We start from the raw sequence: 576,716 nt of genomic DNA, 5'->3' as shown, positions 1-576,716 counted from the left end.
CATAAAACCTCTCTCACCTGCTTTCTTCCAAGTACGGTGTTTAAGCAAAGTTCAAGGACATAAAAACAGACACTCTTCCTTTTGCATGGGATTCTGGGTCCAGGAATTCTGTTAAGCTGGAAGAAAGGTGAGACCTTAGAGAAGCCCACTGGATTTTAAGTGTTGGAGTCTTCCCACCGGGCCTGCTTTCCAAGACACCTCCAACAGCATGGAACTCCAGGCTGAAGCTGCTTGCTGGTGTCTAGGGAGTGGGTCACATCTGGCTTGAATTTAGCATTTGCTGTTTGTTAGCACTCTAAAGGCTGTTTAATTTATGCACAGCCTGCGTGTATGTGCATATGTATGTATTAAGTAAGAGACAGCTGGTCCTATGCAGACAAGGTTGACTGTTACCCCCGAGGCAAGGGGCCCATGGAAAGCAGGGTGGCCGGTGTTGCATTATTGCCCTTTACGATTCTCTGACCTCCGCTTGATATATTTTTCCATAACCCTAGGCAGTGAGCTCTCTGTGGGTGGGAACTATCTCTGTGTTACTGTCTGTTAAGCGAGGACCTCACTGCAGAGTTCAGTTTCTAAACATCACTACCAGACAGATGATGCCACCAGGCAAGGTGGCCAGCAGCTATCTTAACCGGTCCACCACCAGTGGCAAAGTGGATATTGCCTGGACCAGAGAAAGCCTATTACTTCCTTCAGAAGTGTGCAAACACCAGCAAAACATGAAAGCCACAATTGCTAAAAGCATGAATACTACACATGCATCACAAGAAGCAATAAACATGATAGCAGCACACAAAGGTGACCTGTGAACCTTCTGAGAAGGTTAGCAGGGAGATGACAGCAAGTGTAGTGTAAAGTAACAGTGTGAGAAAATGCTGCTTTGAGGCTATTTTTCCTTGCCCACAGTATCTGATACGTGACATTGCTCTCAGGATTTTTATAGCCAGGTACTACTGTACAAAGGAGCAACAGTTAGTGTGGTTGCAGTGTGCACCATTAAAGACAAATGCAACTCAAAGCTGTACCAGAATAGAATTGAGAGGCCCTTGGCTTCAAGTAAATATAACATGAGGTCCCCAATTCCCTGGGAACAGCATTCATCTTTTGTCATGAAACTTTGCTTGAGAAAGCAAGTCCTTCAGGTGGCTAAGGAAGCACTGAAAGTGTTGGCTGAACATACCTCATGCTGTACTGCCTGACTGCTTCTGTGGCCCCTGGGGCTCTAGCTTGAGGGGGAATTACAAATGTTCCATTCTTCTCCAGGGGACATTAACTCCAGAACATAATGCTAGGCATTAAGTTACAAAGCATAGAATCATTTCACTGCTAATCAACTCATGCTCATACTAGAATCCTTACTTATTCCTCACACCTTCCCAGATCTCTTAAGCTCCTCTTACCTTCTACTCAACTGTCCAGTTTAGATTGACAGTACACGAACCCTGTCTGGTGTCAGGACAAAGATGTTTGGCATTCTGAAAACTGAAAGTAAAAAAGATTAAACAAACCTGAATGTAAAAATACAGTACATGACCTAATGTACTCAAGGTTGTATTTATTTTCCCATTTAATTTCAGTAAAAGTGTACCTTTAAGATTGGAGTCAACACAATCAATGTCTAGTCTGCTGCACTGTCAAGATAAAAATCCAAGGGACTGTGCCTAGCTTCCTGTGAGGTTCATGGTGATGAGGGGCCCCGGTAATGCGGAATATTATTTGAGAGGATGGGAATCAGAACATGTAGGCACCAGCACTGCTGGTTTGGGCTGTACTGTTGCTGCAAGTTCCCAGGCAACTTATTTATTCTCTTTGTGTCTTTTACTTTGGAGAGAAAGTAGTAATAGTAATATTATGTCTGTCCACAAAATTAAAAGCATAAAGCAAGGGGAGTAGAGATATTACTTATGCTATCTGCCATCATAACTCTGGGATAATGAATGAAAAGTCTAATTAGGGGTATGAGGGACATTACCATACTAGCAACAATGGAGCAAGATTGTACTGCATGTTAAGGTTAGATAGCTATAAAAATGTTAACTTCCTTGCTGCTTCCAAAAATAAGCTTGTCTCGCCTTTCTCTGGACAGCTAACAGCACTTGCTGCATTTAGTGACAGTGCAGAAGTGACAGCCTCTGCTTGCTCCCTTGTTTCTTTTCACATTAGGATATGACCTAAAGGGTTGCAGGGGCACCGTGTTGCCTGATTACTGGATGATGTCAGCCCCAATCATCTATGTATCATGTCTCTGGGGCGCTGAATCATTTCCTTTTTTGTGCCCTTTCTGATGAAGAGGAACTGGAACTAAGCCCTTTTGCCTTCATAGCCCCCAGCTAGTAGTATCTGGCATGGGAACCAGTCATATTGAGCAGGCTGTGCTGGAGCTTCACATTTTAACCGTAAGTGCTTAGAAATTATGGTGCTGCCATCCCATCTAGTGGAGGGATCAGATTAATTCATCAGCTGCTTGTTGCTAAGTAAGCACATACTTCTGCTGTGACTGCAGGAGCAATCAGCCTTGTAAGGACGCAAGCCGTCTGCACAACCTACTCGCACGTTGTTGGTTCACCCAGTGAATAAAAAGAATATCTGAAAGTTTACACTGCTGTCACAGGGCAGTAATTATACCAGAAGACCGAGTCAGAAAGACAGTCTAATGCCCAATTTGGGAGAGCTCACCAAGGGAGAAAAACAGCTCTCCAGCAATACTTCACTAACTGAGAGCAATAGTGAATTAAACAATCTATTATGTCACCCATGTCTTTTTAAGTTCTCCCCTTGCCCCTCCACAAATGCAGCTGTTTTGACCTCATGCCCTTCTGTCAGCCCACCAAACTGGTCACCACCACCCCACCCCACCCGCCCCTTTTCCATGGCTGTGTAACCACTGGCTGAAGACAGTTGCACTAGGAAGGAACAACTGCTACCTTTAACTGCAGGCAACAGCTTTGCTGCTCCAGGGCATGGACATGAGAAACAGCTGTAACTTCTTGAGTTGATGCCAACAGTTAAAACTAATTAGCCATTCTGAGGCTAACAAACACTTTGCAATTCCCTCTGAATCTTCCTACAACTCCATAAGGATCATGATCCACCTTGGAAGAACTTTCATCTACTTCACAGGCAGGATGGAGAGGGAGATATCCCTTCTTTCTACATGGAAAAGGCTACCTGTTAGGTTTTCTTTCCCTGAAAGAACTGTTTGCTAACAGGTCAGGTGAGCAGGACACATCACAAAACCCCCCCTAGCTCCAGTAGAATTTGCCGTCCTTGTATCTGTACAGATCATTTTGACTTGCACATGTAAAACGCGGAGAAGATTTCTAATAGGTCTGAAAATGGACTTGACTCCTTGTTGAAGACAGTTTATTCTGTCAGCCCTAAGGGTCACTCCCCATCGCTGACCACCGGCAGCTGCACGGTGCAGAGGTCTGTTTGCTGCCACTGGGCAGACAGCTGCTATATGGTGCCTCATGCAGGCGCTTCCTACCCGGCACCTCAGCATGCGGGAAGCTCATGCGCTAGGAAGAAAGGAAGTCAGCCCTGAACAGGGAGAGAGCTACAGACACTTTCTGCTCCATTACAGGCTTGAATAGAGCCCATCAGGCCCTCTCTCTCCAAAAAAATCAGTGTGCGATCCATCCCAGTTTCCAAGACAAGAGTCTCCGTTATGGCCATCGGTCTTGCTAGCACACAGGGAGACTCTGTGGGCATGGAACAGTCCGGATGTGAGAAGGCACACCAAATAGGCGTGTCTGTCCCCATCCTGACAGATTATTCCACCGCTAGTAAGGAATCAGACACTGCTAAGGCAATGTATAGGACAAGTTTGCATCTAGAGATCTTATGGAAACACATTTTGTAGATCAAACATTGATTGCTAGCTGGAAAAGGATTCGCGGAATCCTTGGATCCTTGGAAAAGGTGCGTAGTGGGAGTTTAGAAGGGAGTTGTTTATTCTTCTCCCTACTTAGAGATCACCTGGAAGTTAAAACACTGTTTATTAACACAAGATAAAAATATAGTGCCTTCTCTCATCTGGCTGTGCCTCCAGCCTTTGCACACACAGGCCCAAATCACATTATTTTCATAGTATGAAAATGCTCTGTTGGAAATGCACTAGATGGCAGTGTTCCTTTTGAATCATTGCTGAGCCACCACTCCACCATGATTCAGAAAGCAAGACCCTAACGAGCGTTGACATCATCATTCCCAGGGTAGTCTTCCAAATTTTGGGTTTCCAATCCAAAATTGTGTCTTTGAGGTTGAAAACTGCATCCTGCCCCTGGAGTCCTTTCTGCCATCACCTCTGGGAAAGCCTTCCTTGTGTTCAGCTGCCCACTACTGCTTCTTGCTGTTGAGCCCTCAGACCTAGTGCCAAATCTGAAGATTAGTTGTGTTTCTGCAGCACGGGGGGTTGTGGCTCCTCATATGTTGCTTAATCTCATTCACACTGAGCTTAACAGGAAGCTTTGCAGCAATTTCCCAAGTACAAGCTTTGGCCTGTTGTCTGTATCACTCTTTGGGATTCCTTGGAAAAGAAAATGCTTCCTTGGTGTATTAATATGAATTTAGAGCTTTCAAGCAGCAGATGTGGGTTTTCCAGTATAAAGCTAAGAACATTTTTACTCTGTGAGGTGCTAGAGGTGCTCAGAATCAACGTACCTTGCTAAGGCAATACATTATTAAACTACAAGTTGGGAAAGAGGCCTAAGTAATTTTGATAGACTTGCCTCATATTTGATCTCACTCTGTCCATTCACTGGGGGTTCCTGACAGATTTATCTGCATTGCTTACATCTAGCAAGAAATTTAACATTACCCAACCCTCTCAACTGTGCAGGTCTGCCCACTTTGTCTCCAAAGTAAGGCTTCAACTCATTTAGCGACTGTGCTTTCAGGAGAGGAAGCAACTCTATAGGGAACTGCTCTCTTCATCTGATGCTGAAGGGATGATGAGGGTTGAGAGCATCTCAGAGGAAGAAATGAGGGAAAGAACAGAGCAGTGATCAAACTGTCTTGATTGACTACTACTTCTCATAAGGCAGGAAAGTTGCAGAAGGCAATAATTTAGGAGGGAAAACCGACGGTAGTGTTAAACAGATCCCAAATGGCCAAATGACAGAATACCTGTCACCAGAGACTCTGCTGAAAAGCAGGGGGTAGAAGTGCTTCCCTGGTAATAAACCCCCAAGAAGCCCCTACACTGCACTTGTGTGCATGGCAGAGCAACGTCTGCAGTTCAGCATAGTGCCTGCACTCAGCCCATTCTTGCTGGAGGAAGACATGGGGAATAAACCCAGCCCTCATGCTATACAGTTGGCCTACAAAGACAACACAAATACTTCCAGCTGACCTGAGCCAGGTCCCATCCCCAGTGCCCACCTATAGGTGTAGGTGGACAACCAAGCTGGTATAGCCTTCACCTTGGCTCTGGGCTTGGATTTCAGCCCAGGCATTTCTAAGTGGAGGATATAGATACTTCCCCCCACCAAAAAAAGACCCCAACCAAACAACAACTGAACAAAAAATACCCAACCAACAACCCAAAATATAGGTGCCTTTAAGCAGGAAACACTACCTTTGGATCCAAACACACCAAAGCTTGTTGGGTGCCACACCCTGCCAGCAGCCCCATGCAACGCACTGGATGACCTTCCTAGACCACAGCTCTCAGGAGCTCAGAACTGACGCTATGCCTTGGGCATCCTGCAAATCGCCATCCCCTTTGGCTGGATGTTACGGCGTCCTTCCCGAGGGCAGGAATACTAGCCCCGCTGGGGTAGTTTTTGGTGGCTCCGCGGCCAAGAGAGGGCAGCATTCTCCCTCAGCTGGGAAGGCAGAGGAGGAGGGAGCTGCCTGGCCACGCATCTCTTTCTAGGAAAAGGCGTGCTTTATCAGATGGCATTTTAGAGCAGGCATTAATTTTAAGACTTTGTGCGTCTGTTTATAGAGATATCCACTGATTTACACCTTGGAGTTGCTGGGGACAATTTATCACACACACCTATAAATAAAACCCAAGCCAGTTCTTGGCGTGCCATGCCCAGCTGCCCATCCCGGTCCTTATCCCAGCAAGAAGGCGTGGCAGTCTCCTGGTAGCCAGCATCCCTCCCCAGGTGGTGGCACAGCGGGAAAGGCACCTGCATCTCTGTTTCAGAGTACAAAGCTTTACACTACAACATGGTGTAGGGGAGGTAAAAGAGAAGAACAAGTGGCAGGCACTATGTGGTTTTGTTACTGTTTTATATTCATGCCTAAGTCATACCAAAGCTGGACTCCAGAAAGAGCAACCAGTGAATGGAAATAGACTCCAGCATTTAGCAGTGACTTGAATACCAAACGGGGGCCTCTGTTTCCTAGAGCTGCATCTCCTCCGAACAGATACCTGCATAACCCATTGAGTTGGATGCCCATGGAAACCCACACTAGTGCTTACAGTGTCTGTGTATCTGGCAGCCTTCAGACACTGAGCTCCTGATGAGCTTAGTGGAGGTGTGGTGGAGCTGAAAAAAATTCAGGCTGCCCCACAGCAAGGGAGAAAATACACAAAAGCCTTTCCTCGCCCAGGTCCTTCCTGCAACAGGTGAGGAGGCAAGAGGAGTTGCACATAGCTACAGCTGCACCACTCCCCAAGGCAAAGAAAGGGGCTGGCCACAGAAGGGTTCCCCATCCAGGGAACTAGTACTTCCTTGCAGTCTTGGGGAGAGAGAACAAGCCCATGTTGGCAGAGATGTGCCACCAGCATTTAATTTCAGAGCTCCTGTGGTATGCTTCTTATTGGCCTAATTAACGAGCTTGAAAGACTAGGAGTCACAAGGTTCATATGTAAAACAGATGGTAGACAGGACATCAATAAAGCTCTTTTAGATTATGCTGGAAAAAAGCAGAAGCTCTTGCTTGAAATAATTTCAAGTAAATGGCACTTGATTTACAGCCCTAATACAGACATTATTTATACTGTTGCAAGCCTTTAAAATATGCAAGTTTCCACTGAAGATGAGTTTAACTACAGCAGTAGATGAGGGTGGGTTGGATCTAGTGCTTAGAACATTACATCACTGTGGAAAAGAAGAAGGTCTTGCTGCCAACTCTGCTACTGGCCTGACACACACCACTTCACCCCTGCCCTTCTGCCAGCTTTATTTAAAAATGGGAATATGTCCTTTATATAATGCTTTGAGATCCTTTTAAACTACGTAAGATTAATTATTCTAGCAGACAGAAGAAAACTGAGCATTGTTAGGGGTTCATATCCTTCAGTTTCTAAGTACTGCTATATTTAAGCTTGCAAGAGCTTTCCCCACTTTGAACAATTTCAAAGAAAAGTCAAGCCGAGCCACTGTGCACTGATAGACTCCAAAAATTGCACAGTTCACCAAGTCATCTCTCTGACTCAGTCCAATCCTTCCCTAAGCCACAGGGAAGGACTTAGGTCCTGAAAATACACAGGTGAGAGACAACAAAATTGACATTTATCAGACTCTACTGAGGGCACTGTCTCCCGCTGGCATCAGGGACAGTGTCTGGCTGATAAATTTAGGATTGGCAGAACTTAGACCACTGTGCTGGTGGTCATAAAATCTAGACAACTGGAGGGGTCCAGAGAGCAGTGAAAATATATTATGATGGGTAGAAATGTCCTAGCCATTAGACTGCATGCCCAAAGGCCAAGCACCAGAGTATACTCTGCGAGCTCATATGCTCACATCTCCACCACAACAAGATGCTCATGCTCCCAGCAGTAAACAGGTACTGGGATGGGAGCATGGGCTACACTCCCACTTCTACTCAATGTAACAGACATGGCTCTTGGCTCCACTGTGACATTGGAGGCTGGTTTCAAGCACTCAGAGCTTGGTCTTACAAGTAGCCAAGTACAAGCGGAACAGCGCTACTTCGGCAGCCTGTGCCTGTGGGGGCCACAGAGGACGCTGGATGTGCTCTCTATTCCTGAGGGAGAAAACACCCCACACTCTGCTATTTCTCTTTACCTTAAGCCCTGATCGTGACTGATTTTAACAGATGGAGAAGGAACACCACACCCAATAATTAACTTTTGTACCAGTTGTGGCAGTGGTCAGAGTGGGGGTCATCTGATAATGCTTCTTTTCTGTGAAGCATTGAGAGAAATGTGAGTATTCACAGCTCTCAGGCTTATTTCAGTGGGAAGCAAAGATGTTTTGTGTGCTGAAAGCAAGTGGGATTGGTGGTTTTCCTGTATTTCTTAAAAGTGCTAAAGGGACCTGGTTCATTCAAGCCACAGGAAGGCACATCAATATCCGATAAGCTCTTGGCAGAACACAGAATGGCAGTAAAACACTTGCCAGAAGAACTGAAATGCAGAGACTTGGGACTAGGCAGATGCAGTAATAGGCTGGAGCACCTATAGTGGCAATTAGGCAGAAGTTTAAAAATGCAATTCAATACCCCTAATCTCCTTTCCCATCATACACCCACCCCTCCCTGACACTGCAACTGTAGGTCTCTCCACTTCCCTCAAGAAATGCATAGATGCCTTTAGCCCAGATTCCCAAAGCTGGGATATTCACAGTGCTGCTTGTACGAAGCCATAAGCAATATCAACCCTAGAGACAAGTCCACCCCATGGCTTTTTCCACAGAGGGGCTGAGGAATGAGAACACCACATAACTGCATCCCTATGTAGGTGACACTTGAACCTGCACATCCCAGATTTCCAAGTTTAGCTTTGCTTCTCAGTATGCCTGGTAGGTGCACAGAGATGCTGAGCTTCTGCCTTACCCTGACCAGAGCAAAACCATGTTTTCTTCTTCATATGCATCCTTAGAGCCTGGATTCCCCTATACCATGTACAACTACTGTAACCACAGGGCTAATTCTTCTAGAGAGAACCCCCTTTGGATGCATACAGGAGAAGAATGACGACTTGCTTTCTCCATCACCAGACACAGCAACACACACCTGTGAGCAGCAGAGGATCTGACAGCAGTGCACGTGTACAATGGGTCCTGCCCTCTGTCACAACTTATTCGTCCCTCAGTAATAACAGAAGGACTGTCTTCTGTAGGGCCATGGGGGAATTCTTTGCATTTCTTTTAAAGTATTTCCCTCCCATGATGTCTTTTAGTTTCCTAACCTGAGAAAAAACAGCCCAGCCCTTAAGCCAACACACCTGCAGAAGCTACATGCTCAATATAGAAGCAGCAACAAGCTACCCAGAGGTGGGGCTTTCACAACGTGGTATCCCTGTTGTTATCCCCACATAGTCAGATCCCACTCTCAGAGCAGCAAATCCTAGTGAAGCAGATGGGCCTCACTGTATAATGACTGTGCAGGCAGGGGTGAGGGCTTGCTCACCCCAGCAGTTCCCCATTGCCTAGGTTTTGGCAGTTGCCTGCTGACCCTGGGCCGTGCCCTTATTTAATGAGTTGGTTTCTGTAGATCTCTTTCTGTGCCATTTATCTCCCTTCTGATTCTGCACAGGGAGCCTCAGCCTAAGCCAAGTGTCGAGTCTCTCCTCTAAGGGCCGTGACAGCTTAGCACAGCAGCACCCTGTCATGTTTTGACCTGTCCATTAGCTAAAACAACCTTACGGCCCTATGCTCACTACCCCCGTTCAGTGGGATTGGGGAGAGAACTGGAGGTTGGAGGGGGAAGTAGAACTCATAGGATGAGATGAGGAAAGCTTAATAGGAAAGAAAAAAGAGAATAATAATAAAAGACTGAACAAATCAAGTAGTGCACATCACCATTACCACCATCAGACCACTGATTCCCAGATACTTCCCGAGCCTTAGTCTGGTCAGCTTCCCCCAAATTATATACTGACCATGATGTCATATGGTATGGAATATCCCTTTGGCCAGTCTGGGTCAGCTGTCCTGGCCATGTCCCCTCCCAGCTGCTTGTGCACCCCCAGCATCCTCACTAGCAGGGCATTGTGAGAAACTGCAGAGTCCTTGGCTTGGTGTAAACATCGCCCAGCAACAACCAAAACATCATTGTGTTACCCACATTATTCTCATCCTGAATCCAAAGCATACTGCTGGGCCCACTGCTAGGAAGAAAAAGAACTCTATCCCAGGCAAAACCAGGACATACATCCTTACGGGATCTCGCTCTGCACAGCAGTGAGCCACATGGTCTGGTGACTAAAGCACAGACTTGGGCATTGGTTTCTACTGCCAATTCCAATATTGACATCTTGTGTTATTATCTAATACTTGCAGACAAAAAGGACATCGATAGCTTATTGCTTAAGCACACTTAGTGCTTAAGAGAAGGCTATTCTCTCAGTAATCGCTCCCAGCATCTAACACATCAGCCCAATGTAGGCCTCTATTAACACTGCCTGACGTATTGCTTTCACTTTGACTCACCTTTCATTATAATCACACAAGCTTGCAGAAAACCAGGATTTCTGGTTTTGTGGAGGCTCATCAGTTGCAAGCAGCAGTGCCCTTTCTATTCTTCAGAAGATATTTGTAATAAATCAGCGTTGTCTATACAGTGTAATCTTCCCACCCCTCAAGATTCTCCATTAAGGTCTGTGGGAAGCCATGTTGGCTCTCCTTACAGCACAGATATTTCCAAAGCAGAGCACACTTACTTAACAGTGCTTAAGACTATAAGACTTCAGGTGAAAACAGGGAGATAACTTCATATCTAGTTGAAGGGGAAGGGAAAGCATAGCTAGACATCGGATTTTGTAGTGCTTTACAAGAGCACTACAGGAATCACAGTGACTATAAATGGTCAGAAACTCCATTTTAAGTTTTGTGCAAGAGATGGCACTGTTAGTACCAGCAATTAAATTAGAACTTGGAGGAGGTGTGTGTGGGAGGGCATGGATGTATTTTTAAAGGTGGATTACAAACATTAATATTAGAAGAGGTATTTTCATTTCTGTTTTTATTAACAGAAGGCAAATAATTTTTCCCTGAAGAGAAACTCATACATTCCATTGCAAGCAGGTTGATATTTCACTAGGGACACAGGAAACAGAAAATAGAGTCACTAGGAAAGGAAACCCAGAAATCCAACACCAACCAAGATAGGTATGCTTCTTATTCAGTCAACAATTGATTTTACAGGTGTGTCTAAACCACACAGAGCTAACACAGCTCAGCTGAAGGAGGTGGTACTGTTGCTCTGATAGGCAAATGTAACCATTAATTAGGATAGTCACAATGGTGCAAGGCACCCAGATTCCCCTCAGGCAGTGAAAAGAGATGGGGCCACTCTGATATGTGCTTTTAAGCATTTAATATAAGTAAGCTGTTGGTTTTTTTTTTTTTTTCTCCTTTGGTGTTAAAGCCCAGTGAATGGTCTTTAATCACAGCATTTCCTATTAGTTCCTTTGGGTGATTTCCCATCAGCCTGCAGTCTCCTACCTGGTGAAGCTGACCGAAGTGGAAGCTGGAAGCCATCTCTCCAGTGTGCTCCACCCTGGCAGCACACTTCCCAACCCTGCCCTATGCCAGCGTGAGCATCTATGCGCTCAGCTTTTGTGTTTGGTTGTGTTTCCACTGGGTCTGGCCTGTGATCCAGATTACTTGTGCCCTGGGAAGACTTCTGACAGAATCAGGGATGGAGTGGGGGAAAAAAAATAGCCAAGGGTACTTTCCCTTTTGTCAGCAGCCTGCTTTCAGAGCAACTAAAACCAATTACTGCGCTACTGCATTGCTGTGTCGCTGTTGCTGAAGGGCGCCTGGTGCAGGGTCTGAATGCCCCTTCTCACAGAGAGGCTGAACACTCTCAGCATCTATCTCAGTTCCTTAAAACAAATCGGTCTTGAAATCTCAGCATAAATGTGTCCTAAGCAGTGAATGTGTTTATTGTGCAAGGAGGAGAGTAATTCCTAAGTGAGAGAAATACAGGCTGATCTTGTTGTCCAATTATGTTACTGGAAAGTGGCAGTTTCAACAGTTTGATGATGCTTCAGTGTTAGGAAGGCAGAAAAGCATGATAAGAATTGTGGTACGTGATGCACATCTGAGTCACTTATTTTTAATAAAGGAAAGAAAGAGAGTTTGAAGTTTCCTGCCAGCAGTTACATTTAGCTGCTGAAATCTGGCCCTGCCCAGCTCTTCTGTAAAGCAGCTTTGCTTGGGATGTTGGGCAATTTCCTAGAATAAGAAAGCCTGTAACTGGAATATCACAGGAGGGCATGAAATGCAGGGCATGAAAGCTGAAGCCTTTTTACTGTCTTTCTGGAAAAAATCCTAAACCTGGCATAAAACTCATCCCAGCAGGTTGCTGTGGTGCTGTTTTGCTTTTTCAGACAGAGGGTAACAGGAGAAGGAAAACATACCATGCCTGGAGTTCTTCCGCAGTGCCATCCATGGACTTTGGGGAGAGATGAGCGGGACCATCTGACAGCACACACACAGGTCACCCGATTGCCTGGCCTTCTGCCGAATCTCTGAGGAGAGCAGGAGCATTGCACACAACTCAGAACACACAAAATCAGAAGTCCCATACCCCTCCTTTCTGTTTTGATCAGGGTAAGATAGTTTTTGTTTGCCCTTCCCTGTGAATGGCCAACTGAGCTGCTCCAGAGTGACTGATGGGTGAAACAAGGGTGGGCCAGGCACAAGCATTAGCGCAGGAATATTTCCTGCTTCTCACCACAAAAACTGAGGACAAACCTCAAACATAATTCTTGGGAACTGTGTCAGCTTGTGTTTCATGACAGGACAGTAAGAGGACATGTAGCAGGACATGAGGATAAGCCTCAGAGAGGTGTTTGTGGAAGTTTTTATGCTCAGAGAATATTCTCCTCTGAGAATAGTTATGCCAATGAGGTGCTGGCTGACCTGCATAGATATTCTGAGTGCCTGTGTTTGTCCAGAGATGTCATTTGGGAGTGATAAAGCAAGCTTGTCATCAAAAAATACAGCATAGTTGTGCTGGAAGGATTTGTCTTTCTGAGTGTAAGGTAACTAAGAATCTGTTCAGGTATTGATGGGTAGGGCTCTATGCTCAACTTGTGGGCAGAAGGGGGATAAACTCTTCTGAATTGACAGAAATGTTGTGGGAAAATTGCGCTTCATCCCCACCACGGAAATGCATTTCAATAAGCTAATTAAAGAAATGTTACATGCAAATATGTTGGCTCAGTGGGCCAATGAAGTTAAGACAAGCCAGTTTCTGCAGCCAGCAACACCAAGGGAGAGATGTGTCGGGTGTTACACCTGGTTGTTTTTAAAAATGCAGTCTGAATTATGAAGTACTTATTTACTATTGGGTACACGGGGGTGGCACTACTCTGGAGAAAGCCTCAAACACTGCCATCAGGAGCATGAAATGTAAAATGACAGTCATCATACCTCAATGGGCTTGGTGTTCACTGCAGGTGGAGCTTGAGCGAAGAAGCTGCCAGTTGTTTGATAGCTTGTCCTGCCCCTCAGCTTAGTGGAATTCATTGAAGAAACCTTTAGGGATGCCCTAGCATCCCTAAGAAAGAGCTGATACCATCTCTTTTCAAGGTTTCTGGAGTTATGGAGACATTGGGATTCATGTAGAAAGCTTTGCATTGGTTCTTCAGACAAGCTGAAGGAGACCTGTGGATTGAGGTGCTGGATTTCAAGCATTTATCCCCAGTGTATGAACTCTTACCTTGCCAAAGTAGAGAGATACAGTCCTTTCACTTCCATACAATCAGGTCTGCTGTGGAGAGCAGTGCCCATTCCATGTCAAGGCGATGTTTTTTGCAGTATACTTTGCTTTGTCACCAAAGCATTTCCCAAATGGCTGGAGAAGAATTAGAAAGTAATCAGGGCTTGATGCTGTGGCATAGTTTAAAAAAAAAAAAAAAAGGAGTTTGGCTGGAAAGCCAAATGTTTCTCTCTAAAAAGCACCATAATTTTCTGCTTTCCCAGCACAGGACCCAGATGGGACTAAGACAACAATCTTCCTGCATCGTTTCTGGCACATGTCATTAATTTAACACAAGGGATGTTGTTGATAGACACCAGTTTCTCAGTCTTCCAGTGTCATTAGCAATTCGGAATCTGCTGCTGAGTCTGGTACAATGCCTTGTTTGCAGTAGCATTGCTGCATGAAAAGAGAAAGTCCAGCTACTGCAGTCACAGGCACATATGGAGCATTGCTTCTTTAGCATGACTCCTAACGCAGAGCTCATGTTCACACAAGCCTCAGCTTTCTCACTAAAGATGTCTTATGAAGCAGCAGTGGATTTTGTATCACAGAGAAACTTACATTCTTCAGTATTCCCTGCTTTGCTGGTGATCCCACCTGCTTTTGAGGAGCTAGGCTGTCAACATATTTTAAATACAGAAATCAGCCACCAGAAGAAAAGCTGGGTCCTTCAACACGTGGGGCTGGCTCAAGACAGTGGCTGAGAAACGAAAAGGCCATGTCACTTCTTCTCTGGCTTTGGGTGTAGCAGCAGATGACAAACTGGCCTGGCTTATTTCACCAATGGATAATAGATGACCCCAGTTTCCAAGGCTGAAACTCCAGTATGTATACTTGCTTCTGACACACCAGCAGTCATACACTGCTCCTTGTAGACAGCAGCCTGACACTCCACACCACACACAGGCTTTCAGCAGCAGCCTTACCATGCCCGCATGTCAGACACCACTGACGCCTCCCCAAGCTGTGTAAATGGATTGCTATCGTTCAGTGTGGATGCCCACTCTGCTAATGCTTGCTTCATGCATGCTAATGAGAAGACCAGTAAGAACAGATTTATGTTTGGCTCAGCCCAGAGGTAACACGCATGAAAACGCTGACACAAACGCTGAATAAAAGGGATTTGAAAATCAACATCCCCTACTGCTACCAGCTACAGTGTAATCCTTTTCTGGGCCTGTTGGGAAATGTCCTTGGAGAAGCTCTGACATCAGTGCAGCTGCTTCTCTCCTCAGCAGTTGAGGTTTGCTTTCACATATTTGACTGAGGCAAAAAGAAATGGCAAGGAATATGCAAGTGAGAGAGAGGGGTTATTTTATTTTCTTAAACTGAGTTTTCAAGATAATGTTGGTTACATTTCTGAGAATTAAATGAGCAACCAAAGATGGTAACTGGTGGAAGTAGCTAACTCCTAGGCACTGCTTTTGCCTTCTTACAGGCTAAATGCTTCACAGATTAAGCTTCTGTCTGATCCAGTACAGTCATTCCTATGATCACAACTGCTTCTCTTGCAGTCAAGTTTTTCTTCCAGGCAAGGTGCAGAAATGCACCTGGGAATATGCGAAGATGCATGCAATAAATTCCTTTTTTCACCATGTCTGTTTCGAATCCCTTAGATTACCTGTTTATGGCCCCAAGCATGAGATGTGGATCCCCCTTGAGCAAAGGAGGCATTGCCAGGAATGTCAACACTGGCCTTCGGCCGAGGAAGGCAGCACAGCTCCTTGGGAGTCTGAGTGACTTCACATTTGCTCTCCCTCAGAGACCAAATGGTAATCCACAGGATTAGATGAGTATTGACAGAAAGCATTTAAAAATGTGAAGACGACTGGAAGAATGCACAAAAGCCCAAGTCCAGGGCTGCAGCCCTTCTTGATCCGTGCAGCTTGCACATTGACTGGAGCAGGGAGTACCTGTGGGTAAATGCCATCCTACTAACTCATCCCTTCTCTATAGTTTGAGGCCCTGTGTACTGCTGTCCTTTTGCATTTGTTTTTACCAAGAATGTCACGTACACTAGAATATAGATGGGCAAATCTTTCCTAAAAAGCTCAGGGTAAAATGAACGAGCTGTCTAGGATTCCCCTACAATCAACATAAAGAGATGGAAGAGCCCCCCAGACTAATTTCATCCCATTTCTCCTAGGATGGAGTGTATTACTCACAAAAGATGCTTTACTCATCTCTGCTGACCATAGCAGGGACCTATAATATCTTAGTTCTGTCTTGCTTTCAGATTACATCCCCTCCAGATGGGAGGGATGTGAGCGTCATAAGAAGCACTGTACCTCTGTTAGAAACATGGCCAGCAGGAGCCTTGATGCTTGGACAAGCTCAGCCCACCAAGAAGGCAGATTCATTCCTTCGCCTCACTGAAAAATCTCACTAACTGTGTACATGCAGTAAGTATGTTTTGGACACTGAAAAGCAAGTGTTAGGTAATAACTCTTAGCAGATTACTTAAAATTTATAAGTGGTTATAAATAATGAACGGGTACACTTCAGCTTTTAAAGCTAGCCATGTACTTTGAAATTTAAAGCTTCCATTCAGCAAGAGTGTTTATTTAGTTTCGCAGAACTGCACTCTTTTTTTTGAGCTTAACAGATAGCCTATTAAAAATTAAATGAATATTTTAGAAGCTGTAACAGCTCTACAATAAATAGGAACCTGACTTTAAAACATTGCACCCAATCCTTTTCTTTTGTTGTCTATCAATGTGTATGACATTGCTGATCGATCCTGCCTCTCTTGCCAGTGTGAGGATAAGAAGATATTTGTGTCCATAGAGATGGCCTCTCTTGTCCATCCAATCACATACGATTCACATGACCTTGGAAAAGTCACCTCAAAAGACAAACAAATTACTCATTGCATGTCATAGTGGCTCTGGAGCCCCAATCTATAAGGCACCTCTGAAGATGCTGACTACTGGCATTTTAATGAGAACTGAAGGTACTCAAAAATAGTGAAAACTTTATAGAACTGACCTTGCAGATCTTGATTGAAAGACCATGAAAGTCAATGCAAAGACTGACCATCTTCAGTGGGCTCTTGATCAGTTTGCTGGAAAAGAACCCATAGATAGATAGCAAAGAAACCATGAAGAAAGGACCTCAGCGTGGCCCACTGTCAACATCCCATACAGCTATTTCACTACATGTGGACATGAAAAGAAGGGCCTGAAAAGGCCTTGTGATCTTTCTCTGCATGTCTCCATCGAGCTTCATACTGGAATTCATCTGTACCAGTCTGTACAGATGCATCCGTACCAGTCACCAATTCATGGGGGTTTTCTATGATTCAGGACTGACTTCTGGTGCAAGCTGAGCCTGCATTATCTCTTCTGGGATCACCAGGAATTAAGTATTACCCAGGTTGTGCCTAGTGAGCCATAGCTGGAGATCAACACCCACACAAACTGAGAAAGAATGAGGATGTGTTTATGTACATTGTTAGCATGTTTTGAGGTAAATATTGATTCACTCCACTTAGTTGATAATTAGGGATTAGTTTCTTTTCTGGGGCAGCTTTTTTTTTTCCCCTAGTCAGTTTTATTTAAAGGAAACTTTCAGTGGTTTCTAATTTGCAAAAGAATTACCGAAGTAAAAACAAATTAATGAAGGTTCCCTAACTAGATGTAATTTTCACTTCCCGTCTGGTTTACTTTGCACAATAAAGGACATGCAGAAGTTGTGAAGGATTTTGTCAGACCTGTAAATAATGTTGTTACATAATTGTCTCCTTCCCTCCATCTCCATCTGTGTCCTCAAATAGAGGGATTGGCACTGCTTACATAACCTGCTCCCATTTCCCTCCCATTTTCCCCTCCCTTCTAGCTGGAGTGTCAGGACAGTCTGCTGCCCATACCTCGAGTACCCAGAGCAAGCTTCCTTCTCCGTCCCCAGCAACATCCCAGCAGCAGCAGCTAAACCCTCTCCTTGGGAGCACCTTTTGGCTACAGCCCAGTGGTATCCAGGCTCTGGGATGTGTTTGTGGGTGGTGAGGGATGCTCGGAGCCCATGACATCACATGTTTGTTGCTTTTCCCACAGAACACCACCACACACTTCCATTTTCTTCCAGATCTTCTTTAACGTTAAGCTGCTTCTCCCCACTCTGGCAAGGAAGAGAGATGGGGCGGAGATGCCTTGGTTTGGAGGATTTAGCGCTACCAGCTTGGGTGAACCCTGTTGTGTAGCTTAACTCCAGGCAAAGTGGCCTGTGACCATTGGGTGGGCTCTGAAGCATCCCTGATCCATCCCCAAGGACCCAGGTGGGGTACACAAAGCTCCCGCTGCCCTGCTCCATCCTGGCTCAGGGGAGGGTCTGCAAAGGCTCCTCCAGGCTCTGCTCCTCTTATCTCTCACTGCTCCACAATGCAAGTCAGGCATCTAGAGGGAATACGTACACAGGATATTACAAATCACTCACACAGCCTCCCATAGAAGCATAGTATTGTAGTGAAACGCTCCTTTATGGTCTCAAAGGTATTTAAAAAAATAATCTACTGGGGGGGGGGGAACCATTTTGACAAATGGCTCATTAAAAGCCCCAGAATCTCACACTGCACCAGTTTACGTAAATCCCAAGGACAAAGGAATATTTAACTTTTCACATACCATAAATAAACCTGTTAAGCTAATACATCTCCAAGGAATAATAAAATAGGCAAATACAGTAAATACATTAGTTCTGCTCCACTTTTATATGAGAGGTGCTTTCCTTTGTCTGCCAGACCGGCACTTCCTCCTGGAGGCGGGGGAAGTTCCTTGTTATTGATGAAAGGTGGCAGCCTGTTTGAATCTCAGGAAGCAAAGCCACAGCCTTCAATTGAAGGAGTGGCCAGAAAAGGCAAAATATGCAGGAGACAATGGAAAAATCAAAGGGAAAGGAGGGAAGTCTCATGGCTGTAAAGGAGCGTGAGGTAGATGCCAAGCACGGCCCCAGGAATGCCATTTGTGGTTGGTTGTTTAGAAGAGATTGCAAAGATATCATACACTGCCTCTCTTCTCAGAGAACAAGGGGGAGGACTTGGACCTTATAGTTTTGGAAAGATCTCTCTTTCCTCCATTAATGGTTATAATCATGTTAGTCAACATAAAAGGAGGTTTTGAGACTCAAGTCACAAATGAGAAGCTGCAGGAAGACAAAGCATTTTATACTGACCCGCTGCTCATAAATAAAAGAGAAAGGGTGTTGGGTGGCCTTCCCCGCTGACAGCAGGCGGTGAGAGCTGTGATGAACAGGCAGTTTCATACCCTGGACACCTACTACATAGGCTGCCCACCTCAGCCAAATTTTGTTCAGTATGTCTTCAATTCTAGCTGAGTCAAGCTGGGGTTGACTCCCAGCTTGCAGGTACGGCTTGTGTAGACACCAAAGATGCAAGAGGTTTCCAAGACAAGAGTTTGAAGGAAAGACCTTTACTTTACCCTTGCTATCACTTTGCTTCATAGAGTAATTTCTGCATTCTGAATTCTGCAAGTTGTCGTGGCTTAGCCCCAGCCAGCAGCTAAGCCCCACACAGCTGCTTGCTCACTCCCCGCCCCAGGGAGATGGGAAACTTGTAAGAATAAAAGTGAGAAAACCCATGGGTTGAGATAAAGACAATTTAACAGGGAAAGTAAAAGCCATGAAAGGAATTCATTCATCCCTTCCCATGGGCAGGCAGGTGTTCTGCCACCTCCAGGGAAGCAGGGCTCCAGCATATGCAACAGAGACCATTTGCGAAGACAAATGCCATCACTCTGAACACCAGCCCAACTCCTCCCAACCTCCCTGCCATCCTTCCTCCTCCCTAAGCAGAGCATGACCTCATATGTTATGGAGCATCCCTTTGGTCATTTGGTGTCAGCTGTCCCAGCTGTGTCCCCTTCCAACTCCTAATGCACCCCTAGCCCTCTCACTGGTGGGATGAGGAGCAGAAAAGGTCTTGGTTCAACAGTAATGAAAACACCTCTGTGTTATCAACACTGTTTCCAGCACAAATTCTGAACATAGCCCTCTGCTAGCTACTATGAAGAAAATTAACTCTATGCCAGTTGAAACCAGGACACAAGTAAATACAGGAGTTGGGAGTTATGCTGAGACCTTTGGAAGAGATGGAGGAGTGTGTACACCTGCTAGTTTCTATGTTGGACAACAAACATAATAAAGGAACTGAGTGTGAAGCAGTCTGGATACAAACCAAAACCTTTCTGGCCTATTCTGAAGGACAAGCTTGGGACAGCCATAGAAACCTAACCTTTCCCCCAGCAGCATCATTCCACAACTCTTGAAAATGTAGCTACTGTAGCTGGGGTAAGGACAGCTTACTGACAAAAGCACCATGAAAGGGGAACAATAACAGCCAATTACACTCACACCCAGTGATACAGAGTGCCTTACCAACCTGACAAATACAGAGGGCTGCAAGGACTGACCAGACACCCTGGCCACACTCAGAGTGCCTGGGAGGCACTAGGAGTACCACCTGCCCCCCAGCTCTTTTATGGGGCAGTGATGTCAGGTGGTGAGGAACCACCCCAGGCTGACCCAGCTCACCTGGGCTGACTCAGTTCACCTGGGCTGGCTGCTTGGGGAGGTTGGCTCTGGCCTGGCCAGAACCAGGACAGCAGCGTATAGCAAGCTTCTCCATTGTGAGCCATCACTGTGCCTCTGCAGTGACACAAAGAAGCTGTCCCAGGACGTGAGAACAGTGTCTTTGCTCCCACCAACACACTGAGGAAACAACAACCATGCCTTAGGGTTCTCAGTGGAGGGTTATACAGAACACCTTCTCCACGCACAGCAGTAATATAAATCCTTATACCCTTACAACAAACCCACGACCTGTTGTAAGACCAGAAACTTACTAAAATGTTCTGTGGAAGAGGATGGAAAGACAGGTCACCACCATTAATATACACTACAAGAAAGCCAAATGTCCTCCCCGTGCCCCCCTCCCAAGTCTGACCAGTGGCAGACATTCCCTGATCCTTAATCTAGCGATCTGTTTAACCTCAATACACGTGTGGGAAGCACTACAGCCAGGGAGCAGAATATTCAGTGTCAGTAGCAATGCCAGCATGCCCTGCCTGCATTGAGTTACAGGCAGCATTAATTCTTCTCTCATCCTACAGACAACTAAGGTATCAAAAGTAGTGGTGGGAAGTTCCTATATTTGGCCCAGACAGGCTACAAAGAGGAAGACAGACGCATGAAATTGATACAATGAAAATATGATGTAATTTCTATTGATCCAGTCTCCCTTCAGCCCCTTGGACACACCAAAATTTGGGACATCCAAGGATTTTATGTCAGCCTGACTTCCCTAGCTGCAGGGAACCTTCTATTGAGCTGTAGATTTCTTTCCATATGTTTCCAGGTCTTGGTTTCTCCCATGGAGCTGTAACTAAAGTTGCTCCAACTAAAAGCATGTGCTTTTCTGTGATACGGATGCTTATCCTCTTCCTTTCTGGGAAAAAAAAAAAAAAGCTGCCTTTTTTTTTTCTTTTTAAAAAAGGGGCTTATGGAGGTGGAATATGATCTCTGCAAAGGATTGCTCTGTGCTGCCCAGCTTTGCTTCTTCCTATATATGTGCTGTATCTTAAGCGATACTTCTGGTTTCCCCACATGACCTTGCATTGCACCATGTAACCATTCCCTTCTTGTTCCTGTGAAAGCAAATGTGACCTGTGCTCCAAATTGCTTTCTCTTTAACTGCTCTTCTGAAGATGATGCTCTTATCTCTATCAGGTTCTTTCTCACATGTTGTCTGATGCAGTAAGAGGCAGTGGGGGGAGAGGGGCAGCTGCTGGTCTCCATTTAGTAGTCCTATATGTGACATAAGAATGTAAGAACCATTTTTTTAAAATCCTTCTTCTTGTCCAACTGCCCTCTGACTGTATCTAAGCTCACACTACACCTTATGGAGTGGAGTTCATTTGAGTGGAGTTCACCAGTCCATCTGTGTAATGGGAGAGAAACGACCTCTTTTGTTTTCAACCTACTAGCTCCATTTGGTGCTTATTTCAGAAAAGCCATGCAACAGCCAGCAAGTGTCCAACATTTTTATGGCATTTGCTACTTTACAGTCCTATCATTTCTAGGCTGAAGGATCCTAGATGACATAGTCATCCCTGGTATATTACTTTTCCATACATCTTTCTCTGAACCTCTCCCAATCTCTGTTGTATCCCCTTCTAAGATGAGGAGACCAGGACTGCAGAGAAGTCTCCAAGATGTGAGCAAACTTTGGGTTTATACATCAGCCTGCAGAACAGTCTGCATTTTCTGTTTGGTTCATCTCTGAGGAAGACCTTAGGTTTCAGTCACTTCAGGCTTCCAGTCCCTGGAGTAAAACTTCCAGAAGAAAACATGTACTAATGAATCCATTTTGGAAGATAAGGGCCTCATGCATGCATTTGATGCAATGCATTTGCTCGCTTACTTTTGTCACACGAATCCTTCTGGAAGTATCCCTTGAGCGCAGCTGCTGGCTGACATGAGTATTTTGCAACCTGCAAACAGAGATAAAGTGATTCAGAAAGGTTAACAGTTACAAAAGGTGACACCAAAAATTGGTGGACTTGATTGGGGAAGTCTCAGGCAGTGGTGGCTATTGGGCCTTCAGACAACACCAACTCATCTCATGATCATCAGATCTCCCCCCTTCCTATGTTAGTTCTGTAAGACCAGAGCAAGATAATTGCTCAGGAGAAAGCACTGAACTGAAACTACTAAAGTAGTTTTCTTCCTACCATCATTAGAACCCTTCTTTTTCAGCCATCCTGAAACTGTCATCCCTGACAAATCTAGGAGCCCTCAACATTTGTTGTTTCTATGTTCCCTGAACAAGCCCTTTCATTCCTGGTTCCTTGAAAAGGGAGCAGGTGCAGTCATGCTCTCCACCTGAGCCACAGTGGCACTATCCAAAGGTATTAATCCAAATACATGGTACAGCATCAGAAATCGCTTGTCAGAAGCCAGGCTCCATCTTCCAGCAAGCTGGAGCTTTAGGTTTCTTGGAAACATTGACCAGTGTAAGTGCAGGTCAATAGAGGCTTTTGTGTTGGCATTTAAATGTTAATCAATCACATTTTATTAGAAGTTCAGAGGAACTTGTATGTGTGTGTAGCAGGTGGGTAGTAAAGTCTGGCAGTGTAAGATTGGAGAGCAAGGGAGGGGTGGGGGGCATCCTGCTGCTGCAGAGTGGACCTTCAGTGCCACAGCAAAGCAAAACAGTGTTTTCTAGACTTGTGCAGAAAAGAAGCAACAGATCCCTGCAGGACACAGCCATGGAGCAGCACCTGGCCGTGTGCTCGAGCTCTGTGGTCGTGAGGCGAGTGTCTCCACGCTGCTTACCTGAAAGATGCCTCCGGACAGCTACACTTGGCTGGTAGCAGGAGGGTCGGTGCTGCGAGGGGATGGGAAACGCAGGTGGTGCCCTGTGCCTGGAAGCACAGGACAGCACACAGTGAGCTGGCTGCAGTCATCCAGACTTGCACTGGTAGCTTCCATCTATCCCAGGGGCTGTAGATGACATCACGCAACTGACATTGAAGCTGAGAAAGACTGGATGCTTGCCAGCAGGTGCCCGTTACCATGGGCTGCAGGGGCAGGCACAAGGGCAGCTCAAGGCCCTGCTGCTTATCAGCAAAGTGTGAACAAGAGGTCCCAGGCTGTGTGGGAGGTCTTTTGGGAATCCCTCAGGGTTTCACAGGGTCATCTAAGTAAAGATGTGGCCAGTGCTTTTCCATCCTAAAGCTGGGTGGATGATGCCTGAAACAGTATTTGTCTCTCTTTGCTGAGGTACAGCCTGTAGAGCCCAGGAGTGTGACAAAACTGATCCAGATCTGAAGTATCTGGAAGAGGGTTGGAAACCAGGAGCACAAAGGGTTATTTTCCTAGCTGCCATATTCCCTACTACCCACTCAGGTGGTGCCTGACCACTTTTCCATGGGGGCTTTGAGACTGCTGGGTAAACGGGGCTGTAAGACTGACTGGTGAATGTGATCATCATCAAACTTGAGGAACTGGGCAGATTTTCTGAGTGAAAGCTGAAGCAGAAACAGATGAATCAAAGCAATACTGGGGAGGGGGAGTGGGGAGAAGCTGTGGAAATTGGTAGGATAGCTTCAACAAAATGATAGCAAGAAGGCGACAGATATCCAGGAGAGACAAACAGGAGGGCAGAGCATAAATCTGGGGGTTCAGTGAGGGGTAGGTGAATTGCAGAAAATCTCCACAGTATGTACAAACCAGGCCATTTATTGAGACTTCCAGTGACATCTGGAACAATGAATAGCAGAACCAAACAGAGGTAAAAATCTCTAGAAAGAACAGAAGAATGCATCCTTCTTTCTGTATAAATGTACAGCCCTCTTGGAAACCTGTGCTGAACTCTTTTTTTGTTGTGCTATCTCTCTTATAATAGAAGAGGAAAAGGAAAAGGCCAAGGCACTATTTCAGTATCCCATTTCCCAACGAAAATGAGAGTGAAATATAACTGTGGGTGTAATTTTACTGCCTTACGCAAGCAGTCAGACACGTGCTTGTCATCATTTTAATTGTAAGAGGACAACTCTCTCTCTCATGTTAAGGAGAAGGGAAATTCCTTTTTTCTCCTGATTGTTTGCAAGCCTGGGTTCATGTCAGTAAAGGTCCCAGGCACTTTCAAAATATGTTCTGTGATGGGCATCTGGCTTGCTCATCACTTTCCCTAAGAGCTGGGGTGACAGCTGTGGCTGAAGAGGATACTCACGTTCCTGGGAAGCCTCTTCCAGGGTCTTTAGCTGCCACTATGAAAGGCTCACGTCTTAGATCCATCTCCTCCTGGAGTTCAACCTTAAGCTTGCGGCTGTCAGAGCACAATGCAGGGATCATGTCTGAAGGAAAACATCTTCCTAGTTAGGGGAAGCCGTCACACCTTCATTTGTCATATTCTTCAGATAATTCTAGCTGTCTGCTGTAGAGGTATGTGTTGGATAAGTACAGTATCTATGCACATAGAGAGCTTGCTTCTGACAGCTCACAGTCAAACCATCTTTCCTGTCTTTGATAATATCTGTAAGGAGCTCTGGATATGGCAGTGATGGGTGTTTTAGGTGTACCTATCAAAGAAGACAAATGACAGGATAGTAAGAGTGAACAGTACCTACTTAGTGACATTCATATTAACGTGCGGCTTGTCCTTTGCGATATTTCAGTGGGCACCAGGACCCAGAAATCTCTGAGATTTGCTAAGCTTTCATTCAGTCCGTGGCCTTGCTTTGAGCCAAAAAGGTGTTCAAATTTGGTTATTATCATCCTATTGCCCTAAAGCATAAGCTCACCCGAACCAGAAACCCACTGAGAGACTTGGGAGATGTAAAACTTTGTGGAACGCAGGCAGGTGAAACGCCTGCACACCCTTTTAGCTGCATTGGAGAATGGTCTCAGCTCTCAAATACAGCACTAGAAGTCATGTTGCCCCGTTATTTTCCAAAATTCTGTCTCTGTCTTCCTATATAGCCTTGGGGAAGGTGCTGATTATCTATATGCCTTTAGTTTCCCAAAATGTAAATTAAAACAATGACCACCCACATTTTGATGGGGTCCTGACTCTTCTTCCATTAACATTTTCAATGTACTTCGGGATTCTGTGTAGAAAGCATTAGTGAGTGCCCCTGTGATTGTTTGTATGCAGGTGAGAAAGTATGTTTTAGCTAAGGTGGGAGGTGTAGGTGGAATAAGGTCAGATGCAGAGGCAGTGAGTCAGACCTTAAGAATTGAAAAGCCATTAGTCTATTTATCTCAGGACCTGATGTCAACTGGTGAATGTTTTGGTTGGGCTTCTCATCAAGACCGTCTCTCTGACAAAGAGAAGATTCAATGACCTGCTCTCAAATGGTGTTCCCAGTAGACTGAAGCACTCAGAAGCCCATGATGCTATCAAGACACTGCTATGACATGGATGGGTGGATGGATTTCATGAGTCTGTGCTCAGTTATGGGCACGCTCTCCAGCACAGCATTTGAATCCTGCTCATCATCAAAGAGCAGATGTAAGCAATGCAGGGATCTAACACAGAACAGCTCGGGTGACATCAGAGTGACTGTGTGCTTCTGATGGGAAATGGTAGTATCAGGGCAGAGCAGGTGTGAGTCATCTCCCAGGAGAGACAGGCAGAAAAAAAGGAGATGGGGAGGGGAGGAGGAAAGCAAGAAACAGATTATCTCATACAGATATATTCCCCTTGCCTGGCTTCCCCTCCCTTTGTTCATCCCCCTCTCCCTTTAAGACACGCACACATAAGCGTGGAGATTCGACTGCTACGGCTTGATTCCAAAGCCCTGTCAGACACATTGTTTGCTGCTTTGTTTTCTTCACTTGCCTATCTCTGTCCCACATTCGAGATCATTTAATATGTGGCTAGATAAAACTTGAGCAGTTCTTCAATAGGCATTTACTTTCTGCTGTGCATTAGTCCAGTTCAATACTTCTCATGGCAGGGGCTCAAATAAACGTGGGATGGGGATCTAGATGGAGTTGGCTGCAGAACGACTGCTGTGTTTCTTGTATGATCAGCTTTCACCGTATCCCCAGTGTGTTCCAAGTGCCTCGCTGTAATGACTTAAATATAAAAGGTCATGATCAGGGCAGGAGGTGCTTTGAGTTTGTTAGCTGGGTGAGACAGATGAGCAGTGTACGAGGTGAATGGGTAGGAGGGAGGACCTACGCGTTATCAACAAGAGGGGAAAGGACACTCTGGTGCAAAATGATTCGTGTTGCAAATGTTCCTCACCACCATTACGCCCACAAAGAGGTGGACGTGCTCTAACAGGCAATGAAACACAGTTTCTGAATGAAAGCACAGTCCCCACACAGCCCTACAAATCACTCTGAGGCTGTAGCACCAGAATGTAGGACAATGGAGTGAATTATCTCTCCAGAAAAGGAACGGTGCTCAAAATATTTGTGAGATGAAAACAGCAGAAGAGTTCCTGGGAGGAACAGATTACTTGCAAACAAGACAGCCACAGATCCCCGTAGAGTCCCTGCTCTACCAAATGACCTCACCCCTGTGTAGTGTGCCAAATTCTGCCAGGTTGTTACCAAACGCAGAATTGGTGATCTTAAACTGCATTCAGCGATAACGACCCTGCACCTGGACTAACAGCGGGGGAAAGAAGTAAGGTGGCACTTTCTCATTCAAGTCCCAAAAGGCCAGGGAAGGGAGAGAAATATTTCTTTTTATTAGGAGGAGAGACATGAGATGTTCTGTCAAAGACAATAGTGGGAAAATGCCTGACAGGGAAGAAGGGGGCACTACAGAGAAACCAGTAGCAGAGAGCATTAATGAATGTAGAGAAGAAGTTGCACTCTAACCACGTTGGAAAGCACTAGTGAGGGCAGATACTTGCGCTATTGTACACACCTGCAAGAAAGCCGAAAGGTTTTTCTCCTGCTGTATCTTGAAAACAGAAGATTTTATATTTAAGTGTGAGTTTGTGTGTGTGTGTGTGTATGGCAGGGAGTAAGAATTAATAAGTTAAATGAGAATGCCCATGGAAATTTGACTGTTCTCCCTGAGAGAGCCCCTTTCTTATTTTTCTGCGAGCGTTAAATGCATTCCTTTTGCACCATCTGAAATGACGAGGTGAAGTAATCAAGACAAAAATAAAGAGAATCAACCCTCTGAGGAAGTCTCGTAATGCCAAAGGTTTAGTTAATACTCAATAACAGGCTGGGATGACTCGTATCTGTAAGCACTCTGAAAATCCTCCTGCATGTTGACACAACCCCATTGTCCTGCTGTTTCAGTGTCTGTGTTCCAGTTGTCACAGAAATTGAAAGGACAATAGCTATTCTTATGTTGCAGCTGTATATTGGACTGATTCACAGTTTCCCTTTCAGGGAGGAACGCAAGCTGGTCTTGCATGTTCTCAGGCATTTGTAACACACATGTACAATTCTCACATAACTGAATATGGTGAATATTAGGACCCCACTTGCTTCTAATAAACCATCATTAGCAAATAGCTGCTATAAGCTGTTGCAGAAGTCACGTGAACTTTTCAAGGTGTACGCGAAGCACAGTTTTTAGGCTGGAAAATCTCTTTTATTAGATGAACTGACACATTTGGAGGGAAAAAACCCACAACAGAAAAGCCTTTGGGAATCCAAGACCTTCTCCAGGCTGAATGCTTTCCAGCAGAACCTGAAAAAAACAACTTTGTCGCCAAATGGAAATTCTGTTTTTGTAACAAGCCTGCATTTGCTGTTTAAAAAAAAAAAGCCAAAAAGCCTTTGTGTTTTTTGTTTAACTGAAGCACAATATTTCAAAACAAACATGACATCTGTCTGTCTGTCTTTCAACTGATATTTTTCGTGGAGAAAACAATCCTTTCTAAATGAACTCCAGTCTGGCATAACATCGGAGAACATGCTCACTCTCTCTCATTTACATAAATACATCCTTTATTAACTGTCAGTACAGGAACGATTCATCATGTAAGACATAAACAGCTGATAAGTAAACAGGTCGGATCCTTTACTGGCAGAAGCTGGTAGAGCCCTGTGTGTGGGTCTCCATCCTTTTACATCATCTTGAGATCTAACCCAGAGACATGGGTAGGAGCACAGGCCAAATCCTGACTGATTCTCCTTTTTGTTTTCCTCAGCCATTAATAAAGATGGACACAAATGATGGGTACTTAAGGTGAAAGGCATATGGCTGTGGACCCTGTGCCCCCAACTTCCTCTCTTATTGTTTGTCTCTTTTTGCTTGGGTGGCAGCCACACGGTCGCCTTTCAATAATTCAGGACCCGGTTTGCACGCATGGCCAGTCCTGCTTGTCCCATTTTCTCACCTGATCACGAGTTCATCTCTCTGTAAATGAAGCAAGGTTTCTAAGGAGTTGCAATAACTTTTATTAGACTGCCTGATATACCGGGGAGGGGAGGGAGAGGAGGACGAGAAGAAGACCTTGTGTGCCTGAAAGATTTATGATTTTTTTGAACCATAACAAAAGATATTACTACTCCCAATAGCTTGTCTTGCCATGACTATCTCTTCTGTTATTGCAATGACTCGATATTAAGCTTGTGTGGAGCAAGAGCTGCATTCCTACAAAGCACGTACCACCTACGTGCCACACCAATGCTGCCACAGCCATAAGGTTATGGGAACAAAGAAGATTTTGTAATGTTTGAGTAAAGGTGATTTAAAGAACGGCTTGCCACTTCAGGATTAGAGCCATCGACTGGACAACTTATCCATGAAGGTGCAAAGATAGGCATCAGTAACAAAAATGAACTCAACAATGGAAGAGCTCAGTCTGAGGCTCAAGTGTGCTTTCCTGGTGTGGTATGGAATGCACCACTAATGGACACTGCTCCCTGCAGTATGGAGTAGGAGAGCTTACATTAGAAAACTCAACAGTTGCGTCACTTTTAACCCATTCTGAGACTTTTTGCTTAAAAAAATATCATCCTTTGCTTCTTCATGTGGTGCTTGGTAAAGGAGCTTCAAATATTTCACCCTCAGCAAAGTCAGGGTATTGTTTTGCAAACGTTGCTGTAGTATTAGTATGGTATTGAATATAATGAGTATAGAAACTTCTGAAGAGTGATACAAAGTGCTATGGCACACAAACATATAGGTACAAATCTTTTGGGGCAGTATGATCTCAATTAGGGCTTGTAGACTGCTGTGTAGAACGGACAAGAAAATACAGGTGAGAGCCAAAAGAAAGATGAAGGATGTTGCAAATACTACAGTGCCACCCTTATTTAACATGGCAAACGTTTCTTTATTTCTGTCACCTCCATGTTTTCTTCTCCTTTCCTCCTTCTCACCTGGGCTAGGTGGTGTGCAGAAAGAAACCTTCCCCTCCCCTCTCCTAGTCACCTCTTTCTTAGTCCTAAGCAGTCACAAAGCAGGAGACTATCCCCACAGAGGTCAGTCCTGAGAGTTCAATCTTGTATTTTGAAATAACAAGATTTGAGTTCATTTCATGTGCCTTTAGGGTGCAATTGCTTTGTGTTTCCAAGTTTCTATCTATAATCATGAAGGGCAGATACTTTTTTTTTTTTTTTTTAAGGAGAGCTGAGGGTCTCCTTTATTCTCTCAGTAGTTTTAGTAGTGTGGGGCAGTAGACAAAACTCTGATTTCTGGAGTCTCGGCTCCCACTCCCGTCTTTACACACTGTGCTGATATTCAGCAGAAGTTAAGATACCAGAAACAATTTACATATCTGTCCCATTAGCAACTCTGAGAAATCTCTTAGATTATCCTTTAGGGTTCTCATGATTTGTTCTTTTGTTCCGATCCCACCTTCTTTTGTGTACAAACATTTACACACAAATTTAACCTGTTTTGTTCCCCTGTCTCACCTGGGGTTACATTTCTGACTTGGTGCTTTCCATTTTGATTGAGGTGGTAACTAGATGGGGCTCCTCTTCCTCTTGGTTTGAAGAACAATTCATTATTTGCTCGTGTCTGGGGAATGCATGCCTCTCTATGGCATGTTGGGAGACAGGGATAAACATCCCTCCTGGCTGATTGATAGCCTTATTAAAGATTGCATGCAGTAGGTGAAATAATCCCCCCACAGCTTCATCAGGGTGAAGCTTTCCCCTCAGATTGGCTTTAGGGCATGCTTGGGACTTGGCTTATGCTCTCCCCAATCTTATAGCATTACTTAATTAGCCTTTATTGAAAGCTCTTAGCATCGATCAACAGCGGGATGCAATTTTACTGGGGGAGATGACCAAAGTCTTTATCCACCAAATATTGTAAATTCAGTCAGTACAAAGATGACTGAAAATTTTCAAATACAGGTTGAGTTTTGCAATTTGTTGCTATTCTTGCTATTGTTGCTATTATTTTATAGTAGGTTTAATTGAGAGGCAAAGATTTCAAGCCCTTAGGTGTCATCTGCAATATGCGGGAGGAGGAAGAAACAGCAGTGACAACTTGATTTCCCAGTTCTACATTCCCTTGTTCAGGTCTACATTTTCCTTCCATATTGATCTTCTTGCCCTCCTCTTAAGGGGCCTCTGTGCACAGTTTTCCACCCTGTGGTATGTCACCAGTTGCGGCCTTGACACTGCCGGTGTATTCAGCCTTGTCCTTTTCCTCCAACTGCCCTCTTACCTTCTCCCAGTGTACCCTGTCTGCAGGAGACAACCTTCTCTGGTTGTCTGGTCTCTGCCCCTCTCATTCCATAAATCCCTTCTCGTTATTTTTTTCCAGGCAGCTCTCAGGGGCATTAATCATCAAGTCCCCTCCCTGACTGAATGTCCTTTCTAAATTAATAATTAGAGAGCAAACAAAATGTGTACATAGCCAGCAATGTGTTCAGCTATTGTGGCTTACTGATCCAGAGCATACAAAAAATCAGTGTGGGCCCCTCCCTTTTTGATCTGGGTTTACTGCTATATTCATTCCCAATCCTCCTTATAAAAGGAACTTTTAAATTTGTTTCTGTTTTGGGGTTTTTTTGCTTGTAATGTGCTGCTGCAATCCATATAATAAATCAGATTATAATCCCCTCTTGGGCAAGGACCTGTCTTTTTGATATGCCTGTGCATTGTTGATCTCGTAGTACATATGCGTGTTTGCACATTCTCACCTCCTGCTTCCAGCACACCAGGATGTAAGAATGAAATGAGAACAGAGGTGGACAATATTTTTCTAATTATTAGCATGCAGATAAGCCCCTTTAATTAAAGAAATTAGATAGCCTATAAAAAAGAAAGCTCCTCTGTCAGACTGTAGTCTTGTAATGGCTTTGTGTTTGTGCAATTAGGACCAAATCTTGAAGCCACCGAAGCTAACGGTGGCCCTTAATGGGATTAATTCTTCATTTGTGGGGTGATGGGCTAGATGATCTAAGAGGCCTTTTGCATCTTGCGCTTTTCCAATCTCTCTCAGGGTAAATGACACATAATGGAAAAGACAGCTGTTTTTGAATAAACTGCATTAAGTATCCACATATAATTCCTAATGCAGGTTAAAAAAACCCCAGTCCTGTCTCTCTGCCGGCGTGCGTGCCCCTCTTACAGAGCAGGTCTCTCCTGTGCTGCAGACACTGTATGAACTCATCGATACCCCGCAGATTTCTGAGGAGGGGGGGTATGTATCTCTGATTTTCCCAAGATCCCCTGGGAAGACTCTGCAGCTCGGGCTAATCAAATTGAACCGCTGTCAAGACTTCCTGCGAAGCTTCGAGGAAACATTTCTGAATATTAGAGGTACCAGGGTGGAGAGTAAAGGTTGGGGGAGGGAGGCAGGACAGTTTTAGGGCTTAAGTGGATTACATAGCTCCATAACCCAGTTATGGGTCCATGGACTCGAGTGAGCTGTTTTTTCCCCTCCTCTGGCTGTCTGCCTGTCAGATAGTTCCCCTGACAGGCAGGCTTTATTAGCCTTCCCCAGCTGGCTCTCTCAGCATTTCTTATCTTCCAGTGCTCGCGTCCCCGAGCAGCTTGTCTCAGCCCTTCTCGTACCTCTAAGCTCCCCGGGGCCCTTCCCTTAGCCGCACCAGCTGTCCACACCCGCGCTAGTCGGGTCCACCAGCATTTACCATGCCCAGCAGCAGGTCTGATCTGCACCCATGCAAGCCCTGTGTAGCCAGCAAAGGGTTCATGGTTTAGCCTGAGTCAAGGCACCTACGTTCGAAAGGTATCCTGCTCACTGACTCACTTCTATTTGAAATAGCTAAGAAGGCCTAGCTTAAAAATAGATGAGCACCTGAGCACCAGTGGTGCGTGGTATGAAGGAGGGGAGAACATCTGGATATACTTTGTGGAAGAGTTGGGAGAGTGTGAGTTAACCACGAGTCTAGTTGTTCAGTCCAAGCTCTGAAATTTCCCCTCAAGACCCAGGCGTGAGCCTGATTTCTGCTGAGGGCTGCACCACTGCTACGGCAAACCCAGGCCACCCTTCCTCAGAGCTTCCGTGCTTGGAAGGGTGGTGGCAGGGAGGCTGTTGCCCAAAGGACTCTGCACAGCAGCCAACCTGCAAGGGGGTAAGGTGGCCAAAGGACAGAGTGACCCAACCACAGCCTAGTGGGAGGTAAAGGCTAAAATCTCAGTTTATGCTGGAGGGATCCGGTCCCTCAGGAGCAGGACAGATGCAAGAGAGTGGCCAGACAGCACATGGATCCAGGCTTTACAATGTCTGCATGTGCATCCACGGCCCCGTGAGAGACAGAGCTCCGTGTCTGTGCTGGAATATGTCCAACAGCAAGTGGAAATCTGCTTTCCCTCTTTCCTTTTGAGGTATGTGCCACTGCTAGCACCAGGTTTTTGCTTTGCTGACATAGCAGGTCACTTTAGGCTTACCCAAGTCTTAACCACACCTCTGGGCTTTACAGCCAGAAGTGCTGCAGGCAGACTCACCTGCATGAGGAAGAAACAGGATCACTGCTTGGTGTCCACCGTGTGTGTCTCTGTACATCCCTTCTCATCCACAGCTTCCTTCCCCCTTCCTTCCCTGCTGCTGTGGGGCATCTGGATGCAACTTCTGTTGAGTCTTACAGGAAAGGATGGTTTCCAGGGAGGACTGTGAGTAAGAAAATCATGTATGAGTGGCTTGAAGACATGAGGAGTGGTGGAGAGTAGAAATAAGTGCCCCTGAGTCTGATCAAATACAGACCTGATGCCTTAAATGGTGCTGCTCTATCGGCTCATTCTAGGGGTGCCATCGAGCAGGGTGCTTGGGCCGCTGGTGGCTAGACAGCATCCTTGGGTATCTGGATGTGAAGTGAAGACATCAGGTCTCCTTCTCTGACCAGACACAGGCAGCTGGCCACAGGCTACCATCCTGCGTCCTCACCTCTTCCCAGCCCAGGCAGGGCCTGCTGCTGCCCTGTGGTGTTGTGCAGGTTCCCACTTTGCCTCTCAGCAGGGATCGCTGGACTTTGGGAGTGACTGAGGAGCAGCAAACCCTGCACAGGCTCCCCATGGTGTTTGACAAATCCCTGTGGTTGCTGGGGCTGTCTGGTCCCTGCCCAAAAGCAACATTATTCTCACTAATCACCCTTTGCCTCCACCATGCAATGCTGAGCATGGTCATACACAGCATGATACGGCCATGGCCGGTGCCGGGACAGCGATGGGTCCCACAGACACATTGGTCTGGGTTCCTAAAGTGTGAGGGCTGTAGAGATGAGGGGCTGTGCTGCCACTGGGTCTGGAGAGAGCTCATCCAGTATCAGTACAGGGACCTCTGGGTCACTATCTACTAGGTCTATTAAAAAGAGGGATGCTAAGCAGTGTGCAGGCAATATGGTAGCTTGGAAGTTTGTTGATAGCAGGGTTATCAGCAGCGTCTCTGGGCTCTCTGCCAACGCCTAAATAACTGGAAGTGTTACTTTCTCCTAAAAGCAAACCTGGCCTTTGTGCTGCTTATTCACTGATTGTATTTGTTGCTGGCAGAGATGAGCAGATAAAACATATATTTGAAACCCTTGAGGAGAAGGAAGTTGGCAGTTCTCGTGGTTTTAGCAGGGATCTTATGACAGCATGTGTTGTGGTGTTTTTTTTTTTTCATGGAGATTCATATTCAAGAGGAATGTGACTAGTTGAGGATCTCAGGGGTTTTATTAATATTTTTAGAGTGAGTTTTTAGAGCTTTTGGCATGGAGGAACACTAAGAACTTGATGCCAGTTTAACCTAATGATTCAGAAACCATAAAGCAAATAATAATAAGCTAACACATCTATTTTTAAACTCGTGATTTAAGCCACTGTCATGATTTTGATGGAGCCTGACGTGATTTTCCAGCACTGGGACTGGCAATAAAGCTTTTGTATACTGATTTGAATGGAAAATCCTTTTTAAGTCCTCCAGCTTGCTTGTCTTAGTCAATACTTAACAAGGACTCAGCTACAGCAGCAAAAAAAATCCACCGGTCAGGACATTTTCCTTGCCCCTCTCTTTCTCTTCCTGCACAGAAAAAGAGCCTGACACACAATTCATCACTGTCCCAGGGCTCAGTTAGATAAACCGAGGTGCGGGAATCCCTGTACATGGGAATCCTGGAGCTGCTGATAGCCTGCCAGGAGTCTGAACATGGGACAGGAGCATCCTTCTGTCAAAGGAGTTTTCCACGGGGCTGGGCAGGGTCTGAAGAGAGAAGAGGATGGACCTGGTTCAGTTCTACATGGCCAGCTTGGGCTTGTGCAGTGATTCTGCATCCCTACAAAGCTGCCCTGTCACCAAGCAGAGGTCGAAGAGAAGGTGAGTTTCAGGGGTGAGGAGAGCACCAAGCCGTGGGGCACAGCCCCTGTAGAGCCTCTCTCAGTCCCTGCGTGGGCACATGAAATTGCTTGTCTAGTGGCTGTGTCCGTGGGGGAGTGGGAGAATGCCAGCTGGTCCCTGTGGCATTTCAATTTCTTGTCAGGAGCTGAGCGAGGCAAACATTTATGGGAAGAAAGAGTTGAAAGCAGGAAAGATAAGTGCCATTCCCACTGCCCCCAGCCCACTGTGCCCGGGCAGCCTGGGTCCAAGCACAGTTCCCTGTGTGATACAAACCCTTTTTCTACTCCTAGCCACCACCCAATGTTTTCCAGCTTGTCAAACAGGGCCTGGGATCGACTGAAGTAGCAGCAGGCTCTGCGCAAGCCAGACCCATCTCAGTGCTATTTTGAGGCACTTTTAGCTTTCCGGCCAGCGGGTATGCTGTTATTCCTCTAATGCAAGAAAATAAACACATGAGGAATATATATATATAAAAAACCCCAGGTGACTCATAAGGCAGAATAACCTCATTCTGTCATTAGTAGAGGGTAGTTTGCCACACGTTTGTATCAATACCCCGTGCGCCTGCACAAAGCTTCTCTGCCCTGCCACACTCTTTGGGCTGGGCGTAAGGCCGCAGCGGCCTGACCCAGGGGAGCAGGAGAGGATCCACAGCTTGGGCCCGTCTTCTCCTTTCTGTCAGATAAAGCAGGAAAGGGTGAATCCTGCTGCTTGGCTATAAATCTGTCAGGAAGTGATTTGAGGCTTTGAGCAGAGCTTGGCCTTTTCTTCCTCCTGTTAAAGAGAGAGGGGATGGTGTTTTATAGGTGCGTTACGTGTATGTGCTGATCTTTAACGAATGATGTGAACAACCACTTGAGCTACTGCTGGACACAGCCTTGTCAGCAGAAAGATAGCCTGAAATGAAATCTCAGAGAAAGGGTGACCTGCAAATGGCCTTGAATCAACTTAATAGGCGCGTTCACTCTGAGAACTAACGATAACGCTCCTGTTTAATGGGAAAAAAATATTCTTCGTTAGCTAGAAAGTAGTGTCTCCCACCTCTGCCCTGATGAAGGAAAGGTGGTTTGTGAAGAAATATGTTTTTCCCAAAGTGATTTAGAAGCCTTAGATCCATTTTTGAAATCCACTTACCCATTTACTTAGAAAAAAAAAAATAAGGTGTTTTTCTTGCCTTTTTGAGGCAGAGATTTTGGCCAGTTTAAATCAGAACTAAACAAAGGTATCTGCACATATCTGGAAAGCACCAGCTCTACTGCCAGTGGTACAGTAAACGATCTATTAATGAGAAATGTACAGTACACCAGTACACCATCTATTAATGAGAAAATGAATGAATTAGTGTGAAGTAGCAGGACAGGGAGGGACTGCAAACTCTTCTACAGAGCCTAAAGCAAGTGTTGCCAGCATGACATCAAATAAAATGGATGGCGCAGTTCCCTGCTCACTCTCTGGCAGCAGGATGGCACTGCTATTAAGGACAAGAAGAGGGCATTAACTTTTCATCAGGACTCTTCTCCACCTCTTCCCTTTTTATAAGGGAAAAAAACCCCATCATTGGAAAAAAAAACCCAACAAAGTTTATGGAGAGTCAGAAAACACAAAAAGCCAGGTGCTAATTGTCTGTTTGGAGATAGGGGAACAGGGCAAGCTTTATCTTGGCAATATTTTTTCAGAAGAAATATCCCATTATTTCAGACAAAAGCAGTTGGCAATTTCCACCTGGCTTAGCTTGGCCTGTGGCACTGAGGAAACAGGCAGAGAAATGGCATGGAAGATAGAAATCCCCTGATGCCCCTGTGGCTGCTGCCCCAGCCTTGCTTCTTCCTAAAGCTTGTCTGGGGGAAAGCAGGCTGCAGTCTTTCAGGGACCTTAAAGACATGCTTTGTATCTCCTGTAAGAACCAGCTGTGAGTGAAACCACTCCTGCTCATCCAGTTTCAAAGTGCCAACTGGAAGGGGAGTCTTCCTGCTTGCAGATGAGTGTTTGCCACTGGCCTTTCCAAGCAGTGCTCTGATCCACAGCAGCTATGGCTTTGTCACTGCCCAGTTAATTTAGTTACCACAGTATAAAAATATCTCAAAAGACTAGATTGCTCAAATTGCAATAGCTCCAGGCAAGAGGGCTTGCCAGCAGGGAGCTGAGTTACAGCGCAGTTTGAAAGACCTTAAAGGTAAAAGCAGGTTCAGTAGTGACAAACAGGGAACAACAAGCACCTCACTCTGCCTCATGTTTCCTGAAACACAATGTTTTCACCAAAAAAAAAAACCAAAACCAAACCCAAACCACAAAAACTCACCAAAAAAACCCAACCAGAAAAGCAGTTTTCCAGTGGAGCAGGTTTGTCTGGGTCTCTTAGGGGCCAATGGTGTGCTCTAGCCACTTGCCCGGGTGATGCACTGAAAGGCAGGGAGGTAGGGTGGTGTGGGGAGGAGGAAGAGGGACAGTATCGCTGACCTTTTCTGGTAGCAGAAGGGAGAGATCATTGGATCTGCCAGCCACACGTGAGTCATGGGAAAAATAATTGACACTGGGGGTGCCAGGATCACAGAACCTGGTCCTGTAAAAAGCAGCATGCCTCCTGCTAGGTGGCACATCCTGAGCCGTGCTTGTCCCCCTGGCTTCGGATGGGGTGAGAGATGACCTGGCACAGTCCCAGTAGTCAACAACCTACCACCACATTGGGTTCTGACACATCCAGGTCAGACGGCTTCTCTCCCCAGGGAGGTGGCAGCGGCTGAAGGATGCAGGTTGCCAGTCAGAGGCTTTGCCAATAAGCGCCTGTCCTGAGCATGGTCAGGAGGGCTATGGGAACGTGCAGGCGCTGCTACCTAGTGAGCTGTCAGGACACCCTATACACCCAGCAGCCCATGTCATGCAAACTATGCCTCCTCTGCTCTGTAAGCGTCTTGAGAGTAGCCCTGCTGAGAAGGACTTGGGGATTGTGGTAGATGAGGAGCTTGACATGAGCCAGCAGTGTGCTCTTGCAGCTCGTAGGGCCAATGGTATCCTGGGCTCCATCAGGAGAGGAGTGGCCAGCAGGGACAGGGAGGTGATTGTCCCTCTCTACTCTGCCCTAGTGAGGCCCCATCTGGAGTACTGTGTCCAGATCTGGGGCCCTCAATACAAGAAGGATGTGGAACTGTTGGAGAGGGTTCAGAGGAGGACCACAAGGATGATTAGAGGGCTGGAGCACCTGCCCTACAAAGAGAGGCTGAGGGAACTGGGCTTGTTCAGCCTGGAGAAGAGAAGGCTGTGGGGGGACCTCATTGCAGCCTTCCAGTACCTGAAGGGAGCTTATAGGCAGGAGGGGATTCGACTTTTTAAAAGAGCAGATAATGGCAGGACAAGGGGGAATGGACTAAAGCTAAAGGAGGGAAGGTTTAGATTAGATATTAGGGGGAAGTTTTTTACAGAAAGAGTGGTGAGGTGCTGGAACAGGCTGCCCAGAGATGTGGTGGATGCCCCATCCCTGGAGGTGTTCAAGGCCAGGTTGGATGGGGCCCTGGGCAGCCTTGTGTAGATCCAGGCCTGGAGGTTGGTGTCCCTGCCTGTGCCAGGGGGTTGGAGCTCTATGATCCTTGGGGTCCCTTCCAACCCAGACCATTCTATGATTCTATGATTCTATGATTCTATTCCAGTATCAGCACGTTTTCCAACAAGCACTCCCAGGTGTAAAGCTGCCATGTGGTAGTGTGTGTGGAGGACAGGGCAGAAACTGAGTGCTGAGAAAGGCAGGTGAGACAAAGTCCCGATGTCTAGAGGTGCTTAATGCCTTGCATGGGCTAAGAAACTTGCAGTTCACATGGATTTTTCTCTTGGAGTTGTGTTGCCGGCACCTCAGACAGTCCCTACCGCTGGAAAGCGGGGACAGGCACCGTGGCAGGCAAGGGGAACTGCAAAGCGAACATCTCGGGGCTGCTTTCTGTCTTTCCTGCCCTGCAAGGCCTGGCCCTGCGCTCCCCACACCCCGCTTCCCGCAGGGACATGCGGTGGTGGTGGTGCTAAAAGCTCTGCGCGCCTTGCCCGGGGTACCCCCGCACGTCGCCGGCGTGAGGCCGAGCCGCCGCTCCGCCTCGCTGAGCGGGACGCGGAGCCGTTCCCCGCACGTCGGCAGGTGTCTGACTTCCTGGCACGGCACGCACGGGGGGGGAGGCCGGCCCGCCGCCCCCCGCCAGCCTGCTACGCGCGGTCCCGGCGGCCCCTCCGAGCGCAGGACCCAGGGCACCCGCCTTCAGACGGCGCTGACATCATGGCCGCAAAGGCAGTGCCTGGTCTCTCTCCACAGAGAGAGAGAGAGAGAGAGAGAGAAAGGAGCCGTTTCAGACTCCGCAGCGAGCGTGTGCCGAGTGCACATATTGGTAATAGCACCGTGCCGGGGTCTCGGTGTGATCTTCCTGTTGCTCATTTGCTGGCGAGTGTGAAATGCAAATCCCTCCGGGCTGCTGTCTCCGCTCAATATTCACGGGAGCATGAAGGCTCCTGCGCGGAGGGGAGGGTGAGCGCCGGCAGACAGCGGGGAGCTTTGTCTCCTCCTTTGTCTGGAGTTTACGGGTTAAAGAAATCTGCTTATTCGGGAGGCTTTTCGGGGAGAGTCAGCCTACCGCAGCTGCCCCGAACCCCGGCTCGTCCCCATCTCAGGGGCTGGCGTGGGTTAGGACACCCGGCCAGTTGTTGGCTTGTGAGTGCAGAGGCTGCTGCACAAACGCCGTGGATCCCTCAAACCTGGTGAATGCTGGGGCGGGGGGCGTGAGGTCTGGGAAGGGGGTACCCCAAAGCAAGTTTGGCCGGGAGGGCTCGGGCAGTTGCTCCCGGGGTCCTACCGGGCGATGGTTCCCACCCTGCCCCTTTTCCCGTGGCGTGACGGGTTCCAGCCCAAACCCCGTCAGCTCTCTGGAAATGGCAAGTGAGACACTTGTTGCCATGGTGATCCTTAATAGTTCTGACTCAGATGTAGCGTTGCTATGGCAACCGCATCCGCAGCCCTTGGGAGGCAGTGCCGGCACGATTTTTCTCTCATAGCGGAAAAAGGGCTCGGAAGCCCCATTTTGCCCACTCCTTGCTGCAGTGCAGTGACGAAGCTTTTGGGCTGTTTGTATTATTTTCCTAATGAGCGAGGGTCCCGATCCTTCGCCAAGGGACCCGTCACTCCGCAGGCTAGAAGTGCTCTGAAGTGCCTCGCCGCTGGCACACCGCGCCGTCAGGCAGCCCCTGCTCCTGCCCTGCCCAGGCTCCTCACAACAGATAAAAAAGATTTAAATAAAAAAATAAAATTAAAAAATATTCCAAAAGGAGCAGTAACATTTCTTCATAGGTAGGAACAAGCTCCTTTCATCTCAGGAGCCCAAGGCCAGATCCAGCTGTGGGTGTGGGGGTGTATATGTGTGTATGTGTGTGTGGGGGGGTAGTTTTAAGATGAAGAGCATCCGTGGCTGCGAGAGGAGAGACAAAGGGAGAGCGCATGTGATGGGGTGGGTGTGCCTGTGAGAAGAAGAACGGGGCTGTGTGCAGAGACTGTGCGTGTCCGTGGGCATGGCTACGGGTGTGAATGGGAGCAGGGCTACCTAGAGAGGTGCAAAATGAGAGAGGGCACACTTACTGGAGGGCGCGGGTGCTTTTGTGTGTGGGAGCGCGTGTGCACAGGCACTGGGGGGAGAGGTTCACGTCATGCAGATCTCCATGCATACGCTATCACTCACATTCGGTCGGCTCTCCTGTCACTGCTGGCTGGTAGATAGGCGGCCAGGGACACACGTACTGCCTGAAGGGCACTTGAGACCCCACTAGGCAGATAAGCGTAGGGTGTACGTTAAGTTTTCTGTTGCAAACCCAGCAGCAAAGGCCTTCACAGCACTGAATAACCCAGCCAAAACAATTTCATGACATCCTTCGCAGGCAGGGACAGGTGGGAATGAGGGGGCATGTGAATTCTCTGCGTGGGTACTGTTGGACTTACATCTCGGCCAAACCCCCTGTCCTGAGAGACCTGGGCATGGTCCCCAAGGGAGCTGGCCAGTGCTTTTCCCGAGTCAAACATCTGACTGTTCAGTCAGGCAGGAGGAGTCACTGGAGAGAAGCTTAATGCTGCCCCAAGACTTCCCAGGGGTTTCATAAAGTTTCTCTGTGTTTTTTCAAGCTTGGCAGAGAATCACACCAGCCTCTCTCCTGCCTGACATCCCGGTTCTTCTAGCCACAACCTTGCACTGGTATAGCATGGTAGGGTATCCTGGAGCAGACCTTCAAACAAACTGGGATGACTGGAAGGATGGAAAAAAATTACAAAGTCACCATTAAGGTGGGAGGAAGTTTAACCACTCGTAACACCTTGATGGTGCTGGAAACAATGTAAAAGGGACAGATGCAAAGAATCAAGGATGGTGCTACAGAAATCAGCCACACTCTGCAATGGGAGAGGGCCCAAGGTGACTCCTGTGAATTTGGCTCAGATGATGTGACGACTTATTAACAAGGGTAAGTAACGTAAATAGTGGAGAAGATTTTGGCACAGAGCCTGATGAATATGAGCCAACCGTAAAGAAGTGTTGGTGGATGAAGACATGAGAATGAAGACTGTGGAGAGGTCCAAGATGAAGAAAGATCTTTCAGAGTCCCCAAAGCGGGATCATGTGTTCACTGAAGGTCCCCTGCAGATTAAGTTGAAAAGGAAAATAAAGGGCAGAATTAAGGTAAGAGCTGAGATGGCTCCAGCAGAGAGAAGCTCTTGGGAAGGGAATGAACCTGTGGTAGCAGCGACGTTTCAGGGGGAGGAAGCTTGGAACTCTGGAGGTAGCCAGTGCAGCCTTTCTGCATGAGCAGTTCATGAGGCTGGAAGGTGATGAAAGCCAGATGGAGGGGCTCCAGGGACGAGTCTAAGGCTCTTCAGAGGTTAATATGGTCTGTCCAAAGAATTTAGTGAGGCGGGGAGGTGGGAAGGTAATTGAAGAGATTCAGTCAAAGGAAACTTTTAAACATGTACAATGATTTCCTTGGTAAGTAGAGAGAAACTCATCCATAGCATGAGCCTAATTAAATCAGTAGCTTTGGCTTTAGCTCTGCAGGTTAACTCCACATGATGGAGGCAGAAGGAGAGGAAGTGTTTGTTTTTCCACAAAGCGATTGTATCGAGAGTCCCCAAAATCCCTTCTACCTGTCAAAAATTATAGCCCAGAATATGAAAATGGTATCTTTTCCTTCTCCTGTCCCTTCTGCCCAACTTCTTAGAGGAAACGTCTTTGCTGGGGAGGTGCTTGTGGCAGGCTATAGCTGTGCCTGTGCTGGCCCTGTGCTGTCACACATGGGCCTTTGTCATGTATGGTGGGGCAGAGCAGTACCCCTGCCTTGTCACTGCACGTGTACCCACTACCAGAGATGGGACCCTGTGTGGTGGCTCGCCTTCATTTCACAACCATTCCCAAGGAACAAACTGGGTCTGGGTTTGGGTTCTTCACCTCACTGTGAAATCACAGCTCCTTCCTTCCCTGCATGACCTGTGCTGGTTCCTAAATGATCTCAGTCTGTGTAGGATAGTTTGACTCTGACACCTGCTGACATCAAGGCTATTGAAGGAGTCCCTTGGATCGAGGACTAAATGAAGCCTAGGACTAAATATTGTAACATTTGCATATCTATTTCGGCATGATCAGTAACAGAATTTGATGGGTCTGTAATAAAACCTAAAAGTAGGTCTGAATTATTGCTGTTGATTTTTACAGAAAACAAGGGGAACTAGAGAGGGCGAGCCAATTAATTTATTGTGTATATATCCAGACAGGATCTAACCTGATACCCTCTGCTCTCTTGGCTCACACCTAAACAAAGTGAGGAAGCCTCTATAAGGACATTGCTGGCAATAAATACTTTCCTTCCTTGATTGTCTTTGGGACAGCTCAGTCTCTTACACAGAGCAGCAATTTTATTAGACAAGAATTAGTGTAAAGCATGAAAAAAAAAGGGCATAATTATTGTTGAATCATTATGATTAGGAATTCTAGCACTTACCAGGTGGATCAACATCATTTCTTAGAGAACATGATGCCTGTGCAGGGAGTGGATTTGGGGGCTGACTGGGCAAGAGGGAATAGGCTGAAACACTGAAGCTGTCTTCCTTATTTCTGACCTATAAAGGAAATAGTTGTGTGGCTGTGCAGGTTCGACCTGACCTGAGCTGCAGACCTTCTAGAAGAGTTTAAAATGATCAGCTAGGAGAATGGCCCATGATGGTTGAGGCATGGGGGTAAGGGGACATATGTGTGCTGGGCCGGTGGAAGGCAAGAGGGGGCTTGTGGGGAAAGGAGGAATAGAGTGAGATGTCCAAAGAAGATGTCTTGTGGCTTGGATGCTAAACAGGATCTTGGGATGATAACTGCTCGTTCATGTTGTTGAAGGTTTTGTTTAACAGAATCCCTTTCTTCACAATAAATTTCCCCTAGAGCAAGTGGGGGGAAAAAAGCACAAGCAGGCAGTCAGAAAACTTGGTACCTCCTGTTCCACACACATTTGGGCTTCCTCACTCTGAGGAATCACACTGTAGTGAAAGGTCAAAGCACAAGACCCATGAAGGTTTTGTTCTTTTTTTTTTTTGCCTGCACTTCTTAAGCAGTGATGCCCATGAGATTAGTGTTTACCTTGATTTAATGTCTCATCAGAAGCATGACATCCCCAGCAGCCCTGCTGCGGTGCTACTAAATGAAGCATGCCCTGTTTCCTCAGCTGGGACTTAAACCTCTGCCCTTAGACACCTGAGGGGTGGGGAAGAAGGATGGAGAGAGAGTGATAGATATTGACTCACCTAGCATGTCGGCTAAATTAAATAACCAGCCTTTATTTTTTAACCTATTTAAACCAGTTACCGTTCTCTGCACAATTGATGTTTGCATTTCCAGAGGTTACTGAGGTGGCAGCTGCCGCAGCGTGAGCATCCCCTGCTCTGTACCTTTCCCCCGACTCACGCTCTACGGGTGACCTTCATGTGTAAGGACAGTCCCTGTCTTAAGGAAAGAGGGGAGAGAGAGAGAGAGAGCAAGAGAGCAAGGATTTTCTCTGTGAGTTAATTGAATCCAGGCCTTCCCTTCCAGTTGTGCTGGAAAAGCCTTATTTTCCTCTTGCGGTGAGGAACCAGTTGCTCACAGGGGAGCCGAGCAGGTGAAACCCCTCCAAAGTCCTCTGCTAAACATGCCAAATTAAATTTAATCATATCCGCTCTGAAACCAGCACTGACCACGGTCTCTGGGAAAGCGCCACTGATTTGAGTGCTGCTTTACAGTAAGCGGCAACACGGCTTCGCAACTAACTGCCTTGATGACCAGTTTTTCAGTGTATCCTACATTTTCTGTTCTCCTCAGCATTTATGCCCCATACCGAGCCCCTAAGAAATTTCACTCATTATAAAAACCCTCCTTTGAGGGCCTGTTGTGACAACCCTTTGAACTCCTATGCTGGGAGAGCACAATGCAGAGGACACAGAATTACAGGCAGTTAAATTGCCTCATTAAGGGAATATTATTAGGTCCCATTTGGTCTTTTCCTATCAAGCACTTCTGAATACTTTATCTAAGCCAGTTTTATGTCACAGGATCCAACCCTGCTTTCCCTGGGAGTTTTTTCCTTTACTCTCCTCTTTGTGTCCTCACAAGGGCTGGATCCAGCTGGGATGTGGAGAGGGGTGCAGCATCCTACCTTCACGGGTACCCAGTAAGGGCTATCTGGAGAGCACACCCTTCTTTCTGCACCACAACATCTAGTATCTGCACATCCCAGAAAGCATCTTTGCCCTTACATCTGAAATTGCTAAGGGTTTATTTTTTGTGAAATCCTACAAAGATGTGTACCTCCCTCCCCCCAAGGTGTTTAGTTTGGTTCAACGCTGGACCTCCAGCTGGGAACCGTAGGATCTCCATAATTCCACTTCTTTGTCCTTTGCTACAGGGATTTATCCCACTGAGATCTTTCCAGCTGTACATTCCCCATCCTGACGATTGCACGTTTCTGTTTTACAGTCGCAGCTACGTGGACTTCCTAGGCACAGCATGCCAACACTTTACTCACATCCTGTCAACTTCTCTCGCTCCCTAATCATCCTTTGTTACAGTTCAGAATTGCCCCTGTAGTTTCAAGAGCCTTTGCCATTACATGCCTGGCTTTTGTTCTGACTCTGGCCTCTTCCTTGGCCTTTACTCGTGGCATTCTGCAGCCGGCAGCGCCGGACGCGCACCTGCTGCTTCCTCCGTCGGCGTGTGCTTTGCTGGCTCCCGCGTGACAGTTTGCCTTTTAACGTCACCTTAACCTGTAGGAGAGCAGCTTACCCCAGACCAGGAATCTGCGTGTGCTTTGTGTGCTTCTGACTGCTTTCTAATTAGGAAGACCTTAATTTACAACCTCCCATGCTCCCTGCAGCGTGCCCTGCAGTACCGTTTATCATCTCCCGGCCCTGGCCAGGATCTATGCGGACTTGCCCTCATGGAGGGAGCCGCCAGCTGTGCTGGTAGGAAAGGTGCCTCAGCTGCTGGTGGTGGGGTGGGAGACAGGGGGAGTGTTTTACATGTGAGGTAACATGGGGTTTTCATTTCCCCCGGTGCTGTGTTTCTCACAGCACATTGAAATTGTACTGCCTGGCCTCAGCTTTGCTGCTTCCCTCAGACAAAGAGCCACGTTCGACCCCTGGCCAGCTTGAAAAAAAAATAATCATGCTTTTGTGCTGTAGGCTGAAACACACACGGTGACCAACGGCCAGGATAAGAATCAGATCCTCAGCCAGGGTAAATTGCTTCAGCTTCGGTGAAGTCAGTAAAGCTAATCCATTTTCTTCCAGCTGAGATTCGGGGAGCATGGATTAACTATACTGTCTGGAGCCAGCCTTGATTACAAATCCAGGCATAATGAAGGATGTGGCTCCTCTGACCCCCTTGTCCTGCAGCCTCTCGAGCTTCTCCTCTGTGTGGTGGTGCTCGGTGGCTCTGGTCCCCTGCCTTCCTGCAGTGTGTGGAAGAACAACGCGGCCACTCATTCACAACGGGGATGAGGGATGCAAGGGGAAAGGACTCTCTGTTCCCAGGCTGAGATACCTGGCAAGGCAGCCCAAGTCCAGAGGGACTCTCTGATTGATGTGACAGGGAGGGAGTGACAAGCTTGCTGATGTGCTAACAGCATTTTACTCCAGCAGTTCTTGCCAAAAAAAAAAAAAAAACACCTGTGACAAAAAACAAACTACCTCATTCGCTCAGGGCATAAATGTCCAGGACCTGAGAGTTGCCACCTGATGTGAGTTATGAAGTCCTGCCTTTCTCTGGGAAGATGAACGTGGTATCTCTTGATAGGTCGGGCTCGGGGTTTAGTGCAGCATTGGCTTGGTCTGTTTCTGAAGGGCTGCCACCCTGTGATGTGTAATTCAGTCTTACCTGCAGGTCAGGAGATGAAGGGTATGCACGGAAGCCTGCATATATAGAAATATAGCATGGACTAGCATGGGGTTGGGGTTTTGCTCAGGAAATCTTAATTTTCCCTGTCTGTCTTATGGAAAAAGGTTTTTGCTTGGACTGGTTGGTCATATTGGATTTTGGTGGCAGGCTGGGAAAGCTGGAGGAAAGCTGGACTGTTTGCCCAGCTCTGTGAAGAGTATAAAGTGTTTGATAGCTAATTCCTTGTGATGTACAGCACCCTCCTCCAGCACCAGCCCACACCATCAGGGCTCGTGGTGTAAGAGGACGAGGTCTCTTTCTGTACGTAGCTGCTAGACTCTACAGTTTTCTGCCATCACCTTTTCCAGTTACCTCTAACTTTTCTTTACCATTCCCATGGTTAAACATCTTTACCTGGGTGGTGAGACAGTGATACCTCCTCCTCCCCCATCTGTGGTAGTGTCTTACCTTTGTCTTCCAGCATCTGTTTTTCCTGCCTGTGACAGCGCAGGCCTTTGGGCAGCTCTGTTATGAAAGCACATCAAAGAACCTATGGGGCTGTAAAAGCACAACTTACATTTCACCAGACTATTTTTAGGCTGAGGCCCTATTGCCTGCCCTGGTTCATGGTGTGATGATGTCAGGGTAAGAGCAAGCTGTGGGAAAGCAAGAATACGTAATGTTCCCATTGCTGCCGATGGCTTTGTCACATGAGGGCCAAGTTGACAAAAATGTTTATTTTTCCTCCTGTCTCTCTGCAAATCGGTGTGAAGTGGAACAACCGCAGCCAGAAAGGCCGGCAGTAGCCTGCTTCAGAATATCTCAGCCTGGTGACTAAGCCCTTCTCTTTGGGAGTGGAAACAGTGTGGGTTTGAACTCTTCCTGCGCTGGGGGCTGATGCTACATCTGTGCCGAGAGGATGCTGCCAGTGCCAGGGAAGGAGGACGGCTGGCTGCTCCCACTGCGACACTTGGTGCATCCAGGCTTTCCTTCCTGTCCTCTTCATGAGATGAGCTTACAAATAAAAGCTGGAAGTAGAGACACCACTCGTCTCTCAACTGACAGAGTCTCTTTCCCTGCCTTAGTCTAATTTCATGTGAAATTGTTTGACAAATTCAGCTTGAATTCACTGATCTTTTTGGTGTCCCAGAAAGTGCAGTTCACAGGAAACAAATGATTCAGCAAAAACAGGGGGAAAAAATTCACCTGCCTCACTGCTGTCACATTTGCTTTGCTCATCTCCTGATGTATCAGTAGCAAATTCTTCTTGTCTGTGACAAGCTTAAACATAACACAAAAGTTGCCACTTGCCTTAGGAGTCCTGAGGTAATAAAATTTAGGTTTCCCCTAAGTTTACCAAAGTCAGAGGAGGAATTCTTGTAATCTCATTGAGCTACAGATTAGCCTCCTTGCCTATCAAGACACCCCCAAAACCACTTGCATGAACTTTCCATCAATTGGGCTGAAGACTTAGTAGAGGGGTCTTCCACTGATATATGCATAATCTATATGTTTCCTTCTTTGAAAACAGGAATGGTAGGCCCTAGAGAAAATGCTCCAGCCCTAATTGCTCCAGTGACCTTTGCCTTGCCATCCACTGACTATTTCTTGGGCCCAGTCTGGCTTCAAACACTGCAAGCAGTGGGGCTTCCATCACTTCTTGTGGAAATTATTCACTGCCTAATAAATCCCATTCTCTCCCAGGTTACGCTGAAATGGTATTTTCATTAATTTCATGTCAATGCATTTGCTTATGACCATCTGCTTTCTGTCCTTTAATACTCTAAACCATTGCACTGTTTGTGTTTCCATCTTCGAGGCTTGTTTAAGCCTATAATCCTCTCCTGAAATTATCACTTGATTAAATTATAGAGAATGACTTTTTAAATTTTTTTTTCTCTCTCTCTTACTTCTTAATCATTTTTGTTGTCCTTCAGTGAATTTCTCTTTAATGCTGTCAATCCATCCCTGGCTTTCAGCATCCAAAATACAATGCAGTGTTTAAAATATAATACAATGTTCTAATTGTGCCTGAAAATTGTTAAAGGAAATAATTATTTCCCCAGATCCAGACATAAGTCCGCACGCTCTGCCTGCCTTTTATCCTATTTATTCTTGTTCTTCATCACCTCTTCCTCTCAAAGTATGAACTATTTGTACCATCTAGCAAGACTGAAGATCTTCATGCATATTCTGTAAATGCCAGACTGCCACAAAAAAAAAAAAAAAGAAGAAAAAGAGCAGACATCAGACATCATATCAGGCTATAAAAAAGAGGAACGTAGTAGAGGAGGCTGGGATCTGCTCTGCGGTGGTAAAGCCTTGCTGAAGCACAGCGTTGCATGCTGAATGCAAAGAAAGATGCTGGCCGTTTGGTGGGGACAGCAGAGAAGAGGAATAAAAATGATGTGAGGTCTGGAAAACGCAACCTGTGAGGGAAGACTGAAAGATTTGTGCTTGTTTGGGCTAGAGAAGAAAAGACTGGGTCTACAGGGAAGCAGCAGGAAAACCTAAGTCTTCAAACATATAAGAAATTGGTACCCAGAGAAAGGGAATAAAAGAGTCTTCCACTGAGGGCATAAAAAGGAATATTGAGCCTAAATTGCAGTAAATGAGACTTAGGTTAAACACCAGGGCAAGTTTTTAGGCTAAAGAAAATGCTTGTGAGGTCAGGAATAGGTGGCCTGGGGAGACTGCAGGAATTGCCAGCACGAGAGGTTTTTCAGAACGCTGAGGACAATTATCTGTAAGGGAAGTTTATACCAACACTGATCTTGCTCCAGGGCAGGGAATGGACTTCACCAACTGTATTTTCTGTGATCCTGAAGAGACAGTAAGCTGAGCTCCACAGGCTTAAGTTTGTACCCGCTTGTTCAGCACATCTCATCTAACTCTTTCCTGCACAGCACTTGAAATTAAGGTTAAGATTATTCCAGAATAGTAGGTACTGGATCTGTTGGACTCATCTGTGAATAACGATGGAGAGAGATGCTCACTGCTCAGCATCAGCTCAGCTTACTCAGCCTGGGACCTGACCAAAGCGTTTGCACCACCATTCTTACCATTTCTGGGTGTGGGAAGTGTCCTGCTCACCCTGTCTTTTCCAGTCCAGTAACATGCCTCCCTGGTACCTCCTCCTTCCACGACTCTGAGTGAACATCCTTTAGCACAAACAAAGAGTGTGTTGGAGCTGGAAGGAGACATAGGACAAAGGCAAATATCTTTTGGGTCTAGGACTTTCATAGAATCATAGAAATCACAGAATGGTTTGGGTTGGAAGGGACCTCAAAACCCATGAAGTTTGAACCCACTGCCATGGGCAGGGACAACCCTCCACTAGACCAGGCTGACCAGAGCCCCATTGAACCTGCCATTGAACCCTGTGAGGGAGGGGGCAGCCACAGCTTCTCTGAGCAGCCTGTGCCAGGGTTTCCCTGCCCGCCCAGTAAAAAATTTCTTCCTTGTGCCTAATCTAAAACTACTCTTCTTCAGTTTAAACCCATTACCCTTGTCCTACTACTACATGGCCTTACAAACAGTCCCTCTGCAGCTTTCCTGTAGGCCCTCTTTAGGTACTGGAAGACACATTAAGGTCTGCCGAGAGCCTTCTCTTCTCTAGACTGAATAAGCCCATCTCTCTCAGCCTGTCCTCATAGGAGTGGAGCACAAGCCCTCTCATGATCTTTGTGGACCTCCTCTGGATCTCTTCCAACAGCTCCATGTCTTTCTGATGCATTACTCTGGGTGGGGTCTCACCAGAGCAGGGTAGAGGAGCTGAATCACCCCCCTTGACATGTTGGTCACACTGCTTTTGATGCAGCCCAAGACACAGCCGGCTTTCTGGACTGCAAGTGTGAATTGCCAACTCATGTTGAGCTTCTCATCCACCACCACTCCCAAGTCCTTCTTCTCAGGGCTGCTCTCAATCCATTCCCCATCCAGCCTGTACTTGTGCTTAGGATTGCCCCGACCCATGTACCTTGCACATGGCCTGGTTGAACTTCATGCAGTTTGCTCAAGCCTTTCAAGGTCCCCACAGATAGCATCCCTTCCCTCCAGTGTGTTGGCAGCATTGGGAAACTTGCTGAGGAGGCACTTGATCTTTCTGTCCATGTCACCAACAGAGATGTAAACAGCACCAGTTTTGAGGCATACAGTGGAGTGAGCTGAAGGTGCTTTTCATTTGTGACCTCAGGTACTCCACTGAGAGCGGCTGGCATCAGGATGCCTTGTGGTCATGAGTGTGTACTTGGGCCCCAGGATCCAGGGTCTCTGCAGGAGTTAAGTAGGGCACCAAAGGGGGTTAAAGAAGCAGGTATCAGTCCACAGGGGTGGTCAAGAATTTCAATGAGTAAGACCAGCAGTGAGGACCCAGGTATCCTGACTCTACCCTTTCATATTTTCCACACCTCTTGAGCCTGGATTTGATTCAAGGCTTAAGTGAGTTCCCATTTTTGGGATGAGTGTAGGTTTTTTAGGAGCTTTCTCAGCCTACTGGGATAGCTGTACCCAGGAGTGGGGCACAGCTATTAATGACATTTCCCATTAATGTCATGGAGGATGATTGCCTGCTGTTGGGAGAAGCATTCCAGTTTAATTCAGAAGAGGGTACTGAATTAAACTGGAAGCTGAAACAGAGCCATTAAAAAGACATGGTACTTTGCACATGTGATTCACGTGTGGAGATCTTTGCTGCAGATGTTGTAGATGCTATATGCTTGCTTACATGGGCTTCAGAGGGGTCTGCACTACTTTAGGGAAGGAGAATCTACTGAGGATTATAAAGATGTCATCAATTGGTCAGGAAATCCCAGCTGCTGTCTGCTGGAGGGTATTGCCAGGGTTTTCTGGATGTTTCAGATATACATTTCATATTTGGTCTCTTAAGAACAAGCACTCTCCAAGTAGTTTATTCCAGTCACTGCTGGACAAAGGTTCCTGGTTAGATAGACCTTTGATGTAACCCAGGACAGCTGACCTTAAGTTCTTTTGTCAACTAGATCTGTAATTATTACATCAGAAATGCTGGCATGATCTGATGCTTAGCATAAAAGTTGATGCTAGGTGAAAGCTTTAACTGCAATTTCTAAACAGGGACTGTAAAAATCTGCTCCCAATATAAAATCACACACATAAAACACATTAAAAATCTGAGCCAGACCTCAGCTTGTCTTTGGTGATTTTCATTCTTTCAGCTATTACAGGCAGCAGTTCATAAAAGGGGTGTTCACATGACATTGTAAATCCCATAGTAAGCTATTGCAAGAGCAGGGGAAAATAGGTGTTAATCCATAGTAGTAAATTCAGGATCACACAACAAGCACATGCTTCCTTCTTGAGGCTGCCAGTTGTACATGTAGCTGCAAGTGACTCACAGTGAGCCATTTTGCACTGTGCATTGTTCCTCCCTCAGCTGATAGCGTCGTGAAAGACCTTTGCACTTGCTAGTGACAGTCAGGTGTGAACAGAACTGACAGAAGTCTTGGGTTGTGCCTGACCCTCTTCTGAAGTGTGATCAGACAAAATCCAGCCAAAAGATGTCATTGTTCATATCTATAGGGCAGCTTAATCTGCTCTTGAATTCTAAAAAGTGCCTTAAAGCCCTATATAAAAATCTCTGGCTCTTGTAAAATTGGAGCCTGACACTTGAAAACTGATGCTTTGTTGACGCATGAGGTAAATGCTCCACGGAAAGCGAGCAGGACTTGTCTTCACAGAAGGAGTATCTTCAGATTGGGCTTTGCCTTCTTTGAGAAGGGGATTTTCATATGCTGGTTTGCTATCTCAGGCAAAGAGATATTGCCATGCTGTTTGTCAGAAGCTGTCAATCAGTCAAGCTGTCCCCTTCCTGATCTCCTCAGGTATCCCACTTTAAGTCAAGGCTGGAAAAGGAGGAGAGCTAAACTGGTGCCACCTGGCAGTTTTGCATGGGTTTGGACCATACTGTGCAATAATGCTGCAGATAGAGGCTTTTCTTTCTATATTACTCATAGAATTTTCAACATTTATTTCATTTTTGTTGTGGTTTAACCTGGCAGGCAGCTAAAACAACCACACAGCCATTCACAAACTCCCCCCACCAGTGGGACGGGGGAGAGAATAAAGACAGAAAAGGTAAAACTCATGAGTTGAGATAAAGACAGCTTAATAGGATAGAAAAGGAAGAAGATGATGATGATGATGATATGCAAACCAAGCTTTTTGTGCAACCCGCCACCTTCTCCTTGTCAGGGCAGTATGAGAAGCTGAAACGCTCTTGAGTACTTGGCAACAGCTAAAGCATCAGTGTGTTATCAACATTGTTCTCATCCAAAGCCCAGTGCTGTACCAGCTAGAAGGAAAATTAACTCTATCTCAGGCAAACCCAGGACACATTTCTATTTTAAATTGTTTACCTCTTTCTTTGTATGAGATCTCATGTACTTTATAAACGCTCACAGTCACAGTTAGGTTGGGGCGCAGATCTGTGATGCGTGATCCTAAGGCATGTTCCTGTAGGCAAAGGCATTTTGCTGTTAGTCTTGCATATAGCACTTCTGGGAACTGAAGGAGTACGGGCGTGCTTCTTCACCGACCTGATTGTTTGCTGTGCTGCAGGAACAGCAGATAGCTGTAATAACCTGCTTTGTGTGCTTGAAGATCAAGGATCTCTCAGGGTGATGGAGGTTTCCGGAGTGATTTTCTGTAGTGGTCAATGTAACAAAGCAGCTAAGGACATCTGATTATCAAATATAATTCCCTTGTTTGTGGTGTGACTCTAGGTACCTTCAGGTTGGGCTTTTTGGTAAAGAATGCAGAAAATTTTCTGACATAATTGAACCGGCTGACTGAAAGGGGCATCTGTGTGTGCCTGTATGTGTTGTGGTCCAAAACCTTGCTCTCTCTGAATCTCAAAAGCAACACAGGCTCCCAAAATAGTTCTCAAATTCACAAATCAATGGCTTAAAAATCAAAGGTGTTTGCACCAAGTTCAAGATCAGGTTTAAGTCTGGACATATCAATAGATCTCTTGATCTTCTCAGTATTTCCTCTCTCTGAAACAGTAAGACATAGATAAAAATAAAAAATATTTTGTTCATTTTTAACAATTTTTGAAGAGGATTTTCAAAATAGGAATGAAATCTTCCAGGTTTCTTGTGACTTGACATGTATCTTTCATGGCCGGGGGCACAGAGACACAGTTTGCCCTGCATCCCCCAGCAAGTCAATGGGGCAGAGAATCTCTAGCAACGCTGCATGTCACTCCTCCACCTCTACAGCTATGCATGAACTTTAGACAATGTTTTGGAACATCTCTTTTTTTGTTCACTTTTTCTCAATACTAAATATTGGCATTTTCTCTAGCTTTCTGGTGACTCCATTTCCAGGGGGATTTCTGAGTGCTGCAGATGCCCCTATCAAACTTGGATAAGTTTCTGAACGCACCAAACCGAAGCTGCTCTATACCAGACCTGGACCTTGGGGCTGTTTTTCTGCTGCCTTTTCTTTTTAAGAGCAGGAAAATAAAGCCTGGGAAAAAAAAAAAAAAAAAAAAAAAAAAAAAAGATAACCAGGAACATCTGATTTACAGCTTCTTTGCAGAATACACAGCTATGCTGTTCTTGTGCTTTCTTGTAACATCCCAGGAACCAGGTTGCTTTTATAAGCACTTGCTTATATCCCCCCAGCACTCATGTCCCATCAGGTAAGAGAGCTTTGATCGTCTGGACTGATGAGGAATGAAAGCTACTAGCAAAGGTGTAGAAGAAGCCTTCTTCAAATCATAATCTGAGCCACTACCTCTTATCAGTACTTAGGAATCTTGTTTTGCTGCTGATTTCATGGAATATCCTGCTGCAGTTCCCTGCACCCTACCGATGAAGATGGGTTTTTTTATGGCAAGGTTTGCTGTGTGACAGAAAAGGAGATACATGGCAGGAGACAGTGGTGCAACTGGTAAGTGATCTGAGTTTTCAGGCAAGGAAGGAAGGATCTGGTCTGATGCTTGCCGTGGAAATGAAGGGAACAACAGTGGAGGACATAGTTTGAAAATTAGGAAATGTTCCCACAGGTGAGATCTCAGGGTCTGCAGAGCAACCTTCCCAGGAAAGGGGTGGCAGGACAAGCCCTCAGGTTTGTGTTTCATAGCAGGTGAGTGCTTAAGCACACTAGAAGGACCTGTACCCAGTGGAAAGTGTGGAAAGAAATAGCCGCTGCTGTGTGGCTTTTCCAGCCTCTCCTTGCATAGCCGTGCTGCCAGGAAACTCCAAACTGCAGAGGACAAGCCGTGACAGTGGCAAAATGAATTGACATGTCTGCTGGTACCTGCCTATGCAAAAACTACATCTATTAAGCAGCTGCACCAGTCTATGTAAAATGCTGCTATATCCTGCTCTGTGTGGTGGGCACAGCCACTGCTATCTGTTACTGAGATGCCCCCCAGAGTACAAATTTAATGAGGAGACCTCGTGTCTCTGAATGCTTTTGGGCACAGATGCAGAACAAGTTATCCCAGATAAGAGGCATCCCAGGCTGAGACATGACCTTTACAGCATGACAGCACAGTACCTGCCTATGGACATGCTTCTACCCCACAGCCAAGTAAGGTAGTTTATTTGACAAAGTAAATGGGATAAGTGTCTCCACACACAACATGGAGAAAGAATGTAAACATGGGGCCACTACACCAGAGTTGCTGATGTTTTCCTTGGGGGTCACACCATAGCTTGTCCAGGGCTATTGCCTCCGTGTGCTGGCATTCACAGATGCCTGGGGTAGGACTGTTCAGTCTGGGTGAAAAGCTACAGAAACAGAGCAGAGGAAAAAAATAGTACCCTGAGAAGCCATAAAGCTGCCTCTGAAGAGAGAGGACCAAGGAGTTACATGGGGACAGCACTGAGTGAAGCCACTGTTGTCTTGGAAACTCAAAGAGAAAAATTAGCATACAGAAGGATTTTATTTTTCAGAGGCAATCTACGCACATGTACAGGCACACACACACACACACAGACACACAGACACACACACAGACACAGACACACACACACACACACACACACACACACACAAAAGAGACAGAGGGAGAGAGTCGTACCCCTCTGCTTCTTTCTGACCCCAAACCAGTCAATGTAAGAGTTGTGCCTAATTTTAAGTGAGAACAGGAATGAACCCTGTAATACTTTCTCTTCAGTATAATGAGAACTGATCTTGTGCTAGCAATTCAGAAACAACTGTTACACATATGGAAGAATTAAGGACATATATGGATGAATTAAAGATAGAGATAACTTAAGAGTTTGGCTTTCTGCTCCTCCCTAGAAAAGGAAGGAGACCTATCTTGGATTATGAAGAAGGAGAGCTGTAGGCATAGCTTAAAGGCTCCCTCACGCATCACACTGAAGTCTGAAACAGCCAGGAAGGTTCACTTCCCTCAGGCAGCTGCAATCACAGGGACAGTAATGGACATTAGTGATGGAGAATGCCTGGGACCAAAGCTATCCCTACAGAGTGCTTCTCGGCCAGCAAAGCAATGATCCCTGTGCAGGAGCTGCAACAGCAGTAGGGACCTGCAGAAGACTCTGGAGTCATCCTTTGACAGTTTGGGAGTACAGCCCTTGCCAGCAGGGACAAAGTTGTTGCTGCCTGGTGGCGCAACAGCAGTCATGTACCAGTCAACTTCTTCGGCTAAAGGCAGCTCAAGCTCAGATACCTCCTGTCCTCATCTTGCACAACTAAAATGAGGTGCTCTGAAGAAGAAGCAGTGGAGAATTTGATCCCTCATCTTAGGTTTATGAATCTCTTAAACCATCCTACTAGAGACAGGCACTGGCAGTGGAAGGAGGAAGAGATACTGTCCAAGGGAGAAGACTGCTATCTTTTCTAGTTCTGTGGTTTATCAAAAGGCTAGAAGAAACATGCTGGACTCTCCTTTCTGAGGAAAAATAAGCGCCCATTTTGTCCCCCTTGCCAGAATCTCAGGGAAATAGATTTGTCATTTCCCTCTTACCTTGCTGTGCACTGGTTTGGGAAGGCAGCCAGCAGCACAGAGCCAGGACCTGGCATGTGCACGCACTCTAGCACAGGCAATGAACTCCTTTCAGATAGATTTATTTCACTGCTTCCCATGCCACCTCTCTCTGCCCACAGCAATATATTATCACAGCACCCATAACAACTAGATCCTTTAATCACAAACCTGTATTTACTAGCCCTGTTCCTAATGGCCTGGAGTTTACTCACCCATCCTTAATGTTCCCACTTCTCCTGATATTAGCAAGGAGCCACACTGGAGCTTTAAGTCTGGATTAAGTCCTTTGCTACCCTGCACTGCTCTCTGTGGGGTTCTGTATCTGCCTTGGTCTATACCACACTGGTCTGTTAAGACCCAGAAATTCATGGTCTACTGTGGTGATCTGCCACAGTTCCAGTGCTGGGCATGCCACTCAGCTGTCATCTCCTTTGTGGATCCACAGGAAACTCTTGTTGCCTTCTTATAGATGCAGTTATTCTCAAACTGCAGTCCTTTCATGACTAGTTGGTAGAAACAACTTCCAGCATTATGTTCCCTTCTACTTTCCATGCTCCGGGTTGTGATTAGTTTTCCCGAGTGGTCTGGGCCCGGGGAGATGGTGGACATGGGCAGTGTGAGAACAGGTATCCTGTTACTGGAAAGCAATATGCAGCCTACCTTGAGTCCAATCTGCCCTCAAAAAACAACTTGGTGGAGGTGATATGGCCGATAGTAAGGAGCACATACACTGGTGTCATGAGTACTACAGTCCTAGTTGGTAAGCCTCCTCTGGTGCCTCACACCAGGAGATGTGAACAGAGATGTTCCTGCTATGTAATTTAGAACAGCAGCATCCAGCTCCCCTTAAACCACTGCTGATATCTTTCTGACAGTCTCCTTATCTTGGGAGAAAGGTGCTGATAAAAGTCACATTAAAGCAGTCTGTCATCAAACACAACTATCTTGGCCCTGTAAATCAAAGACACTGATTTACTTGTGATGGTTTATGAGGGAGCATCAGCTGCCACAGGCATGACCTCAATAAGGAGTGTCTGTAATAACATTGGGCATGGTTAGTCCCTTTCAGGAAGGGATGCCTAAATGAATGTTCTGTGCCTCAAGTAGGGGAAACCCAGGTGGTGTTGTCCAGAGTTATCCCAGCAGTTAGGCAGCAGGGTTGACTCTCCTAACCACTGTTCCTTCTTGCTATCTGCTGCCTCTCCAACAGTTTAAGGAGCAGCTCTTCAATGCTCACTGCTGTGTCAAGTATGTGCGATAAATTTCATCACACACCTAATGCCACACTTGGGCCACACTCTCTCCCTGTGCAAAACTGGGACAGAGCCATTGGCACCGTGATATGAAGTTGGGTTATACTGCCAAGTGTCCAGCCTGCACCTTCTCCCTGATTCAGATTAGCAAGCAGATGTTGAAATTTCTACCCTGGTGGGAGGGAGCTGCAGGGCAAGGGCAGAGGAAAACCCCCAAGCAAAACCCAGAAGAAAGCAGAGCTGGGGGTTGACACATGATTTCTGCCGTGTGATGGGTTTATTGAGCTTCCTATTTTTGTCCTCCCTCGGGGTTGCTGGTTCCTTCTGATAAGGTGAGTCAGAGTATTATTTCATACCCTTTGCTTTACTATGGATTGACAAAGTACTCAGCCCAGGCGCTCTTGTGTAAGACAGTTTGCTTGTCTGAGAATCATTTTTTACATGACTTCCCTTCCGGGTACACTGGGGGAAGGAGGGGCTCCTCCTTCAACTAAAACAAGTTCCAATTCTACTCATCTTCACAGGGCACCCCTGGGGATTGCAGCTGGTTGGGGTTCCTGGAAACCTGCTTTGCAACCCTCTCTGCACATGGTGGTTAGAGCCCCTGTTCCAGAGGTGACCTTTGTGTGGGGGACAAAAAGAAGGTCTCCTTTGTAAATCTAATCGCATCCATTACGCAGCCTGCATATTTCCCGAGTTCAGAGATGGATCTTTGTGCATCAAGAAACAAAGAGCTGTTTCCTTCCTGTTATATGCTTCTTTTTTTTTTTTCTTTTTTTCTTTTCTTGGTACCTTTTTATGCCAAAGTATTTTATATCAAGGGCTATTCATCATAAAGACTATAAAATGAATCCTCACAGGAGACAGGGAAATGTCTTGGCATCCACAGTTTAGTAATGGGTCAGACAGCCTTTTCATGTGGAGTTTGCCAATATGAATCCAGCCCACACCAGCAGGGACTGCAAATTTCTATCATGTGCTGACTGGCTGTCAGCCGATAGGAAATGAACTTAGTCCCAGTCCAGTTCCTACTCCATCAGAGAACGTCAGAAATACCAACACTGCTGGAAACTGTCTCCCTCTTTCACTGGCAAGCCTGGCAGAAAGGCTGGAAAGTGAGCAAGCTGCAAGCTACTCTCTCATCTCTGGGGACAATATCTGAGATGTATTAGCATCAGCAGCTGTAAGAAAAGAGCTTGCTCAAGCATTCAACCTGCTCTGCTTGTTGCTGTTAATGTGAAACTTTTCACCAGCCTCATATTTAACAGCATAAAAAATGATTCTCAGGAAGAAAGAGAAAAAATTGCAGGCAGTGTCTGAACTGGAAAGGCACTAAATGAATGGTCTAGGCAGGGTTTGAACAGGTGAGTGCGCTTTCACACTAGAGCTTGAAGCTGTCCCAATTGCAAGAGTTTTGCATGCTGAAGCTGTGCCAGGGAGAGGCAGAACTGTTTGGATGTCACAGCCAGGCATGCCTGGGGATTTTTCAGCTGCATTGACTTTAAAATGCCAGCTTGCCAAAGCCCACAACTTCTCTGTAGTTCTGACTAAACTTCGCTTAGGAAGGATTTTTCCAGATTAATGATTGAATTCCTACCCAGTGTGATTCTGGGTCTTGCCATAAATGGAGGCCACTGGCCACATGCCTCCTGGTCCTAGACACAACTTCACGTCAAAGAAATGCACACAAGGAGCTGCAGTGGAAGAGGAGAAAAGAGAATGAGAGTGTTGACACTGTGCCACTCCACTGGCACAAAGGCAGTTTGCTTCCCTCTTCACACCTGCAACGCTGCCCTAAGAAACACAAGCTCAAGCTTCCATCTGCATTTCCTCACCACACCCCAGCCTGTAGGAACGGGTGTGGAAGATCCCTCCAAAGTCTCCTTCCACATTGTTTTAACTTTTGGGCTGGGAACTCTTCAAAACACGACAGAACAAAACTTGTCTCCGCACAAGCACAGAGCACGCCTGCAAAAGCCTGCAGGGGCATGCAGGGCTGTGCAAAAAAGCCTGTGCACACCACATACCACTGAGGTTCTGATCTGAATGCTACAAGCAGAGGATGCCATCACCTGTGGTTTTAGTACCTGCCCAGGGCTTCTCCCCAAGAATTTCTCACTGGATTCATCTCTCTGACAACTGGACGTGACAGGAAAGGTGACAGCTGGAGTAATTGGCAACAGTTTGAGGTATTTATGTAGCATAATGCTTCAGAGCACTGGTAAGCATTGCTGTCTCTATCCTATGGCTGGGGGAGCTGAGGCACAGTCTTGTTCACAGACATCAGAGATAATAGCAGAGTCAGGACCAGGATTTAGATCTCCTGATACCTCGTTCTGTGCGCTAACTGCTCGAATGCTGCTTACTCTCTGTGCTTGCAGACACGTATCCTGCTTTCATTGCTGCTTTCTCATTCTTGTTGATCAGAGCTCTCCCTTCAGCTATGCCTTTCAAGTTGTAGAAGCTGTAATGAATATGTATCAACATTTCAAAGCTGTAGATCCTGTGGTGGAGAAACAGAAAGGGAATGGGAGAGACAGACACACATACAATCTAATTCATTTTTAAATGTCTGTAATTCATCCAAGAGCATTATCAATATTTACTAGAAGAAAGCAATAACTCGCATCACAAAAAATCAGTGCATTGGCAAAATGCTGGCAGCAGGCCTTATAGATATCTTGAGCATGCAAAACCTTTCCTGAGCATGCTAATCAGCTGTAAGGCTTGGGGGGAAGGAGACCTTGCTGGCTGCTCACAGCCCCACTGGCCTCACCAAGGAGCCCTGCTGTTCTGTCAGCCTGGTGCCCGCATCAGGCATTCTCTAGCCTCCTGATAACAAACGCAGTGGGTGAGTGCTAGATCTCATCCCTGGCAGGAGGTATTGGTTTTCAGAGGAGCTTTGTGGGAGCTAGATGCATTTTTTTTCTGAAGATTCCCTTGAAAGTTCACACCTGGATGCTTATGTACTATCTTCTTGGGGTCTCGCCATTGCTTCCTCTCAGCTGTTGCCATAGCTGTCCTGTGCTCATGTCAGGGTAACAGGCATCTCCGACGATCTCTGTTAAAGCCACATTTAAGATCATCCCTTCTAAAGCTGTGTCTAGGACAGAAATGGTGTCCTGGGAAATAGCAGTGGAAATGGGTCCAGAACTGGATCCAGTTGGCAGTCCCCAGCAGCTACCTCCCACCTGCAGAGCAGAACACTGCTACAGACAAAATCAAGGCAGGGGAGAGAGAGGTGGGAAAGGCAGAGGGGCTCTCAGAGAAAGCAGGCTGCTCGTGTTAAAACTTGGACCTTTTTTTTTCCAGCTGAAGCCGCTCCTGGCTTCTCAGTTTCTGGACATGAATCTACCAGGGCTGTGGCATTTAGATCCACCTCATTTTCATGGGCTGCCAAAATCTTCTTCCAGCCTATGGCCCTGACAGGTCTGGGGATGAGGTGTGGGGGTGCTGTGTCATTTTGCAGACCATTGTGTTAGTCCATGGAGGATGAATGATCCTCCTTCTTCTCCTTCCCTCCCACAATACATAACCCGTGCGACGCACCCCTGGACTTTGGAAGAGGGGCATCTGAGGACTGTGACCTCTGCTGCTGCCACACACGGCCAGTCAGGCTGCTTTCCTGACCAGCACCATGAGAGCAGAGACGCTGGCACAAGTGCTGTGGGGCATCCCTGTCATCATGTCAGACCTCAGGCGGAAGCATCTGGGGACATGACATCCTAAACCCAGCGGTTAGACTCGCTGGGGCTCATCAGGCTGAGACTTCAGCCTCCTGCACAGCTAAGGCTTACCAAAATCTCGTCCCAGCACAAAGCGTCACAGCATTTGAGTCACCCCCAGTACAGTCCTCCGTGCTGGGCTATAAGTGAGGAACGTTTGGCAGTTTCAGGTAATACAACGGCAGCTGCTGACTCTGTGGTGTGTGTCTCATGAAACTGCCAAACACCTGTACTCTCCAGTTGGCATCTAGTTAATTAACGGATAAAATTCAAGAGATTAGCTTTCTGCACAGAGACCTATATGCTTTAAATCCTGCAGGTGCACCTGGCACTTCTAATAGATATGGAGAAGGTATGAAGAAGACCCTTTGATCTGGAGCCACCTGTCCCAGTGGCCCGAGAGGACAGTTTGTGGTCCATCGGTGGACAAAGAGCTTCCAAAGGATGCTTAGAGAAGTCAGGGTTCATTTTTTTCTGGATGCTGCTGCTGAAGTCTTTATTTGAACCCTGCCAGTGTTTTAGAAGACAGACTTCTTATACACTTGGCATGGTTTCCTATTTTTGTATTCAAATCAGTGGCTTGATAATCACATTTTATTTAATCTCATGAAACAAATGTTTGCAGTGGCCCCTGCTGTTTCCTATGCAATCTCTGATGCTCTGTGTCATAAATGGGCTATATTGTCTGTAACTCAGAAGTCTATATGCTACACAGACCACCTTTCTCTTAAGCTTTAGGGCATCAGAACAAGGGCGTTTCCTCTTCTTTTTTTTAGCCACAAAAGACTTAATTTTCTCTCAAAAAATCCAGAAAAGGATGGGTCAATTGCACCTCACTCCAACGTGCAACTTTCACTTAATCATCTTTGTTCTACATGTTCCCCTGCACAGGAGAAGTATCTTATGGCAAACACAAATGCCCATCTTCTTATACTGTTCTCCCCCTTTATCATCTGCACACTGTGTGCTGTGCTGTCTTTGCACCTCAGGAGGTGAAATCATCTGCTGAAATATCCCTGTTTCCTATGGAAATATGGATATTTTCCTATTTGGGGTCTGGTACAGTTTTGTTTCTTCTCTTTTTCTTTCCTTTTTTAGCTCTTCAACAGCTTCATCAGCCCGATGTTCGTTGACGAGAGCACCAAGCCCTGTGATATCATCGTTGTGCTGGATAACAGCATGTGACATCACACTGGAGCCAGTCTGTCCCCTAGGACAGGGAGCTGAAAGTGCCCAGTGCTTTGCAGATGTGCAGCTGCTTGGACAGACTGCAGCCATGTTCTGTGATGTGAAGCTCCACCCAGATGCACTGGACAGGGAATCAGAAATCAACGGTTAGTTACTCCAGCCCTCCCTAAAGTTGTGGCTCCAGTACCACAATAAAGGCATTGAAATGCTGCATGAAAATTGGTTTGATTTTGCCTTCTCTAAGTGTTATTAGAGCACAGTCAGAAAGCCAGGCCAGAGCTGTGCTTTGTAAGCCTAGTGAGTAATGATCTGAGCTATAGATTAGCCAGTAAATGAATACTCAATTGGTATATCATGATACTGTCATTCCTGAATCTATTCCACCCAGTAGTATATGCAAAGTTATAATACTGTCTGCATAATCAGTGGGTGGTGTTGCTATTTTTTCCCTTAAGCATATGATGGACACACAGCTTCTCCGCTGTACATTTAAACCACTTCCATCACTTCTATTCATCTGTCCAGGCTAAATTACATAGGAAAAGATGTGTAGGTGATGAAATTGCCCTCCATCTATTTATTTTTTTTAACTGACAAATGACAGACAACGGATGAGGTGTGCATTGACACAGAGGTGGGTGGAAAACATAACTTGCGCCTCCAGAAGCAAACCCTAAAAGCCAGCATGACATTTGGGGAGTAGGCCTAGGGGCAGCCTGGTGCTCTTGCCTTCTTGAAGTTTTCTATCTAGCTTTGTGATCTCTCAGCTATTTTTTTTTTTAGCTTCTTAAAAAACAAAAAACAAACTAAGATCCCATTTCACAGGGATTAGTGTTTCCATGGAGAGCTGTAGCCCTTGGCGCCTGTGGTAGGTTGTGGTGTGGCTGTAATGACAGCCCTACCCCGGTCCCGCCAGTCCCGAGACACTAGTGCAAGCACAAATACATGCATGGAGGAACACATGCTCTTCATCTTTAATGGGGTTTTAATTTTGTGTGCATGGGAAGCACCAGATAATAACCCTGGAAGCAGAAGTTGATTGATCACAGATCTGGTATGGCATTTGGGTGGCACCAACAAGGCTGGTCTGCCCATGACGTCCCAGTATCCACAGCTCCCTTTGTCACTGGCATCTTCAGGAAAATGACCTCTGAGGACCGACAGCACCAGTGGTTTTTCTGATGAGGAGGTTGACCACTGAAACTAGAAAACCACCCTCTTCAGGCTTCCTGATGTTTCTTTCTCTGGTCTTTCTGTGTCCTATTACCTAAGGCTACTGGCCAAAATCACCCTGGAGACAAAGGGTCCACAGCTAAATGAAATTACAAGGTTTTTAGAGAGAAAAACTGGCTGGACAGAGTGCCTGGCTCAAAGAAGCAGTAGAGCAAATGGTGTTGAGACCAAGGGGCAGGGACCTCACAGGGAGCTGGGAGCTGAGAAGGGGACAAGAGGGGAAGGGGAGGCCAGGATCAGATCGTCAGGAAGGAGGCAGAGAGGGAGACACAGGGATGGGGGTGGAGATGTGCTAATGGAGGGCCTGCGGTGTCAGAAGGATGCCACGGGAGGGGATCTGCCCCTTGCTTTTCTAAACCCCTGGTTTGTCACGTGCAAGAATCAAAAGGAGACAAGGGTTCAGAGAGAAACACGTCCAAGTCAAGTGTTGCCTGAGTGACCCTCACTAGGCTTCAAAGCTTATGTTCGGTTACATGCTCAGCTGCGATTTCATGCGCAAGGCGGGCTCTGCCTTGCAGCAGCCTAGGCCCACCTCGCTGCCTGTGCTTTGGGCAGCTGCCCCCTCTCAGAAACATGCCTGAGCCTGGCTACTGGAGAGCACTGAGCGCAGGCCAGCGGCTCACTTCGGCTCCAGCTGCGGTTCCTGCTTGTAGGAGAAAGGCACTTGAGTGAGAGCAAGGCTTCCCTGTGATACTGGGCCAGCTTTATCACTCTACAGTGTTTCCAGGCTAAGAGAAATACCCAAACTTTGGGGCTCTGATTTCTGTTTTTTTCATGCATGCTGACTGCAGGCTTTGGAGGGAGCCTGTGTGAGTGACTGGGGTCTCAGGAGCTCTGTGGGGCTGCAGTGGGTGGGGGTTAAAGGGATAGGGGTGCAGCCTCCGTCGTATCGATTCAGGGTGTGCAAAATCAGAACGTGGAAACATGCTTGGGGCATGGGAGAAAAACATGATTTTACCAAGCCTAAGCTGAACTGGAAATTTGTGGGGCCAAATGAGCAAACTCATAAATAACTAAAGTAGTGACGAAAATAGATAGACTAGGATACGCTGTGCCATGCTTGCTATACTGTTACTCATTCCTTCTTTTCTCTGCATAGGATTTTCACTGCTGCTCTATTGTTTAATCATTTTAGAAGGCATGTATGTATCCGCCTAACACCTGTAGTCTGCTGCTCTCTTGCTGTGCTCTCTCCCTGCGCACAGGCAATGCCCAGCTCCTGGTAGGAGGCAATGGGGACTCTGAGGGACACCACAAAAGCCAGCTCGAGGTTTATTTTCATGTACTCAGCGCGTATCAGGGGGATGTTATTTGCAGCACAACGGTAGCATGTAACTCTTGCAGTGGAGGTAAGCACACGTGCTTGGCTGCTGGAACAGCAGGGAAATTAATACTTGATCTGTTTCCGCTTCAGGCAAATGGGATTGTGGTCACTGACCTCAAGACGGAGCAGGACTGGCACCCAAGAGCAGGGTCAGTCCAGCAGCTTGCTGATCGCTTACTGATCTCACGCCAATATTGTCGGTGCTGGTGCAGGGGAGCGCAGAAGCCCGATCAGAGGTGGGGGAAGCAGAAGGGGGGAATAATTAGCAGCTCTTATTAAAAGCTATAGCTATTATTCATTACAGCTGCTGTGGGCCACCCTGCTTCAACAGCATGAGCTCTGGAGTTGGAGGCAGGGGGAGGGGGAGTAAATGGGGGCCTCCTTCACTCTGGTGATCCAGTGGCCGTCTCTTTTCCAGAAGACGGATGTTGCGCTCTAAGTACCTCTCCAGAGAGCTAATGGCCAACATGGCATTATTACCAGCTTGCGATGAGCTCCTTTTTTTTTTTTTATGATAGTCATTTGTTACACCGGTTTGCCACATGCCCGCTGCTTCCTTGTTAATCCAATAATCTATATGAGAAAAGCAATTTGACATTCCTCCTTCCCATCTGCCACCCATCACCCAATCTATATCTTAACTATCAGTGATTTATTAATGGTGTCTGCATTAAGCACATCTCTGCTTCATTGGCGCCCTCGATTCCCTCCCTCCTAGAGACACTCTAGGTACATTTAGAGAGCAGAGTCAGCATGGGGATGAAAAGCAACAAGAAAAGCAACCAAGTCAGGGAATTTTGGGTGCTTCGGTCAAATAACCATGTTTTTCCAGGTGAGGGAGTCCACTGGCCCGAAGCCCACTCAGCTGAGTCTAAAGCACATGCTCAGCTTCTCCACTCCTCTGGGAACACGAGGCATGAGGCAATGCAGGGCTCCTGTCAAGTTTATGCCTATAGTCTCTTTGTCAGAATCATATTGGGTTGTCATTCAGCAGCTCTTAAAGGGGGCTTTTGATGGGTCTTATTCTGGTGGGCGTTGGCCAACGCTTCAACAAGGTGAAACAACCAGATCTGTGATCCCTGGAAGTAATGAAAGGCAGCATCTAGTACCCTGGGTTCCTTAAAGTCTACTAAGAGTGGGCTTGTTAGCCTTTCTGTCAGTGTCAGGATGGACAGCATGGCCTTTATGTGATCACGTCATTTTCACGCCACTTGTGAGAATACAGTACCTTCAGCACCTTCAGCAGAGATGGTTTGAAATCAGACCGTGAGCTCAAAAGCTATTGGAGGTGAAGGGCATCCGAGAGGCTAACGTGCGCGCGCGCACACACACACACACACACACACACTCCTGTGTGCTTACAAAGGCCTTGTTTCCTTAGAAACCAAGCTAAAAATCTACTGGCAATATTTCAGCCTGCTTGCCAGTATCAGCGAGGAGCTCAGGGACTACTTGAGTGCTGTGAAATGAAATTCTCTTTTCCTTTCTAAGGAATTCTCTGCTTGAAATTAGATTTGGGAAGCACTGATTTCTTGCACAGCTTGAAGCTCATGCCGCTCCACCTGTGTGGGTCACAGGACTGGCACTCCCGGTCATTCACCTTTCATTCTCAAAATTCAGCCAGTGCCCTTGCCTACGCTGGCTGTGCACTGCAACCAGGCGCCAGCGATTCAGTTCCCCCCCAAGCAGCAGCTCTGTGTATGTGCTTACAATACAGTCCAGCGTCTTGCTGCACACCTCTGTTATGCAAAGCCCGTGCTTAATGACTTTCAATTTCACGTCTGTGGGAAGAGCAAAATGAAGAACGCTCAAGCTTCCATGGCAGTTCATCATGCCCACCTTCCCCATCAGGCAGAGTACAGAAAGCAGACCTTGAGAATCGATTGTCCCTCTCTACTTTGCCCTCGTGAGGCCCCATCTGGAGTACTGTGTCCAGGTCTGGGGCCCGCAACACAAGAAAGATGTGGAACTGTTGGAGAGGGTTCAGAGGAGGACCACAAAGATGATTAGTGGGATGGAGCACCTCCCCTACGAAGAGAGGCTGAGGGAACTGGGCTTGTTCAGCCTAGAGAAGAGAAGGCTGCAGGGGGACCTCACTGCAGCTTTCCAGTACCTGAAGGGAGCAGAGAAACAGGAGGGGAATCAACTTTTTAAAAGGGTAGACAATGGCAGGACAAGGGGGAATGGATTAAAACTAAAGGAAGGAAGGTTTAGATTAGATATTAGGGGGAAGGTTTTTACAGAGAGAGTGGTGAGGTGCTGGAACAGGCTGCCCAGAGAGCTGGTGGATGCCCCGTCCCTGGAGGTGTTCAAGGCCAAGTTGGATGGGGCCCTGGGCAACCTTGTGTAGATCCAGACTGGAGGTTGGTGGCCCTGCCTGTGGCAGGGGGGTTGGAACTCTATGATCCTTGGGGTCTCTTCCAACCCATGCCATTCTATGATTTACAGAATTCTATGAATTACATAATTCTACACACCCAGATTCAGTCACATTAGACTTTGTTTTATGGGAAAGTCCATACTGTGGACTGGATACAACACAGCAGGAAATCATGCAGTGTGAGCAACGTGGCAGGCGACACCTTTAGTTCATTTTTGCCATCAGTTCTTTTTTAAAGGGGCTTCATTTATTCACAATAGCTTAGCAGATCCTTTTCTGCAGTTATTACTGGTTTTAAGTTCTGATGAAAGTCATTAAAGAATGAAGTGCTGTGAGGAGACCCAGCTTTCCAGGTAACAGTGCTGGTGTGGAAGTGAAGCAGTTACAAGCGAAATGGTAAATGCATTTCAGTGCTCTTTGGAGCCTGGTGCAGGGTGCTGCCAAGTTGCCTTTGATACAGCTGGCACGACCAGCTGGCTCCCATCCAAATAAGTTCCTGGCACAGGGAGGGTAAATGGAGAAAGTTTAGATTCAGCAGGGTCTGTGGTGACTGGCTTGGAGGTCCCACAAAGCAGTTCCCAGCAGTCTTCCTACACCAAACAGTGTTTACTTTGCCTTTTCTGAATTTTTCCCTCTTGGTGCTGGTGAGCTGTGGTTGAGATGCTGCTCTTCCCACTGCTTGGTCCCCAGACATTTTCAGTGCCTCAGGATGCCAGACTTAATGTTGTTGAAGGCTCCCAAGGTGATTTTTTTTTCCCTTTTTCTGTTCCCTTTTCCTACGGCTGAGATTTTCACTGGAGTTTTAGAATGCGAGTCAGTGTAATTTGGACTAATAGTTCTTTTAGGCGTAATAAACCGTGGGATAAGTAGAGTGGGAAAGAAGCCAGCTATAGACTCATCCGTAGGAACTGGGTGATCTGTGTTTTCCTGGGTTTTTTTAAATTTTATTTTTTAAAAAACTTTCCCACTGTTCAATGTGACAGTCCAGTGTCAAGAGGCCCTGATGAACTTTAGGGTTTTAGTGTAGCACTGTGCAGTGACTGTACTGGATCTCAAAAGTGCCATCACCACCGTTTCAAAGAATCACAGAATGAGAGGGGCTGGCAGGGACCTCTGGAGATCATCTAGTCCCACTTCTCTGCCAGGACATGGTCACCTATAGCAGGCTGCACAGGACAGCATCCAGGTGGATTTTGGATGTCTCCAGAGGAGACTCCACAACCTCTTTGGGCAGACTGTCCCAGTGCTCAAGAGCCTAGCATGTAATTCAAAATGAGGCTAAACCAAGTGTTTTTGGTAAATAAACTATTTCTTGATAATGATGAAGTCAGCCATGGCCATGCTGTAATTGCAACTAAATCTGCTGAATAGCCAAAAAAGGGTTTGGTTTTAGGTTTAGTTTTGGCTTGCAGGTTGTTTTTTCTTTTTAAAGGTGCAGAAAGTATCAAAAATTTGCTTGTATCAGAAACAGTGTGGCCAGTAGGTCCAGGGAGATGATTGTGCCCCTGTACTCAGCACTGGTGAGGCCACACCTCGAGTGCTGTGTGCAGTTCCGGGCTCCTCACCATAAGAAGGACATTGAGGTCCTCGAGCGAGTCCAGAGAAGGGTAGCCAGGCTGGTGAAGGGGCTGGAGGGAAATTCATATGAGGAGCAGCTGAAGGAGCTGGGAACGTTTAGCCTGGAGAAGAGGAGGCTGAGGGGAAACCTTATCACCACCTACAACTACCTGAAAGGAGGTTGTAGAGAGGTGGGTGATGGTCTCTTCAGCCAGGTGACAGGAGATAGGACAAGGGGAAATGGCACAAAGCTGCACCAGGGCAGGTTCAGATCAGATGTTAGGAAAAATTTTGAAAAAGAAAGAGTCTCCAGGGCCTGGAACAGACTGCCCAGGGAGGGGGTTGAGTCACCATCCCTGGATGTGTTTAAAAACAGGGTAGATCAGGTACTTAGGGATATGGTTTAGCATAGGATGGGAATAGTTGGACTTGATAATCTTAAGGGTCTTTTCCAACCTTATAATTCTGTGATTCTGTGAAGCTAAATTCCTAAACTGGAGGATGAAGAGGAAGGGCCTGCATTCACCCAGCTGTCTGCTCCAAGCACTCACTCACACTAATGGAGACATGGACTCTCTCTCTGCCTCTGCCTCAATGGCTTGAAATTATATTTCTGCCCCAGATATTGTGGGGTACACCTCTTTTATTCCCTCCTGCTGGAGCCGTTTCACTTCCTAAAACATACTTAAATCCTTTTTGTACAGTGTTTACAAAGAAGTTGGCTACGTGCATTGCACATGTAGTACGAAGCCGAGCAATGTGAAGATCGACCTTAACTTGCCTAAGACCCTCCTCTCACAGATGAGATAGGTCTCAAATGGGGACACCTGGACATTTCACAGTCCGTCAGATGGAGAAAGCTGCCCCTCAGTGCTCTGCACTTTCTTGGCCCCTCACCGCTCTGCCAAATAGAGCGATGTGTGCCCCTTGCCTTTTATTCCCATCATTTGTTTCTGTTAAACCTACTGAAAACGGAGAGGGAACGCTTCCTTTTGAGTTGAACAAGATGGGTATTTTTTTGAGCCAAAATAAAGAAAAAAATAGAGTTTGTTTGTTTGTTTGTTCATTGAGTTGGCAAGGAAAGTCCCCCAGGCGTTTGAGTTTTGGCTCAGATCAGAACTACTACAATGTTTTGTCTTTTTCTTTTTCATGTTCATCTGTCAAACAGCAACAATTGTTCTCTATGCTGGCCTGCTGGAAAGGAGATGCAATAGCTCAGGGCACCGGGTGGCTGGGCATGATTGCATGATAGGACAGTGTTGTCTCTGCAGACCCTGGTGTGTGCATGGCACAGTGATGCCCCTTCAGCTGAAGAGAGTAAGGCTGAGTTGTGTGGAAACAACAAAGCGTACGAGTGAATCCAGTCCTCTCCCTCCTCTTCCCCCAGAGTCGTTGCTTACAGTCCCTGCTGCACTCCCTTCTGGAAACACAAATATTTTGAGAACTGCATGGTGCCGGCTTCTCCAGCTGACTTCCTCCGCACCAGAACAACAAACCCCCAGAATAAAAAAGAAAAACCAAGCTGAAACAAAAAATTATGGGCGTAATCCCAGCAACCATTTTCACAGAGGGTCTATAGGCAAAGATGGGAGCCACATCTTTGGTGTATGATCCTGCAAAACTGCAAGAAAAATCTGTATATATATTTGCTCTGGGCATTCCCTTAGGCTCCTGTGCTTTAATGGCACAATCTTAAAACGTGCTAATGCTTGAAGAAGAGAGCAGAGGACAGGGAACTGCAGGCAGGAAACTCCATCTGAAGGTAGATCCTGATTTTGTGCATCCCCTCCTACTCCAGATAACACCAGTTTGCTGGAGCGGTAACCATTACAGGTTGGGTCTTCTGATGAACCAGTGTTTTGGGACCGGGGGGTTCCTGAGATTTTCCTGCTCACAGAATAGCTCTTTAGCAAATATTGTACAGGAAATGTTTCAGTCCTTGTATCATTATCTGTATCTACAGCCTTACGTTAGGAAAAATTAAGAAGTCAGCATTTTGTATTGTAAGACTGGTGCCGAGTATTTTATGAGTTGCAGAGGGGCCAGGTGATGGATTATATGTCCTTGCTGCTCTGTATAGAAGAGCTCATTTGGCAGTACTGTAAGAAGGAAGATTTCATTAAAGGCTGCAGAAAACACAAGTGAAAGCTGAGAATTAGTTGGGGTGGAGGAAGAAGTACAGAAGGAAGGAGGTTAACCTCTCTCGTATTGGTAGCTTTGTAGATCTCTGCAATTACCTTTTCAGATATGAAGTTATTTCCCCCTAATAATCTGCTTGTGGTGTGGTGGTTTGGGTTTTTTTGTTGTTTTGTGGTGGGGTTTTTTTCCCCCAAGGAATATTAAGCATGTGTAAAATACCTACAATCAAATGTGAAATAGCAGTGCTGGAAAGATAATGGTTTGACAACAGCCAAGCTGCCCCAGGCTGCCATCGGCTTGCATATTACTCCATAAGGTGTCTGAAACTTTTCTTCCGTTGAAGATTCAGTGGGAGGTGTAATTATAATTATATAAGTAATCTTTCCCTTTGTACTTTCTTAAAAAAAAAAAAAAGAAAATAAACTGAAAAATCTCAAAAAGGTGTTTTTCATATTTGTACTGAAATCGTTTTTGTGTTTGATGAAAGCTTTTTTTTACAGCGAGTCTTTAGGGAAAAATCCACCCTAGCAATTCATATTTTTCTAAAAATGTTTCCAGAGGAAAAAACCCTAATAGTTTCTGACTAGCTTTAGTTATTATGTATTTTTTTATTAAAATCTCCATCTCTTTGCATTCCTGCTGCTTATTTGACAGTCTCTGCTTGTCTTTCCTGTACTCACTCGTCATCATTTCACAATCTCTCTTTGTACTCTACACTTCCTATTTTTAATTGGAATTTTCTTCTTTCCAATTCCTTCACCTTTTCTGTATCACAGCTCTTAGGTGGTAGATGATCCTAATAATATCTGAGTTGGAGCTGAACTTTAGAACCACAGTATTATCCATCCCAGTTGTTTTGAGCTAGATAAAAATTAATAAAAGAAAAAAGGTAGACATGAAAGACTGTTGAATATTATTTTGCTAATTTGTGTAAGTGGAGAGGAGATGTAACAGCTTCAGCTACAACAGAGTTCACATTTCTCTAATAAGGGCTAGAGTTTGCTATGTTGCAGAATATATCTATTTTTAATATATTTATATGTTTATAATGAGCACTTTGCATTCCACTTCTTTTCTTGCCCAGGAATGTGTCAGTGAAACAACTTGAAAGGTGACAGAATCAGAGAATAAAGGAGGTGGGAAAGGACCTCTGGAGGTCCCCACTCTCACCTCCTGCTCAAAGCAGGGCCAGTCAGACTGGGTTGCTCAGGACCTCATCCAGACGAGCTGTGAGGGATTCTGTGGGTAGAGATTACACCTCCTCTCTTCATGCACCTGCAGCAATCCACTGGGACATAGCAGAAGGCAGTTTGGTTTGCAAATGCTGTCTGGACAGGAGGACCGAAGCTGCATTGGCCTAAGCCTTGGGCTCTGACATTTTTTGTGCCGTGCTGATCCCCTCCCCATCCCTCAGCTTGAAGCAAATCTGAGTAGCAGTTTCTTTTCACTGTGTGAGCATCATTTGGGTTTAAATTAAATAGCTGCAACTCACATGATCCCCTGCAACAGGCTTCAGAAGGAAAGGAGAAGAAATGCTCTTGGTGAACCTGTCGGATTATAATGGCCTCTGAGACCTCACACCCTGACTTTGTACTAGAAAGTAGCATAAGGCAAGGGTGAAACAACATGGGAAAAGAGCTTTGGCTTTTTCATGGGCCAGGAAGAACATGAGCAATGAGAAAGGATGGTTGGATTATTGCTGGCATCAGACAACCACAGCTATCTCATCTGGTGACTGCAAGCCCTTGGGCTGTTTTTTATTTGTGTGAGCACATGAAAATAAGGTCAGACTCTCGCATTGCGCACTGAGAGACAAAGAGCTCTGTAGCTCCACTGGCTCTTGGGGGATGGATGTGCTCCTGACCAAAAAGCATTGTGCTATGGTGCAGAAGACAGTAAGGCCAGAACTCGTACCCGATGAGTAGGCCCAGCCTTTGTGGACACCTACAGTGACATCTATCAAGCCATGGGTCCTCCATTCAAGGTAGCCTTCAGGATCAAGGCCTAGCTGAGACAGCTTTACTGGATGGACATCTATGACTTCTATGTTACATCCAACTGAAGTAACTTCAGCATGCTATGGAAAAAACAATGGCCTTGTCAAAGTTCAGTAACGGAGGAGAGATTTAACAGACTGGCCACCTTCTTCTGATACAACTGATATCTGCTCTTTAAATCAAGAATAATAGCTAAATTATGCATGTTGAAAATGGTGAGGTCCAGAAGTGCATGAAACATGTGAAATGAAACCTGAAATGGAGTGAAATTTGACTAGTTTCAGCTGTCTGTACAAGCTTAAAACTCAGGTAGGGCTCATTAGGAAGTTCATCTGACCTTTCTGACTGAACCCAAGGCTGATTTTATGTCTGATCCATAGAAAATATTTTTTCTTTTATTTTTTTTTTTTCCTTTCACCTAGATGAAATCTCACTTATTATGACTGGAAGCTCCTAAGTTTGTTCAAACCCAAAGTTCAAAGCAAGTTCAAAGTACAGGAAGCATGTAGCCACAAAAATGGAAATAGCTGAGTTTTGAATCCATGAGATCAGAGCAGCTGGAATGTGCACTTTGCTGAAGCTGCCTGAACCAGAACACTCTGAAAAGATGAGAGTTAAATCCTGATGAATAGAGAAGAATGGAGGAGGCTCTGGCTTTGGTCGTGATCTTTGGCAAATATGTCTGACATTCTTAAATGGTTTTGCAATACAGATGAATCCTACCCACTATAATTTTGGGTAAACACTGCCATGAAATACACTAGGAATAGGTAAATCAGTGCATAGGAAAAGAGAAACAATGTCTTGCCTGCTTTGGCTGTAAGTAGAAGTATGGTAGGACTAGGGGAGGTCCAGCTCAACGGAATGAATAGTTTATGCTGGACTTGTCAACTCAGCAAAAGTCTAAGAAATGCTGTTTGCAACCTGGTATATGAAGCTTCCAGACTCACACTACAGAGCAGAGAAGAAATCAAGAAACTGCCTTGCTAGGCTCTGTGAATGAAGGCAGAAAACACACACCAGTCTTGCTAGTAGGGGTGGGTAAAACAGGCGTGTGTTTGGGTGCAAGTCTGCTCCCATTCAGGGGAATTATAAAAACAAGCAGCTGGAGAAGGACAGGTCCTGTGTTTCCTTTCCTCCTCTTCTGAAAACATTTTGTGTTTTTACCAGCTCTTGCACAAAGTCTTTACCACAGAAGCCTCAGTGTTGTGTTCTGCAGCTCCCTCTGTTACGCTGAAGTACCAGAAGGTGGGAGCTAGGGCACCATAGCATTGATAGGTCTGCTTCTTGTCACCATCAGTTTGTCCTGAGAAAGATTCACAGGAAGGAGTTGAATGCAATGCTGACTGAAGACACATGGCACAAAGACACTGGGCATTAGCAAGTCCTGTCAGGCAGAAAGGAAAGAAAGAAAAGAAGAGTGGAATAAGGAGCAAGAAAGAAATGGATCTGTGGAAGATTGAGTCCCAAAGGCTGGAAAGATCCATCTGTATCATCTTTCCTGATGTCATTCCAACAGCAGGCATGGAGACACATCCAGCAACTGCCCTCCCTGAGATAACCCTATGATTTTTAAAAGTCCTCATTATATAGTTTAGCCCAGGCTTGGTGCTGACAGCCTGTAGCTTGGCTCCACCATCCCAGATATAGGGCAGGACTGTACTGCAAGACAATGTGACATGCTGTACTAGATAACTGTGACTTCTTGTGACCAGCATCATCTGAACTTCAGCACTGAAACTTTAAGGAAGAGAGCTTGCTTACAAGTAATCTTGTACATTTTGGTGGTTAAATCAGTGTGCTTCCTCCACAAGTTTTTCAGGTCCTCTTCTTTGACTAGATTGCTCTTGTCTTCACAGTGGTGTAATTCATACTAGCCACTCAGCAGACAGGCAGTGCTGCCTACAGCGATACCTCATGCTCTCAAGGCAAAGGGGTAAGTAGCAGCGATCTCCTAGAACACTTCAGTATGTACTTCTGAGTCCCTGCAGGTCTATGCAGCCCCTTCCCCTTGCAACTCACACAAAAACTCAGCTCTCATGATTTGGTGTAACACCCTGCCTGTCTTTGGCTGTAACATGGAAGGCTGAGCGTGCTTTGAAGGTGGTAGAACAGAGGTGTGGGCACAAGTGAAGAAAAGTTGTTTTCAGTACCCAGGGCAAAAGTTTTCTGGCTGTCAGCTGCTGCTGCTCCCCCTGGTTTGAGTCACTTGTATGCATGCTAACTGGTATGGGTGTCAGCCACCCAGTGCTTACTTATTCTTCTGTTTTGCCAGTAATTCAATCAGAGGGGTGCTCTTTCTCCTGGCCCAAGAGCAGAGTGTTCACTCTGGAATGAAGAGGTATAATGTTGGCTCTTCTCCTGCTTGTATCCTGCCTCCATTTCCCTCCTGCTGCTTCTGAACCTTCTGACCCTTTCAAAGGCAACTCAGCAGCCTGCTCCCTCTTTTATTGAATTGAATTGCAAATCTGGGGAGGCCACAGTGGGAGCAAGCCATCCATTTCAATTCTCTGTCCCTGTTGTCCCTCCCATGGGATCAGGGCAGACCCTGAGGAAATGCAGTCAGCATTTGTTGATTGAGCCCTGTGATGAGATTAACTTCTCGTTTAGTAAGAAGTCAGTCAGATGGTCCCAGCTGTGTTTGGTCCAGCCAAGGCTCCGTCATACCACGGAACAAAATTTCTGGAGCCCCACAAGCCCTAAGTGAAAGTGACTTACGGTCAGTGTCTCACCCTTTCAGCACTGAGGCTGGGAAAGCAAATCTGCAAGGATTGACTTGCAGTCTCTGCTGCCCAATAGGAAAAATGAGGCAGTAGCAGGCAGCCAATTTAGGACAACCTACCTACCCTATGACAAGAACACTTCTGACAGGAGCACCCTTCAGCAAATTGCCTTTCTGCTGAGGAACCATAGAAGATGGATGACCAATGTGAGGAGCACCATGACCCGCAGCACATGCTGCAGGGAATTACAGTGCTCTGATCCTAAGGAAACCAGCATGGACCACAGCCCCAGGGTCTGTGTCCTTACTTAGAGTGACTAATTCTCCACCTGACTGCCAGAGGTGATGGGTCAGAGGGAGAGGTCAGAGTGGGTCACAGATCAGTGGAGAGAATACAAATCAAAAAGAAACCCTTGGCCTTTTCAGCTTGGTTTGTATTAGCAATTGGATCTATCTTTTTTTAGCTTTGGCCTTGCTTACCCTTTGAAGCAAACTGCTTTCCTCTGAGCACCTGCAGAAGAGCAGTTCAGAAGATGGCAACCACACTCACAAGCTTCTTGCTTGCCATCCCTCTGTGGTGATCCTGTGACAAGAGGCTTTCACTGCTGTGTCTCCCTGGAGCTGCTCCCACTCCTGCTGACCTCCCAGCCTTTTTAAGCCATGCAAGACTTGCAATAAATTGCAACATGTCATTACAGTGGGTAGCTCAGACAAACCTCTCCTCTGCGGTGTGCTGGGTGGCACGTCAGCCCTTGTGTGGTCTGCTCTGCACCCTGCACTCATCTTCTATGAGCCACCAATGCCCCCTTCAGCGCACTGTGGTTATAGTGTTACCTGGGACCATTCCCTTTCGCTGTTCCTGCTGTCCCAAGGGTGCTTGTTACTGACTCTTGGGGACTTGATGTGAAGAACACAGGGAAGAGGACTTACTTCCTCATTCCATGTCTCAAGCTTGGGGTGGATATGTATGTTTATGTTTCTCTTTCTTTTAGTAATGATAGCAAATGAACCCGCAATACTGTTTCAAAATTAGGACTTGGTTGGTTTGGGGGTTGTTTTTTTGTGTGTTTTCAAGGTTTTTCTCTCTCTAAAGCAGAATACTTTTAATCTTGGGTACTTCTGTGCCATGCACACAGCCCTAATTGTTGTTGTCTTGAGAGCAGTCATTCAATTTTGCAGCAGATTTGGAGTCTTTAAAATTACATTTGATTCCAAAACAGAGAAACTTGTGGAGCCTTTTGGCTATTTCTTAGGGGAGATGGATTTTGGCTCCACCTGACCAGTAGCTCAGTGGGACTGGCATGTCCTGATGGCGTGGGAGCTCCAGGTAATGCAGAGTTTGACCCTACACCCACTCCTCCATGTGGGTGGCTGTGCCCTCATCACTGTATTCATGGCACACTTTGGCCAGAAGCTGCAAGAAGGGAATGTGCTGCTTTGCTTTGCTTGTCTTGTTAGTGTTTCCTTCTGAAGGGATGGTAGTAGACCTTTCTCCCCCTCCCTCCCTTCAGATGTGTTTGATCTGGTGGTTTTCATAGGTGCTGTCTGGGGTTTTTCAAGTCTCAAGGCAAAGATGTCTGGCCCTGGAGAGCAAAACTGTTAGAGCACTGCAAATTCAGAGACACTGACATGGACCAGGAGTTGCAGGTTTTGCCTTAGCAGGGGAACATGTTCTAGCTGTGGAGAAGATAACTGGTTATAAAAAACATATGGCACGTCTCTGTGTGAGCAAGGCTGTTATGTTGACAAGCTCAGTCTTGCTGACAAAATGGCTACAAGAGAACATTACTGTTCAGAGCATTCTTGAGCCTGTTGTTCTTTTCCCTGTACCTATTATTAGAAGTTATCATCTTTAATATCCCTCTTATCCCAGGTCTGGTGAGAAATAGTAAGGTCAACAGTCCTATAAGACAACAACATCTCAGCAAGCCCACTCTTTTTGTCTTGACAATGGCCAGTAAATCTCAGAAGGCTTCTTTGAAATACAGGAGAAAGGAAACTGTTTATAGTCTGCATGTTGTTACTTAAGGTATAACCATTATTGTTACAGGAATAATTACTTACAGTTGAGAAGGGAAAAGTCCCCCAGACTATCCCAGGAAGAGGTGGCCTTGTGCCCAGCAATGTGGTGATTTCCACAGCAACAGATTAAGATGAGTTATCTAGAGTCAAATCAGATCCCAGCATTGGTGCTGTGGTGGCTCAGCCCCAACCAGTGGCTGAGCACCACACACGGCTCACTTGCTCCCAGAGGGGAAGCAGACAGAGCCTCTGTGAGCTGGGATAAGGACAGCTTACTGACAAAAGCACCATGAAAGGAGAACAGTAACAGCCAATTACACTCACACCCAGTGATAACAGAGTACCTTAACGACCCAACAACCCAGCTGCACTCAGGCTGCTCTGGAGACACCAGGAGTGTCCTTCCTTAACCAGCCCCTTTTATAGGAGAGTGATGTCAGGTGGTGAGGAACCAGTTTGGGCTGACTCAGCTCACCACCAAGGCTGGCTGCCTGGGGAGATTGGCTCTGGCCTGGCCAGAACCAGGACAGGTGCCCACTATGGTCTGTGGGCACAGCACCAAAATTTCTGAGTGCTCTGTTAAATAGAAGTTGACTCTGCATGTTTATAAGGGTTTATATTAAAAAATATTGACTGAGTCAATGTTGTTGGATAAAAAGCCAGTGGTGAATTTAGTGGTGAGGGCTGTTCATAAAGAGAGCAGGGCAGAGCTCCCTGGGTAGTGGCAGCTCCTCTCTGTCATCTCTTTATAGCGTGGTCATGACGCTCAGTGTGGGAATGTGGGAAAAGGATTTTTGGGATTATTTGGTCTCCTGTGCTTTGAGACAGGGATTGGAAATGTAATCCTCTTGCTACTTGTAGGATTTTGCATGAGGCTAAGTGGAAACGTGAGGCAGAAGCATTGGGTTGGGAATGTCAGTCTGTTTTCATTAGACGTCTGGACATCTGCAAATTGAAGCAGCTCCAATAATGGGCAGCCAGCAACAAATCATCTGTGTGGTTTTTTTGAGGAGCAGTAACAGTAGGAATTGCTTATTTTGAGATATTTTAGCATGCCTAATGTAATCTATCTTTTCTGATTGTAGGCTGTTGAGATGAGTGATTCTCTGCACAGGAAGCAAACTTTTTTTTGGGGGGGGGGAAGAAATCTGGTTCTAGTTTGACTACTTATTCAATATCAAAATAGATATTTCTTTTCTGCACAGCTTCACACAGAAGAAGATAACAAGACTACTGCAGTCTCTGCCATAAGTCTTTCTCACTCATGACTTTAATGAAAGTACGAGTTTTACAGCCCTTTCCTAGACAGGCTGCTTTGGTTGCTGTCCAGAAAGTAACTCCAAACTATGTATTAGCAGCTTGGGCTATTTTTGAACAACAACATCTTTTTTATATTAATAATTTATGAGCCTAAAAATTTCCCTGTCATTCTTCCCCTCAGAATTGGATTTCTTTTATTAGTTCCCTGTTGAACAGATTATGTTTTGATTTGGGGAGAGATTATCGTTATTCCTTGATGAGAGTTGGACAGGAATTGTCGGGAACATCACTGCATTTCTTAGCAGCAGCTGAATGCATTTGGCTGAGCTGATGCTGGATGACATTTTCCCTCCAGTGTAAGACACCAGACACATGTGGTTGAGTGCTGGTGTCCTGCTGTGTGGTAGGACATTAGGTAAAAACTGACACCTCAGCATGGGTAGTAAGGTTGCCTTGTTCATTTTTTGTTTTCAGCATGGCCAGTTGTAAATACTGAGGGAGAAGTACAAGCAAGTAGTAGGCAAACTTTTCTAAGCACAGCTTCCCAACCCCCAACCATGAGCGCATAGAGCCATTCAGAAGTCACAGATAGACCATTAAGTTGCATTGTCATCAACTGTCTTCCTTTTCTACTGTTTCTTTACTGGAGGAAATAACTAATTTTTCCTTAAGTACCCCTGGCTTGTAAGGTTTGTTGATAGTGATGTTCATTTCTCTTTAACTCTGACTTCAAAAATAAGCTATTATTGTTAACACTGTGCTATTTTCATAGACTTGTTGATGGTCCTAATTTAGTGGGGTCAATATCTGGATGCAAACTTACTCCTCAGCAGAACAAACAGTGTATAAGACTCCAGCTTTAAAGATCCTAACTGGAAGGATCTTCACATGCCCATTGCTATCAGCGTATCTCTACACCTGTCCTTTCCATTTTGTAAGGAAGCAGGAGTCTGTCTCATTTCCCTTAAGAGCCAAGCACCCCTGCCAGACCTCATTGCTCGTGATGGCTGCAGCGCACAGCTGCTGCAATGGTGATGGAATCTCTCTGACTGACACCAGTGTGTCTCCTGGGACAGGCTGTCCACCTGAAGACCCCAAGAGATAATGTAAAATAGGAGCACGAGACATTTCATACCATCATTCCTATAAGACACTATAATGATGCTTCAAACTCAAGTTTCTTGTACTATTGTCAACCCGACTGTTTCAGTTTTGGGATAAAATAGTTTGGTTTGCAATAATTGATAAAGAAAACTCGTTTCCTTGAAAATTATGATTAAATTATTCTTCCATTTTTCTCTTTACATTGAGATTTTCTATTAAAACACCCGCCAGCAAATTTCTGATGTTGCTAGGCTGAATCTCTAAGCAGGTGTCTCTACCTCCCCTTAGCAATTTATTGTATATTGAAGCGAAACTTTTGGGCAACTTCAGGTATATTGGTTTTCCTCGCTCCCTTGCCCTGCTGCTTCCTTGTCTGTCACAGCTGAAAGAAAAAACACAGGCTAACAATTTCCATAGCAGCCAAGTCCCCTGAGCCTAAGCTTTATTCAAGGCCAGCATGATCAGTGCCAGCTTTAAGCACAGCTAAAGCAGGCAGCTGCCTAGGGCAGCAGACTGCTGGTGGCAGCAGAACAGTCACTGGTCCTTGGCCTACTTTTCTGCGTCAGAGTCATGGAGACTGAGCTGCCTGCTCTTGCCAAGCATGTGGGCCAAGGTGGGTGAGCTAGTGGCTATGGCTGGGTGTGCATTGTCTCCCTGGGAGAGGTAATTGCTGCCTGTCCTCTTCCCACTCCCCTGGCATCATCAGGAACCCCTAAGGATGGCAGCTCTCCCAGCTCCAGTTCTGTCCTCTGCTTGCCATCGCCAGGCAGTGAGTGCCCACCCTTGCTGCTTCCCCATGAGGAGGCAAAATTGAACTTCATTTAACACCAACAAAGGGCTTTGAGCTGGCCCTGCAGGAAGTTCAGCCAGGTAAGGTCTGCCTTATTTTTACAAATGAGGCTTTGGTTCTTCAGTCACTCATAGTCTTTGGAAAACATTACTACAGCGAGCATGTTCCTACCACTGGATTTTCCGTAACTACACGTAAGTTGTTTGAATGGTTATGAGGCGTGATCGTGCTACTTTCAGAGACCTTTTATTTGTCTCTGCACTTTTTCCCCATTTGGATCCACGTGTACATTTGTGTGTATGTGGCTGGTGGGAGGAATATATGTTTCACGCCTGCATTTGTGCATGAGTATGGTTTTGACTTGGTCAAACCAATCAAAGCTGCTGACGTAATTGTGTCTGATAAGGGGATATGTGCTGGGTATATATTCTGAAACTTATGGGGAAAGGTGTCCTGGTTTCGGTCAGGATGGAGTTAACTTCATTTGTAGCAGCGGATGGAATGCTGTGTTTGGGAGTTAAAATGACAGCAGTGCTGGTAACACCCTGATGTTTTTAGTTGCTGTCAGACAGTCAAGGACTTTCTCAGTTCTTCATACTTCTCTATTCATGAGAAAGGAGGGGCGAAGCCAGGACAGGTGACCCAAACAGACCAAAGAGAGTATTCCATGCCAATTACGTCCTGCACAGTATAAAGAGGGGCTGATGGGAGGAGGAGTGGGTGGCTCCAGGACGCGCGGTTCTTGGGGGACGGTTGGGTTCCGGGACAGCTCTGGGTGGCACGGCCTGAGTTGTGGGTTCGGTGAGAAACTGCATTGTGTATCAACAGCTTCATATATTTTTTGCTCTGAAGTCCTGTTAGCATTGTTGTATCTTATCTTTCTGTTATCTTAGTAAACTATCCTTATCCCAACCCACGGGCTTTTGGTTTCTTGGTTTTGGGGTTGTTATTTGCCCCTTCCTTTTCCCTTCCCTTGCCTCTCTCTCTCTCTCACACACACACACCCACACACACACCCACACACACACCCTTCCCCTGCTCTTTTCCTTTAAGGAGCAGGCAGCTGTGTGGATCTCTGTTCTCAGCCGGGGTAAAACTACGACAAAAGGTTTCTCTGTAGCTGAGTTTTGCATAGTTCAGAGAACCAAGGTACATCTCTGGCTCCCAAACACTGCACTGCCTGCTCCCACTGAATGGAGGAGGAGCTCCAGCTCCTGACAGAGGCTGTAAGGCACCACACACCAGGTGAAGAGGTACTTCTGTGGTTAAACTATGCAGTACCTTTGGCACATTATCTAGGCTGGACCTAATAAAGACGATGCTGCTATATGAGGCAGCTACAGAGTCCTCTCCAGATGAATACCAGACCCCTTGTTCCAAGAGACACTTGAGGTGCATATTGCCAGCAGAAGTATTATTACTGATGCCACCTGCGTGGTGGGCAGCGGTTGCAGCAGGGATGTGTGCAGTAGCACAATGTGGGTCCTTTTTGGTGCAGTGCATGTGAATGACAAGTCATGTTGCAGTTCTGCAGCAGTGTTCTGGTGCTGCACAAAAGCCCTTGTGCTTCTGCGCTGCACTGGTGTGGGGCCACGGGCCTGCACGTGGTGGGCAGAGTGAGCACGAGGAGAGGCAGAGGCCACGTTTGTGTTTGTGCTGCTTTGTGGGATGGGCTGTGCATTGCGTGTGTGCTGACAGCATGAGCGTGGACATGGAGCCTGCAAGGCACTAATCTGGGCAGTAAAAGGATTACATGCTCAGTGTCAACTGGGTGGCAGGCATTGTGGAGTGCGTTGGGTCTCAGCGAAGGACGATGTCAAATCAAATGGAAACGCTGTCGCTATGAACACAGCACAGGGCAGTGCCGTATCTTTGCTTCAGTTCTTTGCACTTCCCCCCATGGCTCTTTCCCTTTCATTATTTGCAGGGCAGGGAGTTCTTCACTTCATTTGCCAAGTGACCTCCCCATCCCCTGCCTGCAGCACTGGGGAGAGATTAGCACAGATGAGAAAACAGGGAAGAAACCTGCTGGAGCCAATATGGGAAAGTCTGTGACAGGAAGAGTGAGCAGCAAGGTGTCTGAGCATGGCCTGGTTGTCTCCAGGGGACACAGACACAGGGTGGTTCCAGGCCCTGGCGCCACTGCTCCAGTGGGGAATTGCAACCACTTTAATTAGGAGCTAGCTTTAGCATTTTCCCAGAGCAGTGGGAGAGGCGAGGGGACAAGAAGCCCCTGGAGAGGAGGGGGAAGCCTGAAACAAGGAGCAACGAACAGAAACTGGAATAGGTTTTCTAAAGGAGGTATCCCTGTTACATCCACAGATACTCTGTACCTGGACATCTTCTGGAAGGGCACAGAGGAAAAGCCAGGAGTGGTTCCCATTAATGAAAAGAAAAGCTGTTGGAGAAAGTTTTTCTTGTTCCAAATATCAAGAGTTCCCAAGCCTGTGTATCATTATGTTCTTAAAGCATGGTTGTTTTTAGGCTATGAGGTCTGCTCTGGGCTATGTACCGATTACCTCACCCAGTATCTTCATTTGCAGTACAGTGCCTGAGCAACTGCTCAAGGGCCACCCTGAGCTAGTGAAAAATAGGGCTGAGGGGTTACCATATTATCAGAACCTGCAACGACAGACTGGCAGTGAGGATGAGGACCACAATTTCTCAGGACAGAACCAGTTCTAGGCTTGCAGGATACAACCGTAAGCGTAGACAGGAGAAACTGGATCATGCTGGGTGAGCAGGCAAAGAGGGATCTCTGGCAGGATGGGCGGGATATGACTAGCCCTTTCCCTGCAGCCAAATCTCACGTTTCTATCCCTGGACATAACTTGCATAGAAACAGCTATTGCCTGGGCCCCAGACAATATGTTAAGGGTTAATGCATTGTGCAGTGGCAATAAATTTAAATTGTATGACAGAGGAGTGGGCCGGAAATGTTTGCTGAGGAGAAGCTGCTGTCAGCATCGTGCCTTTTATTAGTCTGTACATTCCTTCTTTCCCTCTAATGAAATGCCCTTTGACATTTATGATCCTGTCACCCGGTGAGAAAGCCATCGTCACCTCCATGCTGCCATTTCTCCCATCAAAGCGGGTCCCATTCTAGCACTTGAAAGCCATTGTCATCTCCTTTTTAAATGGACAAACCATTCCTGGGTGGCTTTTCTTGCCCTTTGTGCTGGCAAAGATCACCTAGAGCCAGCAGCAGAGCAGACCTGTATATGGTGGTGCTTCCTGTGAACTGCCCCTGCATTCTTCTGGGGACACTGGAGAAGCTTGTGCTCATGGGCAGGGACCATTTTGTTCCCTTACATGCTGTAAAGGATCCAAACACTTCTTGCACACTAGTGACTTACTTTTTCTCTTGCTCACCACTGTCTTTTGCTTGGTTATTTTATTTCCACACAGCCCTTGATCCCATTGACTGGTTGTGTGAGGAGTGCAGTTCTCAAATACAAGCTTTGTACAGTGACCAGGCCGATGAGAAAGGCCACCTCAGTGACTCAATACGGAAAGGAGGGCAATGTGAGCTCAACCCTTATTAGCCATCAGAAACACTGCACTAGAGATAGTCCTTGCAGGTATCCTGGATGCAGAAAAAGCTTCTCAGTTTCCACTCAGTTACTGGACTCAAATAGGTAGCAAACTGTGCTTTGGAAGTAGTGGTGTTCATGGGCCTACTACTACTCCAAAGTAACACTTACTTTACACTGGAGGTGTGTAACTGCTCTGTGTGTACTGACAAACAGCTACATGTTAATTTGTGATGTGTCTTGGTCAGACACTCGTGGGATTTTTTAATGATAAATTCAACCCATACTGCCTATCATTGAAGAGGCAGATAATTAGTCTTTGCTCAGTTGTTCCTGGTGGGGTTTGGGGTTTTTTTTGTTCAGTGGTTTGGTTGGGTTTGGTTTTTTTTGCATGGCTGGGGGAGATGTTTAACTTCTTTCTTTCAGGATTTCTTCAACATTGGTAAACCCCTCGGCATAACAGGGCACTTATCCACAGCTGGGAGGGTGAGATCACAGAAATCTTTAACGGTCTCTCAGAGGAACTACCAGGTTGCTAGTAGGAGTCTATGAGCAGTGGGGAAGGCTTGATGCCAGTACCATCCCTACCTGTATGTGCAGCTCTGTCCAATTTTTCACAATGATGGGGGAAGGTGTTTGATTCTCTGTCTAAGGATGCTGCTCAGGCAGATGATTCCCACCTCCTCCCTGGAGACATGGTGGGCTGGAAGGAAGGCTGGTCTTCAGGCTGCCAGATGGACCTCTCTGGGCTCACGTTTCAATCTGGACAAAATGTAGTTCCTGTATATTGTCTTCTGTTGGTTTATTTCTGAGTATAAAAAGGAACTGGAAGAGCAGCTCCTAAGTCTGGAGATGCAGAGGTCTCCCTACTTCACATGGGACCTAATATACAAAAAAAACTCTACTCTTCATCACTCCTTGCACCAAAGGTCAGAAGTTTCCTATGAATTTAAAAGCACCATATGCAAGAGAGTTGTTTCATCTTGTTTCAGTTAATAACATGCATATACTACACTTACAAAACCATAGCCTTTTATTGATTTAATCTTCTGGCAGATCACTATTTATGTTGTGGCTAAAACTGTCTGCCAGAAAGGACTGTTCCTCATCGCTATCCTGAATCTGGCTTTGTCACATATTCACTTACATCTTCCTTAGGCCAGTAAAGAGCAGAATCATTTAATCATTTTCTTTCCAGTAACTCAGGCCTTTTCCCCTCTCTGAACCTCTGTCTTATAATAGCTGAACCATAGGTCATCATTATTTTTCTTTCAGCCTCTTCTAGGTATAACACTGGCTCTACACCCTTTGACAACACCTTCTTTTCCTCCTCTTTCTCTCTTTTGTTATTCCATAACTAACTTTATGGTCTAGACATAAAATCCTAGGAGACATATTGCGGTTTATTTACTCTAAAGAATTTTTCTTCCAGCTCTTTCGATAAATCCCATAAGAGTAAATAAAAAATCTCTAAAATGGTGGTTTAAAAGTAATGTAATCGAAGTTTTCTGTAGGGTCAACAGCAGCAGAAACTTGTAAGATAGTACACTTATACCAGGTTACCGTAAGACTATCCTGGAACATTTGTTCCAGGGCCCTTTGAAGGACTTGAACAAAACTTGCTGCTAGTCCATCTGACAGTAGGTGAGGAGCAGGCACTGCACTGCTGAGTTTCTTTGAAGAATAGCTGAAAGTTTCCCAGAAGGGAATGGACAGTTTCCGGCAGAGGCAGTATTTTAAACCTCATCCTCACTGAAGTTAAAGGCCAAAATTTTAACCAGGACATACAGGCAGTCTCTAGGCAATAAAACATACTCCCTACATCATTTCATAGGAAGGTTGTTTGATTTTGTGTTTGGGCTTTTTTTTTAAAAAAAAAAATAGGGTATTTATATTTAAATAAGAAAGACAGTGTTTTACATCTACAGGAGCAAGTAATTTCTTCACTCACAAACTCACAGTTTTAGGGACAGACGGGACTAATACACTATCATCTAATCTGACACATGCCAGAGACATTTATCCAGCTGTTTCAGTAATGGGTTCAATAACTTGTGTGTAGTTAAAATAATGTATCATCCAGTAAGGCATCTGATCTTGATTTGAGGATTTAAAATACATGCCAAAGCCAGCATATTTTTGTACTTTGTTCTTGTATTTGTTAAGAAAAACAGGTCTCATTTCTTGTTTGAATTTGTTCTGTGCCTAGCTTGCTGTTCAGAGTTGCTGGCTTGTTTTTCTTTGCCATGCTGAAGACCTTGTAAGTGCTGGGCACTTGTCTCAAGGTATTTACAAATCAAATGCTGTTAAGACATCTTTTGGTCTCCTCGTTGATACGGTGAAGAGCCTGAGCTATTGACATGTTAGCCTCCCCAGCTATGAGGCGTGAGAGCTGCCTTGTGTCATGTTCTCAGTCTATTTTTCACCCCGTGGCTGTGCACGGAAACAACTGGGCAGCACCGAGTCCCTGCGCCTTGCTGATGCCATCTTTGGTGTCTGCGCCTTCCCCAGCTGGGACTGGGCCTCCCAGCCTACCCTAAGATGTGCTCTCTAGAGTTGTTTAATTTTGGCTGGCATTCACAGCTTTTTTGTGGAAATTCCTTCACATAACTGAGTCCAGCAGTCTGTGAACAATCTGCAACTTCTTCTGAGAGAAGGATCCTACATCCAAGCTATAAATCTGAAAAGATTTTATCTTTCTCTGGAAAAAACCCCTTTCTTTGAATCCAGCTGTTGTCTCCGTTTTTGAAAAGAGCATAGATAAGCCATCTATGAAACTGCCTAAGTGTGGAAAGTTGAAATAATGTTTCCAGGCATTAAGAAACAAATCAGACATTTGGATTGCTCTTGGTGTGAAGTTCCGTGAGGAGGCTGTTGCTTTGTTCAGACCTACCAATCAGTCCTAAACTACTGTGATCAGCTTGTCCAGTGTAAGAGGACATTTCCACAGTAGTCTTCCTGTATACTGCAAATGAAGACTACATGAGTCTGATCTTGGATTCTGGTCCATTTAGAGGACCTTTACCTACCTTCATCTGCCCAAACCTTGAAACACCCTCGAAAGCACCCCCTCTTTGCAAGACCTATTGTCCTTCTTCACTCTCTTAGTCTCTTCATAGCAATTCCTGAACAAGTTTGTCTTCATTTTTACCAATAAGAGATGCTCTTTGTGATCCCCTGTGGAGCTTGAAGCTCAGGGTAAGTACCTGCTAGAGAAATGCAGTCACCCCTGGAGCAAAGGACACTGGGAAGAGGGCCAGGCAACTCAGATCCGATGCATTTGTTACTATGGGGCCTTAGGAAAAGCCCTCTTTCCTTTACCCATCCCAATTTTCTTTTTCATTAGCCTCCCGATGCTAACCTCTGAATAACTTCTAAAGTAAACAGCCCATAAATATTGCACGAGTCTCCAATACTAAAAGCTGATAAAGTTTATAGCACTTATAAAATAAATAGAAGGAAATGCTTTTCAGTTTCCTATTTATAGGTCTCAAGAGGGATCTCAGGTATGATTTATCACTTCAATTTTAACTGTATTAGTCTCCCCCTATCACATACACACAACTCTTTTCCTTGGTCATTCTGTTGGGGTTTTTTTTTTCTCAAACACAGCTGCTTCCTCTTTTCCCTGTAGACGTGCTCACACCCACACAGCCATTTGCCCTCCACATCTTTTGCTAACAGGCAGGAGACTGCGTGCTCTTTTAGAGAGCGCTGAGTGCCATCAGCTTTCACCAGAGTCAGCAGGCGCTGAGGGTTCTCAGCATTTAGCAAGGCGCTCTCAGCCACACGTAATGCAAAGGAAAAAAAAAACAACCCTACTTTCTTCAAGTCAACGTGGCACGAGGCCAAAGCAGGATTAAAAAAGAGGGAGGCAACATTTTGGACGTGGGTAGATCATTAAAGCACAGAGAGTATAGTTAACATAGGCTACGCTTCTTTTTAGGGCATTCCTATATGCTTTCAAAGTGTTAATGTTTCTAAATATGCAGTATTCATCCTCGATTGCTACTGCATTGCACTTGAGCAGATAAGTGGACTGTGGCTAATAATACCCTTTTTCTTGGAGCAAATGCACATCATATCATGTCTCAATTAGCATTTTATATTGGCACAAAGGTGCACTTCTGAAGTAAGTCTCATGCTTGTCCCTATTTATTTGCTTTTCATATTTAAATGGGAAAACATGTTGCAGAAATATACCTGCTAGCAGGCATTCAGCCCTTGGAGTCAGGCTTCATCCAGACCCACCTAACGCCCCCAGTACCCATGAATAAGGGCACCAGATCTTCAGTACCAGCTGCTTTGCTTTAGAGCTCCATTCCTACTACACTGCAACATTTGCTGATGTGGTAAGCCACAGCCCCACCACAGCTTTTGACACCACTGCGTCATAACTGCATTTTCTTGTACTTATTCTGTAATTCCAAGGTTTTCCTCCCCAAGAGCTACAACTGATACTAGAATATGAAGACCACCAAAAACAGAAGCCCACAGAACTGTAGTCTAACTTGCTCCAAGGAAATAAGGGAATTCAAGCTGCTGCTTCTGATACTGCTTATGCTAAGCTGCCTTAACCTCATCAGGGAAGGGAAACCGCAGTTTAGGTGACAGGTACCTGCTTGCTAGAAGGAACAGTGTTGGATGGGGTAGGTGAGGGGGAACAGGTAATGGGAGAAGGGCTCAACAGAACAGGAGAAGTAAACAACAGCTGCAAACATCTGGACACAGGGAAAGGGGAATTCTTCAAATGACACAGAAAAAACTGGTGTGGTGTGAAGAGGACTCTGCAGACACACTGAGTTTTTCTTACCCATGTGTCAAGAGGGGGCGTTTCTGTTTGGAATTTGTAAGGCCCTTCTTACAACTTCTTCATATATCCACTTGTTCACATGGTATCCACTCTACGCATGAAAGGCAACTGAGAAAACTTCACTCTCACTGAATCATGCTCAATTGTTTTGATTTTAGTGCTGAGGCTCTGCCTCGCCAATCCCCCCATTAGAAAATACTGCTTTGTCAGCACTGCCATTCTCCAAGTGCTGTCCCCTTTATCCTCCAGTCCCCATTGCTCTGGCTAGGTCCATGCTGTTCTTTATGCATCGGCTTGCCCCGCAACCACATCTGATCAAACTATCACCATTTTGTTGTTCAGCCGATCATTGAACTTTTCATCATTTCCTGCTTTATACCCCACTGACTATGCTGTCATCTCCTAACGACAGCAACTACAGCTGGACTTTTCTATCTGCTCAGGCCAAAGGCAATCATTCAATTAATATCAACTCAATTTCCATTTTAAAGCTTACTCAAACTCTGTGGTCCCAGAGAACCATTTCTGGACACAAAAAGTCACGCTCTAGTTTAATTTGTCTTTTATCTTATTTGACAGGTTTGACCTGCTGGATAATATTGAGATATATTCATTACCTTCAGGAAATATTGAAGCTCTATGAAGGCAACTGTAACTTCAGCTGACTTACACTTCCAGCATTTAAATCACCCTGTCGTCATCTTGAGTCTGGGGCTTGTTTCAGCTGGGTTTAGCCATCTAGAAACTGGGTATAAATGCATGGATTCGGGCTCCCTCTATAATCTCTGGAGAGAAAGAAGTGGCTACAAATGATGCTGCTTCCATCTGTTAGAGACACCTCTTACGATGCAAAGAAGGCTGCCTAGGCTAGGACATTAATCTGTCCACATGGCCTACAACAGTAGTGAAATGGGAGGGATCTTTCAGAGGGGTGATTCAAAGCCGTGCTTTGCTGCTTTGGTTTGCAGGAAGAGGCTGGAGAATGCACCAAGAAATCCTGCTGGTAGCACAGGTCTGGCATGCAGCTTAGCTTTCTGTGCAAATGCTTCTCTTACTAAAAGATCCTATTGAGCATCAGAAGGGTAGCATCTTTTCGTTGTAGTGCAGCATCTGGCGCATGAGTTATTAAGGATGATCACGGCAGTAAGGGAATTCCTGAGCACAGTAGCTGCTGCGCGATTCTTCCCTCCCAATCTTGCTGAGCATGGCTCACCCTTGGTCTTTGCAAGGCCCCTCTACACTGCATTTCTCTTACAGCAGCAAAGAGGTTAATGGAAAAGCCACCTCATACGGTCTGTCTAGGATAACAACAAATTCAGATGTTGAACTGCCTGGCAGATACTGCAAGGCCAAGCGCAAATGACTACAGGAGCAAAACAGAAGATGTGCCTGCTCACTGGGGGAAATGAACAGGTCCTGGAGATGGTTGGGGGAAGCAGCCTGACAGACAGCCATCAAAAGCCAGGTGGATTTATTAGCCTGCCAAGAAGTGATAGGAGCAGGGCACTGTGGTGAAAGCAATATGTAAAATGTAAATGTCAGTAAGAAACATGAGCTATGGAGCTCTGTGAATAGCCTCTAAAGATCAAGCCTGATGTGCCAAAGAGCCTTTATTTCCAGAGGTCAGACTTGCCTGTCACTGAGTAGGGAGGATGTAGTGAGCTTTCCAAGTCCAGAAAATGACATGTTTCCTATCCAGCCATTTTATTCTTTGCATCCTTAGGGTGACTCATGCCTCCTGATGACCGCATCTCTGGCCACAGAGGACTGCAAGCATTTCAGAAGAGCCCAGTCAAAATAACAACTCTTTTGGTCCTGCAGAGGAGATTGCTGAAGATCACAACAAACAGAATTTCCAGAGCCTGACAGTTTGGGAACAAGAGACCAGGCACTAATATAGGGCTTAAATCCTCCCTGGTTTCTCTCCTTGAAGAGTGGGCTTTCACAAGTTCAGCAATTTTCCTTTAACACCCGTGGTCCAAAAGCTGGAAGATCCTTTCTTGCTCCAGCCTCAGACTAGATAGGAACAGGAGGCCACTGAGCCCTGTACCTTCCTCACTGTGCCTCAGCAGAGGACTGGAGGAGCTTCTCTGCAAGAAGAAATATCAGTATGGAGACTGCTGCACGTTCCACTCAGCTGTGAGCCTCTCCACTGAGATTGCCAATGTGAACAAATGCAACTAGCTCCAACTAAGCTGTGGTTTTAGTGGTATGGGCACCTGTCCACTAGGAAGTGCACTGAGACCTCCGACGCGTTTCATAGGTTCCGCCAGAGACCCATCAAAGACTCATAACATTCAATCACTGCTAACCAAGGCTGATTTTGGACCAGATGCTTGCAAGTGAAATACTACCTATCCCACCATCCATCCCCGCCATAAGTGAATTATACATTGTAGTATTTGAAACCAATAAAACAGAGCTTTTCATTATATGCCATGGCTTTCTTTGGAAGGTACTGCAACCGCAGTTGAGTTTGGAAACTTCACATATAGCTTATTTTATTTTCTTTAATGACTTTACATATATATATCTTATTACCAACCCTTTTATCCTCACAATGTTATTATTCTTTTAAATTGCAAAGACTATTTTGTTTCCTTCCATTTCTGTTTGGCGATAAACTATATAATCTTACTCTTTATTTAGATGCATATTTTCACTATTCAAACAGCATTAATACTGCCCACAATTAGAATTCACTCTATTTCAAACACCATCACTTACCACGCTCCAACCCACACAATAGACAGTGTGGTGGCAGGGACACTGAAGCATCTTTTGAGAGAACCCAACACCTGAACTGTCTGAACTGTGGTTTGGACCCATGCAGAGAGCTGTAGTAGCTCTAATGGTGTCTAGTCACTTTGGTGGGCAGGTAAATGCCACCAAATGCAAATGCAAGCCACATCTCTTACACATGACCCATGGGCTAACAGCATTTTGTGTTGATTTGGCCTAACTCAAATGTGAGCACGACTTGCTGTTGGGTTCAACTGGCTCTAAAAAAAGCCCATAGGTGAACAAAGCAGATCTTGGCTGGAGCTTTGGTAGTCCTGCATGGTGAATAACTGTCTAACCTTGATGTTTCCCAGTGAGAAATCACCTGTCAGCACCCTATTAACTCCCAGAAGAATTTTGAGTGAAAAGACAAAAACCCCGTTGTTTCAGTTTTGTTTGAATTTATAAAACTATGTGCATCTACAATTCAATGCTACAATGGAAAAGAGTAGCAGCCCCTAAGAGAGAAGGGAAGCAAAAATAAGAGCTGTATTTTTTACTACAAGAGGAAAGGGATGGATGGAGGGGTGATAATTAAGCACAAAGCATCATGTGAAAGCACACTAAATTAAAAGAGCGAGATCCTATCTCCCCTCCAACCACGTTAAAAATGAATAAATAAATCAAGAGAAGACGGTTAGCAACTTTAAGAAAAGACAGCCCTAAAAGGTACAGGGAATTACTGCTCTGTGGCAAGATGGGAAACAATTCCCACCCCGCACTCCTTTCTGCTGACCCTCTCGCCTCCCTACCCCCTCCTCTGCCTTCCCACCCGGCAGCCTCCGTCCTGCCATCCTTCAGCTGCTGCTCTCCTCTCATCCTTTGCTGTCTTTTTGACTTTAAGCAGTTCCCTAGCAACAGCTGTTTTCAGCTGAGAGGAAGAGCTGTGGACATTTTGCAGGCACAGCGGTGGGCAGGGCTCGGCCTCGGCTGGCGGGTGATGGCTGACCCCACGGCGGAGGAGGACACGGCGCTGCTCCAGCGCAACAATTTCTGCCCTGATCTCTGCTTACAACCTGAGCCAGGGGGGCTGCGCCTAACTCTTGTGCTTCCCCCCTTCTCCCCGTTGGTTAACAAAAGGCTACTCACTCTGCTTCATCAGAAATGCTTATTTCTCCTGACCAAAAAGGGGGTTTTGCCCAACATAAAAACTGCTCGGACACCATCGGTGTGACAATCCCGCTGGAGTGACACAGGGATTCAGACATGGCACAAGGGCCCCCATGCCTCTGTTTAAAAACATTTTTATGTTTTTTTTATGGGTCAGATGCTGTCCTGACCCCCTTGCTGTCCAGCCCACCCCGCTGCTGCGGGCTGGTACCTCTGATGCACAACAGGGAAACCTGTGCTCACAGCTCAGCCACTTGCAGTTGTCGGCCGGAGCCACTGTGGGCTGCATTGCAGGGACATCCAAAGACTCGGGCACGCATCCCCTCCCACCCACACTGCTTCTGTGGCAGCGGCGCCTCGGCAGAGGGGAGGATGGGCAGCTGAGGGCAGCAGCACCACTGCAGTAGAGTTATGGGAGCTCAGCTAAAAGAGTGCTAACCTATCATTCTTATTGATGTTGTTGCTACTATTATTATTGTTATCGTTAGTATTGTTATTGTTATTATGTTCCCCTTTTAATTTGCACCAAAGAAACCAAACCTGGGTTACTTTACATAAGCAGTCATTCCCTCACCGCCCACAAATGTCTCCCGTTGTAAATGCTGAAGTTACTCTGGAAAATATAATGCAAGTTTTTAAGCCATTTGGTAGGGCTTCTGAAATGTGGACATCAAGTCATCATACTGCAATTGTTTAGTTACTCTAGAACGGTACACTAGCTACATTTGTAAAGTGGGCACATGCTTACATAAACCTAAAATGCCAAGTGATCAAAGCATCTGACATGATCTCCCAGTATAGATATTCCAGGTTAAAACAGAAGAATAAAAAAGACAATGTGTTCTCCATTATCCGACAAAACAAGTAGGCAATGTTTTTTATCGGGCAGCCACTGATGCTTGAATTCTGTGATAGTGCCTTGATCACAGGTTTTTTCCTCCTGTTTATTTCCAAGGTTCTTAACTATCGTGTTGAATAAAGGTGCAGAGCTGTCTTTCATGGAGGAAATTATATGTCTAGATGTGTTGTGAATCTGACCTCATTCGCAGCCTTATCTCTTTCCAGAATGGTGTTTTGTCTGCGCTTTCCTCATCCCTGTACGAACAGGGGCTTGGCAGCCCTGCCAGCTGGTGTACCTTGAGCATGGGAGACATCAGTTACCCACAGTTTCATCCCACCTCCTGCCACCTGCCACCGCACCTGCATCTCTGACCCGGCCTGTTCCGCACAGCTAGCAGTGTCCCAATCTGGCACCCTGCCTGTCTGCCAGCCAGCTGTGTCCCAGCTTGGGGGTCCCACAGCAGGACAGAGGCTGCTGCCCTTCCCAGCTGCTACAGAGTATGTGTCTTCTAAGGGGATCCCACACTTATACATGCCCCATGGACGTGTGTTTTCTGTAGAAGTACCCCTTTCCCTGCCAATTCCCATGCAACGTGACATACTACAGTGATTTCAGAACATTGTCAGGTAGAGCAGTTTTAGGGTGAAGCCTCAGATAGGACAACTAGGTGCCTTGGGCCTGAAAAGGCCCAATCTGTACCCTGCCTTTGCTGTCCTCTACATCAAGAGCAATTATCGTTGTATTCCCTTGTATTCCCTTCTCCTTCCACTACCTTTTCCACCTTTGTAGCCCTGCCCCCGTGTTTCCACCCCCTCCCCCAGTCTCTGCTGTCCAAAGGAGATGTTGTGTGGATGGGCTGTGGATTGATGATAGATGGGATGGACGAATTATGTGTGGGCAGAAGGCTACTCGGATACAGAAAAGGGATGGTGGGGTTTAGGGAAGGGGGCAAATTGGAAATAGCACCTGTGTACTCTAGTTAGTTTGTAAGGAATAAAGGGTTTCAGGGAAGCGTCAAGAAAACTGGGGGAAAGGCCACAGATCCCATCTCTTATAAATGCCACTGCCATCCTCTCCCACCCACACTCCTCCAGAAATCTCTGATTTCCACCACAATGATGCCACCCAACTTACCAGTGATCCAGCTCCTGCTCCCCCTCTTTTCAGCCTTTGGAACTGCCTTCCTTGCCCTTTTGTACTATTGCAGAACTCACTTTTCTTGCCCCAAAATGTGCTGGCAGCCAGAAAATTCTCCGAGGCTGAAAACTCTTGAGCTGCCGGGGCTGTGACCTGACGCCCAGGAATTTACCTCACAGGAGCTGAGCTGTGCCTGCTCTCACACCTCTGTGGGTTGCAAACAGCATCTCCCTCTTCTGTCCCACCCCCACCCCTCGCTGAAAGGTCTCTCTACCGGGGTGAAAACACGCCCGCTTCCTACAGCCACACATTTTTTTGCCTTTTCCAACCCCCCGTTTTTTTCTGGTCCCTGCTCTTCTTCTGTACATCCCTGTTTCTTTTGCTCTTTATGCATTTCCTTCTCGGCAATATTCAGTTCTTGCCTTATCTCCAGTCCTAAGCCTGTCTCTTTGTCAATCACTGGGGCTTAGCAGCAAACTAGTTAATTCTGACTAAGTGCCCTCATTAGACTTAAAATGAGATTAATGGCAGAGTATGGGAGTTTGCACTTTTCAGGCACTGCTCTAAGCTAGCCATTGTCTCAGACAGAGACCACTGCTTTAGATGTATCAGCTCCTATCTGATAGGTTCTCTCCCAAATCAGAGGCAAGACTTTTGTTTTCAGAGGAATTCTTATATACTTAGAACTCGAATATGCCATTTGGGCCACATAAACGTATGTTGCCCAGATGTTTAATATCCCTGTTTCAATGTGTTCTGCTGACAATAAAAGAATAATGAATGTTCCTGCAGGACAGTTTAATGTAGATCAGGATACAACAAATGCATTTTGACATTCGAGTGTGTAAGAACAGCAGAGACAACAAAAAACCGAATGTCTGTTCTTATTTTTCTTCTGTGAACTTAATGTTTTATCCACAGATCTGAGTGTAACATGCATTATGAATTGACCAGCAATATACTGTAGAAACAGGAAGCAAACACCCGAATGAATGCAGCATAAATCACCCCACACAACGGATCTGTGGAATCTGCCCCTCCTGGCAACACTCGGTATCATCAGTTGCACTGCAGAAAGATTGAATTTGGCCAAATAAGTACCAGTCTGGAGGGTTTATGTGTTACACCTAATGACATGGTGAGCATTAAAAATATGGACACTACAAGGGATCAAATTCTACTGTAAACTATCTCTCTTAAAATCCTACAGGAGTTACTGGGTGTGTGCTGGTGTAACTGAAAGCAGCATTAGGTATACGATTTATGGAAGCAGTTTAGTACAACGATAAGCCTATCAGAGATTAATACACACACATAGTTTCTGCATTTTGTAAACTGCCATCAATCCCCTGTACTGCCAACAGAGAAGATAGTATCTTCTCATCTACAATAAAACATACTCTTTCTAAATTTGGTGCCAGAAATGTTTATTCCTTGCACAGCTCAACCATATGAATAAAGAACTCAGAACAACTAGATCAATTCCAACACAAATCTGTTGGTATGCAGCGTATTTTATGTCAAATGCAGTACTTCAAGCTGCATGCTCAAAGATGACACCAGCCAACAAATTTGGAACCTGGAGTATGGAACCTTGATTCTACTAAAATCATGGCCCAGTTGTATCTCTGCTTCTTGCAGAGCTTGTCTCAGTTGTATCAGTGCTTGAAACCTTTTTCAGGGCATGGACTACAGCTGAAACTCATGGGTGGACATTGCTGTGTTTGAAATGTTTTGTGCAGCTAGGCCTGGTCCCTAATGGTGTGGGTTTTTTCTAACTAGTTTACTCCTTTGGTCTCTAATGGCATCACAAAAGGGAAGAAGATGAACACAGTGATACAGAGCCATAACCACAGCGATACAGAGCTGTTGTCCATTATTGGAGAGCAGTACTTTTCACTAGAGGAAAGGTCATTCAGCCATGAAATCAGGAAGCACTACAGCAAATAGCAAAAAACTGCCTTCTGAGGTAGGATTTAAAATGAGCCCAGGACTGGCCTAGGTGACATGGCATGTGAGGTTTGTGGAGCTTCATTTGGGAATTAGGAGATGTGAGTTATTTATCCAACATTTCCAATGGGGCCGATTTCTCCCCAGTTTGTGTTCCCTCTCTGTTCTGCTGTGTCCTTTATTTATCTTCTTTTTTTTGGCACCTAGTTCTTCTGAGGAACGACTCCTCTCTCTTATCGGGTACTGCAGCACACATTATTTTAATAAAGACCTGGTACCTGCTACGATGCTAACACCATATGGCAAATGAAATAAAAGGTAAATGGGTGAAGATGGAAGTGCCACCTCTGCAATGAGATGCAAAGATTCAGTGTCACTAAGTCTATTCAGAAAAAGCCTGTTGCCCAAAGGTGGGATTTCCCTGCCAAGTGTGTAAATCCAGAAGACTTTAGTTTCAGCCTGTGTTATGTAATAACATATAAAATCAGCTATAGCGGATTAAACCATTCTGTTTAGTCTAGAGTCCTGCCTCCGATAGCGGCCAGCAGTGGCTCCCTGGTAAGAGTACAGAGGAGAGCCAGCATATAGCATTCCTTGCCCTTTATATGCTCTCAGCCTTCAGCAAGTTTTGGCTTAAGAACTTCCTGTACAATGCAGCAGCAGAGCTACATCAAGTAGCATCTGATGTTTGTTTCTTCTAGGGCTCTATTTGATTACTTCTGAAACTCTTATGAACTGCCAGCATCCATAAAATCCCAAGGAAAGGCACTCCAGAGCTTAACCATGCAGTACACAAAGGTGCTGTTTCTCTGCTCCACTTTGAACCTGCCACCTGCCTGCCTTGAACATGTGCTGTGCTGTGATTCCAACACAGTATTTCTGGCCTCTCCTCCAAACTGAGGTGTCTGGAATCATGTTTGCAGGCTCAGCAGTGTTACGTAGCACACAGCAGCATCAGAGACACACATAGGAGACAGCGTTACTTCCATAGCACTCCTCCTGGGCTTTCAAGAACCAAAGAGACTCCTGGTCTTCAGATTCCTCGTCTTTTACCTTATTGACTGGATCTGGTTTTCTGGTTTTTAAGGAAGGATGGCCATGGTGTCATAAGGTGTGGCTTGACTATCAAAAAGGAATTTGAAGAGAGTTTGCTATGATTTTCTTCCTTCCCCTGAATCAGTCATGTTTCATTTCACCAGCTAAAAGCCCTGAAGTGACACAACCTTACTAGCAGCTGAGCATGCTAAATACACAACTATCTTGCCAGCACCAAGAAGTCATGTGGCTCCACCAGCTTTCTCACTGTAAAGAGAATGGAATAGATTTTCCAAGCTGTGCACAAAACTGTGCAGCAGCGCAGCCTCCTTCCTCCCTCTGCACCTCTCTGCATTGGGTGTAAAGCAGCACATTAAACACCTTTATAGCTACATTGAGGCCCTTCAGATTTTCTGATAAAGGCTCTTGATATATATATATTAAAAAACAAGCCCTTACATGCCTTTTCAGACCTGAGTCACTGAGGTTCAGTACTGTTTACTGCACAAGTGCAAATACAAGCTCTGGTCTGCCGACACCGCTGCAGGGCTTAATGAGAAGAGGTTGTGCCCTCCCGTGTCTGCTCATGCTGCCTGGCTACAGACAGGCCTCTCTACCCACTGTGACAAAACATCTGAAATACTAGCAACAGCAGCGCATCCATTTAGCGCTAAACTCTTACTGCTTTTTTGTCTGCCCTCCACCCAAAACCTCTCTGTTCGCCTCTGAGAGATAGAATGCCTTTTCCCCTCTTCCTCAGCAGAGTTGCTCCTATTGCTTTTCCCTCTTCCCTCTGCCTCTTGGAGTGACACCTTAGAGTAGGAAGGTATGCCTCTTTCCTTGTGTGTCCTTTCCTCCCCTTTCCTTGTGGGAACTCCTCTCCCTCGAGTGCCTCCCTAACACATCCACTATGTGCAAAGCACTGAAGCGGCACAAGGGCATTGCTACCTGCGTTAAACTTCTGCTGCATTGCCTCCTGCTAGCACAAGCTGGATGTGGCAGGTGAAAGGCTTTTCTCTGGCTTATGGGTGAGGTTACTAGAAAAATGTGACAACATGTGAGATGTTTCTTCCATGAACTGTCTGTGCTGTGCAAGGGACTGTCTCAAGCTCCTTCAGCAAACTTGGATGAAAAACAACTTGTCTGCACTGGGCATGGAACAATTTCCACATCTTCCCCTATGAGAGGCTGGCTTGAGTATTCAAATGGGTCCTTTGTAACAGAAGCACAGTCATGAGCATGTTTGTATCTTACCTGCACCTCACAGGCAAAGCTGCTAGCATGCAAAGGTAAAAGACTCTTTCTGTAGGAGTTTTGGTCAGTGTTTTTTCCTCTGATGTAGAATATGCTTGGGAGGCAGCTGGACCTGGCCACTGGTTTTCCAGAGACCTGGAGTCAGTTACCTCTACACAGCAATGTAAGAAAGGGAGAGTCATCAAAGGAGGGAAGGATGTGTAGTGGAAAAAAAATGCTTTGTTAAGGGACACTTGAGGTTCTTTCTGTTCTGAAATATGTGGGAAAATATGTGCATACAGAACCACTAAGGATGTTCTACAGGTTTCAAATCTAACACGCAGGATTGCTGCACAGAGCGCGAGCGAGAGAGAGGGTTGTATATTTGATGGCTGAAATACTGCCAGTCTCTCTCCCCCGCCTCGAAATATGTTCATGACGCCTAGACATAAAGTTCAGTGTTTCATTCCATCTCAATAGGGATTTTATGACTAAAGTGCCGAGGATAAGAAAAGACCAATTTGTAGTTTTATTGATCAGGCTAAAGGTCAGGGGCAGACGTGTAGGTCATGGTGCTTCCTCTGAACAGTCACGGGGCCAAGCGCCTACCTTCTGAACGCTGAAGAATGAGGCAGGGGAGGGGGAACTTACAGAGATGAAACATGACAGCCAAGATGTCAATCATGACCAAATTGGACAGGCCCAGAGATGGGAGGCCACACAACAACCACAACTTTGCCCCCATGCCTGAACGCTCTGGCAGAGGGGCTTGTTCTATGTGTTTGCTCAGGCTGTGATGTGGTGTATGGGCAAGCGCCAGGACACGATTTAATATAATAAAAACATAACTCATGCTGACGAAGTTTATGAGATCAAGTTTCCCAGTCCCAGCTGAACCACATAAAGCATATACTGTCACTACAGGCATTTTGGCTGGAACAGTAGGGGCTTCTGCTACATGGAGATAGCCTGGAAGGTATTCGTCATCATGGCCCACTCTGGACTGGCTGCAATAGTAGAATAACACAAAAATACGTTGATTCATTGTCAAGAATTTACAGTTTAGACTTAAAATGTCATGAAGTGAAATGGTTTCCACAGCAATGTCAATTTTTCTCCCCTACATATATTAATTTTGTCCTCATTTGCCCCTGTGAATCACCACTGAAAGTGAGACTTGGTCTCTGTAGTATATTCTGTTCCTGGTCTCCGTGTGTTATATTTGCAGTGTGAAGCTGTTTATGGCTGAGACTGTGCTTGCTGAAAAAGAGAAAGGATCCAGAACAGCTTTAATTAAAGATGCTTTAAGCTAACTTTTGATCCTGCTGATTCTGAACTATGCGGAGAAGTCATCTTCACACTTCTGGAAGACCTCCCTCCTGTTCTCCCTGCTTACCTCATCAAACAAAGCCTTCATATTTCCACCCATGCAGAACACCTGCAGGCCAGGTAAACATTATTGTAGGAAGCTTAATATAGGTATTGCTTTTCCAGACCTTGCTTCTTCGTATTTTGACTGTACAAAGCAAAAATGGGGTTTTGTATTACAGTACATTGAATCTTCAGGTACAAATGAAGAAAGACAAAGCTCAGCTCTTTCAAGGCAGATCCAGAGAGCTAAAACCTTCCCTTTAACTTCCCTTCCCCACATTAAGTTGAATCACAGAACCACAGAATCATGGAATAGTTTGGGTTGGAAGAGACCTCAAGGATCATCTAGTCCCAACCCCCCTGCTATGGGCAGGGACATCTTTCAATAGACCAGGTCACCAAAAGCCCCATCCAGCCTGGCCTTGAACAGGAGGGGTCTTCCACAACCTCTCTGGGTAACCTATGCCAGTACCTCACCACCTTCACAGTAAATAATTTCTTCCTTATACCTAATCTAAATCTACCCTCTTTCAGTTTAAACCCATTGCTCCTTGTCCTATCACTTTTCTCTCTTAGAAGCATCCCTCCACAGCTTTCCTGTAGGCCCCTGCACGTACTGGAAGGCTGCAGTAAGGTCTCCTTGGAGTTTCTTCCAAGCCCAACTCTCAGCCTGTCTTCATAGGAGAGGTGCTCCAGCCCTCTGATCATCTTTGTGGCCCTCCTCTGGACTTGTTCTCAACAGCTCCATGTCTTTCCTGTAATGGGCACCCCAGAGCTGGATGCAGTACTCCAGGTAGTCAGGGCCTGCACAAATGCAACTAGGAAAGCTAAAGCCCACTTGGAATTGAAACTGGCAAGGGACATAAAGGATAATAAAAAGGGGGTTTTTAGATATGTGAATAGTAAGGGGATGACCAAGGATAATGTGGGTCCCTTGCTGAACAGGGTGGGTGCCCTGGTAACTGATGGGGATGCTGAGAAGGTGGAGATACTGAATGCCTTCTTTGCTTCTGTCTTCACTTCAAAGGCCCCTTGGGACCCACAGACACTGGAAGAAAGTAATATAGTTTGGGAAATGAAGAGCTTCCCTCTGGTTGAGGTGGAGGTGGTCCAGGAGCGTCTCAAAGGGATTAACACACATAAATCCATGGGCCCGGATGGGATACATCCATGTGTCCTGAGGGAGCTGGTGGAAGTGATTACTGAGCCACTCTCTATCATCTTCGACAGGTCTTGGAGAACAGGAGAAGTGCCTGAGGACTGGAAGATCCCAGCAACTATAGACCAGTGAGCCTCACCTCTGTCCCTGGAAAGGTGATGGAACAGCTTGTTCTGGATGCCATCTCCAAGCAATTGGAAGAGAAGAAGGTCATGAGGAGTAGTCAGCATGGATTCACCAAGGGGAGATTGTGCCTGACCAATCTCACAGCCTTCTATGATCTCATCACTGGCTGGGTAGATGGAGGGAGAGCAGTGAATGTCATCTACCTTGACTCCAGCAAGGCTTTCGATACTGTCTCCCATGACATCCTGAGAGCAAAGCTGAGACAGCATGGGACAGATGAGTGGACAGTGAGGTGGGTTGAGAATTGGCTGTCAGACCGAGCTCAGAGGGTGATGATTAGTGGTGCAGAATCTGACTGGAGACCTGTGATTAGCGGTGTTCCCCAGGGCTCAGTGTTGGGTCCAGTCCTGTTTAATATCTTCATTGATGACCTTTTAATGAGGGAATAGCATCCACCCATAGCAAGTACCCGATGATACAAAGCTGGGAGGAGCAGCTGACACGCAGGAACACTGCGCTGCCATCCAGAGAGACCTGGACAGGATGGAGAGCTGGGCAGGGAGAAACCGGATGAGATTCAACAAAAGCAAGTGTAAAGTCTTGCACCTGGGAACGAATCACCACTTGTATCAGTACCGGCTGGGGGATGACCTGCTGGAGAAGAGTTCTGTGGAGAAGGACCTGGGGGTCCTGGTTGATGACAGGTCGATCCACATGCAGGACCTTACACTCGGCCTTGCTGAATTTTGTTCAGTTTGCATGGGCCCATCTCTCAAGCTGGTCAAGGCTCTGAAGGTAACCTAAGCTTGAACAGAGGCAAGGCTCTTTGAGTCCCAGAAGAAGGTATCATCACATGTACAAAACATCTCTTCAGTTTTTGTGCCATCACTCAGACTGGCAGATGGCTTGATTAAAGTCCCACTATTTCACTATAATTTGTAGGGATGGAAACACCACCCGTTATCAGTATAACCATTTCTTGGTACCTCATCCTGGCTTGTAGTGGGGAAGGCAGACAACAAGGTGTATTGGCATCCCTTTGAGACCTGTTTTCTCTGAATTTTGAATTAACAGAGAGACAGCTGAAAGCCTTGTGAAGGACAAGTTTAGGAATGGTGTATGTTATGCATCAGGTCTTTCAGGAACGGAGATGCTCTAGCAAACACACTTTCAAAAAACACACACTGAAATGGCGAACGGGTCTTTTTTCATGTACACTAACAGCGGTTGAGTTTTTCTCTGCCTGTACCATCCTCATCATGATGTTTACTGAGCTCCAAACAAAATCTTAATTTGTCACACACACAATCTTATTCCTCATTTTTCTTTTAATATTGTATTTATTTCTTCTACTAGTTGATCAGCTGAGTAATGAAGTTTGATGGCATGTTCCGGCAATAGTGAGAACTGAGGGCTTGTGGTTTTGCCCCAGCCAGCAGCTGAGCACCACACAGCCAGAGCAGTGGGGGCGGGGAGGGGGAAATAAAAAGCCAAAGGCAAGCCATATGGGTTGGGATAAGGACAGTTTACTGGGACAGTAAAGGGAGAGGGAAACCACAATAACAGGATTTACAGCAAAATATACAGAACAGGTGACACACAATGCAGTTTCTCATCCAACCGCACAACTCAGATCGTACAGCTCAGAGCCATCCCAAGGCTAGAACGCCCCCAAACCAAGTGTCCTAGAGCCATGCACTCCTCCCACACCACTACCCCTGCCCCCCTTCATGCTGAGCATGACATGATTGGTATGGAATACCCCCTTTAGACAGTTTGGGTCACCCTGGTCCTGGCTGTGTCCTCTCCTGGGTTCCTGGGCACCTTCCCCACCTTCTCATTATCAGGGCAGCATGAAAAGCTGCAAAGTCCTTGACTGCTTGGCAACAACTAAAACATCCCTGTGTTATCAGCACTGCTCTCATCCTCATTCCCAAGCACAGCACTGCACCAGCTGCTAGAAAGAAAATTAACTCTATCCTAGCCCAGTCCAGGTCTAATGTGTTGAAGCAGTAAGTTAGTTTATATAGCTAGCTGCTGCACAGCTCTGTGCTGGCTTATAGGTGCCTGCTGCTTCTAGCTACAGCAAGTTCATTGCCGTGGTCAGCTGAGAGCTCATTCTCAAGAAAAAGGTGCAGCCATGTGATTAGACAAAATCAAATAGTAGTTAGTTATCTATACCTCAGTAGCAATCTTTATGCCCAGAAGACTTGAGGAGCCCAGTGTAAGCCTTAGCGCTCACGTCCCTCTGATCTATCCCTTTTCTCTGGACCACACATACAGTCAACTGGCCTAATGTCACATAACACAGATTCAATAGCCTAGGCTCTATGTGTATTTAAATCACAGCCTCAATGCTCCATTAGTGTGCATTTCTAGTTGCCTTCACTACTTATATATTTGAATGTCTGGTAAATAGGTTGTTCTAGTAAGGAAGAAGGAAGGCTCCTATTTACTTAGTGTAATAAGAAAATATGAGAGGCGCTGAAAATAGAGAGCTGCCAGCAACTATACCTAGCGTTTTGCAGCTGAGGGCGTTTGCATCTAACAGCCATGCCTGTTAGACCACATCAGATCTTATAATTAACTAACAGCAGTGGGAGAGAGACAGTCCCAGGGTGAAGCCAAACAGCAGCTGTGGTGTCTGTGCTGTGTCATATTGGGGAGCGACCCCTCAGTGTGAGGGCTTGGGAGGAGGATATCAAAAAAGGAGATGCTGTGCTGCATATCGTTCAGTCTAAAGAGGAGATGGGTAAGAGGCAGAGATCGTTAGAGGGAAAGCTGGAGGCCAACAGGCATGACTTTGGTTTAGAAGAGCAGAGACAATAGGGTAGCCTCACGTGCACAGGCAAAATCTTAGTTTCAGAAGCAGCTTATGGGTATGAAGAAACACTCCTTTTGATCTCTGATGTGTAATTGCTGGTTAGGGACATGGTGAAATGCTACACAGAAATTGGGCAGAGAGATTTCAGCAGCCATATAATGAGGGACATCAGAACAGGATGAGATCTGGAAGAGTTTAAGATGAGAGCAGAATACAGGTTTGGGGCTACTACAAAATGTAATTATGTTCAAGGCCAAAACTGGGGCCCTACTTTAACGTTACATAGGCAGGATAGCTGCCATAAGTTTCTTTGAGTTGAAACTGGAGGTGGTATTTTTCTAGCCTGAAAGGAGCTTTAAGGGTGGTAAAAAAGCCACAATTCACTATGGATAGCAAGACAGAAAAGCTGAGTTTCTAATTTTGTTTCAACCTGCTTTCAGGGCATCCTTTGACATATGTTTCCACCACCAGGCTAATTCTTCAGGCTGTCACACAGATGAAAGCAAAGCTTGACCTGTTCCCATGGGATCTACTGTCACCTATGCATTCTGTGAGGGCTTCTGGAGGCATTTCCTACTTCTGCTGCACAGCACAACTCTTCCCCAGGGAGCTGTGAGCAAACCTGCTTGGGCAGGCACACAGGGGAACAGTACACCAGGGTCTGAAGGGATTTGAGTGGGCTAGTGCCAACTTTTGCTACAAAGAGGGTGTGTGACAACCCTACTAAAAGCAACTTCCATGTTTTGGTCTCTCATCTTAGGTCCGCTACACAAGATTTCAAAGAAATGAATGTTTGTGAGAGGGTTGTTTCTGGTTTTGGGTTTCCTTATGGGTTTTTCTTCTGTGGATGGAGGACAGCGACTGCACCCAAGGAAAAGTTTTGTTCATCTCCTCTGGGAAAGGAAGCTCTACCAGAACATAAACCTCTGTAGGGGAAGCACAAGTGTTGGTTATTATTCACAGAATTCACAGAATCACAAAGTTGGAAAAGACCTTTAAGATCATCAAGTCCAACCATTCCCATCCTAAACTAAACCATGGCCATTAGTTTGGTGGAGGGGCTACTGGTGGTCTCGTGTGACGCTTCTGGGGAGGCTTTTAATATGAAAGTCATCTTCTTGGAGGTCAGCAGTGAGAAGGAATCACTGAGCTCGGCTCCCCATGCCACCTGAGGGCCAGCAGATATGCAGCCTGCCTCAGGTGCACACGACTCCCCTAAACCTCTGTATTCGGCACTTGCACTGGGACAACTGCCCAAGGATTGTGCTCACAGGGACGTGAGCACCCCTCCCGCCCAGCACCACCAAGGCGACCCTGCTCCTTGCCACTGCACTGCAACAGGGGGCCTGGTCTCCCTTCCCAGCAGGTAAAGGTAGGCCTAGGGTTAGGGTGAGCAACCCTGCTTGCCCCTGCCACCCACTCTCCACTCCAGCGGCGGGGCTGCGCCGGGCTGCCCCCTCACCCCGACGGGAGACCGGACCTCCCGGCGCTTGCAGCCCCGCTGGGTCTCCGGGCGGGGATGAAAATGGCCTCCCGGGGCCCGGTCGCGCCGCCGTTCGGGCGTTGCTGCTTGTCACCGCCTTCCCCGGCGACGCCGCGGCGGCCGGGCCGCAGCCGGCAGCTGCTCGGGGCTGGTTTCCATGGTGATCCCGGCGGTGGGAGGGGGAGGCCCTGGCGGAGGGGAGAAGTCTGCAGGGACGGGAGGGGGGAGTGGGGGCGGGGAGAGATGGCGGGAGGGGAAGGTGGCGCAGGGGCGGTGGCGTTAACCCTTCGCTTGAGAGGGAGAGGCTTCCCCGCAGACCCGGGGCGGGGTGGCTCCGTGTTATCTACGGCATCACCGCTCCCATCATGTGGGGTGGCTGCCGCCCTGAGGAGAGGCGCCTGCCCCACTGCTGGGCCTGCCTCTTCCTTGGGCAGCCCTTGCCCAGCCTCCCTCCGACTGGCACAGCTCGGGTGGGGGGGACGGGACAGAGAAGTTGGCCCATGTCCATAATGCCGGACAGTGTGTGCAGTGGAGGAGGAGACGGGTGAGGAGTGCGTGGGGGTGTTGCTGTGGCAGGCAGTCATGGCGCTCATTTTCATGGAGTTCTGGCCTGGTGACTGCTCGGTGTACAGCTCTGCACCTGCATTCTCCAAGGAGCAATCTTGCAGCAGGCTCGGGAAAGGCACTGACCATTGCTCCCTTAAATTACTTAGCAGGTTAGCGCAGCCACATCGGGGTGGGAGCCCCAGTGGTGCCTGTGGTCATCTGGGACAATGCCTCAGTACTGGCTTACAGGGTGTGAGAAGGTGCTCGGTGAAGAGCAGAGCTGGGTGTAGTTGGATGAGCCACAGCTGGGCTGCACAGGCAAAACAAACTGCATGTGTAAATACACAGATTTGGTCTTCTCACAGGAGTGAGTTGCAGAGTTCGGTGTGGTGGTTATCGTATAGAAAAGTGCTTGTCACCATGGTGACCAAGCAATGCTGCATCTTCCTGGGAGTGGAAAGCGCCAGTCCTGGGGATCTGCAGTGTGAGACCACTGGGTTAAATGCAGCTGTCTGTACCTTTTGAAGGGAGGGATCACAACCTACGTTAGACTTGTATGTATGCCCACGAAGTGAATCAGCTGGAAGCAGCCTGATGTCCACCTGATGGCATTGCGTATACTGGAGATCATGAATGGACACCCGAGTCCAGTGTAGGCAGTGCCTTCCAAAAAGCCTTGCAAACCCAAAGGCAGCAGCAGGGAGTGCAGAAGGACAAGAGGGACATCTATCCATCACCAGGTGTACCAAAAGCTTTCCTGGCATTTTGGTGTATTTTACCAGCAGCATACCTTAATCTGATAAAAGTTATCACTGCTCCACACAAAAACTTTGGTCCTCTTCAGGAAGTCAAAGTATTCACACCAGAACCATGGCAAAAAGTCTCTAAAAGCCATAATCGTTGTGGCTTCCAAGAAGGGTAACAACAAACCTCCCTTATCCACTGGCAAATTCCTCTGTTACTGCATGTCTAGCAAAGAGGGTAGCTTTAAGTATGGTCTGGGGGACTCAAAGGATCAGAATCAGGAGGAGGTAAAACAAAAGACTGAAACTCAGTGGATTCTCCCTTATCTGCCCTTATCTCCCTTGTCTTAGGGTCACTATGAATGAAGCTTGGCTGATGGAAGTAGCGGTAGATTTCTGAAGCATTTTGAGAGGATTTTATTGACGATGGCAGTGGGTTTGAGTCCAGGAACTGCATCCACCACAAAAGGCAATGTCTGTGAGGGACATGAAAAGAATGATCATGGATGAGCTACCCAAAGTATGTTTAGATGGGCCAGGCAGTGCTGTACTGTGAGTACTTGAGCATGCACCAGATGAGCTGGTGTATCTGTGCTTATCCATGCAGAGACATGAGCCCTGGAAGGAAATTATCCCTATTAGCATAGTGTGACATTGAGGTTAATCTCCCCCATTTCTGAGCAGAATTCATTGGGTTTGGGAGCACATGTGGCTATATTGTTTCCAGCTCCGCAGTTATTTGGGGCAGAACTACCCATGATGAACTCCAGGCAAAGTAGGCTGTAGCTACAAGGGGTACTGAAATACCTCCAACCCTGCTGTCAGTTCTGCCAAAGCCAGGTTGGCAGCATCACTCAGAGAAAGGCTGAGTTGTGTAAAACAACATTAATGGCTGAGGGTATTGGCCCCTCATTCTTGTTGCCTCTGTTCTCTTCCTCCTGGAGTCCCTGTTCCACCTTCCTTTCTGCCTTCTTCCGTACCTGACCCTTTTCCTGTCTCCTTTTCTTGCACAAGGAATAGTCTGGCTGAAATCCCCACATCAAAACTGAATTTTACCTGCACTCCTGAGAATCCACCAGCCACCTGTAGCACTGCCTTGAGGGCTCTCTGCTTGGTGTAGCCACATCCTTTGGGACACCCCCCACACACACTCCCCGCCCCAGCTCAGATATACTCACCATAGCTAAACCTGGCAGAAAGCCCTGCTCCTTGTCACCCCTCCTCCCTTCCCAGGACACTGTGGGAATAGCAGCAGCAGCAGAATTACCTGGCTACTTTTCAGAAGAACGTATCCCAGAGCAAAGGCAGGCAGCGGCCTCAACCACTCAGTGTAATTAAACAGAGGCATCATTTTTGTGTAGCCTGCGCCGTGGCAACCGCAGCAGCTATTCTCATTCAGCTGGAAGGTTTAGAAGGCAGAGCCGTGGTATTTCACAAAAGATCCTCCTTGCAGGCAGTGCCTTATACCATTTCATTGAATGAAATACACTCGTGGAGCGAGCAGTGCGGAAAGGGGGGGGGCGGGGGGGGGGGAGGTGGTGGAGGGGAGGGAGGGCGGAAAGGGGGCGGGAGAAAAACACACTGGATAGAACCACACCATTTCTGGCCGTGGTTCAATAACAGCTCTCGGGGCAGCATCTGATATACTATTAGGGTGAAAAAGGCTGTTTATACATAGTGCTTTGGCACCCTGATAGCATCTCTGGTTTTTCTCTTTCTCCGAGTTCCTCAGAGAGGCAATATATTGTCTTCCCTCTAGTTAAAGGGAGAGGGGGCTATTTGCATAGACAGGTCACTGTTTCTGTTGAAGGTGAAATGAAAAGGGCTAGCTAATTCATGCACGCAGACAAGAGGATATAACACTATACTGTCAGCCATTACAGGAACCGACAGTAAGACGGGGGAGGTAGCTCGGCACAGTGCACGCAGCACTTGCCAGAGAAACCTTTGGGTCAGGGTGGCAGAAAGAGTGATGCTGATAAAGAAAAACCAGTCAAAAAGGGAGGGGAAAGCAAAATAAAAGGCGAGCGGGTCAGATTTTTTTGTTTGCTGTAGATGACTCTAAATTCTTCTGGCACCATGGTGGGGAAAGGGTGTGGCCAGAGTGCTTTTGCATCCCAGCTATTCATGACTAATAAACTCTACATACAGCCAGGTGACATTGCCAAGGGCAGGGTAACAAGCACAGTCTGGGACATGCCAGAGGGAGTGAGATCCCCTGCCACCTAAGGATGGGCTCTGTTATGCTGGAGGTCCTGCGATGGACAGCGAGAACAGTCATGATCTGCTGATGGGACCAGCAGAATTGGAGAGCCTAGAGTTGGAGTTGCTGCAGTTCAGGCTCAGACTTCTTCAGAGCTTAAGGGTTGGGTGCTGCTGCCAATGAATGCAAAGATCTGGCAGTCACCCACAGCTAGTGCAAGAGAATAACATCAGCTGAGTCTTACACAATGCTTTTCATCAGAAGATCTCACTCATGTCTGTGTCATTGCTGCTAGTTTTTTATGTCTTAGGAAGCAGAGATGTGGAGAAGGCAAGCGGAGTTGTCCAAAATTGGCCAGTAAACTGTTGGTAAAACAATGAGGAAACCTGCTGCCTCACACTGCCAAACTGAGTTCACTTGTCACACACAAGGGAATGAAACATAAGGCTCCTGTCTTCCTCTCAGTCCTTCTGAGATAAAGCAAAAAGCTCCCTCCGAGGCTGTGGATACCGAGATCTCCTGTGCCAGGACAGCAGATGCCTGCGCTGTGTGGGTCCCATGCCCTATGAGGAGCATTGTCCAGGCAGCATGTCTCACTCTGCAACTGGTCTGAAGTATTCGTTCCTCACTTGGGATAGCAAATGGTGGGGAGGTAGCTAGATTGATCTCCCTTGTAGGTCTTTGCCGGGGACTGGGTACGTGAGTTCCAGATGGCACAAAGCCCCTGCTGTGCAGATCCGCACAAAAACCTGCATCTTCCTCAACCTATTTCACAACATATTTGGCTCGCTCTCGGTTGGTTGCTATTTGTACGAATTAAGCTGAGCTGCCAGGAACGTTTGCAAACAGTGAAAAGCAAAGGGGGGGTGCACAAAGCATGTCAAAATAGGTCTGAAATCTGGCAAAATGCCTGCAGGTGCTTCTAACATTTGACTTACTGTAGCCCATATATTACACACCCACACAGTCATTCATGCAGCTTTCTTTTGCCCTCACGCCCACACACGCTCACCCTTCACAGGTTCATTCACCTTCTCTTCTCCCTCCCCGCTTTCTCTTCCAAACACAGTCGTTCCCCCACACAAATCTACCTCAGACACACTCTTTGTTCCCTATATACAAACACACACACATTTATGAGTGCCGGAGTGCAGTATCTGCAGGTGGTACATATACATTAGGATAGCAGACGATGCTGTAATCTTATACCTACGCTGTGAAAAAGCCTCTGGGATTACTGCGCTGAGAGCTCTGATTGCTCTCCCTTTCACGTAAAATACCACTGATCCAGTTTGTGGGGCTGGCTGTTTCCGTCCTTCTCTGCCCCAGCCTGAACTCTGGCACTGTTTTCTACAGAAACCTCCCTTTCTGCTCCTCTTCCCCTTGCTCCCCTTGAAGTTTTCTCCCTAAGCTTTTCCTTTCCCACATTGCCGCCCAAGACGACAGTCTTTCAGAGAGCTTGGCCATCCCTGTCTCTCTCTCCATGACCTAACGCTGGCCCTGATTATCTCACCAGGAGAGTAAACAGGGATGAGCGATGAGCCTGCCATGTAGTGGCGGGCACGGGGCAGGAAATCCTGCAAGCTGTGGTGAGATCAGAGGCAGAGATGGTAAGCGGTGGGGCAGACTGCGCTGCCATCCGAGCAGCGCTGAGTCCGCCTGGCATCAAGCCTGCCTCTAATGGAATGTGACCCACCGCTGGGAATGAGCTCATCTGTAATCCACTTAATTGAGTTTTATGAGCAGGGCTCTCACATCGGGGAGCCAGCCTGCCTTCTTCCTAGCACTAGCCCTCCTTCCCTTGCTGCCTGGGGAAGAGGAATGGGTGTTGCATGCCGTGCTCCACTGTCTGGTTTCTGATTTTCTGCGTGCCCTGGAGAATGTGCAGGGAACTGGGCAGACGTGATCTTCAAGAGACCCACTGCCTCATGGTCTAGTGTTGGTTGCTTTTTCTGCAGGTAGTGATGCTCAAATTTCCATGTGGATATTGGTGATGCTGTTTGGACTGCAGAACCTTAAGTCCTCACAGCTTTTTTGGTCCCTATGCCAGTGCTGGGTACTCAGAGGAAAGACTTTGATATGCCATACAGATCTCACATACACATGGACCATTTTATCTGGGAGTCCAAGTGGGATGGGGACAGAGGCATTCTGATCTCACTCTTGCTTTCAGTGTGCAGTGATCTAAGTGGTGGAGCTGTCAGGATCCCACAAGAGCCTTTGTTTACATTGTAATGTCTTGCCATCTTTAGCATCTGCATCATCATTTGCTTGTACTACGTGAATTGGTCACATAAGGGCCAGCAAACAGAGAAATCTTGTCTGCCAAGGAGTTTGCAGGCTTGACTCTGCTCAGTGAGAGATGTAGCCTTTTCTCTCGGTGAAGCAAAACAGGGAGAAAAAGTGTGAGAAGGAGCCTTCTCCCCAAGGGACTGTTACACTCCTCCCCAAGGGAGTGTTACTCTCCTTGGAAAGGGATGGTAGAAACCCTCTGGCATGTGTAATTTGGGATGTATTCCTTCCAGTGCTGGCATAAGTACCTATATTTGAAATAAACTCTGGGTGCAACTTCTGCTTTTCTATTTCTTCTGGTCTACCTTGTAGGAGGAAATTTTGACATCATTTTAGATCTAATGTTGCATACACATTGCAGAGGAGTAGCTCAGCAGTTCCAGAAATCCATAGCTTTAAGGAAAGGTCATGGCATATGGAAGGGAAAGTGTCCTGATGCATTAGCACAAAGACTGGAGTAGACCTCTGCTGGGAACAGCAGTGTCACCACTGTGCATTGAGTGATACTTCAGGTGTTTCTTAAAATCCCCAGACAATGGAATCATAAAAATACATGATAAGAAAAGATTTCATTCTTGCAAATGTGTGCTTCTAGTCTTCACAGTTGCAGACCAGATGAAATGTGGGGGACTCGAAATGAAGAGAGGAAATCAAAACAACCCATAGTATATGCCCTAGTTTTTCTGAATGGCATGCTTTTTAAGCCACTCTTGTGTGGAGGTGCGATGAGTTGCCATTCACATCCCAATGCTGAGGCACTATAGTGACTTTTCAGGATGGTTCATTGCAGACATGTTACAGTTAAAGTGCCCATTTTCTTCTCTTCAGTTTTCTGAAGTTTGGGGCTCTTTGCATCAGCTGTCACTTTTAAAGAGGAAGTCTTTTTGTCTCATACGCACCTAGAACATGAATCCATGTTCTAGGTCAGCAATGCTCCTGGCTTTCCCACCCCTCCCCCCCAGATTCTTGCAAAATGAATATTTCAAGGTTCTTCCAGTACCCAGCACATCACCTTCACCCTCTGTCCCCACTCCCATGTACCCATATGTTTGAGGAAGGGCTTCAGAGCAATGATGCTACTACTCTGCTACTAACAACGTTATCTGTCGGAAGTTGATGCTGAAGGACCGAGGATGAACTTAGACAGAGGCTGCCTGGCAGTGAACAAAGACACTTTTTTTTTCTCCCTTTTTTTCCTTTACTCTAAAATCTGAAAACAGTCATCCCAGCATTATGTGGTGTCCCCAAATGGCCGTGCAATCTGGGTAGAGGTAACACTCTTCCAGTGAATCCAATGCTGGAAATATCTTCTCCCAACTTAAATACATTCTTCTGCCGTGTCGTTTTGCTGCAAAACTCCTGACATCATGTTTGATACTATTTTATCCCTTGAGTAGTAGTTAGCTTCAAAAATGGCAGGAGACCCTCGGTATTGCCTCCGGCTCTCTCTGTTTACAGGATCCGCACACAACATATGGTACATGGAGAAAGGAAGAGCTGTTAAAAGGATGAAAGCTGTTCCAGTAAATGTGGTTGTTAGAAGCCAGTGGAATATCTGTCATTGATGAGAGCAAAATATTTTAGGATATTTGTACTTCATGGCACAAATGTTTTTAAGAGAAGTTTTGTAAAACTGATTTTTTTTTTAAAAAAGTAAAGTATCCAGCAAATTGCTTCAGTCATATCTCAGGGCACTGAAAATGTCCATGTTTCTGCAAAGACCTCCCATGTTCCAGTATACTGTTGCTTCCAACCAAAAGAGAAGCCAGTGTGCATTTTTTCCTCCCTGTCCATAGCACTTGGCCGAAAGAAAGATACAGACCCTCTGTACAGCATTGGCCTCACGTTTAAAAGTTCAGGCAGTAGTGGAGGCTGTCTTGCTTATCCAGGATAGGCAATCTCAAAGTAGCCAAGTCCAAAAGAATTACTGCTCTTTCCTCTTCCTTCTCCCACCAAATCTCTTCCTTCCATGGCAGTTGCCCATATTTGCTGGTGGGGCTGAGCTAAAAGCAGGAGACAGTGCTTACAGGGGCTACAGGATGCTGGAGAGGTCCATAGCACATCAGATATGGAGAGTCATGCGTCTCCCCACTCTGAGTAATAAATAGACAGCTTGGCTCTTCCGCCTAGCCCTCCCCCACTGAGCTCTTTGCACACATCTATAAAACACCCACTCACATGTATGCCTATAAACAAGCAAACAAATCATGCCACCTAAAAAACTAATTGAACAATTCCTCCTACAGCCTGGGAAGGGAAAGAAGAAAGGAGGATGTTGGTTGTTTCTATTTCTGAAATATTGAAGAGCTACTTAACTACTATTGTGACAGAAAGATAGATAACTAGGTTGATTAGACAGTGAGAAAAGAAGAGGGAAAGTGTGGAAGAGAGAGAGCGGAAGAAGCTTTGTCACATGGCTCTGTCAGCTTGATTAGTGGCTTTCTTCTGAATCCTCAATGGAGTGGCCTCCGTGGGTCAATCTCATTAGAGATAAAAATGGAAGAGCTGCAGGAGACCACACTGAGCTTTACGAAGGAAGTTTGATGGCAGGACCTCTGCTCAGGCTTGGAGGAACAACAACAAGGTCAGGAGGTGGCTGAGAAGGAGAGAGCAGTGACAGCAACACCACTGACCAAGCGGCCTGTGGAAAACCATTTGTTCAGCAAGGCACAAAGACCCTAGGTTTGTTACTAGTGACAAACCAAGGGCTGAGACATCACAACAAGTAGATGCTGAGCAGACAATTTGCAAAATGAGCCGAGTAACCCACAGGTGACATTTCCCTACAGGTCCTTGGGGACTTGCTGAAGCACATCAAAGGTGATTCTAGGAGATGAATCTGCCTCACAACCAGCAGGTAGGGTCTTAAGGTCAGCAGCCCATGTGGGGCAGGGCAGTATGAGACATACCAAATTTTCTCAAGATGGAATGACATCTAGATAGCATCAAAAATGACAGGGATCCCTCATGTGAAGGTATTTGATGTCAAGGGGAAGGAAAAATGTCTTGAGCTCCTGAGTGCAGCTGAATTAGTCTCCCAGTCTGTTTTCTAGATAATATTTCCCATGAAGGAGATGACCAGATGGCTATCAGATGTCTCAAAAAAAAGGTCCAGAAGCCCATGTGCTGTGTTAGGCTTGCAGTTGCTACACACAACTGCACTAGGTTGCTCACTGTAGAAAGGGGCCTAGCGATGCTTCCCTACCTCAGATGTAGAGTGACATTGGGTCCTGCTTGTGAAACCTTCTCTTATCCTCTAACACAACGCAGCATGCAAGTGCTGTGAACAGCCTTACAGATGGGGTTGTGGACACTTGGCATCTCTTCCAGGGGGAAAGAGGGAAAGAGGCACATGAGGGTATGTGGTGTGTGTGGGAAGTTTGCAGTGCATCTGCTCCCGCTCTATCAATTCTGTGGATAGAAAGAGGCTGACATTAACACTCATGGTATGGATTTTGCAAGGTCTGCGGTGATACGTGCTTCCTGCAGTAGATTAGAGTCAATTTCTGTCTTGTCAAAAGTGGTTAGAAGTAGTCTAGTTTTGTCACGTGCTTGGCGTTAGGTATTTGTGTGGTGGCTGAAGGCTGTGCTGGCAGTGTCAGGGAACCACTGCTTCAGACTTCCAACGGGATTATAGCCTAATGAGGGCCAGAATACTGCTGGGCAGGGGCACATGTTTCCTGTGACCTCTTCAGTGATGCTCGCAGCGGTCCTGTGCTATCTACGCGTGTCATAGCCAGGGGTACCACACTTCCAACCTCATCCCCTCCAAGAGTTCTTCTTTTACAGGCTTGGACAAGACTGGCTAGACAGCTGCCAAGCAGAGAAGGACCTGGGAGTGTTGGTTGACTTCTGACTGGATATGAGTCAGCAGTGTGCACAGGTGGCCAAGAAGGCCAAGGGCATCCTGGCTTGTATCAAAAATGGTGTGGACAGTAGATCTAGGGAGGTGATTGTGCCCCTGTACTTGGCATTGGTGAGGCTGCTCCTCGAGTACTGTGTGCAGTTCCGGGCTCTTCACTACAAGAAGGACATCAGGGTCCTTGAGCATGTTCGGAGAAGGGCAACCAGACTGGGGAAGGGGCTGAAGGGCAAATCATACGAGGAGTGGCTGAGGGAGCTGGGGATGTTTAGCCTGGAGAAGAGGAGGCTGAGGGAAGACCTTATCACCGCCTACAACAACCTGAAAGGAGGTTGTAGAGAGGTGGGTGATGGTCACTTCAGCCAGGTGACAGGAGATAGGACAAGGGGAAATGTCACAAAGCTGCACCAGGGCAGGGTCAGATTAGATATTAGAAAAAAGTTCTTCACTGAAAGAATTGTCTGGATGTGTTACAGGCTGCCCAGGATGGTGGTTGAGTCACCATCCCTGGATGTGACTTCAAGATATGGTTTAGTAAAGGGCAGGTATGTTTGTACTCGGTGATCTTAAAGGTCTTTTCCTACCTAGTCTTTGTGTGATTCTGTGATTCAAGCTTCAGGCTTTCACGCTCCTAAAATGGGATCTGGTGTGTCTCCTATTCTTTGCCTTCATCCCTCCACCCCAGTTGCCTGTGATCTCAGCTGGTCCTGGCTCAGTAGCCTTTCAGTTGGGAGCTGAGTGGCCCTGTGCTGATACAGGTAACCACACAGTGTTCTCAAAGCAAGGTATTGTTAGTCAGAGTGGTATCAGAGGCCACAAAAGGAAAAATTTTCCTTTAGTCTCTTCTGGTAGTAGGACAGCTGCATTTGCCTTTTCAGTCCTTCAGTGAATTAAACTCTATGTTTTTGAGCTTCACAAAGGTATTCCCATTCCTGTGTCTCCAGGGAGGTGCTCTTAAAGCCATATTGATGCTTTGGCCCAAATTCTTAGGCAAAAATCCCCCTTGTGACCTAGAAGCATCATTTTCCCAGGGATTGTAGCAAATTACTGCCTGTTAGTGACCGTAGTGGTGTTTAGCCAAGGGTGCTTATTTAGAGCTAAGACAATAGCTTTGAAGCAGGCTTTGTGAGGTTTTTGAAAGGTAACTTTTGCCTCTGCACTTTTTCTTTAAATCCTACTCTATGTTGGAAGTAAAAATCCTTGGAGTCCAACATGGCCCTGCAAAAAATTCCCCCCTCAGCTGCTCTCTAATATCACTGATCATCTCCAGCTCTTCCACTGCATTTTCATTTTAATATTTGCTTCTGTTACGAGTTAATTTGGAGACTAGAAATCAGATGAGGATATGAAAATCACATATGCAGAGGTCCCCCCAAACTAACAGCTAACTACCCTGGCTCCAAATCAATGACGTGCAAGAGAAATGCTCTGTGTTGCATCCTCTAATTCGTACCGTTACCACTCTCCATTGTGTAAAGAAGCTCGCAGAGGCAGACATTCATCTAATATTCCCATTAGAACAATCCTGCTAATACAAGTGATTTAAGCGTAGACTTTTGTTGTAGAAATAATAGCTTAAGTGGAGGTGGAACCACCTCTATACGACTTTTCTTTTTTTCTTTTGAAATCTCAGGGCCTACAGCGTATTACATGTCAGAAGAAATATCAGTGTAACTGCATATTGTAATTTCCTTGCAGCACGTGTGGTGGAACGTATCAATGAAGTGTTTGACAATGGTAGCAATACAGAAATAATCTGGTTTTATGATCTGCGAGACGTTTTTTTTATCAAGCTTTTTAAATCTCTTACTATTTGTTGGTGGTATGATATCATGACAAGAAGCACTGTGTAACTAATACTGCATCTAAAGGGAAAACATTGCTTATAATGCCTTCTCCCATGTAAAACAAAGGCCGCTTTACCTGAGCGCACCGGTGTTTGCCTGATCAAGGGCTTCCCTCTGCATCCTCACATCTCTGCAAGCATTTGTGCAGTGGTGAGTGATGGAGCCTACAAATGAAAATGTCAGGCAGAAAGTGTTTATGCAATTTTGAAAATAATGTCGATACTGTAGTTGAATCTACGAGAGATAAGATTACACTGCATGTGTCTGTCTGTGTGTCTGGAAGAAAGTGAGCACGAGAGAGATTACATTGTGTTAGAAGAAGGAATGACAGTATGTATTAGAGAGAGATAAAACTGTGTTTTCAGGGCCTCTGTGTTAGAAAGATTTCATTGTGCAGGTGTGTGTATAACTGTGTTTATGCTAAAGAGGGGGATTTGTTTGTGTTTAGAGAGCGAGATTACGGCATATATGCATTTTAGGGATGCAGCGTGTTATAGTATATATACATGTGTGCGTCTTCCTAGGGACGAGAGAGCCTACACTGTGTATGTTAAAGAGAAGGAGGTCATACTGTATGTCCTCACAGAAAGATAAAGTCACAATGTATGTTTGTTTCACAAAATTAAAATGTAAATATAACCCAGCTTGTATATTTATATTTTTGTATGTCTGTATCTATTTTAAATAATTGGCAAACTGTTTCCATTTTATTTACAAAAGAAAGCACTGTCAGTGTTTTAGAAGCATTTTTCACAAGTTCTGGAATTTCTTGGAGCTTTTCATACTTTTTCACTCAAAGCACTTAGACTTTTAACGTTGCTATTAAAATATTTGTTGAAGAGGCAAAACTATATTTAGGGAAATATGATGTATAAAATTCCCCTCTGAAAAAAAGAGTCAACTGGAATAAGTGTTCATTTCATTGATGAGCAGCACTTGGAGCAAATAGAAAAATAAAAAAAAAAATCAGTTCTTGTACTTGCCCAAAGCAAATTTTAATGACACTTGTTGAATATTTAATGATAAATTCATTCAAAACACTAAGTTACCAAAAAATCATCTTTCCCTCTAGGAAACATGAACATGTACTGGTGATTCAGAAGCTGGAAGTTGTGATATAAACATTCATTTTTAAAAAAAAAGAATGCATTGTAACCCTTTTCATGCGTACTTTGTAAATCTAAACTGCATGCTTTAAAAGCACTCCTTTTTTTCAGTCAAAAAGTAGTCACCTGAATGGTGTTTTTACTTGCATTGAGAAAAGGTAACGTTTTGGTTATGCTAGAGAAGAAGTATGACTGAGCCTTATGATGGAGAATGAAGGTACTCCTTTTTATCTGCTGAAGGGAGAATAAAGACTTGCATGGTCTTCTCCCTGACTCAGACCTCCCCTCCATCTTGACAGCAATGTCTCTGCTTCCCTATGGCTTACCCATATTTACCTCTCAACGCCAGGCACCCCTTGTCTTTACAGCTCTGCTGGGGTGAGGTGGCCACTTTAGATGTGCCCATGCTGCATTCTGCTTCTGTGGACAAAGGGGCTGAGTCTGCAAGACAGCATGGCACTGGGACACACAAAGCAGAAGCTACTTTCCATAGCCTTAAGTTGATTCACTCTGGATATTGTCACCTTACTCAGGAGAAAAATTGAAGTGGTCCACTGACATCCACTTAAAATGTTTTAGTCTGACCTTGGCTTCATCATTTAGATGATTTAGGCTACTGGGGTTCCTGTGGTTTCACATTGCTGCATACATGTGAGAGGTGGTCTCCCCATCCTCTCCTGCTTACAGTCTTTGTGGTGACTGGATATTCCAAATTACCTCATGCAGTAAGCAGTGGAGAACTGGATGGTCAGGACTTGCTTCTGCTAATCTTAACGCAGCATCTGCACGTAGGCTGGTGTTCTCCACAACTGTGATTCATATGCCCATCACTTTCATGTCATGGCAACCTTAGGAATAACTGTCAGTCTGCCAGGACTATCACCACACAGGTTTAGAGAGAAGCTTTTGGCATCCTCCTTCACACCTGCTTCTAGCAAGGGGAAGAAAATCTGCCTCAAAGTGGCTAGAGATTTCTCCATCCTGCAGCGGCAGGTGCAAGGGGCAGGGAGAAGTTGGTAGAGGGCACAAAAGGATAGTCATGTTTGGCCACCACTGGTTCTTCTCTACCTGGGATGGAGTCCAGACCTTACTCCTGGCAGTCTTTTATTATCAACAGCCATAAATCATTAATAAGGCGGGCGTTCAGGCTAGAGGAACCTCTTTGATACTAATGGGGATCCCCCAGTGTCACTCTGTAAGGCCCTCATTGCGATTCAGCAATTGTTAACTTCTGTCTGTAAGTTTGCCTTTTTGGCCTACAGCCATCTCACCTCTGGCTGCAGGCTTGACAACAAGCTCGAGGCGTGAAGAAGGGTGAGACACTGTGAATACTGAAGAGAAGAAAGTGAAGACATCTTTTTTATCTCTTTTAGTACAAACCCAAATGCAAGCCATGCTGCTAGCCACGCAAGAAAACCATTAAACATCTGAGCCGCTTCGTGCTGTCATACCATGAAACCTTCCCGGTCTCCCATGCTCAAGTAAGATGATAGACAGGCAGCCTTCTCTGTGCTCATTCCCCAAGATGGCTAGTGTGTCTCATTCTGGACCGTGCTGGTTTCAGGTGGTGGTGGAATCTGGCTCTGCTATGCTTTGGCAACACCTGTACAGCTTGCCTTGGTGGCCGCTATCTTTCTGCACAGAAACACCCAACAAATCCTCCCCTTTGTACTCACTCACTCACTCACTCACTCACTCACTCACTCATGCAGTTTGTAGCAGGTGCATCTGCTGGTTCTCTCGCGTGCTCTCGCGTTCATGTGCATCGCTGGGCTTGCCAACTCTCAGCGCATTCTCCTTGTACTTGCTACTTTCCTGCAAAAGCCACAGCTCCTGGAGTCGGGTGGCTGTATGAAAATGCTGGCTGTCATTTGAAAAGGGATGCAGATTTGTAGTTTTTCTGGTTCTGGGGAAAGCTTGTAAATGTACTGCTATAACACATCAAAAGAAACAAAATGAAAAGACCACATTTTTCTTGGTCAATTACTTGATTTATAAGTCAACTTTGTGATTTTTTGAGTGGTGTGCAACTTTGGGTTTTGGCTTATCCAGTGTGGATTTGGATATACCTTCGTATACACATGTGCATTCTCAACTGCATATACAAAAATACATATGCATTTGGGTTTAGATATACATGTGTACACCCACACCTGCCAACTGCACATATCCCCTTCTCACAGAAACCTTCACTCCCACTCTGCCTTTCTTCTACATGTTTCCCTTTCCACAATTTCTGTCCACCGCCTTTCTCCAAGTTATGGAATCTCCATAATCTGTTGCTTGTATTGAGTAACCTTCTCCCCCGCTCTCCCCCCCTCCTCTCCTTCACTCCAGGAAAGCTCTCTTTTCACTGATGTCTGGCATTCGTACCTCTGTAGACAGAGAATGGCAGGAAGACAGTGACGTGAGCAGACAGAATAACCGGGGAATAAAAAGGAGTTGGTTGAGAATCTGTAATTAGAAGCCAAATTTCCATTTCCTTCTCAGGCACTTTTAAAATCCCTTTCAGGGGTTTCTTGACTGTCTCAAAATTGAATGTCATTGAGATTTTTTTTCTTCTTTTTTGTTTTTTTTTTGCATCCTCTTGTTTCCTTGGCAACAAGTTGGTGATGCAGGAGCTAGAAATGTGCTGTGTCTCCGTGGAGATGTTGGCGTGGGTGTGCCATGGTGACATCCACGATGGACGCACAGCTCTACCAATCCTACCCCACCCCTTGCAATAAGCACAATAGGCCCAACCTCGGAGGTGACGCTTTTATTTTTAGCTTCATAGGTGTTAATCTGCTCTCTTTTCATTGCACATACAGCATGACGATGGGTCGTAAGATCCAGACGCCTCATTAGTTACATCAGCACAAACTGACTGACTTGAGGAGGGCTTTTAGGGCCAAATTTTTGGGTTTGTGTTCAGGAACTTTTTAACTTGGAAGACAGTATACTCCGATCTTGGAGAGTCACCCATTGCAATGACTTAATTCTTTCACCTTCTCTTAGAGAAGAAAGAGTTACCAGTCATTAATGAATAGGGCTGTGAATCAGAGCTCCTGCGTTCCATTTTATTCTAAATGAAGTAATTTTTGTCTTTCATACCTCAAGGGCTTCTCATTTGGAACGCAAAGAAGCTATCACTCTTTGCTTGGGACATGGGAGATTAAATTTTATTGAGGCATTTAGCTGGGATGTTCCAAGGCAACTTACTTGTATACTCCAAAGAGTCTGCTGCTTGGATTGCTTAACCCTTGTTTGGGTCCACCCAAGAGCACACAGGTAGCTTATAGGACTGTTCACAAAGCAATAGTTAGTTGGGAAGCCACGTGAGAGTAGACATCCCCAAACGCCTCAGTATAATGTTCTCTCTCCCTCTTGTCCCACACACTCAGTATTGTTAGCATATTTGGTTTTGTTGTGCATACAGCCTGTTCAGCCTTGTTATTCCATATTTTGCATTTATTAATGTTCTGGATGTGAGCCAAGACCCAAACTCTGCTTTGATGTAGCTCATGGTACATACAATATCAGAGTAAGGGCTAGCCACAGTCTCATCACATATCCAGAGGTTCTACTTTTTTTGTTTCCTAAGAGGCTGTATGACATCACACAGAAATGGTGATGTCAACAAGGAACCTTCTGGGTAGGCTTTTGAGAGGTTGCTAAGGATCTTCTTACTGCCAAATGACTGTAACTTCATCCCAATGGGATTTGCAATAGGGCTCATCCATGCGGCAATAAAGCCAAGACAAATTCTTCTTGCCAGAAAGACCAATTAAAGGATTAAATGTGAAAAGCTGAAACCCATAACATCCATGGTGACAGGGTTTTCTTTTCTTTTTTAGACTGTAATCATCTTTGCAGCATATTGTTCTGGGATCAGCACCCTTGGGGATACATTAGTACGGCGATTGACGGAAAGAAGCTGGAGAGGGAAACCAAAGTGAACCCAGCCAAGGCAAGATAAGCTTCTCTTCCAGCCATGCTGGCAGATTTCTTTTGCCTTCTTTCCTACACTTCTTGAGCAATTCAGGCAGAGACTGAGTTCATTCAGCTTCCAAGATGGCAAGGTGCTTATTCAAAAGGTGCTTTATTGTGTGAAGGCAGAGGAAACATGAGGAACAATTGGAGACCAGAGGCACATTAAGAAGGATGTGTCATTGACAGATTATGTCAATGAGAAGGAGTGAATCCAGGTTCTGTTTTTAGGGACATTATGTTCCAAGGCAGGCACATAAATCTGACTCAAATGCCTTGCTTGTTGTATATGAATCCAGAGTTTATTCCCAGCTGCCACTGAAATCCAGGTCAGATTTTTCTTTTTATTTGCACTTGTATTAACAGATGAAAGGAGCTGACACATCTGTCTAGCTCCAGCAGTATGCTCAGTGTTGTATCTAATGTTGTCTAAAGGAGGTCTCCTGTCTCAAGGAACTAGCAGCCCACAGGTGTGATTTGAAAAGATTCAGAACACCATGCAAGAGACACATCTTCTAACTTTGTTGGGGAAAAAGCCCGCATGTTTACCGGGAGTGGAAGTGATACAGCAGTGCCCCCAACTTAAAACCTATTATGCAATGAGTTACCTGGAATCAACAGTAAAGGTAGTGAAAGCTGTTGTTGGAAGACTCAGTAGAGGAAATGTGTCTAAAATCGGGACTAAAACTAAATAGAGGGGAAGCTGGGCTCAGAAAGTTAAGCAAAACTATTCTATGTGATTTCCTCACCTAGATGCACTAACAGAAAGCACCTCCTCTCTGCAGAAAATTTCAATTAAAGCATTGTAATGTTTTCATTTCCAGCCTGAGAACTGTTACTGGTTTTGCAGAAGGAGTAAAAATTTTCCCTAAAGAAAACCAAACAACCTCTTCTTCCCCCTCTCTCTCTCCCCCCTTTACCCATCTCCTGTCTCTGAAGCTGTGGGAATGAACCCTAGGCTTATCAGGTGCGCTGCAAGGAAGATCCTGCCATCTTGGATTCTCCTCCATTTTGAGTAGTCACAGGGAAACCCCAGAGCAGCTCTCCTCATATCCAACAGCAGTAGCTTTCCCCGTGTCATTTGAAGAGCAGGTACAACATGAAATAAAGTTCAGTCCACATTCTTCTGGCACCTTCTTCTGCTGTCTACTTCTTGCATTTGTTAGCACTCCTCTGTGCTAGGTGCTGTATGTGCAGAATACATGAGAGACCTTACCCTATCTCTTGCCCCCAGGAGATTAGACAAGCATGCACTGAGTATCTGATTGCTTTTGATTTCTCTTCCTTTCCCCTCGTTCCCCTGACTGAGATTCAGCAGCTCTGCAACATGACAAGTTCCTGTCAGTTGTCCGGGCACTAAAATAAACCTGTATCTCGTCTCCACAGCCCTGAATGACAGGGCTGGCAGTAGGTGCACTGCAGCCAGGCAGCCATTTCTGCCATATGCTCTTTCAACCTCACTGCATGCTAACACAGCAATCTGTAGCCTGGCAGATTTGCTGTTTTTCCTTGCAAGACCTACAGAAGGTGGCAACCCTGGATCCTATCTCTTCCTATTGCAGTATCTTGTTATGCTGGGGTATGACATTATTTCTTTTGCCACCTTCCTCCAGCATTGGGTGAGAGTCAGAGCCAGAATACCAGTCCAATGCTAGAGAATGAAAATCCTGCTAATTCTCTTAAATTAGAATTGGCTGCAAAAATGGCCTTGGGGCACACATCATAAATTGAGTTGAAACCAGGCACCATGCAGTTGGAGGGGAAAAAAAAACAAACAACAAACCAACAACAAACCCTTTCTTCCTTTAGGGAGAGAAGACATTACATAGTCACACTTCAAGCATACGCACCGTTGCCAACTAATCCTTCTTATTCCACAAGGCTAATTTCAAAATAGCATTTGTATGGCATGGTTTGCTGGGGAGGGCACTGATGAATCAGTTAGCTGCCCTTTATAATAAGCCTTGCACAACTGCTGCCTAAGCTGCTCTTTTCTACTGCCTTGTCTTCCAGTCATCTCCATGCCACATGCTCCTTATTCAAAGGGCACCTGTTGAATAACCATGCAGCAAAGTTACTGAGCGAGGGCGATAAATAAGGTGAATGCACAAATGCACAGTACAGTTCAAGCCACTGTTTTTCTATGGTCTTGCTGTAGGGACATGGGGATTCTGCTGAATGACTGTGCTGATGCTTGAATGAGGAATGATAAGCCTGTAATTTACTTGCATGGCTGTGCGACTGCTTCCTGCTGAGTAGGAAAGCCTAGAAGAGTGTTGTTAGCCCTAACGCTGCTGCAGCTCAGAGCAGTTCTTTGGCACCACAGGCATCACACACGTCATTGGCTAAATGAGCTCTACACCATAGCATTTGGTTAAATATTGCTGCCCAACAACAGTTGGGAAGTCCAGAAATTGCAGAAGAAATCTGTTTGCAGAGCCAGCTGCTGTAGGAGTAGCTTCTGATGGCTCTAAAATGCTGTATTTGTTAATTTGGAAACCTACTGTGGAACAAATATATGAAAAGTGCACTATACTAGCAAAGAAACCTACCCAATATTCTGGTTCAGAATGTCAGTCTGTCTCTGTCATGAGGAGACTTCAGCCCACTCTCTCATCTCACCCATGTTTGAGAAAGAGGCAGAAGCCACAAAGATAGTCAGGTTTCCAGAAGTTTCATGAGTATCATCTCTGGGTAGAGAAGGATCCAAATTAGTGAAGATGAGGTAGGGAAACTCAGGCATTACTTAGACTGCTTGGCAGCCTGAGAATGACCATCCTGGAGGAGACCAAAGGTCCATCTGGTCCACACTCTTCAGCCAAAACTAGGGAAGGAGAACGGCCATAACAGAAACAGCAAAGATGCTTCTCCCAGACACTCTTTCCATCCTCTCAGACTTTGCAGCCCTGATACTTCTCTGAGAGCATCTGACTGATCAACAGACACTTGGCTCTGAAAGAGCCATGGGAAGTTCTGAGTTTTCCCTCATGGCTAGGTCAGAAAAAATTATTAGGGGCTACAGGAGTCAAATGAGGGGACCATGTAGGTTCAAGGAGAACCTGCATGTGTCAGGGAGAGTTTACAGAAAGTACAGTAGAGAGGAAATTTTAAGAACATGGGGTAGATACGGGGATTCTGTGTGCCAAGGTGTCAGAATAAGAAATAATTTTGCCTCCTGTGACTTCAAAAGGATCAGATTTGAGACATTTCAAAAAGCGTCATCACATACAGTGATGTTAATTACCTTAACCATAGATATGTTCAGCAGTGACTAATAATAAAGATGAACCATGATGTATTTCAAAGGGACTGAAAGAAAGACGGGTTAGGATTTTTATTCTTATTTAGGAATGTGGTAATTGGGGAACAGAAGTAAATTTATCAAGGTCCCAAAGCATATTAGGAGCAGTAAATATCTCGCTGCAGTGAAAAACAGATGTGGAACTATTTGAATTTACAAAGGAAAGGAAGGAGTGCTTTCTGAACATAGCAGCATATGTGTATAGCTCTTAAACAATATGAACTCTGGGCTGAGCTTTAGGGATATAGATAATGCTGTTGCCAGTGCATAAATGTGTACACATTGAGGAAGGGTTGCTTGTTGCTCAGGTTTATACATCTCCCTGTTAAAGACTTGTTTCCTAAAGCCTATGAAAATGTCCATTTGTTTCAGGAGCTGGGGTCACTTTACTTCAAGCTTTACTTAAGTGCCACTGGACACTGGGGCCAGAACAAAGCAGCAAATATGGTTAGGTCCCTGATTCTGTGATGGAGGAGAGAAAGAAATGTGCTCAAGTCAAGCATAGTGTAATTGGATCGGGTTGAATGGGATGTTGCAAAGAAATCTGAAAAAACAAGAGGAATCACAGAATGGTTGGGCTTGGAAGGGACCTCAAAGACCATCTAGTCCCCACCTCCCTGCCATGGGCAGGGACACCCTTCACTAGACCAGGTTGCCTAAAGCCTCATCCAACCTGGCCTTGAGCACTGCCAGGGAGGGGGCAGCTACTGCCTCTTTGGGCAACCAGTGCCTCACTGCCCTCGCAGAGAAGCGGTTCTGCATCCAAACGTGGAATAGATTTGTAAACCAATATTTATCAAGACATCTTTTTGTCAGTCTGAGGAATCTTATCTTTGGTCCTTCTATGGATTTAAGCTCTAGAAAGAAGGAGTAATGAGCTTAGAAAGCCAGAATTCACAGCAAATCCAATAATTTACAAGTAAAACAATACAAAACAGAACAAGATGAGAGATTATTATTAGAATGCTGGGATATATTTTAGAAAAACAGAAGGTTTCGCTGGACATAATGAAATAATTTTAATATCTCAGTGAAGTTATTAAGCTCAGGCAATTTTTCTTTTGTGGTTCAAAAAGCTGAGTGTGACTACAGAGTGGAATTTGTGTTCCACTTAATAACATTGCAGGAGAAGGCAGAAAGACTTAGCATTTCTTATGCCTTTGAATAATGTCATTGTAAAATCTGTTGTGAAATTCTAAGGATTAGGTGAAATGAAATGCCCAGCACAAACAACTTTGGTACATCGGTGACCTCACTGCTACACGACAGACAGAAAGGCTCGTTACAGTAGGAAGTTGGAGGAAGTTACAGGAAAGATAGGATTTAAGACCAGTTTTAAGATCAATGAAAGTAAAGAAAATGCTTCCTATTTTTGTTCTGTGTGCAGAGGAATAGAGCTCTACTGTAATGCTGAGCATGAGTTAAGTTTTCAAAGTACAAAACCATCTTGTAATTTTCCTGGGGTGTGAGACTGGTGTACACAGAAAGGATTCATGGATGTCCTGGGAAATAATGAGACAAATTTTGGGCCAGTGAGGTTGGACTGCATGTGAAGAAGACCTAATAAGAGGCTGCAGGAGTTTGACAAGATGGTAAAAAGGCAGATGCAGCACAGTCCCATTTTCAGTGGGCACAGTATGACCAAAATTAAGTCAGACACAGTAGCTCAGTATCCCTCGGGAGATCATTTTGACTTCTTGGATGACTAGACATATGAAGAAGGCAGTATTTACCAAAGATCTAAGAATTAATAACCTTCACTGGCTTCCAAGCAACAACACTAAATAAGCAATGTGTTTCAGTAAGTTCCCTTTCCCTGTTGGGCTCAGTTTTAGCCTATTAATTCTCAGTGGTTGCAGGAAGACTATGAGGGCATCACAGTGCCTCCAGCCATGGCTTGGTAACTATCGAGCTTAATGGAAGAACGAAAATGACCATGCTACTCTCTATTCAACATTAGTGGCTAACAGCTAAGGAGTCTGGCATGTATCATGTGTAATACATAGATTACCTGACACTGTAGGCTTGTTACCTCTTTCTGCTTGATGTTGCCTGAGGACTCAGTGTTTCGTTTTCTCAGTTATTTTTAATTTTTTTTAGCTGTTATCCTTAAGGAGGAAATTAATGACATCCCAAGTTTTGGACAAAACTCAGGACTGTTCTAGAACAGAAGGGCCAAGCCAGTCTTATCTTTGGACTGTGACTAACTTTGAGAAAGCTGGATATATATAGTTTATTTTTCTAACATTACAAAGACTTATTTCCATTTTAGAAAGTACCCAAGGAAATAGCGTGCAAAAGGCTATGCTGAGAAAACACAGATGCCTGACTTGAAAAGAACTCTAAAATGAGGAAGCTCAGAATTACCATTCCTGAAGCAGCTCAAATTGTGTTCTTCTGTATCTATTCTTAACAATAGAATCTTTCAATATATGATCATACAATACAGATAAGATTGTCAAACTCTCCATCATTTACTATGGAACATTGTTCATACTTGAGCTTAGCTTTCATAACAAACAGAGAATGAACTTCTTTTTCATCCTCTCTGAATATATTAGGGTAACAAGGAAGAATTACCCTTCAGATTTTATAGATACAGTATTTAAAAAAATTTAACTTGACTCCATTGAGATAAACAGGTATGAGAAGACCACCAGGATCAGCATACTTGGCTTCTCTTCTGTAGGTGGTAAATGAATGCCTTTTTCCTCCTTTCTCCCTTGAGCTGAAGGAGACCTTTCCACTTCCGCTGAGCATTCCATCTCCTGAGCCATTACCTGAGTAGGCACAAAGCTCTCTATGTGCTTGGCTGCCGGTCCTTGCCACCTCCCTGGCTGCTTCCTGCAGCCTTCCTAAGGCCACAGAAACTCTCTCTGGCTGCCTGTCAGGTTGTGCCTCAAGTACTGTATAGAGGTGACTGGAAACTGTGGTTGGCAACCACACCAGGAGGCTGGGACAAGCTGGGTGAATTGTGCACGCAGGCTGTAGGGCAAAGAAAGGGGTGCAGCAGGTGTGAAACAGGAACTGTCTTCTCTACCATGTCACAGGGGCAGGCGTGCGTGGTATATGCCACTCGCCTTTGGTATGACACAGTTCTGTCAGGTAGCAAGGGGTACCGTGTAACAGCCTGGAGAGATTAGGTTGTCCCTCTCCAGAAAGCTGCTCTTTCTCCTGGCCACCAGAATCCCCTGGGGAAGGAGCTAATCCCCCAGATTTACACAGGAAGAAAATTCACCGTTATGCTTGGAGCAGCTTCTGAACCTCTAAAAAAACACGTTCCAGAAACACAGCTCTGTGTCCTGCGGAGCTGAGCTAAAACGGGGCCTTTCGCTGCTACGCAATTGCCATGCACGGGGCAGCAGGTTTGGATTCCCGCCTGCACAGTCCTGGACTCTTAATAAAATTCCATCTGTGTTTCCTGCCCTCTGGGGTGAATTCCTTTGGCTAACAGTACAGTCTTGGAAAAGAAATAACAATTGCTGTACCAGGGCACTATTATGGAAGCTGGGCATGGTGTGGCTCTGGCAATATCGGAGAACTCTTTTTTTTTTAGTGCACACACCCATCAAAGCACAGCTCTGTTGCTGCTTGAGTGACGCAATCATAATCAGAGTTAGGGGAATCTTAGCTATGAATTTTCCATTCTCTGGTGTTGATGATTTTATGGTCCAAATAGAGCACTTTTAGCTTGTAAAAGTGTTGCAGTCCCTACCTACATTTCATATATATTTGACACTGGATCACATCGCAATCACTATGGGTCCATCTCCCACTTCTAGCAGGATTCTACTTAAAGGGTACTGTAACAAGATTTTGTCCACAGTGAGACTGAACTACAGACCTGTTGTCTGCCTGAGCCCTCTGCTCTGCATTTTTGCTTGGGAAGCTCTTTCACTTTAATTGGATACAGTGAGTTCTGCTTTGAGCATCCCTCTGCAAGGAAACAACCCTCTCCATATGCCATGCCTGACCAGACTGAGGGATATGGGCTTCCCTCTCAACGTGTATCTTCTGGCTAATCTAAATGCAGCCAAGTCAAGGAGAGATGTTTTTGGGAGCCTTAAGGCAGGAGGATGTTTACAGTTTTCCTGCCCAATTAATTCCAGGTAGATATTTGCTATTCTAACTTCCCTCATGTACAGCTCCAGAGAAGTGAAAGGGTCCTGTCAGCTCACTCCACCACCTCACACTTCTCTGGTACAAATACTCCTCCTACGTCTTTTAACTGTCTCTGGGGTTTGTGGAGTCTGCTGCTGTGATCCTGATCAGTGCATGGCCTGGCCACCATATGCCTGTGAACAAAGTACAGCCACGGTTAGAAATTCTTAATGCCCTTTCTTGAAGGGCTTGAAGGCTAGGGCAGATCTGATCTGTTGGGTGCTTTTCATCCCTGGAAACTTCACCCTATAGCTGACACTGCAGTACCAAGTAAGAGCATAGGGAGGACTTCAGTTTTTCTTTCCTCTCGTCTATTTCCTGTGTCCAGGATACCCCATGTGCCTTTCTGCATGGAGACTGGTTCTGCTCAACTCAGGAAGTTGAGGAGACAGAAAAGGAGGATGAAGCTGTCCCTGCACACCCACCTTCCCGGGACTGGAGCAGCCAGATCACTATCCCCCACTCTGGGTTGAATGAGAGGCATTGTGGGCACGTATGGAGCAGGGCTGGGTAGTCCATAAAAGGCTCAGGAATTTTTGAGACTCACCATGTCATCATACTTGTATCACTGGGCAGCTTGCACATTCAGCCCTACAGTGTTAAGGGAATGGCAATATACAGCTGTAGAAGCCGCAAGGAGACTGCACTGAGATGGACTCACAGTTTAGCATCTGTCTCTGTCCTGGTCCCATCACACCCCCACAGCATGGAGCAGCATAGACATACCAAAAGTGGCACTGTAAGGTGCAAGGGCTCAGAGTAGATGATGGAGCCAACCTGAGAAGCAAGGTAAATTGGCCCATGCTGAGCTCCTGGCTGCCAGTAATTCCTGTTCAAAGCTTGCTTTGCTGAGCCTGTGCTACAGCGAAAGGGACTTCTGTGTATACCCAACAGCACATATTGAAGGGTCCCTAGAGGAGCAGGAAGGGGCTTCCTGGGTCATCCTGTCTCATATTTGGTTTGGTTTGGTTTGTAAAGTATCACATTCCCCCATGGCAGACTATAACTTCACTGAGAATAATAGCTGATAGGCTGACTGCTTTCTGCGATGACATTTTTCTTTTTGACAGACAAGCAGATGAGATTTCATTTTATTGAAGAGTTACGGTCTTCAGCACTAAGCTGTGCTGGGATTTAACTGTTGTGTTTGCATTTTTGATGATTATGAAGCTCAATAATAATTATCATTGACTGGGGGTTGTACAGACGGTTCTTCGTGAATGTTAAAAGTCTTTCTACCCTTGCTCCCACCCCAATATTCCAGTTTGTCTGCCACACAATTCACCAAAACCATGTTTTTTTCCTAAGAATGCTCAAAACCAGGGAAATTATTGAGGCCATTTCTTGTTATGTTTCATGTTGTAAAGTCAGGTGTCTCCAGCACTGTGAGCCCAGCAGTGCAGGCATGGGAGGAAAAATGGAAATCACAGGGAATAAACGGAGAGCCGCTCTGTGTATCACTTTGACCAGCATGATGGCAACAGGTTCTGCTGTCACGTGTGCTCAGTGTTGTGGATGTTGAGCAACTCAACTGAGCAGTCACTAAAGGCACTGAATGAATTACAGCATTCCTGGACAGGCATTTTCTGAAGCTCTCTCTGTGAGAGTAAGTAGTGCTATGGCTTTGGAAAATCACGGCTTTAGAGCCACTTATTTCAGCCTGTGGCATACGGAGATTCTTAGGTCAAAATAAACTAGGCTTTCCCTTTCTATTATTAATGATTCAGGTTTAACTGAAATCCAAGGTAAATTGACATAAGTGATCCTTATACTGAAATATGGGTACTCCTCCAAGGAGATTCATGACTATGTCTCAGTCATTTAGAAAAGGAGTTTGGTTGTACTATTGCACCACACTATTTTGTGTCATTAAGCCACAGATGACTGAAATTGAGGCCAAATGAGACCAGAGCTGCAAAGCTGCTGTAGAGTCTAAAAATGCAAGTGGGCCAACAGTGGGATTTTCAGGAATGCCTATTCAAATGAGGATACTAAAAAATCTTTATAGAATTGGCTTTTTTCCCTTCAGCATGAAAGTTGGCTAACAAAAGGCGAGGCTACCACTATATGTGGAACATATGAATAAAGAGAAAACCCAGTCTATCTCCCAATGAAAGCAAGTCGCTCACTTCAGTGCTGTTTTTACTGAAGCTTTAAATATCCCTAGTAACGGGACTTTCACAGTACTTCTCTCGAGGAGACGCCTCTTCAGTTTAGCAGGCTTACTGCTGGGACAGCTCCTCTAGGCAAACTATCTTCCTTCTCTGTGTCTTTACTTAACTTCTCCTGGCCAGAGAACTGGCCTGATTACGGTCCCAGAAGCAGGCTGAAACTAGGTGGATCTTCAAACCGAAACAGAATCCAAACTTTGGCTATTGAACCTAAATTAGCAGCTGAACAGAAGATGTTTTGTCTGTGAACCAGTACTGACCTCGAGTCGTTGAGGTAACTGCAGGCACTGCTCAACCTTGCAGCAGAGGCCGACAGGTAAAAACCACTGCTTTGTGTCTCCTGGTCCACCCACCCTATGTTGTAACCACCGCCAATCTGTCTAGTTACTTTGAAATGATGTGGACCCTTTCAAATCAAAGATGTGGCTTTCAATTAAAGGAGTCATCTTAGTAATTGCTCTATGCGAACCACACCCTCCTTCACAATGAAGGGTGCGTACACCAAGTAGTGGGTTATGTATCACTCCAGTTGATTCCTTTCTCTTCTTGAGGTTTACGGCTTTTGAAAATGTCACAACTCCACCTCCTTAGCTGTCACTTAGTCAAGTCTCACAGATGAAGCTTTTAAAATCTATGGTCATTGTTCATCCCGCTCCTTCAAGCCCCTCTCCCCAGCCCCCATTTGCGTTACTCTTTGGAACCACTCTTCCTTTTATTTGTGTGGATTCAAAAGCCAAGGTCAAAGGGGCCTTTCAGGGCATGTCTCCCCTGCGCAGTGCAGCGTTACGCAGCAACTCTGAAGGAGCGCTGAATGAGCCGGTGTTGGCAGTGCAGTGGAGAGACACAAGTGTCATTTGGATGAAAGCATTCCATCTTGACTTGGTGGCTTTAAGAAATGGAGATTCACCTCCTCTTTTTCCCTTGAGTTTTGCTTCTGGTGTGCACAGGGTATTCCCTGTCTGAAGTTTGCACCTTTAATTCCCTCTCATTCCTTTCCACCTTTTCATTGCTGTGCACTCCGATGTTACCACATAATTTACTGTACAGGTTGAAGTGATGCCATAGCCAAAATGGTAGGGCAAGGAATGCTGGGATACAATTTTCAGAATGGTATAACTGGCTAAAGAATTTTAAATCCAACTTTTAAATATACTTAAAGGGTCCTGATTTGAAAAGAAGGGTGTTAGGAACTGACATGCTCTGAAAATCAGGGTCTCAGCTTATGGCTCTTCTAAGTAAGATTAATTCAGAGGAAATTCAGATGTGACTTGCAGTGGACCGGCCACTCACCACTAACTCTACATTAAGAGTTAATTAACCTATTAAGGAACCTATTAAGGTTTTTTTTGTCTCTGTGGCAAAAGTGGTTTGCATTAACCTAGGGCACAGAGTGTCCATGGGGCTGGGCACGAAAAGGCATGGCACCACCTTTGGATGTGACTTAAAGGTGGCGAGCAGCTGCCCCTGTTGCACATGGGAAGGTGGCTTGACCCTAGCTGGCTGCAACAGCACATCCCCCTTCTGCTGCCAGCCTGCTTGCCTTCCGAGTGGGTGTCTGAGAAAGATGGGGGCTGGGAAGGCTTTCCTCAGCAGAGCTCCCCGCAGCAGGGAGGTTCCCTGAAAAGGCCTTGGCAGTGGGAAGAAAACAAGCTTCTCAAACACTTCTGAAGCGTGATTTGTCTGACCTAGTTTAGGCTCCTGGTTTAGGATGATCTGAATCACACCCTCGAAGTTCCTGTTTCTCTTCATTTTCACCAAAGAGAGTCCAGGGTGACACTCTGAGATGGGGACATGCACACATGACCGGAGGAGTCCCGTCTCCCAAGGGCATCTGGTGCAGTTGTGTGGATTAGCAAGTGCCCGCAAGCTCTTGAAACACTAACTTCATCATGGAGATGAGCCCCCAGGAACCCCTGGGGCCAGGGCAGAGACTCCAAAGTCCTACAGACATACTCCAAAATGGCATTGTACTGCTCCTCAGTGCATTGGCATGGTGATGCCAGCAGTGGTGTATGTCACAGACACCCCTTCCTCCAACTTGATGCCCATTGCTTTCTGCTGCTCCGCATCTTACCTGTCTTCTTTTATGATTGCATAGTATGCCTTCTTTTTCTCTGCATGCATTTTCTGAAACTGAATCTGATTTTCTTTATTTAATCCTTTGGTCTACTTCTGTGTCATCTGGTGTTTGCGATTCTTCCCAGTTAGGTATCTTCTCTGAATGTCATTATCATATCATTATTTCCCTTTTCTAGACTGGAAAACCAGGACTAATACTGATACCTGCTTGACCCTAAAAGGCACTTCCCTTAAATTACATACAGATAGCTAGCTAGATTCTCTTTGAAATGCTGTTTACTTGCCTTAAAAAAAAATCTGGGGTACTGGGAACTGCAATGATGTCATAGCAACTGAATATGATAATGTAGGAGTCTGCGCTGAGGGGTATTCCAGAAACTCTATCTATATCTGTATGCATTTATTTGTACAGACGCGCATGCTTGTGTGAAATCTTGTGTTAATAATGTATTTAGGTATATTTAAAGAGCCTTAATAATAACCAAAGACTTTTTTTTTTCTCTTTTGTGGGCAGTTTTCCATTAAAAATAAATTCAAAGTAACTCCATGGTGTGGCAGAGAAGTTGATGTGGTGACATTAGTGCTAAAAACGAGAACAGCATCTGACTCTGCCTTCCAGACACTGCAAATAAAATAAGCTAAATTTAAAATTTTGGTAGATGAAATCCTAAAAAATCAACCAGCCTTTTTTTTTTTTATATATATATATATTTTCAACGTGGCTCAACATTGTCATACTTTGGTTTAAGTGCTGCCTGGAACATTTTCCCCACAGTGACAGATAACAGCTATCGGGCTCCAATGCGTTGTGACAAAAACCGCGATGCTGGAACTTCCAAGCCGCGTGCTCGGGGTTGTGCGGGCGCATTAATGTTCGCCGGGGCTCACGCGTCGCCATCATCGCCTCTGCATGCAAACCCATACATTTTTGCTCCCACACGTGCATGGGGGCGGCTCTGTGTGTGTGTGTGTGTGTGTGTGTGGACGTGCACATCAGCTCCCTCCTAATAGTTTACAGCAATTCGCCGGCGGAGGCAAATAGATGTAGCGATGGCTTGGGTGCTGAGACTAACCGAGATCTGTACAGAAAGGGAGGGGATGATTTCTGTAGGTTTTGAAGCTATTTGGGGGAAAGAAAAGAAAATAAATCTCCTGCAGGAGCATCATTTTCTGTGCCTGTGGAAGGTCTGCAGGACGGACTGAGGGAACAGGGGAGAAAGTTGCCCCTTTCGGTGCCACAGGACATCACCACGCAGGGTTTCTGCCTGCACATGTGAAGAAGGCAGCCTGTACATATATGTTTGCGAGTGTGATGCTGCGGGGGAGGGGGATTTTTAACAGCCATTTTAACATATTTTCTGACTCCCATTTAGCTCGCAGCTCCCACCTACAGTACGTCACCTGTGCATGGCATGTACTGCCTGCCACGGCAATACCCCCCACTGCCTCTGCTCCCCTCTGTGCCCACCCCGCCCCACACTTTCTTCACGTGTAAATCCCACTCCTCAGTGCATCTGGGTGCTGGGAGCTTTGGCTGCTATGGTGGGAATGGGGCTGGGGGCTCCCTACCAGCCCGGGCCCCTTCCTCGCCCGGTGCCTCCCAGACACACCCCACCCCTCCCACCCCCTCCGCAGTCTGTAGTGTCCCTTCTCCCCTGTCGCCTCTGTACAGTGGGAAACTCGTTGGGTAATTGGGTCCAGATTGGAGATTTTAATTATTCATGAGGCTGGCAAGGGATTTGGGGGGGGGGGGCGGGGGTGGGGGGGGACTGCTGTGGTGGGGGTGGGGTGGGGAGGTGACGAGTCAGGGAGAGCTGGTGAACAATTCTGGGAAGGGTAGGGAGGGAGGCAGGGAGAGGCAGCGCCTGCATGTGTGATGAGCAATAGCTGTGGACCTCACAGTTGCCGCTAACTGCCCTGGTGTGTCGGGGTGTGCGTGTGTGCGCGCGTGTGTGCGTGTGTGTGCGTGTGCGTGTGTGTGTGAGAGAGAGAGAGAGAGAGCGAGAGGGAGAGAGAGAGAGAGGGAGGGAGGGAGGGAGGGAGTGGAGAGGGTGGGGGGGAGAGATAAGAGAGAGAAGAGGAAAAGGAGAGAGGAGAAGGAAGGAAGAAGAAGGAAGGAAGGGGACAATACGATCATGCTGTGCTGTATGAGAAGAACAAAACAGGTAGAGCTGAAGATTTTTGTATTTCTTTCCATTAAGAAATCTCCCCGGCTGCTGGGTGTCCGTGGGGTGTGAGTCTGCCTGAGCGTGTGAGGGGCTGGGGTAGGGGCTGGGGTTGGGTGGGGGGGGGGGGAGGAAATTTCATCTGCTTTCAGCAGACGTCTCTTTTGCAATTCTTTAGCATCTTGCAACTGAAGGCTCTTTTCACACCCTTCAGCATGACTGTTTTGCCTTTCTGGGGCTGGTGATGTGGGGAAGGGGGGGTGGCCTACGTCCACATTTGGGGAGCTACCAGAATCTCCCCTCTATTCTTCTTATTATTTTTTATTAGCGGGCAGATGTATGCCTAGGATTTTCTGTCTGTGGTTCTAAGGGTGTGGATTGGGGGGGTGGGGGGGGCGGGAAGGGAGGTGATGTGGCTGGCAGGAAATGTGATGAGATCTGTCTCTACCTTGGAGATAAAGGAAGCAATTCTTCATCTTATGCCAAAAAAGAAAGGATGCCCAGTGAGCCTTGATCCCTGGTCAGAATGGTCTCTATTTCTCCTGGCTCTGATGAATGGGAGATGCTTTATGTGCATGTGCTGCGAGGTGGCTCGGAGGACAGGTGCATTCATTTTTTTGTGTTACAACAATCTGAGCAAGAATTAACCTGAAGCTTTTCTTTTTCTTCCACCCCCCCCCTCCCCCCCCAACCTATGCTATAGTGAAAAATGCAATTAATTAATAACAAAAGCATTAGCCAGGGGAGGGGGGGAGTCACCCTCTTTGCAATACCCTTCATAGTACAACCAGTTAGACAACTGTGCACCAGCTGGTAAAGAGACAGAGGACCACGCCTCTGTTAGCTCCGAACTCGAACTCGGGTGGGATAAGAGAAGATCGCAGTGTGAACCTGTTGGAAATCAGTTTGTTCTCCTTGCTGGTACCACCTGGCTTTCCCTGTCAGGGAATTCTGGATGATAAGGGAGTTTGGGTGGTGGCTAGTTTTCGATGCCAATTTTTTATGTACAAAATGATAATGAAATTGAAACATAACCTACTTCGGTCGTTTCTCCACTCACCCTTCCCCCCTTTTATTTCATGTAAAAGCCCAAACCTGTTCCTGATTAAGAAAGCCTATTTTGGCTGAACCTCATGGACTACCTCGGGAGGATGCTGGATTTATGCAGTTGTAACTTTGAGGCAGGAACTGGCCCCAGATATCTTTGTAAGGCATTTTGGAAACTTCCCCGCATTACGGAATTGTAGGTAGCAACAAAGAACCGTGGTCCTTGTTCTGAGCACAAAACTCATCTCAGTCTTAGGTGCAGCACCACACTGGTTACTTTCTTTATATGTGCATGCATTTATATAGCTCTTACCATATAGCACTGCAGTATTATGGAGCAATACTGACGCGAGTGACTGACACGCTGATGTGAGTAATTCCAGTTACTGTGGAACAGCACGGTGCTGAAAGGAAATCCAGGTTAAGGTGTGTTTCTGAATGGAGACGTGTGTGTTATCAAATGAAGGAGCGATTTTGTAGAATAATGGGGAGAGGCAGGTGAGCGGGATAGAAAGACACCCTGCGTCATCCTCTGTTTTTCCCCATGCAGGTTTTTCATATGCTTTGCAATTAATGATACGCTCACTAAAATCTGGAGGGAGGTGGTGATGGCTGGGGGGTGGGGGACATGACACGTTGCAGCCAGCCAGCAAAGCATGTTCAGCTGGCAAATACGGGATGAAAAGAGCAGAGGAGGAGAAGGAAGGCAGACAGGGAGGCAAAGTGACAGAGTGGTGGGCGGAGGTGCACGACAAATTTTAAAATGAAGTAGGTAGCTCTGGGATTCTTTGGAGCCAGAAGAGAGCTATTGGGGGAGGGGGGGGTGTGATTTTGCCCATGCGGTTACAGGTTGGGCATTAAAGCTCCCGAACAATACTCTGATGTGTCTGCTCTTTACATCTCAGTGGATTTACTCCAGTCGTTCTGTATTCGGACATATTCAGAACTGCATGGCATGCAGGTATCTCGGCTGCACGCAGTCCTCTCTTCCCACTCTGTGCATGAATCCACCGCATGGTACACACCCCTTTGCGCGTGCATGTGCGGCACACATCTCCGCTCTCCGGCTGCTCGCATCCCTACTACACGTACATGCACAAGCACACATGCACTCGCTCGCACACGCTTTCCGGTCCTTACGCGGCCGTACAACCCGGGTGTGCCTGCCCGTGGATATTCGGTGGATATTCCTGGGCTCGGAGCCCAACTCCTGCTCCTGTACCTGAACACCCACTGCAACTGCCAAATTGGCAATGTAGCAGTTTGCTCAGCAAAGCTGGTGATACACCAGAGGAAGCTTTAATCTGGAGGAGAAAAAGAGCCCGGTTTCCAGCTTGTGCTCTTCCTCTGTCCCCACCCAGACCTTTTCCAGCTGGAAAAAAGGTGGAAAGGGTTCTTCAACACAGACAGGAGTTTCCTTCCTAAAATAAGGAGAGCTCCCCTCAAATTATTTTTCAGGGGATGCCCCTGGTGTCCCACCTTTCTGGCAGCTAAAGAGCGAAATGTTGAAATGACAGGCTTGGGCGTGGAAGAAACCTCTTCACATTTGTGTCTAGGTGTGCCTCCGTGTATCTGCTCTCCCACCCCTCATAAGACAAATACGTTCACACAGTTGTACCTTGCAGATTATTCTTTCTTGTGGACGTGATGCCAATGTGAAGAGTGAAGTATCTGACTGACTGTGCCCGCCAATGAGAGATGTAGATAGCTTGGTGGTGTCATTTCTGCCTACAGCTGATTGCAGCTCTGAATCTGTGCCCACAAAATATTCAGCTAAAAGGTGGCATAACCAAAAGGCTGGGTCTGAAAAACTGAGCTTAACCTTTACTGCCAGCAAGAGATGCAGTCAGTAATGCACAGAGCTGGGTAGTCAGATAACTGGCTAGAAATGCGAGTGTTGCATCCACCGCATACTACAACAGATGGACGTTATGGGGGTATGCGCTCGGTATTGGATTGCATGAGTGATTAAACAATAACCCGCGAGCAGGTTTCCCACTTGTGGGTGAGATGAGTCTCATTCATCACCAGGCATATCCGACGGCTTCCCTCCCATTCGGTCCTCTCCTCCTCACCCCAGCGCTGGAGAGCCAGCGGCTGCAAAGGTTTAAACCTGCCACACCCATCAAATCAAAGGAGGGAGGGGGGAAGAGGCAGTCTGCATTTCTTTCCCCTTCCACATGAGCAGCATGAATAAACAGGGCTGTACCTCTAAAGATGCAGTTTGATGCAATTGGAGAAGGATGAAAGCATTAGGGAACTGTTCTAGCAATTACAGCCAGCCGGTGAGGTGTCTTGTCATTCCAGGAACCGCAGAGGTGTGCAAGGAAGGAGGAAATGGAGAAAAAGAGAGAGGGGAGGTTGCACGCAGAGTTAAGGCTTTCTTGCCTCAGGATATTAAAGCATCTCGGACCTCATACAGGATAACTTAATTTACACCAAACAATCCAGATGCTCCCAAACTTGCAAGGCAGTGTCTTACCTTTAAATGTCACCATGGAGAGAGGAGAAGGGGTATGGTGTCCATCCGCTCCCCTCCTCCCTCCCCTTGCCAGCATGGTGTAAATCACCACAGACCACTGACTTCAGGGCAGAGGTGCTTCATCTGCACCTTGGGAGAGTCTGGCCACTGCCTCTGCCTTTCTGAGGGACGCGGAGCTGTTTATGAGCCTCTTCCAGTAAACAATTGCTGCAGGGAAGTTTAATTACTCCAGGTCTTTACTATTTCTCTTTCTGGGGTGATACCTCTGGGATTTCTCCTGAGAAGGGTGTCCCCAGAGAAACACCCCTCCCATCACCCTGTCCTCCTCCACTGCCTTTGCTGACTATTAGAGACATTGATTTCTCCTGGATCACGTAATGTAACTGTTCTTAATGGCACAGACAACCCCCTCCTAGAGAACTAATTGCAGGCAGAGTTTCCAGGGGGAGAAGGACAGCGGTAATGCTTGGTGGGTAAGAAACCAGTCTGTTAATCCAAATTGCCTATTGCCAATTGCTCCTGAATGAGAGCCCCAGCAAAATGCATTCAGGCAGTAGTCACCGGTACGAGGAGGCATCCCTGCCGAGAGGGCTGCGCTGAATCTTTTATCTGCCTGTGCCAAGCTGACCGCACGTGTGCAGCCCGAGGAACTGGCATGTATTGTCTGAGGGCTTGTTCTGGCCCAATGCTGATTGTGTCTGAATGATCTCAAGAGCTGTTCCTGCCTCAGGTAAAGAAAATGGCCTGTAGCTCCAGACAATACCCACACCATGCTGAGAGGGTGGGCATCGGTTGGGGGTGATGGGTGAGGTGGATGCCCTCTTCCAGTCATGTAGCTTTGAGAAAATGCAAAGAACTTTCAGCTCAAGTCTGCTCTCATTCCAGGCCAGCTGTCATGGATTCTGTGATGTCATCCCAGGATCTAGTAGCCACCTTGCACAGACATTGTATTTCCATCTCCCATCTCCCCATTTGCCAGCAAGGAGGAATTCCCCACTGCTGGCAGTTGCCAAGCTGTGAGGCCTTCTTGTGCAAGTAGAAAGGTGAACTGGGCCCTTTGCCCATGGCAAGATGAAAGCAGGCTGATTATCTTGCATGATGTAAATCAAGGATGAGTATACCTGCTTGGGTTCGCTGCCCTTATCCAGTGAGCAGTGTGCTCTCCTCAATGACTCTCATCTGCTCCCCATGCAGAAGACATGGGGTGTGAGTGGGCTCTGGCAAGTCTGTGCTGAGCAGGCATGTGTATGTTGAGGGATCGGTGTGTTGACAGGTAATACGGCAGGCATAGCCTGAGGATTGCCTCTGCTTTTGACTGAGGTAGTATGAAGCAAAAGCACCAGGTACATATAACCTGAGACCTGTGCACACTCCCAGTAGGCTGGTGGTGCATTACTATCGCTTACTCAGTCCATACATTGATGGCCCATGCATCCTTCCCTCTGAACAACTCTCCTGTTGTCCCTCCTCCTGCACATAAATGATTTGCAGCTCTTCTTTGGCTTTGGGTTTCCTCCCAAAGTGAGGGCTTTATTTGGATTGAGAATCAATGATAGCTCTCATGACAGTTCCAGGTTAAAGACACCTGGGGACGGAAGCCTTTCAATGGCAGCTCTCTGTGTTGATGCCCTTTGGAAGTCAATTGGCAATTCCCATGTTTGCTGTGAGTCTGACAAGTCTCAGGGGTAGATTTGGCAGCAGTCCATACCTGGCTGCATCTGAGTTTTGAAGGTCCGGTGTCCAGCTGTAAGGCAACAACCATAGTCCAGTAGCTCTACACGGGGGAGATGCTGGGCTGGTAAGAAGAGGTCAGTCATCCAGAAAGCCCTAGTGGAAGGTGGACATGCCTTGCTGGTGGAAATAACAGAGTACCTTCCTGTGGGAAGTCCAAAGTCAAAGCTTAGAATCCATCCACATTCATTTAATCTATAATTCCAAGATCCTCCTAAGCACACCGGGAGGTGACATGTAACCTCAGAGCTCTGATGGCCTCATGTGGAGAAGGTGTTTATATTTCCTTAGGGCTCTCTCTATCACCTGCTGAGCGTGTATGTAAAACTCCATGGCTTTTCATGGTTGCAAGCACCACAGGCCAGTAGTTAGTATATAGGAATTGGTTTCAGGAGAACTGGTTTCTTTTCCTAGCAGTGCAATTAACCTGTTTTCTGGCTTGATCTAAGCACAGTTTCTCTGCCTGTCATGGCCATCTCTGCAAGATGCTTCTTTAATTTGGAAACTAAATAATTAGTGTGTGTGAGAAAAAAAAAAAAAAAAGAAAAGGATTTAGATGCCCTCAGGTGAGAGGTGCTTTAGACAGGCAAAGCATTGCTTTATCCATCCTCAGTCACTCCTGCAGTGCTGGGATGTTTATTAGCTACTTGAATTCCTTTAACACAAACCATTGATTTTCTTCCCAGACCCAGACTTTATTACTATGGGCCAAAGCCTGAGAATAGGGCTGCAGCTTAGTTCTCTCCCTGCTATTCACTAGCATAGCAACCTACAATATGTGTATGGGGTGGAGGAACAGTGTAATGAAAATAGTTATTTGTTTTTAAAACAGCAAAAGGAATTTGTGCTTTTTGAGTTACATTGATCCTGCTGTCTCCGCCTGTTACTCATTTTGTCTCCTTTCCCCATCTGTTCTGCTCCTTGCCTTCCTCCTGCTCCCTTGACCATGCAGTCCTCCTGCTGCTTGTTCTCTCCTCCAGCTGGGTACCAGCCCTCCATTAGTCTGTGTGTGCTTCCTGGGGGCTCCCCCTGCAGCCTCAGCCACTGCCACCAGGGTCTTATTCCCTTCACCCTTCCTGGCACTGGTGTCAGAAGGAAAACTGGTTAGAGGGGAAATGACAACGTGGGTTCTTTCAGGTGCTTTTGCATCTTCCCTGGTTCTCCTCTGCTGGGGCAGCTGTCGCAGCTATTGCAGGTGAGCACCTATAGACAGACAGAGCAAAGTGGTGCATCTTCACCCATCACATTGCTGTTAGCAGAGATAAAGGGTCCTCCACCCCCAGCAGGTGTCTGGGGAAAGATATGGCTGCCCTAGGAGCAGTACAAACCAGTATCACCATTTCTGCTTTCTTGAGGGTTCATACTTCTTCTAGCCTTGTCCCTTGGCTGCTAATGCCAATGTTGGGTGGCAGGATGTGCTCCAGCTGTCTTCGTGGCCCAAGAGAGGATGTTCTGAGTCTACCCTCCTCCCACCAGAGTTGGTTGGCTTTGATGCCTTGAAAAGGAAGCCAGGATGTACTTATATTCTTTTAAATTATAACCAATAAATGTCAGTTCCATTCATTACTCATCTTCTGAAGTTTCTTGAATTAATTCCAGCTATAATCACAGTGTATATCTATTTATAGAAAGCCAGGGCATCTCACAATATTTAAACATTCTCTCTGTATGAGACACCTTTCTGTAAGGGCTGGTAATTAGTAATGCTAATAGGCTCTAAAGGAGTTCGTGGTTTGAATGCCTCTAAAATTTAGGGGTGCAGGGGAGCATGTTTGGATCTGAAGCTAGTTTTATTCCACTCTTCTCATAATTGCTTAGGATTGAAACTGTGGTCTCAGGAACTTCAGGGGTTTTTATGAATTGGGATGATTTCTAATAATTGGCAACGTCCAGAAACATTTAGAGTTTCGATGGCTCTTATAATTGTTAAGACTATTATCAATTGGCGCCCAGCTCATCAGACTATTGAATGGAGTCTAGTCCATTTATTTTATTAATAGTATCCAATGACCTTATAAATCCACAGTGTTAAGTACTCAAGAGTAGGCAGGTTGGGGCAGTGTGGTACCATGCTATGCTCTTTAGCACAAGATGCCAGTCATTTATATTAGCTTAAATTGAAACCAGCAGGATGTAAACCACAATGGTTTTGAACTGACCATTGTTCTCCTCGTATCGTTCCTTCTTCTGTCTGCCCACAGCTTTAGGAGTCAGTCATTCAGTGGTGGCTTTATAAATAATTCAACAAAAATCATCCAGGTTTGGACGGGTAGACATAAAGAAACAAGTAGCACTTGCTGATTTGCTGACAGTAAAATTTGCAGCCATTTAGTTTCCTGTAAGAGTGAAGTCCACTGCTGGAAATCAGGTTCTCAGCAGGTGCTGAGAAAAATACAAGGAGGGCATCACCTGCTCAGCTGTGCAACTGGGAGCTGATACCAGAACAACAGCAAACTGGAATGATGGGGAACTACAGCAAAGGGGCTTTTAGAAGCTGGACCAATAGTTTATCCTCAGCAGGGTTACTTCACTATAGAGTGGAGAGATGCTCTGTAATGGCACTTGTGTTTCTCAGAATTGGGAGCACCTTTCTTTGAGTCAACATTTTAGTCAGGCTGGCAGCTTGCAAAGACCTGGATTGCACGGGCTGAGCTGGAATCTGTCAGAATGCAGACTTTTCCCAATCAAAGATGAAAACCAGCGGTTTTAATTCTTCCTCATGCTTACATTTCCAGTGGAAGACACAGGATTTTGAGAACAGACACCCACAACAGAAAATTGGTGTTTAATGTTGACCATTAAAATTGCATTTAAAACCATGATAAGAATGCAACCAGTCCTACATAAAGCATGGGATCTGGCAAATCCTTTCCTTTTGTATCCTAAATTCCATTCAGAATGCTGGCTAGAAGAGATTCAACCCTAAGGGAAGGAAAAATACAGCAAGTAAAAAACATTCCCCTCCCAAATAACTGAAGAACTGAAGGTAACTGAAACCTTCATGAAATAAACAGAAGTTGGGTAACTTCCAGAAGATAGTTAGCAAAGTTAAGATGTGAATCAATGCCTGAAGCTTCTTCTTATATGGTAAAACTAGATAGATATGCAGCTAAAAGAACCCTCTATTATGATGCTAGTGTGTCCTAAGGCTCCGTGGAAGACAAAAGAATTGACAAATCAGCGAAAAATGAGCCCTAATGGCTTCTAGGAACTTTTAGCGAATCTTCCTTTAAAGTTCAATTAATTCTTCCTTATGTTATTTGTTTTTATCTCTTTAGTTGTATGATTCCACAATTCAGGAAGAGATACCATAAGACAATGCCTTATTTTGTAGAAATTCATTACTTCTTAATTAGGGTGTGGCTGACAAGAGGAGTCTGAAATGTATCACAGTATTTTACCATTGTTCTGAAATGAGAAATAAAGGATTATTGGAGGTTGAACTACCTTCTTAGAAACGTCTGTTATAGGCTGTAGAACTTCAAAGCGAGCTTTCTTCTTAATTCTGGAGGTGCCCAAAGTCCTGAGGTAATTACAGATACACTTGTAATGTCCCATAAACATTTGAAGGCTGCTTACTGGCATGCCCAGATTATCCTTAGTTTTATAAGCGTTAATCAGCTCAGTACTTCCTTAACAGCTAAGCTACCTTGGGACCTACAGGCCGAATATTCTTCCTGTTGCTTTTCCTGCACAGCCAAAAGGGGTTTGTCAGGGCACACAGGTCAGGTGTCCACATCTGAGAGGAAGGGTATGCTCTACCTTCCTTTTATTTTGAAACACTTTGATGATTAGAGACATGTAGTGAATGTACCGTCTCTGCCTGAGACGATCGGTACCCCCACCTTCCAGAAGAATGTGCTGTTAGGCTATAGAATATACTAGGATGGGTGGTTCCTGAAGAAGCTGATCTATTTTGCACAGATAAATAAAATATTAATTGGGCCAGAGCAAGAGAGTGAAAGAATATCACCCTGACTCTCTACAATAGTGCTTATAATATTCGTGGAGGTGAGGAAAGAGCTTTGGTTAACACCTTATGTCAATTTTGTATGCCTCTAATAGTATGGTCAACTGCAAGTTGATGGCTAAACCAATTACACGCAGCCACAAAGGAGGACGATCAGGATCTAGGGAAAGGGCAGAACAAGACAGAATGGTTGTTTAAAATCATCCCAGCTTATTTACAAAGCTGATGGAAGCAATCTCTGAACCTTGAGCTTTGAATGCTCTGAAGATTCATGAGGGCTGGATGAGGTGTCAGGAGGCTGAGAAAGAGCGAGGAGAAGATAAGAAATTACAGACTATTCAGCTTAACTTCATTCCTGGGGAAAAAAAAGAAAGGTGGAAATAATCAAATAAAGGAGATGATTAGGAGCCAGCACAGATCTGTCAAGAACAGATCATGCCAAACTAATTTAGCTTTCTTCTATAACAAGCCTTGTGGATACAGGGGAAGTAGTTGTCATACCTTGTCATTTGTAAGGATTTTGACATCATCTCACAGGCTTTTATCATAAGTGAAGCAAAGAAACATGGTCCAAAGGAAAACATTACAGCAGGGATGCAGAACTGGTGTGGCTAATCCTACTCAATGAGGAATTCTCACGGATTTTCTGTCAGAACAGAAGACTGTTGAGCATGTTGCCACAAGCTTGGGCTGCAGTCTGTTAGTTCTTCATATTTTCATTAAATACATTGGACATTATATTTTAATTTCAACCTTGCCCAGAGGAAATTTTTTTTAAAAAATCTGCAGATGGCATGAACCATGTATTGGCTGGTGGAAATTACTAGAATGCAAGACAAGCTTGTCAAACCAAGGACCTGATCTGAAGAGCATCAAAGGGAATGTAAAGTGCTCTCCATGGGAATGACTAATAAATTGCAGCCAGCTGTCCATGGGAGCCAACAGGGCAGCTAGCTATCCTTCAGGAGGGGTAGTCTCTAGAGGACCACAAGTTCAATATTGAGAATGTCATTCTATAGTCAAAAAGGAAAACATCATCTTACCAGGCTGTGCAAATGGGAGATACATCTAATAAGCCTTCACCTCTGATCAGTACATTAAGTCTTAGCTGAAATCTCATGCCATAGTCTTGTACTGCACTCTGAAAAGTGTGGCCCAGTGAGAGAGTGCAGACTGGGATGGTGAGAATTGCTGTAGGTGGAGGGAAATGTAATCTGTGAGGAAAGGCTGAAATAATTAGGGTTGTTTAACCTAAAAGGAGTAAGGCTGAGAGGGGTCAGAATGCTAGTGCAAGAAAAAGGGAATAATCTGTTCTTCCTGACTTGGGTGGATAATACGAGGACTAATGGTCTTTAATGGGCTGTCAGAGTGATTCACAGGAGTGATTGTAGGAGGAGTCCAAAAGGATTGTGGAGCACCGGAGTAGATTGACTCAGAAAACCATGGCAGCTCCAATCACTGAAGACTTGTAGGAGGTACTTCTGAACCAGAGGATGGACTAAATGGTCTCTTGTGCTCTCTCAACACTATTTTGTATGATTAGTATCAGATATTTATCGAAGCAGGAACTGAAGTCAATCTGTCCTCCTCCAGAAGAGTTCTTAAGCAGTATACTATGAAGCTATATTAATTTCTGTGCTCTGTCTCTGGCCTTCTGTTTATTTAATTCTTCCATGTAAAAAAAAAAGCCTCAGAGCTTAAGCAGGAAAAGCTGGGAGCAGCTGACAGTCTTCTGTAGCAGGAAGGCAAGACTTGAGATCTTTTCAGGTACAGTAGGCAGTTGAACCAATATCTCCCATAATTTAGGGAAGCTAGTCTCTCCACTGAGACACTAGATAAATACTGACCTACTGCATGCTGCCAGAGATGACTAGAGTTGTCTCTTTTGGGGCTGGGGTTCAGGGCTTGGAATCCAAAACACAAGATGCCTCCCTGATAACCAGGAGCAAGATGCCTAAACCTGGACAGTTTAGCTGCTCTGTCTTCAGCATTTGCTATAGGCAGGTTCAACAGGCATTTATTTGGTGTATCGTGATACTGAGATACCTAGTTCTCCCCATATTTTCTAGCGGACTTAAGACTATGGTTTCTGCAAGGTATCCCACCTTCTTCCTAGACTTAGCTCCAACAACATCTGACTTCTAAACACAGACATCTGCTGGAACTTCACAGCGAGGTTCCCTTTTCATCATCCTTGGAGAGAATTACTACAAGGGATTTATCAGTTGGTGGTTTTTTCTACCTGCCTGATACGAATTGTCTCAAAGCATTTATATGGCAGTCACTCAGAAATTCCCAACTGGAGTGCTGTACCCCTACTAGCACTCACCTTCAGCACGTAATCCCTTCTGGTCCCATTATGATGTGTCCCAGCGGTTGCTGGGAATACTGAATAAAACATGCTGAGATATAATATTCACCTTCACTGGGTATATCCTCATGCAACAGAAGAGCTACTGCTGCATGAGAATATAGAAGAGCTAAAGCTGACCTGTGGTATCTTCCATTATCACGTGCTGAGTCCATACAGCCCTCAGGAAGATAACCTTCCTGGGGTTATTCCAAAGCCTTTACACAACACGAGAGGGGGAACAAGACACCCTGCCTATAGTCAGGATTACCCAACTTTTGGGGTACGAGATAAATTGTAATAGTCTGAAATAATCTTTTCAACTATATCAAATTTTGCCGAGCTTTCCCTGTTTGGATAAGAATTTTCTTGGTAGGGGTCTTCTTCAAATAGACACTGTGGGTTTTAATTTGTTATTTGGCTGTATCTGTTGAGATTAGAGGACTAAAGCTTTGAAAGTGTAAAGAGTTTTGCAACCTTTTAATAAACAACATTGGCACCTTTATAAGGAAGGATAATGCCGTTATTTTTTAAAATTATGACATTTCCTACTTTCTTCCTTTTTATCTTACATTTTTAAAATAAGAGATTAGACCCTTTTTATCATACAATGAGTTTTCAAAGTCAAACACTTAGAATATAGAGAATTAATTAAAAGAGTTGTCTATCCACCTTTAATTTGTCTTCTCTCACGTATAGGCATAATGATCTGGCCAACAGGATCCCTGTCTCATTCACTGCACTGAACAGAATATACTTAGGGACTGAATGAGTTTCGCCATAAACGAAGGTGTTTTCTATAGGTCTCCTGTTTCATTTACTGCAAGTGATGAAGGTTATGTATTGAATTGGGCAGGGGGCTGTTCAAGAGCAGAAGAATGGTCTCATGTTTTGGCAACTGAATAGTGCCCTGAAGAATTAGGCTTTTTCCTGCCTCTTGCCATGAGTTCCTATGTAATATGAAAAAGCCATATAAATGAGGTTTTCCATGGGTGGCCACTAATTGGTGTATTCTCATTTTCCAGTTTCTCAGTCTGAGACACCTGGGGTCTGACTTGCAGAAGTGCAGAGCTGGTATTGTATGCAGCTCTGCTCTCAACACACACAGAGCTGGGGAAATGCTAATCTAAGGCATTGCAAATTAGGGACCCAAAATTAGGGGGTGCTCTGGCCATTTTAACCTTAGCCTTTTTGTGTCTGATTTCACCATCTGTAAAATAGAGATAACATCCCAAACCTCCCTGCCTGGGAGGACATCCATTAAGGCTCATGAAGCACTGAGATATTATAGCAAAATAGCACCACTGAAAAAGACCGTGAGGAAATGACTATTTTGCATTCAGTGATGAGTTTGAATGATGTGTGGCAAATAAGGCACTTTGCCATGCCTGAAATTAGGAAATACTGAATTGCTACTCACTCAGTGAGCTCTGTTTGTCCTTTGTAGTTGCTTGGGCCAGGGGGAATTGAAAAAAAAAAAAAAAAGAAAAAAAGGAAAAAAGGTATGATAAAGACCATTGTAAGGCATATACATGAGGGAGTCAAAGTGAAGTTTCAGAGGTAGACTCCATTTTACATTTTCTGCTTCAGCCTTTACCATGTGCCCAGAAAGATGCCTGTAAGACAGGCTTTTTATGTAATATATGAGTCACTCTGCTTTGTACTTGTGCCTGTGAATGATGGGTTGCAAAATAATTGGGCAAAAATGGTCCAAATGTGCTATCACTGAAACTAGTACTACACTTTCCACTGGTGTTGGAAGATGTCAGCTTAGATCCTTAATAAATCAAGCCTGGATCACTCTTCTTATTACTTCCTTTGTATGTGTGGAAACTGAGGCATGGAAGAGAGTGGAGTTACTGCAGTGGTCACTCTGCCTGTTTTCTATATGCACAAACAAAAGCTTTAAGCTGGTATTCACATGCTTTGCATGAATTAATCTAGAAATGACAGAAGAAGTATGGATTTATTCCTCACTTTTTGCCCTCCCTTCTCCTCACCTGGAAGAAAGAGCTTGAGTGTTGCAAAACATTTGTTTGCTTTGCCAGTTGTTTTGTATTTGTGTCTGTGAAAGCAGGGTGTGTGTTTGCCTACCCCATGGGAGGATCTCCCAAGGAAGGGCTGAGCTGGAGAGTTGAGGAAGCAAGCGGGTCTGTGGTATCACAGGTCCTATGTCCCAACCTTGTTGCTGGTCTCATGAAGTTGAGGCTCTTGACTTGCTGCCCTGGAGGATCACCAGGTGGGGAGAGGCAGTCAGACTGCAACACAAGGTCCAGACCAGGATGGGCTTAAGAAAGAGGCCAGGGTCTTCAAAGTGTGTCTAACAGTGTGCTTGAGAAGAGGCAAGAGCCTCAGTACATAAGATAGGATGCCATTTTCTAGCCAACCACAGATGTGAATTTTTCTCATCATTTCTACATATGTTGGCTGCTGTTGAACTGATGTGTTGCCTCCTAGGCCTCTGTGTCCATGAATTACCTCCAGAATAAAGTTTACTTCTCCCAGGGGGCCACAAAGCAGCCTAACATGCTCAAGGGAGAGTTTTTCTTAGCAGAGATTGAAATGGAAATGCAGAAATCCCAGTACAGAAAAAACAGTCTTGGAAAAAAAACAATTCTCTGGCAATCTTCAAACATGGGAGAAGAGTTGTGCCTATCTGTTTTTGCTGTCCTGAGACATACCAGCATGGCACGACTCTGTAAACCCACCAAATCTAATAATTGGTTATGGCTTGAAGCCTACACCTTACTAGGGATACCTTCATGGCAGCTAAAGAGACCCTCCTCCCACTCCTCTGGAGTTGAACCTCTGGCTAAAGGACTGATGCAGAGTTGATGGTCAAAGCTCAGTGATCCTGAGAGACACTTCATGGAGGCAGTGTAGGTAGCCAAAAGAGGACATCCTGTTGGCAGGTCTGTACAAAGGACACTGTCCCTCTGACAGTTAAGAATGGAAGTGGAGAGGCTGCAGTGTAAGGAAAAAAGAGACCCTGTTGCCAAAGTGAGCATGTGATTGTCTCTCTGGGCCAAACCTGATGCACATTTGCAAAGAAGGTATTGGAAATGTAGGTCTCGAGTTAGCATTTGTGAGGTGGGGGGGATTTTGTAGTACCTACTGCTCCCAAATCAGATGTGGTTTCAGCCTCCCCTGGGGCAACCTCTGCTTCTGGCTTTGTCACAGGAGTGTGTGCTGCTCCAGCACAGAGATTAAGGGGGAGGCAGAAAAGACATTGGACTAGGCCAGGAGGTAATCTTATTGCAAGTATATGCAACCATGTGGCCCCACTGGTGGCTTCAAAGGCAGTGCCTTCAAGTTGGAGCAGAAGAACTTTTTCACAGTGAGGGTGACAGAGCCCTGGCACAGGCTGCCCAGGGGGGTGTGGAGTCTCCTTCCCTGGAGATATTCAAGACCCGTCTGGACACTAATCTGAGTGACCTGTCCTCGGGAAGCTGCTTTGGCAGGGGGGCTGGACCCGATGATCTCTGGAGGTTCCTTCCAGCCCCTACAAATCTGTGATTCTCCCCATAGAAGGAGAAGTGCTGACCACAGCAGATAACACTGCGATTTCTAAGCACCCACTCCAGGACTTCCTTACCAAGCTTAAGGTCAACCTTCCCGCCTCACAAAGTGGCCTCAGTGGTAGGGCTTGCTTTCTTCTCTTTCTCTTCTGTGCTTCTGACCTGTCTCTGCTCCTCGTCGTTCTGCCTCCTTATATTCAGCCCCATTCAGCTCCATCTTTCACATATGATTTGTCGCATCTCAGCTTCACACAGTATGGAATCATCAGGGCTGATATCTCCAACCTGCAATTGTTCAACTTCTCTCTTGGGTACTTGCCTCTAAGCTTTTCCTGCTGTCAGGCACCGCAGACGAGAGAGTGTGCTGAGTACCTCTGAGAGGGACCATACAGAGCGATTCAGCTGTTTGGAAATTTGTGAAAACTCTGAGCAGCACAGAAATGCCTGGAGAAGCTCATCAGAATTGGAGATGGGCACAGGTTTTTTTTTAAAAAAAACACAAGTTTTGAGTACTGTGGTGTAAACAGGAGGCCAGTTTGCTGCCAGTGGCAGTGAAGTAGCACTCAGTTACACAGAGAACAGGAAAATGCTGAACAAGGGTTTTGTCATTCCTTTTGCTCCACTTTTATCAACGCCCTGTGCTTCTACCCTGCAGCACCCCTGCTATTCCAGCTCTGATGTTGCAAGGTAGCCACTGAGTTGCTGAAAACTAGGCGAGGATATAACTGATCCTTTGAACAAAGTAATTCTCTGTTCAGTAGCTTTTTGTACATATTAAATGATTAAATCTTTAGGGGGCTTTTCCCTGATGCAGTAATTGTGCACTCATTAAATTGCCAGATAAGACTTACTTTCTATTAATATATTTTTTTGCTAAGAAAAACTGATTATCCTGCCTCACCGAATTCAAGGATGGCCAACCTGTAGCTTTTAAGCCGCAGGCAGATTTTGAGTGATTGAAGTATGAGTCCCACAATGGAGATATATCATATTACTGACAGCACGCTGAAGATGTTAGGACCACTTCTTCATCAGTATCTCCATGTGAGAGGAAACTCTCAGCAGCTTCTGAGGCCAACAGTTCTGAGACTCAGCTGGGCACCCAGCCTAACCTCCATCCCACACTGGTTCCTGGGACCCCAGGGAGACATTGCTGTTTTCTGCCTGGGAGCTACTTGAGGCAAATCTCCCTCACTTCGCCTAAGGTACCAAGTAGGGGTTTGACACCTCTTGGACCTTGAAAGGTTGAGGGTTTTTTTTAAAAGCTCGTGAGGTGAAGAGGTTTGAGCTCCCATGATTTAGTTAACTGCATTTTAGAAAGTGAAATCTGGGTAAAAGTTGAATTATACTCCATTATGAGGAACGGAAATAGATTTAGGAGTGGAAATATATAGGAGTATATTTAAGAGATATTTAGGAGAGGAAATAGATTTGGGATTCAGCCACAACATGAGCTAGTATATGTGTGAAGAAGACCACAGAGAGACCATGTTAGAAAGAAAGTTATTGGGGCTGCTAAGTCAACTATTTAAAAAATAGCCAATATTGGAAATGCAGTTGCCTTTGTGACCTCAGCATGGTCTCCTCTTGTGAATGAGTTTCAGTATACTTCTAGTGACAGGAATACATCTTAATTTTCTTCCCAGGGATTCCTACCACATTCAGGTCACAGAATGGACAGTGCTCACTTAATGAGCAGTTATTCAATATTTTGTTCTGTCATAATAAGTCAGCGTGTGACCCCACAGCTTTGCTCAATAAATACTACTCAAACTCTGCTCTGAAATCAGAAATACTAATTTTCTCCTGGGCTGCCTTGTGATTCTGAGCACATCCCTAACAGTACATAGTAAATCTTTGCCACAGCCATGTGAGATATCTGGGTATTTTTACTCCATTTTTGCAAATGGACAACTGAGGCACAAAGAGAGAGATTGGTCAGCAGAGGTCCCTCATTTTCTGTGCTGAATTTGAGAAATTGAGGACCTGACTTCTACGAGTAATTTTTATTTTCAATTGTACATCTCTGAAAACATCCCACATCGCTGTCAGCTGCAGCTCCAAGTGCTCAGCTCTGCTCCAAATCAGAGTCAAGGTGTCTGAAGCCAGCTGCTGGGAGATGCAGAACATGCCACTGGGAAGCACCCCATGAAAGTATTGCCCAGGATACAGGGGAATTCAGCTACAAAGGTGGGGCAGTGCTGTAGGATGGACAGCTGTTCACTGCCCTAACCCTGAGATCTTCTGCTCTCCTTTGCCATGCCTCTGCCTCCTGCATTTTAACTTTCTGACTTCGAACTGTGAAAAATAGGACCAGGGTTTTGGTGTAATCCCTTTATACCCCTGAGTTTCCTAAGCTTCAAATATCCAGATTTCCTACTAACTCTTTAAGTCTTCCCTAAGCTCCTTTGTTTTACTTTGCAATCTTTCAGCAGATATTTACAAGCCTAGTTCCAAACAGTGGCAGAGTGGCACCAGGTAATTTATAGAACTGTCCTAACAAATAAGATTTATATAGGCAGGAGCCTAGCAGGATTTTCAGAGAGCCTTGGTGCCTAATTCGCACTGCTTTCAATAGGATTAAGGCAAGTAGGCATTTGTCAAGATCCCACTGCTTGTTCCTTAAAACCTGGCTCTTTAATTCTTCTTTCAATCAAGTGTGTGTTGACCTGCTAGAGCTAAAGCATAGGAATGTGTACTAAAATGTTAGTAATTCATGCCTGTTTGTAAAGTGCTGTGAAAGTACAATCTGGAAGGCAGGCATTTTGGGGGGAAAGTGTTATATTTTCTTCAGGTTTCAATATAATTCCTTCAAAATACAGGTGGAAACCTTTTTCCTCCCCTTTGTGCTGAGATCAAAATGTTAGTTACCCGAAAGCCCCAGTAGATGCTCCAGTTCCACACTGAGTACTCTCAGATATTACTAAGGATTAGGCAGATCCCCAAACCTCGAGTTAGTGACTGGTTTGAGAGAATACCAAAAAGTGTTTGTGCATTTGTAACTCATTCTTTCTGGAAGGGATCAAATTAGTCTTGTTGAATTAAATCTGCTTGAAAATATTCTGTAGCTAGGCTTCCTTTCTGATTTCATTTTAGCAGGATTTAGTGAATTGGTTATGCCAATTGACTTCAGGCAGTGGATTTCTTGCAAATTACTCCACTATATGTGTGTGTGTGTGTTTGTGGCATACAGTTTTGTGACAGTTATAAAATATAATTTCCTCTCTCTGGGAAAGAGGAAAAAGAAAGCAGCACTGGGGGACAAAAAGGAAAAAAAAAAAACCAAAGCCATGCACCTGGGCTAAAATTTTAGATAGGTAATAACACAATTTGCAAGATCTTTGTCTTTTTTCATGTCTAGAGATGCATTAATCTGAAAAGTAGAGTGCAACTAATGACATAACCTGGACACAAATATAGCCATTTGCATACCATAATCTTTGCTTTGTTTGAGCAAACTTACAGTTGGGTTAAGTCCAGAGATGTGTCTTGTAAAGAACTTAGTTATTATTAATCGGTCAATAAACTGGCCAGGCAAGAACCAACCTTGTTCTGTGACTTCCTGAAGAAGCAAGAATTGTGTCTTTCTACCAAGAAATGCTTCTTCTATATTTTAGATGGTGCTAGGAGAAAGCAAGCTGATTCCTATAGTACCTCAATTGGTTTTCCTCTGTAAACCAGAGTGCTGCCTGTGCCCTTTCTTGTGTTCAGCACACTCCCATTGTCTTGACTCCTGTTGCTTGTTTCATTGCTTCTTTTCCTGGCACCACAAAGGAGATATATCCCAAGGATGTAGGAATAATAATGTTTGTCATCATCATAAATCCTCATGCATTTGTATCTTACCACAGTGGACACCTTTTCTTTCCTTCATCTGAAAGCTCACCATTAGGACAATAGGACACCGGATGGTTCTTGGAGAACCTCTTTGACATCCTTCCACTCCATCTTACTTGTCCATCTTACTAGCCTGCTCCAGCTACCCAACTTCTAGACATTCTCAGGAAACTCCTAAATGTGCTGAATAGCATTTGGCAGAGGTTGGCAGGAAACAGAGCAGTCAGAGTCAGGACTGTGTTAAACAATCTGCAGGGATAGCTGTCCATCTATAGGACACTTGGCCATTCATAAATTCCCCCTAAGCTTTTAAAATTTTTTTCTTCTTTTTTCCCCTACATGCTTAGCTATTTTCAGCAGCGTCTATGTTCATGGCTGCAGCTTTTCCTACTGCCTTTGGGAGTCTGATCCACACATTGATTTATTTTTAGCTATATTGCTAATTACTATTTTTGCAAGTATAGTGTTTCATTATTCATTAATGCTGGGAAGACATTTCAGTCATTTCTCAGTAGGGCAAATGTAAATTCAGTAACCAAAGTATGATCTCTGAGGAGGGCTTAAGAGGGCTAGGAAGAGTGATCTGGCAAAGAAGGGTGGTATGGCAGGTGAGAGCTATTGATATATGAAAGAGTGGCACTAAGAAAGCAGGAACAAGCTCTTGTTAACATGGACAGGATGCAGGGGGCTGGCCAAAACTCTGGGAGGAACTCTTTAGTTCACCAAAGGAATAAGCTGCCCAAGAAACCAACTGAATCATCTTTGGGGGAAAATGTGCAAAGACTGGTGAAAAGTACTACTCTGACAGGGTGGGTTAAAGATGAAGAAAATCAGCTCCACTGCAGTGCATGGGGAGAACACGACACACTAGAGGATTTTGGAGATTTCTCATTATTTGCTCTTCAGTATGTGACAAAGCTGTGCAGTGTGAACTGGCCCTTACTAACAGAAGAGGAAACACTGCACATCTGATGCCAGATCACCTGTGCTTACTTCCCAGTTCTTTCTGCCAGGCTTTGCACAGGATCCTAGGCAAAGAAGGTTCCTATTCTGGAAACTCACAAGTCCCTCTGAGGATGAAAACCCTCTTTCTGTATCACATCTGCAGCAGAGTAGAAAGAAACAGAAGGTGCTTTGTGCACCCTACCTGCCCAGCCCTCCCCTCATCCTCACTAGTGGCCCCTTTGACTTCCCTGCCATGGGAGCAGCTGAGTAAAGCCTTCCACAGGGAGGGCTCCAGTGATGCCTGCAAGTACAGTATAGCTGTGCTGCAGATGCACCTGATAGCTACAGCGATCTAAACTGTGTGCCTGGAGAAAGCACATCACAGTGCACAGTGCCTGGAGGCTACGGCAATGCTTCCTGACTGAAGAGTGGAAAAAAGCCAAAAGACTTTAGGACCAAGATGTTTAATCTTATTGAAGCCCTTTTTTAATAATAACTTAAAGATGGGAAGCCCAGGGAGTGGAAAAATGGAAAGAAAGAACAGCTCTCCTACAGCAGGAAGCACAGGAGAAGCTCTGGGTGACTACTTAAGTGGTGCTGTGATATTCTAGCCTTTCTAAGTAGCAAATCTAAACACTTGTGGCTTCTTTTTTTTCCCCTGGCACATCTATTCAACACGTTCCCTTTGGCTGGAGGTCTTTATAGGACTAACATAACAGCGTCCACAAAGGGTCTATCACAGCATGCACTGCAGGCTTGCCCCTCCCCTCCCCCTTTTACAATAGGGCTGCATACAGTAGAGGAGCAAAGTGGGAAACAAAATGGCTCAAAGCCACATGTGCATTTCCCATAGCTCAGTGCCAGTCTCTAGAATAAGTGATTAAGCCCTGAGGCTACTAGGTCTCCTGTTCAGCTGCCTGTGGCCCCAGAGGATCTTTCCAATCAAAGCCATGTCTGCGCTGTGGTGACAACCCTACCTGCAAGACGGGAGAGGGGGATGGCACAACATCCCGCCTTTGGCGCTGTGCCACTCAGGAGTGGCAGCTGCAATCACAGGCCCATCAGTTTTATGGACCTTGGGAAGCACTGAAGTTACACAAACTGAGCATGGTTTCGGGCAGTCAAGCCCAGGTTCTTGGGTGAAAGACACTGTCATACAGGTCCCCTCTGGACACCTCCTCAGGTTCTGACAACGTGCCGTTCAGGATGTTCTCATCCTGCACTGACAGGATGCAACGTATAAGGGCACAGCTGAAGTCCCAGAGTGGTGGCTTTACCCTGCCACAGCACCATGCATTTGGGGCCTTTGCAACACTGCAAATACTAATTCTCTCAGGTTCAGAGTCCTCATGGAACATAACGATGTCTCCTCTTCCAGGCTTACAAGACCTCCCAAGGTCTTGTAAAAATTGTCCCTAGTGAAACTGTCATTGAAATCAATGAAATTACATCATCTGGCATTGCATTTGGCATTGACTTCCAATAAGATTTCTATACAACTGTTTTTTAATAAGCTGTACAAACTTTGGAGTAGGAGGAATATAAAGAGATGGTCTAGGTCTTCTCACACTTTGCTGTAAGTCAGCTCATAGTGGGACCGTGGGACCAGTGACCTCTCTTCTCTATGTGGTATCTTAAGAGTAGATTTAACTCTTCCTGCTCCCACCTGAACTAGTGACTAAGGAGGGAGGGGATATGGGATCTCTCTCCTTCTTTATCTGCTTGTACTTTAAACAGAAGAGGAATGAGAAAAAATGTAGGCAAAAAGTGTTTTCATAGAAGGTTTTCTATAAGGTCTCTGGAATCCAAGACACTGTTGCTGTGGAAAACCCAAACCCATAAGAGAGGTCCATGTCTTACCCATTGCTTGTGGTGAGGTTATACATACAGTGTGAGAGCCCTATCAGCCACCTTGCAGAAGATCTGTGGAGCAAACATCAGTACCAGTGGTATCACTGAAGTAAAGGTGGGTAGAGAGAATGGCCAGAGCAAGCCAGAGGAAAAAGTACATGTGGATGCATGAGGATAATGGCTGGGTCAGTCAACCCCAGATGGGCATGAAGATCCACAACACAAATGAATACATGACAGTCAGAACCAGCACTCAACACCATCATTCTCTGCATCCAGCAGCAAGGCTGACACCCTGTTCTAGTGCAGCTGGGCTTGGTATTAGCAGGGTGAAGCAATCCCACGGAGCAAGAAGGAGAGCTAGCAGAGCCAATCCTGGATGGTGAGGAGAGGCCATACCACTGAGACATGTTGACCCATCAGAAGCAGAAGCTGAGAAAAAGCCAGCTGCCCCAGTGAGGAGATGGAGTCTATACCAATAGATAGAAGTCTTGGCTATGGATTCCTGCTCTGTGGGGATACTAGATCCTAGTACATACACAGCTTAGTTCTGCAGTGAGCATGTGGGATTCATTTATCTGGAACAAAAGCTGAAGAGGTGATGTGAGGGGGGTACCTTAGGCAGAGCTGTTTTAGAGCCAGTTTATCAAGTTAACACAGACCTGCAGATCTGGTTACTTGGGTTTTTCTGGTGAAAGATCTGGTGATTTGAAAGATCGGACTCTGCTCCTTGGGGAACATGCAAGCTGTTGGCTAAAGGTGGTGCTGTGGGCTAGGCTCTCTTGCAGGAGATTAGACAAACAAAAGACTGACCAGGAGGATAATGAACAGTTAGAAAGCCAGTACGGACTTTACTGTTTTTTCCAGATCCTGGTTGCTGCCTTGTTTGAGTCACCCTGTCATTTCAGGTGGACTGAAGACCCCTGACCCCACTGAAGTTCACCTGCTGTATGTGGCCATGGGCACAGATAGCAGCTGTGGGGTTTCACCCCAGCATAGCTGAGTTCGAGGAGGAGAGGGGTTTTCCTTCTTTATGCAGGTGCTGGGTGTAAAGCAGTGAAAGGTACTGTAGAAACATCACTGTCTGGATGCTCTGTGCAGCAGAGGTTCATTGTAGAGCAGTGTGGGAAGGCAAAGGCTGGTGCACAACCAAAGTATTCTCCTCAGAGAAGCCTTAATTGACACAAGCATGGCTGATGGGATGGTCTGTGATAACTGAATAGGGTATTTGTGAGACCACCTTGCCTCCCCTGCAGCACCACAGCAAAACACCCAGTTTCAAGGGCAGAGTAGGCATTGCCCTTCACATTTTACAAGCAGGGTGACACAGAGCTACACGCGAAGGATTGGACAACATTCATTCCCCCCCTGGATTTCCTCTCTTATCTCCCTGCTGCCTTGGAGAAGCTGCTCCATCTCTCTTCCCTCTGCCCTCCACTAGCCAGGGAAGAAGTGGGAAAAGCTCAGCCCAGCGCTGTCATGCATGAACTCACCCACATCCGAATCAGCCTGCTTACTGACAGGGTCAGCTCCCCAGCCGGGCACTGTCAAGGTGCTGGTGCAGGCTCCTCAGGACCACTGCTAGCCCAGTGCTCATGGAAGTGACAGCCAGGGTTGTGCAGCACAGTAGCATGGGCCAGAGAGAGCACTGCCAACACCTTTTTCAGTGGTGGCACAGTCAGTCACGCAGATCTCTTCCAGGAGACCCTGCTCAGCTACTTACCTGCCTGTTTTGGTATTTCCTGCTATCACGCCCTTTAGATGTGCATCAGTGAATTTTTGTTCTCTCTCCTGTGCATTCTCTCTTCCTCTCTATCACATCTCTGCCATTATGCCTTTTGTTTGTTTGCCTCTCTTCCATTCAGTACCTTGGTTTTTGGCAGGTTTTACCTCCCTGCCTTTCCTTTTCTCTTCTCCATTTGGTTCCTTTGTTCTTTCCTCTACTCATTCCCTTCCTTTTCTGCCCTGAGCTCTGTCTTCTCTCTCTCTCTCCCCTAGCCTTCTGCCTCACCAGACCAGCTCCTTGCAACCCTGGGTTTGAGCCAGACACCCTCCCTTCCTGCACACCCCTGCAGTGGCAAAGCCTGGGGCTGTGCCAGAGTGGGAAGCAGAGCCCACACTCTATGCAGCTTCCCAAGCCACTGGGAATTAGTCTGTGCCTTACTTTCCCTAATTGCTGGGGATGTCTGTTTGGCTTCAGTGAACTTGCAAATCCTTTTTCAGAAGACAATTTCCCCCATTTCTAGTGACATAAAAAAATAGTAACAGAAAATATACAACCATGAGCTCAACTTCAAGCAGGGAGGAAACTACTCTCTCTTATCACTAGGTTGAGAGAATTGATAGTGTGGGCAGTCACTGCTGAAAGGAGGTACCAGAGGAGATTCAGGGTTAACAGGCAGGTTAAAAAGGAGGTTCAGAGACTGGATGTACTTGGGAGGTTGGGTCTGTCGTTGTTATTCTGCTGGCTGCAAAAACCCTGCACAAAACAGCAAGGAGCACAAGCAGGTGCTGAGCTAGTTACAGGCCCTCAGTCTAACTGCCCATGGACTGATGGTCTCAGCATGAAATCCCTCGTAACTTCTAGGTGCAACCAGGGAAGGTCAAGGTAACCTCAGAAAATGACAATGGAAGGGCTTACAGCATCCCTGCCTGCAGGTTACTCAGGTTGGGGAGAAGTAGGGATATTTCCCATAGCCAGAGCTGGGGGCAGCCCTGTGTTCCCAGGGAAGGATTGGTGTAGGAGCTGCAGGACACGAGCTGCTGCTTCTTGTGGAAATGGCTCTAGAGACCTTGCATAACCCTGGACTCTGGGGAGTCTCAGCAGCTGCCTGCACCAGATCTCAGGGAAGAAAGTCTGAACTGTAAATCGGCCTCTGGCCCTTGGCTGAAGCAAACACGTCCAGCCTTCGTGGGGTCAGGCACTCTGAGCCACCAGAGGTTAATAGAAATTCCCTGAAAAATTTTCTGGAGTCCAAAACTGAGCAAGCAAGATAAAAAAGAGAGGGAGAGAAAAGGTGAAGGGAGGGAGAGAGAGAGAGCAATAATTCAGGGTTTCGTTACCTGCTCATGTTCAGCAGACCACAGGATTCAGTCTGAAGGTGTTACTTTAAAACAATTCCCATAGCAGCAGCCATCCTGTCCCAAACTGCCCTGAACAAACCTCACAAACCCCATAGTTTGAGCCTGGATAAAATTTCTCTTTAGTCCAGTGACACCCAAGCTTGCATTTCTGCCTAAACACATGTGCAGCAGAAATCACATCTTCTCTGAATGGACTTTTCTAATCAAGGCAGAGTTAAAGGGAATTTTTTCTCCTGGTGTTTTTGCGGTATTTCTTCAACATGGTCTATTTTGGGAGTGGATTTACACTGTCAGCTTGGATACCTTCCTGCTTCATTTCCAGGCTTTGGTCCCTTGATCTGAACACCTGCTGGCTGGCTCCTTCTGGAGTGACACAAGTATTTCCCTCCAAAAAGGAGACTAGGCACAACTGACAGCACAGTATGTGCCAGCATCCAACCCGAAGCAAGAGAATAGATGACGATCATGCCAAACACCCAAGGCCACCAACACAGTCCACACAGACCTTGTGTCATCAAGTGCCCCCACACACATATGTGGTACCCCAGGATACGTACATGCCCTTCACATCAAGTATAAATGCACCACCTTGGCCAGCTGCAGTCCAGTCTTGTCTCTCAGATTTTGGGTGCTTCGAATTGGAAGATCAGTGAGTGCAGCCTGTGCCCTACAACCACCAAAGTGCTCCACAGAGCACAGACTAGACCCAAAACAAGTGCTTTTCCCCAGTGACATCCAGGAGGCACTCTGCTCCACAAAGCATGAGTCCTGGACATCAGCCACTTTGCATCAGTTTCAGGGGGAAGGGTCTTTTGTCTGTCACCTAGCCTGCAAAGGCAGCGTGGGCAGTACTGAGTGCCTTGGTTTATTTAAACACTGGAGCTGGAAGAGCTTCAACGTGAAGCTCATCATGACACTACAGTGGACCAACAGCTTAACAGAAACAAGGTGACAGAAGGGAGAGCCACAAAAAAGGTCAGGAGAGTATAATGGATTTATTGACAAGGCACACTGAAAATATCTAAATAGGTCTAGCTTAGATTATTTTCTACCTCTGTTCTCAGTCATTGTACACAAGTGCATAACATCCACCTATCTGCCTCTTTATTCCAGGTACCATAAAACAGAGGGGAAATAACCCGCATGTGAGAGGATCTTGTAGGGGAAAGAATGGAAACTGTATTGCTGGAGGATTTGAAACTGGAGAGCCAAAATCCTGCTAGTTATACCCTAGGGAACCATCCTGCATAGGCCTTCAGAGAGATGAATTAACCTTTTCTCTCTCACGGGTGTTTTACCCGCCGTCACCATAGTCATCCTGGGAAAAAAAGGAACTCTGTTTGTTTCCTCGCCTCGCAGACAGGTTGTGCTGAGAGGTGCCATCCTCTAGCCAGGTGTCTTCACACCATTTAACTGGGTTAAAAAAAGCTGTTCTTGGTGCTAAATTGCTTCCTCACTTCACAAGGCGTGAAAGCCTTTTCTCTCTCTCATGTGTCCATGCTTCACTCCTTCTGGGGAGACAGCTGGTCTTTTTTTTTTTCTTTTCTTTTTTTTTTTTTTTTTAATGCATTCTGCTCCTTAAATGCTGTATCTGAGACAAATCAGGTCATGTAGAACCAGGCCTGCAAAAGCATGGAGGTGACTCAATCCTGTGAAATCAATGGGAGTCAGGTGCCTAAATGTCTTTGTGAGTCTGGGCTCGAGTGACCTTGAATAACATCAGTGAGAACATATGTTGAGCTCTAGTCAAGATCAGAGCATGGGCTGAGATGCACCTTAACCCCACAAGTACTACAGCCAATTAGTTGGTTCAGCACTAATTCATCTAAATGATAGGAAGATTTCCACACACGCCTTAGTGCAGGTGTCATGAGAAAGGGATGACTTGAGGTGCCTGTATCTTTGCCTGGAGAGCACAGGTTCTTGGGGTTTTTTTCCTTGATAATCGGGCATTATATTTCCCTTGGGTTGTGAAGCGGATTATTGATGTCACTGATCCTATGGATGTCCAGGCTCTGGCCAGTATTGATGCCTTCTCTGGTGAAAACTATGTAAGTCCTGAAACTGCACTTGTTTCAGAATGCGAAGAGTTGACAATGGGAATCAAAAGGCTCTGGGATTTGGTGTCATATTGAAGAGGAGCTCCTGTCTAAGGACAGAAAGGAGCGGGATACCAGGGTGATGACTGAGTGTATGGCAGCCTGATCCTAGGATGAACATTAAGGAGACTGGCACATACTATATATTAGTAGGCAGAGAAACACCAGGAAAGGGAGAGCTATAGAGAGGGGCAGAAGAGGCTGTAATTACATTGAAAGACCTTTGCACGTAACAGTAAGCTTTTCTTGATCCCTCCATCCCACAATCCAAAATACAAAACTACATGATTATTTTTCCAAGGCCAGGCAATGTGGTACACCACAAGAGACAAGTGGACAAATGGCAAGCAAGCACTCAGCCCCTTCCTTTCTTGCTCTTTGGCTATGTGTGGTTGAAAACACATGGAGCATCTGGAAAACATCCAGTTTCTCCATCTCTCCTTTCCCAACGTACCAACATATCAGACATCTAGAAGGGCCTCGAGGTTTTAGTAACACTTGCTTCATTCTTTGCTATATTTTGACCTCTCTGTAAGCTGTGGGTTTGGAGATGGAATGTGGAAAGGTAACCAGAGATTAGAAATCTTGGGGTCATGGCTCCATGCAATTTCCACATTCCTGGTACCTAAGAACTAACCTCTGCCCTACCTGTGTCTTAAACATGAATTTCTTGTCTCCTACTCTCTCAGCTATGAGGTGGCAGGGAACGTCTCACTTACAGGAACAGTCTGCCCAGGAAAGGGATGTCCTAGAAAGCTGGAGGTGTGGCAGACAAGCTGATGGAGATGGTGTGAGGATCATCCCTCTAGGACTGGAAAGATGTTGCAGACTGTGTAGATAGAGACATAAAAGCTTAACAGTGTGTTTCATAGAGGCAAAGCTTTGCGCACTGGCTTTGGTGGGTATGTAGAGATGGTCTGAATAAAAAATGGACACATTTGACTATGTGTGTACATTTATACATCCCCATAGCTATGTGTCCACCAGAGTCAGTGATTTCAAGTCCTTCTGCCATTTGAAGGATCTATGATTTGTTTCACATTAAATGAATTAGAGGACATTTGCTCTGTGTAAAATCACAGTACATTGCATGCTTATGATATCATGAATATGCCAATATTAAGTACTCGTATGAGTTTACATTACACATACATGTGTAAATGAATGGGGTGTGTGGTGGAAGACTAATATAAAACCTATCCTTACCAGATCTGATTCCTGTCTGAAAGCTCTAGATTCTGTACAAACACTGGTAATAATAATAATAGTAACTTTATTCCAGCTACAATACCACAACCAAGATGTCACATGGGTATGGCAGATAAGACAGACAGATTTCTTCTGAGATGCTTTTGAATGCATCCTGGCAGGGCTGACTCAACCCTTTAGCTTTCCAAGGAAGATAAACTGCTTTCCAGGAGCTTCACTGTATACAGGTTATTTTTAAGCAGCTTCCTTAATTAAGGCTTATCTGCTGTGTGTGTAATTTGCAGTTGAACAGCCCTTGTCTTTTTTTTTGTGTGAACAGAAGTTTCCATCTGAACAATCTGTTTCTCACCCAACTCATTGTTATACAAAATGACACACATGCTATATAGATACCGTATCCTATCCCAGAAGTAGCTGCAGGCTGGTAGCCTGAAAATAAGTAATTTAATATAAGTCATTTAAAACACCTGGGATGCTTCAGTGGGAAAGGACTGAGTAGAAATGAGAGCCACAGTTGGCACAGACAAACTATTAGTACGTTTCTTTCATCTATGACCTTAAATTCCACCTCTTATTTTCCAGCCTCATGTTTCTTACCTTTTATATCTGAAATTATGCTGAAAGCATCCTGTTGGAAATACATTTTGCAGTATCAGGCCTTGCGATCTGGCAAGGACTCGGGCTGATGTCATCCCAATGGGGATAAGAGCACAATGATGTCATCAGAATAGTAAAGGTCCCTTTTAGCTCTGTTGTGTAGTAGGTGCAGGTGAGAGACTTGAGCCTGACCTCCCTGAAGAGAAAAATTGCTCTCCCATGCCTCCCAGGGCCAGCTGGCAGTCACAGCTCTGTCAGAATAGCCGGAGGGCCAACCCCATGTCCTGCTGCGCCCTGGCCTCCTGCTAGCAGCGGGAAGGAGATAAACCTTCGCAGGGCTGCACAGCCCAGATGACAGGGTAACTGCTCTGGAGTCAGAAGTGCAGGCATGCAGCAGGCCACGCTTCATGATAGCTGTCCTGGTTGGTGGGAGGTAAAAGCAGCAAGGCCAGTGGCAAGAGAAATCTCCCTTCAGTGAACAGTTTTCACCTTTTTCCAGGGATTAACAATTTTTTTCTCATTCACAAATGTTTTTTGGAGGAATCTGGCATATGGGACTGGACCTTTAGGGTCTCATAGTTACCACTGTATTGTCTTTCCAGTCTCCCAGTCTTGCTGCTGTCTGAAATTGGCTGCAGTCCTTAAGGACAGTCAAAACCTAGGGCATCTAGGTGGAGCACAGTGCTGCAAAGAAGCATCTAGCCCATCTTCACCATGCTGTGCCTACAGTGTAATGCAGGCCAGCTCAGGCTCCCCTCAAACCAGCTGGTGTGAGTGTTAGCAGCTAGGCTGCCACAGCTACACAGGACTTCCTGCAAGCTGCAAAAACCTTGCCCAAGGAGCAGGATGGATGAGCCTGTGCAGAGCTCTGCACTACCTTGGCAGGGTCACAGCCGTTCTGGGAACACACCAGCCTAAAAGGTACTTCTGGTTCGTTTCCATCCCCTGAAATAGGCTGAAAAGCTCACCCCAGATGCTGAGTAACACAGAGCAGAGTGAGCTATGCAAGCGAGAGACATGCGTGAATGGTTCCAGCATGCTAACGTCTGAGTTGTCTGTACACATAACCATCACCTGCTCTCTGACAAGCTGAGACGAGCATGAAAGCCCACTTTCGGTACCACGTCACTCGTGTGCTTGGGGAAGTGCAGCCGTAACTGCTCAGTTGCACCCCTGTGACAGGTACAACAACTGCTGTGTCCCTAGGCATGGTCAGGAGCACGGAAACTCCTTGTGCTGAGTTCTGTGTATTAGTACCAGTTGCATATTCATTTGCAGGCTTTTTTACTCCCCCCCTGCCCACCTCCTCCCAAGTCATTCTGGGGCCTAGTCTCACTGGCAGGATGACTTCCTGCTGTACACAGACCCACCCTCAGCCTGCAAAGCTGTGTGGAGGGGCTCTTTTCCTCAATGTTTGGGATTGCTCACTCTTTGGCCACCATACCCACTCAAGCTCACCATATCCACTGAAGCTTACCCGTCTTTACCTGGGGCACCACCCTAGCAGAGGTAGGGGATACAGTGCTCACTGGGGACCTGGGGGGGAGACAGTGGGTATCACTTCTGACATCCCAGTGACCAAGCGTTTGGTTGACCTGCTTCACCATGTGGAAATGATCCCTTCCAGTCAGTTTCCCAGTGATTCCTGTCAGTGTGGCCAGTCCTCTGCCCCCTTCTTCACAGGCGTGGTGTTTCCATTGCCACATGCGTATGCTGCAGCAGCTTCTTCTCCCTTAGTCCTGCCGTGCTCTTTCTGAATGTATTTATAGTCTGTCCCCTCTCTCTGCTCTTCTGGTCCTGGGCCTCTGCCCAGATGGCACCTCTCACTTGGGGCGGCCGAAGAAGTGCTCTCCTCCTCCCAGCCAGGAATAAATGCTTGCTATCTTTCTCAGCCAGCTCCTTTTCTCTCTTTTGTGACCTGAGCCAGTGTGGGAAACCAGGTGCAGACAGCAAAGAGGCCAGTGCCTCTGCTTCCCAGTAGCTCTTTTGAATGCTTCCCAATGGGAATATTAATAGAACAGTGTCCTTTCATCAATGTGTAGCCGAGCTGTTACTTGCCCAAGGACTGCTAAATTATTGGGGTGAAGTGTAGCATGTCCTATAGATTCAGTGGGGGTTTACAAGCCAAGCATTATCTGTCTGCAGCAGACCAGCGTGAGGCATAGGCTCCTTTTTGGTCCCATTTAAGATTGTAATGCAATGGCTGAAGTCTAAAAAAGCATGAGGAATGCCTGCCCTTTGTAGCAAGGCTGAATTCCCCCCAGTAGTCAGAGAAATAATAATAATAATAGTAATCTGCTAAAATTGGAAAGACTGATATCTATCTGCCTATTATTCCTTCATTGAAACCGTGAGTGGCTAGCAGAGGCAAAGTGCTCAGAGTGCTTGCGGGCAGGGCCTTTGGAGGAGTTCATCCTGCGAATATCCATGGGTTTCTGACAGCATGCATCTGTGGTGGGGCGGGCAGCAATACAACTCTCTGTTGGCACTCCTGAGCCAAGAAGCTATAAAGGACAAAATGTGCGGTGTCATTATAGTCACACACCTGTGAAACAAGGTGTCATTAGAAAGAAACAAAGACTTGAAGTCAAAGGTGGGTTTGGAAGGACTGTGAAAATCCCCCTCAGGAGAGTGTTTGGAAAACGAGTTGGGGAAAAACAAAAATGCTGAATTTCAAAATGGGTGGGAAAATAAATCATGGGAATAGAGACAACCCAGCTGGTGCAAGCCTTTCCACACAGCCAGTGTGCTTCCATCACTGCTGATGGAGATGATGAGGTGCTTTCAATTCCCTTTACAATACCCTCCCCCATCCCCCACCCCATCCCGTGTCTGTCCAGCCCTAGGATGAGGTTAGAGCCACCCATACCAAATGGAAAGGCTGCTTTGAAAGTTGTCACTGGTTAGCAGGAGGGGGGAAGGTGGGACGTTCCTAGTCAAACCAAAAGCCTGGCCTGCACCTGGAGAAATCTTAACTTATCTCCCTGTTCTCTCCTCTGCCCTCCTCCCTTGTTCTTCTTCAAAGGTTGAAAAAAATGAGGACGGGGACCAAAAGATTGAGCAAGATGGCATCAAACCAGAAGATAAAGCTCATAAGGCAGCCACCAAAATCCAGGCCAGCTTCCGCGGACACATAACAAGGAAAAAGCTCAAGGGCGAGAAGAAGGGAGATGCCCCGGCCTCTGAGGCTGATGCCGCCGACAAGAAGGAGGAAGGCCCTGCTGGCGGAGCGGCCGAGAACAAAGAGAGCGAGGCTCCCACTGCCACAGAAGCGGCCACCGCTGACAGCGCCCAGCTGGAGGAGGGCAGCAAAGACAGCAGCGCGCCAGGGGAGGAGAAAAAAGGTGATGGAGCTGCCGACACAGGCTCGGAGCAGCCAGCCCCACAGGCTGCCACTCCTGCTGCCCCCTCGGAGGAAAAGCCCCCTGCTGCCGCCGAAACGGAAAGTGCCACTAAAGCTTCCACTGACAACTCGCCGTCCTTGAAGGCTGACGAAGCCCAAGACAAAGAGGAGCCTAAACAAGCCGACGTGCCTGCTGCTGACACCACTGCCACCACCACCCCTGCCGCAGAGGATGCTACTGCCAAGGCAACAGCGCAACCCCAAATGGAGACAGTGGAGAGCAGCCAAACCGAAGAGAAGACAGGTGAGTGAATGACTTGCTAGGGAATGGGCCTCCCCAGAAATGGGTGCCACCCTCAGTCTCTTAGGGACGCGTCTGAGGTTGGCCAGCGAGGGCTGTTGTGGGGTCGGCCTGAGGGTTAACAAGGGAATCCCCTTGCTGGGTTTTAGGGGTGGGGTAAATGGCATGCTCTTGCTTAACAGCCTCTTCCCTGCTTCCCAGCAGCTTTTGGAAAGACTACACTTCCTCTCAAGCCTCCTCTTCCTCTAGGTGGAGGTGCCATCCAGCCCAATTTTCCATGGTGGTGGGAGTATCAGCCAGCTAGGAGGCTTGAAGGAGCCTGCAGGAGCTCCCCAGGCTCTGCACAGGCTGAAAGGGAAGATGAACACTCCCACGCACACTAGCAGAGGCAGCCCCAGTGGGGCAATGAAACAGCCTTAGCTGATACCAGCTTACCGAAGGCTGCCAACTTGAGCTGAAAATCTCACAAGGCAAAAGCTATCTCACGCTGCAAGAGGACAGTTAGCCTTGCTGGTGAGATGGTCAAGAAGGACCAAAAGGTTCTTTTTTTTCCATCTGCTTGTAAATGGATGAGATTCCTGATACAGCCACATCCTAGTCAGGAACTTCTTGTTTTCAGCACTGCTTATAGTTTCATTCACATCACTACTTTCAGCCTTTGTACTTGGGGTAGCCCCTGTCAGCCACACTTGCATGAAGCTTTTAGACATGTCAGCTGGGTCAGACCCACATGGTAAGAGGATCAGGTAGGGAAAAGGAAGATTAAAGGCCCCGGCAGCTCAGTGACTGAGGACAGAAGAGAGGCCTGAATGCAAACAGTCGCTCTAGGAGGTGTTTTCAATTCTTTGCTCTTGACTGAGTGCAACTCTGCTTAACTACTTCCCCTATGAAGAGGTGAAAAGTTTTGAGAGGCAAAAGCGAGCATTTTTGACAGAGGCTTAGTGTTTCCAAACAGTAAAGAAGAGCCATTTCTGAACTGTGATCCTAAGCTGGGTAGAAAATGCATCAAAGACCTGAGGATACTTTTGCTCTTGTTCTTTACCCTCCTTACAATATAAAAGTAAGAGAACATAAATTAAAAAAAAGGCAACATCAGAGGAAGGCTCCATGTGAAACTCAATAACTGCCCTCCACATCCATGATACATTCATCTGTACAGGGCATTCTGCAATCATTAGCTTGTTGTGGCAAAAATGTGACTTATCACCTTGATATTCATAAGCAGCCTTATGTAAACGTTACAGACCTTCAGCATCCAAGCCTGTACTTAGTGATTTTTCTCCATAATTTCATTTGGCCCACTGCTTCTCTTCCAGAAATTATAATTCCCACTCTCTTATTAGATTTCCGAGCTTCATAGATAAGTCAGGGCTTCTGGTGACTGTTCTGCTCAACACAGTGCACATGTAGGAAAGAGCAGATATACAAAAGGACACATAGGTACTGGGAGAGGTGCTCATGCAGAACATTTGTGATTTAAGGCATGGACAAGGGGAGTGGCCTTCAAGAGCGTGAGTCTAAACTGAATGTACACAACAACAAAGGGTTGCTGGTTTTACCTCCTTTCATGTAAACGTTCCTAGAGATAAGTCTTTAAATTACATTGTCCAAGTTGTCTTTCTGTTGTCCAGGTCTCCAGCCCTTTTTTCTTACTTTGTGTGATGAGTTGAATGACAAAATATATGTCGTGTGATTTCCAAAATCTAATTTGCTATGCTGCATGCTGTACTTGCACTGTTTTTATGCTTGGGCAAAGGTACAATGGCAAAAATAGGACAGAATTAATCAGTGTTTTGGGATCCCCTGTACACAGAAAAATGAGTGCTAATTAACTCTTATTTAAGATTTGGGGTGCATTATTCCTAAATGGGATAGTGTTTCTACTTTGGATTAATGCTTTATTTTTCTTACAATTAATCTGCTGTTATGGATAGAAGTAGGAAGTTCCTAGTAGCAAAGCTATTTCATTTGCTTAAATTTACCTGTTTTAAGAGACCAGTCATCAAAAAATGGTTTAGTTCTATACTGTCTGCTTTTGTTCACTCTAACATCATTTGAAGTGACCAACCATTCATGGGCACATCCTTTAAATTGGACGTTTAAGTGCATGATTTAATATGCATTTTCACATGATAGAGTAACTTATGTAAGTATCTACCCAAAAGAGTAAGTTGGAAAATCTACCATCAAATATAAATTTAAAAATGAGTTTTCAGTGATTCTTTGAGTGTCTGAGGCCAGTATGTGCATCTACTTATACTTATTCTATATGCATGCAGTAATACTCAAGCTTACCAGTGTTTGCAGAAAGCAAACATGGAAGGTGTGTGGCCACAGCCAAACCGACAGTCTCTTTAAAATGTTAATGAATATAGATTTTTTTCCTAAATTGCTATTCTAGTATGATATCAGCCTTCCAGTCACAAACTCGAACAGCTGGGTAAGTGCCCCCTGAGCCATCCAAGAAAGAAATGCAAAGAAGATTAAATCGGCCTTCTTGTCCATCTCTCTGAGGATCCCAGGTTTTGTTCTGCAATACACTTTACAGTGTATAAGTAAGAAACTGCTTTCTCCTTAAAGAGTATTCCACAAAAGAGCATCAACACAGTATAAAAGTTCCCACAGACAGGAAATATTTCCTGACAAAAAGCCTGTTTTCTTTTTCCCATCTTCATCCTGTGACTCCCTCTCATTTTTTTAAACCTCTCTGTTTCTCTCTCGGTACTTGCTCTTTCTGTAGACTTACAGTCATTTGCCATATCTCAACCTTTCTCCCAGTCATTCCCCAGCAAACAGCACTGGTGGTAGCTGGCACGGCTGCGGTGGTTTGGTCATTCACGAGAGAGGGAGGGCTACCAAACATCTGCCACTCCAGTACTCCTCCAGCCTAGGGACAGATCCTCTTTCAGCTCCATCAGTCCCTTTCTCCCAGAAGTCATCCCCTTGGCTTTCAAAGGTCATCTCTTATCGGTTCTGTGATCGAAGACTGGCACAGTAGTATGTGGTGTCAGGCTGCCAAAAATAAATCGAGTTGGCTCCTAGCCAGTGTCATCGGTTGGCTGGTTGCCACGGCACGCTTGGCTCCTACTACCGTGAGGCCTGCGGACCGTGCTACTTTGGTCAGGTGGTGTTCATCTGCCTTGAATTTTACTACAATGGCTGTATCGTGTTACCTGTGAGTATCTTCCCTGGTGCAAAGACAAACAAAAGGCAAGGACACCTTCATCTGAGGGCAGGACAGAAAAGACAGGAAGAGGGGAAAGGAATAACATGCCAGATAAGGAGAAGTGCGTGGTTTTTATTGTTTAGTATTTGATGTTTGTGGAGTTGGGGAGAGGCCAAGTGATACTAACACCAGTCACTAATTCCCCTGACAGCCCTCAGCTCTCCTTGCTACTCAGTTCCACATACTCTACCTGCCTGTTGGGAAATGGCTTCAAACAACTGTCCTGTATCTAGTATGAGTTGATCTGGAACCTGGGAATTCCCAGGTGAACAGTAGGGCAGTTTCTAAGGAATCCTCCATGTGTCCAAAAGCACATGGAAAAAGTAGATGGATTCCAAATTGAGTAAACATGAAAGGAGACAGTGGGCTTTGGTCAGCTGCAATGGGGATTGGTTTAAGAAGAACAATCTCTTAGTTCTCTTTACTCCTTTTGGTGGGTGACTGGCATGCCAAGAAGGTCTTCTCTTATCTGAGCATCCTGGCCAAGACTTATGTTTATAGGCACTCTTGCTATGATCCAGCTTTTGCCTCTTTGGCGTTGGTATTATGCGTTAGAGAGGCTGCCTTAAATGCCAACCTATTCAACAGGACAAAATTCAAAAGTGGTAGGAGGGAATTTATATGGTACCTGTGGATGAGGAAGTGAGACTTATTCTGACCTAGGCTGCATTGGCTTAAATCCGAAGAGTCGCCATTGAAGCCACTGGAAAGAACTTACATTAGTGCAGCTTTGAAGCACGATCAGCATCCAGCACAGCAGACTATAGAAGAAGATGGGCTACCGTGCGCCTTGTGGGGAGGAAAGGAGGTGAATGTCACACAATGTTAGATTCACTTTGTACTTTCCCAGGTTTTTGAGTCTCACCTCCAAATTTGGCTAGCTCTCACATCAAAAGCACCCTCAGATTGTCAGGTAAGAATACAACAAAGCCCAGAAATGTGAAAGAGTAAATTGTGCCTAAGGAAACAAATGGATCTTCTTTTGTTGGGAAATGAAGAATGCTTTCTCTGGCTCGATGAAATAGCTTTACAATGGAGCAGTTTCACAGCTGAAATGAAAAATCAGCCAGATGACAATTGCTTTGCATGTGAGTGTGCCAGCGGTTCCCCCAGGGCCCTGTATCCTGCAAGCAAGGAGCACTGGGAGGCACCATTTTCTCTTTACTTCCTCAGAGGGATGAAGTCCCTACAGATCCTTTTTCATGGTTTAGAGTTGAATCAGTTCTTTGTTTTCAGTTCAGTTAGCATATTGATGGAAGGACAATACTTGCTGCACCCTGGGAGCGCTGGCTATATAAAGATTTGGAAAGGGGGACTGTCTATTGTCATGTACCAGCTAGAAGGTGCAGCCTGCGCTACGCAAAGGGATAGCGGTTGTATAACTGGAATTTTAGTCTTGACCCATGGGTAGCTGGCATGAGACAGAACACCCTTGCTGCCATTCCTGTTTCACAGGTGCTTATCTCTGCTGCTACATCTGGCAGCCGAGGAGAGCAATGCAAATACAGTAGTCTTCCTGCGACTGCCCCAGAGGGAACAACTCAAAGCAAGCATGCCAGCATTTTCTTGTCTGTAGTACTACTCCAGCAACAAAGCACGAATGTAAATGTGATTCAGGTTACCTGCAACCAAAGGTGTCAGAGTATGTGCCTAGACCTCAGTTGCTCTGAATTTTTTAATCTTTGCATTGTGTCTACATAGATACAAGCATTGCCTGTGCATTTCACAGCCTGCTTTGCCTTGGTGCAAGTAGCTGTGTGAGGGGCAGGGTGAGGAAAGTGGAATGTCATACTTTCCCAGAGAACAGGAAAGCTACACATTGCTTGCTATGGGTACAGGATTTCCTCCTCTGTTGCAGTGAAATACTGCCTCAGGTCCCATGTGTGCCTCAGGTCTGCTATTTCCTAATGAGGTGAGGGCCAGCTTGCCCCATATAGGTTGGAAATTATAAGTGGGCTAATGGTGAAGCTAGTGGTGAATCAGGATAAATGGTGGGCTAATGGTGAAGCTAAGTGGGCTAGTGGTGAAGCCAAGTGGGCTAGTGGTGAAGTAGGACCTGACCTCTTCTAATGAAATCTTATGTGGCACTAAGCATACTTACAGATGACAAAGTGTGGGCTTACTCTGGAAGAGGAGAGCAAGTAAACCACTGTTTTGCACCTAGGAGGTACTGGTTCTTTTTGGACCTCAGTAAGAAAGGCATGGACACTTAAGGCTGTTTAACTTCTTTATTTTGTGAAGGATGGAAATTATAGGAAAGGTGGCAGGAATCTTGCATCTCTTCTGATGTTGGGAACCGCAGCTGTTGCAGTATTGTCTGAGCCTCTCCTCACTGATCATGGTGTGCTGCACAGAGTTCATGGTGTGCATGCAGAGTTCATGGGGAAGCTGGCCAATCTAATTCTTCTTCACACCTTCATAGTATTCTTCCAGCTGAACAAAGCTATCAGTCTTGAACTTTCTAGATGGTATACCAAGGTTTTCTGAGAGCCTTACGCTCTTATACATCACTGTGGGAAGGAGCTCTTACAAGCAGTACCTACAGGTGGTGTTGTTTAAGGCAGTGCATAGTATATGTCACGCTATGTGCTCATGTTGAGTAGAGGTCACTCACGCTAACACACAGCTGTCTACAGCCAAGGCCGATGGTTAAAGTCCACCTAGATTTTGCTCAAAATCACTGTCTCCTTGTTAGAATGTTTTTCACAGCTGTCCACTCCAGCCACACTCAGAACAGCTTCAGAAAATGCTCTGAAATCCCCACATGGGAGGAAGGCTTTCTGCCATAACCAAATTTTCTTCTGAGAAGGGTTCAGATAACAGGCCAGTAAACAGAACAGGCAGGGGGAGAATGAAATTTAAGTGGCAGCTGTTTGCTGTAGCTGCCAGCAGTGCTCTGCACCACCACCAGTGTCTTTACACTCGGATCAAGTAGGCTGAACTTTTCAGACAGATTTAAGCTTGCTGAGTATCAGCTGGGATTTACAGCTCCAAGGACCAGCACTTTAAAGGTAGCAGAACTGACTCTGTAGTACAGATGACTGCCATGTGCAGAGGAAAGGGGCTGGAAAAGTTCACCAGGTCAGCACGATCAGATTAGTTAGACATTCCTTGAGTGCTGTATTATAGGTGCATTAATACTGGATTATCAGTGGCAGTCCAGCGATCACTCCCAGCCTCTGTGGCAGCTCCCTGGACTCTGGCAAGGTGAAGTTGTGCTCCCAAGGGCCCATGCAAATCAGGTAGAGGAACAGAGGAATTGCTAAGCCAGGTCAGACCTCAAATCCATTTACAGTACTTCTCTAGCAGTAGCTAGACCTGTAGACTTCTATGCGCAGATTTGGGATTAACTACTTCTCTACAACTAGGACTCATCCCTATCTTCTGCTGCCTGGGATTTGCTTTCACAGTTAACACATAATGAGCTGTCTCTTTTGATACCAACCATAACTGTGGCTTTATATGGCATATATATATAAATATGATATAGTTGATTGACTGTCAACAGCTTCTCCAACTCCAACTGTACAGTGGCCAGAAAGTTCACCAATGAATTGCCACCATTGCCTTAAATATATTTCTGTACTAGTCCTACGGCACAGAAAGAGCAAAAGCTTCTCATAGCCCTACTTTATGCCATTGTTTATTGTCTATAGCATCATATAGCATGCTCAAAGGCACAGAGAACATAGTATACCGTAGCCCTTGCTGTTCATCTCTTCCCTGAAGACAACACAAGCAATGATTTCAGTTGCATTTTATATGAAGTGATTCCTCTGCTTTTTAGAATCTTTGTTGCTCTTCTCTGCAAATCTTTTAAATCTGCAAGTGTCCTTTATGAGATGGGGTGACAAACACTGTACACGTTAGTCAAGAAAAGGCTGTACTTGTATACATGTATTTCCAGAAAGGCAATATTTCTTCTGTTTTACTCCTCATCCCAGTCCTCAGCACACCTACATCTTTGCTTTTTGAGGACAGCTGCCCAATGAGGACTGATGACTGTAATGACACCCAGGTCTGTTGTGGACTTGGGAACTCTCCTCTTTGAAAAGGCAGTGCACAAATATTTTATTCAGCCCATGGCAGTGGCCTAGAGAACATGTAGAAATGTAGGCAGTCACTGGAAGGTTACAAGTCAAGCCACTGGCATCAGCTTTGTGGGGTAGGTTCTGCCTGCAGTTCTGGACCTCTGGTAGACCTGTGAAGGACCAATGTGTGCAAGCTCAATTCGAGTGGGTCTTTAGCTACATTCATGCTGCAAAGCTTGACTTAAAGGAGAGCTTCCGCATTCCCTAGCTTTCCTCTCTGATGGTGCTGAATGGCAGAAAATAGAGGAGACACAATGTATGGGGGAGAACTGGATGATGGAGAGTGCTGCTACTGTGTGCTTAGCGGCTCTCTGCAGGGAAGTCTGGCCTGGTTTTGCTGGTTCCTAGAACTGTGACTTTCTTCCTAGTTCTGCATTCCCTGCTAGAGGCTCCTTTTGCACACCCCTTAGCTCTAACAGCCTATACCATACAAAGGGCCTTGGCTTTGTCAACACCAAACATGAATGCAATCAGTGGAAATGTTTCTTTTTTTCTTTCTGTGTCCTTAGCTACATCACTGTCAGCATGGGACACTGGAACGGAGCTGAAAATCTCAGCTGAGGTCCTGGCAGCCAGGAGCCCGTGTTGGACACTTGCCCTTTGCAGGGCTGCAGAGTAGTCAGGGAAAGAACGATGGAAACCTGGACAGGGCCCAGAGTTATAAAGGAAAATGCTCTCCTCCTAATGACAGGAAAAGTGAGACTTAAGGTTTCATGTAAATAAGTCATAGATAAAGGTCATAAGGTCCCAATTATGCGGTGTTCAAAGGACCACACACTTCCCAGCTGTACCTTGAGGCAATAGCAAATGAGTCCTCTTTTCATTAGGAAAGCAAGCAGAAGGTGGAAGACACTATTCAACCTCTCCATTTCCCTTCAGCAAGACACAGTAATTGGGAATGCTAGCAATGATAACCAGACATTACCTGTAACCTACAGGGCTTAATGAAGAAGAAAATCTCTCTGACATTTGGAAGAGCATCTGAATCCCAATGCTGGAGTGGTGCAGTGCTGCAGAACTGTAGCTGACAATGCTTGCACGTACAGGGAAAGGGATGGGATGGCAGGAGCAAGACCTGTGACCGGTCCTCAGGAGCATTCCCCAGTGCTGCTGACATTGGCAGAATTTTCTTAGCAGCTGTGAAAAATGTTTCAAAAACCTTACTGGATACCCATTCGAAGGGATGGGAGATGGAATAAAGTAAAAGTAATTTAAAGTTGGGATGGTGGGAAGTACTTTAAAAAAACCCAAACAAACAACCCTTTGCTGTTCTTAAAGGCTTTGGGCACCCATCGATTTGGAAATTACACAAGCCTCTAAGAGGGAGGTGTGGATGCAAACTCATGTGGACTAAGTCCATAACTGTGTAGTTTTTAAGTCAGTATGGAGCTCCATTCCATCACTGGAATGAAATGAAAAAGAAATTAAATGAAATAGAATGAAAAATTATGTATTCCAGCTTAGACACCCTGTCTTGCCTATCCCAGAGTTTCTCTTCCAAGCTCCCCCTTCTCCTCCCACCTTTTGCAGTCTGTTTGGAGGCAATTCTCACTGGCTGTAGCTGCAGCTACAGAGCTGAAATCTCAGCCTCGCTAACTTATGCAAGGCTAGGATTTCACCTATGATTTCAACATCTGTGTCATAAGCAATTCAGAGTAATCTTTGGTCATCAGTGCTGAAACAAGGGATATGCCACAAGAGACAAGCCCTGGGCTGGAACCTGCCCTGCTGCACGTGGGGAAAGATGTGCAAATTGAAGGAATCTGTGGTCTTAATCTTAGATCTGCTCACAAATGGTCTGTATGTTGTTCCTGTGGGAGGAACTGAGTGCAATATTGTAATATTGGTCTTTTGCTTTCCCTTGTGGTCAGAAGGAATGGAAATCCCCCACATCCATGGGTTCTGATCAGAGAACTGCTGTGAGGTTACCTTCAGTAGGGCTGCTACAATTTATACAAGCACCAATTCTGTCTGACCCCTTGTCTGCATTCACAGTCTGTTATTCAACCAGTTCACCAGTTCTAACCCTGTACCACACCTGCTCACTCCCTGCACCCATCCCATTGCACAGTTCCCAGGGTTTGGCATGGACAGCTTTGTGTCAGTGGAACTGGTGGGTGTTTGAGAGATCCTTCAGCAAAGTAAGCTGTTTTGGTATGTGTCTTTAAGCTTATCCATGGGGATGGAGGTATTCTTTGCACACACCCATCCCAGCTCTACTACCAAGTCTTTGTTGGGAGGCTTACCAGTGTGGCTAAACATGGTGCAAACATAGAGGCTGAACTTGACCTCTTGTCCATGAGACAACCTCTCCCAAATACACCTGAGGCCCAGGAGGAAGGTGAGGGGAAGACGTACACAGCACTGCTGCTGAGCAGTGGATGAACAGCAGACTAGTCTCCAGAGATTCTATCCCAGCACTGCTCACTCAGCTCAATAGAGAGACACAAGATGAGAAAAAAAGTTTCCTTTTGCCTCAAGCTAGAAACCTTCTTCATGGCTGAAGCCAAATGACTGAGAAAGATGGGTGGAGTCACCAATTTTTACATCAGGGACAAGGAGAAAATTCCAGCCATTCCTAACTGATGTAGCATGCAACTACTTCTCAACCTGTTTCTCGAAGGGCTTTGGATTCCTGCTGGGCTGGAATTTCTCTATGAAACTCTTTTTTTCACTAAAGAACCCTTTAATTGGTCAAAACCAGACATAATGTACCAGTACCAGGAGCAATGCAATTTGTAGATTAAGGTAGTAAGAGAAACCTCTGCCTGCTTTTAGAGAGGCTGGCATGGGAGGGTTAGGTACTCCCTGAATGGGAAGGAAGAGAAGATGGGCTTTTCCCTTACCCTGAGCAGCTGAAATCCAGAGAGCTATTGGATGAAGTTTCCCCTGATCCCCCTGGCTGGAGCTGATCCATTTGTATAAATTATGTATTTGCTGGAGCCAGGATGTGGCGTTTGGTCTCCCCCATTCCAGATGAGTGCCCTCACCACCAGTCTAGAGAGTCAATGTTTTACTCTGGCCCAATGAATATTTAATGATTTATGGAAGTGGAACAGCTCCAGGAGGAGAGGAAGAGTAAGAAAGACATGTTCATTCATGTGGATATCTCATGGCATCACTCTGACCAGCAGGCAAGACCCGTGCCAAGGACCTTTACAGCAAATAAAATCATCCGGAGGAGCAGGGGAGAAAGCATAAGCATGCCTCAGTGCAATTTCAGAGCAGCTCAGGCTTGGTGGGTTCATGCTTCAGATAAGGCCCTGTTGTCAGATAAGGCAGCTGTTGTCAAAATGATGGTGTCCAAGCCAAATGCAGGGACTGCTGCACCTCAGCCAAACCCTTAGAAACTCTGCAAGTGGGAGCTGTGGTAACTCGCAGCCTCTGTGGACCTGTGCAGAGTTGGGCTTCACAGCAGACTTTGGCTATGCATGAGATAGTGGACGAACAGCAACTTCTTGGCCCCACAGCTGAGGCAGGGCCACCTTGGGCTGGCAGTGTCAGCAAGGGGACAGCTTTGAAATATCCTTTGATGAGGGACAGAAGCCTTGTCATTGTAGGCTCACTAAGGGCTGTTTTAGCACCCCAACAGGGTACATTTTTCCACCATAGTGGACAGTGCTGAGGCATTTTGATTTTGCCATTGACAACGCTGGACATACCTGCTGCTCTGGGCTGCTAGGTGATTCAGAAGCCAGCATTGTGCTCTCACAGCAGGGCTGGCTGTGCACAGGGCACAGGGCTGCCTCCCTGTGCTCCTATGAGGTCTCCCCAGTATTTGCAGCTGCCCTGACAGGTCAAGGCCAAATTCGTTACCTGCCTGATTGAATTGTTATTGTGAATGGCCAATTAAACCGAGATGGCTTCTGTGGGACACCCACAATGCTTAGAAAGTTCAGAGGCTCAAAAGACCCTCCCCAACTGGGAGAAGGTTGGTTTTAAAAACCCAACCGACTGACAAACAAAGAAAAAAACCCAACCCAGAAAAATAATCCCAGATTGGAATTATAATCAGATTCACTGCTGCTGCCACCTTTGCAGGGAAGTCTGCCTCTGGCAACAAGAGTGCTGGTGAAAGGTTTTGCAGGCAGCTCCCTCCTCCCCTCCTGCTGTGCAGCTCAGGTCTCTGAAAGCAGACAGCACCAGGCACAGGGCTGCCCCACACCCTCCTTTCCCCTGTGGATGAGCTCTTGCCAGGGAGGCATCACCACACTTCTGCTCACAGAGGTTTCTTGAGGCAGAAGAGGTGACAATGTAGTCCGACCTCCCACCTGAAGTCAAGCTATGGCTTTTCTCCTCCCAGCTCTTAGGCTTTGTCAGAGGCACCCAAGGGATGAGGTGACAGACTGAGGAGGATCTGGCCTTTGCTGTATGAACTGGGGAGAGTGTCTGGCTGCCCTCCCTTGCAGGATAGGTGCTGTTACTCCTGATCTTTCCAGCCTTGGAGGGCTGTGAATTAAGCAGTCCCAGACAGGGGATTTGGAATACAGAGGGGTGTCTGAGCCAGCAACGCTACCCCATACCATCTCAAAGTGGGGTTATCCCCACAAATGCTCATTGCTAAAAATGCCTCTTCCTATGTCCAGGCTGTCATAACATACGTGATGACCTCCTCCTGTTGAAATGAAACACAAAGGCTCCCAGCTGCTTCACTGGGTGCAGCATTAAGGCTGAACTGCCTCCCAGAGAGCTGGGGCTGTGTCTCCATGCCCATTCTCTGCAAAACACATTGGGATCTGACATGTGTGCATATCAGCCATGCATATGGGAAAAACCAGTAATATCTTTGATGCAGAGAGCTAGTGTCATTGATGTTGGGACAGTTATGAACAAGATGGCTGTGGAAGGCCTGACAACAGGCACTTAATTCATTTTAGCATCCAATTTGCAGAGACTTGGTGGCGATGATGGACAGAAACAAACTAATGATCTCTAAATGAAATTTCTCCTTCATTTAAACACAAAATGGGAGGATGGCAAAGGGAAGAAAAAGAGACATTTTATATCCTCTCCTTGATTGTAATTCCCTGCCTTCAGCTAGATCAATATCATTTCTGCTGGAGATGGAAGCTGCCTCTGGTTTCCATGGCAATCTGGTTGTTGGAGGCTTGCAGGCTCCATGAATCCCCAATTTATCAGCCTTCTAGGCTTTAATAATGGAGACCAGCAGTCAGGCAGCTTATGAATGGCACATGTCTTTTGGGCTGGGGGAAGGGAGGCGGGAGCGTGGTTTGTAGTAAGGGCTGCAGCAATTTGTTTTCCTGCCACCGACAGCTGAAGGGGGAGGAGAAGGAGGGGAGGAGCAGTGCATTAATTCTGGATGCACTGAAGGAATTTCTAGACCTTTTTGCTGCAATTACAGAAAATTTCTTCCTCTGCCCTCCTTTTCCCAGGGAAACTTTGGTGGGGTAGGGGAGGAGAGCAGCCACACTGCCAGTCCTCTGTGATGAGGTGGGAGCTGCAGACGGCGAACCCAAAGGCTCTAGCACTCTGCACATTTCCCTCCTCTCCTTAACCCTCTTTATTTCAGGATCAGCAGTGCATGAATGCCAGCAGTCTGCCATGGTTTTGGGTTCATTTTTATCCCCCTGTGGATCCTACCACAATTGCCAGGCTGATCAGTGGAGCTCTAAGATGGACAGACCTCCGAGGAGCTGATCTGTCTGTCAAACTTCTGTCACTTGCTCTGTGCCTCTGCCAGACCTCTCCAAACCCAAACCTTCATCCCCAAAGTGCTGTAAGCATTGGTCCCTGAGTTAATTACTTTGCTAGAAATGTTCTGGCTGTACAGGAATCACTATCAGCCACTTCAATAAGGCTGCATTTTGCTCACTTGGCCATGATCTACTCAGGACATTTCCATTTCTTCTTCTCTTCCCTCTGATTTCTCCTCTGTGATCTCACCCTACAGAGGCTAAAGAATAAACAAGTTCGTCTTCCTGATACCTTTTTCTTCTGTCCCCTCACATGCCCTCTGTTTCTAAACCATGCTCCAAAACTTAACCCAGCAAGGGGGAATGTAACGATGGGTGATGCAGAAGAAAGCTGTTGCATGAGCTGGGGACATCCTGTTTTCCGAGGTGTATGCCAAGACCAGCTGCCAACTGTTACATTCCACAGCTGGAGACAAGTAAAAACCTCTATATTCAAGCTGTTCAAATCACAAGGCATTTAATGAATTAAGAAGAGTAGCTTTTCTGGTCTGCAGGATCTATGTGAAATCAACAGGGGCGGGGAGGAGAAGAATAAAGAACTTGTGGGTTATTTCTTCCTAGGCTTTCTTCAGATGAAGTAATGAATGCCTTCCTGTGATGGCTGTGGAGAGTGGAGTGCAGGGGAGGGAGGTATTGCTGAGATTACTGCATCTCCAGTGTAGGCCTGAAATTCGGACTTTGTGGCATCTCAGAAATCACAGGGCCAAAGCATCACACCTATGAAAGTGCTGCTGTGTGCAGAGAGTCTGGTGGAGATGCTGGGATGAAAAGCTGAGGTGACTCAGCCTCCTGGGTACACCACAGGCTTTTGTGTGACCACAACCCAGTTCTTCATACTTTGCTCACTCAAAAATCCAGATAAAAGCTTTTGCCTTCTTCACTGGGATGCCACAAGGATAAAAAGCTCCATGGTTATGAGTTAGGTCACTGTCGTGGCAATGAAGACCGGATAAATACTTACATTACTGGCCATCTGTAGCAATTTGGGAAGGTCACATTGGAGACAGCTTTTGATGTTCATAAAGGTCTGGGTTCATCATAAATGTCTGATCTGCATATTATATCCTGTTTTATCTTATATATCTGGTACCATCTGGATGTTGTATCTAAAAGAACCAGTATACTACCTTGCTGGAAAGTCAAGCAGTGGATAATGAAGGACTGTGGTCTGAGTGTCAGCAGAGGGATCTTTGACTCTGGCTAACCCTTTCTGAGGAGATGGAGAAGCAGGTAGCTTAGATCTTCTCCTGAAGGCAGCTTTTCTGCTCTTGAGCAACTGATTGGGAATCAGACCAGCTCTGACTTGAGCCAATGACTGGGGACCCTGCGCAAGTCACTGCTTCCAGGTGGGAGCAACCTGTCCTCCCTGGAGCTGCATCTGCTTCTAGCAATGACAGTGACCAAAAGAGAGGCATTGTTAAAGGAGATCTCACTGTCTGAGAACCTAACCACTTTGGTAGGCTTCTTCCAGCCCTGGCTGGATTGCAGTTTCCCAGTTGTAGGTACTGTGCACAGGAAGTTTGGGTCAAAAGTGCTGGTAATAGGCAAGAGCAAATGATTAGCCAGCAGTAGGCATGTCATTTGCCTCAGACCTCAAGCCTGGCTGCATCCATGAGTGTAGGAAGGAAATGTCAGTGGAAGAAAGGAGACCTGCTTCTTTGCCATTCCCCAGGAAGCAAAAATATTTGCCAATGTAGCTGTAACAGGGTTAACACCTCACATTCACAAGGAACATCCTCCCTTTTCTCTCTCCACCCTCTTCCTCCACCACTCCCATTTCTCTGGAGACCTCACTGCTGCTCCCTCCCGTCAGCCAAAGTTGGGGAGTTTCCATGGCAACCCGGCAGCTGGTGTCTAGACACTGTGAAAGATGCTTTGCAACGGAGCTGCGAGCCTGACTCCCCTCAGCACCCCCTCCCCAATGCACCTTGAGCATCTCTCCCACCGCTCCCTTCCGTTCCATCTACTGCACACACGGATGCCGATGCAGGGTGGGATTTCCATGGTGGTGCTGGGGGAAGAAAGGCACAGGGCAGAAGGAGGAGGGGGAGGAAAGCCCTAAGCCGCTGACTTTTCAGCCTGACAAAGCGCAAAGGCAGCTGGGGTGACAGAACTGGGGCTGGCTGTCCTCTGAAGGTTTAGCAGGATCAGAAAAAGTGGCAGCCATCCAAGTTTGGACCAAAGTCATCAGATATGGGACTAGCAGGTTTTTTTTTTTTCTCTTTGCTGGAGCACCTGAAGTTGGTATACGTGGTGCTGAAGCAAAGGTGAGGCAATCCGGGAACAGGAGGCACAAATTGCATGTACTATGGCCATGTTCACCTTTCTGTTTTAACTTTGCCTATGTCTTGACAGTAAGATTGTCAAGAACTTCCCTGGATCTCCTGTCTGCTGCTTGCATTGAGGACATCCCTTCCCACCACCTTTCTGCAGGATTTGCCAAGGGGATGCGGATCTCCCAGGTGTTATGTGCCAACCAGGACCCCCAGGGCTCACAGGAACCTGGTGGTACCCTGTGTCCATCGGTAGTGAGGGAGGGATTCACCAAGGTTTTGAGAGAAATCATGCAAGCCAGTCCCCTGCAATACCCAATTCCTTCCTTTCTTAGTGCTTTGCTGGGCCAGCGGAAATCTGCCAGTTTTCAGAAGCAGTGAGTGGGGAGGACGTAGGATTTTAGCACTGCATATGACGCATCGCAGGGCTGACTGCAATGGGCTAACTTGGAGCGGGAAGAGAACTGTAAAAGCAACAGCTCTGAACCTGAAGTGCCTTTCATTTCAGCAGTGTAAGACCTACCATCGTTTGCCTGGAATCAGCTTCTGGCTGGCTAGAAGGACAGATGGATTGGGACAGATGAATCAAGCTGTGAAGCCTGGATCCAGATCTGGATCCAAATGTCATTAAAACTAAGAGAGACTCAGGTCAGGGATTTTAAATGGAACCTTCCAGTGCTCCTTACCTTCCCAAAAATGCCTCTAATCAGAATTGTCTCTGGGGCAGACAAGGTCTACTTGTAATGACAGGAAAACCCATACTGATATTTGGGAGGAAAGAGGAGACCAGATGAGGCACAGGTTTTCAGTTCCATCTCTGACCAAACTGCAGTTGGCAGGGGACAGAGGGAGAAAGGAGCATGACAAATGCTGGAGAAAGAGCAGCGGCTGAGCAGATCTGGGCAACACTTTAGCATGAAGGCATGGGAGAGTTCTAGCTGCACAATCAATATCAGCAATAATTATGCAAACAGTGGGAAAGCAGCAAAAGCAAAATCCCTGCATCTGTAGTAGAATCCCAGAGTATTTGTGCAATTTCTCTTCTCTTGGCATCAGCTGTGGTAATTTAAAGATCTGCAGTGGAACAGAGACAAAAAGGAAAACAAAACCCAAGCCACCAGCCACAAAAGAAGTGAACAGCAGAGAGGTTGCTGCTACTATGGTCATAAGCTGATGTCTGCTCTGATTTAATTAATCTTGGCAAGTCAGACAGGAGCTGGGTAGGTCCCAAGAGACAGTGTTTTACCCGGAAATCCACTCAACCTAATTTCACTAATGTAGGGCAGTGGGGAGACTTGGAGAAGAGCCTGCACGCTCAGCCATTAGAGCACAGTGTAGGCAAAGGCAGCTGGAAGTACCACCAGCCAGCAAAACTGCTGCTTGCACGCCCGCTTCAGCGTTGCAGCAACCAGCGCTGCATATGTTCTGGGCGTTTGCTCCCCAGCAGGGCTCACAGACACGACTCTCACCTTTCCCAGGAAACAAATGAAGTCCTGAGGGGCAGGAGCTCTCAAAGACCCTGTTCCAGCAAGGACCTGTAGTATACTTCTTTATTCTTCCTCTTCCATGGGCAAGGCAGTTCCCTAGGAGGCACCAGTTGGAGCTGTAGGTGTGAAGCATGTCTCTGACACAGGCCCTTTGGTTGGGAAGCAAATGCACCTCTGCCTCTCCCACCACGCAGCTCTAGTGCTGAAGTGAGTCTGCACTTAAGTGATAAGTCACAGCTTAAGGCTTGCCGGAGGCTGCCCAAAAGATTTCTCAACTTGGCTGCTCCCCCATCCAGGGTGCTAGGTTGACCTAAGATTGGTTGCATCTCAGCTCACAGATGCCTCTGTGGCAAGAATATCCCATGTTATAGGATGATTTGGACTGTGGCAGAGATTCTGAAAGGCTGAAACAAAGGGCAAAGCTGCGAAACAAACTAAAATTTCAAAGCTACATCTGGGTGGGACCACAGGGCTGGTAAGACCAGGAGCAGTGCAAGCAATGACTGATGTGCATTAAAGCAACTGTGGGGGTGATGACTGCAAGCACAAACTAGGTGATTTTTGTTGTTGACCCTGTTTTGTTGGGGGTTTTTTTGGGGGGGTGGGGAGTGTAGCTTTTTGACTTAGCCTTTCTTGCTTTATCCTACAGGACAGACTCTATTTTTGGTGCCTCTTCAAGCTTCTTTTGCTTCATGCCACAGCTCAGCCTGTTTGTAGTTCTGTTTCCTGCAGGCATGCCCACATTGTGTTCTCATTTTGTTAGTTTGGGCTCTTCTTTATGCTCTGTTACCGGAACGTTCTAGAGCAAATATGGAGGTCTCCACCTTGGCTTGGTAAAGATGCAAGTGTTCCCAGGCTGCAACTCCTCTTGCCCTAAAATGGTCATCTAAATAGGTCAGGTTGATAGAGTCCTAAAAACATCGTGTTTATTTCCACTAATTAGAAAGGGAGCAGAGGGTGAGAAGATCAGCTGTAGATGACTGGAGTTAGGTGAGATGTCCATCTTCTCCCACTTCTACTTTCCCATTTCGTAATCTCTTCGCAGGCACCTTGGTGCTGCCCCAATCCAGGTCCATTTTAAGAAATAGCTCACTACCTCCTGCTTAGTCGCTTCCTTTCAAGTGGACACGGGGGACTCTGATCCAGCAGCAGGAGATCTCACAGTGCTGGTACATTCAGAAGGGAGGCAGCTTTAGACAGGCAAAAATTTGGTCTCCCAGGATGGCATTCTTTTGTTCCTCAAGCAGGGAACAGAACGTATTGTCCAAATGCCCTGGATTATCACCTGCTTTTTTGTCACCTTTTACCCCTATCCCACCAAAATGTGAGGCAAATGCAAAATTCCAGGACTGTACAGTTATGTCTCTACAACTGTCCACTACAAACCAACAGGTGTGACAATCCAGGGTTCAAGGAAGTGGGAAATTGAGCCTAGTATTGAGTAAAACACAGTGTAAGAAATATACTCTCTGATCCATGAAATTCCCAGGATAGCAAGCTAATAGTCTCCCCAGGGATACTCCTTTGCTGGGACGCTGAAAACTAGGTTGGAGAAAACCCCAGAGGACATACTGTAGACATAGCCTGCATCAAACAGACTGGTGAAAGGTGAGTCAGATAAACTGTCTCACCTCTCCTTGTGAATCAGAAATTGCTATTAACTGGCCCTGATGTCAGTGAGGTTGTCCTATGTTGCTCCTGTTGCACAGGGAGACTCCTCTTCACTGCTGTGATTTAGCAGCGCCACAGCTTGAACTTTATTTTTTATGCTGAATTGTTTATCATTTGTGATATCACCTCTTGCTGCACTTCATTACTGTATAATAACACCAGGTTGCTTCTTTTCCCTCATCCCAAAGATCAATGAAATGCTGCTAAAGCTGCTAGGAAATAAGATAGAGCTTAGCAGGGTACAGCAGTGAATAGGGCATATTATTGCTTATTGCTTCCACACCACACAAGAGCAGAGAGGGAAAAGAGGCTGCCTGAATCTTCTGTGATAATTCTCCTTCAGAAAAGCTGACCTCTTCTTTATACCTGGGACATCCACAGTCATGAAAATGTGCTGTTGTTCGCCCTGTGTTTGTATGGCTTGTATGGTTCCTCTCTGTTGACTTGAATATGCGGTGAAGTGTCTTTAAAACCTTTCTGCTGCTCCAGAACCTCAGAGGCAGTGCAGGCTATTTCAGCCGTGTCAGAAATCAGTGCAGTCTCCAGGCTGCTTCGGCAGAGTCATCTGCCTACCACTAACTGCTCCCCAGAGAGGAGCAACAGGGGCAGTGAGGCACCCTGGTGCAGTTGCTCTGCCAGCCAGGGATCTCTGGGCGCCACAGGTGCTCCCTGGAAATTAGATTTGCCACTGTGGTGAGCCAACAGGGAACAAAACATGGCAGAAAATTGTGTTTCAACCTGCCTGCTTATCCTAAGAGCAAGAACAGCAGGGGAAACGTTGTGAACTACCCTGTGTCACCAAGGTTGCCAGCTCCCCTCACCAAGGTTGCCAGCTCCCCCACTTTGAGCACAACCAGATTTCCTGCCCACCTCCCTAGGACAGTTTTCAAGAGACAGTTGTTAAGGAGCTGGACCACACTTTCAGCTGATGTAACAGGGCATCTGTGTGACTTAGCTGTTTCTCTGTCTTGGCCAAGGCACTCAGCAGCACAGCAGCCATGCAGGGCCTCCCAGCATCTATCCCTGTGCTGGCTGCATTATGGCCCCTTCTGCTGTGCTGTCCTGAGGAGGCTGTGGGGGATCTTGGCTAAAAGCTGTGCTAAAATCTTCAGTAGGAAGACACAGTAAGCTTTAAACATAATTAAATAGTCTCTGGGGCTTTTGTTCCTGAAGCTGCATTGTGGATCCTTTGTTACTCTTTCATTCACCTGGCACTTATGCACAGAACAAAAAAAGGTTTAAAATTCTGTCTTCCTAGGATCTATCAGAAGCTTATAGCAAAGTATGGTTTGCTGCTAACTAATGATAGTCTTCTGGGTCAAATTTAGGGATGGTTGTGTATTAGGGTTCTACACTCAGCTCCATAATTCAACATATTTCCTGCTAGGAGCGCCTCAGAGAAGAGCAAGATTAAAAGGACTCCTCCCCCTCCCCAGTGGAGTGTGATCAAGTCATTCAGGAAAAATACCAAAACGGCAGCAAGTTGGCCTGGTTTGCATTCCAGTGATACTTGCATCCTATTTTGTCTCTGGTTCATGGCTGCAGCCATACCATATGTTGAAGGAGTCCTAGAGTACCACTCTGTTCAGTATGAAGGAAAAGAAGATCCACAGATGTTTTTGCTGACAAGGTTTTGCAGGTGCAGGGGCTCAGGCTGTGGTAATGGGGCGTGGGGATGTTTCCACAGACTATTTTTCCCTTTGGAAAAACAACAGCCAGGTGTTTACTAAGACAAAAAGCATTTGAAGGTCCAGAAGGAGAGCCTTTAATAAAGGTGATTCAGGATAGGAAGCTACAGACATCTCAAAGGTGATCCATGTGGAAGTGGTGCCTAAGAAGGGAGGGAAGCAGGAATGCAGCACCTACTGCCAGTGTTGGAAGCAAATACAAGTCTGCCATCTGATGGCATCAAATGGACCAGGCCAAAATGCAACGTGTCAGTAAGGAAAGTTTCACATCCCAATGTGAATTCCCACTAATGCTAAACATGGGTGTGAGGATGCTATCCTCACAGACTAAACATTGACATGGTTAAGCTGACAGCATGGCCCATGGTGTGGAATTTGAATATGCCAAACTAGCTTTGTCCCAGACAGCTCCCAGACACAGAGACCCTGTTCTGGAGAGTTTAGCCATATGGACATGAGCGGTGTGGTGCCAGCTGGCCTCAGGGCCAAAGAGCAGCCCCTGGCCCATGTTATTTGCTGGTATAACATAATCTGATAGCACAGCAGAGAAGCCAAGAACTGTCCAGGGCCCATCTCCCCCCGTCCCCTCTGAATGATAACTGGAGATACCGTGATGCTACGGAGGTATGTCGAGTGCCAGCACTGAGGTATGTGACATATCAATCTTGTGGTCTGTCCCACAACACCCAACCCTTCAGCAAGTGCTTTTTTTCCTTGTTATTTATCCCAGATCTGGAGTGCTGCTGCTTGCTTGGCCTCTCCATGGTCTGTGTATACGTGTGGGAGGGGGAGTCAGGGAGGAATGGGGAGAGACAGGGATGGAGCGGACCAGCCACTACAGTGCCCTCAGTCCCTTGTGCATTATTGTACCTTACAGCCCCGCAGTGCCACGTGAACCATCACATTCACCTGTGAAAAGCAATCCATATGGTGCATAGACCTTAGCGGGGTTTCTGAAAGAGGCCCAGGAACATGTTAGTGTACCCTGATCTGAAAATGATGACAGCTGGTCAGAGGGAACTCAGGGATAATGAAATCCACCCCTCTGCAGTGAGAGGGGCCTGGTGTCTTGGGCTGGATGAAGCCAGCAGCAAGATCCCTCCAGCTTGAAGGGCACTCCTTTCATTTACCATGTCCCTCACAGAAGCCTCTGCTTTTCCTTTGGTTCTGATCTCCTGCTTAGTTCATTGATATAGGATTGCTCCTAGCGTGTTCCTGTTAACTGCTCCTGTGAATGGTGTGCCAAGGATGAGGGGCCTGATTGACAGGAAGACACAGCCTCTAGTTACAGTCAGTGCTTCCCCCGGGGCAGCTCTGCCTTCAGGAGAGCCCAGAAATCTAGAGATGTGACAATCTCACAGATGAAGGCTTCTGCTCCTGAAGGCATAGAGACACTTCTCTAGATGTCTGTTCAGTGTGAGAGAAGGCCGAGTTACAGCTTATAAAACTTTTCCTTACGGGTCTTGTAAGCTTCAAGCATGTGCAGAGCTTTCTCTTCAGTCTCTTTAGGTCTCAGCTGGGAGGATCTGCAGTGGTGGTGGCTAGGGGGAACGATTCAGCAGTGCTTGGCACAGTGGGCGTGTTCAATAAAAGGGTAATACAGGTGTCTGACACAGCTGGTAAGCCAATGAGCATGTCTGATAAATGGCAGTTACCTGCCACGTCAGCCGCAAGCTAGAGGGCTCCTTCCAGTTGCATGTGCTTTCTGATGGAGGTGAAGGTGTTTTATGAGAGCTACACACTTGCCTGCTGGGCTGAACCCCAACAAGTGCCAGGGACCTTGAGACCTCGGAGAGAGAAGCCTGAAGCTGCACAGTCCATCATGTGATGGCTGTGTGCATGTGTAGGATGCTCTAGATCATGGCTGACTAACCCTGGACCATCTCTTTCCCCACTAGATGCTGTAGAAGAAACCAAACCTACTGAAAGTGCCCAGCAGGAAGAGGTGAAAGAAGAAGAGAGCAAGGCGGACCAAGAAAATGCCTGAACATTAAGAAATGACTCCCCACTGCCCCTCCCTCCCTCCCCCTATCCTCTATCCTTCCTTCCCACCCCAATCTCGATCTCCCCCCTCCCTGCTCACATCTGTGAGCCTGTCCGTCCCTCTCCCATTCCCACTTAAACCCTTTTTCTCTCTGTGTGGCAAACATTTAAAGAAAAAAAAAAAAAAAAGCAGGAAAAATCCCAGTCAAACAGTGTGGCTTAAACATTTCTTTGTTTCTTGGTGTTGTTATGGCGAGTTTTTTGGTAATGATGATCCAATCATTTTGGGAAAATTCTTGCACTGTATCAGAGTTCTTTGACCTGGCGCGTGCGTGTGTCTGTCTGCCCACCGCGAGCGCGCTCTCTCTCTCTCTCTCTCCTCTCTCTCCTCTCTCTCTTCTCCAAGTGTGTGTGTGTGCAATGTTACGTTCATCCGAGGAGTCCAGACTTACCGAGTGAGTTAAAACAAAAGAGGAAAAATCCTTTTCTTCCTTTTTCAATGTGATGGAATGAACGAAAGAAAAGAAAGAAAGGAAAAAACAAACAAAAAAAAAGACCAAACCAAACAAACGAATGAAAATTCATATTAAACCCCAGTTTGTTTTCAGAACTAAAAGAACGAAATACAATGTGCCAATTAGCGTAATGCTTGGCTCCAGGCTCCTTTTTCAAACTGAACAATAATTATAATAAATGAGAATAATGATCATTAATACCACCGTGTCGCATTTCTATGCTGCCGTACATCTTTTCTGGCCTGCTGTCTTTGGTGGGCCACTTCCTGCATGGCCCCACTGTGTTCCTCAACCACCAGTCAGTGACTGACCACACTCCCTGGCAATGCTGAGGGGATTTTTAGGGGAAGCAGGCTTGGAATTTGAGTGAGGCGTTAGCACCTACTAACATAAATAACAAAGGTAGCAAATTCAATTTTAGGAAAGAAGAAAATAACTCGCCCACTAAGAGATTTCTAGGCCCTGATTTGGTGAAGCATGGTGACCTTGGAGGGATGAGCCCAGGCAGTCCCGTGGGTCCCAACAGAGGGACCATCTTTGGTCCATGCTGGAGGTCTTACTCCTGCCAAGGGGCCACACCAAAGACCATGACAGGACAGGGTCCTAAGGCCTGAGCTCGCCCTGGCAGCAGGGTGATGCTCACCCCACCAGGCTGGGGTTGGAGAAGTTGTTCAGTAACATAGCATGACCCTCCAAAAATGTTCCTTTTGGAAGAATAAATTGAGCCAATGCGTTGAGCAAATAGGCACACAGGCAGGACAAGGTCTGGTGGCATAAGAGTGTCAAGAGCATTCCCTGGCAAAACCTCGGTTGGTTCACCCAGCTCTAACAAGGGCCGAGGCTTTTAGCTGTCCTTTATGGCCTTCCCCCACAGCCAGCTAAAAGCATGGCACAGGCTTGGCGCCGGCGGGCAGAGCACCGCTGTGGCAATCCCCACCGCTACATTCCTCCGGGCACAAGGTTTTCCCTGCTGCATGCCAACTGCACACCCACCAGCCCCAGCTTGTCCTGGTGGAGCACTGACAGGTGCCGGGCCCTGAGGCCGAGCGGCCGTGGGGTTCTGCTGCTCTCTTTGTGAGCTGTGAGACTGAACAGTCAAAATGCATTCGGTAATAACTGGGCTTCCGTGGGAGACCAGTCATTGCTCTTTCACTGCCCTGATGATTATCGTGTGCCTTCCCACCAGCCTGTGCATGGTCTCCTGGGTGCACTGGCGGTGACGGCCTGTGTACCCTGCAGGACTGCTGCAGGATGCTGCAGGGCCATGATTAAATTGACCTCACAGCAGTAATACCAAAAAAGATGGGTCTGCTGACAGTCCCAATGTCCCCCGGTTGGCTGATGCTCGGAGTGGCAGCCCCACAGCCTTCAGAGGGCTGGCTGGCCCTCCCTGCCCTAGTCCTTTGTTCTCCTCCATCTCTTTGTTGGAAATAGGGAGAAAAGATGGTGTCTCCTCAGAGATGATCGGTTTGAACGTAGACCACTCACTGGAAGTGCCATCAAACCATGTCAGGATTCATTTCCACGTGCTTCCTGGCATTGTGTAGAAATAAGAGAGAGAGAGTGGGAGGATTTTTAAAAAGAGAGGGAAAGAGAGAGTGGGAGAGAGATTGGACAGAGATTTTTAAAAACAGGGATTAGAGAGATGAGGGGATTAGAGAGATAAGGGGGGAAAAGATTTTCGAGTGGATAGATGGATGATAGGGAGAGAGAGGGGAGTATAGCTAGAGTAAGAAAGATTAGAGTGAAAAAGATGAGAGAGAGACAGGAAGAAATTAGATAATATGGAGCAATAGATGATCGATAGAGATAGTGAAACGTAGCTAGCTAACGTAGATTAGACAGACTAAATAGGTAGAAAGATGGGCTGACTGACAGATAGGTATTGTGTCATACTTCATAAACGATATATATGCTAATATTCCCATGTCATGATGGGTGGTAAACCCTGAGACACCTTCCAGCCTGACCTCAATTCAGCAAATGTAGCGCGGACGTCAGGCATTGCTTGGACCGTATGTCAGGTTTCACTACCCTGCTGCTTCTGCCGTGGAAGCGGCAGGGGGGTGGATGGTGTTTAGGGAGGGAGAGCGCTCTGATGGACACGGGGGGCCGAGGCATAGAGAGGAGAGGCGTAGAGTATGTTTGCTGTTCGTAGCACATGAGGTGCCCAGCCCAGCTCGGATGTCGCAGACGCCCCGTGTCTCTAGCACTGAGTTGAGAGAACTGAGGTTCAGCTCTCAGGATTTGTGGGAGAGAAGTTTGGGAGGAGGCAGGAAGGAGAGAGAGAGCATGGTTTTTGTTTGGCCTCATCTCCTGTCATGACCATTTAAAAGTTTTCTTAAGGACTGTCTTGCCTCTTTCTGCAAAGACCGCGTGGTGTCCCCACTCTTCTGACTTCAGACCCCAAACTTTTCATCTTGCCTCTATTTTACTAATACTATTTTTAACTTTATAAGGGAAAGAAAACTGCCTCTCATGTCTTCCTGGACATAGGCCTTCCTTCCTCCTCAAAAACCAGAAACATTTTTCTCTCCCCGGGGATGTTTTATCTCTGCATTTTGCATGTGGCCTCCCCCTCGGCTGACGTCTGGGGCATCGCGCGTGTTTTGTCACCGTTTGTAAGAACTTCCTTTGCCATGTTGCTTAGAGAACAAAGGGTTGGGTTTTGCGTTTTGGTTTTTTTCCCCCCACAAAGAGAACGGGGTATGTGGTTACCAACTGCAAACCTAAATAATTTAAATACTAATTCCTCTCCCTTGGTTCCAGTTTAAAATTACTAACTGTAACCAAGCACCCCCCTATCTTTCTTATTGTACCGTGTCCTGATCCTGCCAGAGAGTCAGGGCAAAGAGAGCGTGAGAGAGAGAGCACACAGACAAACCCTGCCTTGAGCAGGCAGTGGTTTAGTGTGTATTACACAAGATTTGTATAGGAAGCTGGGCTGTCTTCAGGGTACAGGAAGAGAGCAGAGAAAAGCATTTGGATTTCCTTGAGTTGCCTCTTCAGCCAAATTTTACAAGGCTGAAAGGAAACAGTATAAAGGATGTAGCATGGGACGGAAACTGGAAGGAGAACGGGTATTTGAGGAACAATTTTTCTAGCAGGAGATCAAATGAACTGAGAGCAGCACAAGAGGCAGGAGGTCCCACAAGTGAAGAGTGAAGCTAAGAGTACCCAGCAGAGTAGTTGGAGCTTTTCCACTACTCCTGATGCAACAACCAACATGAATTCCCCAGGGAGTATATGTATCTAATCCCCTCTCCCTGAACAGGATATAGTTTTCCCTGGAGGTGTCTGTGGTTGTTACTTTAGATATAGAGAGGGAAGGGCATGTCAGAAGGACTAACGCTGGGAATAGGATGCCTGACCTCACGTACAGTGCTGTGGAAATTGAGAGACAAGATGGGCTTTTTCCGTGCCTCTGTAGTAAGATATGCTAGTGACCCACATCTGTACTGAATGCTCGTACCAGCTGTAGGCCAGCTCTTTGCATTTCACCTCATCTAGACTAAGCCCTGGAAAAGTATAAAAGATCCTGACCTAGCAACACCCCCCCCATCAATGCAGTAGATCATTCATATGAATTTGGTCTGCTTTGCAACACCTGTGGCATCCACAGACTGTCTGCATTGATAGTGTATAAAACCCCACAACCCTTGCAATAGTTGCATTAGCCAAGAAGCTCCACCATGAGCCACATTCCAAAGGGAGGGCAAGGGCATCCTGCTGAAATCCCTTCAGACGTGGAGTTTTCCAATCCCAAACCCTAATGCAACCCTGTGAGAGGCCTTAGATAGAAGGAACTCACCTGTGGTGACATCATAAACACCATCATGTGGGGATTGTGGCACTCTAAAGGAAAGACATGACCATGACCGAAGGAGAGGGGTTTAGAAAGAAAGGAAAAAAGATAAAAGAAGGCGGCATTCAGAGCAAACTCCCCACTGGAGTTATTTCTTTTTTATCCTGTGCTCTCTGAAAAGCAAATAGCACGTGAGGCCTTTTCTTCTGCAGGTCTGGTGTTTGTCATAGGTGTCTTAGGAAGGAAAGAGAGCAGCTGTGGTTTTCAGAGGTGGAGGGAAGGGTCTGAATGAATGTTTCTGTGGCCCCTCTTGGCTAAGAAGTCCGTTTGGTGGTCACCTGCAGCTCAGCGACATGGGTGGTGGTGGTGGTGGTAGAGGTCCTCTTCCAGGCCTGTGCTCAGATTCCCTGCTTTTCCCCATTGCCACATTAGCACTTTCACTGGATATTTAGAGCACCTCAGGACTGGTTCTCCTCTCGCTCACACCGGGGTAACTCAGGAGTCGCTCCACTGGAACCAGTGGTGTTAATCTGGTGTGACAATAATGCGAGAGGAGGATTCAACTCCTCGGGGGGGCATTTTCCAGGTCCCCGAGGGGGAAAAAAGAAATCAATGGGAGTTACATGTCTAACTGCCACTTGTGCCTGTGAAAGTCTGCCCCTTATCTACCCACATGTATATAGGGTACAGTTTTCAGAATAACCTAAGTGACGTGGGCGCTTGAGAGCATGCATTTCACTGGCTTTCAAAGAGACGCAAGCTCCTAAGGCCCAGATGCTGAAGGATGCCCAAACTCCTCTCTGCCGCAAATCTGGGGCCTCAGCCCTACAATTCTCCATTTTCCAAACCGGAATTTAAGGTCACGAGTCATTTAGGTGGTCCTGAAAGCGCTACCCTGTATCCATTTTTCAGGGTGTTGATCTCAGGTCATGTGCGAGCCTGCATTCTTACCTACAATGCTTTATTACTACATTCCTCTGTTGAGCAATACTTGGAAGAAGAGGTGAAGGCCGAGAGTTGCAGAACAGGCTAGTGACCCCAGTGGCTTACGTCTGGAGTGCCCAACTTGAGAGACAACTCGCTGGGGCCCAATCTGCAGGTCCCCTTGTATACTCAGAACATCAAGATTCATGTATGACACACCCAGAACCACTGGTCACTTTCCCTTGCCCCCCCCCCCCCCAAAAAAAAGAACCAAACAAAAAATACCAAATCCCAGCCTGAGACCTAGACTACTCTCGCAAAAGAAAATCCTAGGTGAACCGTTCATCCAATAGCTTGTTTTTTCTGCTCATGCCTGTTCCCAATGAACGAAACACATCCCTATGCATCACCTAAGCCCTATTTTGAGGAGTTACACTGGCATACAGCTGAAGTAACACAGTAGTAAATTGGGGCCTGAAGAAGGAGGCTACAGCCTAGAGAGTATCAAGAACTGTGACGTGTCTGGAAGCTAATAAGAGCAGAACTTGACGATCAGAGCGGCCCATTTCCGATGCTCTTGTGTGAGGATCTGGAAAGAGTCTCTCACTCATTGTACTTGTGCATTATGAATGTGTCCATCTGCAGAGATCTAATGTACACATATGTCCTGAATATTGTCCTAAGGTTGCAAGCTTCAAAAAATGAGCAGAAAACATTCCCGAGAAGTGAGAATAATACAGATGTCTGTATTTGAAAAAATTGGTTCAAATAAAGTCTCTCACTTATAGATGTGTGTACTTGTGTGTAATTATTTGCTCCCGGAACAGAAGTTTCTCCCTTGTGTAGGATTTCAATGCTTTCACAAAAAATCTTGTTCCGTTCTCCCTTGGCCTTCTCAGGAAAGTGCTGTTACTGTGGAAAGAAATACTTTCCAGTTATTCTGCCTGGGTAAAAAGCTATGTTAGAATGAAAGGGTGAAGTAAAAGGCCTAGTGTGTTTTTACTGTTGTTAAATACCTATTGAGATAGACGATACAGCCCCAATGCAAGATGCACTGTCCCCATGAAAAAGTACTAGGTATTTATATAATAAGAAGCAGCCATCACCACAGAAGGTCTTGGCCCAAGAAAGGCTCACGTGTGGCTTTCTAGGCATTGCCTGACACCTGGCTGAGCCAGGAAAAGCTGCACTGACACCACCGATCTGCAAATTGTCCGTGGCAAAATGATGGGCTTGGGTTGTTCCCAGTAAGGGAATCTGCTTGGGTGGAGACATGGAGATGTGGGTCAGCATATTTAAGGAAAATTAGTACAAGTTGGGATCTTTTTTTTTTTTTAGACATTTAGGCAGCCTTGTGCAAGTGTATCTAAAGGTGTCAAATTCTTCTTTGGATTTAAAGCTTCTGCAGCTGTCTGGGAAACTCCAGAAGTTTTTGAGACAGGAATATATATTTCAGCACCTAAGAAGCCCGACCAATTTCTTTCCCTCAATATCAACTTTGTGCCAAGTGCAATGAAATCCCAACAGAGCAGCAATTGCTGCCCAAGCCATGCTCGGCTGCTGACTTAATGCTGTGCTCTATCTGTCAGCAGCTCAAGAGCAGAGCTGAAATCAAGCATTTTTATTGCATCTATTCATCCCAGGAAGCTTTGCAAACACTATTTAGAAATCACTTGCAACTCATCTCTGAAATACAGCAGCTGGCTTAGCAAGGGCCCAGGAAAATTCCTGATGAGGCTCCAAGGAGCTGCCTGGGAAATAGAGCAGACCTCGGCACCTCACACGGGTTCTGGACGAAGTGCCAATTTGCAAATGAAAACGACACAATTAAATGTCTGTATTTTTGCATGTAATCATCAGTTGCCCCGTGGCTTCTCCAAAAAAGGCGTGCACTCCAGCTTGTGTGCAAACACATATTTAGCATTCAAAATCAAGTGGTTTCAATTAGTCACATCGCTAGACAGCAGGGCTCAACCCTGGCAGGCTTGCTTTGCTTCAGTGGGGCAAAACACCTGTGAAAGGGTAGCCAAGGGCCTCCCACCAAGTAAATGGCTGTCTTGGGGTGGGGTGGCAAGGCTGCCTTCTAACCTACACAGCAGAGAGGGCTCAGGAGGCTGAACTATTGTCCCATGGCACATGTATCAGCTGAAACACTCAGCCTTACATAAATCTTCACCAGAGACTCCCTAACCAGGCACACAAAGCTGGCTGTGCACGATTTCTTTCCAGTGCCACGCTCTTGCCACCATGAGCTGGAAATCAACCTTTCTTCCCGAATCGAACAAAATGATCCGGGGCTCACCTTGGGTGTTTGCTCCCAGTTACCTCCCTGCCCAGGTGAACCCCCTCCAGCTTGCTGCATGCACACATGGATGGCACTGGTGGCCCTTCCCTGGCCTCTCTGAGAGGTGAGAGAGTGGATGTGTTTCTGGTTCCCATGGTGAGCCAACACAGGGCTGGGGGAGACTTCCTCTCCTTGGGGAAAGCTTTGGAAGGTGTATCAGGGACTCAGCCCTGGCAAAGGGCAGACCGTGCCCCCAGGACCACAGTATCCTGTAACACTGTCTTACTCTTTGTGAACGTTGCCCCTCTCCCTGCATGTAGCCCTCTAAGTTTCTGCTGGCTACCACCTCATGAGAGAAAACGGTGATGCATGACCCCCATTTAACTGGGGAAAGACTCTGTAGGACCAGCATCAGCTTCCTGAGAGTCCCTGTTGCTTGGAAACTTATACAGCCAAGGGCATTTCACCCCTCCGTGGCCTCCTCAGAACACAGGTGTACCCACTGACACTTCAGTCCGTCCTTTCCTGGGTTTTGACAATACCAACAGCTTCACAGCAGACTTGCTGCCTTCATTGCTCTACTGAGGCCACCGGCAAAAGACCAGCCAGTGTTTCTCATACTATTGCTCAGATTCCTAAAGTCAGCTATCCTTTGCCCAGCAGGCAGCATGAAGCACCCCGTAAAAGACATTTACAGCCTCCAAACCTGTCAGGCTTTGCCTTGTTGTGCCATCGTAGTGGAGCTGGCTGCCAGACTGACAGGGCTGCTGCCCTCTGAAGATGAGCAGAAAAAGGCAGACAAAGGAAATGATGCACTTCGGTACCCAAGATCACCTTTGTTTACTGAAAACAAAATTATTTTTTCCTCCTTGCAGGGCCAATTTTTTTCTTATTGAAGAGGAAATAATTCTCATTTAGCCTGTGAGGGAATGGTGAACAGGAGGCCGGGAAGTACAAGCCCGTTTCTCTCAGCTGCTGGCCCCGTAGCTGCGTGGCAGGGCTTGCAGAGACCCTGCGGCCTGCGTCAGACCGGCTGCCGTAGCTGCGGAAACGGGCAGGCCTGCGGCACGGCCGTCTCTGTAAATGCACCGGCCTGCAACCCAAACGGCAGGCTGGGCATGGGTAGGCCGGCGTTGTTTCATGCTTAATTTAATTACGGTCGTTGATTAAGAAAGTTATGAGTGAAACGTAATTATCGCTTTGGGAGCGCTGGGTGGATGCTAAGCCGGGAGAGAGCGAAGACTCATTATCTGCGGTGGGAGAGAGGAAAGGTGGTGCAGGTCATCACTGGCTGGATAACAAGGAAGGGTTAATTGGGGTGAACTGAAAACTGCTGCTGAGGTCTCTACTGAGCCCATGATTACAGGGATTTTTTTTTGTCCTGAGACAGCTGTCTTCTGCAGGGTCTGTGGCCGTCCTCAGGACCCTGACCCAGAGAGGGAAAAGCAGTTTCTCTCACTGGAGGAGAGGTCTAATGGAGAGGGTTCGGTTTTCCCCCCTACACCAGGGGTGCCCATCCTTGGCCATCTGTCTATGCACAGACAGTCTGTGGTTTAAGTTTTGGTGAGCCTCATTCAACTCTTGTCTGTTCAGCAGCTACTGTTTAAGTGCAGGGACGACTTCAGTGTGGGAGCAGTGGAGCAGAGTCTTCTTCCTTGCCCAGGGCCCGAGGTTCTCCTTCTTGGGTGGCTTTCATTTTGAGGCAAACCTGAGTCATTTAGGAGCAACACAGCAAAAGCTAAGAAACTGCCTTATTTAATGGTGGCCTAAGGGGTCCTGGTGTCTAACAGGGGACACACTGATGGCTTTGGATGTAGAGGATCAATGTTACTGGAAGCATGAAGAAGAAATCCATGAGGAGCAGTCCTGTGAGTGATGACCAGTCACCTTCTTAAGCCACTTAATGCTTAAAAGACAATTACTGGTTGAATGCTGGCACCCAGCAAAGGGAATAAAACCTACAGCTGTGGGTTGCTTCCTGCAGGCTCCTCTCCACTCATGAAAGCCAGGCACAGTACCAGGCTCCCTGTGGGACACCTCTGGGACTTGGGGATGGATGAGCAGAGTGCATTGCGGGGTGCATAGACTTAGAACACCTCACATGCTGACTGCTCCCTAGGAAAAAGCCGAAGAAGTTGAGGGCATCACTGCCCTGTTTCACATCCGAGGGGAAGGCGAGGAAGACTTGCTCACTGCCATGGAGCATGGATGTGCAGGCTGCAAGGGCACGCTGGTGGCTGGGGAGGGCTGGCTCTGCCTCACTGGGGAGGGACAGCCACACCGCTGGGCTGTTGGCACTCTCTGCCTCCCAAGCCCCTCGCCGGCGGAGAGCCCATTAATAAGGCTTTCCAGCCTGTCACTTCCACGCTGAATCCTTTGAAAGCTGCGCTCCTCTGGGCCCATTAGAGGGAGGAACTGTCTCTGTAGAAACATATGGGGCTGTCAGGCTCTGTCTGGCTGTTGCTCTGAAAGCTGCCGCGGCGCTAGCTGTTTGCTGACGGGGGGGTAAGAGCCATCTCGAGGAGGCTGTGATGAGGACAGAGGTATGGTTAGGGGCTAGGGGAAGAAGGCAGGTGATCGGGGAGGGAGGGATGCTGTGGTGTGCCAGTAGGTGATGGACTGCTACAGGAGGATATTGGGTTAAATACCACCCGAAAGGGTTGCTGAGCAGCTCAGGGAGTCTGGCACGCTGCGAGTATGATAGTGGGCAGAGGTACCTCTGGGGACAAGTGGGGTAAGTTGGGTGCTGAATATGGGGTAGGTATGTAGGGGTAGGCTATTGTGGCAGAAGACACAGCTGATAGCAGAGCTGTTTGGGCTTCTAGGGGAATGAGTACTCGGTGATTTCATGGGGATGGTGCAAACAGGAGGCGGTGTCATGCAGTCACAGGGGCCTGGGAGCTGCTAGGTGCATTCCTGGCATTGCCTGCAGGAATGTCTGAAAACAAAAACTGCCTCTGGAGTTTCTCATTAACCAGCGCACCCACCCCCCAGCTCCATTTGCAGAGACTGAAGAGGATTTAATGGAGTCCCTTGACTTTTTCCTCTGAAATATTCATAGGTTTTAGCAGTCCATTTCATGCTCACCTCCTCCTCCATTAGAGAGCATCAAAGAGGGACTGGGTGGAAAGTAAGCTGCCGTGGAGCCAGGGAGAGAGATAAAGGGACCCCTGGCTCAGACCAGAGGACTCTGGGAAGTGATCTACTTCTGGGCTGCTCCCTGCCCCTCTCACCAGGCCCACAAAACCACTTGAAATGAGCCCTGGGCAGCACGCACTGGGAGGTGATTAATGCAGTGGGAAAGGAAGGAAACCAATTAAGCAGAGAGTGCTATCTGGAGTTGCTGCCCCCTACTCCTGTCACACGCATACACCCCACGCCTGTCTCCCTGCCCGTCTTCATAATCTGCAAGGCCAGGAGCTCTGTTAGAATTGCACAGGCTGACGAAAAAACGCCTGGAGGCAATTAGTTTCCTCCTTGCCTCAGCAGTATTGCTGTGCTAGGACACCAGGAAAAGTCCAGAGCTTTGATGAGACGATGCAGAAACGTGTTGGATTTTGGATGTCCTGTCTGCAGTACCTGTCACTGCCAGGAGCCTGCAGGGATGTGCAGAGAAAGGGTGTAACAAATAGTGCTGTCGCACCCTGCCATAAGAACTATCCTGAAAGAGGAGGGCTAGGTGGGATATCAGAGCATCGTCTGCATCATTCCCCACCTTGCACAAACCAAGAGCAACTAGACTTGTGGCGCATCTCAAATAGCTCTGAAATTTTTTCGGGGGATGGGGGGGGGGGGGAGAGGTGCAACCCTCTGCTCCAGATTCAAATCTCTTTAGCAGCAGCCACACTATTAAAGGTTGCAGCTTGACGTCCTAAGTGAGTTTTTATCAAGGACTCTGTAGGACCTGGATAGTGCCCTAAGAAAACAGGTCGCTCCTGCGCTGGTGCTGTCACAGCAAAAAGTACAAGAGGTGCCCAGCAAGGGGCTCCCACGCCCGTTTGGCTTCTCGCCACATTGGTACCTTGATGAATGAAAAGAGCAAAGTCTTCATGCTAATGAGTTGTTCGCTCTGGCTGACAGAGACGGAAAGCAGGATTATAAATGTACAAATTCCTGTGGTTCCTCCCTGCTGGATTAAGAACCAGAACAAAATCGCAGATGCAACAGCACCTATTTATCCTTACTCTCAAAGCACTTTGCCAGGCTGCTTCCCCTTTCCTCCCGTACACGGGCGCACGCACGCGCGCGTGTCCCGGGAGTCAGATGTTTATGTCAGTATTTGCAGGATGTTCCACGTCTCCCTGAAATGATAATCAACGTGCCCAGAATCAGCTTAATTACTCAGCATTCATCATACGCCCACAGGCTCTTCCACGGCAGCTCCACGCAGCATCTCTGTGAATGAGTCTGCATGTTTTTCCTCCGCTGCCAAACCCCGCTCGCGATCAAGAGAGCTCCAGCCCTCACATCTGAGCTGTTGGCTTGGCTGGTTCTTTCTTTCTTCCCAGGCAGGGAGAGAGGTGTTCGTAAAGCAGGGGCAGTGCATGAGCAGACACAGTGTGCTTCTCGGGGTGAGACTTTAGCTACTGGTACCTTTCTCCAGCACTGTCTCCATGTGGGATAGGGACACGAATGGCCCCAGTTTTAAACAAGCCAGATCAGAGGTCCTTAGTCTAGCAATTAACTCTCTCTGTAGAAAAGGCACAAGTTAAGAGTCCAAGTACCAAACATTGTGAAACTACGAGGTTTTGCTTTCCATGGGTTGCACTCTGACACATACAGCTGTTCAGAAGATTGGCACTTGCCAAAGAGCCGAAGAACTCTGCTTGGTTTAGTGGAGGAAGCCAGGAAACACACTGCAAGGTAAGAAAAGAAGGTGCTCTCTGAGGTAGCAAAGTGCATCTCCTGTAAGAAAAAGCACCATTCATGGCCCCTTAGAACTTTTCTGAAGGATCTTCTGGACTGAGGCTGTGGGCATCTGCCAAGATCATGGTCATGTCTTTGCTTTCAATCAGTGTGCTTCCTATCAGGCCCACAGCAAACCATCTCTCATGTAATGTCTCAGGTGATTTTAGAGAGGTACTAAGTACCTCATCTGCCACATTTGCCTCTGTTAGCCTGGCAAGGTTGGGACTCGGCACACAACTGTTGCTGTTTTCATTTCCTTACTTTCTTCCCCATGGCACTGCAGCAACAAAACTCTCACAGTATTACACAGGCTGGGAGCATCTAAAGCCATTAAGGTCACAATTCTCCAGTTTTGTGCTTTCTTGTGGAGCTTGGGGACCACAAAGCCCAGAAGCAGAGAACCCCTTTCTGGCTCTACTGTGCTTGCCATCATGTGGCAAGAAGTGTCCCTTTAAAGCACAGATCCTGGTGTCAGACGTGCCCTGAAACAGAGATATGATCAAACCAGCATTTTGATTTGAAGCAAGGGGGAAGCTTGCAAGCACAAGCTCACTTCTTCTCCCAGGCACACTTACACAGAGGATGAGTGACATTTCCTCTCTTTTCATACAGGAAAATTCTGACGTGGCCAGAAACCATCTTGCCAAATCCACCGTGTCCCAATTTATTAGCTGTTTGAGACCCTTCGTATGACCAGGCCGTTGCTCACACAGCCACTTGGCTGTTGGTTGCCATCACAAGCAAATGAGATGCTCCAGCAGCGTCTGGGTGCCCAAATGTCCATCCAGCTGTAACTGTTCAGATCTGGTGTTAGCAATGCCGAGACTAAAGGGCTGTCTCACATCGCTGGTGATGCCTCCGGACCTCAGAAGTCTGTCAGACCTAGCATCACAGTATTTCTATCTCTGTGCACTAGGAGCTGTCAGTACTCTAACAATATTATCTTCACAACCCCTGGAGCGCTATGGGGAGGACAGACGATTATTACAACACAGGGCTGTGAAAGCTTAGACCCTCAAGACATTTTGCGATAGGTACCTCCCAGTTGTGGGGCAGGGCTCTGCTGCCTGCCCAGGGGTGTGGGGAGAGGCTGTGGCAGAGCACACAGCTGAGCCGGTCTCTCAGGATTTTGTGCAGATCAGATCAATAACTGCTCTGCTCCCGAGTATTTATTCTGCAGGGAAGAGGACAGGGATAAAACATACCTTTAAGCCTTGTTAAAAATACATGCTGCGAAGACAGCTGTCTTCTAAGGGTAAAATCATCTCCAGGGATGATCCCTGGGGAATGCCTCTGTAAGCAAAACACCCAGCAGGGAGAAGGCTTCTCGGGACCGTCTCTGTAGGTGAACGCTCTGCTAAGCGACGTGCCTCAGGAGAGCACATACCCACACAGCGCGCTGCCTACCTCTGTCTTTCCCCCACTAGCGCTTCCCGTCCTCCTGGCTCTGAATAAGCCTGCTGTACTCACGGAAAAGCCTGCACGTGAACACCAAGCCTTTCTTTGGGTTCACCTTTATTAAGCTCATAACATCAAATTTTAACCTAGAAGCACCTTCTTTTTTTTCAGCTCGCTCGGCTGCCCCTCAGGAGCCGCCCTGCACCAGTGGAGCTGTGCACGGATGGGGCCCTGGCACTGCACGTGGGCATGGACCCCAGCTCGCAAGCCAGCACGGGCAGCAGCCACCCCTTGCGCTCCGGTTAGTGCCCGGGTTTAAACACCACTGACATTCAACCGGCAGGACAGCGATGGCCACTTGAACTGGGCAGTCTTTGCCACGCAGTGACGTGGTAGCTGGGGTGACAGTGAAAGGGAAGGAGGAATTTGGGAGGCCTTGGCATAAGGAAGGCAAAGCAGTGGCTGGGGGTGCACCCCTCGTACCGTGCCAGGGAAGAGGGGAGTCAGTAATGCTGCAGCATTTGGAGCTGGGGCAGCCAGAGAGCCATGCAGCCTGGATAGCAGCCCCAGCAAGCATCCCTGTGCTGCTCAAAACAGATCAGCCATGCTTTCTGCTGCTGTTGAGACTGCTGGAGGGGAAAATTAGATTTGCCTTTTGTTCAGCAAGCCTCAAGGAAAGCCTCAGCTCAGTGGCTGGTCGAAACGCAGAACCCACTCATAGCGCATGCACTTGGGTATTGGCTCAGTCGAAAGGGACCTCGAGAGCTGTACCTTCTCCTCTCTCAGCTGGCTCTCATAGCTCATGCTGTGGTAGATGTGCTGCATCCCCACCACAGAGACATCAGCCTCTCTCAGCAGCTCTCCCTGCTGCCCTGCTTGTGGTGGAGAAAGCTGTACTTTTACATGATGGCCGAGATCCTTGGGATCCATCCTTTGCTAAACCAGGCTCAAGACCCATAGTACATGTGTGCACTTCCTTGGCTGATTGCACTTCCAGTTACACACCTGCCCTTGTCCCATTTGTCCCACCAGAGAACATCATGGCACATCCGAATGGCATGCAGATAAAGAAGTGGGCAGACTGCCCGCCTCCTTTCCTCACATTACCCTTACTATATTCTGTCTGAAAGGCTCTGATGCTGGAGCAGCATTTAAATTTATGTTCCCACAAAATATTTTTTCTGTAAAACAGTTATTCATAAGCCACGGGACAGATTGGAATCTGACAGGTTCAGCTGTCACTGGATGAAGGGAAGAGCAGAAGTGACAAGACATTTTTAGGAGAACTATATTAAACTCTGTGTAGGATTCCAATTTAGTAGTAACAGAAAAATGAAATTGGAGCTGATATTCCATTATCCTGTTTGCAGTACACCCTAATAGCAGCTCCATTCATAAAACCATTCAGCTCCTGTCCTTTCAGTGTTGATTGGTTTGTTTTGCTCTAGAGCAGTTCTCAACACGCAGAGGGCTCACCTCGCTGCATACTTGTGTGCAGAGGAAAGGGACAACACCTCTCCAGGCTGCCAGCCTCATGTTTGTGTGCTGGATCCTGAGGACGTATCGTCTGGAGGGTGCGTTACTCCACGTGGGTGTCCCTCTGCAAATCTCTGTGAGCACCTGGCCAGCTGTGTTTCTCTTCCCATCTTCTGGACTAGTAGAGGGCGAGGCGCTGTGAGCAGATAGGCAGCAAAAAAGGCTGAAAATACCAAAAAAGGCTGGTCTGGGAAAGGGCAGGGGCTGGGGAGGGAAGCTGATTTTCTGTTTCCACCTGACCAGGTCCCAGTGACCCGTTGTGAGTGCGTGACTTGCCTGGGTTTGCAGAAATCACGGTGTGTAGTCTCACCGGAGCTTCGCAACGCCTCTCCCGCTAAGCCTGGCTTGAACTGCAAACCCTTTGTTCTCTTTGGCTCTGTCTTCACTCCCAGGCTCGGGCTGTACAGCCAGCGCCCTGGCAACTGCGGAGCATCTGCCTGCGCACGGTAAGGGGTGAGCTTCCAGCCCATCACAAGCAGAGGGGCACCCTTCTCGTGGCACTCGTACCCGAAGATTTCATGCCTTCTTGTGGGAAATTATAACAATGGGCCTCACTCTCTACTGACATTTCTTAACACCTCTGCAAGGTGAATGCACAGGGCTGTCAAATCCCATGGGTACCTCTTTGCCCCTGCTTTCACCCTGTACAGTGAGTTCAGCCTGGCTTGTCTCCCTTCCCTACTCCCTTCCTATGAAACGCTGCAGCACCCCAACTTCCTTCCCTGTCTCCCAGCTCCTGCAAGACGTGTAGTTCCTTCTACAGCCTCTTTCTATACCCACATTAAGTTACTAAGCAGCTGAGATAAAAGGTTCCCACCTTCATAAATAATCAATGTGGGCCAAATGGCTCGTGCTCAGGCAACAAAATCAGGCGCTAGGAACAGAAATCGAAGAGACAAACACTCACCAATAAAGGTGGAAAGGAGACTCGCATAACAGAGAGGCAAGGGAGTAAGAGTAGAAAACAAGGGAACTGAGCACCCATCAAATACTGCTATATGTAGCCACACTTATTTTATCTATTAATAGATTATCTGGAGAATGGCTTTGATTTTAGCTAATTTGCTCATTACAAGGAAATCATGGGAGCAGCCTGGTACCTGCCAGCACACTCCAGCCTCTGGGTGAGACTCAGCCTCTGCCATTCTCCCCCATTCTGCCCCACTCAGCCAGGTCCCACGGCCCCTGTCCATGGGGTTTGCTCATGGCCAGTACTAGAGGTATCAGAATCATAGAATAGTCTGGGTTGGAAGGGACCTCAAGGATCAGAGAGTTCCAACTGCCTGCCACAGACAGGGCCACCAACCCTCAGGGCCCCATCCAACCTGGCCTTGAACACCTCCAGGGACGGGGCATCCACCACCTCTCTGGGGAGCCCATTCCAGCACCTCACCACTCTCTCTGTAAAGAACTTAGGAATGTAGGTGTGCAGCTGGTATCAGAAGGACTGGTGTGCCCAGTGCCAGGAGAAGGACTGGTGTGCCCAGTGCCAGGGGTCCTGTTGCAGGCATGGGGCGTGCACAGAGCAATCACAGCCCAAATATCCCTTCTAAGGGCTGCCTCTCCTGTACAAGGGCTGCTCAGCTAAACGGGCTTTCCCATGAATTAACTTTCTAGGGCAAGACTGGGAAATTCTGGGACAGCAATACTTGAAATCTCCAGAGGAGATGCCACACATTATACCTGGCCTTTGCCTCTGTGGCACCTGTCAAGCACAGAGTCCCATCACTATATGACATGGGTGAATTCCTCCTGTTTGATAGGTTCTACTCAGATGTAGGAGATGAGCTCAACAGCCACCACAGCAGACTTAGTGGCGTTAGTATGTCAATGTTGATTTTCACCATGTGGGTATTTGGCCCTTAAAGGAGGTGTCTGTGTCTAGAACCAAAATTGCACAGTAATTGCAGTGCTCTTGTCAGGTGGCAGAGCCTCTGGGTGAGCACAAATGGTACCATCACGCTGTTTCTCTTGGGGTTATCCACAGTGTCGTGGTTTTGCCCCAGCTGAGAGCTGAGCACTACACAGCCACTTGTTCTTTAAAAGGCAGTGGGGGGATGGGGAGAGCTAAGAGAGGGCAAAAGGGAAGGAGAAGAAAACCCAAGGAACCAAAAGCTCGTGGGTCAGGACAAGGATAGTTTACTGGGATAGCAGAAAAATAGACATAATAATAATAACAGGATTTTGTAGCAAAATATATGACCCTGGTGATACCCAAAGCAGTATCTCACCAAACTGCACACAGCTCAGGCTGTACAGCTCAGAGCCATCCCCAAAACTGGACCATCCCCAAAACTGCACGTCCTGGAGCTGCCTGCTCCTCCCCCTGACCAGTCCACCTTTTATGCTGAGCATGACACAATTGGCATACCCCCTCTGGCCAGTTTGGGTCACCTGTCCTGGTTGTGTCCCCTCCCTTCTCATTAGCAGGGAAATAGAACAACTGAAAAGTCCTTGATTGCTTGCCAACAACTAGAAACATGGGTGTGTTATCAGCACTGCTCTCATCCGCACTCCCAAACACGGCATTCCATCCACTACTAGAAAAGAAATTAACTGTATTATCCTAGCCAAAACCAGGACACACAGGCATTTCTAATAAGCACATATGGAAAAAACCCAAAATCCACTCATACCTGATTCCTTACTGAGTAAATTCTCACACCAAACTGGTGCCATCCTTCTGAAGCAAGGTTAAAGCCAGCACAATGAGTCAGGTCTGACCCAGTTAGCTCAGAAGTTCTCAATAAAGACTTTAGGCAGGTACTAGTCTACCTCTAGTATGCAGCTCTACTGCTGGTAAGCATTGAGCCTGGCTGTGAAGCCTTGTTCCTCTGTCACTGGTATCCTTGGAGGGGGCACGGGGTGCAAAGGATGCACAGACTGGTGCAGAGGCTCCCTCCCCATGACACACGCCTCTCCCTGCCCTTGACAAGCTTATGTCTTTTGGGGCAAGAGGGTACAAGACTGAAAAACAACCACGTCACAGAGACCAAGCAGGAGAATTCAATGGCATTGACAGTATTTTGGAGATGGACAGGGACAGAGTTCAGCAATTCATTAAGTGAAATTGCCCAGCTGGGAAGACAACTATTCCCTCTGGTATACAAGCAGAAACCAGCTTACACAGCCGCTGTCCTTGTGCCCCAAGCCAAAGCCTCCCTGATTCTGGCCATGGTCAGGCCACCCCAGTTTTTCAGACTGTCGTGGGAAGCTGAGTGCAAGGTCAGCTTTTGGCCACGGGAGTAGTGATGACTTCCTACCCCTGCTCACCTTTGCCATAGACACAAACTGTTGCAGACACTAATTTTAAAAAGGGTGAGAGGGAGGATTACATCAAAGCAAATTCACCCTCCTGCTCTGAATAAATGTTTCCTCAGCTCCAGTATTTATATAATAGTGAGGGAGATCACTAAAGGGCAGGGAGGGAGAGCTCAGAGGGTAGAGACTACGAGCAAGAGAGCGTGCAGGAGCACTGGATTCCCTGGGGCATCAAGTTTCATTGCTACCAAGTTAATCTCCTGAGCTTCTCATTGCAATTTTGTCTCATTCAGTGCCTCTCTGAAATGAGTTTCCATTTGTCTGTCTGGTGCTAATTTTCCCTCATTTGCTGCATCGCAGCCATCATTAGAGGCACAAAGTGCCTCCGTTGTCTTTTCCCCCCTTTCTTCTCTCACTCAGTGCCTCTTAGTTCGTTAATACTACTACCACTCAGTTGCAGTGGGGTTCTGTTGGTCTGACCTGGCTGCCTCAGGATGCCCCATCCCTCCACTGTGGGAGGACACAGGGCTGTCTGGGGTAGCTGCTGCCTGGGGCAGGGCCATGGGAAGTGCTTCAGAGCAGTTGCAAACCCTTATCTGCAAGCATTGCAGCCCCTTCCCAGAGACAGTTCCTTATTTCCATTTCAATTAGCTATTGGGGGGTAACAAGAGCAGAGCCGGAAGGCTTTGGGCACCATTGCAAATGTCCTCTGAGGCTGTGGTCCTTCACCTTAGGCTGATTCAGGGTTGGGTTGGAACCAGGAGCTGCCTTTTAGTTGCCGGATCCTTACAAAGAGGCACTCAGTCGTGCCCATATCCCCTGGGAGCTAAATCCTTCTCTGCAGCCAGCAGCACAAATCCCCATGTCTTCTCTGGTCCCCAAGCACACCAAGAGGTGCAGCTCCCTACAGAGATGCCCCCCTACATCATCCTCAAGCAGACAGCAGCCCGAGGCTGTGCTTGCCCACCCATCCCTCCGCAGCTGCTTGCTGCCAGATCACTGGGCAGCAAGAGGCCTGACTGGGCTCAGGCACACGATGGCATTTCTGTCCCACTAGGAGAGCACATGGTACGGCTTATGCTGATGGGTACCAGGGCTGTGTCAGATGGAACCCCATCCTGCAGCGTGGGAGGCTTTGCCCTGATGCCTGTCAGCAGCTCTACTGTGCCAACAGCTGCCCCAGAAAAACCCTGCAGAAGAGCAATGCACCACTACCAGCAAGAGAAGCTTGCCTGGAGAGCACACACTGCCTCCATCCCCACCCTGTGCCGTGGATGGAAACAGCAGCACTGCTCCCTGCTGCGCCTCAGCTGCAGTGCTGGGGTACCAGAGGTACAGCTGGGGCTGCCTCCAGCAATGAACCTCTGGACATTTTCATTTCTGTGCCATGGAGAAGGGCAGGAGGCTGTGCTGAAGGACTGCAGGGCTCTGTGAAAGGAGGGAGACCTCAGTCTGGGTGAAGTAACCCTGATTCGTGGAAAGATGTGGCAAGCCCACTCCTTCTTTGACAAGACAGACAAGCACTGGTGCTGGGGCAAGGGTGATCGTGGCTCTGGTAAGCAAACCAGTGAAGTCAGCAGCCAGCGAGGTGATCTGTGAGAGGTTCTCTACAGCCAGAGAATTTCTCAGGCCACTCTACAAATAAATGGGTGATGGACCCACAAGCAGGCAGCCTTTACTTGAGCAGGCTTCCCAAACCACATTGCAGAGAGGATGCACAGTTTTATCTCAAGCCATCATCTCACCACCAGCTCATGGGTGCTTTTGCCTGTGGTGGGGATTAGACCTTTATTCCCCACTGCTGTGGCTTAACCTGGCAGGCAGCTAAAATAACCACGCAGCCAGTTTGCTCACTCCCCCTTCTCAGTGAGCTGAGGGAGATGATCGAAATGAAGTAAAATTTGTGGCTTGTGATAAAAACAGTTTCATAGAACAATAAGGGAAAGAGGGTAGTAACTGTAGCAATAATAAGAATATACAAAACAAGTGATGCACAGCACAACTGCTCGCCACCTGCCGACCGATGTCTAGATAGTTCCCAAGCCCTCCCCAACCATCTCCTCTCCCCCCCCTCCCCGTTTATATATGGAGCATGACATCATATGGTATGGAATATCCCTTTGGACAGTTTTGGTCAGCTGTCCTGGCTGTGCACCTCCTGCAGAAGGCTCGTGCCTGCTTGCTGGCAGGCTCTGGGAAGCAGAAAAGTCCTTGAGCAAATACTGCTTAGCAACAACTAAAACATCAGTGTGACATCAATCTTATTTTCATACTAAATCGAAAGCACAGCACGATACCAGCTGCCAGGAAAATGAACTCCAGCCCAGCAAAAAGCCAGGGCAACCCATGAAAAATCTGATGCCACACAAAGTGCAAGGCTTCAGTCCTGGGAGAGCAACTCAAGAAAACAGCGGGCAAAAATAAAACCCACCTCAATTCTGGTAGCTACGGGAAACAAGCCTGCATGACTATCTGAGCTACATGGGATCACACAGGGCTTAGTGCTGGGCCAGGGTGGGAATCCAGGTGCACTGTGAGGGACTGAAGCTCTGTTAGATTCCTGCACCAGGTCAGACGGGATGTCTGACCCTCTCTCTGGGCAGCATCCTTGAGGGGCTTAGGCCCTGAAGCATATTTGCCAGCTGGGGGGACTGGGTTACACAATGGGTTTCGGGATAAAGAAACAATCCTGGAGGCTGGGCTCCAAGAGATGGAAAACCCAGATTCCTGTGTTTCGCTGGCAGAAGAAGGTGGACCATGCACTTGTACTGATGACTTCCACAAACTCTCCCATTGCTAGTACTGCAGCTTGTCACCACAGGCATCGGGAGACTGCCACCCTAAAAGTCCCAAGAGATGGGACAGAGCAGGATGAAAAAATTCAGCACCCACAGAAGGGGCAACAACAGACCAACGCAGAGGTGTGAGTTCCAGAGCAAGTCTAAAGGCTGCCTTGTTACCCTCCAGCCCTACAACAGTTTTGGAGGAGCAGCTCTTGCCTGGTAGAGTAGCATTATTCCTGCTCAGTGTTTTGCATTTTAGTTGTAATATTTAAAAAGACTTTTTAAAGATTTACCACCAAGGTTATTGGAGCGTATGAACACTCCCTTCTGCATTTCAATTAGAACCTTTCTCTCTGTGAAAAATGGTTCAAACCTTCATTCCTCTGGCTTCCTGGTCATCACACCATTTTTAAGCTAAACTGGAAAGGCAGCACTTTTGAAGAGATAATAGTAAAAAAGCTAAAACCCATACACTCTGAAAGTATTAATCACCAGACAGCATCGTGTAAAGCTCGTACTCTCCGGCATGTTCCCAGGCTTTGCAGGCACCACACCTGCCATGTGCAGACAGAGTTTGTAACACAGAGCAGTCGGGAGGTGTTAGGTGCAGGTGTCTGTCTGGCAGCCAGTCATTGCAGTTTCCAGCTCTTGTAGGTTTCCCCTGTCACAACCACTCCAAGACGCCTCCCTGCTTCAGGGGTGCTGGACTCTGGGTTTTGTGATAAATCGTGACATTTGCATCCTGATTTATAGCCCAGCCCCAGGTGTCACATTTTGAGAAATCTTATGGGAAAAAAAAAAATAAATTAAACACCACCAGCCCCTATTTCCCATCCCAAACATCAAAATACAGTTCCTCTGAGACAAACAGGCTGCCTTGGGATTCCAGCTACAGATGGGAACAGGTGACGAATCCTGTCAACCTTAGTAGTGCCAACCAGTGCACAGTTGTGGCAAATCTGCTAAGGTGTTCTCTCCATCACGGTTTGTCTCTCTAACCCAGCTCTTTGCCAGCTCTGACAATGCCTGCTTTGGACAGCAAAATCCAGTTTTGGCTGAATTGCAAGGTATTTTTATGGACACACATTTTCCTGTGGCCTTCGAGCATCATAGCCCTTAAACTGATTTTTAATTGCAACTTCACCATTTTTGAACAAAGCTCTCCAGTTAGGAAAGACGATGAAGAAACTTTTTTTTTTTTTTTTTTAAATAACTTTTCTTGCTCTTCTGGAAGTTTTGAGTTATGTAAATGCTATTTAGTATTTAGATCCCCATTTACCGGTAGGCCTGCATCACTGCTAAGAATTCCTATGTACCTTTTCCAGTGAGAATGGGGTACATCTAATAACTGCTGTTACAGATACAGAAAGCTCTTTGTGGTAGTAAACGCAGCAATTAATGCTAATGAGTCTGCTGTTAGCAAGTAATACTATTGGTGTTATGCTCACGCCTCACCAAATGCAAAGCTTCAGTTTGTTAAGCAGATGCCAGTGTTAACAGCCAAATTCTCTTCCCATGGATAAGTTAGTGTTAGTTAAATGTACCATTAAAAATAACCATTTAAAATGTTAATGAAAAGGGAGGTTGTGCTTGCCAGGGCTTTGCTTGTCTTATTTTTAGTCTCAGCTTTAAGGTGATGGAGGTGAAAAGGCACAGGCAGCTTCTCCAGCTGTGTGCAGAGCAGACACGGAGGTGGGGTCCTGGTATGAGGTGGGGTCTGGGTAGCACCAGTGACACCCATGGCTTGTTTTTTTATTAAGGAAGTGGCTTGTTTCTACCTCAGTGACTAGCCAATAAAGCTCAGTGCTGACCTCCACACCCATACAGCAACACATTGACCCCCAGCCCGGGGCTCCCCCCACCACCCCTGCCCTGCATGCCCCCAGGTATCCCAGTGCCATGTCAGAGGAGGGTTGATAATCCATCACTGCTTCTTGGCCTTGAATAGCAAAGGTGTGGAAAGCACTTGCCATGTTCATGTTCACACCTAGTGCTTACTGATGCACCTCAGCGACTGTCTGTGCTGAGCGTCTGACAGCAGCTCTTATTTAATGCAAGAAACATGCCTGTGCTCTCCTGAAAACCAGGCTTTCATCGTCCTGTGTGTTATGCTGCAGAAACACAATTAGATAGACTTTCCATAGACTGTACCTGTTCTGCATGTGTGTCTCCAGTCCGCCCCAGCAGTCTGTAGAGAGGCAGTAGAGGAGAAGGTGGAAGGCGAACAGAGTCAGCGCGAGCACCACACCGATGCCGGGCAGGGCAGACCCAGGAAGAAGCAGCCCTGTTCTTTCATGTTCCCACAGCACATGAGGATGTCATCCCCTTGCTCCCAGAGCTGCAGCCAGGCTCCCTCCCTCATGGTGCAAGCGAGGCCCAGCCAGGTGCAGCCGCCTGCTGCTGCACCATTATTGGCGTTGTTCTTCCCCAGGAACAGGCACAGGCTGCCCCATCTCCCCTGGGCCACAACCTGGGCTTCCCTAGCCCTGCCACACAGCCTGGGCCTGTGTCCTAGCTGCAGCGCTGCCTTGTGCAGTAGCCAGTGTCCCCAGGGACCACCAGGAAATGCAGGTTCTCTCACCAGGACAAGGAGGGGGTCACAAGGCTGTGACATTCAGGTGGCACCTACGTGCTGGACAGACCCCACCATTGCAGTGATTTGGCTCTCCATCCCCCATACCTACCCTCCTGAGCTGCTTTTTTGTTTCACCAGACTCCCTGGATCCTGCTGCTTGCCTTCACCCCATTGTCTCTGGTTCCTTGTCAACTCACTCTGGCTACTCTGCTGCCCTCCTCCCCTCCTACTGTCTTTCTTCTAACCCGTTCTCTTTGTGCCTACTTGTGCCCATGGTACAGGACTCCTGCCCCTCTCTCCCTTGTCCTGGCTGCCCTCACTCCAAGGCCCAGGCCCTCTCCCTCCTCAACATAAAACCTGACCTCTCCAGTGCTGTGCCCTATTCTCTTTTCTTGGCCAGCATTTCTGACCTCCTTCTGCACTGGCCTCCTCCTCCGTCTCCACCATCGTGCTCAGACTTTTGGTGCTCCTGTGGAAAGTGCTAAGAAATGTTGCTTTTGCAAACTGAAAAATGTTATTGTCTTCTTTACTGACTTAAAGGACTTAGGCTGCCTCATCAGGAATCCTGCATAGAGAATTTAGGACAGCACATAAAATAAGGGGGAATACTGTTCTCAAGGGTTCAATTTGAGTACATAGCTCTGCTAAAAGATACAGATGATCCTGGACAAAGAGATAAGGGGTTAAATCGTGACTGAGGACATGGGCTGGAATCAGGCCTCAAGGAACAGGCTTCAACCATGTTGCAATCTGAAACCTGTATGGAGCTTTGACTTCCTTCAGCCCAGGGCCATGTCAGTTGCCGGGAAAGTTAAGATAAAGACAACTACTTGCCAGTAAGCAGTTGTCCCAGACAAAAGGACTCATACATTTTAATTTACTTCACCAATGGAAGCGGGAATGTCCCAGACATGCCATGTGTATTATATTGTGTACTGCTGTGGATGGGGCGCCTTGGTTGAGCCTGTAAAATCCATAGTTAAACAGAGGAAGGAGGTGAAAGGTTCAACCTGAGGAAGACTCCGAACCTTCATCGCTGAGACCACCGACGACCACTACCACAGGACAATGCGCAGACGCAATTGGGAGGAGTTTATGGAAACCATCTCTTGGAACTCATTTTAATACGAAGCAGGACAGGTGATGAATATGTATAGATTTATGGTATAAAAAGGCTGCAAGCTCTGACCAAAGGTGTGCCTACTTTGTTGGGTCACCTGCTCTTGCAAGAACGTATAATAAATTACTGCTTCACTACTTGTCTACCTTAAGTCCTGTTTTTAGGACCTTTTGTCATTTCTAACACTCCTCTCCTGTGCTCGCCTGTGCCACTCAGCTTCAGCCCACCCCTCCCATCTGCTTCTTTGCTCTTCCTGGGACTGCATCCCTCATACCAACCTGTACCTGCACACAAACACAATTATGCTACTTAATTTTTTATTGGCTTTTAATGTGGAGTTTTTGCAAGAACTGAACACTAGTTTCAGGGCTGGGCACTGCAGTTTCTCCCACACCGCTCAGCTGCGACAGCCCCTGCATCTCTCCCCTCCTTGTGGCAGCCCCAATCCACCTCTACTTACAGCCAACCTGCTCCCTTCACCCCCAGGCACTGCATCCCAGGGGCCAGTTTGCTAGGGGTGATCTGGTACCCCCAGCCAAAAGCCACTTGCCCCTGCCCTGCTTGCATCCTGTGCTACTTTGCTCCATCAAGGAAGGTGAGGGAAGGAACAGCCTGGCCCACGTCCCCTGGGTGGGCTGGGAAGTCATCATAAGGCGTGATCAGAGAGGAGACAAGCCAGGGTGGGCAGGGAAGGTGGGGCAAATGAAGAAACATGACGTCCTTTCCACGTTTATTTAATTTTTGTATTTTTTTGTATTTTTTTAAGATCACAGAAGAGCAGAGCATTCATACATGTAAAGAAACAGAAACGAGATAACAGAAGTTAAATACATTGAGAAAAGAAAAAAATAAAAAGCTTCTTTATTTATTATTATTTTTTTTTCCATCACTGGGTTTTGTTCATTCATTTGTTGGGTTATTTTGTTTGGTGTTTGGTTTTTTTTTGATCGGTTCTTTTACACACACACTTGCGCTTTTTCAACTTTTCTGTCACAGAGCTTGTTCCAAAAACAAACCGATGGCAAAAAATAAAAGGGCCGTTTTCTCGTTTCGTTAAAGAGAAGTTCAGCTCATGTCTACAGTGCTGGGGAAAAATATATATAAAGATATAGATATATATATATATTTATATGTATATAACACTGTTAATGAGGAGAGTTCTAACCACCCCACCGTGTAGCAAGAAGAAGGGACTGGCCTTCGTTCTCAAGGTCTAGAGGATGAAACTTGGCTCCAGCTGGGAAGGTTGATTTGGGAGGTGATGGTGGCACCGTGGAGGCAGGTTCCTGCTCTTTGCCCCCTCCTCCCTTTCCCGGCACACACGTGTGCTGTCGCACGCACGGCGCCGCGCTTTCTCCTGGCTTCCTGGGGAGGTCACCACGCAGCTGTCTGGGCAGAGCCCTGGCCGGGAGCAAGCGGAGGGGTGCGTGGCTGGCTGAGTGTGCAACGGAGGGTGTGGGAAAGGAGAGCGCCTGTATGGTAGCCATGAGGACTACTGTGTGCGTGGTAGAGGTCGCAGGGGTGTGCGTGTGTGCCTGTGCATGGCCGAAACGGGGAACAAACATCGTCATTTCGGAGGACAGCCCCGCTTGGGAGCTGCTCTCCTCGCTGGCTGGCTCCTAGGTGGTCTTGCTCCTCCTCACCATCTGTGGCCCATGTGTTATGTACAGAAACATCCACACACCTGTTCTTGGGGCACAGCCAGAGCCACCGTGGTCTCACACTGCATCACTCACTGAGGCCCATCACAGCGGGGTGTTAGCATCCCTGGGGGCCAGCACCTGATGCATAGGCAGGGAGGGAAGGCCCTGCCCTACCTGGGAGCAGCCCTTCTTGGATTTTCTCTCTGCCCCATCCCCAGCCGTGCTGCCCAAGGAACCCCGCAGAGCAGGATGTGTTCCTGTGGGACCAGCTAACCTGAGAGTGCAACAAGTGAGGGACCCTTTGCTTGTCACCTGCCACCTGCCAGGCCTAAGTAGGAGAGCTGCTCCTCTTTCCCAAGCCCTGTCTTGGCTGGTCTTGCCTCATACACATCGCCCCAAGCCATGGAGATACAGAGGACCACGCCAACATATCCTCACCAAGCTTTCCTGTTGCAGTGAGCGAATCAACAAGCAAACACCACATATTGCCCTAATGAGAGCCAACCATCAGGCAAAATTGAGGGGCAATGGCGGCTGTGGGAGCTGCCTGAACATTGTTATAGCAAGTTACAAGAAGGAAAGAGAAGGTTTTAAAATTGTGTGACGCAGCTCTTAGCAGGAGTCATGCACTTTAGTAAAAAAAAAAAAGTCTATTCTGGACATCCCACTCGAAATGAAGCCACTCTAAGAGCAGCATTGAGAGGCTGTGGTCTCCTCACCAGTGAACCTGGGGTTTCTGTGCATGGACGATGGACAGCAGCCATCCCTACCCTTTCCCACCGGCATCGCATCTTGGAAATTACCATCCAGCTTCTCCACCACTTCCCTGCCTGAGTTTCTGCTCTTTCCATTGGACAGTTTGTTCCCGGCATCCCTAACTCAAGAAGTTTTGTGTACTTGAGTCAGGGAAGCAGAAAGATTGTGCACCATCAGAAGAGAGAGAGAGAGAGAGAGAACCGCTCATCCCCTTAGCATCTCCACTGTAGGACTGTCATGGTTAGCCGTCCTCTGTGTCAGTTGCTACATCACATTAAGCACCATGATGATACAGGCTGCAGGTCGGTGTGCTTGGAGGAGAAGAAGTGGAGGTGTGAGAGGGGTTGGGAGGAGAAGAGCTGTTTCCCTGTACTCATAGATTCCCTCATCAAGGAGGGTCGTGGTAAAGCACTGCACAATGACTGAGCTGAAACATCACCCAGTGGCAGGGCTGTGAAGGACTCTAAAGTAGCTCCTCTGACTCCCCAGATCCTCTTCCCAAATGCTCTTGAATCATCAGGACTTGCTGTTGTGCCCCCAGATTCCTTCCAGATGTGCAGCTTCCACTCAGCCTGGAGACCATGTTGCTATCGATGGCGACTTTGTCCATGCTGTGAGCTTGGACTTTCAAAATGGGGTTGCTCAGACGGGTGGCTTGGGGGGCATGGTCTGAATGCACCTGGACCTAAGAAGAGCTAGTGGGGCTTGGATATACTTTGACCAAAAGTGGGGCAAGCAGGAGTACACGAGAGATCTGCCCGAGCGGTGAACAGTCAGCGGCGTGAGAAAGGTGTGCAGACAAAGACTAACGCTCGACACGATGCATGTCACCAATGACATCTTCATGAATGGCACGTAAACATGCACTTGGTGCTAGCATGGGGCGACACACAGTTTTACTGGTGAAGAAAGCGGGGCGGGGGGGGAGAAGGGGAGTGCCTCACTGAGCAACATACCCGCACGCTGCGGGGCTGCGAACAAACAAGAATGAACACAACGGCCAAGAGACAGGTGTCGGCTGGGGCGTCCCACGTCACCCTTCCCAGCCATTCGGAGACAGGTGTCTGCTTCCTTTTCCATCTGACCAGACACACACCCCAAGCAACATGCTACAGTCATGCATGGAGTTCACGTGGCTCAGGGCGGCTGCCTTCCCCCTGTCCAGTGCCTTTCAGAAAGACTTGCCTTCACCCCTCCTCTCGGTCAACTGAAAAGGGTTAGAAATCTGCTAGCAAGTATGGGGCCATATATTAAATCTAAGTCTTTGTTCCTCTGCTTGGACATTACCAGACATCTCATGTAACTCTTGTAATATTTACAAACCAGTAGAAGAAATACAATTTTTTTTTCCATTTTGTTTGTTTCTTTTTATAACACTAAATGTTAAATCTCCATCAATCAAACACAATTACACTGACGAGCTCAAGGAACTGGTGTCCCATTCCAAACTCCCATCTCCTCCAGTCCCCAACCAGCTGAGAGGCAGCAGGAAGCAAGAGCGCAGATTTTCGGGAGGGGATGGGGAAGACAGCAACGTGAACGCGGAGTCGAGGTGAGGAGAAGGAACAGCTTCAGAGAAAAGGGTCTGAGAGATGATAAAACCCTTTGGAACATCTCTGTCAAAGGGCAGGGGGGGAGAAAGAGAATGGGGAAAAGTGTTTGGCCTTGCCTGTGTTTCCCCTGACCAGCCAGGCTCTCCTTTTGAGAGGTACTTTGAGCATCTATCTCCCTGATCAGGCTTCGGAGAAACAGGGGGATGTTCACAGCATCCTGCGATGCAGGCAGCTCACAGGGATTAATTTCTTGGAGTAAATCAAGCTCCAGACGACCTACGACTCCCCCAGACCTGCCAGGAACAGATGCTGCTGGGAGCAGGGCTCCCAGCGCTGCTGCAGGGAACAGGCATACTTGGTATTTTGTGGCTTTTCTCAGACAGGCCTGCAAATAACTGGCTTTCCCCCTGTTTCACAGTCACACATTGGAGGCACAGATCTGCCTAGTTCCTGCAGGCAAGACCAGATTCCAGCACTGGTGTTGTGGCTGTTTCCTCTGGCTAATAGTAAGATGGCTTCAAAAAACAGTTTAGCAACATATTTCCCTTTAACCACAAGCCCGTGTGCCTAGACATCTAGAAAAAGAATCCCCTCCAAACTCTCAAACCAGAAAAAAAGATGCGAGACATGAGGTGCTGGCACTTGTGACCACCACCCCACCACAGGGCTCTGATGTGTGCAAACCCGGTGCCAGGAGCGATCCCACAGTGAGAAAAACACACGCAAAGAAGAACACGCAGGACAGACCTTACAATAGCAACCAGGCTGACATCAAAGTGAAGCCTCAACCTCAAGAAAACAGTGGGCTTGACCCAGCCCTCGGGAGAAGCCGGTGATGGCGAGTCAGTGCAGGCCGCCCACCTTCTCACAGCAAGCCTCCGATGACAAATCCAAGTGAAGATACAGCCCTGAGAATGGGAAGTGTGCTGCTATCTGCTGGCATCACTGGTGGCAGCGTGCTGGAGAGAGTGCAGCGCTCAGCCCTGGCTTCCAGGACCAGCATCAGCTTGTGGCTGTACCAGGGGGATGAGGATCCCTGTTGCAGCAGGAAATGTGGAGTTGTTACACTGACACTGACCAACACAGCCCTCCCAGGAGGTAGGCACGAGGACTGGGGTGTTCCAATGCTCTGAAGGGCTTTTATTTTTTCCCTGGGCTGCAGCACACCACTCTCCAAAGAAGGAGCACAAGTCCCATCAGTAAGCGCCCTATCTCAGAAGAGGGAAGCCATCCCTGCTTGTTGCTTGCCTTGGGTGGATTTCAAGCACCAGTCACCCAGCTCCCCCCTGCTCGCACCAAGGCACAAACACCCCCAGGTACTGCTTTGAGGCTTGGAGGAGTAGGGGGGAACATCATCCACCATCACCCAAATCCACAGCAGATCTATGGAAAGCCTGCCATCAAGCAAACTTCAGCCTCTCATGTCTCTTAACATTTCCTTGCTCCTTCTGCCTGTGAGGAGTCCGTGCCTGCCTGCTGAACCGCCTGCCTGCTGCTGCTGCCCAAAACAGCTGAGCTCAGCAGAGACGAGCCAGGTGCCGTCAGTGCCGCAGTGCAAGGTGAAAATGCCGCGTGGAGTGGTGGGGAGAGCCCTTGGCTGAGAGAGGCCTTGTCGGAGTGTGCCCCAGCCATGCAAAGGATGGCAATTCCCACTTTCCTTCCTGGCAGGGGACTGCCCGGTGGGTATTCCCTCCTGCACGCTGCAGGGCTGCAAGCCCAAGCTGTGTCCCCTTGCCTTCAGGAGCGTGTGAGCATGGCTGCCAAGCGCGCTCCAGCTGCGCCGGTTCACTGGGCACAGACAGACAAGCAGGCTTGCCGGGGTCTGAAATCTCAGGGGTGCTAAGCACCTACTGTGGGATGGTCACTCGAGTCCCTCCTTGCACACCCCTCCCCCCAAAACCACAAGTGGTTACCTGATAAACCCTATGTTTTCTCATCATTGCTGCTGCAGACACCAGTACTCGTGACTGGCCAGGAAAGATGGGAGTCTTCTCCCCAGTGCCCCTGCTCTCACGCCTGCACTGAAAGGTATGGCTGCTGGCTTCCCCTCTCCTGCTGCTCGCTTTGGCTCCTGCAGCAGACCTGTCACTGGCGTGGCCATTTCCAGCTAACACACAGCATTGTCTTAAACCTTCTTCTCACAGCCTGCTCTCTCCCTCTCCTTCTTGCTCAGAAGCTCCTGGAGCATCTCGTCTGCATGTGATTCTGCCATAGGAAGGGTGATGGCAAGTGACAGCCCTCTCTGGCAAGACCAGCACTCTTTGGATGAGAGAAGAGCAAGAGAAGAGCAAGGAGAATTGTGCTGCCTATTTCTTTGCTGCACCATTTTAAGCTCCTTCTTTGTAAGCCCAGGATTTAGGACCTGGCATTTGTTTTCATTCCTACATTCACAGGTCCCGGACACTTTCTGACCCAATTGGTTTCCAATGTGGAATTTGCAAAGTGAGCTTTGTAGTAGCGGTGGTGTGCAATGCACACGCTCGTGCACCCACGCACCCACACGCACGGACACAGGCACACTCGGCCTTACACAGCATACGTTTCCTTTTATAACAGGGAGGACAATAAGAACCACAACAACAAAAAAAAGGGTATTGGCTCTATTTTCGCATGACTACCGAAATGGTTAGGAATGACCAGATCGATGTCTTCACGTCGCGGCATCGTTCTTACGCACACACTACACCTACAGGAACGGCTGCTTGGTGATGTCCAGGGTTGTATCACTCACATCACAGCAGCCTGGGAACCCCCTCCCCAGGAGGAGCGGGCAGCCACACTCCGTACCCCGTAGTGCTGCAGGCCAGTCCTGCTCTCTTCTGCTGACTTGAACAAACGCACACGTGCGCGCACCCCCTGATGCACGCATGCAAGCACTCATGCATAGCAGGGCTGCTATGCTGGTACCTGAAGGCCGAGAGCTGGACAGGTTGCAGGTGAGAGAGAAAAAAAGGCTGAACAAGGGTGCAGACTGACTCTTGCAAGCAAGGCGGCCAGGAGTCAAAAAGCTAGTGAGGATGCTGAAGAGAGGACGCCACTGGAACCTGTGTTGCGGCTGCCCCTCTCTCCTTCACCCCTCTTCTCTGCCTGAGTGATCTCTCAGCATCGTGTCTCACACTTACAAGGCAGGACATTATCTACAGCAGGATGAGCATATGTACACATGGACTGTTCCTTTTGCATGCTTAGAAAGAGCGAGGGGGAGGGAGAGAGAGAGAGAGAGAGAGAGAGAAGACGGAGCGCGAGCCGCACGTACACGCATGCACACACTCACACAGGCGTACACGGGAGAAATACGCTGGGGACAACTGAGGGAGAAGAGGAAGACAGTTTAGGGGGAAAAAAAAGAAGAAGAAAAGCATGTTTTCAGTAGAGTTGACACAGCTTTAGTTCAGGCCAGCGAGCGCGATGTTGCGTGGAGGAGGGGACGGAAAAGGTGTTTGGCAAGGGGTGGGTGCGCAGGAGCGCAGGACAAAGTGAAGAGAGGAAGGGGTTCTTCACAGGACACCAGTGTGCAGTGCTTCAGGTGACTCGCTCTGGTTTGTGGCTTTTTTTTTTCTCCCTTTTTTTTTCTTTTTTTCCCTTTTTTTTTTTTTTCCAGCTTGTTTTCAAAAGTATGAACTGGCTGAGCGTCGGCTCACAAAAATGACCCAGGGCATCCAAAAAGTTAAGTGGCTACAGACACCGAAGCAAAGACCTCTTTCCACAAAAGAAAGAGGAGGAAGGAAGGAAAGTGAGGGATTATGGAAAAGAGGAAGGAGGAGAGAAAAGAAAAGGGATCTTCTGTTCGATTGGCGTTGCGGGTTTTGTTGGATTGTTTACACTGCAGCATCCTCCGGCGACACAATCCTTGCTGGTGCCCCACTCTCTCCCTCGCTTCATGTTGCTTCCTAGACAGTCGGTGACTTGACAGCCGGCTTGTCGGGTTTTGGATTTAATGTTGCTGAGTCTTCTTTGCTGTAATTTTTCCTCTCCCCCCTCTTCGCTCCTGAACACACAAAAGTTGTGAAAGAAACAGTCCTCTCTCTCTCTCTCTCTCTCTCCCCCTTTTTCCTCTCTCCCCTCTCTTCGCTCTGTCTCCTGTATAACGCGTTTTGTTTTGTGTGTTGTTGTTGTTGTTGTCGTCGTGTTGGGTTTTTTTTTTAATTATTAATTATTATTATTTTTAATTCTGATCTGTATTAACATTTGCTGAGTAGGCAGAGCAGGGACGCTGCCAGCAGCCACAGTGGGACGGCCAAACTCATGGAACCGTTGTCTACTCTCCCTGTGCCGGGTCCTGCAGGGTGCGAGAAGGGAGAGAAAAGAGGACAAGGTTACACGCGGCCGGGCGAGACGGTGGCACCTGAGGAGCATGGCACGTTGCTGCCAAGGCGAGGCCACTCCCAGGCTACCCCTGTGGCAGAGGGCTGGGGCTGTTGGACACGGCCACCTTCTCCCTTGGGAGAGCCTCTGGCCAGTCCAGAGAGAGCCTCCTGCAAAGCACCTCCTGGCTGGCAAGCCTGCCAGCTCCTCAGCATCCTGCCCTCCTGCCCAATGCTCCAACAGCATGTGGCTCTCCCTAAGCAACACCCAGGCTGGAGAAAAGGGGGCCTGGAGCCAGCTGAAAGGCTGCTGAGCCCATCCCATCCCTTGCCATGCCTGCTGCAGGGAGGCCCAGTAGCTCACACTGCCACAACAAAACATCCCCTGGCCTCCAGCCCCGCACCTCCCTGCTCCGCCACCTTCCCGGTGGTGGCCCTGGGATGCCAGGACTTGTTGTAATTCTGCACAGTGGCCAGCGCCTGCCTGCAGCCAGACACCGGCCCCGCGGGGGCCGATTCATCACGGCGGTCCGATCAATAAAACATGGGCCCAACCAGCGGACGCCTCCCTCCCAGGGGCTGCACCGCAATTATTTACTTCTTAATCGGGGTGGAGGAAGGCTTTGCTGTCGTGTTAATGGCTCTGTGGCACGGCACCTAGGGGGTGAGGGTGCAGGGTGTGCCGGGGAGGTTTTCGTAAGGGGTGGGAAATGAACTTGCACGTGTGTGCGCGTGCACATGCATGGGGAGGGGGGGGTGTGTGTCTGTCAGAGGGGGCGGGAGGAGCGCTCTGCCGCAGCAACAAATAACGCAGCCTCGCTGCAGGAATATTAAGTGCGAACGCTCCTGACATCTTCTCATTCATCCTCTCATTTATGGGTTCCCTTTGCTGTGTGGCTTTAAAGGCTGCTTTAAATTCACCCTGCAGCGCTGAGCCCTGGCAGCCTTTTCTTTGTACCAGGGCAGGGAGGGGTGCATGGCCACAGTTCTGTACATGCATGCTCATTGCGTGTACGTACACACAGGTGCACGCATACATCTACCTTTATATGTATTTGTACGCATGCATGTACATGAACACATATATGCTTACAGGTACATGTGTATGTATATGCACATGTGCACACAGAAGGATACACAGATACACCTCTATGTCTGTAAATATGCACTGTTTTACACAGACGGGGTTGCAGGGAGATGCTGAAATGCGGAGATGGAGATGAGCCTGTATGTTGGGATCGATCCCACTGTGGAAGAAAAAAGACGTGCTTACTACCAAGAAGAGTGATTTCTAATGCTGGGGACACAGGCACACGAACAAAAGAAGTCCCTGTTCAGGTGAGCCCCATGGGACTGATGTGCATTGGGTCCCTCTCACAACCTGCAGAGTTTACCGGGCAAAGGTCCCTGCTCCATGGGGTGGAGGACAGGTGCCACAGGCTTGCTCAGCAGCACAGTCGCTACCAAGCTCCAGCTGGGGACTAAAAGGATGTTCCTAGAGCCCCTGAAATTCTGTAGTATGTTTATTTTGTGTGATTTCTTCCTAACGTAGCCCATCAGTTACTAGATGTGCCCCAATTCTTTCATTCTATAAGTAGCTGCTGATTTGTGTGGAAGATCTGTATTTCACTTAAGGCTTCTTTTCTCAGTTTGTCCCTGGTCATCGCTGGTGGCTTGTCACACAAATCCCACAACACTATTTTTGCACTTGTTTGGCTATCAGGAAGTCATTTTCCCCCTCAGGAACAAGTTTAAGTTCAGCTACCTCACCTACCTGCACTGTGTTTCAGAGAAAGCATCTTTTGTGGTCAAATAATTGTGGGGAGGCTGTTTGGGACCATTTGTGCCCCAGATTGGCAGAGAGGAAGTCCCAAAACATGACTCCCCTAGCCCAGGAAATAATCAAAACCACAAGGCAGGGCGTGTTCCCCACAAAAAGTTTCTAGCCACCACATTTTTACTTTTTAGCAAAAATACCACTTGACTAATATACAGAAGGGCATCTACATAACACGTACATATGAGGCAACCATTCCACTCCTTCCAGCTTTTCTGGGCCCCACATGTGATGACAGCAAAGGCCTGCATGCCCACAAAGGTGTGCAGTGCACACCTAGTGCAGGGGTATGTTTGGCCTTGGCTGGGTACTACTGCCTCAATACGTCTAAGAGCACGGCTTGGGGGCTGTGTGCTTGGCGGGGAGGGGGAGACAGAGGCATGGCACAGACATGAGCTTCTAGCTTCTACCTAGGTGCAGGGGAAGACGCCCAAGGCACGGTGTGATGAAGGCCCTGAGCGAGGATCGCACCAGCTTCCTGGAAGCTCCATTAGATCCTGTGTGCCTGAAGCTGAGAAGAGGCGACGAGCCAAGGCCCCCCACCTCCACAGCTGAACAACAGCACGAGTTACGTGTCCTCGTGTTCCCTGCTAAGCTCCCGGCCCAAACCAGTAAGGTGGTGGGGCTGGCCACGCAGTCCTGATGGGTCTCCTGGACACCTCAACGCGCTAATGCCAGCGGCTGTGTGCGCCCACGGGCCGTGCGTGGCTGGGCAGGCGTGGGGCACAGCGTGAAGCTGGCTGGGGGGCCGGCACCCAGCGTGGTTTGGGGCCGCACGTAACCCCGGGGGCTGCGCAGAGCCATTCATCCCCCTGTCTCGCAGCCGAGCAGAGCTCGCTGAAGGGAACACCCCGCACCTCGTGTCACACCCGCAGCCGCCCCCCGACCCCCAGCCCCACGGGCAGCGCCCCCGAGCGCGCGGACACGCCGCCCCGGCCCTCGCTCCCCCCCGCCCCCCCCCCCGCGGAGCCGCCCCCGCCCCTCCGCGGCGGCACCGGGGCCACGCCGCAGTCTCCGCCGCCCCCTGGCGGCCGCCGCTGCCCCGCGGAGCCGCCCCCGCCCGGTGCCGCCCGGTGCGTCCCCCGCCAGGCCCCGCCGGGCTGCGCTCCCCCGGCTGGCTCGCACCGGGCAGCGGCTCCGCTTACCCCGCCTGGCTCTCGGCTCGGAGCTCAGCCGAGCCAAGTCCGCGCTCAAACAGCCAAGACGCGGCCCTTTGGGTGGGCGGGGGGGGCTGTGGCCAGTGGGTGCCGATTGTCCCACCGCCTCCCACCTTGCGCCCGCACTGCGGGGTCTGCTCTGCAGGCTGATCTCACGGGGTAATCACTGCCCTGCAGCTTGGCAGCACTGCGAAGTGCCTGACCACCAAGTGCCCCACCTTTGGGAGGGGGTGTGTGTGTGTGGGGGGGATGAAATGTTCTTGCACCACACCCAGGGAAGGAAATGGGGCTTGTGGGGATGATGAGTTAACAGGGCTATCTGGCTGTATTTCCCTTCAGGGACCCCAGACCCCAAATGTTGAATCGAGTCAGATCGCATTAATCAGATCAAGAAGGAACAGACTGAGAACTGGCAAGGGCAAACCAGTCGCACTTCCCTCCCTCGCACCAAGCAGCGAGGCATTTCAGTACCCCACTGTGCTGCCACAGCCTCATCGGGCACCGCGCCCCATGTTTCCAAAGGGTTTCCCTGTGCCACGCGTTCAGCCCGGGTGATCTGCATCGGTGTGACAGCACAAGGTGGCCTGGGCTGAATTTCAGAGAGCTGTAGCGCTCTCAGGGCTGAGACCATGTCCCACCCCTCTCCCCAAGGCAGGCTAACTCAAGCCATGGGTTTCAATTTAGCTCTGGGAAAAACAGAGCTGTGCCACCATGGCCTTGCCACTCCTGCCCACCTGCCTGTATGAAATGCCCCTGTGTACCAGCCTTGCAGAGAGAGAGGCTCCAGGGGTCTCTTCCTGACCCATCTGGGGAACATCTCCTGGGAGAACACCTCCAATACTTTTGGGTGGGCGTGTGGAAGGGCCACCAAGGCCACGAGGGCCTTCACCCCTTTCACAGGGTGCCTTGCTCCCCTGCAGACAAGCCCTTCCATGCAGGGCGCTGCTGCTTAGGCAGTGCTGTGAGAGCTCCACCAGCCTGGCTGGCAGCGCCCGTGGCACCCACTCCTGCCGAGGCTGCCTGGCCTCTCCCACCACAGGGCTCTCTTCTCCTAGCACTGCACAGGCATCAGCAGGGCAGATGGAACCATGCTGTGCTCGGTGCTTCTCCTAGACTGGTTTTAGGTTTGGGTTTTTTTTAAAGAGGAAGAGCAGCAGACAAAATGCTTCTGCGGTGTCTGAGAGCAAGGCTTCAGGAGGAAAAAAAAAAAAAGCAGCTTATTTTAATCATTAAAAAAAAAAACCAACAACAACCCAAACCTCCAAGCTAGTGACTGTCCCTCAGAACACTTTGCTGCTCTGATGCTTTAGCTCAGAGCCTTGCAACAGTGTGAAGATTTGGTCTTTCAGATTAACAGCTACAGGAAACTTAAACACCCTTGGGGAGGGGTTCCCCACACACTTCACATATTTGAGTGGCTTTCCTGGGACCACCTGTGCTTTGGCCCCTTGCAGGTTTTAGCCCCCTTCCCTACCCTGCCCTTCCCAACTGGCACAGCACAGCTGGGCTCGCTACACTTGCTACTCCCCTGGGGGCTGCAAGCTAAGCCTGCCCAGGTTCCACTGTGGAACACATGGGTACGTGTGCCAGTTGGCATGGCACAGCTGTCAAGGCTTCTTCTTTTCTTTGTGCACCTGCGTGATGGCTCAGGAACTGTCCCCACTCCTGTGAAGGGCGCAGGAGAAGACGTGGCAAAAAGGCGTGGTGGAGCTTGGGTGAGATGGTAGAGGGAGAGGGGTAAGATCGCAAAGCCAAGAGCTGCTCTCTTCCTCAAAACCAGCCTGCCAACACGAGGAGCATACCACAAGAAAAGGTCAGCTCTTGCTGGGTCAGTCCAAGGGTCTTGTCTAACCTCCAGCCCTGCTCCCTGCCTGCTCTGGGTGGTGGCCTATGGCTAGCATGGCACCATGCTGTCCTGCCTCGGGTGCTTCAGAGCCCCCCCCAGCCAGCAGAAGCTGCTCTCCTCGACAGATTCACTTCTATTTCCTTGAACTTGCCCAGTCACTTCTGGACTGCCTGAAGGCCTCCACACCCACAGCCTCACTCAACTTTTAAGGAGCAGAGCGGCAGTCTGCTGCTGGTAGTGGTATTACGGCCACACATTACATTTGGGTGTTGTGCTCTCCTGTGACTTTAGGACTCTGGCATTAAGAGAAAGGCTGGCAAACTGCCTGCTACTAATTGCTACCAGAGCTGGCTAGATTGAAACTGTCTCTGTCACTCCTTGCTCTGCGGTCTCCTCTGCCGACTACAGGACAACCAGGCTAAAGAAACTGCTCAGCATGGGAAGAATTAGCTGGGGTGTGCTCAGATCTCCCTAGGAATGAGAGAGATGAGCTTTTTGTCAAAAAAACTGTTAAGAAAGCAGCTGCCTAGTGTCAAGAGATTGCTGGCCACCTAGTGCTCAAGTCTGAATTGCAGAGCTGCAAGTGTCCCCACCAAAGCTGGGGCACAGCTTTTAGTGAGCCCCCAGTGAAGGGGCACAGTCTAGTTCTCAGGGGACTTGGTTTGATGCCCCCCAGGGCCCAAGCAACTGAGACTCCAGTGGTTCATCCTCTGTGGCACAAACTCAACCTCCAGAGATGTGGCTAGCTGCAGAAATTACCGAGAGGGAAGCAGAATTATGGGGTCTGACCTTTGTGGGAAAGGTCAAAACCTACAGTGCCCATTTGGGGTTGGGGGCTGCATGAGGAGGTGACACGTACAGAAGCTTGTATGAGGTCTGAGGGGCAGGAAAAGGCTGCTGTGGGAAGTGATCTATGAAGGGTGTAATACGGACTGAGACGACACGATGAGCCTTACACTTGCACCAAAGCAGGGCTGCATCACAGGAAACAATGCCAGTGAAGGTCTTAACAGTTTGAAATGGCAGTATGGGCACGCTCAGATCAGGATGGTGAAGAGGGTGAGAGGAGGAGATAGCCAGGGTGAGGATGGGGAAATGTGGAAGCTCATGTGAGCGTGCCAGTTGGGTAGGTAACAAGAACTGAGAGAAGGGGAAAGGAAAAGAGTAAATTAAACCCAGATCAGGGATGGGAAAGCAGGGATGGTGGGAGAAAGGAAGGTACAGTGGGAATGATGGTGCTTATGGGCCAAGAGTGTTAGTACCAGGAGTCAGCACCAGCCAGGGTCAGAACTATGGGAAAGAATCGCAGCATTACAGAATATCTCAAGTTGCAAGAGACCCACAAGGATCACCGAGTCCAACTGCCTGCTCCTTGCAGGACTACCTAAAAACAAACCATATGACTACCGTGTCCAGATGCTTCTTGAACTCTGACACGTTTGGTGTCCTGGCCACTGGAGAGCCTGTTCCAGTGCCCGGCCACCCTCTCAGTGAGGAACCTCCTCCTAATGCCACAGGATCAAAAAGTAGGAAAGCGGGGATATGGCGTGGTGCCAGGTGAAGCTCAGATGCCAACAAGCAGGATGCGAGAGAGGGCACAAGCGCTGCACCACGGGGCGCAGCAAGCCCTGTGATGCGCAACACCGACTCTCGGGGTGTCCTGTACACACTCCCTCCCGGCTGGCACCCCCCCCCCAAGCACTCCCTCCCCCGCCACCGGTGGTTTCTGCTTGGCATCCCTGCCGCCCAGCTGCAGGGACACACCCGCGCCCCCCCCCGCCCCCCCTCCCCCCTCCCCGCGGTGCCCCTCACCGCGCCCCCCCATCCCCGCCCCTCCCGCCCCGGCTCGTCCCGCCACGAACCCGCGGCGGGCAGGAGCGGGGGGTGCGGGGTCGGGCTGGGCCCAGGCAGCCGCCGCCGAGGCCGGATCCGCCTCTTCCCCGCGAGGTGGCAGCCGAAGGCAAAGAAAAACCCAAACGCCGGGCGCCCAACGCCAGGCAACCCGCCGCCCTGGGGTCCCCCTGGCGCAGCAAAGCCCCCCTGTCCCCCCCCTCCACCGCCCCCTCCCCATCGCCCCCGGGACCGTGCTGAAGCGAAGGGCGACAGCTCTGCACGCCCCGGGACACGCCTGCGTGGGGCAGCCCGAGGTCTTCGTGGCACAGAGTCTGACCCCCGTCCGCCTGCAGCTCTCTCCTTGGTAAAACTGCCCCGGGGGGCAGATCTGATCTGCTGGTTGGTGACCCCCGTGAACAGCATCTACCTACCCGCTGCGCCAGCCATGCGCGGAGGCTGCAGGGAACGGTGGCAAAGCTTCTCTGCCACTCTGCTTCCTCCAGACAGACACTGCCCCTTCTCCCTCCCTCCCGCTCCCTTCTGCAACATCGACAGCACCCCTGCGGGGTCAGTAGGAGAGGGGTTCGAGGCTGTGCCGTGCCTCCTCACCCTCGGGGTACTGGCAAGCTGGGTCAGACCTGTAAGCAAATCCGGAAGAGCTGCTGGTTGCAGGGAGGGATGCCTCCAAATGCACTGAGCGACATCATCGCCACCCGCAGAGGTGGGACCTGTGCCTTCTGAGATTCACAATACAGATCTTTACCAAGGGTCATCTGAGATGCAAGCAAAAAGCAGGTGTGCTTTCAGTCCATACCTAAAGGGAATAAATCACCCACCCGCCTACGTGCTTCACACCCCCATCCTGCCAATCTAGAATATTCTGATGGGTCCTGGGTCCCACCATCTGAGTAACCCAAACTGGAGGCAGGAAAAGAAGCGGTGGGTGCCAGCTTTTCTCTTATCTACAGTAACAAGACTCCAGAGCCTGATGTATCTGCAGTGCTGACGCAGAGCCCGCAGAGAGGTCTCAAAGGGCATCAGGGAGCTACAGGCGCCTTCTTTGCTTTGGAGAATCTGCACTTGGGATCCCATCAAAGAACGCGAGGTAAAACCTAGTCTAAGAGAAAAAGCCTCCTCCATGCCATAAGTTTCTAAATGTGGAAGTGAGGCCAGGAGGAGGCACGGGACAGGCTAGGAGGACTTGCCCCTGATGGGACGGAAGGAGTGATGGCAAGTTCCAAGCAGAACTGGCCTGCTGCTTTTCCAATTGCTGTCCACCCTGAGCAGCTCCGTGCTCCAATGCTGTTGACAGGCTGGAGTCCTGCTTCTTCAGTAAAGAAGAGGACACAAAACAAGGAATGAAAATTAAAAAACACTAAAGGAGAAGGTGTAAGGGAAAAGGGGACGTGCACCATACAGGTCTCTCTGTCACCTCACTCCCTGGGGCTGCAGGGGTCTTGGGTTTTACACTTGCCAGCTGCTCTGCAAGAAATAATTTTTCTAGTCTGTTGACTCTCTTGCCAGGGCTTCAGAAGATGAAATCTTTATTATCATGAAGGCTTAAAAGGGAGGAATACTGTTAATTCCATTTTCAAGGTCATACTTTGAAAGTTATTAATTTCTTTCTTCCAGGGCTTTGCACTCTACTCTGAGGCTTTAGGGATTAGCAGCTTCTACTTACTAGGGTTCATTTGGGGCTTTTTTCTTACTACTTTTCCTGTGTGTCCCTCCCTCCCCTTTGAGAAGAAGGCACGATTTTTCACTCCCTGTTCTTAACGTCAAAACTATTTTGTTCATGCACCCCATTCTCACTACCAGTTCTGCTCCTGTAATTAAAACTTGACTGTGACTGCAATGGCAACAGGCTGTCTTTTTCTAGACGTGGAAGTACCGCTGTATAAACTACGGAGGATGCCCTCCAGCAACTCTCCAGCAAGATTAAGGAAATGTCTCTGGTGTCTATCAATCTTAGCACACGGTTTAATGTATTTCAGAATTTGCTCATGCTTTTTTAGCACTGAACAGTTCTTCCCCGTGTTTTGGAGCTCATTCATGGTGTACTAAGTACTCATCTATCATACCTTGTGTCTTAGTGAAGATTCATTCTGTAATGCAGCACACCCATCCTTCCCCAAGATCTGAAGAATATCCCTGAAATTGTATTTCTCAGTGTCTTTCTGAGAAGGTCGTGGTGTTCAAGAGCTGGCTGCTTACACCATTTATCCTGGAGCTGACTTACAGTACTCCTCATCTAGAATTGAACTGTTACCCTGACCAGCAAAGCTGGTGGGGGCTAGACGACCACCTACATTGCAAGGTTACACAGATCTTTCATCACCAGATCTGTCCTATAGATACAAAAAAAAACCCAAACCCCAAGGTTTTCTCACAGTTCTTTCCATTCCCCTAGCAGCTGGAGGAGATTTTTTTTTTTAAAACACGCTCTGCCAACTGCTGATACAAAATCAGTTGCTTAAAGCTGCTTTGTCTTCAAACCATCCTCTCTCATCCTTCAGGAAAGGCATCCAAAAAATTCGTAGCATGGACATTTTCAGGTTCTATCACGGGGAAGAGATGGATTGTTTTCTCCTGCTTTTCACTTTCCTAGGATACAGCAATCCCGCCCCTGCTCACCTCTCAAGCACATGTGTACGGCACAGCAGATCAAAGGTGATGCCAGCACCAAGTCTGGTGTCTCATAGAATCATAGAATGTGTAAGGTTGGAAGGGACCTTGAAGAGGTCACCTAGTCCAAACACCCTGCAGTGAGCAGGGACATCTTCACTAGATCAGGTCACTCAGAGCCCCATCAAGCCTAACCTTGGATATCTCCAGGGATTGGGCCTCCACTATGTCTCTGGGCAACCTGTTCCAGTGATCTACCACCCTCATATTGAAGAACTTTTCCCTAATATCCAACCTAAATCCAAGTCTTAACAGGGAACAGCCCCCCTCACCCTGAGCACACACAGCCCTAGGAAGCAGGTTTGCTAATCGGAGGCTCTGGAACCTCTTGAAATATTAATATTTTCATCAGCTTTATGTCTGTCTGTTTACCTACTTCATCCCTGCTATGGTTTTCCACAAGTTTTGCTGGATATTTGGCATGAGCGAGATTGGTGAGCAGAAGCAAAGAGGGAGGGACACACTGAGGGGTGACTGGCACAGAGACTGGAGCAGGAGGAGAACTAAATTGGTGTGGGGCATGACCAGCATGCTTGAGGTTGCTCTGGTACTGAAATCCAGTCATACCTCTGCCTTTCTTTTCTCCTTTACAGCCTCTAGCAGAGTGCCCCTCCAACCCTCTTCTTAGGGGCCACCACTCCTCTCCAGGGACCCCCCTTGCAGTAAGCTCAGCTGAAACCAACCCCTTTTTTAAGGTGTGTGCCATTCCACAGTGACACTCCTGGTCACTAACGGTGCAAACACAGACTTAGTGCCTGGCCAAGGCAACGTGACAGCTGAAGCAGAAAGCCATAGTGGCTTCCCACTGCCCATTCCCAGGCCAGTAATAAAAAAGGGCAAGTTACTACAGCTTACACAGGCAGCTGCGCTGGCCCTCAGCTGGAGGAGTTGGGATAATGGAAAAGACGCCTGCAGTCACTTTGGTTCCTGCTTTAGATGTTCTAGAGTGCCTGGAAATTGCTTGGTGTCTGTGCGATATGCCTCCACGCATCGCGTGCGCACGCTGCGTGAGGCGACCTGGCTCAGGGGGGTGCTGGTCCATCCGTGAGCACACCTGTCTGTAGCACCTACCGTAGACGCTGCCTGGCCAGACCTCGCTGACGCTAGGCTGGTTACGGCACATCTGTCTCTCCTCCGTGGCCTGACCCTCTGCTCCTGTCCATGCACTCCTCCCCCAGACCATGGAGTGGCGGGCATGCAGGTGCTCATGGGCAAGGGCCAAGCGCTTCTCTCCTTTGCTTACCTCGCCTCTAGGCCTCTCCCTTCCACAAGGGAGCTCTGCTGACAAACCCACTTCCCCATGGGAGGGAAGGCCTGCCAGGAGCACTCTGGTTTTTGGGCAAGCCTGATTTCTTTGGAATGGTTGGCTTTTTTCCCTGTGCGCCCCCTCCCTCCTTCCCTCCCTCCCAAATCCCACACCTCCCTTCTCCCAGTTGTTTTTGTTTTTAGAGAGAGCGCTTAGACAGCTGTATTAATCATGCAAGCCCAGCCATGTGTAATGTGCTTTATCAACAGCAGAGCAGACACTGAATGGCAACCGGTTCACAAGCGGGCCCGGTGCAGCGCCTGAGCTGGGAAGATAAACCTGCCGCTTCCCCGAACCGACTTACCGTCATGGGTTAGTGAATGGAGAGACTGTTCACTTGGGACAATAACCAGAGGGGAGGCCAATTTGTTAGGCAAATTCTTGAGTGGTTTACACTGCAAATGGAAGGGGGAGGAGGAGGAGGAGGAGGAGGAAGGTGGGAATTGCTCTTTGGTCATTTTCTCTCAGGGGTGGGGGGACTTTTTTGTGTGTGTATAAGGATTAAATCAAGACAGCGCTGGCTGTTCTTCATCCTCCTCCTTGCTGCCCTCCACGCTTAGGTCCCACTCAGCCTGGCCGGCAGCTCAACACAAGAAGTAAGGAGAGCGAGAGGAAGAGAGTGAGGATTTAGGTATACCTGCTGTGTGTCAAAGTTGCTTTCATCGTCTCTAAGGAGGAAGGCTCAGTTGATGGCTTCAGAAACTCATCTAACATACAGATGCTATCAGGCTATGAGTATCCTCCGGGCTGAGGATATCTGTCTCAGGAGGGTTATAGCCTGCCCGAGCTCTGCTTTGCAGGGTAATCTGTCCATGATACACCGCCGACATTATCAGCGTCCCTACCGGACAACTGATTTTCCACAGCAGTTGCTCTTCCATGGGTTTGTTTCTAATCTCTGCAGTGCAGTTGTGTGTTTTCTCCCCCACTGGTTCCACCCAACCTCTACTCTCCCACCCGACCGCCGTGCCCCAACCACTGCTTTGCAGGGCTGCTCTGCATGCATGCACAGCCATACCTGTGACTAAACAGACCTTGAAATGCCTTCCCTGTCCCAGTGCAAGGGCCCAGCTCGGAGGAATACCTTCCTGGGACTTCTAGACTCAGTTCCTACCCTCTGCCGCTGTTCCTCCTCGCTCGCTGGATTCTCCACAGCATTGCTACTGGAAAGGGTTATGCAAATATATGCAACCCAGGGCTCATTTTGGAATAAATCAATCTAAATTAAAATTAATGAACAAAAAGTACAGAAACAGATCAAGCAATAAAGCCATTCTCTCTTTCCCCCTGCGTCTCTCTTTTTTCTTTAAGAAAGCTGGGTTCTTTTCTTTATGCTTTTTGGGGGTGGGGGGAGAAGCAGACTGGGTTTTTATACTTTTTTAAGCAATCTCAGCAAACAGAAACTGTCTGTTGCTATCCAGAAAAAAAATAAAAAATCAAGCAATGCTAGTAGCTGCAGTAGAAATAATTCTTGGCATTTCTCTTTTCCCTAAGATGTTATTTCCATCTATATCCCCACTACCCATTTTGGAAGACACCAATATCACCTCTGACTTTGATTTTATTAACTTTTAACCACATGGTCAACCTCTTGCCTGGTACATATGAAATAGCAAGAAAATATTAATATGATGTTGGCCTTCTGCCTTCACCCTGCCTTGTCCTTCCTGTTCCCTTGGCCTGAAACCCTGGCAGACAGGCTTGGCACCCAATGTTGTCCCAGCCTTCAGTGCCTGCAGACCTGGCAGGGACAGACATTGACCCTGAACAGCAAGACAAGATTGGCCTGTTTGAGCAGCTACCCTGCAGAGCCATCCCCTTCTGTACTCAACAAATGGAGAACAAGCTTCTTGGAAAATCTGCCTGGATACCACTGTCAGCAAGCAAGGAGAGACATGAGTTGTCCTTCCCACTCAGGGTCATGGGCGTTTTCAGGTGCTGATGCCCGAGGCTCGGCCAGTTTTCAGGGAAGAAAGACATGCTCCAAGCTGTCAAGCACACATTACTGCAGAGCAATGAGTACAGCTGAACTATGGCCCCTGAATGCTTGAGAATTTATGGAAGTATCAGACATGCACATGGGTCCAAACAGGCCCTCCTGCGCCTGGCCCCTGTGGCCATTATTTTTCTCTACTGACAATTTCTATGTCGGGAGCTAGGACAAGCCTGGCTGTTCTGGCCTGTTTATGCTACAGCTTCCCCAGCTCTTGTCTCCAAGAAGGCTTGGGTTTCCACTGACTGCTTCTTGAAGCCCAGCTGAGAAAGCATCCACTGGCCTCGGTGAAGAGGACTCCAGAGATGGACGTGTTCTTTAGAAGGCCACACCACACTGGGAGGGCTGGTTTCTGTGGACTGCTCCCACACCACTGCCTAGTTAACAAACCCTCACAGCTCATTAATGTATTCCCCCCCCGTCCCCCTTGCTCCTCTCCCTAGCTTTGAAATATTCAGGTGTTCATCCTTTTGCCAAAGCAGGCCCTGCTGGCACGAGAGCTGGCAGGGCCACGCAGTAGAGAAAGGGAAAGGGGGAGCAGGGATGAGTGGAGGTGACTGCTGCAACAGATGAGCTCTATTCTCTGCAGCTAGGACTTCCATAGGGAGGGAAGATGACTAAGAGGGTATAGAAATAAAGATGTTCTCAATTTCCCACTCTGGCCACCACTCTGGCCACCAGACCCAAATGAACATCTCTTTTCTCCCCCAGCTCCCACCCACCCGATGAAGGCATTAGTGACAGAACAGGCTACACAGGCTACAGCTAAATGGAGACTAGCTACAATCTACAGTCATACAGGGTCATTCTCCGATCAGTGTGCATTTTGGCAGAAAGACAGGACTGCTTATTCTCCTTTTCCCTCCCCCTCCTCCAATTACTAGCACACTATTGCTATAAAGCTTTTGTCACACTATTGATAGCCATGACTGGACTTTGTCTGATCAGGCCCCAAGGACTGGCATGCTTGATGCCCTGTGGGTAGTTCTGGATGCGCTGCTCTCTGGGAGATGTGGCATCTCCCTTGCAGAGCTCCCTGGGAATTCAAGCTGACGGTGCTGAGAAAGCCCCTCTGGGGTAAGCCCTCATTGCAAATCTTCTGAGAAGACTCATGGGTTTTGAAGCCCATCAGTCTGGTCAAGCCATTCTGATGTGGACTGTTGCTAATTGTGGGGGAGGGAGTCTATGTTCAAAGGGCTGAGGGCAAGGGACAATGGAGGACAGAGATGGAGCTAGGGCCATAATAGCGACAGACTCCTTTGAGGTTCAATAATGAACTCACTTGCCCTGTTGCTGGCAGGTATGGTGTGGAATGAGCAAATTCTTCTTTTCTGGAAGACAATTCTTTTGAAAAGCCACCTGATGATGCAGTAAAGCCTCTTTTGTGACAGCCAGGTCTTGTGTGATCCCATCATAATGTGATATTACAATGCAGACAGGAAGATGCGATGAAGTGGCATCATCGCAGAAGACATTTCTGGGCATTTTGAGTGCCTGGGTGCAAAATCAGGACGGCTGGAAAATTTACCAGGGGCAGTAGTGCTGAGAGCTGAATCAGCAAGGCGTTTTAGGAAAAGGCATTATCAAATTCAAGTCCCGTGTGTTTAGTTGAATCGGCTGCTTCTGAGTCTCCAGCCTGCCTGAAAGCAAGATGTTTCCACAGCAGCTAGGTAATGATAGCAATGCTTAGCATGACTACAGTGCTCTTCATCTCAAAACACCTTCCTTTTACATTAATGCTCAAAACCCCTCAGGGCAGGGAAGTGTTACAGAGGCTTAAGATAAATGGAAATTCAGGGAGAGACGGGGAGGAGACTGTGATTCTGGTCATTGAGGAGAGGCTTATTTGAGAGCTGAGGGCTGCATCTCAGAACATCAACTCATAGGAAGAAAAGGGTCTAACAAGAAAATTTTATGCCTAAGGTTTCTTTGAAGGTGAAGACCAAAGTAAAGGCAAATGTTGAGATAAGTGCCAATATCTGTGCTTAATGCTGACATTGGAGAAGCCGGTAGGGGCTTTCAGAGTGTTTAAAATCTGCTTTCCCTCTCTGCACAATTCTCTTTGCATGTCCTGGGTCACTGGAGATACCCCAGCATTTGCTACCACAAACTCCTGGAGACTCCTCACAGAAGTGATGTCACACCAGGATGTCCTTCGAGATGATCTCAGGAGACTGGGGAGCAGTAAAGGGAAAAATATAACGACTTCAAAGACAGAGGGGAAAGTGTTTTAAAGGACTGGCTAAGCTGTGCAGGATGGTCTTGGCAGGTTGAGTAGGAGGGGTATTTGGTATGGAAATCCTGGCCTTGCTCACTTGCAGTTTTTGCTTTATCATTTAGCTTAATAGGCTACTAATTCAAAACCAGCTGTAAACAGGGCTGGCTATGAAAAAAATTAACACAGCCTGCCTGTGGAATTTAAGGATATATAATAAAAATAATCATAAAAAGAAAGAGCTGTGGGTTTTCCATTAGACAAAAATATTTGCCATTGAAAATTCTACGTAAAAAAAAAAGAACACCCAAAATTGGAAAACTCCTCAAAACCTTACATCCCAAACAGCCTCAGCAACTTTAATTTCATATCCAAGCACAAGTTTCATTTGCAATACATGCGATAATGGTGTTTAATTGGATTTATTTTTCCACACTAGGTTCCCAATGGCCTACTTTACTCCTTTTCTCAGCTCCTTGAATGTTATTTACAAATCACTCTCTGGGATTTAATTTTAATGGTAGCTTGATTTCTCCCTCCCCCCTCCTTTTTTTTTTTTTGTAGGTACTTTTCTTTAATTGTATTTGTGGATTTGCCTTTTAAATAGGCAATTGTGACTACATCCTGAGCCTGAATAAGTTGCCAAGAGCAGAGCTTGATTTGAAAACCGGCAGAGTAGTTAAAGGGAGCTGGTGTAGCACCCAGCATTTATTGTTCTTTTCATGGGAGTACCTGCAGGTGCTTTACTTGGGCAGGTGCCCTTTCGCAAAACAACATGGGTTCTAATAACGCTCTTCCCCAAAGCTCTGCGCAGGCATTAACTGCTTAGGCCTCTGCACATCCCATGAGTTGAGTGCATCTTCCTCATCTGGCAGTAAACCAAAGATAGTAGGGAGCCCTAGGCCAAGATTTTTTTAAGTGAATGTGGGGACCGGCTGCCTTATCGCTGATTTACTTCCAAGCACTCCTGTCAAACACTGCAGCCTGCTTTCTGGAAGCGTCCAGTCCCCAGAACCCCAAGGTCACATCCAAGCACCAGGTGTTGTGTGGATGTCAGGGCCATGCTGCCTGGGCCTGAGGCACGCTTGGGCAGCACAGAGACAGGAAAAACACTCAGGCCCTGATTTGCCTTCATACCTTCTTCCCTTGGAATGAAGCTGACAGGAACACTTCACCATGTTTTATGTTTTTACTGCGTATCTCTTTCCATGTTCTCTGTCTCAAATGCAGCACTATGTGACTGACAGACTTGGGAGGGTGTGTGTGTGTGTGTGCTGTGGTTGGTGTGTGTATGACAGAGGAATTAGAGAATGGTGTTTCTCCATGAATGGTTTGCACAGTTAGAGTGGAAAGAAAACTTCTGTAGTCCTTTCCACTGCCTCTACAACATTTTACATTTACCAATGCTTTTGATCCAAATCATAATGTGTGGGCAAAACCAGCTTAGGATGGGAATGTATATTAGGAGTAGGTCTGCAAACAAATTGAGCCTCACTGATGACTGTCTGGATTGGGGGAGGACACAATGTCATGGCTCAAATCTTGGCTAAAGTTTGTTGCTGTTTAGATGATTGGTTTTTTGAAAAGGGAGGGGAGAAGGGGAAGGATGAGGAAGGTGAGCAGAAGAGACCAAATGACATGTAGATGAGAAGTGAAGTCCTTATTTTCCTGCATTTCTGAGTTGTTTTGCCCATCCCTACCTCTGAGTATTTGTCAGGATGATGGAGAATGACCCGGCTAAAGAGCTACTTCAACATAAAACATATACTGACCTGGAAAAGGATTGGGGAGTGTGGGTAAAACTCGTTCTAAGGGGGGAAAAAAAACAATAAGCAACATGCAGGAGAAAAGGACAAGCCACTTTTCACACCAAGCAAGCAGCAGATACAAACCTGATGGAGTTGTCCAAATTAGATGAACTAGAATAGATTTCATATATTTTGCTAGCAACACACCTAATACACATCAACATCTCCTGGGACTGGGAGTCAGAGAGAAGTCATTTGAAAAACTAAACAAATAATATCCACACAGCAAGAGGGATTAAGCACCTGCAGTGAAGGTAATTGGAGTTGATGGGCCATATCTCCCCTCTGACTTTCAAGACCACTCATGTCATCACACTACAGCTCCTCTTAGCTACACCCCTGGCTGGCAGCTAGTCTTGGCAGAGAAGTGAGTTGTAGAAGTCCTCTATGAGTAGTTGCTGCCTCCTCAGAACCTTCTCCACAATGGATGCCTTGCCAGTGACAGGTCCCCTGAGGATCTGATCATGGGAGCAGTCACCCTGGTGAATACTCAAGGGCACCCTACTTCTTTTGAGCTTTTGTCTTCGATGGGAACAGTTTTTTGCATACTCCTCACCCATAGCTGTACACAGAGCCTGCTGTTTTCCTCACAGGGTTTTTATGATGTGTCCTCGTTATACATCACAGCAGGACTTTGTGAGACATCACTGCTGGCTTCACACTCTGCTTCTTCCACACAAGGATCTCAAAAGAACTGCACAGACATTGAGGGTAACCAGTGTCAGAGACCTCAATTCGAGGCTAACAGTAGCATTAATTTCATTTTACTGAGCATTCAGTTGTTCCAAAAGAGCAAGGAAGCAATTTGCCCAAGGTCAAATGCTGAGTTGTTGGCAGAGCCAGGAACAGAACCAGGAACACAAGCCCCCCCGGTACTGCCCAGACCTGACTCTGCTCACCAGGTCTCCCTGCTCTCCCTCCATTACCTTCAGAGGTTGCTGGACACCTCATACTGACTGAGACAAGTTCCTACTCAAGGACTAATCAATAGGTAGACATTTAGCTGTACAGATATGCCACTATAGCTGATAGACCTGGGGCAATGAGTTGTCTCGGGGCTTACCTGTGAGGATAGTGCTAGGATCACAGCTGATGGACATAGAGCTTGGCAGGATACATTGGTAGTCTGCTAGCGTTCTCTAATCAACCTGGGGCCTGGCTATTTGAAGGCCAAGGGTCTTCATACAGCATCACTTGGTGCAAGGAGCTGGGTTCTGACTTGCTGAAGCCCACGGGGCCATAGCAGGTCAAGCCCAGCCCTGTAACACCGGCAGATCTCCTGCACTCGTGGTGGTAATCGAGCTGTTTGAATCCACAGCAGGCACAGGGGAGATTGTCTCTTGCCTAGAAAATACTCCGCTAGCCTGGATCTCTGTGTTTATGTAGCAACAGGGGACTATTGTTCTGCAAAAGCAGGCTGTTGTGCTGACATGACTTCCTTGTTATTTAGTTTGGTTAAATAACTCAACTCCCCTTTACCTTCTTCCTGCACAGCAGGCTGCAGACTGCACAGCATAAGCAGTTAAAGCAAAGCACTACGGCCTCATTATCACGCTGCTTTCTATTCAAGGACTCTACTTCTGTTCCCCTCGCCCTGCTGCGCGCTGCCTTTATCGCTCCACCCTGGCTCATTAGCGGTGGCTCAGCCTTGCCCCATCCGGCTGTCACCCTCACCGCTTCCCTCCCTTCCCCAGCCTCCCCGTTATTGGCAGCCCCTGGGAAAACACGGGGGTTGCGCTACGAGCCAAGGGAGGTTTTGGCCACCGTCAGGCGCCAAACCCTAGCAGCAGCCACCGTAAGCAAACGCTCGGGCGCAACAAAGGGCGGGCAGAGAGGAGAAAGGGGTCGAAGTGCCTGCGCGCAGCCACCGCTTGTGCTGGGACGGTAACGGGTAAGGATGAGGCAGAGGCAAGCAGGAGGCAAGGTCTTCTTAGGAACGCGCCTCTTGCTGGGGTCGAAACCGCTGGGCTGAAATGATGACACTACCCGAAGCCTCTGGAAGAGGCAGCAGTGGGATGCTCTCTGCTGCTGCTCCTAACTGGCACGGGCCTTGCCAGCCACCGCTTCGCCTCGGCGTTTCCTCGCTCCCTGAAGGGTGCAGAGGATGCAAGCCGCAGGGGATGCGGCAGGGGACCTGCTGAGGTGGCCGAGGTCTCCCGAACTTGAGACAATCTAGCTAGCAGGACTGCGCAAGGAGGCACGGCACTGCCCTGTTCTACCCTCGGGGGTGGCCTGGATCTGTGGGAGGCAGAAGCCAGCTAGTTAGGAAAAGCCTTTGTTTCTTCCCTTTGCCGTGCTGGAATGAAGGCGGCCGGTGCTGTGCCTGCTTCTGTGCACCCGTGGGTGTGGGGGTGCCTGCTTATCCACCACACGGGTGTGTGCATACCCATGCTCCTGTACATGTACCTACCTATCTCTGTGCTTGTACTGCGGGTGTCTACCTGACATGTATTTGCCAATATTTACACTTCTCTGTAGCATGGGTTAAGAGTCAAATTGAGGCTTTTACTCATAATGCTTTTCCTTGCACTCTGGTAGCTGAGTGGAACAGAAAGAAAACAAATTCCCTCCCTCCCAATACACTTGAGAAAAAAGCCTCTTCCCTCCAGTTACGCCCCTAGTTTTCACCTCTGCTGTTTCGTGTTGGGAGCCCTGGCTGGGCCTCTCAGTGAGGCCCTTTTCAGAGAGATACACACACACTTCCATGAATGTTACTGCCCCTTTCCTAGTAAAGTATTTTGTGCTCGGCAGTATTAATCCTGTTCTTGGGCTCTGGAGAGCTGAATCAGCCTACAGGCTCACTAATGCTGCAAACCATGGTCCTGCCTCCCAGCTCCTTATAGCCACAGATGTGTGAAATGGCTTTCCCTTTTCCATGGGCTCTGCTGCTTGTTGAGACCTTCCCCAAACTAATTCAGGAACAAAAGAAAATGGGGAGGAGGGGGCATTTTGAGGGGTTGAGTTTACTTATTTCAGTGCTTTGGCAGGTTGCCCACTGAGTACCAGAATAAGGGAAACTCAAAAGCATGTGGGCAGAGAGCTGGGTGAGCAAAAGGGCCACATGGGGAGGAAGGGATGGCAGCAAGCCATTACATCAGCTATAACATCAAAGTGTACCTGCATACTCTCCCTGCAAACATATTCCATACTGCTGTTGGAGACAGGATCCTGGGTAAGACAGGCCTTTGCTATGGCCATTTTTATGTTGCTGCAAACTCAGTCTCCAGGAGCGAGGGGTATAAATCTCTGCACCTACAGCAGGCAATCCTGCTGCTGCATCCTTTAAGGAAGATCACTAGCTATCTATTCATACAGCTCAAGGGAGCTACTTTTGTATTTTAATGCATCTTCTATCTGTGGTATTGACATCTAAGGCACTCGGTCTCCCTGAGAGTTTTTCAGTGCTGGCTGAGATTTCCTGGAATTGTAGTCACCCATTTTTCTCCACTGCTACACCATTCTTTCAACATCATTTTGCTAGCTCCCCTTCTGCCCTCCACCTCAGGCAAAGCTGCCAGTACCTCGTTATTAACTCTCTGGCTGTTTCTTCACTCCTGGCTGCTATTCTTTTTTTTTTGTGCTGCAATGGGACACTAAGGAAGCATCGTTGTATCTGCCTCCCTAGTGGGATGTTGCCCTACAGTGCACTTGTTCTCTATTTAAAAAAGAAATAAAAACTCTGATTCTTGGGATGAAAAACACTCCCAAGTATTTGAGTATCTGTTGTATCTTGCAAAAACTTGGCATTGCTTTATTTTTCTGCCTGGGTACGTGGCTGGGAATGTGCATCACCTGTTATTACAGCTCTTGTGTGATCACTACAGCATTGGGTTTTTTTTCCCTTCACCTGGGGTGGTAGTTTTTTTCAGCTGCTTGCTTTATCTTTATGGAGCTTAATTCCTTCACTCATTTCCCATCTGATTTCTTAACCTTAGAAATACCAGCTGCAGTCTGCCTGACTTTTTCTTTCTTTCTTTCTTCCATACTAACTAGGAGAACAGAGATTTATTTCCAGAAGCACTCTGAAGCAAGTGCACACTGAAGAGACAGCGATTAACTAAGCAACAAAACTGAAAGTCAGAAACTGTCTGCTGAAAATCATCAAACCTCTCTTGGCTCTTGCACCTCCATTTTTCTGGCCCTTGTGAAGTTCTCCAGTGTTTTTCAGCACCATCAGGCCTTGAAGTGTTAGAGTAAAATGGTAAACAAAATCCAACAAGTTGAAAGAAGGCAAGTTTTCTCATACACATCAAAAGGGGCCCTTGCTGCCACAAGTCATCTTTAACAGTTGCCACATTTCTTCCTGGAATAGTTAATGGCAACTTTGCAAGATCTCCCTGGGTCTCTTACAGGTTCCACCACTCATTATATGACCATGGGTAAACCACTTTGTCACTCTATAACTTACTTTTCTGCTGCAAAATGGTGCTAAGAACACTCACCCTTTTCTAAATAACTTGCCATGTTAAAATATTCATTGCTAGCAAATCCTTTGAGATCCTTTGAGGTGAAGTTCTGAAGTTGTGCAAAATGCTTTTCTAGCAGAACCAACCCCCCAGCTGAAATCACGTGTGCATACACACATTATTGAATTCCATCTGATATTTTGTTTCAGTGATGCATTTCAGCTCATCTGTGTAACAGGAACCAACAGAGAGGGCCAAATTTAGAATTCAGCCACAAATAATGGATTCTAAACATAGCATTATATTAATATCAGCAAGAACAAATCTGGAGTATTTGAAAATTGTGTTCCAGATTGCTGCCTGAGGATTTCACTTGAATCTCCTGACAGTCACAAGACCTGGGTGAAAAGACTTTCAAAGTGGAAATTTGCTTTGTTTGCGTGCTGCAATGCTACAGAAAATCAAATAAATGTTCCTTTATGATAATACCTGTTCTTTAGGAAAAAAAAGAAAAACCCCACATTTTGCAAAAATTCAAGCTGCCATGAAATAAATCCAGAGGTGGTAAACAAAGAACGCCAATGGATTTATCCTTTTGTATTACATCTCTTAAAAACAAACCAAACCACCACCAAAAACAAAACAAAAAACTGCCCCAAACCCCCAAACAAACCATACAACTCAAGAGAACCCAAACCATTTTGTTCTGGTTTGATTAATCTGACCATATACAGCACAAAATAGTCTAAACTGTGCCCCATGCTAAGACTGCTTTACACAGCTTATCTCTCTTCTGTTTAAAAGGACAGGCAGGTCACGGCCTGAGTGTTTTAATTCAATTTGGGACTGACAGAGGGAGAACAGCCCTAAGTCACTTCTGCGCCTATGTGTCTGTTCTTGTGAGCAAGTCATCCTGCTGCAGCCTGTTTCTGGTGGCAAGAGCAAAGTGGTCCAAACTGAGCCCAGGTTTCGGACCTGGATTCGGGAGCTGCATTTCGAGTGCCCCACAGCTGGTACATGTGCATGAGTGGTAGGTGAGGGGCAGGGGCTCTATTTAGGGTCAGGTTTGAACCAGCTGCAAAATTCCAAACCAGCAGGTAACTCTGCTCTGGAGTTTGTTCCAGTCCCAACTTCTGTTTACATTTGCTGCAATAAGCTCAGTAACTGAATGGTAGCGGAAAGAGATCCAAGGAATTTTATTCCATATTTCATCTGCTGATTACCTTTTTCCCCATGTTCCCTATGGTATGCCCCTTTAGATCACTCCGTCTTTCCCCACTTCTTTCCCTTCCATTTTCAAACTCATTTCTCTTTTCCTTGACTCTCTCTTGTTCTCCTCAGGCTCAGTGGCGAGTTCTCTCCATCTCTCTCTGAATTACTTGTCATTTCTCAGCTGTCATGGACCCTCCAAGCCCTGGCCTTCTGTCTCCTTATTAAAAGGCCTGTCATTCTAAAGGGGCTTTTGTTTCCAGATCTAAACCAAACCTTTTTTTATTATTCTTTATTTTTTTTAAACAGAAACCTGACTTCAGCAAAGAAAGTCAGTCAAAGGGCTTGACTGTAAACCTTTTCATTTGGCTGTGTTTGTGTCTCATGGCAAGGATGAACATGTAAGTATCTGAGGCAGAGCACTGAAAGCCAGTTCATGGCTGGAGGTTTGGTGGGGGGTGGCAAGCGGATGGTTTCCTGAGTTTTGGTCAATGCATGCTTCCCACACACAGGCTGGTCTTTGCAAGAGGGATCTGGACCTCCCTTCCCCCTCTCCCATACTTACTGTAAAGGTATAGGCTGGCGTTTGTGACTCCCAGCTTGTTGGCAGCCACGCAGGTGTAGTTCCCGTAGTGTTCCTCAGTGACGTTGGCCACCATCAGCAGAGACTGGGTCCCCGTGCTCTTTATCTCCAGACCATTGGCGCTGTTTATCCTGGGAAGACAGGAGAAGAGGTGTGTAGTGCCATTACAGCTGCGTATCGGGGAGGAAATCACTGCCTGGCAGGCAGTAAACCAAAGTCATTCAGCCCAGCTGGCAGGTGAGGATGAAGGGAGACAGGGAGGAGACGTGAGAAGAAAGAGGCCAAAGAAGGCATTGATGGAAAGCAGGAGGAGGGAATGGAAGGGACAAGAAGCACAGTGGGGAGAAATGCCACCAGTAAAGCAGTGGAGAAGCAAGAAAAGCTTAGGGGAGGGGAAGATGCCTTTTACCCAGCATCAACTAACACCTGGAAATGAACACACCATGGCCAGCTGAGGGCTAGTCTGTACTTGAACAAAAAGTTTTTAGTGAAACACACCAATCAGTGTGTTCTGGTATGTGCATATACCAAAGCTGAGTCAGCCCTGAGCCAGTGCACATGGGTCAGGTGAAAAACGAGGATGGTAACACAACTTTACTGCCAGGTGAATACTCAGATATAAGGGACTTATTCTCTTCTTATTTTCTCTCATATGAAATCTGAGTGGCCTACATCACACAGATGAGGAAATCTTACACCTCAGCAGCACCTTCCTCTAGATGAAGGCATCTAGAGTGGCATTACCTACTTGGAGACTAACAGTGCTTGTATTTTCATCTGTATCAAAGGCTATTTAACGCATGAGCATTGTCAGGAAGAAAGCCCTATTGATATCTTAATTGTGTATTGGCCCATAACTGACTTAAAGGCAAGAGCACTGCCGTCAGCATCCTCAGGGCAGAGAGGGATTGCCTTCTCTAGCCCTGACCATGCTGGCTCTGCAAGGCTGATGGGACCATCAGTGACTTACAGAGTATGTGAAAAGTGATTTGTTTGAGGAGAAGAGCTGGGGAGGATGACAGGTGATTCTCTAAGGATCCTCAATTGAGAGAACTGAAAAACAGAGAAGGGAAGAGGGAAGCTAGAGGTCTTACCTAGTATCATCTCTGTACCACTCAAAATCAGGCGTGGGCACTGCTGATGCCTCGCACCGAAGTAAGGCTTGTCGTCCTGTGGCCGCTTCATTGCTCTTGGACTCTGTGATGGTGGGAGGGTCTACAAGAAGGAAATACGTGGTGACTTCACACACTTTCAGGTGGGAGGAAACAGTGAAACTCTGCCAGGGGACCTGGCAAACCTTCCTCATGCAAACCCTTTGTGTTGGTGGAGATCCACAGCTGCTCCTTGCTGTGGCACATGCTCCCCAGTACTCCTCTGGAGAATACCTGCCCTTTGAACTTTACCTAATACCCCACATTAGCATCACTCCTTATGCGTGATTGTCTTCAGCGACACTGAATAAAGTTCTGTCATGAATGCCTAGGCATACTCAGGCTGAGTTAAGGTTAATGATGGACTTCTGTAATTTATGAATATTTACTTGTGGATCTCAAGTTCACATGGGCTCATCAGAGGGAAGAAGATGAGAGAAAGATTTCATCAAAGGTAAAGGCAGACAGCGGAAGTAAAAGGAACAAAGTGGGAATTTAACAGTAGCTTGAAAATTATTTTCCATATGACTTCTGTGTCTAGTGTCAAGACTATAATAAGAAAGGAAAGGACCGAGACAACAGGCATGAGACAGAAATACATTCACAGCTTAAAAGGGAAGAGCTTTAGCAGGAGCTGTGGGTGCAACACTGAGAGCCAGACCACTTGTTGAGACACTTCCCTTAGGTGTCTAAGGCTATAAATCCTGCCCAAACCTTGCTGGACATCATGCTTCATCACAGGCTCCGAGAGGGCTTGCTCACAATTGCTCTCTTGTCCTCAGGCCAGCACAATGTCCCCACCTCTGCTTACTTTGAGGCCTGAGAGTTGTACAACCAAAACATGGGAAACATATCGGTGTGCTCAGCTGGAGCTTGGCCTCAGCGCTGGCTGAGGGCAGGCACACCGGTGCCTTCAATCCCTGTCCCATGTTCAAAATTTTAAACAACGAGTTTTACATGTTAAAAGGCAGAATTATTTCCACCTGGCTGCTGAGGGGGATCAGGGAGTTAAGTGCTTTGCCTCTCGTCACTAATACTTGCATACCCTGAGATTACATGGCTGCAACTCAGAGAGCTACTTCACGGAGACTCAAGTTGCCATAAAGCACGCTCTGCATGTTCAGAGGACAGCTCTGCTGTCTGAATCCTTACAGGCACTGTAAGGCAAAAAAAAGCCATCAAAATGGATTGTGTCAGTCAAAGAAAAAAAAATAATTCTGTCCAGAAAATGTATGGGCAGAAGTTTGTTTGTGAACACATTAGCCATCTCAATGTGATCCCTTTCCTGACCTTAATCGGGATTTTATGCAGGGCCTTAGGGATATTGCAGTGCGCCCTCTAACATCATACATATTAATAAGTGTACATAAATAGGATCCTACACTCAAAGGCTGTGGGTTCATGTAAATATTTTAATTTGGAAAGGAGAAGGGGTAATAAAAGGATAGTGAAGGTGATTTTTTAGGTATTCTTTGATTTTCTTGGATCAATCAGTCTATCTGCCGCCCACAGCGAGACAAACCTTTTCCGCTTCACTAAATCCAGCGCCAGAGGTGAGTCACTAAATGAACAGGCACCTTTCTGTGGGACTGGAAAATGATGACGGCAGGCATGTGCTCCCCAGGCCGCTGCCAGGGACCCCAGCACCTCACTCTGAGCGGTCCCTGCCTTGGTCACCCTCCTCAGCTTTTCAGAGAGCACAACCCAGATGGGGGAAGGGACCAGACCTCAGCCACCATTGCTGAAGCGGCCAGACCTCAGCCACCACCGCCTACTCTCATTAAGGCAGTGCTGGCCCTGAAGATGCCGGACCAGCAAAGGGCGGTCTGCTTGCTGCAGTGCTTCCTCGGGAGAAGGGGCAGGCAGTGGCCCTGGACAAACCAGCCTCTGGTACTCAGAAAGCAGCCACGCTGTGTTCACCTCTTTGCTGTCGGTGAAGCCAGGAGTGGGATCCCCTTAGCGTTTTCCCCCCCGCCGCCCCACACTCTTCCCCAGGCCTCAGTTTCCCTGAGATGCACAAGGGCCATTACTCAGGAGGCCTGAAGGTGGTAGTGTGAGACCAAGGCAAAGCGAGGATGCTCTCCTGCAGTCTGGGCCGGCAGGCTGTGTGCTCCACAGCCTCAGCCGATGACAACATGTAGCTGGGAAGCTCCTGAGGTTGGTCAGTCCCCTTTTTTGAAACTTCTTGTAGTTTTCTCACGTTCTGCTTCTTGTGGTGTAATTTAAGCAAGATAAGGAAAGAAGCATGCCAACGTCTAGCTTGCTTTCTGCACACAGGACTGATGCGTGGCCCTCAGGACTTCTTAGATTTTTTTTTTCCCTTTCAAAATAAAAGATCTGTCCCGAAGGAAATTACAATTTGTTTCACATTACAAATTTGGCCATGTGATAATATTACAATGCTATATCACATTACATTTTCATATATTCCAACCGGAAAAATGTTTAAGATCTTACTGTAGCGTAGTTATTATGAGTTGAAACAAAGTCAAAATCAAACATTCCGACTTTACACAAACAATCTGTTTCAACCATGTTAAAAGCATCGTTGAAATTATGTTTCACAGAAATATTTGAAAATATTAATTGGTTCTCATGGAATGTCTTGGGTTTATAAACTCAGCTGTTTTTTCTGTTTTGACAGGGGAAACAAAAATCATCAACAGTTTTAGTGAAGAAAATCTGCTGCTCCAGTTTCTCATTAATGGTAAAATTTGGCCCATGAAGCAGCCAGTACTAAACCACTGCCACCCAGCTTCTAAGGAAATTACACAACAATGGTGTGCATTCTGAAGGTGCTGCAGGGAGCTTATAACCTTGACTTCTAAGCAAGACAGACAAGTTGATCTGATTTGATGGCCCAAAGGGAAAGAAAGAGAAGAGTTAGAATGGTATTAAGAGGTGCTAAAACCCACCTTTGGTGGCAAATTTGACTGGGATGGGCTGAAACATTTGCTGCCATCAGCTCTCTGCCCTAACCTGCTCCCTGAGAGCACTACCCATGAATCAAGGCCATGGATATGCACCCTGAAACATGCCTGTAACAATCTCTGACTTCAGTTTAATATTCAGGAGAGTATATACCTCCCATCCATCCACCCATCCATCCATGCACCTCTGCTGCAGAAATATTAGGCCCAGAGCAAGGAAACAGAGCAGGCAGATGGAGGTATTCACTTTAAATCACTCCAGTGCCAAATGTGAGCCATACAGACATGGAGGTGGGCATACACACAGGCAAAACTGTAAGAATAACAGCAGTCCGAAATATCTTGTGTCACTGTGAGAAAAGCATGCCAGCAGAGTCAAGTGGACATCTGTCTAAGCAGATGGGATCCGTGTCCCACTCACCAGAGCGACACCCGCTGAAGATTCAGACAGGTGTGGGGTGTGGATGTAAGGCACATGGCTAACTCTGCTCTGAAGTGGTTTTAGGTGGGTTGACATCTCCTTTATCAAGCACCTTTCTGTATTGCGTTGGTGGACAAGGGGTCTCTGGGAGAGGGCTTTATGCCAGTGACTCGAAACCAGCAGAGCAGTCAAGTTCTTGCACCCTCTTCACTGTGGGCACGTCTCAACCGCCTGCCCCTCCAGGCCCCTGGCCTGTGACCCCATGTAGGCACTGCCGAAATGGCTGGGTGCAGGCGTGCATTTGCTCTGAGCAGGCTGAGCCCTCCTTTATCTCTCCTCGCTGCCTTGCTGAAGCTTCTCTTCACCTTATTGTTCTCCCGAATATCAATGAGTGACAAGGCATTGCCAGCTTGTCTGAGGGGAGAGACAGGGCAACATCACTGCTCCTCTCTTTTCCTCTCTCCCTCTTCTTTCTTTCCTTATACAGCATTGAGTTTAAGGCACAAACTATACCCTGTGTAAGTGTCTCATGGCTGACTGTTTCCTCAGCGCTTCCCCCCCATGTCAGATCATATAACATAAACCCAGAAAGGTTTCTCTCTTCACCCAGAAGTCCCTCCTGCCCACGGACAAACCTCTCCCTGTTTACCCACTCCGGTTGTGATGTACTCACAGTTCACAGTGACCCGGACTTGCTTGACGTCTGCTGAAGCAACTTCGTTGGCAGCTTTGCATTCGTACTTGCCCGACTGCTCTCGTGTGATCCCTAGGATCTCCAGATACTCTTCCTCGCCTTCAAACTCTCTGCCTGGTAGAACAGAAAAATACAGATGGTGGGTCTATTAGGCATTCAGATTTGGGAAGCCTTCTGCTTAATTGCTGTGAAGGAACAGTCATGGCAGGGATTCTGCATATAAACAACAGCCATGAGCGATTTAGAAGGTATTTCAGAAGCCCTATCAACAAGATACTAGCATTTTATTTAGTTATGGAAAACTTGGGTTCTGAAAATCTGGAAGGAAACAGAGAAGTGGTACCAAAGCATTACATCTCACAGGCTGTCCAGGACAAGAAACAAAATCACCACAGGAGAGTGGGGTAAACGTACTGGTGTGAGATGGCCGAGTACAAGGGGAGGTTAGTCAGCCTGCAGTCCTCAGACGTGGTAGTGTATTGTCAGCACCCTTTTGGCCACTGCGAAACTGTGAAAAACATCTTTCTGTCTCTAAGAGCAACCACCACCCAGAAGTGCCATTGATCAGATCGAGCAACGGTTAAACACAGCCAAACTGAGAGAAACAAAGTGTAATTTGATCCGCGGAGGCCAATAATCATCACGAATCCCTGATCTACTGTACATACAAAATGACACATTTAAACCGCGCTGCCTTGCTAACACAGTTTTGAAAGAAGTGACTTGATCGTCAGGGTTAGCGCCAGGGTCAGGAAGCAGGGGAGGTCTGTGGCCTCGCTTTTAATTCACTGTATGACCTTGGGTGAGTCACTCTATTGCTCTCCCTCTGTGAGCTGCAGCTAATAGCCCCTCTCTCCCATCACCTCCTGGTCAGAGAAGGGCGGAGAGGTTAACCCATGTAAAACACATTAGAATCGTTGGATGAATGGTGCCAGGGAAGCATGAAATATCAGGATTGGTATAGCTGCCCTATTCCTTCAGAAAGCAAAGAAAGACTGCTCCTGGAAAGAATGTGAACTGCACTGGCAGCAGTGTAAGGGGACATACTTCTCCAAGAACATGCCAAGCCATAAGTCCCAGTTGTGTGGTTGTTTTTGTTTAGAGAAAGCGTCCTCCAACCCTCAAAGGGTAAAAGTGAAATTAAAAACAAACAAAACCCAAACCAAAAGGTCAGCTCATGAGGGCTCCCATTCAGGCTCCTCAGAGAGTGGTCAGATTTTCCATAACAGCTCTCTGCTCAGAAGACATTTTCTGCTCAATAGGTGTTGAGCACTTTTGAGCCCCTGCTCACTTCACGTTAAGTGTTTAGTGCAGTTTGATGGACATCCAGTAGTGCCTGAGAGGATAGGGCTGTTGTCCTCGGGTCTGCGGCACTGCGTGAGAGCAGTGGGTGAGCCATGTCTCTGAAGCAGAAGTTCCCATGGAGCCACCTGCGATGAATCCCACCACACAGACACAGGCTTGCTGCAGGGTGTTGGCTGGGTCACACTGGGGACACCACCTGCCTGCCTTTCCCTTCTGCATCAGAGACAGGGACTTCAGCAACTTCAAAGTCTGATCAGAACTCTGTCCCTTACATAATTGGTTTTGTCTTTTGGGGTTTTTTTCCTCCCCAGGCAATTTTCAGAACCATTCTAGGGGAAAAACACCCCCCATGATGGAGACTCAGCATGAAAACAGCAGTGCACCTATTAAAGTCATGCAAAGACAAGGTTTCCCCTTTCTTTCAGCAGGCCTAACCAGCAGTCACTTTTCCAGCTCCTACCAGATGTTCAGGTAAGCGGAAATCTCATTGCTACGATAAGTTTTCAACTGCTTTAATACAGGTGTCCGCAGCCCCTAAACAGTCTGCTGATAGGCCTTGCAGCATGGAAGGGAGGCCATGTTGGCTCCTGCTGCCCAGCCAGCGCTCTGGGACGCAGCCTTCAGTCCTCTGCTGTGCCCCAGAGAGCCAGCTGGAAAGGGAGCAGGGTGGGATTTTCATGGGTGCTTTTTATTGCCATAATGCAAGACTGTGCTAGGGAATCCAAACTCCTCTGGGGCCAGATACAGGCGAGTCCTCGTACTGGAAAGGCCTTCAGTCACCATCGAGCCCATTCCCCAGCCTCAAGGCATTACACTTGGGTCATGTCATGGAGACAGGCACCCTCTGCCCTCCAGACGCAGAGACCCTTGCAGCCTCTCCAGAGGATCTGTTCCTATGCTTCGCTGGCTGTACCAATGGAGTGGTTTCCCTCAAGTTTGACCCGAGTCTCCCTCGCTGCAATTTAAGGCTATTATTTTTGTCTTAGCCACTACAGACAAAAGGAACAAATCATTCCCTCCTTCTCTGCAATAGCCTTTTATCAACTTTTAAATCACTTATGTTCCTCCCTCAGTTGTCATCTTTCTTTTTTTTTTTTTTTTTTTTGGCTGAATATTGCCAGGTCTGTCAACCTTCCTCTGTAGGTGAGGTTTTTTAGACCCTTGATCATTCTTGTTCATTCCTTTTAGACCTCTCTGACAAGCTCACATTTTTTCCTGGAAGCGCAACACCCCAAACTGAACACAGCATTTCAAGAGGAGCTGTTACCACGGCTGAACGCAGAAGAGGGATTGCGGCACAACTTCTGCACTGGGTTGCTGTCTGTGCAGCCAACACATACAGGTTGTGGCTTTGCCATAGAACGATTCTTTTTTTGCTTGTTTGTTTGTTTGGGAACTCTTCTAATTCCCAGATCTTCTTATCACATACTGCTACCCGCTAATAATGCTCTTTGAAAATCCCACCCCCAATTTGAGCTGACAAGCAACACTCCCCTCCTTTCACAGCAGCGCTCCCAGTTGGTAGGTCAAGCCAGTTGACTGGAAAGTTAATCAGACATCAGGGAAAGACTCACAAAGAAAAGGTTAAAATGCAATTTGCCTCTGCTTTGCAAATCATTTGCTCTGCAATTCTGCCTTGTTTATACACAGGGTTCATTCCAAGTGGGACTTGCTTCTCCTGCAATTTGCCCTTGTCACAAGCCTGTCACCATAATGAAAAGAGGGCTGAGGGTGACTTAACCAGCTCTAATGGAGTGGCACCCTCATTAAGGGTGCTGTTAAGTCTGTCTGTCAGAGAACCACATCAGTGGAGCTCCAAAGTATCCTAAAAAGGTACATACTTCCCCAAGGGAAGCTTCTCCCCACATAAGTACACGCACTTAAGGACTGAACCATGCACCATGTCCAGCAGGAGAGCTTTCACAGCTGCACGCAAACCTTCCCAAGGGACAATGAGTTGTTGGGTTGTCCAGTGGAGCTCTCTGGGAATGAGTGAAAGGAAGCACTTCTGTTTTAAAGGGCGTACCAAAGACATCAATAGGCCCATTTAGCTCTGCACCCGCCGGCTCCAGGACACAGATATGAGCATAAGACTTAAGGGAAAGTTTCTGTGACAGTCTTTCTGACATAGTGGTAGCACTGTTCCTGTCCCTGCACTGCTGACCTGGTTCAACCCCGGACATCAACATTTTGCTACAAGAACCCAACTACATTCACTTGCAAGACAGACCCTCTTGCTTGCAGCCCTGTCCCTTCCAAGAGCACATTTAACCATTTCTAACAAAAGGCATTTATATAAAATTGAGGTGTCATAGTACAGATCAGTGAGAGGGAAGATGTATCACGGTGTGTTAGAAAAATGTCAGGTTGTGATATCTTGCACAGAGCTGTAGAGATGTTTTCACTAATTCACCTTGGCAGCCAGATTAGGTGAGTCACATTAACTCTAACCTCTAAGGCAAAAGGGGGGCGGGGGGGGGAGTAGAAACAGAGCTTTATACACCAAGCAAATGTACAAATGTTTCCATGCAGGAGCCAGCTTTGGCAGGGAGCGGATGGTTGTCACTATGCAGTTTATCAGAGTGGGGAGGGAGAAGGGTTGGACAATGCTCTTTGGTACCGATAACAACGAACATACTCCATTAGGTGAAGAGAGGGACAGCCAGCTCCTGGCAAGTGAGCTACTCCATTCCCATTAAGAGAATACGTTTGCCTTGAGCATGTCATCCAGGGATGAAATCCTGACCCTCCTGCCAAACCTTCCTCACTGACATGGGTTGTCCCCTGGCTGTTTTGTCCAGTTCAGCACAACCCCTTCCCAGTGAGGGGCCTTCCAGGTTTCTCGGAAGGCGGGGGGGACGGAACATGGACACGGACTCCCTGTGCAGCGCAGCTCTTCTCATCCCAATACATCCCTTTGCATGGCTCCAGGCAACCTTCTTCCTTGCAGGGTTTTCTGCCATTTGCATGTTCATAGCCAGCCTGGTTTGTTGCTGCAGCCCCATTAAACACCATCTTGCCAAGCTGTAGCTCCTTAACTCAGCCCCTGTAAATCAGAAAGAGGAGCTTTCTGCTCTGGAGGCCGGAGATACAGAGTATGAGCCTGGGAGGCTTGACAATCAAACCAACAGGGAACGACCTCGAGCAGAGCGAGCCAGGCGCCTGCTGCCGCTCAGAGCTGGCAGAGCCCTTTTTGCACAGGGATCTGCGGCAGGCGGCTTTGATGTGTGCAGGAGGAAGGCTTTGAAGGCCTGGTTGCCTCAGCCACTTTTCCCATCCCCTGGGTTCCTAATTGGACCCAGTAAAGTAAATAATGAACCCTAACAGCAAACTTGCTTGGCAATGCTAGGCTGCTGGCAAGAAGCCTTCCTCTGCCCCCACCCTTCAGAGACAGCCTTGTACAATGCCAAGGGCTCTGCACGTTGTCCCCTGTTGACATGCACACCTGCCTATGCTCTCATATATATACACTATAAATTAAGTACTTGTTATATATATGTATTTATAGAGAAAAATCCCATTGTGAGTGCAGAAAGGCAGACTTACACCTGCCCCACCTATTTGTGGATCCTTCCCACCTTCGCCTAAACACCGTTACACTTTCCTCAAAGGCTAAATTTCCTTTCAAAAAATGACACAGACCCACACTTGTACCTCGTGCAGACAGCCCATTCAGGTAGCCAAGGGACCAGTAAAGAGCTCTGCTGCATGCTCGACCAGAGAGGGCTTTCCCTTTGTGCCTGGATTCCTTGTATCTCCAAAGGGGAAGCGGTCTGCAAAGGCAACAGCTGCATTTTGCTCCATCCTCTCCTGTTTATGCATCCAACACTGGGCTCCGTATTGTGCAGAAATCACTTTAGTTCTCTTTTAAATACCATTGTGGTCTTAAACTAAACTGGAGTTCAGACCCACTGAAAGTATATGTTTGCATTTGGTATATGGAAAAAGAGATCAGATACCCTGCTTCTGTGTTTATTTTCTTTCCAAGCCTCTTTGTAGTTGTGAAGAAGGGAAAGCAGAAGGGGTTATGTGTCTTTGTTGGGCCCTCTTCTGCCTAAAACAAGATGCAAGGGGATAAAAAAGATTACAAATCAATAAATGCCATTTGAAGTTTGTGTGTGTGTGTAGCAACTTCCAGAGCTGGAGGTTTTGTTCTCGCTGCACTCTCCATTTATCGTTTAAGGTTTTGCTCACCTAACTTTCCTCCTTCCCTCTCCACCTCACATTCCCTAGGAACAGGCTTCTGAAAGACAAAAATAGCTCAGTGAGCCTTTGACATAATTTTTTTTTGTTTTACCTCCAGCTGGGATTTCTTTTTTTTAATTCAAAACTTTGAAGTTCTCATTTCTCGGTCTCCATCTCCTCAGCCATCACAGATTCCAATGAGCTTGGCATTTTTTTTTTCCTGTCCCTTAGTTGAAGAGGCTTGTTTTTAGCAAAGAGATCAGTGGAGAGCAGCAGATGGTGGATAAGCAAAGGGACAGCTAGCGCTACAATGCTACAGCGAGGAGGGAAGGCAGAAAAACTAGTGTGGCGTGGGAATTGGCTAAAATGGGGAAGGTTTGAGAGCGGAAGAAAAATAGGTGGAGGAAAAAAATAGAGGGGGGAATGAAGAGAGGGACAGTGGGCGGGAGAGAGAAAAGCAAACAAAGTGAGATTCCTCGGTGACTAAGGAAAAGACAAAATGGTAGCCAGCTACCGGGTAGACAGAGAACTGCACCGAGACAGAGTGCGTGAGAGAGACGGGAGGCGAGACGGTGGCAAACAGAGCGATGTACAGCACGGAGAGAGGCACAGGCGTCCCTTGTGTAAAGGGAAATAACAACTGCCAGAGGGACAGGAACAGAGGGGTCACATGTAGTAAGGCAATAATTACTCTGTTTAAGCAGCGAGGCACAGCAGGGTATTTATTGTTTAAGCTGGCCTCATGCCTCCCTTGCCCTTAGGTCTGTAGCTATTGCACATAAACCAAAAAACGAGCGTGGTGCCAGGGAGGGCTCTGGCCTGGCTCCGGCTTCATGAATGAGAATGAGTCAGATCAGGAGGAAACACCCTGGCATGGTTTTCCCTGGCGTTCACGGGACATCGCTCATCAGCGATCGCATTTTCTCCTTGTGTGCAAAGCAGACTGCTGTGCCTCCCAAGCCAAGGACTGAGCCCGAGGAGCGCCCGGGATGGGGCGGCTTGGGGGTCTGCTGGCACGGCTGGGGTTAACAAAGCCTGCAATCCTCATGGGAACCTTTTCCTCACGCCCCAGGCATCCAGCATGCAAATAAAACCTTCCCAAGTTGAGAGCAACCTCCCCAGACTGAATTACTCTGCTGTCTCTCGAGGGACAGAGCTGACCAAACCCAGCGGGAGACTGCTTGGGATGACCTGCCTCCACGGATGCCTCTGCCCAGGAGCTGGAAGCTAAGAGCTGACAGCTCCGACGCAGCTTGCATCCGGGATGTGGGTGCACCTCAGTGGGGGATGTGTGCTTGACATGGCCACAGCAGGTCTGCTGCCATCTCTGAATTCCCACTCCCTCCTCGCTCCTATTCGTCAATGACCACCAAAGGACACCGCAGTCTCTCCCACACAACCCTGAGTGTGGGCACGGGGCAGGTGTGCAATATACCACTCACATCTCAGCAGATGGTTAGATTTTTCATTCAAAATCCATGGGTGAACGCAAGAAGGAAAGGGAGCCACACCCCACAAAAAATCCAACCCTGCATCTGGTCAAAACCTTCTGTTGGACCAGTGTTTTCCTTCTACTCCTTGCTGACCCAGAAAAAGGAAGCATGTTCTGCCTCAATGTGAGATATAATTTTAAAAAATACAAAAATAAAATATTCACATTAAAGAAAATGACATTTTTAATATCCCTTATTTCCCCCCAAATTGCTTACTGAATTTAACCCAAATTTGCTAACACTTTTTTAATGAACCCAAACAGCATTTTTTTGGATACATGAATTGCTCTTGAACAAAACTTGGCGGTGATGCCAATGTGTGAAGTAAATTATGAACCATGAGGTAAATTAAGTCATCTAATGTCACAGCTACAATATTATACTCCCTAAATGTTGCATACTGAAATGTGAGTTATGACTATGCTACCAAACATCAAGCCCTAATTCTACTGCCAAGAAAATGACATATAAACACGAACAACCCAATAGCTGCACTGTTTCTGCGTCCCCAAATTCCTGCCTGCTGCCTTTTGGAGGCTTTGCAACAACATGAGGTAGAAGGCATCATCAGCTAGAGGAATCACTGAGATGATGCTGGACCCTTGTCTTAAAAAGGTAGGACACCTAAGTCCTTGTGGCTGAGGGGGACGATGTTGGACAGAAGAGAGGAGGACCAACAAAGAATCACAGCCCAGGCACGGGGGTTATTCAGTGTGCCAGTGATGGCACCACACTCATCTCCCAGCAGCACAGTCGGCTCTGTGGGGAGTTGCGTCTTCTTCCTCCACCACCTACACAAAGAGGATGGGCCAGCGATTGCCCCTGGCAAGAGGAACAGCAGGAGGGGGAGGGGAATAAAAAATCAATCGGTGTTTTTTTCCCACTGTGCTAAGCACGGGGAGGAAATGCCAGCGAGAGCTGCTGGAGGGGACTGGGTTTTCTTGCATGTCACGGAAACCTATGAAAGGCAATTAAAACACAACAGCAAGCAGCCAACTGCCACAGCCTCCAGTGACTCTGTCAGCTGGTTTCCTTTCATTTGGCCTCATGTACTCCTGCCCCTGCAAGTTCTCCCATTTGGGACAAAGCATTCATCTCTCGCCATTACACAGTTTGAAGACAACTTCTTCCTTACAGACCCAAGACCAAAGACAAGACCAACAGCACCAAGTCCTATCTGGGGCAAGTTCCACAAGAAGCCTGAGTGAACCGTACCGCTTCCGTCCTGCCAGCGGAGAGCAGGGATGGACTGCAATGCAGTTCCTAGTTTAGCTCCACAAATACTTCTGTCATTCCCAGACCTCAGGGAAACCTCATGTGATGACACTCAGTGGTGCTAACTGTGCCAGTCTGTCAGTGTAGGAACTATGGTGTTGGTCTGTGCTTGGGGGCATCTTTAAAAATCCCTGCTATGTTCTTTACAAGGGTCTTGTGTCTCCCATAGAGCAAGACATGCTCAGTGTACTATTGTCCAAGAATCAAGTGGCTCACTTTTGTAGGCATCCATGAAAATGTTTCCCTGTTTTTAAACATAATGGGCTTGTTCCCTTCTGTCTTATGTCCACTCACACTTCTTGGGGGGGAGCAAGAATGAACCCTAACTTAAAAAGAAGAAAAAAAAAAGTATTAAAAAAAATCCCACCAGAGATTCAATTCAGCCCATAGAATTCTATCCTTTTATGTTTGGAACTTGGAAGAAGGCCTGTGCAATTACAAATCGGGGCAAATTTGCTTGAAATAGGAAAGAGCATTGCCTCAGAAGCTTACACATTGCTGTGGCGGCTCCTCCGCAAGCCGGAGCCAAACATTTCATTGCCAGATCACACAGCCCCTACATATCCTGTGGTTTGCAAGATGGCAATTCCTGCAGCTCATCCCTGTTCTCAGCGAAGCTACTCTGAACGCCGAGCTCACAACTAACACCTAAAGACCGGGATTTCTGTATCAGCCTGGATCTTGACACTGATCTTTTACACAGCTGTAGTTTTCAACTGAGGAAATGAGGTCAAAGAGTTAAGCCACCCCTCAGCAAGATTTACCCTTTCAAAAACATGTCAGTGTGTTGTGATGCCTGGCACCAATATTTGTATAGGTGGATTAGCTCCTTGAAAAATCGTTTTGTTTGCTTTCCTGTTGACCACTCTCCTTGCTGCAATGTTTCTCAATTAGATCCAGCACAGTGACTGCTGGACACCATCCCCTGTATCTGCTGCTGGTGGAAGCAGCAAAAGGGATATTCTCCAGGGAGCACAAAGAAGGATCAGGAGATGAGGCTAAATGGCTGGATTTAGGACTGTGCAGGGTCCTGGTTTTAGCAGGGATAGAGTTAATTTTCTTCCTAGCAGAGGGCACAGTGCTGTGTTTTGGATTTAGGATGAGAATAATGTTGATAACAAGGATGCTTTAGTTGTTGCCAAGCAGTCAAGGACTTTTCAGCATCTCACACTGCCCTGCCAATGGGAGGGGGCATGGCCAGGACAGATGACTCAGCCTGGCCAAAGGGATATTCCATACCATATGAAGTCATGCTTTTTATATAACTGGGGGAATTGTCTGGGAGGTGGCGTGGCTCAGGAACTAGCTGAGCATTGGCTCTAAATAGTGAGCAACTGTGCTGTGCATCACTTGCTTTGACATTACTATTATTATTGTTGTTATTATTATTATTTCTTCCTTTTCTGTCCTATTAAACTGTCTTTATCTCAACCCACAAGTTCTACCTTTTTTTTTTCTGATTCCCTCCCCCCCCCCATCCCACTGTGGTGAGGGGAGTGAGTGAATGGCTGTGTGGCTGTTTTAGCTGCCTGCTGGGCTAAGCAAGCAGGCATGAAGCATTGCCAGGTATCGAAACAAGGATCACGGAGGTTTTGCGCAGGGTGGGGTGTGCTGGGATGATACTGTCTGGGCTCACACGCTGCAAGGACTTTTGATCAATTGGGCTGGCTCCTGTGATATTATCATCTGAGGTATCTGCTGTTGATTCATAGTGATAGTGGTCCAGATAAATGATTGCTTCAGTCCAGGATATTTAATTCCTCTGCTGTTAGCCACTCCCTTGCTTTCCAAAGAATAAAGAGTCTGTCTCTCTCAAACTTGCAAGGCACTGACTGCGAAGGAGGGGGAAGACATTTCCTCAGTGACTGATGTTGCAGCTTGTGCAGTCCTACAGGAGAGGCAAGCAGAGAGGAAACCAAAATCAGAGACCCTGATTTTGAGCTCTTTTAGCTCTCAGCTGCAACTCTTACCATCAGTCGCCAGTACCACTGCAGCATGGCTGGGAGGCTGGGTCTCTCCAACTGGGATATGGAAAAAGGGGGCACACCAGAAAGGGAGAAGGCAGCAAACAGAGAGTAGAAGAAACAATTTCAAATCAATTCCTTTCTGACTTGTTCCAGGTTACCCCATAAATTTAGGGCAGAGTCTGAGGACAAAGTAAAAAGATATTTCATTGCCTTTGTCCCAATTCTTGTGACACTTATAGAAAACATCCAGCAAATGTTAACATCACCAGCATGAGGCAGCCATGGCCAACCATGTTGATCAAGAGTGTGTCACTGGGCTTCTTCACTTCTCTGTATCAACCTGTTACCATCATGCACAAGAATCCACTTACCTCTCCCTTCCCTATCCTTCCTCCTTCCTCCCCAAATGTGTTTGTCTCCCATGGGGAGGGAAACGTCTTGCTCTGACACAAGCCCCTGGAGCTCCTACAGGAGCCAGGAGCAGCCCCAAGGCCCGAGAGAGCGTGAGACACCATCCATTTTGTGCTGAGGACTCATCGGCTCCTTTCCTCAAAGCTCCCGAAGACACAGGGATTTCATTAGAGTGCCTTTGCAACTGCACACCAGCGAGAGTTTTACTGTAACTGTAACAGCAGTTGTTCTAATTAAACCAACACAGAGCAGGCCACCTTAATCACCGGCGTGATTTCATCTTCCTTGAGGAGACAGGGGAAGAGGAATCAAAACTGGTAAGAGAGAGGGAAGAAAGGGAAATGTGCTGAGTCCATTTGCTCCCGGTTTCTCAATTTAGAGCACTAAGGGACGTCTCTCATCTCTGCTCAAAGATTAATTTGAGCTTCTGACGGCATGTTTTATTAAATGGTTATATAATAATTAATGCTTGAAAGCCGGGTTTCCAAAAGCCACTAAATGCTTTAACAGGACAAGACCCAGTGGCTTTCAGTGGCATTTGTGCATGCAAGTCACTCAGGTGCACCTGAAAACTTCACCTCTACTCCCTTATTCAAATGAGTGCCTCATTTACTCCATCAGCATGACCTTGCCAGGCTAGGTGGAAGAAACTAGGGGCAGAGGTGAAATAACCACAAGACCTCTAAGGAGAGGGTCCATGTTCCTTCAACCTTGGGTGGAGGGAGGAGGTACCAGCAGCACATGGCCTGAGCGAGAAATCTGTTGGCTGATGAGAGCTGGTACCCAGACACCAAGGACACCTGAGGAAATAACAGCATGATAATTCTCATCCTGACTCTCCCAAAGCCTGCAACAGGGAGGCACATCTGTCCCTGAGATGAGGCACGCCAGCAGGACAGGTAGAAATGCTGCTGGCAAGCTAGGAGGCCAGTGGGCCAAAGCTTAATAGGAAAACAGCAGTGATTTGTCTCCACCACTATTTATGTTTCAAGCACATGACAGGCTGTCAGTGGAAGTGAGTGCTGCTAAATTTACTGCTTCTCAGATCTCTGCCACAGTTGCATACTTGACAAGTCACTTCATTTGAAGGGCTAGGTGCTGGGCTGGACTTTCCTCCCCCACGCGCTCCTTCAGGAAAAGCCAGAAACCAGCTGTCTTTACACTGCAAACTCTTCTTCCCCTCGGGGCTGTAGTATCAGGGCACGAGTTTAGAGAGGAGGGATGCTCCCAGCTTACTCACTTTTAACCCCGATACACGCCGGTCTTGTTCTGGGCCGCTTGGCTGCAGATGTGAGTCTGACAGGAGACACAAATGACTGGGCCAAACTAACACCGGCTGGGTTACAGGGCTGGGCGTTCGGAGGCGGAGAATGTGAGACGTGGTGAGCACGGGCGAGTACCAGCTGGGCGCGTGGGCGAGAGCTGCCGAGCGTCGTGCGAAAGCTTGCGGGGATGCGAGAGGAAATGCAGGTGGGTGACAGAGTCTGCACGAATGAGGCTCTGCATGTGTGTGTGCATGTGCATGGGCTTGGGGAAAAAAAAAACGCATGTGGAAGCGCGGGTGCGGGGCTGGAAGTGTGGCAGAGCCTTAACGTGAGGCAGTGTCCCGGGAGAGGGGCGAGAGGACAAAGCATGTGGGGGTGTGCCTGCTGTCTGGTGAGCAGGCACACCCCCACATTGTTCAGGAGCGATTGCTCCTCCATTTCCCCTTTTTTTTTTGGAGGACTGCTGTTTAGAGCATTGTTTGCTTCCACTGTCCCAAGCATCGCATAGTACCTGCATCCACACAGCACCACGTGCGCGTGTAACAAGGCACCTTTTGCCAGGTGGGACAAGAGAAGATGTCTCATTTCTGGCCAGAACCTCTAATGTCTGTTTTCAGACATTGGAAAGCAGCAGAAGGGGAGTGAGGCTGCCATTTGATGACGTGGACCATAAGAAACTCCAGATCTTCCCTCCCTGAATCTGGGCACACTCACAGTACTTGGCAGGCTCTACTCTGCACCAGAGGAGACAATCAATCCAGTTCAAGACCAAAACAACCAAAATAGAGGGTGAATGTTCCCCTTTCAGGGTAATAGTGCTAAGCTCTTCCTCTTCACTTCTAGCTGGGGTCAGCAACATAGCTGACTGGCAAGAGAGAACCAAGTGGCACAGTGACAGTAAGCAAGATCCTTCTGGCTGTCTCAGCCCTTTTGTCTCACCCTTTAATCTGCTCCTTCTACTCTTGACCTGCCTTCCTTCCCCACAGCTTTGGCTCAGGTGGTGAGGGGACAAAGCTGGGAGAGGTGTGAAGCTCCTCTCAGTGCTAGTGCTGCAGTCAGGACAAGCTGGTGTCTGGACCCAGGTGGACATCACTCCCACATGTGAAGTGGTTTCCTACCCATGAAAGGAGAAAGACTGGCATGCTTCATCCTAATTTTAATTTATTTTCTTTTTAAACTTGTCCTCATTGCAGTACAAACATCTTGAAGAGTTCTGCTCTTAATTGGATGGAAGCTGCTCCTCGCTTTACAAAGCTGTGCTGCTGGGCAGCACTGCATCTTCTCAAATGCTGATTCTCCTTCTGGCTGCAGATATCAAGGGGCTGTTATCAGGAATATGGCGTTACGAAAGACAGCCAAAGGGGACTGGGCACATCCTCCTGCCCCAACCACTCCTTCCTTCTATACACAGTGGAGTTCTGCTTTCTCCCCCACATACTCTTGATCTCATGCACAAGAGCCTTTCATTATGCTCTCTGATGCGCGCTCAGTGAATTACACACATGCACGCACACAAACACACCCCCCTACACTGAGTGCCATCCGGAAGCAGGACACAGCCTCCTTTCTGCTGTCACACGGGTGTGGGACGATGGCAGTTTTCCACCAGCCCTTTAGGAATCTGCTCCGCTGGCTTTTCCAGCGGCGCAGGCCAGAGGCCCTTGTTCTGCAATTGCGCCACATACTTTATATGATTAAACGTAGCATCTGCAGCTATATTAGCCGGGCTAATAGTGACAAGTGCTATCAATCCTCATACTTCAGCGAATAAACCCATCACCAGCCGGGGACAGAACTCTCCCCTTGTCTCTCAGTGCTGTAATGTACACGCTACACGCCTTCTGCAGGCTTCAAACTGCCAGACACACCAGCCACGGTTGCAAATGGGCCACTTCTCTCTCTCTCTCCTGGCAGGTACAGTGCCGCAACTCTGGGCTGTACTGACCGCCAGCACACTGACTGGCACCGTGGTGCACAGCCCCCAGCCACCCCTCCCTTACTGCAGCACCTTCTCCTCATTATCAGCTTTGCCAGTGGCAGCATCTGCAGTGGCCTGTCAATACTCTGTCCTCGCCCTCCTGATCTGTGGGTGCCAGATGTGGACACAGACTGCCTCTTCAGGAATCCAGGAGTGGATGGGGCAGAAAGAGAGAGAGAGGCGGGGTTTGCAAGTTAGAGAGGAACAAGTGAGTTTGGGCATCTTCTCTTCTTGCTTTGGTTCACAGCCTTCCACGTGACATAGCAGGTGTTTTCACGAGCAGCTCATCTGAGGCGGCTCTAAATTGTACTGGGGGTGGGGGAGAAACATGGCCATTGTGCCCTCCCAGTTGGCCTCCAAGGACCAGGAATTCATCGACAGTAATCATCCATGCCCTGTGGATTGAGGTCCTCTGACACTTTTACTGGATAATAGTCCCTCTTAATAATCCAGCCACCCAATCGAATTCCTTTTTATCACCCCTTCAATACCAATACTCCATCTGAGTGCTCTGTGTAGGCGAGGGCTCTGAAAAAAAAAATAAATCCTGCCACTCCTGACCGTAAGATATAGAAATAATACAGGGGGAAAGAAAGGTTTTCAAACTCTCTCTCCCCAAACACTTATTTCCTTATTTCTCAGCTGCTCTCAAAACTGCTGTCCTTGTATTTCTAAGTCCAGCATTCCAAATGGGATGCTGGGTTTTATTAAAACAACTTCCTGGCTTATAGGTTATGTCGATATCCTGGTGGGATTTTATGCCACTAATCTCAGCAGTCCACAACTGCGGAACAGTTGAGGGGGGGGGAGGAATGTTAACTCCATTAAAATGGCAAATTCACCTGCAGACTGGATTTTTTCACTGCTTCGGGAGCAGAAGGTCCTGAGAGAATTTTCAGGCATTACAAGCTTGCACAGAGAGGGGGATGCAACAAGCAGGAAGGAGAGGGAAGAAGACAGAAGGATGGAGACTGGAGCATAGGGGAGGACCTAGCAAGACAACAACAACATTTAAAAAATACAGCATAAAGAAGTTTGTGAGGTCCAAGTCTTCAGGAGAAGGACAGAAAAGGAAATGATATACAGGATAAGGAAATGAGACACAGAGCATAAGGTACAGATGAAAGGTTGATGAAAAAAAAAGAGAGGGTAATGCAGTGGGCAAGCAAGGAGAGCTCTGGGCAAGGTGCATCACCATGGGGAAGCAGTGGGGGCTGTAGTTAGCATGGGCTGGGAATACAACGCACAAGGGGTAACTGAGGCCTGAGTCTTTCAGATCGATTACACTTAGAGTGATCTGTGGGAAGCAGTTTCGCTGCTCACATGTGATCCAAGGCAGCTGGCAGTGAGGAGCTCAGACACTCAGTTTGTATACATGCATGGGACATAGAAGTAGGAAGAGCAGTAGGTATGATGTTCCCACAGCCTTTGCTAGTGAGGGCTAGCAAGAGAGCAGGAATGCTTGGTGCTGACACTCCTCCTTACTTTCTGCCTGCTTCATCACATTAAAGGCAAATGAAACACACCATGAACGACTATCCCGTTTCTAAACAAACAGATGCTCTCATTGCTACCTTCTCAAAGACAGAGAAGTCCTCAAGAAGGTCTCAGTTAATAAAATGCTCCATGTTATGAGACAGTGTGCAATTCATGGATGAAAAAGACAAGAAGCCGTAGTTCCAACCCCAAAACAGTCCCAGCACTGCTAGGAATGTAGAAGATAATCTCCAGCACTTTCCATGCAGCCCTGGAAGCACTCTCATGCATTTCTTTGCCTCTTCTACCCCATGGCCCTTGCTGCAAACAAGCTCTGGTTTGCATGGAGACCAGTAAGGCTGCCAAGAGGCTCAGGGAGGAAAGAAATGCTGTGAGCCTCTCCAGTCATTTGTCATTGGGGTCCTTTAAGGTTTCAGTGTCCTCACTTGCAGATCTGTTCCAGTGGGCAAAGGCTTCACACAGCTCCCAGCTGCATCAGCTCAATCACACAGCGGAGCTGGGCCACCAGAGGCATGCATGGGAGGGAGCCTGCAAGCTGGGATGTGGCAGGAAGCTGCTGCAAGAAGGGATAGGGATGAAGCCCAAGTTGCTGGAGACCATGGGTGTGCTCCTAATGCAATGTGAGAAATGACCCTGCTGCTCTCCTGAATAGCCCAAGGAAGCCCAAAGAGGCTCTGGTCTGTCATACAATGAGAAGGCTGAGGACTGCTATGAGAGGGAAAAGCTCTACGGTCAGATTTGAAAAATCCTGGCTCTTTCCTACATCCCTCTTCTCTGCTAAGAGGAGGCACTTTTTGGGGAGTCATAGGAAAGAGCTGGAGAAATAAGAAACTGAGATACCTATTTGGGTATTTCTTCACTTAGCCCAAAAGCCTCCCTGAGCTCTTTCCAAACAGAAATTGGCTGAAGGTGAAATACAGCCCTCTGATGTCGAACCTCCCTGGCAGGCTTGTGTGTGCTGCTCCTTCCAGCACGCTGTGTTAACGCGTATGTCACGTGCTTAATGACTCAGCGACTTGATCGCCTTTACTTGGAGCAGACAGTGAGTTGGAGTCGGAAAGGTTTGATCCCCCATGTTTCTGTTCTCTCAGTCATCCACAGAAGTGGCTGGTTTCTGCACTAGCCCAAAGGCAAGCTTGGCTCTTTCAATTACGAAGAAAGACAGAATAAACCTTTAGGAGCCCTCAGAGAGACAGAGATGGGTTGATGCTGGCAGAGAGCATCCAGCACTGCTCAGAGGAGGGAGATGGTTCTGCTCCCCTTTCCAAGCAGGAATCCCGCTCCCCACCTACAGTGCGGTGCCCACGACCAGCCCTGTGCAGGAGGGGAGGCCTTAAGAGCTGGGGCAGGAACACAGGCTGTCAAGGTGCTCACCTATATTCTCTTCACATTCTGCATGGTAGCTATGGAGGTTCCCAGCCTGGAATCCAGGTGACAGGTTACATCTCAGCTTGGGCAAGAGACTTTCCAGGGAATGAGGCTAACAGAAATTCCTTCTGAGTTTTCTCGGGAGAAATGCAGCCTGAGTTAGATTCAGACTAATAGCCTAACACTTGTTCCTCTCTAAAAGCAGAAAATGCCCACGGCGTTTTTCTTGTGCTTGTGCAAAGACACTGATCACAAGCTTGTACACAGCACCACGTTCTGGGTCCCTTCTGCAGGGAAAAATCATTAAGCCAAATCACACCCGTACACCCAGCAAAAAAGGCAAAAGATGAAAAAAATTTTGTGTGCAGAGGGAACAGTCGCAGCTGTTTCAATTTATGAGACAAGAAATTGTATTTCAAAGAGAATACAGGAGTTTTCCCCTTTGAGAAAGTTATTAACCAGAATTTTCAATAAACCCCACTCCATTTATATGCCCCTAAACTGAAGTGCCCTGGTAGAGATTATACTGTGTTATGTGGGGATCTGCCCTGACAAGAAGAGCTCACAAGCCTTAGACCTTGCCCTCCCAGGGGCTGAATCACCTCTCCTCCTTTTTACCCATTACCCCACTGGCTTTCATTTTCTCACCCTCTTTTCCTCTTCTTAAGTTCACATACCTCTTTTTGTCTTTTCACTTCTTCCTCTTACCCTCTATCCCTCCTCCTCTTCCACTATTATTCTCCTTTTATCTTCCAACCCTTTCCTCCTTCCACTCATATATCTGTCTAGAAGACCAAAACCTGACTGTAACTCAGCTGAGCTATTGCAATGTCAAAAAACATTCATGGAGGAACCGTGTATTGGAGAAACATTTGGGGGAAGAGTTCTTATACTTCCAGCTTTGTTTTGCTTTTAGAGTTGTCTGTTACATGGCAAACACATGTGCCAATTGCTCCAAGAGGAGATGATGTCGTATCACACCACATGGCTGGAAAAGATTTCATTTTTCTACTTTGAAGCTGTGGGGAATTTAAATGGGGGGTAGAGGGGGAAAAAAAAAACCCAACCCAACACACCCTACAAGTGATGGAGTATGTTATAGCTAAAGAGAAATCACTAGGAGGTGTTGTCAGCAAAAAACTTCACTTAGGGAAGCCGGGCTGATAGAAATTTCCTTGTGGATGGCCCACTGAAGATGTGTTTGATTTGAACTGAGAAAGGCCTGCGTCTATTTTACTTGAGGACTCTGGAGGAAAGCTCAAGGCTATATAAAAATCCTCTGCATATACTAGCTTTGATGCTTTGGACATTTATCAAGAAAGCAAGAAAACAACAGGAGCAATCATGGTGGTGTAAGAGAGGAAGTAAAAAGCAGAGAGAGATGGTTGATCCAGCAATCCCATGTCGCATCTGCTCTTAAAACCAGAAAATATAGTGTGGAACATGCATCCATGTTTCACTCACACTTGTTAACATGGAGGTGATAGGTTACCCATGAAGGAAAAACAATAAATCAAGTATTTGTATAAATAAAGGGCACTATCTTCCACTTAAACATCTGTCACTGCTGGAGGAAAGACTGTGTTCTGCATAGACCATCACCCTTTCTTGTGCAAGGCTGTTCTTAGACACTGCCTCTGTGTCCTGTTGCTTTCTGCTTCTGTCTCACAGTGTCTCAGCACACGCTCTTCTGTATGTATATTTGTGTGTGGTCAACTTTATATAACACGATCTGTATGCAGCAGCCCGGCAATGAAAGCATCAACAAGCATTGCAAAACTGATATTTTCCTCATTAAAAAGAGAAAAATCCTCCTTCCCCAAATATGACCCAGTATCTGTATCTCCCTTTTGGACAATATATACTGTGCCGTACATACAATGGGAGCAATAAATAAGCCATTATGTAAAACAAGAAGCGGCTTCCTAATAGGGCAGTGAGTGTTTGGCATGCAGTCATTGATTTAAACATCAGCCAAACAGGTAATGATTAAAAGATGAGAAAATGCCTGCTCTTACTCAAGAGCACAATCAGCGCATTACAAAACCATACACAGATTTTGCACAGTAACTCCCTGGATAACTCCCGCCGAGGAGGGTCCAAGGCACAGGGTGGGCAGCGTTGAACCCTGCCGCCCAAAATCTCTCCATTCAGAAGACAAATGACTTCAGCTTCCAATACTCTCAGTCTTGTCCTTTCCCCCATCATGAGAGCCATGGCACAAATTAAGCAAGAGTTTGGTCTCCTTCCGCAAGCAGTGGTCAGTCCCCACACCAGCAGAGGGAGAGTGAAGTCTAGGAGGAGGAAAGCAGCAGCAAAAGCAGCTGCTATTTAGTGCTACAAAAGCAGCCTTTCTTCTGTTTCCATTGAATGTTCCTACCTCCGCTGGTCAAGGAAGCCTCCTTTGTATGCTGAGATAGGTGCTCATCAGGCTCTCTATAGCCAGTCTGCAACCCAGTGTCAAACAGGCTTATGCTGAACCACTCAGGGTTTTGAGGCTGAACAAAAACAAATTGGAAAAAATACAGCAGCCGGTCCTCAGAGCGAGCATTATATGAGCCTCACATGGAACTAACCGAGCATCTTACTGATCTGTACAATGCTGCTTCTCTTTCCATTCACTGCTTTTACCCAGCTGACTGAACTGTCTCAGGAGACTCCCTGGTTCGGGGTTCACCTCCGCGCAGCTCTTCCCGTCCACCTCCTCCGAGTAACCAGCCTTTCTTTTCCAATTCCCTCCGCATGAATAAGAATATCTCTGCAGGGAAAAGTCGCCTTTCTCTGCAATCCCCAGTTTAATACTCTGACACGGCATCAATATCCTGCTGATATCTCTTCCTTTTAATTAAGTTCTACCCCCGCCTTTTATGCCCCTTCCTTCTCCTTAAGTCGTTCAATTTTCCCCTCTGCCCTGCTTCACCCATCCTGGTGGGGTTTGTTTTCTCTTTCCTTCCCTCTCCTCCTCTCCTGGAAACTTGCCACCGATACAGCAGAAGGGAGCACACCGAGAAAGGTTAGGCAAACACAACATTATTACCAGAATCAGCAACATATTGCTCATTAAACATTTAAAATCAACAGTTGCCGGCTCGATCTGCCAATATTGTGAGAAATGCCAGTTTTAGCTCAAGGTGCCTCTTGTTTCCAAAATGGCTTTATTTATGATGTGGGAGCTGGTGGCTGCGAGAACAAAACCCTACCTCCAGCCGCCAACAACACCCAAGCTACAGGCAGCTCCACGGAAAGTTCCCCAGCGAGCACCAATCGCTCCTGCCTCCCCATCGCCCCCGCTGCTTTCCAGAAACAAATGGATGTGTAAGAGCACAGAAATGTGTTTGCAGGAGATAAATTATTTATCTGAAATTTACTGTTGTGAAGTCAGCGTAATTCTCAAATCCGCAGACATATTTTATGCACTGATAGGACGTTTCAAACAGGGGCATTTGGACTTGTTTCTTCCCTCCTCCTGCAGGTATTAGCACAATAATACCTCACCTGGAAAAGAGTTGGTGCTGGAGCTGGAAAGGCAGTCGGATAATACGCTTGTAGTTTCTCATTGTGTCCCAGCGAAGTTATGTTTCTTGATAAACAAACTGGCGTTACACTCCTTCCCCCACCCCTCCAATCTCTGTGATATTTGCCTTTCTTTCTCCTCCCTAGCCTCCAATGTTGATGCATTTGGAAAAGACAAGTTTTATACTGTCTCAGGTGCAAACATAGCTACTGTGGGCAAATCCCAGAGTCCCCCAGCTCTACCAGTGTCCTCCCTCCTGCTCTGCAGCAGTCCTTCCTGTCTCAAACCAGGTCAGAGACTCATGACTCCTATATCAACATGTAGATACACACATGCCTACTGCTACATGGGCACTCTCCTTTCTTCTGCTGACTTCTGGGGTGTTTCTGCATCCATCAAGGCCTGTCAAATGTCATGTTCTTTCAGGAGTCCCTTGGATAGTCCGGGGTATCTAAAAACCATGCCACTGACAATCTTAGGAGCAGCCATCCTAACTGAGATTCCTTCTTCCCAGAAAGCAGTTTTGGGGAAATTTTGCCAATTATTCTGAAGGGAACGAAGCTGGCTCCTAGGTCTCGGTGTGAACACCTATTAAGCCTGAACTGTACTTGTTTGAAGCATACAAAATCAGACTGTCCTCTGCTCAGGCAGAAGTAAAGAGGGCAATTATAAAGCACACAGTTCACATAGCAGATAATCAGCCCAATGCTTCTGACAAGGTCTTGGCCAGTGAGCAGCAGCGAGTCCCACAGATGCTCACAGGCACCCTAGACTTCAAGTCAGTCAGAATGGAAATGAATATGGCCCGGCCATGCCTTTCCCATTGCTGTGCACTGGTGTATTGAAACCAGCACAAGCTCAAACAGAAGCCAAAATCTTGCTCAAGGCACTAGTAAATCCAAAAGGCAGCGGTAAAGACTGCGGTCTTCCAGGCTATAAGTGAACATTTTTGAGAAATCAGATGGAATGTTTCCAACAATCCAGAGCTCCTGCAGAGAAGTCCCAAAAGCTCCTCATTTCAACAATAACTCCGTAAGTGGATGCGCTCTCCCACCTGCCTCTTAAGAAGCCTAATCACATACCAGGTCCTCCGCTAGAGTTGGCCACCGCACAGCGAAGGAAAAGTTGGCAGCCGTTTCCACTGAAACATAGCCTAAGCATCTTGAAACGCTGCCATTAGAGATTTTAAGGGGAAAAGAAAAAATACGAGTCCTTTTGATTTAAAAACAGTTTCTCTCCTCCTTGCATCTGGCATCCCTTTTGTTTGTTAATCCAAACAAACACCTGACCTATGGTCAGATAAAACATGCTGGATTTCCACTGATAGGAGCAAATCTTCACTGTGGCTGCGAACGGCTATTTTTGTGTGCTGTTGGATATTCAATGGGAAAGATGGAGCCCCCCTCCCCACCCTTCCCGAGCTAATTACCTTCTACTGCTGTCGACAGGACTGCAGGGCCCTGCTCAGGTCAGCCAAAAAGACCATACTCTTGCACTTAAGCTCTGTGACAGCAACTGATGGTGAAAAATTGCTGCTGCGTTAACCCAGATACCAATCAGCCACTGGAGATGTCAGACCACAGCCCCGCTGTGGCAGGCAGTGCAGACAGACCTGGTCCATGCCTGGCAAGTGCTCCTCAAAGAATGGGGTAGGCTGTGACCCACCTACTCATCCTAAGTAGAAATTAAAGTGTCACCGTTAACCTAGGTAAGGAGGTGTCTATGGGTCACACTCCAGCTTTCTGAAGGTAGGACAGAATCAGAGGAGCCCTCTCGCTTCATCAGAGGCATCAAGACAGACAAAGCAGCAGCAGCAGGTTTTGTTACCCAGCCAAAGACTTCACTGACCAACAACCGTAAAGAAATGATAGCAAGGGTCTGTCATCTCCTGGATCTGAAAAAGGACAACTTGCAAAAAACCACCTAAACTCTAAAGAAACCCAAACCCTTCTGCAATGAGAGAACAGGTGGTCTAAGCTCAAGGTATGCCAGGTAATTTAAACAGAAACAAACCAAGTCTGAACTTCTAGGCAAGGTACTGTGACCTGAGGACTGAAGAGGGAGTGGCCCAAGGTACCCAGCAGTGATGAAATGTTTTTTTTTTCCACTTGCAACATAGTTGTAGCTTTAGGGAGTGTGAAGATTTAACCATTTAATTGTCTGGAATGGTGGTCCTAAAATTAATGCTCAATAAATCGGCCCCTTTATTAGCCCAGGAAGCTCCTGAGTTCCCACGCAGCAGCTGGCAGACCCTTGTGCTCTGAAGCGGTGCTGCGCTGCAGAACTGTATCCGTGTCAGACACATCTCACATCCTCCTCCTCCTCCGAAGGTTTCTCGAGGGCAGGGTGTGATCCTTCAGGCCACAGGTCACTGTAGATGCCACCTTTATCCGAACAAGGGGTGCTAGTTGGGAAGGGATACCTCATTATTGATTTCATTTAAGTGATGCTACCCACCAGCATTCGCCTGTCATGTCAAGAGGGCTGCCTTCCTGTCAGTGCAGGTAGATTCATGGTGAAGTAAAAACCCAAATAAGCCAGCCACGCACACCTCTGTAACGGGGTCAATTTTAAAACCACCCCTTTGGTTAAACGGGTGCAACTTCCTCATGAAGCTAAGCCCTGAGCTCCCTTTTTAAGAACAGGTAGCACACCAAAAGCTATTTTCTTATGAGAAACCCCAGAAATAAGTTTCAGGCCTCAGAGAGAAGGATTAATTTGCTAGTAATGAAAGTGACACACAGGGAAAATGTAAAATCAATCTTGTGTTTAAAGGCAGAACAACACTGGCTCCACTTCCTTTTTTTTTTTTTTTGGTCTCCTCTCTCCCTCACTTTCCTCCCCTCTCCCCACAGTGGCTTGTTACCACCGAGCATACATTATGCACATTACCCAGAAACCTCCGCTCTGTTTAAATTAAAAAAAGAAACAGCGTTTTTAATCAATCTATTTGCACTCTTCTGCCACAACTCACAAAAGCAGTTTGATTTCTTTTCATTGCTCTCAAGAGAGCTGAACACAGATGACTAAAAAAGCCACTGCAAACTAGTAATAATAATAGCAATAGTAGTAATAATAACAACACCACCCCTACCCCCCCAAAAAAAAAAAAAGAAATGGAAAAGAAAGGCACAGTTAGTCAGTCCTTGAGCAAAACACAGGCTGCATTAAAAAATAACAGGTCAAACTTGACCAAACCTCAATGATCTGGCTTGTTCTGACCTTGGACATCTATCCCTCGCACCACGAACAGCCAAGATTAACTGCAAAACAATGGAGGGGCTTTGCAATCCTTTAGAACTTGGATTTTCTGCCTGTACCTTTTCTCCAATTCCTGGCAATTCTCCTACATGCACATTTGGAAACGAAGTTGTTCCCAGGAATTCAGACCCCATCTTGGGTTTCATACACTCTAGGATTTGAAGCAAAATTAAAAATAGCAGAAAAATGTTTAGCTGGTTTTGCCCATAATGAATCACAGCCATAATTAATTCTACCCTTCAGATCTAGGGAGTGCTAATTCTTTCCTTCTTTTTCAAGTAAGGCAACAGGACCATCACTTAACAAGACTGTATCATGCTGAGAACTCCTGCTCAATTTTCTATCCGTAAACAATTTTACACAGCAAACCCCCTTTCTTTCTCTCTTTCTTTCACAGATGAAAAGAAGAACAATCTAATCTACCAAAGGATGAGCTCTGAAACAGAACCAGGATCTCTCCGTTGCTGGACCCCTAACGGGAGGAGACCTTGTAGCTGCCGAAAAAGGTTCCGCTCTGCAGATGCTCTTCTCTCTCCTCCAGCACCCTAAGGCAGCACCCCGCTTTTACACCACCAATCTAGGGCAGCTACCCCTAGATGTATGTGCATACTTTATGCTTGCAGACCTAAATATTCCCCAAGCCTCCCACATTTTAGACTCCTGGACTTACTGTTCCAGCGGTAAAGACCCTGCCAACATGGTAATATGTCTTTCTGCTCCAACCCAGATACATAACTTGTCCCTTTCGGCCATATCAAAGACATACACGGTACATTAATGCTAAATTATATTCACAGTTCAAACTGTGAAAAAGATTTACTATTCAAAGAAGTAAAGCCAGGGACCATATCCAAGATACAAATCTAGATGCTAGCTCAAAACTGAAACATGCAAGTATTTTGGGTTGTCAACACCTTAGGGTTTGGGTTACACTTATCTTTAACCAAAATACTGCCATTTTCCCCTGCAGCTCTAAAAATGGAAAAGAGGAAGGGAAGATACTGGTTATCTTCCTAATTGCTTCTTTGTACCAGTCATCTGCATAGGAAATAATGCTAGGATTTGCCATGGGCTTTAAGAGAATTAGATGCTCTCTATGCACAGAAAGTCACCGGTGCTGGATGGCTAACTCCATTAGGCTATCTGGAAAATCCCAGCTAAGTAGCAACTCTCTGCAGTGCTGGGAAACGGAAATGAGAAAGAGTATGATGGTCTAATGGTACTGCTAAAAAGTAGTGACTGCCCCAGTGTTTACAGTCTCTTTGAAGGTACTCTTTGAACTAGAGGATGCACCATTTACCCCCTCTACTCTGCCCTGCTCAGGCCCCACCTGGAGTATTGTGTCCAGTTCTGAGCTCCTTAGTTTAAAAAAAGACATGGAAGTCCTGGAAAGAGTCCAGAGGAGGGCTGCAAAGATGATTAAGGGCCTGGAGCACCTCCCCTATGAGGAAAGGCTGGACAGAACTCCCTGCAAGTAACCAGGAGAAGCATCAGCCTCACCTTGTTTGGGGCACACTGTAAGAGGGGAAAGAGGCACTGGGGCAGGAGCAGCTATCAGCTGGTGTAAGGGAAGTGGGGAACTGCAAGTCTGGGGTCAACAGTAAGGGTGCTTGACTGGGTCAGCATAAACCCCAGGCAGGTGGTGGGTGGTAAATCTAGACCGGATGATACGAACCTGCCAATGGTGGGGAAAGCTGTCAGATGAAATCATTATGTGGGCAAGTTCATATTTTCTGAGGTGGCTAAAACTGTGCCAAAAAAGTATTTGGTTTTAAGACACTCAAGCCCTGAGACCCAAGGGTGCCACCCAGCCAGCCACTGTGCCCATGTCACCAACACTGCGGTGCGAAGCAGTGAGAGGTGATTCTTCACCTCTACTCTGCTCTGCTGAGGCCCCCCTGGAATACTGCATCCAGATGAGGGAGCGGGTCCAGATGAGGGCCATGAGGATGATTAGAGAGCTGGAACACCTCTACAAGGACAGGCTGAGGAGTTGGGCTTCTCCAGCCTGGAGAAGAGAAGGCTCTAGGAAGACCTTATTGCAGCCTTCCAGTACCTGAAGGGAACCTATAGGAAAGCCGTGGAGGGGTGTTTGTAGGGCGTGTAGTGACAGGATGAGGGGCAGTGGTTTAAAACTAGAGCAGGGCAGGTTTAGATTAGACATTAGGAAGAAGTTCTTCACTATGAGGGTGGTGAGACACTGGAATAGGTTTCCCAGAGAGGTGGTGGACACCCCATCCCTGGAGACGTTCAAGGTCAGGCTTGATGAAGCTTCGAGCAACCTGATATAGTCAAAGGTGTCCCAGCTTACTGCAGGGGGGTTGGACTAGATGGCTTCTAAAGGTTCCTTCCAACTTAATGCATATTATGATTCTATGATTTATGGAGTGAAATGGTGATGGACAATTGCTATTTACACTATATACACTGCAGAGGTTTACTTAGGACCTGGTCCATCTAGGCCCTCGTGAGCTGAACACCATTAGGAACTGGAGAGTCTGTGTGCCTCCTGGTTTAGCTTCACCTGAAAGGAAGACAGTATATTGCCAAACACCTTCCTGCAACAGGAATCAAAGTGAAGAGATGACTGGGTGATATGCTTCTGAAGCACGGTTGGGATTCAAACTCAGACATTAATGTAAATACACTCCACACTGTATGTTACACTGCACTTAATAAGTGGTACATTTCTACATATAAAACATGATTCAAAATCAATTCCCTTTGTAATTCTTTGCGCCCAGGGTGGAGAGTTCATGAGAGCTGTCAATACTTCACCGCACCCTGTGCAAAAAGAAACTTTACCACCTCTAATTGCATGCAGTAGAATCAGATTTGTTTCCAAAGTCCTGATTTTCTTCTGATTCCGGACATTCTCAGTACGACCTCCCTCACTGATTCACACTTCATATGCCCACTCCTTTAAAAATCCTGATTATATACAGAAACACTGGCTGTAAAAGTGAGATGTTAGAAGAGATTCACTGTGTGATTCACTCATCTTTCAAGGCAAAGGATGCTCTCCTCAAATGCCAGAAACACAGGAGGTTCATTAGAGAAGAATCCCTCTGCCTCATCCACCATTCCCAGCAGAAATAACCCTGCCATCAGAAACAGGGATCTTTCAGATGATGATGCACAAGGTGAAAGAAAATCTCATTCACCTTTTGTTCCACTGGGTCTGCATGGCTAAGAGAAGCAGGCAGTTGTTTACATCTGTAAAGTAAGGAGATGGAACACAAATACAGAGAAATGCATGCTGCTGGGTGAGTGTGCACTCACATAGTAAAACAGGGATTAATGCATAAAAATTGGATCAGCTACTATGAGGATTTCCTACAGAACAGAAATCCTTCAGGATCTCCTAAGCAGAGACAGAACTCCCACCTCCCAAGCAACCTAGGTTTATCACTGACTTGCTGCAGTGCATCAGAAGCGCAGGCCAGTGGTCCCCTGTCTCAGCAGCCTTAATCCTCCCCAGCATGCACAGCAGGGTCCAGAGGCAGCTGGGAGCTTGCCTGCTTTCCGAGGAGCAGAAAGTAGCTTGGATGCCCCTCCTATCTGGCTCCTGGAAGCTTTGGAAGGGAGGCTTCAGTAGCAAAGAGCTCCAGCTGTCTCCTCAAGATTTTTGAACAGCTGGTAGTTCAAAAAGCCTGTTCGAGTCTGAGACATCTATGGTGTCAGGGCTGAACAAGAGAAGGAGAAGAAATACTCTTTAGTGCATGGACATGTGAAGACTTTTGAAATCTACACAGTATTTTCTCCCCTGCTGGGTTTCATTTCCTAGTGAAGAGCTATCATTATATGTGAATATATATATATATAAAAACCCCAAACCCAGTTCACATTTTCACCCACCATTCACATTTCTAAATTCCAGTGCCCACTGCAGAAATGCTTTCTGGTGGGATGTTCCCCTCTGAACGTTTTGCTATCTGATCACCATCATTAACAGATTCAGAGTGTGCTGCTGATACATGATGCACAGAATGGTCAAAAGACTTCTTGGATGTTACTGTTAACCTCTGCTACACTCCCATCAATGCAGTGCAGCTAATGGAGCCTTCCCTAAATGCTCTGGAGGGGTGTCCAAGAACTAGGCTTAGGGATAGTACCCAGTATCTAACAAGTTGCAGAGCATGGGTACTGATGCTCCTGAAGCTCTTCTGAGTACCACAAATGAGCTCTGCATGTGCCAGTGCACGTATGTATGTGCATGTGTTTCTGCATGTGATGGAGGACTTGGCTGTACATGGGAAAGTGAGGAATATGCCCTCCTTTTCTTCCTTCTCCACTGAGAACAATTTAAGTAATCATATTTTACTTTCTTCTGTGTCTTTTCTAGGTTTTACTGGTTTGTGAAGTCCACAGAGCAACAAACAGAGTTCTAGAGCACAGCAAAGCCCCTGGCACTGGGCTGAATGGCTTGGACAGCCAGCACACCTTGCACAATGCAGGTCGGTCTTGAACTGTATCAGCCCCAGTTATCTCAATCCTCAGCTTTGTACAGCTTTGGCAGCTCTCCTCCTCCTGTTCACATCTTTGTTCCTAAAACTGCATCAAGGCACCTGGGACTTCACTCACAGCACCCCTGCTCCCTTTGCCCAGGGCTCCCCACCCCCAGCTCTGCCAGTAGCCCTACCAAACACTAAGGAGAGGGGGAATGAAGGAAATCCAGATTTCATCTCGGTCGTGTTTTTCTCTGCCCCACCCCCTTTCTTTTATTTTCAGACTCTCTCCTGGATGAGTGGCTGGAGCAGCTCTAACCCCTCTACGGCAGCGCATCACACTGCTGAGCTTTACACACAGAGGACAGAAACAGGATGGGGCAAAGTTAGAGGGAAGGTGAGTGGTGAAAAACAAGAGAGAGTCAGCAAATGGCTGCAAACCAATGGGTGCCAACAGGCAGGAGAGGAGGAGAGATCAGGGAGGGCTCTGAGGTGCTCAGACCTTAGTGCTGGCACAGTTACCATGCAACTGGGGTCAGCAGAATGATGAGGGGCGGGGGCTCTCCCCCCAGAAAAGCTGCAAGCAGTGCTCAGGCAGGCAGCTTCAGAGATGGCACGCTGCCACTATCACCCAGGGCAGCCCAGCCCACTCCATCTACCCAGGGAACCAGGGTACACTCACAGGTCTCCTGCCTTGGCTCTCACACGGTTTTTGGTGGACATGCCTTTGCCAGAGCCCCACAGAGCTTCTGGGGGCTCAGGGAAGCAAAGGAGAGCTCCTTGCAAGATGCAAGTGCTGTTGTTTGGGGCACCCCAGACAGGGAAAGAAACCATCAGCTGGGACAGAGGTGGGGGCTGGGTTTGGATTTGTTTCTGTAACAGACTGCTCCGAGACAGTAACAGGCTCCAGTGCTGCAGGGGTGGGAGATCTCAGCACGGTCTGCCCTGTGCTGGAGGATGAGGAGAGCATCTCAGCCAGGCGGGCTGGTGGGCCAAAGGACTGCTGCCTTGTGAACTGCACCACACTGGGCAGCCTGGGGCTGGTGTCCCGGTCAGGAAGCTCAAGGAGGAAGGAAATCCCCACAGCACAGCAGGGGCTGGTGAAGTGCTGCCATTTGCAGAGACCAGGCTGCAGGAATGGCCCCCCCTGTAGCCCACAGCCGCCAGCTGCTGGACTGACACAGGCCATCGTTACAGGCCAAAGCCACAGCAGCAGGAAGCCTGCAGCGCTGCTGTGAACGCCCTTTCTCCACGTTTAGCAGTGAGATGGGCTGTCACTGCCTCCAGTTTACAGGTGCCATGTGAGGTAGGATGGCTTGCCCCACATCCATCCATCCATCCATCCATCCATCCATCCATCCATCCATCCATCCATCCATCCATCCATCCATCTTCTCAGGTTTACCCTGGCATGTCTCTAACACTGGGCACTGTGGGATGGGTCTCCAGCCCCCAGCACGCCTTTCCCATCCCAGGGAGATGGGGCAGGAGAGGGGGGATACCGGTGGTAACATGCTCACGTTCCCACTGCTGTAGCTCTGTAAGGCAGCGCAGCCTTACAGGGTTCACTGGTGCTGTGGGGCAGGCAGGCTGGTACATGCCTCACCTGATGCTCTGGTCTCCCCCCTCACCCCCTCCCCACCCCAGGGCTGACAGACAGTCGGTGCTGAGCCTGAGAGGTGCTCCAGCCGAAAAAATCTAGGACACAGCAGGGGGCTGACAGGCAGGTGGAAGAAGAAACAGATGTGGAGTCGATGTGGTGTGAGGACTGCGTTTGACCTGCAATATAGCTAACATCAAAATCAATCTACCCACTGTAGCTGGTCCTCCACCCCTTCACTACCTCCCCCCTCGGACACCTACAACAACATATTATTCCTTCCTTCCTCTGCCAGACCCACCCGCCTGCCTTTTTGCTGTATCTATTTACCCATCCTCCTTATTCCTCACCTGTATCTCACCCCCCTCTTCATCTTTTTTACTGTATCTTCCTTTCACTACTGTGCCTTATGGTTTCTCTATTATTTTTTTTCCCCTTCTCCCCCCCTCCTTCTGCCCCCTCATCTTTCAGCTGCCTCTGCTGTCGCTCTCTTCCTTCATCATACCGCTCTAGCCTTCCGTGCTGACTAAATATCTACCTGTCCTTCCATCCTTTCACTGTGTTTGTGTGGTGCATCTATTTATTAATTTCCTGTCTAGCAAATACTGGCAGTTTTGTTGGCTTGCCTCTCCCTCCCTCTCCTCATCATTATGAGAAAATAATGAGCTGTTTGGTCTATGCTGCTGGTTGGGGGGAGGAGGGGAGAGAGAGGAAGGCTATGTGGGAGTAGCAAGTCGGGTGCCCCAGATCATTTGCCTGGGAAGTTCTCTCCTCTTTCTTCCTTGCCCACTGCGGCCTCATTTATCTAAGGATGTGGCTGCTTGTACTGTGTATTATTAAAAAGCCTAAGAAAGCAATAACTCTGCAGAAGAGGAGGCAAGAGAAACCATCAGGAACACAAGGGCTCTCTGCTGGTCATAACCTGTGACTTGCCCGGGGCTGGGAGCTAGGAAGCAGGTTTATGACTCTCTCCCATGGCCCATAGTGTCTTATGTGGGGATTCTTCAAATGCTTCCTTGGTTCTGGACATTTGGAGGAAAAATAAAACATTAAGGGTTGAAGCAGGACATAGGAAAAAAGTTCTGAGTTGGTGAGAAAGCCCTCACGGTCCCACCACATCAGCCACTGGTTTAATTACTGCTGTCATCTGCTCACCTTCCTTGTAGCCTCTGACCCTCTCCTGCAGGACCAAACCACTGCCTCCTCCTGCCAGTCACAGACACTGTCCCTGATCCCATATCCTTTTCCTTCAGCCATTATGGCTTCACTGACTTCCTAATGCCTTTCCTATCCACGTTCCCAAAGTGATGTCTATCACGGCAGTCACCAAGAGCCCACTTCAAGCTCGCCCTTGCCATCTGTGCTTTGACTGCCTCCTTTAACCCTCTGCAAGCGTTAGTGAGCACTTGCCAAGGGGAAAAGCAAACAATACCCCTCAACACTCAGCAGTAGCTCAGCAGTTAACTTAAAGTTGACCAGGCAAAAACTTAAAATGTTAAGCAAAATATTTTTTATTCCCTCCCCTTAAAATTGGCCTGAAATATCATGACAAGCATTATTTATCTTATTAAGTACACTACATTAACCTTGCAAATATGCTAATGCACAAAAGGCGCTGCCTTAGCAGCTTTTTAGAATAGGAAATTAACCATGTTCATCAGAAAGCTTTTAATTATTATTATTCCTTAAATGCTGGCGTAATACAACAGTGCTCCTTCTGCCAGGGGCACTGGAGGAGAAGGATGAGGGACATATGCCACCTTCTCCCTGGCTGCCCCTGAACAGGCAGTGTGGGTATTCTTACCTGAGTTATGCATTAAGGAGATGCTCTGCCCCATGGCTGCACTGCTGGCACAGGGGAGGGAAGCACTGGAAGCTGAGGCAGGTAGAGAAGGGAAGACTGAATGCCTTCACTGAGGTATTGCTCTAGCACCAAAAAGAAGGTAGTTAGAGGTGCTGCATGCTGGGGAAAGACTGCAGACAGCAGAGGGAAGGGGCAGCATCCTCTGCCTGGGGTGAGGTGCCCTGTTGCTCCTCAAACCCCTGGTGCAACCCCGAACTAGGAGACCATGGAGAGCCTGACAGCCATGTCACTTGGTGCTGGCTTTCAAAAATACCACGCTTGGCATGAGCATGGTGTCTTCTCTCCCCGTCTCCATGTGCAGACTGACAAGAGGGACTACTGCCCCAGGAGACACCCGTCCCAGTCTCAGGTCAGTACGATGGCTCCCCTCTGCTAGTGCCTTGTGCTGAGAGCCCAGCTGGGACAACAGAGATAGGGCAATGCCAGCACGCTTAAAACAGACTCTGGTGGAAAGGGCAGCAGCAAGATGCACTCCTGCATCCTCTCAGCTGCTGGCACAGGTTTGAGCTGATGCCATCACAATTTCTTCTCCCAAGGACATGGGTGCACCACTTGCCAAGGCTAGCACAGGCCGAGTACACCTCCTCTCTGCTTAATGGCACTGAGATGCGGGCTATGGAATGAGCAGTGTGGCAGAGCAACGGAGAGCATCAGCACCGAAGACCCTACCGTGTCTCAATGAGCGCACACTACCGATTCACAGCCCATTCCCAGGGCTTGTCCTCAGCCTGTTCCTACCAGTTCCCTTTCCCACAGCAGCAGGCATACTGTGTTTCCCTGGCTGCCAACACCTCTCCCTGGTGAGGAGAAACGAGAACAGTATCGGCAAGCAACGCCAGACAGAACCTGCTCCCCAAAATTGCTAGCAAGAAAGCTGTGATTCTCCCAGCTCAGCGCCTGTGACTCTCCCAGCTCTCCCTGCTCAGGCCCTGACACACAGCAACTTGCCACCCTGTCTGTCTGTCTGTGCCCACCCCACTGCAGTTAGGGCTGTGCTGTGCCTCCCCTCACCCAGAGAGCCCTTTCTGATGGGTTTTTGGTGAGGTTCTGGTTCTACATTCCTTATCCCGGCTGGCTGCCATTGCTTCCTATGGCTCCTCCAAGTGCAGGCTTAGCTCAGTTGGCACAGGCAGTGCAGTCACAGACAATTTCTGGCATTTCTGGTTGGTTTGTGTTGTGGGTTGTTGTGTTTTTGTGGGGATTTTTTTGGTTTTGTTTTTTTTTTTAATGGTGGCGTTGCTGTTGCAGGCTGAGGGCAGCTGCTCCCACAGCTGCTGCAGCTGGCTAGTGTGCCGCAGCCAGCAGCACCCAGGAGATAAGGCCAAGGAGCACAGCACTGTGCTGTCGGGCCTGCTATCTCCCTAAGCTTTTTAAAAGCTTTTACTTTTGTGGTTTGGGTTTTTTTGGAGTGGGTTTTTGTTGTTGGGTTGGGTTGTGTTTTTTTTTTTTTCCCTCGGTAAAATCTGAAGAGGGCAGATTTAGCCCAGTATCCAGCGTCTTTCTGGAGTGTGCTCTGATAAAGGGAAAGAAAAAAATCATCCCTCGAGCAGCGCAGAGGTGAGGGAGCTTATCCCATGCCACTGCGTGGGAAGTGTCACAGCAGGATAAGCCAAGGGAAATCAAAAGCTCAGAGATTTACCCAGACGCAGAGAAAGGGATGATATTATCCAATATGACACTACATGTTCTTTCAGTAACACAAATCAGCTTCCATCGGTCAAACGCTGCTCTCCTCTGACATGATAGCCCTCCTGAACAGCCTGTGCAGTGCTGCAGGAGCTGAGAGCATTTCTTCTGGTTTGTTTGCTTTCCCTTTACAATTATTTTCTCTGTAGTCATCACTCCAAGGCTGTCTCCCTGCTTGGAGAGGCTGAGGCAGCACTAACCGGGTGCAGACCCACAGATGGCTCTCTGATAGCGTCTCGGACTGGCATATGGCAAATAAGGAGTTGCAAGCCCTTCTCTCAGTCAGCAACAATGTGCTGCTCCCTCCGGTGCTTTCTGACGGGCAAGGCTTGGACAGCACAGCCCTGCCGGCCTTCTCAAAGCTGGCGTCTGCACGCTGCCTCCTCTTGGACTGGGTCTCCATGAGAGCGGGTATCTGCTTGGCTTTGGACGGCTCGACACACAGCCCCAGCAGATCCCGTGACAGCAGGCTCTAGAGGACACCTATCCAGCGACAGCCTGGGACACGCTGCGTTGGCACCTGCCCAGTCCTGGGCTTTCAAAGGCAAAAATCAAACCGGCGAACAGGAACAACCCCACGTGAAGTAAACGAAGTCTGAATCCTCCTCCATGTTGATTTTTTACCCACTGTCCTTTGCAGACATGGCCTCTCCCATGGCCCTTGGATACCTCTGTTGACAACCTTGCTGCTCCACAGCTCTGGTTAGGAGGATGCAAAGGAGAGGTATCCTCTTCCTACTGAGCGTTCCCGTGCTTCGGATCCCAGAGCAATCCCCTGCATCTAGCCACACAAGTGCACGCAGTCCTGGAGCTACAGAAATTGCACCCTTGAGACAACCATTTCCTCAGTCCCCAGCCACATCTACATCCCAGTGCACTGGGTTATTTGGGCCCTAATTTCACTTGGTTGCCCTTAGCTGACCATGGCCTCAGAGAGGAGCAGTTGCACCACCAGCACTGAGAGATGGACTTATGGGAGGTGTAGGGAGGGATGGAGAGATTTGGATGGGGGAGTGTGCGGAGACAGAGACTAAAGATGGAGGCACACACACATAAGACTAAAAGTTTCTTGTTCCCAAAGAAAGCACAAAAGGTGATCTTTGCCCACCACAGTATCTCATTGTCCTCTTGGAAACCCTGCCAGAGTTTCTGTTGTGGGTGAGAGTGTGAGGGGTGCTGGAGGCAGAGCTGCTGGCTTGTGCCCTTTCAGGACAGGACAGCATAGGTCAGTCAAGTGAGCGTGTCTGATCTCTCTGGCCTTGCAAGTAATGAGTCACAAATCACAGCCATATGTTTCTCAGTATGCTCAGGTGATGCTACAGAATGGAGCATCAGGCGAACATGAAGAGGTTTCATGAGAGATGGAAGGAGAAGGAGGGGGAGGCATCTGTGTGGGGAAAAGGAGGGGGCTGTGGTTGCAGAAAAAAAGGTAATTTGCTGACAAGAACACAGCAATTTATTTTGAGCTACTACGACTGACTGGTGCATTCCTTTTCATCTCCGACTTACCACCTCCTTTCTAGTATAAACTGTGGGCAGCACACGGTCTGCTTTTCTCCTCAGTTTCAGTGGATAGCGCTGACTCAGTAGGCTAGGACATGCCACCCGTTATCAGCAGGGCCATGGTTTCAGCTCCCTTTTTCCCTGGGGAGCAGAGCAGCATCCCAGCTTGCCAGTAGAGAGAGGTCAATCTACAGCTAAGCTTTCAGCAGGACGTCTTTGGTAGGGAGGTCTCTCTCTTACTACCTTGGGGCTCAGTAGTAACAGTTTGTTTTCATCGTAGCCTGCTGACAGTAAATGGGTGTTGTCACCTCCTATTGACTGACCTCAGCTTTGGGGTGGTGGGGGGGGTTCCTCTTATTTTCTAAGAATCCTGGCACTCATGGCTGGCACTCAAAGGACTTTGCTGGGCAGCCCTCTGTGCAGTGCCACGCATGCTCACATGCAGTGCCATGCATCCCCACTCATCCTTTTCAGAAAACTGCTCTAGAGGTGAACAGAAGTGGCTCAGTTGCCCCCCTTCCCCATGCCTTGCACCCTCTCAGCTTGCCCTGGAGAGAGGCTGCTCTGGGCACAGGCCAAACACCAAAAAGGCTTCAGAGGGGTTGTGGGAGCTCCTTCAGGTTTTGATTTTTCTAGTGCTCAGTTAAAAGGGAGGCCTGAAAACTTTTTGAAGTAGACCTGAGCACTCCAGGTGGAGGGATTGCAAAGGACTATGACAGGAGCTGGATATCAATACTGGAGAAGGGAGAAAGGGAGAAAAAAATAAATAATAGAAATCTGATAAATAAAAATATTCTGCAGTTAATTTTTTGTGCAGGAGCACTGAATGTGCTGGCCTACTCTTTCCTGGCAGTATAGGATGGCACAGCTTCCCGAGGGGATACCTGCCATGGGTGCAGTATCTACCTCTTTTCTGCAGGCAGAAGCCATTCAGCTGAGGAAGGGTAATGCAAGAGCGTGAGAGGAGGAAGGCAAGGGAGAGGGGAAAAAACAACCCACCCTCAAACCTTAGAAAGCCTTCAGCCAATACACCATGCAGACTGCCTCTACCTTCAGCCTTGCAAGGGGGTTCCCAGAAGACAACAACTCCGTGGTAGCTAGCAGGCAAGGGATGGGGCAAGAGACTGAGGTGAGGAACCAGCCTGTTGGAGAAGGAGGGGTCCCAGTGGGAATGACCTGAAGGTAGGCTGTAACCACTACCTCCCCACGCAGCAGGAGAAGAAAGGCCAGAAAAAATACTTCATGCTTGGGAAGCTGCTGCTGCCTATCTGCCTGTCTCCCCATCTCTTAAGCACTTTTTTTTTTTTTTTCAGCCCAGGGGAAATGATTTCTGCTCTATTGTTGTTTGATTGGACACTTATCTAGCTGTTTGTCTCCATTTTAGACACAGAAACTAGTTTTTATTTTGGCTTCCTCTCTCCTAGGCATTTCTGTGTAGCCTGTTGCTAGACGACACAGGCATACACTGGTGGTCCTGCTCTCACACTCCCCCTTTACCTCATTGCCATGACCCTGGGCCAGAGTGGCATGTGTCACAGCACAGTCAAGAATTACTCTCCTCAAAATCCTGAGGACTATCACAGTTCTCCTCCCAGAGAGACACGGTGGCCAGGGGACCGCAGGCAGCTCCACTTTGCTATTCTCACTAATTAATATGCCGAAGGCCAGCAGGCTCCATAGTACAGTTCCCTTGGTTGGTTCTATTTCTCTAATCCCACAACCTGGTTTGGTGACCGGGGCAAGGAAGAGATTTCCAGCTCACACTGGATGGCACCTTCTCAAGAGCAGCCCACTCTCTGCAGCCTCTGCTGTGCTTGGGCTAGAAAGCCAAAACCAGCAGTGTACCTTGGGCTAGAATCATAGAATGTTCTGGATTGGAAGGGACCCCAGGGATCACAGAGCTCCAACCCTGTGTCACGGGCAGGGCCACCAACCTCCAGGCCTGGATCTACACAAGGTTTCCCAGGGCCCCATCCAACCTGGCCTTGAACACCTCCAGGGTTGGGGCATCCACCACCTCTCTGGGCAGCCTGTTCCAGCACCTCACCACTCTCCCTGTAAAAAAATTCCCCTAATATCTAATCTAAACCTTCCCTCCTTTAGCTTTAATCCATTCCCCCTTGTCCTGAAATGGTTCCTTCTTCCGCAGCATGAAAGGAAAAGGACCTGCTCTGGAAATCCAAAGTCCCAGCACCTCAGATCCTTCTAGAAAACATGGAGAGACTGCCTAGCTGCTTCTGGATTTCAATCTAAGTCCCAGGAAAGGGTTAGCACTGTACTGCTGAAACCCTCACAAACTCTCCAAAAGCTAAATTTCCATTCAGTCTATTTATTTTTTTTAATTGCATGTCAGTGCTTGTGCCAAACATCAGCAGTCAATACAGGACTTAGATGATAACAAATGTAATGTTAATTACATGGTTATTGTTACTCATTTTTTAATAAGCTCTTTATATGCAATCAAGTAATAAAGCAAAACTGAGGCTCTTTGCAAAGCATACTGTGCCCAGGCAAGCACACAAGAAGCCAGAAACATCTCCAGAAAGGGCCCCAGACACTGGGGTGAGGTTCCTAGCATTGATCCCCTGCGATTTTCTGACAATTCAGCCACATGAGCAGATGGAGGACCCAGGCAAAGATACTGGCAAAGACAGTTACTCGCAAGAAGGGCAGAGCTACACATAAGGACACACAGACTACCTCCATCCAGAACAACCCCACTCCACGGTCACAACCAGTTTCGGACAACTAAGGAGAAGCAAAGCAGCTATCTAGAGAAGTATCTTTTGGCCTCTCCACCAAAGCCCCATTGCTCATGGCAGAGTTTCCTCTTCCCTGTACGTTAAATTGCTATGGTGCAGTATTTCACACTTTGGCAGGAGCAGAAGCCTTACCCAGTAGGAAAGGGAAAGAATTTCTGCTCCCCTTTTCATATCAGTCTTTGAAGAGTCTAAGATAAAATACATCACAAACCTCTGATGTTTTTATATGCAAGAGGATGACATTATTTTGGAGGATTCCCTCCGCCCTGTAAAGCTGGACTTAAGATTAGCAGGGCTCCTGGATTTGTTGCAGGAGGCACGCAGACAATGCGGCTGGTACACTGAGCTAACACGTCCTGAAACATTTCTAAAATACTTGGTAATGCCAGACACAATCATATCTTTAGTAGTAACACACAACAGCATAAAGGGTTTACCGACACGAATTGCAATGTGTTGCCTTATTCCTGCATGACAGGGTTACTTTATGGAGCTTGTTCCCAACAACAAAGCTGATAAAGCCAGATGCCATCCCTGCCGGCATGCACTGTGTATCTGGGGCAACTTAGGGACCTGCTGATTGAAGGAAATTCTCCTCCTACCAAACACAGACTGGCAGCAGAAATGTTTCATGGCAGTTTTGTTGGGTTTTTGGTTGGTTTTTTGTTGTTGTTGGTTCCACACACACACACACACACACACACCCCCACACACCCATCTTAACGACTGTAACCGCTTCTGCAATCTTTGTGAGGGAGAAAAGGAGCGGGAGATCGATTGTCGTTCACCCCCTTGCCATGCTACGAAAGGAGCCGCGCAGCGAGGGATGCGTAGGAAGCCTTGGGTAATGGGAGATAAGGGAACAGAGGGGAGGAACACGGGCTTTAGAGATACATCCCCCCTCAGTCTGCCTATGAGTGTCTGAAAGGAAGTATCTGAATGCCGATCTTTCTTAATACGCCTGAGCGTTAAAGAACTTCGGCTTTCTGCCTGAGACTTGCAACATGAATCCACTTGGAGTCAGTGGGCAGTGTTCCTAATCAAACCCTTGTTTCTGTATTGAAACTGGCCATCAACAAGGAGGAGACAGCTCACTAGGAACAGCACAGCGATGTCTGCTTGGTGATGCAGACATCACTTGGTGTTCGTCATGGGGAAGAGTTGGGGCACCCTCTTGGCCATGGTCAGTTCAAACCTATCCAGTTTAAGGACCTGACCCAACAGGTCTCACTTGTGCAGTACATCTGGAGAAGCGTTTCGGTGGAGTCCAGTGGCAGGTGCAGTCCGTAAGGCTGCCTGTCAGGAGCAGAAATGCAGCTTGGGGAAGGAGACACAACATCTGTCCTCAACTTTCCTCGTATAAGGCTTTCCCCTCTCCAACCCCCCATTTTTTTAAGCATCTATTTGGTATTTGCCTCAAAATCAGCCCCTGCATGCTCTGCACACACAGACCTGCAAAATGACTGAAGCAGTTCGGGAACAAGACATCCAGAATGTGATGAGAAGGGGAGGGGAAAAAACTAAAGGGAAGAAGAAAAAAAACCCCCAAAACCCCGAGCCAGCCAAACAAACGGCATTTAAGTCTCTCTCTTCTTCTCTCATTCCCTTGTTCAGTCATTTCTGTCCTGCTTTGAGTGCGCCGTTTTTATCTTCCTCGCTCTCATATAAAAGCCCGGCTCCCCTAGCGAGTGTGCAGATGATGATTTGGCATTGTCCGGGACCATTATGCTGTCAGCTCTCAAAGAAAAAAAGGCTTGTAAAAATCCTGTAGTCAGACAAAGGCAGAGCATGCGGCTCAGGACAGTTTGTACTGCCGCTTGCTAATAACCTTTCGGAACAATGGCTTACACGGAAGGATCTTCGGCAGAACATGAAATTCCTCTTTCAGCTTCACCTTCACTTACTCCTAATTACTGTTCCATTCTCAGCCATATGCGTGCTACATATGCAAATTCTCTTTCAACCTTTTTTTGTACAGAAACAGAGGTGAATCTTTCTCCCCCTGGCCCTATTCTAGACCCATCCTACGCTACCCTTGCACAACCCACTCCACACTCGCTACTTACTCCCAGCTCAGCTCTAGCTACATGCAAATTCATTCACATACATGGTCTGCACCACTCCCAGCAGTTTGGCTCCCGCTCCACTCGCAGGTAAATGGAGCTCAGCTCAACATATGCTATTCTTCTTTCTTCCCTTACTCAGAAATAGAAATTTGAGAGAAAATTAAGAAGATGCCACAGCAAGCTATTTCTGTTGAAAGACCATAGATAGGATCAACAGCTTTTTCCAAAGCACAAAAGACCAGCAAGTTTTCTTGAGGCAGCTTAAAGAGGGAAGAACTGCCACGTGCATCAGTGGTGTGAGCAGATAACTGACCCAACCTTCCCAGAGAACCAGCAGCATTGGGTCCGTTGCACCCCAAGCTATACAGGCTGGTTCTTCTGCTTGGCTTCTAGGGACTCAGGCCCTGACAGAAGAACTGAGGTGGCCTACATATCTCAGACAATTGAGGACATTACAATCTCCAGCATTTGCTCTGGTGCAAATTAACAACTCCGCAGCAGCGCCAGCAGCAATATGCGTGTTCTGTGCCAGTGCATCGGCTGTCTCAGTTTGGAGACCTGGACCACTGCTGACAGTGGGTTTGGGATAAGATGCTAGACTCTGAAACAGAGACAATGTGTGGTCACGTCTGTCTTTCTAGCAGCTCAGCAAGAGGGAAAGTTGCTCACTCGCACTGTGTACACACCCAGCGACTGGCATCTCTGCTTTGCCGCCAGAGGAGCCTGGAACACCACACAGCCAGCTCTGGGGATGCCCTCGTTTACAGGCATGGGAAATTACAAAATCTGATGCCTGTGGGTTACCCCTTCTTTGAGATAACCCTCCAATGAGTGCAAGTATTTAGCAGCATGCAAATGGGGCTGTGAAGCTGGTACATGAAACCTGTAAAGGAGGCTGGACACAGACTTGAAAGTGAGCCTTGATCTGTACACACCTAAGCCAAAGTGAATGCACAGTAACTCCAAACACAAGCTCTGATCTCTGCTATACCTGCCCAATGCCAGACGTACAGTACCAAAATCGATGGTCTTAACTCTAGATTTACACGCTCTAGATTTACACCCATCTCAGAAAGGCCAGGATGGGGCCCAGTGTGAGCCACAGTGGCGTGAGCAAGAACAAGCTCTGGGCTTGCGGGCTTTCAGCAGTGTATTTGCTGAGCTGGGACTAGTTCCTGTTCCTGTCTGCTGATTTAATGGAAGTCACGTATCTAAGGCGAGGGACAGGAAGGCTGTGTGGAATCCAAGGCTTTGTGAGTGTACTGAACAGTAACAACATGCACTAGGGATGCACTAGGGATGAAATCCACTCTGAAAACTAGGGCTGCCAGGAGGAGAAACCTTCCTTAAGCTCTGAACTCTTTTCTGAGCAGGGACGTGTACTGCTGTCGGTTACTGGGATGCCTATTCCAAATAGTGCTGCATTTATCTTAGCTGACAAACACTTACCAGAGCTGGTGACATAAAGGCCTATGCCTACTGAGACAAGGACCTCATTCAGGCAACAAAATAAGCTGTATCTAAGATGCATGTCAGGCACAAACCTGCTAGAAAAAGGCCACATGAGGTGAAAACCTGAGTCTGTAGAATGAATTTGGGTGCACAGAAGGGATATAACTTCATGTGGAATTCCAGTTCCAGGCATTGTTCCACAAGACCTTTATCACTGTAAACAGTTTGACCAGCCCTCAGAGACACCCTGAGTGCATGTAGTGCTTACAGGGAGTGGACGTGGTGTCAGACTCCTTCATAACTTGCTCCCTGGGGAGTGGAATGGGAAGGAACAGGGCAAGAGCCCTCTGGACTGGAGCTGGTCACAGGGGCTAACATGAGTCCTTTTGGGATGCTCTAGTTTATGTGAGCAGCATGTACAGCTGTGGATATACAATCATTTTTGTTGGAAAAGACCATTAAGATAACAGAATCCAACCATTAACCTAACACTGCCAAGTCCACCACAAAACCTTGTCTCCAAGCACCACATCTACACATCTTTTAAACACCTCTAGGGATGGTGACTCAACCACTTCCCTGGGCAGCCTGTTCCAGTGACTGACAATCCTTTCAGCAAAGAAATTTTTCCTGACATCCAATCAAAACCTCTCCTGGAACCACTTGACGCTGTTTCCTCTTGTCCAATTACTTGTTACTTGGGACATGAGACCCACACCCACCTGGCTACAACCTCCTTTCAGGGAGTTTTTGAGAACACTTAGGTCTCCCCGCAGCCTCATTTTCTCCAAGATAAACCACCCCAGTTCCCTCAGCTGCTCCTCATAAGATATGTGCTTTAGACCCTTCACCAGCTTCACTGCTCTTCTTCAGACATGTTTCAGCACCTCAATGTCCTCCTTGTAGCAAGGAGCCCAAAACTGAACACAGTACTTGAGGTGCAGCCTCACCAGTGCCAAGTACTGGGTTATGATCACCTCCCTAGTCCTGCAGGTCACCCTATTTCTGATATAACCCAGGATGCTACTGGCCTTCCTGAGCACACTGCTGGCTCATTCAGACAGCTGTTGACCAACATGCCCAGGTCCTTTCCTCTGGACAGCTTGCCAGCTACTTTTTCTCAAGCCTGTAGCGCTGCATGGAGTTGTTGTGACCCAAGTGCAGGAGCCAACACTTGGCCTTGTTGAACCTCATTACAATTGGCCTCAATCCATCAATCCAGCCCAACCAGTCCCCTCTGCAGAGCCTTCCTATCCTCAAGCAGATCAACACTCCTGCCCAGTTTGGTCTTGATCTGCAAACTGATTGAGGGTGCACTCCATCCTCTTGTCTGGATCATTGACAAAGATACTGAAGAGAGCTGGCCCTGGTACTGAGCTCTGGGGAACACCAATTGTGACTGGCTGCCAAATGGATTTAACTCCACTCAGCCAGTTTTTTACCCAGTTTTACACCCTTCCAAGCCATAAGCAGCCAGTTTCTTCAGGAAAATGCTGTGGGAAAGAGTGTCAAAGACTCTGACCCGTTCCTGCCAGCCTAAAGTTAAGGTCCACTCACCATAGAATCATAGAGTCTCCTGAGTTGGAAGGGACACTTAAGGATCATTGAGTTCAACTCCTGGCTCCACACAGGACCAGACAAGTCAGAGTGTGTGACTGAGAGCATCGTCCAGATGCTTCTTGGACTCAGCCAAGCTCGATGCTGTGACCACTTCCTCAGGGAGCCCATTCCAGTGCCCAACAACCCTCTCAGGAAAGAACCTCTTCCTAATATACAACTTGAACCTTCCCTGTCGCAGCTTCATGCCATTCCCTTGGGTTCTGTCGCTGGTCACCAAAGAGAGGAGATTGGTGCCTGTCCCTTTGCTCCCCATGCATACCCACTGAGTCCTGTTTTAGTGAAAGAACACCCCATCACTTTCTGAGCACTCATACATGCCTGTGTCAAGGTTACCACAGCATACATAGCTTTCAGTATAGATTCTCTCTCTATTAATGTTTTTCTTTTTCTCTCTCTTTTTCCACTTCCTTCTTGTGCTAAGGGATCATGAGCAGAATGAAATCCTGACATGCTTTCCAGACCAATATAGCTGGTGGTTTTACCCTCCCTAGATAAATCATCCCACGCTTCTTTGGAAAACATGAACACGTTTCCCTGCAGTCCACAACATGTGAAGTATCCTGTCATTATTATTAAGTGAAGGAGAGCCTTCAAAGGTCCTGGTGTCATCCCTAGGTACTTCAGTGCATGGAGTTAGGAGCAAGGCCTGGTCAGCGCAGTGTTTTGCTCACTGTTAATGCCAGACGTTCAGGTGTCTCTAATTTTCAGCACAGCAGAGCCCACTTGAAGAAGTTCATGGTCTTATCCAGCAGTGCAAGAAATGGGCTCTTTATGGAGTATGAAATCCATTTTCCCCAAGGCTTCATTTGGACTATGCTTTATGACATGAGAAGACACAGTAAGTGAATAAAGCACTACATTCTTGCTGACTGATGGACAGATGATCACAGCAGACTGTATCTGTATCTCCCCCTTCCCATTGCTGTGTATTTGCTGGGCTGTCAGCCTTTACACCCAAATGACTCAGGAACCTAGACTTTCCCAAGATTTTTTCCCCCTGCTCATTCCAGAGAAGGAACTGGAAGTTAACATAGGAGTGAGGGCAAGGAGAAGGAGAGATACGGGTTTTGGCACCTGTAAAGCTTAGATAAGAGGAAAAATGATGAATGAGGAGCTTGGACTCAGCTGAACTGCAAATGCAGCACTGCAGCCAACGCAGAGTGGCTGCAAGAGAGCGTGTACTAACTTCACAGCAATACCAGACAGCGGGGGCGGGAAAGTGCTTACTGAATTCATTCTCTTGGCATCCAGGACAATAGGGGAAGGGAAAGCGAAGCAAGCATGGACTAAGGTCATCTGCCAGAGCCAGACAGAACCAAGAATAAGACAATACTAAAGGTATTCCCTTATTCCCCTGTCTCTAGCAGAACATCAAGGTTTTCTTCATGCAAGAGGGAAACTATGAGTTAGTTACTGGAGCAATGGCAAGTGATTCTGGGAACCCCTGTATTATTTTCCCCTTCACTCAAAACAGAAGTTGTTTGTTGCTTGGTTGGTTGTTTAGGTTTTTTTTTTTTTTAACAGAATAATCTGCTCAAAGAAAGAGTAAGATCACCTGTACAGAATACTCCTATTTCAGGTAAAGTCTAAAAAGCACAAGGCAGTCCCTTCTGATTTGATGATAACCTTCCTCCCGCGGTCAAATTCTCAGCTGGCATCACCCTGATTGCTTTGAAGACATCCAGAGCAATTCACACCATTTGAGAATCTCACCTACTATATTAATGGGTTTCCCTGGAGATAGATGCTGCTTGGTACGTGGTCCCCTAGCCCAGCAGTTCTCACCTGCTCTGCCCAGCATGGGATCCCAACAGCCCAGAAATTCCCTCTGCGGTGGTGAATGAGCTGAGGCTCTGCCTGAGCATCCTGGATAATTCTGCAGGTTGCTTTGGGTTCATATTCACTCACCCTACCTCTCAGCCACCAGCTGAAATGGGCTGCTTCCATTTCATATCTTTTCAGCTGACTGGTCTGCCTGGCTGCACTTGTGCTTCCCAGCCACCACTCCCCTGCATCCAACATGTTTGCTGCTCAGAGAATGCAGTAGCACAGAGAGACAAGCTCTCACCATTTACCTTCAGCCCTGACTTCTCTCAGCTGCCTTCACCCCTGAGCTTTCCCATACTGAACTGTGAGATCCCACTGATGGGAAGAAATCAGATTGACAGACCCTCTCACTAGACAGGGTATGAATACTTCTTCTCTCTTACCCCAAGGCACAGAAATGACCTATGTTCCAATAACATTGTATAGGAGTTCAAACAGGCAGTATTTCCTCAACACAAATGCAAGAAAGGGGGACAAAAATGCATGAGCAAAGAAAATAAATTAGGGGTATGGAATACTTATTTTAGAAACAAATCTCCCAGTCTAGTATCTCAGTGGTGCAATCTCAAAGGCCGTTAAAATCAGGCTACGGTGAAGAAGCAGCAGGAGAAATGGTATGAAACTACCTCTCTTTCTAGAAATAAGAGACAATATTTGGTCCAAGTTCAAGAAGGAAGGTCGGGGGAAGGTGGAAAGGGAGGGGAACAATGAAAGACTGTGCATGTGAACAAACTCCAGGCAGCTCTTGGGACCTTAGGTCTTTTTTTGCCAGCTTAACCTTCGGCCTGCAGACATGCTGGCTGGGATGTAGATGGTTCAGTACGAAGGTTGTGTCGAGCATGGGCAGCAGGGCCAGGTCAGTCCCTTGTGTAGCTGCCAATTTGAGCAGGAACCTAGGAGATGCCCTGACTTCGGTGCAGCTGTGTCACGATGAATTTATGAGGTCAGTGGACGTGCGAAGGCTGCAGCTTGATCTGTTTTCCCGTGGGACAGAGCACAGGGGAGTGAGATTTTTTTTTTTTTGTTCTCCCTTCTTGCTTCTCCGAGAGTATCCTTGAAATAGAGGGAGACTTTTTGTAATAAAAAGAGGATAACTTGGCTTGCCATAAATCTCTGTGATGTACTTTCAACCGTCTCCGCGCCCTGGGTGGCTGGGCCTGTGGGGCACTCTCCACGTAGCAGTGTATGCTACTGGTGAAATAATATCTGGAGCACCATAAAGCAAAGGGAGGACTAGGGCCCCACACAAAATAATTGTTACGGTTTCACTCACCACTTGTGGCCTGATGGCTCAGCTCTCGGGGAGCAGCCAAGGAATGACTTCCATAGCTGCTGAAGGTGGGAATTGCACTGGCATTAGCACAAAAATCCATCTGTGGCCTGGCCAAAAGGCAGACAGTTGGTTTCATACCTGTTTCCTCCTACAGCTGAGAACAACTGGCTGCCAGGCCAGTTCCTGGTTCAAGCCCCAGGATGGGAAATCAGCAAACAATCAGCTGACACCTGTTGATTTGATGGGATCATGAATGCCTTCCCATATTTGCATTGCCTACAATCAGACAGTGAGTTCCAATCAACAGATCATTAATACGTTTATTTGAAAAACTGGAAATCTACTGGAAAGGATGGAGCAGGATGAGTATAGAGGAGTGAGAGCAAGAAGCATGTAGGCAAACGGGACAGTCCAGAAAAGAACAGGAAGAGGACCAGATATCTAGGACACACAAGCACAAGAAAGACAAAACCAGTGGGACTTGCTTAGTTTAAAAAAGACTAAAGGAGGACAAATAAAAGTGATGAAATAATGGGCAAGGCCCCTGCAAAATAGCCTAACAGATAATTCACAACAGGCAGGATGAGAAGATATGGTCTCAAACTGCAGCAGGGAAGATTCATCTAGACCTCAGGAAGAACAGCAAGGATAACGAAGCACAAACATAAATTGTCCTGAGAGGATGTGGAGTTTTTCAAAACAAGCTGGAGAAACAGTTATCGGGAATGACTTGGGAAGAGCTGTCCCTGACATTATGCAGCCCTACGAACCTGCACCACTGCTTGGCTCACCTGTGGCTCCTCAGCCACAGCCTAGCCAAGGAGGGGGACTGGTGCCATGACACAGTGCTATGGGACTGCCTCCAGCATCAGGCACTAAGTCACAGGACATCTCTCCAGTTAGCCAGAGACTTTGCAAAAGTGTGGAAGCCCTCCCTCCCTGATAGCATTTTACAGGCAGAAAAAGGGAGGAGGAATAACAGCTTTAGAGTTCATTGGCACTGGGGCTGTGCATGACACCTTCAGCTGAAATGGGAACAGGATCTTATGAAGGAAACAGGCCGGGGTGGGCTTCCCCTGCTTTGTCTAAGAGGCTTATTCCTAGATTGTCAGCTGCCACAGCTCAGAGTCTTCTTTCTCTTGGATTCCAACCAAGCACACATACCCATCTTCACCTGTGTTATGACCTGAACTTGACGATCAAGTAACCTCTGATGCATTGTGCATGAAGATAGGGGTTACTTTTCAAAGAAAAAACCCCTCTGCCCTTGAAGACCAGGGTGCTGTTAATGAGAGCAGCACCTTTTCTTCTGAGCTGGCTGAAGGCTTCTGACTCCTCAACATGGCACTGAATGTGAAGCTTCTGTCTCTGAGATCAAACACCCCATGTTTTCTGATCACAGGCAAATAAAAGTCATCGCAGTCCAAGTCCTTTCTTGTAAAAGCAAAGGGGTTTTAACTGCACTGGGATGGCCAAGTTCCCTGGCAAGCATGTAGTTGCTTTCCACCTCCGTCAGATTTACCTCGGCCGTTTAAGATGGGGCACGGCACACGCCACTGAAGACAAACGGCTGCTGTGTCAAGCTGTGGAAACGGGCAAAGCAAGACCCATGCAAACAGCTTCTTTAGTGCCCTGCCACAGAGTCAGCCAGATGCCAGGGCCTAGATTGGAAATTATGAGTCAGATCCTCAAATGGAGCAAAACGACTGTGCTCCAAGTCAGCACTGATTTATGTAGCCAAAGTCTGGCCTGCTGATCTCAAACTGGATCAAATTATTGGACTTTCTGGACTCCTGGTCTGTGTGTGAGAATGAGAAACGGCATGCTCACAAATATGTCAGCTCATGGATACACACAGATTGCAGAGACATCTGGCTGACGGAAACTTTACGGGATGCAGAACTTGTGGCAATGGGAATAAATCCATTATCCGATTAAAAGGTTGGATACTGAGGAGGAAAAGCACTTGCAATGAGCCTGAGGAACAGAGGTCTCCACTGGGAAGGTGCAAAAGGCTCACCATCAGCCAGTTGCTGTTACTCAGTTTTGATACAACTCTGCCTGAGCGTACCTAATTCTTGCCACAGCAGCTTGAGCCAGACCCAACATGAGCAGGTGCTGTGAAAGCTTCTCTAAAGCCTCCACTAATGCCTCCACTGCAGCACCCTGCCTCCCCACACCAGCTCTGCCCCCGCATCTCAGCCTTACTCCATCACTACCTAAGCACCCATCACACTGAGGTGTTAGATGTTCTACTTGCAGCTACCACACTGACACCAAGCCAGGAACCCATTTTCAGAGCCCCAGACAGAGAGGTCGCATCCGATCCCAGAGGCCTAAAGTTTCCTGAGGCATTTTTCACTCTGCACAGTTGTCACCTTTCTGGCTGGCCTGGTGGCCCGCTTAGTCCTCAGTGCTTATACGCAGTTGGTGTGTATAAGCAAGCAGCTGCTGAAAGAGAAGGAGTTAAGAATCATTTAAATCATTAGGTTTTCATCAGATCTCATTCTGCTGCTGGAGTGCCCTGGAAGCATCTGTTAATAAAGCGGGGGGGGGTGGGGGGCAGGGGGAGAGGAGGAGGGGGATAAAACCCCTCTCCCTCGTGTTGAGATATCTTTTTCTATCCAGCTGCACCCAGAATGAAAGAGCTATCAAAGAAAGCTCCCCCATTAGCCATCAATTCAGAGCAACTTCAATCAGTCAGTTCTGCTGCAGCCTGCGGGAATATCTCCCCAGCAGCCTCCTACATGCTGCACTTGAGTGCTCAGAAAGAGCCACATTAAACCTGCCTGCCATCAATCCGGGGGCCTCCTTCTCTGGAACTTAATGAGGTGAGCCAGTTGGTATCACTGACAGGGGCCTTAGGAGTTAAAATGAAAGCAGGAGTGCAAGCCACCCCGGCTGGAAAGGTGTGCACGCACAGAGGGAGCAGCTAAGCCACCGGCACCCCCTTAAGGGCCTCTCTGCAGGGCTGGGGGTGTTTATGAGCTCCAGGTGATCCAGGTAGGTCGAGAGGGATGGAGGCTGCTGCTAACCTGCAGACTCTTCCCCTTACCAGGCTGACAGTCCCTGCTGGCATGGTCTGTCCTCCCTACCCCTGTCTGGGCAGTTTGGGTGGGGAGATGTGGCCGTCCCTTTTGCTACTGTCACATGGCACGTGTGGTGATTGAGCCGTGCATGGAGAGGTCCTTCCTGCAACCTGCTGCACGGAGGGGGCAGGTAGCTGTCTCTTCACATATGCTGCTCCCCCAGCCAGCACAAATCCTCCCTATTTGTCATGCAGCTGGAGGACGGCTGAGCCACACAAAAACAAAGAAACTGTGTCTTTCCCAGTCATGTTTAAAGACTAGAAAAACACACAGCTTGGGATGCAAGGCTTCTCTCAGGCCTTGCCTCCAACCAGACTGAGAGGGACAAAACTAAAGCAACTTCCAAATGCATCCAATACCCACCTGTCATTAGATCTAGGTACAGTTTATGGATTGGACCTGCTCATTACCCATCCTAGGGACTCCTAAGGCACCTTTCCTCATGAGGGGCTCCTGGCAATACTCCGCTTGCCCTCATGGGCAACTTCACTGATGAGTAAGGGGTTTTTTCTCTTTCTTGCCACCTACTAGACAATTTTATTTCCTCTTCCTTTTCTGGGAGAGAGTTCCTGTTGCTTAAGGGAACTTTTCCAAGAGAAGTGTACCTCCCCTTCTGACTCCTCCTTGAAAACTGCTCTTCCCATGTACCAGAGTTCTATTACCAAGTGGGAGGACTGTTCCAATGTGAAGATGTTAGTTACAGATTATTGACTAACAAAGCGACCCACATCTGCTCCGTGGAGTAAGCCTATTGTTCAAAGCCCTAGAAAAGAACATGAATTATCAGGAAGTCACAAAGGGAAATCTCATGGGGGATATTTTCCTTGCTTGGATCATAAGGTTTTCTGCCTTCAAGGTAAGTTTGTTCAAGGCAAGAAGCACTGTATGACCACCTCCACAACAACTACAGCATGTTTTCCTTGATGCTTTTTTGATTTGAGTGCTAAAGGGGAGTTAGCAGTTCAGTATGACCAGAAGGTGAGGGCCCGTTTGATGGTTGGTAGGCAGATACATCAAAAGATGGTGAGATATGTTGTATAGTGAGTATGCCCCTCCTGTCACAAACACTTCCATCATCTTTGTGCTTGGTTGGAAGTAGCAGCCCTTCTTCAATCTGCTTCTTTCCTCCAGGCAGGGAAACGTCTTGGTGAGGCTGTCAGAGGTTGCCTCAGCGGAGAGGGGTACACAGAACTAAGCCATGTCAATGTGTTATTGGCAAAGCAGCACATTGTGTCTCACATCTTTCAGTGCTCTGGGTCTGTGTATGCACAGAAAAGAGCAAAAGGGAAGGGACAATATTGACCCTGCAATCTGTCCAGCAAACGTGAAAGGAGCCTTCCCCACCTGCTAGGTCCTTGACGCCGCTCAAAGTGTTTTTTGATCCATAATATCAAAAGAGACCAACATACCAAGGAGCACCAAAACAAGAGCCTTCACCTTCACCCATGCCTAGAAACAGGTCGCCCATCAAGATCACACCTTGGCCATGCCCGTGTCCCAAGCCTGATCATGCAGGGGTGCAGACTGTGGAGGAGTTACGCACTGCTGTTCTTGGCTCATTGCTAACCTTTGTCTAGGCACTCACTCTGAAAGGTCACAGTGAGAATAAGGTGATATTTAATAAAGGAGCAGTCTCACAGCTGACAAAATCCAAAGCCTTCATCTCAGGCATGGACAGGGAGCTCTGCTCTTTCATCTCACATCTTCTGCAGGTGGGGCAGGAACACAATTTAGCTCTGCCCTCCCTAACCAAGAAGCTGGGGGTGGAAATCAGGAGGACTGCTTCGTGCACTGACTGGAGGATGTGGTTGAACATGTGTCCTTTCACCATCCAGAAAGGAAGGATGCTTTGTAACCATGCATACAAGGCCCCTTCTAGAAGGTACTCTTTGTAGCAGTAGTCCCTAACAAGACAATGCAGCAGTTTGGTGAGCCAGAGGATGATTTACTGTGGATACAGCAACATGAGAGTGCTTAAGGTACTTGCACAGAATCTGCTCTCTTCTGCAGCTGGTTCCTGCCTTGGCAAAGTGCCCTGAAACTCTCTGAAAAGTGCCCTGAAAAGTCTCTCCTTGGGGGAACTCCTGCCCAGAACCAGATCTTGAGGACAACAGAGTAGGTAGGCCTCTATAAAAGCACTGGTCAGTTGCCTCAGAGACTGTCCCTGCCTCATGTAGACCTTCTTTTGACTTCACTTTCCACCTCCTTTCTTAAGTTGCCTACACAGGAACTGCAAGAGGCTTGTTAATCCTATTCACACTGCTGCTCTTGCCCTGTCACCACTGTAGTGCTATGGATGGCAGGCTGAAAGGAGGCAAAACCCCCTCCCCGAACACAGGAATAATTAGCAGGGAGGCCCCAACACGCGAGTGTCGACATGTTTGTAAATCACGTGTTCCACAGAAGACATTTTCTGTCCTCCCCGGTGGCAGCTTCCCCTCACTGTTAGTTAAAGGGGTTTTATCACTCAAAACACACCAAATGAATAAGAAGAAAAGGTTAAAAAGTCATTTCACCACTGCCAAAGTCCACAAATTAAAAATAAAACCAGATTTCCCCCCTCTCCTAAATGTCTTTCACTAGACAAGATCCATGGGATCTTTAAGGTCTTGTAGTCACTAAAATTATTATACCACTGCTACCACCACCAATGCCTTGCTGGTGCATTTCACCAGGCACACACATGGATGCTCACATGTTCATTTACATGCCACAGTCTGTTTTGTTCACAGTTCAAGGGCTCGTTTGTGCAGAGGCCTCTCGGCATGTACTGCCTTCTGTTTAGGATGTATAATGATGACTCTCTCTAATGTGCAGTAACAGCCAGCTTACACTAGTGTCAGCCTAGATAGATATACTCATTGATTTCTGCATCATTTCTATCACTGAGCTTGCATTCAAATGATTCTATTAGGGGTGTTAGGCCTGGTCCACAACTAATTTGGGTGGCTGCATACTAATACTATAATCAAGATTAGGAGGTTGTGGTCGGGCATTTCTCACTCCAGGCCTAACACCCGAAGACACTATCCCTTCCCCATGCTTACTCTTACCTCCTGGCTAGAGATTGTTGCTCCCACTGATGATGCCAGCACCTCTTACTCCAGTTAAGTCAAAAAGCCGACAGCAACCTCAGCTGACTTTATGCCAAAGCAGATGAAAGAAGTTTGATATGACCCCCTTCTCTGTCTATGCAGAACCATGATCTTCAGCAAGGGGATGGTTAAAAAGTAAAGAGATAAAAAGGATGAAAGAGGAGGCAGTACCCTTGGACCTGATGTTTATAAAGTTAATGCCTGAACATGTATGTGTATTAACTGGGATAGTCTATTCCCGCTCCTGCTAGGGCTGCTTTAGTACAACTGCATTAGGTGGTGATGCACCACTTTAACTACACCTATGCAGGTAAAGGGGCGTGACTTTATGTGTCCATAAGGCCTCAGCTAATAAGGGCATTAACAACAGCTGTAAAGACTCTGTCCATGCTGCTTTATGTCTCCATAGTAACTTTAATTCCATGATCTCAAAGCACAAGACAAATGCAACAAATAAACCTTCCCAACATGCACCAATGCACGTGAGGTATTAGAGCTGCTTTAATTTCCACGGCAAAGATCTTACATGAATAATGAATCCTTTTATTATATTCATGAATTATCTGTGAGCGGGCTGTGAGCTTTATGAACACGTCTGCTGCTCAAAATCCTTTAATGAACAGTTAACACTAACAAATGTCACCATATTGGACTACACCGAAGCTCTTTGCCCCCACAGTCCGAGGTTTGTGACTGGTGACCTGGATCATGGGACAGCATTTAGCCTCCCTGGTGCAAGAATGGGAGCCTCGTTAATGAGGATGATTACAAATGGCCCATATTTGCTCATACCTGTGCCCTGGCTTCCAATCTCATTCGGACAGGTGAACAAAGAGAAATGCACACCAACCTTAACGTGAGCAACACCTTACATACCATGGGTCCCGAGAGCAGGGAGTAAAAAAGGTCATGAAGAGAAGTAATTAGTTATTCGAGACATTCTCAGCTGTCTTTGGAGATGAGTCCCACTGCTCGTTGCCGAGTCCAACCTTCAGTATCTTTACCTGTACTTTACAGATGGAGTGAGTGGCCCACACAGAACAGGAGCAACTTTCCAGGGTCACCTGTTCAGACAAACTATTTAACTCCCTATCTACCCCACATCCTATCTCCACCAAAAGGGCGAGGGGCATCAATTTGCAAAACAGAGCTAGAAATCTCAGTTGAATGAGCTCTCTAAGGGGATTTCTTGCTTGAGATGATGCGGAAATAGCCTGAGGTTGGTCTGTTTCCTTCCCGTCAGGCGCTTCCTTCCCCTGCTGAATCTGAAATCAAGAAGCATCTAGGCATGTAAAAAGGAGTGATCAGTGTAGGAGAAACTAGCCCCCAAGCTTTCACATCTCCCAAAAAAATCTGTGCTTGAAATCACCAGCTGTGTCCAAGTTCCGAGTCAGTTCTTATGTCCACATCTGCTCACTGTATCCAAGGTAGGGATTAAATACATTAGCCTGCTGAAACCCAGGAAGAGAGAAAAATAACCCTAAGATCCTCTGCTGAAATGCAGTGCTGAGTTCAGGAATAACAAGACTAGCTCCCATGAAAGCTGGATTTTACCTTGGAAAAACAACAGTTGTGCAGCCTCATATGTGCTCACTGAAAAGGAGTAAAGGGCCAGCAGAACAGAGCTAATTAAACCATCTTGCCAGAATGGGCTGGAGCCATTTTCTTTAAATCTAGGTCCTTCTCTATCTGTGTCCTTATGCTGTGCCTTCTTGTGGTTCATCTATTGTTAAACCCATCCACCCTCCTCCAGCTCCACTGCAATTAGAACCAAGCATTTTCTTTGAATTAGCACATCAACGCTCCCCTGTCCCAACTAGAAACAGTTTTGCCTCAGGACACTGACAAAAAGAAAGTCACTGGCAGCAGTAGTGTGTGCCGCAGGCATTACCTTGCTATTTCATCCTCATCACACAGCTCTATTTACTTCTCCCAGGACAGCAGGCCGGGGAAATGGAAATTAAAGCTATGCCTTACATGGGAAGCCTGGCTTCCCACACCTTTGGGCACAGGTTCCCCATGCAAAGTTAGCCTTACATGTAGACGAAGCACAGCAGAAACTGTCACTTGCCTTTCTTTTTTTTTTTCCCTACGGTCCCCAGTGTCCAGTTTTTAATCTTTGCTCCCACTGAAATACAAATCATCATCAAATCACCAAAGCTCATTGATGTCAACAGTCTGTGCTGCACGTTTCTTGAAACTCTGGTTTCTCTGGGGTGTCCACACAGAACCATGGGGCTGCACTGAACCTGGGTACCCCCCGCCACAGCGGACTGCTGGTGGGAACAAACACACATGAATGTAAAACTCCATGGGCAAAATTTCCACCATAAGATGATGCAACTTCGGACTGTACCTTGCCTGCAAGGATTGAGTCATCTGGATTTTTATGAAAAACCAATCAATCCACCAAATCAAATTAAAGTGCAAACAGCCATTCCAACAACCTCTCCCACACCCTAAGCCCAAGGACATAAGCCACTACTAAAAACTCTCACTCTGTGAAGCACAACTGATGCTCACATCATTCACACACTACCATTCTGGCCATTTCTGAGACTGGCCAAGTGCTTCTTACAGTAAATAATCTGACAGTGTGGACTACCTGGGGTGAGTGTTTTGGTGTGGACCAGACTTAGATGGGGAAACTGAAAGATAGGCTTGTTTGATACTTGAAACGAGAGTACCTCCTTAGTTTAAAGGAAGTGTCCTTTATCATAGTACTTCATCCAAATGCATACCCTCAGTCTCACCACCTCGCCTGTCCTTGGATGACCTCAAAACTGCTTTTTCCCAAATCAAGCTCTGATTGAACTTCCAGGTCTCCAAGCTTTCATCCTCACTAAATGAGCACATTCTCAAATGGAACAAGAGCATGAGCAATTTCCCTTGAACACTGAGACTAAGCACATGGAGAATGAATCTCTTCTGTTCTTCAGTAAATTAATCACAGGATCTTTTATTTTCCAGTCTCACCGTTTACTCTGTGAGGAATAACTCAAAGCCATTGAATTCGGCAGCTAGGCAAGGCTATTAGGAACCCAGTTTGATTCAGTGCATAGTTATGCCAATGTCAGGATACTGTAATTCCAGCGTCAGGACTCCTGGCGAGTGAGTCCCGTAACTAATTCAAAAATGAAAGGATACCTGCTCCTCTGCTTCCTACGCCCTGCCGTCTCTAAGCAATTACTTACGTGCCAGCACCACTGTAAATCTGTGCTTGGGTACACTGTGAAAAGCAACTGAAGTTATGCAGCAACTTAAACATAGAAACACTTATTAATACCTGCACTTACAGCGAAGGGACTTGGATTTGCTTTGTTCCAGTGATGAGACCATTTGCAGACCTTTCTAGTCAACGTGAACCTGACTGACAGGTCACTTAGGCTTTCAATTCATCCCAGCAGACTGACTACTGACATGTCTCAACTGCTCCTTGGAACATCGCCGTCCTCTGCCGAGTAAAAAGGCAGTAGCAAACGTTTTATCCTTGCCTTTGTAAGGCTGGTGTTTAGACATGGAGATAAGGCCTTCCCCCTAAAATTCCTGCCAGATGAAGGGAGACTTTCACATGAGTTATGCTGGACTTTGATGATGATCTGAGATGAACCTTTTATTTGGGTCTAGTTGCCTTTTCTAACCGGTGTGCAACAGCGAGCTCATGCTTTGAAACAACTCAGAGCATCAGGTAAACTCTTCCTTGTGCACCCATGAATATATATTTTCAGTGTCTTACTGATCCATCTCATGTGCCTGCGTGGTTCTTCTCCTGTTGTGCAGGGACACGCTCATTTACACCAAACATTGCTCCACAATAAAGAAAGGAGGTGCTTTTATAATGTTTTGTGGGTGAGGAATGAAGGCAGAAAAAGACAGAAAACTATATTCTGACCAGCTTCCAGGAGAGCTGATGTGGACTTGAAGGCGTGCTGGTCATCCGTGTTTGGAAAAGCAGTGAGCAAAGAGGAAGTCCAGGGCTGTCATGCCCGGCTCCCTCCACAGTCAGTGGGAAACACCACTGCCACCGTACACACAAATCCGGAGTGTGCGGCACATACGGTGATTTAACAGCACGCAGCCAGAGGAATGGAGCGGGGGAGCTCATCTTTTTATGCAACTCATATTTCCTAACAGGTAGAAAACTCCTCACGACATGAAACACTGTTCAACCTGCCCAAGTTAGCACAGCGCTTTCCAATGGGCTTTATTTTATTACAATATTGACAGTGTCCTACCTCGAAAAGCCTTATATGCTCTGGGGAGGAGTGACTTAGAAGCTGCAGGAACGCAGTTATCACCAGTGCATTTGGCCCTTTCCCTTTCTAGCAGCCAGGCAGTTAACCCCCTCGCCACACCAAGCGCTCTCAGAGTTACCTGCTGATAGAAGCCCATGGTCAGGCCTCTTGGAGCAATGGGTTAAAGACCCAAAAGGATGCCTCTGACATGTAGACTTGTAATGGCTGCAGTACAGCGCAGTGATGTAAAATCAATGCAGATGCGAGCTTTAACGCAAAGGTAATGGGGAGGCAAAGACATAAATAAGGAAAACTACAAGGGAAGAAAGGGCTGGTAATAGAGGCAAGTGCAAAGTGAACATGAGGTGCTGTCATTCAGGATAAATAATGCTCAGTTCTTGCAAAGGCTTTTCAGGCATGCAGCATGATGCGCTCTGAAGGCGGACTAACACCATTTTATGTTTGAGGAAACTGAGGCACAAAGAAGGGGCCCTGTTTACTCAGGGGTTCACATACTCCATGCCAGATGCGAAATCAGGCTTCAGGTTTCTTGGCTTCCCATTCCAAGCCTCACCAAGCCATGCTAACGTGATTTGTTCTGCCATTTCTGCAGTCTTTCTCCAGACACACTGTGTCGGTCAACAATGAACACAGCTTGCTGCTAAGGGATGGGTTTCCTTAGTCAGGGGGGGCTGTGTCTGTCCTGATGTATTCCTTTTCCACACTTCGCTTTCTCTTTATCACCAACATTTACACAGGTACAATAAGGTTTGTTACCGAGTTCAATAGGATGTACTTATGCATGAGGCACATGTCACAGCTGAACGCACACTGGAAGGGCCTAGATAGGTATTCTAAAGGAGGAACTTACAGAAGCAAGCCATAATGTCTATTTCTGTCCTTTAACATTTTTAAAGCCATTTTGTTCCCAGAATTACTGCAGCCTCTCAGACAGGAAGGCCACACACTGTGCTCCATTGCCCTGGTTGTCCTTCTCTACAGCCAGACAAAATACTTCAGCTGAAGGGTACTCATGAAAAACCTGCTTTTTGCAGCTGATGTACTATTCAAATGATCTTTTACTACAAGGAAAAATATTTCAGTAGAAAACTTTGTTGCAAGTACAAATACTCATTAAAAAAACAAATCTCAGTTTTGTATTTCTCCCTTGTCCTTCATGCACTTCCCCATTCTATTTGATGCTGAATCCACAAACATTTTTCTTTTCACCTTTACTTTTCCCTGTAACTCCCTTTTTCTGTTCTATCTTTCTGACCTTCTTAGCTTCCAATGTTGTTGTATAATAAATGAACAATTAGCTGATTCCAGAATGGAGATGTTCCCAAAAATGAGAACGTGAGCAGTGCAAATATACACATATACAGAGTACTTACGGCATTATCATTTTACCACATTAAACGATGAGGAATAAGAAAGATGTAAAGGAAAATAAATTCTTCAAAGCCCCTTTTCAAGGTATTATAAAACCAAAGAATCCTCTCAATTTTTAATTTTGTAAACCAGAAATAGCTTCCAAGGAAAAAAATTAATCCTCTTTAAAAAAAAAAAAAATCACCTCTACTGTTTCTCTTAACCTAAAATAAATATAAGCACCACTTATCTGTCATCGTGCATTGTTTCTGTTTTCAGCTTGCTGGCAGCCTGCTACAAGTCTCTCTTGGGATTTTGCTTCTCTCTCAAAGCCAGGTAAGTGTTACTCTCCTGCTTCTCTTGGTATCCAATCCATTATTTCTGGATTCAAGATTTTATGCTTTTCTCTCAACACCTGTCAAAGGCATTTCCTTCTCCAAAGCCACCCTCCTCTCTTTTCCAATTAATCACTTTCATTCGTTACCTAATCAATCAACAAACAAATGCTGATAGTTTTGCTGGGGAGGCTGTGGTAGAAGTCCAAATGGTGAGAAAAAAACATAATCTATTTGAATATAAAACTCCAAATCAAACACCCAAGCCTCCATTTGCTGAGACTCTTGAGATTTCAGAGACCTGCCTAAATAAAAATCTGTTTTTGAGGGGTGGTACTGACACCCGTCAGGGTTTTTAGCCTACCCGTGGCTTTAGAGAGTTGTTGTTACCACCTAAAGGGAAGGTAACCATTTAAAAGAAATGCTCCCCTCCAAAGACTTGAAGGGTCTTTCTAGTGCTGTCCTGTCTTTCCACAGCTTTTGGTGCCGTGGTTACATTTTGATTGATTACTCCCTTACCTAGTTCTCAGCCGGTGACTCTGCTAACACCGAGCACACCTTAAATCACCAATTTCTTCCATGGTTCCTGGGACAGGCCCAAGAACAGTCTGGAAACTTGTATGAATAGACTCACAGGTCTATTCAAAATGCTGGAGTATCTGTAGCCATGCAGCAGGGAAAATGTCCCCAGGTGGGAACACTGGCAGGCTTCTATCCAAGCTGTTGAGCATTCTCCATCCCTATTCAGTGACAGAAAACTGTTTGTAGGGCACAGATTTTAAATCTCAGTTCTACAAATACTACTCTAAATCAGGGCATATGTCTCAGCTACTTCCTCCTATTTTATGTGAACGGTATAGTGAGATTATCTGTGGTCCACAAATAATTTATCATGTTTCTTACCACTCAGACATCTCCCTCAAAGTCAGAAGAAGGTCTGGGAGGCAGGGAATATACACATTCAACAGCTGCTCTCTGGGTTGTTGGTATGGTAACATGCATCTCTCCTTGATCACCCTTTTCTACTTCTGACTTTCAAGATCATTTGTCTAACATGCAACAAATGTATCCTAAATCCCATATTTTAATAAGCTTGGAGTCTTCAAAATACATTCATTCCTGGATTTGCCAACAACCCTTAAAGATTTCAAATTAGATAACAGCTTTGTATTAAGCCTATCCACTAAATTGCATTGTCATGCAATGGAAAAAATTACAGAGCAAGATCTGAAGTTTGAACCTGCTTAAGACAATGGCATTTACATATTAAATGTGCCCATGTATGATTAGGCCAACCCAGCATCATTTGCTCCAGTGTCTTAATCCTTTGAACTGTCGGGCTGTCCCAGGGCTTAAACTGCTTGCATCAACATCAGCTACTCTCCCTCCCATGAGGGCCACAGCACTCCCCAAACCCAGGGAACATCTGTGCTGGCCATGGGAACATCGCCCAGGTGCTTCAAGAGCAGCAACTTCTCTGGAGCACCTCAAGATCAATGACTGCCATGAGCTTCTACTCGCTTCTTTTCCGCTGTCCGTACTGCTTCTAAGGCAGCTGCATTTAGATACAGAGAATACACAAAGTAGGTGGTGGGGCTTTTAAAAGAGCACAGTTTCCAGATTCTCTTTGCTCTGTACTGACTGTGCTGTGTAGCAGAAGCATGTCCTGTCTGAGGGACTTGTTGGGTTGTAGACAGACGCAAGAGCACGGGCCCTGTTCACAGCGGTACTGACAGGGGAAGAGGCTTACTGGGCAGGCAGTCCAATTTTGGATAGAGTTGGAAAAGGAATCAGAAATAATGACTCCCTGTCTCATGGGTTAACAGCCAGATAGCCTGCTATTGTAAACCACTCTGAGATCCTTGGATGACAAATAAATGGGTAGGCACAAAATACCAGCAGTAAACCCTGACAGCAGCAATTTCTATCCAGTGAGATGATAGAAAACCAGCCAAGCGATTTGATCTGCCTTCTAGTGATCCACCCAAAGATTCAGCAGGAAATCTGTAGAGATTTTCAGAAATCAGTAGAATTTATGGTTTCAAAGAAGTGTTCCCTTTTACAGGTTATTGTGAGACAGGGAAATCTGTTGGACCTTTCTGTATATGAGACGATGCACCCTGCTCCCCACCAACCCACAAGAAAGCGCAAATAATCGTGGGCAGCTCTGACAGATAAAGCCAAGAATGGCAGCCTAGTCCTAGCATCAAATACCTTTCAGTTGCCCCATTTCTTTAAGCAAGTCAGAGCTTAAACTCTAAACTAAACTCAGAGCTAAACTGTGGCTAGTTGCACACAAAGGCAAGAACCTCTCTTCAGAAGATCTACCATATCGATTTTCTCTGCCACTTATACAAAGTCTTCTTTTCTCTGTCCCTTTCTTGATGGGGCTCTTGATTTTTTTGCCTTGATACATTTTCACTTGCACTGCCTCATCACTGGCTCTTCAGGGCACAGCACACACCCAAATGCATTTTCTTTTCTGAAGTCTATTTTACTGTTTTGTAGCGGCTCCCATTGCCCCAAAGTTAGCATACATCAACGTATAAAGTCAGACCCTCAAAAAATGCCCATGTGCTAATGCAGTGAAACGGTCCAAAATACAACCAGATGTTGCAAGCCTTTGGAGTGTTCCCTTTCCGTTCAGCGTTCACTTAAACAGCCTCTGTAACTTGCATACACTGCACAAAATTTGGTTTGCTATGTGGGGTACTCCTCGGGGCTAGGACCTCCTGTCCTCACCTGTTTGCAGTGCTTTGTCCTCTCTCTCCAAACTTATACCAGCAATGGTAAAAACAAGCAGCTTCCACTCTGTCTGGGGTGTTCACATTTGGCCAGAAAGCTGTGCACCCCTGGGAACCACCTGCTCATTTCCCCCACCCATCACCTTCACGTTCTCAAACTATTTCCCTGAGCAGGCAAAATGCAAGAGGGTGCTTTGCTCCCCTCTGAGACTGTGGAGAGGAAGCTGTCTGCACTTTAGCAGTCACAGAATACAAATACTTTCCTTGGCTGAAGTGGCTCCTCCCCAATCCTTCAATTTGACAATGATGTCCTAAGTGCAGCAAAGTTGTTAATGCTTCTCTCACCTAAGGCACTCAAATCATGAGTATTTCAGTGGGGGAAAGGTGAGCCAGTTTGAACCAGTCTGGAAGAAAGACAAATGACAGCCTATCCCCAGACCCTGATCCGAGCAGCCTGTGAGTTTGAAGGAGCGCTATGATTACATTTTACCTCATTAGCTTTCATTCCTCTGCCCACAGGCCATGTATGAAGCTCTCCATGGAAAGGCAACCTGGTTTGGAAGGGGAGGAGGCCATGCCTCCTGGAGGCCGGGTTTAGCAGAGCCTCTTGAGAGGGAATGTGGAGCTCAGGCACTCTGGAGGAGTGTGCCCAGGCCATGGGGAAGGACCACAGCAGAGCCACCTGTGCCCCTGTGAAAGATGGGCTGTCACTGCAATTGATGTTACAGGCTTGATGCAGAAATTGCCAAGCCCGATTCTCTGGACTGTGCTACACATGAAATCAAACGAGATGATCCCTTCTGGCCTTAAAATTTAGCTACAGTAAAATCTTATCATACTTCCCTTTTTCCCGTAATGCAAGGAATATTTCTTCACAAAGCCCAGCTACAACTTTCTTTCAGTTCAAGAGAGCCAGCTTTTTTTTCTGAGAAAATTCAGAGGTCATTTCTCTTCTCTGAGATTTACTACTTTTTGTTACTCGCTCTTTGAGCTGTGAGAAAAGAAAACGTCTGTCTTAAAAGCAGCTCTCACTGACTAGAGCACAGCTATTCTTGGTGCCTTGTGAGAATGGCTCCAAGCTTTACTCTTGGGCAGCTGCATCCATTTACAAGCCAGAAACCCTTCTGTCTGTGTCTGTTGTCTCCCCCTTTTTTGAACTCGGTGGTTTGACATGAGTGAGGTTTTGAGCGACCTAAACAATGCTACCGGTAAGATCACACAGATCATCTTTGAGACAGGGACTGGCGTCATAGGCTACTCCTCACACCAGAGATCAGAAGCAGCCGTGCAAATGCCTGGGAACCTATTTTACAGGTTGATGTTAATGATTTATAGCATTACCAGAGCTGTAGTCTCTCTGGAGCAAACAGTTGAGTGTGTTTTGCTAAAACTTTAAACACCACAATTTCAGCCGGTTGTAGTAACAGTCTCCGGTCTCCTCCTCACTAACGCCAAGAGAGGTCAGGACATCCAGTCAAAGGTGTGCAAAAGGCTGGTTCTTGAAAAAATGTGCCTCACTCTGAGGGAAAGGTGATTTGACTCAGGTCTTGGGCAGGCTGGTAAGGAAAGAACAGGTAGATAGACGCCCAGCTGGAAACCTTCCCTCCTGACAGGAGCCAGGACTGACAGGCCATACCTTGCCTCCAACCCTGAGAGTCCAAACACAGTGACCTTATCTGGTGCTCTCAGTAAGGGAGGCAACCATCTCAGAGAGCTAAGAAAACCAGCAGAACCACAGAACCTGAACCACATGGTTCCTCTATGCCCCTCAAGAGAACGGTGAAGGGGCCAGAACTTTGCTTTTTGTTTCATATGTACAAACACAACCCAGACCAAACAAGGTTGTCCACACACTCAGCAGTTTGCCTGGGAGCCAGCTGGCCAGCTAGGGAGAAGTGGGAGCCATGCTACATGTCACCTATTTATGTACTGATTTATTCATTTTATATCGAGAACACACTAATCTTCAAAAATTCATCTTCTCAGAAGCTGTGAAATACATTTTCCAGTCTTGTTGACCCTTTGGCTTTGTAGAATCACAGTCTGATATATTATCTGATAATCACATTACATACCTGAACGCTGCCTTTCATCCATCCCCTGGTGTGGGTTGGTTACGAGTCACACAAGGCGCATACCGATTGGGTGGCATTTACACGCCACGCATCCTGGCTGGCTACATACACAAGAGCATGAAGGTCACCCACTGAATTGCTTTGTGCTTTAGTCAATATTGTCCCATGTGCTCCAGCAGCCCTGTTTTCAGAAAGCATTATCTAATTGAAAACCAAATCTCTGCATCAGAATGCTCACCCAGGTCCCTCCCTTCCTCTACGCCACAACCACTTGTATTTGATGCTAACAACTCTCATATTTACCAGAAAAAAAAAAAAACACAACCCAAAACAAACCAGAGCAAGAGCTTATTTGAACACTCTACATAAGATAGATGGAAGCTGAAATGGCAAAGATGGGAGAGGTAAGCGTGGTTTCTAAGGAGTGGGAAAAAAGCTGGGGAAAATGGTCAATAGTTCCCAGAATACTGATGCAGATCTTTACAAAAATACAGTTTTGTGTTTGTGCTCTTTTTGTGGTTGCTTTTCAGACTTGTTCTTACGCCTTGCCCTGACAAAGCCTCAGTGACTCAATCTGCCAAATGCTCTGGAATACGTGGAGTGAGTGAGCCCTGCATTTGTCCACGTATTTTCACATGTAACTTGACCCTAAGCCAGCTCTGTGCTCGCCGTAACTGCATCTCTGTTCCACCCCGTCAATAAGACCAGAAGTGCCTCAGAGGTACAGAAAACTTGAGATTCTCACGGCGGGTGTCATGGAGACATTTTTTTCCGCGGGGAAAAATGGCGGCACAGAATGATCCTTGGCTTATGCACCGTTACAGAGGAGGACAGGGACAGATGTGGGCGCAGAACCCAGGATGTGAGTGCTGCCATTTTGGCAAATGACCACTGACCACCACTTGCAAAACAGCCATCGATTACTGAGCGTGTGAGCAGCTAAGATGACTGATGCCCCCTGCCAAAGATCTACCCACGCACCTCTGCCTGGGCAGCCAGAGCTCACCCCTGTGCTTTGGCTAACCCATCCGCAGCGCAGTGAAAGCAGCCCTGTTCCAACAGCTGCCACTCAGCTACAGCCAAGGGACAGGAGTTACAAAGAGGAAATTTAATCGTCCTCTCTGATTTCCTCCGTGTGGGGGCAAAAAACAGCGAGCCAGAAAATGCAGATGATCGCATAATTGGTTATTGATGACCGCCAAGGGCAGAAGCAACTGTTTGTGCTGATAGAAAGATCTCTGACAGTGCATGATGTCAGCATTGATCTGCTTTACCAACACAGGGAAACAGCCTTCCTGTACAGGGCTGATCTGCCCAACCAAGAGATGCCTGCTGCGTTCCTCACTGGTGCTCCTATATTGCTATGGAGATAAAGCCAACAACAAACCTGCCTGCCACGTCCTAGAGGTGGTGGGGCTGCAGCACAGGTCCAAAGGCTTTTCCATCAAATCAAACTCTGCTTATTTAAAAATGAAAAGCAGTTTTTTTCCTGGAATTTACACTTGGATCCTAAGCAGCTGATGGGGATTGGTGAAGCCCTGGAGAAGCAGGTGCTATCAGGTGCTCTGTGTGTGTCCAAACCCTGTTCTTTGTGTCTCTCTGGTAAACTTTACTGGCATAGACCTGGGGTTCTTCAACTTGCTCTTCTTTAACTCTTTATCTCCCACTGCTTTTTTCTTTCCTCCCTCTTTCTAACTCCAAGCATCTCATTTTCTATACTTTCTCTACCCTGGCTCAGTACACCTTTGCTTTTCCCCCTCTGCCAATGCTCTTTCCATTTGCACCTCCTCACCTGTTGCACATTCATTTTCTTTGGTTAGCTATGTATATATCGTTCCACCTGCTTTGTCCTTTCATTCTGTACATCCACGTCCTCCTCCCTGCTCTCTACCTCTCTTTCATACTTTTACTTTGCCACCTGCCAATTCCAAGTCTGTCTTTCCCTCCACACTTTCCAGTTCTTTTCTTCTCTGATGCCATTTCAATTATTGGACAATTCTCTGCTCGCTTTCCTCTGTCTCTCTCTCTTTTCCCCTCTTCTCTCCCTCGGGGACTCAAGCTTGTCTCTCCCCATTTGTTTCAGGGATGCCGTTGCTGTGGGTTTTTAGACATTTGCAGGTTTGTTTGGTTTTATCAGCACATCCCTCTCTTGCTGTTTAGCTGCTTGTCACTTCACTTCCCCCTTCCTGCCTACCCCAGCCAAAGCATCATTATGTCCTTTCTCTGTCTCAGCCCATCATTTCCCACAGAGGCCATTATTATTAACCATGCCGGGAGATGTATGAGCAGCGGTCAGCAAGGTCAGCAGGGCTCTGTTTCAAATTGATGGGAATCAGAAATGGAAGTGGCACAGCAGGCAAGGGAAAGCGCCAAGTGGAAGGGAAGCAGTGGCACCTCGCAGGTGGGAGCTGCAGAGGGAGAGCTGGCAGCCGAGCTGGAGGGGTCCCCAGCACCCACACCCTGACAGCCGCACCTTAATTAACATCCCCCACTGAAAAGCCGGCTGCAGCCAGGGAGTGTGAAGGATTTTCAGTGATCCAGACACTGCCTGTTATACTGTAGATCTAGCCTCATTTTACAGAAACACGTCTCTGTCAGCCTCCTGACATCTCCAGGCCAGACAGAAATTCCTTTCAATTAAAGAGCTTGCGGGAGGATCCCGTTACTGTGGCCGGTTCTCTCAAGCACAGCCAGGGAGTGGAAGAGCAGCTGCCAGCACCAAGGAGGGGAAAGGAGGGAAGAGGCTATGAATATTGGTTTCTGATGCTGATATAGGGACAAGAGACGATTCTCAGTGCAGCGTGGTGGTGGGAAGAAGGCGGAGCATCTCTGACAATTGCATTGTGGCATGGTGGGAATAAGGCCTGTGACAACCTCCAAAACCAATGGAAATGTTTTGTGTTTGCGGAGAGAGGAGGGGCTTGCTCTTCCCTGCATTGGAAAGCAGAGCAGGGCAAAATGCAGAAGACATTCAGTGTCTGTAAGGCTCAGTCTTTAGGCCTGATCAGCCTTGGATCCCACAATGGTCTTTATCTGAATGAGCTAAAGAAGCGGAAGCAGGGAGAGCCTCAATCTTGGTGTCTTCAAGGATGCTGTTTGTGACACAGAATCACAGAGTCATAGAATGTTGTGGGTTGGAAGGGACCTCAAATCCCATTCAGTTCCAACCCTCCTGCCATGGGCAGGGACATCCTCCCCTAGGCCATGTTGTCCAAAGCCCCATCCAACCTGGCCTTGAACACTGCCAGGAAGGGGACAGCCACAGCTTCTCTGGGCAGCCTGTGCCAGGGCCTCACCGCCCTCATAGTATGCTGGATTCCTGCTTGTGACAGGCATCCCACAGGACAGCCGCCTTCTTCCCATGGGCACCTGCTCCAAGCTCTCTGTCAACTACCACTCTTCCACCCTCATAGCCCCTGAGCTTCCATGAGGAGAGGCTTCAGCAACACTAATGTCCGAGCACCACATTTCTAGTGCAAATGCTTTGGAGACTGGCATACCCCTCTGAGGAACAGTATCTTGAGATGCTCTTACCTTCTTATCTGCACAACACCTCAGCACAGGCTGTGCTCTCTTCCACATATTGGGGGTGGAGAAGAGGGAACCTGCATGGTTTTAACAAAAACCCTACTGCTTTATATTTTTGCAAGTCCAGGAATTTCAAGCTACCTTTTAAAATGGCCTTCGAAACACTGAAAAATGCATATGGGAAAGGATTGCTTAAAATCGCTCAAACAGCCCTGTCTCTGCTGCCTTTCCCCACAGGCATCATTTAGTTATTGCCTGCATATAAATTAGGTAGGCTTTGACAGAAGAGCTATTGACAAGGCTACTACCTCGCTCCATTTTCTTCTCCTGACCTGGGGAATTCTGGAGAGGAAAGAGCCTATGTTGCAAAAGGTCAGGAAAAAAAAGGACAGTCAAGTAACAGAGGGATTGCTTTGGTATGTGGTTATTTGCCACATCTTCACCTCTACTCGGCTGTTGTCCAGTAAGGAGTAGCTAGTAGGTAGTCTAGTCTTTGGGTTTGCAGGCTGGCCAGCTAAACGAGTAGCCTTTGATAACGTTAGTATTCTGCCTGTACTTTTATATTTAAAGTCACTTTCAGAAAATGTGTTCTGGACAACTCTCTTGAGCGAAGCTGTCTCCTTGTGAACCTATTTCCAGCATCTTAAAGACGATGCACACCATTTCCCATAGCAATGTGAAGATGGGTCCAAGTGGATTCTGTTTACAACCTTAAATTTGAATTTCCAAGCTAGGCTTTGAGAGGGGAAACAGGGAATTTGCAACATGCTCTCCTAGATTTATTGTCAGTGTATAGCTACTAGATTAAAAAAAGAGTTGGCAAAGGAAGACACAACATGCAGGCACAACGGAGTGATGTGACAAAGATGAGCAAAAAAGTAAGATCACAGTCACGAGGCAATGTTTGCCACTAGTATATTCATTTTTAGGCTGGAAACATACAACCTTCCTGTTTAGGTACAACTCCCTGTACAATTTCCAGATACTGACATCCTGGCCACTAAAGCTGTAAACTTTGATGAAGTCTTGAGGTCTTTCAAAACTAGATGAAAAAAACCCGCTGATTATATAACTGATCCCTCCCCGCGCATCCAATCTCCCCCTTTTTATCACCATCAAAGTCATCCTTGTCAAGAGCAACTGATTAAAATGCAGCTGGGGCTTATAGACCAAATTATAAGATGAGAAATTGCTGGGAAAAGGTTCCACACGTGAAACCCAGCTCAGTTTTTGACTCATTCTCTCCTGCTCTGTAATACATATTTTCTTGAAAAACTGTTCCCTGAACACAAATTAAGGATTTCGAGGCATCTGGGCTATTTTTTTTTTCCACAGGGAAGTGTTTCAAGTAAGAAAGCTTAATCCTCAAGGGATCTGGGTCCTGATACACACACCTGTAGTTCCAAGGCCAGAGATAATGGGATAATGGCAACCAGAACACTATCATATTTTAGCATAAGATAGGGCAATAAAATGGGAAGTCTTAGACAAATTTCTTCATCATTTTGGAAGCATTTTAAATGTAGACATTTTTTAAATGCCTACACACTGCTGTGTGGGTAAGGAACTTCACAGTGGTCACAGTGTTTTCTGGAAGGGAGCTGCAACAATGAAATAACTCTGCATCCCCATATCCAGAACTCGCGAAAAACATTCACCCCTACAGAGAATCATCTTTTCCAGTATGGTTGGGGATTTAAGCCAACAACTATGTGCAAATTACAAGAAGCTATGAAAAAAGTTAGAAAAACATCTAAGGAATGAAATCAATCCATTTTCACAAGCTGTCCTCTGTTGGACACCTCCAGAGTGTTCTGTAACTTTTCAGGCCGCAGTTTAAATTGACACAAGTGGGTTTTTCAGGCAGTAGCCTAGATTTGAAGGCACAGGTAGGTGCCAAGTGGTGTGTTACAACTTTCTCACTGCAAAGGGTACAGTCTCTTCAACAGGCAGAGGTACCTGGCTTTTCATTTAAGACGTGGCACATTTTATTTTGACTACAGCAGCCACAGGAGTACTGAGGAAAAGACAATTTTATATGGCAAATCAGCTGACTAGATGGCTCACTCTCACATACATATGCAGATGACACTACTTGTCTTCTGGGATATGAATAATGCCATAAATCTCTCTCTTTCTCTCTCTCTCACACACACAGAGTATTTTCTAAAAAATTACTAATACCTTAAATGACATGCTCTGATACCAAACAATGCCCAATAATTCTAAAGGCATTTGATTTACAAACAAATCAAGTTCCTGAAAGATGCTCATCATCAGCTGTCACATGAGGAAGGAATGAGAGGAGAGATAGACACATAGAAGAGAGAGATGAATGGTCAGTGGCGTTTTTGGTGGGACATTACATAACAGATACAGGAATAAGGGAACAGAAATACCAGCACATCCCTCGTGACCACTTAGTTTCAACAAGAGAAGCAAGGACTTGGGCTCAGTGACTCAGCTAGTGCTCACCTAGAGAGAAGTGCAGCAACCCAAGGAGAGCAGAGGGCCCCAGAGGCTGTGCATTACTCAGCACCACCATCACTCTTTCTAAGGAGGTTATAAAACTCTTCTAGGGCTGGGGTGGCACAGAAGAGGGAAAGAACTAAAGATAAAGTAAAATATATAAATAAAAAAATCTATTTCTGGTGAAGGCCTGTACAAACTGGGAGCATTAGACCTTTAGGAAGTCTGGGTTGACTGAGCTGTGCAGGAGAACCACCATGCACATATTCAGCTCTGTGCCTGGTGCTATTCCAGCCTTTGAATGGGAAAATATTTGAGTGGTGCTCCAAAGCGGCAGTGGGGGGTTACTGTCTCAGCTGGGAGTCAGGGCTGGGAGAGCAGGAAGGGTGCAAAGCACCTCACAGTTGCCCAGCGAGCTGCTACTAAGGCAAAAGCCCCCCCCACCTGTTTCACCAGCAGAATTTCATAACCCTTTCCCCAAACACAGGGTGTTCCCTGTGACGCCCTCAGCTCACGGATCTGCAACAGCTCTGCAACACTCTATTCTCCCCCCCTTCCCCCGCTGAGGAGAGTTTCATGGATACTTGGTGCCCCCTGCCCTCTCGTACACACAGCGACCAAAAGCCAGAGGCAGGTGACCTGGGCAGAGAGCCTCTTCTCCACAGCATGCAGAAGAGCCTCGACAGGGGAGAAACACTATCCTATGCGGAGAGGAGGACGTGGGACATTCGATCTCCAGCACATGTGTCAGCCTAGAGACTGGAGAAACACCATCACTTCCAACATGTTCATGACTCCCAGCCTGTCGGGAGAGAACCAGACCACGGGCAACCCTTGGCTGCTTTTAAAACATTTCTACACTGATTCCTCCTTGAGATACAAAGCAGTGAGTGAAATGAAATCTCCTCTTACTCAAGCCTTATTTTTCATAATTATGCATCTTTAGTGTTTCATAACGACCAATTTAATCACTTTTGCCGTTTAGAGGGCTATAACAGCCAATCATGGTAATGGGCTTGGTATTTGGTAGGAACCATTTAACGCCCAAGAGCCCTTGCTCTGAGCCACTTGATGCCACTTAAGTTTGATAGACAGACTCTCATTAGCACAAGTTGCAAAACCTCTCAGATGAAGCTCATTTCTTTTAAACAAACTCTGCTCAGTGATCCCCAAAGTCTCTGAGTGAGGAAATTTTTAGTTCGCTTCAGATCCATGCAGGTCTGTAAAAATTAATCAGCATATTTTGCCGTGCCAGGGGCTCTCTGTGAAATTCTCTACCTCTCCTCCTCGCCGTTGCTCTCCCGTACCTTGCACGCAAGCTCTGTTCCCCCGTGGCCAGCTGGTACCTGTTTCCTGGAGGGCCACCTGGGGTTATGTGACCTTTCCTTTTCACACTTAACCTTCTCAATGAGCTTCTGCTCCATGCTGACCAGCCTGCTGCTGCCTCTAAGGGAACAGCTCTCACAACGCAGTTGTTTCTTGCTGGGAACAACTGAATACACATTTGGAAATCTTTTAAAATACCTACCGATCTTTGGCTGCTGCTAGGCTGCTGCCCTTGCCTTTGTGCTTCTGCTATGCCATTCTTTGGATAGTGATCCAAAAAATCAAGTGCAAAAAATCAAGCTTGGTGCATACAAAATGCTTTAGATGCTCTCCAACACACATGCAAGTCTGCACCCCAGCTCACACAATGCTCAACAGATTTGATGACGCTTATAGTTCAGCAATGCTGACTATTTGTCTGCTGGTGAAAGGACTGGAGGGCAAATCCTATGAGGAGCAGCTGAGGGAGCTGGGGATGTTTAGCCTGGAGAAGAGGAGGCTGAGGGGAGACCTTATCACCACCTACAACTACCTGAAAGGAGGTTGTAGAGAGGTGGGAGATGGTCTCTTCAGCCAAGTAACAGGAGATAGGACAAGGGGAAATGGCACTAAGCTGTGCCAGGGCAGGTTCAGATTAGATGCTAGAAAAAATAATCACTGTCAGAGTTGTCAGGGCCTGGAACAGACTGCCCAGGGAGGTGGGTGAGTCACCGTCCCTGGATGTGTTTAAAAAAAGGGTAGAACATGTACTTAGGGATATGGTTTAGCACAGGACAGGAACGGTTGGACTCAGTGATCTTAAAGGACTTTTCCAACCTTGTGATTCTGTGAAATGCAACCAAAGCAGGCCCCCCTACGTAGCTGCAAGGATGAGCAGTGGGATAGCGGGGGATGCTGCAGCTCATGCCTGACAGACATATGGACAGAGGCTTGTGAGAAATCCAAGACTACTGCAGTAAGAGTCGGTAGGGAAGGACAGAGGTTTTTTTACTCAAGGTCTTAGCAGAAGGGATGGCTTCCCCTCAAAGGACTTTGTGTTCAATGGGCAGGCTAACGACTCAGCATTACTATCAAGGAAGGATGTCAGATCTGTGGTGTGTGGTTTAATCCCGTTGAATCGATTCATTTCTGCAGTGTTCCCCGAGAACAGATTTGCCCTTTGCATTTTCTCTCCCCTCGTGTCCCAGCCACGGTGCATGCAATGAGACTGAAAGTTGTAAATGCTGGAGTCCTGAAAGGAAAGTATGTTGGTATGTGAAGAGTTACCTCTTCAGTAGGTAGGCACATCTTGTGGCACAGTCCGATGGGACAGAGTAACATCTTACCCTGTGAACGGTCTGAATACTCCCAAAAGGCAACTAGGAAAAACACAGTACACTATAGGAGCCGAATTCAGTGCTTAGAAAGGAAAACCCCTTATTCAACATTACTAGGAGCCAGTGTCAACATCTTCCATGCCTACTGCTTTCTGACACATGAAATGACGACCTGAGAGAACGGATGGTGGGTTGCCCTGTGTCTAAACAGTCCAAATGGATCTCGTGCCTAAACCGTGTTTGGTTCAAGTACAACTACTGCAGTATTCTCGGTGCCATGAGGAAAATGGGCTCTGTGCTTCCCCAGGCACACACAGACAAAAACACAGTATTATGAGACACTCTGCACACCTGTCCAAAGCCAAAGAGAGCACTGACCAATGCTATGATATATTACCTGAGAAAGACAGCCTTATGCCCCTTTAATTAAAGGCTGCCTGCTAAGGTACGCTCAGCAGGAGAAGAGTTAAGGTTGCATTTGTAACCTTAAAGCTCACCTTAGCTGGCTTGTGAGTGCTTAACTGTGCAGCTTTAATGTGTTCTTATCAGAGCGTTTTTATTGAGCCATTATTAACATCAGTCAGATACAATCTAGCATTTCCCAGATCCCCTTCCTCCCCAGCCCTTACCTGAGCCACACGTAATGCGAGATTCAAAGGAAGCATTTAACTCAACCACTGCTATCCTTCTCCAGGCACCCAGTGCCATGAATTCCCTGGCAGCTTCCTTAAATGGGACTAGAGTTTGGGTTGCTATTTTCCATGCCCTCGGCCAGCCTGCACATTGAAGGAAATTCTCTACTGATAATTAATAAGTTCCCCTGGCACTCTCTGCTCATTAATCTATTATTTTACTCCTCTAATTACTTTTGTCTGTTTGAGTTAACAGTCTCCTTCCTTCATCTCACAGAGGAGATGCTGTATGGCAAATGTGACTTTTCTTTGTCCCCCAAGTCCCTTACAGCCCCTGCTCTGTGCATGGATTTGGAGACCCACCCTGGCACTTCCTTCTCACATAGCATGACTTGCCCCTCCACGGCTTCTGAGCTGGAGCATGCTGGAGGAATGTAAAGAAGGTGGGCTTCCTGTCTCCACCTGTGATGTCCCCAGGAGCTCCAAGGAATCCTCCTCAGAGCAGTCAAATGGTTGTAGATGGAAATGGGGGCACTTACAATTCTGCAGTGCTAGGACCATCTATCTATGTACGCCCTGACTTCCTTTTACAAGAGCAGCCTTTACACAAAGACTAATAGTCAGCACAAATTAACTTTAGGTCCCTTGGGCAGAAGGGGAGACAGAAGCAGGAACCAATTATTTATTTGCTTGGTAGATGCCCGAGTACAGCAGAGATAAATGCAGTAGATACAAGTGAATACGTCAGAGAGAGGCCAGGGTTGCGAAGTTTGGAGCCTGATCTGCAGTTCTGCAGTTCAGAGAATTTCTGAAATTCCGTCTCTTAGCACGACTGACACTGAAAATACTTGTTCTCTGTCTCCTTCACACCGCTGTAGTTTAGGCTGGACAGACAGGCTTTGGACAGCTGTACAGATCCATGCCCCACAGTCAAAGGCTGGCAGGTACAACATGACTCCGGATACTTTTTTCCCTCACTTTTACTTTTCATGCTTACTGCTACATTTCACAGTTCCACCCCTAAGGAAGCACAGGCCTTTGAGACTGGTGCATAAGGCTGGTAAACATCAAAATAGCTTCCCTGTGCAGCAAAACACGTGCACAGACATCAGCACTGTGAAGATCGAAATGAACACATAGTAAAACACTCGCAAGTAATGCACAGGGGGGTGGGCAGGTGGATACTGAGATGTACTGAGATGGCCCTGCCAGCAGTTCTCAGACAGGCACATGCACCAAGGCACTGACCCACAGGCACTGTTAAAAGGAGCCTGACCCCCGGGGAGGGTTGCATTGCTCTTCCCTCTAGCTGGGGCTGCAGCTGGCTCATCTCCCACTGGTGCCCTTCCTGGGACACAAGCCAGGACAATGTGTGGGCTCTATGAGCTGCCTAGCAAGGTGTGCTGTGGATACAGTGCTGTCCTTGCTCTGTGACCCTTCCATCCCGCCATGGCCCTCAGTCCGTATGGTGGCAACTGAAATGTCTCATGATCAACGCCTTTCCCAGGCCACCACCACTTGCATTGCACTTTCCCTGCTGGCAGCCTGTGCTGATCCTTTAGCAGGATATGCTCATCCTTCAAATGGTTGAAGCCATCCCAAACTGGACATGAACTTTGAAGGTTGCATCAGAGGGTGGCTCTTGCCTCCCCGGGTGGGCCTGCACTCGCCATCCCCTCCCGGCCTCCCTGCTGCTGCCTGCGTTGCTGCTGTGCCGCAGTAGCTCTGCGGTGGCCACTCACCGCGAGTTTACGAGGACAGATGATTTGTTCAGCCAGTGCATGAAAAAATACTGAGTACATGGGAAGAGTCATATTTTTCAGGTGCTGTTCAGAGAGAAAGAAAAAGTAACTGAAGAGGAAATGAGAACAACCCTTTTGAATGTGCACCTCCTAAGAAAAATAAAAAATCCCTGAATCATATTTTCAGTGTCTTCTGTTTTCCTACAGACAGGAAAGACAGGGATGTTCTGAAGACACATTTCTCAACTGCTCAGAAAGAAGGCTGAGGAAAGAAAAAGAGCACAAGTGTTCACAGCAGCAGGGCCTGTTGCGGCCTTGCTGTTGTGGTTTAACCCTGCAGGCAGCTAAAACAACCACACAGCTGTTGACTCGCCTCCACTCCTCAGTGGGATGGGGAGAGAGTGATGGGAAGAAAGAAAGGTAAAACTCACGGGTTAAGATAAAGAAAGCTTAACAGAACGGAAAAGGAAGAGGAGGCTGATATCATTCCAACCAAGTGATGCACAGAACAACTGCTCACCCCCTGCTAGTTCCCAAGCCATGCTCATGCCTCTATTCAGCTTCCCCCAAGTTATAGACTGAGCATTATGTCATATGGTGTGGAATATCCCTTTGTCCAGTCTGGGTCAGCTGTCCTGGCTGTGCCCTCTCCCAGCTACTTGTGCATGCCCAGCATCCTCTCTGGCAGGGCAGTGTGAGAAGCTGGAAAGTCTTTGACTTGATGTAAACATTGCCCAGCTAAAAACATCAGCGTGTTACCCACATTATTCTTGTCCTACATCCAAAGCACAGTGTTATACCTGCTATTAGGAAGAAATTGAACTCTATCACAGCCAAAATCAGAACTCTTTTGTTGCCAAATATCTCACTACCTTCCACTTCCATGACAAGTGTATTCAGACCTGGGAGAATAGCTCTACACTGCAGGAGGCTGAATGACAACTGACCTTGGTGTGGTCATCGTGGCGAGCAGGTTTGGGGTGTCTTGCTGGTTTCTTCTTTGCCCTGGGTCTATCTCTGTACAGCAGATTCTTGCAAATCATGTTTTCCTTCCTGCTTCTCCCTGCTGACCTCTAGTCTTTCTCTCTCTCACACTATGTTCCAGCAATTGGTAGAGCTGGGGTGTATAAGACAGGTAGCTTTTTTTAATATATAATATATAAAATTTTAATATAAAATATATAAAATATTATGTAGCTTATATATAATATATATATACATAAATAATATACATCTATATAAAATATAAATATATAAAATGGGATTAGCATGGAGGTTGAGGCAGAGGTAACAGGCAAATAATTGTGAGAGAGAAGCCAGAAGGGATGAAGGCTTTGGACCTGTAAGGGGAAACTCTCTCCAGACATCACTGCCCTGGTAGGACCCATGTGCTACAGCGGATGCTTTCATCCACACTCAGTGGGGTCCTCAGATGGGAGGAGGCAGTAGCTCTGGTTCCAGTTTGGAATATATCAGGCACTGAAGTCGGTGAAGCCATTGAGATCAGCTGAAGGCACATAACAGCATCGTAACAAAAATGGTGAAGACTCTCTCTTTAAACGAAAAAACACAGGGAGCAGCTATAAGCTACTACCTTAACTTTCCCCTTTTATTAGTATGTCTCTCTCCTACTGTGAAGAAAGAATGAGAAATATGGTTGCCTAAAGTGAAAGTACTTATAGATTACAGCTACAGGGGAAAAAAATGCAGCCTCTCCATTTTCTTCTTAAGGATAGCCTTCTTAAAGATGTTTGAATTGAAACTATTAAATTTAAAATGCTGTGAATTTTTCTCGCTTTAATTCACACTCAACCTCTTTGTATCTTTACAAGCACATTTAAATTTTCAGATGTGAACTACAGCTGTAAACACGGAGCTGCCAGTGGGCAATATGATCCTTAGACAGCAGAGGAAGTGGGACCCAATCCTAAAATATCAGCCCTTTGCTCTCACGAACCCAGAGATGGTTTCTCACCAAAGAAGTAGCTCCACACATGAGAGACCCAAAGTGGACTCATTAGTTCAGATCACTAGAGGGAGACACGATAATGCACACACACTGTCAATGTCTCACACTCAACGAGGTTCTCTGGGGATAATTTGTTTTGCTGTGGTAGATTACCTTTGGGTAAGATACAAGAGTGCTCAGTGGCACATTTGGAGCACCAGGAAGGCTGGTAGGGAAGGTGAGCAGGATGGACAGTGTCTACCACCCTAGGCAGGGTAGGCTGCAGATTTTTCCTCCTTTCCTCCTAGTCATGACAGGAAGTTCCCTTGATTTCAATGGGTTTGTGCTGGTGGGAATGATGGGAGAATTAGATACGGTTCATTAGCCTGCTGCTGACATCCTACTTATGGTAGTGTATGGCAATTCCTTTCCCTGGCATCATTAATCATTGAAGATTTTCAGTTCTCATCTTCTCGGTTTTCATTCCCACATCCAGCCTTCTGGGATCCTTCAAGACTGGAAGGAGGGGAGAGAGGAAGTAGCTAGCTATTCGTGAATGTCCCTACCAATCAGGACCAGCTCCATTGAGAAGCGCTAGCCTTGAGGGCAGAGGTAGTGACTGCACAGCACTGTCCAGACAGCATGCAGTGAACTAGAAACGTGCTGCTCTTCTGTGTAGGAAAGTCTTTGCATGGACACACCCAACCTCAGCCTTCACAGCACCATGGAAGAGACCCTAACACCACGGCCAACTAGAAGCAGTAGTACCTGTCTTGAGAGAAGGAAAAACTGAGGCAACCAGACTCCCAAGTTGCTGTAAAGAGCAGCATTTCTATGTGGCAGAAGAGCCACTGACTCGCTACAAAGCTTCAGCACCTTCCCAGCAGCAGCACAGAGAACCTTGCCAGAGGTGGAGCAATCCCTCCTCACAGCAGCCTTATTCACCTGTTCACCAGAAATGCCAAAATCCTCGTGAAGCCTTGCTCTGCCTCTCGGCCATGGGACAGGAGAGAGGAGTCAAAGGTGGAAAGAATATGAATGTTTCATGCATCAACAGTGTTTGTGCTGAAACAGCATCGCGGACCACCCAACGCAGCGGGGCACGGCTACAACAGGAGGGACCTCTCTGCAGTGTACGTGTCTCTGGACACAGAAGAAAGCAATCAAAGCTCTCCAGTGTGTCAGGAGAGAGCACATCCAGGACTTCTTAAGTTTATTACAGGTGAGGAAAGGGTCAGGAGAGCTCTTGCTTATGGGCCATGCACTAAGAAGAGAGCACACGCAAAAAATGTGGAGCCAGCAGGAGTGGGGAGCAAACAGAGGTTGAAACAACTTTGGATGCCTTCTGGAGAAGCCCTGAAAAAGTTGAAACTTTGGCTTGTTTCCCAGGTTCTTTGTGAGTCAGCACCCTTTCCCTTTTTTTGGTTGGGTTTGTTTTTTTTTTTTTTCCCCTCCATAACATTGGATAAGATTAAGACTAGACCAAGTCAGAAAAAGACATGTCAGAAAGAGTCCTAAAACAAACAGGGAGTGCATAAGAGGCAAAGTGGGAAGTCTCTGTGGAAGATGAGACCACATTTTTGCCAGAGAGTATTTTGAGGATGTGCAAGGTGGAAAAAAAAAAAAAAAAGGACAGAAAAGATATGTGGTTAAAAATCATCAGTTGGCCATCATCATCATAAAATGCAGGGTCAAACAAGTACCTTGCAAATCTTAAATTTCCTAATCAGGCAAAATCAGTAGGAGGGGGAGAAGGCTGTGACATGAGAAGAGCTGGCACAGTAACACCACAAAAAACCAACACCAAACCCAAACAACTAAAAAAGCCAACCCCTGGCCCCCAAAACAACACTCCTCCTTCTCTTCACAAATGTTTTACTGAGGTTTTAAGACTGCATCAGAGAGGTGGGCTAAATCCAAATGCTTTAGATAACCAGAAAATCCCCTTCCCACTCAGCACTACCTAGTGCCTGCAGGGTTGACTTGTGGTGACTCTGGCTGAGGGTTTTCTGCTTGTTATTTTCTTTGGGCATAAACTGGCTTTTCTGGTGCAACCAAAGAGCAGTAGGAAGGCTTTGGTCTGGCACAGCAATGACAGGCAAAGAAACACAGGGCATCAAGGTCAAAGCTGCCCCTGTGAACTATGTGGTCATCTTGAATCTCATGCCTTCAGAGAGCTCTCTGTTTCCCTCATGTTCAGCCCTACAAGGAGACTGGCATGCACTGAAGGAAGGTACATGAGTGAGTGGGGGTGTGAGATAATCTGTCTCTTTCAGTTTATGTCTCATCCTGGTCTCTATGAATTGAGCCCCAAAGCATGAAGTTTAACATCCTTTTCAATATTTGTGTTGTGAATAACAAGAATATCCAGATTTGTTCACATTATCCTCAGGAACACATGAACTGTTTGAGTCTTGCCAAGTTCTCATCTTTAAATAACTTTCCATGGCAGTGAGTTCTACAGCTGTTTATAAACATATTATATGTATACCATCTCAATTACACAGAGCAGGCGGCACTCTTCTGTATTCTCTATCCCTTCTAAACTTCCCAGGATATGGTAAATTCTCTAAGACTCAACGAGAATTTCTAGCACCCTCTAGGGAGAATCAGACTGGCATATTTGACAAGCCTTCCCATCTCCTTTCATTTTATGCTGTGACATGAATCTTGGGTGTTGCAATCAATACTTATCTGCTTTGCTCTAGACTGGTTTTTATGCTGTGATTACCACTGTAATAACTAAGCTTTTTGAGTCAAAATGGGTATCTCTAGACTGTCAGGTGGAATTTGGGAGAATCCAGACTGTTCTCCTCTCTATCAGCCTTGCTGGGCTGAGGCTGGGGAAGCGGGATCAGGAATGAGATACCTGGCAGTTTTGATCAGGTTTCGCACTCTGTAACTGCTGGAGGAAAACTGCCCCTCAGCTGGTTGTGCACAACCAGTAAATGCCTCCATTGTTCATCCTCAAGCTGAGCCCCAACATCGCTCTGCCTCCCTGCCACCGGCTCCCAGGCTGCCATCACACATGGATACCAGTCTCACAGCACCTGCTGCAGTGCCCACGAGCAAGGCCCTTGGGGTGGTCTCAGCCACCGATGCCTTGTGGGAAAGGAGCAGAAACATGAATAGGGCAGTTTCTGACAGGTTGAGTATGAGATCTTCAGGACAGGACCTGTCTTTTTCTTCTGTGTTTGTCTTCCCATCCAGGACAACAGATTTGGCAGTGAGATCTCTGGCAATGCGAAGACCTTGCAACAACTGCCCACGTTTCTACTGCTGCTAACACAATTCACAAGAGGCCACTCTTGAAAGGCTTCTGTTGAGAGGGAGTTTACTGATAAGAATATGAACATACATGAATATTTTTCCCAGGAAGCTCTTTTTTCAGTCAACCAGGCATCTAGCATGGCTCTGAATAAGATGGAGAGATGAAGAATGATAAATGTTAAAGCCTCTGGACTGTGATCTCAGCAGCTTATGGGTAGGCAGAAGTCGCATTAGCCTGAATAAACATAAGTCAAGAAAGACGTGAAGTAAAGCGAACATGAGCTGAAAAGCAGGCATTCCCTGCCATCTGTAAAGCATTTCACTGGATTCTTTTCTTAGATGTGTTAGTTGTTATCTTGGTGCATGGCACAGAGAAAACAGAGCACCTCCTAACATAACTAGCCGTAGATGGGTAGGCTGCCTGTGGTAGCCCACACAGAATGTGTCAGCATGATAAATGATACATGGGACCTTGTGCAGGCTGTGGTGCCACTACTGGAAATTTGATTGGTCTACATTCGGCAAGGAAAAACTAATCTATACCTCTGTGGGCCATGGATCACCTAGGCTGCGAATTAATATTAAGGAGAAGAAAACAACAGGATAACACCCACTCCTCATACAAAGTCACGGAGGGGAGAATGTGGGGCTTGTCCCTTTCAAGAGATGAGAGACTACAGCATATCCCCTAGTGAAATATTTCTAATGCTGACAACTGCTAACTTGTGTAGTCTGTGTAGGAAATCATCACTACTCATCCCCACTGTAACTGAATAAATCACAATTTCCTGACAAATCCAGTTCAGAGGGCTGCTACAGTCTTTTCTGTGGTTTGCTATCACAAACTGGGATGGAAAAAGAATAGGGCACAGAAGGCTTAATAAGCCCACAGTTGTGTCCTGAATCACACCAAAAGGATCAGACTATGATCAGGGAGGTACTGGCCTGTTGCTGGAAGCTGCAGGTCAGCAGTCCCAGAAGAGAGCTCTGCTGGCTGGAGGAGAAGAGCTAATGAAGCAGTTTGTGCTCTCAGGCAATGCCTATTAAACTATCTGCAACTAGTTAGGCCAGGTTGCCAATGACCTACAGCATAATAGCCTGTCAGATAAGGAACGGTCTTACTGACTCTCTCCACCTGCTCTGTCAAAAACCCAATCAGTCAATCATCTGAAGAGGAATGGAAGCGGAGGGCAAGGACTTGCATCGTTCCAAGGAATGTCATTCCTGCTTTCATTAAATTAGAGCTGATCTGTATTGTCATTTGCCATCAGAATTATTATAGTATCTTTCCCATTACCTGCCTTCCTCCCAGGTGTCAGTGCTACAGTCAGCAACCACAACCACACTTCAGTTACTTCACAGGTAAAGGGAGACTTTTTTCCTATGGGTTGCTTCAGGGCCTGGGGACTGATAGTTGATGTGAGAAAAATGCCCAGTTCATCTGCTCACTGAAGGACCATCAAAGGCAGCAATGCAGCTCTTTATAAAGCAATTTTTTTTAACTTCCCACACAGGCAGACAAGTGGGCTGTGATCACTCCTGAGGTCCAGCAGCATTTAAACGAGCTATCACATGTGTCCCTGCCTTCTCTGCATAGGTAGTAACGCCGCCTTCCCTTTGCGTTTGTTTCTTCCCCTTCCCGTTCAACAAGAAACAAATCATTTCTGTAGTCCTAACCTGGGTAATCAGCCCACCAACACCACTGACCAAGTCAATGAATGAAAGAAACAACAGATACATTTGCTAAGGAACTCCTTGAGGAGAGTGCACAAAGAAAAAGTAATTTGGCCCTCTCGCCCCCCGATGCTGGTTTAATTTCACAACCTGTCTGTACAAAGCCTCCTACACAAGCTCAGTAATGCCTGTGTTTCCAGCTCTGCAGCCATGGGTTTAACTGCAAAAAATTCCAAGCAGAGAGAGATGTATTTCAGAAACCTTTACGATGATCTAAAATAGCTCTTTGATGCATAGCAGATGTCCTCAAAACTAGCCCAAATGGAGCCAAAATACCTTACAGCTCTGGAAACAGGAGATTCCAAGATAAGATGTGGTTTTAATTGCAGCATCTCTGGAATAGATTTGGAATTTATATTAATTGTCAACCTGAAGGAAAACATATGAAAGAAGCCATTTTGTCCCCCATTTTGGGACAAGTGCCTTTTTGGGCTACATGCTGCTCAAAGACCTGATGTCTGCCTGAGAGCCATTCTCCTGCGCCCGTAAAAAGTAACAGATGGGTTGAAATGGGGGAAAAGAGAGAGAACAAGAAGCAGTGAGACATAGAGGTGACACACTGGGGACTGACTGCCCTTCATCCTTGGCTCTTGTCAGTTAGGAATGGGGTGCTTGGCAGGCTTCACTGTAGAGAGGAGGACTGACTACTTGGAAGGGAGCGCATGAGATAACACTGAGGGATGCTAACAAGGCAACACCTCTGAGGCACACAGCAGAGGAGAAAAAGTGCATAGGGGCATGCTGGAAAACTGAGCAAGAGACCCCGGAAAACCGACCCTGGAATCAAAATGGGGATAGGATTCCCCAGTCTAGTTGCTCACAGGAGGGGACAGCCAAAAAAAAGATTTGCTCTGAGAAGTGTTTTTAAAAGGGAGAAGTCAGTCTGACAAATGGAGTAGATGGTACAACCGGAAAAAACCCCTCACTAAGCGCAAACAGGCAGCTGAAGTGATGAGTCAGGACAGGAATTTTCCTCTTACTGCTCCCAACAATGCATCTCAGGTACCAGCCCTAGTTTCTGAGAAGATTTAAGCTAGCAGGCTTGTAATGCATGTAACTTGGGCGATGTTAGGCTGCACTCACGTAATAGCTAGGGAGTGTCTCCTACTTGAATGCAAGAAAGTTAGAGCAAAGACTGATGTAGCAGAGATTTGATATTAAACAAATCTTAAGAGCAGAAGTGCCAGAGCTAGAACATTCTATATACATGATTAAAAGTGGAAAAAAAGAGATTGTTTCCCCATATATGCAAATGGTACAGTCATGCTTAATACTGAAAATAGCAGAAGAGGAAAGTCAGGTAGTAACAATGATAGCACAGAGGAGTAGTATACCCCTCATCAGCTCGGCTCCTCCCACCTCCTCCTGGCAGTCTTTTCCCATCTTCCTTCTTTTGGTATCACAAGAAATACAAACTGCATGTCTGGCTTTCATATACATGGAAGCTCAGCAGGACTTTGGTTTGGCTGAAAGGATGAGGCAGGAAATCTGAGTAATCCCGACCTGAACCACAGGCCCCAAATCCAGGCATATCTGGATGCAGCCCTTGCACTGGGCGCTGTTCCAACATGTCATTCTACCTTTCTCTCTGCAACCTTCCTTCTGCAATGCCCTCCCCTCTTCCAGCTGCTGAACTGCAGTAGATTGTTTGACTGTCTGTAGCATGTTCTGACTCCAACATGCAGGAAACTTGTCCTCTGCCTACCTCAAACCCTCTTTAACCCTCTGTGTAGATGGGAGTATCACAGAAAGCTATTCATATGGAGCTAATCAATGCTTTTCCCATGCGTTTTAGATGAAAGAACATCTGACGCAAAAGCAATCAGGTAAAGAGTTCTCTCCTCAAAGAACATGACACAGAGGAAGAGAAACCTTCCTCTTGTTCCCATCCTATGGATAAATCTTTATGGGGGTGAAGGTTTCCTTGCAACCCAAGCTGCTAACACCATGGAGTCTCACTACTGAAAGGATAGTCTCCTTCCAAGCTTGCCACATCCTTGAGTGCAGAAGACGCAGTAAGACAGCAGAACAAAGCTGGTGAGTTCTTTATTCTGCCTCCAACATACTTTTCACTCATCTTGCAGATCAAATGCCTTCTTTACTCACCTCATAAGACACGGGAAGACTGTCTGCCAAAGAGGAGGGTAGTATGAAATCATCTGCGCCACTGTTTGCCCTCTCCCTTTTAAGGCAAGTTATTGGGGAGCAAATTCCATGGTTTTCAGAAAGAATCCTGCCATTGTAATGCCAAAAATCCCTTCCCCTCTCTCCAGCACCAGCAGTGTTTTGTCTCCACCACCGTGCTGTGCATTACCAGCAGTAGAGACTGGGACAACTAGATGAAGACCAAAGCTAAATAGAATTACAGATCCAATTCTGTAGGACATCTACTGAAGTAATTTCATTTGTTCCCTTGGGCAACCTGGTTACTGTGCCTGGGGAATCACACTGCAAAACAAGATTGATTGTGGGATCCTTGCAACTTTTTTACAGCTGCCTGTATCGCCACTGGTGTTGGAAGAGAAGGCAACTCCTGTATAGTTCAGCACAGTGGAGTCCTGCTGCATCTCTTACCTGTTGGGGTGAGATGCCTCCAGGTGATGACAGGCTCAGGACGCCCATTTGCCATACAAACCAGGGTCACATTGCTGCCCTCATTCACGGTGATGTCCGAGGAGATATTGGAGATCTTTGGTGGAACTGTGAAGACAAAAGAAAGTTGGACTTCATTACCCAGATTTTAGGACTCATTAACCTACCTACCTATTAACCACAGGCAGACACTGACTCCTCCCACAGGCTACACTCCTCATTACTACCTGGGTTCCTACAATTGCATGAGAATAATATGCTTCAAGCATCTGCAGGTAGAAATGGCTTTTGCTGCAACCCTGAAGCTTTGTGTTTTGACAGCTTTGGAGGCCTTCATAAAATAACCTCTAAGATCCTGCATGACTGTCCCAAGGCTACAAGGAAGACATTAGTGCTCCAAGCACTGTCCCAGCTATTTTTTACACTCCAAAGATTCCCAGATGTAGTTCTACATCATCCCACAGGGTGCCAGGCCTCAAGGCACTGACTCAGAGGGTATATTAGACATTGCTACCTCCCATGGGTAGATAGTTTCACTGCTAGCCAAAACCCTGCTCTGCTGCTCATGTAAGCCAAATGCTCACTGGGAATTGAACCGGAGAGCTGTTAAGCTCATTCCTGTTGCAACTGCCGTGACGAGGTGCGAAGCAAGGATGCACACCATGGCTAATGGGAATTCGCTGAGAGAAGGCACAACAGTGACTGCAGGATGATTTCTGCAACATCTTTCAGCCAAGAGGGATCCCCCGTGGACTGCCCACAGTAGGTAGCTTCTGGCTGACTGCACCTCACACGGCACGGTGATGAAGGCATGGTAGAGTCTTTAAAGATTCACAAGGCTAGCCATGACTCAGGCATTTAGGCTCCTTAAAGGCCTTCCAAGCTAACTGACTTTTCGTCACAGGACAAAAATGATCATGCTGGGACCTGAACAGGTACCTCCAGGTGTGGAGCATGCCAGTCCATTGGCCTCCAAGCAGACCAGGCTGCTGCAGTCTCTAACCTCACTCACATCCATGACTTGCTTCCATGCTCCACACCCCAGAGGTGGTGAGGGAGTTTGACTGAAAAAGGAATCTTTTTTTTTGTTTTAATATTTTTTAAAAAATATATTTTCAGCTTCCGAATTTGTGTGTAGTGAGGAATGAAACCACATCATTTTCTGCTTTGCTTACCCAGAATAAACAGACAGCAGCCTCCCCTTCCCCCTCCCTGGCAGGAGTGGCTGATGGTCCTGTCACGGCAAAGCTGCCTACAAGCTAGGTGGGGAAAAGGAAATGAAGCCTGAACTCAGCACTGCCAGCTGTGCTGCTGGATTCACAGGAACACTGTTTACAACACACAGCTCATTAGCCCCTCTCCATAGGCCCCAAACTCATGGACAATGCTTCAGTATCTACGACCATGGAATCCCCTTGGAGAAATGGGGGCTCTTGAGCAGCAAGAGGACCCTTCGTACAAAGCGAGGCAGATGTGTCTTTGGCGACAAGAAGGCTGAGGGAAGATCTTATTGCTGTCTACAAATAGCTACTGGGAAGGTGCAGAGAAGATTGAGAGAGGCTTTTTTCAGAGGTGCACACTGAACAGTGAAAAGCAGCAGACATGAGCTGTAACATGGGGGAAATTCTGATTCAAGGTGAGGAAAAGGCTTTTACTTTGGGGAAGTCAAAGACAGGAACAGGTTCCCTAGAGAGTGATGGTGTAAAATCCATGCCTGGAGATAGGTAAAACTCGCCTGGATGAGGCCCTCAGCAACCCGCTGTAACTGGCACCAGGAAGGAAGAAGAGAGGGAACTTGGAAGCTGTTTTGCTGCTCAAGAGCTAGAACTGATGGCTTGTGGTGAAGTGACCAAAGCCAGGCACGTTGGGTGAATGGTTGATGACACCAGAGTTCTCTTCTCTGGAGAGAAGGCATGTCAGAGTAGGGACATCTCCCTAGCAGCACAACAGCAAGTAAAGCAAAGCATAGCAGAAAATCAACCCCTTCCTCTCAAAGCAAAAATCACAGAATGGTTTGGGTTGGAAAGGATTTTAAAGATCATCTGCTCCCAACCCCCCGCACCATGGGCAGGGAGACTCTCCACTAGACCGCTTTCCCTGACAAACACAAGCCCTACCACATTTTACCCCCGTGATTCACTGCAAGCCACTGGCAACGTGTCTGTGCATGTAGGAAGAGGTAGGAGGCAACAGAACAAAACAAATCAAACATTGTTGGAGAACGCTGATGTTGTTAAGAGAATTTGATCCCACCATCAAGGGGTACATGAGGGGTTCACTGACTACAGATCTGTTTTGTGCCTCCTCCCTCTTTATCACACACCCATTCTGCACAGCAAATGCCTGGTGGTACAAAACAATCAGTGAGAGGTCTGGGAAAGTAAACAAACACCGTCCTCACCAACCAGTATCCCAGGAATGTATGAAGGGCAGCAGAAAGGAAACAACCCTGGTTGGGAAATTAAACACCCCACCTCCTCCAAGAGACGCTTGTGGCTTTGCGTTTCATGGCACAGCAAAGTGGAGATGCTTACAGCATCTTGCTGAGATCTGGCTCAGTGCTGAGTCAGCAGGACTCAGAAGCACCTTACCTTTCTCCTTTCTGTCCCACTGGATGAAGGGAGTCCCCTGTCTCACGGATCAGGACAGACAGACCCTTTGTTCCAGCCAGCAGAGCTGTAGGCTGGGAGAGCCCTGGGGCAGAAATCCAAACTGCTACTCTTACTACAGGGAACAAAGCAACTCAGAGGGCTACCTCAGCCCTGTAGCCGCACAGCTGCCTGTAGTACATACTGTGTTTCAGATCTGAGACCACCACACACCAGAGAGGACAGAGGGGCTTAATCTGGGAAAGAACAACAGAGGCTGCTATGTTTTGTACAAGTCGTGTCCTTGCTGCTCTGCAGGTGACATGAGGATGGTGATTCTGGAGCGTCTTCAGCACAGCTTCTCTGGTGTGCTGGCAAACATAGGTAAGCAGAGCCCAGGAGTAGAACCATTGGCTAGACCATGGGAAGGGGAAGGGGCAGTTATTTTAACTTTGAGAGGTTAACATTTGCATCAGGAAAAAAAGCCATGCAACAAACCAAGAAGGACTTAAGCTCAGGCAGGACCAGCAAACGGAGCTGTAGGCCAGTCCAGGGTCCTAGCAGAATGGTGTGATGACTGGAACAGAGCAGCAAAAGCCACTACAGGGCATCAGCAGCAGAGCTGTAGTTAGGATATGTACCCTGCCACTTCCTGAAGTCATCAAGTCATTTTAGTTTGCAGAGGATCAAGAAAACTCAGCAAACACAAACAGATCTGACCATGCAGACTGAATGCCCAAGAGGAGGAGGATGTGTCCAGATGGTCGTATCTGACTCCCCAGTTTTTCAGATGAGGGAGAAAAGGGCATCCAAGGCTGACATCCTGTTAGGAGTATAATGGCTGGTTCCTTTCAGCTGCCACCTTGGTCAGAGGGCAAGGAAAGGCTGAGAGGAGGGGGAGCAGGGTCGGAAATAATTTCCCAGTGAATTTAAAACCTGGTTTGGTTTCATCTGCTTAGAATCCAAAGGCAGCTAGCATTAAAAATGACTGGATCTTAGTGGACAGTAATTTCACTCAGATAAAAAGTCAGAGACTTTTAATTTTCAGGGTGTCAAGGCAGCGTGTTAAAATGCCAAAACTGTCAGCACCAGCAACAGTTAGCATTGCCTCCTTGGCACTTGTCATTACTTTGCACACACCTTTTTAGGACAGTCTTAAAATGAGAAGCTTTGACCTTATTATTTTTTCCCCATGTGTGGGTTGTGTTATGTTTTCACAGTTCCCAGACTGCTGGGAAGAAGGACTGCTGAGGATGAAACCTCCTGGGACCAGGATCTTCTGGGTGTCCAGCCATCCCTTGTTGACCCTCAACTGGAACACCCTTTCGTGCCAGGGCTCTCCAAACCATTAGAAGAGGCACAGTCACAGCCTGCCGACCCACAGCAGGGGAAGCACTGCAGGTACACAGCACTTCCAGGTGTTTTCATACTCCACCTAACAACTCATCCCTCCAGGGGAGACCAGGCTGTGGCTGGATCCTTCTGGCTCTGAGGACCATGGGAAAACACTGCCAGGCTCGCCAGTACTGCTGAAGAAGATAAAATTGCCAGACCTTTTCCCCTCCCTTTCAGCGTGAATGTAATGTGGGGTATGCCTTACTCTGTGTTTAGGATACCCCTGAATGGGGTGGGGAGGCGAGACTGATGTGAAAGGAAGCATGGTGTTGTCTGCCACTGCTCCACTCCTGAACAGGCAGGATGTCCAACTGCACTGGGTTTGTGTGGCAAAGTCTTTTACCAGGAGGGGGGCTACAAGATGGCTTCTGTGAGAAGGTGCTAGAAGCTTCCCCTGTGTTTAAGAAATCCAATGCCAGCAGGCTCCAAGTCAGACCTTGCACTGCCAAGGCCAAGCCCATCAGCAACAGCAGCAGTGCCTCTGGAATAACATACTTAAAGGAAAAAAAAACCCTAAAACCTACACAGTTGAAGCCAGAGAGAGGAGTGGGAATATGTGAGAGGAACAACTTTGCAGACACCCACACCAGCGAAGAAGGAAGGGGAGGAGGTGTTCCAGGTGTTGGAGCAGAGATTCCCCTGGAGCCCATGCAGAAAGTGAGGCAGGCTCTCCCCCTGCAGCCCGTGGAGGTTGATGGTGGAGCAAATATCCACCTTCAGCCTGTGGAGCACCCCACACCAGAGCAGATGGATGCCCAAAGGAGGCTGTGACCCCATGGGAAGCCCACACTGGAGCAGGCTCCTTGTAGGACCTGCAGCCCATAGTGAGAGGAGCCCAGGCTGAAGCAGATTTACTGGTAGGCCTTGTGACCCTGTGGGGGACTCATGCTGGATCAGCCTGGTCCTGAAGATCTGCACCCTGTGGAAGGGATTGGGGCAGTTTGTGAAGTTCTGCAGACTGTGGGAAGGACTCACGTTGGAGGAGTTCATGAAGGACTGTCTCCTGTGAGAGGAACTCCATGCTGGAGCAGGGCAAGAGTATGAATCGTCCCTCCCCCAGAGGAAAAAGGAGCAGCAGAGACATGTGGTGAACTGATCAAAAGCCCCATTCATTCCCCGTTGCCCTGTGCTGCTGTGGAGGTAGAGAAATCTGGAGTGAAGCTGAGCCCAGGAAGAAGTGAGGGGTAGGGAGAAGGTGTTTTTAAGATTTTGGTTTTATTTCTCATTATCCTACTCTGATTTGATTGGAAATAAATTAAACTAATTTACCCAAGTCAAGACTGTTTTGCCTGTGACAGTAATTGCCGAATGATCTCTCCTTGTCCTCATCTCAACCCACGAGCCTTTTGATGTATCTTCTTCCCTTTCCAGCAGAGGAGGGGGGTGAAAGAGAAGTTTTGGTGGGCACCTGGCCTCTGGCCAGGGACAACCCACCACACCTGCCCGCACCAGGGACAGATTCTGGAGAGCTGGAAATCAGAAGAATGGCTTGAAACTCACATATTTGTTTCTTCTACATTTCACATCTACAGGACAAGCCTGATGCCAGCTCAGCATCTCATCTTATGTGCCTCCAACAGTAAGCAGCAAAGTAACTGGCAGCTGCTCTTGAGAAGCTTGCATGGGAAGAGTAGGTATCCTGCGAGGCAGGAGAGGGACGGGGGCAGAGATGTTTTAGGGTGCCGTGGGCTGGGAGAGCTGCAGGGCAAGCAGATCTGGTGCAGGAATTCAAGCCCCAGTCAAGGCGCAGTGACGGAGCTGGGTAGGACAGGCTTCTGCAGAACCTGCTTGCACCAAGCCCACTACAGTTAATTGCCGTCAATCCCTCACTCTCATGACAACTGCAACTCACATTAATTTAAATAATAAGAAAGACTGAGACATGAAAAATAGAGCACACTCCCCCAATGCAATCAATGTTGCTCTCAAGATGAAAGCAAGTGATTTGTTTCCACAAAACATCACCGTGTCTCAAAACCACCCGCTATAGCAGTTATTACAAACCAGGGGCCGCATGTGGGAGGCAGCGAGGAATCCACAAGCAGGAGAACACACAAACATCTGCTGTTGTTATCCTTGCCTTTTATGACCAAAACCCTTTAGAGCTCAAAACTCCTCCTGAGATATTACCTAGGATCACGTGAGCAGGCTCCATCAGCTTTATCATTCAAGGCTATAGAAGTTGGTAAGGAGTGGTGCTACGTGCCTAATCTCCTAGTAAATGAGTCAGCCTGTCCTGGTTTCAGCTGGGGTAGTTAGTTTTCTTCCTAGCAGCTGGTACAATGCTGTGGTTGGTATTTAGGGTGAGAGCAGTGCTGATAACACACCAATGTTTTAGTTGTTGCCAAGTACTCAAGGACTTCTCAGCTTCTCACACTGCCCTGCCAGTGTGAAGGTGGGGGATGCACAAGAAGCTGGGAGGGGACACAGACAGGACAGATGACCCTGACTGGCCAAAGGGATATTCCATACCACATGATGTCATGCTCTGTATATAAAGCTGGGGAAGGACGAGGAAGAGATGGGGATGTTTAAAGTGATAGTGTTTGTCTTCCCAAACTGTCAACGTTCTGTGTGACAGAGCCCTGCTTTCCTGAAGATGGCCAAACACCTGCCTGCTCATGGGAAGGGATGAATGAATTCCTTGTTTTGCTTTGCTTGTGCGTGTGGCTTATGCACTACCTATTAAACCATGTTTATCACAACCCATGAGTTTTCTCACTTTACTCTTCTGATTCTCTCTTGCATCCTGCTGTGGGGAGAACAAGTGAGCAGCTGTGTGGTGCTCTATTTAGCTGTTGGCTGGGGTTAAACCATGACACAGCCCAATGGTTAAGAGATGCACATTCACATCCAGGAGGTCAGCTCCTGAGTACCTTTCCAGGAGTGAAAAGGGGGATGGAAGGAGAAAGCATCAAGGGGTACTTATGGGGCAGCTGTTTCTGGTTACTGCATTGGCTGCACTCTGCAGACCTCGGTGCAGGAGCATGGGTCTGTGAGACAAGGGCAGGGAGCACAGGACTAGGAACTCGAATCAGGTATGGCAGGAGGTAAAACAGAACAGAGGGATGTGGAGAGCTAGCTGGAAGATGGCTCTGGGCCCTCTATACACACTCACACAAAGTTCACAGTCAGAAGGCCTGACTGCTCCCTTTGGGCAAACAGAGCTCTGCATAAGACCCTTAGATCCAGTCTTACACTACAGGGCAGCTACTCCCCAATCTGAAATTACAAGACTACTTAACAGTCAGATATTTTGTCAATAAGTTACAAAGTACTTAAAAAAAAATAAACAGAGCTCTTATTCCCACTCTAGAGACCCAAGATACAGCGAAAGCTCTTTAATCCCTCCAAGACACAGAAGGAAACAGTACGGAAAATAAGAAAGCCCATAAACTCCATTTAAGTGCTCTAACTGCTTGTCCCAAGAAGGGCACCTTGGATACAAATGAAGAAAGTCACCACAAACCCTTACATATATCCTCATTAGTTAGTTGCTTCCTCCAGCCTATTTACCTTCCTCTCTACTGGCAAGTAGGACCCCCATCTGTTGGAGAAAATTAAGACTCCCACCCACCGATCCACAGGAGTCCTTGGCTTTCAGGGCAAAAAGAAACCATCAGGACTTCTCTCCAAAGTCAAAGGAACTTTGCAGCCACTAAAGCCCTCTGCAGGTGCCTATCAATTAGCCTGGAGAGTTCTCATTTCCTTGTCCCCAGCTCCCAATTAACAGCACTTTGCAACAAAGACGCTAATAAGCCCCAAGGCAGAGGTAGGGGGGACGGTGACCATCATCCAGCCCTTGAATGCTTTAGAGCTGCCACCTTGCTCACCACAATTAGGGGTCCTTTCCTGGGGCAATTAATTGACAGCAAATTGGCCTCATTAGTCATTGTTTAGTTAAAGTGTTTAGTGGGGAGAGAGGGCCTGAAGAAGGGGCTGAGCTGCTAAACACAACTTAATGGTTTAATTTCCCTCTTATGTGTGCAGCAGGCTAATGACAGCTCTTTACAGCGTAACAAGAAACAGCTTGTTGCTGCTTAGGTCCGCAAAGGGCGCAAGCCGAGGGCTGGGAAGTATAATCCCGACGCGCTCTGGGATGCGTCACGCTCGCCTTTCTGAAGCACTCTGCAGACGAAATGTGACATGAGACCCAAGATGTGTTTTCTACGGTCTGATTCATGCTGCAGCCTCAGCCAGAGGGAGACGAAGCTGTCACCAGGGCAGAAGGTCAGAGAGTGAAGATGTTGAACTTCATTAAAGAGAGCGGACTCTGCAACATCCTCCTGACCTTCCGCTCTGCTGGGCTTGTCTCACCCTGCCAGTGCCTCTCCCGGCCTTAAAGCTTCTGATGAAGTAGAGACAAACATCGCAGCCTTGCTTTTTTGTTTGGTTTTTTTTTTCCTTTAATCCCCTGAGAAACAAAAAAACCCCTCTCAAAATACAGTGTTTTCACAAGGTGTAAACAATCACTTCTTTCTGTTGTACTGAAAGGGGGTGCCCCTCCATGTCTGTCCCTGGTGGCCTTTAGGGAAGGGTCTATCCCAAGCAGAGCATGGAAACCACTTAAGGCACCTGCAGCCCCCAACCCCACGTGTGCCCCCACACCGCACTGCCCCAGTGTGGCAGATCTACACATCTACACATCACTGCTGATGCCTAGAGAGGCCAGGACGAAGGAGGCACAGAGGCTGCTCACTTGGGCTTTGCATCTTGGCGAGCTTTCCCCATTGTGCAGCTGCACCGCTCCTACTGAGATCATACAGAGGAAATTATTTAAATCCAGATGGGGACTATGCATATTGCACTGACTGGGAGCAGAGGAGCAGGCAGGATGCTGTAAATCAAATCCACGTGGGAAGCCCTCCCAGTTTGTTGAGCTGGGTAGCATGTCAGAGCTTCCCACATTTGAGAGTAAGAGCTGACAAGCCAAACCATTTTGTCCTCATCTAATATACAGTTAAGTGTCTGGACAATTCTTCCACATAAAATTACATGGGAAACACTCCCAGTACATTGTTTCTTAGCAGAGAGCAGCATGAAGTGTAAACTTGTTGGACTGTCCCACCCATGAGCTGTTGGAAAAGCCACCGCAGAACTGGGCGGTACTGCTGATACTCACACCTGATGAGTTGGATCTTTTTTTTAAACTTGTCTCCATGAAATTTTCAGGCAATAAATTATTTTACCTCCTGACTGAGAAACAGAGAGAAAAGAGTAACTTAAATCTCACGCCAACCTTGTTTTTCAGTGTACTAAGGTGACATTGTGGAGTCACCACTCCTGCTACTGGCCCAGCACCTCAGCTTTAGACCCAGATGCCAACCTTTCAACCTGAAGCAGTTTCAACTCCCAGTGATGGTAACATTTCACCCAGGCCTAGGTTTTTGGTGTTCCCTCACCAAGCACAAGGTCATAGACCTGCATTTGTGCGTCCTGATGTGGTCCTGCATGTTTAGTATGCAAATGAAAGCATGAAGGGCAGGCCAGGCATACATCCAGTATCCACTTACAACCAGATACAGACCTCTGGATATGAAGTACTTGCTCTTTGCTACTAAACTTCTTTTCCTCTTCTATTATGGTATCAAATTTATGCCTGGACTGCACTGTCCCACTTAATTTGCAGTTCATGTCCATAAAAGACAGCTCTGTGCATATACTATTTGTGTTGCAGGGGCTCCTTCCGTGTGTAAAACCGAATGCAAGGGGTTTAGGGTTAACCCTCCTCAAGAGGCATGCTGTAAGATCCTTCTTCACAGGATGTGTGTAAACAACAACACAAGTGCTTGCTGGTTAATCCCCAGGGATTAACCCTTGGAATGCTGCCTAATCCCAAACACATTAAGGACTACAGATGTACACAGTTTTTGGTCCTTGTTTCAAGTGTGTTTATACATCCACTTAGACCATTTTTTAAATCTGGGAAGTATTTACTTATGGGACTGAAACAAACGAAAATATTTTCTTTTGCAGACACAATCAGTTATTTTGGAAGAGAAATTATGTGGGGAAAATTTGCCTTAGTGTCCAGGTCCTCCAAAGACATCTCGGAAAATTTTGTTAAGACAAACTTTTTCACAGAAACTTTACACGTGTTTAGTGTACATAGTATGCACCTGAGTCCCAATATACAGCCTTTCTAGAGCTTGATTTGGAGCCCAGGGAGCTTCTCCTTTAACATTTATGGCCTTTGGACAAATTCTTATATAGCAAGAATGGGTGATGGCTTCAAGGAAGTGTTGCAGACAGAATAAGGAGGCTTTATTAGCCAGTTGAGAGAAAAAAGCAAGATTATCATTCTTTAACTGAGTTCCAGCAGCCATCAGCTCCTGCCCGTTAACTTTTCTGTAGGAAGTATGCTAGGGAACACAGGCCAGGCATGAGAAAAAACACAAAGAAAAGCCTACCTCATTCCAGGGTGATTCTGCCCCTCTGCTCTGCTCTCGTGAGACCCCACCTAGAGTCCTGCATCCAGCTCTGGGGTCTCCAGTACAGCAAAGACATAGAGCTGTTGGAGCGAGTCTAGAGGAGGGCCATGAAGATGATCATGGGGCTGGAGTACCTCTCCTACGAAGGTAGGCTGTGAGAGTTGGGCTTGCTCAGCCTGGAGAAGAGAACACTCTGGACACACCTGATTACAGCCTACCAATACTTAAAGGGGGCTACAGGAAAGTGGGAGAGCCAATGTTCACCAGGGAGTGTAGCGACAGGACAACGAGTAATGGCTTTAAACTAAAGGAGGGCTGGTTTAGATTGCACATTAGGAAGAAATTGTTTACTATGAGGGTGGTGAGGCCCTGGCACAGGTTGCCCAGAGAGGTTGCAGAAGCCCCATCCCTGGCAGTGCTCAAGGCCAGGATGGATGGGGCTTTGGGCAACCTGGTCTAATGAGAATGTCCGGGCCCATGGCAGGAGGGTTGGAACTAGGTGATCTTTAAGGTCCCTTCCAACCCAAACCATTCTATGATTCTAAGAGGTACAGGCTCAGAAAGGGTTTCTGTGCATTAGGAAGATGATTAGGATTTTCCTGATTAGGTACGCAGCAGACGAAGGTAATTTCAGCTAAGACCTCACTGCAAATGAAGCTGAGGTTGCTCATCATAACTATACATGCAGCAGAAACAGAGCCAAAGTTTTTTGTATGTTTTCAGATCTTACACTCTTGTGTATGTTCATCTCATTAGAGAGAGAGGGTATGTCCACCTTCACGAACCACCTGATGGACATCCACATACAGGCTGAAAAGAAATGGCAGTTGTCTCCAAACCCTGTTCCCAGATTCCTTTGGCTGCCCATGGTTTATCCCACAACCTCCGTGATGAGCCACAGGATGGTGAATGCAACACTCTAAGTGTCTTAGGCAAACCACATAACCAAGGTTCTGGCTCAGTTTCAAGTGAGACTGACAGCTTCCCAGTGAGAAGCCTCTCACTCAAATCAAATGCATGCAGTACACATAAAACATTTTTTATTAGCAGGCTTTCCTTCCTTCCTTACACATTGAAATGAGCAAAATGGAGTGGGACTGCTTGCTGTAACCACCTTACAAGGTTGTTTTCAGGCTTTGAGGGGAGCAGAAAGCTAGTGTAGCATTTTGGAAATGCTGGTTTTGCTGCCAGTCAAAAGTATAAAAACTAAAGATAATAATCTCATTCCCAGACCTTTACATGCTTTGGGAAAAGTTTACTCCTGTGTTAAGTGCACAGATCTGGAGAAGAGTGTTGTACACTGTCCATGAGCTGTAAGTCTCCATCTTATGCCCTTTGACAGCCATGTGCTAAGAAAACACTACTTTTGCACACCAAGAGGGTTCACTTTGTCCAATTCAGCAAGTGATGGACAATCTGTAACACAAACCACCATAGCTACATCACTGAGTAGTCTGATCAGCAACCAGGAGACTAATGTCTTAGCAGAGAGCAGCTGCCTCTTCTGATGCCAAAAGCCCAACCAGAAACATTTCAAGCAAAAATGAACCTGAAACAAATCCCTGCCTCCAAAAAATAGCAAATTTTGAACGTGGAAAAGACTGAAAGTGCAACTCCACATTTTTTCAGCTTGGGCTGCTCAGCACATTCCTGCATTGTCACTATTACTGGATCCACAGATGGTGGCCTTCCCCAGCACACGCAGTTACGAAATGCCAGCTGTGAGACCTTCAATTGTTAGCTATTGTTGAGCTGCAGCAGTGTATTTTCTAAAGGCCAGGCTGTTATCATCAGCCATTTGAGAAGGGAAAGCCAAAGAGTTCAAGGCAAAGAATCCCTTCTGTCAGAAATGCTCATCTACGCAAGTGTGATCCAGCAGAAAAGAGCAAAAATAAATACAGTACTCCTGAAGAAAAGGCATCTTTGACCAAAGTAAATGGCTGGCTACAGCTGAGATGTGATTGTGGTGATCTCTTGCCCACAAACCAAATGAGAGCCAAGATTTCTTGGGGAGGAGAGTTTCTGCTGCCCAAGGTCCCCTGCCAAAAGAGACCGCTCTGTTTCAGTTCAGTCATGTGCAGCAGCACCTTCACATCTTGGAAGTTAACCAGTGTTTCCTTTTCCAAGCTCTGCCATGGGGTAAAGATGCGCTGCACACGTGCAGACAACCACAAGGCAGGGGAGGGATGGATTCCAAGAGTTTTGCTCTGTAAACACATTACTGGTGCCATTTCCATTAAAGGAGAGTTTCTCCCAGACTGCCAGGCACGAGGCTTATTCCTTGCAGCCAGCAGCTTTATCAAGACACTTAAAACTACTGGCTGTCCCTCTTCCCCCAGTGGGGTTCAAGTCCTTCCTCTTCAAAATGGACAAATTTTTTGCTGGTCTCTCAGTGTGAGCAAACTGAGTTAATTAGCTGATTATATGCCAGGATTGCAGAGAAATGCAGGGGTCAAGGGCCTTGGGTACGCGATTTCTGCTGGAGCTGAGCAGGGTTACCTGCCCAAATTGTTCTGAGAGGCTGGGAGGAAGCTGGCCAGGGTTAGCTCTAAATGCAGCCCAATTTTGTAATAAGTTCTGAACAACAAGTATTGAACTGAGGATAGGTAAGTGTTGTCCATTCAGTAGGGTTAGGCTGCATCCACCAAAGGTCACCAGCACCTTTATGTTGCATGGGACAACAGCTTTACAGACAATTACCATCTAAGGTCCTGCCAGCAAATACTCCCTACCCCAGAAATCCAGTGCTACTGGCTGAAGAGCAGGAATGAGGTGATGTCCCCAGATGATCAACACTAATAAAAAACCGCAACTACCATTGCATCAGGGGGCCACAAACTAACTCCAATGGAAAAGAGAAGTCGTGTCTCTGCCATAGCAGCACATCCGTGTCTGAGCACCTGCAATCACGCAGTCAGCAGGGTAAGCAGTGCCACCGAGAAACGGAGGGAGGGATGACTTTGTGAACGACCCAGTAGCTCTGGTACTCTGGGTTTACTGATTGTTCTGCTGCACTCTTGTGCTATAACCTTAAGTGAGTCACTCCATCTTTCTAAGGCTCAGTTCCCCTTCTCACTCTCGGGGAACTACTTTGTGTGAGCCATATGGTGTTCCCAGTGACTGGTACGCGACTGGTGTCACCAGAGGAACGATGCCCTACCATGGTACTCTGACAGCTCCAACAGGTGAGTAGGAGCAGGTGGGCAGGAATATTTGCAAAGGCACAGACTGTTAAAGGGAGATTCTTAGGAGGAATTATTGCACTGTGAAGTTCCTTGGCACAGCAAAAAGGGCAAATTCACGGGCAGACGAAACAGGGATGATTCTTCACTGCTGGTATAAAGAGAAAATACTTTTTGACATGAAAGGGACTGCAAAGGAAGAGAGAATCAGCTCTGCAGTTCAGAAACTCAAGGGAAAAAGCAGGGCCCACAAAACATTGTGCAAACAGAAAAGGAACAGAAGTGTAATCAATATAGTTAGGGATACTGATGGATGACAGGGATACACTCACACACCTTCCATTCCGATGGGCATGATATACTGGAGTCTGCAAAAATGATTTCCTTAAAGTACAAAGAGTGATAAAAAAAATAAATAAAGAAACTTTGCATCAGAATGCAATGATGAAAACTCTGCCAAAGCCTGAGAAAAAGCAGAGATATAACCAAGATGGCATCACGCTATGGATCAACCTGCCACTGGATCAGGTGCAGACACTCATGACAAATAGGCACAAGGGATGCAGCTCAAATACAGTGTGACACTATATCCTGGGCACACGCTTGATGTATGGAGGATTAAATGCCACATGCACACTGTCCTGGGTAGATTGTATCTAGTGCTGACAGATACCTGAGGGATCTGTCTCTTTCTTTATATACTTTGGCAATTGCCATGCCAACAAAGGATTATGGGATTGTGGGGGGTGAGATGGAGAGATCATTTGCTACTCTGTTTAACAGAGACTTTGTCCTCTGGGGGGAATTTTGTCAAGGTGTTTGATTTCTTCCTAAATGGTATTTCTACCTGCCTATACACATTTGGGGTTGATGGGCTTTTCTCCTTTCCTCTGTCCCTCTGACACCACAGCTTGCTCTTCTGGAGTCCTAAAGCATACGTGGCTTCTGTAAGTTTGTTTGAAGACTGGTGCCCTCAACCCCCACCCCCATGCATGCTGCAAAGGCAAGAAAATGGCCAACATACTGTAAAGACCATTTCTTCTCCCTCTCTGGTGAGCCCTCTGATTGACAGCTCCGTTTGTCAAGAGAGACAGACTGTCTGGAGTGTGAGATAGCTAACTATCACCTGGGGAAACCATTAGAGGGAGAAGGAGGGAGAGAGGGAGAGAGACAGACAGACAGACAGAAAGGAGAGCTGGGAGGGGGGCTGTGGAGAGGAGAGGAGCAACAGAAGAGTGTAGATGAGAGAAAGACAGTAGCACTTGATGAATTAAGTTGTCAACTTTGGCATCACCTGTGTACCTTGTCATGCCAATAAATTCATTGAAGCTGAAGCTGCACTGTGAGTCAAGAGTGAGAGAGTGCTGATGGAAGGAAGAAATAACAGCCCATTTAAAGACTCAGAGCAATTTATTAGTTACCTTGGGAAGGAAGCAGTGACAACGGGGAAGGAGAAGTGCTTCCCCATCATGCTGGGCAGGAAAGTTTGTTTTGGATTCCAGCTGTCCACCCAGTAGTGCTGCAGAATGGAAAGGGATGGACGAAGAAGGAGACCTGGTTCAAGAAGGAGAAATGCAGGGCAGAGGTCTGCCAGCTGGGGTCCAAGGAGAATGGTGCAGAGGGTGCTTTTGCGTGATGCTGCGTGCCTTGGGCGATCCCTTGATGTGTTTAGGGAAGATGTTGAATACCAGTAGCCAAATACCCCCAGTGTGAGAGGAGGCAAAGGGCACTGAGCATGGCCAGCATCGCAGGGCTGAGGGAATGTGAAGGGAAGCAGAGACAGAAAATGCACCTCTGGCACAGAGGGGTGCTGTGAGGGAGAGCTGGGAGGGAGATAAAGCCCTCTGCTGACTTTGAAGTGGGAAGCATGGCATGGAGATGCAGAGCAGCTCTGTCTGGCTGTACCAGAGAAGCACCATGCTAAGGTGTCTTCCTGCAGAGCTAAGGAGATTGTCACTAATTAGGTAAAGGATCCTGCACTTTTCTTTACAAGAGGAGCTCCTAGGCTCCTGCCAGACCCAGGAACTCCAGTGAAGTCTGTTGGATGTGACTGAGGAATGGGAAAACTAAGGGTACGATGCCATCAGCTGCTGAAACAGCAGACTGTAGAACCTGGAGCCACCCAGACAAGGGGTAAATATATGCTTTCTCTCTCCCTTCTATCCAAATCCCCAAAACTGAACAGCATCTGTGCCAGCCATTTGAGAAATGCAACTATCTACCTCCACTCCTTTTCCCTCTTTCTCTCAGCTTACTGTGGAGCTTGTGCAGCCCCTGTGCTCATAAAAGACGGTCAACTCCTGCCAAAATCTCTCCCCTAACAGCCACAGAGCGTAGGAGTTGCAGAGCTTGACTTCCAAAGCAACCCAAGACCCCCGTGACCTCATTTGTAGCTATCCAAAGATGTTTAAATTTATATGACGAGACATGTCCACTGACCCTCCCTCGTAATGAGCTGATTTCAACCAACCGTCAGGCATCGCATTGAGAAGGACACTGCCTGCTCTGAAATTCATTCCTCCCATGGTCTCTGCTGCTGCATGCTCCACTGATGCCCCAGGCTTGGATAGAGGGGAGGGAAGGAAGAAGGAAATAAAAAACCCCAAACTCTTCCCTTGGACAGAAGTACCAGAGGTATTTCCTTTGAACAGGAGAAATTCTGACTCAGCCACACAAGTGGCTCATCCTTTCAGCCTGAGTGGAGCCCTGAAGACTTGACAGCTGTCCAGGGTATGTGGAGAGTATGGGTGGAAGTGTGTGTGCACTCGCGCAGCATCTGACAACTCCACGCAGAGAGATAACACGTCCGGCATAAAACTGTCATACATGGATGTCTCTCTGGGTGTCTATACCTATTAAATACATACATACTTAGAATGTGTATAGATGTATAGGTACTTACACACCTATATGCGTACAGATACAGTTACTGCCATTTGCTCCTGAAACTCTTGGCCTCCTTGAGAGCTCTCACTTGGCTGGTGGTTTGTAAGCTGCCAAACAGCCAGCACAAAGCTGTCCTGACTGGGGTCCCCTGAGCGGTGCGGTGTAGCTCTGTTGCCTGCCTTCAATTTGATATCAAATGAGAACAGGGATCTTGCTGAGCTGAGCTCTGTTCTGATCTGACTGGTCCCCAAATCAGATCAGCTGTAGTGCCCTCGGGCTGTGGCACTGTATTAAAGTCGAGGGCAGCTTTAATCTGCTTCATCGTTTGCACAGTGGAAGCTGTGCTTGGCCTACTGGGAAATTACTGGTATGTCCCTCATCCAAGCAAAGTGGACATTTCTTTTCCAGGAGTTGCGATCTTTAGGTTCCTGTAACTTAGTTTAAATGATCTAAACTGTTGGCTTCCAACCTTTCTCATTCTGAGGGCACCTTGCAATTTCCTGGGAAAGGTACACGCACAGTACAGTGAATGTAACTCTCCTAACTAAAGGTTTTGTTTTTCTGAAGTCCACAGACCTCTGGAGAGTCACAGGCTGAAGGGGGAAGGTGGCTAAGGGAAGGAATGTGGCATGAGACGGTAGCCTGGTGCTCAGCTGAGCCTGCAAGCAGCCTGCAGCACAGCTCCGAAAGGCCCAGGCACCCATCTGCATCCATCACACTCCCTTGAGGGAAGTGCCACATCTTCCCCATGACATCACTGGGGTGCATCAAACGCAGCATAAACCACAGCTGGACAAAAGAGGTTATTATCCCACTGAGTTCAGTGTTGGTGCAGCCTCACCTTGAGTTCTGTGTGGAGGTCTGGGCCCCACCATTTAAATTTGTGAAGGTCCCTGAATGTGACCAGAGGGCAACAAAGCCAGTGTAAAGGCTGTCAGGCATGTCCTGTGAGGAGTGGCTGAGGACTTTGGGCTTGTTGAGCTTGGAGAGAAGGAGGCTGAGGGGTGACATTGGGGCTCTCTGCAGCTTGCTGAGGAGGGGCAGTGGGGAGGGAGGTGCTGAGCTCTTCTCCCTGGGATCCAGTGACAGGACACATGTGAATGGATCAAAACTGCACCAGGGGAGGGTCAGGCTGGACATGAGGAAGCATTTCTTTACAGAGAGGGTGGTCAAACCCTGGAACAGGCTTCCTGGAGAGGTGGTCGATGCCCCAGGGCTGTCAGTGTTTAAGAGGCTGTTGGACAGTGCCCTTCATGCCATGCTATAAACTGGTCAGCCCTGAATTGCTTGGGCAGTTGGATGAGGTGATTGTTGTAAGTCCCTTCCAATTGAAATATTCTACTCTATTCTACCAGGTACCTGACATTTCAGTTTCTTTTTCTCTGTCCTGATGGCACGTGTTGTGCCATCTCTCCTGCTCTTCAAGTTTCCCTACAAGGGTAAGTGGGCTTTTTTTGGTTGTTTGGCTTTGTTTTCTGAAGTGGAGGGGAGTTGGGAGAAGGAGAAGGCCAGAGTTAGGTTCTTTCTAGGATGTCATTGGCAGCCAGAGAAAAGACAGGGAACTAGAAGGGTGGGTTTAGGAGCAAGGCTGCCTACAGCAAAAAGTTGGTACTGAGATGAGCTAAGAGAAGCCACAAAAACTGCCAGCAAGCTGCCCTGTGCTCAGTAACAGCCAGAGATCCTAAGCTGCACAGTGCAGTGTTATCTTGGCTGAGGGACACAGACAGCTTTGAGCAGGCCCATTTACCTAGAGAAAAGGCTGTAAAGTGGAGAATTCCCAGGAATCAGTACTTGCCATTACATGCCATGTGTGCACAATCGTACGCAGAGTTTTGACAGAGAAATGACAGGAATAAGGAATACTTGATGAAGAAACAGGTAGTGACAGCTGCAGAAGACACTGGGGGTTGGCAGGAGGGGAGGAGATGTGGGGAAGGAGGAACTGAAAAGGTGACTGAGAAGTGTGATGTATCTTGAAAGGATCATTTTGAAAAACATGGCAAGAGTGGCACAGGTGAGGAGGGCCACAGAAGAGGCACAGCCTGTGAAACTATCCCCACATACACCACCTCGTTGCCAGCAACTTTCATAGCTCAGATGTCCCTATGGTGGTCTGATGGATTTTCACTTACTACCAGGGAGAAAAGAGAAAATCTCACAGTTCTTAGTCTTCTTCTGTCAGGGGTATTGAGTTGATTATTGTCTCTTTAGCAACAGGAGTAGAAACATGAAGCCGCAGAGGAATGGGAGTCCTTTGCCACCTGTATGGGCCTTGTGGTACACTTAAGCATCCCTGTCTCCTTGCAAGGTTGGGCATGTCTTGCCTTACAACAAGAAGTCACTTCTATCCACACACACAAGCACGCCCTAATGGACATCGTTACTCCTGAAGGCACCCTGCTGACTCTGCAGTGCCTAGCCCTAGCTTCCCCTCACAAAAGAAAGGCATTGGGCTGTGTATGTAAATCCCTGAAGTCCAGGATGTCAGAGTGGGTACAACGGCACCTACACCATTAATAGTGTCCTGGCACCTGGGCACTGGCCCTGGTGGCAGTGATCATGGCTGTAAGAGTGCTATGTCATTTGCTAGCCAAGCAGGGCTTTGGGCAGTCCCAAGTTGGGAAGCAAGCAGAAAAAAATCACTTGAGACAGATTCTCTGTCCAGCTGAGAAGGTCTATATGTATGGACAGTACACCTGTTAATAACTTCCACTCAGGCTCACCAGGCAGAGGGAAGCACTGACCTCAGGACTACGCCCAGAGAGCCAGTTTCTCAGGGAACATGGGATCCTCTGGCACACATTAGAAGTTCAAGGGAAGGGTTGGTGTTATGTTTCCAGTGTCACAGAAAAGGAACATGAAGGACATTAGAGGTGGTGTGACTTGCCCAATGGGACAGAGGGGACCACAGCTGAGGCTGGTGGCTGTAAGCTGCATTGGTGGGACACTGGGTTGTGGGTGAGGAAAGATAGCTTCTTACTCTGCCATGAGCATCGTGTGGCTCTGAGACACTTGTTCCACCCCTCTTTAACCTCCTTTTTCTCCCCTCTCCTGCCATTTCTCTTTTCCAAGCCTTTTGACCAAGGACTGATCCAGCTTTGTGTGTTGCTGGACTAATCCAGCTACACCAGTAGCCTGTGTCTCACTCAAGCCTTTTGGTTATTGTCACAATCCAAATGCAACAGCCCAGAATTCCAGACTCTCCTCTCTGCTGTTTGACCAGGCTTGTGCTTTTGCAAGGACCAGTCCTGTATGCTAGGCCTATTTTTAGAAAACCTTATTTGTTGACATGATACTTCGCAGAGGAAACACTATTAGCCAGAAAAATTCCCTCCTTCAAAAAGTCATTTAAAAACAACCATGACCAACTCACTCTCCTGGAGCTGCTGAGGAGCCCAGGACACCTCAAAGGTGGCTTGCCTTTATCTGTGCCTAGCTAAGGAACAGATAAAAGTATTGTAAAGCAGTGATGGGATCACGCTGGAGGCTACAGAAAGGAAGAACGACTTTTATTTGGAAAGACCATTCAACAGGAGGTATGGCGATTAATAAATAAATGAAAAGAGGTGACATTCATGATGACATTTAAATGACTGAGGTGCCAACTGCTTGTTAAAATACCACATGGTCTAGAAGGAGGCAAACAAAGAAGCAGGGCTTGGACAAGCCCTGAGTAATGGTGACCCACTCAATTTAACTATTGATAAAACACAGGTGAAGAAATGTTGAGGAGGAAAAAATCTCTGCAAATCATCAGCTAATGGATTAAATGCATCTGGGTGCGAGCTGGAAATTAACTGATCAATTCACTCAACAGCTGCTAATTAAATGTGACAAGGCACACAGAACTCCAAAAGTATATGGAGCTCAGAGGAAAGCAGTGCTGATAGAAAAATATCTGAAGGCTGCCTCTTGCCACTATGGGGTAGGACACTTGCACCAGTGAGAGAATGTCACCTTTGCTGATTAAAATTTAAGTCTGCAAATGTTTGAAGTCTATATTTCAAAAGCATGTAAAGGGGGGGTTCTTTCCCACTGCTTTATAACAATTTGCAACATTAGGTATAAATATATGGTATCAAAATTAACGTGCCAATCTAAACAAAATTAAATGTAATGGTACAGTCAAAATGAAACCTTTTTGCCTCATTGCAGTTAAACATTTTGACATTAGTGAAATGAAACTAGAAAGTTAAAATGATTTGTTGTGACACTCATCTGTCAAAAAAATTTGTTGCATCACGACACTCCTGCGAAACACGTTGATGCCAACAGAACCCATCTTCCAATAGGAAGCTATCTCACATTTTCTTATCGCTTCTTTCACAGTTTTATTTTGAATCATCACTCACAGAAATACATTCCTGACCAGCTCCATTTTGGCTTGCATGATGTAGGAAATGGTCACAGAAATATCGACTAGCTCTTCTCTCCCCTTAGGATTACTCTTCTCATATATTGCCCCCTTGAGACTCCTTCAAAGTCATGCCCTTGGTGACTAGGCAGATTGTAGGAAATATAGAAAATAAATAAATAGTAATGATGAATTAATTTATCACTAGGGAAAGATTAGTACCAAAGTGTGATTTTTTTTTCCCCTGAATGAGATTGGAACAGGAACCTCGCTGGTGCAATTGTCACCCTGCGCTGTAGCACCGAGTTTGGAATCCACTTTCGAAGCAAGGATAAGTGCTAAGCACATATTTAACTTACTGCTTATACCAGTGATTAAATTATTAATTCAAAGGGTAAAACCAGCATGGCTTATAAACCAAATGAAACTTCCAAATCAGGTAGCTCAGGCCTGACATTATGAAACAAGTGATGTCAATTCTGGAGATGATGAGACCTGAACCAAGGCAGTCTTCCAGATTCATCTTGCTAACTTTATTTATCATATATTCTCAAACCCCAACTCTGTAACTTGTGAGGGTCCAGTATGTTCTATGCGTGGCCTATGATGCTATTTTTAGACTGTTTTTAAAATTCACGGTTGAAGGCAATCCAGAGGATGCAATATTTAATACAGTGCTTCATGAACTCCTGCTAGCAAATTTAATTCAATCTGTCTTGGGTTAGGAGCACTGTCACGGATTGGAAATTGCCTGAAGAACCATAAACAAGGGATAATGACAAGGGGCATGTAAGAGCAAAGATGTAAGCAGGTGTGTAAGTGAGGTGCTGTAGGAATCTGTGTGAGGTCTGCTTTCACTTAACATCTTCATTAATGAGCCTGAAGAAGTAGCTTAAGAATGAAAGTGGTGGATGATGCTCAACTGGGAGGAGCTGCAAGTCCATGGGGGCAGATAAACATAAAGGGATATGCAGGGATTAGGCATAGGGGCAGAAAAAGAGGAGTTGAACAAGTTAATTAGCTGTACTGGAAAGAAAAGTCAGGTTGCAGTTAAGCAAGATCGGGGGTGTGAAGAGACCTGCACATCTATTCAGGCGCAATGAGTGTGCAACTTTGGCTCAGATTTCTCAAAGCAGTCAACAATGTGAATCTGTGGGTTGTCTAAACTCAAGACATCAGTAAATAGTAAAGCAGATTTTCCCACTATTAACTAGATGGAAATGTCATCTAAGACCCTATCTAGAATACATCTTTCCTGGCGATAGCCCATCACCCCATAGCTATCTTCATAGATGGGTTAAAGTATATCAACTTCAATAATGCTTCAAGTACAATGCTTTGCACATTTGAGGCCAAAATAACCCACACTGAAGAAGAACACTGAAATTCATGCATTCAGTATGCTTAACATAATGCCAAGGAAGTAACAGCCAACAGCAAACTCCCTAGGACCAAGATAAATTACATGGCAGAGCGTAGAGTTTCAGACAAATTAAGAAGGCACCGTGTGGTGGAAGAATGGTCCTCCTTAGCATTGCTAAGATTACGTATTCAACGGAACAAGTCATTCAGCCCTGCTGCAGCACCCAGAAGGTGCAGAAAAAGCAGGAGAGGCATTCCTTGGCTTGCTAAATCGAGATGTAAAAGGACAATGCCACAGCTCCCGCACCACATTTCACTTCAACACAAAGACCAGACTAGATCAATGCTCATTCCACAGTACTCCACAATGTAGCTCTGAGACTGATCTATACCACTTGCTGTTAGCCCCAGAAGAGCTTGATATTTAACTCCCTAACTAACCCTGTGATCAAGCCTCTCCCCTGCACTCCTGAAAATTTGGCCAGAGTCAGGCCTCCTTACTATAAACCACAGGGCTGCATTTGAAAGTGTTAACCATTTCATGGTTGTGAATCCTTGCAGCTTCGCATCCCCATTACAGGATGGAGACACCTGAAAGACTATGTTATTCCCTACAGCAGCTGTGTTCCCTTACACTTAGTACCTAGATTTTTTAAAAAATTTGTAAGGGAAGGCAAAACAGAATAAGCAATCCAAAGTGAATAACTGATCAGGAATGAAAAGAAGCAATTTTGCCTGTCCTTTCTTCCCATCACCTGTGGTCCATTTGTGCCGACTCCAAGTCCTTAATTAAAAGTAGTTAAAACTTCACTGGGCAAAAAGAAGCAGAAAATGTATGTATGCTAAAAAATGTATGCTTATGTATGCTAAAAAATTCTGAATGGACGGGGGTGTCAAGGGACAGAAAAGACAAGGAAGTTATCAAAAATAGAATATTCTACTGATTACAGCAGTTCAGAGCCAGGCCCTGCCACTCATTTGCTCTTATTTTTGGGCAAGTTTCCATGTGCCTCAGCTCAGTGGCAGTAGCGAAGTAGTGATGCTTCTTTTTTTTTTTGGTACCAGTCCCTTTTTATCTGGTCCATTTTAACTGTAGGCTCTGCAGTCTTATCTCTCCACCTCTGTTCACAACCTTACCTTATAAAGACTTCCCAGAGCCTGTGGACAGCACACCAGTTTTAACTGGAATAAGCAAAATGAAACTACGTTCCTTAGTCTGTACCACACAAATGCTAAATGTAAAGTTAAAAAATAACTCTACTTTTTAGTTAGCTAAGAGCTAAATAAGAAACTTGAAGTAATAGTTCACTTGCAAAAGTGTGGGTTTAGTTCTGCATGGTGCACATTGCAAAACAGCAAAATTAAATATTAAACCCTTATTTTTAAAAAAAACAAATTCAACTGGGCTTCAATAAAACATGGCAACTGAGCCTGAGATGTATTTTTTTCCCTTCAGAAAATGATAAGCAGGATGCATAAAATAATACTATTTTAGGTAGGTTAGTATCATTCCTCTTTTAAAGGTGAGGAGCTGGAAAAGGGAGAAGCAATAGGTCCCAGAGAATGTAAAGGGCTTGCTGGAAACCACAAAGCACATGAGTCCTTTTGTTGGGAGGCCTCATATTCTCAACTTTGGGCTTAGATCCCAGGGTCACAGGGTCTGAGAAGTAAGTACCTTCTGCACATTAAAAGTGTGATGCTGGGAAGCGAGTGCTCTAACACACACACAGACACACATAGAATATCCAATAACAAATTCAGAGCCTAACCTGTGAGGCCAGATTTCAGGTGCACAGGCATTCCATAAGGGCACCCAAGCTGCAGCAGGTGGACTGGTAGTTTTGATACCTAAGGCTCCCTCTTCCCCTCCATCTCAAGCTAGATGTCCAATTTAGCAGAACAGCTCTCCCTGTCCTGACAGGGGAATGTGTATTGTCCCCTTTTCCATCCCTAGCTTGGGGGAGGAGGAGACGAGAGAGGGTTCAGATGCCTTCCTGGACAAAGGAGGTTTGTAGCTGCAGCCTGATGAACATCAGAGATATGAGCAGCAACAGCAAATTGGCCCCAGTGGGAATGGCAGCAGAACTCTTTTCACCTACAGGCAAGCCAGCAATTACGCTTGCAGCGCCCAGTGTCTGTCTGTCTGTTCCTTGCCTGCTGTCCCACCGCTGCCCCCATGCCCCCAACTCACAGACCAGGTGTGCTCAAGGCTACGGCTACGGTCTGTGCAGCTTGAAAAAATCTTCCAGTCCTTTCTTTCTCCTGCTCAGGTATCTGAGGCTGGAGCTCTGAGCCTTGCCATGCTCGATAACAAAATGGAGAGCAGGGTTTAGGAACAGGAGAAGGAAAAAGGGGGCACTGCTATGTGCATGGTTTTGTTCCACCTGGGTGGGTAGACAGTCTGTGAGAGGAAACTGTCTTAGCTCTCAGCACCTCAGGGAAATGCTCTCACGTGTCCCCAGACGAGAACCAGATAGATCCCTTGGAGATCCCACCTCAGAGGACACCACCTGCTACCAGTATTATGGCTGCTCCAGAAGCACATCAGATTGACTATGCACAAGCAGACAGAGGGCTGGCAACACTGTGCTGGTCTCCACAGCCAACAAGAGCATGGCTGACTCTCTGGCCTAAGTTCTTCAGCTTCCATCAGCCACAGGGAACTAGGGGGAAGAAAATGGGAATCATAGAATCACAGAATGCTTTGGGTTGGAAGGTACCTCAAAGACCATCTAGTTTCAACCCCTCTGCCATGGGCAGGGACACCCTCACTAGACCAGGTTGCCCAAAGCCTCATCCAACCTGGCCTTGAATACTGCCAGCGATGGGGCTTCCACAACCTCTCTGGGCAGGGTGACGGGGTCTCAGCACCCTCATAGTGAAGAATTTCTTCCTAACATCTAATCTAAACCTGCCTTCTTTCAGCTTGAAGCCACTACCCCTTGCCCTATCACTGCACTCCTTGGTGAACATTTGCTCTCCCACTTTCCTCTAGGACCCCTTTTAAGAATTGGTAGGCCATCATTAGGTCTCCCCAGAAACTGAACAAGCCCAACTCTCGCAGCCTGTCTCAGCTTCTCTGTCTGTGAGTGACCTGGAGAAGAGCAGTGGGCAATTATCTGTCTTCCCAAGAAGCAGTGCAACCACAGAAGGATCTCTGATGGCAAAACTAGAGCAGAAGCAGGTGGGGAGCGCTCTCTCCTCAAGGCAGTGGGACTGCAGAGTTTGTTGACAGAGGGCTCTGAAATACTCTGGTCCCAGCATCCAGCATTAGCTCCAAGGCTGGCTGAATGCCTGTAGTGTCTCCTCCTGGCACACAAGTCAATAAGGAGATTCTCAAAATGCTCTGCATGCTGTGAACCTCCTCTCTTAGCTTCTTCCTTTGTCCCAGCTTCTTTCCTTAGCCTGAGTCAGCATGGCTCATAGCACTCAGCTACAAGAGAAGGGCTTAATAGGATAGCTGGGCAAAATTAAAGGGGCGTTATTAATTTGACAGGTGCTGCTGCCTGGTGTCATGTCCCAAGTTTGTCCTATAGCTGTGCTGATCATTTTCTCTCCTTGGATCAGGAACATTTCATTTATTAGCACTGAACTTCCCCCTCACTGCCTGCAGCCACGGCTGCTCTGATATCCCCAATTCACTTTGCAATTAAATTTTGTCCTCTTGTGAAACGACTCTGCAGGAAAGGTCTTGTGTTTTGTTTTGTTTGCTTCCCCCCTTCCCCAAGTTCTAGTTGGTCAAAACAGCCTCTGGAAATCTTAGCAGAATCCCAAACAGAGTAAAACTGGCTGGAAACAGTATTATATGAGAAGGATTCTAAAAGCCATAGCTTTATGTACCTGAAACACTCGTCTCAACAAGCAAGAGGAAGCCAGGGGCACAGGAGGGCACTAAGTCTTAGCTGTAGAGGTATAAATCTGATGTAACCACAGAGTTGATGGAGATTTACATGCAGGAGGCTTGGAAGGAGACACGAGGGATTTCATGTTGGGAAAGCTTGAAACGAAGAGCATCAAAATAATCACGCCCTTCCCTTCACAAGCACTGGCAGCCAACCCAACTGATGGGCAGGAAGACTGGGGAGCACCATTGGTCCCATTTAAGTAACTTATTTTATTGTCACCACTGCTAATGCCCTTCTCTTTTTCTCCTGGGAATCACATTAACAGCTATAAAACTGCAAATTTAAATGAACTCTGCTTGGGACTGTTTTAGCTCCATAAAGCTCCAGAAGGCACAAGGCTTGTTGTTTGTTTCTTCTCATCCCACTCCTCCTCTACACACACATATCCCCAGAAACCTTCACAGCAGTAATAAATGACCACTTTCACTGTTTCCCCTTGTGAAGCCTAATCTTCATGCCCCCTTTCTCTCCCTTTAGCTCCTCCTGACAGAAATAAATACCATCTTTCCCTGAACTACTCATGCCAACCCTTTCATTCATTCCTAGGACTACCCACTAGCACATATTGCTCTGACGTATCCTGGTTCCGTGGGACTGGGAAAACCTCTCACACGCCCTGGCTGTCTCACAATCTTTAATTAAATGCAAACACTTTTCTCTAGGCTTCCTTGGCATTCCCTAAGTCCCTGTTCCCTTCCCTATCACTGAGTATGTCAAAGGCTGGAGATAGCAGAAGTGATACCATCCTTCCCTAGGAATGAGCACGTTTTTCCAGGACTGAGCTGGCCTGCAATTGATGCCAATTACACCAGCTTTTTTATGACTTCATTACAGCTAGAGCCACTATAAAGCACAGCATCAAAAGGCTGGACCAGGCTTTTTAATTGCACTGAGGTACCGATCATTGTGCTTTTATGTACTTGAGATGTTCTTTCTGATCCTCCACTTTTCCAAGCCAGGGATGGCTCCCCAGGCTAGGGAGAACAGAATGAGGAAAAACCTGGGCAAAGCAGCTGGCATAAGTTACCTCTCTCTGGAGATCTCCATGTGAGAACCACAGAGCACTTTGGGCTGTTTCAAGCATGACAGCTGGCCAAGCAGCAAAGTTCAATACGGGAAGGAAAAAAGGGAAAAGAGCTCAGCATGAGGGATTCACAGAGCATCACAGGATCTTTCTCCAGCACAGCGATCTGGCCATTCCCAAAAGGCAGGGGGTCAAACTCTGCTCTTATCCATAGCAGCATGAACAGACCTAAGTTCTCTGACTGCTGCATATCGCAATACTAAATAAATGCTCGAGTGCTGCATTTGGAGACCCACTAAGGGCACAGTAGGGCATTGCTTTATGAACTGGTTGAGAGTTGTTGATCCCTGGGAAAGGGAAGGTAAGAGAAAAAAAATCCAGAGTGTCTGACACTCATTTTGTTGGAGAAGATAAGGGCACCAAAGGGCTGAGGTGTTTCTCAAATTTGGAGGGGGATTCCTAAGAGACAAGGATATGTGTCATTCTGGGTTGGAAGGCCATGTGAGAAGCAGCTGCCTCCTGGAAGCCACAGAAGATGATGCTGTCTCTTCAAGTAACCAGGGCTGCTGTAGCTGAGTTTGGCCAACCACAATGGAGGCTCGAGTGAGGTGAGTTATTGAAACCAAACTCTCACAGGGAGTGAAGAGCAGCCACGTCTGTGACATGGGATGTTGGGACAGAAAGCAGTGCTGGATGAACTCTCACTGGCCTGGGCACTTCTTAACATTCCCATGGAGGTGTAGGTCTTTCCTCTCTCTCTGCCTGCTCTCCACCCCTCTGCTGTGGGTGGCAAGGTAATACAGTAGCTCTCAGTTTGATGGCAGCGTGGTATGTACCCACGGGAACTCGTGAGAGCACGCTAAGTCTTTCCCAGCACACAGAATCCTGGGTACTTCTTATTACAAACTCATTGGTTTTGATTTGGGCTAAGGAACTGAGCTGGGGCATGTGGAAAGAGTCTGTCCTGGTGCTGGGCTGGGGTAACAAACAGTGGGATGCGGGGTCTGACACATGGGAACTTGCAACCTGAAAAGGAGGAGGATTTCAGCAGCATCATGGCTGGACATGTGATTGGGGAATAGCAAAAGTTGTAGCAGCTCTGAATAAAGAGAGAGCTTCTGACAAAGGGGTGAATGGCGCAGGGGCATCTAACTAACTTTCCGGCTTCCCTTCTCATCCCCATCTTGAGCTCACCTCCTATTTTCTCCCCTCAGTCTCTATAGCAAAGGGTGCAGGAGCTTCCCCCCAGCTCTGAAGCAGAGTTGATCCGATAGTAAGAAACATACAGGCTTGGCAGCAGAAGGGCACTCTACCAGCCTTGCCACCAGGCCTGGGGGAAACGTTTGGGGTGCTTGGCACACGTGTGTCCCACTGCCTCTGTTCTGTGTCCCCTCTGCCAACAGTTCCGCTTGCCTTATTAACTATTCCCAGCAGCCCCACTTCTTTCGGTGTGTGTGCTTGTTTGGGTAATACTTGTTTCCTCCCATTTAGCACACACACACACACAAAAAAAAGCATTAGCAAAACTCTTGGTTTTAAATGAACCCTATTAATATTCGACTCTACAAGGAACTGTGGGATAATTTTGATAAATGTGGCTGGGAAGCCCAGCTGACAGAACCAAGCGCAACGCTAGTGTGTGTTCACAGCTCATCGCTGCACACGCAGAAGGGGGCAAGAGGTGGGCACAGCATGGGGCTGGGGGGTGAACCAGGCAGGAAGGAGAGCAGAGGCAGGGGGGTCTGTTGGAAAGGGAAGATGTAGTGCTGTAGGATGGAAATGGGGTTAGAGACAATGAATGGGAAGAGCAAGACGCAGTCAGGAAAAAGTGAGCTAGGATGACTAGGGAAGCATCATTTGAAACACAAACACTTAACTGTGGAGGGATAAGAGAGAAGGAAAAGCCAAGGAGCTGTGATAGCAAAATGGAGTTAAAGGTGACAGTAGGTAAGAAATCAGACACAGTTTTGCAGAGAATAAGAAGGGGGCTTGAGCAGGACTAAATGCACCCAAACCACAGTGCAGCAAAGCACACAAATGATTCAAAGCCACTTCCTTTGGCCAATGTACTTGCTTACTTAAAAGTAAATGCTTCTCTGGTTCACTGATTGGCAGCCTTGTGCAGCACCATCTTACAAGGGGCACAATGAAAAACAAGAGGTAGGAGCGAACAGAAATGCATCGGCAGGGTACTAGCAGCTGAGATGAAGAACTGCCTGTGCCACAAGCAGGGAGACTGAGATGGTGTCTTTCGCTGTAGACCCTTAAGGACTATTTGTTCTCAAATGGTGCAGTGAAAGAAAAAGCAGCTGAAACTAGAAACAAGTTCAAAAGGACTTCTGTGAAGTTGTTTTGTTAAGTATATATTCTTGATGCTATGTGCTTTTAGACAAATATCCCAAAGGGAAGAGGGGGAGTCCAGTGTTTATTTTTACAGATTACTGCAAGACATACATTTGAACTTCACACATGAGGTAAGCTCAGCCTGGAAAGAGTCTGCCGACCATCCTCATAAATGCAGCTTGGCCTTCTGGAGCACACAGCAGCAGCTGGAATGACCCATAGTCTTTGGAGCAGTACAGGAATACACACACTGCTACTGAACTGCCTTCAAATGAATACAAATACCTTCCTTTTTTTTGTTTGTTTTCTTTCCCCCCTTTTCAGTCCTGTGGAATTACAAATGTACCCCCTGAAAATTTGAACTTTTATGGAGATTAGACGTTCCTGGCCAACTCTGTGCATTATGGCTAGATCTTGTCTTCAAAACTGTGGCCAGCGTCCAGGGTAGACGAATTCAGTGATAGTTGTTATGAAGGTGATCCAGATGTTACAGTGAATGCTGTGAAAGACCATGAGTTATTCCTATATACCCCAAAACTAATCTCTATGAGCACCTCAGTATTTCACAGAATCACAGAATCACAGAATCGTAGGGGTTGGAAGGGACCTCAAGAGGTCATCGTGTCCAACCCCCCTGCCAGAGCAGCTCCCTAGCTCATATCACTCAGATAGGCATCCAGACGAGACTTGAATATCTCCAGAGAAGGAGACTCCACCACCTCCCTGGGCAGCCTGTCCCAGGGCTCTGTCACCCTCACTGTGAAAAAGTTCTTCCACATGTTGGTGCAGAACTTCCTGTGCTCCAACTTGCAGCCATTGCCCCTTGTCCTATCTCCACAGACCACTGAAAAGGGGCTGGCTAATTCCCCCTGAATTCCATGCTTAAGATACTTATAGACATTAATTAGAACCCCCCTTAGTCTTCTCTTCTCAAGACTGAACAGCCTCAGCTTATTCAGCCTCTCCTCATAGGGGAGATTTCCCCTCATTTTGGACCTGTGACTCTGAACTTCTTTGTCAAGCAACATGAAAAGCCTGTTGAATTAAAAGCAAAGGTAAGACTTCTATGGGACATCCATAACAATCTATCATGAGCTTTACCACGAGGTCCCTGAAAAGAAATGCTTCTATGACAGGACATGGTAAAGCTACTATGAAGCATGCCTCTCAGCAGGTCTTCTCTTGCTCAAGAAGTGTGGGAACTACATTTCAGGAATCTCTGCTTCTCAACCTCCCTAAGAACCTTTCCTATACCGGCTGAGTCCCAGCCATGGTTTCAAGCACTTTCTGAGCCAACATGTCTTATGCGTGCCATAGCCTGTTTTGAACGCTCTGCAAGATGCTGCTCCACAAGTGGTTGATCCTGTAAAACTAATTTGCCTTTCCTGCGAAGCAGGCAAACACATGAAAACCGCCAGGATCGTTTAGCTGCCTCTGACGTGCCGGCTGTACCCATGCTGCAAGGTTCTGGAGAGGCGCGTACCTCTCCGTTCGGAGAGCAGCTGCTGCTCGCCTGCAGCTGGTGGAGCCAGCTCCATCTGGAGACCAGATCAGAACCCATTAAGCACAGAGGTAGACTGCTTGGAAGTGGAGTTAGCAAGGCAGGGAGGCAGGCAAAGGCTTGGCTGCAAAATTTCACCTCTTGTAAAGGAAGGAAAGGGAAAGGGCTGGGGGGGGGGGGGGGGGGGAGGGGGGGACCAACCCACACAGCCTATTGAGCAATTGTTCCTGCATATCCTCTCCAGTCTAATTGATTTGGACACCACAGCTAATTTTCCCTCAGACATCTGTTAGCACACATTAGCGCATGTCATTAGACAGGGAAGCACAGATTAGATGGAGGGGCAGAGCTCAAAGGCCCTAGTTTGGGATGCTGGAACAAGCAGGAGGAAGGACGAGAGGGAGAAGATGTCTGTCCAAGGCTAGAATAGTTGGACGGAGCGTGGAGTAAAGGGGAAGTATTTGGCTGGCTCGGAGCATTCCCAACAAAGAGTCACATATGTTCTACCTACTTACCCATGCTACAAGCATGCCCTTTTCATTTACAGGCATACCACAAAGGTCCTGGTCCTCACCAGCACAGAGGCAATAAAGCCAGAGCTCTCACAAGGAACTCTAAAGTGTATTCTTCCATGTTCTTACAGTTTGCAGCTGTTTTGGTTATGATTAGAGGTCTGGGAGATAAAAGAAAGGGGCAAGAGAAAAAGAAAATAACCTTTCTCCTCTCCCCTCACCCCAGCACTGGAAATACTCTATATTTAAAGCTTTACAGCAGATACGATGAGTCTTTCCTCTGGAGAAGCAGAACTATATGAAAGGTATCGGCTAGGAGCACGGGACAGGAGGGAGATAGCAGGACATCAGCAAAACCAATAATCAAGAGTCACAACCTTCCTCGAGGCTGTTTTGCAGCCTATGAATTGATGCAGTTTGTTTTTACCACCCCTGACACTAACAGGTCAGGGAGTGGCTCATTTTAGTCCAGCTAGGACTATCTGCACACCAGAATCACCACTTGATACAGCCTAATTTGTCCACTGGTGAGAAAACATCTTTTCCTCCTTCCCAACTATTTCTTTTTCGGGAACAACGTAAACCCTCTGCCTACCAGTACTGCAGCAATATGGAGGCATGTGCTGGAATCCAAACCCAGCCTGCATAAGCAATCCCCCAGCTGAAATCCCACCATGCAACGTGCCCGTCAGGAGCAGCTGCCGGTCCTGCAGCGCACAACATGCTGTGACACTGCTGGCAGCAACGCCCCGGCTACACCAAGGCTCTATGGAAGCTGGAAAGGAGTTCTTGGGAATTCTACCTGCTCACAGGTGTATAAGCAATAGCAAAGATGAAGAGCATAACCCAAGTTTCTCTGAGCATATTTCTGGTTTCCCACAGCTTTCCTGTGAAAGGTGGAGTTGCTGTATTGATTTGCTGATGCCTGAAAAAGGGTTGAGCTCATTCTTTCATGTTTTTTGCTCCACGAAGGTAATAAAAGAGCCTTTCTTTCCTTTTGGGTCATACTTTGCAAAAAAACCACATGGGAGCCCTAATAGCCTTGAGGCTTTTACTCCTCCACCAATTGTGGTGGAAACTAGCCAAGAGGCTTCTGGGTTCAGAGGACTGACAGTCACCACGACCATGCAATATTAATTTCCTTTGAAACAACAAGCCAAAAGTTGATGAAACGGCCTTGTTTTGCTCTAACAGGCTGCCTGGGAAGGAGGGAAAGGCAGGATTTGTCAACTGAAACTCCATTGTTGGAGTGAAGAGGTCAACATCTATTACAGGGATGAGAGAGATGAAGGTAAGCCTGTCAGTCCCAGGGTGAAAAATGAATCTCCCACCTCCCATCTAGTGTACAGTACCTCTCTGCTTGGTCACAGCGAGTCTCATCCTCTGTTCCCTTGCACTGCCTTTGCTTTGGCACATCTCAGCTGACTTTAGCAGAGTTGCTCCCACACCTTCCCAGGGATCATGCTCTGCCCGACTTTGACAGGCATGTCACTTCCAATTTAGAGAAGGACTGACGCATAAACATCTGCACAGCCCTCTGCAAAACCACCCCATCTCAAGCAAGCACCCACCAGATGAGAAACTCCAGCCCACTAACAAAGCACTGATTAGGGTAGTGGCAAGAGGAGAAAACAAAAGCCAACACTCCCCCACCCCAAAGGGGCGATTCCCTGGAAAATATGAGGCAAACAGCTCTCAGGCCAGCAAACTGCTGCAAAGGCACCCTCACTTTTATCCTCTGATGAGGCAGAAAGCACATGGGAAGAGCTGAAAGAAGAATCCTACAGCAGCAATTAGGCAGTGACCCGCTTGGATTTGCTTTGCTTGCCCGGCAGCTGCACAGCAGACACAGACATCTGCACCATCGGGGGGAAGGGCTGGGCTGGCACCTGGCAGGATCACCCCTCATTTCCCTAAAGGGTTATGCCACTTTTGGGGCATAATTTATCATCAGAATTTGGCTGTAGGGGGGATTAGGGTTGCTGAATATGGAAGAGGTCAGGGGCTATCCCATGCTGGTCCCAGTTGGTCCCGTTGGATCTGCAACAGCCATCACTGACTCACTGTACCCCAACACCACGGCCAGTCAGAGGGTTCCCAGCCCCACTGCCCCAGCAGGGCTAAGGGAGTGTGGCACTCCTGGGGCTGGAGGTTCCAGAGGGGGCATGTGGGGAAATGTGAGAAGAAAACACAAAGGAGGCATGAAGATGCACAAAAGGAGACACAGGAAGAAACAGAGAAGCAGGTATAGGAGGCCACAAGTGGAAAGGAATATTGCTGCGGACAGGGCAGGGAACAGCTCTTGGAGGGAGGCAGGCTCTGCTGGCAGGTACCTTGGAGGGACTGTGACTGGGGGGAAGCCACACTAGAGCAGGGACACCCCCAAGGAGACTGCAGTCCATGAAGGACCCAGGCTGGGGCAGGAGAAGAATAAGAAAGAAGGAGCAGGGGAAGAAAACAGACCAGCAGCAGAGGAAGAAACCATCAGATAACCATCACAAACTCCTCACCCAAGAGACTGTCAGGGACTGAGCACAGCCTGTGGTTAAAACAGGGAGAGAGGAGACTGGCAGGAGAGGTGTTGGCATGAAGCTGAGTCTGGTGAAGGGGTTGGAAAGTGGTTTCTCTCAGTGTTTTGTTTCATTGTTTCTTTTCTTAGTTTCTTAATAGCCAAATAGTTAGTTAAAAGTTTGAGTTAATTGGTATAAATTAAAATAGGTGACTTTCCTGAGCCTAGAGAGTTTTGCCCATGTGAACCACCCAGCCTGGTCTCCAAGTGCCAGTCAGTACTGACAAGAGGAAGCTTTCTGTGGCTGCTCAAAGAACAGTAAGGTGAGAAAAGTCTGGGGTTTGTTCCTCCCCCTTACCTTATCTACTTGGACACCATGGCTACCAAAGCCTATGAAGTCCATCATGAAAGTGAACTGAAAACGGGGTTTGTTTTAGTCTGTGCCAGGGGCAGCCTTTATTCTACTGCATGTCTTCCCACAGCCTGACTGCATGGGCTTCATTATCAGCGTGTATCAAGGACCTCAAAGCATGCTGGAAACATCATCTGTTCAAGCCCTATAATTCCTGCATTGGTGAAACACCTAATTATCATCCTAAATATATCCATGGAGAAATTGAGGCATTAATGAGGTGGGGGGGGGAAGTGACATACCATGGGCAATCTGAATGACTGACGCACCAGGAAGCAACCCTCACCCAGGCTTGTGCTCCAGCAAAAAAAGGGTAAGAAGAAGAAAGAAAAAGGGAAGGGAAAAAAGCGAAGGAAACCAGGAAAACAGAGAAGAAAAAGCAAGAAATAAATCCAAGGCAGAGAAGGAGAGCGCACACAGGGCGAGGAAAGTTGTCAATGAAAAAAAAGGGCTGCTTCAGCGCATGCCAAGCAAGAAATGGAAGTGACAGTCTGAGCAGCAGAGCAAAAAAGCCCCAAACTAAATGGGAAATAGCCAGAGCGGCCTACCATGACTTCCACAGCAAAAAACATTCTGCATTTGGGATGCCTGTAGAGGAGGGAGGAATCCCTCTGACATTTGCATGCCTCAGGGCTTCCCTGAAGGGCATGTTCCCACTGGCAGGGAAAGTGTTTGGGACAGTGGGGGAAGGTGCTGTGAGAACAAGGCTTCCAGCATTTAACCTCCATTAGGAAGCAACAATTTACTCGCTGGCTACCAATTACAGGCGCCAGGCCTCAATTACACGGGAGGCTTTAGGGGAAGGAGCGTCCATACATTATCACAGCAAACAAGTCAGTGTGACGTCGTTCAAGGGTATCATCCACCCTGGAACCTATTTCACATCTCATTGGCTAGCTGAGTGAGAACTGATTGCACACGCTCCCTTGTTTCTCTGTCTGGGTGTACAGTGGAGGAAGACCCCAATTCATTAAAGGAAACAGAGCGAGGTAAAGAGCTGAGCCTCTCCTTGTTAACCTCCCCCAGAAAGGCAGATTCCTGCATAGCCAGGAGTCTTCCAGGGAGCGCTTGCATAAGCGGGACAGGGAAAAGCACTTCACTTTTCCTGTCTCTCCAGCATTACGGCACAGCAGTGACATCACAGGATCTCTTATGTCATCCCCCTGCTGCGTAATTAAGCCCTGTGACATGCAGACATTTTCTCCACTTCCCTGCTGCACTCAAGGTGATTCTTCTGCCTCTTGCCCTCACACTCTCCCCATGACAGGGACTCCACCGGGGTTTTCCTGGTGTGCAAAGCCTATTGCCCGCCCTCCCCCACCCTGCCTTCTTCAGCTAAATACAGCCTCTCCTGTCCCCACCATCCAACTAACAGCCTTAGTACCAACAGTACTGCTTCATTGGCCAAGATGTTCCTCCAATGTGATTCCCTCTCAAGATGAAGGATAGGTTGAGTCAAGAACAAGAGGATGGTATTTAGGCTGAAATCAAGAGGAGACTGGCCATCAGAACCCTTGCTTTCTGCTACAGCCTTCCACTTGGACCAGAAAACCTCACCTGCTTGTGCACTGGAGCTTGGTATTTTCATTACAGTTGCCTGTAATAACATGGGATCACTTTTGAGAGCCTGCAAGGCCCTGCAAGACCCACACCCTGAGCCTACAAGCCTTCTGCCCGCAGCCTTAGAAGTAAAGAGCTGAGGTTCAGAGAAAACACCCCCAAAGCTACTCAGGAAGCCTGCTGGGCACCATGGGATTAAATCCAGATATCTGCAATAGGTAACAATCACTAGAGTGCCCTTCCTCTCTTCTCCAAAGGAGAGAAAAACCTCCTTTCCCTCCTGCCTTCTCCACAGTGCCTGGTTAGACCTGCCTTGGCTTTCCCGCTGCCTTTCCCTGGGACCAGCCATGTGCCCCACCGAGTATTTTAGCAGGAAGAGTGCTGCCTGTTTGTGTGCTGCCCATCACACACATTTTGTTTGCTCTGCTCCTGGATTCCCTTAGTGACGAGGTGAGGCTTGTGCACAGCTGGCATGGTGGGACGAGCCAGGGCCAGCCCAGCTGCCTCACCTTCACACTCAATGAGAAGGCAGCACCAGGTAATAGGAAAAGAGCAGCTGGGAGCCAGTTGTGTGTGCTGCTCTCCTGGACAGCTCTTCTCCAAATCCCACAGCTGGCTGTGTGTAGCCATTATATTACACATCATATTGTGATGCCTCCAGGCACAGAAACTCTGCCAACAACTAGCTATTTGCTCCTGAGGAATAGGTAGAATGCAACTTTTTTTTTTTTTTTTACTTTTTTTGTTTTGTTTTGTTTTGCCCTCCCTGTGGATGAGGTGCTACATTTTTTAAACCCATTTAAAGGCTTAGAATCTCCTATCTGTCACAGTATTTGACTATCTCCCATAACAGCAACATGGAAGTCTTCAATGGTCTTCTTGGGACCCCATACAGATCACTGCAAGCCTAACACAAGGAGAGATTTACTTGCTTCTATTCTTTGTACTGGTTGTACTGCAGTGGTTATGAGAGCAGACACAAGTATGTGTGTGTCCTTTGCACCCCAAAGAAGAAGTCAAGTCTCTCAGGCAGCCCAGTTCCAGAGAATAAGGAAACAACAAGGCTTGCCAAACCTCAGAAGATCTAGCTGTACCATATCTTCCAGGGATGCAGAAACATGCTGCAGGAACTGTTTGGGGAATTACCTTCCTGATTGGTCCTGAGACCTACTGCTGATACTACACTATGGTGTGTAGGGGCCTCCAGTTAAGGGTTTGGCTGAACGTTTGAGATGCATTTATTCTTTTGTCCATGAGCTGCTGAGAGCTTTATTGGCTCAAGCAGGGGGATCCTTCTTATCTAAAGAGTCCAAACCTTTCCCAACTCAAAAAGACAGAATTGTAATACTGATTTCCATCATAGCCTTGAGCAATGTAATGGTCAAACACAGAGCCAAGTCCCAACAATATGCCAGACTCCCTTCCCTGTGGTCAACGTGCAGTGGGAGAGTGGGGAAACCCATGGGGACAAACAAGAAGACAGAGGAAAATACTTCTAATAATTCCTAATAATACACAGTGCTGTACCTCTGCATAAGGTTCCCTCTGATGCATAAACTAGAACAGGTATTTTTAGTGATCAGCCAGAGAGAGACTGTGAGGCCCACAAGCACCTCATTAGCGACAGACTGTAATGAGGAAGAAGATCTTTTGTCTCAGGTCATTTGGAACTTTTAATTCTGATCCATTTCTCCTCCCAGTTACACAAGCATAACCCTATTTGCTCTCCTAGAGACAATCAGAATCAGGCTGTCAGTTGAGGCATAAACACACAAGAGATGGTACCAGAGACACAGCTGGAGATGGGTATTCTTAACATGCAGATCCAGGCTTGAGTTTACATGGAGCCCCTGGTCAGAGGGTAGGGGGATACCCCTCGGGAGACTGGTCCAAGTCTAATTAGTGCACTCAGGAGCCCTGGAAAATAATGCATTTTCTGAAGAAGCAAAAACTGCTCCTAGAAAGAAGGAAGAGGATGGAGCTGTCCAGAAAACTAAACAGGGCACATGACATCTCCAACACTAACCTAGCATCGACTTTTGTGCTAATAAAAATATCCAATGGGGATATATTTATTTATAGCAATGTCTTTCTCCACTAAAAGTAGAGTGAAACATTTTATATGCATTTTATATTTAATTGGAATAAGCCATGCAATTTTCAGCTTAAACCAGCTCCTTTTTGCTTAACATCTGCCCAACGTCTTATGACAGTTTGTATTTTCATTGAGGATTCAGCATCTGGGCAAAAAAGAGAAAGCTTTAGGAATCTTCACTCTAAGTCAATTAGAATTTAAATGTAGGTCGAATGCCAGGGAGAAGAATGGGACCTGCAGCAATTCAGATCTCAGATGTTCACGTACTCTAGAGACAGAAGAATCATTTGCACACTTATTCTATCTTCCAGAGCTGGGGGCATTCAGAAAGGTAGGTTTGTTCTCTGCCGCATATCTAATAGTGTTTTGGCCAACTAGTCTTTAAAGTTTCTGGAAATGAGTCTTCTACCTTTGCCCTTGGGAGGCTATTTCACAGCTGAATACATCCCATTCCCAATCTGCCCTTGTTAGTCCTAGCTATGACCTCCAGAGAGAAGTACACAACTTCTTTAAACACTCAGTGAATGTGGCAGTTGTTTGCAGGGTGCTTTTGTGCCTAGATCCAACCCAGCACACCCCAGTACTAGCCTGGAGTAGATCAGGAGCAACTTCAGCGAAGTCAGTGAAATTGCATTGACATAAACCAGCTTTCAAACACTACATCTGCCACGGCATTATCATCTAACCAGGATTTGCAGATCTCCCTAATTTTTGACGTATTTGTCTTTGCAGTTCACTACAGTTCCACTTGATTGCCTTTGGGGGACAGAGAGGAAGAAGCCACTGAAGAAAGAAGGGCCAGGATGCCATCACTCGCATGACAAAGCTCATGGAGAGGCCTGGAATGCCACACAGCTATCGCTCACTTCACTTCCATACTTCCGTACACGAGCACGGACACTCATGCACACACACACACACACGACATCCCCTACCAAAAGTATCACTTCTAGTCTCAACTACTTTCTTTATTTCCCCCTCTCCGCTCCCTCTGCTGCTCATTAAAACTCATCTCTCCCACCTACAATGGTGAAGAGTCAGCAGGCTGCCCAGGTAGCATTAGCTAATGGGAACTGACAGCCTGCCACCATTTTCTGAAGGCTTCGGGTTTTGATACCTGCCTGTCTTCCAGCCTGACTAATTCTATGGAAGACTTTTATCACAGGGAGATTGACCTCAGGCAGGAGACATTTTGTGTCACTGTGAACAAGTGAAATGAAGACACGATGGGGATGGCAAGAACTCACTAGCAGCAAAAGGGAAGGAGAAGAAAACTGATATATGACAAGAATACCTGCTTTACCACGGTAGGCAGTTCAGTGATTGGTCCCGTAATGAACAAATTCACAGAAGAACCTGAACTGTGGCTTACTTTGAGACACTGTAAGAGGCAACCTTAATTGATGATAAACCAAAATACCAGTCAAGTTATGAGAAGCATTTTCTCACTGATATACAAGATTCTGGATCCAATTAAAGAGTTTCTCCTTCCCTCTGCCAGCTAGTGCCTCATGAGGTTCACAGACTGCCTCACAATGACTTACGGGGACAGAGTCTGGAATACCTCTGTACTTAGGTTTTGGCACAGTAATTTTTACTCTGTTTTACTGCAGAGATGTGGAAGTAAAAAAAGTCAAAATGTTCACAGGATGGATACCTGTTCATACTTAACAGAAAGTAAACAATGCTGTTACTGCATTTCCCTGCTGAGGTGCTGTGTCCCACAGGAGCTTCATTCTGGAGGGCTCTTTTTTATTTCCCAAGCTCAACATCCCTGGCTGAACTATGTTCCTTGAGATCCACTCCTTCTCTCTAACTGAATGGCAGATTCATCCCAAGAATCAAAATTTCTTCCTATTCAAGGTTTCTGAGGCTGCCATGACAAAGCTACTTACCAAAAAAAAAAAAAAAACAAAAAAACCCAAACCCACAAAACCCCTCCATTTCTTCCCTCCCTGCATGGTGCTGAGTATGTTCCAGTTATGCCTTTCAAAAAAATCAGGTCACTCTGCTGTTAGCTCTATTGTACTGTGTTGGAAAACTCCTGAGAAGGCACGGTCATGCATCTCCTAAGAGCTCAGGACAGCTCTTTCCATCAGTGGTCTGAGCTTACCCTCCCAGAACAAACCAGTGGCTCAGTACACCAGATCAAGAAGGAACAGTAACTACAAAAAACTGTCAGGATTATCACCCATGAGAAAATTTCCTATTTCATGTGTTCCCTTTGTGTCAGGCACCATGGGTACATTTAACCTCTAAGTCCCCTCTAGGTCCTAAAGAAGTCTTCACATACCTAAAGCTTACGTGTAGCCAAGCAAGTGGCCCTTGTGAGGTGCTCCAGATCAAAATTTTCCATGAGAATAGATACAAGGTTGTTGCAGTTTTGCATGGCTGGGTTCAGGCAGCAAGGGGGGGTGGGTCTGCAGGGGTGGCTTCAGCAAGAAGCAGCTAGAAGCTTTCTGTAGGCCCAAGACAGCAAACACCAGCTGGCTCAAGGCCGGAGTTGCTGTTGACCAAGGCCAAGCCCACCAGTGATGGTCACAACACCTCTGGGAATCACATTTAGGAGAAAAAAAACCTGCAAGCGGCTGCTTTTTGCCATGAGAGATGGGAGTGAGAAGACAGAAGGAACTGTGCAGGCACCAAGGCTGGTGAAAGGAGGGGAGGAGGTGCCCAAGGTGCCGGAGAGAAAGATGCCCCTGCAGCCCATGGAGAAACCCATGGTGGAGTGGGTATCCCCCCACAGCCCATGGAAGAGGCTGAGACCCCACCTGCAGCCTGTGGAGAGGCCCCACTCTGGAGCAGATGGAGACATACAGAAGATGCTGAGACCCACGTTGGAGCAAGCCTCTGCCAGCACTTGCAGCCCGTGGAGACAGAGACACAGAGATGAGCAAGAGAGAGATCCACGCAGGAGCCGATTTGCTGGGCGTGGAGGTTTGTGACTCTGTGGAGGACCAGGCTAGAGCAGTCTGGGCCTGAGAGACTGAGAGACATTCTATGATTTATGACTGCACCCCACAGAAGTGACCCACGGTAGGGCAGCTGGTGAAGAGCTGAAGCTTCATGCATGGGAAAGGACTCATGTTGGCGATGTTCGTGGTGGGCTATCTCCCATGGGTAGGACCCCATGGTGCAGCACGGGAAGGGTATGAGGAATGTCCCCCAAGGCTAAGAAGGAGAAAGTCTTGTGAGGAATTGACAGAAACCCCCATTCCCCAATACCCTGCCCTTCCCAATGCCTCAGTTGGGGAAAAGAAGGGAGCAAAATCATGACTGAAGTGAAGGCTGCTAAGAAAGGAGGGGTGGGGAGAGGTGCTTTAAGTCTGGCCACACTTCTCACCATTTCTCTGGTATCACTGGGTGTGCAGGGCAGTGTCATCAATTAGAGAGTTTTCTGTCCTTTGTTCCATGTTAAGTCTGTTTTGCCTGTGACACTAACTGTGGAATGATCTCTCCCTATCCTCATCTCAACTCCTGAGCCTCTCGATATGTATTTTCTCCTCTGTCCAGCTGAAAAAGGGAGTGACAGAGCAACTTTGGTGGGTGTCTGGCCTCCAGCCAGGGTCAAACCACCACAAAGGTTTTTATCTTCCCTGACTTCTCAAGAGACAGATGAACACTATCACCACTTCAGTCCCACTTGAATGTGCCTGCATTGTACTTAACTCTTCTGTTCTGAGATCATTCTCTACAACAATTATTCTACTTTGGCCAATCTTCTGGATTTACTGCATTCCCAAGGAGATGGGAGATGCCTCTTAGATGGGCTTCTAGATGAGACATACAAGACCCTTACAGATCCTTTCCCTCGTGTTGGATGGCACAGTCAGCAGTGTCAGTTTGCCCTCACTAGCAGCTACTGTGCAGTAGAAACCTTTCACCAAGATCCAGTGCTCGCTGGGATCAGTGGGCCAGCAGACATACAGCAACACATACAGTGCATCAAAAGATGGGATTTGCTTCCTTCAAGAGGGCTATGATTTAGGATGGGCGGTAACCCTCTTTGATGAGGCCAAGTGCCCTGTAGCAGGAATAAGGAGTATGGTTGTGTAAAGCAGCAAAATTGCAACTCAAATTCATACAATGCTGAGGGAGGCCTATCCCTGGAACACTGGCTTAAGCTCATCTTGAGGTAGGGGGATTAGGACTAGAGTAGAAGAAAAGCTGTATTTTTTGTCTATTACCCAACACTGTTCACTCATCCCTGCATTCATCCAACATGCCCTAATTGCTTCAGAATGGCAAAGCAGAAACTGAGAGTGACTTGATAGGAAACGTACAAAGACACAGATCTAAGATGCACACAGAAGCAGTCGTCCAGTAGTGATGACCAGCTGTCACAGGCAGCAAAAAACCTCCTGGCAGTTGGCACTGGTGAATTTTCAAATACCCGCTGGTCACTGCTACCCCATTAATCGTGGGCACTTTGCCCAGTCTACATTCCTGAACAGCTTTTTTCTTTCTTTTCCTCCCCCTCTCTCTTCCTCACAGACTTCTAACACAGTTAATAAAAAATTTATCAGGGCAATGAAATAAACAGAAATTTGATTTGATCTGGGAGCCAAAGAGAGGAGAGTCTCTGCTGTTCAGGTGCAGACTCGGGAGTTTCAGCAACTGCTGGCAGAAACGTGCCCGCAAAACCAACAGGATTCGAAAAACGGAGATGTGGAGGTTTGGGGTGTTTTCCCCCCTGTTTGTGGGGGTTTTGTTGGGTTGTTTTCTTTAAAGGACTGTAAAAAGGCTGGCAGGGAGACCAATCAGCACTGTGATCTTAAATCCCAGAAAGAAGAGAGAAACGCTATGAAATCCATAGGGAATAATGGACTTGGCAGGACCTGCGATGGAGACAAGCATGGCAGCACCCAGCAGTGACACGCAGCAGTCAGTGCAGCTCCCGGGGACTGCAGGTGCAAGTGACTAAATATCTGGAGTTTCTTTTTGAAAGCTTATATAGATTTCCCTTCGGGGAGAATAACGAAGAAAGGAAGAAGCACTTGGGTCTAATAGTAGTGATGTCTCAAAGGAGTTCAAGGACTAGAGAGACAGGGGCAACATGAAATCCAGGAGAAAAATGGAGTACCCTGGAATAGTTTGGGCTAGAACAGCATTACTCATCTAGTGAAAAATTTAGCCTGTGCCTCGGGGCTGTGCTGTGCTGCTGGCTCTGGGAGCAGAAGTGCAGAAATCTTTTCAGGAGAGTCCCTTACCCTCTGCCTCAGTGGGAAACAGCAGGCAGGAGTATCCAGACAAGGAGATGGCAACCTTCCACTGGGAGAGCTTGCACGAATTTATGTCAGGCTTAAAGTAGAGATTTGGAGGGGAATGCAGCTGTCCTTGCAACAGACAGGTAAATATATCAGGGATTATAACCAAAAGCATTATCCAGTGTAGAACAGATTATAGACTAAAAGAAAAGGTATTGTTAAACTATTTAAAATCACACAGTCCAGGTTATGGCAAGAGGAGGAGTAAAGGCCAGTCAATGTTGCCGAGGAGACAGAATCAGATTGTGGGTACAGTCTCTAGAACGAGCCTGTTACACAGTTTCATCTTTCCTGCATAGACATACAACATGGATTTGTGTCACCAAACTTCAAACATCAAAAGGTTTTCTGTGGAATTCTTGCAGACCAAACAGAGAAACAGGGACTTCCAGAGGATGATCCATCACATTATCTTGAGGCAGACAGCAGAAAGAGTAAGATGCCAACTTCTCCCCACAGACTACAGATGGGGGCCAGATGACTAGCTTAGATCTGTGATACTAACACCTAGATGTCTAAGATTAAGTGTGATGAATCTCACCTGTAGTATACCACTTCTGTTTGCATGACTAAGTGTCCATACAGACAGGAGATACACCACCTTGAGAGAGTTACACTCAAACGAGTAAGTGACAAAGATGTATATATATTTATATATCTATATATATGGGGGGGGGGGGGGGCTTGGATTTTAGTCCTGCCTTTGATAGAACACCTGTACAATTTATCTAGCAGAACCATGTACACACCCTGGATGTGTTAAAATGAAGTGAACCTTTTATGACCTTGGATGGCTATGCCTATAATGTCAACATGGCTGGTTCCCTTTTGCTCCAGAGAGAAAACCACAGTCTCTCAGTTTTGCTCCAGGCCTCTGGAAAGCTATGCACTCAAACACGAGATCATTCCCAGGCTCTTTCCTGGAATGAACTGGTGCATCCCCTCTCAGGAGGAGAAGCAGGCACAGCTGACATGGACAACCCACTCCAGACATGCAGAGAATGCCAAGTTTGGCTTCCTCAACCTGTGAATGTCCTCCAACATCAACTCCACAGGCTCTGGGCTTTCAAATTCCTCCATGTGCTCTTGTGCCATTTAACACACACACTCTTGGCATCAGGCTATAAAAACACCAGTCTGCCAGACTGTGTCTCAGACTTCCCATTATTTCAGGCACTTTTAACCAGAAAACACAACAGATCAATCCACTCAAGAAGAAAGAAGCATATCTCAGGGCCACAGAGGCACCACAGGGAGCATGGAGGAGACCAGGCCCCTCACTAATGTCCAACACTGTGTGGACATCATCTATCCATTCCAAAAGGTGACATCAACTAGCATCAGCACGAGCCAGTCCATGACATCCAGCCTGGAGTCCAGAGCTTTCTCTGCTACTATCCACACAGGGACTACAGGCATAAACCAAGGCGTCAACCTCAACTGTATAGGTGTTCTAAGGGCTTTGCATAGCTGTAAATATCTTCCTGGAACACAGTCATGCCATGAATTATGTGAAACATATTCACGACAGCTAAAACCAGAAAAGAATAAGCATTTGCTGCCGCTTTGTTAACACTCCCCTCAAACTGGTTAATGAGGGGTAGTGTCCCTATGAACTTTTGTTCTTAACCTCTTTCCTACAGGCCAACAAGTGGATTAATCTTTCAGGTAAAATCATTAATTGGGAGCTCTATGCATTCATAATCCCTCAGATCATTGCTGGATTTGTATAGTCAAGGTCACAAGGATTCTACCTTGCAAAGTCTGTTCTGTGATTATTTGGGGAGATTCTTCCTACTTCTCCTCAAATAATTTTTTTTTTGTTGTTTGTTTGCATTCAAAACAGGAACATACCCAAAAGTCACATTCCCATCAGTCTAACAAGGGGACAATCATTTTGAAGAGACTCTCCAGACTACAGCTGCTGCTGCAGCACCTGCGTGAGGGCCATGTGGAATTCAGGTCTAGGTTCTTGCTTCTTGGCTTCTCTCCCATCGAAAAGCTCTTCACTCTCTGTGGTTTACTTCGCCTACCTGCACTTAACACATTACTGGGTGCACTTGCTGTGTGCCAAAGTTGAACCTCCTGGTTACCAGAACATGAGTAGAAGTCCCACTCACCCACTAACTCAGAGTACAGTTTACAATACTCTAGACCTAACATACAACTTCTGACGACACAGTTCTGGTCTCCTTGCAGACAATTTTGTCCATGCATCCAGCAGCCAGCTTGTGACTGCCCTTACAGGCAGAGTGCTACCAACCTCTCTTATGCATATGTCAACCGTGGCCAGAAACCCCAGGCCCACCACACCACCCTGTGCATAGCTGAGTATCCTTATGCCAGGACGCTGTAAACACAAACTCTCTGGTCTTGCAGCCTGAGGGCACCCGAAGGTGAGATGCCACTATGCTAAAATCACTGCACCACGAGTCCCTTTCCCGCACATTTAAAGGGAGCGTCTCCTTACCTTATTAAAGGCAAAAGGCTTTTCTTACACTGCTGACAGAGAAGGCTCAGAAAGGAATAAAGAAGATAATAGGCTGCCAGAGGCCCAATTTACGCACCCCAAAATTAATGAGTCATTCCAATTAAATTATTTGCCCTAAATTAAAACTTCACACCAAAATCCAATTCTCATTTCATTAAAGAGGACCTCCCTAGTTACCAATTTTTTTTCTCCACAGTTTTTTTAAAGGTAACCTTCATGGAATGGGAAGAAAAAATGTAGTTGTGGTCTACTTTTCTGCTTGAGGACCCCCAAAAGCTTTATTTTTTTAAGAACTGTTCCTCACTCCTGTATGTGTCCACATAATAAATGAAGATGTTCATAGAGGATTCTGTGGAAGACTGGAGAAGTATAAGATCATGCCATCAAAGACGATGTAAGGGAAATCTGATACATGATAAAGGAGGGAATTTTAAAAGTAGGCTTGTCCAAGCCTCATCAGCCTCAGCTTTTTGAGACCAGAACCAAGAAAACTTGCAATCCCCATTTGGGGATCTCCAAAGAGCCCTTCAACAAAAAGCAGGCAAACAAATGATGGGACTTTTGAGAAAAAAAAAACTGTGATCTTTTGATTGTATTCTCAAACTTCCACACACCACTACTACTTCTCAAGCTGGGCTTGGCTCCTCCCACCACAGGTCTACCCACTTACAGCCCAAGCTGTGACAGACACCCAGCGCTCCCTATGAGAGCATCCATGTGCTCCTGCTCTCTTTGTTTCCTTCCCAGGAGCCACCTTTCTCCTGTCTTCTATTGGAGATTAATACTTTTTAACCTAGCATTTGTTTTTTTTAAAAGACATTTTCAGAAGCTGAGGTTGGGTTTTGAGAACGCGCTCCCTGTGTGCGCACGCTATATATATGGAAGCCATATGCCTAAGTATCTGTTTCTTTTTTGTCTGTTTTGTTGTGTGCGCATTTGGCAAGTTATTTTTCCCCTTAACTATCTCATCTCAGGCTTTATTAAACCAAGTTGCTGTTCTGTTATTTCTGAGGGTTTTTTTTCCCAAGCAACCGACTACTGACATTTTAGTGGCTACACAGGAAAATGTGATATTAAGTCATTATTTTCTCAGAACGTTTTCTTCACTTTCTGGTGAGCAAGGAGCTGCTACTGGGGTAGCAATTTCAATGTTTCTAAAGATAAAAAAGAAGAGCTGGAGCTCTGAAAAAGCCATCAAAATCCAAACCCTGAAAAACCCATTACTTAATACAATTCATCATTCGTTGTTTTTGTGGAAAGTAGCTGGAGGCTTATCCTACAAGGCGTAGCATGCGTGCACACCAGAGAGACAGACTACTCATCCATTCAGGAGTGATGAGAGCCAGCAACTGGATAGAGACAAATGGTACGAGCACATGGTTACTGTGGGTTGGCTGGGGTCACACCATGCAGGCATGAGGATGTGGTAGGAAAGCACAGCACAGGGACCATGCCTACCTACCTTTCCCCACTCTCCAGATCATCAAGTCATTTTTAAAAGGACAGTCTCTCATTTTAGAAACACTAGCTTCTTGTTCTCTTTCCTGAAATGCCAGTTTCTTTCTTTCTGTAATTAATTCATGTTAAATAGTAAAATGGAAAGCTTTTAAAGTAGAAAATATATTTGCTTCTTTTTACAAGTCTTGATGTTGGTTTTGAACTGCTGGCTCAATTTAGATTTCTTTTACAATCTGTTTCTAGCCAATTCCAATTTCAGATGAAATCTTGGCTCCAGTGAAGCAAAATTCCCTTTAATTTCAGTGGAATCAAGATTCTGATCCAGATTCTCATCCACTAACGCACAGCGACGATGAGTGTAGACAGTAGCACAGCAGCCAAAAACACGTAACATGAGCTGGTGGACCCCAGGAATCTGGAATTTCATCCCATATGGAGTTTTGAGCATGGCAGATTTGCAATATCGACTCCACTGGCACCAGTGAAATAAGAAAATCAGCCAAAAGGAACACACTGTTCCACGAATGCTGGAATTAGCAAGGCCCCGTTTACCACAGCTATGTCCTCTAGGTCCTGATGCTTCATACCTCAGACAATGTTCAAAGCTCTTGACCAGTTTTTCAGTTGGGCCTTGCACCCTCCAACTGGAATGTCCGTGGCTCCAAACCAGGCTGCAACCATACCACCTCTTACGTATTTCATTGCTGGGGATGCAGGAGGAGACAGGGGTCCACTAGTGAGAATTTGAGGGGCAGGAGCTCTTGTTGGGACAGGGTCATGGCAGGTAGATAGGGATGGCTGAGCAAAGGACTGCCAAACAGAAAGACAGGCAAACAGTGTAACCATGCAAATAAATGCCTCCATGTGTTTCCTTAGGAAGCCAAGCTACTCCCAGTATCTCTAGGGTCTAGATATAATAAAAGCTCAACTGAGCGAGCCACAAATGTGGCTAACCTCAACCTGGCATTATTTCTTTCAATTGAAAGGAAGAAAATAAAATGGACTGTAAAACTGTGGAAAAGGTTGATCTGAGAGAGAAATGTAGAGCATGATTAACCTTAGCTTTCATCTGCCTTGCAAGTAAAAAGGCAAGCTGATCCTAAAGTTTCTAGGGGAGACCAGCTATATATCTTTTTTTTCCTGTTATTCAGGGTTAGAAATCCAAAGCTTCAGATCAGATCTTTTTGAGATTGATTTTTTTTAAACCCACATTTTTTTCTTGTTTTCAAGCTACTAAGCACTTACAGGCCCAATATGTACAAGGAGTAAGACACCGATTCCTGGTTACACAAGCACTGTAGTCCTGAAAGGTCTCAAGGGGATGTGGCCAAAAAAAAGTCTTCACTCACTACTGACAAGACATTGGCTTCATGGAAGGAGCAAGCAATGTGAAACAATGACTTAAGATATTGTGGGGTCTATATTATGTTTTGGAAAAACTGGGTCAAATTTCAAGGCTCACAACAGGTCAAGGCAACTCTGCTGTGCCAGCATGGCCGCAGCGTTTTCAGCAGTGGGAGCAGGAACATGCTTGGCTTTACAATTAATGGTTATCTGCACGCTCCCAAGGGTTAGCAGACTTGGTGGTGGGACTAAGTTCTTGCTGTGTTTGGAATCGAGAGCAAATTATTCTTACTCCACTGTCTTACAGTCCAGGCTAAGACTTGGGACAGTAGACTGAGACAATCAAGACTGAGAGATAATGAGGTAAAAACTTGCACAGCACTGGTCTGAACCTCGAATCAGCTGATCAGCCAAAAAAATCACACAAAATCAGCTGATGCTGCTCTAAAGAGACCACTCAAGCTAAGCTGATTTGTGTCATTAAGGACCTGGATTATCATATCAAGATCCTTCCTCTCAGCCATAGGAAAACATTCTGTGCATTTTATGCAATACTTCTTTCTCCAAAATGAGTAAGCATTTTTTGAAGTACTCTGTTTTTGTCTCCTGCCTATACCTGCAAAGCAAACATCAAAATATTTCCAGAAAAACCTCCTGATTTACTCACAAAGAAGTGCTGAGATCCAGCCTATATAACACAGCCAAAACCTGTGCTGCATAGTAACATTCCTGCCATGCCTGGAGACAGGGAAACAGAAGTTAAGAGGCATCAGGACACTACAGGGAGGCCATAAAAATATTAGATGGGGAGCAGCAGGAAGTTCCTTGGTAACCTATGAAACACCAGGTGCAGTTCCCTGCAATTTATGAGATTGGGCAAAACAAACCAGCACAGAAAACCTAGAAAGACTGCCACCAGTACGACTGTGTGCCTGAAATTCTGGAATTATTTTGCCAGTAGGAAATTACGGTCCATGGTAACAGCGGAAGGGGGGGAAGCAAGATCTACCGTGCTTCGGTTCCCCAAGATGATTCCCTGCTCTCTCAGCTTATTTTTCCCATCAAACTGATCCGCTGTCACTTCCTTCTGAGCACACTGGTCCTGTCTCTCCCAGTCCCTGTAGTAATCTGAATTTATCTCCTCCCTTCAATCTTTTCTTCTTCTCCCCCACCGCTCCCAGTAAAATGATCTTTTTTCTTCCTCCCAGAAAATTCATACTCCCATGTTATCTCATTATTCTTTGCAACAGCATGCCAAATTTGCTGTCATTTTCCCACTGGGGCTGTGTCCTGAAAAAGACAAAGTGGTCTGTGCTTGTTCTTACCTACTGCAGGCTCCCTGGAATTGAAAACACTATAGTGTTAGTGCTCAGAAAGATCCCTCTGAATTCTGGGCTCTGCGCCCACAAAGCGGGAAAGCAAACATATCTCGGAGAAACGGCATCATCCTTATTGTCTGGCTAGCAAAGGAAAAATAGCTTCAGCTGTCCTCAAACTGCTCTGCTTCCAGTGCTGGCTGAAGGAGCAGGAAGCCCAGACATGCCAGGGGTAGATGGGCTCCCGCCATGGCTCTGCTGAATTTGAAACAAGGTGAGGTCAGTCTCCCGGTGACCCACTGCAAGTACTGCACCAACCCCCTATTCTGCCAGGGAACAAACTCCAGTGGACAATGACAGAAAGAGGTCTGGAAGGATTAAGAGGATGCATGGCACCATACAGACTGCTCACCCTGGCCTGCCTTCTGGGGCCAGTGGAGGGATGCTGATGTCTCCACTGGTCAATTTGTCTGATGAATTTTGGATAGCTACTTGAGGATGATCTGGACTGTGTCTGAGAAGAGCCTGCTTCTCCTCACTGATAACAGAGTCCAAGGTGTCCCACTGCAATGGAAACATCTACTGATGGGCTCCACTCTGACTCACTGGCCCAGGTCTGAGGCTGGTGACCAGCAGACGTTACCTCCACCTGATATCTGACTTTAGCCCCCTAAAAAACACACCTGCACGCCTTACTCCAGTTCTCCTGAGAAACCCTCCTCACAGTACCACAGTTCTGGTGGACAACACCCTCTCCCCTCAGACCTAGAGCCAGTTCCTGGCTGGTAGAGCTGGGCTTGCAGGGGGGAAGCCTGGTGGGCTTCAGCTGCCTCTCTGGGTGGGTAAAGGTTCTTGCCCTGCGGTGCTTTACCAGTCACCCGCACAAAGTCCTTTAATTTCAGGGGAGTGGATCAAGGGAGGGGGAACAGCTGATCTACCACATAGAGTTAATAATAAATTTTCTATGGTTAAATCCCTGCAAACAATAAATACATCTTTATACCACTTTGAAACAATGAACGGTCAAGTCTGAGTCTTTGCAAGCAAGGAGCTCTACAAAGGCAATGCATAATGGGGAAAGGCTACACCCCGCGGTTCTTTTCACACACTAATGCCTACTGGCTTGAAAGCAAGCTGTAGGATTTGGCCTCTAGCTGCTATACATTTGACTCTGAGTTTGTGATTAGGGCTGGGCAGTAAACAAGACTTCCTCTTTGTGAAAATTTGCTGCTGATGTTTCCAAATTTGTTTTTGTTTGGCTAACATGAAAAAACCCTTTTGATTTGTTTTTTCCTTTTATTTTTCCTTCAATGAAATAAATACTAAACCAAGGGAGAGCCCACATCCTTCAGCCAGTAACTGGGAATCAAGAGGAACGGTAACCAGCCTGCAGGAATCTCAGGCTCTGTGCAAAAAAAGGCGAATATGAGTACTCCATACCTCAGCTGAATGTCCTAGATTTTAGATAGGCTGTGGCAGTGCTGTACCTTTTACTCTTCCCAGTTTTGACCAGTAAAAGCACCTCAGACCTGTAAAACCTCCCTGATGGTTAAATTTTTATCAAACCCCAAGCCAGTGTTTTCTTTTCACTGAAAAGTTCCCAACCATCTCCATACAAAATGAAACCTTGCTGTAAAGATTCTGCAGAGCAAATTCAGCATCCATCTGCTTGCTCCTAGCTGAGGGAGTTATTCCTTTAGCCTGACTTGGACAAGCCTGAGTCTTGATTGCAGAAAAGTTTAAACTCCATGCCACTTAAGACCTCTGTGCCTTTGTGCGTGTGACCCTGATGGGACAAGTAAGGACTACAGGGGTTTCTCCACTGACATTTAATGCCTGTGAAGGGCTTGAGGGTAGAGCCCTAAAAGAACAAGAACCCAAGCTTAACACTGGGAAAGGGGCAGCCCCGTGTGTGTCCCCTGTTACAATTCATCCTCCTGAAATAAGTTCCTCAGTATACTGGAATGAATGACTAATAACCTGTCTATAAACACCTAGAGGATAATGATCCCTCCACCAGACCAGGTTGCTCAAGCCCAGGTTGGATGGGGCTTTCGGCAACCTAGTCTAGTGGAGGTTGGCCCCGCCCGTGGTGGGAGATTGGAACTACATAGTCTTTAAGGCCCTTCCTACTCAACTATTCCTGTGATTCTAACAGTAAAGAGCAAAGGGGGGAAAAATAAGCAATACACTTTGGCAAGCACATACCCTGTCACCCCATTCCCTGGTTTTGTAGGGTATCTGGCATAGCAGACAATGCAAGAGTAGTATGTGTGATGACGCACTGTATCTTGACTTCGTAAGGCCTGACAGTGTCTTGAACAGTCTACGAGACTATGGTGGATGTCAAATCACCATTAGGACGCTTCAGAGAGCTGCAATCAACAGATCACTATTAACCAGGGATGGAGGTTTTAGTGGGTTGCTACCACAGCCCACTTTTGTGCCCTGATCTTTTTCCATGCTGTATTTAACACCTTCATGATGGAACAGAAAGCAAGCACCTGACTTTTGGCAACGACACCGAGTTGGAAACCAGGATCGTTAAGTGAACCGAAGAAGTGGTCTCCATGGAGAAACCAACCAGATGGCATCCAACAACACCGAGCACAACGTCCAACAACAGCGAGCACAACATCCAACAACAGCGAGCACAACATCCAACAACAGCGAGCACAACATCCAACAACAGCGAGCACAAAGCGCTGTGCTCCGGAAGGGGGGAAAAACAATTAATGCTCAAATACAGAAGGGGGGAATGAGCTGCAGACTGTGCTGCAGACCAGTAACAGGGTTAGAGAGCAGCAGAAAGACTAAATAAGAGAAAGCAATGAGGCTCTCTTATAAAAACAGGTAAATCTCTACTCATCCTGGGGTTAAGGAAGTGAAGCATGATATGCAGAACACGGCTGGTACTTTTATCTGCACGACTGAGTCCTAAACTGCAACTCTTGCTTTGGTTTTGGACAGTACACTTAAGGAAACATGCAGACAAAGCAGACAGCAATGAAATGCCTACGACATAAGGGTTGGAAAATATGACCTGCAAGAATAGAGAGCCTGTTAAGCTGCACTAGAGAGGTCTGAGACATGGGCATTAATGGGTTTCTAGCAGATGAAAGGTAGTTTTGAGGAAGAGAATTTACCACCATATGAAGGACCAGAAATAATTGACTGCAAAATCAATTTGGATCATATGTTAATAAAAGCTTTCCAAGGTGAACAAAATAGTGGCTATGCACTGGCTATGCAGGCACAGGCTGTCTTAAAAAGGTACATGTTAGGACAGCTATTACATGGCTGGTCTTGTCTCACAGCAGGGGGAAGGATGGATCACTTCTTGTGGGTCCTTCCAGCTCTTTGCTCCTCTGATCAGACCCCAACAGAAATACCTGGGGTAACAAACAGAAGAGTCGCTAGAAGCCCTTATACCCCAGCTGAGGCAGCATGAAATGCTCTGAGGTGGTGCTTCAGAGCAGTCTCTTCAGGCTTTCACCTCAGTGCAGAGTGCATGGTACCAGCACCTGGTAGTAACTGAGCTGGGCAGAGACAGCTGCCTTCAGTTCAACCCACCCTGCAAGCAGTGCTGCCCACCTGGGTCAGAAAGACAGGAGAGACGGCCACGGATTTGCTAATGAATCTTTTGGCAGTGAATGCTTACTTTTACCAGTGGAGTTGGCTTTGAGTTTGAAAAGGAGGAAAGACTTATGAAGGGGATTTTTTCTACTTTTAGCTACGAAGCTGTGATATTTTTTCTTAAGTGTCATTTCATTACTCTTCCTCTAGACCTCACAACAGGCCCCAGTGGGGAGCGGACCCACTGAGGGACAAATACACTTCAGCCAGAGAGGAAAAGGGTGGGCAAAGAAGGCTGCCTATGTGGAGACCAGCGCTGGCTGGCAAGACAGAATTGGAAAGGAAATACTTAAAGGACTCAGGCACATGCAATAGACAGCAATGTCCCTCCCTCCGTGATACACCCCTGAAGCCCTGGCTAGTGTTGTTCAGCAAGCACACCTCACCCCAGGTAAAGTCGATTTTTCTCATGGGAGGAAAGGCTTTGCTTCTGGAACGCAACTCCTTTCGCCTGCAGTGACCTAAGCACAGTGGATCCTTAGGATACACCTCAGCCTGTTTACTTCAGCTGGCCGTGTGGACATGGAAGTGGTCCCCTCCACTTGCAAGGGCTCCAGCACCACTCCACTATCTGCCTACATGCTAGCCTCTGATAGATCTACCCCACTTGTTTCCAGGGGTGGGGGGGCTAGGATTTCACGGTGGCTATACGGATAAGGGAGCAGAGCCAAGGGCAATTAAAGACTTGCCTTTGGTGCGCAGCACAGTGGGGAGCAGACATATCCCTGACAGCACCAACCAAGCAGAACGGGGGAAGCCTGAGCACAGCCCTATGGCAGCCTGTTGCTGCCAGGGCATGAGCAGCTATCACTGCATGCAAAAGCAGGCATCACCAGCGTGCACAAAGCTTGTAAGGAGTCACACACCCTGGCTGGTTTTGGCTTCCCTGGGCTTGTTCAAAGGGAATTGCTGACTGTCACTGCAGAAATCCTCCCACCAGGTTACCATGCAGATCAGTTGACCACATTTAATATTTCAGGACCTGTATTTTCTTTACATTTATTTTTACATTTGGGGTACCCTGGGCTTCACATAGCTGGCTTTTAAATGTATGAACACAAACCCAAGAGAAGTAAATAAACTACATTAAATAAATAAAACCAAAAAGCTTAGCATGACTCAACATCCAAACTCCTTTCATTTGTACTAGCAGCAAACTATTTTTCAGGCAGACAACCTGCAAATCTGAGAATAATAATAATAATCAATATGAGAAAATGATACTCAGAGAGGGAAGGGATTATTTTCTAAGATATGCTGTTTTCTAATGAATTAGTTTTATTAGTTTATTTAAAATGAATTATTTATTAGTTTTAAACTAATAAAAACATGGTTTAGAATTATGAGTCTAAGTCTTCTAAATTGTAAAAGATTTTCTATTTATATTTTCCTGGGTTTTGGGTTTTTTTTTTTACAAGATGAAATTTAGTTTGAGAAAAATCAAAGCTGTGAGTTTCACCTAATTAGAGGATTACAGGACCTGGGGCTTTAAAAGTAAGCATGACATCGCAGTGGGCCTTTTGCTAAATCTGTGGCAGACGTCAAACCAAGATTACACAGACACCTTGTTTACAAGTATCCAGAGTTTAGGTGTGCCACAACCCGAATTTTCCCGTCCTCAGAAAGGTGGCTGCAGTTCTGAGCCAGCCACCCACACAGTTAGGTGAAAGCTAAGCTGGAGAACTCAATTTCGCTGCTTAGGCCCGTGTCTAATAGGCACAAATAATAACAACAGCAATACACGTGCGTGGCCCTCAAATTCATTTGCACCTATGTTTTTCTTGACAGGCAGATGGAAATCGTACGCTGTGAGATTCTACCAGCGATAAGCCACCTCCAGCCGGTCAGCTACGCACCGCGACCACGCGCGGCGAGGCAGGGTGCACACCTCCAGGGCCGGACGAGCTCCAGCAACCATGCAGACAAGCCAGGAGAGCCGCTCTGCCCGCCAGTGGCTGGTGCTGGGGAAGGATTTCACCTGAAATGACAAACCAGGAGCCTTCTGCCTCACTCACACCTGCACGTAAAGCACCCCCCTCGGACAGCATGTCCGGACTTCACCCTGCAGATAACCGGTCAGCATGGTAGTTAGCCCCCAGCTTGCAAAGTAACACCAGGAAGAGTCCCTTCACTCGTGTGTTTATATCCAGAGCGATTCAAACACTGGCTGGGGGAAACGAAACTCCCCGGCCTTTTGGGCCACCAGACAAATCAGGAGAAATAACAGCCTCCTGCCTGAATGATAATGCAGAAGCCAAACGTTATCTGTAATACATATCGAACACGGTCACACATACCTATCTATCTAAGCTGCTCTATAAATATTTTAGATAAATAGGAAGATAGACAGAACAGCGTGAAGATTAAAAGCAAAACAAACCAAGAGTGAGTAAACTCGCTTGTTTCGTATTCTGGTCTGGACAGGATGGAACAAGCAAACTCCATAATGCCCTTAACAGCAATCAGTAAACTCCTTCCTGTGCTCAGTTCTCTATTCTGCCACAAAGGCAGGAAGACAGATTAGGACGATGCTGGTTCAGATCGCCAAGTTTCTGGTTTCCTCTAACACACAGAGGAGGAGGGTAGCTAAAAAAAGGAGAGGACAACATAAGGTGCGCAGGAGCTACGTCAGGTACATGGTTTCACGCATGCCTAGTGACACCACACCCTGCAAACCAACGACACAGCACAGGAAAACCCAGGTAAATTAATTCTGCAGCCTTGAAAGGAATTGACAACAGAAGGCCAAGAAACACCGCGCAGTAGCTTGTTGACACAAGAAGAAAGAAAGGAAATCTGAGGAAGGAGGAGGTGAAGAAACCAGAGGGCTGTCTGGAAAAGGAGGCAAGCACGATGTTCTGACAAGTGTCATTATAAAGAAACACTCTCCTCTCGGTGCCAGAATAACCAGAGCCAGGAGCCAGGCTTGCATTACACTAGAATATATCTTGGCATCATCGGTGTCCCCCTGCTCTGTCACCTCTTTTGAAAGGACAGACTGACAGCAGAGTAAAGCCCCGTTGCGCTGCAGTGGACGGGGACAGTCCTGCTGGCTCCTGCTGTAAACTAAAGAGACTGCTCACCCCTGGCTGCCATGGCAAGGTCCGCAGGCTACCGGCAACGGGGTTTCTCTAGGAAAGATACAGATCCCTCCACCCACTGTGTCTTTCCTCTTTGCTCTCTCGTCAGGCATGTTGCTTACCTTGCACGATCAAGTAAACCTGGGAGGTCTTGGGGTGGTGCTGTGTCTGCACCGAACATGTATAGGACCCCTCATCATAGACATCCACTTTCTGGATCCGGAGGCTGTATTCCAGGGGGTTTCTCTTCTCCAGCTCTACTCGAGGGTCCAGGGACCACTTGTCCTCTCCAGCAAAAATGATGCCAGAACGGTTTAACCAGGCCACCTTGGAGCTTCTGTCTTCTACATAACACCTGCAGAGGATGAGAAAGGCAAGGGGAAGATTAACAAACCTCTCCATGATCTCCACTTTGTCCCCTGCCTTTGCTCAAAAACTGTACAGCAGAATCCTGCCCTGACAGTGAACTGCAGCATCTCCTCACCATTGCTGCCCATGACCATGTATTTCACAGTGATTTCTGGAAGAGTTTCAGGAACGATTTGGTTCACAAAACCATGGCATTTGGTGTGGTCGTGCCTCCTGTTCTCTCTTCTTTTTGTCTGTGGCTTACACTTGCACCAAAACCGACTTTGGAAGGCTACAAGAGATTGTGGTCACCAAATTCCTTCTAACCCTGCCAATGGGGAAGGTCAGAAGGACCATGCTTCTTCCTCAGCTTCAAAAGTTAAGTATACAAGAGAGTTACACTCCCAACCCCCTGCCAGCCTGCATTCCAAAGGTTCCGGGCTCCAGCTTTGTCATCTCAGGGCACAGCTGCTCCATCCCAGTCTTAGTAGCACAAAGGGAGGGAGCTATGGCATACCTCCCCTTTCCAGCTCCCTGACATAAAGTGGCTTTCTGGAAAGATGGATTCACTCCTCAAACACCATCCTCCTAACACGTGCACACCCTTGCCAACACACATCTGCCTGCTTCTGTAGGCAAGTCCAGATTTCAAGATAAAAAGAGAGGCTGCAGGGGTGCCACTGCCAGCCCTGTGACACACACAGCACGTCCTGTGAACAACCCAGGTGAGACTGGAGAGGAGGAATGACAGCTAGCAGTGGCAGGAGGAGGAATGGCAGCAGGGCCAACAACTGCCACATCCCCAGCTGCCAACCACTGCAAGGCAGAGGACGGACTAACCCTATCACAACTGCATGATGAGCATTTTGCTCCTTAACAGAGTGCAGTGAAGGTGATGTGAAGGCAAATGCATTTTGGCCAAGGGACTTGCTTTATACTACCTCCCACCTCCAAAAAGGGGTTTGCACAGAAGAGATGAGGAGGTGCCAAAGAGGAGACACATCCTACTCTCTCTCAGCTGTGTCTCATTTGAGAGATCCAGGGCTGAAGAAGACAGAGGGACATAACTCCTCTTCCACCCTGGCAGCCATACCTATAGGGCCAGGCAGAGAGGCTTTGCCCTGCAGCAGCTCACACCATGTTAGCTCTGCCGACAGACAGTGAAGCTCAGTCTCCAGAGCTGTTGCTCCTTCACCTCTCAGAGCTCTGCCCAAAGCCTCCTGGCATCCAAATAACCCAGCACCTCTCCCCACCACTGTTCACGCATGTGTTGTATTTGAGAAAGAAAAGAGAGAGGAGAAAGATTATTGCTTCAAGATAAGACAAATATTTGATGGTAGGCTTTCATACAGCCTCTTAGCACGGGTCAGGCATTTTCAGAGTTCCTCTATTTGAATGCATTTCATTCATGCTGTGCTGCAGCTGCTGTCCCCTGTGATGTGACCCTACCATGGCAGGCTGGCACCTCTCACCTCCTCCCTTTTGGCACGCCCATGGATGCTCTCTGAGTTGTTCTGGGGTTACGTGTGGGCAGGAGGAAAGCCAGGCTGTGTGGGTGTTGACGGGCGGCCACGCCACACTGCTGACCAAACTGGAAGCAGCTCTGTCTGATCTGACAAACATTTGCTTCAGCGAGCAGCCCAACAGAACCTGGCCAGCACCACCGCTGTCCAGCCAAGGGAGGGGAGGGAGGGTTCACCCCTCAGGCCAGGGCCCACCTTCCTGAGGCGAGCTCTCAGCTATCATCTGCCATTTTCTTTTTAAAGAGCTGCTTTTATTTTGCAAAAGAAAGGGATGGGGAGAATCTATGAGCAGCCATATACATGTAGGGACCAGCACTGTGGGTGATATGGTGGACCTGCAGTTCCGTCAGCCACCCTGGGCTGTAATCACCAGCAACAGGATCTGGAAGCAAGGATTTGGGGAGTGAACTGCACCCCAGGGCTGTGAGGAGTGGCCCCTGCAGGGACACTCAGACAGCCTCCACAGCCTTAGTGTTACGAGCATTCTTCCATGCATGTTTCTGTGTAGAGGGCTAACAGCACCAAGAATCGGGGGTTAGGTCTTTTTCAAAGGTGTTCAGAGCCCCTCTCTGCACATTTGGGATTTGTAAAAATCCTGAGGGGAGTGGCGGTGAGAAGCTAGGCGGATTAACAGCTTAAGCTCAAGTCAGTGGGAGCTCAGGTTTCTCAGGCACTTCTGAAAATCTGCCAGCACACCTATCAGTGCTGCTGGGCACCAGCCCCACCGCGCTGCCTTCCAGACCTGCATCATGGCACTACACAGATTCACAGACTTGTAGGGGTTGGAAGGGACCTTAAGTCCAAGCCCCCTACCAAAGCAAGCACTCCAGGGCTCTGCCCCAGGCCTGGTCGCTACATGCCTCTGCTTGGAGGTAACAATGATGCCCCTGCAAAGATGTCCCTCAGACAGTAACAGCTCAGTGACAAGGTCGGAGCAAAGCTTCATCCTCCTGCTCCTGAGGGGACACTCACCCGAGGATCCTCCCCCCTCTCTGTCAAAGAGAAAATGTGTCTCGTACCCTGTCCCACACCTCCTGAGGTCAGCCCTAGGAGAGTTGTCAATAGCTACAGTCAGACATCTTGCAAGTGGCCCTGAAACAAGTTAGCAGGAGCTATAGAAAGAGAGCAGAGAGGAGAGGGAAAGGAGGAAAATAGGAACAGTAAGTGAAACGGATTTGAGCTGCTCTGTTCAGCATACCTGTTCCTCTCAAACTGTCAGGGAAAATCAATGTACAAATGTGGAAATTCCAAGTCCCAGCACGCTCCAAACATGCATCCGCTTGGATGACGCATCTCAGTATGTCCGTCTGCACACACGTACCCTCTTAGTCTGACAGACATGCCACCCAGCTGTATGGATCACGCTTTAATAAGGATTTATGGTGATGATTTTCACAGTGTAATAAGTGCTAATTCAATACTAATAGAATATTAAATGGCACGTTAACTGACATTTTAACTGCAATGCAATAGGAGCATGGCATCAGCAAGATATCAAATGACTCTTATCGTTCACTAATAATCAATAATCAAGTTCACAGAGACAGTCAAACGCTTTTCATTAGGCTTATTGAAAGCATTACCACCAGCGCCAGTGAACGCTAATAAACGATTTGTGATCCATTTTGCTTTTCCTTACAGTTTCAGGTTTAATTTCTTGACATCTGCTGCTGTGGCTAACGAGAGGAGCGGCAAGCGGTGATGGTCGTGCCTCACGCAATCACTGCTGGGACTTGGGAACTATTGATCCCAGCACCAATTCAAACCATAGACACAGAAGGAGAAAAAGACTTGCTGCCATGCTCCTTCAGCCCCCCCTTGCCTTCTCGCAAACAGTTCTCACACAGTGGCTAACAGCCACGCAACCACCAGTCAGGAGAAGATGGTCAGTAACGTGGAGAAAGGAACCTGGGCCACCCTCACTCGCCTCCCACAGGCATTTTACTGCCTTTCTGGCAGTCTCTTTGGGGTAAGTTCAAGATTGTGTGGAAAGGACAGGTGATATTTAGAGCCTACAGTGATGAAGAGGAGGAAGGAAGCTCTGTAAGATCTGATAAAACTGTCGTTTAAATGATTACGTTAACATGGTGGGGATTTTTACAGCATTATCAATGACGTATTGGGTTGCCTTGACCCCAGGATAATTGTTTGGGTGGGTTTTTTATTGTTGTTGTAATTCCAAATAAATATATTTTTATAGCAGATTCAAACCCACAGCTCCCCATCATAGCCCTGATAGTGAGAATAGGCAAGCTGCTAGGTATAAATGAAGCATGGCACGCTGCTTTGCCAGCAACCCACAGCTTTTACCTGGTTAGGGGGAAAAATAGTGTGTGGACTGCATCTTCTGCTCTCTTTCTCCAAAGCACTTTGTGGTGACAGCTCTCTGTCCTAATTCTCATGCTCCTCTTTACTCATCTCTTCTCTGTTAACCCTTTGATCATCTCTTCGGTAAGACAATCTCTGTGCGGCAGAGGCCAAACCTCAGCAGCTCGCTGCACGCACAATTAAGCGCCTGGAACCCACCCCACTGCACCTGCCGAGGAACACAACCCCCTTTCGCCAGAGGATGTCACAACCCGCCCTCAATCCGATCTCCCGCCTTCCCTTTGGCTCTGGGATGAGCCTGCTCTAATCTTCTTGCTTCACAACGTGCTGGCAGGACCCAGCTAACAACTTCCCCCGCTGCCCTCGACCCCCAGCAGCGAAACGCCAAGAGGGAGAAAGAGAGAGGGATCAAACACGACTTGTTGGGCACAAAGCGACGTCAGCTCCCGGCTGCCAGCTCTGAACGTGCAAGACAAATTCTCCGCTGTGTTGCAAAGTATGATCCCGGAAAGCTAATGCACTGGTTAATCACACTGCAGCTCCCCGCCTTGTGAGGACAGCTCCTGAGTAACTCAGGCTGGTGCCGCTTTGTCCTTCCCTGCTCTGTGGTCCTGTCCCTGCATGGCAAGGACTTGAACTCAGTGTTGGTCAATCGGGGGTGAGGGGCAAGAAGAGCTCAGCCCCTCTGTTACGCTGCAGTGGCGAGGTGGGCAGTGAGGGCTGAGGACAGGCCTGCCAGGCCTGACCCCTGACCCTCCCATCCAGGCCCCGCAACGCCACTGCAGTGCCAGAGCCTGCCAGCGTTTCAAGAGCAAGGGCAGCGCTGCTGCTTCAGCAGCCAGATCCCTTTCTCTGGTATACAGTCCCCACCAGAGGAGCAGTCTGGCAGCGCACACAGGAGCACGTAGTCCAGAGGAACAACGTAGGAGCTGATGGCCCTGGGTGGTTCCCACTGTTCCAGACCAGGCTGTCTGTCCCCAGCAGGAGATGCTACAGAAGACAGCTACATCTGAACTAATCTCTGTGAAGACAGGGGCCCCCTAAGCAATGGGAGACTGTACCAACTGAGGGTCTGAAATCTCAGCCAAGTGCCAAAAACCTCACTTGACAAATCTAAGGTGTTGCCCAAACTTCTTCCTCTCTCTGCTGCCACTCTTTCCCCAGCCTGGTCCAGCTGCTGCTCCTCTCCTGATGCACCACGACCTGCAGCAGGCTCACTGTTTGAGAACAAGCGCTGCACTGAAGCAGGACGGAATCCCAAATCATGAATAGCTCCAGAGCCACCACTGCCAGCATGATAGCGCAGGCCCTCCGAGGATTTAGAAAACTGCTGCTTAAAGCCAGTCCTGCGCTGGAAAACTGGCAGGAGGGGGAAACTGCCGCATCTGTTCAGCTCACGCTTTCTTTCAGCCGTATTATACTGTGACCTTGGTCGTCACACCTGTCTGCAGCTCCCTGGGTATCTCAGCACTCAGGTGACAATTTTGGGGTAGTGCAGGGCTGATAGGATGCCTACACTTCTGCTAGGGTGAGGCTAGGATGGGCTTCCTGGGTCAGAGAGCCCCAGCCTCTCTGGGTACCTTGTCATCTTTTTCAGAGACGTACTTCATTCCTACTTAAGCCTAGTGCATTGGCAGGGGGTACCCTCCCCTGGCTTCCTATGGCAGGCTTTTCAAAGTATTTCTGCTCTGCTGATTAGAAACTTTTTTTTTTTCCCTAATTCTAAGGCTAGATTTATTCATGGCTGGTTTATATCCATTCCCTCTCACGCCAACACCATCCTTTAGTTTAAATAGCTCTTCTCTCTCATGGGTGCTTATCTTCCACCGCGTTCACAGAGAGCAATCATATTCCCTCTCAGCCTTCATTTTGCTGGGCTCAACAAGCCAAACTCTCCTAGTTTCTTCTAGTGTGATAGACTCTCCATTGCCCTGAACATCCCAGTAGCCCTTCTCAGCACCTGCTCCAGTCTGAATTCCTCTTTCGTGACCAGAATTCGTACCCAGCTTTCTAGACGAGGACTCCCCAGTGCCTTGTACAGAAACGTTCCTATCTCACTCTCTCCCATCAACTCTTTTTAATGAAAGCAAAAAGAATTGCAACCAGTGAATATGACTATCAGTGCAGAACTGCTCATGTGCTGTGAGCATCCTCATCTCTCAGTCCATGTGATATGCGTGGAAAATGAAACCCAAGGGAATTCACCAAAAATACACCATCCTAGAAAGACAGCTAGCTGCATGGGCTCTCAGTAGCAGACACACAGCTGGTCCCACATGGGTTTTCTTTCTGTTGAAATGACTGTTTAACGGTATAGGTTCCCGTTTGTAGAGATAAAAACAGAAATCAAGTCCAAAATTATAGTAATTGTTATGCCAGTACTCTCCCGGGGTGGATGTAACTGTATCAGAATAAGAGAACTTATGCTGGCATGATTTATTCCTCTTCCCATCTCCTGGGGATCAGTATACCTGCATAAACAACTTCAGTCCACATCCATTCAAGCAGAGGTGCCTTCTTTATAATATCAATGTGAGCTGCTATAGAGAAAGTTAACTCCATCCCAGCCAGACACAAGTGCAGTTTAAAACTTGAAAATACAGAAAAAGCTTCAGACTGAGGTCTCCAACCACAGCACCAAGTCTTCCTGGACCCCACCAGACCTAGGAAAATCCCTCCATTTCTTTACCCCATAGTCAGGAAACCCTCGGATGGGTCTTCGCCCACTTTGAGGCGCACATCTGGAATGACTGTCTCCGGTTACAGGGCTCAGGCTAGAGGATGCCCGCTCCCCACGTGTGTGCAGAGGAGCTGAGCTGCTCCCTGGCTGATGCCTGCAGAAATGCCAAAAGCTCTGACAGCCTGCATCATGGCCTTACACTGGCAGAAGGAGGAGACAGACACTGAGCTCCCTCTTTCACTTTTGGGTTAGCTGAGGACTCGTCAAGTGTCCCTTTTTGGTCCAGCCAGAATCCTGGCTCTGGTCTCCATCCAGCACAATTAGGCAATGCTAATCAGCTATTGATCACACGGCCTTAGTGAAACATCCAACCAAGAGCCTGTGCCCTGCGCTGCTGCCCGCAGCTTCCCGCAGTATCATGGGGCTGCTGCATCGTCAACAGGGGAAACCAGGGAATAGCAGAGATGATGTCATCCAGCAATGAGGAACGTTGCCAGATGGTTTGCTTTTTGGCTGCACTGCACTCACATGAAGAACCCCATGCTTTTGCCATTGCTAAGACACAGGCTGACGTTTAAAAAGCACCTGTGGCCACTTAGGAACTGAAGTTCAGTGAAAGGCAATAGTGATTAGTCACTTATGTTAACTGGGTATTGGCTTTTATGCCAAATTTGTAACAGGACCAGAAACCAAACAGCTACTGATGAGTCTGCACCATTGTGACTTTTCTTCTGGTTGAGGGATACACCAAGAATAGGAACTGGAGCAATAATCTGGACCAAAATCCCCTTTATTTTCCTTCACAAACCTCAGTGCTGGAAACCACCTGTTTCTTCTACCTGAACCCCTAGTGCCTTGCAGGTAATTTTTGTGTGGTCACCACTAGGTAACTCCAGAAAAGCTACTTCCAAACTTTTCCCTTGGATTTCTTCTAAAAAAAAAGAAAATTAAAAAAGAAGAAAAGGAGAAAAAAAAAGAGCTGTGTTTCAGAGATGTGATCTCCTCCTCTGACAGGAGGGGAGGGAGGGTTTGCTGGGAAGTCCACGTGACTCTGTATCTGGTAATTATCCAGCCGCAGAGGCAATCTGAAACATTCTGTGCTGTCGTGGAGAATGACAGCACCTGGAGCTCCAGCACCCAGATAAAAAGCAGAGAGACAATCGGGCAGATGGAGAAAGGCAGTGCTACATCATGGGGCAGTGGGGAGGGGGGGAGAGAAAGAAGGGGGTAGAGGCAAAAGCTGGCAAGAAACATCAAGGCAGTCGGCACAGCTACTGGAGAAGGAGATAATGTCACAGATTAGCAATGCAAAGGGAAGCTCCAAAAGAGGGGGAAAGAGAAAAACAGAGCGAGGGCAGGTCAGGAGTGATCAAATTTGGGAGAGGGACAGCGTGAGCACAAGAGGGAATGGGAAAGCGATGCTAGGGAGAGCTTCAAAGCATTTTGTGTGGTCTCAGGTCGCTTCCTCCCACCCCAGTCACCAGCTAAAAAATGCAGGAGGTATCACCAGAGGCTGTCACAGAGCAAGGGGGAGATTTGCAAATCAAACTCCTCGCAGCTGAAGAGAGACACGGCAATGCAAATAGCACTTTCCAGCTTCTGGATTCCAGCGGTTCACACTGGGAAGGGGACTGCAAAACTTAATATCAAAATAATTAAAACTGGAGCTTTGGGGCATCACCTCATGTATTTTATATGGAAGAGAGGTGAGAAGGAGGTTCACCGACTCTCCCCTCTCACAGCTGCACACGCAGAGGCACGTGCAAGCCTGTGAAACGGTCCATGAGTCATTGATGCCGTGGTGCCACGGCTCAGTTTCAAAAGGCAAGGTGCTGTCCACGCCATCATGTGCAGCCACATGACAGCAGCAGCGTGTGGCCCCAGGGCTGTTGCAAACGAGAGGCATGCCCACAGGACCAGCAGCATCCCTCGACAGGCCAGGGAGCGCTGGCTGCCAGGTGGCCCGAAGCCATGTACCACCTCTGGGAAGGTTTCTGACATGGGAAAATACAGCCAAGCAGGCAATGACATTAGGGCCAAAGGCTTGTCAGAAGCTGACGTTGGCTACCAGCCTCAAAGCCTGGCGAGGGTAGCGACCGAGGTCTTGGCAGTGACCAAGGGACCTGCAGTGGCAGCACCTCTCCACGGAGGCACAAGTAACTAAGTGCCCAGGTGTCCACACCTGACCGTTTGGGAAAGAAAATGGGAATGATAGCAGCAGCAATGGGGTATCACAAGGTCTGAGCACTGGACCACGTGGTTCAATGACCACCCTCCCATGGTTAGTGACAGAATTTTCAAAGAGAAGGGGAACACCTCCTAAAAGGACAATGTAAATCACCATCTATGTAATTTCATGATCTTCCCAGCCATAAAAGCCTATTAATCTAGCCCCAAGGAAATCTAAGTTGGCCTCCTCTCCGAATGACAGCTTGCATTCCACCTTGTAAGTTTGTACTCTGCCTTTCTTATCCCCAGGCATTTCTCAACCCCCTGCCCCCTTTTTCTTTTTTTAAACTCATTAACATTCCCATCTTGGTGATACTTTCTGGCTGAGAATTTCATCAGTTAACCATTAATTGGTACAAGGCTATGAAAGAATATCTGATCTGAGTGCTATGTGAAACTGGCAGGTGTCTCCTGTGTTTTGTACTGTAGCTCCTTCCGATACCTGAAGACACTACTTGAGACACAGGAACACACTTGCATCTTTGTGGACCCTGATGTCCACTTCATCTAATATTGCTCCTTCTGCAAAAGGGAGAAGAGAATATCACATGTGAAGCATGAGCCCTTGTCCTGGGCAGGTAGGAGGAAAGGAACCACACCAAGGAGGAATCAGTCTTGGAACTCTTTGGAGAGGCAGATCAGAGTGGGAATGGGAGCAACACTAAGAAAAGTAAGACTTAACTTTCCCTTCTCTTCTGAGATTATGAGAGTATCAGAGGTGGCTCATTCAAGTTATCATCCCCCCTGCACCCCTTCCAAGCATTGCCCTCAGGCTGCCAGTCGCTGACTGCAAAGGGTGGCATTTGGGGGTGAGTGAGAAAGTGGGCCCATCCTGCCTCCTCAGTCCCATCTGCTGCATTTCAAGGAGGGGCACCTCCTTGATGTGCAAACACTCTAGTTATTATTTACAGCTGACCTTTTCCCTCTCCAGCTCCCGCCGCTGCGGCACCGCTGTTGGAGTCAGGGCTTGTAGAGATTGCCGAGACGATGTGTAGCGAAACATGTTAGCTTCCCTGCCTGTGCCAGAGCTGTCATCGGTGCCACTGTGGATTGAGCTGCACCCGTGCAAGCAACAGTAGGAAATGTGAAGAAAAAAGCCTAATGTAGACAAAGCCTTTGAGGAGCTTAACCCCTCTTCCCCTTCTCCATCTCTCTCCCACTTGAAAGCAGAGGAACAGCTTCTGAGCAAGACACACGCTCTCATTTCCATATCTAAAGCCAGTCCCGAAATACCATCGTGAAATAATGCTCTCTGAGAGGAGACCATGAAGCAGATTCCCTTTGAGAGATTCTGCAGCTTCCCTTTTTAATTCCACCCAAAAAAACAACTGCCACCAAATACCGAGCACACCTGGACCAGTGCAGTCAATCCCAGGCACCTTGTTACCAGAATGATATGGGGAAATTGGAGGGAATTCAGAGGCAAGCAACAACAATATCCATCAAGGGCTGGAAAGGGATCAGCATCTGAGGGAAGCTTAAAAACATTAAATATGTATAACTTGACTAAGAGAGGACTTAAAAGGGACATGTTGACAAGCTCTACCTCTTTGGAAGCTGAAAGCACTGAGGGAAGAGAGAAATTATTTAGCAACATGCGTAGGAATCTAGAAAGGAGTAACGGGTCAGAGAAAGAAGAGAAATAAGTCTGTTCAAACTTGAGGAAAAACTTCTTGTCACCTACAAGTGCTAGCCTTGTGAGGGGTCTCCCAAGAAAAGCAAGGAAGCCCCTATTATTTCAGACGTCGAAAACAAAGTTGGGCTGAGGAACGAAGGATGTTCGAGCTGCCTGGGGAACACCTTCACAGTAGCTGGCAGGGGAAACAAACTACAATGGCCTGGGATTACCACTTCTACAACCTACCTGGCAGAGTTCAGCAGTATATCAGGAGAAGACGAGCCCCCTTGAAAGTTTCTTTCAGATGAAGCAAGGTTTTTAGCCATTTTCACTTCACATAAGTGAAAAATTTCTTGGGAAAACCTTAGACCTCTATATACTGTACTGGAATTAACTGGTTTGGGTTTTTTTCATAGACCGTGTCCATGGATGGGTTAAAATCTGCTGAAACAAAGACTAAGTGTCTTCTTATTTCCAAAAGCCATTGGCATATGGTTGTATTCCCAAATGCACTGCAAGTATGAGTTGTCACGCACTGAGAAGTTGCAAGTGAAGCTTGATTTTTCAAAGCGCTTAGTATTGAAATTAGGACCAGATTTCTCAAACTGCTTTCAGGCCTACCAGCTCCAAAACTAAGACACAAGAACCAAATTTTCAAAACAGAGTTTGGCAGAGTGAGCTCCTTTACCCGTATAGCTGCCTCTCCTGCTGCCTAAAATGACATGCTTTTGAAAATCTGTCCCATGGGTGTTTTACAATCATAGAACAAAGTGCTACAAACTTCCGACTCACATGCTGTATTTATCTCGTGTGTTGAAGAACTCCTTCAAGTGGAAACCACAGCAAAGCTGTAACAGCCAGGCAATGCTCAACTCCACTTTCTTTCCTTTATTTCCAGTTTTGCCAAATTTTGCTTCTCCCCAATGCCCTGCTTTTGTCCACCATCACGCCTTGCAAAAGGAGGCATCTGAAAAAGACTTGTGGGGAAAGTAGAGGGGAGTAAGCTGCTGGGAGGGAGCGCTCCCAAGAGCTTTTATCTGAGCTTACTTTATCCCCATAAGCACAAGATGCCTTGCAGAGGAGGACATGTTTATAAATAAATAAATAGCAGAGGAGAGGGGGAAGAGTGGAAAAGAAAAGAAATGTCAAGATAGATTTGATGGAGTTTCTGTTGTTGGCATGAAAGCCAGGAGCTGGCTTAAAAAACTCATGGTCGGAAACAGAACAGGAGGAAGGTACAACTCCTTGAGAGAGGTTGGCAGGAATAATTCCCCCAGCTAGATCTCCTTGCCATTCTACTAATCATAATAATATTTTGCACTGTCTGTCCTGAGACCCTTGCAGGACCTGGTCTTGCAAGGCAACTCAGTACATGCTAAGCATCAAGCTGTGCTTCTGTTCAAAGGGTCTCAGGACTGTGGAACTGGAGCTCTTGGGCTTTGTGGTGGTAAAGTATTATGATGTCTGTTTTACACATACGGGGAGACAATGGAGAAGGAAAGAAATAGGCTGTGCAAAGTCATACAATGAAATTATTTTAAAGCTGCAAACAAAACCTGGCAGACCTGACCTATCTCATATAAAACTCTGGCGCCTCTTGGTTTCATGAGGGTAACGGGGGGGGATGTGTTTGTGCAAAGGCTGCAAAACAGCCTTCAGAAACCTGGGTGCCACCTCCAGGCATGTCTGTCTTAGCACTGCCGAGAAACATAATGCTTTTCCTTCTCTCTAACCACAATCTACCCAGGCACATACAGCCAGAGCAGAAAGGACTGACTCAAGCACAAGCTCCTCTTGCCCACGCTTTGAAGGCTACCAGCTTGGGTCACTTAGCTCTTGGGCTCCGGAGCCTGAACTCCAGCCCAGCTACCAAAGGCAGCACAGGGATGACCACAGGGACTGCTCTGGCTGCTTCTGCACCTTCTGACCTGCAGTCTTGTGGCTTTGGCAAAACAAGCTGCGCAAACTGGCTGGAACACAGAACATAAGCTTTTCTCTTGCCTCAGCAAAGACAATGTTGCTTAATCCTACTGGAATCATTTACACAGGGATATCTGACCTGGATCTGCTGACATCCCTACTTCTTCTCCAAAGGGCCTTCTGCGAAACGGAACAACTCCCCTGTACAGGGCTTATCCACAGATAAACCACCTCCCCACAGAGCTCCCTCCTGTACAGCTGTCTGACTGGTAGTTTAGTTTCTGACATGGTTGGGTCTAAGGCTGCTCACGTAGGCCTTGCATGGTCTGAGGCTGGATTCCTATTTCTGTTCCTCCAGCAGATCACTCGCTCTGAATAATTTCCAGAAGTCCAGTACTGTACAGAGAGACACCAAACTGCAGCTTCAGCCAGCATAAACCAAGGGTCAACAAGGTGCCACTAAAGTAAATGGGGAGGCCTAGATTTACCCTAGATGAGGATGAGCGCTGCTTCCTTGCACCAGGCTCTAAATGAATGCATTAAATACAGCACTTCAGTCTGCTCAGCTAAAAGCAGCTCCAGCTGGCAGGAGGTTTCAGATCCAGGGAATGTTTAAAAGATGAGGATTTGTAGCCTGCTCTGAGTTTACACTTGGCTAGAGGTAGGCTCTCATCAGCCATGCAGGGGAGATGACATCATGCCCACCTAATGGACTCCTGTGCACAGCATGACATTTACCCAGGGCCCCACAGCCTTGGGGGATACAACCTAGACCTAAATTCTCCTGTGAAGAAGTTCAGTTTAGAGTGCTCCAGGGCAGCAGAAGAGAGGTTCTGCTGTACTTTCGCCAGGCTGAAGGGCTTACTTTTTGGTTTTTTGGCTTATTTTTTCATTGGTGGGGTCCTGCACTTTGAGTCTGCAGTGAAGTAAGCACCAGCGCTGGGGGCAGCAAGAACAGTTTGGGATTTGTGAGGCAGGAGCAAAACATTAGTTAGTTTTGACATTAAAACCTAAATGAGAGGATGTTAAAGTTATTCTTAGCTTACAAAAACAAGACGCTGCGCTGTGATCGCCTGGCCCGCTCTCGTGTATTGTACAGATCTCATGATTCCTGCAGTTTAATCCCTTACCTGCTCACTAAAACAGATGGTGTTGCAGGCTCTTTGCAGACTCTAACAAATACGACTGCTCTGGGAACACGGTTCATATATCCACACTTGCCATACAACCCTCAGGACAAGATACGCTGGCTTAAAATGAACGTTCCCATCACGTTCCTGCACAATCTGCAGGAAGAAACTGATCCTATTCTCCTTCTGCATCGCTATTGCAATCTTTCAGATGCTACATCATCTAATATGCAGAGTCACACAAAATATCTTCCCATAGACACCTATAAAGGTCAAAACAATGGCACCCTCCAAACATTTTGTCCTGAACTCCCAGTCAAGTCACCTCTTTGGCCAGAAGCAGGGTGGATGTTGGTTTTCCTCAAGGAACAGATCTGCCCACTAAACTGTAACTTCCAATAAGATGGAAAGTAAGAGACCCCAAACTCAAATGGACCAACCCCTTCCTGCCTTTGCACTTTGCTCCTTTCTTAGGCCGGGAAAAGAGGGTCAGTCCTTGCCAGCCACTGAGGAGTAGGGAGAGCACCCAAAGCTGTTAGTTTGTGCCAGGCTATTATGGGCCTTCTTTCTGTGATGCTCTCTCTGGTGTGCGTGTGTGTGTGAGATCAGCCAGTACTCAGAAAGACAAGTGAGGTTAACCAAGGTACATGCATTGCTCCCACTAGAGCAGTATAAAATGGTGATGAACCACAACTGGAACCGCTCTGCGGTAAGTGTCTGGCCAGAGGTGAAGCATGAGGTTACGGCAGCAGCTTCAGTCCCCTGTTCCCCTCCGCCTGATGGATCCTTGGTAATAAACCAACTTTCAGCCTTTCTTGTCTTAAAGCCAAACTACTGGGATTCAGGGAAGATAAAGATTTCAACCACCTTTCAGAAGAGCCTTTGCAAGAACTAAAAGCCCCTGTTGGCATAAAAGCAGCCACGTAATGGGCTTTCTCTGTCCCTGAAAGTAGTTTAGCACCGTAGGAACTTGCAGTCCTTTTATCTCTCTTCTTTATTTAACTGGAGTCGTTAAAATAAACTGATTTCCCAGCCAATTAATTATCAAATATCTGTAACAGCTTTCAAGCCCTGCCATTACTCAGTCTCAGAGGCCCCCACAGGCAATGTTAAGCTACACTCTCCTTACCTGAGTAACCGCCGCTCCTGCAAGTCTGCTCCCTTGTGCTGAGCTGACGGCAGAAAAGCAGCACAGGGGCCAGTAGATCCCCAGAGGAGAGCTGCCAAGACCCCATGCGCGCGTCTTAAGCGGTGACGCCAGCCACGTGCAAGCCCTGAGCCAGGAAGCTGTATCGCACCGCCTGACCAAGTCACAGTCACCCGCTCTCAGCTGTCTGCGCACAGACCCCAGCCCAACTGCAGGAGCAGATACACTCTTTTTGAAGACACCCAATGTTGCCAGTGGGATCGGCTGGTACCCGCCAGCTGATGTGAACTGCAGATGCTGTGTACCTTGAGCTCAGCTCAGCACAGGGCACAAGCTTCGGAAAAAATCACGTCCCAGGAATCAGCTGCTCACCCTAACACAGACAAAGACAGCTCCTGCTGTAGCCCTGTTACCTGCCGAAAAAAACAGTCTACTTCTCTGGTAAGTGGAAGGTTGTACTCGCCATAGGTACATTAGCAATGCCCCTGCCGTCTATTTTATAAGCAATAAACTGCACTCATATGTGGTTTCAATTAGGAGATTTCAAATGAGATTGAAGATAATGCATCCCATAATTACTCACCCTTCTCCTTTCTAAAAACTCAAGCAGAATCATTTCCAGGCCAAAATGCGGTCTCTCTTGATTGATGACGCTAATAAAATGGCTTTATTGTGATATAAATAGCCTTAAAAATGTCCTGGAGAGTCAATATCGGTGCTTGATGGCCTTGCGCAAGCAAGGTCCTTATCTTACGGTGTACTAAAGCTTAACGAGTTATGTTTCTCAGAAGTTTGCCATTGGATTTGGGCACCGGTTTGGGGAACTACAGCAGGGTAGCTGCAGAATTAGACATGCAAAGCGGCAACTGTTTAAACACCTTTCCTCTTCCTTGCGTTCCCCTATTAATAATCTCTTCGCTTCCTCGCTTGCCTGGTGCCAGTTCAAACACAAGCACCGGCTGAGCCCAGCAGGAGCCACGGGAACGCTACACTCCCGCGTCTCTCCGCTGGAAGGTTACCAGCCATTGCTTGGGTAATTGGAAAACCTGAGGTTTCTTCCGAACTGTGCGCGCTCCGGGCCGCTCACAAGCCCTACAGAAGCGCACGGCCATTTCCTGGACAAAGGGCCTCAACCAGCTTGCTCTGAATGAAGCACGTCCGTGGACCCCATCACGGCAGCCAATATGTTTTCATTACCCCCTTGTCAGGAGAGGCCACGCGGCCGTCCCCTCCGTGCAGCCGGGAAAGAAGCGCTCGGAGCCTCAGGCTGCACGGGAAGCTTGGGGGCAGCAGAAAATTGAAGTCATTTTCGGAATTGGTGCCCTCTGGGCAGCAGCCCGCTCCAGGAGGCCGTATACACAGTGTGCCTAAGAAGAGGAAGGGAGAAGACCGTTGGGCATGCATGAGAGTAACGGCCCAGAGCGTTCTGCCCTTTTCTAAACAGTAGCAAACCACAGTCCTCAGAAAGACGAAATGCCATTTTTAAGGCCTTACATGAAAGCAGGATATCCTGAAAACAGGCAGCCCGCTCCAGCAGGACTGTAACCTTCTGCAGGCCGATACAGGAAATACTGGTGACTGTGCTTTCCAGTTGTGCTACCCTGGCTTGAAACTGGAGGCAGACTGGGTGCTGAAGAGCATTGCTAGGAGTGACAGAAGCACACACACCTGTCAGAAAATGCCGATATCATAGCAGTTGTGATGGTGATGTAATCAGGACCTGACAGATGGGCTAAAAGGAGAGAAGGATACATGAGGAAGGGCAACTGAGAAACTTTAAAGTAGGGTGGTACGTCTGTGCATGAGAAGATTCACATATATGATGCTCGGGGCTTGTCTGTGGCATGGCAGAGGGGATGAGGAGTCGGGGGCCACGTTCTCCCCTCTACCTCAGCAGTGCTTCACATCTCCAAAGGGTGAAGAGACTATATAATTTCCCAGCTCTGTCTTGCTCCCCTCTCCCCCCATCAGCGCCGCAGTTGTACCTACCCCCATATATTTGAGAGCAATTTTCCTCTCACTGGCAAAGCCTTGGCGAGCGCGTAGGTGCCGTGCATGTGTGCACGTGCCATCTGCGAGACTGTGCAGGAGGGGTTCTGCCGAGATGAGGTGGGAAGGTGGTTCTGTGTACGCGGCAGAGCAGGAGCGAGGATGAGACTATCGAACATGCGTGCGAGGAGACGAGAGACGCTGCTTCACAGAACCAGACAGCAAGAGTGAGAATGAGAAGGTGCACGTATGAGACAGGGTGTGCGTGTCAGAGAGGAAGAAAGAGAAAGGTCTTATTCACAGCCTTCCTGTATGTGTTTGATGAATATCACAAGTTTTAACCAAGAAAAATATGTATGTATTCAAATCAAACACAAAACACCCCTTTTGCCTGGAGCGCTCCTGCCTTGCTTGTTTGTTCTGTTGCAAGCTGCTTGTTAGAGGAACACAGGAAACAAGAAGAAGGGGGAAAAAACCCAGGCTGATGTATTTAAACACAGTGACTACTGAAGCAGTAGCTAACAGCAAGGGGAAAAGCAGGTGGGATAGTTGGAACGCTGCTGCCACGATGCTAGAATGAGAGAGTTTCTGAAGACCATCCCTCAAGTGGGTTATGAACACAGTTACTGTACACATGCAGTTGATTCAGCAGCTACCTAGAAGGAAACACACACAAAAGCCTATTCCTTCTAGCCATTTTGTAGCCAAAAGACAATGCAAGGAGCACCGGTGACCTGGCTCAAGCCCCTGCAAAGCTCTCAGCACTGCATCTAAACAGCCTGGTTGTCAGCACGTGAACAAAGGAACATAAAGGACTTGAGCTGGATTTATCAAAAGGAAGAAAAATCGTAACAACAGACAGAGTCTCAGCCCTCCTGGGGCTAAAGACCTTTCCAGGGCTCCAGATCAGACAAACATGGGGATAGCTTTGAAAATATTTTCCCCTGTTCTGTTCCGCTTTGTTCTTGCTGGTAAATTTAAATACCGTTACATGTTTATGGCTCTTCAACACTGCCATAATCCACAGGCCCAGGTTGCTCAGACCAATATCCACGCCCAGATTTGCTAAGCAGCTTACACTGCCACTGGCAATGCATGGGGAGAGCAGGACCGTGCCAAGAATGATCCGTAGGCGTGGGGAAGCTGACAGACTGGAGACAGTGGCGTTCAAGAGACCCAGGGAAGGGTCAGGAGCGCAGGTGAGGCTGGAGCCTGAGGCAGCTCACCCAAGCTTCATCCAGAGCACTGTGGATCATGGGATCCTTACTCTCCCAGAAGAGGCAGCTGTGGGCTTTCTGTCTCGCCCTCCAGCTTTTAAAACCTGAGTGGATGGCTCTGATTTAAAGCTGGACAGCAGAGCTCTGCTGACATCAAGGGAGAGGAAACAACACCTTGTTGAGGCTACAGAGTCTGTGCAGGAGAAGGAAAAGTACAATATGGAGGGCTTGAACTTGGCTGTGGCTCTTGTACCACCACCCCTCCAGCATCTCCACCAAACCAACGCCACCTTTCTTTGGCTACTGAGATTAAAGGAACCAGGGCCAGCACTGGTCCCTCCTTAAGGTGGGCACTGGACTATGCACCGTGGGTCCCTCCTGACTGGGGTCCCTGGGGTGCTACTGCATCCTCGGTGATCACAGTTACTACTGCTCAAAAAATTACCCAGAAACTTTGCAGATCCTTCTGCAGCGTTTGACTCCCTGACCTCTGGAGGCAGTGTGGATTTCGCAGACCGACTACCTGCTGTGTGAAAAAGTGTCTCCTTTCATGCGCTCTAAATTAAGCCACCATTAGCATCTCCGAGTGACCTCTTGTTCTAGTATTACAAGAGGACAGAAAAAGGAGGGACTGATCACTTTTCACCGCACCCTTCATTAGTGTAAATAACTCAATTATAAGCCTTCTGCGTGTCTCTTCGGGGAGGCTGCGGATGGCTGGTGCTCTCCATCTCCCGCTGGAGCAGGCTGGTAGTGAGCGGAGGCACTGCGTGCTCAGGGACGGCAGAGGGCACGGCGGCAAGACGACAGGAGATGGGAGAGCTATGGGAGGGGAATGGCGCTTGCACGTTGTTTGTGAGCTCGCTACAGCAAGGAAGGAAAAGCAGCAACCCAACCCTGTTTAGTCCAACTACCTGCCTACGTGCAGGTAAATCTCGCAAGATTACTAACCATGCTTCACAGCCCTCTGGTAATTCTACACGCTGTCTTAAATGAGGGTGTAGCCGGTGTTCAAGATAATGTCATTTTTTATAACATATTCCCTATTGTTTTCCTGTCCCTTAAAGGCAACCGAGCATCCTCTACGCTTTTGGAATTGACGCTACCCACTGAAGAAGCTTTTATCGAGTTACTCACCATGACTCCCAATCTCTTCCCTCCAAGGAGCCCGGGAGCTCAGCGCTCATCACCGTACAGCTGAAGTGGAGACTATTTCTGCAGCCTGCATTACCATACGCTCATCCACGTTATAGCTCATCCGTCATCCTGCTGCCTTGTCCCCACGGTGCCTTTAAATCCTGCTGACTCACAAAGGCGGCAGCCCGCACCCGCCTTTGGTTGGCAGAGTGAGGGGGAAGCTCCCAAGGAGGTGAGGGGCACTAGGGCATGGGGAGGACACGACCTCAGGAAGAAGACCTTGGAGCAGCTAGGCGAAACCCCTGGAGCAGGTCCCGCTGCCTCTGCGTGGTCTGGGCAGGGAGCCTGCTGAGGATAAAATGGGGTTGGGCCCACTCAAAACACCTCCTATAGCTTCTGACAACCTCGTTGCATTTCTTACCAGCCAAACCAAGAGTTGTTGCCAAAGTACCAACATGACACAGGGCACGCTAAACACTTCCACTATTAACTTCTCTCCATGCAAAAGAGCAACTGTTCTTTGCTTGCTAACGCTTGACTGGGTTTTAATCCACGACAAGACCTTGCCCCCTTCTTGCATGCCTGTTTATTTCCCTTCATAATTTTGTGTGAAAGGCCTTATCAAAGGCTTTATGAAAATCAAAGTACATTATGTCTGCTGGGGATCACCTTTATCTTATTTTATTAAACTTTAAGAAAAAAAAAAACAAAACCCACACCACACTTGCGGCTCAAAAAGGCACAATTTTCTTTTCCAGAAGCCACACTGGATTGACCCTGTCATGTTATACTTACCCGAACGTTGTACTAGTCTGTCTTTAATTAGCTTCACAATCAGTTTGGCTGGAACTGAAAGAGAGCTCATAGATCTCTAATTCCCAGGATGTCTTTTGATTATTAAAAAAATAATAATAGTACTTAGCATGCCTGGAGCACTCTCCCTCTCCAAAGATCTCAAAGCACGCCGTGCCCGGGTGAAGGCAGAGCAAGCTGGAGACAGCCCTTCACCACCTCCACCTCGCAAGCAGGGAAGAAGGGGGAGCATCTTAACCATGAAGTCCACATCACAGCTGCATACAGAGCTGCCACCCCTGTTCTTGACCCTCCCAACTGTCATCCCTCTTCTAAAATCACTTGGTGGTTCTCAGGGGTGAGGAATGGGCGGTGTTTGCCCATCTGCATCATCTCGCCTGAGCATGGAGAGATTTCAGTGTTTTTCTCCCCGAATCTGGCCCTGCTATTAGCAGCTCTGCACTCGTTAGAGAGATGCTGTTTATAAGGATCCGTCAGACACTGCTGTCAGTATATTTCATGCATTATTTACTTCAGAGCCCTGAGACTAATGCTACCCCAGTCCCAGTGATTTACTGCATTTGAGTTTCTCAAGCTGATCCATAACTTTGGGTAATAATAACAATAACAAAATACTTTGTATGCATATATCATACCCGTCAGCAAAAACCTGCACAGAGATGAACATATGATGCCGGAAGAGCTGCCGCTCCGAGGTACCAGAGCGTCAGCCATTTGCAGGTACAGCTTCCTCCTCACACAGACACGCTCTCCACACGCTAATTTTTAGGATACTTAGCCTTAAGATCAGTGCACAGAGACCCTTCAAAGCAAGGGTCTGCATCCAGGGGGCTTCCCCCTTGCCAGTGAAAGCCCAGTGAGCCCCACAGCACATCCCCTGGCAAGGACAGCCCCGCTCGGGCTGAGGAGCCTCACAAGTCCTCCCCAGCCCGCAGACAGGGTACCTCTGCCATGGTGAATTAAAAGCCCCAGAGTTTTAATCAGTGCCTGGACTCTGCTGGCTTTGGCTCAGCTCTTTAATTGCATCCCCAACCTGTGGCTCCTCTTATCCTGCTTCTGGCACTATGTGGGCACAGCCCCCTCGTTACTGCTCTTGCTCCCCCCAAGCTTCCTTCTCATTCACACCTCGCCTACTGTTTCATCTGGCTTCTGGTAGTTGAGCCGTTCATTAAAAGGTGCTTGATGAGCCCTAATAAAAAAGCCCATGCTGCCGTGTGGCTGGGGATCCTCCTCATCCCCTTTCCACACCGTGTTGCTACATCCTCATTGCACACCAAGGCAGGGATGACCTCCAAGCCGAGTCTGGTGATTCTAAGGTTTGTTTTTCTGGTCTGTTTGCTTTAATTTATTTCGCCCTTCAGCCTAGAATTCAGTCATCTTTCTCAAGAGTTTTCCTGCTGCCCTGTTTGAAGCTCACTGGTTCTGTGCATGCCTTGTGGGGGGCACCCCTAACGAGGAGCAGAACAACCCTTCCACTTGGCAACGTGATGCTGCCAAGTCCTTGGCATCTGCGCTTCTGCATCTTGCTGCTAATGTCCGTGGCACCCTACCCACACCCCAACATCTACCCTGATACATCTGAAGCCTAGAGAAAGAGATTGCTGCATCCTGGTGGGCTCTCAATATGCCACAGACCCTGCAATAGTAATATTAATAAAAACCATTGAGAGATATCTGTTTGCACAGGCAAGGCTCTAGCATGGAGGTCAACTCCTACCACTGCGCTGACACAAAATCACTGAGATCAATGAGAATGTCAACTAAGTGTTGTGAAGGATGCTCTTCTCCCTTGTGTTTCACGTCTTACCCCGGCAAAACCAGCCTGTTTCTAGGAGCATGAGTAACCCTTCTTGCTGATACGATGGCTTTGGCCAGATCTGAGCCGGGGCTGCACAGTGTCATGCAGTTGGGGTAGGAGAGATGGAAGGGTGGGGAGCCACGTGGCTGCCTTTGAGAGGCACCAGCCCTGGCACGTGGCACTGGAGTGGGAGGGATGCTTCCCTTGATGCCATCTGGGACCAGACACCTTCCATGGCACGGGCACAGGGAGTGGCAAGCCAGGGGCACACCACGGAGCCTGCATGCGCACCCAGTGCCCCGTCACCGCATGGGCTCACGACAGCCCAGCCCTTGCTCTTCCTTACCGTGAGGGATGCCCCAGGAGCCCCACCTGGAGAGTAAGCACTGCTGAACAGAGCCCTAAATCAGGAGTTACATCTTCCCGCATGGGCACCAAAACAAGCTGCTGGAAAAAGCTGCCATTTGCGGGGCCGATAAATCACCTCTCCAAATCATGCCCAAATGTGCGCTTTAGGGCCCAGTCACCTTGTCTTTTTATTCTCGCCTGCAAAGTGCTCTGCCCTCCTGCAGCACTCCCTGCCTAATAAATCACACCAAAATACATTAAAAGCACCCATTATTGTTATTAATTACTATTATTGCATTAGCAGATTTTACTACTTCCTTAATCTCTCTAACAGCTGAAACCCTGTGTTCACTGAGGAGGGGTCTGGATTGGGGAGCATCTTGAGACAGGGGCCCTGCCTTCTGTGCTGTCCTCCCTCAGAGCAGCCCTTAGCCCTGCACCATACCATGCACTAACATCCAAAAACCCTCATGAATCAGCATTGACCATGGCTGACAAACCTCCGGATGTTTCCCTGATGCACATATGTGGGGCTAGTGCTTTCTGGGTCCAAAAAGCCACATTGGAGGGAGAAAAGTAAGCTCTCCAGCTTACCTGCAGGCTGGATAATATCATAGCAGAGTGAGCTGGGCAATCCAGGGCATGTTTATCATGTAGTCCTAATACTCAGCAAACATACTTCTACTCTCAGCACTGAAACTGCCTGAAATGTCAGCTCAAGTAGGCCAAAACAGCCTTCGACCTCAGTTTTTCTTCCATGCCCTTTCTCCACTGTGTCTGTTTAATCTGTATCCTCCTCAAGGCAGAAAGAGCCTCATACTGCTCTCATACCTCAGAGGCTGGAGAGGGTCCTCTGGTTTTTGACACTGTACATCACAATAACAGAAGCACCATTAAGTTTTCTGTTTCTTCTGCACAGCCAACCAGATAGAAGGGTACGCCTGATCACCAGTAACCTGTATGATGGGACAGAAGATGCCCTTGTCAACTTCAGGAATGAAACCAAATTCAGGGGAGTGGCTGGTTTGCTGGAGGGCAGGGCTGCCATTCAAAGGCCCTCAAGGAGCCAGAGAAACTGGATGACGGGAACATCACAAAGTTCCACAAGGACAAGTGCAAAGTCTTCCACCTGTTGAAAGGACTCCAGGCAACACTACAGAGTGAGGACTAACTGGTTGGGGAGTAGCTCTGAAGGAGACGACCACAGATTCCCAGTGAGCAGAAGCTGAACACCGGTCTGCCAGCACACCCCTGCAGAAGGAAGGCTAAATGCGTCGCTGGCTGCAATGATGAGAATGTAGCCAGTAAGCCAAAGTAAATTATTATTCCCTTCTAACTCAGCACATCTGAGGCTGTATCTGGAGCAATTTTGAGCTCCCAGAACGTTTGGTTAGACATAAAAGAAAAATATTTTCATAATGAGGGTGGATCAGCACTGGAACAGGTGCCAAGACAGGTTGAAGAATCACTGTCCTGGGAGATTTCCAAAATTTGACTGAGCAAGGTCCCAAGTCCTGCTCTGAGTGAGGAGTTGGATGAGAGACATCCTTTCCCACTGAAATTATTCTGTGATTTCAAGGAGGATGTTGTAATCTTTAACTCCTTCTTGGACGCTGTGCTCTGGAAGCTGAATTCAGAAGGGTTGGATGGCAGATTCACCCCCATCAGTCCCCAAAAGCCTCTCAGCAGAGCTCTGCCACCTGCCAGCCCTGAGAGTGCAGGGGGCCAGCCGCCTTCTCTACCAAGGAAGCTGTTGTGAAGGGGCTGTAAATTCCCAGGCACACATCTGTTTATGCAACCACAGCACCACTGAAGGTATGTGTTGTTCTTAAAATGTCAAGGGGTGCCCCTCTAATATGCAGGGAATTTTCCTGGGAAGGAACTGGGGTGGGCTTACAGAAACTGGCAGGTGCATACATGCCCAAGCCCAGAGAAGTCTATCTCATGGTTGTGTCCGCACAGAGAAGCAGCCCTGTCTGGGTTAGATCAGCAGCCATGGAACACATTTGGTTCAGAAACTGAGACCCTAAAGCCACTGGAATGGGATTGACAAGTAGGTCAGGTTGCAATTAGCCACTCTGAATTTAGACCTGGCTCCTGGGATTTAAGACAAACTGAAAGAGATAGTTAATAGCTGAGAGAGGCGAGAATGTTGATTTTACATCTCCTTCAAAGCACAGCTGTCCGTTATTTCTTCCTTCAAGTCATCACTCTTCTCTTATTCCCTTTCTCTTCCATTCACAAACCTGAACTCCTCCTCCTCCCTCCTCAATTTCCTCTGTTCTGTCCCCTCTTCCAGCTGATTTCTGCAAGCCGCTTCCTCGCCGCTTCATCCCTTGCCAACTGCTCAGCGCTTCCCTCGCATCTCAGCGACGCCTGCAAGCCACCACCGAGCTGCTTGCAGAGAGACTGATCAAGGGGGACCCCTTGACAGGAGAGGGGCCAGCGCTTTCCCCTGGCTGCAGGAGGGACATGTGGCTGGACTCTCTAATGTGATGAATAACATATGAAGTGTGGAGTGCCGGCCATATGCTGTAGTAATTCCTTGATGCACAACGTCCTCTGCAGAACAAACAGCCATGATGGAGGGCATCGATGGAAGCACAGGCTCACCAGGGGCTTGTGTGTGGGCACCTACTCTTCAGTGAGAGAGAACAGAGGAGGAAGGGTGAAACATGCTCTTAGAAGCGACTTACAATTAGGTCATGCTGCAGATGTGTATGCTTGGTAGAAAAAAGAACTTCCAGGGAATGTCCACTGATGGGGGCAGATAGAGAAGACCATGTGACCCTCCAAAATCCCTGAACAACCACAGAAGATGACATTTCAAGGGCTCTGGAAAGCTCACAGGTCCATGCCCACATTCTGGCATGAGTTCTATGACTGACAACTACCTCTGCTGCTATTGGCTTGTGAATGACTGGCAGAAACCCAAAATTCTCTTGAGTCACCTTCCACAGCAATTCAACAAGCCAAGGACCAGAATAAGTGCTTGATGTAGCTGGGATTTCTCTGGTGACAGCAGGCAAGGAGAGGAAAATTGAGATTCTAGGCAGATTTCATGGGCTGGACCAACTCCAGTTCTGCTTGGAAGTGAAGGGTATTAGGGTACATTTTCTGTGCTGCACAAAACAGAAGAGTCAGCACTTCCATCCAGATGCTCAGACCCCTGGGCCAGGCAAAGAGAAGACAGCTGCTCTGCTTCATGTTAGGGCTTGTGCAGAGAAGGAGAAAGGTAGAAAAATCCCTTGCTGAAGAACAGGCAAGGAAGGAGGGGACGATGCGTCACATGAAAGAGAAAAGTAGAGACTGAGTGACTAATGGCACCACAGCGTTGTTGTCTCATGTTAAATGGCCCACAGTGGGCGGAAAGTCACTTTAACCTCTCAATCTGGCAAGTAAAACTAACACTGGGGGGAAAAAGTGGTGTTGAAGGAGCGATGGAAAGGAGATTGTTACAGAGCTGACTGTACCAAGATGGGGGTTGGAACCAGTTGATCTTTAAGGTCCCTTCCAACCCAAATGTTACATGATTCTAAGTTGGTGTCTTCCAACAGGTGAGAGCCCCCATATTAACTGATACAATGGGGTTGGGACCGAGGACCCCAAAATCCGAAAAGTACCCACTGCTGTAGCTTGAACCCTTCACCATGGATTGAAAGAAGCTCGCATCCTCTATGGGGAGAAGACAGAGGACTGCAAGCCCTACCAAGGCCCTTAGCCAGGTCTAGAAGAGATATTCAAGGCAGCAGAGTATACAGGGCCCAGCTGGGTGGTGTTTATTTCAGATAGATTTGATGGCCCTAGGAAATCCACAGTACCAACGAAGGAAGGGAGAATGGGCACGGCAGGTTCTCAGAGAATCAAGAACGTGGAAAGGACTCTAAGATGCCATCAAATGTACTCCCCAACTCTACAGCAGAATCAAGTATGCATAAACAATCCCATGGAAGGCCTGTTCCTATCCTATTCTTAAATACCACTAAAGGAAGCTCCACACCTTCAGGAATACCACACTCCCCTTCCACTATGAGCCAGCATGTGAAGAGCTGATGTCCTCACTTCATGAGGCTCGGGATAGGCGAGGCTGCTGCAGCAGTGGGTGATTTTACTGAGATGCTACAGAATGCACGAGCCCATCCTGAAAATGAACAGGAAGGACTGTGCAAATAAAGATGTCTTCAAGTTTTAAAATGTTTTGTGCTTTCTCATTTTATGTGCTAGTAAGGATTCTGTGGCGAGCTGGCAAATAGCAGATGAAGTTGTTGACAACAAAGCCTTCAGCTCAAAATTAAAGCTAATTCTGTAGTTGTAAAAAAAGAAAAAATGTAAAATAAAAAGATGGCAGGTTAATTGTGATAACATCATTAAATTCGTACCCAGTCCTCAAAGCACATCATAGTTATTTAGAGGCAAGCGATCTGGGGAATCAGAAATGCAAGTGATTACGGCATTTCACCTCTTGGGGTCTGTTTTGCAATGAGACACAAATAAACTGAGTTTGGCAGTCAGAAATATTCTCTGACAAAAATATTCTCCTACATCCCCAAGCTGATTAAGGGAACGAGCTTGAGGAGAGGGGTCAGTGGGTAGGCATGCAGTTAAGCAATAGATAAGATGAGAGAAGACAGTGCTTGAGTGTATGTAGTCAATATCCCGGAGCTAATAAAAGTTCCTTACTGCAAACAGCTTCCTCTGCATGGCTTTTCACATCAGATCTCAGCAGCCAGTGCTTATCTTTGGCCACTTGTTAGATTAGGTCCCGTAGCAGGTAGTATGCAGAATCTCGCATCTAATTCTCTGTGTGGACCCAGATAGATTCCCTGCAGCTCAGAGGAGGCACAAGAAGCCAAGGAAAATCTTCTCCACCCAAATACTTCCACTTTTCCAGCAGCTGTCAAGAGAGCAGTGACAAGCCTTCTGGTGTACAGAGGTGCCGAAACCCACACTGTCTGGACAGTGTACAGGGGCTTTATCCCTTGTCAGCAGTCATATTAGGCTAGCCAGGGTACACCTTAACCAGAGCTGTCCCCAGAAAAAAAGTGGGAAAAGGAAAATGTTTTGTGTAGCAGCAGCCTTTGACCCTCTCATGCAGGCTGGGGATACGAGCAACGCCACCTACACCAACATAACCACTTGCTCCTGACAATAGATTTCAACAGTGACTGCATCTAGGTCCAATTAACTGGCAATGAGAACTGGATGCCAGCATGGGAGGGACTAAATTCTTCTCTAACATCATTAAACTTGTAATAGATGACGTTTCACCAAACCTTAAGTTCGCGTTTGGCCCCATGCCTGCTCCTGCCATTCAAACCACTCCCAGCAGCAGTGGAGGGGTACAGTGTGGGGGCCGCTGTTGACAACCACTATCATGAGTAGGACGGTTCTCTTGTGTGAATGGACTGTATGTCTCTTTCTGGCTTCCTACCACATGAGCTCTTCCAGCCTAGTTGAGATGATACGAAAAGGGAAGAGGGCACAGAGCCAAATGCTGTGCTTTAGCAACGTGCCAGTTGCTAAGGCTCACTCTAGCTGAGCACTACAAAGGCACTCTTTGGTTTGGTTGACTTTCCAGCCATTAGCTCCTTGCTTTGGCACAGCATACAGGGTAAGCACCAACACCAAGCTCAGGGGCCAGTGCCTAGAATCCCTTCCTTCATGGGTTTTTGGGAAGGAATCCCCAAAGGGAGGTCCTCATCATGCTAGGCTTTGCATGTATAGGAAGAACGATCCCTCCCACAAGCAAATGATGCAATGGGGGTGGAAGTAGGAGGCTTAACAGGGGCAAAAGGCCATGCCCAACATGGCAAAGGAAGCCTAGGCAGAGCTGGAGCGCTACTCAGAACATCTGAAGATGCCACTTCCAAAACCCATAAAATAGGCTGGGAAAGGTGTGTGTGGAAAATGTGTGGGATAAGGAAAGGTAGGTTTTAAACAGAGTCCTTGTCCACAGAATACAGTGGTGGAAGAGGGAGGTCTTCAAGACCTAGAGCCAAGAAGACAGCCCTAAACAACCCACCCACAGACCAACCAACCAAACTATACCTAACCTTTCCCTCTGCCTTTCCATGGCCCTGTATGTCCCCTGGGGGACCAGCCAACCCTTGCCAGCAAGCTGCACAGGGACTGGCAGCAAGTACCCCTGGCAGAATATAGGGAGAACAATGCAAGTTAGCCAATATGCTGGCTCTACTGCTGCGTCCCCTCTTGTTTTAAATCAATAGTTTATGACATCTACAAGGGGAAACTGTAAATTTAATTTTGTCCCCTGCAGTGCGATTCATATCTTGTTTGCCGGTAACATAATGAATGTGTTTGCCCTCCAGACCCCCTGCCCAGTAGACCAATTTAAGGATAAAGGGAGAGAAAATAGCAAAGTACAATTAGGGAGGTCGATTAATGCTGGATTAATCAGTAGCTCAGCTAAAGATAGCTTTACAACATTTATACATCGGGGGGCAATGGATAGAGGGAGACAAGAAGCCTGCAGAAGGAACAGAGAATCAGATCATTTTTCTTAGCAATAAAATCCTTACGGATGACTTGAAGGTGCACATTGCTTGCTAAACGACTGATAGAGCCCTGCATCACCTGCCAGCATAAAGCCACAAGGCTGCAGGTGCCCTGCCCTGCTTGATGCTTATCGGGGCGATCCAGAGTATGAATCCAAACTGCCCCAAAGGCTGGAGATGCACAAGTGAAACCTTGCTGAAACCCGTAAGCTTAATTGCAAAAGCTACTTGAGACTGTCACCATAGTAGTTAGAGTGAGTATGAGCTTGGAATCGCTAAGGAAACCTTGTTGAATATGCAAATGGGAACGAAACAGTGCGGGTGGAAAACGTGACAACACGCTGAAGCTAACAGAGAGAGAGGAGCACTGAAGAGCGATGGAGATGACCCAGCAGATGGGAGCCCACAGAGCAGGTTTCTCAGGTCAGACTGCTGACCACAACCAAGTTGGAGCAGTGGACAAAAAAACCAGCTCTGACTGTGTGCTCCCTGCTGCACAACAGAAAGTAAGACTCGATACGTTCTTGTGAACAGACAGACTTTGCCAAAGAAACCTGACTTCATTGCCAATTTCTTTTTCCAGCTGGCATCACCAACAAAACTCCAAATTAGTTTGGCTAGGTAGATAGGGCAAAAGGAATAATAGTATTTTCAGCCAAAATCTAGCATTAAACTTTGCAGATAGATGGGGTTTAGCTTTATAAGAGATGGGGGGGGGGGGGGGGGAAGACCAAAAATAGACAAAAAACCCCACCTATTAGCCCAAAGAAGTGCCAACCCACTAACTTGCAGAAACAAGATCCAAATGCCAAGGGATCCGGACCTCTAAAGGCATAGGCTAGAGCTTTCAATTCATGCTTTGTGGTTACAAAGAAGCTGCTAATACAGTGTGTCTAGAAGGACTTTAGTGCTTCTGCTCTTCAAGTTAAAACCATGCAGTGCAAAACTGTATGGAAATTTAAAAAAATTAATTAACCTCTCAGCTCTCAGAGAAGGCTTAGGTGAGGGGCTGAGGACAGCCTTGGTGTTTCTAAATTGCTCTGCCCCTCTCTACTTTAAAACAGCTTCTTTTCTTGCTTTACTTATGTCTTTAAAACACTCTTCTACATTCAGTTTCAGAGGCAGCTCCCTATGGATGGGCATTTTTAGATGGATACAGTGTGATCTTTACCAGTTGCTGCAAATTGGCTCCGAGGGCACCTTTACATGTCAGTTCTGCCTATTTTCTCTACAAACAGAGAGACGGGGATGGAGAGGATGGGGAAAAAGGGCTTTACAAATAAAACAAACAATAGGAGAGCAGAAAGCAAAGTCACAGCAGAGTTACACATTCAGACCTGAAGCCGGGGCTCCTCATCCCCGCACCATAAACAATCTCCCTGACATCAATTACGGATGCCGATCAGACACGCACGTGGGGAGCGACATTCATACACAGATTTGCAGTTTGCACTGTTTGGGAGTGACTGGTTTGTGACACTCCCCCCCCAGACCATAACCGACAGCTAACAAGCTGCGGGGAGGCAGCGCATAATCGAGCGTGCAAAAACATGGGCATCACTAGGTGTTACTTACATGTAAACTAGCCGTGGGCAAAGCAGCTCAGGCTCAGCCCCCTCCCTTTTGATTCATCCTGGTATCCTCAAATCCACCAAACTTTAAAGACATCACATTAAAACGGGGTAAAATGAGGGGGAAAACCACATCCATGTTTGGGCCCCGAAACATCACAATATTCTGGACACAGGTACCTTAATCTGTGCTTTACTGTATTGCTTGAGGGAAGAACAAAGGGAAACATTAAGGTTAGGATCAGAATCATGGAATCACTAGGTCGGAAAAGACCTTTGAGATCATCGAGTCCAACCGTAACAGGAGAGAAAACAGCCAGAAAAACCTTGTAAGCTCATCAGGCAGAGCACAGCTCAGGCCTACAGAGAAACTTCTTGGTCTCAGCTCACTGAAAACGATGCACACCACACTTGGCAGCAGATGCAGTGGCTGACCCTGGGACTGGAGCAAACATCCTGGTCAAAGACAGTGCTACAGTAAAGCTTGGACCGGCGGTACAGCTGTAGTGCAGGGCGACTGATGGGGTCAGGGCTGACAGCAAGGAAGCAACAGGCCTGAATTCTGCATTTGGTAACAGTGGAGAGTCAGAGCAGCCACTAGCGCTGAGGAAATTCAGTAGTGCAGGGCCACTGCTGCCCCTGCTCCATGCTGTGCCCTCACTCCCCTGTACACACAAGGAGCCTAAAGACCACGTGCCGCCAGCACAATGTGGTTAATGTTGGTTAACGTTGCCTGAACTGGCAGCTCTGTCCCTGAAGTTCTGGGCTCGGTTTAAGGATGAGTGGGTGGAAGGGATTTAGGGAGAGCACAACTTTTCTCTCCCATATATATTACAAGATGGAAAAAACAAACTTTCCCACCACCGTCCCTCTGCTGCCCTCCATCCGTCTGTCCAGCTCTTGTCCCTCACGCACCAACCTTCCTCCGTCCTTACACTGCAATTATGTTTTGCAGAGTTTTGTCCTTCCAGGGCAATCTGTTTCCTGCCCCCTTCGAGAACGAGCCCAACACACTGATTAAACACTTCTTGGTCTTCACAGTCCCATACTTTCCAGCACTGACAGTTTAATTTCCAGGCTCCCAAGTTTTTCTGATTCAAAAAATGCCAGATTGTGCATTGTCATGGCTAAAATCAAATTGTTCCCATTTATTTCCCAGAGTTGGACAGCTGTCGGAAGACTTTTTTTTTTTTTATTAAGACCCAAAAGATTATTTCCTAGAATCCAAGTCTGCAGTTTGTAACCACACTTGACATCCCCAGATTCTCTAGAATTAGCCATTAAAAAAAAATATGTTAATTATTTTTTTTCTTTTTTTGCTGTTAATAAGTCTTCAAAATCGCTTCCAAACGTATACACCTCATGTATGATTGACATACAGGTACTTCTGATGAATGTGACCATCAGCCAAACAGCATATAAGTACCAACTTAATTCCCAGTGGTGGTTCAGGTTAAGAACCAAAAGTACCAAAGAGAAGACAGCAAGAGAATAAGCAAAAGACAAACATTAGTCTAACATCTCCATCCTTTTAGAAGGTTCCTGAGACCTGGTAACAACCACCGTTGGCAAGAGCCCCTCCTACTTCACTTTTACAGAACAGCAGAAGAAAATGATCCTGATTTGTTGTTAGTTTCAGAAAGAAAGGAGCTGAGTTTGAATGGCTGTGATTCACGCACTCGCGGCACTTGTTACTTGTGAGCATTTGACAACTTGCTGGGTCTCGGCGAAAATTTGCGAGCAGCCAAGGTTTCATGCTTTGTAACATGAAGGCTGATTCATACCAGGCAGTAAGCTATTTGTTATTCATAGGACTGGCCAACAAAATTAAAATAAATTAATTCCATTGCGTGCTAAGTTTTGAAGTGCTGGAATTTGTTCCCATGTTTTATTACAGTCTTTTAATTTTTTTCTTCTTTTTTTTTTTTCTCCCCAGGAAAAAGCCACTCCATACAAGGGTTTGGCCAGAGTTTCTACAGCTCAAGCAAGAGCCCCACACGTTGAGTTAATGGCCATGTCTCTCTCTTGCCTTCTGACCAGAAATTTAAGTACTGAGCCTGAAAAGCTGAAGATCACTGCATGTAAAAGCACATATTTCTTAAAAAAAAAAACTTAATTAAAAGGAAAAAAAAAAATCTGACCAACGTTTTAGTTACCCAATTGAGAAAGACAACAATTAGCAAGATATTCAGTTAACCAATAAAAGAGTACAAATACTGAGCAAGTAATGATTCACTGAAGGAAACATTTTGTAAAGAACAGCTGGGGGCCTAAAAATTACTCTTTTTAGTGAGCACTTATCAAGCACTGAAAAACACTGGAAGAAAATCTGAAGCCGCTTACAAACAAATAGCTTATCACACGGTGACAATGCTCTAACACTCCTCCGCTTTTCTCATATCCTTATTCTTCCCACCATCACCTCCGAGTGAAAATTTCCCCGGGTGTCAGGTGCTGCACGCCGTAACAACAGCAGAACCCAGCCCTGACAAATCAGATTTGTAACTAATATTTCAGGCTTCTTTTAACACTGGGGTAAGAGGGTCAGGAGCGGGCTATGAGGACACGGTGACACTGCTGAATCCGCCTGTGCGCTACCCTGACTCCACTGATTGAGTCTCAGAAGTAGCATCGCCCCCGACAGAGTCTGCGGCCAACAAACGTCCCCCATCTTTGACAAGACAAAGCGGCGCACGCTGAAATGGAGCTGCCAGTGAGCTTGTGGGCATGGGCTAAGGGGCTTCCTCATCCTACCCTAGGCCCTGCGTGTAAATCTGGGGGTTCTCACTTCGCACCACGCCCCGTGTCATAACCCCCCCACCCCAAACAAGTCAGCGTCAGAGATGCCAGGTAATGCTCGTGGCGCTTTGCACCTCAATTGTAGCAAGTAAAACTGGTGAACTACAGAACAGTGGGTAATTAATTAGGGCTTGTGCAATGTACCTGAAGGACATGAAATGCTCTCGCTGTCTGAAGAGACTGCTCCAGCCTGCTGAAGCGAAGGGAGATGGCGGCTGTGCTCAGCTCCCTGCTGCCTGCACAAACCAGGCTTAGGTGTCTGCTCTTTCATCCCAGGTGATGGGGCTCAGGCCACTTGTCTGGCAAAGCTCGATTCTTTACTGAGTCAAGGGAAGGAAGGGGCTGTCCCCAGATCACAAGGTGAGGAGGTCTAAGCAAAACACCTAATTCTCTGTGATGACTGTGTAGGATGCCAAGGTCTGGTACGAATCCTTTCCTGGCTAAGCCTGTCTCAGATGTCTGAGCAGGTGGGCATCTGAGCAAGGGCCCAGCTCCACAGGATGCTTGAACGGGCATGGAAATTAATTCAGATGTCCCGGGTCTCAGGGTGGTGGCATAATCTCCACCCATGAGAATGTCTGCTCAAGGATGTTTGTTCTGCAACACAAGGCACAAAACAGTTTTAGGGACACATCGTCTACCCTCTGAGTGTAACTTCAAAAACTGCTTTGAAACCTCAGTCTGCTCCATACAGTTTTAGCTGAATGACTACTCTGCCACCAGGAGACCAAACCCCTATGGCACCATGCATACAAGTACTGGTTCTCCAGGGGTACCCTGATAGAGAAGAATTACAATGGTCTAAACCCCAGATGGCTGAGAACTGTGTAAGACCTGCCTGCCAACTCAAAGGAAATACCCTGAGAGTACAAGCCAGTGCCTAAACTGAGGAGTGCCCTGTCCTGGAGACCCAGGAGCCTGCCAGACAGGCAGTTTCATCAGGGGAGCTAGTAGTCAGACAGGCCACAGAGTCTGGACTCTCTTCTCACGTCAAAGTGGAATAGCTTAGGCAGAGAGGAGCACAGGGAAGACACTGGCTGGCTGCTGTCTTTGTGGGTAATGAAATGAGCTCTGTCTTTGGCATTGCTGATCTATTTCTGGTCAGGATGAAACGTATTTAAATGTGATGTGGGGATTGCTGAGCAAGCCACTTGGAGTTACACGTGCCACCGCTGCCTCAGACTGATGCTTCATCGCCTATCCAGGCAGAGGTTTGAGAAACAGATGATACACGCTCAGGAGCCAACCTCCAACAGCAGGGGAAATGGGAAAGACCACAACCCTCAGTGCAGAAGCTGCAGGGAGACAACAATTTGCTGTGTTTCCACAGCCAGAAGAATTCAAGAGAAGAATCTTATTCTTAAGTTTGCCTGTGGTTCCTCCTCGAGCGTGCGATTTATAGCACTCTGCCAGCACATCCATCTTATTCCTTATTCCTCTGTTGCTTTCCTGGTGTTTCGCTGCTTCTTCTCTGGCCTTGGAGGCTATTAAACTTCACCTGCTCTGGTCAGCAAATGAGTCAGAAGCACATTTCTGCACTTTCACAGCAAGTGACTGAACCCAGCGCTTTGATGAGGTGGTTTTGGGAACAGAAGAGCAGTGTAGGAGGGGTTGGAGACAGCATTCAGGTCCAGAAGAAGGAAATGCCATTGAAGGTGATAAACCTGGGGTAGTGAGCAAATCAGATTTTTTGTTCTTGCTGGTTCAGGGCAATTTTGGTGTCAAGTACAAGAACTGGTGTTTCTGGTGGAGGGCTTTCTCTTTCTTTCAGCCTGTGTCCCTGCCAGGTAGCTCAGCTTCCTCACCACATAAGTAAGCTGGGATGGGAGCTAGCTGGGTTCAGTCTCCCCAGGCTGCCAACACAAGCCCTTGCCCAGCACAGAATCAGAATCCCGGAGTCACTAGGTTGGAAAAGACCTTTAAGATCGAGCCCAACTGTTCCAATACTATGCTAAACCATATCTCTGAGTACCTAATCTACCCTTTCTTTAAACACATCCAGGGACGGTGACTCAGTCCCTCCCCGGGCCCTGACAACTGTTCCAGGCCCTGACAACTCTTTCAGTGAAGCGCTTTTTCCTAACATCTAGTCTGAACCTGCCCTGTCGCAGCTTTGTGCCATAGCACCTCCAATACCGGAGTGGACAGTGATGTTCTCAGGCGTTAACAAAAGCTCTGATGGGGGCAGCCCTCTCCCACCTCCTGCGACCTCTGCAAACATCTCCCCACCTGGCCCTCTTTGGGGATGGGGGGTGCGGGATGTGGGGGGTGTGTGACATCATGCATTGCTGAAACACCCTTGGCCAGCTCTGCTCCCCTGTGCTGGCTCCTTGGGAGCATTCCCTCTGTTCCAGCTGGAACCGGGACAGCTGTGCCTTGCCAGCAGGGCTCACTAACAGCTGCAGGTTAATATCCGGCCTCCCCTCCTCACCTCACCTGAGACCACTGCGGAGGCAAACCAGGGCCTGCAAGGGGCGGCCATCTTGCACGCACAGCAATAAACAGGTAAATGCTGGGGAAGGGGAGAGGACAGCGCAGGTGACTGCGTGTGGCAGAGCGCGTGCGAGCGGTCGCAGGATGAGCTATGGGGAGCAGCAGCAACACAAGCAGGGGGAGCGAGCGCAGCCAGGTGCGCTCAGGGGCAGTGACACAAAGATGCACATCGGAGGCTCGCTAAGCCCAGGTAAGGGTGTTCCTGTGACTGGCAGCAGGGGTGAGAGCTCGTAAGGGCAACAACGTGTGGTAGCTGCACGGGTTGTGTTCTACGGAGCGAGGGGTGGCAAGTGCTTGTGGCAGTGTGACAGGAGAAAGCACCAACATGAAGAAGCATCGTTTTCCCCATCCTCTCTCCACAAGATGCTGCGGTGAAGCACGGGCTGACCTGTTCACTTGAGGGTGAGAGTTTTGAAAGTGTCTTTTCCCTTGAATATGCCCAGCACACAAAAGCTGATTCTTGAGCCTGTGTGGGCAGGAAGAGGAAAGAGGATGGAAGAGCTCCAAAACATGCAAGTTCTGCAAGCGATGGAGAACATCAGGAATAAATTGGTCTTCGCAGAATGGTACCCAGAATGTTTTGCTCTGAAAATTTTCAGTGTTGTGCTTTGAGAGGTCAGCCTAACCATATTACCTCTCTGTATCTGGTTAGGGCGACAGCTGCACAACACGCTTGACTCTGGGGACAAATGGAACCAAGAGATGTGTCCTGCATTTGTTTCTCTAGCTGTGACTGAGCTGACCATGCTGAAACTCAGTTTGGACAATTGGTGGGAAAGTGGATTTATGTCTCGGAAGGGCTGTGCAGCCAGTGTGGCTGAGAACATGGTATTTGCTGTTAACTCCTAGCATGCCAAATGGGTATGGAGGCATTGCTTGTCCTGTTGGTTTGAAAAGGTAACACAAGGTGGAGAGCCACAGAGAGCTACACTGCATCATTCAGTTCGGGCCCTTCAGGAGGATGCATTGAATACATGCCTTGTCTTTGAGCTCCTGTTGTAAGACATCACCAGCTTGGAGCCCCTTCCATGTCAGCACACTTGCTAAGATAAAAGGTCCTGGCAAGAGGGATTTCATTGTCCTCAAGAGAGGAGGAACAAGAGCAAACAAGACAGTCAACTGTAATGCACTGTGTAACATGCTTCGCTACTACTGTAGGACACACAGAAAGCCTTTTGCATGGAACACAACAGTCATGCCAGGGTGTCCTATACATCTCACTTACACCAGTCAGCTTGAAGCAGGTCTTGACATCCCTTTTGTTTCATCTGCTGCTGCCTTCTGCCCGGGACAAGAAGCTACCACTACTACTACACAGGGCTTTATGTTAGGAGACACTTCAAGAGACCCTCTCAGCAATGCTGCACAGCAACTGTTGGGCAGTATTGCTGAGAAAACAATCATATGACCAGAGCTGCAAGAGGCCCTGCATTAGGATGTACCAAAGTCGTCCTGTCAGACACATACAGATGATGCACTGAACCTTCCTGGAGAAAGGAAATGGACAGAATGGACAATTTCATGTAATCAGCTTCCTTGCAGCAGTTTCCTTCTCCTTATTTATAGCCACTGTGTGATTCAGTCAGGCTGGAACTGAGAGTGCAAACATGTTTTCTTTGCTCCAGGCTCTCCTTGGACTTCGTTTGCACAGCAAAGCATCACCCAGTGCCAGAGATTTATGATATGCTCAGAGCCCAAACAAGGCTGGATCCAAACAGCCACATATCCTCCAATTTCATGGTGGGAAACATGCCCCTAGTGGGTTCCCAGGCAGTCCGAGGCAGGTTCATTGATCCCGACTGCAGTCATACATGTGGAGCTGCAGCTCACATTGCTCCAAAAAGGCAAAGACTCAGCAAACCTAGGAAAAGCCCCTGGATGGATATAAACTTTTATCAGCAAAACTCCTGAGCCTGAAGACTTCTAAACATGCATAGACGCAGATGCAGTGGCAAATTCTGTAATGCTTTGTACTTGTCATAGTGGGTTGAGTTAAAAATCATAGAGACCATCCTGTCTCCTCTTGAAGACTCGTGAAATTCTTGTCTTGGACTCAACGCTCCACAGCTAAGGTTGCTCTTCATCAGGATGATCAGAGTCTTCACTGTTACTATTCTATGGAAGCACCTTCTAAGCTTCATCCCAGACCATGAAGTTGCAGTCCTGGGGCTTGTATGAACAACTCAGCCAAAAGATATTTCCTGCCCACAACTAGAATTTGTTACTACCTTGCTGTAAGCTCACAGTCATTCACAGTTCCCTACGCTGCGGAGAAAAGTGTCTCTTCCCTCTGCTTCTCCCCACACCTAAAACAGGCCACAAGTGATAAATGAATTTATAAGAGGACGAGTCTGTCCATCTCTTTTTCTCCGAAGCTGGAGAGAAAAGTAATGATCTTGTTCTGGAAGAAAATCAAAGGCTGCCGACAACAGCATGAAATGTCAGCTCTTTTAATTTCATTTATTTATTTATTTTATCCAGTTGCTTTAATCCTTGGAGTTTAAAGGCGAAGAATGAATGCAACGTGCTGGAAAATGAAGAACATGTGACAGTATCAAAGGAGGAAGCCAAAGGAAAGGAGGTGTGTGCATTGGGGGAGCCTTGTTAGGAGACACATTAAGGCAATCCAGCTGATAGATGAAGCCTTTAATAAGTGAAGAGTAAAGACTCCATGTCACTCTTCATCTTTTTCGTCTTTTTTTTTTAAAAAAACCTGTTGTCTTTCTCTTTCACCTCCCCCCCCCTCCTTTCCTGTCATGCCTCTCCTGTTGTGCTCTCCTCCCACAGGTCCCCACTCACATCTGAACTGGAGGGCTGCTGCAGCCATGGCATTACAAAGTCTCCTTCTGCCCAGCTGAGGACAACAGAGTCAGTGCTTCAGCCAGCCATGGTGACATTTGTCACTGTAAGACCATCCAAAGAGACTAAAATGCACCTTAGTCCAGTCAGGGTAGGATGTTGGGTTGTCTCAGTCCCTCAGAGCTGTAAACAAGGCATGGAAAACCAATCACAGGCAACAGGAGCCCGGCCTCCAGAGGACTCTGGCACTGCGGTGGGGTACGTGCAGCACAGAAAAGTTGTGCTGTAAAAGTTGCAATAGAGAGGTAGGTAGAAGGAAAGCAACCCAAAACTGCCTTTTATCCTTGAGAGAGAAGCAGAAAGACAAGGAAACCACATCACCACGTTCTTCTCTTCCTGTCATAGTTTTGACAGTCCCAGGAAACAACTCCAGTAGAGAAACTGCTGCTGGGTACTGTTTATGATAAGTTTCTGCAGGAGTGACTCAGTTCTCACTGTCTCCACACACACAGAGAGCTTATTATCTGTGATCTTTCTACCTGGCACATGTAAATGTCAGGCCTGCCTCCTTTGAAGCCTCTTGGGCTTGGACAAACAGGAGAGTTTTACAGAGATCCAATTTCTACCAGAAGCCTTCATGCCTTGCTGCAGCTGCTCTCTCCTAGCAGAGGTCACACAGCCTCACATACCAGCACAGACAGAATCACAGAACGGTCTGGGTTGGAAGGGACCCCAAGGATCACAGAGTTCCAACTCCCTGCCACAGGCAGGGCCACCAACCTCCAGGCCTGGAGCTACACAAGGTTGCCCAGGGCTTCATCCAACCAGGCCTTGAACACCTCCAGGGATGGGGCATCCACCTCTCCGGGAAGCCCATTCCATGACCCCACTACTCTCCCTCCGCAAAGAACTTCCCCATAATATCTAATCTAAACCTTCCCTCCTTCAGCTTTAATCCATTCCCCCTTGTCCTGCCATTAGCTATCCTTTTAAAAAGTTGATTCCCCTCCTGATTTCACATGTCTGCCCGCGGTGGTGTCCAATCATGGTCAGACCCCATCAGACACCAAGCCATGATGTCTTGCTGCTCACTGGCAAGTGGAGCTGGAGGGAAATTATCTTCTCTCCCCCTTCCACAGATTAGCCCTCCAAGAACACAAGACAGAGTCCAAATTTCACCCTTTGCCAGCCTTGTGCTTTTTTAACCAAATCCCAACCAACGTTCCTGTGAGGTCCCAAGGCCACAGACCCATTGTATGAAGAGAGATACGGTGCCGAGTCTGTTGAGTGACCGAGCAAGTACACGATGCGTTGCTGGTGGTATCCGAGGTGGACATGTTGCCATGAGACCCATGGACAGCCCCAGTCCCTCCCTCTCCAGAGGAGCTCTTGTGATGGGCACTGACAAAGGCAAGAGGGTTAACACACACAAGGCAGGTTCTTTACTTCTGTCAAGTTTGGCTGCTGGATGAACCGCTTTTGACCACACCACTCTCTCTCCAGGAGCATGGGGAAATGGGATTCTCCAGCAACATAGATGGGAAGGACCAGGGTGCAATCAGTGGATCAGCAGATTTTTTATTGAGGTTACTGGGCTCAGACCAGCTTCTGGTTTTCTGGTTCCTGGGATGTGTTGGTTAGGATCTGTATGCACAGTCTCCCAGTCCTAAAGTAGATTAAGTTGACTTTGAAGAGACTGCTAATTTCACTACAATGATAGAACTGGTCAGCCTCACAGAAGAGCAAGCCTTATATTATTAATTCTTGCAAGGTGCTAGAGAGCTGAGATCTTTGGATGAAAAGAGGTGTAAGAAAGGCCCAGAACGTTTATTATTCCAAGGTGCAGTTTGCCCTTCTTTCCTGAGTCCTAAAGGAACAGGGAAAAAAAGAAAGAGACCTGACTACAAATGTCACAGAGCAGGCACAAGTCAAGTTGAACTTAAGATGACAGAAAGGGTCACTGGAAGCAGAACGGAGGGAGGGACTTGTGCCTCCTGAGATTGGAGTGGAAACACAGAGTGCACGAGAGGCAAGGGAAGGCATGCCAGCAGGACCTGGGCACCAGTCCTGGATCAAGGGGTCACTCCAATGCACAAAGGGATGGACACCATTTGGTCTGACATTTTTTTTATCTTTTCAATTCTGATTTAGAAGAAAAAAAGACCAAACAGGGGAGGGGGAGAGGGAAAATTTTCAAAACCCAGCAACTGTCAAGCAGGAGTCTGGAACAATTAAATGTGATACTTAATTAAACATCTATACTCCTGTGGAATGCAAGATTTACCTCCTTTCTCCATTTTCGTACAGGAAGCCCAGAGATAAAACCTTCAAGTTATTAGTAATTATACCCTGCTGAGAAAAGTGATGGAGTGCTACGCTCCAGAGAACTTAACCAGGCCCCAGAAAATGTGGAGTTGACACTTAGGGGGTTTTCTTATTATTATTGTTGTTGTTATTATTATTATTATTACTATTACTATTTTCCCTGACACTAAAACTCTTCTCGGCTTGTTCCCAGAGGGAGATAAACAGCGTGTGCCTGCATTTTAATGGCAATAAATGGGACCACTCTACTTTCCTGATGCATGGGTTCAAGTGCTTTGTGCTAGAGGAACTGTTCAAAGCAGGCATGCTTCTGCAGATGCTGGGGAAGGCTGTAGGGCCCATGGATTCTGCTCGTGAGAGAAATATGAATGTAAGCTTTGGGGCCACATGAGCAGGGCTCAGCTCTGCTACTGGCTTTGTATACGAGCTTGGATGGGTTACTTAGGTTCCTGAGCTCTCGTCATTTCCTTACAAAATAGGATAACATGACCCACACTACTCCAGGGACTTGGTAAGAACAAAGGCCTTGACTTTTTCAGGGAGGGGAATAAAATGGATCAGAAGGGGATTCTAAAAAGTGAGAAATGGGCTAGAGAGGAGATTTCCTGTATTTCCTGGTTAGATGAAGCTGCAATCAGAGACGAGGCGCAGATATCAAAGGTGAGGAACCAAAATCTCAAGTCCTTCAGTTAGTATCATCTGTTACTGTGGCCAAGTGAAAAAGGCTACCAAAAGAGCATGAGAAAGCTATGCTTTCCTCATCTGTATTTTACTACTTTGATGTGCATAAATGACTGTGCATGGAATAGGACACTGGAGTGGAGAAAGATGTCAGGCATGGCCCACGTCATAAAAGAGTCAAAACTCAGGTTGCAGATTTCAGGCTTCAATGGTTACAAATGTTATTGGAAGCTACTTTATTCTGAAAAATAATAATAATAAAAAAAAAGGGCATTGATGACAACCCTATTGATGTGAACAGGGATCAAAGATCCATTTGCATCCCAGTGGGCAATGGACACAAAGCCTGACACAGCATAGAACAGAAAAGCTGTTGTACAGGTCAAACAAAGAGCCTGGATAGCCTTGTGTCCTGCCTCCCACAGAGACCAAAAGGTGATGCCAAGAGAAGCCTACAAGAAAACAGGAAGCATGGATGATGCTTTCTACCCACCTGACAGCCATTTTCTAGCTCAACGAGATTTACATGTGTTTAGTTGCAGGTAGATCACACTGCCTGTTCCTGGGATTTTGGTGGGCATGCTCCAGACAGCCAGCAGTGTAAACAGAGCATCCTCCTGCTTGCAGTGGGGTCAAGTGCTCAATAGTTTTGGGCAATTGTAACAAGATACAGCTTCCTAAAGTTGTAGGCCAAGGTTTGTTCTCAACTTACTTTGTGCTGACAAAGACAGTAGCATGAAACACCCTTCTCATTTTATGGTGCGTGTCTCCTGTTTTCAGTACCATCTTCTTCACTGAAGACTGTTTTTACAGCTTAACTGACTTCCCTGCCACTCCAACATCTTGCACAGGCAATACTTCTGTGCGTGCACTTTATCTTTATCACAGATCTCAAGCTACCATGAGTTCCCTAGAAGCCCTGCCCATGGCACATGAAGAAGGCAAAGGATAAACATGCAGGCTTTGTTCCATCCCTCTCCTCAGCTACCTGATTTCCTGTCAGTTTGAAGGTTGTAGCAGAAATAAGCTGCAGGTTCAGCTGTGGGACTTGAGGTGAAGGAGAAGAAATCTCCTTCTGGGTGGCAGCACAACATCCTAACATTCCTCTGCTCTTCGTCAGAGGGTCCATTGGGCTTGTCCTTAGACCTTGCCAGGACAACAGAGATACTGTTCCCTCATACTGCTTTCTCCCAAAGCTTTTTGTTGGACTACCTTCTGATGTACACCAGACACTCCACACTTAGGCCCAAACTAACCTCTGTGAGCACCTACTGTGACTGTAGAAGTCGCAGGACAACTGGATTGAGTTTCCTTGTCCTCTGAGACAGAAAAAGTCCCACCCATTCACTAGGTTCCCCTGTCACATCCCATCATAGCTACCAAATTGTCTCCAGTTGTTGTGAAAAAGAGAGCTCTGTCAAAGACCTGCTCCACTGCCAGGACTTGAGCCGAACGCATCATCAGGGCATTTTTGCATATCTTCTTTCTATAATGACACCTCATACCTTCCAATTGCACAGCCTACCACCCCACATGAGTAAGAAACTCATGTCCTTCATGGTGTTTACCCTTCAAATGCTTACAGTCCTTGGTGGGAAGCACAGCGCTCAGAGAAGGTCTGCCAGGCACGCAGAAAATGGAAAATGCTTTTCAGGAGAGCATGAAACGCAACTTTTGTTAGATAAATAATATTAACAAGGGGGGGGGGGAGGGGGAATACCTAGTGAACTAGCAGAAACAACAAGAACAACAAAAAAAGCCTTCAGGGACTGCAACTGGAGTCACGTTATTCCCAGCATGCTTGCCTAATCTCTGCTGATGCTAGTTCAAAACGCACAGAAGGCACAATCCTCAGCGGTGCTGAGCAGACCCCAAGAGCATCCTTTGCTCCCAAGGAACTCGAAAGGTACTCAGCTCTTAATAGAAATTGCTCATAATGACTGAGCCTCTAAAGTACACAAGCTGCTGTGATGGGAGGCAGAGCCATTTTCTTGCTGAGCTTGAAATTAAAAGCTCTGCCTGTTTGGCAGCTGCCATTCAAGTCACGATCAGGTTTGGCCTTTGACGAAAATGCAAGCTCATTAAAACATCCGGCAGAGTGTCCGGAGCTTCTCTGAGGAGGAGGAAGGGAGGGAGGGAGGGGGATGTGGTGCAACCCTCAGCTAGCGGGATGAAAAGAGCAGTCGCAGTCCAAACCAGGGCTTGGTAAGGTGGTTAAACAGCAAATCAATGCGGAATAGCCACTAAGTGTGGCCGCGGGGAGCAGTTAAGGCAAGTGAGGAGAAGGGATGAAAGGGACCAAGGCTAGACAGCAGCCACAACGTATTTCATCTAGCTGTCCTCACTGAAAGCAGAAACGGGAATTTACCTTTAATTGTTCTGGGATTTTTTCCCCCCTTTTTGTTTGTTTTCCGTGCCTCCACAAACACAGCTTGGCTGCTGAACTCCACGGCAGATAAATGATGTAGAGATGGCGGGAACCTGTGGCCTTGTTTAAACAAAGGCTAGATAGAGTTATCTGGATCGATTGAGCCAACGCTTCTCCAAGCACTAATTCAGGCCAAACAACTGCCACTGAGAATAAGCTCAGCTGACCTCGCTGGGAAGTGACCAGGTGAGATGGAGATGTAAGGAGCAGCGTTGGACACGGGTGCCGATGGGGATAACTCCGCTTCCACACGAGCGCTACTTTACATAAGCAAAGAGCAGTCTCAGACCAGCAGAATTATCTCATTACAGCCCTACCTGGCAAGATAGCTTAAGATCAGCCCTGCTGGCTCCGAAGAAGGGCCTCCCTAAGCCTTTTTTTTCCTGAAAATGCACAGTGAAGTATGTGTCTGGTAAATCCATCCCCACATGCCCTCTCGGCTCCCAGCAATCTGCTCTGAGCAGGCCTCCCTTCATTTTTGTTCATGCAACTTGGGGAGGGGTTCAAACTGAACCAAATCCTCCCATGCACTCCTATATACACGAGACCACTCTGTTACACAGCCAGATCGCCCAATTAACTCTATCCGGTAACGCTTCCCTTCGTGCCAGTATGAGCTAGGGAATACACCCCATTAGCCACACATTTCCTTATCTCCCCCTCTGTCATTACTGCCACTTGGGACTCTGAAGTTTGCCTCTTCTGCTGAGGGTTTAGAGTGCCAGAGCCTGAGTCACCACCTCTGATTCATCGTTTGATGCCAGTGTGACTCTGTGGGTATAATGGAGCAGCGGTGAATCAAGCCCTCTGGATCTCGGCTGGCAACAACTCAGTAACTCCCTGTGCTCTGCTCCTTTCCCTCCTTTCCCTCCTGGGGCCTGGGGGAAATGCAGAAAATGCAAAGCTCATGTCAGGAGCCAAGCAAGATCAAAGCAGGGGTGACCAACCACATCCCAAGGAAAGAAAGCACTACTTGTGAAAAAACACAGGGTGAAGCTTAATTCAAATGATGCCATTTTGTGGGGTCCTACATTTGTACCCCCAGGTTCTGATCCTCAGCATAATTACTGGTTCAAAAGAAATTTTACATCTTATCAACAGCTTTCAAAGGCACCACCTCACCTCCCGAACAGAGGGAAAGCAGAGAGGCACCACCAGCACAAACCTCCAGATGTCAGTCCAGCTTCCCAGCACCGTGGTTTCCAAGACAATTGAGACCCGCAGCCTCAGTTTAGTCTTTGATTGTGATGGAAAAATCACTGCCATGGCAGAAGAGTTTGGTAGTGTAACCCCCTCCTCCTTCAAAAAACCACTGCAAGTCTAAGTGAAGGAAGATTGGAAAGTCCTCTTTTAGAACAAGAGGTCCTCTAACTGTGGACAAGATGAGCAGAACTCACACGAGATGCTGGCAAAGTCACAAAGAACCCTCAACAGAGAGCAGCTCTGAACTTTTGTCTCTCAGGGACTGCATTCCTTCTCATCCCCATACAGCCCTGTTGCAAAGCTGTGAAACTGCAATCACTGGGCCAGTGACAAAAGCCCTTGTTCCTAAGCACAGTACAGTGCTGAGCTACACCATTAAACACCTGTTTGAAGACAAATTCAACACAGGGCTGTGGCAGTCCCTTCCTAAATCCCCTGTTCTGCAGGGAGACAAGCAAGCAGCCCTTCTGCACCATGACCTCAACCATGTGATGGGACAAGTAAGAAGTGGGGGATGCATGGGGAAGGAAGGGTGGCTTGGTCACAAAGCTGGGTGGTGTGTGTGTGTGTGTGTGTGTGTGTGTGTGTGTGTGTGCATGTGCTGCTGTCCATCTCCTTCTTGCTTTTGTTTTTAGGTAAATACGCAACCAAAAGCTTGTCTGAAAAGCAGTCTGTATTCCTTCTGCCTTGTCAAACTCTTCAAGGGAAACATTATCGCCTTAATTGCTTAATTCCAATTTGCATAATACGGCGCTCTGACAACTGCAAAAACAGGGATGCAAAAGGAAGATTAAGAGCGACATATGCACGCTGCCAGCCTTTCGCAGTTGGGAAAGCAAAGCTGAGGACCAGTGTGATGAGCAGCCCTGCAGACTCGCTGACTCCCCTGCTCCCTCCCCAGGAGCCTTTCCCACCTCCGTGGCCCCAGACACCAGCACACACAGGGTTTTCTCTGCTTAACCATGGGGTTTCCAACTGTACTTCTCAATGCAGGAGATGTTTTTTTCTAGGGACTGACTGGTCTGGAACCTTTCAGAGGGTCCTGGATGGACAAGCTACTGCTCACAAACCAAGAAAGCACACATGCATGATACGCTGCATACCCTGGGCACAGGCACTTGCCCTTTGCCCTGCATCACAACTGACCGAGGAGAGAGCACAGCAAAATCTAGACCAGGACAAAGAGATTCCCCTTGGATGTCCTACTCTACAGGCCAGTCCTGATACCTTAAAGATTTGATTCATTCTTTACTTCACATGTTGGTGCCTTTCTGAAACCCTGAGTGAATATTAGATGCTGGACTTCCTAGGTAGCCTCAAGAAAGTCTGTTCTCCCCACACTGTATTGACTGGGAAGCTCATGGCAGAGCAAGCTATTTCAGAAGACTTCTGGAGCCACAAGGTTCCCACAATTACAAGCACAGGACATCTCCCATGAGCCAAACTCCCTCCCACTTCTAAAATAAAAGTGCCTCACTTGCTGAAGGCGATGAAACCATTTCCCTACTTCGGAAAGCTAACAGCCCCAAAGACTTCCAAACCCAACCATGGCAAACACGCAGCAGGCTGACAGGGAGGTCTGCATTTTTAGCAGCAGTTCTAGCCATCCCGTATTTTACCTACAAATGCCTTCACACCTTGTTCCAACACCCAGCGCGATCTGACAGCAGCTCTGTGTAGACCACGAGCTGTGCTTTGTGTCTAGTGGTGGTGTTACTCCCTCTCTTCCTCCAAATCGCAGGCCAAGTGAAAGCTGAAGATTTATGTCAAAGTTAACCATTTCAAGGAAAGGGAACGTGGGATTATACCTCTGCGGATACACATGGGATAAAAACCGTAAGTTGGACTTTGGCTGTGGGCATGTGTGCTTGTACCAGAGGTTGAATTTCATAGTGCTTAGGTTTACACACTAACTTTGGAGGCACTCAGCTTCCAGATTCAGCACTACTAAAGCAGCTCTGAATGGTGTGGAATAACCCTCAAACACGGGCACAGCAATACTCCTACAAAGGTATTTGTCGCTTATCCCTCATGTATTTATATAGATGCCATGGTACAAAAAGCACTGAGGCAGACAAGCCCTTGGGACAAACATCCATGAATTTCTGATCTGAATTTGCAGCCTTTGCCTACCTATACATAATTGAGACACTAACTGAGATTGTAACGATACAGAGTAAAACTAAGTAAGGGAACATGTTCCCGGAGGCAGGATTTTGCTGCTTCTTGACACAGTTTGTTGAAAAGCTGTGTAACAGCCAGAGGCTATTCCTGGTCTGGGGCACCTGGGAAAAATGAACCCTGTATCCCAACTGATAAATTGGGCTCAAAGTTGGGGAAATGTCTCTAGTAAAAGTCAGCAGTGGTGCGACCTCTTGACTGAAATAAAACATCCCGCACGCCAGCAGAAGTAAGAAAAATCAGTAGCCTGCTGGCTTTGCTGTTTGTAATGAGAAGCTGCCCTGTTTTGGTTGGAGTACTGAGGAATTTGCAGTAGCAAAGCAGAAGATGCTTGTGGAAGAGTTGCAAACAGTGCTCATTTAGCAGTTGGGTATGAAAAAAATCAATGAACGGAGACGTGAACCAAGAGGCTAAGCCAAGATATACAGAGCAGGTACACGGAGGAGTTTTAACAACAGCCAGTCTCAGAGGAAGGGAGAGGATCAGCAGACACTTGAGAACAAGCAGAAACAAATGGGAGGGAGATAATGAAAAGACCAAGCAGATAAATGTGAATGTCAAATGGCAGCAATCACTCTGCATCACAGCAAGGAGACTTCTGTTCTCTCTTTCACTCTAAAAGGCATGGGAAATAGAAAGGAAAATTGGACCCTTAATATCTGTGGGCAGAAGGGGAGAGCTGCCCTCGGTGGGTTATAAAAGCTGCAACATCAATCCCTGCCATACCAGAGTAGGAAGAATCTGTCTGTCTTTGCCACTGAACCCCTTTCAGGAGAGGTTCTTGAGTATTCAGGGTGTGGATAAGTCAGGATTGGGAACTTAGGTGGGATGTCTATTTAGGATGGAAGCTTTTTCTGACACCATTCCAACTGCCCACAGGGTGCAAACTTCAGTAGCTGCCTCCAGCACCCTCCCTCTGTCTTCCAGCCACGACCTCGAAGTGCCTGAGCAGCACCAAAACAGTGTCTCCCACAGTCGCTGCAATGTGCACGCTAGTGGCCAAAGCAAGGCAAGGACTTGAGTTTTGCTCCAACTCAGAGACAGAGGCCCCCAGTCCCTGCAGCGGGCAGCAATGGCCCTGAGAAAGGCCTACTAGGAACTTGCCCTTTCCATGACTGCAGTGGGCCAGACCTGCAGCTCAGACGTCACTGGTTTAGAAATGAAATTCATGAGGTGTCCCATGGGCTCTGAGTAATGAAGAGGCTTTGGCAGGCTGGAACCAAGGTAGGGCACAAGTGGGGATGTGGTCTTTCAAAGGCTGTGTTTAATTAGAAAAGCAGGCTGCCAAGAAACAATTCCCATGTTGGGATGAGAGCAGAATGGAGAAGATGCACTGGAAAAACACCGCTCTGAAGTGAGCCCCCATAATATACACATTCTCATGCCCTGCACACAAAACTACTGCCAGTCCTGATGCTGTTGTCGCCTGTCTAAGGATTTTAGATAGGTTTGAGCCTTGAAGGACCTGTGCGCAGTCTGAGGGAGCTCTGTTATTTCAGGAAGCTGCTAGAATACCTGTGAACCCCCGGGGGTCAATCAGAAGCAGGCCCTAGCCAGACCACTGCAGTCCAAATATGCCTCTAAGACTGGGGAATTTCAACCCCCTCCCCAAACTTTGCTTTCACTCTGGCATCTTTAACAAGCACTTTAATAATCACAACTCCACTGCCCCACAACCTCCCCTTCTCATTCGCACAGGCCTATGGCTCTGACCAGGCTCAGAACCAATGACTGCAGATGTAAATAGCCATAAAGCACGAGCCTATTTCATTTATTTCTCCCCTATCTCTCCACCCTTGAGCACTCAAAAAGTACTGCCCCCTCCCAGAGTATGTACGGCAGATCTACTGATACAAACCAGCCTGGGATGAAGTGGGTGGGTCTCCCCCACCACTATCCTTATTGTTCCTAGCCAAGCCCCCTCCCTTTCCCCCCTTCCTCCAGCTCTCATCTGCAAGGTGCCCTCTCCAGATTGCTCTTCAAAACAAAATGTTTTCCTCCTTGCCTCTCTCCCAATGCAAAGTGTCTGAAACCCCGTTACAGACCTCGCATGCGACGCCTGCTCGGCTGTAACTCACAGTGAAAAATGCCCTATCTCCAGCAAGAGTTTCCCTGAGCCTTTTACCTATCTCAATAGGCTGCATCTCCTCCACCCCCTCCCTGCTTTCATTTTCAATTGCATGTAATCAGTTTTCAGCTCTTTAACCTTATTCTGAGTGCTCTCTTTTTTAACAATTTGCTATTCCACCCTAAAGCACTCAAAGGAAAAGAAACACACACATTTTAATTAAATTTCTCTCCGTTTTTCCCCTTTCATTTGCATATTTATTTTTATTTTTTCCCCATTTCCATCCCTGGGGAAGACAAATAAATAAATAAATGCAAAAGGGAGAAGGACGCGGAACAGAAATGGGAAGGTGACTGGGATGCAGATCACAGGCATGGGCTGAAGGTGGAGGGAAGGACAACAAAAGGGGAGAGAGTGGAAGGACAATCTAACAACTAAGCTGAAAGTACTGTCAGGTATGGCAGAAATCCAAGGGTGCTCATGAAAATAATTTTAGGAAAGGAAGGAACAAGTAGCCAAGAAAGACCTGTTTTGAAATGTTGGAAGTATTTTGATGTGGTATGACGAACTCATCAGATGCTAATCTGTAGTGTGTATTTCTGACCCATTTCTCTCACCCATTGGACCTACAACCTGCCTACCCAGTGGTGTCCACTTTGGGCTGCTGGGCAGAAGCCATGCTACACTCTTGGACTAGAGGATGAGAAAGCTATGTCCCTAATTTTGGAAGTAACAAAAGAAAAAAAACTAATTAGCCCAAAGTCTAATATAAGTGAAAAAAAATGGATGTTTCAGAGCAGGAAGAACTAACAGATATAATTAACGGGGAATACCAGATAAAGACTTGATCATTAAGCAAAAGATTAAAAAAATATTAGGGTACTCCATCCATTGTGGGATGATCTTCCTTTTCTTTACTTTCTTTTAGGTTGATGTGAATGAACCCATATAATTTGGCATTTAACTGCACTTGTTCCTATTTCCCTTTCATTTCCAGGTTTTGATTTTAATTTTAATCTGGGAATATGGTATGATTCCCTGTTGATCTGTTAAGGGCTGTCTTCTCGCAGCAGTCTCCCTGTTGATTCTTTGGGTTGTCATTCTTTCCTGGTTGCTTCTTCCCCCAAAATATATGGTGGTATTGGGGTGCGGTTGAGGGAATACAAATTCCTCTGTGGTGAGCCACAAGTCAGATTTGGGACCTGCCAACATAGAATCCCTTTGCAATAACTTGGAGATCTGTTACAGCCCCATTTTGCACACAGTTTTGTTATTACTCACACATTACCCGAGGACAATGTCATCTTCTTTTCTCTACAAAATGCATGCTGGGGCATTCAGGGTTCTCTTCTCCTCTCTAGTAATGACCAAGTCTTTTCTGCAATCTCTATCCATCCTGATTACCTCCTTAACTGACTCTCCCTGGGGCTGCCTACTCTTGGTATGTAAAGAATTTATTATTATTGGTTGTGTTATCTTTGGCTGTTTGTTCTTCAAATTTCTTCTTAATCTCTACTTTACATCTCAGTGCTGCATTTTATGTTCCATCCTATTAGCATCACTTGGACGAAATATCCAATTTTTAAAGGATTCTTTCTCTGACTCAAATAAACCCACATAACTTGGTATTTAAGTGCACTGGTTTTTCTTACCTTTTTGCTTCCAGGTTTTTATTTTGATTTTCATATGGGGGTATGGTGCTACCTCCTGTGACTCTAATAAGGGATTTTTTTAAAGCACTTTCCCTGCTGGTTCTTTGGTTTTTAATTTCATAACTTTTTCCCTTCAGGTTGTTTCTGACTAAGTTCTTTTTTTTTTTTTTTAAAGTCCTTTTTTGATATTCTATGCCACAGAATTTCTGGTTGGGATAATAAAATGATAGACAGCGCTCTGTCAGGGTCATTTCCACTCTTGCTTTCCTTCCACAGCCAGGCCCTGGCTGTAGATTACTGAAAGGCAAGGCCCTACAAAGGCATCTCTTCCCATCCTTTCAGAGAGGAGTAGAAGCAGCCATCTTTTACAGCTAAGTGGAGGGGTTTCACCACGGCAGGAAAAGACATGGTTTTAGCCAGAAAGCAAGCCAGGCCAACACAAAACATGGCTCAGGAAGCCCAACTGAGAACTTCAGTTTGGGGCCCACTGCCCACCCCCTGCTCCTCAGTAGTTGCTGATTTATCCTTAACATAATGGAAATACCAGAACAACAGAAGCAATCCTCCTTATACATGGAATCATCTTCCCAGCCCTGTTTGGCTGCAGAGGTCCCTTTCCTGTACCATATTTCCGTTCCTCTAAAGGCTGCTCATTGTCTGCTGAAGGCAAAGCCCCCATCACGTCATAAGTTCCATCATGACATGGGCACATCCAAGCTTTCCCCTCCCTTCCTCTCTACTGATTCTGCATCTTGCTCTTGGACCACTCAGAAGAAAATAAAAGGTACCAGGCCAGGTGCCTCCCAACAGCCCAAGACAGACAGCCAAGCACCTGTCTCCTGCCACTGCCACTGCTGTGCACACCTCACTCCCCAAGCCCAGTTCTCTCGGAAGGCAGGTTCCCTCAGCTTCTGCCTTCCCAGCCAGAATCCTTACGTCTGCAGACATTCGACAGGGGAACAGCTATTTCTTGTCTTGAAGGCCTTCCCCTTACAGGAAGGGCTCTTTCATATGGTAGGAGGAGTATAAAAAAAACTCCTCAGGAATATTTTTTAATCTTTTTTTGAGAAATGAACATGCTTTTAAAGGGGGGGGAGGGGGAATCCCTGTAATGATACAGTTCCTACTTGGTGGGGACTTCTCCCACATTCTCCTCCCAAACTTTACATTTCTTTATCCTGAGGGTCTCAGTTTCTGAGTTTTCAATATGGGAACACTGTGTTGATTCTCTCACCAGTTCCTTAATTTCACCTCAGAAACCACAGGTTTTACATCATATTATCTTAGTCAAACTGTGCCCTACCATACCCTACCCTTTATCTCAGTGATAGGTGGAGCCACAGTTTATCAGTTAGAACCAAACTTTCCAACATTTCCATCACAAAAGCTCTCAGGCAAGAGAAGTGAGGTAGGCAGGCACTTCTGGGGCTCAGAAGCATTTCATCAATCAGCACAGGCTCACCCTCAGGACAATGTATCCACACCTCCCACTCCATACACCTTTGCACAAACACTGAGACAGCCCATACCTTAACCTTACAAGAAGGCTTTTGCTGAAGCTGGTTATTACAGTCCTGAAACACCTCACCCGTACCACCACGAACCAGAGAAAAAACCACAGCCCCTGTAAAATCACTCATCCCTTCACTCCAGTTTTTGTCTCCAGGACATTCAGAGCTGAAGCAAAGAGTCACCTTCACCACTTGGAGAAGGGTTCACATGTCATGGCTGGAGAGAGGTCAGCTTCCCATGGTCCTGGCCTAACTCATCTCCACTTGCTCAGACCATCAAAGCTCTGCAAGTATTCCATGCCACAAGGATCCACTTAGGAAATGAGGCTGAAATTAGGCTGAGCCAACAACCAGTTGGACATATCTGGGCATTCATACATACATCATGAACAACATTCATAAGCAAAAATGTTCATCTCTAAGTCTTTCAAAGTGGATTAATAAACATCCATCAAGACTGAAACAGGTCTATTAAGCATCTGCCTTGAGGAGAGGTATGGTGGTTCAGCCCCAAAAAGTGGCTGAGCACCACAGCTGGAAACAGACAGGGTTGGTATAAGGACAGCTTACTGACATAAGAACTGTGAAAGGGGAACAATAACAGCCAATTACACTCACACCCAGTGATAACACAGAGTACCTTATTGACCAGGCGTTACAGAGTGCTGCACGATGCAAGGTCTGACCCAAGGCCCCAACCACACTCAGACTTCCCTGGAGGTACCAGGGGTGCCCCCCCCAACCGGCCCCTTTTATGAGGGGAGTGATGTCAGGTGGTGAGGAAACAGCCCAGGCTGACTTGGCTGACTCAGCTCACCTGGTCTGGCTGCTTGGGCAGGTTGGCTCTGGCCAGAACCAGGACACAAGGGACGGACTAAATGGTCTCTTCCTGTCCCTTCCAGCCCCATCACTTGAGGATTCTCTGTGGCATCCCTTCAAGATGCCATATCCCAGCTGACTTGTAATTTCTGAGAAATCACACGAAAATCTCAGGTTGGGTTTTTTTTCAAATTGAGGCTCTTGTGTGGTGAGGCTGTTAAACAGAAAAGGGAAAAAAAGAAAGAAAGAAAGAAAGAAAAAAGCCGAACCCAAACCCCTTTGCAGCTGTCACGGCCGCTCGCTGCCTCAGTGCCTCCAGAACGCCACTTGGCTCCCGTGCGTCGATGCATTTACTGTACTGGTAATTAATGCCGTTAGCTTTGTAATTAAAAAAAACAACTTTTTGCCTTTATACTTGGGGTGATAACGCTGCAAGTAAAAATTAATTAAAACGAGATGAATTGCCTTCAGTTAAACGAAACGGAAAGAGAGGGAGAGGAGGGGGCACGGAGGGGAGTGGGTCGTGGTGGTAGCGAAGAGAGAAGGAGGCACGCAGGAGCCCTGCTAATGAAGCAAAATGATGCTGTCGGCATTTTTAAAGATTCTCCCCTTGGCTATGGTACCTTCTGTTGGGTTCTGGGTTAATGAAGCCTAAAGCTATACGTCTGGCAGGGAAACTCTGTGAGTCACCATGGCCCTGTCTCTTTCATGAGGTCTGCAAACACATCCGCCCATGTTTGTTCAAGTCCCTCCTCCTCCTCACCTTCCTACCCCCCACCTGGCTATGAGGGGTAATGGGCTGTGAAATTGGCTTTTCTATTATTATTAATTAGATCTGATGTCAGGCTTTTTGTTTTGGTTTTCGTCTGGGTTTTTCTTCCCCTAGCTAAAGTAAGGAAAATACCCAAACCCCTGAAAGAGAGGGCAGACTCCTCACAAAGTTGATGCTGGGAGCCAGTGCTAACAAGTGCAGCACACTTTGGGTAGAGGATCAAAGCCCCTCTCCCCCCTCTGCTACTCAGGTGACTTCTCTGTTCACTGCTTTACTCTTTGTGCCCCTCAAAAGAGTCTCACCTCTGTAGACAGACTTCAGAGCGAGAGCTAACTGCCAGCAGAAAGGAGGAGAGGCAAGTCTGTGTAAGAGATGGAGGAAGCCCCTGGTAGCAGAGGATGAAGATGGCCTTGCTGAAGGTGAAGGAAGAGAAACTGAAAGCCTAGCACGAGGCAGCGGAAAACAAAGTGTTTCAGAAAGTCTTGGACTAGAAGGAACTTACTTTGGATAGACCCAAATGTTTCAGACCTAGACCAAATCCATGTTTGGAATTTATTTCAAATTTTACCACAATTTTACCAACCCCTTGCTAGTGATACATAGGGATTTGGCAGATCAGGGAATAAGAGATGGACAATCTGCATTTCTCTAATCTTGACTTGCTGTCCAAAACCATGGGCTAAATAGCATCTACCTATGCACCCACCTCTCCTGTAGCACCCATTGCTTTACAACCATTTCGGTGTGGGAACTTCAGAAGCTTCCCATGTACAGGCTGCCTCACTGCAGACAGCAACCTATGTTTCCATCCATCACAGCTCCCCGGGAGTAATACATGGATGCCTATGGGGACCGCTGACTCTAGATAGCAAGTAATAAATCTCCTTCTCTAGGTGAACCCTCTATCTTCAAATACTTGTCTATTCTAGAGTTAATATTATAGTATTTAAGTGCCCTGGGGCAGAAGGAAATGTTGTTGCTATGAGGAAAGACAGCAGTACCTGGAAACTTCTTGCAAGACCTGAAACAACTGAGACCAAACATAACTTTAATGTTACTAAACTCCTGATCTATAAAAGCTGGTGTGGTTTTCCACAGCATCACTGCCCTTCCATTCTCCCATTTCCCGGCCGACACATAGAGTCACTGGGACAGCCTGTTTCAGACTTTTGGAAATCCACTAAGAACCCAAGTCCTTAGAAGGCTGTGCTGTCTTCAGGTCAAAATTCAGCAGGATTTTGAGCAGCAAGACTCACCTATCCCCCATGGTGGGGGGAAGGACCTTGTTGCCATGTAACCTTCACCTTTTCATTCTGGGGTTGCACCAGCAAGACCCATCACGAAGATGCTACTGATTCTTCCATGGCTGATGGGCACATGGCACTCTGCATGCCTGTTTGTGACAGGAATGCAATCCCCTAAGAAAGAGCAGCCACTCCTGCCCTACACATGGAGGAGAGATGGATGAACACATGCAAGTTGTCCCCATTTCTGAGAAGGACATTAGAGCTGCCATGCACACAGAGCCGATGGAAATAGAGAGTGAAACCACCTCCCCTCTGTGAAAGCATTCCCAGCCCTCTATTTCACATTCTCTTACTTATCCAAAAGTGTGGTGAGACCACTGCCATGGTGCAAAGGGATCGACAGCTGACCTGTCCTCCCTAGAAGATTTCAGAGCTAGAGGGTACTACAGCCTTAGGCTAAAGTCGGCTGGGTCCAACTCCTGAGGGCATCAGGGCAGCTCTGGAGGACACACTGTGCTGCCCTAGCAACTCCTTCCCAATCTAGTGCAATGTGGCTTGATTTTTATAGCTGTAAAGTGGTGATAATGACTGTCAGTCTCCTATGCCAACAGGAGCTCTGTCGGTGAAGTGCAACATACCGTGAGCAAGCCCTTGGCATCCTGAAGAGCTCAATGAAAACTCTGCTCCTGCTCTGGACTTCCTGCCTCAGTTTCCCTGCCTGTGAAAGCAGGATGATAGCATGCACCCTCTTCGCAAAGGTGAGGTTGGATTATTGAGAGGGTGGAGTCACAACCTTAAACCAAATTCATCCTGGAGTACGGTTACTGAATCAACAGAGTGAAACCGTAAGTGAGCTTGGCCCTTCACCAGAAGGGAGGCACTGCCTTGACCTTTGCACACTATTCAAGATGTTCACTTCGGGTTATTTCAGAATTTCAGCCAAGACCTGAGTCTGGCTGACAGCTTTGAAAAGGCAGTTAAGCAAGTGAAGCAGATCTGCAGGGGAGGGGTGGAAAATGAGAGCTGAGAACATCATTCCTGACCTTTTAAATCTGACTTTGCAGCCATGGTTTGGCTGAACACAGACTTGGGGCCTGACTGCTGCAGTGCCACAAACTTCTGTCAAGTTCCTCCTGAAGTGCCATGGTATAAGCAAGAACCAATACCACTCCCCCCACCTCCCACCTGCCCCCCCTCCAAGTTTGTACAGACAAATCTACTAATGGTCCCAGCACAGCACAGCCAGCTCAGAGGAGATGGGCACGCACAGGACAACAGGGGATTTACAGACACCGTGTGAGAAGGCAGGGAAAAAGGATGCAAAGGGTGGGTTTCAGAGTGTGAAGAGCCTGTGTAAAAGGACAGCTCTTTTCACTGGTGTCTCTAGTGTGACCGTGGCATTCTCCCCTTCAGTTCAGATGGGTTTCGTTTTACAGTGCTAAAGGAAATAGATAAACTGAGAGTGATGCTTTTTTTGACTTTCATGGTAAATTAGGCATCACTTCATTACAATCAGTGGACTTCCACTACCGGAGAGTTGATGCAAGAGAGATGACCATTAGCCCCAGTGTATCTAACCTGCCAGCTATCTCAAATCCCTCCCAGACCTGGAAATCAACTGTTCCTTTCTGGCTCTTAGAGGAACCCTAGGAAGAAAGAGCCTGCAGTCAGACTATAGCTGCTGAGGCATGACGCAAATTAGACGCCAATCTCACTTCTCCATAGCTGTGTCAGCTCCTGCAGGGGTAAGCGTAAGACACCGAAAAAGCTTGGGGAGCAGGAATATTAAACCAAACCTGGTCCCAGCTCCAATCCTTACACTTTGCACCAGGAGCAAAAAGGTGCTATTAAGCCAAATGACCCAGTTACCTGGAGACTCCTCCCACGTGAGCTGGAATTACTCCAGCCCTTTCACAGCCTTGGCATAGAGGGAACTGGGTGGAAACAGGGACAAGGAAAAGGTCTGCCATCTCCCAGTGTTCCTGTGATGAGTTACAGGTCCCTGCCAGCCAGTTTGCTTAGGGAAAAACTTATGTCCAAGCCAACCCTGTGAGCAGAGCCTTTAACCCCCTCCTCATTAGTAGCACCTAGTGATGCATGACCATAGCTGAGGATGGATCTCCTTAAGTGAAAAAAACAGGGTTTTGCTGACTGCAGTCATCTGCTGTATTTCACAGGTGAAGCATGGAAATTTTCCTTCAGAAAGCAAACAGTTGCTGGAGTAGTTCAAGGTCCACCATCATTTCACAGCACGGGAAAACAGTAGCAGTGAAGAGACTTCTGAACAACGGGCTGGATAAATCTCCTCCTCCTTCTGCATCCAGCGGCGAGCTGGCCCTGTGCAGACAAGCAAGTTCCCCTCTTCCTGAGGACTTGCAGAGCAAGGAAACCCTGCCTCGGGGTTTTGATCCCCAATGCTGAGAAGGCATGATCTGCAGGGCACTCCAGCTACCTTGTGCACTTCCAGGAGCCCCCCTAGGCAAGAGTCCTTGGTGGGCTCAGAAATGCCACCACTCGGGAAGGGAAGGGAAGGGAAGGGAAGGGAAGGGAAGGGAAGGGAAGGGAAGGGAAGGGAAGGGAAGGGAAGGGAAGGGAAGGGAAGGGAAGGGAAGGGAAGGGAAGGGAAGGGAAGGGAAGGGAAGGGAAGGGAAGGGAAGGGAAGGGAAGGGGCTTTATTTAATTAAGACGATTGGGCAACACTAAGGAAGACAGAAAATAGTTCTTTGAGCTGGAGTTTTCCAAAGTACTGGGGCTGTGTGTGCTGAGAGCCGTCACGTCTCTGTGTGGTCAGGACCTCTGCATCTCACTGTAAAAGCTGCCCTCTTCACAGCACAGCAGCAGCCGATCCCTCGCTGGGACCTGGGCTTATTGCTGAGTGGGAGGTAAAGCTGCATGGCCACCAGCACCCCTGGATCAGCATTACAGAGCTGCTGTCCAAACGTGCCACCAGCCTAACGCTGTTTGGACCAGAGGAGACCACTGCCCCAGGAGGTGCACCTCCCACGAACCCGGGAGCCGACACGCTGCTGCTCTGCTCCCAAGCCCAGCAGCAATGAACAGAAGATGATGCTTTAAGGAACAACAAATTTGTCCTGGTTTTTGTCTCGTGCTAAATACCTAAGCCTCCACCTGCCTGGATCCTCTGCTGCCCTTGCCAGGAAGCTGCTGGAGAGGAAACTAGAAAAAGGAAGATGAGGCAAAATAAAGCAAACTGCCAGAGAAAAATGTCCAAAAAGCTAGCCCAGAGGACAGGGGAGAATCGAGGTCTCCACAGATGAGTGCTTTTAATTAGGAAGAGGGCTGAACGGCAAGGAGCTTATGCTAATGAGTAGTCTCTTTTAATCAGCTTATTTGAAAAAAAAAAAAAGCAAAAACATTTTTTAACAGTCAAAATAGTTCTGAAAAATGGTAATTATCAGCAACGCATTAGCATGGAGCTGGTGGGCCAGCAAGCCGATATGATGGAGGCTCCTGCCTGACAGGAGGGGACAGCACTGTCACACTGGGCGCCACAGGAATGGGGTGGGAGGGCTCCCCGGGTTGCCACCCTGGAACTGCTCAGGTCTCTGACACCCCTGAGCGGAGAATCTTCCCTTTCCTCCCTGGGCTAATTAATCCTTCCCCTCTCCCACATGGTTCATCAGTCTCTCTCTCTTCCCTCCCCTCCGTGAGCCCTCTTTGCACACAGAGACGTCCTTGCTCTTTGCTTGCCCCCTTACAACCCCACCTTTCCTCCTGCCTGCTCCTCCAAGGACTGCCCTGCACACAGGCGGTGCAGGGGCCTTCTCCTGATCGCCATACAAACTCGGCCACCTTGTAGCCTCCGCCAAACGTGTGGACTCATCGCCCAGAGAGAGTATTTACTCTGCATTTCCACCCCCAATGTTCTTAAGGGAAACTGAGCCTTTGAGGTCCAAGCCTGAAGTGTCTGGAGGTGAGACCGCATGTGACCCCTGCCAAATACTGAGTCCTTGCTGGACAATGGCACACATTTTCATGCACTGGGGTGTAGAGAAATCCCCCTCTCCTTTCTTTTGGCATCCTGTCCTCTCCTTGGAAAAGTGACACTGTACCAGGATTCCCATCACCTACATGCCCTCTCTACCCCCTGCCCATGTGAGCCTTTGTAACAGCTTGCCTGCATCTCCAAATGGTACAGCACCCACCAGTACTTCACGTAGATGTTACCAAGTGAACACCAGTTTGCAGCATCCTACTTTGTCTGAGGAAACAGATCCAGGCATGTGATGCCATCTGCTCCCGTTAGGGCTGCCATCCTCATATTTCTCTGCACCACGTGCAATAAAGAACGCTACCAGACATCACTCTCAAGCTCACAAAAACCTCGGGGCAGAAAACAGGAGGGAGAGGCAGCACATCCAACATGCCACATATGGTGGGGTGAAAGGAGAGAGACAGAGAAAATATACACCAAAGGATGGATAGAGCGATAGGCTGTCTCCTGTGCAGTGAAAGATGCTGTGAATCTCCTGCCTGAAGGCTGGTTTGATGCTAAAGGGTTTTCCAAGCCTTATGCAGTGAAGTAGAAAACCAGTTCAGCCATGTCATCTTCTCTCCCGTCCTAACACCAGAATACAGACTAGACCATCCCTGTCCTGTATGGGAAAGGCTTTGAGACACCACTTACAGCTGTGCAGAGCCTCCTTGGTAGCATCAGGCTCAGTTTACGCCCAAGACATATGTGGCAAACCTCTCTCTGACAGAGCAAGCGCCGTTTGGTGGCAGGGCAGCTTCAGCAGTGCTCAGCACAGCTTCACTACCAGGGTCCGGGCTCTACTCACCCTCTCCAGTTTCTCAGGCACAGGGTCCCAAGGGATGGGACCTAAGGGCATCCGATCAGCCAACACAGCTGTACTTCGGAGTCCTACCTTTCTGGGAATCAAAGTTACGGGCTACAAATCTCACGTCAGTGAAGTATGAGGCTGTCCTTATAACTCTTAGTTTTACAGGATGAGCCCTATAAGAAAACAGTCAAAAACATTTGTGGCCCACTCCTAAAAGACACCACCTTTCCAAACAATCCCCACACCAATGTGCATGACGTTAGCATATGGTAATGTGGTGTGGAAGCCTGAGGACATCGATGTATCTTTGTGCAGGGCATACCATCTTCCCATGTAATTCCCTGCTCTACTTTCTTGGCCCTGTGTTTGAGGGCAGGTATTTCTGTGGTGATTGGAAGCAAGTATAAAGCTGATTATTTTAAAGATGCACCTGTAAATGCTGGTGTCTGAGGCAAGCTAACAAAACCAATGCTTTGGGGCACGACCTTGTCAGATCTCAAAGGCAAGCTCATACAGACCCACAGTAACAACCCCAGTCAGGAGACATCCAAAGAAAATGGCATTCTGTACCACCAGGCTGTGTTCTTCCACAGAGGCCATGACACTGCTGATCCCCCTTCTGATGTGAAGAGCATGTGATGTAAGGACATGAGGAGCCAGAGAAGTGAGGAAGGTAACTGCGATGCAAGCCCAGTACTGTGATCACTGTGGCCATTAAAGATTCCATATCATGTTACATTTTTATTTTCACAACATTTTTTAACGTGTATCAATTTCCCTGGCTGTATGAGATGCAGTAGTAGCACTGGTTCTTTACGCAGCTGTAGGTTTAGCTCAGGCTGCTGTGCAAGAAGAAAAAGAAGGTCCTTGTGCTGGAAGGCTACAATCTAAGGAGTGAACTAAATGCCAGAGCACATAAGGTTAAACATCCTAAATAGATGCCTCCCATTGACAGGTGATGAGATTGCTGTTAATCCAGCGTAGAGGCAGAAAGTGTTAAAATAAATTACACACTAAAATAAATCACACCAACTGAGCACATTAATATGCACTAATAGAGACTGTTGCTAAAACAGGATTCTTTGTTCTGGAGCAAAATGCCTCAGTATTATAGGCAGGCCAAAACAAAAGTCCCTGCTGCCATGGTGAAAGCTGGGCTGGGATTATAAACAGGATTTTTGAAGCAGAGAAAGTCGTGCCTTTCCAACAGAACCGTGCTGCTGAGACCAGTTGGACTGGTGTCCCAAGGCTGAGCTGCTCTCCACTTTGAAAGGATGGACAAAAGCATCATGTTGAGATACCGTCTCCTATATTATCTGACGAGAGTGCATGCGCCTGCTGTCTGCCTCGGGCAATGGTGCAGCCTGAGCATAAAGCAGCACCATCTGTTTTGGGCTGCCAGCTTGTGCCCCAGCACTGGAACAGGAGCTCCGCGCGCGCCAGGGAAGGAAAGGCAACCTCGTTGCTTCCTATGGTATGGGGAATCAGCAGCTGCGCTCTAAGCCAGCAGCAAAGAGACACCCCGCAAAAGCTGTGGTACTGTGTTGGCAATGCTGGTGCACCCCCATCCCTGCAGCTGCTTCAGCGCCGGGCTCCAGTCTGGACAGACTTCACACAGGGGTCAGGGAGCACCCAGTGCCTGCAGGTCCATCCAGCCCTCAGCCTCTCTGCTGAGTTGCTGGCAAGAGTCCCACCTAGGCTCCAGATGGAGAGGTGGGCTTGGGCAGGATACAACTCCCACCAGAGGCACAACCAAAAGCCACCTATCAAGAGCCAAGGAAAGAAGCACCAGGAAGGCCAAAGGGTCCAATCAGCGACACGGATGCTGGTGCTTCATGTCTACATCCAGGAGAGGGTCAGGAGTGAATCCAGCATCCTACTACTCCAGCTACTGACCCCAGATCCCCACACTCCATAGAGAGGAAGAGCTGTGACAGCTAAATTTGATGCTTCTTGTTGGCGCCATAGAAACTGGTGGAGTGAATCAAGTGGAAGTACAGCAACATAACAGCAACCCCGTAAAGTTTTATTTCTGAACATTTAAAGTGTGTAAACATGTCTATCTCTTTCCCCTCCCTCCTCCTTCTTTTAGAGTGAAGGGAAGTGATCTTGCATAATATAAAACAAAGACGACACCAGTGCAGGTAACCACGCATCCCTGTAACCACAGGCAAAGGTCTCGTAGTCTTCACAACAGCTTCCCCTTCCTCTGGCTCCCAATTAGCCAACCTTACAAGGTCTGTTCTGTTCCCTAATCGTTCCCTTCTCATTACTCCACCCCGCATGCTTGTGTGAGATCTAAGCAGAGAATTAACAAGGTGCCTGCTGCAAAGCAAGCAGGGATTCTGGCCTGGCTGCTGTACTGCTGAACAAATACCTTCAGTGATAAATAAATAAAGCTATTCACAGACGATCCTCACCAGTTTAGTTGGCTTTCACCATGTCTACAAACCTACTATTGTTCCAGATACTTGGAAACACAGCTATTAGCACTCCTCTCTCTTTCTCCATTTTGAGATAAGTAGGAAATGCCATTTATTTGTTAAAATTTTATAACTCATAGTTCACATCTCCTTATTCTGCCTTTAAAAGCACCCAGCTCTTGGTGAGAAATGACCAGCTGCAGGCAGCCCGAACAGACCAATGTTCATTAAACGTCTTATTCAACCCCAAACCTCATGAATTGTTTAATGTACAACGGAGACAAAAGCCTTATTTCTTCATGTGTCAGCTCTTGTTAAGTGGCTCCCTGCCCATCTTGCTGCTGGCTATAAACAGGATTAACAATCCCCGTAGTTAGTTGCAGGGAATGCGTGCATACTTCACACGCTGGCAAACACGCGCAGAGGACGGAGCAGCAGACCCCCTGCACAGCCCCGCGTGCCCAAGCAGGTGCCCTCCCCACTGCCCTGGTCCCGAACACCGGCCCTGCTAAGCCGATTTTCTCCCCAGGGATAGCAGACATGCAAATCCAGGCACGCCAGCACAGAGATCCTAGGGTGCCCGCCTGTAGCAGGTGACAGACACGCCCATCCCAACTGCTGCGCAGTGTTCGCCTGCATGGATCACTTCTCTCCAGCTTTTAAATACAGGAAGGAAAAAGCACTCGCTCCCCCAGAGATGAAGGTGCCCTCCCTGGCTGACTATTACTGGCTGCTTTCTCCAGACCTCCTGGCAGACATCTGGTAGATGGCCTGAACCTGACTTCTGTAAGGAAGCCTACAAGGAGCTGACCACCAGGTCGCAGACAGGAGCCCTCAAAGAGATGGCACAGGCGCATAAGGGAGATGCTTCTGGAAATACAGCCGACACCTCCAATTCCTCCTCCCCTGCCTGAGCACACATGCCAACCACGGGAGCTCGCACGCAGGCAGGCAGGGAGACAAGTGCACAGGCAAGCACGGCACCTGACTTCCTGCGAGATCCCTTCAGCTCTCGTGTCCTGACAGCGACCATCAAACCCGAGCCACTGGCTTCAAGAATGCCCTGGCCACCGAAGCCGGTGGCCCAGGAGGCTGGCAATCACCCTATCTATGAGGAATGGAGAAGCAGGTTTGGCATCTGAGGGGCTTGCTGTACCCATGTCCAGCTTTTGGTGGGGCTCTTTGTGGCTTCCTCGCCACCTCCAGTGGCAGCGGGGCCTGGGAGCGCTTCCAATACAAATGATGTTGCTGACTTCAAAGCACTGACCAGCTGGTGGGGTGACATCATGGCCCTGGCCCAGCAGAAAGCAAGACACACGGAGAGGAAGGGGAGCAGGGGGAGGACCTCAAGTGTGGAATAACTCACCGGGGATAGTGCAGGGCCAGCACCTTGGTGCACAGCCTAGAAGGGAGGACATGTCTTTATTGTGGCTTTCTGCCAGGGAGGGGGAGATGCCAAGTCATCCTTCCTCCCTGCCCGTCCCCATAGAGGCAGAAATCACATCTATGGCGAGTGCATGCCATCCCCTGGAAAATGCCATCTGGAGAACATTACTGGGCTTCCTGGACAGACATCACAGGACTCTGCAAAACCTGGACCTAAACAGCACTTGAAACCCATGTCAAATGATTCCTTAAGAGGCAATAGCTTGCAGGGCAAGCTTCGATCTGTTTGTGGGGTTTTTTTCCTCACTAAAATCAGGAAGAAGCTGTACAGCTGATCAAACCCAAACACAAGTTACAAAGTGAGTGAGAAAATAAAAGTATCTGATGAAAGCTAGCATTTTTGGGATAGCAAAGGAAATATCCAACCCTTACGCTCATTTATTATTGGGGATTATTGATGTATTTTCTGGCAGCAAATAATCTTTTCCTGACACATTACACATATTGTGAATATTACAGTCAGCTGTAAAATCCACCATTCCCTCCTACATACCCCGAACTGTAACATCCGCATCGCTAACGAGATCAGCACAACACAAACCGGGTACACGACGGAAACGGTGGATAATGTGCAAGTGTGGTACAGACTGAGGCTGAGTTTATGGGAATCAGACCAGCCCCACCAGTGCTTCCCAGTGCAACTCATGGCCTGGGTGATGGATGGAGCAGCTGGGGAAGCAATCCGGTTAGACTGAAATGGCACCTACTTGTGGATGGGCCACTCAAGGATTCAGGTAGGTATGCGATTTATCCTGCTTGATTCAGCTAATTCTGGGCCAGGCAAAAACAAAACCCGAGGTTCAGACTATAGCTGGCAGCACAAATCGCAAATTTCCCCATCCAACAAACCGTTTCAAATTCGCCTTTGACAGGAATGTTCACAGTGAGAATTTCCTCTCCGTATTTGTTCTACCCAAGCTGCCATGCTTGCAGAGAGGGATGGCAAAAGGGCTGCAAACGTTATCAAGTCAAGATTTGCTTTTGAATCAGAACAAAATATTTGCAAATCTCATCCCCACCCCACTTTGGCAGTGCCTCAGCAGCCTTGGGGACTGGCAGTCACGGCCTCCGTGCTGCCCATGGCTCCGACCCTTCGCCACCCTTCCCCATGGTGCCTTCTCCACCTCTCACGCATGTCTCCTCAGCTCCACAAGTCTGATTCTCTTCCTGGCCTCCTCCCTGCTCAAACAGCCCCCATGTGTACCAGCCCAGGCCTACTTGCATGGCCATTTTTGGCTCCCTCTAGCCTTCAACATGCTTCAGCATAGTGCAAATGCAGATGGCTATACCCGCTCCTCAAACGACAGCAGCCACGTCCCATTGAGTCCAATAAACACATTCCCATGTACACATCTCCCTCATGCTATACACAGTAACGTTGCTGCTCCATATATTGCCACCACCCCTTACGCCTGCGCCTCTGGAACCCTTGCTCACGCAAGTAATCCCATTAAACTCAACGGGCTAGTTGCCTAAGCGCAGATTTACAGGATCATGCTCTTAAAGGCTAAGCTCTTCAGTGAAGGGACCTGAAGAGTCCTTTGTAAACTGCCCGCAAAGCCCTACACCCACTGCTGGCCCGCGCAAACCCGGTGTTATTTTCAGGAGATCAAAGTCCTGTCAGGTCATGTTGACTTCTATTAATGGCAGCTGAGATGCTCTGCTGCACTTCCAGATGTCAAGGCCTGTAAATAACTCTTACTGATGCGCTTCACCCGGTGAGACTTTCTGGGGGCTGTCGATTGGCGCTGATCAGAATTCAAAACAGAGTCCGATTTGCCCAACACCCCGAGGACACCAAGTTTTCCTGTTTTGTCCGGCCACAACCGCAGCGTCAGCACAGGCTGAGCTCTCAGGACAAAGGTCTTTTGGGTACGCCAGGGCTGGGATACACAGACTGGAAGGTGCCTGCCTGGCAACGCTTCCTTCTCTTTTAAAATGTTTTTGCACCAATAGATATATGTCTTTTCAGATGACAGAAGGACCTGGGGAAATGGGAACAAAATGTGCACACTATTCTGATGGAAGATGGCCCAGTATAATGGTATAATTAATAAACCTTAGCAGACCTCTATTAATAGCTCCTGGAAGCTGAGCAAGGCGCACAGCGGTGGCTTTGCCAGGGCTCACGCTACAAGGGTGGAAATGTTTTGCTTACTGTTTTCACGTTCACCATCAGACACTGCCATGCTCCATCAAGCTTAGTGTTGTAAAGGCAGGAAAGGAAAGCAGGGAACCAGGGGACAGAGGAGATGGGGAAATCCTGGCCTGTGGCTGAACGTATTTTGATGGCTTTACAAGCACAAAGGCCGATGAAGTCATGTTGTAAAATTACTTGTCCATTCATGCATAGGGCTGTGAAGGAATCCTATACAACTAAATTAAATTTAAATTATCATATGCCAAACTGACATTAATATTCAGGGCAAAGGATCATTTTTTTCAGGCAGTGCATTGATTTAGTTTTAAATACTGATAAATTCCTCCGGCTTCACTGGACACCAATGGCATATTCCCCCTTAGCTCCTACCCTGAGCAGTGCCAGCCTGGCGCCCCAAACACCAGGCTTGGCTTTGCAAGCTGAGAGCAAGTGCCCCAGGAAGGGCACATCCAGCCTCAAAAGCAGCACAGACCCCACACCAGGGAGGCTCGCTGAAGCAGACGCGTTTCTCCTCTCCCCATTTTTTCCAGGCATCCCTTCCCTAAACTCCTCCTCCTCACTGCGAGGACCCAAAGTACGGGGCTGAGCAGCCCTCAGGGTGGGTGGGCTGGGAGGTTGCCACCAGGCTCCTGTCCCTCTCCCCCAGGAATCCCAGCAGGCTTCACTGCTGAATGCCTCAGCCTCTGGAGTACCACAGTAATTTGGCACTGATGCCTTAGTCACTTAATTATTCTTCTCAAAGGCCCCTTTGAATTTCTTTTTGCCCACCTTGCCTTCTCTCCCCTCCCTCCCTTTTCCCTCTACACGTTTTGACTCAATGGTTTTCCTTGAAATTGTCTAAACTTGCTGTTTATTTCTTGCCATCTAGCACGCTGTGATCTATCTTTTATTGTTATTATTTTTGTCTCTGCAGCATCCCTGTTGCCTGTCTCTGAGTTCATTCTGTTCCTCTTTCAGCAGTACTATATTTTTCCTCTCAGTTTTTTTGCTTAGCTCTATTAACTTTTATTTATTTTTCTTCAGCTCCTTCTCCATGTTTCTTTTCTTAGTTGCCATGCACCATCTGTATATCTGTTTCTGCCTCTCTCGTGCTTCCACGGCAAGACTGTGCTCTGACTGCCTCTGAGCACCACAGCCCCTTGACTCCCCTCCCTAAGAAAAGCTGTCTATGACTGGCCTTGCCCCCTCCTTGGTGTTCCCTTCTCTGGTTCCCAGCTGCTGCCTGCGAAAAATACCTGTGTAGGAGTGTTGACACCATGAGCTCTGGCAAACCAAAGCGACTGAGAGCAGCTGAGTCAAGAAGACTCGAGATGCAATGAGAGATGATGTACGATTTCGCAAATCAGGAATATTTTTAATTCTGTATTTTCTGAGGAGGAAAAAAAAAAGAAGAAAAAAGCCCTCCTCCCTTTGACATCTCTTACCTGTTTTGAGCATCTCACTATGCAAACAAATTAGTTTCTTTTAATAAGGGTTAGAAAGTGAAAAACAAACCTGAAAATGGAAGTATAAACTTAGCCTTAACTGAAGAATCAGAATCAATTCCTCCAAAGTAAAAGAAATTCTCCATCTAGAGAGAGAGATGTACACCAAGGAGGCATGAATGATGTCCCTGTTCCTCCATTCTGCAGAGCCTTGGCCATCTCCCCACACCTCTGCATCTCTGCTTCCCACAACAAGGGGAGCAGCACTAACTGAGCCCTCGGTTGCGGTCTCTGCAAAGCACTGTGAAAACAGATGCCAGAAGAGCATCCTGTGACCGGTGCTCCAGGGCTCTGGCCACCAGCTGCAGACTGTGTGTGCCAGCGCAGGAGGGAGGGAAGGAGGGAGGCAAAGGGCAGCGATGATGTGACTGCAGAGCCCATCATGGCCAGGGATGCTGGGGAATAAAAAAGACCAAGACCTGGGCTGGAGCACACTGCTTTTTACAACAAGCAGCTGTGGTGGTGCGGGCACGCCACTCCCTGCTGCCCTATAGGAGTGGGTTTTTTCCTGGGCAGACTGGCCATGGCCATCCCGGCTGCCGCCTTCTCCTCCTCCTCCTCCTGAGGCTGTACCTGGACTCTCTGGGGAAATAAAGAGAGGGCTTAAACTGGCCTGGAGCATCTCTGTTTCTGGCACATGGGCTTCACTGCCCATTGTCCGTGACCTCTCCCTGCGGATGGAGCCTGCGGGGAGGAAGCAGGAGCTGCCCAAGAGCACAGGTGACCTGGTCCACGTGCATCCCAACCCAGTGAGAAGGGTCCCTTGCTGACAGGACTGGTTATGGACACCCACGTTTACCCAGCCCACGGACAGAAAATAAGGCAGCATCGAGAAATGAAGTTCATTTTCTTCTCCTTGCCTTTTCCAGATTGAGACTGAAACTCATCAGGGTCACAACTATATGGATTACAGCCAGGGAGAAAGGTTATTGATGTGCCTCTAAGAAATAAAAACAAAGCTGGGAAAAAAACAACCCAGCACACAGGCAGCAAGGCTGGAAGTAAGGAGAAATGCCATCCTCGCATTCCAGGTTAACAGGAATGAACCCAAATCTCCTTCCTAATGTCAGCAAGGTTCAAACTGGGACCCAGAATCAAAAATGCACTGCAAACCCAGAAGCTGACAAATGCAATTCTGAATCATAATACCCTCAAATCTCGCTGTCGACAGGTATGGCAAATTAGGAGGGTAGATAAAACTCATGTGCCATTTTGTTTTTTTATCTCCCCTATTATTTTAGACTGTCTTCAACATACCGTGATGGTTTCTGAATTACACAGCAGGGAATTTGAGAAGATAGTTGTATCTATGTATACATATGGGTGCATGTCTCTACCCATGCTTATACATATGTGCATATGCATCTATGCCCATACGTGTATTTAAAAACCAGAGGTTCCCCTGTCAGGTGTGCATATTATGTACTGGACTTCCCATTGCCCCAGTCTGCCCATTTATGCCCCAAGAAACTTCTCTGGTTCTGCATCTCACAGGGCATCCAGACATCCCATACTCTCATTATCCTCAGACTCACAGAGCCCAGCTTTCCCCCCCCGGGAGGCTGAAATTTGTGCTTAGCTGAATTTCCACCAAGAGCTTCGCAATTCACCTTTACAAAAATAAACTCTCCTACGTGGAGCTTTTGCAATCAGCAGAGAGACCAGAGCAAACAAATGGGAAAACAGTCCCGTCAGCGATTCTCCAGCCATGCAAACTGGCGTGCTCGGAGCCGGTGGAAAAAGCGGCCGCCATCCCACCGGCGGGCCCGGTGCTGATGTTCCTCCCTTGCTCAGCCGGCACTCCCCTGTTTATCCGATCTAATGCAATAAAATGCGTAATTAATTTCTAAACGCTTCCGTTGAACGGTGCAATTTGTCAAGTCGAGTTGTTAATAGAATTAAGCTTTTTATCAGCGATTAGCAAAAGAAGGTAAAAAAAAAATTAATTACGGAATTGTATGCCTCCCTGCTTCAAAGCCAGGTTTGGGATTAAATGTTTGATAAAGGTTCCCTGGCACGTTATAAAACATTTAGCAAAAGCCGCTTTCCCGATGGTGTTTTCTGCAAAACAGCCTCTGTGCTAAAAGGCGGGGGGGGGTTGGGGGGTGGGTGGGTGGCAGGGGGAGGAGGGGGGACGGTGCAGGCAGTATAGTCGATCACATGGAGCGGGGGGAGTGGGGGAGGAGGGGGGGGCGGCTGGCTTTAAATTGTGCAGAACTTATTGTACGGGAACACACCCCCATATTGTATTCTGCTGGCGCTACATCCTGCCCGCCTCAGCCTCTCAAACATCTCTCTGCTGTTGGTATAGAAAATCTATAGTGACAGGGAATTACAGGCAATATCGGCTATTGTTGGTGTGCGTCAAGAGGGGACCGAGGCCTGCCCTCGGTGGAAGGGCTGTGCCACGCCGTGCAGAAAGGAAGCACACACAGCACGGGCTCTTCATGTGGCAGAAGTCCCCCCGCAGCCGTTCTACCCCAGTAAATCCATGCTTTCTGGTGGATTGACTATGACTTCAACCAAGAGATGTAGCCAGCACTGTCCTCTGCAACACAGCTGGTGCTGGGCCATCACTGCAGGGGAGGGACAGACCTGCACCCACCTACCTCGCACTGCAGCAAGGAGAGGAGAGGCGTGCAGAGCAGGAAGGGGCTGAAGAAGCCCCATCTCCACAACACAGGAAGGAGGACTCGGCATCATACTTTCCAACGGGCCAGCCCGCACAGAGAGGGGCTGGGGGAGGACAGCTAACCCAAGCGTACCCCAAGGAACACCAGCTCCTCTGGGCCTTATGCCACCTCTTTACTGACTCCAGAAATGGAGTCATCTCCCTCTTTCTTGCCAATGATACTTTGGTTGTTTTTACCCGACTTCGGAAGATGCTCACGAAAGCCATGTGCAAGGACCTTGTTTCGGGACACAGTCTGGCCCAGGCTTTTCCCTGCCAAGGCCCAGCTCCCTGGTACTCTTCCAAAACTTTGTTTTCTCCATGGACCCACCTTGGGTTTACCAGCAGCAAAGCCAGGGACCCATCCAGGAGACAGCTTTGTCATCCTTGCAGGGACAGGAAGGGAAATGCTACTGTGGAACATCTGGAGACTTTGCCAAGTAAGGGGGGCACTGAGCACCCAGATGATGTGCTGGGGACTTCTCTGGGGGAAGCTCCTGTACACGGAAGTATGAAATACAGCAGTGGGGTGGGTGAGGGTGCAGGCAGAGCTGGCAAGGGAAGTGCTGGCGCGAGGAGAGCCGGGGGGCCGCAGGGCAGGAGCAGAGTACTACATCAGCAGAGCTTTAAGGCATGGTACAGAATTAAATACTGACAAGAGTTATGTTTCCATGCACACCAGCTTAATTAGCAGCACGAAGCTTTCTGACACCTCCATTTCACGCTGTCTTTATAGTAAGTTTCTCAACACGCAGAATTTCTGGCAGCTCCACACATGCGCTGTGCAATGGCCATGCGACTTGCGAGAAGGAAATGAGAAGGAGATGAAATCTTTAACCTGATTCCTGAACCTGCTGGCAAGATAAAGTGTCAAAGATAATTGCACATTTAAGTGTTCCATATCCCCCAAAACAGACAGGAAAGGAACGTGAGGGGCTCTTGAGCAGCCTCCCCACCCCACGTCACCATCTCAGACCCCTTTTTCCACTCCTCACAGATCTATCCTCAGCGAGGATGGATGTGTAAGTGCCCAGCACTGACTTCTCACTGTTTTAGCAGCCATGATCCAAGGAGGAGCAATTACTGACAGGCCTAGGAAGGACTGCAGTGCTGATGGACTGCAGCCAAGACATAGGAGCCTACCCAAGCACTGGGCTTAGTTCTTACCATAAGTGTCTATTTAAATGCATCTCACAGTTCAGCTTCTATTACTCCCTGTAAGATACCCATCAGCTATCTGGGATTTTAGTTGGAATTTTTTTGTTTGTTTGTTATTCGACCTAAATTATCATATGCTCAGTCAGTTACTGTTCACCCCTTGAACCAGACTTGTCAATTCCTCTCTTTTTCTCTCTCTTCCCTAGCTGTTTGCTTCCTTCAAAAGCTGGTGGATTGTTATCATTCATGTCCCGTCTTAAGTTGCCACTTAGCCAACCTAGACATATTTAGTTCCTTTAATCTTCTTCCCTAATAAGTCAATCCTTCAGCCCTTTAATCATCCTAGCTGCTGTTCTCCAGGTTCTCTCCAATTTGTCTGCATCTTCCCGGTGTTGAGGTGCCTAGGAGGCAAAGCAGGGTTTTGAGCTGCACTGAGCAAGTCGTTTCCTGCAGACATGAGGGCAAGAGGCCACAGCCCAAATTCCTTGGGGGTTGTGTCTTCTCCCCCTACGGCTGTGCCCGCTGCATTATCCCAAAGTTCCCTGAGGAAAGCTCTCCTTGACACAGCTGCAGCTATTGCATGCTGATTGTTAAAGTCTAATTTTCCTGTCACCTGCTCCATGGCCATCAGTGGGTTGCAGCTGATTCACCATGTTTTCCATGAGGAAAACAGCCAACAAACCCCTTCTGGTCCTGTACCTTCCCATTTGGGAGAGCCCCACTGACCCCAACTTGTGCTCTCCTCAGTTGGGCTTTTCTTTCATATACCATGAGCACCATGATGAGATTTCACCTGTTTGGGGTCTTGATATAGAAATGCAAGAGTGTTGTGACAAGGAGGAAATAGGAAAAGAATTGGGATTCTCAAGCTGGCCTATGGAGTCAGATTGTGAAAAGCCTCCCCTTCCTCTGCGCTCCCGTTCCCTGGAAGTGGAGTGGTACTTACTTCCTTTCTCATTCAAATACTTGAAGAAATCAAGTATTGAGAAACGTATTCAGCTCTTGCTTAATAGCTACACATACAAGAATAATTTGATTCACAGATTTCTGCCAAACGTAGCCAGCATTTTGATTCAAAGCTGCTAGGTGCTTTTATTTCATTTCTGCTTCCATCAAAAGAACCCCACAACCAAGTTCAAGTATCCTCAACAATCCCGAGTTCCCTTGCATAAACTGACATTGTTCTCAAGGAGATACATAGACAATACCTTACTTTGCTTTCCTTTAAGCCTCTATCTAAATTCTTTCACAGCAGTAAACACATGTTGCAAGTGTCTCTACATGAAAGCTTATTATTCTCATTAGAAAAAGTGCTTGCAGAGGCAATAGACAATTTGGGAAGCAAATGCAAAAGTGCATTCCCCCAGGGAAGTTTCATTGTCAGGCCCCCGGAGCCCTCTTTGCCAGGCAGACGGATATGCCAGCCTCTACACATAACAAGGACAGAACTATATTTTGTTGTTGATTTATACTGGAAAACACACTAGTGTGTGTCACATTGATTTAAGCTAAATTATCAAAAAGAGAATAAATAAATAAATACACGCTACTCTTGACAGCTCAGCGTGGGAGGTCTCTGCCCATTGTCATTTAAACTTGGTAGTACTCTCACATAGGTGCACAGCTTAGCAAAACGTGACTCACATATTCATGCTCCTCAGCCCAGAGCCCTCTCCTGAGAGCAGAAGGGGCACGACAGGGTAAGGAAACCCATGTAGGTAGCCCAATTCTTTGTGCTGATAATGCAGCCCCTCCTCTGGGGGCTGGGGCAACTCTCACTGTCCTGCTACAGTGTGCCTGAAAGCCCAGCAAAGAGGCTCCCCAAGGAAGTCTCTTTATGGAAGGAACAGGCTGCTGCATCCATATGTCACAGTGATGGTGCCACATGAAGACACCAGCATTGCCTCGTGAGCGTGGCATGGTGCTCGAGACAGTGAGTGCCATGCCTCAGCTCGTAAGTGCTTGTGTGACACCACTCTGATGCTTCCCAACAGGACATGAGGGCAGCCAGCTCCGTCTCAGTGCAGAAACCAGCTGCCTTCTTCCCCAGGGATGCCAGGATGAGGGATACAACAAAAATCCATGATTTGCTCAAATGTCAGTGCCAGTGACCATATGAAAAACAAAACAGAGGGGAAAAACATCTTCTTCGGCAGATAATCTTCTGACATTTCTGTCATTTTAGTTTGGGCAAACAATTTTTATGCCTTGGCTATTGAACACTCAATCACTTTGCAAGGCAGTTCCAGTAGCCAGTTTCAGCACTGCAGAAAAAAGATGTGGGTGTTCAATTCATGTCGCTTCAAATATTTAGGACACGATTTCAGCTCGAATCACATAAGGTTTTCTCACACAAAAGCCCTTTCCCTAGCAGCTGGGGAGGGCCAAGGGTGGCTGAAAGAAGCTCTAATCAAATGTTTCAAGAGAAGCTGGCTGATAGGCACTGTGGTACAATTTATAGCTGTCTGGATGCAGGTACTGTAGTTTTGCAATCATGCCAGCTATCAATCAAGCTCTATTCTATCAGTCTTTTATGTCCTGTACTCCAAATACCAAGCCTAGCTTTGTCAATGGAAAAAGTGTTCTGGTAATTGCGGATGATTCTCCCACTGGACACGTTCATACATCATAACACATTTGGGTAGGAGTGATAGTCTTGGGGTAAAACAGGCCCAGGGCTGGGAGAGCAGGGCAGCACTGGGGGTTACTGGCTCAGCTGGGAGTCAGGGCTGGGAGAGCAAGAAGGGCGCAAAGCACCTCAGAGTTGCCCAACAACAGGAAAGCGAGCTGCTATCGAGGCAACCCCCCCACACACACTCTTTTCACCATCAGAATTTCATAACCCTTTCCCAAACACCCCTGTGACACCCTCAGGTCAAGGATCTGCAAGAGCTCTGCAACCCTCTATTCACCTCCCTTGTCCCCCTGCAGAGAGTTTCATGGATTCTGGGTGCCCCCTGCCCTCTCGTACACACAGTGACAAAAGCCAGAGGCAGGTGACCTGACACTTCACTTTTGCGATAGACTTTTGCTAAAGTGCCTTCTAGAAAGTCTCTCTCCCTGGCATGGAGAAGAGCCCTTTGGAACAGCTGTTGGCCATTGCCACGGACAGATGAGTTTTCCCCATGGCAGCAAAGACACAGCCATCAAAAGTGTGCCACATAGGACAGACATCCTGCTCCCATTTCAAGATGCCCTGAAGGAGATGCACCCTCACCCATTTGGGAACAGACTGGAGTCAAAGCGAGAAGTTTAGCAATACTCAGTGACAGCGTGCACACTGCTCTCTGCTGAAAGAAGGCTTCCTAGGAGGAGATAACGTATCTAAGCCTCAGCTTGACACTTTTGAGGACATAAATCAATCCCTCCCAGATAAGGCCGGAGAGCCTGATGTGCCAGGGCAAGCAAGGAAAGTTACGTGCTGGACCTCACCTGAGCAGGTGAGCACCAAAGGGCATGGCTTGGCAGTGATGTCCTAGCAGGCCTAGAAGAAATTCATGTTGCCGTGTTGGTCTGCTGGATAATTTTCCAAAGGTTTCTGTAGAGCTTATTTCAAAGATGTATCACAATGTTTGCTTCCGCACATTTTAAGAGCAGATAAGCCCACCGCATTTTAGGGTTCATTTCCATTCGCGTTTCCGACTGGGAAGTGGGGAGATGTTTAGTGGAGACAATTCTGAACTGATTAAGGGGTGGTATGGCTGCTGAGTTCATTATGAAATTGTATTTTATTTCATATCCAAACAAACCTGCATCTGCCTCTCCCATGATGCAGTAACTCTTCGAATCTACATGTGTGCCAGGATGTGCGGGGCTCGCAGAATTGCCATCTGTTTCCCTGTCATAAGCAGCCGAACGGTGCGCACGCTGCTGAAACAACAGGCCGCTGTAGTAACAGGCTTTAGTTTATTTCTGCCACTGCTCTGCACGGATCAATTATACCTGTTCTGGTCTCCAATAAGAGGTTCCCTGCTGTGGAGGCTACACTTGCCCTGCTGCAGCTGGGCACGGGCCCTCGCTGTTCCTGACAGCGGGAAAGCTGTTTTCCCCTCCCACGCATGTTGTGGAGCCAAATACAACACAGACTTCATGGTGCAGGACTTCCCCCTCCCAGCTCTACCATGTCACCATCAAACACCTATTTGATTATTCCACCTTTGCTCTGTGTACAGCTCCCCAGCTCCGGAAAGCCCTGCGATTCTCCAGACCCACAGCCTCCTGCATAACAGCCCCGTACGTACAATCAGACGTCAATCTAGGTAGGAGGCCAGCTCTTCTTCAGCCTACCAGGAGCTGAAGGTGCACACATTCAGCTCGGGGGAGATGTTACTACCCACCGAGCGCGCTGCTGGGGGAAGAAGGGTAAGCCCACACTGGTAGGGGTGGGAGGGGAGATGGGAGAGAGCCCCAACACGGGCCTTCCACCGCTTCTCCCGGGAGAGCTCGCATTTCACTTCTGCTTCTCCTTGGGGTCGCAATTACTCATAACGTTAAAAGAGCCTCAACCCCCAGCCCCAACAGGCGCTGTCCCCCTCCCCTCTGCTCCACACAAGAGGAAAATTGTGAAGAAATGCTACTTAATTATCACACCACGTAACTAATTAAAAGCTGAATGCTTGTGTGTGGTATGCTAATGGGGCATTAGAGAGCCAACCTGCTTTGGTAAAGAGACAGGAGACACAAGCCCCCACTTTCCCCCTTCACCTTACTGCAGGAGCTTCAGGCTGACAGGCACCTGGGATGAGGTGGAAATTTATTATGCTGCCTTCGAGTTCACAACTTCACAGAGGGCACCAAGGTCGGGAAACTTGATTGGTATGAAGTGAGAAATCACCTCAGTAGGCGCCAGGAGCAAGCGATACAGTGTGGGTGGCTTGCTATGGGAATTATACATAGACAGTGGGGCTCCACGTGCACCCTAAAGCCCATTTTTTACCTTTATGGGGTTCTTGGTAGGAAACAGGAGAGTCTTTGGAAGAAGATGTGTATACTGAGTATCACCCTTAGAGACAAGGACACTCCAACTTCCAGTCTCCCACTGTATCATACACTACCCGGCACCACACGCCAGCCCCTCTCCTTTCAGTGGGCACTGCACTGCAAGTCCATATTTGCTTGTCTGCTCACAGCCTGGACCACTGAATGTGCTTGTTAGGGAGGGAGCTAGTTGGCTTTGTTGGGTTTTTCTTAACTGCCATGGCACTTGCGCATCCACCCAGAGATTCGTCCTGACACCTGTATACTCTGGGAAGAGCCTGTGTGATCTGGGGTGGCCAGGTAGCCATCCCACCATGGTCTGGGGAGAGAGAGGGACCCTACAGAGTAGCTACAGCAGCACACCATATCAGCTCACTGGGCTGTGGGGCACCTCAACCGGTCTAAGAGCACACTGGGTCTGAGCTGAGCTCTTTTCCCTGCCTATCCCCAGTTCAGAGTCTGTATGCTGGGCATCCTGTGGGGTCCTTCCCTGATACCACCTGCCAGGCAGAGGCAGTCCCAGTCACCCCCCACCTTCACCCACAGAGAGCACCTGTGAGAGAAGACAGGCATCCTGGGAGTACATAAGGCTTTTCTCTTGAAAGGTATTGGGTGGGGACTTGGGTAAAACTGCAGCCCTAGGAGTGAAAGCAAGAGTAACCAGTGTCAGCAAGGAGAGGCATGGATTTATCACAGGTTAGGGGGGCTATTGTCTCCCTGTTACCACTCCCTGCTGAACTGCATGTGTGCCTCTTAGGACATGACCCATGACCTGCAGACCCTCTTCATGAGCATCATGACTGGTGGGGGGGCAACAGCCCAGCAGCACACAGCCAGCATTGCCACGGGACCCAAGGCCCAGCAGTCAGCTCAGCCCCACCATGGAGATGCTTTTATCCCATCTGCCCCACTTCCCAGAGCTGGAGGGGAGCAGGTGGGGCTGCCTGGCAAGAGGCAGCCAGCAAGCAACCGTACGCTGCCTGCGAGCCTCAGAGCTGACTGCCTGTGTTTTCCTCCTGTGGGCTTCCTATTGCCCGCTCATCCTTCGGGTGCCTGCCAGCTGTGTTTGCCAAGTTCAGGGGTGCCCAGATGCTCCCCTCTGCAACTTCTGGGATTTCTGTGATGAGCCAGGTTCCTCTACCAGATACATCCTAGTCTGCTGTTTACCAAACTTTTTGGCAAGCATCTTCTGTGAAAGGCAGCATAACCCCCCTGCCAAGCAACCACAAATCATTTCTTCTTGACTATAATTTGATCACAAACTCAGTTTCTCTTCCTCTCCCACCTCCCCTTGGAAGAAAATTTTTTCCAGTCACCAGCCCAGCCCTACATCCAGGACGATGTGATCTTGTGTTGGGTGATCATGGTCCCTGCGTGACAAGAGGGTCTTCCTGTCTCGTACATAGGCTCTGCTGTTGGCACATCAACACCAAAGCCACAGGGACACCCCATCCCAGCAGAGACAGGGGACAGCCAATGGTGGTGAGGAAGGCAAGAGCTCAGCTGCAGCGCTCAAAAGAGGAGTTGAGGCTGAGCACTTTCCACCAAACTCATGCCAGAGAACAAGAAGGATGAATTCCAGGGAGAGGAAGATACTGTTCTCCACTGAGATGCCTTTTCCTTTGCTGAGATTTGAGTTCATGATAGAGTACTTCTTGGTGCTTTGTGCTCTGAGGATGAACTCAGCATTCCTCATGGCTTGTCTGTCCTTGGCCATGCTAATCCTCTCCAGGAAAAGATCTTTCTCCTCCCCACCTACACTTAGTCCCAGCAGCTCCCTTTGGCCAGCTCTTTCCAGCCACCTGCACTCCCACTGTGCACAGCACAGAGTGATGTTCTCATTCCCTCACTGTTATTCTGCCATCTCTGTCATTTCAGAGTTGATTCGTGACCACTCAGGTTTGGCACAGCGCGCTCACAGTGTGCCTCATCTGATGCTTGACCCTCTCTCCTACACCACCCAATTTGGTCCCAAACCATCAGCCTTACTTTATGGATCACCCCAAAGCCCCAGACTGTCAGAACAACTTCAATTACAGCAGCGATGGGCCCCGTGCCACCAGCAGCATCCACGGCCTTCCAGCGGCTGACAAGGACTAATTAGGAAATGAAACATTAGTTAAGTCGCTCTCAATTAGGGCCAGGATAACGTTTTCCTGGCAGCACTGGGGCGCTTTAACTGCTGGTCCCATGATGACTGTGAGCACATCAGACTTGCTGAAGGAGCTTTAATGTTTAACATATGTTGGAGGATTACAGAAACCCTCTCAGCTGTGACATTTCTGTGTGCTCCCTGCTTTTGCTTTCCCCTGTAGCAAACGGTGAACAGTGAGTGCCAGCACAGGAAGGCAAGGAAGAGGCTCAGAGCAATTAGCAGCGAGACACGTATACATGCACACACATACGAATGTGCAGGAATGACACACACACCCCTCTGAACAGATACCTCACGCATTTTAATTAAGCAGTTGCCACACTCCGTTCTCGTTCTTCCCTGCCTCTGAAAACACTGCCAGAGACGACAGACCATCATCCCGTGTCAAAAGGCATCGGACAAGACCAAGAGCTTCCCAGCGATGAAAAACACAATCCCACACCAGAATGAAGAAAAGAGAGAACCCAGAGAGGTCAGGAGAGAGTCAAGCTTGGACTTCGTTCAAATAAAAGCCAGATGCAGCAAAGTCTTCTGTGGGAACCTCAGAGGGACAGAAAGCAATAAACAAAAACGTAATCTACCAAAACAAAATGAAAACCTAAAATTAAAAAGGCTCATGTGCCCTTGGAGGAAAGCAGAGAAGAAGGAGGAGGGGGGTGTGAGAAGGTCTTAAAGTAAAGGAAATGGGATATTAAGGAAGCATACGGTATATCAGTATATTTTGTGCATAGTTGTTGCACAGAGATTGTGGTGCAGCAATCTCTGGGCACCAGCTGCAGCACACACAGCTTTGCTGGGATTAGGGAACAGGACTGAACTCTCAGGTGCTCTCTCCTGGGGAGAGATGTAGGGCAGAGAGCCTGGGAAGCCAACTGCAACTGTAGATGAGTGTGTACCACAGTCTTTGGATTCAAGAAAGAATGGATTTGCATCTGCTTGAAAATTGGCTTTTGAAACACTTTTTTGATGGAAATTTCAGTTTCTGAATAAATGAAGAATCTGGTGTTTTTCTCAAAAGAAAAGGAAAAGACTTTTCACATGGAAAGATGTCTTCCAGCCAAGAAACGAAGAATCTTTTGACAATCTGAAATCTGCTAATAGAAAACTTCTGCATGGTCATCATTTTGCCAATTGGGGAAAAAATATCCACTTTTCCAAGGCTACTTTGAACGTGGCCTTTTTCTGTGAGCCCACCTCTTCAAAGCCCACTGGGAAACCTTCCATCGAGTATGCTGGGCCAGAGCTCCACTGCCCAGCAAAAAATACAATGTCCTGCCCAGAGACAGAGCGCCTGAAAGCTCTTGTGGCCCACGTACCCAGGACTGCACACAGCTGCACCAAAGCCCAACTACCAGTCAAGACTTCTGCATCCCCACGTGATGAGACACACCCTGGGGCGGGGCAGCCCTTTCTAGGGCCCACCGCATGGTCCTACCGCATCGCAGCTGCAGCTCCCACGGGCAGAGGTGAAAAGCCAGAGGAGAATTTAAACAGGACGGTGTCTGTTACGGTCACACCAGAACACCGATCCTGAGCCGGAATGAGATATTACCAAGGCATCGCAAGAAACTGCCCCCTCCCAGTCAGCAGGCCGCTGCGAACAGGCACGGCCTATGCCTGTGTTCGCTGGCACGGACCCTCCCGGGGAAGAGCAGAGCCTGGCTGAGATATGCCAGCAGTAAACTGGGAAGCCACAGTAACTATTTTCATGGCAGTTTTATGCCAGTGATACTGAGACCATAACCCGGCTTTTCGACTTGCTTGAGGTCTTAGTTCTGCACCTCATGTTGTCATTTACGGCTCCGCTCTGCAAGAGCTCCCAAAGCAGCGGAAGGGCAGGGCTCCTCTGCGTGTGCCCACACATGAACGGTGACACGCGTGGCTACGCTGCCTCGAATCCCATTTGGCAGGCATGCTGCGGGAGGCCCTGGAAGCAGGCGGCTCACACCTGCCTGACCAGGCTCCTATGTGAATTTGCCTAATTTGGTTGCACCTACTTTCATGCTGTTTAAACAAAGCCTGCTTAGAAAACCTAGCAGAATAATCAGAAAGCACCAGGATGTTCTCTTTAGTTTTGATCCTATAAAATCAAAACCGTGCATTTACAGATTCTCCCTTTTTTTCTGAGGTGGTAACATCCGAATGTCAACACACTTCCCACTGCTCCCCCTGTTCTGGCAGAAACAAATGACTCTAGGGGGTGATTCCCTTTGACGGAAACACCTGATAAATGTTAAAAACACATGTATGGAACTTGCCATTCTACATTCACAGAGGCATTGAAGGCCAGTGGCTCATTACTTCATGCAACAGGAGTTAAACACTTCTCGTTTTGAGTATTCCCCCCTTGACCATTACATTAGGCAAAATGGGGGGTACCTCTAAGGATCTCCTCTCACACAAACAGTACCATCCAATTAGAAATCCAACCAAAAAAATGGGTTTGCAACTTGTTCAAGATGTTACCGTGCACTAGAAAACATTACTGAGGAGGAAATAAGAAGGGACTGACAGCAGGAATGAAGAAAGCAAAGGACACATCCAGTGCAGCAATCGTCACTCTTCGTAGAGGTCTCCTTGGTATCACGAGAAAGCCAAATCTTAACATCAGTCAAATTTGGGGTTGTCATTTCAGTACAGTCATCTGTGGGAACTGTCAGCAACTGCTGTGAGACTATTCACAGCACAGAAAATTAAATAGGTGCTTAAGTGTTTGTAGGATTGAGGCTTGTGTGTCATTTGCTACGTGGAATTTGCCTTCCTTACAATGATGACAATCTCAACTATTAGTCTGCTTGAAAAATTATGGGAAAGCAATTCAGAAGTGTGACCCAACCTTTGCCCAGAGGCTGACGTTGCCTTAGGCAAGCATCTATCTAGTCATACATCTATCTAAACTCATTTGTGTTGGCAAAGGAAAACAAGCCAGAGAGACGTGAAAATGATGCTATTTGATACCCACACTCAGAAAGATTCAGCAGCTCTACTACAGGCGCTTTTCCTTGGAAACAAATTTCAGAGCCCTGAAACCTTGAGACAGTCTTTTCATGTGCAAATATTTAACAGAGTTTGTTCCGTAATAAAATTTCTAGGGGACAACCTTGCCACCCTTGCCAGCTGAGGAATACATTACCTGCTGGGGTTAACAGGGTTCCCTGCTGCAGAAATAAATACATTAGGAGATGAGACACGAAAGGTTTCACAGCTCCTGGTTTTCCTTTAATAATATTCCATTAAAAATGACTGAAAGGCAACTCTCCTCCTATAAATCAGGTACCTCACTGATGCCTTTTAGTCCTGAGATGGGCCTTCCTTGGTTTTAGTACCTTCCCTTCCTCCCCTCTCTGTCTGTCTGTCTCCAGATATGGCTGATTTACCTGGATTAGCAGAGACATTGGCTCCACATTCTTCAAAAAGTGCTGATCAAGCTGAGCTGGGAAAACATTAAAAGTCACACAAATTGCTTCTACCACTGAAAGAGTCTAATTGATTTGGGGGGGTGGGTGGGTGGAAATCTAAGTCATGATTTGCTCTCTGCAGGTTGGAGCCTGTCTAGAGGAGGACCTTGTTTTTGATGGGTAGGAAGAGAAGTATCTCCCTGGACCACAGCAGTTCCAGTGGCAGAGGCATCTCTCTCCTTTCCTTCTCACTCTTCCTTTATATCCTGCCATGTAAGGCAGGTGGGTACTGCTGAACTGAGGACAGTGCTGGAGATGAGAGCACCTCCAAGTCCAGTCCCACTAAAAAACTCTCCCTCGGTTTCTCTACCAGGAAACTGGGGGATTTTCTGCTCATGGTGGTTATTACAAACTATTAATGTAGCAACCTGCCCTCCCTGGTCCTGAAGTGGGTGGGCAGAGAGGCTGAAGATGCCCTCAGGCAGCAGAATCCTGGAGCTAGCTCTGACTGTAAGGGTTCTTGCTTCTATGATCAGAGGGTCGATGTTCAACTCCTGGCGTGAACATCAAAGCATGAGGTGTGCTGGTACCTGAGGATTAATTGATATTTGTAAAGCACTTAGGAAATACAAAGTACCCACCAAGTGCTAGCTAGGATTATTTCCTAGTAAGGAGATGACTAAACATTCTCCTATCACTTGGGGCAGGTTTGAACCACAACCATTTATTCAAATACTTAAATTGTTTTTTAGGCCAAGCATGCCTGATGGGAATTGTAAGTATGTGCTCCATAGCAGCCACAAACCCTGCCAGATGGGACACGGGGGAACGAGGGGAACACGCACTCACAGAAACGTGTGTCATCGTGTGGAGAAATCGCAGCTGCGGTGGAAAACAACGGGAGGTACATATTTGTGTATCCTGGCACAGTGTATTGTATGGCTGACGTCGAGGTGGAGTGGGATGGAGGTGCCTATATTTCAGGTATGCAGTTGATGCTTTCCTCTCCTTACTCTGCCAAAGGAATGAATTCCGTGCAAGTTTCATGTAAGTTAAAAAAAAACCCAAACCAACAAACCAAACGTGTTTGCTGCTCCTGAAAAAGACGACCATTATTTCTGAATCGATTCCTAAATCTTGAATTACAACACAGGAGCTGGATTCGCCTCAGTACTTAACAGAAAACAGAAGGTGTGGTTCCTCTTACAATATGCATACCAAGAAATTGTTCTAGATTGAGCCTGCAGTGTGCTCAGGTGGCCAAGAAGGCCAACAGCATCCTGGCTTGTATCAGGAATAGTGGCCAGCAGGACCAGGAAGGCAATCACCCCCTCTGCTCAGCTCTGTTGAAGCTGCACCTTGAATACTCTATTCAGTTTTGGTCTCCTTCACTACAAGGAAGACATTGAGGCCCTGGAGTGTGTCCAGGGAAGGTCAGTGAAGCTGGTGAAGGATCAACACCAAAAGTCTTACAAGGAGCAGATGCGGGAACTGGGACTGTTTAGCCTGGAGAAGAGGAGGCTCAGGGGACACCTTATTGCTCTCCATAAGTACCTGAAAGGAAGTTGTGGTTTCTGGGAGTCAGCCTCTTCTCACAGATAAGCAGCAATAGGACAAGAGGGAATGGCTGCAAGTTGCGTCAGGGGAGGTTTAGGTTAGAAATTAGGAGAAATTTCTTCTCAGAAAGAGCAGTTGGGCATTGGAATGGGTTGCCCAGGGAGGTGGTGAAGCCACCGTCCCTCAAGATGTTTAAGGAAAGGTTGGGTGAGGTACTTAGGGACATGGTGTAGTAAGCAATATAGATGGTAGGGGGATGGTTGGACTAGATGTTCTTGGAGGTCTTTTCCAACCTTAATGATTCTATGATTCTAACACTGACAGGAAAGGCAGGGCAGTGCTGCAGGCACAGGAGTGGGTTAGAGCATGGTCGGTAGAAGTGGTTATGAACATTGATTTGGGTGAGGAAGGATATTAGCATATAGGAAACAGGAATCTAGTGCAAATAGAGTGGGCAGGGGTAGACATCATATTTTTAATCCATGTTTTTATAATGTCTCACAAAGAGGATCCTGACCCATGAGCATGGTCCTGAGCATTACTGGTATGTCCATACAACAACAGTGGGCATGAGGCTGGAGAATGCCTGGGTGGAGATGCAACTGCCTCTTCCAAGAGCCAGCCACACCTAAAATAGCGCAGAAACACCGTGACATGGCAGCCTATCATACTGTCAGGGGATTGTCACAGGTATCAGCAGCACACTGCTTCTCAGCACATTCGGGTGACTCACAACCAGGAACTGATTAAGACTCAGAAGTCTCCTAGCCCACAAGGCTGCACCGATGCATCTACCCTATTTTCAGATATGAAAACTGAAGCAGATGTGAAACACCCAAAAATGAGCCAGTGGCAGAATCAGAACTGGAAACCAGCTGCCTTATCGACAAGCCCTTCAAATATCATAATTCATAAGACAAACACCATGACAGTAACAACTCGCCTCTTCTACACCTCTGCCAAAGGCTTGTGCTAGGAAAAGATACCAAAAACCCGGTGCTGGCCACCCGTACAACAATGTGTTTCAAAGGAAGATTGCCTCCTACTGTCTAGCCACTTGGGTGATTAGTTTTTCTTTTGTTAACTTGGAATGGGAAGATTCGAGACCCCTTACATCCTCCTATCTTAGTTAATGTCTCCTCCAGTATTTCATATCTTCATATTTTCTCTATTGTATCTGTGAATCCTACCAGCATCCAAATAGGAGCCTGGTTGGAATCTTCCTGAGCTCTTACCAAGTTTCTGATTTCAGAGGTATCTGATGGCAGCAAGTTCCATATGTTAATTAGGCATTTTGTAAAAGAGTATTTCCTCTTCGGGGTTTGAAAGTGTTTCTTTTTCATGTAATTGCTTCCCTCATTGTTCTTCTAATAAAATGAAAGGTAAATAGGAACGTCTGAGTGAACTTCTTTTCTGCGTGACTATTTCTATACCTTTGCCACAATGCTTTTATTTGTCTTTTCTCAAGAAAACAGTGTTGCTCTTTTTAATCATCCTTTATGAAGAAGCTATTAAAAGACTCCAGTCATTTTTGTTCCCTTTCTCCGGCCATTCTTCTATTTCTGTTATTTCCTTTTGTGAGATGGGGTGAGCAGACTGAACAGAGTGTACAAGGAGAGCACGTACCATCAATTTATATAATGGTACTGTATTATTTTATCTATTATTCTCTACCCCTTTCTTAATGCACTCTCTCATCTTGCATGCTTTTATTTCACCATCACTACAGACCGAACAAATGTTTTCACTGAGTTGCTCACAGCCGTGCCTTTTTTTTTCTCCCCTTTTCTTTTGAGTGGTTACAATTATTTTAGAACCCAGAAACGAGCATGACTAATTCTAATGTGTTGTTTCCTGAGTGCATCACCTTGCCTGTGCTGTACTGCATTTCGTTTACTCTCATGACGCCTGTAAACTGCTTCAGCGAGCTCACTGCCAGACCTTCTCTATGTCTTTTCTAGGCTTGGGTAACCTAAACATAGCTGTATTATCCACACATTTTTTCCTTCTAAGTATTCTCCTCTTTTTCTGGTTATTAATCCATATTAAACACCAGACATAATACTGTTCAGTGACACATCCACTGAGCCGAGGCATCTTCTCATGCTGAGAACAAGCTATATATTCCCTCTCTGTTTATTCAGTAAATTTTGTTTTTCTTATTACTTTATGATACAGCTTTATCTCATATCCAATGACAAGTTTGTTCCTTAATAATCTCCTAAAAGAAAATGAGCTAAAAAAAAAAAACAAAACCAACAAGCATTTAAAAAGTTTGCTTACATGAAATTTACTCCTTTCCTGTTATCTCATCAGTTTCAGACTCAAGTAATTTTAGGAGGGTGAAAAAAAGACACATGGCTTATATGGAGGTCAGATTGGTTTGACCGTGACGAATCACAGAAATTGCATCAACATGGAACCATGAGGGACCTCAAGAACATCATTTGGTCTAGTCCACTACACCGAGGCAGGATCAAATATAGCTTCAAGTCCATTCCTGGAGAATATCTGCCTACACGGTTTGAAGAAGCTCCAATGAAAGATGCTCCGCATACTCCTTTCTACACTAAACCATTCCAGTACTTTGCTAGTCCCAGAGTAAGAAAGCAGTCTTGGTGTTTAACCTATCACTTCTTGCCTTGTGGATTTTCAGGACAACAGATCAATACCACCTTTAAGAGAACAATTTATAGGAACAAAGACTCTTGCAGTTTCTCTTTGTCTTCCCCATTTAGAGCAAGGAAACTTTTATGACTCTAGTTCTTTTAACCTTCTGTGCAGGTCGTGTTTGCTTGGCCTCTTGGAAAGCCTGCTGCTCCCCTCTGGGCTCTCTCCTGCTTGTTTACATCTTCCTTAAAACCCATGGCCCCAAACTGTACGCTGCGCATCGACAGAGCTGGCGCTGGGGCTGAGTACAGCTGCGCACTGTCCGTCCATGTCCCGCACCCAGCGCACCACTCCACGTGGCTCCGCATGACACACGGGGACCAGACATTTTTTGTTCACCCTCAACTCTATGCTTTCAGCACTACCAGTGGGTTTTTAACTACATCTCATTCACATTTCATCCTGCTCACCCAGTGCAGAAAAAGAAAGTCCCTGGTCTTTACTTCCCAGAATACGACCTTGCACCATTAAAATGTTCCCTAACTCTTCATGCATTTGAAGGACTGGCTACAAATACTTGCCAGCAACTGATCAGCCCCTTCCAACACCCTTGCTCATCCTGTTGATATACAGTAATCGAGGGGTCTGACTCTCTATGCCTCAGAATAAATCTGCTCAAACTGACTAAAAATTATCAGACTTTTTTCTTTCTGCTCACTCAGGAGAACACAGAGGGTGTGAGAGTCATTTGCTCAGACAGAGCTAACCACACACAGCAAGAGAAGATTAAAATTATTCCATTTGTGACCCGTTTGTTCTAATACCTTTGCTCTTGACATTGCTTGAAAAGTGTCAAAGAAGCTGAGGCAGGTGAACCCCACCCCCAACCCCCAAACATCCACTGTAGCGATGATAAATGAAGCGGAGTTGCTTAGCCTTCCCACCATGCCCTTAACCTTCTGTCATCTATATCCATATTTATGATTAATCTGTGGAGCGAGGTGGATACAAGTTCGCAGTCAAGAGACAAAGATACATGGATATATTTAGAAAGAAGAAAAGGGGGAAAAGCAAGGCAGGATTATCAATCTAGTGTTTAGTTTATCAAATTAAGAGTGATAGTCTGATGTGCATTACACGGGTCAAAGCTGCTTAGTGTGGGACATGAGATTCTTTGACCTGCCCCACTTACAAGATGACCCTCTTACATAAAGAGATGCACGCCCCAAGCATGAGTCTTAATTTACTTACAGAAACCCACCCACCAAACAAAAGGTATGGAGTGTATCCTAAGGACTCCTCTTGCCACTTGCTCTGTGTGTGTGTGTGTGCCCACATGCTATTATGAAGAGAAAGCTTCCCAGTCGCTGCAGGGATGTTTATTTCTCAGTGTATGTGTGTGTGTGTGTGTGTGTACAAAAGATCCGTGGCACTATCAGCCTGCTCAGCTTAGTGCCCTAGCATTTTCCAAAGACAAAGAGAGAGAGAGCAAGCGAGCAAAGAGGAGATGCGTTTGAAATGGAGCAAAACACAAATGATACCTTCAGACAGCAGCGGCACACACACAGAGCACAGGAGCTTTCAGAGCAAAGGGGTTTGCATGTGTGTGTGTGTGTGTGTGTCTTCTCTTCATAGTTTCATCCCAGACAGAATGAAAGCTCACAGCAAGCAGTCCTATCATCATCACACTCCTGCAAAAATGAAAAAGCATTCCCAGCCCTTTTCTTTGTTATACTCTAAGTTATTTGAAAAGCAAGTTTCCCCATGACTCTTCTAGCTGTTATCCACCTACAGACCACGTTCTCCAAATGTGGGAAAAAAGCCTACAAGTGTTACCATTTTCCTACTCAAAGGGAATTCCCTCCTTGGTTCAGCTAGGTGGGATTAATCCCCTGGGAATAAGGTGGGTTTACAGTAAAGGAGGAGTTCCTCAGTGGCCATATAATCAAAATTGAGGTTTACAGAAAACATCCAAAACTCATTTGGCCCCTGCACCTCAAGTCCCTCACCCTGAGCTTTAACACTTGTGGCTGGTCCTAGTGGGACATGCTAGGTGGCTGAATTTCAACTCCAGCCCTTCACAAAGGGAATCCCAGCAGGGTCTCTGGAAGGGACCTGATCTGTGGACAAAGAACATTTAATTCATAGCTGAGTGTTAGGGCTCTGCGGGCCAGAGGCAAGGAGGAAGACTGTTGAGGAAAAACCCCAAACTGCAGCCTTCAGTGGGAGGGAACAAGCCTCCCAACACTGCAAAACAGAGAGCAGGTCTCAGCATCCTGGCCTTTCACAGCTCCAGGGAAGAAAGTAGTGGGAAGAGTTTGTACACACTAAGGAAATATGGAGATTAAAGTACATTGCTCATCTGGAGTTCGTCGTTTCTGCCACTGGAGGCTTTTTCAACAGCAAAAATACATCTCCATCATGTGTTTTATGGAGACCAAGATAATCCATTACAAGGACAAGAACGACACACAGCACAGTATAAGAAAAGGAAACTAGTAAATAATCTTTTAAATTATGTATTTAGCCATGCCCCTTCCCGGGTCTTTTCTACTGACTAAGTTCACTGGCCAGAACATTTACAGAAACACTCGGTGTTAAGTGAACAGTAGAGAATATTTACCAAAAGCACCTTTCTAAACCTGGAAACTAGAATAGATGCCCTGGAAAACCAGCTCTGAGTTTGTAAATGTACATTAAGATGTCCCTGTGCTGCTCTGCTAATCTCCTAGATGAAAATTGCTCTGAAACAGGCAATGTACAAGCAGGCTTTCCTCAAAGCGAATGTGTCTTTACATGCCCAGAAATTTGCAGGCCTGTTGAGGAATAAAAACGAGAGATGTAGTCAGAGAGCCATTTAGCAGCAGTTCGCTTGGAAACAGCACAACCTATTGATCCTAGGTCACAAGAAAAAACAAACAGCTCAGACATTACACAGGCTCCTGAGAACAGCTCAGGAAGCATCTTCCCCGATATCCCAAAATGCTGCACACAGGGCAAGAGCAGCCAGCCAAAGAAGATGATAAAAACTCCAAACCAAATCATAGTGATGGGAGGGTTCTGGCCTACCTCTCTGTAGCCTACTGTTAGGTTGTGTCCAGAGGCCCCATGGCAGTGGGTGGGGGGGGGAGGTGAGGAGACGAATACATCAATTCCAGCACAACTAATACAAAATAGTTGTTCAGGCATCAGCCCTGCAGCTTGGAATGGAAGGATACTGCACGAAGTCAGAGCTTTCCAGCTTGACCGGGACACGCACAGGGTGGATTTGCAGAACCCGCTTTGGCCCAAAGCGTGTAAGGCAAGGAGATCATACTAGAGCTAGCAGCCACCACCTTTTCCTTCAGGAATTTCAAGACTAAGCAGCCCGATCTCCACTATGTTCGATAACACAATGGGGAGAGGTGACCCCACAACACTTAACACGTGACCACATCTGTGTGGAGGACATGTTTGTTTGCAGGGCAGGCTGCAGAAGCTGTGCTAATCCCAGTTCTTTTTGGGAAATGAAAGTCCTTGACTCAAGCATGAATGATACTGGCAAAGATCCCATTACTGTAAAGCTCTCTGCCAGCCAGCCACCTCTCCCCCTCCCCCTTTTTATATCTCTAAGGTCACTAAACTGCAATTTAGTCATCATTCTTTATAGAGCATGAGCAGATATGAAACATCTGGAAACTGTTGTAGTCACACTTTGAGATACACATCCCGAGGGAATTTAACTGCATAGGAATGCCATGAAGTACTTTTTACCTTGAGGTCACTGCAGCCTGAATGCATCCTCTGCAGCTAGTTACTGAGTACTAACGCCTCTTAGACAACCAACAATGAAATGAGTTAGGAGGTCTCAGTACAATTCCCAGTGAGATGAAAACCTCAGCCCAAAGATCACCTCAAAAAGTCCATTAGACATCCTTCTTTTTGGCAGTATCAGCGAGGAAAAGTGGGCTATAAAACTTTCACTCCTTGTTTAATTCCAAATGTGGTCCCTCTGGAGATGAACTGTGGCCTGCTGGTAGGAAAGAAATTTGCCCTACTGCTACTTGTTCTTTATAAGTAGGTAACAGCAGTCCCCAAACACATCAAGAAGTATTCCCAACCTGATATAAAAATGTATTTATGTAAAAAAAGCAGATGATTTTCTTTCAAACCCCCACAGAAGTCAGCACCAGTCAATTACAGGAGATGGAATTTTCTTACCTGACCCACACCATAGAAAGTTAATTTAAACTTTATCTTTAATAATCACACTGCTTTTTATTTACTTCATTCAGAAGGTGAAGGGTTAAACACGAGGTGTTTTTTGAATAATTAAAATAAGGAGGAAGCACTATCTTACTGACAAAGCTCCTAATCTTCCTTATTTATTAATAGGAGCTGTGTTAAGACTGCCTGTCCTTAATCCTGCCTCTCACCATGCAAATTCAGAGCATTAGAAATAGAAGAGGCTAATTGAGGCCCTAATGCCTGGAAGAGAGACCATGTCCGTGTCAAAAGCTAAAAAGGGCCAGATCTGATCAGCACCTGGATGTGGAGCAGCTAAGGGAAGTCTTGCTGGCTTGGGAAAGGGGGCTGCCAATTTTGCCCTTTGGAATTCAAGCTCCACCCTGTGGGATTCAGACAAGTCCCGTTCAGCTGGCCCGTTCCCCAAGATGCCATATGTGGCACCACATCATCTTTGGGGCAGGTGTTTGAGGAGCTCCAGTTCACCTTTTGAAGCATTTGCTGGCCATACCTGGAGCCACCAACATTTGACACTGGGCAACCACCCCCTGTGAAGGACAGAGACAGATGTCTCAGACATCCCACCATGAGGGGTCTGAGCTGCCCGGCAGCCTCCTTACCTGCCAGGTCCATGCATAGGTCCTGACTGCCCTGCAAATCCAGCTGCAGGTTTGGGTGAGTTCAAGGCTTTGGTATTAAAGAGCCTAAGTTCTTCCCTCTTCCCTGACATCCTCCCCAAAGACTCAGCCGCCTAATCAAATTCTTTGGCTCAGCTTATGAGCTCTGACAAGATCACAGCCCAAGGAGGCTTGACTACAGACTCAGCAATCCTTACTACATCCAACCCAATTTAGCCATGCTCTCGGTGCATCATGCGCAGTAAAGACCTAATCTAAAGGTAATCATTAATTCGTTACTGCCATGAGGATATAGCAATCAGCAATAGGATGCTGATTGTTTGGGGGATCAAGTCATTGATTATTCATAATAGATGCCTTGGTTTTTTTAAACAACAACCATCCCTCCCAGTTGTAGCCTCTTTATGGACATACTGTAGAGCTAACAACAAATGTGCTCACGAATTTTTTTGGCTCAAACACAACGCTTTTTCCACATTATGTAAAATTAACTTTCAGAACTTACTGTTGCATGTTTAAAAAAAGATTTAAAAACAGGAAAGAAAAAAACTGCGTAAAGCGTTTATAGCAACAACAGACTCATCATCTACGTTTGATAAAGGACTATAAACCCTCATGCTGGCAGGCATAAGATGGTCATTAACCTCATTCAGTCAGAAAGAAAATGTCTCCTGTGAACAAGTAATTCAGTCCTGGTGTGGTACAGGCTTTCTTGCACCTTTCTGAATTACTTGGCAATTCCTGGGGACCAGATATTACATCTGTATAGCCCAGACTGGTAACTCAGGTGCTGCTGTGCACAGCAAATCAGAGTAGTTGGACTAAGGGTTGTGCGGTGCCAATGGTTCTGCCGCTGCCTCCGCTGAAGCTCTGGTACGTAGCCCTGCACATAAGATATGCACCTGATATGCTTCCTGGGAGTACAAAAAGGGGACAGGAAAAATAAAACTATATTGAATTGGCCTCCTGCTTTCCCTCCTGTAAGATGCAGAGTTTACTCTGAGGATTAGCACAGTTTGGCCTGTGCAAAAGATGACCTCAAAAAACAAAGCTACTGAAGATGGAGAGCAGAAAAAGTGAAGTACCGATCCTTTCTCTACAGCTCTACCACAGTAGAAAAGAAGTACAAGCCTGGTTTTAACAAATTCTCCTCGTCACTCCTGTCTCTCAGGTTAGCATTTCAATTAGATCTGCAATCCCCCCTGAAAAGTGTCTCATGGCAGCCTTTCTCCAGTGTGCTGAGCCAGATCTGCCCAAGAGAAATGCTACTTCACAAGTGAAGTGAAAAATTTTACCACAGCCATTAACGCCCTTTTCTGCCACCCCCCACCTAATGTCAGCTCATGTGGGAAGCCAGCGCAATGCAGCAGCGGGCCCCCTCTCACTGTGAACAAAAAGTAGTCCCCAAACGGAGTGGTCCTTCGTTTCTCGGCTCCTTGAGGACAGGACTGACAGTATTTGCTCTGTCTGAACCAGCTCCTCCCTTCCCAGGGCTAACTGGCTAAATCCAGCACTGCCCTCTGGCAGCCAATCTGTGCTCTGGGATTGGCGAGCATCACAAGCATCACTGGCTGTATCTGGGAAAGTGCTGCAAAAAAAATGTAAATCTCATAGTGGACTGTCTCAAACTTCAACTCTGGTGATCTTGAGCTATAAATTCTTAGGAGATGGGGTTTCCTTCTGGGCTGGAAATACCCTGAGCAGTCCCTCATGGTGTATTCTGCTTCCAATACGGCTTTTTTTTTTCTCCTAGATGATCTATCCACTCAGTTACGATGGGGAGGATGGGCAGAGGAGACTAAATATGGGATATTCCCCTGTTTAGGCCAGCCAATACAGTAGAGAAGTAGGTATCTGCAGAGTACAAAGCCACAAGCAGCTGAAGACAGAGCCAGGGCTTACCATGGAAGGCTGCAGCAAAGTTTGGATCTCTGCGGATCAGGCACAACAAGGGACTAATGAGACGTAGTTGCCACTAGTCTCTCTAAAACTGCTGACAGATGAGGTGGACAGCAGCTCCTTGGGCATCACTGCCCCTCCAGAGACAAGCAGACGGCACAGAGAGAGATGGCAATGTAAGTGAGGTGGGGGAGTGTCTTGGGACAGGGATCAGCTCCGTTACCTCCCTACTGACCGAATTTTGCTCCTGGGCAAGGTAGGATAAGACAGCAATTTGAATCTGCTTTTTTTGGCCAGGAAGGGATCCCTGTGGGCCATTACAGATACAGTCTCTCTCATTCCCCTCTCAGCCCTGCACCAAGCTCATCCCCCAGCCAAATACAGCAGTGAGAAGCCAGCAAGCTGCTGCAGTCACAGCCACCTCTCTCCAGCGAGAGCTGGGGCCTGACAGCCCAGCAAAATGACCCACTTCTTGCCGACTCAGACAAAAAAAGCTCCACTTAGGCCCCAGGAAAGTGTCTCTAATAAGGCCATCCGTTAGCTGTGTCGCCCGGACCCCTCTCAGCTATCCTTCATCCCTGCCCTCCCTCCCTGCAGCCAGCCATTAATGCAGTCAGCACGGAGGAGAATGAAGCCGTCGGGCTCAGTAAATATTACCGAGCTCCACACGGGGAGCACAAGACCATTATTTAGACTCCCAGGTCCTGGGTATGTTTTGATCACACCAATTTAGCAAAGAGAGGTAAGAGAAAACAACTGGCTAGCGGAAGGCTGCCCCACCTATGTGAGCCCTGGTCTGGGAAATCCCAAAATCCCTCTGGACCGGCCAAACCCTTCTATGCCTTAGAATCTGGGAGTGCGGCTGGCAAGCCCTGGCGTGAGCGACCCAGTGGGGGACAGCACTGGATCAGTTCCCACCAAAGGGTACTTGAAGCACAGCAGGACAAAACTCACCGCTGCTCAGCCACTGAAATCAGTTGTTCCAATGCTTTTTGCATCTCGTGGCTGTGGGAAGGAAATGTCTTTTATTCCCCTGAAACTTGGCTCTCCACATTCCCTCACGTATGTTTGTACGGGTGTATTTGCGTCTCTCCACATCAGAAATAATACAATGCTGCTCTGCAGCTTGAGCTGTTCCAAAAACCCCTACTCCATAACAACATGTACTTCTCAAAAACACCCACTCCCTGCTTTTAAATCTTTCCTGCATTTGTTCTAGATGACTTCCCTGCCACCTTCGCTTGCCCTTGCCCCAAACCAAGCTCTTCTTTGCCCCTCCATGCAGTGACATGTCTTGGTTCAGGAGCTGGTTTCTCCTCAGCTCCCACTGTGTATGACAGCCATGCTGCTAGTTCAGCCGTATCTGCTGCTTCCCATCTCAGCTCAGACCTTGTTCTCCCCCTGTCTCAGGGTTGTACACGATCCCCTCTCCCTGTAGCTCCACTCTTGGCCCTTTGACTGGAGACACCAATATGCTCATTTACCCACTGCTGTGAATTGCTTTGGCCTGTAAGCACTTCAGATATCATTTGTGTGGGGGGAAAAAATACCCAAGAAAATAGAATGGTGCTACGTGGTATTTTGAGAGAAAAAGAGGCAAGCAGGTCTCAGGAGAGCTGGGTATGAATTTACCTTGCACATCCCCACAGGCACCGGCACAGGAAAGTGCAGGCTGATAAATCCCTTTTATTACCTGCACCAGTATCTGAAGGCAGGAGAGGATTTTTAAAGTCTGGCCAGTCCCCAAAGTGTCAAATCCAAGGGCGACATCTGAAATTCAGTGGTGACAGAGTAAGACAGAGACAGAGAACAGTGACCATGTGTCATCAGCCTGGAGTATGTGCCAAAGCCAAAGAGACAACACATCAAAATAGCTCATGGAGCTCCCGATATAATTAAAGAGTCACTATCATCGCATGGAGCACTCTGGGGGGAAAAAAAAAGGAAGGAAAAAACCCGCTCTGCACAAACGGACGGCACGAATGCTGAGGCAGCAGCATGAAGCTTAGTTCCTCCCACGCCGAGCAGGGCTCTGCATCCTCAAACTGCAGCTCTGCTCGGGAAAAGTGACTATGCAAGAATGCTGGGTTTTCTGCACATTCAATCTCTCCCCTGGGCTGCTGAAGGAGAGCGCTGTTCTCTTTCTTGGCTAAAATAAGCATTCACTACATTCTTCTCCTGACAGTCCTGAAGGAGCCAGCGTGGCTCTCGGGAGTGGGAGTTGGAGCCCACTCTTTTACCAGCAAGGCCGATGTTAGGAAAGGTCCACTGCACTACAGGTCAAGTGGGCTGCAGCACTGATGTAAAGAGCCCAGCCTGCCTCCCAGATGTAATTATTTCCCAGCCTGGCTTTGGCTGGGAGAAGGAGCTGAGAGACAGGTCGGATGAAGGCAGAACCTAAAATCAGGCCCTCCCCTTGGAGAGGACTCCCAGGGACAAGGTAGAACCATGGTGAGGCATATTGCATCACCCAGGCTGCTGTTCCTGTCCCTTAACCCGCAACCTTTCAACCTGAGCTCAGCACAGTCCCCGTTACTCACTTAATTACAGGCACTGAGCAAGCTTTGCATCACTTCAAAGCAGCTTTCCCCCAAGATCCAAGGAAAGAGAGCAAGGCAGTGACTGAACAGTAGAGCTGAGTGCGACTCCTGTGTTGTGCTTATGAGCTGTGCTGTCTTGCACCAAGGAGAAAGAGTTGGGGGACAGCCCATCTCCTCCTCACCAGGACAAGCAGCACCTTTTCTGTTGCCCTACCGCCTAGCCTACTGCATCCTCCTTGAGGATTACCCTGTCTCCTGATAACACAGATCCTCCTTTTATCAGCCAGCAGACCTGAGGAAAAAGGGCAGCAGGGAAAAAGCATTTCGTTTAACCCTCTGATAAGGGAAAAGAAAATCCCTGGTCCATCTAGAAGCACCTGCTCTTTCGTCAGATGCTCTGGTAACAACATCTTAAGGTCAAACTGTGAATCATGTAAAACATCTTTATCTCCTCAAACTGGTCTTTCTCCCTTTTTCTTTAAACTTTTTTTTTTCATTTTTAGATGCCAGGGTATCTGAGGACACTGACTTCCATCACTGCAGGTTTCCTACCTAAGGGGGGGAAGCTCCTCCTGGCCAGGTGAAACACCCAGCCTCCCCATGCTGCAGGAAGGGCAGCATACAGAGGGCTGCTTCTTACCTGGCAAGGGAGTGTGTGAGTGCACCAGCCTGAGACTTGTGGCCTGCAGCTCTCCTTTCCTGGAAAGGTAGATCTGATTGTCGTAGCAGCAACGGAGGACTTGGGTTAAACAAGTATGGTGTGAGAATGAAGGACTGAGGAAACAGTTAATGCCAACATATTGTGACTTCAGATTGTAAAACTGACTCCCAACCTGACTCAGCTTAGCTACCCCTTTATTTACTACATCATCAGCGAGATGCTTTCCTGTGTCAACTTACTGGTCCCTCAATTCCTGCAGCAGAAAGTCTTCCAATATCTCTGCAGTGTCACCCACTCTATAAATGACTATCTGTTCCAAAACCAGTGCTGACCATGCAGCGATCTGTCTTTTCAGTAAGCAGCTAGGGAGAGATATTAGGAACTGCTTGCAATGAAGCAAAGCTGAAGACTATTTTTCAGCTAATTTAAACTGCAATAGCCAAAACAAGTGAGATCGGAGCAATCCTGTGTTTGCACAGACTCACGAGTGCATGGACACATCATGCCAGCACACTGATGCCTGCCTATGCTCCGCTGTCCTCTTACAGATAAGGGAAAAGACCCCACCCTACTCCTGATGTCACCCCTGGACAAGACCTAGCAGGATTTTGGTTGCAGTGACCCAGTTTCTTTTGCTGTTGTTATTTGGGATGGGAGGTAGCGGGATGGGAAACTGTCAACAGACTCTGTTGATAACCTGTAGAAAGCCTCTCCGCTGCTCTCATCCGACATGGTTTAATTTTTAATTCAGCAAAGCAGTGACAAGGACGTAGGCTGCCGAAGCCAGTCAGCAGCACAAATTGGCCAGGACAGGCTGAATTGATCTACCAAGAGGAAATGAAGACACAGCAGAAACTTTGGGCTATAGGTAGCGATGGGGCAGGCTGTGGAGGGGGAGCGTAGGGCAAAGAGAGAAGTATGCTGAGGGAAACTGATAAAGAGCAACAGAGAGGACAACACAACAGGAGGGAAGTAATTGCCCTTTGGACAGCTACAGCAGCTTTTAGTGCCAAGTCCCTTCTGCCCCAAGAAAATGGGCTGGCCCAGGGTGTACTGCACATGGACTGTATGGATCTCATTGCTGGTGCACCCACCGTCCCTGTGCCAGAAGCTGTAGTGCAGTAACACGGTCAGCTGCCCCGACTTGGGTGCTCAACACCAAGCTCCAGCTTTTTTAGCCAGAGGTAGAACTGTCACCGCCCATGCGATTCCCCTACCTGTCTGTATCCCTCCCAAGCCAAACCCAAGGAGTGACAGCGCAGCTGTGTTACTCACTTCCAACTACAAATAAAAGCAAGATGGTCGACAGGATTAGTTGGCAGGGTTTGCTATCAGTACAAGTGTTAGCGTTTATTATCTTATTAACAGGCTTAAGACGTACATTGAGAGGGAAATGAGGAAAGCACCCCCAGCCTGAGGAAATCACAGAACCACAGAACTGTAGGGGTTGGAAGGGACCTCAAGAGATCATCAAGTCTAACCCCCAGCTCGCACGTACAGGCTGAGGGCCACACTGAGAGCGTGTTTGCTCCAGTGACATGAGCAGATTTGTCAGAATTACAGTTTATATCCTGTAAAAAAAAAAAAAGCCTTGTGACCAAGCAGAATAAGTGCCCCAACACCTAACGCAACCACTTGGGCCAGCAGCTGAGAACACTTAATGAACATGCTGCCTGACACTTCAATTATTCAACAAGTAGCACGCTGCTCAATTGGCATTTTTCAGCGGTAGCTGTATATATACAGCCCCTTCTGCCAATTCACATCAGATTCAATGCTGTTCCATAGAGTGTTGAAAAATACCAAAATTCGCCAAATCATTTCTAGCAAGTGGCTCCGGAGAACACTCAAAAGTGTCAAAAGCTGAGGAGGAAAAAATACTATTTTAATACAGGTCTTTTGCCAAGTTTGATCCCCAGTTTGACCGGTTTTGTCTAGCATCAAGGATCAGTGGAACTTTGTAAACTGCCATGTTTAATGCTTGCAGCAAAAAAAAAAATGCAAACCCAACCACAGGCTGGTTGTATTCAGTCATCCGCCTGTCACTGGGCTGCAACTCCGCTCGGATTCATTAGGCGGCTTTCAACAATTTTGAATGAATCTGATCCCCGGTTTGAAGCAGAACCGTATCAATAATGCTCCTCTCTTGTGACTTGATGAAAATGTTTGTACAATCTGAGAATCAGAATATAATCATGTAATAAGCAGAATGCAATCCTCGAAAATAAATGCTGTCGAGCAAAGTGAAAGCCACACCATTTAGAAACAACAACAAAACAGTATTAGTAATGCAGTGGTAAGACTGAAATCATTCAAAAATTGCTCTGGAAATGCCCTTTTCTCTGTATTTTGTGACGAGAAATAATAATACTCTGAAGGCAAGGCAGCAGAATTCGTGGCATTCTCTGTGCCCAGTACTGAATGGAGGCAGCAGTTATTGTACTCTATGCTATAAGAAATAATTTATTTTACCACGCGTGCTGCTCTTAACAGAGAGGGGAAGCCTGCATTTGGAAAGTGAAGCATAAACTCTTATTGAGCATTATCAATATCAAAGCTTGCAGTCATTCACCACAATAAATAAATAAACCCTCTCATCTGTACAAACAGACCACAAGACCATAATTACGAAGCATCTTGCTATGTTTGGGCCTTGCTTTTTCTTGCTTCCCTTGTAGAATTCAAAGATTCATATAAGCAGCGTGTACACACTTCAATGAGAGACAGGACCACGATTTATCTGACATGGCTACAAAGGTATTAAACTAGCTGGAGTGATTTTCAACAGCAGTACTGAGGGCACAATAGCAGAGACTTCAATGAAAATTAGCCGTTCTGCCAAAATCCTGTTCACAGCCCATGCCAGCATCTTTTGTGCTGATGTCTCACTGCTATCTGTATCTCCAAAGTTTAAACTAGTTCAGGTAGGGCTACCCAGGCTTCAGTCATGAATGACATATGTCATTCCTCTATAGACAAAGCCTCCTCTGCTACTTAGATGCTTTTGACCATTCCACCCACCATATATAATAGAACCAATGTAGTCTGCTTTTGATATGCAAAACTGGTATGGGTGAAAACTTTGCAGGGGTGGTAACAAATGGGTATAACATCAGCAAAATGAGCAATTATCAGCAGAATTTTCCCTCTCTGGGAAAAAGAGAAGAAAGAAGTTTAATCACAAGATCATACGAACTTCTCTTGCAGTCTAGGGAAAAACTGCAAGCCTGAAGATTAGTCATAGGAGGTCTTCCTTGGCACTCCCTTGTAGCAGGAATTACATGGAAAGTCATAAAGACATTGATGGTAACTACGCAGAGCACTCAGGCTCTGATCACATTCAGTGATCCCAGTTGAAAGCTGCTGCTACTTCGCTAACTCTGGTGAAGTTACATTGGGCTAACATGGGTTTAGTGGCAGCTGAGCCACAAGGAAGGGGGAGCCTACCCTCCAGGTTATGACCTTCACAGCCGCTCAATGTTGTCCCGCATTGGGTGTGAGGCAACAGCCCACTCCGCGTTTGCTCCGACTTCCATAGGAATCGAGGCCTATCTGAGCAACAAGGCCCTGCATGTGAGCAACAAGGCCCCACGTTATGTTTTGTTCCTGGAAGAGCTGTTCAAATATTTTCATTAGAGCCAGAGCATTTCTGGATGATAAAGATAATTAAATGCTGAAAGTGTAGTGATCCATTTGACACCAAGAATAAGAGATATGAAGTATTTCTAATAAAAACAGGACCCCCGGTGGGATTTGAACTCCCTGTGTGTCGTTACAATTTGAGGCAAGTGTTGCATCCACTACAAGGCTATCACAGTCTCTTTGCCAGGTTTGCAATTTGCCGCTCTTATATTGCCTACGTCGGGTCTCTCCCATAGTTCCTTAAACGCAAAATTATGTACTACTGAAGACTGCATGCAAACATAAATTAATTTGTTTAAACGAACATAGGAGTTATAAAGTTCGGAAAAACCTGTTTCCTAGCTGGTGCCAACGTCTATAACCCGTTCCTGAATTCATTATCCCTGGTCTCAATTTCCTGTGTGTTTTGCTTCATCAGTGGGTTAAAAACAAAGCTGCTAGACAATCATGATGGTGATGGTGGTGAAGAAAGCGGCTTCTGCTCTTTAGATGTCTGCTCCCCCATACGTAATGTCAGAATGATTAGAGCATCTGATGTGATGAGAGTGATTAGATCTGTGCAAACACACACAGAGGAGGAAAGAGGTTGGCTTTGACAAAGCACTCAATTACCCAGGTTCTCCCACCACGTCTGGTCCTATCATAACGGGAACAAAGCTCCCTCTGTTCTCCTGGGAGGGAATCGCTGCCGTGCCTTTCCGCACCACCACTGTAAATCATGCCATACAGTTCTGTGCCACACAGCTATAATTTGATAAATACCAGAATGAGTCAAGGCAATAAATCTGTTGGGTTTTAATTATAAGTGTGCTTTTTCATGGGGAGGGGGCTGGGTTGTTTTTCAGCTTCTGCCAATACAAATAACGTACATCTGCCTCTTCGGACCCGCCTGCATTATTCTTCTTTGGGAAGCCCTCCACTACTGCCTTACCACCAGGACTGTCCTGGCACAGCAACAGCTGTCTCAGGAGCATAAATACACAGTGAAAAGGGAGAAGGTTCTTCCCCTTTCACACTGCCGGGTGAAGAAGCCCGACCCTGAGCAGGGTTAGAAAACACAATGGGAGGAACATGGGTGTGGAGACTCCCAGGGCATCTCTCCTGTAATCTTGGTTTCCATTGATACTGCCTACGCTTGTGATTCTGCCAGTGCTCTGTGAGTACACAGGTAGGGTTTTTCCCAAAAGTCCTGACTTCCAAAGTTGAATGATCAACCAGAGGCCTTTCAAGTTCTTCTTTCAAATACAAATGTTGTTTCTAGCTGTCGTAGTTTCACATGAAAGCCCAAAAATGCACGCTAACAAAGTAGGAAAGCAAAATGACAGAGCTCAAATACGTTCTTCCATTTATTATTTTAAAAAGCACTTTTGCAGATCCTTCTCCTGCTTCTAAACATCTGAGTACAACTCTACAGATTGCACTAAGGGAACGTTTGCTCTAAGAAAAAAGGGATGGACGCATGTGCGTGTAACACAGCGGAAAGGAAAAAGAACTTAAGAGCCACACACGTCTTCATATGGGGTCACCTGCAAGACACCAGGTGTGGGAGAGCATATAGCAATACGAGCGTGTATACCCACCTTTGTATGCACACAGCGTGGCGTGTGCGTCAGCGAAAGGGAGCAGGCAACAGAGAGAGAGAGACTGAGGGAATCTCTGTGTGTGAACATGCCTGCGCTCCCAAAGGTCAACCCACTCTCCTCAGATTTAATTCCCTTTCTCACTGCTACTGTTCAGAAGTAAATGTTCGCTTTTTATTAAAAATCAAAAGCAGAGGGGCTCGTAATCCTCCTGACTCCAGGTTTTCTCATATAAATGGAAAGTTTAGCTTAGAGCAATAGCAGGTAGAATGAGACTGAAAGCAGCAGCTAATTCCCAGGAGATATGGAAAAGCTAAACAACATTTGAGGATTGTTTTGTTTGTATGTCCACATTTTTCATTAGCGAAATACTTCATTCGCATTACTATTCTGTTTTAAATTGATAATTTGTTAAACCCCTGCACAATGCAGCACATATTTTGAAATAAAATTTTTCAGGGCTATTGCAAACCAACTGCATTCTCCCCATGTAAAACTGATTATATTCTGATCGCTGCTAAAAGACGGCACTGCACTGTTTTCACAGATCTCCCTTATTAAATATGTTCCCCCTTACTCAATTTCTCATATAGCCCTCTCCCCCTCCTCATTCTTACTGCTAATATCGAAAATCTTCCCTTTGAAGCCCTGCCCTGGCTTTAATGGTATTTCCCTTATTTAGTGCAACCTTCAGAGAGGAGGCCACATTAAAAAAAATATTATCAGCAACGCTGCTGGCTTGAACTACCAAAAGGCACAAGTGGGGAAGGTGGGAAGAAGATCTCTTGCTCCTGGTAGCCAAGTCCTCGGGTAGAGCTGAGATCAGGCCGGTGGCCTTCTCTCAGAGGCTCCCTTGCTTGGAGGGTTAATTCATCAGTTTCCTTCCACCTTACTTTTGGGTATGTCAGAGCTATGGTAAACCCAGCAGCACCAGAAAAGGCGATTAAATGATTAAACCAACTTGTGGCATCCTCTGGCTTTCAGGCAAACTCTGCATCCACTCATACTTGGTTTCCAGTACCTGTTTCTCCAGGTACAAGTGGGTAGAGGGCAGCTTCCCCCTAGGGTTATGCCCTCTGTGCTCTGGGTCAGCAGAACGGCTTGGGAGCTTCAAAGCTCTATGTGAGCCCCAGAGATTGCTCTCACCAGGCAGACCCAAGGTGTGTGGCTGTACCAGCTCTCTGGCTCCTTTACAACGGACAGAGAAGAGGGCCCAAGCCTGCGAGCAAGGGTTTCACTGTCTCTTTATCAGCTGCATCTAGGCATAACGCCCAAGGATGTGGAACTGCAAGGGTCTCTGCTCACTGATGGAGCGATGAGTGGCATCCCAGAACTGGGAGCAGACCTGGGATTTTAATAATGGGACAGTAACCACAGAGGCCTCAAATTTTTCAGCCATTTCTGTCACTGTTTCCTGCTGAACATTTGAAAAGACAGGCAGAGGCAATATCAGGGCAGGTTTCTGGCATGGGATGTGGCACTCATTTATAAAACATAAGGAGGAATCATTTGTTCATGCAAGGAGTTGTGATTCACCTGCAAATTAATTACAGAGTAATGAATGGGTAACGCTCTTTCTCTGGGCCTCAGTTTCTCTATGACTTTGAGTGTATTTGCCACTGTTCTTGAGGGACACTGTGGAGATCAGATTTTTCTACTTTGAAAATACCACTTAAAGAAGTAAAGTTCATAGTGCGCTTCATGCGGCACTTCAACTAGAGTCATGACAAGGACTTAACATTATCTCTCCAGTTTTGCCTAGCTTGAAACAACACATATAATCCTACCTCTGTTATATCTTTACCTCCATAAGTATAGGCCAGAAAGCTCCTAGCTCGTAACCAGATCATCTGCTTGATGCCAGAGTTGCCTTTTCCCTTTGGGATGTCCTTTTACCTACACTAAAATGAAGTTTCTTCCTCCTGCTACTGTCCCAAGCACCTGCAGGTTTTGTGTGAATAAGCCCTGCCAGATAATCTGAGCTGAACTCATTTCCTCTGCATCTGACTGTCCTCTCTGTGAGCCAGTCTGTGAACAGGAACATGCCTTGGCATTATCTATACCATTTAGGATTTTACACTCAATTAAATCCCCTCTTAACAGCTTCTCCTTCTTCTTCATCTTCTTCATAGGCTATAAAGGCCTCGCTTTTATTTTTAGCCAGTCCCGTTGGCTTAGGACTCACAACCTCTCATATCATATTTTCTTCCCTTCTTCTCTACACCTTTTTGAGTTCTCTAATGTTGAGGGAGCCAAAGAGATAGAGTGGAGTGTATGATAATCAGCTGTTGTAGGAGCTATGCTATGGTGTCCCTGTCACACTACACTGATCTGCCTCACTTACCAATGATTAAAATTACAAATTGTTTCACCACTTTTCCCAAAGCCTCGTAAACTCTGAATCCATTCTTGCTACCTGCTGACTTAACCTTCCTGAGCAGCGTCAGTCTCTGGACATCATCTCTTCTCAAGGAGTTCTGCAACATTTACTGCATTATGTGACTAGGAATGGATCCTGCAGAGGTGTTAATGGAGGAAATGAGGTGGGCTACATAAAGTCAAATACTGCCCTTACCAGCTTGGTAAATCCTACCCGTCTCTTTGGCTGGCACACCTAGGTAGTTCCTCTCCTGGAACAACCATAGTTTCCAAAAAAGACGAAGAAAGAAGTGGTTGCTACCAAGCTCCTTTTCATGTTGTAGCTTAACAGCTCAAAAACTCATCAAGGAGGTCCAATTCTGTTTTGTCTGAGAAGTTTCAGTTCATCCTCTTCCATTTCCTAGAGGAATGTCTATAATCTCTACTGGTGTTCAGAAGATACCAGGCTTCCTGCTGAAGCTGCCATACACTAATAAAAACTAACTAGGACAGAAAAAGGAAGGGCCATGCACAGCCTGCTGAGCAAGGCACTCCCACCTCTGCTGCCCATCCTCTGCTCTCCTGTTGAGTGGCTAACCTGCTCCGTCTTAGTAGTAGTGGGGCCCTTCTGGGCTTGGACAGAAATGCAACTGCGAGCATATGGTTAGATATGCTGGTAAACAACAGAAATGTACATAGACTTCTCTATATAGAAATGGACATCAATGAACAAGTGGACTTGGATTTAGGAGCCAAGAGTGGCGGTTGGGCAGAACTTTGGTACCTGTATCCTTCTGAGGGTTTAACCATCAATTTCCCTGTTCCCCATCTGTGAAATAGAGTAATTTTACTTCTCTGCACGCCTGAGGCACTCTGACAATCCATTAAAAAGATTGAGAGTTACTCATATACTAGGGCAATGAAGGCCACACATCTGCTTAAGATAGCACACTAACAACTATGAGAAGAGAGAGCCCTGAAGCCCACCAGCCTCAAAGTACAGATCAAGCAAAGGCCCTTTGGTGATTTCCCACCAAATAGCACGCCTACCAACTCTTAGCATAGGCTCACCTGACCGAAGTTTAGTTCAAGATGTGAATCATCCTACCTAAAAGCACATTTTGACACGCTAATGTGCTGGTTTGTCTACTCAACACAGTTTGGTTGGTGGGAGCTGGGTAATCCCACCCCAAGCTTCTTGTATTGGGGAAGTAAATCAAGAGGTCTTCATGGCCACAGTGCAGAAATCCTAGCTTCACTGATGTGTGGCTAATGTTCCACCAGTAAGACTCCCAGCATCCACGGTTGTGGTAACTGAAGACTAACTGGTATCACAACAGATATCTCTCTATCTGCAAACATGCTAATTTCCCATATGTAACTGAGGTTAAGACCTTAGAAGCTTCCAAAGGAATTAAATTATGTCATAATGATTTCATACTACTGGAGGGAAGCATCACCTCACTTCCAGCCCTCAACACCAAGACCATTTCCCCATCAACTCATTTGAGAGCTGGGCCCCTAAAGGCAGGTTACCACAAAGTACAGGAACATCACTCATTTTCTTCATGTGAATGAGCAGTACTCGGCGGCCTGCTAGCCAGAGACATGGCGAGAATTGAATTTATTCACCTGCTTGCCATGAGACGCCACAACAGGATTCAGTCACCGGCCTTTGTGGCAACAGCCCATTAACTCGTTCTTACAGCTCTCGGCAGCCATAACGGCACTGCTCACCAGCCCCTCAACATCTGCCTGCCTCTGTACTTTCATGACAAATTTCAGGTTTTGCCTGTCTGCCACTGCATATGGAAACCTGATGGATTTAAGCAAGGACTAGATCTAACAAGATCAATGCACTGTTCAGCGGGCACAGAAACACCACCATCAGTTTTATGGATGAAAGCCAAGCACGAGGGCCTGACCAGTTCTCGTCACTAAAGGTCCTGCAAGAATTTTCTAAGTGCTGATGTCTCAGAGCTGCTGGTTGGTACCCAGCAGCTTCCAGCAGTACAACTGCACTCTGCTCCCAGGAGCTCGCCCCTTCATTGTTACAAGGAAGTTGTTGTGTATATGCTTCTCCAGTGTAAGGTAATTGTCTGTTGTCCCTTTCTGCTCCAGCTGTGAGCCTGGACATACTGACAATCCTTGCATTCTCTTTAAAAGGTGGTGTATTAGTGCACATTTATCAGGCAATCAGTGATACATGGTTTCTTAAAGGAAGAAGGAGTCTGTCCACCCACTCCACCAGCTAAATTAAGTTTAGCTCCAGCTTAATAGCATTTGTGCAGTATATTTCCTGTATGTGTAAGCAAGAAAGGTGTCACTTAAGGGTGCGGAGGGATTCAATTATATGTAACAAGACAGCTTTCTCTCAGTTTCACTCAGTTACTCGGAGGCTTGTCTTCATGTGTGGCTTTTTTCGTAAGGTATTCTTACAGACAGGATCTGTGTTGCTCTGTCGTGCCAAGAGCTGTCCACGTAGAGATAGACACTTGATTTGAAGGGACAACTGCTCAAAGGCGCCTGTGCCTGCACGTGTCCCCGCGTGCATACATGCGTTTGAGTGCGTCTTTGTGCAAGACAAGGCAGAAGAGAAGGAAAGCAAAAGCGGGTGAAGTGAAAGGGGAGATGGCCTTTCATCTCATTCTGGAAGTCTTCTCTCCAGCAACAGGTTTTTCTATTTTTTTTACCAACACTGCAGTGCATGATCCACACAAAGATGATGGGGATGGAACAGGGTGCAAGAGAAAAGCAAACCCAAAGGCCATCTCATTCCACATCCCCAGGATGCGCTCTTCTCTCCACAGGTCTTAACCGATGTACAGTATCGCGCTGCATCCCTCTAAGAGCTGCTACTCAGGCTCATGCCCGACTTTGGAAAATACATTTTGTTCTTCTGAAGCCTTCAAGGACAATAATAAATAGAATGAAAACAAAACCACCCCGACAGCTGTTTAGCGGGTGTCCTTCACAGGCATACCAGTGTCAGCTGCCCTGGGATTTCACCTTCACCTGAAGGGAGGCCTGTTTAATCATGCGACACTAAAGTAGTAGAAGAGAAGAAATGTTTCTTGAAGGAACAAAGGCCAACTTGCCCCCATCCTCACAGTTTCGCTGAGCATGACTGCAAATAACACGCTGCTTGAAACCTGCCATGTGCTAGAACATCACTGTGACAACAAGCCTTGAGGCCTGGCATTACTGTAAAACAATAACTGATAATAACTCTCTCTGCCCTTTTCCGCTGTGGAGATGTACAGAATGCTCATTACTATGGTCCTCTTTCGGGAGGAGAAAAAGTCAGTGGGTCAGCTGGGCTGCTGGAGTATGTGAGGTGCAGCTAAGGTCACTGCAGAAGAGCTGCCCAGGTTGTTCTGTTTCGGTTTTATGGTCTTTGCCATGGGGGTTGTTAGAGGTATTTACACTCCAACCAAGCCCTGTCTTTAACAGTTCTGTATACAACCGGTTTCTTTTCATTCCTTTCTGTGTGTTTTTCATTTCTGAGTTATATCCTGAAGCAAAAGATGGGTGCACATGGATATTCTTATAAATTGCCTTTCAAGAAGTCTCTGACCAAGTATTTAATAAAAAAACTGTTACAAAATCAAAGGACTCCTGGGTTGGAGATGTAAGGTTCTGTCATGGAGAACATGTCTCTACAAGACAAAAAGCAGGAAAGAAAGAATAATGGGTCTTCTCTTAATATGGTGAAAACTTAACAGCAGGGGTGCTGCTGAGAGTTTTGCTACGACCTGCGCTTGCAAGACATCAGCTAATGCATTCAGAAGGAGAATGAAATTGTGAGATACCAACATCTACTGATAATGCAAAATGATCAAATCTGGACTGTGAGGACCAGAGAGGATCCTCAGAGAGCTGAGCTGATACACAGCTGCCCAACAGACCGCAGTAAGAGTTCAAACTTGACACAGGCAATATGCATCGGAAAAAATAAACTATACTTCTCAGGTATCTTACTGGGTTGTAAAATTAAGTATGACCAGATGAGAAAAAAACCCCTGTAGTTACTGTAGGCAGATCGATGAAGACTTTTCTCTGAGGTGCTTCGACAGTAGGCCAAAACGTAAGTGGAACGTTAAGATGTAAAAATAATATGTGGTGAAAAATCACTCTGGCGCAGAGGCTTGATGCAAGGCCAAAGCTCCAGCAAAATCTCATCTAAGTCAACAAAATACAGCTTACGTTGGATTTAAGTGGTGCCTAGACCTTGTGTGAGTCATTTCTCTCAGGGGTGGGTGAATCTTACCCACTGAGAAAAGTATTAATGCCGCTGCATATGCCAGGGCATGCCTTCAGCTGCACACTGCGGCTGGTCAGCCCTGGCGCTTTTCTTAAAAATGAGAGTGAGAGAAGCACGCGCGCTCACACACAGAGTGCGAATGATTAGAGTCCTGGAGAGACTTTGGGATGGGAAAGAGCTTAGAAAACAGAAACTGTTCAAAAAAGAGGCACCAGTGACAAAGCACTTGTAAAACACCAAGCAGCAGAAACGATGAGACTTGGCTTTACGTGCATGTTGAGAAGGGGTCCCTGTGTATATTCCCTGGTGACGAATAAGGGGTGACAGTGCATTACATTAAAGGACATTAATCAGCTGCGTCATTTGTAGAAAAATTCGTAATATTAATTGGTACCATAATGCTCATTTTACAGGCCTAAGCTAACTCGTGCAAAAGGCAGTGGATTGGACAAGGCGAAACAGCATCTGTGTACTGGGTCTTAACCCCAGAACCAGGCCTTCCTCACAAAACACATCCAATTTGACTGCCTTGGGGAAAATCATGCGCTACAACAGCAGGAGAGGACAAGACTTGCTCTCTCAAACCTGACCTGGCCAGCAGCTAGCATAATGCTCACCTCTGAGGGGCACCAGCAGAAAACATGCTGCGAAGAGTGCCAATCCATGGCCCTGTCTTCCAGCAACTTTCAGAAAACCTTTTGAACCTGAAAGTATCTCCACAACATTTGTGATAGATGAGCCTTTGTTCAGTAAACTGCATGTACCTTGAAACAGGTCGTAACATTCTGATTTTGTAAGAATGATTGTGTAACGTATATTGTGAGTTGCTAACGAAGCACAGAATTGAGTTATAGGTAATTTAGAAGTGGAAACCATAGAAATCAAGTAGCCAGTGAATGAGCTTGCTGTTATAGATGACCAAATATGGGAGAGGGGTCAACAAAGGGACAAGTGAGGAAGAGGAGTGACTTCATCCCATCGACCACCAGGAGGTAGAAGACAACCCCCTAACAATAACTGGTGCACATGCAGAAGAAGCCTCAGTGAAACAAATGGGACCCGGAACTGGAAAACTATAAAAACCTAAATTCGGACGGGGACCGCGTGCGCCGTTGGTAGAGCTGAGACGCTCCGGCCACCCAGCGCTGTTTGCTTAATTGCCGCCTGCTAAATTAACAAAAATAAGTTTGTAACTGAATTAACTGGTTTCCGACTGGTGACTGGGAAACCCACAACCACAACATTCACAGCTTTGTAAGTGTCTATCATACCCCTTCTGTTACTGTCTCTATTCAAAGCCACAAATTTTAGCCTATTCCACCTCTCCCTGTTGGGAGAGCCATAAGTAAGGGAAGCAGCACATCAAATTTCTGTACTCATAGATGGGAGCAGGTAAATTATGGGAAGGGATGAGTAGCAAAGAGAAAGTCAGTTTCTAATTTCTCATCCAAATGAGCTCCTGCAAGGCCTGTAATTGAACACATTTCTGAGGGGAAAACTATGCTGATCCCCATGACGGCCAGTATGTCTGAACAGGTTCAGCAGGGAGCAAGAGAGGAGGAATAGGCACAGAGACTGATCAGCAAACAGATGAGACATATCTCTGTGCCCTCTAGCTTATGCATTTCCATACTAGATCTAAGCTGCCTAATCTTGTACCAGAGAATTCTTCTATTTGTTGTGCTTTCTTTTTTCATATTGTTATTTGAGCCACTCACACAGTAGGAACATGGATACTTGTTTTCCTTCACTCTGGAAACACTGAGGGAACACAGCTCAGTAAGCTAACAACCTCTAAAAGGGTTAGAACAAAACACAGAGGGTTTCAGAGTGGTGAAACAGAAGCAGTATCTCCATCTTTTTGCAATGACACTTTCCTAGGGGAAAAAAAAAATGAAGAAAATGTGTCCCTGGGCCAGTTTCACGGACTCGAGCTGTATGATACACCAAAATAAATGTGAGTCAGTTCTGGGTCACTTACAGGAGGAATGCCTTTTAGAAACAGACGTACTGGCTACTGCACCAGTACATTCAGGGAGGATTTATCCAGATCTCAGTAGATTTACATTCGGCATTTGCTTCCAAAGCACAAAAGTATCCACAATTTATAGAAGTGATACAGCAAGTAAACATGAAGATGACTGAAGATCAGAGCAAGTCATTCTCAAGAGCCAGGCTGGGTCAGAAGGCATGTGGGCGGGGAGAGAATCACAGCTGTTAATGTTAAGTGGTAGTGACACCTTCTCTAAGTCGCTAGGGGATGGCAAAGTTGTTATTGTGGAAGCAAATGCAGATAACCGGTGATGCCATCGCTTAGAAAGAGAGCTGTGCCACTTGGACACAGAGTCAACCTGATGCAGGTCCCTGCTCCACTTCCTCATCAGAAGCAGGCAATGCCTTTTGGGTTTTCTAATGGTAAAGGAGCTGAGAATTGACTTTCTGGAAGTTTTTTAGAGAACACCCATTTGTAGGGGGTGGTGTTTTTCAGAATGGATGTAGACAAGGGCCCTGGCCTATCATTAAGAAATCCCATGGAAGTCACCAAGCACAGGCCACGCTCACTTCATCTCAGTACTGGCTGCACCCTTAGCCCGCTGAGCGTGTGACGCCTACAGAAAGACTCTTCAAACCCTGTCCTAAACTTTCACCATATAGGAATGCCACGGCAAGAATGGCGACTTTGTTCCACCTCAGAACTGGCCGTGTTTCAGCAGTGAGCTAAGTGGTTTGGGATCCTCCTGGACGGCTCTAGAAAGTGCTATATAAATGTCAGCTGTGAGTAACAGGCTTCTGTATAACTGCACAGCCGTTCGGTAGCTGTATGCTCCTTGGGAGGGCACCCGGTGCCTGGGTTTCCCCTTTGGAAAAGCTGTGTAAAGGAGGTGAAACCAGGCCCTTACACAATGCAGCGGTGCATACCGTTCATTAACGTGCAAATAGGTCACTCTCCACTTGCCCTCCCACTTACTGCCTTTCCAGCTAGCTGCAATCTTCTGTAGGAAGAGCTTAAATGTAAGTCACCAATATTCCTGATTTAGCACAGCAGGGAAAAGACAAGGGCTTTCAAAGAGGCAAAGCACATCTCTCTCTAAGTTCACCCCCAAGTTACATTAAGGAAAAACCCAACCAGAAGTCACCAACCCATGGGCAGGTAAAACAGGATCAACAGTCCAACTTCACCCATTAACTGCAGAGAAGTTTGAGAGCGAAAACATGTCCACGTGATTTATAGGAGCCCCAGCAAGGTGCCATGCTGTCTGCAGCATATTAGGCCTAAATTATGTGCCAAGGATTGCAGATTAATACAGCATGGGGTTCAGATTTGCATGTACTGAGCAGTCGTGGACTGCAGTGGGACAGCAGACCGCAGTGAGAGATTGGGGAAGGCATCTGCCCGGTGCCAGTGTCAAGGATAAAGAATATGGGGTGGAATTGGACTGGGGATTCAGAAGTTTCAACCATGACCTCACCAGTGTTCTATGACATCACTGAACACACACAGTTCTCAGCCACATCAAAAAAAGCAAGAAGAAAGACAGAAGCGAATCAAGAATAGTAAAGAGCACTGAATTAGCACCTTACATGTTCAAAGTGTTGTACAAACATTAACTAATCAATCAACTAATTGCCTAATTAAAAGAGAGACCAGAGAAAGGAGCTAGCAGAAGAGAAGCAGAAGAAGTGGGAAGAGCAGCAGGGCGCTGGGACACGGGTAGCAAATACGTGCTCCTCTTCATTCAGGCCACATTATCCCAGGCAAACCTGTGCCAAATTACCATGACAATAATTAGCCAGAGTTCCCTGACAGATCATTATGAGAACATTAACAGGGCATTAGCAAGAATTACCCATTTTTCACACATTGATTAGGTGCCATTGCTGGTTCATTAGAGTATTGGCTTTTAATAGCCCCACTCCAACTGGCTGCAGCCCTTCCTCCGTTCCCTGGCCCCTCAGCACAGATCCAAACCTCTTTAACTCTGAGCAGACAGCAGACCTGGCCTGTGCTGAACCACACAAGCACATGGCCATATGCGGTGTGGAGGAAGCACCTCATTAATCTGGCTGGGTTAGGCAGAGTGAAGCATCGGTTGTGAACCATAAGAAGGCTTTAAGCTCACTCCTGAATCTGTACTGCTAAGGAAAGGTGGCACAAGGAATAACCCACTCCCCGCCCAGAGCCTTTGATCCCCTATCCCAAGAGGGGCCAGCTCGGTATCTCCTCTAGGTCCTCCTCCAGGAGGGATTGTTTCCCTGTCTGTCATTCCCAAAACCTTTCTGCTGGTCCTATTGACGCATCTCTTAATTATTAGAAAGGCTGGGGTCCCTGCTTCCACAGGTTGTTTCTACTGATAAACAAGGGTATGACACAGGGAAAATGGTCCAAAACATCTCCAGGAGATCCATAGGGTCAATAGGGTTATTTCTACTGCAAAAGTCAGGTGCAAAGTACTGTGTTTCTGGCAACTGGAACAAGACTAAACAACAACAAAAAAGGGTGACTCATTACTGAGGAAACTGTCCCCCCCTCTTGGGAGATATTACCTGTCCACCTACATCCAAAATACGTTTCAGTTGAGTCATGCTTGGGGATATGCAGCAATCCTCTTAGTGCTATTACACAACTGATTAGGTGTCCCTAATCCAGCCACGTCCAGCACAGATACCCCCACCTAGACTAGGGGGTGCAGCTCCCACATCTTCTTTCTGAGGCTACTCATCAAAACGAGGCAGCCTGCAGTCTGCAAGACGGGTTACTGAGGTGCCAGCAGCTAAACCTTTCTGCAGGGATGGCTGGATTATAGGACAGCTGAGTGGGTGTATAAATCACCGAGCGCAGCCCAGCAAAGCTGAGGGCACAGCAAGCACCCTTCAACGCCAAAAGAAACGGAGGAGATAAGGCAGAGAGCAAAGGCGGCAGGAAGGTTCACTCATTTGGCACTGAGAAAGTAAACGCTTTAGAGATGTAGAAAGACAGGAGAAAATGCAGAGAAAGACCAGCTTCAGAAGAGGGTTGTGTCCCTGGAAGCATCTGAGAAATACTGCTGGGAGATGAATGAGAAGATGCAGTATACAGAAATGGAGGGAATATAAAAGCTGGATTAGAAACATCAGCAGGGCCATATAATGAGGGCTGTATAAGGTCATGAAGACAAAGGCAAGGAACTTCCAGTCCAAAGGGGATCGATCGTACAGAGTCATGTAAGCAGAAAGTCATTATATTCTGTGTGGCACAGGGAAAGGGGTGGTTTTAGCATGCCCATTCTGGACTGGCTGGAGAAGAGGAGATGGCATTCACTCATGTAAGGGAGGCAGAAGATGTTACAATAATGAAGACTAAGGAGGGCTAAGACATGAACAAGAGGTCTAGGCATTGAGAAAGAGAAGAGATGGATTTTCTGTATCTGGTAGAGGAGGAAACAGGTTGGGGAGAGTACAAGGGAGAAAATAACTAGCCTCCGTATTACAAGGGTGCATGACTGGGAGGATTTTTTCATCATTAGGAGTGATAAAAAGACCAAAGTGAAAAGAATTCAAAGGAAAAGACAAACAGCTTTTTAACACTATTCAGCCTGAGCTGTGAGCACATTTGTTGACTGAGAGTTGTGGAGACAGTGTGTGACAGGTCAGGGTGCAGTATGTCTGTCTAGAAGTCGCTTTAGGTAGTTTAACCTGGATAGACAATGTGATCATCTAGAAAGGAGACATCAAGGACAAAGCCTTTTGAGATCCACAGTACTCAAGAGGATGGGGTGCTGACAGAGAAAACACTGTATGTGCCTCAAAGCTGGAAGAAAACAGAATAAGGGAACGTGCTATGTAAAAACAGACAAGGGAGCACTTGGAGAGCCCTGCGCTTTGCCGCAAAGAAGCTGATTGAGGCATAGCACTGCCCATAAAACAGAGGGCGAAACGAAGAGGGTCTGAGGTGGAACAAGAAAAGAGAAGAATCAAGCAGTGAGTGTCTATACAGTCAGTTCAGAAGTAAAGGAAAGGTGAAGATCGATGCACCAGGATTCTACTTAGTCTCAAGCACAGCCCCACAGCTCATGGGAATCAACTTGGAATCAACTTGGGGAATCAGGAGAAGACAACTCTTGAGTGCAGGGGAAAGTGGCAGCTGGATAAAAATGAGTAGCCCGCTCCTGAGGAGCCTTACACTCAGTTAATGGGACAGCACACAGAAGTTAGCCACAGTACAAGTGACTGCAGATTGTCCTGAAGCCAAAGGTTGGCCTGCCAGCTGCTCCGTTTCTCTACTCTGATGAATATTTATTGGGAATTCATCTGCTATTCAATTAGGATCCTCTGGGTACTACTGGACCCTGGTAAACAAAAGTACTGGCTCTGTTTCTTTGCATAACGTATGGCTACACCTGTGGAGTACAGCAGTGCAGGACCACAGAAAATACTCCTCCACTCCCGCCACTCAGGCAAAATGTAGGACAGGGGGATGGACACCCTCACTCCCAACCCCCCCTTGCCATCCCTCACAACAAGTCAACCACAAAGTAGTTAGTGGAACTGGATCCAAATGTCCCTTGGAAGTCACCAAAGCGATATGGCGAGAAGCGCTCCTCTGAGCAGGGCTGATGAATGCTGAGGCCAGTGTGCTGACAGGTCTGAGCACAGTGTGTCGCTGAAGGTAAATCAAGGCTGACAGCCAGTACTTTTACCTTCTCCCCTCACCCCCCTTTCTCTGGCCTTTAAACTGAGCCAAATGGAGTGCACGCGGGAGGACAAAGGACAGGCGGATGGGTGGGAGCGAGGGGATGAACGCGGTGTAGGAGGAAGGGCCTGAGCATCCCTCCGTGGTAGCAGGTGGGGGTTTCAGGGAGAGCAGCAGGCAGGCGGTGAGCGCTCTGCGTTGAGTGTAAATCCATGGGAGGCAGGCAGGGCACCGGGGCTGCCATCCTGACCTTGGGCCAAGGCAATCTGCTTTTTAACTGGCGGCAACTGTAATCCAGTCTGTGAACAGATGGTACTGAGAGGAAAAAATACAGGATACAAACGTAAGCTCTCCAGTAACTGTTCCAAAACCAGCCAACCTTCAGCGGGAAGGTGATTAAAGAAGCAAAGTAGTAAGGAAAAGCTAGGCTGACTTCCTCTGTTTGGAGTGGCTGAAGTCGCATGCCACAGTCCTGGTCCCGAAGGACACGATGGCTTGGGGCCCTTCAGCTGAAATGCAGAAGCTGACTCTTAGCTGCTCACTGTTTCTGAAGCATGACAATCAGGGAGGGTTTGGTTGCTGTTCTGGTCCATCCTCAGCTCTGGTACTGGCATCCTGAAACTCTTTGCTCACACTGTAGCTTCCTGTCCTAAGGCATCTCCATGAGTCCTTTGCTATAACAGCTCCAAACGTGAAGACATCAACCAACAGCAGGGAGTGGCATGAAGCCTTAGCGTGCAGAACAAAACATGCAAGACCCTAAAAGCAGCAACAGATCCTAGACATCCTGTGTTCAGTTCCTCCGAAATGTGCTGGAAAAGTTCAGACCTGGCATCCAGTTTTCCTACGAGTCCTTTCTTGGTAGGAGGATGAATTCAGACAAACCTTTTGGATCCAGCCTTCTCACTAACTTTCTGGCATAATCTGTGCTGCCCAGGGTCACTGCACTTGGTAATCCCTGCTCACTGCCCAGGTCATGCAGCCACTGGAGGGGATCCTTGGTCACAAGACTGAACCAAAACTGCTGTAACTCAAACTAGGTCACTGGTATGGCTCAGACTTCAATGCTGGGATCCACAGTTTTGACTGTCTGACATGTTATTTCAGAAACAGATAAGTCATAAAAGACGGACATGAACTACTGTAGTTGCTGATATTAAAGCACTGATGCTGCTATACATTTGGGGACCATTACCAAGTACCAAAAGAAGTACTCAGCAGGAAATGTATAAAATCCACCTACTATAAACACTTAAACAGTTTGTACATCATCAGTACCCAACAGTGCTGTGATATGCGAAGCCCTAAAAAAACACACTTCTTCATAACATTAATGGACCTACTGGTTTCTAATGAGTTTACCCGGTGTCCTTCATGTTCACTGCAGAGTCAGCCTCGCTGAAATGCCCAACGTGCTCTGCAGGTTCATGCTGACAGGCCACAGGCTCTTAGGTAAAGTGTTTTGTAGCTTTCTGAATTTACGATGCTTCAGCGCTTGAGACAAATTGGTATGAAAAATGTAGATATATTTCCCTGTGTAGTTTCATGACCTGAAGCTCAGCAAGCTCTTTACCCTTTCCCTGCTACTTGGAAGAGGCTTGGTTTTCAATCCTAACTGTTCACTCCCTGCCCCGGTGTGCAAGTGTACCTCCACCAGAAGTAGCATCGCTCAAAGTACAGAGACTTCTTCTACAGATACTACTTTGCTTTTCTGCAATATTTTTGGTACAGTGATCTTCACTAATGTGCATCCCCATGAACGAGCCTTTCTGCCAAACAGAGAAGCCTTCTGCTGCCTTCCTATTGCTGTGGGGGAAACCAGAAAGCTGGCCCTTGGAGGACGACACTGATAGTTAACTCCCCCTGGCATAACTCCCCTGAACTCAAGGAGGACTGTAACCCCTGTCAGGAACAAAAGCAGGCCCTACCTTGCTGTGTCTCCACACCACGCTCCAGGCATGGCAGAGTCAGGGCCACCATCTCAGGCTGGGAAACAAAGCAGAATTTGCATTTCCTGTGACGGGAAGATGTGGGAGCATTTCGGAACAGCAATGACAGGAGTGGGGGTAGGTATAAGGAATGCTTCAACGCAATCCTGCCAGTGCCCTCCTCCTGCCCCGAAGCACCCCCACTCTCCCAGCCCTCGGTTTCCCAAACCCAGCTCTGCCAAAACCCCTTCATTCCTGCCCTGTGTCTCCAGAACGTGCCAGTCTTCGGTTGCCACCTGAAAGCTCTGCCAGCAGAAGACTGGGCAGTGCTCTGACAATGTTCCCTCATGAAAAATGACACTTCCAAAACAAATGCTTCAGCTTAATGGATGTCAGGCTGCTGTAATTTTGAGTCATTAAACTTGCAACTCTGACAAACACTCTCAGTATGTTCTTTCTAATTACCAGGACCGAGCAGATTTAGACAGGGCAAATACAGCAGGCTCTCCCACTTCCCTGCTACAGCCTGACTTCTTGTTCTTTTCCCTTTCCTCCCTCCGCTCTCGCCCCAGCTCTGCTTATTTATTGCACTAGCGTGAGCTGTTTTGCCTTGCAAATCCTTTTGCACAGAGACATGCTCTCAGCCAGAGTTTTAACAGAGAAATTCTCCTTCCCCCGTTCCTCATTCTTTCCCTGCTCATTAGCTTTGCTAAGCCCCTTTGGCTGTGAATGTGCAGCAGCATTTATACTGACTGACAGTGACCTAGCAAGAGGACATTGACATTACTGCCTCCCAACTGGCTGGGATCTAGGTGTCTATCCTTCTGCTGTTACCTGGTGGTCTGTCCGTCTTAATTCTGTCTGACTCCGTTGCAGCCTGCCTGTGATTTGAGTCTCCCTCTTTCTCTGTATTTTCTTCTTCAGCCTCTTCTTTTATTTTCCCCTCTCCATCCCTCACCTCTCCTGAACCTTGTCCTCCAAACTCTGGAAACACACCCTCAAAGAAGCTGTTATTTGACAGGTGGCTCTGGCTGGCAGTTTGATGCAAACAGATAAGGGCTTGAAGATTGGTGGAACAAGGAGCATCACTCTTTCTCCCAGAAAAGCGCTTACCTCAGCGGGGTCATATTAGACCCCTCCTTAAAATGCAGAAGTTAAGGGACCACCAACATCAATGCACCTAGTTGCATGTGAAGACAAGCAACAACATGGCAATGTTTAGCGCAGAACAGTCCCTGACAATAAAGGACGTACGACTAACCATTAAGCTATTCAGCTTTTCCTCCACACCTACTCCTCATTCTCCCTCATTTCCAACATGCTTTTTATTTTAATATCCTCCTCCTCTCTTTCTTTTCTTTATCCTCTCTGTTTCCTCTTGCTTTGTTCTCTTGCTCTCAGAATCTACCTTTCTCCCCCTTGGCCAAGCATACATTGAATTTCACTGTCAGAAAATAAAGACCTCAAGGGTTATGAATTATCTGTCCTATTTTAATAATTAAAGATGAATACACAGAGCCAATGCAGCTTAGGCATTCATCTGAACAATCACATTATATCAGAAATGTCTTGCGTGGCCCCCAGTGAAATACATCAAAGAAATTCCTACCCCTGTACATACAGCAGTTGTCCAAGTCCTGCCCTGGGACCATTCGGCAGGCAGCCAACCTGGGTTTGATTGGAGACTATATAGTTAGTTTCAATGGATAGGGTTTGATGGGTTTTGATAATTTGCAACTTGCAGCTAAAGAAAAGCAGCTTATTATTAAATGCAAATAAAATGAAATGAAGTCCGGCTGTCTGGATGCAGATAGAAATTACATAAAACCCATGAGGCCCTCTGGAGACCTTAACTTGTCAAGAGAACATGGTCCAAGAGAGCAAAACCCCTGCTTCAGAGGAGCTGCAGCCAGCAGTATCTCAAAAGAGTGATACAGAATACACAGTGTGACCTCAGAGAGCAAGGGCACGCTATGAGGAAAAAAGGGAATGGGAGAGGTAGAGAGAAAGGGATGGTCAAGAGGTTTCTAACTGGAAGAGGTGTCCAGCTTTTAAGAGGATCTCAACATTGTCTGAAAGCAAACATCTTGCTCTGCTCCACAGAATGACTGTGTATATCAGAGATGTAGGAGACTATAGATCGTGCTGCTTCTCGAAGAGTGAGTGGAACAGGAAGGAAGGAAGGAATAAAGTTATAATGAACTTTCACTTCTTTAGAGAAGAGAGAGGGCAACTGCATGCCCTGACAGGAGCAGAAACTGTTTCAGAAAAAAAGAAATACGAAGGAGAAATACTCCTTGCAACCTCACAATTACACATGGACCAGCCAGAATCTATCTTTACCTATGGAATGGGCCAAAGGAGACCTGCCCAGCTCTGCTCCTTGGATAGAGACAAGTGCCACATGTCCCAGTGGTGCCAAACAGCAGTCTCTCTGTTAACATTAAGGGCTGCAGGCTGCAGCCTATCATGAAACGCACTGAGTCTAAACCAGAGGAAGCAGGTGCATTCCTTTTCCCTAATCCTTGCCTCCAGAAAGGCATTCGTGCCCCCCGGATACTCACGCTAACGCCGCAGCGGAGCCTGTGCGACAGATTACGCAGCAGGCTTCATGGAGTGCTTGGGACACCAGGCAGGCACGCCACACCGTGCTCCGCTCCCCCCCTTGCTGCCTTTTGCTGTCCCCCCCTCTCTGACGGCACATCGGAAGCCATTCTGCAGCCTCTGCCCCTCTCTGCGATAAGACAGGTAATGAGGAGGAAGGCTTAGGTTTCGTGAGCATTGCCGGAGACGAGAACGCTTGGGGTTCACACCGAGTGAGGGGGGACTTTCATTCTGCCCTGACTCCAGCAGCTGTGCTGCCAAGCCCCGGTGCCGTATTCTTGTTAGCTTTCCTTGTGTCATTATTTTTCAGAGCAGCAGCAGCAGATCAGGCGTTTGACCTGCTTGGTTTAATTCATCCAAATATATTAAACGCGTGCAATGGTCTGGGTCACTTCCTTCTCAGTCCAAACACGCTTTACCCATTTCTTCCTTTTGATTACACAAACCGAAAGCAGGACTCAAACTGCCCTGATGTTCAAAGCCCCAAATCTGTACCTGCCTCGCAAGCTGTTCCCTGAACTCCAGGCAGAGGAGTTCAAGGAAACAGGCACTTGCACCTTGTTCTCTTTTTCTGACGCTCTCAGCAGGAGGCAGTCGAAAAGTAGGGCACCGAACAGCGGGGCCACAGGGGACTGGGTGAGGTTGTCAGTGTCAAGCAGCAACTTTCCTGCTACCAGCATCTCCAGCCACGCAGCCACAGTGGCACTCACACCCCTTCCCCGACGGACTCGGCCACCACATTCCCACCCACCGCACCTTCCAGCCCGCGCGGGGCTGCTGGAGTAACGGGGTGTTTGTGCACCCCTCCATTCAGCCCTCTCAGACCCCAACCCTACAGTGACGAAGGAGGAGGGAGAAGTTTTTGTGGGGTGACGCAGAACAAATGAAGTTTTGTTCAACAGATCGTTTTCGAGAGACTATTGACTCCAGGACCTTTGAATGCATCGACCCATTCATAAAAGTCTCATCTTCTCTGGTACCCTGTACACTTGCCTTCCTTTCCACTGTCACAATCGCTACACTTCATTTTCTTTTCCTTTCTTTTCTCTCTCTTTTTCTTTTACTTTTTTTTTTTCTTTTCCATTTTGACCCCATAATCCTATCTTAACCTTCTAATCCTCTCTGCAGTTCCCTCTTCTTCCCCTGATCTGGGCTCCATATCATTCACAGGCTGCCACACTGACAGGAGAGAAAGAACAGCAGATATTTACCGAAGTATTACCATAAAGATTAAAGCTAGCAAATACCACGGCTCGCTCCTTCCCTCCAGCCCCTGGCCTAATGAAAACGCTCCGCACTCTTTCCCTTTTCTTGGAGACAAAATGACAAAGCCCTATAATCTCTCAGGTGGAAGAAAAAGAAGACCTGAAAGTGATTAAAAAGGATAGAAAAGGGAGCAGAAAGGGAAACAGAAGTGGGAATAATATTATTTAGCGCTTCCGTAGGACCTGATTGCCAATAGTACCTCGACCTGCCATATCTTGTGCTTCCCAAGTGCTTGCTTTCTGTCTGTACTCACCTCTTATCCTCAATGCCTGGAGCATAAGCTCCCTGAAGGAGGATTCTTTTTTCTTCCCCACTCTGTGCACTCAGAGCCCAGGGAAAAGGGACACGGATTCATAGCCCTGGCTCACAGGCACAGCTGCAGCAGGAATAAGCAGACCTCAAGGCATGTTATGAGGGAAGTGGCTTATCATGGACCCCAGGCTTCAAGGATGAAAACTAAAACCCAGCAAGGTGGGGCAATTCCTGCACTGACATTGGTTAGGGAAGTGGCACTACCAGGAGGAGAGCCAGGCCGATGTGACTGCTGTCTGTCCTGCTGCCTCGCTGCAGCCAGGACATCAACAGGCACAGATGAGGGGAGACCACCAGAGAGAGGGGGAAACTAAACAGAGAAGTAGGATAAATCAGAAGACAGACATGGAGGAAGAATGATAAGACAGAGGTTGGAAAAAATAATAAGAAAAAAAAAACTAAGAGCAAAGGAAATGGAAGATGAAAGGGAAAATGAGAAAGGCAAAAAGTAGAAAAGAGCCAAGCTATATGGGGTCAGAGAGCAGGGAAGGGCTTCTCCAGCACACAGAAACAGACTGCTTGGAGCAGGCAATGGAAGAATGTTGGTGACAGCAGGAGTGAAATGCATTGTCCTTTTTGAGGCTCCAGTTTTTCAAAATACGACTCTGAAATAATATGGCTCTATAAACCAGGGAGCGGCATGTCCAGGCAGGGGAGACGTATGCCTGAAGTTCAGGCTTCTCCCTCACTTTCACACCTTCATCTTCTACTTGCTTCACCATCCATCCACACACACAGAGACAAGGGGTACCGTGCTGAGGCCACACGATTTATTGGCAGAGAGAATGTGCTTGAGTCCTGCTCTGCACAGTGCTTTACTACAGAGGTAAAAATGGCAAGGACTGCACAGAAGACACCTGTGCCCACAAAAGCTCAACTCAGAGCAACTTAGGTTCTGACCAGTTTGGAAAAAGTCTTTTCTGTGTGACAATAAACAAGCCACCCCCACTTAAAAAAAAACAACCAAACAAAACCCCTCAAACAAAACCAAAACCCCAAACCCAACCTGCCTGTCATTTCCACAGATCCAGCCAATTCAAAATAATTAGAAAGGTGAGCTTGAGGCAATTACAGGTCCCTCCATCTTCACATCTAAATCCTGCAACAGTGTTTTTGCTGCTGGACTCCCCAGTCCGAAGAAAGGGACTATTCTCTGCAGATAAAGCCAATGAGAAAACGAGTGGATGCTACCCTCTCACTGCACAGTGAGAATCATGCACTCGCCTGGACTGCTTCCATCAAAAGATCTCAAAGCACTTGATGAATAGTTCATTAAAGCCTGGCAGCACCTTTGGGAGATGGGGAAGGAACAATGAGCGATCACTTCAGTCATCACAGAAGGGCATCTCCCTTTAGACCTGAAAAGCCGAGCTTGTTAGCAGTGCACAGATGCACCACAAGACAGTTTAAGGAAGCTCTGAAGAATACCTCTTCCAGTTGAAAGTACAGCGGCAATTAAGTAGATAACCAAAGTGAAGTTTGGCCAGAAGTCAATAAAGCAACCCTGCTTTTTCCCTAGCACTATTTAGCACCTTTCATTCACAGAGCTCAAAGCCCTTTCTGAAGGTGTTAAGTACCTTTACCAAATATTAGATAAGGGAAATAGTGTGCCAAAAGCCCCACCACACAATCCAATCCAAAGCCGAGAACAGACCCTGAAGTTTCCCATGCTTGCTGTCCCAGCATCATGCCATCTGCCACACAGTCTCTGCGCTCACTGCATCTGGACACATCTGTGTTTGAAACCTTTCATCGAGGAGGTGAGACCCGTGTGTCTGGCTGGCCAATACCCATCCCAGGCTATAAATCTACAGGTAAAGCTTTCAGCACGCTCTCACCGCAAACCGCAGACCCCCCCCCATCGGCCCCACCTCTGCATAGGGCACAGTGTACGCTGAATCCAGCTGCTGGCCGCAGGGTGCTGTGAAGGGCAGAACCCCAGCCCAGCAGCACCGAGGAGGCTCTGCTCCATCGGGTGCCCCAACACAAAGTGCTGAGGTGTCCAGAGGCAGCGGCACAAACTGGCCTCCTCTGTTTACAGTCCTTTGGCTTCTGGGAACAGGGTGGGAGCGCTGCTAGTAGGACCTGTGGTCCTCCTGGGATGGACTGTGTTTTAATGTTGGAGGCACAGAAGGGATCCTGCCACAGAAGTCTCTTTTGGACAAAGCTGGGAGCGCACCTGGGGGACATGAAAAACTGTTTTCCCATGATGTCTGTGCAGGATAGCCAGGCAAAGAAGGGCTGCCTGGTAGAGCTGCACTCTGCGTGAGATGGACTCGGCTGGGCTGGCTCCAAGGTGCTCCTCCTCCTTACTATTTAATTACTGTGAGCAGAGGTTTTAACAGAGAGAGATTCTATACGAGACAAGGCTGAAAAGAGAGATAGCCAGGTCCTTGGAGTTAATAATTAATTACCAGACATTCTCAGTCTTATGACATTAACTGCTTACCCTTTTAAACAGTAGTAAATTGGAGATACGTGTCTAATTAGAGAGTTGTAAAATGTTTTGCAGGATTGAACAGAGAGAGAGAACTTACAGAGATGGAGTGGGAGGCAAGCTGCTCTCAGGGAGGAAAGGAGATGTGGGAAGGAGATGATATTGTTACTACGAAGGGCTGTTTTAGTTTGCAGTGAACCAGAGTCCTGGTTATCTGAAAGGACTTCAGCTCTGCCTGGCTCCACAGTTTGCATGCTCCCAGAAGAGGAGAAGAAGGTAGCATACTGGACATACACAGGATTGATTTCTTCATAGAAGGTCAAAGAGAGACCTTGAAGTCTGCCACTATCATCAATCTAGCAGATTTTATATTTCACATCCTAATAGCAGGCGTATTCCCATCCACCCCGAAGATTTTGGAAAGCATCTCCCCGCAGGCTGCACTGAACACACACTAGGTTGGAATTACGGCTAGAAGGAGATCAAAGACACTAGGGGCTCTTCCCGCAGGGACATACCTGGATTTACTGTTCTTCAGAAACACAGACTTAGAATGCCAACTTGGGGTTGTTTTTTTTCTTTCTCTGTAATTTAAGTGGGGGGGGGGGGGGAATGCTAGCAACCGGGCTGCTCGCTGCTGGAGTCGTGTCGAGTGTCACGCGATTTCAGTCTGTGCTACTGGCACCTTATTAGAGCACATCTCAGGGCAGAACCACACCAAGCAGTTCCCCTGTATTCCGTGCAGATGCTTCTCATTTGCACGCTGGTACTCTCCAGTGGGCTCTCCCGGGAATTGAGGTCAGTCACGTGGCTTAAGTTTGTTGCAAGGCAAAAGGATTTCTTGTTCCATATGAAATAACATAGCTCAAATACAGTTCAACTGACATAATTACAATGAGCTGGTAAGTAACCAAGTAACAGGCAAGCCCAAAAGCGTTTCCTCTAAGGGAGTGCATGCTAATATTCCTCCTTTTCTCGCTCCAATTTCAATGGCTACGTCTCACTCACCAGTGCCCATGCCCATTCCCATCTGAATACTCCTCCTCTTACTCCCTCACCTGCAAAAATAATTTAATGACCTTTGAAAAATTAAGCTACATTTGAACAGTGTGCAGAATGGCAGAGTTCTGGGGATGTTGCTGCGCTCTGGCATGGTAAGAGGACGGGTTTCACAAAGGTTTTCATCACGTGGCTTTGGTTTTCCTCTACTCAAAGACCCTACTTAGTATCTTCTCGCTTCGTTAGATTAAATATTGGAGACAGTAAGTTCTTTGGGCAACGTCTTCTCTACAGTAAGGTTATAAAGAAAAAGACCACTTACAACCAAAGATGGCCTGATGCTTTTCTTTTACAGAGGGATACAGGCAGCCTCGTTTCTATGGTCTGTGGGGACAGGACAAGGGACAATGGCATCAAGTTGGAGCACAGGAAGTTCTGCACAAATATGCAGAAGAACTTTTTCACAGTGAGGGTGACAGAGCCCTGGCACAGGCTGCCCAGGGGGGCTGTGGAGTCTCCTTCTCTGGAGATATTCAAGACCTGTCTGGATGCCTATCTGTGTGATCTGTCCTAAGGAACCTCCTTTGGCAGGGGGTTGGACCTGATGATTTCTGGAGGTCCCTTCCAACCCCTACAATTCTGTGAATCTTTTCAGAAGTTTTGGATGCAAAGACAGCAGTCCTGTCTGAATTATGCTTACTCTAATTACAAGCTCCCTTCCCAAACTTCCTTTGCAGTTCCAGCTGGACACTTTCTTCTTCACCACTTCTTGTCCTAAACTTGCTGCTGTTTGACACTTAATAACTGCAGGGTTCCGCCTCAGAGGTGACTGAGAGGTGACTGAGCGATGAGAGGAGCACTGCCACCCCTCTGTAGGTTCATTCTTACATCATTACCAGAAGCAATGCCTCACCTCAAAGATTCCAGGGAAGGCAATAAGACTGCTTTAATTAATTAAACAATTAATTTTAAGGGAGAAAGGAGGAGGTGAAGGGGGAAGTAGAGCATGACTCTAAAACAAGAGCACAAATGACCAGTGCCTTGACTCAGTTTACAAAAAAGACATTCTGCTGGGCTACCTGTGGTCTTAAGCAGGAGCACTGACCAGGCACAGGATGCTCAGTGATGAACATTCTAGAAGGAATTATCTGAGTTACCTTGTTGGCTTCTAAATTAACTGTAGTCATTCAGAAATGAAGATTCACGTATGGCAAACTCACTCAAACTGTCACTTCAGGATGGTCAGAAGCCCAAGCATAAAGGTAGGATGCACAGAGACAAAGAGAAGAGCTGAGGCCAAACGCAGCACTGCACTGCAAGAGTGTCCCACATCAGGCCACCCTACCTGCAAAAGATGCAATGGAAATGAAAGGGGTCCAGGGACAGGTGACAACAACAGGTCAGAGGCCTGGCAAAATTTCTGCTAAGAAGGGAGATCAAAAATGCTTTGGAGAGGAAATAAATAAGGGTGGATGGTATAGAGGTATGTAAAATAATGGAGAGTACAGCAAAGGCAAACACCCTGATAAAGCCAGGGAGCATCCTGCACAACTGAGACACTACTCCCATGAGGCCAGATAGGATTTGCTGCTTTCCTACTGCATGCAGTAACCACGAGGTATTATCCAGGCCAAACACCATCCCTACAAGGGAGTACGGCAGTTAACATGAACTGCAAGAATATCAATGGTCACTTCACATGCGATGGGAAAACCCCTCCTTGAAACCCCTTCCCCCCCAACACCAGCAATACCAATCCTCTTCAGGCTACACACAGGAAACAGCCTGTCCAGGACACAGAAATTTCTCCTATCAGCAGGTTATTTTGCATATTTGCCCACTTAGGAAGGTTTTATATTTTCTTATGTAGTGCAAATTAAAAAAACTCGCAAGATAGTGATGTAAAAGGTTTCTGCTATCATCTGCTGTTCCGTAAATTCTTCTGCATGTGAGGAAATTCATATATGCTAAACAAGAGCCTGTATGAAAAGCAATCTCTCTTAAGGGTTTTTAAGTGTTCAGGCAAGAGACAAAAGCGATCACATCCTGCCCGTTTTAACGAGCTCATGGAGGACCTGAAAAGAAATTTCCCTTTCAGATGGCTTGTGTCCCAGCAGCTAAATATCCCGCTCCCCCGCATCATGTCACCCCTACTGACTCTGAATGACCTCCACAAAATGCTGGATCTAGCACTTGACCCCCCAGGGAATGCACTCATTCTCAGTAAACTTTGAGGGAGCAGAGAGCTCGTTTCAATAGATGTACAGTACCATTCCCTGAAAGGACCTGCTACAGACAGAGCTCCAAGATTTACAGGTCTGTTGCTTCCTGCGACCCTGCTCCACAGAGCCCAGCAAGTTGTTACACACTTTGTAAACACCTTTTCGGATATTCTGCTTTACTTCTTGCCAGAAAAGCAAATAAGTACGTCTAAACCCAACAAACCAGCTTGCTAACTGTAGGCTTATCTTCTCATACGTCTCGCCTCCCTTACAGAAATGCATCAACGCAGGTTCCTCCTTTACAAAGATGCTCGCTCTCTGGACCAGAATCTCCATTTCACAGAGAGGGAAACTAAAGTACAAGCACTGATTTTTCTCAGGAACACAAAAGAAACTGCATGTTCCCTGCACATAGCTTCATTTCCATGAACTGGGACTGCCAGCTCTAGCCTTCCTGACCACAGCTGGCAAGAGATGAGCTCCTCCTTTTCCATGTGGTTAGGAGACATTCACACCATATCCTGGTCCATCGGCCAGCTAAGTAGCACAGCTCTGAACAGGACCTAAGAACTGGGGTTCCAGCCTGCAATGATTCTGGTATCACCTTTTTCCAGCCACTGACAAGCTGAGACAACTCTCCTTTTTGAGCCTCAGTTTCTCACACTACAAAATGGAGAGACTAACTTGTTCCAAAGGGAAAATTAATTAAAATACTTTGAGATTCAGAAATGGAAGGGACTACTGAGCTAAATAATCTCAAAGTAATACCATGTGCTCTGCCGTAGATCTGACAACAACTTATCTGTGTATGCTTTTAATAGAGGTTAACATTTTCATTTTCCCTGAGCGTATTTTAGGCTCCATCACATAAAAGCAAAGCTCACATGAGGCACCACCAAGCAGAATGCACAATCATTAATTTCTGCAAGCAGCCTTGGTGTCTGTGAAAACACTCCAGGTAACTCAATAAATTAGAATAATAAACACAAAGGAAACAAGAGAACAAGCAAGGACAGGGCAGAAATCACAAACAGAGGCCGACAGCATAATATATGGTACAGCAGCAGTCCAAACTGGGTCCCTGGGAGGCACGCGCGAGGTGGAGGATATCCAAGTCTTGGTACGGTTCCCTATTGCTCCCTAAATCTCATATGAGCAATTTTAATTTAAACACCACTGTGCATATGCCACCAGGGCCTCTCCCTGCAATGCCTGCGGGGAGATCTTCATCTGGCAAGCACAGCACAGCCCCTGTAGCCACAGACCTTGGGCGAAGGAACATTTGCTGATGCAAACACGAGCCCCAGCAGCAGCAAGCAACGCCTAAGGCTGGAATGGTGCTGCAGCTGGGGACATCTGGCTGCTGTCAGCAGGATGGACGCCGGTGTCAGCTGGAAAGATGGAAAGGGCCTCATCTACCCATAGGTGTTAGGCGCCACTCTCTGCCTGTGGGCAGGGAGCAGGGCGGGGAGGGGGGGGATGAACAACTGTGCCACTGAACAGGTTGCTTTCGGCTCCTCTGCGCAGTATGGGCTCCTGCGGAAGGAAAGCAACCCCAGAGGGCAGCAGGGGAAGGAACCTTTAGTCCTGGAAAGGCGTATTACTTTCTTGCAGGAATGTGTGCTGTTACCATGCCTGCTTCCTGTAATAGTAATGGTAGCACCCCCATCCCCCTCCCCCAGATCTCTGAACCTGGGGCTTCCCACACCAGCTCTGCCCCTGTACCCCACAGCCCTCCTGCTGCTCCAGATCTATTTCTTTCCCCAGCACATCAGGCTCATGCATCTTCAGTGCTGGCTTCTGCAGCTTCTCCTATTTCAGTCCCAAGCCTCCTCTGAACAGAAAGTACCGCTCACATAAAGCTGACGAGGACAGGCAGAAAGAATGAGGTTGTGAGGGAAGATTCAGCGAACTTGTTCCATTTTCTGGCTAGATCAAGACCTGAGCCCACAGGAAGCCTCCAGAGGTACTATCTGCTGCAAACGTACTGTGACATTTAAGAGACCTCCCGGCAAGTCCTGGGAGCAGAGGGATGGACTTCTAGGGGAAAGTTTTCTCTTTGCTACGCGAGGAACTGATGCTATTTTTAACGGTTCCTGCTGTCCCCAACTGGGCATGAAGACAATCAGCATCTGTCCAGGCCCTCGGGGAGACTGCAGAATCGGAGATGTTGAATGTGTAGCTGTGCAGTGCCTGCTGCTACGGCACAAAAGCAGCAGGGTGGGTAGAGAGGAGCTGTGAAGGGCTCAGCCAGGGCTGGGGAGATGAGGGGCTGGGAAGGGGAGGCAAGGGGATGGGGACTGGGAGAAAAGGGATGGGTTTTGCATGCGAGTCATCTGTTACTTGAGATCATACACATGGTTTCCCTTTAGCTGTGGTTTTGGAAAGCCCCCGTCTGCTCTGCTGGAGGCCATTTCCTGACAGAACCAAACCTGGAGCTCCCAGATGCAGAAGGAGAGCTCAAAGGTCTTCAAAACCAGAGTGCACATTATGTTGGGGAGCTGGGAACAGTAACTCTATGCAGGTAGTATCAGACACCTTTGTCTGTTTACCCTGACAGAGAACAGCACTACCGACCTGGTCCTTCTGCCTGGCAGCTGGTTCTTTCACAGCCTGCCTCCACCACCGCCCCTCTGTCTGCAAGCAGACTCCCTTTCTCCCACCCCATCCTACACAGCAATCCCCTGGCTACAATTTCTCTGGCTTGAAAAGGGGCCCTACCCATCTTCCCTCCCCCAACTCCTGCCCCTCCCTCCCTGCTCAGACAGAAGTTCTCTCTCTGTTTGCTTCCCCCCTTCTGACCCACCCAGGATCGCCCCAAGGGGGAAACGACACCACACTGCAAGACCCCGCTGGGGCATCAGTCTTCTGCTCCTCTCCCCTGCCCCAGCAGCAGCACAGGCAATTGTCTTGGTCCATTAAGCCAGTAAATGAGGCTGGCTTAGCTCGCCACCAAGAGCCGGTGCTGTGAGCCCAGGATTTGCCTCGGCACCAGAAGTAACACCAGTGTGAACACAGGAGCGAAGGAGGGATTTGTGAGTTTGGCACAATGCTCTTCCACCCCCAGACACTGAGGAGAGCAGCTTCTTGTGACCAAATCGAGCAAGCTAATGTAGCCTGTGAATGTTTTGGGGCTTGGCCAGGTGACTTGTGCTGCCTTCTTTCAGGCCATCCACCGTGCTCCAGAAGAAGATAAATCAATGCAAGGCAACATCTGCCAAGATATTGACTTTGGCTCTGCTCACAAACTGCCTGCACTTCAGAGATGGGTAATATTCAGCTTGATTATCTCTCACCGCCAAGAGGAAGTTTCTCTCTATGCTTAAAATCACTGGGATGAGCCAAGGAAGAATCGATCTGTAGGAGAGAAATGCTGACAAGAAAGCATGAGTCGGAGACAGGATGAGAGTGGATGAAGGGTGAGCAATGGAGACAGCCTCTGGCAGCTTGCCTGGCCAGGTTAGCAATGGCCTGGACCACCACAGCCAGAGAAAGATTAGGACCAAACACATCCATCCAAACTTTATAGCAGGCCCCTGTACGCTCTTCCTCCTGTCCCCCAAATTGCTTTTCCTCTTTTACCTTCCTCCTCATCCTCCTAAAGCATCCTTTCTCTACCCTCGCCTGAAATGTCACTGCACTTTAGTTTTCTGGTTGCTACATACACCCCTGGAAGTCACCCAATTCGTTCCTTAAGGCACCACAGGCAGTGGTTGCAAGGCTTGCTGCCTGCCCTGCTTTGTGTCATGTCCCATGCCACCTGCCTGGTGGTGGAAAGCCCCAGCAGCACTCGTACACTGTACCACATCCACCTCCTCAGGGCACCCTGAGTCTCATGGATCGTATCACAATGCACAAGGTGATGTCATACCAGAGAAAGGTGACATTTCATTAGCAGAACATGCTGACTAAGCCTCATGAGGTGAACATTCAGCAACATCATCAAACTCTCACAGAATAAAACACTGAGCCTTCAACCTGCCTTTCCTACCACACTTGTGGTTAAAACATCCTCTAGGTCCCGTGGCCCTCCAAAGGCAGCAAATGAGAAAAAGATCTGAGTCCCTCCAAAAGGAAATCAGTTTTAGCAATAGCCTTGACACTGGTTCCTATTCTTTGCCAGACAGGTTGAGTGTCACATGCCTGGAGTAGAGCAGCACTGACTGCAGACCGCTTGGAGCACACCACGCTCCTGGGACAGAACGGAGAAGGGCAGCCGCAGCAGAAGAAATGGGTAAGGACCCCATGGCAAGGCTCACTTGGCTCCTTGCTGAGGCACTTCTCTGCAGCTTTCAGCCATGTTCCTGTCCATGCTTCTGCCATTCTCCAAGCCTGAAGGCTGCACAGAATCAAGAAGCAGAGGTGGAACAGACCCGAAGGAACCATCTAGTCTGTTCTTCTCTGTGAAGGATGGATCAGCTCTACTTCGTCATTTGTGGCATCTGTCACTCCTCATACATGTCTAGTTGGTCTTTAAAACCCTCCAGTGATGGAGCTACACAGCCTCCCAAGGGAATCTGATTCAATATTTCGCTATCTTTACTGTAGAGTTCTCACTGACATTCAGCCTGTTTCTCTTGCTGCAATCTTAAGCCACTCTTGCAGAAGAGACCATTCCTTTCTTTTCTATCTTATGTACCTGCACGCCACTATTCATATCTCATGGGTAGTCCTTGCTTCTTTAGGCCTAACAGCCCCATTTCCATCCATCTCTCCTCACTGACTGTGCTGTCTAGACTTCCGATCTCTCTTCACTGCTCTCTTCTGGCCCACCTCCAACTGGTCCACGTCTCCCTAGAAACATGAAGTACCCCAAATAGACACAGGACTCTACTTCAATGTATTCTGTGATCAGGAAGCAGGCAACACTACCCCTGGAACAGAGGCACAGCTAGAGCCAAACACAACAGTGTCATCCAGTGAGACGCTGAACGACAATGCTGTAAATTTCACTGCCCCCACCCCCTCCCCTGTTCCTTCTCTCTTCTTTGGGAGTGGGATGCTGCTCCCACTTTGAGCTCCCAGCAGAAAAGAAAGGCATTGAAAAGGCTAATTGATCTGACTGTGTCCAAGGCCCTTGACCCACCCGGGCTTGCATTTCAGCACCACTTCCCAGCTCCAGGAAGAAGAAAGCTGTGTGTGTCCCTCCACCTTGGGACAGGCTTTTCGAATGGATAGACCTGCATGCCTCTGACTCACAGCCAGGACTGGAGGCCAGCCAGGAGAATGGGAAGGGAAGAAATGCCACTCTAAAGGCCAATGAATACGCATGAAGCGTGTTACGCAAGAACCCCTGTGGACCCCCTTGTCCGGGTAAAAGTCCTACAGATGGCCCATCGCTAAGCACAGTTGATGCAGTGGGGAGGATGTGTGGGTGGACAGATAATTTGATATTTAGCTGAAAGAACTAAAATGGGTTTAATGCAGTGCTAGGGAGACAGATTGCCTGCAGCACCTTCTGCTCCTGATTATGGATGCCAATCTCAGGTTTCCCTTAGGTGTAAAAGCAGCCAGGATATGTGCGTTTTCACTGAGGCTTCAGAGTCCCAGTCTCACAAAAAGGAAGTACCACAGGAGGATATTTGAGGGTGACCAGCACCAAGGAACATCGCTGCTACAGCACCAGCAGCTGGCTTTAGGTTTCTGTAGTATCTCATGGTTCCATGCCAAACATATAGGACTATCTCCAGAGTTCCTGGAAAGTCTCTCCTGCAATGGACAAATCTGGCTGTAATGATCCCAACTCATGAGCTAAAGACCTGCTGCTTCTCTTCAATGCCAGAGAGGCCTGGCACTTTGAACACTAAGGACTTTCCATAAGGTTACACCACCATCTTTTAAATGCATCTGCCTTCTTTGCCACCTGCACAAGAAAATCTCAGGTCTGCACCCCAGCACCGATCAGTGTCACCCCACATCAGCATCATGTAGGATTATCAAGCTTCTCAGCCAGGAGTGAGCTACAACAGAGCTGGGAGGGGAAGCCCTCAGCTGCCCACTTCCAACCTCCAGCAGCAGAACCACAGCACACCAAGGAAGCACCACGGTATGTTCCTCTGCTGAGAGAAGCAAAGTGGCTTTTGCACCAGCCTGCAGCCTCAGGTCTTGCCTGTCAACCACCTCATCAATGAATGGGTTCTCCTTCCACTCTTCTTACAACTTGGTCTGCAACTACAAGCGGGAGAAGCAGAACTCTGGATGCAACTGGCACCCAATTACATTCCTAGTAGGAAGACAGAGCTTTACTGGTGATGCAGCCCCCACTTCTTACTAGCCCCTCCTATAAGCTCTCAGGACAAAGAAGCACTGGGGATTCTGTGTACGAACAGAAAAGAAATACACTGGGAATACTCTGCAGGCCCAGGCTGAATACAAAGAAAGCCCTGATTGAGTGGCCATGCCCAAGAAAGACAGCTCAGACTCTGCTCTATCATCTACAGCAGAAGAGCCAGGGCACTGCAGTCACTATGGTGCTCCTCCACATTTCTCTGCTTTTCCCTCATCCCTCCGTTCTTGCTCCCAGGTTCAGAAGGCAAAGGAATTCAAAGGAGATCAGAGTTAAGCAAAGAGAGAGAAAGAAAAGGAGGAGGGAGAAGGGGGTGCACTCAGTACAGAACTAAGGCCGTGTGCTGGGGAAGGGTGAAGGATGAGGAGGAGATGGGTTGAGAGACAGACAGCAAGAAGGGAGGGGTGAGATGGAGAAAGCAAGGAAGAGATGTGACAGACAACTTCATTGAGCAAGGTGGCAGGCTGGATGGGGAAGTGTGCCAAGCCGAGGGAGCTGGGTGCGATTCGCAAGAGGGAAGACTGCAGAGAGAGATTTCATCTCTCTGTCTGATGAACTTACCCATCCTTTCTCTCTCAGTGGACAAATCTCTGCAAACACACTCTCCCCTTTCCCTGCTGCCAAGAGACAGCCAAGGATGGCAGTGGAGGGAAGGCAGATGAGTACAGCATGTGCACAACTCGAAGGCTTTGGGCACACTCCAACTCTCAGCAGTAGGTGTAACAACAGGCCTTAAGGAGTGGGTCTAGCTGCTTAAGGAGGTAACTATTTTTATGTTTCTCATTAGGATGGGATCTCCTATTATCCCTGCCCACATCTGAAGGGGTACTGCCCCCATGTACTGCCCTGAACCACTTACTGCCCAAAACTATGGCTGCCTCATGTAGCATATGGACAAGAAAGGCAACCTGACTATGCATACTGCTTTATGCTTTCTGTCATGGTTGGGGTTTTTGTTGTCTATTTGGGGTTTTTTTGATAAACATAAGGCCAGTGATACCCAAAACCTGCCCCTATCCATACGCCCCATCATCAAGTTGACCCGTTTCAGACAACTGCCATTGTTGATGGGGAAAGTCACTACAAAGAGACTGCGTTTGCTTCTTGTCATGAGGTCCGTGGGTCACAGGACCCGAAATCAGCTATTCACAAGGCACCCACGTAAGGCCTGCCTGAGCACACAGCCAGCACTCCCATCTCAGTCCCACCACAGCCAGGCCTGATTTCAATTAAACAGCGGCGTAATCCAAGAAACACAAATATGCCTGTGTGGGTGTGTGCCAGCAACTCTGCAGATGCGTGCATCTCCAAGGTCTCTGGGGAGCAGACTGCTCCCCCATGTCTGCTCCAGCCCCAGTTGCCTTTCCACAGGGCTGGCAGCTGCCCTGATGCCCGGTGGCACAGGGTAACTGGGGGGTGACAGCAGTGACTGGCTAAGGAAAGTTAGCCAGTGCTCCCAACAAGGGTTACTTAAAAGGAAGAGTGATCTGCTGGGGCTGGTTTTGGGTGCTGGGGTCGTGAGGTCCCATCAGGTTTGCTCAGCAAAGAGAAAGTGGTTGATGTACCCGTGGCAGGGGAGAGGGGCCTGGGTGCCCAGTAAGCAGTGGGGCTCCAATGCCCTCACCCTGCTTCTAGGAATGAGAGCCCTGATAAGAGGCAGAGCCAGAGGCAGGGGACAGAGTCTGCCTGAGAAATGGCAGGGGGCTGTGGAAGGACCATCCCTATTTAACCAGCACACTGAAGGCTAAGGGGGCAGCGATGGGAAAAAGCGGAGAGCAGGCTGCAGCAGTCCCTCCCCATCTTCTTCCACCAGCTTAAAACCTCCCCTGTCCTTTGACTCGAGGGGACTGCTAATAAATCTGCCAGTTCTGAAGGGACAAACAGGTTCCACTAAATCATGGCTCACACATGTCCCTGATCATATGAGGAGAGGGGCTTAAATACCCCTTCCCCCAGGAAGCCCCAATAAACAACCGCCTCAGCTGGCACAGGCTCCCTGCTCTATAGCTGCAGGCAGGGAGAGTACAGATCATATTATATTGCGTTTGGCAGAGAGAGGACAATAATTTTTCAGGGAGTAATCAGCCCCTGAATCCCACTTTTCTTCCAAGTTCAAAGGACACCCCAGAACAGATGGGGGTTTCCTAACATCCTCGTGCTACCTGCAGCACTCAGCAAGGTTGCTGCCTTGTACTGGTGGTCTTCCTCTCCCCTTAGGAGCATTTTCCAATTGCGGCAGGCTTGCTTACGCCCGGCCCCTTCTGTCACATGCTCTCCTTTCTGTTCCCTGACAAGATGAACATGGGGCCTGACTGTGGACAAATTTCTGCTGATTCCCATTTGGAATCTGGGCTCTGGGTGGGAATTAGGGCTCACAGTGAAGGAGTCAGCTAAGCTTTGTCACTGTGGATCCTCTCCTCCAAAGGAAGAGAAAGAGATAATGATGTTAGAACATTTTAACCTTTCTTTTTCTGAGCTTGATAGGCTTGGCCTGAGGCACCTTTCCTAGCAAAAACAGGCTGCTGGAAGATTGATTGGTTGGGTGCAGAGTTTAAAGGTAATTTTCTCTTGTCACATGCACATAAATTATTGTGGCTCAAGCTGCGATCAGATCCACGTCTCACTTGTTCGACTGCTTTTATGCCTGGGCTCTGATGAGGGGTTGTAAGAACCACATCCAGTGCTCCCCAAGCAGCATCCTATATAAATATATATCAAGAACACCACAGGTGTACACACAAAGTTAGTGTCTTGTGGGGGAAGCGGGACGGGGAGAAAGGGCCACATGCCTGCAAATCTGTACCAGCCAGGGACTTCCAGCTGCAGAAGTTGCAGCTAAAGCCTTGTTTGCTCAGCTATGAACCTGTTTAAAATGTTCTGTCCGTGAACGCCAGGGCAAGGAAAACTCATCTACTCACATTATTCACAAGGGGGAGAGAAAAAAAGATGCACATGCACACACACAAAGGAAGCACAGCTGCAGCCAAAGTGAATTCATTTTTAACATTCAGGAAAATATTCACAGAACACTTCAGCGCTATTTGCCTAAATTTTGCTGTTTGCAGTAAACACTTGAGCCAGCACAGGCTCTATGTTCTAGGTGCAATACCGCATCAGGGATCACTAGGGGTGCCTCTTGGCTCCAAGTCACAGATTCCCTCTATGTCCCCAAATCCCTGTGCCCCCCTTGCTTTAAGGCACAGATTGACAGTCTGCTGCTGTGTAGTTCCTGACTCTTGGCCCTGTCACAGCCAAAACGACTTTGCAAGTACTCACAGCCATTGTGTTCCCCATCTACCCCCACCACCTTATGCAACAAAGGCATGTGCACTCTGCCAAACTTAAACACAAAAACAACAGCAAATGATGGCAGCTCTGAAAGGCACCTGGTCTGGGGGAGCAGACCCTCTTCCTCTTCTCCCCTTCCCCCTTCATCTCTTCAACTCATCCCTTTCACTGCTTTCCCTGAGCATCCCAGGCAGCTCACACAAGGGAAAATGCTGCAGCACACAAGGGAGACTCAGCTGAAGCCCTGAAGACAAGAGCTGTGCGCGTTGTCTCTTCTTCCTCCATAAATACAGCTGAGACGACGACTGGATAATTGGCTAAGTGCCTGTCAGCTTAATAACAGAGACACACACACACACACACACACACACACACACACAGAGGGAGCAGGAGAGATTTGTATTTACTATTCAAAGTCATGGATGCTGCCTACCAGTGGATTTCAACATAGGTTTTGTTTGCACAGTGAGGCTTGAAAAGTGAATGGACATGCAAGCTCCAAGCCATGATCTCCCTTGCCCAGCCTTGTGTCAGGGTGGACAACCAGCTTGGGGTGGAGGGAATGAGAAAGCAGAGTGCTGAGGTAGCTGCCATACAGGTACTGTCAGGTGGCCTGCTCAGAGTATCCCTGGGTTCCTACATCATCACTACTCCCAATGAGACACAGCTGTCACTGATACACCAAGTCCCACTGAGTTGGGGGCAATGGCAGCAGAGCATCTCCAACACAGTCACCCTGCTATCCTTGAGGAGGGGGACAGTGTCACTACTAGTGACAGCTGAGCAGCTGCATGACCACCCAATTTCATTTTGCAAATGCACAGCGCTGGGGTTGGTGCTGGGGGAGCTGTAGCTCTCTCAGTCTTTCCCCCCCCCCTTGTAAATCCAGTGCTCTTCCAGGAACCCATCTCACTTGAGATGAGAAACCTCTCTCCCATGACCCCATCGTGTGCAGTGGAAGCACCTCCCTGCTCTTCCCAAGATTTCACTGCTTCCCCTTTCACTGAAATGCAAGTTTCAGTGGTGAAAGTGGTTCAAGTTGCTACTGGCAAGGGACAGTATTGGCCAGATCTATGGCAGAGTTAACCACCAGGCCCCAGAAGAGGCAATATTCTGTCTGCTCACTGCTTTTTTCCTTAACATCTCTAGCAACTGAGGCACAACAAAACAAAGGACACACTGCCAGTGTTAGAGGTGGTTGCCAAAGCCCAGGAGTCAGGGAAAGCCACGAAGATCTCCAAGCAAGCAGCCCGTTACCCTTGTCCATCAGGCAGTGCTGCCTCCCACTTACACAACACTCAGAACTTTGCAGAGTATATGAACAGTTGCACAACTACACACTGGAAAACACCTTCTGTTTTCAGATGGGAGTTAGGGAGACACATGCAAGCCCGCCCACCCCAAACCCCATGCTGACACGCTATTGCAAATCATCTGTTGAACTCCAACCCAATCCGAGCAGGCTCAACTCCATCCCATTAGCTCTGACCAAAGCAGCCCAGCCCCAGCGAGATCAATGATGCTGCAGCAGGGCTGCTTCTCCTCTCTTTGCATGGGGCTGAGTGCAGTGAGAGAAAGTGCTCCCGGGGTCACAGCCGGTCTCTCCCACACAACCAAGTTGCTCCTAATAAAACTCTGCAGAAACACACACACACACACACACACACACACACGCATGGGGGAGGTTGGCTGTTCAGACTTTTATTTTTTTGAAATAGCTGTTTTCTAGGCAGAGGTGAAGCTCATCGTTATTAGTTCCCATTACTTACCATAAAACCAGACAGGTTAGATGTGCCTGAAGCCTGAAGCAAATGCTTTGGTGTCAGACTCAGCTGAAAATCACATTCGTTTCTTCTTCAGTGAGAGAAGAGTAAAAGAAAACTCAGTAAATTCCTGACTTCACCTTTGTGCCCTCCATTGCACTTACTCCAGCAGAGCACGAGTTCACACAAGCCCGAGTGAATTTTGATGGACAACAAAACTAGGTTCCTTCAGTGCAAATGGCTATATTCAGCCTCACAGCGAGCCTGCTGAAGCCCTGCCGCTGCGTCAGCGGTGAGCTGTGGCCCCCGCAGCTCCCTTAGAATCAGATGCCTGTGGGCCTGGATATAAAGGGCACATATGCACAACATATATTTTGAAAACTTATAGATAGCGAATTCCAGTAACTGTGAGCTATTTTAAGACTGGGTCTTTCCTCATGACCCGCTGAGGGGGGGAGCGCAGGGGAAGAGGTACTGACTCTGAGGCACTCCAGGTAACATGTACTACTATATAAATTTTAATGCCAACTAAGTAGGAAAACATATGGTACCTCACTGCAAACTGAAGTGCCTGTGTAGACTCAGGGGAGGAGGTTAAAGCCATACAGTCTGATACTGTCTCTCCTCCTCCATCTTTCTGAATGCAAATTATACATACAGTGTTACTAAACATACATAATTTCACCAAAGAAAGAACCTTTCCTTCTCTGATTTCCATTCCACCTTTGCTTGCGATGGGTTAGTCCCGCTTTGCAGGAGACGCGGCATCGCGAAGGCCGCGCTCCCTCCTGGGCACGCCACGCACAGGCACTGTGGGTGTACAGGGAGGGGATGCCCCTGACCAGACACACCAGGCAACTTCCTTTACCCTGTGTGATCACACACACACTCACATACCCGCGTACGCATGTGTGCCTTCATATAATGGCACCATCTGCTGCTGGAGCTGGAAGTTTTGCAACATCATCTGTTACTACATTTCTACGTTGTTTGGTTTTGGGGTTTGTTTTTTTTTTAGGCAGAGCACAGCCCCTTTTTTCACAGATCCCTACATACCCTCTCTCAACACGCATACGCTAGGTTGGATAATCACAGAATGATAGGGGTTGGAAGGGACCTCTGGAGAGCATCTAGTCCATGGAAGGGACCACTGGAGATCAACTAGATAATGAAGGCTTTGTGTATACTGGAGAAGAAGATAATTTGGGACTTGTAGTCAATACCAAGGCAGACGAGGATGTACGAGGGAAACCTCATTTGTCATGTTTGCTGGGTGGTTGCGTGGCTGAGCCGAAAGGCAACCCCAAGCTAATGGATAGGTCACAAGGCTGGGTGCGCCCGAGCCCTGCTGTGCAACCCTGGGCGAGTCCCCTCACCTCCGGGTGCCTCCAGCCCACCCCCCGCCCGGCGCCTGCCCATCCCAGCTAATAGCCTGCACGCCCTGTGGAAAAGGGGTTCTCTCTTAATCTGTGCTCACGTGGCACTTAATACAAAGGGTGCCTCAACTTAGTGGTGGCCTTTAAGTGCCACAACAATACTCCTAATAATCAAGGTTACAATTTTACTGCCAAGACTGTATTATTATGTAGCATTATACCTTTGAACATGCCTATTCTCATTTCTAGCAAAGGGCTCAGCTCAGTGCTCCCTGTTATAAATTCTATGCTAATTACAAGTGTAATCTGAACAGCTTTTACTTTTCTTTTAAAATGACTGTATAGGGCATAAACTTTGTTGTGATGCTGCGTTGCTGCTTTGCCTGAGGTGTCTTTGTCCTCTAGCACAGCTCCTCATGTAGAGTATCAGCAAAATACTGGGAGGCCGGGAACAAGAGCCTGCGTGAATTGCTTATATTGCAGGATTACACCAACAGCGCTATGGTTACTGCTGGTAATTTGATTCTAGCCCATCCTTTGATACATGTAACTCAAAGATACTATGCACCCATTAGGATATAAGTTCCTAAACGCACTATCAACCTGAAACTTTGTGTTATTTAAAAGTAACTGCTGAAAATGGAAATTGCACAATCGGTTAAACGTTGGTTTTCATCAGCGCTTCAGCATCAGATTGATTTAATTCTTGATGAGAAGTTGATGCTTGGAAAAACTCAAGAACAATGAGCCAAATTCTGGCCTTGGCAATATCCCAGTTCTCCAGAGGGCTGAGCATCATCTGAGCAGTGCTCAGCAGCTGAAGCCCTGTATGAGTCACTTGTACCTCTTTATTAGCAGTGCCCAGGAATGTGCCCCAAAGATAAACATGGCATCTCAGGTAGCACCCTTGGGCTTTGGTGGGTATGTACTGGTATACTGGAGCTGATGGGAACGGGAATGTGACCCATTTTGCTTCCAGCTAGTGATGAGTTCCACTTCAGAAGCCATTAAAGGCCAAATTGGCCCTGGACAACCTTCAAGCCCCACTGACACCCCCAGAATAGAGCTTTAGAGACCCTTTGGGGTGAGCTGCTGGGATGGTTCCTGAGAGCGTGGATTTTTTTTTCCCCCCAACATGAGGGAGAGGTACCCAATCCCACAGCATGGGCTCCATCGCTGTTTTGATTCTAACCCACCCTAATGGCCAAACACAACACAGAAGCACAGTTCCTTCCCTCCCCAGTTTGCAGCAGATGCCCTTTGCTACTGCACACACCTGCTCAGCCAACATCAGTCCTCCTGTCCCTTATCCCCCTCCCTAAGGTGAAGGTGTGTAACAAAGCATGGGGTCCCTGCCTTTGCTCACCCAACACTCCCAGAGCAGGTAAGGTGGAAGCAGATGCTGGAGGCAGGTAATCAGAAGGTAGATTTAGGGTTGAAGTTTGTTTTTCCTCTCCCATTTTGCTTAGTTGGGAGGGATATTTTGTGTGTTTGGGGGAGGGAAGTTGCTTACAAAACCCGATAGCCTCATGACTGTGATCTGCCAAGCAAAACATTGGCAGGAACTGCATCGCACAGTTCCCTCTCAATACTCAAAATAAGGTTCGGTGACCTTCCTCACTTGCTGAAGACAAAGTTAAAAAATTAAACTGTAGGAAGCGTGCCAGACCCTCTGATACACAGTGTCATCTTTGAAACAACTTGCTGTCCTGTCTTGGTGGTAGCTGGCCAAACACCAGAAGCTCTGCTGAGCCCTTCTCATCTGTTGCGGCTCTCAGACCCCTCCCCTCCCTTTTCAGCCTTGCTCTAAGGAGAGGATCATTACCCTTTTCCCTGTGGATAGTCTATCACATGCTATTTTTATTCTCTCTTGCTGCAATTCCCCAACTTCCCTATGCCAAATACTCACTAAAAGTCATCAACCTTCAGCAAGGCCAACAAATGAATCAAATCTGCTGCCAGGTCATTTAGCAGATGAGCCAGTATAGAGTTAGGAACACTTTTTTTCCAAAGTCCATAGCAAGGGGATATTTTAAATGCCACAGCTTTAAAAAGTCATATCCAAACTTCCCGGAATAATTCTATTCTGAGTAACAAGCTGTAGATGAAGCTCCAGAGAAGTGGCTTCCTTCAGGAACATTAGGGCTCATAATAAACTATTTTTCTCCACTTTGCAGCACAGTCCACCCACCCATTCTTCCACCTACAAGTGTAACACTATATACAAACGTTTAAGGCCCCAAAGGAGAAGAATCATTCAGAATGCCCTGTCCTCTGTGCTTTGCTAAATAATTTGCACCACAATTTACAGAATTGGAATGGTTTTAGCTGTATTATCACTATGTGCCTTGCCTTTAATTCTCACCAATGGCACATCATTATTTTCCCCCTCCTACATTTTCATTTCCCTTCAAGCTTCAGGATGGAGCTACTGGGCACTCATAAACTGCAGCTGCACGCTCCCTCCTCCCTCCCAAGTCACTGCATAGCAAAGACAGGTGATATGATCTCTGTATAAAAATCTCTTACCTATCTCTCTGTGGAGGTAAAGATCTGCTCTAAGCACAGCTCCTAGAGACCATCTCATGTTTTTTTCCCCATCCAGCTCTTCCCCTTGTGCTGTTACTAGTGGATCTAGAGGCTAGGAGAGTGATATGTTGGGAGCTTCTCAAACACAAGAGTGTCTTAAAGTGACTTATGTTTTGGAGAGGTGAGGAAAACAGTGAGGGGAAAGCTAGCAAACCAACCCTAGCTTTAAAACCAAGGGTGACAAATGTCATCCTGCGGGATCCAAAGTGTATGTACGGGACAGAAGAGAATCTCGCCCCTTACAGCCTTGAGTGACAGCCCTGCCTCCCAGCACAGCCTGGCTTCCGCCTCTCCTCTGAAGGAGGGACCAAAACATCCCAGGAACCTGGGGCTGGTCCATGAGAAAGGGAGAGGAGACAACCACCCATCCTAGGAAACTGGCCAGATGTACTTAAAGAGCTTAGGAAGGCAGCTAAGGGAGGTAAAGCCCGTGCACCGGCCACCATCACTTCTGACAGAAACGCAGCCTGCCAGGAACACAGTATTGCTCAGGACAGGCAGTTACACAGCCCAGTGGCGTGCTGCTCTGGCAAACTGTCTCACTTGGCACACATCTGGCTGACACAGCTGGATCACCTCACTCAGGTGCTTTATTTTAGTGCCTGAAAACACTGGCAGGCCACAATCACCGAAACCACTCTCCCATGCAGCCCCCTTGAGCTTGCTGATGAACGCTTTACACGCAGCACATGCAGGCACCATCTCCACCATCCACTCAGCTCGCTCTGCTGCAAATGCAGCTTTAGCACACAGCATCTAGATAAACTCAAAAGCTCCAAGGTTAAGTGGGAAAAGAAAATCCAGTGACCCCTGTCTGGACAAGTGAGCTTAATGACTTGTCTGCTGCTGTATGGACCAAGCATATGCCAGCAAACATCTGCCTGAGCAGCCCCTCCAAAATAAATGACCGATGGAAGTGATTTGCCTTTAAAAACGGGGTAAGTCAGCCGACAGTCCCGCTAGCAAAGGGTTAATGGGATATATGAATTGCTAGCGATTGGAAGGCAGACGAGAGAAGCCGGGAGTCAGGGGCAACACCCCTTGTTAGGTGTTTACCGTGTCGCATCTATACCTCTTCCATCGCCTATGCAAGGCAGATGAATTACTCTGTAAATCCTATTACTCCGTGTGGATAAATCTTACATACAAGTTAACAAGTCTGGAGAGCTGGGGAATGGAAGCTGCTGAACGGATATTCCAGGATCAAAACAACCCAGCACACGGGAGCTGAGAGAAGTGATACGCATAAACACACATCCCTCTTCTAGCATCCTTCTTCCCTGATCCCATCTTGCCAACCCACATACCCCTCTGTCATTAAATAGGAGGGATGCAGGACACAGGGGATCATGTAGCAGACCATTTGGTGACACCTAGCAGGATTTATTTCGGAGAAAGAGGAAGAAAACTTTGCTGCTGCTGTTAGCTTTGCTAGGGAATTGCTCCCTTGATGCTTCAGGGTTTGTGCACTATCAGCTCCTCATACAGATTACAGACTTATTTTAAATTACGTCCAGTAGTTTATAGCCATAATACACAGCGTGTGCGCACACTCACACGCACAGAATGTTCTGAAGGGAAGTTACTGCAGGCAAGTTGAGCAAGGCAGAATTTGAAAAAAGAAACCCAAAGGAAAAAGATGACTCTGTTTCAGGTATTTGGGACGCTCCTAACCGAAAGCCCAAGAAGTCCCAGAACCACCTTTAGGAAACCTACATGGTGAATACAGAAATACAACACTCAACGCTGCCAGACGACAAGGCTTCATGTGCAAAGACACCCTCACCACAACCACTCGGACCCGCAGGCACAGCACACACCCGTTTACTTAGCCCTCCAAAAAAAACTCAACACACTGAACGAGACGCCAGCTTCACCACTGCCGGACCTCTTGCACTGTTTTTTCGCCAGTGCTTTTAACTACTGCCAGTGCTTTTAACTATCTCCCCTCCCTCCCAGGCAGAAAAATAAATAATTAAAATTAAAAGCCAGAGTTTCCCAAAAGAACTTGCCTGAGAGTTCTGGCAGCACCAGGGATAAAGTTTTTGTATAGGTACAAAAAGAAGTACGGGAAGATCAATGGAACATCTGGCTAGCACAGCTGGATCCCTTTTTGATTCCTCTATTGATACTGCAGGGCTGGTTAAGAAATGTACGTTCAGGAGAGCCAGCTAACACAAACAGATCTTTCCCGGATGAAATTCTTTTGATCCAGAGCTCTGCACACAGAGGAGAGCGGTGGGCGAGAGGTTTTTCAAAAGCTTTCCCCTGTTTTTGGTGGGGGTTTTTTTTGGTACATTAAGGCACAAACCCACAGGCAGAGCTTGTTTGTGGGCAGCTGCCGCTACCGCAGTTCCAGAGGTAAAGCACCACACACGCTCCCGGAGAGACGTGGATACACACACACACATCAAACCCATATCGCATCCAACGCGTACGCCGCATACACAGAGAAACACAGGTACACACACAACACACACACACAGAGAAAAGGAAAAGTTGGCAGAACGCCCTACCTGAGGATGGCTGTGTCCCCCTGCCTCACGGTGATGTTATCGGTACCTCGGGTAAAATCCACGCTGCGGACTGGCAGCCCTGTAGGGAGAAGGCAAAGCAATCTCAGTAGGACCAGCGGTAATTGCTTCCGATCAGGCTGAGCCCTCGCTACCATGGCTGGTCTCGTCGAGTTTCACTGGCTGTACTTGTCTCTCTCCTCTCTCTCTCTGCGTGTGTATACGGATATATACGTGTAGAAAGAAAAACAATAATAATAATGTACAACTCTCGTTCTGATCGACAGCCCCGGAAAGGGGAGGTGATTTCACAGTCCTCCTTAGCTGCCACTTTCTCTTGTTCTTTTCAGTCTCTTGGTGGCTTCTTCCCCCCTCCCTTTCTCTTTTTTTTTTTTTAAATGCTTTCCAGGAATGAAAAAAAGGGAAAAAAAAAAAAAAGCCTTAGCACAACCTTCAATTAAAAAAAGAAAAAAAAAGAGGAAAAAAAAAAGGCAAGAGGAGAAAGTCAGGTAACAAAATAATTAAAAAAACAATTATAATTAAATCGACCCGTTTGGAGTGATGGAGAGAGGTGGAAAAAAAGGAAAAGGAACAAGACGAGTCCTGTGCCGCCGGGCTGTGCGAGTGGATGGTCCTGCTCCAGTGCGTGGCTGTGCAGCCTCCCAGCCCCGAGCTCCCTTCCTAACCCACTTTCCCAGGCGGAGCGAGGGAGGGAGGGGAGGGGAGGGGGAGCGAGAGAGAGAGAGGCGGGAGGCGGGAGGGAGGGAGCCTCACTCGTGAGACGGCAGCTCAGCACCGCGGCGGCGGCGAGCGGCGCTTCCCGTCCCTCTCCCGGGGGCGCAGCCCGCTCCGCGGCCCCCCCCCCTCCCTCCACCTCCCGCCGGGAAACGGGGTTGCCCCGGGCGGCCAGGAAACCGGCTCCGGGCCGGCTCTTCAAGGAGCCGGACCGCGGCTGGGAAAGGGAGGGAGGGAGGGGGGCACTGCAGCAGGGAGAAGGGGGCATGTGAAGGGAAAGAAGGCTGGAGAGCAGAGGGGGTGAGCCCCGGGGAAGAAGGGGGCTGGAATGGGGAGGAGGGAGGGGCAGAGAGGGGAGGGCATGGGAGAGAAAGAGGGGGCTTGAGAAAGAAGGACGATGGGGAAGAGGAAGAGCGGGAGCGCGGCCGGGGAACTGGAAGCAGAGGCAGAGAAGGCAGGAGCCGCCGGGAGGGAGGCAGAGGGAGCCGGGCAGAGAGGATGGAGGGACGGACGCACGGCCAGTGTTCACAAGGGAAAACACTGAGGAGAGGCGCGGGCGGCAAAGAAGCGGTGGCCAAAAGTGCAAACAACTTGGCTTCGCGGCCCAAAGCCACAAGCTAGCTGATATACCGAGCAGTATTCTTGGCAACTGCCTCTGCAGCCTCAAACCTTGCTTTCCACACACTTCCCCTTCCCGCCCCTTTGCTCTCTCCAGATAAACAGTTGTATACCCCTCCCTCAATCTCCCTCCCACCTCTCTCCTCTCAGCCCTTCCCGCCCCCCACCTCCTTTCCCAGCCTTTGAGGGATGGACCGGAGACAATGCTGGTATTGAGCTGCCCGCAGTGTGAATGCTCGGCCTGTCCTCTCCGACTGCCAGCGCCCGCAGCTGAGCCCGGAGCCCGGCAGCAGCACCGGCCCACCCGGGGACGCTCCCACAGTTCACATACCGGCACCGGCGCAAGAGAAGGGAGATTAAATTAACGGGGAGGAATAAGCCGTATGTTTTGCTGTTGATGCCTGCCTGCCATTCCCGCCCCAGCCCGCTCTTCCCCTGCTGGCAGGAGGGATGAAGAGAGCGGCTCCCGGGGATGTTCCGCTGGTGTAACCCTGCTGCGGCCTAAACCGCGGTGGGGATGGGAGGGGGAAGCGAAGAGGGAAGAGGTGGCTTCAGGAGGGGTTCAGAGATGTGAGTGCAAGAGAAGCCAAGGGGAGCTCCACTGCGAGTTTCCATCCTGCATGGGCACAACTCTGCTCCGTGCGCGCGCAAGAGGGAAGAAATAGGTCTTGTATGCTGCCTGCGTCACCTCTGCTCCTGGAGCTGTTTGGGGACACAGTGGACCCAAGCTGGAGACACATAAGGAACGTCTCTGTGTCCTACAAAAGGCTACATGGGATCAGATCAAAGATCCCTCTAACACCCTGTCTCTGAGCACAGCCTAAAGCCAATGCCAAGGGCAGAGCACAAGGCAAGCGTGCAGTGTGGTACTGCCCCAGAGCACTCTTCTAATCTCCCATGATTTGTGGCTAAGGCATGTCCCCAGCCAGTGGCAGTGTCTTTGTAGTTAATGGCCCTTGATTGATTTTCTTCTTCCAGGAATGTGTCCAGTTGCTTTCTGAACCCCTAGAAACTGGCCCCCGCAGCCTTGGTATGGAAAGGCCGTGCTGTCTATGAGTACTTAAACAATCCCTGCATGTGTTAAAGGCCCACAAATTAAGGGCTAAGGTCATGACACCACTGCTCCAGTGCCACGCATGCAGCAGCCAGAGAGATGACTGCTTTGTATTCCAGCCAAGGAGTGAGCCGACTCAGACATTTCTCCCTGCAGGAGACTTGATGCAGATGGTACCAGAGAAGGGGAGCAATGAGAAGGAGCTGGGGGTTAATCCCCACATTGCTCCCAAGATACTGCAGAGAGAGATGTCTCCTGACAAGGGTATTGCACTGAAGAAGACCACGCTGCTAACAGACTAGCAGCTCTTGCTTTAAGGCAAGGGATGGCAACAAGGAACAGAGAGAGATGCCATCAGGCTGCTGCCATCCCAGGTGATGGGCATCACCAAGAGGAAACCTCTGCACTCTCGTGACAGACTTTGAGTTCTGTTGACAGACTCAGTCCCGTATGAAGATACCAATGATAGAAACGCAGCCCTCTCACAAGTCAAAGCGTGGCATGGATCCTTTTTACAAGGGTCTCCCACATATGTTTCATCCACATTTAATAAGAGCTATTGTATGTTAATTAAATGCCAGTGGAGTAAGGAAAACATATTTGTCAAAGATTAACTATTATGCAATGCAAGAAGCATCTGCCACCCAACTGCTAGAGCTCACTAAATATTTCCTTATCGCAGAGTATTTACTTAGGAGGCAATAACTATCCAGTTAAATCTAAATTTAATGCTTAGTTAAATATAGTTCATGGAAAGTGGCACCAATATGTTTTATACTGAGAACGACAGAGCGGGTTTTGGGGAAGGAAAAGCAAGGAATCCTGTCCTCAGTATGATCCTGACTGAAGGTGGGACTGCAGATGGCCGTGTCTCCCCAAAAAGTGGGGCGTGCCACAGTACACTTGGAGGCCCCTCTCTGCTGGGATGGAAGTACAGGGAAAGCCTTCATCTTCTTACACATTTATACAGTCCTCATTAGAACCACTGTAGCAGAACTATTTAATAATAATAATCATAATAAACAGAGAGACGAGTAGGAAATTCCCTGGAGGGTCTCGTAAACCTTGGGAAAAATAAAACCAAAACCTAAAGCTGATAGGTCTTATTTGCTTTTAGAAGTGTACAGAAGCAAAAGAAAGGGGATGCCCGGGCATAAAAGGCTAAACAAGCAGAAATCACACAAATCCTAGGAGAGAGCCTCACGAGTGAAATAAATAATGTTATTTTTGTACGCGTTCCCAGAAGAAATAACTCTCTGGACCCATCTCCCCCTGCTGGAAGCAGATAACGAAACAGCAGGTCTGCTTCCTAACTTTCCTACCTTCTAAAAGCTTGAGGAAAAATCCAGGAGCGCGGACATCACAAATCCACACTGCCATCTGCAACACCGTTTCCCAGCACTCCTGGGTAGGTGCAGGACTGGCAGGGTCAGCCTGACTGACCTAATTTTGTCGCTATGCAGTTCAGGAAGGGCAGCATGAGCACAGGCCTACAGGTACTGCAACGCACCCTCCTCCAAATCAAAGGGAACATGGCCTAGAGCAACACCCTTTGATAAGTGCAGGATGGATGGCACCACCAAAGACACACAGGAACGCTTGGATGATGGGATTAGGAAGGTGCCTGTATTTCCACACTGAGGGTACAGGATGGCTCTGTGTGCAAGCTGGAAAGGAAAAGCAGAGCATGAGCAGACACAGCCTGGCTTGCCTTACTCTCCCTGGCTCTGAAGGGAACATGCTGAAGGTATCACAGCCTAGACATCTAAGCTGGCCAAAGGAGAGACCCTTGATGCCAGCCCTAGGTAGGTAGCCTCCACACTGAGCTATACGGTGCTGAGATGCTCTGGGACTGGTAGTCAGGGTCACCTCTGCCTACGTGTGTCGCAGCTCACTTTCTGAGATACTCAGGATCTGACATTGTAAAAGCCTGAAGTGCCATCTGCTTTTAATGGAGAGCCAACAGAAGCTTGAAGCATGGATTCTGGCCACAAATAGGGATTTTTTTAGGGGTTTTTTTTTTTTTTTTTTTGCATTTGAGGTGGCTAAAAGCAAAGAGCAATCCATGGAACCTTCACACAATGCCAAATGCAACAGCCATCTGTATGATGTAGATGGCTGCCCTCTAGGAGCTGAAATGAGGTTCAGCTTTCACCACAAACTGGCAACTGTTGACTTTCATTCACTACCAACCACACCAAAACTGGTAACTCGTTCCCAAATCTCACTGGAGTCAAGGAAAAGACATTTCAGAAAAACACAAGAGAACCGCTCACCTGAGTCCCCAGACCCTTTCGTGACCCACATCATTGTTTTAAGGGGACTGCATAGCTGCTCTGCCAGCAGAGTCCAAGCACCTAGGGACTTTATTCAGGGTTATCTGCAATGGTGAGTGAAAACGTATGATGCTTTGTGAGCTATAACATGTTCAGTCAAGATCCTGCCTCTGTGCTCAGCAGCAGAGCCTGCTCAAAGCTTCTCAGCCATGGAGAGAAAATGCAGTGCTGTTGCATTGGCAGAAGAGTTATGGAGAGGAACAGGGAAGAGCCAAAGGGATTTCAGCACCTGGGGAGGAAGATCAAGGGACCATGTCAGGGGAATGGTGGTCTTCCTCTCTGCCTTCCTGTACCTGCAGCTCTTACACGTGCATATCTCTACCCTGCTGTGCAAGGGCAGCATCCCACTCCATTTTACTAAGCAGCTACATTTCACTCTCCTTTGGTTCCTGGGATTCAGGGAGCCACAAGAGAAAAGGGGGAAGAAAGGCAGGGCTAGGAGAGAGGTGAATATCCTTTGAATTCAGCAGGTGCCTTTCTCAGCAAATTGAAGAGGAGGTGGGCTTTCAGTGGTAAATGCCCTTCTCCTCCTGCTCAAAGAGGGAGGTCATCTAGGCCGTACTCTGCCCGTTCCTTCAGCTACGCCCGCCTGGTAAAGCAGCCTCCTTCTACACCAGGCCAGAGTCTGCTGGAAAGAGTGGAGAAATAATTTCCATAAGGCAACTGGAAAGAGGAACGTCTGCCAGGGACAGGATGCTGTCGTACCAAACCCGGTCCTGTGCTGACCGGAACATTGATGCCACTTACTCATATCCCCAAGGCACTTATGGAGGACAGGTTATAGGGAAAAAACTGTGCAGTTGGAGAAAAATATATGTGTATGATGGCTCTAATACTGTAAGTAACCATTCCAGTATGTGTTTTATTTTAAGAAAGACATGGGTTTTTTATGAATATTTTGCAAGTCTATAAATTAAACTGGCTTTTGATGCTGAAAATCAGAGCCAGCTGACGCCTGAGACATGTACTGCAACAAGACCGAGCTTCCTCTGCAGTAAGGACCTCATTAGGTAGAAGGATTTATTGCATCAAGAGCACTCAGATAGGTCGTAACCGTGGGCAATAACGTGCATGCACAACACCTCTGTCCGAGTGCGGTCACTGAGCTGTAACAGAACTTCCTCCCCTACAAGAACAATAGCTAATTTTCACCACTTTGTAGCCCTGTTACTATGCAGTTGATCTGGCTTCACAATTGATCACCTTACTGTGGACAATCCAAGGGCCAGGTTCTAAATTGCTGCATGCCACCACCACTGTCCACAGATCTACGCTGATTGCCACTAGCTAAACCGGGGGCCTTGAGTTTTGAAGTTCACCTCCTTCTGTGCAGCGTGGGCAGAAAACTGTGTTGTCACCTTTGAAAGAGATAACCTTGTTCGAGCAGGTTAGGAGATTCTGTGCTCAGACTTTTCAGAAAGTTTCACTTAAGGGCCAAGTGGAAGTCTGGCCAGGAGGAAAACAGCAGCTCTGAAGATGCCGTTTTAAAATCAGGGTATCACCAAGCGGGATTAAAGAATTAGCACTGCAACTGGTCTGTGGCTTTAATTACAGGTTACTACCACAGCAAGCACTTGTAGAGCTACAAAGCCTCTGGCAACAGGTCCTTCCTACTTGAGAGGGACAAGAAACAGAGAGCACTTCCCTTATAGTTGAAACAAAAGTTGCCCTTCCGGCCTTACAAACGCAAGCAGCACAAAAGCAATCAGTAGTATGGAGAGCGTGGTGCTGCCTTTTCCCCTGAAAGATCACAAATCATTAGAGACTCCCTCACCAACACCTCAGAGCTGGGCTCTGCAGCTGCTGTTTGTCAGAGGGTGTCACATCACTTTGAAACCAGGGGAGGCCACGCTGCTCAGCAACTGCAGGGAGAGAGCTGATCCCAGTTCTGACGTTTCTCACGGGGACAAGGTATTATGTTGACCTGCGTTTTCCAACCGTGGCTGTGGGAGTCAGGCATGCAAATACAGACAAGCTATCTGTACCTCCTACTGAGGAGAGCTTCAAGATCGCTTTTCTTTTTATATTTAGGAGTGAAATCATTGCTTCACCACCAGCAGGTAACACTTGGTGAGTCAGGGGTCAACCCTACCAGTCTTTAAATAATCCACTTCCCATAGGAAGGCAATAGCTCTATCTGCTTAGACCTACTATTCCCAAAAAACTTTTCTCCTAATGACAGTGATTATTTACAGCCCTCAGCACAAGTAATTAGGATTGACTTCACAGAAGGAGGCTGAAATAGTTAACAGTCCCTCCCAGCACACAAGCAGAGAGATGACCCAGAGGTTGGGATGTTCTAGGAGGACTTGGGAGATAGGCAGTCCCAATTTCCTCAGTGAATTTGGGTAAATCACTTAATGAGGCATTCACAAAGGCGTAAAAAGCTAATCTCCCCCAGGCTTCCTCTGCCCTCAGAGAGATAATCTCCTTGAGGCCACTTCAGAGCAGACGCCTAATTTAACCATTTAAAATTGACCTGTCTCTCAGGGATGTCAGTTTCCAACTATATAGTGGAGAACCATCCTAAGGTAACCTTAGCTTCCATCAGTACTCAAAGGATGAAGCACTGAGGACTAGGGGGACTGTGTGTGCCCCTGCAAGACACAATCCTCAGAATATGCCAAGCACGTTCAATTTCTAACTTCATCATTAACAGGCCCTGGTACAATGGCCTGGCAGTTGCAGGAGATGTTAGGAGGGCTTGCAGACAGGAAGAAGTGGCCTAACCTGTTCTGCTGAGCTTTGCTGTATATTCAAAGACCTGCTTTGGCATGGAGTTCTCAGTACAATGCTAGTGGATGAGAATAATCATTCTGTCGGTGAGGATTCAGAAGAGAGCTCCAAACTCTTGCCCAAACGATACGTGCTACACATTCATCATCACCAGAGAATTAATTTTATTGGGAAGAATAGAGTCCAGCAGGCTGTTGTGCTGTGCATTTTCTTGTCCATTGCAGAAGCTCCCCCACAGCTTTTATGAAACTTAAACTGAGGCCTTCAGTGAGACAAGAAAGATTCTCAAGATTTGCAATGCCATCAGGAGACCAGGGACTGTCAGAAAGCCTCATGTTCAACAAGCTGGGAGAGAAATTTGTATGCAGAAATTTGGAGAAGAGTCCCTTTTCCAAGTTTCTCTTTCTCTCTTAGGTTGCTCCCATGCCCTGTTTCTGTCAGACCCAGACATACATTTTAAAGCTAGGAGAGACTTCTCAGATCATCCTGTCCAGCTGCCTGCCCCAAGCCACGCACCCGCTTACTCTGTTGAGAAGCCACAACCAGCGGCTCAGCCAGACTACCTCATTAAAGAAAGGCTCTCAGCTTTGGTTTAAGAAGCCCCAACTACAGAGATCTACCCTACATCAGTGGGTTTAATGATTAATTACCACCTCAGGCTAAGAATTTTTCTTAAGCCAAGATATTATTTCCTTTATCATCCAGCCAGCGAATCGAATCATGCTTTTGTCTGCTTAGATTAAATGGTCATCTGTTGTTAGATACCATCTCCTTGAAAAATTATGTTGCACCTGTTTGAGTCTCACTTTGTACCACTTTTGTTTCAAGTCCAAAACTTTGCCACAGGTGCCCAACACCTAGCGCCAGGGAGGGAAACAGGGTATTTTCAGCAGCCTCTAAGAGAGCTGGCCGATGCCAGATTAATAGGACTGTCCTGGGGATGAGGCCAGATACCACAGAAGCAGGGCCAGGAGCAGGAATTTTAGGTCCAAGACTAAGCATGAAGAAGTAGGAGTTTGGGGGGAAGGATGAAGGACCTGTCCACCAGGAGGTGCAGGAATAAAATGGCTCTTCAGGCAATATTGTGCTGGAGGCGATTCCAGGAGCTTGTTCTGTTAGGTGGGACCAAGGAGCCTCTAGCACAGTCCTGTGTTTGCATGCAGTGGCATTGCAGCTGTATAGCAAGCACCTGGGCCTCAGTGCTTCCAGGAGCAGCAGAACCCTGTCTCAGAACCACCCTGATTCAGTCTCATCCCAACTCATGTTTAAATCAGCCTGGATAAGGCAAAACAAACTTGTGCGTGGGCATAATTGTAAGCCACTCAGATGAAGCGGTATCCATCAAAGCAGTAACTCCTGAGGAACAGAAATTCTTCTCTGAACCTCTGCTTACAACATTGTTAACACTGCACTGGATGAGTGTTGCACACATCCTAAAACAGCTAACTAAGGCTGAGGTCATGCACTACCTCTACTGGCAATTTACTCAGAGGAAGCAACCTGTTAGATGCAGCAGCTTGAGGGGCTTTACAAAACAAAGAACTGACAACCCCAACAGGAACAGAAGCATTGCTTCCTGTAAAACCCCCGGGAATTTTGTGCATAGTCCTGGTCTTCAGCAACACTCCATTACCTTTCTAATTTATACAACATGCCAGTATTTTTTGAATACTGTAATAAGCCTCCTAGCTTCTTCCAGAAGCTAAAGATCAGGGAAGGACAAAGAGCAGGTTGGTCAGAGCACCCTGGCAGCTGGCTGAACAAAGGCTGAGCATCTGAAAGAGATCACTACAGTTGGATCAGACCGGAACAGGGTAACAATAAAAAAGTCCCAAGAAAACATTTGATGATGAGATGGAGCTATGAGTAAGGCACTTCCACACTTCATTAACTTGCCTACTGATAGAGGAATGAACTGGAAGATGAACGCCAGATACCAGACCTATAGCACTTGTGGGTGAGGCTGCCTCGAGCGTCCTTAGGGCATATCTGTCACTGATTACTTTTAAATCAAAGCCATTGCCCATAAGACCTTTTCGCCCTATTTTTTTCTGTCTCTGAAGAATCATCCTGCGTTTGCTGGACATAAGTGGGAATCCAGGGAGTGCCTGAATTTGTGAAATGGAGGGCTTTGAGAAACTCGAGCATCTGCTTCTGACCTTTTGGTAGGACTACCTCTTTCACATAGTTTCATGAGAAAGAATGAATGGTAACAACGGTTTACCAGAGGCCCTTTTTGGCTAATGGGTATATAGCACGAAGGAGGTGGCAGGAAAGCTTTTTACAGGTTTGGGATGGGTAAAACACTGCTGGCCAAATGCTCAAGTAAGCCCCTGCAATCTACTGATCTGACGAGGGTGTGAGGAAGAAGGAGCCTAAAGCCCAAAGAATTTTCCCACTGAAGTAATCTATCAGTGTCTGAGGTGTCAAAGGCAATCTTGACAGGCAGAGGTCCCTTGGACGAATCCTGGCCCTGATACAATCATGTGGAGCTTTGCCACCTATTTCAGTGGAGCTACAATTTCACCTCCCGAGTCTGCCGCTTGGCTGGAGAATGAGTGCAACACAAAGAACAAAGCAAACATGGAAATTAAGGCATGCCTTCAAACTGACATCCATTTAACTGAATTACAACAATTTTCCAGTAAGTTCATTGCTCATCAAAGTGAGGAACAAACAGTCAATCTGACTGGCCTCAGACAGACCCAGCATAAGCAAATTAAGTGCAAATTTCTCCCATTCTTGGCTCTATCAGGGCACCCCTGTTATGTCCATCAACGTGCCCTGGTATTCCTGCCCACTCTCCCCATCTGCTGATGTAGCTAAGTCCTGAAAAGAAGCTGCTGCTATTGCCCATGAATTTTTAATGTAGCAAGGAAAAGGCTGCAGGAAGAAGAATATTTGGTGGCATTTACTCCCTATGATCAAAGCTATTTCATGTCTCCTGTGTGATATTATTAGAACACAATATGAAGTGAAAGCAGTGTTCAGACTAAGGTCCCTATTCATGAAACACTTTCTGCAGAGGGGAACACAAGAACCAAAGCCAGCAGGAAGCCCATCTTCTTACAGAATCTCTCTGTCCATGTGTATCTGCAGGGAATTACATGAGAGAAAGAGCTGAGCTGAATATCTTACACTGGTCCGTCCCCTCTTGTTACGTGCACGATGGTCAATAGGACACCTCCACTCACCGCAAGGCTTCTCAGCACCCAAAAGCACTTGTATGTCCAGCAGTAAGAGACCCAAGTATAAAGAGGCAACATACCACAGAAAGAGATGTATTTTAGATGTCTGCTGGTAATTGTTAAATAACACTCCCGAGGAATGACAGGAAAAATGCTACAAAACAGAAGTCAGCTGCTATTAGAAGTAGGGTGCAGCTAGCTCTAGGTTCTCATGTTCCTGAGCACAGCAATTGTTTCTGTAATGGCTGTGTTTGGGGTGTACCCAACAACCACCCGAGAGAAAGTAATGCCAGAGAGAACTGACATTCCCTGGCTTGGTCCTGTCACCCTCTGGGCCAGTCCTCCAGTGCAGGGGAGCAGATGAAGACCTTACAGGAAAATCTGCTGAGCACCCAGCACCAAGAAATTAAATTTCTAGCTAGCAGGAAAGAAGATACTGGAGTCCAAACAGATTTGGCTGTCTGGAAGTCCATATTAATTCCAGACCCTTCCCTTCCTCCCCTCTAGTAAAGGGCAAAATGGAGTACACAGACTAACATAAACATTTGAAAAGCTTCTTCCTCAGACTCCTGACAAATTCTCTACATATCCCTGACCAATATGGACACACAAAAATATTTCCCTGGGAAATACCTGCAGCGGCCAAATATGCTCTAATTACAAACTACTTCACCTTATTGCCATCATTAAATCAACAGCAGAACGCAGAAACCAAGAGGCCAGAGGGATCAAACTCCTAGCCACAAGCAACGTATCCCATGCAGATCACCCCTGCCATCGCTCGGGAGCTTCTGAAACAGCCCTGCCCGCTGCTGGCGTTTGATGAGCGCCTCAGGAAAAGCTGATGCCTGGTTCCCGTTACACCTCTGACGGTGCCAAGGACGCGTTGCTCATACCAACTGAAATCTCTAGCCTCTGTTCCATGGCTGGAAGAGGCAAGGTTCAGCAAGTAGCAGGGATGCCCGTGCATAAATCGAGTGCTCATTGAGTCACACTGCCGGTATTACAGGACTCGTGACTCCTCACTGAAAGGCATCATGCCAACGAATTTGCGCTAATACCATAAAAGCAAAGTCAAGGGAACCTGCACCTGAAGTTGAAGTGAAATTTAAGCATTTTGGTAAACACAGTGTCAGTAAATGAATGCTGACAGCAGTCATGCAGACGTTGACCAAGAGAACAGAAAGCGTTCAAATGGCCCCCACTGCTTTTGTGTTCTTCTGAACAGGACTCTGATGAGGGTTTTGTAATGGCCAGCTTTCAGTGCCGCTGCGCAAATGAAGCACTGGTGACTGAAGCAGAGAAAGACCACAAGCACTCAAAAACATCTAAAGGAAACTGCAAAAAAAATCAACACTTAATATGTAATGTGGTTGCAGTCCCTCAAAGCTTTCCAATAAGAAAGCTCCGTGAAGCAGTGCTGTTTATACACAGGAAAGTGGGAATGTGTTACAGCTTAAATCTTTGGACCGCAAAGATGGTTTGCTCTTGCTGGCACAGAGAACTGCACAAAGGATTTAGGTTTCACACAGGGTGAGCTCTCTCCACTCCATTTACTCATCACAACAGAGCTGCGGGTGATGTACCAGGTGCTGCAAGTCCATAAGGAAAGAAACTAGCGAGGGAAGGTCAGGGTACCATCCTTTATGGAAAGGGGCAGATGACACCATCATGCTCTGCATGTGTGTGAGCGAGCATATGAGATATTCCTACCTACTGGGAAGATTGAATAGAGAAAAGATAAGGTTTTAAGCTCTGTGGTTTGGTGTTTTTTGTTTTGTTTTGTTTTTTTTTTTTTTTTGTCGGGGAATAAGGTTTACAACAAGAGAGCAAAACGTATCAGCCAAGACAAAGAACCCTGTTCATCTAGAGATCAAGTCTTCCATGTAACTTCCAGTATGGTTTCCAAATACCTCCTCACTCCCAGGAGCCAATATTAAAATACACTGTTCGAACACCTTGACCAGGACAGAGTCTGGATGACTGGGGAACATGGAATGTCTGATGCTGAATACATCTTGTAAACAGAAAGATTCAAGATGTCACTAGTATTGGACAATTAAGCCTTTGCTTTGCTCCACACCCAAGAGCTTTTACAAAGTGAAGCCTAAAGTCCCTTGTTTCTATTTCCTGTAATGTCTGTCCATAAAGCTGCCACATGTTTGGATAGTTGTATGGGGTTGGGTATATAGAGACAAATATTTTGTGACTGGAATATGGTTGTGGAGCTAATGAAGCAGTAATGGCAAACCCAAAAAGGATGTGCAAGCTGCTCAACTTTATCTGATTCCTTGAATCCAGCAGTTCAGGACAACTTTGCCCAGCAGGTTATAACTCTCATCTCCCCTGACTGTTTTGCCAGCATGGAAGAGAATGCCAGATACTAGAATCCCCTGAAAGATGCAAAGCTGTTCTGATGACTCATCTGGCAACCACAGCAACTAAGTCACACTGATACTAAGTCAGAGTAGAAAACTTTGGAAAATTAAGGTAAAGGTAAATAAAGTTTAAGAACAGGAAGTATTTCAAAAAAGAACAAGCCAACCCAAAACATTCAGTGCTATTTGTAGCTTCTCTCCTTTTGTGTTAGACCGATCAGAGAAATGACTAATGCTTTCTGATTACTTCTTAACAACACTTGGAAAATAAGCAATGAGAAATACAGAAGAAAAAAACCACATAAAAAAATTTCATACTATTCCCCCACTGCACCTCCTCAGCAGTAAACAGATGCAGCTCGCAGCAAGGCTTCAGTTCTTCAAAAGAAAGGATAACTAATCAGGGACCGCATTTAGGATTTTAACTTGGTATGGATGTTCTTTCAAGAAAATTGCTCTTACTTGCCCTGTCCATAGTGGGATTTAGGAAGTACAAAGAATGCGTGTGTAACTAGCTAAAGTGTATTAACAGCTTAGCACAAATAAGGCAGCATGCTTCCAGGATGTATTAAAAATCAGTTAAACCCTATGCTACTCCTCGCTATTATACTTAACATTGGTTAAAATCACACTGCCTTGTTTTCATTAGGCTGTTAATACATGCCCCAGGAGGCAGCTTCACCCCAAAGCTCACACGAGAAGGTTTAGCTACGTTGCCAAACCCACCTGAAGTTGACAGACTGCTGATGCGGCTGCAACGTACTTCCTACCTCTTCATTCCTCCAGTAAACACTCTTGGCACAAAGATTCCCAAGGCAGTTTGGCTCCTGCAGAGTCACCTTTGGTTATCGTGTTTCTCCGTGCCTGTGACTAGAGCAACGACAGAGGACAGCGCAGACCCGATCCCAGACACAGGGAGGTGAGGCCTGCCAGTGGAAACTCAACTGCTGCGTGTCAACGCACACGGACAAACTGAGGCTCGCCCTGAAACTGCCTTGCTTCAGTTCCTGACTCCTGACCACAGGGTAGGAAAGAAAACACTACCTTTGTGAAGCCAGCCTGGTGTTCCTTCCCTGAGTGAAAGCATTTGGTAGGATTTCCCCAAATCTGCAAGCTGCTTTTACACAACTCCAAATGCAGTTTTCAACATTGATTCCAAAAGGAAATCTTTCACCTCTGAGAAACACCGCCACATTAAATGTCACTGCTGCCCCTTCGGGGTACAGACTGGTCCCCATACATTCCTCGCTTCCTCTGCGCTGCTTCCCTGTGCAACTCACAGAGGAAGAAATTACATTCGTCCTTCTGCCGTTTCATTTGCTCAGGCAGGACAGTCACCTGGATGTCGCCAGGCCACAGATCCAGTTGTCAGGCACCAAATCACCATCATAGAGTCTAAAAGAGGCTCTTGAGGCTCTGGTGGCACATTCACTGTGTGTGCTTCCCCTGCTTTACAGCCGACTCACACGGAGAACCACCAGGCTCTCTCCAGGATAGGAAAAATAACTGTATATTATCTGTTTAAAAGCCTCCTAGTCCTTAGGCAACAACTGAGTAGTAACTGCAGCGACAGGGCAGATCTTTCTGCTTCATATTAATAAGACACAGTGCAGTATTACCACTTGCTACATCAAAGGCTTTTACATATATAACCTTTTTTATTGTTTTTTTCCCCTCCCAAATGAAGAATGCATGCATGGAGGGACTTTGCTTTGCCATCATGTTGGCACTAAGGAACTAGACTACTTCACTGGAAATAAAAAGAAAGCTAGCAAAGAGTGCAAGCTGGGAAAAAAACAAATCACCTCTGCATTTCAACAATCCAACACCTCATTTGCCAGGGAAAAGTCTCTTCTTCAAAAGGAGAATCAGTTAGGTTTTTAAAAAGACCAACTGCCCAGCATCCGTTTTGAGTGCCTGCACCAAAACACAGCACCTCCAGAGCGGAGGTACCCACCCATGTTTTTATATATATATATATATATATATAAAAATCTATAAATAATATATATATATTTCTTTTTTAAAGCACCTGTCACCTCATTGATAAACATTCTTCAGAACCACTCTAATGGCAGAGGTGGCACTTTCTTGTCCCAGTGGGGATGGCTGTGTGATATGAATTAACTGTAACCCAGTTCCACAGATGTCCTGGTTCATACTTGGTCAATACCTCAGGTCACTGACAGTTGACTGCTTCTGGTCCTGCACAGCTCTTTTCCTTCAATGAAATCACAGCACAGCGTTTGCACCAGAACAGAACACCCTAGACAGGCTTGTGCATGTTGTTTGCCTGGTCTGAAATCTTCCCTTACAATATGCACTGAGCTCCAGCCAGTACTTTACGCTGCGCTGCTCTGGCTGTGTCTGCCTGTGTCAGGGCTACAAAGATGATGAGGGGACTAGAACCTTTCTCTTTATGAGAGTGGCTGAGGGATTTGGGACTTTTTAGCCTAGAGAAGACTGAGGGGGATCTTATCAATGCTTATAAATACCTGAGGGGTGGGTATCAGGAGGCTGGGGTCAGTCTTTTTTCAATGGTGCCCAGTGATGGAACAAGGGGCAATGGGCATCAACTTGAAAATAGGAAGTTCCACCTAAACATGAGGAGGAACTTATTCACTGTGAGGTGGCAGAGCACTGGCACAGGCTGCCCAGAGAGGCTGCGGAGTCTCCATCTCTGGAGATACTCAAAACCCACCTGGATGCCATCCTATGCAACCTGCTCTAGGTGACCGTGCTCTGGCAGGAGGGTTGGACTGGATGACCCCCAGAGGTCCCTTCCAACCCCTACCCTTCTGTGATTCTGTGTCTCACCAGGTACTCTATCTTTGCTGGAGTACCACCCAGATCCCTGCAGGGTAGTTTTGCAGGGATAAACACATACCTCCAGTGCAGCTGTGGGACTCTGCAGACATAGCACTGGCCTTGGACGAGGCAGCGATGCCCTAGGGAGGTTATAGCATAGCTGGGCAGAAGGGCTGAGGAGAGAGGAGGGCGCTGAGGCCTGTAAACTACAGCTCCCGGGAGAGGCAGCGACACTGCCGGGTAAACAAAGTTTATCTGCGAACTGCCTGGATTAAAACAGTTCAGCCACGTCGGCTTGGGCTGACTGGAAATACAGTACTTCATTTGGGCCTTCCCAGAGCAGAACGTACTGCAAATAAATAACCAGAACAGCAATAATAAAAGAGATGAAAATCGCACCTTTCCCAAAGTTCTGAAAACAGCATTTTCCATTTTAAATTACTGCACACAGCCAATTTCCGAGCGTCTCGCCCTTGCTAGCGTTTTCCACTGTTCTCTCCCTGGTATGTAGCAATTGAGGCTTTCAATCTCCTCTCTTCATTACCATCCTGATACTAACATCCTGTACAAACACAGGCAGGTTTGAACTTCCATGAGAGAACTGTAGCAGCTGCTGAGCAAGGAGAGGTTTTTCTTTTTTTTTTCTTTTTTTTTCCCTCTTTTAAAACAATTAAAAGAAGTATCTGACTGTTTCTACAAAAACTGTAGACTGGACAACATCTTGTAAAAAAAACATTGCCGGCTGAAAACTGGCAGTTGCTCCGTCAGTATGACAGAATAATTAAAACCAGTATGACAATAATTAGCACTTCTATAGTTCTTTTCATCCATGGATATCAAAGCACTTCACAGACACAAGTGCAGCTACCTCAATTTTTAAAGCTGAGCTCAGAAAAAAACAAATCAGAATTTTTTTGCGTGTGGAAAATTCCAACAACTTCATCACCAAGTTTTCATCTTAAATTAGAGTGAAGAGTGGAACTACTTTTTTAAAATATCCAAAACGAAGAGTGCTTAAAAAAAAAGGAAAAAAAAAAAAAGAGAAGCCAAGGTTGTTTAGGAAATTGCAGTGTTTTCAATAGAACCAAAATGTTTTGCCATTCTGAATTTAGTGCATTTTGTTTTGAGTCTCTCAGCAATATACTGCATCTGCCTCTGGGAAGGGAATGCCTCCTGGGAGCTGTAGTTCAGGTTTCCCCATTGAACTGGATAACTCTATTAGTTAGGTACTGCCTGTCCCCATCCTCCCCTAAGGCTGGGCCTGCCTGTCCTGCTGCTCTGCAGAAAAACATCATCAAACTATTCCTTACTGCTGCTCCCGAGCTGGTGAACGGGAAGCACTGACTGCAGCAAGGAGGGCTGGACAATTTAGCCAGGAAGTAAAGATTAAAGCCCAACAGCCCCAGTGGACAATTTCATGCTTTAAAAGCCAGCCTGGCTCTCTTCCTATGAGTCAGTAAAGCATCCTGCAGTAGATTTGACTTTTTGGATTACCGCTTTTTTTGGGATGAGTGCTTTCAGGTCAAGCCCGTGTCCAGGGAGTTGAAGGAGCAAGCTCCTACTGCTGCCGCAGCCCTGGGTTTATGCCTGCAACTAATACGGTCTTCAGGTCCACTCACTTGCAGTTCACAGATTTGTTCTTTCAAGGACCTGCCTGTCCAGAATTGACAGGCAAGAGGACGACAAGTCATGACTGCTTTACAGATGTCTGGCCTCAAACCAAAGCTGCTAAGGTAACTTGACAAAAGCTTGCGATGCGTTGCACGCCCAGATGCTTCCTGACAGGCACCCTTCTCTCTAGGCTGCATGGCTTCAGTCCTGGCTGCGGCACTGGACTCAGCTACCATGCCAGGTACTACAAATACCTTTGTTTCCAGCGAGGGGAGAAATGCATATGAGACCAGGGGGAGCCTTGAACAAGCTGCAGCTTTTCTAGGAAAGACCCATTTCCAAATGTTTCGAATGCCTGGATGTTTCAATGCTTCCCTTTTGCTCCCTCTACATGCTGGGGCAATTCCTCTCATCACTGGTCCCGACTACTAGGATACTGAAAGGGGGACTTTGTTGACTAATCAAACAAGACTGAGCTGATTAAACTTTTGTTGTTTTCTCTGAATGTTCCTTTAATAATTTCAGAGCAACAAACCACAGGGACACTGCAGGTTCATGAGGGAGAAATCAAGGGGAAGCAGTTAACATTGCTACCAATTTAGCTAATGTTACTAAACCCAAAGTAGATGTTTGCAGGCACAGAGCAGGAGGGAAATGAGTAGTATCAGGTTCAGCCCATTATTCATGAACACACAAACATAACCCAGTTAACTCTTTAAACCTGTGCTGGTAGAACAAAAGGGTCAGATGTAAACAAACACCACCCTGGGGAAAATGAGGTCCAAAGCCTATCCTTACAAGCATGCCTTTTACCTGTATTTTAGTGTACTTTACAGATTTTTTTCCCAGATGCTTCCGATACTGACTGTAAAACCTGATCTACATCAAAGTACCTCGTTCCCAGACGCTTATCATATTAGCCATTTACACATGTCAGATCTACACCGGTACTCAACACCCGAGCTACAAACATAGCCCAGCTTAACCTCACTCGCTCATACCATCCAAAACCAATTCTAGCAAACACTCAGAGCATTCTTATATTTAAAAAAAAAACCCCAAAAATATAAATTTAACCTAGCACATAATGGGACTGGAGCTTTCTAGGTAAAAGCCAGGCTCATAATTGGCCTCTCATGTCTGTATTTCCCTACTTACTTGCACAACTGAGGAAAGAAATGGGGCTCACCAACTGTACCTGTAAACAACATAGCCTGTCCATCACCTCAAATGCTGATGAGCTGCAAAGGAACAGAAGGGAAAGACAAAACTTTTGTGATGATTTGTGACTGTAATGGAGACTGGTCTGGCATTTTTCAGTTGTAGGACCAAGTTTTCAGACAACTTTGTAAGGCAGGGAGGACTGTTACTCTTTAAGGCTAGACAATGTAAAAAGGCAACGCTCACAGGTATTGCAGGTAAGCCAAAAATCTCCTTACTTTCTAGATTTAACCAGTGTGTGAACCCATGCTCAGGCCTTTAATTCTCGGTTAAGAAACAGGGAACGGATGCTGATGCTCAGAACTGCCTTTTATGCAAAATGCATTAATATACGTTGCTCTGTCAAAACATAAATAATGTACTGGGACAGTGTCACCTTGTGGTTGTTTGCTGGCATAGCGGCCAGCTGAGAGGGGATGCTCCCCGAACCTAGCCCCTTGGCCCCCAAGAGCCTTCACTGGGAAACATCAACCTTAAAAACGTCCTTTGGGGTAAACCAAGGCCTCCATGATGTGCCCAGCATGCATCCTCCATGCAGGCATTAATGCCTTTTGGGTTAATGCATCCTAGTGGCCTTGCGGGGGTACAGAGGGGTTGAACACCTGAGCCAACTCCACAACTCGTGCGGGCTACAGAAGTCAGGGAGGCAGAGATGTGTGAGGGAGGAAACTGCTAAGTTCATAAACAGGAGCAATACAGCTGAGCAATAAAAATCCCACTTGTCTCTTTGTGAATCTCCTGCCTTGCAAGGCAAGTTCCAAGAGCTGGCCCATCTTCCCGCTCTTAGTGCTCCAACCCTACAGAGAAAGAGGATTTTGAAAACTGTTGTGCAGAAAGAGGAAAAAATAAAGCCCTAATTCAAAGTTAGCACTAAGCAAGGAAATTCAGACACCAAACTGTGCTCTTAATGGAGAACTAATGGATGTTAATTAACCACCAATTGACAAAGAACATATTTACTGTAGTTTAACAGCTCTGCAAATAGACACAAACTCATTTACACATGTTTAAACCTTAATAAATACATTTGCAGTCATTGGCCGCTTAAGTTGATGTTCAAACTGTCCCCTATAGTAAATCTAAAGGGATACATTTGGTTGCAAAAGTTATTGCGCATTAATTAAACATTAGCTCATTGCAGAAAACTAAATAAGTTGAGGGTAAATGACCTCTTTCATCAATACTGGTTTATTACGCAGCTATTAAAAAGCCGTATGCAGAAACGAAGAAAAACCACCGAGGCCAAACAAGCTTTCTCCCCGCACCGTCACCCACACCTTTGCAAAGCGAAGGTGTGCAGGGCCCCTCCTGATCTGGAGGAGTTCCCCGGGACTCATGCTCAGGTGAGGAGGGCCAGGGCAGCGTGCAGTAGCCTTGCTGCAGGCAGTGCTCCAAGCAACGCGCTTCTGAGCTTGATGGGATTGTGGCGAGCGCGCAACGGGGTCTAGAAGAGTTGCTCTGAGCAGAAGGCACGGGATAGAAGAACGTGTGGTGATGCTTAGAAAGGAGGGAGGGAAGTTAGGAAGAATACTTGCAGAGTTTTCACTCTGTAAACGTACTCCAGTGAATCCCATGAGCCTTTCATCTCATTCCTTTCCTACAGCTTGCTGTGTTTGGACAGCATCATCTCCCCTTCTGTTACTACATTTGCTGTCCATTGAAAAAGATGCAGAGGACTCCCACCACAATCATATAATCATAGAATGGTCTGGGTTGGAAGGTACCCCAAGGATCACAGAGTTCCAACCCCCCCTGTCACAGGCAGGGCCACCAACCTCCAGGCCTGGAGCTACACAAGGTTTCCCAGGGCCCCATCCAACCTGGCCTTGAACACCTCCAGGGACGAGCCATTCACCGCCTCCCTGGGCAGCCTGTTCCAGCACCTCACCCCTCAACTCTGTAAAAAACTTCCCCCTAATACACAATTTAAACCTTCCTTCCTTTAGATTTAATCCACTCCCCCTTGTCCTGCCATGGTCTACCCTTTTAAAAAGCTGATTCCCCTCCTGTTTGTATGCTCCCTTCAGGTACTGGAAGGCTGCAGTAAGGTCCTCCCACAGCCTTCACTTCTCTAGGCTGAACAAACCCAGCTCCCTCAGCCTCTCTTCCTAGGGAAGATCCTCCACCCCTCCTCCTCGTCCTTCCATCCCAATCCTCAGAACATCCCTTAAGGTTGCTTATTAACTGGATCCACGTATTTTGCTCTGAAAGCGCTCCCCTTGCTTCCCAGAGGTCTGTGAAAAGGGTTAAGCCCTAGTGCATGTCAAATGCTTTAAGATCCCCTCACAGAAAATGCCGGACTTACCAAGAGATAAACACAGCCTCCCTTACACGTACTTCTTACAGGAACGCGCAGCATAAAGCCCAGTCAGATTGTATTTATCCCAGGTTGCTCCATTCTCCAATGCTGTTGCAGAAGCCTCCAGCGGAGGGAGCTTAAAATAACTGAAAAAACCTTTACTTGCAAGAGACAGACTGACTTAATTAAGCCATCGTTTTGTACTTTATACAAAAAAAGGGGGAAAAAAAAACACCTCAGGAAAGGAGAAAAGGAAATAATCAGCGTTCATCAAATCGGAAACGTCCAGATCAAACGGTGAAGAAGTATTTTCAGACTTTGAAAGACTACAAATAGTGGGAAACAGAAAACACAAATTAAATTAACAATCATAAAATTTTCTCTGTTCGCACAGCTCAGGCAACACCGTCTGGGGCCGATTTATTACCAGGCTCAACAACAAATAAGCTTACACGATTCCCACGCCAAAATAACCTTTCCTCATTTCACAATAAAACTACCATAGGGGTCTGGTAAGCAAAGATGAATTATAGCTGCCTGTCAGAAATAATGATGATAATCCTTTCCACTCCCACAGCATCTGGGGATTACAGCCACCTTTGCAGACAACACGGCAAAACCTCACAGACGCAGCGTAACAGAAGTATGCAGTCAGCAAGTTCGCAGATGGAGAAACTGAGGCAGGGGAAGCGAACGAGTCTATAGTCACAGTGTAACTGTGATCGCTGCTCTCACCGTGGCCTTTGTCTCATTTGACTGGGAACAACTCCCCTGACCTCAGTGGGGTTCTTCTGTTTTACACATCCCTGTCGTCATCTCAACAGACAGACTGTAGCAGCGCTCAGGCTCTGCAGTTATCGGCCAGGGTCCTCGTGTGCCAGGTGCTACGCTAGATGTATGGACAGAGACAAACAGAAAGGGATTTCCTTGTCCCAGAATTTGCAGTGGAGACAAGAGTGCATCCCTTTGTATCTAACATGGTAATCATGCCTGGAAAGCACTGATCTGTTACTCTCTGGCAATGCTCAGGGATCTGAGGACTGTGATGGCTGGGGTGAGCTTTCTCTAATGTTGAGGCTGTATGTTGCATTCTAGTATTTGAAATTAGGGAAGAGCACACAGGCTACCTCCTCCGAGCTGAGCAGCTTCCCCTTCAGCTTCAGAGGGCAAGAGCCACAGTTGTGGGAACAGAAGCCAGCACAAAATACAGCAAAAGCCTGTTTTTTTTAAGCCCTTGTATGCATGTGTGTGGAGGTCTCTGTGTCTGGTAGAGCCTTACCACCACAAAATCCTGGCTGGTCCACTCCAAGTTCCTTCCAGGCAGTCACAGGCTTGCTGTGACTTGGCTTCTCTTAGATAACCAGCATGCCCAAGCTAAATCTCTCCTAACCGTAGCCCTCTCACATTCAGTGTTTCTATGGAAGCTGTAACATTAATAACAAGAAGGAAGTGGAACAATCACTGTGCGTCCAGGGAAGTTGTGCCACTGGATCTGGTGTACTTTGAAGGCACCAAGCTGTTCTGCCTTCACAAGGCACATCTCACGTGGTATTTGTCAGCCAAAGGCATCCAAGTCAGTGGTGCCAAGATGCCTTTCTCTCAGCTACAGGCAACTGTGAAGTCCCTCTCTTTTTTCCCAGATGTTCTTGCATGCTTCATTGCAAAAAAATAAGTGTCTGTCAAAACCGTCCGTGCCTCCTCCCAAGGAAACAACAGCCAGGGGCAAGGAGGGGGGAGGGGAGGGAGAGTCCTTTTTAGAATCTGCAGCTTCATTAAAGTAATTGGCATCTGAACTCAATTTTGGAAACTCAATGCCAAAGCGTCTGATGGGGCAACTAATGCTGTGGAGTCAGAGCCAGAAACTGCATAGTGGGCTTTTGAATGTGGTCTCTGGCAAGATCTATGCAATGAAATGGCATTATGGCTTTGCCATACATTACATGCAAATTAGAAGAGGTTGGCAGCCACGCAACTGGCATGGCATAGCATAGCAGCAACCATCCATGTGGAAGGCAAGGCTATCCATCCTCAAACCCAGCACAGGGGTGGGAAAGGGGAAGGACAATGCTTCTGTGGTACAACCGCTTGCCTCCATTCCTCTCTGAGCAATCTAACAGGGAGGAAGACTCTTCCCAGTGCTCAGTCCCTGGTTTCCTGCCTCGGTTTTCAGCTTAGCCATAAGGTGTGAGATTTTTTCCTGCACCTATCCAAAATTCCCTTCAAGTGTCTGCTGTTCTCTGTCTCTCCTCCTCCCCAAGCAATCCTCGCCTCCATGCCGAATAGCCGTAGGAACAAAACGCCTGTCTGCAGGTGCCAAGCAGTGATGGATGCAGGCAGCTGGCTGGCCAGCCAGGGCTTCACCTGCTCTGCTGCTGCTGAACTACTCTTTCTGTACACTAATTGCTTTTAATTTTTTCCCCCACTTAGGCAGCCGTCTACTCCTCTTTAAACTTTCTGATTTCCTCTGAACTGCTTGGTCTACAGAGTCTGCAGCAAAGCTCCCTGAGACCACATAGTGCCGTCTGATGACAGGGGACAGATGCCAACCTCCTGGCCCCCTATTTTCAAAGCGATGAGTACTAATAATCTGGAGAGATGTTAGTGAAAGAAGCAGTCACCCTTGCTGTAATTTATTGTTCTTCTAACATCTCTGGAAAGCAGAGACTCACAATTTCTATGGCAGAGAGAAGTAAACTAAGGCACAAATACACAGAAGCTAACTCAGAGCTCTCACTACTTTGTTACAGGAGACCCACGCAAAGCCAAATGGCATCTTGGTGCCAGCAATGAGCTAAGAGCAATGGTATTTTCTTGTTTGTATCTTGTACTCACGCTATTGTTAGAGCAAGCCACTGAGTTGGCCAGACTGAGAAGGTAGATGGCATTAATAAAGGACTTTGACATATTGTAGGTTTGATGCTTCCAAACTTTCGTCCTGCTACCCAGCAAACATGCTCCAACACCTCATTTCTCCCACGGCAGGGCTTCTCAACAGTCGCTGGTGGTTTCACAGGCTGCTGATGAGACACTATCACACAGAGGGACTCAAGTTCTCAATTTATAAGACAAATCAACGGCCTTTCAAACTCCCTTCGCCCTGCAAGACACCCCTGAGGAGTCTCAAGGCAGAAGGCCAGTAGTAAGCAATCTGAAAAGACCACATCTTGGACATTCAACATGAACACTGCCCTGTGTCTTAGCATTAATGGACCTGAACTGTTGAACCTGACAGCCATACGTGTTTGTTTGCTGCTTGGTTTGTTTTTTTCCTACTGATTGCAGTGCTGCTGACTATACTAGAAAGAAATGTCTTACTCTGAACCAGTTTTGTTTTTTCATGGACCTCTAGATCAAGTCTAGCTCCTTGCTACTGCAGTTTCATCACAGATGACGGGCAGCAAATTAGAGGACTGAGAGGAGCTAGAGGAGACAAATCCTGCTCCGTTCTCATGTAGTAGGTGAACTGTTGCATTCTGGTGGAACAGCCAAGGGAGTAGGTAGTTTTGGGTGCTGTTTGTCAAAAACAGCTTATGTAGCAACAGCAAGGATTCTTCCCTGTACCCTAGTCTGCTCTTCTCCAACCCTGGTTCCAACCCGAAGAATGTCTCCATACAATACCAACAAGGCTGTGGGCACCTAACACACACACACACTGTGTATTAAAGTGCAGGTAGCGTCCTCCACTTCAAATAGTGCTTGTGTTCAGACACTGGTGGAAGGAAAATGGTGCCAGAAAGGAAGCAACGATCAAAGTAGTCTTAAGTAAAGCATTATGCTGCACTAGTCACACTGATAAAACCAGAGAGAGGAAATGACCCTTGGCTAATTAAAAGCAGTGGCTGTTTCCCTGACGAGATACAAAACAGCTTCACTGCTGAAGTATATGAAGAGCAGTATGAAGTGCCTGAATGAGTATTTTACCTTGCAACATTCAGACAGCTAGAGAAGTGAGCATCAAGGTGACACGTCACGCAAAGGTTGGTGGAGTTAAAGACCAGCTAAAAACTGTTTGTGTAGCATTTAAGGGCCAGGTAATTTTACAAAGATTAAAGGTTTGTTCAGTGGTCAAGTGAAAACTCTGAATCAGTCTACAACATTTTGTGCAAGAGTGACAGCCTTTGGAGTCAGGAGGGCCTTTGTCCCACCCAGAGAAGTTATATTAGATGCAGAAATGGGAAAAGGGGAACTTTGACCATTCCAGTCAGCAGGTTGCTAGGCAGATGTGATGTTCTAGAGTCATACAAAATTCAGAGACTATTATAGCAATATATGACAGATGTTATAGAAGCACAGAATATTCAAAGACCAGTGCATTAACTTTATAAATATTACAAGCATCCTTATGGATTTTTTTTATAGTGATTATGTGCTTGGTTCTATAGGTAAATCTAATAATGTTTTCTGTGCATGCCAAGATACCCTGCAGGGGACTTAATGCAAACCTTCCAGTGAGGATTTTTTTTTTTTTTTTTCCAAAAAAAAGGAAAAAAAGTAATTTAATTTTTGATCTGTATCAAGAGAACCAGCAATAATAAACTCATGAAACAATATGAGCTTCTGGCCTCACTCGGAGTACCCATGAGGGTCTCTGTGAGGGCACAAACTCTACCTGCACCGTGGAACCTGAGAATCACAGAATCACAAGGTTGGAAAAGACCTTTAAGATCACTGAGTCCAACTGTTCCCATCCTATGCCAAACCACATTCTCAAGTACTTCATCTACTCTTTTTTTAAACACATCCAGGGGTGGTGACTCAACCCCCTCCTTGGGCAGCCTGTTCCATGCCCTGACAACTCTTTCATATAAAAAAAAAAAACTTTTCCTAACATCTAAGAGACCTTGACGAAACCTTGACTGCCACCTAGATTTAATAGAATATTCCCCTGTTAGAATTTTCCCAAAGATCCAGGTGTGTGCCAAAGTAGTGACAAGATATACACATACTGCTTTATTTTTTTCTGTTTGATTTCTTTTGTTACTTCACTCTTTCATGGCAAGAACGGCCAAGTAAGCAAGCAGATGAGACCTGTGGCATGCTTGGGATAAGCACAGGGCCACAAAATACATGTGCCCTGAAACATAAATTAGACTTTGACAGCCACCTGCAGCACTTCACAGGCTGTTATTTTACGTTAGGGAGCAGATCATGATGGAGAAGACAGTATGGAACAGTGGCACAGCATCAGCTTTGATCAAATTTAGGTGGCAGTCAAGGTCTCATCAAGAGTTGAAGTCATTCCCACTGGCAGCACCTGGGCCCAGCCTTGGCATCTCCCCTCCGATTACTGGCCACGGGTGAACCCATAGGTCTGCTGTGGCTCCAGCAGGGATGGGCATGTGGCACAGAAAACACTCTGCAAGACTCAAACCTGCTCCCAGCCTCCCCACTCAACACGCATCGTGCTGGCCGCTGAGTCATCATTTACAAGTGTTATCATTTCCACAGGCTTCTGTTTTCCAACTGACCTCCCCCTGACTCCTACTGCCGCACGAGACAGCCATGCAAACACAAGCTTTGTCAGCCACGGAAAACCTACCTTTCTTATTGCCCATTTCACATTATTAATTACGTACCCACATCAGCTAAAGAGATGTAATTGCAGCCAAGCTCCTCCTCCAAGCCAAAGACTCCCCTGAAGTTCATTAACATTTGTACTGTAACTGCTGTTGAGCTTGCTACATTTCCAGTCAAGACTTCATACCAAACGAGGTTACCAAATAATGACTTAATAGTGAACGTGGGGTAATTTATATATTGAAATTAAAGATTAAGCTTTAATCTTAATTAAATCTCACAAAAGTTCAGTAAAGCTGCCTAAATTATAAAAAAATAAAAAGATGTATTGATTATTTGAGAAATGGAAATCACATTTAATAAATACGGGAGTGAGCCATTAAGGGAATGGGGAGACCAGAAAAAGCACTAACTGGTGATTAAAAGAAGATAAATATTTATTAAATGTTGCTGTGATTTATTAAGCTGTGTTGGGCTAAACAAATGTAATTTGATATCTGAATCATATCTCATTCTGATACAGCCTTCATTAAATCTGAAGTCTTGGCTTTAAATGGATATCATATGTTCCCTTCAGTTCTTAATCTCTTTGAAATATCAGTTTGATGCTGTGGAAGACATTGAAAGTCACAGAGACTGAAGTCTCCTGCGTATCAATGAGGTTGTTTTGCACTACAGGTGAGTAGTCAACTTCCCACTCCTCCGTGCTTTCCTACCCAGGACCTGCTGCAACCTTGCATCGTCCCTCAGTGACAGGGGAACGCTCGGATTCTAAAACCGTTCTGTCAGAAGGCCAGACAGGAAGAGCACGACTTCAAATTTCAATCAGTCCTCCAACAACCGGTGTGCAGGTCTGAGGCAGAACACCCTTCTCTGCTTTTAAAGCAGGAAAGCCCCCTGTCACACCAATGCAGCTGTTGCCCAGCAGAACACGAGTGGTCGAGAATGCAAAAAGCATCTACCCCTTTGTCGATACCCGGTAATGAACCTGGCGCCAAATAGCTCTGTTGATGCAACTTTCCACCTGAGATGTTTAATCACGTGGGAGCTGAGAAATTCGTTCTTCCAGGGTTTGCAAAGCACCATTATTTCAGGGCCCCCTGTTGAGGGAGTCCAGGGTATGTTAGAGCATGACGCTCCACGAGATGTCTGAACACAAATGTTTCTCGAGGTTAGACAGCAAGTTGTCTCTGTCTTAAATGCATTCTCACGCTCTCCTTTCAGCCTCAATTTAGAAGAGGAACTCCTTGTTGAAAATCACTGGCATAAATGAATTGCTGCTGATAATTAAGTTGAAATGAAGTTACACTGCTCTTTCCCAGTGTTACAAAACTGAGTTACAGACTGCTGGTGAGAGTCATTGATGGTTACACAGTGAACCTGAAAAAAGGCTGTACGGAGAACAGTATTTGATTTCCCCAAGTTTGCTTGAATCTGAACGCTGCAAGAATTCTTAGCTTCCCTCCCAACTCCCTTAACACTCATCACTACTCCTCCCCACCTGTCCCTGTCAACCCCACCCCCCTCAAAAAAAAAGGGGGGGGAGAAAGTATGTGAAGTCCTCACAAATTGGAAAGTGGGAGACAATCCCATACTATTCCTTTTGTATTTGCAGGAGAGGAGGAACAAAATTGGACTGAGCTCCTCAGCTATGTGATCAAATCACACTGAAATACAAGTTCCACCTCCCTCATCTCCAGTATCTTCTTTCCTGCAGGCACGTGAATACAGACAAGTGCAGTTGCCATAGTGGGGCAGAAGGGAGCGGAGAGAGCCAAAGCCAATTCAGATCTGAGAGAACTTGATATTTTGAAGGTAAACCCCAGTAATGTCTTCTGGAAGCAGTTCTTACTCTTAACTGACACAGGCATCCTAGTGAAAGCCAGGGTCCAACCGCAAGGGCCAAGGAGATTCATTAAACCAGATTAAACATCTCATTTTATTAAAGAGCAGCTGCGAGAGATGCCTTTGCACTGTATGCAGCTGTCCCACAGGAATTTCGTGATCGCAAACTCCTGGCACGTCCTCTCCCTTGTGCAAGCAGGAGTCTATCTAGCACAAAGTCATTATTTTCAATGTGTTTAGCCATTAAAAAAAAAAAAAAAAAGCACGACTTTAAAACCCTCGCTACCACCACAGCCAAGAAGAGTCTTCTTCTGGAACTCACTTCTGGGTTGAAAACATGAGCAAATAGTTCAAGCCCCCGAAGCAATTGTCTCTGAAAGTTTTAAGCTACTGAAGATAGCGGGTTTAGGACCATAGCTACAATAAACACAGTAAATGAATAAGAGTCTCCTGGCAAGAATAAACCAGAATTGCAGAAGCTGATGTTGCCAGTGAAAAGAACAGGAAGGTAACCAAGTGAAGAAACAGCATGAGGAGGATTATCCTTATTTGGATGCAATCCATTCCAGCAATAAATTAAGCCAAGGATCTCTGCATCAGAAAACAGCAGGGCGACCTATTAAAGTAAAGGACAATCTGCTTTTTCTATCACCTTTTAGCCCTGCCTGAGTGGCAAGAGAAACAAACATGCCAGAGATCAAAACATATGTTATTTCAATAGCAGCAACGGTTGGCTGGAAGTTACAGAGATGGTGAACCTCTTTCCCGGCACATTCCTAGCACAAGCACCTGATCATCAGTGACAGCACTGCTAGATTGCAATGGCTGTACAGATCAACTCACAGAAAGAGGGGCTTGGATGGAAGAAAAATGATCATTGGTATTTTATGTCAAAGACGTAGCAGCTCTCACCCCAACCGCTGTGATGGGATGGGATTAGGTGAAATGCTCGCTCAGCGCAGGCTGGTGAAGCATTTTTCACAGCGGTGTGAGAAGACATAGTGGTAAAAGAGAAGAAAAAAAATTAAGCTTTGTACTTGTTTAAGCTCAAAGAGGTCTCTGGATGTGCCAGCTGTAGCACACAACGACGTGTGCATGTTGGCGTGTTCCAGGGCCACATTTACTGCAGGAAATCAGCATCCACAATTAAAGGATTTCTGAGGGGCACACACAGGCTTTTACTCAGGGATTTAACTTACAGAGAAATGGTCCCTAAAATAAATACACCATACGGAACAGGGAGAATACAGCTGAAAGAAGAGTACTAGAAAAGCTTAAAAGTATATCGGCCACGTGCATGATGTGATCAAAAAGAGAGATTATTTAGATTTTGGATGGTGTCCTTCTGCTCTTTCAGATAGCTGCTCTAGCTATCTACAGGACTTCCTGTAATGCCTCTTACTTTTTCTGAGGAACAGTCTGGCTGTGCATTTTCATCTCTACCTCCACTACCATCTGCTCTTCTGGTCGAGAGGCCCCAAGGACTGCCCTGATAGAACTCAGAACTGACATGTCACTCCCTCTGGTCTCCCATTTCTAGGCTTTCCCAAAGAAAGAAGTGGTACCCAACAGTCCCAAACCACATACGCTCCATTGGGTGAGGAACACAAACAACCTTTACCTGACAGATACTCAAGCATCTCCTGCTTCCTTTAGTTCCCACTGTGATACTCACACTGGAGCAAAATTCTTTTTTTAAAAGCTCAAATTAGGCTGACAAACACGAATGGACTGTGAAAAGGGCAGACTGTCAAAAAAGGTTCCTCTCTTTTAAAGAACACTGACGAAACAAGTAAAGTAATTCCTCATTGCAGAGTTACCTCTAAAGTGAGTTCTCTGTTAGATCGTCCTACGACATGCTCTTTTCTCAGCTCACTTTGAAGTCCAGCTGATGCTAGAGAGGAGTCCCAGAGATGTTGCTAGTTGCTCCTCCTTTTGTCAGCAAAGAGAACTCAGATCGAGCTTGTGCTCTGCTGACCAGGCCAAAACACTTTGCTAATCTGTGTTGTGGGGCCACAAAGTATTTTGAAGGGGAGATGCCAGCTTCACATGAATACATCACACATGTGTCCCGGCTATGTTATCAACCCCCCATGGAAAATTTCTACCAATGATAAAACGTTACTGCTGCCGTTATCAAGCACTTTGCCTTTATCTATCTACCCATGACAGGCCTCGTTACTCAGGCAGGGTCTTGGGACACCTTCAAGGGGAGATCCTTCTCATCCAGTGTCAAATACACCGATTTTCTTGATTTTTTGATCCTCCTTTTTCTCTCAGCCCCTCCTAAACTGGCTTGCAAAGCAGACCTGTGCAGCCCCTCTCCAACAAATCTCATGGGGAAGAGCTGAAGGAACCTTGTGTCACATCTTGTCTCTGGCCCTGAGCTACCACAGGAGCCACTTAAGCATTGAATCTCATTTTTAAAAAGACGACACAAGTTTGTGTTCTCTCTATACTGGTCTTGATAACGATACAGAAAGTGGCATTCAAATATGAAGGATACTGGGCAAAACCACCAAACTAAATGGCTGAAGGAGCTATCATGGCTTAGGTCTTTTACAGTCTGACCATATCCACGTTCATTCAAAACAGCACAGCAGCTATGTTTGTCTTCCCTAAGAATCATAGACCATTAACCTAGAACTGCCAAGTCCATCACTAAACCATGTCCCTAAGCACCACATTTAAATACCACCAGGGATGGCGACTCAACTACTTTCCTCGGCAGTCTGGTCCAGGTCTTGATAATCCTTTCCTAATACCCAATCTAAACCTCCCCTGGAACTACCTGAGGCCATTTCCTTTTGTCTTATCACCTGGAAGAAGAGACCCACACCTACCTGGCTACAACCTGCTTTCAGGGAGTTGTAGAGAGGAATAAGATCTGCCCTCAGCCTCCTTTCATCCAGGCTACACCACTCCACTTCCTTCAGCCACTCATCCTAAGACATGTGCTCTAGACCCTTCACCATTTTCATTGATCTTCCTTGGACATGCTCCAGCACCTCAACGTCCTCCTTGTAGCAAGGAGCCCAAAACGGAACTCAATACTTCAGGTGCAGCCTCACCAGTGCTAAGTCCTAGGTTATGATCATCTCCCTAGTTCTGCTGGTCACACTATTCCTGATACAAGCCAGGATGCTTCTGGCCTTTTTGGCCACCTGGGCACATCACTGACTCATACTCAGGACATACTCAGCCAGCTGTCGACCAGCATCCCCAGGTCCTTTTCTGCTGGGCAGCTTTCCAATCCCTCTTGCCCAAATCTGTAGTGTTGCATAGTGTTGTTGTGAGGAGTTAGCGGGACCCAGCTCTTGGCCTTGTTGAACCTCATACAATTGTTCTTGGCCTGTCCACACCCCTTGAGCCTTTCTACCCTCAAACAGATGAACACTCCTGCCCGACTTGGTTGTCCTCTGCAAACTGACTAAGGGTGCGCTCAATCCTCTCATCCAGATCACTGATAAAGATATTGAAGAGAACTGGCCCCAGTGCTGAACCCTGGGGAACACCACTTGTGACTGGCTGCCAACTGGATTTAATTCAATTCTCCATAACTTTTTGGGCCTGGCCAGCCAGCCAGCTTTTTACCCAGCCAAGAGAATACTTGTCAAAGCCATAAACAACCAGTTTCTCCAGAAGAATGCTGTGGGAAATAGTGACAAAGGCTTTACTAAAGTCCGGGTACACAACATTCACAGCCCTTCCATCATCCACTAAGCAGGTCACCTTGTCACAGAAAGAGACCAGGTTACTCAAGCAGAACCTACCTTGCATAAACCCATGTTGACTGGACCTCATCATCTGTTTGTCCTGTACATGCCATATGATGGCACTCAAGATGATGTGTTCCATAACTTTCCCTGGCACAAAGCTCATACTGACAGACCAGTGGTTGCACAGATCCTCCTTCTGGTCCTTCTTCTAGATGGGCATCACATTTGCTAGCCTCCATTCAACTGGGACCTCCCCAGTTAGCCAGGACTGCTCATAAATGATGGAAAGTGGCTTGGTGAGAACATCCAACAGCTCCCTCACTACCCTTGGGTGTATCCTACCCAGCCCCACAGACTTGTGTGTGTCTAAGTGCTGTAGCAGGACACTAACCATTTCCTCCTGGATTATGGGGGCTTCATTCAGCTCCAGCTCAGGAGGCTGTGAACCCTGAGAACAACTGGTCTTACAACCATGTTACTCTATGGTTATTCAGCATGCTTTAAATACCTGGTACCTCAACACAGCTAGTATGCGATGACTAGCAATGGTATCTGATTTAGTACATGCCAGACCTCTTTCATTTTAATGAGCATGTCTCGGTTTACCCCATGCGAGCATACAGGGAGCATACAGGGCCACTCTCAGGGCTTTTGTAGAAGGGTACACTATGTGGAAGAGGTGCCCTGCACTGGTTCTGGCCCGTACTGATGCACACTGCACCTATGCTGCGGCCAGTCGGAGAGGTCCAGGCCCAGGCCCCAGCACCATTGCCTCAGTAAAGGTAGGGGAAGGTGGCAGTATGGGGTGCAGGGGGTTCAGAAGGAAACATGAGGAAACACAGGAGTTTAGACAAAAGGAGATTTTATAAGAGGAGGTAGACCTCTGAGGCAACTGCAGCTATAGTGGGACCAGAACAAAAGTAGGGACACCTGTGAGGACCACAGCTGTGGAAAACCAAAGGACTGAGGATGAAGAAGTAGGGAAAAAAAGCCCAAAACCCAACCAAGAAAGCAGGAGCAGCAGCAATAAACCATCATGCACCAACCCAACCTCCTGCACTGACTGTCACCTCATGCAAGGGACTGGAAGGGACTGAGAGTAACCTGTGGCAAAAACAAGGTGAGTGAGCAAGGGGGGGTGTTGGACTGAAGCTGCGCCTGGGGCAGGGAAGTAAAGAGGTTTATTCCCCATGCTTGTTTTGTTGTTTCCTTTCTTTGTTTATCCACACACAAACCAGTAATTAAAAGTCTCTACTAGCTGGCAATAAACTAAAATTCAGTTAAATTCCCCAAGCTGAAACCGTTCTGCCCGTGACAACAGAGGTAAAGGAACGTGTTTTCCTTGAGTGCAGAACAAGAGCCCAAGTAAACACGGAGGCAGTTGCCAATGATTGAAGGTGGTAATATTGTGGGAGCACAGACTCCAGCAGCACAGCTGCCTCCATGCTCAAGCTCAGCTCTAGCCAGAGGCTTTAAGTGCTGATTGCTTACAAAGATTTGAAGAACAGTTACGGTGCTGCTCTTAGCAAGCAGACAGATAAGCTGCAATTGGTTGGTATCCACCTTACATAGGTTTTTCTATCTACCTTGTCTCAAAATTACTCTTAGGGCCCCATGTAATTTCAGTAGTTTGAAGGACAAGGAGCACCTCTTGAAACTCAGATCAATTATACAGCATTATCTCCCATTTTTTTCCATGTTTGATCCACACAGATATGGTGGAGCCCCTACTGTGTGTTTTCTCCAAAGTCCTGTGTTGTTTCCCAAGACATGATAGTCAGGGAATAACTTTGAAGATCAAATGATGGAACCAACCCAACTACTGGCAGATGCAGAAACGTATGTCAACATCACACTTTTTAATAGCAACATCAGAACACTGAAAGGGAACTAGTATGTCTAATACCCAAAACAATGACTGCCCTGCTAGGGTGAACCTCAGTATGGAATAGACGAGTGACAAAGTGCAGTCAAGAAGGCAGTAAATGGGGTGCAATACAGAAATCAGGCCTCTACCCATTAAGACACTTTTACTACATACACTGACATACAAGCACCCTAAACAAAAACAGACTTGACAGACAATGAAATAAGACTGCTCTTGTCCTTCCTTCTACCTGATAACTTCTTAGAAGTTGTCAGAATAGGAAGGTCTGTAACATTTGTCTGAGACAGTGGATGTCTGGCACCAGTGCTTGCAAAAATTCGTGTGTGCTATATGGGAACTCTACTAACCACAGTTCAGGATGAAAACAAAGAAATCCTTTGAGGAATCCTAGAGGAATCTAAGAGGAATACTGAGAGAAACTTAACACAAACTTAACACTTCAGCATCCAATACATCCTTTCTTCCACATCTGCCAGTCACTTCTTTAAAACTCTGTCAACTCCTGCTCTAAATAAGCTCAGCTTTATCATTATACTCACTTTACAAGTGGAGAAACCAAAGCAGTGATAGATGAAACAAATCATAGCTATTAAGAGAGGAACAATCCAGAGTAGAGCCCTAAATACCTTGCACATTGCCTGCTAGACTCTACCAGAGCTTTCTGGGTACAAACATTTCCACTGGAAGAGTCTACTGAAGGACCCTGTCAAAACCAGGGACTCTTAGATTAGGTTAGCAATGTCTTGAGAGTTAAGGTGACAGAGAGGGCTGTACAGAAGAAATAACAGAAACCCTACCAATGAGCAATTGCTCATTGCTCAGAAAAAAACCCAACAGATCATACAGCTATATACTACTAAGGATCAGAAATGAGTAGAGAAAGGGAAGACATTAAAAGTCAAGTCCTAACTTGGGACGGGACAGATCTTGAGAGTGTAGCAGCTAGGTTTGTGAGCAAAGACAGAGATGCTGGATTTAAGTAATACATTCCCAAAAAAATATGGTCTGTACTTTTGAGGTGATTCAGCCCCATTGACCGAGCAGCACATGCTGCTCACTCACTCCCAGAGGAGAAGCAGACAGAGCCTCCATGGGTTGAGATAAGGACAGTTTGGTGACAAAAGCACCATGAACATAGAACGCTAACAGCAAATGACACTCACACCCAGTGATAACACAGGGTACCTTACTGACCTGATGATTACAGAGTGCTGCATGATGCAAGGACCAGCCCAAAACCCCAGCTGCACTTAGACTGCTCTGAAGGCACCAGGAGGTACCCCTCCCCAACCAGCCCCTCTTAAGGGGGAGTGATGTCACATGGTGAGGAAACAACCTGGGCTGACTCAGCTCACCTGGGCTGACTGCTTGGGGAGATTGGCTCTGCTCTGGCCAGAACCAGGACAACTTTCAAGGAAGGTGCCTCTCACGGGCAGCACTAGGTCTCCCATTTACTGCCAGGAACAGCAAATCTTTCCCAACACCCCACTGCCTGAATCAGGAAGGATCAAATTCAACCCTTTGGAGATGCCAACTGGGACCTCCCAACAAACACATTTTTCAGACACTATTCAGAGAACCACCATATTATAAATAAAACATTAATTGTCTTTATACATTTGACTAATTATTCTCATTTCCTGATAGGTCCTTAGTAGCTATCCCCAAAACCCTCTGGCACATGCTGTTGGTATTGCTGATGCCCTTAGTGTATGATTACCCTTGATCACCTTGTCCTTCACCCCCTTTTTTTATAAAAACACAACCTGCAAGATTTCGTTCCTGGTTTTGAGACCATTTCAAATTTGTGGGTGTTGTGGCTAGTCTGTTCTCCTTGCCACCTCTTTTATATCCACACAGTTTCATGTTCTCACCTTTATTCACAGACAAAGAAAATATTTTGCGGATACTTGATAGCAGCCTGTTAGCACAATTTCAAGCCTTTGCTGTTCAGAACATGCTGAATTTAGGATAGGAACTGTATTTCACCTCTAGGCATTATCCTAACACCATAAATAATACACAAAGCATTGTAAGGATTTCAATATCCTTACTTTTCCCTCTAGAGTCTTAAAACTATCATCCGAGTTTTTAATAATCTACTTACTTGAAGTTTTGTGTCATGTCACTCTTCAAGTGATTCCCCTGGGAAGACAACAGACTTGGTCTATTTGAGTCACTCATAATGATTGAGCCACAATAAGCAACACTGGTTGGAAAAACCTCTTTTGGAAAAAACTATAAAAATGACAGTTTGTGGAAATCAAAGTGTTCTGCAGGTACATGTCAATCTCAGAGCTCTGGACTGTATCATACTCAATTTCCTCAGACACTTTCCAAGAAATTAATTTCCCATTATCTGCTTGTTCCTGCCTTTCCAACTTCCCATTTTCATCTGTGACTAATTTTTATACTTAAAAAAACCACAACAAACAAAATGCACCACAGTGGTTGCCTTTTGGTTTTAGTTTGGTTTTTTTTTTTCCTAGAGAAGAAAAACAAACCCCTCACCCTCCAAGCAGACATCATATTCTGTTTCAGAACATCCAGAGTGCCTAAAATAGGAGTCAGTACTCCTCAGTGTGCATTCAAGAAATTAGCTCCTACAAACAACATTTGCTTAAGCCTGATAAACTGTTTCTTGAGTCCACATGCTGCTGCTACGTGTGTTCAATTTCAGTTTGGATAATTCAGAGTAATCCTATTATAGAAAGGCACAAGCCACACAGTTCTGCTCCAGATGACGTACGTCAAAGCTCATCAGCACTCACAATCGGGACTTCTAACTTTGGTCCAACTCTGAATTAGTTTAGATTTCAGTTCTCTCTTAAAGGATAGAAAGCACGCCTTTGAGTGTCTCCTCACTGAGGTATTTCAGAGGCTGACAAATAGTTAACATGCTTAGGTCTTCAAGACTCAAAATCTACCTCGCTAAAGGCTCTATCAGAACTGGTATTTTGATAGAGCCCCCACAAACCTACGTAGAATGCTTGTCTGTGACCTTACCACATTTTTCCCCCACACAGCGAGTGAATTTATGATATCTCATTGATTTTTCCCAATCCATTTTGATTCAGAATTGCCATTTACTGTTATGTATTTATCTTTTTTCCCCTCAATTCTGCCTTGCTTATTTCTTTAGAAGACACATTAGCCCTGGGAGCATATCCTAGCAGTCTTGAGAGAAAGAAATTTTCTTCTTCTGTGCTTTAGTATGGGAATGACAAGAATAGCAGGGCTCATCGTTAGGTGCACAAAACGGGCTGAGCAAATACAAACAATATGCTCCCTTACCCAATATGATATCTATATATTATATCTTCATGAGTATAAATAGGGCCCCCCTGTCTACCCACTCTGCAATTTAACAGGAGGGCAGATAAAAATCTATATGCACCAACACAGGGGAAATAAACCCCCAGACTCCAGTTTTCTGAGCCCCCATAGCTCAGCCCACTCAGTCAGTTTAGTCCTCCACTATCTCACGAGTTCATTTCAGACGGCTTTTCCAACAGCATTTTTAAAAGGCAGCATGGAATCCCAGACAAGGGTTAGGTGTGAAAATGTAGTGGTTTTATCCTACAAGCCTGCAGCAGATGTACCTATGTTGATACAAAAGGAGGTTATACTAGTACAGATCATTTCCATTCCCGCACAAAAGGAAGGCGCTTCCAATACAAACATCGCCCAGATGGCAGAGACGTGCTTATGTAGGGGTTTGTTACACTTCAGCAGAGCCTGTGCCGACTAGGTGTTCCTTGGACTTCTCCAGGTAGTATGAAATACACGATAAAGTCACTCATTTTGCTCCTGCTTTGGGTACTACTCTTTACCTATCCTTGCCTTTCTGAGCTGTGGTCTTGTTTAGGCCCCTACACATTACTCTCAGCGATAAAGCCTTCATTTCCAGTTTTGCTACCACCATTGGATTTTATCACTTGGTCTGAAGGCTCCTCAGAATTTACTAGCTTTCCCATAGCTCCACACCACATTTCTTTTTTCTTTTGCTCCTATCTGCAAATAGGAGGAGTTTCCTAGAAACCAACTCTTTTGCCTTCCTGCTAGAAGGAGAAACTAGCCAAAATCCATGAACAGCCCAGAGGGAACATCTGCCAGGGGAACCCCCTCAGCTCCCACAATTTATACCCTGCAGCTTATATCCAAAGAAGAGAGTTGAGGTATCTAGATCCGCAGGGCAAAATCCTTCTGTTAACAAGCTGAGTGCAAACGTGAGAGCAGTATCAGGCATACCTGGAGGCGGTTCACTCCTGATGATGACAGGGGAAGCCACTACAGTGCCTTAAGCACTGACCTAGGTAGACACACAGCCTTTGCTCTGCATGTCTACATGATTTGCTCTGCATGTCCAGTTAAACAGAGAAGACACTGATCTGGGAAACCATTCACCTAGCTTTTACTTTACCACATCAGCATTTTTTAACAGTTAGGTATCTATCCACATGCACACTGCCTTTACGCTGGCTCTGCATGATGGGCATTAATCAGGCCCATCTGTATAAACCTGTGAAGTCCCTGTAAAACCCATCCTGTTGCTGGTGTGGAACTGTACATGTCACTGGAGCTACCCTGGCCTAAATAAATTCCCCTTATCCTAATCCAGCCAAATGAAACAGCAAGAAGAGAAAAAGGAAGGGAAGGGGAGAAACAAGGAGGAAAGACAGAAGGGTTTTGGAAATAGCTGGAATTGTTCAAGCTGAGCCATCGGGCCCTGAGATTTGAATAATGCATGTTCCATAAATCTAAGTGTCCCTGCTTGCCATGTTTTAGAACAGGGAGCAAAAATAATAGCTACTGTCCACACTTATCACCAATAATAAATTACAGGGCTCCTGTGTGTGGCAGCGATTAATGCAAAACGCAACTCAAAACACATAACTAAATAAATAGATAGTTTGACTTTCCTGGGGGTTATCTCTTTCCTTTTCCATACCCCTCAGAGTCTCCTTCCAGCCAAAAACTATACTGGGAAAGACCCATCCTTACACTGCACCCCTTTCAGACTGACAGATAGGCTAACTCATGGTTATCTTCAGAATATACACTAAGGCGGTCGACAGAGCTTACGCACCTCTGAAAGCGGGAGACAGCAACGCAGTGCACAGCTTTTGGTTCTCCTGGAAGGCTACAATCTTCCCTGAGCACCATCTGCCCCTTAAGACAGGGCACATACTCACGGATGCACCTCTCCAAACATAAGGTCCTCATTGCCATTACTTCCTTGAGATCACGTTCTGATCTACAGCTGATGCATCTGCCTATGAGAGAGAGTATCCTCTCAGCAGCACTCCTTCAACTTCAGTTAACTAAGAGTACGCTGGGATATTCTTTAGCCCTGAAGCAGCAGCAGAGTAATCACCCGAAAATGATGACAGGATTGGGTGTGAGGAGCAAAAGGGGCTACAGAAAGTCCACTGTAGAACTGGCCTTCCCAGGTTAAGACTTTCCTTCAAGGGCTCCACGGTGCTTTCATTCTCCCCTGGTCTGGGAATTATAAGCTCAAGCAAGGCACTACTCTTCATTGCCCATATTTGCTCAGCAACAGTGGGTCACCTTTGCAGGGATAAGGAAAAAAAACAAAAAACAACACAACAACCAGGCAATAAGGAAATAAAAAATAATTGATGACTCAAAGGGAAGGTGCACGCAGCTATACAGGTTAAGTATTCATCTTAAAATTACAAAAGAAAAATCCAAAACCAAGCCCCATCCTCTCAAATTTAAAGGGTTAAATGAGGCAGTGCTAGAATAGGCAGCCATTAGAAGCGACTGAACCTTTAAACAGAGCTGTAAGCAGCTCGAGACCATGGCAGCTCACAGGTAACTAACTGTATCCTATTCTTTCTCTTAACGTTTTAATTCTGACATATACAATTTTGGTGCAAAGTTGTTTTTCCTTTTACATAGGCTGCCTTCTGTGCTTTGTCAGTCTTTTCTCTCTGAGGGAAGGGTGATCCGTCTCTAGAGAAATCTCTTTTGAGTAAAGGCAATTTTGCTCTTAGAGAAGCCATCCCTGTTTATAGCATGGGCTTCT

The 576,716-nt window shown here is 47.1% G+C and overlaps 2 protein-coding genes across 3 annotated transcripts; one reads left to right on the top strand and one right to left on the bottom strand.

The window, feature by feature from the left end:
- Window positions 1–136,780: 136,780 nt before the first annotated feature.
- On the top strand, window positions 136,781–191,311 carry GAP43 (growth associated protein 43; the record flags this gene model as incomplete). Its single annotated transcript, XM_084267301.1, has 3 exons — window positions 136,781–136,810; window positions 168,556–169,177; window positions 191,223–191,311. The coding sequence occupies 3 exons, from the start codon at window positions 136,781–136,783 to the stop codon at window positions 191,309–191,311; spliced, it is 741 nt and encodes a 246-aa protein (XP_084123427.1).
- Window positions 191,312–224,549: 33,238 nt separating this feature from the next.
- LSAMP (limbic system associated membrane protein) lies at window positions 224,550–536,869 on the bottom strand (the record flags this gene model as incomplete). Of its 2 annotated transcripts, XM_084270918.1 has the most annotated exons (8): window positions 224,550–224,647; window positions 241,317–241,352; window positions 247,533–247,681; window positions 248,645–248,765; window positions 252,726–252,860; window positions 335,850–335,975; window positions 392,641–392,873; window positions 536,715–536,869. In XM_084270918.1, 8 exons carry the CDS (start codon window positions 536,867–536,869, stop codon window positions 224,550–224,552), a joined length of 1,053 nt encoding a protein of 350 aa, XP_084127044.1. The 2 variants fall into 2 exon arrangements, with proteins under 2 accessions (XP_084127044.1, XP_084127045.1); XM_084270919.1 differs by lacking the exon at window positions 241,317–241,352.
- Window positions 536,870–576,716: the final 39,847 nt, after the last annotated feature.

This window comes from Gallinula chloropus (assembly GCF_964237585.1).
Source record: "Gallinula chloropus genome assembly, chromosome: 1".
In the NCBI taxonomy this organism is placed as follows: Eukaryota; Metazoa; Chordata; class Aves; order Gruiformes; family Rallidae; genus Gallinula; species Gallinula chloropus.
This window is presented reverse-complemented; position numbering and strand designations above follow the sequence as displayed.